The sequence below is a fragment of the Acartia tonsa genome, chromosome 4 (assembly GCF_053477335.1).
Source record: "Acartia tonsa isolate MP-2025a chromosome 4, ASM5347733v1, whole genome shotgun sequence".
Lineage (NCBI taxonomy): Eukaryota > Metazoa > Arthropoda > Copepoda > Calanoida > Acartiidae > Acartia > Acartia tonsa.
Window position 1 is genome coordinate 3,051,043 of NC_137263.1, and position 563,909 is coordinate 3,614,951.

At 33.2% G+C, this 563,909-nt stretch overlaps 25 protein-coding genes and 3 long non-coding RNA genes across 40 annotated transcripts in view; 15 read left to right on the plus strand and 13 right to left on the minus strand.

The window, feature by feature from the left end:
- Window positions 1-34,279: 34,279 nt before the first annotated feature.
- LOC145315690 (extracellular serine/threonine protein CG31145) lies at window positions 34,280-120,199 on the plus strand. Of its 2 annotated transcripts, XM_080155711.1 has the most exons (16): window positions 34,280-34,818; window positions 36,325-36,380; window positions 36,966-37,053; window positions 65,625-65,720; window positions 67,891-68,021; window positions 68,813-68,886; window positions 88,480-88,511; window positions 89,037-89,176; window positions 89,694-89,735; window positions 89,989-90,127; window positions 92,425-92,588; window positions 116,265-116,342; window positions 117,171-117,270; window positions 117,514-117,565; window positions 117,808-117,984; window positions 118,284-120,199. In XM_080155711.1, exons 1-16 carry the CDS (start codon window positions 34,738-34,740, stop codon window positions 118,346-118,348), a joined length of 1,515 nt encoding a protein of 504 aa, XP_080011837.1. In that variant the 5' UTR covers window positions 34,280-34,737; the 3' UTR covers window positions 118,349-120,199. The 2 variants fall into 2 exon arrangements, with proteins under 2 accessions (XP_080011837.1, XP_080011836.1); XM_080155710.1 differs by lacking the exon at window positions 88,480-88,511 and having other exon boundaries at window positions 68,813-68,918.
- LOC145318184 (uncharacterized) lies at window positions 80,209-84,465 on the minus strand. Its single transcript, XR_013879244.1, has 4 exons — window positions 83,927-84,465; window positions 82,105-82,252; window positions 81,277-81,364; window positions 80,209-80,341 (listed from the first exon to the last, which is right to left on the minus strand). It is a non-coding gene; the product is annotated as an uncharacterized LOC145318184 (long non-coding RNA).
- A 601-nt stretch (window positions 120,200-120,800) lies between the features above and the next one.
- On the plus strand, window positions 120,801-150,215 carry LOC145315691 (structural maintenance of chromosomes protein 5-like). Of its 2 annotated transcripts, none has more exons than XM_080155714.1 (33): window positions 120,801-120,854; window positions 121,383-121,458; window positions 122,084-122,232; window positions 122,408-122,443; window positions 123,002-123,154; window positions 123,537-123,596; window positions 123,884-123,937; window positions 124,709-124,855; window positions 125,298-125,396; window positions 125,600-125,695; window positions 126,484-126,636; window positions 127,107-127,183; window positions 127,858-127,957; window positions 128,765-128,829; window positions 129,602-129,687; window positions 129,921-129,985; window positions 130,551-130,682; window positions 131,018-131,107; window positions 131,808-131,931; window positions 132,674-132,734; window positions 135,771-135,903; window positions 136,783-136,864; window positions 137,522-137,601; window positions 141,406-141,536; window positions 142,040-142,164; window positions 142,706-142,806; window positions 144,181-144,309; window positions 145,054-145,191; window positions 145,710-145,774; window positions 146,082-146,173; window positions 146,409-146,453; window positions 148,801-148,922; window positions 149,840-150,215. In XM_080155714.1, the coding sequence occupies exons 1-33, from the start codon at window positions 120,825-120,827 to the stop codon at window positions 149,963-149,965; spliced, it is 3,222 nt and encodes a 1,073-aa protein (XP_080011840.1). In that variant the 5' UTR covers window positions 120,801-120,824; the 3' UTR covers window positions 149,966-150,215. The 2 variants fall into 2 exon arrangements, with proteins under 2 accessions (XP_080011840.1, XP_080011838.1); XM_080155712.1 differs by having other exon boundaries at window positions 120,801-120,851; window positions 121,380-121,458.
- Window positions 150,216-151,181: 966 nt separating this feature from the next.
- On the plus strand, window positions 151,182-154,460 carry LOC145315696 (tax1-binding protein 3 homolog). The gene is made up of 5 exons (XM_080155723.1): window positions 151,182-151,438; window positions 151,913-151,974; window positions 152,780-152,842; window positions 153,195-153,265; window positions 154,296-154,460. Exons 1-5 carry the CDS (start codon window positions 151,411-151,413, stop codon window positions 154,426-154,428), a joined length of 357 nt encoding a protein of 118 aa, XP_080011849.1. The 5' UTR covers window positions 151,182-151,410; the 3' UTR covers window positions 154,429-154,460.
- A 4,181-nt stretch (window positions 154,461-158,641) lies between these two features.
- Window positions 158,642-168,484, plus strand: Pect (phosphoethanolamine cytidylyltransferase). Of its 3 annotated transcripts, XM_080155720.1 has the most exons (10): window positions 158,642-159,371; window positions 159,853-159,914; window positions 160,690-160,802; window positions 161,139-161,253; window positions 162,939-163,132; window positions 163,639-163,785; window positions 164,175-164,286; window positions 165,064-165,190; window positions 165,678-165,726; window positions 166,975-168,484. In XM_080155720.1, exons 1-10 carry the CDS (start codon window positions 159,281-159,283, stop codon window positions 167,063-167,065), a joined length of 1,101 nt encoding a protein of 366 aa, XP_080011846.1. In that variant the 5' UTR covers window positions 158,642-159,280; the 3' UTR covers window positions 167,066-168,484. The 3 variants fall into 3 exon arrangements, with proteins under 3 accessions (XP_080011846.1, XP_080011847.1, XP_080011848.1); XM_080155721.1 differs by lacking the exons at window positions 158,642-159,371; window positions 159,853-159,914 and adding an exon at window positions 160,112-160,159; XM_080155722.1 differs by lacking the exons at window positions 158,642-159,371; window positions 159,853-159,914 and adding an exon at window positions 160,125-160,221.
- LOC145315692 (peroxisomal ATPase PEX6-like) lies at window positions 168,484-197,707 on the plus strand. Its single transcript, XM_080155715.1, has 20 exons — window positions 168,484-168,599; window positions 168,925-169,078; window positions 169,552-169,743; window positions 170,431-170,641; window positions 171,049-171,339; window positions 171,735-171,808; window positions 173,048-173,131; window positions 175,550-175,693; window positions 176,128-176,240; window positions 176,660-176,720; window positions 177,676-177,749; window positions 178,221-178,370; window positions 178,664-178,698; window positions 179,039-179,135; window positions 179,835-179,906; window positions 180,364-180,455; window positions 180,661-180,774; window positions 190,173-190,265; window positions 190,685-190,734; window positions 197,507-197,707. The coding sequence occupies exons 1-20, from the start codon at window positions 168,492-168,494 to the stop codon at window positions 197,698-197,700; spliced, it is 2,403 nt and encodes an 800-aa protein (XP_080011841.1). The 5' UTR covers window positions 168,484-168,491; the 3' UTR covers window positions 197,701-197,707.
- A 185-nt stretch (window positions 197,708-197,892) lies between these two features.
- Window positions 197,893-206,886, plus strand: LOC145315693 (uncharacterized). 4 transcript variants are annotated; one of them, XM_080155718.1, is made up of 11 exons: window positions 197,893-198,065; window positions 199,013-199,177; window positions 199,751-200,529; window positions 200,679-200,934; window positions 201,331-201,355; window positions 201,459-201,513; window positions 202,802-203,185; window positions 203,400-203,439; window positions 204,385-204,658; window positions 205,056-205,708; window positions 206,665-206,886. In XM_080155718.1, the coding sequence occupies exons 1-9, from the start codon at window positions 197,995-197,997 to the stop codon at window positions 204,521-204,523; spliced, it is 1,914 nt and encodes a 637-aa protein (XP_080011844.1). In that variant the 5' UTR covers window positions 197,893-197,994; the 3' UTR covers window positions 204,524-204,658; window positions 205,056-205,708; window positions 206,665-206,886. The 4 variants fall into 4 exon arrangements, with proteins under 4 accessions (XP_080011844.1, XP_080011845.1, XP_080011842.1 ...); XM_080155719.1 differs by lacking the exon at window positions 201,459-201,513 and adding an exon at window positions 201,962-202,016; XM_080155716.1 differs by lacking the exon at window positions 201,459-201,513 and having other exon boundaries at window positions 201,331-201,410.
- Window positions 206,887-208,528: 1,642 nt separating this feature from the next.
- On the minus strand, window positions 208,529-228,410 carry LOC145315697 (uncharacterized). 2 transcript variants are annotated; one of them, XR_013878118.1, is made up of 15 exons: window positions 228,253-228,410; window positions 224,436-224,499; window positions 222,711-222,772; window positions 222,114-222,234; window positions 220,683-220,877; window positions 219,895-219,964; window positions 218,692-218,775; window positions 218,401-218,447; window positions 216,295-216,459; window positions 215,786-215,854; window positions 213,737-213,844; window positions 213,317-213,422; window positions 212,704-212,807; window positions 209,178-209,316; window positions 208,529-209,025 (listed from the first exon to the last, which is right to left on the minus strand). XR_013878118.1 is itself a non-coding variant. In XM_080155724.1 (14 exons), the coding sequence occupies exons 1-14, from the start codon at window positions 228,363-228,365 to the stop codon at window positions 209,287-209,289; spliced, it is 1,338 nt and encodes a 445-aa protein (XP_080011850.1). In that variant the 5' UTR covers window positions 228,366-228,410; the 3' UTR covers window positions 208,529-209,286. The 2 variants fall into 2 exon arrangements, 1 of the variants encoding a protein (XP_080011850.1); XM_080155724.1 differs by having other exon boundaries at window positions 208,529-209,316.
- A 7,819-nt stretch (window positions 228,411-236,229) lies between these two features.
- Window positions 236,230-254,765, minus strand: LOC145315698 (uncharacterized). Its single transcript, XM_080155725.1, has 17 exons — window positions 254,393-254,765; window positions 253,920-253,983; window positions 253,683-253,750; window positions 248,856-248,985; window positions 247,802-247,934; window positions 246,878-246,910; window positions 246,405-246,463; window positions 245,787-245,868; window positions 244,866-244,983; window positions 244,630-244,741; window positions 244,398-244,474; window positions 243,698-243,749; window positions 243,451-243,519; window positions 243,169-243,215; window positions 239,557-239,641; window positions 238,845-238,941; window positions 236,230-236,404 (listed from the first exon to the last, which is right to left on the minus strand). The coding sequence occupies exons 1-17, from the start codon at window positions 254,722-254,724 to the stop codon at window positions 236,244-236,246; spliced, it is 1,719 nt and encodes a 572-aa protein (XP_080011851.1). The 5' UTR covers window positions 254,725-254,765; the 3' UTR covers window positions 236,230-236,243.
- Window positions 254,766-257,533: 2,768 nt separating this feature from the next.
- Window positions 257,534-318,816, minus strand: LOC145318151 (uncharacterized). Its single transcript, XM_080159498.1, has 20 exons — window positions 318,760-318,816; window positions 318,239-318,308; window positions 289,818-289,902; window positions 283,534-283,586; window positions 279,439-279,468; window positions 278,452-278,559; window positions 277,234-277,297; window positions 276,622-276,721; window positions 275,588-275,629; window positions 274,770-274,834; window positions 272,194-272,272; window positions 271,397-271,488; window positions 270,933-270,989; window positions 270,190-270,301; window positions 269,507-269,540; window positions 268,828-268,863; window positions 259,396-259,468; window positions 258,521-258,570; window positions 258,189-258,258; window positions 257,534-257,653 (listed from the first exon to the last, which is right to left on the minus strand). Exons 1-20 carry the CDS (start codon window positions 318,803-318,805, stop codon window positions 257,534-257,536), a joined length of 1,386 nt encoding a protein of 461 aa, XP_080015624.1. The 5' UTR covers window positions 318,806-318,816.
- On the minus strand, window positions 306,659-310,831 carry LOC145317946 (uncharacterized). The gene is made up of 6 exons (XM_080159235.1): window positions 310,804-310,831; window positions 310,157-310,272; window positions 309,718-309,892; window positions 308,824-309,250; window positions 308,064-308,219; window positions 306,659-307,643 (listed from the first exon to the last, which is right to left on the minus strand). The coding sequence occupies exons 1-6, from the start codon at window positions 310,829-310,831 to the stop codon at window positions 307,052-307,054; spliced, it is 1,494 nt and encodes a 497-aa protein (XP_080015361.1). The 3' UTR covers window positions 306,659-307,051.
- Window positions 318,817-323,566: 4,750 nt separating the features above from the next.
- On the plus strand, window positions 323,567-342,430 carry FMRFa (FMRFamide related propeptide). The gene is made up of 8 exons (XM_080155727.1): window positions 323,567-323,654; window positions 328,821-328,936; window positions 329,749-329,792; window positions 332,875-332,932; window positions 337,285-337,346; window positions 339,942-340,517; window positions 341,084-341,156; window positions 341,562-342,430. The coding sequence occupies exons 2-8, from the start codon at window positions 328,841-328,843 to the stop codon at window positions 341,955-341,957; spliced, it is 1,305 nt and encodes a 434-aa protein (XP_080011853.1). The 5' UTR covers window positions 323,567-323,654; window positions 328,821-328,840; the 3' UTR covers window positions 341,958-342,430.
- A 12,776-nt stretch (window positions 342,431-355,206) lies between these two features.
- LOC145318185 (galactoside alpha-(1,2)-fucosyltransferase 1-like) lies at window positions 355,207-369,821 on the plus strand. Its single transcript, XM_080159531.1, has 14 exons — window positions 355,207-355,301; window positions 355,615-355,697; window positions 355,813-355,899; window positions 357,331-357,382; window positions 357,902-357,948; window positions 361,682-361,779; window positions 362,591-362,639; window positions 362,978-363,060; window positions 363,820-363,874; window positions 364,477-364,601; window positions 366,127-366,158; window positions 367,001-367,069; window positions 367,458-367,491; window positions 369,731-369,821. The coding sequence occupies exons 2-14, from the start codon at window positions 355,662-355,664 to the stop codon at window positions 369,807-369,809; spliced, it is 846 nt and encodes a 281-aa protein (XP_080015657.1). The 5' UTR covers window positions 355,207-355,301; window positions 355,615-355,661; the 3' UTR covers window positions 369,810-369,821.
- Window positions 369,822-384,137: 14,316 nt separating this feature from the next.
- Window positions 384,138-415,979, minus strand: LOC145318186 (uncharacterized). Its single transcript, XM_080159532.1, has 7 exons — window positions 415,893-415,979; window positions 413,759-413,829; window positions 411,762-411,862; window positions 411,050-411,092; window positions 410,481-410,591; window positions 409,446-409,528; window positions 384,138-385,275 (listed from the first exon to the last, which is right to left on the minus strand). Exons 1-7 carry the CDS (start codon window positions 415,973-415,975, stop codon window positions 385,132-385,134), a joined length of 636 nt encoding a protein of 211 aa, XP_080015658.1. The 5' UTR covers window positions 415,976-415,979; the 3' UTR covers window positions 384,138-385,131.
- Window positions 415,980-443,497: 27,518 nt separating this feature from the next.
- Window positions 443,498-467,422, minus strand: LOC145315700 (putative methylmalonate-semialdehyde/malonate-semialdehyde dehydrogenase [acylating], mitochondrial). Of its 2 annotated transcripts, none has more exons than XM_080155728.1 (16): window positions 467,223-467,422; window positions 466,800-466,910; window positions 466,244-466,352; window positions 462,821-462,909; window positions 462,495-462,571; window positions 456,858-456,940; window positions 455,958-456,043; window positions 455,500-455,629; window positions 455,031-455,178; window positions 453,945-454,033; window positions 453,145-453,260; window positions 452,763-452,834; window positions 448,931-449,039; window positions 448,186-448,281; window positions 446,860-446,951; window positions 443,498-443,735 (listed from the first exon to the last, which is right to left on the minus strand). In XM_080155728.1, the coding sequence occupies exons 1-15, from the start codon at window positions 467,399-467,401 to the stop codon at window positions 446,871-446,873; spliced, it is 1,575 nt and encodes a 524-aa protein (XP_080011854.1). In that variant the 5' UTR covers window positions 467,402-467,422; the 3' UTR covers window positions 443,498-443,735; window positions 446,860-446,870. The 2 variants fall into 2 exon arrangements, with proteins under 2 accessions (XP_080011854.1, XP_080011855.1); XM_080155729.1 differs by having other exon boundaries at window positions 443,498-443,734; window positions 446,855-446,951.
- Window positions 467,423-473,981: 6,559 nt separating this feature from the next.
- LOC145318187 (uncharacterized) lies at window positions 473,982-475,941 on the minus strand. The gene is made up of 3 exons (XR_013879245.1): window positions 475,846-475,941; window positions 474,978-475,050; window positions 473,982-474,831 (listed from the first exon to the last, which is right to left on the minus strand). It is a non-coding gene; the product is annotated as an uncharacterized LOC145318187 (long non-coding RNA).
- A 7,419-nt stretch (window positions 475,942-483,360) lies between these two features.
- LOC145318188 (uncharacterized) lies at window positions 483,361-484,253 on the minus strand. The gene is made up of 2 exons (XR_013879246.1): window positions 484,172-484,253; window positions 483,361-483,573 (listed from the first exon to the last, which is right to left on the minus strand). It is a non-coding gene; the product is annotated as an uncharacterized LOC145318188 (long non-coding RNA).
- A 1,863-nt stretch (window positions 484,254-486,116) lies between these two features.
- Window positions 486,117-489,436, minus strand: LOC145315703 (uncharacterized). Its single transcript, XM_080155732.1, has 4 exons — window positions 488,669-489,436; window positions 487,163-487,284; window positions 486,678-486,743; window positions 486,117-486,358 (listed from the first exon to the last, which is right to left on the minus strand). Exons 1-4 carry the CDS (start codon window positions 488,975-488,977, stop codon window positions 486,277-486,279), a joined length of 579 nt encoding a protein of 192 aa, XP_080011858.1. The 5' UTR covers window positions 488,978-489,436; the 3' UTR covers window positions 486,117-486,276.
- Window positions 489,437-489,712: 276 nt separating this feature from the next.
- Rpt5 (26S proteasome regulatory subunit Rpt5) lies at window positions 489,713-498,319 on the minus strand. Its single transcript, XM_080155730.1, has 8 exons — window positions 498,190-498,319; window positions 497,835-497,966; window positions 497,076-497,258; window positions 496,531-496,653; window positions 495,834-496,214; window positions 495,110-495,252; window positions 493,741-493,838; window positions 489,713-490,160 (listed from the first exon to the last, which is right to left on the minus strand). Exons 1-8 carry the CDS (start codon window positions 498,298-498,300, stop codon window positions 490,051-490,053), a joined length of 1,281 nt encoding a protein of 426 aa, XP_080011856.1. The 5' UTR covers window positions 498,301-498,319; the 3' UTR covers window positions 489,713-490,050.
- Window positions 498,320-498,321: 2 nt separating this feature from the next.
- Prosalpha7 (proteasome alpha7 subunit) lies at window positions 498,322-500,684 on the minus strand. Its single transcript, XM_080155731.1, has 3 exons — window positions 499,991-500,684; window positions 499,365-499,593; window positions 498,322-499,164 (listed from the first exon to the last, which is right to left on the minus strand). The coding sequence occupies exons 1-3, from the start codon at window positions 500,103-500,105 to the stop codon at window positions 498,738-498,740; spliced, it is 771 nt and encodes a 256-aa protein (XP_080011857.1). The 5' UTR covers window positions 500,106-500,684; the 3' UTR covers window positions 498,322-498,737.
- Window positions 500,685-501,850: 1,166 nt separating this feature from the next.
- On the plus strand, window positions 501,851-516,567 carry LOC145318152 (uncharacterized). Its single transcript, XM_080159499.1, has 17 exons — window positions 501,851-502,672; window positions 503,208-503,277; window positions 504,732-504,788; window positions 505,465-505,523; window positions 505,886-505,948; window positions 506,408-506,520; window positions 507,884-507,923; window positions 508,592-508,694; window positions 509,058-509,093; window positions 510,080-510,162; window positions 510,777-510,848; window positions 511,161-511,702; window positions 512,141-512,312; window positions 513,063-513,106; window positions 513,669-513,837; window positions 514,237-514,503; window positions 516,318-516,567. Exons 1-17 carry the CDS (start codon window positions 502,591-502,593, stop codon window positions 516,404-516,406), a joined length of 2,061 nt encoding a protein of 686 aa, XP_080015625.1. The 5' UTR covers window positions 501,851-502,590; the 3' UTR covers window positions 516,407-516,567.
- Window positions 516,568-516,980: 413 nt separating this feature from the next.
- Window positions 516,981-522,128, plus strand: LOC145315704 (uncharacterized). Its single transcript, XM_080155733.1, has 3 exons — window positions 516,981-517,944; window positions 518,913-520,164; window positions 520,748-522,128. The coding sequence occupies exons 1-3, from the start codon at window positions 517,700-517,702 to the stop codon at window positions 521,423-521,425; spliced, it is 2,175 nt and encodes a 724-aa protein (XP_080011859.1). The 5' UTR covers window positions 516,981-517,699; the 3' UTR covers window positions 521,426-522,128.
- An 893-nt stretch (window positions 522,129-523,021) lies between these two features.
- LOC145315706 (histone H4) lies at window positions 523,022-523,474 on the minus strand. Its single transcript, XM_080155734.1, has one exon. The coding sequence runs from the start codon at window positions 523,450-523,452 to the stop codon at window positions 523,141-523,143; it is 312 nt and encodes a 103-aa protein (XP_080011860.1). The 5' UTR covers window positions 523,453-523,474; the 3' UTR covers window positions 523,022-523,140.
- A 2,196-nt stretch (window positions 523,475-525,670) lies between these two features.
- On the plus strand, window positions 525,671-526,615 carry LOC145315708 (uncharacterized). Its single transcript, XM_080155737.1, has one exon. The coding sequence runs from the start codon at window positions 525,876-525,878 to the stop codon at window positions 526,422-526,424; it is 549 nt and encodes a 182-aa protein (XP_080011863.1). The 5' UTR covers window positions 525,671-525,875; the 3' UTR covers window positions 526,425-526,615.
- Window positions 526,616-527,675: 1,060 nt separating this feature from the next.
- Window positions 527,676-530,258, plus strand: LOC145315707 (uncharacterized). 2 transcript variants are annotated; one of them, XM_080155735.1, is made up of 2 exons: window positions 527,676-527,758; window positions 528,243-530,258. In XM_080155735.1, the coding sequence occupies exon 2, from the start codon at window positions 528,332-528,334 to the stop codon at window positions 529,496-529,498; it is 1,167 nt and encodes a 388-aa protein (XP_080011861.1). In that variant the 5' UTR covers window positions 527,676-527,758; window positions 528,243-528,331; the 3' UTR covers window positions 529,499-530,258. The 2 variants fall into 2 exon arrangements, with proteins under 2 accessions (XP_080011861.1, XP_080011862.1); XM_080155736.1 differs by having other exon boundaries at window positions 527,680-527,758; window positions 528,284-530,258.
- A 4,021-nt stretch (window positions 530,259-534,279) lies between these two features.
- LOC145315710 (uncharacterized) lies at window positions 534,280-542,362 on the plus strand. 2 transcript variants are annotated; one of them, XM_080155740.1, is made up of 5 exons: window positions 534,280-534,371; window positions 536,114-536,633; window positions 538,212-538,323; window positions 538,892-538,982; window positions 539,397-539,509. In XM_080155740.1, exons 1-4 carry the CDS (start codon window positions 534,282-534,284, stop codon window positions 538,908-538,910), a joined length of 741 nt encoding a protein of 246 aa, XP_080011866.1. In that variant the 5' UTR covers window positions 534,280-534,281; the 3' UTR covers window positions 538,911-538,982; window positions 539,397-539,509. The 2 variants fall into 2 exon arrangements, with proteins under 2 accessions (XP_080011866.1, XP_080011867.1); XM_080155741.1 differs by lacking the exons at window positions 534,280-534,371; window positions 536,114-536,633 and adding exons at window positions 540,696-540,841; window positions 541,264-542,362.
- On the plus strand, window positions 542,359-550,820 carry LOC145315709 (uncharacterized). 2 transcript variants are annotated; one of them, XM_080155738.1, is made up of 12 exons: window positions 542,359-542,430; window positions 543,149-543,196; window positions 543,378-543,456; window positions 543,745-543,843; window positions 544,525-544,724; window positions 545,560-546,138; window positions 546,492-546,609; window positions 546,949-547,040; window positions 547,257-547,532; window positions 548,225-549,227; window positions 549,682-549,808; window positions 550,674-550,820. In XM_080155738.1, exons 2-12 carry the CDS (start codon window positions 543,174-543,176, stop codon window positions 550,721-550,723), a joined length of 2,646 nt encoding a protein of 881 aa, XP_080011864.1. In that variant the 5' UTR covers window positions 542,359-542,430; window positions 543,149-543,173; the 3' UTR covers window positions 550,724-550,820. The 2 variants fall into 2 exon arrangements, with proteins under 2 accessions (XP_080011864.1, XP_080011865.1); XM_080155739.1 differs by lacking the exon at window positions 542,359-542,430 and having other exon boundaries at window positions 543,165-543,260; window positions 543,381-543,456.
- A 277-nt stretch (window positions 550,821-551,097) lies between these two features.
- Window positions 551,098-563,909, plus strand: part of LOC145315714 (speckle-type POZ protein-like) — a 44,759-nt gene continuing 31,947 nt past the window's right edge. The window contains exons 1-2 of the mRNA XM_080155743.1: window positions 551,098-551,487; window positions 552,329-552,565. The gene's annotated coding sequence lies outside the window, so the exon portion shown is untranslated. The remainder of the gene's footprint in view (window positions 551,488-552,328; window positions 552,566-563,909) is intronic.

Genomic DNA, 563,909 nt, shown 5'->3' on the forward strand with positions numbered 1-563,909 from the left:
CAAACCTTACAACCACTAATTTGAATCTACTCAAGGGGTAATTTTGTGTATCATACTTGGGGATGTACATCAATTTATAGCCATTATCTTATCCCATTATATAAACCCGCAACTATGGCGTAACACTCAAAGCATCAATCCCCCCCCCCAAAAAAAAATAATTAATTCATAAGTAAGTAGTCATAGGTTCTTATAACATGTCTATATTATGTAACCCATGACCACTTTTATTTTCTGCCAACCCATTGAAGTAGAATTGTCTAATAATTATCTAAAAAATTACAAGTCGATTTCAAGTCAATCATGCAAATATAGCAGACATTTTCCATTGAAATTATATATCGACAAAAAAAAGAATAGTTTTGAAAGTGTTGCTTTGCTCCTTTTAATCTATTTGTATTAATGGACATATGTTATAATTGGATATATTGACAGGGAATTCAGCGTTAATATGGACCTTATTTATTGGTCAGCTTGTTCATCCAGTAGTATGGGAAGGGATGGGGTAAACGGGGTGGATAAACCATATCGTAATCTTAGCTGCGAGCATTGCTTTATCAGAATGCATGAAAATCTGATGCAACATCCAAGATTAATATATCAATTGCTAGTTTTAACCAATCTAGCTATAAAGTCTAAATATCATTGCGAACGAGGAATTTTAATTGCGTTTAAATCTTGGAAAAAATGCTTTCAATTATGGAATTCACTTAAGGATTAAAATTTTAATAATTTGGCTTTAAAAATTTAACTTTTATATGCCTAACATAAGGAGATAATAAAAAAATCAAATAAAAATGTATTTTGCCGAAAATCTATGCAGCAATCTAAAGGGATAAGAAGATGAAAGAAAAAAAAAGGATACACTTCTAATGATTATAAACAAAATACCCCTTCTGTAAAATTGGAAACTGCTAGTTTGGAACCAACTTAAAAAAGCACCCAAAGTTTTTAAGAATATGAACATTACATGCTTTTTAAAAGCGAAGCTTTTCTATAATTAGGGTTGGTCCGTACGTCCGTCTGAACGTCACAGACAGATAGCTCTTTTACTTTGTTTAAAAAGGTTAGAATTGCCCTATCGATTCATGCTGATTCATGTAGTAGTTAGGTACGATTTAGAAATCGTAGCAACTCAATAATTATTACCAGAATGTCCGTACGTCCATTTTAAACATGTTGATTTTTTAATTTTTTAACAACAAATTTTTGTGTGATAAAATTATTCGATTGATCTGATTTTTGGAATCCTAATTCCTAGGACAACAAAGTACAATATTATAGGCGAAGAATCTCTATAATCAAGTCCTAAAAACGTAAGTATGTCCTTAAACATTATCCTGTATTTTAGCATTTTTTTAACAAATTTACTTGCAATTTTGATTTGATATTTATACATTTTTGTTCTGATTTTTCAGTTCTGACACTCTGCAAGTATTAATGTACGTTTGTCCTACCGTTTCAGAGCTTCGCTTTTATGGATGTTGTCATCCTTGTTAATCTTCTGACCCTATGATGTATAGTTTGTACTAAAATAATGAATTATTAAACAAGAACATTTACAAAATATATAAAATATTATTTGTTGTATTTGAATTTAGAAAATGTGTAATTGGATGTTATGTCAGTAGAAAAATTGACGTCATTTAGGTGGCTATCATAGACATCATATATTGGTCAGTTTATTTATTCAGTAGGATTGGAGGGGTGGGTTAAAAGGGGGAGGGTCGTTAATTTAGCCAGCTACAAGTTTCACTTATTTTAGTACATAATAATATTGTATAATAAAGTAACAGGATCTGTATGTGTCTGTCTGAACTGAACCGAAGGATTCGCTAACCGCTGAACCGATATGGTCATAATTTTATAAGTAATAATAAATCCATTTTTTGTTGTTTATTTGTTTATGTAGGTGTTCCTCAATTCCAAATATTTATGATATTTTGAATTAAAATTAGGAAAGAATTGTTTTTTTACAGGAATACAGTGATATGCAATGAAAGATAGATTAAGGTGCTTTAAAGTGCCTATCGAGCACTGAAATTTATACCTTATGAGTAGAACTAACTAACCCTGCGTTGTTATAACCCTGCGGGACTACCCAAAACTTTACTTAACCTAACCTGACGTAATAAACAAATAAATGAAGAACTATAAGGATACAAAAAGATTCTATTATTATTTGGGGAAAAATTATTCCATTGGCCAATCACTTGATTCGTGTGGTTAATATAACCGAAATGTATGTTTTTTTAAAGGCAATGAAATCCTAAAAAGGCTTGATTATAAATAAATTAGTTTTAACTGTGTGTGTTAAAATATGGGGTTGTAGTTTTAGGTCTTTTATTTATTTTTATTAGTAGTACAGCTACTCTTTAATATGGTTTTATGTCCATACGTAGCTTATAACAATAATATTGACTTTCATGCTGGGAGGGAGAAGACAATGGACAATTTCACTAAATAAAAACTTGGGGGTGTAACATTGAATCCTTATTTGGGGCTGAAGAAAAAGAGTCCAAACTTTTCCACGAATAATTTTTGATAAAAAATAAAGGACAATTGTATAATGCATTCCTGGGATAAATTTTTTTTCGCTTAATAATTTGGGTTGTACGATAATTTATCGCCCTTTATTACGTTTCTTTAGATTAGGGTTTTGATAATAAAAAGAACAATGAAATATAATACAGTATAGAAATCTAAAAGACAATTCACTACAAATTTATAAACACCACTAAGTATATTAAATAAAATACCCGATTATAAACCAAAGTTGTTTGTGAAAAAGTTTTAGTATAAGAGGTTTATACAACCCAATCAAGTACTCAACGAATGAACGATCGATATTACTTTGGGTTTCATTAAATTGTCCCTTTCAGTTTGATTCTAAATTTCAAAATCCAACAATAAACAAGAAAGATTTTGTAAATTTTAAGTGACGGAGATTTAAACGAACGTACGGACATTCCTCCTTATTTATAGGTTAGCTTCGCTACTAAAAAGTGTTCAAATCAATGCAAATGATTCTTTGTCCGAGTATAAAAAAAACAAGTTCTCTTTAAAATTCATTTTTCTTTCTCGTACCTCTCTCTCTCTCTCTATCTCTTTCTCTCTCTCTCTCTCTCTCTCTCTCTCTCTCTCTCTCTTTCTCTCTCTCTCTCTCTCTCTCTCTCTCTCTCTCTCTCTTTCTCTCTCTCTCTCTCTCTCTCTCTCTCTCTCTATCTCTCTCTCTCTCTCTCTCTCTCTCTCTCTCTCTCTTTTATCATTTCGAAAGCCCCATAATCTTTGAAAGCTTTCCCCTATTTCTTCTTCTACCTTTTCACTACACAGTGAAATTTTAATTTTATAAATTTTATTTACAACTGATGGCTAAGCCAAAGATCTAAAGGGATGAGACAATAATGATACACAAAATTACCTCTTCTGTTAATAATTAGTGGTTGAAAGGTTTGGACACTCAACTTAATGAACCAACCAACCAAAATTCAAGAAAAACCAACGAATAAGAAAACACTGGCTTAACAACTTTGGAGACTTTTGTTATTTTTGATTGATTGGTTCATTAAGTTGAGTGTTGAAACGTTTCAACCACTAATTGTTTATTACCATTGGGGGAGTACATTTTGTCGCCATTGTCCTATCCCTAGCCTCACGTTTTAGAGATCTTTCTAAACAGGATTTCTCAAAAAAAAGGATTTTGTACAAAATTCCTAAAATATTTCATAGTGCGTACTTTTCTAAGATCAAAACCGATAAAAGCATATTTATTGGTAAAAGCTCGCGTTGAAAATCCATCGATTGCCGCCTTTGCGTCAGTAATATAACACAACTGCCCCTTTTAGTCTTACCCCTTTTGACGCAAAGATTGCGTACTTTTGCGTACAATAAGAAAGTTTTGTTTTACCACCTACATCTTATTATGAAAAGACTTTTGATGGGTGGCTTTGATTTTTATAAACTTCAATTTTAGTTGGGAACCAAAATGTAAATTTTCTGTATTTGATACTGTATAATACTGTACTGTTCTTTTATATAAAAATATGTTGTATACAATTGCTGTGACTCTTATACAAATGATTTGAGATTTTAATAAAACGATGTTATACTATACAGCGAGTTTTATAATAGTTTTCTTGTTTGTTGGCTTAACAACTTTGGGGACTTTTATTAAATTTTGATTGGATGGTTCATTAAGTTGAATGTACAAACATTTCAACCACTAATTGTAATCTACAAAAGGGGAAATGTATTCTCATTGGGATATACATCAATTTTTCGGCTATTGTCCTATCTCTTTAGATCCCAGCATAATAAAAGATAACTATCTTATTTTTTATTTGAAATATTTGTTTTTAACGAGAAATTAAAATACCCCAAAATCAGTATAGTGTATCACTTTTTCATTAAGAAACAAGGATGACAAAGTCCAAAACATCGTAACAGTCTTTCAATAAAAATAATAAGGGGTAATTTTTTTTATCATTAGAGATGTTTATTAATTCATTGTCCATTGTCTTAACCCTTAAGATCCCTGGGTGAATTATAGAGTAGCTAAGTTTGAGGGGTGATTATTACTCCATTGATTTATGATAACGTTTTCTTATTCGTTGGCTTAAGAACTTTGAGGACTTTTATTGAATTTTGATTGGTTGGTTCATGAAGACGAGTGTCCAAACGTTTCAACCACTAATTGTTAGCTAGAGAAGGAATAATTTTTTGTATCATCATTAGGAATGCACATCAAATTATCGGCGATTTTCCTATCTCTTTAGATCAGTGGAATCAGACTGACCAACTAATCTTGTGAATTACAGAGTTACTATGCTCTCTAAAAAAGAAAAACAGGGCAACAAGATTATGATTTATTATGACAGAGTCAATTCTTACCTTTTTAAAACAAACAAATCGATATACTATTACTTGGATGTTGCACCAGATTTTCATGCACTTTATTAAAGTGATGCCAACAGCTGGCTAAAATAACGATATCGTCATTTACCCCCTTTATCCCAACTACTTCACTCTTACTGGATGAACGAACTGACCAATAAATTAGGTCCATCTTAGCAATCTAAATTGAAGACAAATTTTTCTCTAACAATATATCCACGCATTCTATATCTAATGTCCAGACTAGAACAATTATTTTCATAAGTTGCGCAGCATTTAAAAGATAATAATAATTTTGTGAACCAATAAAAACAATTTATCATTAAGTTCCTTGAATTAACTAATTTGTTGTTAGTTTCAAGTATTGTTGTTTTTCCATGTTTAAATTTCTATTATCTTTAGGTTAAAATGTACTTTGCTTTTACTATATATACATTATTACTTATAAACACGTGAAAATAAATGTATAAGTAAAGATGCATAACCCAGACAACTACCTAGCCAAAATGGCGGGGACCTTTTTCGTCCAAAGACCAAATTGAAAGCCGGCATAGAGTTCCCACCCAATTTGCAGAGTTACATATTGCTCGCCCCATCCCCCATATATCATTTTAATTTAATAACGAACGTGACGTCAAGGTCCAAGGGGTATTTATTCCACTCAAATTTTGAAACCACTCATCCCCCCCCCCCTCAAAATAAAAAGCTTCCCTGTTTAAGGCTTCGTACACTTGTCACCCTATCACCTAAATACATATTAGGTTAAGTAATATCCAACAGTCAACCAACCTTTAGATTGCACGAACTTTGTCTGAAAGTTCTACCTATGCATGGTAACGAGTTGCGCCTGTTTACATGGCAAGGCATTCCCCCTACTCTGACTATTAGTATCATGTGCCGGCTTATCCGCAGTATGTACCATTTTAAGGTTTCTAGCATGACTCGGAATGGTATAGTCTCGAACCCGACACATCCCCTTTGAGGGTCTCTAGCATGACTCGGAATGGTATAGTCTCGAACCCGACACATCCCCAACGGTAAGCGGATTTTTAAAGCATTCAATTTGAGGCCTAGTCACGGCTGACTCGCGGCTGCCGAGTCCTGCTATATTGTATAATTATATGTTTTCAAAATTCAATTTAAAAGTATTAAATATGTTAAAAACCATCTTCTTTTGTGTAAATTTAATACCATATATAAGCAAATTTAAAATATTAATTTCATTTTAATGTATTAGTTTTTCGGAAAATCATTAAATACAAATTGAATTTTTTTTTAAATTGAAATAAAGTTTCATATTTAATTCAAATATTTAAATTTAAGTACAATACATATAAAGATTCATTTAGAAACAAGGATGGCAACATCCATAAAAGCGAAGCTTAAAAATCAGAAGAAAGAAAAAACGAACATAATTGTAGAATGTCAGAACTTTATAAGTTGAACATTAATTTGCAAGTCTAAACAAAGTTGTACATAAGTTTGTAATATATATGTTTTGACTTTTAATATGATTTTTAATTAGAGTTGCTGCGCTTTTAAAGATATGCTGTATTGTTATTATAATTTTTTACAAAGTATAAAAACCATTGGACAATTCTAACAACCTAATTATGCGGCCATAGGTATCTTTACACATCGTAATGTGAAAAGACACTTAAATATAGGAAAACTTTGCTTTTAAAAATTAATAATGGCTTGTCCTAAATTCTTATTCATTAAAATTTAAAACATCTTTTCTTTTTAATATCTCTGAAAGTTTTACTAAACTTGTGTTTCTAACTTTTATAGGAGCGAATCTTCTTTATATTTGGCGTAGGTTCCTTTCTGATCAACTGAAAATTGATTGCCGATTTCTTCTCTAATTTCCGAATTTGTACAGCAGATAACCCAACTATTGCAAAAGCTATTTTCAGCTACTCCGGTCAAATGGAAAAGTGATATAATGTATAAAAGATTTATACATTGAAAATTTTAATTTTCAATTTTTTTTTTTGAAGTTTGACGCTTTTTTAGCTAGTAGTAAATATTGAGATAGGATAAGGGTACTATGTACACAATCGGAAACTATAATTCAGCTGACCTCCTTTCTATTTGTAGACAGGGATCCCAAGGGATAAGACAATGAATAGTAAGTTCATGTACATCCCCAATTATGAGTAACCAAATTATTTCATGTGCAAATAAAAATTATATGTTGGTACCAACCAAACAAGATTTCATAAAATTCCCCAAAGTTTTCAGTACAACGAATGAAAGAACTTTGGGTACCAGTATAAATTACAGTTCTATGTCCCCTTTGCTCCTGAGTTTTGTAAAGTTATGAAGTTATGAGTTGGAGTATGATATCTTATTAATAATGGATTTCGTTAAAACTATACTTTACTGACAAGTCGCTTCGCAACTAACCTCACGATAAAAGTAAAGGTGGTTCTTCCGCTAATTACTTTTTGTTTAGGCTAGCTTCTTCGCCCCTAGGCTCTAGGGGCTTCGCTCTATGAGGTAATGGGAAGTCAACCCTTCTATTATATAGAATTTTCTTAGAGCTATAGATATTTTCATAATTTCATAAATTAGAATTTGTAAAAAAAAAAATTGGTACCCACCTTAAAAAACAAACAGATTTAGTACCTACCTTAAAAAACGTCTAAAGCCACCACAGGACCAGGAGTAGGTATATTCCTTAAGAGTAGAATCCAATCGGTTCAGTGGTTACCGAGATCTTAAGGGACAGACGGACATACATCAGTCTACTTTGTAGTATAGATTAAAGATATAAAAAATTAGGGAGTATTGTCGTAGAGGTGATATTTATTGCCAATGGCCAATATTAAGCTTCCCTGGACATTTTCATCAAACATTTATAAACCGTTCATGGACCTTCACAGTAAAAGGAGAACCATATATGGGCCAGCAATTAGCAAGATCTTAAGCTTCAAACATACAGACAAACATCCTGTTACTTTTTTATAAGGATAAATTTTGTCCAAAAGACCTTTAATTAGAAACAAATTATATGACTATGCAAAACAAACAACTTCCCATTGCATCGAGAGAAAAAAATGCGGTAGTGATTAATTTAAAATTTTGGCCATTTTGAAGCTTGAAATTTTTTGTACAAAAGTTTTGACACTGTTAGCTTGTACAACCCATAAGGAAAAAGGATAAGAAGATGAATACTTACCCCCTTTTCATGGTAAAATACTACTTCCCCATCCCTAAATTTAGAAGCAGACGGAAATCAAAAGCCGCCCAGGGCTTTTTGTAAGTCAATCATAAATAATAATGTAAATAAAAAGAAAAGCAATATTTAGCAAACAGCCGTGGGCGGTCAGAATCAGCTGAATGTTCATTATGAAAAAAATTTCCCCCTTTTTAGAAATAGAAGGATTCATCTTTCATGAACAAATTTTTTAAAATAAAAATAAAATTCTATGTAATTCTTAATTAAAACATTAAAACGAAAATATCTAATCTAATATTCTTGCCCTAAATATGGAAATAGTAAAAAGTAAAAAAATATTTTTAAAAATAATTTTTAATCCTCCCATTTGAAAAGTAGTGGAATAGTAATAAATTTTAGCGCGGCAACAGCGCTGAGTAGGCCTCTAGGCCCACTGCCTATTTTCGTCTTCTAGTTGCTTCGATTCCTCTCTTTTATTTTTTTCTCTATGGTACAACCTAATTAATATTTGATTAGAAACACAAAAACTTTGAGCCAATGAATAGTTGACAGAGGTTAATGGATACGTGATATATTGACTTGGGAAAAATATTCGTCAATTTAGATTGCTAACATGCACAATATTAATTGGTCAATTTTTTCATCCAAAAATTAGGGTAAAGGAGTGAATCGTTAGTTTAGCCAGCTACAAGTTTCATTTTCAAAGAGTACATGTTAATCTGGTGTAAGGACTAAGTAATAATAAATCCATTTTTTCTGGAAAAGTAAGGAAAAAAGTGAATTTTTTAGGGGGTTATATTTAAATATCTTAGGAAACTGATTTTTACACCGTGAATGTGAAGTAAATTTGAAACATGAGATGGAAAAATTCAAACTTTAAACATACATACAGGGTGAACATTATATTCATATACATCCCCAATGATGATAAACAAAATTATTCATGCTGTTGATTTTAATTATTGGTTTAATAGCTTGGACACTGGTAGTTTAGTACCAACCAATTTAAATTCAATAAAAGTACCCAAAGTTTGAGTTGCCTAGTAAGACAACATGGTTATAAATATTTTGCTATCAGTGTAATTTAAATTATATGTCCCCTCCCTCTTTGAGAGTGCCCACCTAAAACATATATAATATGACTTTTCTGAACACATTTGTTAAACACCCTGTATATAATTTTACACATCCACAACATTCTTGTGTATATATGTGAAATGGATATAAGATACACGTAGACATATTGACAGGAGAAAATTGTCGTCAATTTAACTTGCTACTATAGACCCCATTTATTGTGTTGTTTGTTCATCCAGTAAAAGGGGAGGGAATATGGTAAAGAGAGCGGACATGGGGTATCGTTATTCTAGCCAGCTGGGAGTATAACTTGACAGTGTACATGAAAATCTGGTGCAACATCCAAGTAATAATATATCCATTGTGTATACATGCATTGTGAGTTTAGGGCTTGTTTGTGTATATTTAGAAATACACAAAATACCCAGGGAAGGGAAATGTTATTCCAAAGAAAATTAAATCACAAATGAATGGGGACGATTAATAATAACGTAGAGTTAGACCTTTTACTAGGTCCAAATCTATTGCAGAAAATCAACCCTTTGATTGCAAGATCTTTTTCTATAAGTCCCAACTATGAATGTTGCGCCTACTTTGACCTAAGACATTCCCCTTAACTAATAATTTTTCGCTTCAAACAAAAAAGTAGTAATTACAATTGTCCCCTTCTTTCATACTATCCTACTAAAACCCTGTGCATGCCTCTATTTCAAATGCCATTTTAGAAATTTTAAGTGGCAAAAGGTTAGCTATTCTGCCAATTTTCTGCAAAAATAAATTTTTAAGATTTAAAATATTTTTTGTCTATAAATAATCAGGGACAGATGGGACATTGGGCTGTTATTACGCTTGTCCCCAAAGTTTTATAATAAGGATTTCTTATTCGTGGACTTAATAACTTTGGGGACCTTTAATGAACTTAGATTAGTTGGTTCATTAAGTCCAAACGCTTTAACCACTCACTGTAATCTGTAAAAGATGTAATTCAATTTATCATCATTGGGGATGTACAACAATTTATCGACCATTGTCCTATTCTTTATTTCCCTGAGAAACAATACAGAATGTTACAGCAAGCAAAAATTGCAGGCTTGCGAAAAAAAGGTTTGGGTACAACAAACGTGTGTTGTGTACAATATGCAGGAAAAGACAATGAACGATAAATTGATGTACATCCCCCATTGATGGTAAACAAAAATATGTGTAGTTTATATTATTTGTTAAAGAGTGGACAATGCTGGTTCAAACCAACCTATCAAGATTTGATTAAAGAACGCAATGTTATTAATTTTAAGCCAATGAAAGAGTTAACGTACCTATAAAACTTTGGATACCAGTAAAATTAAAAGTCCAATGCCCTATGCCTTCCTGACAACATGTTCTAATATCTGCAAAGAAGAACGACATGTCTGTCCGTCTGTCTGACTGTTAAGATCTCGGTAACCGCTTAACCGATTGGACTCTACTCTACTTTCAAGTAGTTTTTACATATTTTATTGGGGATTGGGTCACCAACTACCCCCCTCCTCCCAAAAAAGAAAAATCACCACGCCTCAATATTTTGACATAACATACCAAACCCCTTTATTTTTGAAAATTTAAATAATATAAAAGGGGAGGAGCAACCCACATGTTAAAAATTTTCAACATTATTTTTAAAAATCAATTTACATATGTCTTCATCCCATTTAGTCGTGTTTAAGGAAATTTAACAATTTTCTAGACTTTCACACTCCGATGAATATTCGTAAATACAAAAGGCAGGGATTTACAGGGATAAGACAATGGACAATAATTCTTAATTAAGATGAACAAAAGAAGCCTCAAACAACCAACCAAACAGGCGAATGAGAGATTACTTTGGGCACAATAATAATTAACTCTCCAATGTCCCCTCCCTCCCTGACTAAAAGTTAAAGATCATTTTGGCCTTAATTCGTCACTGTAATCTATCACGTTCTTGTTTGAAGTGTGTCTGTACTAAAATTAGGACTGATTATTAGGGACATTTTAGATTATTTTATTAATGAACTAGCGGCTACGCCCCTAGAGACCTCTAGTGGCACTTTAAGTGTCTTTTATTAATAATACAATACCTATCTATGTTGCGTTCAAGTCTCTACGATACCTAGCTATGTTGCGTTCAAGTAAACGTAAAAAAAATTTGATTTTTTGTGATTTCTCTTGAGAGGGTGGTGGTACCCTCCCCCAAAATAGTTACAAATCTTTCCGGGCCTATGAGAAGCTACCCTTTTAAGGAGAATCCGATTGGTTCAGCGGTTAGCGAGATCCTTCGGTACAAACGCACAGACAAACATCCTGTTACTTTAGTATAAGGATATTATGAAAGAGGAACAATTGTCGTTACTTATTGGTCAGTTCTTTCATCCAGGATGAGGGATTGGGTAAAGGGTTAGCATTAGAGGATCGTTATTCTAGCCAGCTACAAGTTTCCCTTTATTAGAATACATGATAATCTGTTGTAAGATCCAAGCAATAATAAATATTTTTTTATTTCAGGTATGATTCTCTGAAGGAGTAAATTTAAAATTTCCAACAATATTTTTACAACATTATGTAATAGTAGAATAACATATAGAGTAATATTGGTTTTAATCAGGAAACTATAATTGCTTTCATATTCCCAAAGGCGTTGGTAATAAAAAGGTTCTATCCTTTTAAAACTTTTATATATTCATACAACCACCCAAGGATTCTAAGACAATGGAAGATGAATTAATGTACATCCCCAATAACGATAAATCTTGTTTGTACCGAAGGATCTCGCTAACCGCTGAACCGATCGATTCCTCCTTAACAGGGTAGCTTCTCATAGGTTCCGGGAAGCTTTATACCTATTTTAAGGGAGGGTACCACCACCCTTTCAAGAAATATCACAAAAATCTAAATTTAAAAAAAAATATTATCTCTTTTGCGTAGGGACTTGAACGCAACATAGACAAATTATTTCTTAAATTAAATAATTGAAATAAAAAATTTAAAGTGTCACTAGAGGCCTCTAGGGGTGTAGCCGCTAGTCAATATAGATAAAGGGTCAGCTAATTACTACTAAATTTGATAGGGTAATTTTAGGGGTTGGACTGAGAGTTTTGAGCCCTTGGAAAATAACCTGAAAAGTTAAAGAAATTATTTCATTTATTTGATTTTGAATGTATATAACTAAGATTAAATTTAGTATTACATATCTTTTCAATATTAGATTAAAAACAAGAATGTTAATGATCACAATTTCGAAGCTATCAGCAGAAATGTTTTTTCAGTATGAAACCTATTATTATTATCCACACTGGATGGATTAGATTCGGTTCTCAACCATATTGTAATCATGTGTAGCATCGTATTTCATACAGTTTTCTACGAATATTAAAATGTTAATATCGGCGATAAGCTGCCTATAATACGATGCTAATAACTATTCCTCTAAAAAAAATTTTTTTCGGGGGAGGAGGATAATACCCCCCTCCCACATTTCCTTTTTTTTGAGGTACCTATGCACTAAATTCGTCAGAAACTTGAAAGATTTTTGTGGGGAGGAGGTAATAATTCATATGTCTTCAAAATTCGGGGGGTGCCTAATTTGTTTCCGGGGGAACTCCCAGGGAGTAAGGGAGGGGACAATGGATCGAATATTCAATTTTTAGGAGTCTCAGACTTTGGGGACTGGCTTAAAGGGAATGTGCAAGAATTTAGCAGTTTCTGACTGAGTTTGGGGACTTGCGCATGAAATGCCGCTACTCGTTATGTATGTTTTGAATATTGCAGACGGAGAGAAGGGATAAGGGAAGTGGGGGGGAAGGGAAATAAACACTCGTTGTGTTAGTTTGGAATGTGGCAGACGGGGAGAAGGGAGGTGGGGGTAAGGGGCAAAGGAAATAAACAGAATAAAAAGGGGCAGTCATATTTTTGCTAGCAGCTGGCCGGGTCCAATAATCTTGTAATATAAAAATCACACCAAAAAACCTCAATATATTTCATCAAAAACAAGTTGTGATTTAACTTTACATGACGCTATGGAAATCTATTATTCAATTAACAATCCCTTTATAATTTCCTACAAATTTATTGGATTAAACTGGATTTCATGCCCTTTCTTTGATAACTCTTATATTGAATTAATTGCCCATTGTCCCCTCCCTTACTCCCTGGGGAACTCCCCTTTAACCAACCTTATTATTATTTTATTTTGAACAAATTGCGAATATACATACAACCCCTAATTATGTAAACGCCATGTAAAGTATAATAATGGATTTAGGATATAAGTGGATATATTGACAGGGGAAAATTTATCATCAATTTAGCTTGCTAATATAGACCTAATATATTGTTCATTTCGTTCATCCAGTAGTAGAGGAATGGATGGGGGGCATTGTTATTTTTAGCCAGCTGCGAGCATCATTTTATCAGAGTACATGAATTTCTGGTGCAACATCCAAGTAATAATAAAACGATTATTATAAGTGTTATAGAAATTTGACACCATGAAAAACATGATAAAAAGGTTTAAAGTTTCATACTTATAAAATTTAATATTATTATATGAAAGAGTTTTAATTATATTTTTAAACATTATTATTTCCAATGAAGATAGCTTCATTAAAATTTTCAAATAATATCGTTTTAGTAACGAAACCACTGTATAATTAGCATTAGATTAGATATTATGTAAATTCATAAAAAGAACAAGGAGGACAATATCCATAAAAGCAAAGCTCTGAAACGGTAGGACAAATGGACATTAACACTTGTAAAGTGTCAGAACTGAATAATCAGAATATAAATGTATAAAAGTCGAAGCAAATTTGTTGAAAAACTGCTTGATACAAGATATTGTTTATTAACATACTTAAATTATTAGAACTTGATTATAGAGTTGCTTTGCTTACAATATTGTACTTTATTGTCCCAGGAATCAGTATACCAAAAATCAGATCAATCTGATAATTAGATCCCATAAAAGTTTGTTGTAAAAAAGTTAGAAAATCAACATGTTAAAAATGGAAGTACGGATATTCTGGTAATGAACATAGAGTTGCTACGCTTTCTAAATCGAACCCAACAACTTGATATGCATCCCCAATTATAATGCACAAAATTTATACTCTCGTAGATTATGATAAGTGGTTGAAACGTTTGGACACTTTAATAAAGGGACCAACCATTCAAAATTAACTAAAGTCCCCAAAGTTGTTAAGCCAACGAATAGGAAAATGTTATATTAAACTTTGCAGACTAGTGTAATAAACAGCCCGATGTCCCCTCCTTTGTTATTAATGGATTACTTAAGGAAATGATGCTCCTTGTTCTACGATAATGAATGATATTTTTAAAATTTGAGTTTTGATGATTGTACACACTTTTATGTTTATCTAAGTGTTGTAGCCAAGGGTTCGGCAGCCGCAGCCGCTGGTGAATTTATAGTAGCTTTTAGCCGGTGCAGCTACAAGAAATAGGCAGCCACACGACTGAATTTTTTCAGCTGCAGCGAATCAATTTAAAGCGCGGTTGCCGAGCCCTGGTTTTAGTTGATTCTCTGTGGCAACCATGGGTTAAGGAATGATTTGTTGGTTCAAAAGTTTAAACACCGATAAATGTTAGGTTCTATCCAATCAGAATTTAAAAAAGGAACCCAAAGGTTTTGAGCCAACAAACAAGATAACATATAATACTGTTATAAAACTTTGGGTACCAGTGTACACTGTACAATGTCCCCTATGGTTACCTATTTCTCTATCCCTGGTAGCAACAAGATGATTTTACACTTTTCAATTATCTGGTTACCTTTTCCTCTATCCCTTGTAGCAACAAGATGATTTTACACTTTTCAATTATCTGGTTACCTTTTCCTCTATCCCTGGTAGCAACAAGATGATTTTACACTTTTCAATTATCTGGTTACCTATTCCTCTATTCCTGTTAGCAACAAGATGATTTTACACTTTTCAATTATCTGGTTACCTATTCCTCTATTCCTGTTAGCAACAAGATGATTTTACACTTTTCAATTATCTGGTTACCTATTCCTCTATTCCTGTTAGCAACAAGATGATTTTACACTTTTCAATTATCTGGTTACCTATTCCTCTATTCCTGGTAGCAACAAGATGATTTTACACTTTTCAATTATCTGGTTACATATTCCTCAATCCCTGGTAGCAACAAGATGATTTTACACTTTTCAATTATCTGGTTACCTATTCCTCTATTCCTGTTAGCAACAAGATGATTTTACACTTTTCAATTATCTGGTTACCTATTCCTCTATTCCTGTTAGCAACAAGATGATTTTACACTTTTCAATTATCTGGTTACCTATTCCTCTATTCCTGTTAGCAACAAGATGATTTTACACTTTTCAATTATCTGGTTACCTATTCCTCTATTCCTGGTAGCAACAAGATGATTTTACACTTTTCAATTATCTGGTTACATATTCCTCAATCCCTGGTAGCAACAAGATGATTTTACACTTTTCAATTATCTGGTTACCTATTCCTCTATTCCTGTTAGCAACAAGATGATTTTACACTTTTCAATTATCTGGTTACCTATTCCTCTATTCCTGTTAGCAACAAGATGATTTTACACTTTTCAATTATCTGGTTACCTATTCCTCTATTCCTGGTAGCAACAAGATGATTTTACACTTTTCAATTATCTGGTTACATATTCCTCAATCCCTGGTAGCAACAAGATGATTTTACACTTTTCAATTATCTGGTTACATATTCCTCAATCCCTGGTAGCAACAAGATGATTTTACACTTTTCAATTATCTGGTTACATATTCCTCTATCCCTGGTAGCAACAAGATAATTTTACACTTTTCAATTATCTAGTTACATATTCCTCCATCCCTGGTAGCAACAAGATGGTTTTACACTTTTCAATTATCTGGTTACCTATTCCTCTATCTCTGGTAGCAACAAGATGATTTTACACTTTTCAATTATCTGGTTACCTATTCCTCTATTCCTGGTAGCAACAAGATGATTTTACACTTTTCAATTATCTGGTTACCTATTCCTCTATTCCTGGTAGCAACAAGATGATTTTACACTTTTCAATTATCTAGTTACTAGGGTTGGGCCGGATACTTTTTTGGCCGGATACCGGATACCGGATATCCGGCTGATTTCAAATGCCGGATATCCGGTAACCGGCCGGATATCCGGCCAACGCCGGACATCCGGCAAATATCCGGTTATCCGGCCAAATTACCGGATATCCGGCCGGATAACCGGCCAAATTACCAGATATTAAAGTAGTAAAAAAAAATGTCTTCAGAAATCTTATATAAATTTACATAAAGTTAAACTTATTCAGAAAAAATGTTCTTCTAGCTTCAATAATAAGAAAATTATAGCCATTTAAGATTTTAAAAAGCAGAGATTTTTGGTGTAAAGAATAAAAAATTATAGAGCCGGATATCCGGCCGGTTAGTTTCAATATCCAGTATCCGGCCGGATATTGAAAATGGACGGATATCCGGCCACACCGGATATCCGGCCCAACCCTACTAGTTACATATTCCTCTATCCCTGGTAGCAACAAGATAATTTTACACTTTTCAATTATCTGGTTACATATTCCTCTATCCCTGGAAGCAACAAGATGATTTTACACTTTTCAATTATCTGGTTACATATTCCTCTATCCCTGGAAGCAACAAGATAATTTTACACTTTTCAATTATCTGGTTACATATTCCTCTATCTCTGGTAGCAACAAGATGATTTTACACTTTTCAATTATCTGGTTACATATTCCTCTATCCCTGGTAGCAACAAGATAATTTTACACTTTTCAATTATCTGGTTACATATTCCTCTATCTCTGGTAGCAACAAGATGATTTTACACTTTTCAATTATCTGGTTACATATTCCTCTATCCCTGGAAGCAACAAGATAATTTTACACTTTTCAATTATCTGGTTACATATTCCTCTATCCCTGGTAGCAACAAGATGATTTTACACTTTTCTAACCAACATTAAATGACTTTAAAGTATTTATAGTCCACTGTAAAAAAAAATATTTCTTTTCTGGAAGTAGGCAACATGAGGTTAATTTTATTGATATTTATAAAATAATTGTCTTATGGTTTTGGCTAGTGGCGTGCACAGCGATTCACCAGGGGGGTATAAAGCTTCGAGTGGGTAAAAAAGGGAAGGCAGCGCTTTACATTTGATATTTAAGGGGGTGTTGACACCCCTCTGCACCCCTTCTATATGCTTATTGTAATGCCAATTTTGAATAAGTGGTTGTTTAAATAAGCCAACATTAAATCTTTTACATCTTTTACAGTGATAAATGAATAGATAATAGATAGATAGATATTAAGTCAACCAAAGAGATGATACTGGAATTGAAGATAGATAGATAGAAAATTAAATATAGGTACTATATCCTAAGCAGAGACTAGATGGCAATAAGTAGGATTGCAATCAGGGATCTTAAGGGATAAGACAATGGATGATAAATGGATGTACATACACCACCCATGAAAAATTAAAACCTGCTAGTTTGTACCCCCCAACCCTCAAATCAAGATTCAATAAAAGTTCTTAAACTTTTGAAGATTTTATGGCAGGGATAAGGGATAGGAAACCTGGCCATAAATTAGGTCTTGGCCTGGTTTTGAAAGGGATCATGCAACTTTTACCATTTGCCTAATTTAATGACCTTACTGGCGGACGGCTCATATTGGCTACCGCTCTAAACCAATAGTGTTCTGTGATTTGGGCTTGTTTTGTATCAACCAATCACCAATTGGCTCCGCCAATTGGTGATTGGTTGATACAAAACAAGCCCAAATCACAGATGGCGGAAATTTTAGAAGCAGACAATTATAGAAAAAATAATGATTTCGTCTGCTACGAAAAAATAAATATAAATGGTGTTAGTGTGGTATTCGGCAACCGTGAGCCATGCCTATGGCACCCCTGACCGGGGTTCGGGGAAGGGCCAAAGGCCCTCCCCCGAGTCCTGGGGAAGGGGTCTGCCGACCCCCTCCCTATGCCTAAAATTAATGATTGAATCTGACAAGCTTTATTATGGTTAAGCTGCATTGTTAATTCCCCCCACCCTTCCCAGGGATGGGGGATCATTATTGCCCAAACTGACTATTGTATATGTATTATAATGCTTTTATTTTATGATTATTTATTCCTATCTGTGTAGCTATTGTTTGTTGTATATAACTTTAGTAATCTTTAGACCTTCAATAAAGGAACAACTGAATAGATGCTGTTTGTTATTTAGTGATTGTTAGAGAAGCGTAGCTTCTCTATAGTAAGGTGTCCACGTCTGTTCACACTGCCGTAGTCTTTTCGAACTCTGGTGTCTGCCATTTATCCTAGGCGGATACCACATTAGATCACATTAGTTTAATTATTGAATCTGCTTAGAGTTAAACATTAAAAAAGGGCCATATAGAAAAAACAAAAATAACGGGATTATTTTTTTGGAAAGAAGGTAGCTACGAATTTTCATTTGGTAGTTTATAAATTAGATGTTGTATTTTGAATTTTAAAAATTTAGTAATGATACAACACCTTCACCCTAATTTTTGTACAATACAACACAGTACAGATATATCATTACATTATATCCAGTATAGTATCCAAAGAACTTGATAGAATGTTACCCAAGTGCATATTTATTTATTTATTTTGAATTTTAATTAGCAATGAAATTTTCAAATAAAATTTTTACTCATTAATAAAAATGCAAATAATACAAACTAAAATCTGTCTGAGGGAAACCCAACGATAGCTTTCTGACAGTTCAAATTACCAAAGTAAAAGATGAAAAATTTTGGGAGAGAAAAAACTTCATTTTAACAAAAGCCATTAATATATAGGTTTATAAAAAGTTATGTTTTTTACTTTAAACTAGCTACCTGAATTTGATTCTATACTTTATCTACACACACACACACAGCTTTTTCATTAGCATTTTATACGAACCACTGCGCTATCCCAAGACTGGTTTATTAGGCTAGAAATAGGCCTAGGCTTGAAATAGGCCTGAAATAATATTTTCCTACGTTTCCCATCCCTTATCCCTGATTTTATGGATGTTATCATCCTTGCTCCCTTATTTTTTTCTCTTGTATTAAATTATTTTTTTTATCTATGAATCTATTTCTCTACTTTATCAGTTCTTTTGATCTCGTTTTATCTCTTATTTTCACTTTTTATGAGGGAGTGATGGGTTCTTTTAGTTCGTTTAGGAAAAAAGTATATAAAATAGCTTAATAGTTATTTCTCGCATCGTATTATAAAAGGCTTTCCGTGGATATAGAATGTACAATTATAAGATTAAAACTAGTTTTTATAGCCCCGAGGTGCCAAAGGCACCGGCTAAAAAAACTGTACATTTTTATATCCGTAGAAAGCTGGATGTAATACGATGCTAGACATAGGCGTCCAAGGGGGGGGGTAATGGGCCATTTGGCACCCCCAAACGATTTTGGGGGTGCCGTAGGCACCCCCAAAATTTTTTGAACAATACCCCCCCCAAAAAAAAATTACCCCTACCTTGGGGGTGCCTTAGGCACCCCCAACGATTTTGGGGGGGGTATTTACCCCCCCCAAACCATTTTGGGTGGGGGTAATTACCCCCCCCAAAATAAATGTTCTTTAAAAAAAATTTTTTTGGGGGGGTATTTACCCCCTCCAAATTGAATGTTCTTAAAAAAAAATTTTACTGAAAATTTTTTTTTGGGGGGGGATCTATGATGTAATTGTAAAGCACTGAAGATTCCATAAAATAGATACCTAACTAAATTAAATATTTCATTAAATAATGAAAAAGAATTTCTATAGGCGATGTCAGGGTGTCTCAAAACTAGTTATACAACTTACCAGGACCTATAAGACGCTTCACTTTAAAGTATAATCATATTGGTTCATTGGTTAGTAAGTTAATTATTGTATTTTTATGTTCTAAAGAATGAGATACTACTATATATTTGAATAGTAGTGGCGCCCTTAGCATCTAAGAACTCGTGTTTTCTAAAGGGTAAAAAGGGAGGAGAAAAATAGCCTAAAACCACTCAAAGGATTGACCTATAATAGTGTGGAACCATCATGGGATCTATGTGAAGCTTTCCTAAAAAGGAGATCTCAGTATTAAAAGTAATGAAATCTGAAGCTATAGTCAAATAAACCTTACTTACTACTTTATGTTATAGGATAGTACTTATTAACTTAATAGATTAGGTAGGTGCTTTTTTTACATAATTAAATTACCCCCCCCAAAAATTTTACCCCCGGGGTAAATTAGTTGGGGGGGGGTAATTACCCCCCCCAACAGATTTGGGGGGAGTATTTACCCCCCCCAACAGACTTTAGGGGGGGTAATTACCCCCCCCAATCCAATTTTACCCCCGGGGTAAAAATTTTGGGGGGGGTAAAAAAAAATTTCGGCGCGCTTCGCGCGCCATTTTACCCCCCCCAAACACGAATTACCCCCCCCCCTAAAATTTTTTACCCCCCCCCAAAAAAAAAGCTTGGACGCCCCTGATGCTAGACATAGTTTTTCCGTATGGATGAGAACCGGTTCCTATCCACCGGATTCGAATGAATGTGAGAATACTTATTTATCGCATCGTATTACAGACAGTTTTCAGCGTATTAGTAAAATGAAAAATACATGATATTGCTATGCATGATTTTTCAGTATAATTAAGAATAGGTTCTATATCAACGGATATTAATCTGTTTCAAAGCTTGAAAGATTGCTTTACATATTATTTTTCTTAAAAGTTTTTTTGATTAGCTGCGCTATTGGAGATACTTTTTATCCTTTTCTAATCTCTAGACGACGGAAACATAAATAGCTCAAAAGATTTTATATTTTAATTAGGACTAATTAACATACTTAAAGCATTTCCGAAAAAATTAGATATTATTTTTAGTAGAAAAGTTACTTCATGATTAAATATCCGGCTGATTTATAATACCGGATATCCAGCCAAATAACCGGATATTAAAGTACCAAAAAATAAACTAGTGTTTTATTATATAAATTTTTATCCGACGAGAGCCAGCCATTTAAAATTTTAAAAAAGCAGGGATTTTTGTTGTTTAATAATATAAGATTACATTGCCGGATATCCGGCCCAACTCTAATTAATAGTTATAGTATAGGAAATTCCTTGGCCCAAAATAGGTGCAACACATTACAATGCACAGAGTTGGTTTCAAGTTTTCTGTTTCCCATATGAATCGAAGCAAAAAAAATCTCCCCCCCCCCCCCTCCCACCTATTAAAAAACGACTATGAGATACCCAATAGTCGAAAGGGGCGCTTCCGCCAGTGTCCTATATTAACATTTTTTAAGATTTCTTCTCCAAATGCGTTTCTTTTGTATTAATTAATTAGATTTCCATGTTTATTTTCTATAAACATGTCTTTAGCATAAAACTACTCTCATAAGTAGATTTACAGTGACAAAATAACAACATTTTTATATAATGAAGACTAGATTACATACTAGGGAAGGAGGGACATTGGGCTGCTAATTACACTAGTCCCCAAAGTTTTATTATAACGATTTCTTATTCGTTGTAAAGTGTTCAAACGTTTGAATCACTTATTGTAATCTTTACAGATGGGGTAATTTTGTTTGTCGTCATTGCGGATGTATATAAATTAATCGTCCCTTGACTAATCCCTGATTACATGCGTACACATTAGTAAAAATAGAAAACCGAAATTTAGATATAGCTTATTTTCAATAAAAACACTCAATAACTATATTTTTTTGAATTAATGGTTTTAGAAGTTTTTTTATACAGTACACTTTCTACTAATACTAATAATTTCTACTAATACTTTTTAAAATCATATCTTCTGAAATGATTTAGAATGGATTATTATTACTTGTATCTTACACCAATTTTTCATGTTCACCAAAGTGAAACTCACAGGAGGATAAAATAACGACATACCCCCTTTACCCCATCATCTCACCTCCTACAGGATTAACGAACTGACCAATAAATGAGTTCCATATTAGGACGAAGACCAAACTGCATAACTTTTGTGTCACTTTTGATTCCTGTGACGTCATATAATTAGAAAGATGAGAGGAGAAGTGGGAAAGAAAACCCCTAAAAAAGAGATGGAGAATATGACGTCAAAAGTGGTGCAAAAGTTATGCAGTTTGGTCTTCGTCAATATCGGCAACCTAAATTGAAGATAATTTTTCTATTCATAGAAGTAAAATATTAGAGGGAGAAAGGGTTAAATAACTGTACCTCCCCATCACAACCGTCTAGTGCAACCTTTCAATGGGTCATTGAAAATCAACCAATGGTGTCGCTTATATTAACACAGCCAAGTAACAGAAAATTGTTTAGAAGCAGACGAAAGAGGTTTTTGAAAAAGGAAGGGAGGTAGTTGTCTGTATCTACATCTATGTATACTATAGATCTGTTTTCTATTCTACATTCATTTCAATTAGCTATTTTACAGATATTGAGTAACATACCAACATACTAATACTTTCATAACATCATCATAATTAGGTCAATTATTGGTAATGATTATAAAATAATTTAGGAACCAACCATGCACATATGTATTTTGTCATTAATAGATTAAATAATTATCATACAATAATTATAATCATAAAAATTTTGCAAAATGCCTCACTTTTTTAAAAAGCGAAGCTTTTCTATAATTAGGGTCGGTCCGTCTGTCTGTCTGGAAGGGATAGCTTTTTTTCGTTAATTTAGGCATTTTAGAATTGTCCTATCGATTTCACTTTGCATGGTGATTCCTGTAGTAGTTAGGTACGATTTAGAAAGCGTAGCAACTCTATAATCGTTACCAGAATGTCCGTACGTCCATTTTAAACATGATGATTTTTAGCTATTTTAACAACAAATTTTTAAATATGATAATCCGATTGACCTGATTTTTGGAATACTGATTCCTAGAACAACAAAGTAAAATGTTAAAAGCGAAGCATCTCTATAATCAATTCCAAAAAAATGAAAGTATGTCCTTAATTATTATCCTGTATTTAAGCAGTTTTTCAACATTTTTTTCCGACTTTCATACATTTACATTCTAATTATAAAGTTCTGACACTCTAAAGGTGTTAATGTTCGTTTATCCTACCGTTTCAGAGCTTCGCTTTTATGCATTGGGAATTAAATCATTCAATCGAATTGTGAATTGTAAAAATAGTGGGCAATGTATTAAATTAATTGTTTAAAATATCTTAAATGCAATTATCTTATAATTTTAGAAAGCTTTGCCGGATATAAAGGAGCATAAAGCGCAATTCTGTGTAAAAAGAGTGAAAAATTATATTATTTTTCCAGATAAATCATTATTGGAATAATAATTATCAAAGGATATATTATTATTGGATGTTACACCAGATTTTCATGTTCTCTAATAAAGTGAAACCTACATCTGGCTAAGTAACGAATCCACCCTTCCACCTCCTTTACCTCATCCCATTCTCTCCTACTGGATGAACTAACTGACTAGTAAACAACTCCTTGTTAGCAAGCAAATTTGACGACAATTTTCCCTTGTCATAATATCCACGTATATTCTACATCCATTTAAGCATCATAACTTATAAATTTACATTGTACAGATTTGGATCAATTGGTATTGTTTTCCTATAGTTTCTACTTTGCGGCTGCGCCCCTAGTATGTAGCATAGTAGGTGGTCTGTTCTCAAAGAATAAAATAGCCTAAAACCATCCTAGGGCCCATATGAAGCTTCCCAGATAAGAAGAACTCAATCATTCGGTAGTTATTGAAATCTTAAGCTTCAGACAAAAACTTTCTATAATACGATTTGCTACTAGCAGCTAAGCTTTTAGCATCTTGGTCTTCTGTATTCTAAGAAAGAAGAGGGGTGGGGGCTGAAAAATAGCCGCAATTCATTATAAACTTAACTTTGATTACAGAATATTGGCTAATTCATTATGGGATCTAAGTAAAGCTTCCCTATAAAAACCTTACTTCTTCCTATAATAGGATATTCTAAATTAAAACTGGTGTCATTGTGTTACCATACAATTTTAATTCCTAAAACAAGAATGACAACATCCATAAAAGCCAAGCTGTTTAGTGGTAGGACAAACGAACATTAACACTTGTAGAGTGTCATAACTGAAAAAGCAAAATTCAAATTTATAATCGAAAAAAATAGTAAATTTGTTGCAAAACTGTATTTTTAGTATGGTATTAACATTAAACATAATGATTTCTTGATTTAATAACGGCAAACAAGTTTAATATTGACATAAAAAGAACATAATAGAATTACAAACAAAATTTCAATCAATGATCCTATAAATTACCCCATGTAATGTAGATTAAAGTTATTTTGTACATCCAAATCAAAATTTAAAATTACCCCCCAAAAGCAAAGACAAAAATGCATATAAATATTGGGGCAGAGGGGGGTATTATCATTTACAGCCTATTGTCCTATCCATGCCTGGATATTTCATTATGGTTATGATTGCATCATTTATAAAAAGACTCGTGCCCAAACAAGTATTATAATTTAGAGGATCAAAAATGGAGATTTTTAATTTAAAGAAACTATCTTGTCTCCATCAAACAAAAACAAATTTACTTTTCTTTTATTATTATAAATAAATAACAACAGCACAAAATTCATCTTTCAGTGAAGCATACAATTTATTTTATTTAAGAATAATCAATTATCTGGCTGAAAAGTTAAAGGAAAAAAAACCTTATCTTATAAAAACCTTATAACTTTAGCGGAACAAGTTCCAATTACGTCATATTTTTCTTTCCCGAAAAAGAGAAGGGGGAAAGAAAAAAAAGGGAAGGGGGGAAGAAAAAAGAGTTGGGAGAAAAGGGGGTTTTCCCCATCTCTTCCCCCCCTCCCTTTTTCGGGAAAGAAAAATATGACGTAATTGGAACTTGTTCCGCTAAAGTTATACAAAATTGGGACAGTTTCTCATTCCTCCATTTAAAATGACCTCTCCATTCTTTTTATAACAAATATAATATTTCTTATTTACAGGGTGGAGGGGTATATTCGACTGTAAATTACACTGGTTCCCAAAATTTTCATAACCAGCTATCTTATTTGTTGGCTCAAAAACTTTTGGTAATTGTATTAAATTTTGATTGGTTGGTTCCTTATAACTAGCAGTGACCTTATCTTTTAACCAATAATATAATCTACTGGAGGGGTAATTTTGTTTATCATCCTTTGTCTTATCCCTTAAGATCCCTGCAAATGTCACAGTATAACGTAATAGTCTGTGTAGGTTGGTGAATCTGATTCTTAATAATTCCAAAGTTTGTACAGCCTATAAAATGTACTTTCGTACTGTTATTTTGCATTTGAATAGTTCAAATATTGAAATGTTTATGGGCGACCATAATTTTTGCCTTTAGATCACGATCTGTAGTCATGCGCAGTTTAAGTTTAATTTTAGACAAGGGGCGAATTTAGGGTCTTAATTTGTACAGTATATACTTTGTACTAATGGACATTTATCTAGTTTTAAAAGGACTAATATCAAGAAAGCAAAGATATTTTATTCCAGTTACAAATTTAAGTTTTAGAAGCATTGTTTTAATGATTTTGTCTCCGTGTACTTTTTAAGCTTTATAGTGTGTACATTCTTCGACTACTGGGTCTGCATGATCCATTATCTTTCTATCATTTACATTATCATCTGTATTAACACAGCTACTCTATGTATAATGTAATTGTACATATAAAGTCTTTTTATTTTGGTATGTTAGTTTGTCGAATGTGTCTTACTAAGGTAAAGAAAATTGAATTCAAGTTTTTTGGGGATTAAAGGTTTGTCACAATATAACAGAATATTAAAAGGATGTTTAAAGATGTCATTGAAGAAAATAGGGCTTTTAACCATTAACCCCGAAAATATACATAGTAACGTTTTCGGTCCTACGACAAACACAGGAGTCCCAAACGTCGGAGTGGATACTTAACCTAACCTATTTTAAACTATCCTATAGGTTTTTACATGCCTAACCCCTGCGGGGGCTTATTTGTGTATTCATATCTTAACCTAACCTAACCTGTATAGAAATACTTAATTAAATTAATATTTTAACACTCCTGCGTTTGTCCACTCCGACGTTTGGAACTCCTTCGTTTGTCCTGGAACCACGTTTTCTAACTGCCTTATATAAGTTATTTTGATTCTTTATAATGTTTCGATTTTGGCTGTTGTCATCCTTGTTATAATTTTAAATATTTGTTGTTCTTTCAATGCAATTTTACCGTTTATTTATTCAAATTTACTCTTTCTCATTATATCTCTATTTTTGACTAAACTTTTTAAAGCATTTATATCATGGAGTTGAAATGGTATAATATGTGAAATACTGTCTTTGGTAGCCAGTAATTAACAGAGGAAGGGCCAGAGGCACAGATATTTGAGTTTGAGTTTACTCATAAGAATATGTGTAAAAACTAACTTATGATTGTGAAATATAGTCAAATTCTATTTGATTTGCAGTTATATAAATAGCTTTACTACCGAAAATTCATATATTCAATAATTTAATAGTTATTTCTCGCATCGTATTATAAACGGCTTTCCGCGAATATAGAATGTACAACTATTTTTTTAACCCCGAGGTGCCGAAGGCACCGGCTAAAAAAACTGGTTTTAATCTTATGATTGTACATTTCTATATTCGTAGAAAACTGTATATAATACGATGCTAGACATAGTTTTTTCGTATGGATGAGAACCGGTTCCTATCCACCGGATTCGAATGAATACGAGAAACATTTTTAAGCTTTTAAGACCTTTTTAAAACGGTAGATTTTAACTGTTTTTCTACATGTTGATTTTTATGTAGGGCGTTTGCTTGTACTTTGCTCATATATATTATATAAGGTTATTTAGGGATAAGGGAATGTATTCTAAAACTAAAACAAAATCAACCAGGGAGGGAGGGAACATTAAGCTGTTTTTACATTAGTCCCCAAACTTTTATATTAACATTATCTTATTTGTTAGCCCAACAACTTTGGGATTTTATTAAATTTTGATTGGTTGGTTTAAATTTCAACCACTAATTGTTATCTACTGAGAGGAAATTTTATGTCTCATCATTAGAGAAGTACATCAATTTATCGGTCATTGTCTTATTGTTTTAGATCCCTGAAACTTATCAGATATATCATATTTTGCTACTTTTTCAAGTAACGCCATCATGACTGTAGTAATAATGCGGGACGGTGTAGATTTGAACCCGACAACTTTTCGACAGTATTTATTTTTCCCCCTAATTTTTTTTAGATATTAATTGTCCCTGCCCTGAAAAGTTAAGAGGTAAAGTTCAACAATGTTCTGTTGTTTAATATGCATTGTAACTCTATAATTAAGACGATGACAGTCATACAGTAGACCGAGATTGTGTTTAAAAATCCTTAAATCTTGCTTCTAAAGGCAAATAAATATTTGATTTAAAGAATCTCTTTTCCAGTACGACTTCGAAACAGATTAATAACCGCTTGATTAGAACTAGGTTTCGGCCATACTAAAAAATAATTTGTAGCATCGTATTACAGACAATTTACGAATATGAAAATAAAAATCATTGATTAATAATACCCGTTTTATTAGCCCGGGCTTCCGTCCCTTCTGGGATAAGACAACTTGTTCTTTTAATTTTTCATTTTGATATCCGCGGAAAGCTATCAATAATATGATGCGATAAATAACATATTTTTGTTTGATTATCAACTATCCTTTTTGAGTTATTTGTACAACTCAGGGTGAAGTCCAAATGTACAAAATATGTACTGTACAAGATCAGACTATGATATGATTATAATTTTTTAGAATTTTTTTATCTTAGATTGGCTCTTGCTAATAAAACTTGTATTAATTTTATGATTTTTATTTTAATATTCGTGGAAAATTGTGTGTAATACAATGCTATACAAGATTTTTCAGTATGGCTGAGAACCGATTCTAATCAAGCCATACTGGAAGTAAATGTCTTAAAATGAGAAACTTCGCTCCTTTTGGCTATAACGATACTTTCCTATCCTAATATTAGTTTTGATAGTTAGTGATGGAATGATAAGTATTTTTATTCATTATTTGATTAGAAGGAAAATATATAAATGTAATAATTTATATGAATATAAGAAGATTTATTATAGAAGATCATTCTAAGAAGAATGTAGTATAAAGCCAAAAATGATTATTCCTCAAAGTTTTATAGTAACGTTTTCTTATTCGTTACACAACTTTGGAGACTTGAATTGAATTTTGATTGGTTGGTTCATTTAGTTGGGTGTACTTGTGTTTCAACTTTTAATTGTAATTTAAAGAGGGGTTAATTTTGATTATCATCATTAGGAATTTACATTTATCGGTCATTGTCTTATCCCTTTAGATCCCTGTATAAAATATATTTGAAGCCTTTAATTTTACAAAAACAAAGGGGAAAATATGTATTACACATTATTAGGCTGTAAATTATACTGGTCCCCAAAGTTTTTAAACACGCTCTCTCATTCTGGGGACTTTTTTCAATTATTGATACAAATTAACAGTGTCTAATCTTTTCCACCATTTATTTCAATCAACAAAAGCGGTAATTTTGTTTATCATAATCTTTTGTATAACATTATTTTCAGAATAGTGAATGTTTCTTTCAACGGAGGGATATTTACAATTATAGAAATGCTACACATCAAAAAATGATCTTATTTTAGTATTTTGCTGTCACAATGGATGTAAAATATACCTGGATATTATGACAGGGGAAAAATTGTTGTCAATTTAGCTTGCTAACATGGAACTGGGATAAAGGGGGTGGAAGGAGGGAATCGTTATTTTAGCCCACTGTAAGTTTCACTTTATTAGAGAACATGAAAATCTGGTGTAAGATCCAAGTAATAATATATCCATTACTGTCATACAGATGATAGTAATGTTGTATCCATAATAGTTATTTCTCGTATCGTATTATAAACGGCTTTCCGCGGATATAGAATGTACAATTATAAGATTAAAACTAGTTTTTTTAGCCCCGTGGTGCCGAAGGCACCGGCTAAAAAAACTGGTTTTAATCTTATGATTGTACATTTCTATATTCGTAGAAAACTGGATATAATACGATGCTAGACATAGTTTTTTCGTATGGATGAGAACCGGTTCCTATCCACCGGATTCGAATGAGAAAAATAAATTACTTAACATAATAATCAGCATGAAAAATAGGATAATCCTTTAATGACAGTAAAGATGCTCTTTAATCCATTTCAAAAATTTTAAATTGTGATAAAAGTGTATTTATTTATACTCAGATGTGAAGAGTTAAAAATAGGAATATTTATATCGATATTATTATGAAAAATGTCTTTTCCGGGAGGTAAAAGACATTGGGACTATAAATCATACTGTTCCCAAAGTTTTATATCTCATTGGTAAAAATTTAATTTTCAAATACATTTCTAAATGAAATTTTATTTATTGTAGCTTTTCAGTATTAAAACATTCTTGTTTATTTAATAAAAGATTGCCAAAAATTAAGATACGGAATAGCAGTCTCCAAAACAACCCTTATAAGCATCATGTCGAAGACTTTCAATTTATTGGTTTATGATTTCGGGGGAATGGAAAAAGAATGTACTCAATTATTGGTCAATTCGTTCATCCAGTAGAAGATGAGGGGTTGAAGTAAAGGGGGTGGATGGGGGTATATTGTTATTTTAGCCAGCTACTACAAGTTTCACTTTATTAGAGTACATGATAATCTGGTGTAACATCCAAGAAATTATAAATCCATTCTTGTAACTTTTAGATTTCTATATTGATAAAAAAATAGCAAAACTTGTTTGATTTTTAGAATATTTGTCCCATTTCTCAAAGAAACATCCACCTACAAAATTTTGTATAAATGATGTCACAAAAATAAATGTATAGAGCATAGATGAATAACCCAGACAAATACCTGGATCCAGTGTTGGGGGCATTATTCTCCTGCTAGCAAATTGCTTTCTGCTCTTTTGTAGAGAAGTGGCTGTGTTAATATTCCTGACGCTATTGGCTGATATTCAAAGACACAATTGAAAGTGGGCCCAGGGTCTACGGGGTGGGAACATACAGTTATTTAACCCCTTCCCCCTCTATTGTTTAACTCTAATGTAAAAATGATGTCACAAATTCGTGATCAAATTTTCTCAAGAAAAAATATTTAAATCAAAATGAATAGTTTTTCTTTTTAATATTTATTTGCAATAGTTTAAAATTTTCGTTTAAGAGCAGTTTCCCATATAATATTGATTGTACCATGACAACCCCTCCCCCATTCATCACACAAACGCATTTTTAAATTTTGCATATTTGCATACTAGGAATAAGACAATGGACAATATATGGACAATATATTTTCAAATGACCTATCCCTGCTTCCCTGACAAGGAACAGGGGTGCAAAGTAAGGAGTGGTACTTTTAAAATACAGTTTTGAAACATAAGTTTTTTTTCTCTTTTTTTCCCCTTTATATTGAGTTTGGAGCTAGAAACTTTTAAAAAATCAAAATTTTATTGACCACTGCTATTTATATGATTCGTAGCAGATGGAGAATGCTTTAGGCCAAAAACAGGCTCAGCTTAAAACCAGGACTTATAGAAAAGGTTGGGCAATCAAAAGAAGCTTTGCCTTTTAAAAAGCAATGCTTATTTTAGTTATCCTTGCTCTCTATGTGAACTTAATTAATCAATCTGCAAAACTAGCACTTCTTGAAAAAATCTTGAAATCAAAGAAATAGTTGTTTAGTTAATGCTATAGGACTAAAAACTAAAATCGCTATGTTTATTTCATAAGTTTACATAGAATTAGAATTGTAAAAAATATAATTTTACAAAAAAAAATTTTAAAAACTGATTTGAAGGGCCCAAGCCTCTTCTCATTCTTGAATAATTTTTTTGGGACGTGCTAACAATTCAGCAAAAATATAATCAAACAAGTCGGCCTTGTACATGTTGGATTCGAACCTCTGACATTGAGTTAACATATCTAAATAGCCTTCAACATGTAGACTACATGTAAAGTGTCACTGTAATGTGTAGCTATTTCCAAGAAATTGATATACACATCAACACCATTATTAGGGGACAATGGGCTGTTTATTACACTAGTTCCCAAAGTTTTTAATAACCTTTTCTTATTCGTTGACTTTACAACTTTGGGGACTTTTAATGAATATTGATTGGGTAAATAGTTGGCCGTATTCTCTGGACTCCACAGTCCAAAAGAGAGACGCGCCTGAACTGAACTGAACGTTTCAACCACTAATGTAACCTACAAAAGGGGTAATTTTGTGTATCTTCTTTGTTAATGTACATTAATTAATCGGCCATTGTCTTATCCCTTTCGATCACTGCCCATTAACCCTATTCCTGTTGCTTTATTGCATGAACACCGTCATGCATGGCTATTTATTTAGTTTTGCTCTCCAGGGGTCTTCTCAAGTTAATATAAGAGGATACGGGATGTCTGTCTGTCTGTCTGTCCTTTGAGATAAGCCGCTAATATCTTTTTATAAAACCTTATAGATTAAACTGTTCATTTATCTACGGTGTCAAAACTCTTTAAAGTTTTTCGTTTGATATGGTAATGAATATAGAATATACGTGGAAAAATTGTCGTCAATTTAGGTTGCTAACATGGACATCACTTATTGTTCAATTCGTTCAACCAGTAGGAGTGGAAGGGATGGGGTAAAGAGGTGGGAAAGGGGTAATTTAGCCAGCTACTAGCCTGACTTTATTACACTAAATAAAAATCTGGTATAACATCTAAGAAATAATATATCGATTCTTCTGAGCGAGTCAACATACACATTATTTGTAGATTTTTTGGGTATCTAGCTTCTCAGTAACTCATTCGCATCAATCTTAAGGGATAAGACAATCGACTATAATAACCCCTTAATTCCCAATGATAATAAACAAAATGATCTCTGTAGATTAAAATTATTAGTTTCAAAATTAGTTAGGAAATTTAATAAATGTGCCTACAGTTTTTGAGCCAACAAATAAGGTATCGTGGTTTTGAAACTTTCGATACCAATGTAGTTTCAGTCCAATGTCTCCCCTTTACTTTCTGCGCTTCATATTGATGTTTTCAACCTTGTAAATATATTTATGGTTAAATATGTTATTTTTGTCAGCTTCCGATATGTTTTTAAGTAAGGTGTGTTTTAAATAATGGATGTATTATAACTTGGATGTTGCACCAGATTTTTACGTGCTCTGATAAAGCGATGCTCGCAGAGCTAGCTATATCCCCCATCCACCTCATCCCCTCCCCTTCTACTGGATGAACAAACTAATCAATAAATAAAGACAATATTAGCAATCTAAATTAACGACAAATTTCTCAATGTCAATATATCCACGTATATTTTATATCCATTGTTTCAAATAGAATATGGCCTTTTAAACAAGGTAACAGGGATTGGTAATTCAAAGATAAAAAATAATCTTCCCTGCTATCATTTTAGTTTCACAAGGATATAATTTTCTTACTTCTGAAAATTAAGTAAGTTCAAATCTGGAGAATTATTTCCCTATGTTCTTAATTTTATGTTCAAAAACAAAAAGATATAATAAATTATTTATTTCTATTCAACTTTTAGTTAAGATTAAGTTAATTCCATTGTCAAATCTATCATTGTACTTTTCAACTTAAAAAGTACTATTTGAATAATTCAGGTTTGCTAAAAGTTATTACTTGTAATTTAATTCAAGTTTTCCAAGCAGCGAATCTTCTTCATAACTGTATCTTTGTCTGTCCATTTGTTTTGGGCAGTTTCCCTCAAAGCACATAGTCCAGCACAGATCACCTCCCCCCCCCTTATTTTGATATTAAAGATAGGGGTCGGGGTAGTTTACTTATAGATTCTAATTGGTAATGTGCGGGCACCCCCACAGGGTTAGGTCACTGCAAATATGGGACCAAGTTTGTGAATTTAATTTAACTTATTGTTTCAATTGTTTTTGCAATTTTGCAGTTTTGCATTAGACGTAATAATTCTTCTCCTCTTTTTACCCATGGTTTTAGGATTGCATAAGAACAAATCTAATATATATTTTTTTTAAATTATACAACAAAATGAAAATAATTGAATCATGAATTGAAATTTAATGATTCAAAAAACAAAGACATTCATGTAAAATAAAGGTGAAACTTTTTTATGTTCAAATCTTTTCAAAGCACATTGAGTCAATTCTTTTATAAATTTGAAAAAGCAAAACCACTCAACAGTTGCAAAATCCTGATATGGTGTGGGAGAGGGTTTAGACTTTAGGCCTCTAGGTGCATAGCCGCTGTTAAATTATATCAGAAGAGTAACAAAATAAAATATAACAACAAGCTAACTGTAAAATTTCCAAAAAAAATATCGTAAATATGAGTAGAGCCAAAAATATATTTTTGCCTTTTTTTGTTTATTTTTGGTAAAATACAAATTTGGCTCTCCTACTGTTTTCCTATTTGGCAGTGGATGTAGATGAATTATGGATCTACATTGCAACCAGGGATATAAAAGGATAAGACAATGACATGTACATTCCCAATGATGATACACAAATGACACCTTCTATAGATATCGATTAGTGGTTGAAATGTTTGGACAGACACTCAACTCTATGCACCAACCAAAAATTCACTGAAAGTCTCCAAAGTTGTTAAGCTAACAATTAAGAAAGTATGTTATTATAAAACTTTGGGGTACTAGTGTAATAAACAGTCCAATGTCCCCTTCCTCCCTGAACTGCAACACAATTTGGGATGACAGACACCCAGGTGTCAGAGAATGTACGTAAAATTTTTACGATATATTATTACTTAGATGTTACACCAGATTTTCGTGTTCTCTAATAAAGTGAAACTCACAGCTGGCTAAAATAATGATTCCTCCATTCCATCCCCTTTACCCTTCCCCCTCCCCTCTTACTGGATAAACGAATTGACCAATAAATGATGTCCATGTTAGCAGCTAGCTCTAAATCTAGATATCTTATTTTATTTTTTATTTTTATTATTAAAATGTTCTTTTTGTTTCAGATAAAAATGAGCTGAATTAAAAAAAAATATCTCTTGCCCTGCCTGCTTAAGAGCAAATTAAATAATTTATTAATTTATCAAACTTTTCAAGCATTTTAAATAAAAACAATTAAATATTTAAAAATACAAATTTAAGTGAAAAAACATTTATGTAACTCTTTAAAAAAATTACATTTTATTTCATTGTTAAAAAATATTTTAATTAAAAGTTAAAATATAAAAAAAGACACTTGTGATAAAAATAATAAAAAAAGATTATATTCAAATAAAAGATGTTGTTAGAGAAACAATGAAAAAATATTGCATTTAAATCTTTTTTTTTATTAAAAAAGTGAAATTTGAAAAAACAGCAAAAATTAATGTGAAAAATGCACCTAAAAGGTTTAATATACTTGGTATAACCTTTGAATAGACAAAGTTGACCGGGCCTCGAACCCTCAGCCAACGACCGTCAGGATGAAGTTCCTGGAGAGAGCTCTGATGTTGATCCTGGGCTTCACCCTCGCCATATTTGTTGTCTTGATGCTAGAATCTCAGGTAAACCTCATAATAGATTTATAGTATAGATGTATAAACAGATTAACAAAGGCTTCCCAATCGCAAGGACCTAAAATTCTGCAGACGAGAATAATTTCATTAAACTTTGCTTTCTAAATTCAGCTGTTTAACGCTTTCTTTTGCTTTTTGAAAAAGAAAGGGACAATTTTTGTGAAAAATATTACTTTAATGTTAAAGTAGTAAGGTTTTTTTAGTCGAAAACTTAAGATATAAATAACAACTGGACCGATTGAGTTCTCCATTTAAGGAACCTTCACATTGATCCCGGGATTGTTTTAGGCTTTTTTAGCTTTTAAAATTGAAGTCTTTGATTAGTTTTATATCAATTTTCTGTTATTTTGCCCTTTTCCTTCGAATACGAAGCCACTAGATGCTAGGGTTGCAGCCACTTGTTAATCAAACAAGGATAACCTGAATATATTATAGAGAACAAAGCCATTCCCTATGTTATAACCATTTGTGCTTGACATAGCGGCAGTAGGAATATTGAGCATTTAAACTGCCACTATTTTTTCCCGTCCATTTGGTTTTGCTTAATATTTTAATGATATATGTAATTAAAAGCGAAGCTTTTCTATAATTAGGGTCGGTCCGTACGTCCGTCCGAGATAGATAGCTTTTATTCGTTAATTTAGGCATGTTAGAATTGTCCTATCGATTCCAAACTTTGCATGATGATTCCTGTAGTAGTTAGGTACGATTTAGAAAGCGTAGCAACTCTATAATCATTACCAGAATGTCCGTATGTCCATTTTAAACATGTTGATTTTTCTACTTTTTTAACAACAAATTTTTAATGTGATCTAATTATCCGTTTGATCTGATTTTTGGTATATTGATTCCTGGGACAACAAAGAACAATAGTATAAGCAAAGCAACTCTATAATCAAGTCCTAAAAATGTAAGTATGTCCAAAACATTATCCTGTATCAAGCAGTTTTTCAACAAATTTACTTACAATTTTGATTCGACTCTTTCGATACTTTTATATTCTGATTATTCAGTTCAGACACTAGACAAATGTTAATGTCCGTTTGTCCTACCGTTTCAGTGCTTCGCTTTTATGGATGTTGTCATCCTTGTTTTTTTCTACTTATATGTATGGATGTTTTACCTAGTTTCACACTTGTTATTTGTGAAACAAAACAAAACAATAAACTTTTTATTTACTTAAATAGTAATCTGATTGATCTGATATATTTAAACACGGTTACAAATGAAAAAAAATAAATATAAATTCTATATTCATTATGTAAAGGCGCGTGTTTGGGGTGGTGGCTACACCCCCCAGCGTCACCGAATATGCGAGTTGGGGCTATAACTCACCCTACGGTCTTTTCTATATACATCCCCCTATCATAAGACAATCAAAATCAATTCTTGAGATGGTGATGTCTACAATCATCTTTAGAGTAAAATATTTTTCGGCATGCTTCGCACAGTACCCAAAATCCTGGGCACACGCATTAATTCTCTTGTTTTTAGGATGATTACAAGAGTGGAACCCAGGTTCTTGGACAAGCTTACAATGTAAAAGACAGGTATATTAAATCAACAAGTTATTGGTTTAAGTAACAAGCAGTCTAATGCAGTGATCTAAAGGGAATAGACAATGGCCAATGATGATACACAAAATTACCACTTCTGTAGATTACAATCTGCGCTCCAGGGTTGTTGCAGCTAAGAACGGCTGATTGTACAAAAATTGATATAAAATATTCTTGGATATTATGACAGGGGAAAAATTGTCGTTAATTTATGTTCTAACATGGAACTCATTTATTGGTCAGTTCGTTCATCCAGTAGGATGAGAGAGGACGGGGGTAGCATTACTTTAGCCCGCTGCGAGATTATCTTTTTAGAGAATCTGGTGTAACATCCAAATAATAGTAAATCCATTGATATTTTAGATATAGTCCCTTTCGTGGCAATGCCTCTTAAGGGGCGTATCTTCGTATTTTCACAGTAGCTATATTCCTTTTTCTAGCCTCTGCGAGGGGCTTTAACCCTGTGGGGAAATCACTTAACCTTACCAAACCTAAATAAACTATAAAATGCTACTGTTAAAAATACGACGAAACGCCCCTTAAGAGGCGTTGCCACGAAAGAAACCCGATTATTTTTAGAAGTTATCAGCGACGAACATTAAACAAATTGAACGCGAGTATCGAGCAAGCAGACGAACAATCTTCTAATAATATTCAAAGTTCACAGGTTAGATAATAAACAATTCCAGTAAGGCTTCAAGACCGATTAATATCCGCAGGACTAGAAGTGGTTCTCAGCAACACTGAAATATCATGTAGAGCATCGCATTACAGAAAATTTTCCATAAATATGAAATTAATACCATTTTTGTTAGGCCGGGCTTGTGGCTATCAAAAAAAAGGGTAAAGAAGTCATCTAAACTAATATAGCTTTAAAATGAATAAAAAGTACGAACAAACAATTAAAAGATTTTAAAGAAGTTGTATCAACTTTTTTGCTTTTTATTTAAGATAGCTAGCCGGTTCTTTCAGTAAGTAGTAGATGAAAAATTTTTCATAGAATTCAGATATGCAATCGGTTTTTTTGTAGACCTCTTATTTTTAAAGTAATTTGAGTTTTTAAAAAAAATAATTAAGTCGGTTTTAAGGTACTAAAACGCAACAAAATAAAAGAAGAAAATGGCCAGTATGAACAAAAATAGTAAGATCTTTAATTTGACACCTTACTTTTAAAATTCTGTTGAGTAATTATTGAAAAAATCTATTTTTTTAACCTCGGTTTAATAAAAAGTTTAGACCTAAATATTTTCTCAAACAGACATAAAAAACATGGGTTCATATATACCTTTAGAATCAGAAAAATATTACGAATCTATTCTAAGCAAAATTGAAAAAGTTTTATAAAACTATTATAAAAAAATAAGTTTATTTTAAGAATCATAATTTTCGGCTTTAAAGGGTTAGCTTGAACCAAACCTGAACCAAACCTAAACAAAAGACAATGCAATGTAGCAGATATTTTTTTAACACAAGAAACAATAATGTATTTTTAACTGCATTGTTTTGAAGTTTATAAACAGACTGATGCATATTTGTTCATAATTTTTCATTCTTTACATGTTCTTTAATATCACTATATTTATTGTAGTATCTATTGTATATATTGTATGAACGTTCTCCTTTTTTTCTGGCAATTCTATAGGTTAACTTTATAGATTAAGCTTCCCGATTCGTCAATTTTTGCGATTGGCTAGTTTAGTAGTTACAATTCTTAAAATAAACTTTTTATTTTTTCTATTTTTTATTACAATTTTTTAAAACTTTTTCAATTTCGCTTAGAATGGATTCATATTATTTTTCTCATTCTAATGGTATATATGAACCCATATTTTTTATGTCTGTATGAGAAAATATTTAGGTTTAATGTTTTGATTAAACCGAGGTTAAAAAAATAGATTTTTTCAACAATTACTCAACAGAATTTTAAAAGTAAGGTGTCAAATTAAAGATCTTACTATTTTTGTTCATACTGGCTATTTTCTTCTTTTATTTTGTTGCGTTTTAGTACCTTAAAACCGACTTAATTATTTTTTTTAAAAACTTAAATTACTTAAAAAATAAGAGGTCTACAAAGAAACCGATTGCATATCTGAATTCTATGAAAAATTTTACATCTACTACTTACTGAAAGAACCGGCTAGCTATCTTAAATAAAAAGCAAAAAAGTTGATACAACTTCTTTGTATAAAAAAAAACAAGAGGATTACATCCTTAAGTAGCGAATCACAAGAAAATCGTTTAGAGCAGATATCTGTTAAATTGTTATAACAAAGTAAACTTAAAAGAATAATGTTTACATGCCCAATAGTCAGACAGACAGACAAAAATGTGTAGATAAGATGCGCATATGTCATAGGAATCTTCACTAAAAAATTCAGCTGCCTATCTTGGATAGGAGCCGAGAAAATCACGTTTTCTCCATAGTGTTACGGACTCACTGACGGACTGGCGGGCGTACAGAGAAAGTTAATTATAGGGTTTCAGGACAAACGCAGGAGAGGACAAACGCAGGAGTGTTAAACATTAATTTAATTAAGTATTTCCATACAGATTAGGTTAGGTTAAGATATAATGGTACAAATAAGACCCCCCAGGGGTTAGGCATTTAAAAAAAACAATAAGATGGTCTAAAATAGGTAAGGGTAGGTTAAGTGTCCACTCCTGCGTTTGTCCACTCCGACGTTTGGGACTCCTGCGTTTGTCCTAGGACCAATTATTGAATAGCTTCGCTAATAAAAACGGTGAATGATATAATCTGAAAGTGACATTCAAAGCAAAAATATTTTCATATCAAATCTTCTTTCTTAAAAACAAACAATTATCTTTAAAAAACGAATGATTCATTTGTTGCTTTCTCTTAAAGTGCCTTACGAGCGAAGAATCCAACCCCCCCCCCCTCATTTTTCAATAAATGGCAAATAAGATTTGGGTTGGGGGGTTGAACTTTCTTTCTTCCTGTGTCTAACACTTGCGAAGCCTATACCTTGGGCGGTGCCCTAACCCTGTGGGGCTACCTTCTACTCAATATAACCGAACCTAACCTGACCTAAATAAATAAATGAACTCATAAAATCTACACCTCTCATGTTTTACAATAAGGGAGGTGGAGTTCTATGCTTGACTAGGCACTTTGAGGAAAACCCACATCCATTTTTAAAAGCGAAGCTTTTCTATAATTAGTGTAGGTCCGTACGTCCGTCCGAGATAGATAGCTTTTATTCGTTAATTTAGGCATGTTAGAATTGTTCTATCGATTTCAAACTTTGCATGATGATTCCTGTAGTAGTAAGGTACGATTTAGAAAGCGTAGCAACTCTATACTCATTACCAGAATGTCCGTACGTTCATTTTAAACATGTTGATTTTTATACTTTTTTAACAACAAATTTTTATGTGATCTAACTATCCGTTTGATCTGATTTTTGGTATATTGATTCCTTGGACAACAAAGAACAATATTATAAGCGAAGCAACACTATAATCTAGACCTAAAAATGTAAGTATGTCCATAAAACATTATCCTGTATCAAGCAGTTTTTCAGCAAATTTACTTACAATTTTGCTTCGACTCTTATACTTTTATATTCTGATTATTCAGTTCAGACACTATACAAGTGTTAATGTCCGTTTGTCCTACCGTTTCTGTGCTTCGCTTTTATAGATGTTGTCATCCTTGTTAGTAACTTAAATAAACTTTAAGAATTGATGACAATTGATTAACTTCAAAGATATTATGAAAGAAGACTTAAAATAAATTCTCCAGGTATGGGGTAAAGAGGGGTTGATTGGGGTTATCGTTATTTTAGCCAGCTGCTAGCATTACTTTGTTGGAGTACATGATAATCTGGAGTAAGATCCAGGTAATAATAAATCCAATTTTACTTAAGATTCTAAATAAAACTTTTCTCTAATATCCGTAGAGAATAGAAGTATAATGAAGAAAATTTTATGACGTATATTTTATACGATTTTCTTTTAAAACAGTCAATATAAAAAGTAAGAATGGATGTAAAATATACGTGGATATTTTGACAGCGAAATTTTCCCTGTCATTTATTGTTCAATTGTTTCACTTTACTACACTTCAGATGATTTTTGATAAAGAATATTACATCTTCTGTAGATTAATTTTTGTGGAAAATTTTGGATCATGTTAGTTTGTATTACACATTAAAGTTTTAAAAGTTTTAAGCAAACGAATATGAGAACGTGTTTACTAAAACTTAAGTTACCAGTATGATTTACAGTCTAACATCCCTTCTCTTCCTTTTAAATAAATTGCTATTTTCTAAAATAAGTTGTAATAAATAAACACTTTTTGTTTCATTTTGTATAATTTAAATTAGGTAAGCACTCAGGGATCTAAAGGGATAGGACAATGGACGATAAATTGATGTACATTCATAATGAAGATACACAAAATTACCCCTTTTGTAGATTGAATCAATGCAATGGTTCAAACGTTTGAGATGAACACTCAAAATGTAATAAAAGCCTCTAAAGTTGTTGAGCCAACGAATAACAAACGTTATTTTAAATCTTTAAGGACTAGCGTAATAAACAGCCCAATGCCCACTACCTCCATGGTGAGGCATTGGGCAACGGTCGGTAAAATAATCTTTCCTTCAAACTATGTTTTTATTAGCTAGCCAGTTTTTGTGGAAAAGAAAGGTCTTAAATCAACAATAACGTCCATTGTTCTTTTCTTCCCTGACAAGTACAGACACCGGAAGAGAAAAAATACATGAAAATGAAAAAAGTTTTGTTTACATCATATGGATCTAAAATTAAATAGGATACGAATCCGGTGGATAGGAACCGGTTCTCATCCATACGAAAAAACTATGTCTAGCATCGTATTATATCCAGCTTTCTAAGAATATAAAAATGCACAATCATACAATAATTGTACATTCTATATCCGCGGAAAGCCGTTTATAATACGATGCGAGAAATAACTATTATTATTATTTGGATCTTATAGCAAATTTTCATTTCCTTTAATAAAGTGTAACTTGCAGCGGGCTAGAATAATGATTCCTACCTTCCAACCCCTTTTATCTCATTCTCTCATCTCCTTATGGATGAACGAACTGACCAATAAACTAGGTCTATGTTAGCAAGCTATATTAAAGACAAATTTTCCCCATTATTCATTACTCCCTCAATTATAAAAGCACCAAAACCACTCAGAGGGAAAACATTAATTTATTCTCTAGTTACCTAACCCTATATCCCTAAAAAAAGGATATTCATAAAATCAGCTTCTACCAATAACGAAATTAATTCGGGAAAAAATCACAAAACCTATACATGTTTTTCAGCTGTCGTTGGGGGGCAACACATCGTAAAATTATTATTAAAATTATTTTATATTTATTTTGCTAATTGGTTATACCTATTCCTGATAATTTGCTTAATTCATTATGATAGGAGATCTTAAGGGATAAGACATAAATAATAATATAATAAACAAAACTAACCCTTCTGTAGATTAAATTGTAATAATCCTTATATAAAAGTAACAGGATCTGTGTCTGTCTCTCTGTCTATCTGTACCTAAGGATCTCGCTAACCGCTGAACCGATGTGGTTCTCCTGTACAGTGAAGCTTCTAAATATTAGGTTCTGCGAAGTTTTATAGCTATTTTGAGGAAGGTTACAACCAACACCCAAAAAAAAATTTCACCCCCCTATTTTTTTTATTTTAACTAAAATAAAAAAGGGGGAAAGGTCTCAATCAACCCCCCACCAAATCAAGTGTTCTTAACATAAAACTAATTATTTTAGAATATAATGGTTATAGAGAGGCTTTACTCCAAACAAGACTTATTCAAATCGATATATTATTAATTTCATGTACTCTAATAAAGTGTTACTCACAGCCTGCTGAAAAAACACCCCCCCCCCCCACCTACTACTGAATAAACAAACTGACCAATAAATGATGACCATTGTGGCAACCTAAATTTACGACAAATTTTCCCCTGGCAATAAATCCACTTATTCTATATCCATTCATATTCATCATTAATCATAGAAATATAAATACTTCCACGATTTAAAAATAATTATTTTGTTCTGCCAAGCGCACAACAAAAAATACAATCCGTTTAAAGTTTTGGCATACATGTCTGCAAACGTGCACGCACACAATCACACACTCTCATACACATACACACACAAACACCAGGGATCTTAATGGATAAGACTATAGACGATGAATATATATCCATATTCATAAATGATCAACAAATTTACCCCTTTTTGTAGATTAAAACTACTAAATACAAAATTTGGATACTACTAAAATCAATCAATGAAAATTCCACAAAAGTACTCAAAGTTTAAGAGCAAAAAAATAAAAAAACGTGGTTATAAAACTGTGGATACTCAAAAAAGTAATTATGTCTTTCAACCTATTTAAAAAAAATACACTATTCTAAGACATGAAGATATATTTTGATTTTAGCAATCATTTTCAATTCATTTTGTCTAAAAAAAATATAGGTATGATGCATTAGATAACAGCAAATATGATCAAAGATATTTAACATGAATTTATGCAAAAAAAAAAATTAAAATATCCCCCTCCCTCCCTGGCAAACACAAACATATAAACTCAAACATTCACATAATAAACAAGGACTATTAGTTCCGTAGATAGTTTACCAACTGTAGGATATAATATTTTGAAGTATAGTCCCTTAATTACATACAGACATATGGACAATTATAGAGTAGCTTCCCTACTAAAATTCATCTTTTATGATGACTATGTATAGAAATATAGTTCCTTATAATTACATACAGTCATACGGACAATTATAGAGTAGCTTCCCTACTAAAAATCATCTTTTATGATGACTATGTATAGAAATATAGTTCCTTATAATTACATACAGACATATGTACAATTATAGAGTAGCTTCCCTACTAAAAATCATCCTTTATGATGACTATGTATAGAAATGTTTGTCATAAATCATTTCCGCAATTTTTTTATGCGCAGCTACTATAAAATAAAGATTTGCCCGTGCAAAAGTAACTTAATCTTTCATTTTATAAAGTACATTGCTCCTTAAGAATTACAAAAACCTTTTGTCCCGTAAGAATATCTGTGTAGACTGGTACAGACAAATACACAAAATGCTATATACGCTTACAGTAGTTACTCCATTTACAATTTAAATTTACTTAAGGTATATATATATTTGATGAGACTTTGGACTGTAAATTTTTTTACTACTTTATCTTAAAACTCTGGATACTTTTATTGAACTACAGTTGGTTAGTTCTAAACAAGTAGTGTCCAAACATCCCAACCAATAATTTAAATCTACAGAAGGGGTAATCCTGTGTAATAGTTATTTTTAAGTTTACAATTTATGTATATTTTTTTCAGCTCGTAATTGCTAAGCTTCTTATGCAGAACTTGTCCTTGTTATTTTGTTCAAAAATGATGTTCAATGCCAAAAAACATTTTGTGAATATTTTTGATAATCTAATTCTTTTGATGGTTTGTTGATTTTGTGTCTGTTTAGCATTAATCAAGGTTTTTAAAAGCGAAGCTTTTCTATAATTAGGGTCGGTCCGTCCGTCCGAGACAGATAGATGTTTTACGTTAATTTAGGCATATTAGAATTGTCCTATCGATTTCAAACTTTGCATGGTGATTCCTGTAGTAGTTATGTACGATTTAGAAAGCGTTTCAACTCTATAATCATTACCAGAATGTCCGTACGTACATTTTAATATGTTGATTTTTCTACTTTTTTAACAACAAATTTGTATGTGATCTAATTTTCCGATTGATCTGATTTTTGGTATACTGATTCCTGGGACAACAAAGTATAATGTAATAAGCGAAGCAACTCTAAAATCCAGTCCTAAAACTGTAAGTATATCCATAAACATTATCCTGTATCAAGCAGTTTTTCAACAAATTTACTTACAATTTTGCTTCGACTCTTCTACTTTTATATTCTGATTATTCAGTTCTGACACTATACAAGTGTTAATGTCCGTTTGTCCTACCGTTTCAGCGCTTTGCTTTTATGGATGTTGTCATCCTTGTTTTTTCATATTTACAGGGATCTCAAGTGATGAAACAATGAGCGATAAATGTGATGGACAACCCCAAAAAATACAAAATACAATTTATCGTCTTAGAACATGATTATTGGTGAAAAAGTTTGTACACTATTAGTTTGTACCAACCAATCGAGATTTGATATAGGTTTAAGCCAATGAATCATGAAACTTGTTTATAAAACGTTGGGAACCACTATAATTTACAGTCCAATGTTCCCTCCCTCCCTGATTTTTTGAGATAGTAAATTTATTTCTCGTATTCATTCGAAACCGGTGGATTAGAACCGGTTCTCATCCATACGAAAAAAACTATGTCTAGCATCGTATTATATCCAGTTTTCTATGAATTTAGAAATGTACAATCATAAGATTAAAATTAGTTTTTTTAGCCCGTGCCTTCGGCATCTCGGGGCTAAAAAAAACTGGTTTTAATCTTATAATTGTACATTCTAAATCCGCGGAATGCTGTTTATAATACGATGCGAGAAATAACTATTTTATAATTAGTGTTTTGTCGTCCTGAATTGCGTCAAAATTATGCCAAATATAGAGATGTAAAACAAAGTTACCCTATTGAATATTTGATATACGTGGATATATTGACAACAGGGGAAAATTTGTCGTCAATATAGCTGCTAATATGGATCTCATTTTTTCATCCAGTGCAGTGGTAGGAGAAGGGATGGAGTAAAGGGGGTGGATGGATGGTATCATTTTTATAGCCAGCTGCAAGCATCACTTTATCAGAGTGTATGAAAATATAGTGCAACATCCAAGTAATAATATATATCGATCCGCCTTCTGTAAATTAAAATAATTAGTTGAAATTTTGAGACAAATCAAATACGATCTATTAGTAACGAAAGGTTTTAGCCAACGAATGAAAAAATGTGTTTTTTTAAACTGATAAACTTTCAAACTAACAAACTTAAAAACAGACAAACTAGCAGACAAACAGACAAACAAACAACAACAATAAAAAAAAATGCATGAGGCCCTGATTTTGTCGCCAGCAACAATTAAACCGAATAATTTTATGCTTTATGACTTTTTTACATAAACGCAAACAGGGATCTAAAGGGATAGGACAATGACCGATAAATTCATGTATAATATACAATGACATCCCAAATTATGATACACATAAATACCCCTTCTGTAGATTTCAATTAGTGGTTGAAACTTTTGGACATTCAACTTAAGGAACCAACCAATTAAAATTCAAAGTTCCCAAAGTTGTTGAGCCAACGAATAAGAAAACGTTATTATAAAACTTTGAGGACTAGTGTAATAAACAGGCCAATGTCCCCTCCCTCAATGCTACGCAAAGCATATGTATGTACATATATGTACATTGTAATACATGATTAGAAAAAATTTATATAAGAGAACTTTACTTATTTAGAATAGTTATTTTTCGCATCTTATTATAGACAGCTTTCTGCGTTAAATTAAAATGGGAAATTATTAAACTAGTATCAATCTGATTTTTATTTTAATATTTGTAGATAACTGGCTATAATAAGATCGGTTTTGTAGATTTTATTCATACTGAAGGCCTTAAACTAACCAAAATAACTTTCTATTAGCTGTGTCCCTAGGTTCTAGGGGATTTGCCTAAAACAATAATATGGAAGCTATAAGAAGCCTTATCGTAAAGGAGAAAGGATCATGGAAAAGTTGCCGGTTTCGTGGTTTTTTCACAGTAGCCTTTCTCCTATTTCTAGCCCCTGCGGAGGGCTCTAGCCCTGCGGGGCATATTTTCTAACCCTGCGGGGCAATCAATAACATTTACTTAACCTAACCTAACCTAAAATAACCCTTCAAAAGCTACTGTGAAAATGCGATGAAACCGGCAACTTCGTTTTCTTTCCATGATCCAGGAGAAATATATCAGTATAACGGTTAGCTATATTATGCGTATGTTGCGTTTATCATGACGCTTATTATATACGCATTTGCAAAGCTAAAACTTTACTAAAAATGAAACGTATGAAAGAAATTTGATGGATTGTAAAAAAATTAATAATAATTAATTGTTAATAATGTGTTAATTATAATACAAAATCAAAAAATATAATTATCAAAAAAATTAATTTCATAAGATATATTATTATTAATGAATTTATTAACTAATACCTATATAAAAGTAACTAGCGGCTACGCCCCTAGATGCCTCTAGTGGCACTTTAAATGTTTTTGTTTGTTAAAGTCTCTACGATAATTATTTACGTACGATACCTCTTTATGTTACGTTGAAGTCTCCCATATATATATATATTAAAAAAATTTAGATTTTTTTGTCATTTCTCTTGAGAGGGTGGTGGTACCCTCCCCCAAAATAGTTTTAAATTTTCCCGGGACCCATGAGAATCTACCCTGTTAAGGAGAACCCGATCGGTTCAGCGGTTAGCGAGATCCTTCGCTACAAACAGACAGACAAACAGACAGACAGACATCGTTCTACTTTGTATTATAGATTAGTGAATTTATTAACTAATCCCTCTATAAAAGTAATAGAAGGTCTCTCTATAGATTAAAACCTTGCAATTCACTGGACCTCTATGATCGTTCTCCGTTATAATGGAACTTTATAAAGAACTAGCGGCTTCGCCCCTAGCCTCTAGGGGCTTTGCCCCAAGAGGTTTGATCAACCTAATTTTTAGTATTTTATTAGATTGAAAAAGAAAAAGTAAAAAAAAAATTTTTTTGGGGGGGATTATTTTTCATTTTTTGGGGGGGTTGGGGGTGTCCCACCCCCTAAGAAAATAGCTTAAATCCATCACAGGACCAGTAGGTATATTCCCTGAAGAGTAGAGCCCAATCGGTTCAGTGGTTACTGAGATCTTAAGCTTCAGACGGACAGACAGACGGACAGACGGACAGACAGACAGACAGACGGACAGACATCGTTCTACTTTGTATTATAGATGTATATAAATATTTTTGGGGAAGGGTATTTTCACCATTCCAAGAGAAATGTCCCGTTTTACTAAAATTTAATGTAAAGGCTCGACTTGACCACCCCGCCCCCAACCCCATTTGGTGATCCTAACCGCTAGTAAGAGAAAACAAATAAATTTACGTAGTACATGAACCGTTAAAAAGGTTTAAATAGAATTAAAAGGAACAAGAATAATGAAGTGAAAAAGTGAAAAAACCATCATTTATCTATTTTAAAACAAAGAAAATAACCCAACCATTACACTAAACATTATATTTGTTTGTATTTTAAGAGTGAAAACACAAATCAATGATATGATTTACTTTCGCAATCACACCCACACCCACAAGCATAGTATGTAAAGTAGCATCGCTACTAAAACACTAAAAATGTAGAATGCACTCCAAAAGACAGACGGGTCAACATATTGATAGATAGATATGTTCTTACACATACGCAAGAATATACCTATCTGAAAATAGCACATAAACAAAATAGCAAAAAATGTAGCAGCTTATAGTGCCTATAAAACAATGACGGCATACAACACAAATGACCAATGATAGGCCAGTGTATATTTTACCATTGGTCAATTAAAATGTATACTGGCCTATCATTGTTTATTTGTATTGTATGACTTAATTTTTTTATAGGCACTATAAGCTGCTTCAGTTGAACTCGAGACGAAGACCAAACTGCATAACTTTTGTGTCACTTTTGATTCCTGTGACGTCATAAAATGAGGAAGATGAGAGGAGAAGTGGGAAAGAAAACCCCTAAAAAAGAGATAAAGAATATGACGTCAAAAGTGGTGCAAACGTTATGCAGTTTGGTCTTCGTCGAACTCGACAGTTAAGTTCTAAAACTTGCTGCAATGTTAGATTTTGACGTTGCATTTAGCGGGTTTGGTGAGACGCCATCGAAATAGATGTGCCCAATTATTTGCTTCTATACGCTAAAATATTTGCAATGCATGGGACAGTTCTTTACAGGGAAGGGACAGTCATAAAATCAGGGATCAGAAGGGATAAGACAATGGCCGATGAATTGATGTATATTCCTAGTGATTATACACAAAATTACCTATTCTGTAGATTAAAATTAGTGGTTTAAACGTTTGGATACTAAACTTAATGAACCAACTAATCAAAATTCACTAAAGTCTCCAAAGTTATTAATCTAACGAATAAGTAAATTGTCCCCCCCCTCTCTCTCTCTCTGCAAAATATAAATAAATAGCAAAGAACAAAAAACAGAATGCACAATTTTCGAACGCAGATAATTTAATTCGTCTATCTCAAGTAACTACCAAGAAAATCACTTGATTATGGCCATTGACACATTCGGGGGGGTTATGTTAATCAACCCTTCAGAGTAAACTCACAGCTGAGCCCACATCCCCATTATTTTTCTATGACATTTCAAAACAAATAAAAAGAAGTATTAATTTCTCTAAAACCCAGGTAGGTAGGTAGAATATATCGGACTGTAAATTTTACTGGTATCCAAAGTTTTATAAATAATCATCTCCCATATATTAGCTTGAAATCTTTGGGTACTTTTATTAGCCCTGATTTGTGTGTTTAAATTAGCAGTGTTCAACATTTGCAGCCAACAATTTGAATAAACAGAAATGGTAATTTTGTTTCTCATGATCCACATCATCCATTGTCTTATCCCTTAAGATCCCTGTTCAAACCTGCAATGCATTTGAATTTTATTGGGCTCTGTTTTAAAAATAAATTTTATTTTGTTGTCCTGGTCAAAGTTTTGGTCAAATGTTACCCATTATATTTAGAAATATCCAAAAATTACTTCCCCCTCCATGACACCCCAGATTTTGATTTTGGGAAGAGGGGATTCCCACCATTAGCTTTGAGCCAAAGAATCTAAGTACAGAGCCGTTGAGAAAATAGGTTAGACATGAAATTTGATCTCTGAAACATTTTCTGGAATAATAGACTTTTTAATATTCATTTAACTACATGCATTTTTTAAGAGCAAAGCTTTTCTATTAATTGGTAGATTAGTTTTATAAAGACTAGCTACTATTTTTATTAAGCCCACTTAACTAATAACATGTTGCCAAACCTCTATAGAAGATTCTTAGTCACTATTAATATCAGACAACCAACCTAGCGTTAGGTACTATTTTAACAATTTAATTGTGACGGATTTGAGCTCATCGCATTCGCATTCGTGACAATTTGTTAACTTTGAGACACATATAATTTACTTTTAGGATTTTACAGGCATTTTTATCATTTTGTGGTTCTAATTATGCTGTGATGCCTTTTGATGAAGTTATCCTTGTTTACTCTTGTACTGAATGTATTGCTAACATATCATAAAATCTTTTCTGATTATCTTTATGGCATTAAACTAAAGTAGACGGAGGTCTATTTGTCTTTTGGTGTTTGTTGCTTAAGATCTCATTAATTAGAAGTTCATTTAAGTCATTCTGTTTGTCTGTCTGTCTGTACATCAGTTTACCTGCCATTGTCTTATCTCTTTAGCTCCGTTTTCCCTATGGTTTAGAACATGCCTAAATATGTAATATTATAAGTATTTCATAGAATCAAGATTATGGAGCATGCAATGGTTTTACAATGGATCTATTATTACATGGATGTTACACCAAGTTATTATGTAATAAAGTGAAACTTGTAGCTTGCTAACATAACATCTACCCCGTTTACTCCATCCCCTCCCCTCTTACTGGATAAAAGAACTTAACAATAAATGAGTTCCATTTTAGAACGCTAAATTGACGATTATTTTTCCCCTGTCATAATATCCACGTTTATTCTACATCCATTGGTTTTGTGCTCGTCAGGCACACTGATAAATGTTCCAAAACCAAGGACAATTCAGTCCATTAACATGTACTCGCAAAGTACAATTTGAAATATTCCAAAAAGAGCTATTATGTCCGTAATTAACGCAGCAAAAAAATAAACAACATATTTTTATATTTTACAGCAAATTGTAATATTTCCTTGTTGTAAAAAAGTTTCATCGTTAAATTTATAATATTTTATGTTAAAAATTAATTGTAACTGATTTTAACATGTAAAATGTCCAATATGTCCAATATTTATATTAATTGACTGAAGGATTTTGACTTTCAGAAAAATATTTTTTACAGTCGGCGCCTTAACCTATTGATATCCTGTAGACTAAACTGGTTCTCAGCCATACTGAAAAATCATGTAAGCATAGAGTTACAGAAAATTTAACACGAATATTAGAATAAAAGTAAAAAGTTTGGTTGGCCCGGGCCGTATGTCCCTTGGAGCTAACAAAACGGGTTTTAATCTAATAATTTTTCATTTTAATATCAACGATAAGTAGGGTTGGGCCGAATACAGGATATTAAAACTATCCGGTTACATGATATCCGGCTGATTTTTGACGCCGGTTATCTGGTAATTTGCCGGATATTTGGTAATTTGCCGGATATCGAACGTTGGCCAGATATCCGGCCGGAACCGGATATCCGGGTTTAGAAATAAGCCGGATATCCGGTATCCGGTATCCGGCAAAAAAAGTATCCGGCCCAACCCTAAGTCGGAAAGCTGATCTATAATATACTGCGATGATAAAATATTAAAGAAAATTTAATGAATATCTAACCGTGGTCCCTTTCTCATCTATCTTTCATCAAGCTTAGAAATAAGGATTTAACTTGAAATGTGAAAGGATAGATATTGCTTATCAAAATAAAAAATAAAAAATTATTCAAATAGTTTTACTGTCAATCAAAAATTCATATATTAATCGGCCATTGTCATATCCCTTTAGATCTATGTCACAAAAAGGATGACAACTTCCATAAAAGCGAAGCACTGAAACGGTAGGACAAATGGACATTAACACTTGTATAGTGTCAGAACTAAATAATAAGAATATAAATGTATAAGAGTCGATGCAAAGTTGTAAGTAAATTTGTTGAAAAACTGCTCGATACAGGATAATGTTTATGGACATACTACCATTTTTAGAACTTGATTATAGAGTTGCTTCGCTTATAACATTATACTGTGTTTGTCTTAACCTCTTTTCGAGGAAGCTTTGTGTTTATCAAGTTCGAAATTAATTCCTTATCATTATCCTAAAACTAAGCGCAAATGTCGTCTTTTTTGGCTTTCCTTTCATAATGTGGCGCGGCATGGATTGTTTGTATATTTTGATGCGCACGTTCGTTACTTTTGAATGAGATATGAGTGTGTGAAGATTTCGGAGAACAAAATTGGGCCTATCATTGGTCTCATAGTGTGTGAACGACCCTAGTATACCAGGGATTTGAAACCATAAGAACTTCAGGTAGAATTTGTTAATTTTATTAGGAAGAATGGTGTATAGGACGATTATATGTAGTTTTAAAAAGGCTTTAGCCAGCTAAGCATGAAACTTAATTATGATTAATATATGTTTTAGTAATTTTTATGTGCTTTTATTTTTGCATTTAACAATGATTTATGAAACCAAATAATTTTCCTTTAAAGCCAAAGTTTCCAAAGATTCTTAATCGTAGAGAAAAATGATTTTTAAAAAGCAATTAAGATTACGTGGTTATAAATAACTGGAATTATGAACTAATTGATTTTGTAATTTCAGGACTTTGAAATAATTTCATCAATAAATCTATATTCAAACCTGCTGTTGAAACTTGATGGTTCCTGGTATTGGGGGTTTGTATGTTCGCCAACAGATCTCGAGAACTTCCCGCTAATTCGGAAGTCATACTCAACCAAAGTGTCATGGTTGAGACAATTTCAAAGTATCTGATGAATAGGCGTTAGCATTCATCAAGAGATCAATAGCATCCAGTGAATTATTGATGCAATAAACTGTGACAATTTTTCTGTGAAATAAGTACCTAGTGAATCATTATGCCACTAACCAAAAAGCAGAAAATTGAGCGAGCTATCGCTATTGGCAGTGAAAGGCTAGAAGTGTTTGACGAACAGTTAAAAGTGTTTTATGACAATCTAAAAGCCTGCCAAAGTTTTAGTTCATGTGAAAATGTGAATGTAAAATCAATTCGTGACATTTTTAGTGAGGTCAAGGACCAATCTGACCTAATAAAAAGTCTAAAACCTGCCGTGGAGACTAGTGAGCTGCGCGAGTTCAAGCGTGATTTGGATGAAGCTAGTGAGCAGAAAACTGTTGCAGATAAAGTTTATGCGTCGTTGGAGCAGTGTACAAAAATTCTGTACTGGCTTGACAATGATTCAGACGACGCGAGGTCAAGCACTGTCGCCAGGAACCTCGACGTCATTGAGAAGGTGAAGATGGACATGGGAGTGCTTAAAATTTCCGTGGAGTTGCGCCAAGAAGTACGTGATATGTACCGAAGGCTTAGAGAGATGGAACGTCGTTCATCTAACCTGGATGAGAGTGGGACACCTGCCATGCTCTCCAGAAGTATGTCTGCCGTGGATATTCGGAGTTCCAACCCGCAGTATGGGCGCTGGGACAACAGTTTGTTGCCGTCCTTCGACGGTACTGACACGGATTACCCAAACTTTAAACAGGTCTTTAAGGATCTATGCTCTGGTTACGGATTTGCTGACCAGAGGTTAAGTCTGATGTTGTGTATGGAGAAGGTGATAACCAACCCGGAACTACGCAAGCAAGTGTCAGCGATTAGAGATCATAATGAACAATGGTCGTTTCTTGATCAGATGTTTTTATCAAACACTCGCCGGTTCATGAGGATTTTAACTAAGCTGAACAAGATGAAACCTGTGGATAAACCTGTGGACGTGGTTAGCGCAATTGCTACCTTCAAGAGCATGATGCAGGAGGTAGAAACCATCGTTGGTTCTGCAGCTAAGGATTACAATCACCTAACTCTTATTCATATTTTTAAAGACAAGTGCCCTGAAAATTTGAGAGAGAAAATTATGATGGAGCTAGGTAGCATGAACCAACCAAACATCCAGAAGATTGTAGAACTGCTGGAGAGGACCAGGGGTGCCATGTTGGCCGGTGATATGTCCTATGACACTAACGCCGGCAAGAGAAATCGTGACAGAGCTGCCGCCGCGCAAGTATCTGGCCGCAGCGACAATAAGAATGGAAAGGCTGGAAAGGACAAGGCTTCCAAGTGGAACAGTGCATGTCCTGTGGAGAGCTGCAAGGAGAAACATCCGATTTTCCGTTGCCTCACGTTCAAGAAGATGGATGTGGTTGACCGAAAGAAAGTTGTCCAGCAGAAGAAGTTATGTGAACTCTGCCTATGTGACGGCCATACTGCTGACAAGTGTAATAAATCGGATAAGCTTGGTGTTTGTGGTACCAATAATTGCGACAGATACCATTCTAGGTTACTCCATGAGGCTAGTGCTGGTGTGAATACAGTCTACAAGTCAAGTTCTGCACCCAGCCCCTGTACCTTCTTACTTCAGTTAGTTCCTGTTGTAGCACCTGGCGGCGGCACCTGCCACGCCACGGTAATGTTTGACTCTGGGGCAAATTTGCCACTTGTGTCTGAGAAGTTATCCAACAAGTTGAAGCTGAAATCTACCGGCAGATATACAACTATTTCTGTAGCTGATGGCAGTGAGTCTTCCTGCCGCAATGTTGTGTTTTATCTGAAGGATAGGGACGGCAATTTGAGGGAGTTTGAGGCAGCTGTCATGCCTACCCTCGGCGGGGCCAACGAGATGCGCTCGGTCCACCCCGAAACTGCCGCCGAGATATTTAAAATGCCGCCAGAAAGGTTTACATATATTAGTGGAGGCTTAGATATCATCATTGGAAATACACATCCTGACGTGTTTCCATCAACCTACCAGAAAGTGGGCCAGTCTATGTTGTGGCGAACCATTTTTGGTAGTGGTTTTATCTGTACGAGTGCTGACGGTGGAGCTGGAGATCAAAAGTCGGCTTATAAGGCTGTCAGTGTCAGTGGAGGCACTTTGCCAGACTTTCTGACGTCTGAATCGTTTGGCGTACAGCCGCAGGCACTTTGTCCAGGATGTACTGCCTGTCAAGAGTGCAAGGCTATGGCCGACGGCACTACCTGGGACCAGCGTGAGAGGCAGAGGATAATTGAGGCAGGTTTAACACTAGACTTGCAGTCCAACAAGTGGACAGGTCAATATGCTTATATTGAAGATCCTCACACTTTACCCTACAATGAGAGTTTAGCCCGCAAAATTGCTGAAAAGGATCGTGCCAAGATGGTCAAGGAAGGTACCTATGGAATGTATGTGGAGGTATTCAACGACGCCATAAAAAGAGGCGTATTTCAAAAAGCCACGCCTGAAGAATTGCAGTATGAAGGGCCTAAGTCTTGTTCATCAATAGTGGTTGCTTTCAAGGAGGATTCAAGTTCCACACCCATGAGATTGTGTGCAAATAGTTCTCTGACGTTCAAAGGTACCAGTTTTAATAACATAATGCTGGGAGGCCCGCCGCCAATGCAGAAGATTTTTTATCATTTGATGCTTTTCCGCGGTTACAAGGTTGGTATAACCGCGGATATTTCCAAGTTTTATAACTCCATCCTGGCCACAGAGTTCGACAGCCAGATGAAGAGAGTTTTATTTTCCCCGACGCCAGACGGTCCACTTGAAATTTACCTGACTAAAGTTGTGAATTTTGGCGAGTTGGCTGCGGGAAACTTGGCAGTTACAGCCCTGAAGTTGACGTCCCGCCTGTTCGGCGGAAAGAGTGAAGCAGAGGTCAAGGAGATGTATGGAGAGGGGCAGATAAACGGTAGTGAAATTGTTGCTAAACCTGAATTATGGAAGGAGCCACAAATACCTACCTACCCTGATGAGGAATTCAAGTTACCTCAGATTCCAGTTGCAGTCAAGCTTGAGAAGCACAGCTTCATAGATGACGTTATTTCGGGAGCAGGATCGAAGCCAGAAGCCAAGGAGATGATGAAAGAGGCCGACAGAATTATCGGTAAAGGTAGTTTTTCCTTCAAACAAGTAATTTATTCTGGAGATGATTGCCAGCCAACCAAGGTTCTCGGGCTGATATGGAAGCCAGCCACCGATGTGTTGTCCATCGCCACAAGAGTCAACCAAGATGGTAAAGTCAAGGGAAAGAAGGTGAAAGAGGATGCTGATTTGTACAACCTCCAGGACGCCTTGGACGAGAATCTGACAAAGAAGATGGTCCACAGGTTCGCCGCCCAAACCTTCGACCCGATCGGGCTTTGCAGCCCTATTCTGTTGAGAATTAAACTTGTCCTGCGGAAAACATGTTTGCTGAATTTGGGCTGGCAAGATTTCATTCTACGGGATGAACTTGTTAAGTCGCTGGAGGACAGAGCTGAGGTCGCTAAATTGGAGTTTGACCGTTGTGTGGTCCCGGAGGAACCAACTGGCCTTCCATCCTTGATGATGTTTTCGGATGGGTCATCAGAGGCTTATGCATGTAATGCATATTTGAGGTGGCCAACTAGACAAGGATTTGAAACGTTTCTGCTTGCCACCAAGTCAAGAGTTGCGCCGGTCAAGTGTGAATCAATTCCACGCCTTGAATTGATGGGGTGCCAGATGTCCACAAGGTTGTCAAAGTCCATCAGAGATGCCCTGCCCTTTGATATTGTCAGAGTGATGTACTTTACTGATTCATCGTGTGTTTTATCACAAATAGTTTCCAACAGTGCTATGTTGAACACATTTAATTCTCATCGCATTGGAGAAATTCAATCTGCAACCAACAAGGATGACTGGAGGTGGGTCCCGGGGACACACAATGTTGCAGATTTGGGCACCAGAAGCACCTGCAAGGTATCAGATTTGGGACCAGGTTCCAGGTACAGATTGGGCCCAGAATGGTTGCGCCAGGATGAAAGTGCGTGGCCGGTGAAAACTGCCGAACAAGTCAAGCAGGATTTACCACCAGAGGAGTTGAATACCAAAATGGTTAAGTTATGTTCAATGAAAGTTGCCGGAGAAGCCGCTGAAGATGTCTTTAGGTTTAAGCACAGGAGATCATTTGGACAGGCCAAACGTATTATGGCAGCTGTCCTGCAAGTAGCGAACACCTGGTTGAAGAAGCTAAAGAGCAGACAAGAAGGTAAGACTACAGCCGCTGGTAGTCATGTAGCAGCTGCAGATTCTGTGTACAAGCCGTCTTTGTACAATTTTATGGCGGCGGCGGAACTTTTCATTGTGTCACGAAGCCAAGAGGATGAGTGGATAAATGACGCTAAAGGCAATTATGCGTCATTGAATCCATTAGTGCATGAAGTATCATTGACCTGGCCTGTCGTTGGTCCCAGAGGAAATTATGTGACCAGGGAGATGAGAATTCTTAAAATGGTTGGTCGTGGAGAGCCCGTCATTGACGCCATTACTGGTGGCCGTAAAATGATATTTGAAGACATGCCAGGTTTAATAATTTTGGAGCCTGGTAATTGGTTAGCTGCTGTTTTTATGAGAGAAGCGCATGTTGAGCTTCACTCTGGTGTCCGTGGAACTTTAGCTGAGAGCCGCCGTTGGTGCTGGATTGTGAAGGCAAGGAGGTTGTCCATCATGGAAGTGAAGAAGTGTTGGCCCTGCAGTGTTGAGAGGGCTAAGGAATGTCGTGCTACTATGAAGGATGTGTTACCTGACAAGTTGGTCTCGAGCAGGCCTTTTGAAGCTGTGCAAGTCGACCTGATGGGTCTGCTGGTTACGAGGAGAGCTGCCGCCAAAACGAGGAGTCAGACAGCAACGAAGAAGGTGTGGGTGTTCGTGGTGGTCTGCAGGTTCTCAGGGGCGTTATGGCTAGATGCCTTGGAAAAGTATGATACCAGCAGTATCCTGTTGTCCCTGCGCAAGTTGGAGGCTGTTCATTGTCTGCCGAAGGTCATAGCAAGCGACATGGGCACACAATTATCCGGTGCTCGCAAGGTTTTAGAGCAGAAGTTGGGCAGCCAGGTAGAGTTTTCTTGGTCTCAGATCCCGGCCCGAGCCCACCATTTCATTGGGCAAGCTGAGAAAATGGTGGGATTAACCAAGAGATTGCTGTCCAAGAAGTTGGTGAATAGTTCTGTTAATTTCAACGAGCTCCTGGTGCTGTTGGCGGAGGTTAGCAAGTTGATGAATAGCAGACCATTGACGATAGAAGCTGCGAACGACGTGGAGAATTGGCGGCTGATTACCCCTGGCCAGCTGCTGGGAAATGTTGACCGCCAGCCGTTGTGCAATGTGGCGATGAAACCGGAGGACCAAATTTCCTCCAGGTTGAAGTTGTTAGAAGATTTGTCTGCCCAGTTTTGGACTGCCTACCGCCAGGAGATCCTACCGAAGATATTACGGATGTCCAAGTGGAAGGATGAGATGGCGGAGCCACTAGCTGACGGAGATATAGTTCTGGTTACGAGTACCAATCCGCTGATGAGATGTTTGAGGATGGGCCGAGTGACGAGAATTGAGGATGGGAGAAAGACTGCAAGAGTCTTGTTCAGGCTGACAGATAAATCTCCCCTGGAAGAACATGCTGTATCAGTCAGGCAGTTGTTAAAAATTATGATTAATAATTGATTCTTATTTTATGGAAATTGAGATTTTTTTAGTAAAAAAAGCCACATTTTTCATATGCCTATTTTATGCCTAAAATAAGAATCAAATGAAATGCGATTAAATTTTATTCTATTTCATATGCTCAAATTTAATTTTATTGAGTTTAAATTCTTTTCAAAAGTACAATTCATTATAAAACTTACCTGAAAAGTTTACCAAAAAGGAATAAATGTGTCGAGGTTGCGTGATTCGATATTTATTCTAAGAAAAAAATCAAGTATTTTTTAGCAGATTTTTTTAAAAATTATATATGAATTTCAATCAAGTAAAACATTTTTTATTCAGATCAAGGAATGATTGAAAATTCATATTTAAAGTCTCATATTTTTTTACAAAGAAAAATTGGTATTTTTTCATAATTCCGATGAAAATTCTAACGAAGATATTATTATTTTGCTATTCTTTAAGTATTAAAAAGTTTATTGTTGATTAAGATAGTACAGTTCTTATTCATTAAGTTTGAAAAACTTTCTGCCCAAGGATTTTGAAATATTTTTTCTTACTACTCTTTTGATGCTTAACAAATTTAGTTTTAAGTACCTATAAATCTTAATTTTCTTGTCTAAGATTTATTTCGTTTTATTTTACCATTATTGTTTACATTTCGCCCTGATTTCGTAGGTACTTATTGATTTATTAATAATGATTTATTACCTATTGATTATGAAATGATTATTATTTAGTATAAGTTGTTATATTTACAACATCATGATTAATAGGATTATCTATTTTAGGATTTGTGTATGTGATCTTGTGATTGTCATGTGCATGGAATGTTGTATGGTACAAACCAATCCCCATCCTTCTATCCTAAAATGTGAGGTATTATGAGTCCTAGTGAGGAGTATAATATTGTGTATGCATTTCACGGGGTTTCATTTAGTTAGGAGCAAAATTGTCACGTTTTCGGGATGTGGCCATTCTCATGTGATTATGGTGAGTTGAGTTTAGTGAGAAATGTTGCTAGTGCTCAGCGCAAAAAAAACCTTGAATCTCGTTAAGGAAGTTAATTTGACTTTCAAACGGGGGGTGTGTCTTAACCTCTTTTCGAGGAAGCTTTGTGTTTATCAAGTTCGAAATTAATTCCTTATCATTATCCTAAAACTAAGCGCAAATGTCGTCTTTTTTGGCTTTCCTTTCATAATGTGGCGCGGCATGGATTGTTTGTATATTTTGATGCGCACGTTCGTTACTTTTGAATGAGATATGAGTGTGTGAAGATTTCGGAGAACAAAATTGGGCCTATCATTGGTCTCATAGTGTGTGAACGACCCTAGTATACCAGGGATTTGAAACCATAAGAACTTCAGGTAGAATTTGTTAATTTTATTAGGAAGAATGGTGTATAGGACGATTATATGTAGTTTTAAAAAGGCTTTAGCCAGCTAAGCATGAAACTTAATTATGATTAATATATGTTTTAGTAATTTTTATGTGCTTTTATTTTTGCATTTAACAATGATTTATGAAACCAAATAATTTTCCTTTAAAGCCAAAGTTTCCAAAGATTCTTAATCGTAGAGAAAAATGATTTTTAAAAAGCAATTAAGATTACGTGGTTATAAATAACTGGAATTATGAACTAATTGATTTTGTAATTTCAGGACTTTGAAATAATTTCATCAATAAATCTATATTCAAACCTGCTGTTGAAACTTGATGGTTCCTGGTATTGGGGGTTTGTATGTTCGCCAACAGATCTCGAGAACTTCCCGCTAATTCGGAAGTCATACTCAACCAAAGTGTCATGGTTGAGACAGTGTTGTCCCAGGAATCAATATACCAAAAATCGGATGATTAGATCAGATAAAAGTTTGTTGTTAAAAAAGTAAAAAAATCAACATGTTTAAAATGGACGTACGGACATTCTGATAATGATTATAGAGTTTTTACGCTTTCTAAATCGTACCTAACTTCTAAAGGAATCACAATGCAAAGTTTGAAATCGATAGGACAATTCTAACATGCCTAAATTAACAAAGAGAGCTATCTCTCTGTGACGGACAGACGTACGAACGGACGTACGGACCGATGCTAAATATAGAAAAGCTTCGCTTTTTAAAAGAATTGGTTAAAATGCATTATAAAGCATATTACTATTACACCATTTAACTTTCAAAAATAAATGAGATTTCATGTATTAAGGTGTGCATATATTTTCGCATTTGAATTAAAATATTACAACAGTACAAAATACACCTTTTCCTTTTGCTAGTAGTCCCTAGCATCTAAAAGATAGCCAAAAACCATTAGGATTCCAAAATCTAAAAATGATATAGCCTAAAATCATCCACACACATATTTGAAGCTTCCTTAAATTGATTTATTTATTAGTGAAATCTTAACGCACTGAAAAAAACTTACTACTTTATTATTTTGTTTTGTTTGCGAACATGAAACAATATACGATTTGATACAATGCATCCGTGAATATACACCATGTAGTTATGTTAAATGTATTTTAATGTCTTTTTGTTTGATTCAACTGTAATATCTTGCACTATAAAATCAAATACACGATACAGCTTTTATTGCAAATCTTTTCTTTTGAAAGCATTTTTCATTGAATGAAAAGTTTAGCCGTTATCTACTTTATATGTTTGAAACGTCGTTCAATAGGTTATTATTTAAATTATTTTCACAAAGTTAAATAAATTTGGAAATTAAGTTATGGGTATTTTTAGCAGTTTAGGTTTTTTATCCGACATATATAAGCCTCTTACCTAAACCGAAAGTTTTATAACCACGATATTTTATTTATTGGTGCCAAACTTTTCAAGCAATAATTCTAATTTACAGAAGGGATAATTTTGCTTATCATTATGGGGATGGTATATCAATTTATCATTCATTGTCTTATCCCTTAAGATCTCTGACCACACCAGAGCTGGATCTTTAAATTATTTTAGTGGTGAGCCAGATTGGGATGAGCCAACTTTCCGCCAATGAGAACACAGCATTTTATAAAATGCCGCGCTGTGATTGGCTGAAATTCGGCTCACCCCGATCTGGCTCACCACTAAAATGATTTAAAGATCCATCCCAGCCTTCTATAAAAACCACTATGAAAATAATAATCCTTATATAGATCTTTCTTTTCAGAAACAAAGGTACAATAATGCATAAATATTAAATAAATTACTGCTATTTCAATCATCTAGTTCAGTGGCGTGCTGTAATGGGTGTCAACAACCCCCTTAAAATTGTAATTGACAAGGTTGTCTTCTCTTTTTTTTCATCCCCCCCCCCCCCCAACTGGTGAAACACAGTGCACGCCACTAGTATTATTGCACAAAAGGATTTCATTCTCTTCTCTAATCAAACGAAACTCGCAGCAGGCTAAGATAACGATACCCCTCATCCTTCCCCTTTACCCCATCCCCTCCTTTCCTACTGGATAAACGAACAGCGCAATAAATGAGCAACCTATATTGACGACAATTTTCCCCCCGTCAATACATCCACGTATATCCTATATCCATTTTTTTGCTACCTTACTTTTGTCTGTGGTTCTCCTTGTTTTATTATCTTTTAAGATTATGATTAACAAAAAGGATAATTTTGTTTCATGCAATGTACAATAATTTCATGTTTGCATGTTTCTCCATCTGTCTATTAAGATCGCAGAAACTGTCGAACTGTAAATTACCATAGTACCCAAAGTTTTATAACACCCTTATCTTATTCATTGGCTCAATATGTTGGGAACTTTTATTGAATTTTGATTGTTTGTTTGCAACCTAGTAATATCCAAACTTTTCAATCAATAATTTGTATGAATAAAAGGGGTAATTTTGTTTATTATAATTGGGGTTGTACATAAATTATACGTTCATTGTCTTATCCATTAAGATCCCTATATTTTTTTGACATTAATGATTAAACGGTAATCTAGAGGCTACCGACGAAGCCATTATAACATAAATAATTTGATGAAGAATAATTAAGTTTAATTTGTAATCATGATATTATGTAATTAATCTTAGAATTAACACATTACTCAGAGCGTAGCAACTAACAAAATTACTCTTTATCTGTTATTTTGATAAAATATATTGATGCATGTTATATTAAGAATAGTTATTTCTCGCATCGTATTATAAACAGCTTTCAGCGGATATATGTACATACAATGTACAATTATAAGATTAAAACCAGTTTTTTAGCCCCGAGATGCAACTAACAAAATTACTCTTTATCTGTTATTTTGATAAAATATATTGATGCATGTTATATTAAGAATAGTTATTTCTCGCATCGTATTATAAACAGCTTTCAGCGGATATATGTACATACAATGTACAATTATAAGATTAAAACCAGTTTTTTTAGCCCCGAGATGCCGAAGGCACGGGCTAAAAAACTGGTTTTAATCTTATGATTGTACATTTTTATATTCGTAGAAAGCTGGATATAATACGATGCTAGACATAGTTTTTTCGTATGGATGAGAACCGGTTCCTACCCACCGGATTCGAATGAATACGAGAAAAGAATAGATAAGAAAATGATTATTTAAAACTAGCGGCTTCGCCCCTAGCCTCTAGGGGCTTTGCCCCAAGAGGTATAATTACATCTTCTATTACTTACCCAGCAGAACGGATCGCAAATTTTCGCACCTACCCAGCAGGAAAACATTTTCTCGATTAAATAACTAATTCGCAAAATTCGTAAAAAAAATAGTCTAATGTGTTCTCAAGAAAATTACTACTGGTGCTGATCATAGTCTAATTTGTTCTCAAGAAATTTTCTTTTTTCTTGGGGGGGGGGGGTAAATTTTCATTTTTGGGGGGGTTGGGGGTGTCCCACCCCCCAAGAAAATAGCTTAAAACCACCACAGGACCGATAGGTAGATACCCTGAAGAGTAGAATCCGATCGGTTCAGTGGTTACCGAGATCTTAAGGGACGGACAGACAGAAAGACAGACAGACGGACAGACAGACATCAAGCTACTTTGTATTATAGATATGATTAAAATCAGAGGGAGGGAGAGGACATTGCGCTGTTTATTACACCAGTTCCCAAAGTTTTATGATGACGTTTTCTTATTTGTTGGCTTAACAACTTTGGAGACTTTCATTTTATTTTGTATTGGTTGGTTGATAAAGTTGAGTATCAAAACTTTTCAACCACTAATTGTAATTTACAGAAGGAGTAATTTTGTGTATCATCATTGGTGATGTACATTAATTTATTGGCTATTGCAATATCCCTTGACATCTTGAGAAAATGGAATAGAGTAAAGCATTTCATTTTAAAACCGGTTCTTAGCCATAAGGAAAAATCATGTATAGCATCATGTTACAGACAATTTTCCACAAAATTTAAAAACAAATCATAAAATTAAGGCTGTCTATAATACGATGCAATTCGATAAATAACTGTTATCTAATATTGTTCATTTTTAATTATCATTCGTTCAAAACCACTTATTAATGCAATTGTCCTTTTTAAAAGCGAAGCTTTTCTATAATAAGGGTCGGTCCGTCCGTCCGTACGTCCGTCCGTCCCAGAAAGATAGCTTTTATTCGTTAATTTAGGGATGTTAGAATTGTCCTATCGATTTCAAACTTTGCATGATGATTCCTGTAGTATTTAGGTACGATTTAGAAAGCGTAGCAACTCTATAATCATTACCAGAATGTCCGTACGTCCATTTTAAACATGTTGATTTTTTTACTTTTTTAACAACAAATTTTTATGTGTTCTAATTATTCGTTTGATCTGATTTTTTGTATATTGATTCCTGGGACAACAAAGAACAATATTATAAGCGAAGCAACTCAATGATCAAGTCCTAAAAATGTAAGTATGTCCTTAAACATTTCCCTGTATCAAGCAGTTTTTCAACAAATTTACTTACAATTTTGCTTTGATTCTTATACTTTTATATTCTGGCTATTCAGTTCAGACACTATACAAGTGTTAATGTCCGTTTGTCCTACCGTTTCAGTGCTTCGCTTTTGTGGATGTTGTCATCCTTGTTTGTCTCAAATCATAGATTCTCATAATTAGGTTACTATGGTTATTATTATACTTGTTGTAAACAGATATTTTATAGAACTAAATCTATCTTATCAAAGATTTATATTTTGATGAATTTTAGTTTTTAGTTATATAATGAGATTCGATGTGTAATCTCTTTATTTTCCAAATTAAAGTATTTTAATTTCCAGTATGTCTTCGAAACCGATTAATATCCGCTGGATTAGAACTGGTTCTCAGCCATAATGGAAAACCATGAATAACATTGTAATTTATACAATTTCCCATGAATAATAAAAGAGTTTTGTTAGAGATTCGCTTTATATGGATGTTGTCATCCTTGTTTAAATGATACAAAAATGTAAAAAAAATGCGTAATTATGATATGGTTTTGATTGAATATTAAAATGATAATATTGATGAATATTTAAAAAGACCCTGACATTCAGCCAGCCATGAAAGGGCAGAAAAAAATCTATCAAAATTTTTGAAGGTGATACAAAATATAGAAAAATGATTGTTTCCTCAATAGTAAATTTTACCAGGGATCTAAAGGGATAAGACAATGACCGATAAATTTGTGTACATCCCCAAAGATGATGCACAAAATTACCCCTTCAGCAGATTACAATTAGTGGTTGAAATGTTAGGACATTCAGCTTACCTCCCTAAAATTTTACCCAAAGTACTAGTGACTAATTGCCCCAAGAGGGGATAGGTGTTTGTCAGCACCCAAGCTTGGTGTTTGCTTCAAAAAGATGATTTTTGTATGAAGGGGGGAGGGGGGGGGGTGTCTGATTTTTAAGAGTTAACGTATCCTCCCCCCCTCCAAAAAAATGCTAAAGTAGTTATTAATTGCATTATATTACATGACAGCTTTCCTAGGATATTAAAATGAAAAATTATAAAATTAAAACTATTTTCGTCTGTAATACAATGCTATACATGATTTTTCAGTGAGGACCGGTTTTAATCCTGCGGAAGTTAATCAGTTTCGTAGCCATATTGAAAAAGGCTTTACTGTCTATTTTAGATTTTATTAAACTATTGTGTTTAAAAGAACTAAATTTTAACAATATATTTACTAAAAACATATCAAACTAAACGAAATTTGTTAATTTGTAGGACCCTCAAACAACAAACCAACTTTTTTGCTTATGTTGTTTGTGTTTTGATCTGATGAAAAAAAAAGTTACTAAACTGGAAAATATGCATTAATATTCGTCAGCTTGGACAGAAAACACTAAGGATACAATGATAGGACAATTGAATTTTGTTTATTATCATTGGTGATGTATATCAATTTATCGTACAATGTCTTATCCCCTTAGATCTATCTACCTATCTAGGTATCTCTAATTATCTATCTATCTACCTAGATAATGTATATCTAATTATCTATCTATCTAGGTATCTGCAACAGGATTAGGCCAGCAGAAGGATGAATACCTGGACCTTTCATCTTTAGTTATCTATCTATCTAGGTATCTCTAATTATCTATCTATCTAACTAGGTATCTCTAATTATCTATCTATCTAACTAGGTATCTCTAATTATCTATCTATCTAGGTATCTGCAACAGGATTAGGACAGCAGAAGGATGAATACCTGGATCTTTCAACTTTAGTTATCTATCTACATAGGTATATCTAATTATCTATCTATCTATCTAGGTATCTGCAACAGGATTAGGCCAGCAGAAGGATGAATACCTGGACCTTTCAACAGCCATCCTCAAGGCCTCCCAGAGAATTGGCCTTTTTGCTCAGGTAAAAGAATAAATGTATATTTAATGGTACAGTGCTAGCGGCAGCGTCCCTAGCATCTAAGAGCTCTGTATTCCAAAGGGTAGGTGCAGAAACATAACCTAAATTCATCACATGACTTTTGTCTAAAATTTTGAATATTCCAAAACCATCCCGGGATTCTATGTGAAGCTTCTGTAATATAGAGAACTTTACTATTTTATAAAATAGGATTTTCAAGAAAGAAACATATAATGGTGTTATCTAATTTACAGTCCTTTGTACCCCTTCACCTAAAGGCTTTCAATTTGGCTCGATTGAAGCTGACAAAATTTGTATCTATCTATCTATCGTACCTGTATCTAGTTGACCGCTTGGAGTCACTCACAGGAGCTGAGCCTGGCGGAGCTGACAGAATTTGTATCTATCTGCCTGTCTGTCTATCTATCTATGTACCTGTATTTAGTTGACCGCTTGGAGTCCCTCACAGGAGATGAGCCTGGCTGAGCTGACTATCTATATATTTATGTATCTATCTATCTATCTATCTATCTATCTATCTATCTATCTATCTATCTATCTATCTATCTATCTATCTATCTATCTATCTATCTATCTATCTATCTATCTATCTATCTATCTATCTATCTATCTATCTATCTATCTATCTATCTATCTATCTATCTATCTATCTATCTATCTATCTATCTATCTACAGTATGACCCTCGAAAAAGTATTTTTAAGCATCTGCAGCCCTTATTTCTCAATGAATTATTTAAAAATGCATATGTCCTTGTTCTCCATAGTATTCCACGTAAGTAGATATAAAAATATTTTTTTTACCTCCATTAACACCGGAGATTTTTAGAGCTAAAGTTTTGAAAAAGTGACTGAGAAAAAGAATTTTTTTTGTTTCTCTTATTTTTTGGATTGTTATATTATGTTTTTCTGGCAACTGAATAATGAGACACAAAGAAAAACAAGTTAACTAAATATTTCTTTTTTATTCCACCAAAATATATAAATTTTTAATGGCAAAAAATACTACTGAATGAATTGATTATTTGCAAATTTTAGGTTATTTATTAACCCTTATTTATAGAAAAGGATTAATTATGACAGTTGCTCCGCCTACTTTTCTGACATCTCAATTATTTAATAGGGGATAAATTAAGCTTTTTAGACTAAAAAATCATTATGTTTTATTTTTATTTTCTTTATAACTTTTTTGTTATTAAAGTTAGGATTGTGAAACAAAAACAATTTTCCTGCTATATTCATAGAGATTTATTTGGTTTTTTAATCTAAAACAATTTTGCCTAATAAGTAAGTTTTTCAAAATATCTTTAAACTAAAAAGACTCAAAAAATATGTGTAAAAAAATGCTTTTAACTCAAAAACTAAATTTTTTATTTCATTTTTGTATAAAGTTTCTGCTAGTAACAAAAATAAAAGGATTTCTAGCTTAATTTTGCTAATAAAGTCGTTTCATGTTAAAAGTTACTTTTTCCTCAGTCACTTTTTTAAAACTTTAGCACTAAAAATCTCCAGTGTTAATGGAGGTAAAAAAATATTTTTATATCTACTTACGTGGAATACTATGGAGAACAAGGACATATGCATTTTTTAATAATTCATTGAGAAATAAGGGCTGCAGATGCTTAAAAATACTTTTTCGAGGGTCATACTGTATCTATCTATCTATCTATCTATCTATCTATCTATCTATCTATCTATCTATCTATCTATCTATCTATCTATCTATCTATCTATCTATCTATCTATCTATCTATCTATCTATCTATCTATCTATCTATCTATCTATCTATCTATCTATCTATCTATCTATCTATCTATCTATCTATCTATCTATCTATCTATCTATCTATCTATCTATCTATCTATCTATCTATCTATCTATCTATCTATCTATCTATCTATCTATCTATCTATCTATCTATCTATCTATCTATCTATCTATCTATCTATCTATCTATCTATCTATCTATCTATCTAACTATCTATCTATCTATCTATCTATCTATCTATCTATCTATCTATCTATCTATCTATCTATCTATCTATCTATCTATCTATCTATCTATCTATCTATCTATCTATATATCTATCTATCTATCTATCTATCTATCTATCTATCTATCTATCTATCTATCTATCTATCTATCTATCTAGTTGACCGCTTGGAGTCCCTCACAGGAGATGAGCCTGGCGGAGCTGACAGAATTTGACCTGGACCACAAGGACCTGGATGCCTGGGAACAATTTGAATTTGGAATATCCACCACTCAACTTTATCCGCAGGGGTAAGTTATAAAAAACCAGCGGCTGCGCCCCTAGCATTTAGAGACGCTGTCTTCAAAGGGGTAAAAATAGGACAGAAAAATATCCTTAAATCAACCCATAGTTTAAATCTAAAAATTCAATAGCCTAAAACCATCACTCTACCTATGAAAGGGATAACTTGATGAACTTTGTAGATATCGAAAACTTCAGCTTTAGACAAAAAAAACATTACTTCTTTGTATAATAGGATACGGCTGTGTCCATAATATTTAGCAATGAGGACAGTATAAAAAGTATGGCAACAAGTTATAATGTTTAGAAAAGAATATTAAAGTGTTATGCACTTTGAATAGAAGAGGGGGGGGGGGGGGGATGATTTATCTCTCAACTTTCTATTTATTTAGTTTTAAAATAAAAATTTTAAGGTTTAATTTTTTTCTAGGAGCAATTTATTTTGGGATTGTGGATGAAACCTTCCCCAACATAGTTATAAACCTTTCCAGGGCATATGAGAAGCTTTACTGTAAAGAAAAACCATATTGGTTTATTTGTTCTGTGGTGAGCAAGATCCTTTACTACAGACAGCTAGATAGACAGATAGACATCCTGTTACTTTAATATTAGGATATAATTATAATATTTTTGTAGGGGGAAAAAGTCACTCAAAAATCAACCATGTGACGTCATAAAAATGAGGGAGATGAGAGGAGAGAGGTGAGAAAAAAAAACCCTAAAAAGAGATTGATAATACCTCATTTTTATGACGTCACGTGGCTGTTTATTGATGCATACATATTTTTTCTTCTTTCAGATCTGTGGGCGTGGAAGAGGTTTTGAGAAAAATGCAAGAATTAGAAATTGTTTCTATTGAACAAAAAGAGGGAGGCACTCAGCTTAAACTTATTATTACTTTTGAGGTATGGATACTTTAGGTAGAATCACATCATAATTAGGTATATATAATTGTATATACATAGATAGGTTAACCATTGAACAAAAAGAGGAAGGCACTCAGCTTAAACTTATCATTACATTTGAGGTATGGATTCTTTAGGTAGAATCACACGATAGTTAGGTATATCTATGTACATAGATAGGTCAACTTATGAATAAAAAAGGGGGGGGGGACTTTTACATTTGAGGTATGGATACTTTAGGTAGAATCACATGATAGTTAGGTATATCTATATACATAGATAGGTTAACCTTTGAATAAAAAGAGGGAGGCAGTCAGCTTAAACTTATTATTACTTTTGAGGTATGGATATATTAGGTAGAATCACATAATAGTTAGGTATACCTATATGCATAGATAGATCAACCTATAAACAAAAAAAGGAAGGCACTCAGCTTAAACTTATTATTACATTTGAGGTATGGATACTTTAGGTAGAATCACATGATAGTTAGGTATATCTATATACATAGATAGGTTAACCTTTGAATAAAAAGAGGGAGGCAGTCAGCTTAAACTTATTATTACTTTTGAGGTATGGATATATTAGGTAGAATCACATAATAGTTAGGTATACCTATATGCATAGATAGATCAACCTATAAACAAAAAAAGGAAGGCACTCAGCTTAAAGTGATCGCGAATTTAATTTTTCAAAATGCATTTTTGTTTACCTTTTCGTATTTTTAAAGTAATTTTCAAAGTATAATGCCTTAAAAGTTCAACTAAGTTAGAAAAAAATCAGTTTATAATGCAAAGAGTATTTCCACATGAAAATAATGTTAAAATTCGAGCATCAATTAAACTAAGAGAAAATAAACCATTTCTTCGCTTGCAGATAAAAACAAAAAAAATGATACTTAGAAAATATTTTTGTAATATATCTTTATTAATATTTGTCTTCAAACTTTCTTTAAAATGTAATGAAAAAGTTTGGTTTATTTTAAAAAATCATTAACCAAATACCGCTGTGTTTATGCAGATATAGTGACAAAAGAAAAATTGTTTAAATCTCTAGAATCAATAACATTTAAGAATTCATTTGTTTAAAAACCAAAGATCTATTATATTTGCTTTACACTTACAGCAAAAAGTTGAGTCATTTTAATAAAATATTTTCATAAAAACGACCATTCTTTTGTTCTCCCGATCATCGGAAACAAACCAAATTTTCCCAACAAAATTTACTATATTTAATCCCTAGATATCCAAAATATATTTTTTAATTTAAATTTTTGTAAAGCCTAAAATTTATATCTTTATAATTCTAATAAATGTTTTTCACTTGTTTTTGACAAAACTTTAATTTTAAAAGAAAATTGAGATATTAAATGAAAATCCAGGGCCCAAGGACTTTATTTACATTATAAACCATATGGGCATTTGTTATTGTTATTTGTTTGTACACGCGTCTGCAAAAGGTTGAAAATTTATCTAAAAACATTTCAAGGCTTAAGTTTAAAAATAAAATTCCTTAAAACTGTCCCTGGGCCTGTGTTAAACTTCCCTTCAAAGAAGAACTTAAAATAGGTTTAATAAAAATTTATAAGCTTCCGACAAAAAAAAACTTATTTCTTATTTAGTATTTAGTAGGATTATTATAATATAAAATGATGGTTGTATGCAATGTATTCTTTTACCACGGCTTCTAAGTAAACTTTTTATGATACTCTGTATAAATAACGGGAGAATGTATTCTATAACCCTAAGTACACTTTTATAAGAAAATGCTGAAACCAATTACGTCAAATCGAGATATTTTTGGGGGAGAGTGAGTGTAACGGGATGACACATAAAACTTTAAATAAATATTCAATATTTAACAAAACTACAATTTGATTTTAGAAACAAAATGAAAATGTACGACGTTTTAGCCAAGAATGAAAATCCCTTTCGAGGTACATTTTTTATTGATTAATCATATCAAATTAACTAACTATTTACGTTGCGCATCTGACATAGCAGCAGTGGGAACCATTTTTAATGTCTTTAGTTATGACGCAGTGTCGGACCGAGATTCGAACCTATTACCTTCTCAACGACGAGCAGTTGTGCTACGTGTTGAGCCACGGTTGCGGGTTATTTACGTCAAACATGTTTAAAATGAATTGACAAAACCTCTTATTTAGTGGCGTGCACAGGCTTTTTTTTAGGTTCTGAGCTTATTTTTAGAGATATTGAGATGATTTTTTTTCAGAAAACTTTTTTAACATAACCAAACTAAGTAATCATCACAAATTTCATTTTGGGACTTTCCTTCTAGTGGCTAGTGGAGCAAAAGACCCCCAAACACTAAAACTTTGAGTTTTGAGCTTATATTTAAATATATCAACCTGTTTTTTAAAGTAAACTTTTCCAACATAACCGTACTAAGTAATCATTACAAATTTCATTTTGGGACTTTCCTTCTAGGGGCTAATGGAGCAAATACCCCCAAACACTAAAAATTTAGGTTCTGAGCTTATTTTTAGAGATATTGAGATGATTTTTCTTCAGAAACCTTTTTAAAAATAACCAAACTAAGTAATCATTACAGATTTCATCTCAATATCTCTAAAAATAAGCTCAGAACTTAAATTTTTAGTGTTTGGGGAGTCTTTTGCCCCACTAGCCCCTAGAGGGAAAGTCCCAAAATTCAATTTTCAGACCATTGTCAAGGAGCGAAGGTGTATCCGTCCACCTTAGTTTTTTTTAGGGAGTGTATCCATCCAACTTTATTTAAAATCGGCCCAAAATTGACATTTATGTTGTTTTCAAACTATATAAATAATATTATTTTTTTGTTTAGATGATGTCGTTGACTGTGATTTCATAAAACAAACTGAAGCTTATTATTCAAAATCTAGAAGAAATAAAAACACAGTGAGAAGTTGGAAGTGTCACTTTTTGAAAAACAAACTTTTACATCTTACATTTCTTAGTTTCAAGTAGCAATTGCATGCCTATGCTTTCGGTAAATTTTGAATTTTATTAAATCATTAAATTCATTTATGAACGAGAGCAATTAATTTTAAGCACATTTCTTTTTCAGTTAAATATACTAAGTTTCTTTTCAATATAGGTAAAGGGGGGGGGGGATGTGGTGACTCATACCACGACCGCCACCGTTTTTTTAAAAGATACCTAAAAAAATGATCCCTAACAAAAAAAATTTGGCGAGCTTCGGGCGCAATTTCCCTACTAAATATTTCATAATTAGCTAGGTACCTTTATATAATTATTAAATTACCCCCCCCCCCAAAAAAAAATTTTAACCCGGGGGTAAGTTTTTTTTTTGGGGGGGGGGTTGAAAATATTTACCCCTGCCATCAGATTTCAGCAGGGGATAATTACCCCCCTCCCCAAGAAAATTTTATCACCGTGGTAAAATTTTGGGGGGGTAAACAAATTTTGCGGAACGCTCCTCGCACAATTAACCCCCCCCCCCCCCAAACCAAATTACCCCCCTTACAAAATATTTACCACCCCAAAATAAAAAAGCTTGGACGCCCCTGCAAATATCTCTAAAACTAAGGGAGTAGCACCCAAAATAAAATTACTGGTATGTCGTGGCATGAGTAACCACATTCCCCCCCCCCCTTTAACAAAACAAGGATGACAACATATATAAAAGCGAAGCTCAAAAATGAACATTAACATTAATATGTCAGTTTCAATTCTTAAAGAGCAAGTTATTAATTGTATGTATAGGACATACTTACATTTTTATGACTTGACTGTAAAGAACCTCCTCTTAAAACGATGTACCTTGTTGTCATGGGAATTGTTAATCCAAAAATCAGAAAATAATTATTTAAATTATTAAGCTTTTTTGTTTGTAGCAAATAATCTTGGTCCTTTTTACAATGAAGCTTTTTATAGGACTCGGGATGGTTTTGGGTTATTTTATTATCGTAAAAAGTCTGGATATGGTTTATGGCATTAGACTATATTTTGGCCCACAAATATATATTGTTGCCAAAAAAAAATGTTCCCAAAATTACATATTTTTATTGGAAATATTATGTTTCTGGTAAGGATAATCTAAATCATACCTTACAGTTAAAGGAATCATCATGGCAATTCTCAATCAATAAGACAATTATTACATGCCTAAATGAACTATAAGATGCTAAGAGCTATCCATTACAAAGAGCTTCGTTATTGAAATTTTTTTTAAAAAAGTTTACACTAAAGATGATTTAATTCTTTAATTGATACTAACTTTTGTGATTTATTTGTTATAGATGTATTATGTACTTATATTGGTTGATTTTTTGCAGAGATTTATGTATACATATTGAACTAAGCAAAACTAAATTAATGATCATTTTTTACTTTGTCAAGCCTATATGTTATTAACTAGCGGCTACGCCCCCTAGAGGCCTCTAGTGGCACTTAAGATGTTTTTGTTTGTTAAAGTCTCTATGTTACCTCTTTATTCTTAAGTCTCCCATAAATTAAAAAAAATTTCGATTTTTTTGTCATTTCTCTTGGGAGGGTGGTTGTACCCTCTCCCAAAATAGTTATAAACCTTCCCAGAACCCATGAGAATCTACCATGTTAAGGAGAACCCGATCGGTTCAGCGGTTAGCGAGATCTTTTGGTACAGACACACAGAAAACAAACAGACAAACATCCTGTTACTTTAGTATAAGGATTACTCAGAGAGAGAGAAGAGACTATTGACTGATTATTACACTAGTCCCCGTCATTTTTAAATTATGTTTTCTTATTTGTTAGTTTACCAACTTTGGGGACATTAGTGAATTTTAATTGACTGGTTCATATAGTTGCGTGTTCAAATGATTTAATCACTAATTTTAACCTACAGAAGGGATAATTTTGTGTATCATCATTGGGAATTTTCATCAATTTATCGGACATTGTCTCTTATATCTTTCTTTCATATGTATTTCAGTTAAGTCGATTCCCTTTTTCTAGTAAATCCTTATAATAAAGTAACAGAATGTTTGTCTGTGTGTTTGTATGTTTGTACTCAAGAATCTCGCTAACCACTGAACTGATGGGGTTCTCCTTAGCTAGGTAGGTTTTTAACTATTTTGGGGGAGTGTACCACCACCCTCCCAAGAGAAATAAATCAAAATTTTTATTTTAAGTATAGAGACTCCTACGTATCATTGCGAGGTATCGTATAAAGATACTCTTGCGCTACATATCGTAGAAACGCAACAAAAAACCAAACATTTAAAGGGCCACTAGAGGCTTCTAGGGGCGTAGCCGCTAGTATTTCAATAATTCATTATGACCACGTTTGCTAGGGTAACGCGGGGTAAATGCGGTAGGGGGGTCTAATTCCGGTCACTCGACCAACTTTTTAAAAACCGTTTTTTAACGGTGTTCTAAACGTTTGCGAGAGATCTTCAGAAAAGCAAAGTTGTAGTTTATTGCCTATACTTTCATTTCTTACTTCAGCAAATTTTTGTCAGATCACTCCTTCTATGATTTTTTTGCCCTCAAAAAGTTGCAAAAAATTTGCAAAAAAAAAATTTCAAAATAGGCCATGTTCAATCTAAAATTGTGAAAAAATGGTAAGTCCTATTGACCCGCGGGTTTTTGTAAAATGAAAGATATGGCATTGGTTTATCGTTTGCAATTGGAGGCGTTGTTCTAACTTGATTTTTTCATAATTTTTTTTTCGTCTCAAAAATATGGTCTATTCCGGTCACTTTTTTTACTTTTTTTTTATTACTGTATTTATAAATTTATAATACCCTAACTTTTTTTCAGGTGATCTGGAAGCATGAACAACCTCAATGCATGACAAAGGCTTTAACCTTCCCTTGCCTGTTGTTAGATGTACATTATTAGTCATTTTACTGCTTGTATTATGTCATGTTTTGTTGCCTAAGCTTTTCAAATTGTAAAGACATTTAAAAGGGAGAGGTCATTTTCTAGTAAATCCCGTAAAGGTGTGTGTTATAAGGCCTAAAAATAGTAGTAGAACGATAAGGTGCTCTAGATATATGTATTCCCTATTGAATAGAACAATAGGGAAATTTTTTTTTTTTTTTTGATAACCGTACCTGGATTATCTAAAAAAAATACGAAATTTCTATCAAACGCTTTGTTTGGCTCAAACTGACAAAAATTAAAAAAAAATATAATTATAATAATAATGTTTTCTATAGGTACAAGGTAAAGGTTAAGAACAATCTATACCATTAAACAAAGGAAGAAGTCATTCTTTACAGGTTGATTTATTATAATCATATTTTTTTTTATTTGTGTCAGTTTGAGCCAAACAAAGCGTTTGATAGAAATTTCAGATATTCCAGGTACGGTTATCAAAAAAAAAAAAAAAAAATTTCTTCCCTATTGTTCTATTCAATAGGAAATACAAATATATAGAGCACCTTATCGTTCTACTACTATTTTTAGGCCTTATAACACACACCTTTACGGGATTTACTAGAAAATGACCTCTCCCTTTTTCAGACACATTTTTATAGTAATGGGAAGAGTATATCACCCAAAGGAACGCCTTAAATATTTGCCTGAAGATGTATCAGCTGCATTGGCTCATGTAAGAAGGGGTATGTCTAATAGAAAGACCGCTAGAAGATTTTAAATTCCATATGAAACTCTTGCATCTTTTTCGTATAAGAGGGTGTTCGCGATTTTTGCGCGGTTTGGATTTTTTATGTCAAATCGGCTAGGATTAAGCTAGAAAGGTGTTTAAGGTGTCTATAGAAAGCTCTTTGCATGTCCTAACAAAAACTCCCCAGGATATGGGTTCTATCTCCAAGATTTAGAGTACATATTCAAAATTTTGCATTTTCAAAATTCCTGTTGCATAAAATGTGTTGAAATATTAGAGTTAGACCCCATATCATTTCGAGTTAATTGTCAGGCATGTAATTTTGCATCTTTAGACACCTTAACCACCCTTGTAGGTCAATCCTAGCCAATTTGAGACAAGAAAAATTGTATCAAAAACTGCTGTCAAAACTGGCAGGATTTTTAAAATTAAAAATTTTTTTGGAAAAAATCACTTTTTTCAAGAAATTCCAAGACCTGCGAATCAGAAATTGCCTCTAATTTATGTATAAAGCTTAAAAAAACCTAATCATATAATAAAAAGTATGATTTTTTTTTAAAAGTTTGCATGAAAAAAATTGATGTTTTTTTTTGCGATTTTACCAACTTTTTTAAAATGGGAAAAATGTTGTCAAAAAATTGTCTGATCTGCATGCGACTAGTACTGTTAGAAAGCTAATGACCTCAGCTTTCTACTCATAGTTTAAAATTTAAAAAAAAAATATTTTAAGGGGGTGTTCCACCCCCCCAAAGTCAACTGACCGAAATAGCCCCACCGGTGGGGCTATTCCGGTATAGGCCAACCGCCGCCCTTTAAACCGATTTTTGACCGACTTCTAGTTGCGAGATCTTAATGGGACCAAGACAGGCTTCTTCGTTATTGCCATATCGTTCATTTGCACTCTTAAAAACCGGAAAAAGTTTTTGGGAAGTATGTTTTTTTTTAAGTTGAAGAAAAAAATTGACCGGAATTACCCCGCGTTACCCTATTTTTTTTTTATTTATGTTGTAATTCGTGTCATTCTATCTATTTAAAACATTAATGCAATGTTAAATGGCTTTCATCATATTTTTTTTGTTCTATTTTTATCGTAGTTTTTTAAATCTAATTTTTATCTCCAGAAACAATATCAGTACTTATATATAAAAAAGTTTTAAAACACTTTACAGTAAAAACTAATAACAGAACATCAATTGCTAAGACTAAACAAACTATTTCTTAAAGGGGGAATTCCGTAAAAGTGTGTTTTAAGACATTAAAATATGAGTAGAACTCTAAAATTTGGCATTGTAGTTGCTATAATGCGGTTTAAAGTTGATTTAAAAAAAAAAACGGCGGTGGAATCACTACTCCTGCCGAAAACTGCAAAAAAAAATTCCGCATTCTCGAAAAATTAGACAATTTTGAATTATTTGTGACAAACTTTTATTTGATAGAGTTGGGACATGTTTCTAAAATTAAAATCAAAGAAATCAAGTGTCTGGTAAAATCCTTAAAGGTTATGTGTTAAAAGTTAAAAACAGTAGTAGAACGATAAAAATGTATGTTAACTTTAAAAAAAAAATTTGTCTATAGTTCTCTTCAATAAGAAATACACATATTTTGTGAATATTATCGTTCTACTACTATTTTTAAGCCTTAAAACTAGGATTAAGACGGATATCCGGTGAGGCCGGATATCCGGCCGGATACCGGATATTAAAACTATCCGGCCGGATATCCGGCAATATAATATCTTATATTTTATAACAAAAATTTCTGCTTTTTTAATTATAAATGGCTGTAATTTTCTTATTATTGAAGCTATAAGAACAATCTTTTCTGAATATGTTTATCTTTATGTAAATTTTATATTAGAAATCTCAAAACATAAATTTTGGCGGGGGCAGCAGTTCTTGGCAGCTGCCAGCCTCAAACTGGCGGTCGGCAGGTAAACAGCAATGGATTTTATGAAATTGTAATGGCATGAAGACATTTAAAAAACCTAAATATAAAATTTGAAGTGTGTAAGTCAAAAATTGCTGTCACAGGAACCGTTTAAAGATTTCTGGAGACCTGGAGGTTCTGGACTTGCAGGACTATACCTAGAACCTGAAATCGACTTGAACACCTATATTTCATATGAGGATGTACGACTATAGAATATTTAAGTATTTGATAACATGAAATGCTTTGTTAAAGTAAAAAAGAAGTTTTTACTTTTTACCTGAATGACCTTGCCAGGTTTGCTGGCATCCTGTGCCCGCCAGGAAGGAGGTAATCAAAAAATTCCAACTCTCAGTTATGTGTCATACCCATATTTCGAAAGTCATTTAGTTATAGCCCTCTACCTTTTATACAGAGAAAATTCACAGAGGGGGGGGGGGGGAGGGTATGCATTCAATGCCACCTCCCCGCCCATCCTCCAACAGGGGTTAATATTACAGATTGAGGGTAGTAATAGTTTATTAGATTAATTGCTTAGAAGAAAGATCATTGAATAGTTACATAATTTTTAAGTTTTAACCTGAATCCTTATAATAAAGTAACAGGATGGCAGTTTTGCCGCCATTGTTTCTTTTCTTAAAACGCCAGAAATCTAATTTTAATAACTTTAACTGAAAAATCCTTGAAAATTGGACCATAAACACCAAAGATATGGGTAAAAATGTGAAAAATATAAAAATAGTCAAAAACCTGCAAAAAGGCAGTCTGACTGTCATTGTTGTTTTCTTCAAACCACAGGAAATTTAATTTTGATATCTTTAACTGAAAAAATTTCAGAAATCGGACCATAAACACTAAAGATATGGGGAAGATTTGGAAAATATAAAAAATAGCCAAAAACCTGCTAAAAAGCAGTCCGACCGCCATTGATGTTTTTTAGTTAAATGTGCTCCTTAATGATGGGAATGTTGTTTAAAAATTTCAGCTCTCTATCTTTTATAGGAGCCGAGAAAATCACGTTTCCTCCAATTCATTAATTACGGACAGATGGACGGACATTGTGAATTATAGAGTAGCTTCGCTACTAAAAATGGTTATTAAATTCAACTCCCCCCCTCAAGTGCCCCTAGAGGCCTCTAAGGGCGTAGCCGCCAGTTTTATATAATAAGACGCCAGTAATTTGGCCGGATATCCGGTAGTTTGCCGGATATCCGGCGTTGGCCGTATACCGGATATCCGGAATTTGAAATCGGCCGGATATCCGGTATCCGGCCAAAAAACTATCCGGCCCAACCCTACTTAAAACACACACCTTTACAGATTCTACCAGAAACCTACCCCTCTCTTATTCTTTGGGTAATTTAGCAAGAAAAAGCAAACACAAATTTTGTAGGGAATACTGTTTTTTTTTTGCCGCCAGCAAAGGTTTTGCCGCCATTTCTTCACAGTTTTATATAGTACCATATTAGAGCAACTGTCATAACAAATTTTAGAGTTCTACTCCTATTTTAAAGTCTTAAAACACACACCTTTACGGAATTTCGTGAAAAATAAAGACTTTTTGGTAAAGATTATATAGTTGCTACGCTTTTTAGATTGTACCTAACGGTTATAGGAATCATCATGCAAACTTTGAAATCAATAGGACAATTCTAACATGAGTAGATAAACGAAGAACAGAGCTTACTGTCATGGACAGGAGGACAAACCCTAATTATAGAAAAGCCTCGCCTATCTGAAATAAATTATACATAAATTCTTAGCAAAATTTCGTGAATCCTATTACATATAGTAGTCAGGTTTTGTTGTCTATTACAAGGGATCTCACTAACCGCTGAACAGATTCGGTTCTCCTTTACAATTTAGCTTCTCGTAGGTCCTGGGATGGCTTATAACTTTTTTGGAGGAGTGTATTACTACCCACCAAAGATAAATCGCTCCTAGAAAAAATGACAACCAACCAAATATTTTTTTTTAATTTTCATGAAAATTAATGGAGGGGGTAGACTAATCCTAACTCTCCACAAGGGCCCCTAGAGGCCTCTAGGCATAGCTGCTAGTACAAGGTAAAATGATAGGACAAACTTTGATTTTAAGGATTTGATTACAGATTCCTTGCTTATGTCCTGTCTTAAGAATCTTAATTCAAAAAAAATTTATGAATAGAATAGGTAGGTAATTATATCACAAAAAAGTTGTCGTGAAAAAAGTTTTATAACAGCATGTACGGACTTTCTGGTAACAATTAGAGAGTTTTTATGCTTCCTAAAACGTACCTAACTGATATAGGAATCAGCATGCAAAGTTTTAAATCAACAAGACAGTTATGACATATCTAAATTTATTAAAAGAGCTAACCATTACAGACAAACAGATGGAGTGACTCTAAATATAGAAAAGCTTCGCTTTGTTTCTTTTTAAAACAGTACCAACTATCTCCACATGTCATAGGAATCTTCACTGCAAATTTTTGATTAAACTTCAACAGCAGGCGAGAAAATCACATTTCCACAATGAAGTAATGGACAGACAAATTATAAATTAGCTACTTCTAAAATCGAATAATAATAAGCAAACAACATAAGGAAATATTTAATAATCAAAAAAAAGGGATAGTTCCACGAAATTTATTTTTTTAAATCATTGAACTTGTACTTACAAGAGGTAAAACTGTTAAGACTTTTAACTAATCCCTTAAACAAAAATGGACATTTCTTATTATAGAGTAACTTTGCTACTTAAAAATTATACATCACAAAAAGTAAATATCATAAAAACAAGTCAATCTGTTAAGTGCATTTTATATTTTAATTTCAACTAGGTATTCAACAATCCAAAAATACAATGAATATTATAAAAAAAATTTATTTCATTTCTTATTTCTTCTTCTCAACAAAAGATTGTTAACTTCTCAACACCTGAAAAAAAATTAATAAAGAAGATTTCTATACATGTCTGTTTGAAAAGATCTCGCTAACCGAAAAGGATTCTTTTAAATCGAAGCTTATAAAAGTCCAGGAAAGGTTGTTAAAAATTCTAATGAAATAAAAACCCAAACAAGACACATATACATCAAAATACCATTCACAGATATAATTCTACATTTGTTAACTACCTAGAATTACTGGAAATTGTTCGATTTAGGCAAAAAAGACCTACCAAGGATTACTCATGCAAAAGTTTAGATCGAAATTCGAATTTTAAGTGCCATTTGCTCACTGATTAGGAGATGGTTGCATTAACCCCCCCCCCCCCCCCCTTTACTCATATTTATAAGAAACCAATTAATATTCGGTGGATTAGAACCGGCTCTCATCCATATGTCTAGCAATTTAAGGTCCGATTTAATAGCTGCAGAAATCGGTATGGGGATTCTTTAATTACTCATAAGTAAATTTCTTCCTAGCCCTTGCAGGGCCTAAACCCTGCGGGGCTAATGTAACCTTTGTTTAACATTCACGAAATTTAATATACTTTATGTTATGAAGGGTATTTCAAGTTTTTAAAGTTAAAAAACATTATTATATACGTATGATATTCATTTATCATTAGCCTCCGCCCAACCAAATAAAAATGTGACAACATCCATAAAAGCGAAGCTCTGAAACGGTAGAATAAACAAACATTTACACTTGTAGAGTGTAAGAAATGAAATAAAATTTTCTTAAATACTGCTTAAATACAGGATTATGTTTAAGGAAACATAAAAATTATGTTATATAATAGCCTAAATAACATGCCTAAATTAACGAAAAAGGCTATCTGTAACGGACGGGGCCCTGATTATAGAAAAGCTTAGCTTTTAAGAGGGGGAGAAGTTCCTGTACTTGATTGAGTTTGGTTGGTATCTTACCTGTTGTTGTGATGCCATAATGTTTTGTAGTTGTTGTTGCTGAGCCATCATATTTTGTTGTTGAATCTGCATTTGTGTCCTCTTACTCCTTGGATATTAAAATTATTAATCCTTATTATAAAGTAACAGGATGTTTGTGTGTTTGTATGTTTGTACCGTAGGATCTCGCTAACCGCTTAACCGATCGGGTTATCCTTAACAGAGTATCTTCTCAGAGGTCCCAGGAAGATTCATAATTAATTTGGGGGAGGATACCAACACCCTCCCAAGAGAAATCACAATAAATCAATTTTCTTTTCTTGAATAGAGACTCCTACGTAACATTGCGAAGTATCGTATTTTTTTTTTAAACACCAAACATTTAAAGTGCCACTAGAGGCCTCTAGGGGCGTAGCCGCAAGTCCTTTTATAAAGTATTAAGAGTTTTTATGTCTGTAACTAAAGGTGTCAATAACTACTTAACAGATGGAGTTCTCCCTTTCAAGGAGGCTTCACATAGGCCTCGGGATGGTTTTATATTTTTTTCTGCCCTTCCCTACTCCTTCAAATGTAAAGCCCCTAGAGGCTAGGGGCACAGCCACTAGTCTTTGTGTGTGTTTGTATCACAGAATCTTGTTTACTGCTAAAACGATTATAGTTCTCCTTTATAGTAATGCTTGGCAAAGGTCATAGGAAGGTTTTAACCATTTTGAAGGTTTAAGTAAAAGGAAAAAATGACCCTCATGAAAAAAAAATCTTGTCAAGATCTTGCTTACTACTGAACCGATAGAGTTAAAGTTGACAGATATATAACAGCATTTTGAATTCAGAAATTTTATTAATACTAACCTTTAACAGTTTTTGAATAAACAGACTTCTGTCTTGCAGGTTCATGTTTAGCAGCATCTGCTTTTGATGTTGAGTCAGCTGAATGGTATGCCTCTGTAGCTGGACAGTCTGGCCCCATTGACCAGTTAAGTTAGGTATTATCAATCCCCTATAAAAAAAAATAGTATTCATCTTAACAATCCTTAATTTAAGAAAAATAATTACCACTATTGGTATTTTTTGTACAAATCCTCTAGAATACAGGTTAAGGCAATGACCGATCAATTGATGTACCTTCCAATGATTATCCACAAAATTATCTCTTCTGTACATTACAATTAGTGGTTAAAACGTTTGGACATTTAACTTGAACCAGCCATTCAACAAAATTACCTAAGGTGATTGAGCTAATGAATAGGAAACCAATGTTATAAAACTTTGGGAACTAATGTAATTGTTTCGGAACGCATGCCTTGCCGTTCTCGAAATCTTAATCTCAAGCCCTCCGAATGACCAACATGTGAATGTTTACGAATGTGTATTTATTACCATGAAAACAGTGCATCTAAAACAAAAATATAAAAATTAATTACATAATATTAATGGTTTATTATTTTTGTAGATCGAGGTTGCGTGATTTCAATTTAATTAAAAATATAAAATTTCTAAAAAACTTTAAATTGGCACGAAACATATTAAATAGCATCAGAAATTGATAATTTTAGATTCAAATGATCAATAAAATTAAGGAAAATATTCGTATGTCAAAAGTTAGCAGTTAAATGGTCTATTTGTTGAAAAATTAATGTTTTAAATTTCTTCGTAAAAATATACCATACTACACTTATTATTAAGAATTAAAGATAAATTCTTACCACATTATGATGTCAAACTAAGCAGGAAGGCTTATTTGAGATCTTCCACGGATTAGAGCGCATGTATATTCAACCAATACATTATTTTTATTCACGTAGCTCTTCACATGGGAATCATCAAGGAAAAAATGTGCGCCTCTTTGTTTGTTTACAAGCGAAGCGCGGAGATAGTTAGGAATGCCGCGTAACACACACATTCTCTGGTGTAAGGAAAAGGGAATTAATGGGTTCGAACTTGCCAGGGAATACAAGAAAATCATTCCAACACAGTAATAAAAAGCCCAATGTCCACTCCCTCCCTGTCTAGAATAAGATTCAGTGACCGACCATAATTATAGAAAAGTTATGCTTTTAAAAATCTTGATTTAATATTTAGATAGCTAGGTATGCTTTACCTCTATATAATCATTACGTAAGTAAGCCTACATATAAACATAATCATAACTCAAATTACCAGGTGGTATTGGGCTGTAAATTATACGTGTAAAAAATTATGAGAACGCTCTCATTCATTGCAAGAAAAATTTTGGTATTTAAAATGATTTTTATTGACTGGTAAAAAATGCAGTGTCCAAACTTTTCCACGTAATTGAGATGCACATTAGATCATTTTCCATACTTTAATTAAATCAACTTCTATAAGTTGATAAAAGACAAAAGCAATCAACAAATGCATCCCTTGAAATCCTTATAAAAAAGTAACAGGATGTCTGTGTTAGTACTGAAGGATTTCGCTAACCGCTGAACCGATCAGGTCTCCTTTACAGGGTAGCTTCTCATAGGTCCTAAGAAGGTTTAGGGGAGGATATCATTTTTATCAATTAATTTCTTTCAACTAAAATTATACATTTCCCCTAAAAAATTTCCCCCAAAATCTAAATAAGTTGGGTTATTAAATTAACTCCCCCCTCCTCAGTGGCCTCTAGGGGGTGTAGCCGTCGTTATTATATATATTCCAATAAAATTACCTTTAAACAAGATTTTATTACTCTTTGTTTGACATATTTGCATTTTATTTATCTGAAATATACAAAGTTGGATAAAACATATGAAAACGGATTATATCGACTATCAATAAAAAAGTAAGGCTTAACCAATCTGAAACCTCTAGGGGGCATTTAAGGTGAGTGTGAAAATTTTTAAAAATATATTTTATTTGTAAGGGATGTTTTTTTTGGTACCTATAAGAAGCTTCACTGGAAAGGAGAACCTTGGTGGTTCAGAGGTTTACTAGATCCATAGCTAAAGATAACAAAGCTTACTACTTCTTATAATAGTATAGGATATTGTATAATACATTGTTTTTTTAGAAAGCTAAAACTTAGTTATAATTAGATGGGTCGACCTTTAATGTAGAAAAACCTTGCTTTTAATTTATTAATAATAATAATAAAATGATTTGTGTTTAAATTAAATTGTTTCTAAAAAACGTTTAAATGCATAACTATTTCAACCACCTCTCGACAAACAGACTAGCTACAGCTGTGTGTTTGTTTTGTTTCGTTTTGTTACACACACACAAATTTGCTTTCCTTCTCCCTTTCTCAATGGTGCCGAGATTTCTCAATTTTATGTATTCTATCAAAATATTAACTAATTGCATTTATTTAATTTGTTAGTGGTTATATTATTTAAACTGTTTTTAACCTATTTTTTTATCATATATCAAAAATATACTATGACACCAGTAGAATCAGACTGCAGAGCCCAAATTTGAATTAAGTCCCCAATAAACTTTTTTGGGGGAATTTAAAAATCAATTTTATATGTTGCTGTGATCATTTTGATGGAAGCAAAAACATTTTTTAGTTTGGGGTTAAATTGTTTCTTACAGAACAATTTGATGTGATTCAGATTATATCAATACAATAATAAAAACTCTACTCTGTTCGAAGCAAATAATTTTTTTCTAAAACAATAATTTATATAGAAGAAATTTAACATTAAAATAAAACATATTATTCTGAAGTCTGAACCAATTAGAAGCCTTGTTTCATTACAGTTTTTTACAATTCAAAAAAGAGTGTTTTCACAAAGTGACTTATTTCCAATGTAGTTAAATAATTTTTATTTGATTAAAATGAAAAGAATGAAAACTATACAGATAAAAGATACATGCTTTTTAAAAATATTTAAAAAAAAAAGTTTGAATAATCTTATATTTTATCATATTTGTATATGTGACAAAAAAAAATTTGTTGTATTGCGTAAACGTTTGTTGTCATCTTTCACTATTTAACCCTTTACAGCCAATTTTTTTGTGTTTTAAATAAGTGATGGAAAACAAGCACGATAAAGTTAATTCATTGATATATTGTAAAGAATTAAGTTTTTAATGAATTAATTTAGATGAAATCAAAAGGCCTAATTTTACTCTATACCAGAATACTATATATATGAAGCAAAACACTCTAAAAGCTACGAATTTTACCCAAATAAAAAAAGACCTTTTGCTCTGATCAAAAAAGACCACAGCAACAGTAAAATTAATTTTTAAATCCCCTCAAAAAAGTTTATTGGGGACTTAATTCAAATTTAGGCTCTGCAGTTTAATTCTACTGGTGTCATAGTATATTTTTGATATATGTTTTAAAAATAGGTTAAAAACAGTTTAATCATATAATACAAAGCAAATAACTGACTTCAAATTATTTTTAACATCATATATCTATGGATATGTAGATATTTTTAAAAATTTTAAAATAAATGAAAAATTGAAAATCCAGGGTCCATAATCAAAAATGTTTTTTGGCATTTTTTTCCATATATGGATATATTTTTCCGATCATCGGGAGAATTTTTAATCACCCCTAGAAAGCTATATACAACCTATTTTGGTTAGTTTAATATGTATGTAACAAAACCTTACATATTTTACTATGTATCCACGAGTAAACTTCAAGAAAAATAAGTGTTATTTGCTAATTAGATAGGTTTTAAGATATGTATAATAAAACACACAAAAAAAATCAATGTTTTAATGTGTGAAAATTAATTTTTTAAAATTTTGAAAATTTTTTAAATGTGAAGTATATAGGACTTAATTCTTTTAAAAATACTCTTAAAAAACATTAATCTGTAACATATATCATCTATTTTCCAGCTTCGTGATCACTTTAAACTTATTATTACATTTGAGGTATGGATATATTAGGTAGAATCACATAATAGTTAGGTTTATCCATATACTTAGATAGGTCAACCTATGAATTAAAAGGGGGGGGGGGACTATTACATTTGAGGTATGGATACTTTAGGTAGAATCACATGATAGTTAGGTTTATCTATATACATACATAGACAGGTTAACCTATGAACAAAAAGAAAAGGGAAACTCAGCTTAAATTTATCATTACTTTTGAGGTATGGATATATTAGGTAGAATCACATAATAGTTAGGTATACCTATATACATAGATAGGCCAACCTATGAATAAAAAGAGGGAGGCACTCAGCTTAAACTTATCATTACATTTGAGGTATGGTTACTTTAAGTAGACTCACATGATAGTTAGGTATATCTATATACATAGATAGGGTGACCTATGAACAAAAAGTGGGAGGCACTCAGCTTAAACTTATCATTACATTTGAGGTATGGATACATTAGGTAGACTCACATGATAGTTAGGTATATCTATATACATAGATAGGTTAACCATTGAATAAAAAGAGGGAGGCACTCAGCTTAAACTTATCATAACATTTGAGGTAGGGTTACTTTAGGTAGAATCACATTAAGATTAGATATACCTACTTATTCATTTAAGTTGACAATTGAACAAAAAAGAGAAAGGTATCAGCTTAAATTATCATTACATTTGAGGTAGGAATACATTAGGTAGAATCACATGATAGTTAGGTATATCTATATACATAAATAGGTTAACCTATGAATAAAAAGAGAGAGGCACTCAGCTTAAACTTATTATTACTTTTGAGGTATAGATACTTTGGGTTGAATCACATGATAGTTAGCTATATCTATATACATAGATAGGGTAACCTATGAACAAAAAGAAGGAGGCACTCAGCTTAAACTTATCATTACATTTGAGGTATGGATTCTTTAGGTAGAATCACATGATATTTAGGTATATCTATATACATAGAAAGGTCAACTTATGAATAAAAAGGGGGGGGGGGGACTTTTACATTTGAGGTATGGATACTTTAGGTAGAATCACATGATATTTAGGTATATTTATATACATAGATAGGTTAACCTATGAATAAAAAGAGGGAGGCACTCAGCTTAAACTTATCGTTACATTTGAGGTATGGATTCTTTAGGTAGAATCACATGATATTTAGGTATATTTATATACATAGATAGGTTAACCTATGAATAAAAAGAGGGAGGCACTCAGCTTAAACTTATCATTACATTTGAGGTATGGTTACTTTAAGTAGACTCACATGATAGTTAGGTATATCTATATACATAGATAGGTCAACCATTGAACAAAAAGAGGGAGGCACTCAGCCTAAACTTATTATTACATTTGAGGTATGGATACTTTAGGTTGAATCACATGATAGTTAGGTTTATCTATATACATAGATAGGTTAACCATTAAACAAAAAGAGGGAGGCACTCAGCCTAAACTTATTATTACATTTGAGGTATGGATACTTTAGGTAGAATCACATGATAGTTAGGTTTATCTATATACATAGATAGGTTAACCATTAAACAAAAAGAGGGAGGCACTCAGCTTAAACTTATCGTTACATTTGAGGTATGGATTCTTTAGGTAGAATCACATGATATTTAGGTATATTTATATACATAGATAGGTTAACCTATGAATAAAAAGAGGGAGGCACTCAGCTTAAACTTATTATTACATTTGAGGTATGGATTCTTTAGGTAGAATCACATGATAGTTAGGTATATCTATATACATAAATAGGTCAACCATTGAACAAAAAGAGGGAGGCACTCAGCCTAAACTTATTATTACATTTGAGGTATGGATACTTTAGGTTGAATCACATGATAGTTAGGTTTATCTATATACTTAGATAGGTTAACCTATGAGCTAAAGGAGGGAGGCACTCAGCTTAAACTTATCATTACATTTGAGGTATGGATATATTAGGTAGAATCACATGATAATTAGGTATATCTATATACTTAGATAGGTTAACCTATGAGCTAAAAGAGGGAGGCACTCAGCTTAAACTTATCATTACATTTGAGGTATGGATACATTAGGTAGAATCATATGATAATTAGGTATATCTATATACTTAGATAGGTTAACCTATGAACAAAAAGAGGGGGGCACTCAGCTTAAACTTATCATTACATTTGAGGTAGGGTTACTTTAGGTAGAATCACATTAAGATTAGATATACCTACTTATTCAAATAAGTTGACAATTGAACAAAAAAGAGAAAGGTATCAGCTTAAATTATCATTACATTTGAGGTAGGAATACATTAGGTAGAATCACATGATAGTTAGGTATATCTATACAATTAGATAGGTCAACCTATGAACAAAAAGAGGGAGGCACTCAGCTTAAACTTATCATTACATTTGAGGTAGGAATACATTAGGTAGAATCACATGATAGTTAGGTATATCTATATACATAGATAGGTTAACCTATGAATAAAAAGGGGGGGGGGGACTTTTACATTTGAAGTATGGAAACTTTAGGTAGAATCACATGATAGTTAGGTATACCTATATACATAGATAGGTTAACCATTGAACAAAAAAGAGAAAGTTATCAGCTTAAATTATCATTACATTTGAGGTATGGATACTTTAGGTAGAATCACATCAAAAATACCTTTGCACGCCGAATTTTTGTAATAATAAAGTAAATGAATAGAGAGATCACGAGCTATATGTTACCTTACCCACGGCGGTGGAGACCCTGTGGCGACTTTCAATTTGGTCTTTGAATAAAAGCCAACTCACAAACAAAAAATCAGATTTGCTGGCAGATGCAAAAGGTCTCCACCAATTGGGCCAGGTAGTTGTCTGGTTATACATCTATACCTATACATTTATTGTCTATATAAAAAATAATTATTAATTTATCTAATTTTTGCTTTAAGGACGGCGGCCAGGCCCTGTTCAAGCCGATGCGGTTCAACCGCAGCCAAGAGACGCTGCCCGACCACTTCTACTTCACAGACTTTGAGCGGCACAACGCGGAGATCGCCGCCTTCCACCTAGATAAGTTGCTGGGATTTAGGTAAACTTTGAACGTATTTGATATTTGAGAGCTTTTCTTCTAAGTGCTTTGAAAGAACATAAAAAAACACCCTTTCCTATTTTTGAAATGATTTGAAAATAACCGGGGATAAGGGAAGTTTTTGCAGTGCCCAAGCTCTGCGGGGCTAACCTGTAAACAATTTAACATAACATTACATAATCTAAAATAAAACATAAAAACACGAAAACCTAATTTACCCTTTATTTTTAATTTAATTCAAAATAAGAGTGGAGGGGGCATATATAGTGACTAAAAGCGTATTTAAGATTCAAGAGTATGTAACTATACGAGGTGTCTCAAAGACTTAAAAATCAGCCACGTGGCGACACAAAAATGAGGGAAATGAGAGAAAAGAAAACCCTTAAAAAAGAGATGGATAATCCCTCATTTTTATGATGTCACATGGCTGATTGTTTGAGACACTTTGTAAAGTTACCAAGAGTATGAATGTTAACATATCCATTCCTTATTTATTATCCATTTTTAAATTTTATAGACGAGCAGTACCTGTAACCGGACGGGTTGTTAATATTACCAGGTAATAAACTTTATCTTTATTTTCACATGTACAGTGTGTTTGTTTGAGATTAAAAGATTTTTATATGTTAAATAAGCTGCAAAACTTTTAAATAGCCTAAAAACCTATATTTAGGGAAATGTAGGAACTTTAACGTTATTTTTTAAACATAGCAACTCAAATTATTAGTTGATGTGGAATTTTAGTTTTTTTTAGTTGGATTTGTTGTTTTTGGGTTTGGTTTAAAAATATAACACGTTCATGTGTATTTAAGGGACCTGTATTCCTTAGCAGAGGGTGACCTGTTGAAAACCTTTTTTATATCTCCAGCTGGCAACCTGTGCTTTCATGGCAAGTGCTCCTACTACTGTGATACTAGCCACGCTATTTGTGGACACCCTGATATGTTAGAGGTCAGATTTATTCATAATTCTTAGTGCAACCATTGCTAAAAGCTAACTTTATACTATTATGGGACACACTGATTAATATTGTTTGCTACGCTGTTTGATTATTAAAAGCGAAGCTTTTCTATAATTAGGGTCGGTCCGTCCGTACGTCCGTCCGTCCGTCAGTACGTCCGTACGTCCGTACGTCCGTAACGGATAGCTTTTTTCGTTAATTTAGACATGTTAGAATTGTCCTATCGATTTCAAATTTTGCATGGTGATTCCTTTAGTAGTTAGGTACGATTTAGAAAGCGTAGCAACTCTATAATCATTACCAAAATGTCTGTACGTCCATTTTAAACATGTTGATTTTTTAACTTTTTTAAATAGCTTTTTTCGTTAATTTAGGCATGTTATAATTGTCCTATCGATTTCAAATTTTGCATGGTGATTCCTGTAATAGTTAGGTACGATTTAGAACGCGTAGCAACTCTATAATCATTACCAAAATGTCCGTACGTCCATTTAAAACATGTTGATTTTTTTACTTTTTTAAATAGCTTTTTTCGTTAATTTAGGCATGTTATAATTGTCCTATCGATTTCAAATTTTGTATGGTGATTCCTATAATAGTTAGGTACGAGTTAGAAAGCGTAGCAACTCTATAATCATTACCAGAATGTCCGTACGTCCATTTTAAACATGTTGATTTTTTTACATTTTTAACAACAAATTTGTATGTGACCTAATTATCTGATTGGTCTGATTTTTGGTATACTGATTCCTAGGACAACAAAGTACAATATTAAAAGCAAAGCAACTCTATAATCAAGTCCTAAAAATGTAAGTATGTCTATAATCATTATCCTGTATCAAGCAGTTTTTCAACAAATTTACTTACAATTTTGCTTTGACTCTTATACATTCGCATTCTGATTATTCAGTTCTGACATTATGCAAGTCTTAATGTCCGTTTGTCCTTCCATTTCAGAGCTTCGCTTTTATGGATGTTGTCATCCTTGTTCAATAGCGTTTGGCATAGGGGGTGTAAATTAGGGTGGGCCGATTTTGGAATTTCATATTACTACACATTGGCAAGGGTTACTGGGCCAATATAAAACCCTGTGAAACTTGAAAGGGGTTTTGTAATCTAAAACAAACGGGCGCGAAGGGGGTATAAAATGTGCCCGCCCCCTTATAAAACCAAAAATTGAAATTCCTTCAAACACAGGCAGGTTGCTTATAAAATTGAAATTGAAATGCTGATTACGAATCTGAAAACTATTTTTATAAATATTGCTCCTAGTTTGAATAAGACCTCATTAAGTACCTAAAACAGCTGATTTAGTCAAAACCGTTTATTTCGGTAGGTTATTTGAAAATCATTTCAGACTGAATCAATATTTTTCAAAACGGTTTTTAGATTCGTAATCAGTATTTCAATGCGGTCATTTTGATATGCAACATGCTTGTGTTTTGAAGGAATTTCAATTTTTGGTTTTATAGGGGGCGAGTCCATTTTATACCCCCCGCGCGCCCGTTGTTTTTAGATTACAAAACCCCTTTCAAGTTTCACAGGGTTTTAAATTGGCCCAGTAACCCTTGCCAATGTGTAGTAATGTGAAATTCCAAAAAAGCCTGCAAATCGATCCACCCTAGCGTAAATTTGAAATTGGGATCGTCCACTTTTTCCCATTTTTCACCCCCTAATAGTTTCAACCCTTCTTTTGTCCCATCTTATGACAGTTCAAACTAATACTTTAATTTGGGACGCTCTAATGGTATGAAGAGCAAAAGTAGACATTATCACTTTCATATATTTTGGATATTCTTGAACTTCCTAATGGTTATACTAAAATACACACAATTTTCTTATTTGGGACAATTATTATTTTTGGAACTTACACCAGATTATTATCTATAATACAAAGTAGAATGATGTCTGTCCTTCCGTCCGTTCGTCTGTCCTTCCGTCAGTCTATCTGACCCTTAAGATCTCGGTAACCACTGAACCGATCCGATTCTACCACCCCCCCCCCCCAAAAAAAATCCCTCTAAATTTTGTTTTCGAAGTTTTTTTTAATTACCCTACACTAGAGGCTAGGGACGAAGCCGCTAGTGTACTCTGATAAAGTGAAACATTTAGCTGGCTAAGATAACGATACCCCCATTCTCCCCCTTTACCTCATCCCCTCCCCTCCTACGAACTGACCAATAAGTGATGTCCATGTCAGCAAGCTGAATTGGCGACAATTTTCACCCTGTCATAATATTCACGTATTATAATCTATTATTCATTGTTAAGTTTTATTTTGATTCAGGGAAGTTTTGCCGCATTTCTGCCGTCCAAGAGCATAGCTCCGCGCAAGGCTTGGCGCAATCCATGGCGGCGCAGCTACCACAAGCGTAAAAAGGCCCAGTGGGAGATGGATGACGACTATTGTGAAATGGTCAAAGATGTCTATCCGTACAATTATGGAAGAAGGTAAATTATAGTCTCAACACTTATGTAAATAACTTTTTCGTATTCATTCGAATCCGGTGGATAGGAACCGGTTCTCATCCATACGAAAAAACTATGTCTAGCATCGTATTATATCCAGCTTTCTACGAATATAAAAATATACAATCATAAGATTAAAACCAGTTTTTTTAGCCCGTGCCTTCGGCACCACGGGGCTAAAAAACTGGTTTTAATCTTATGATTGTACATTCTATATCCGCGGAAAGCCGTTTATAATACGATGAAAGAAATAACTATTTCAGTATGGCTTCGAAACAGATTAATATCCACTGGATTAGAACCGGTTTTCAGCCATACTAAAAAAATAGTTTTGTTAGGCCTGGCCTTCTGCCCCTTAGGGCCAACAAAACTAATTAATTTGTTTTTATTTTTCACTTTAATTAATATCCGCGGAAAGCTATCTATATGATATGATGCGATAAATAACTATTTTGCCGTCTGTAAGCTTTTTAGACATTTGTCTAACTTTTTGGATTACATTTATAGGAGGGGAAATGGTAATGGTATATTGGACTGTAAATTTTCATGGACCCCAAAGTTTTATAATTTTCTTGCTAAACAATATAAGTATTTTATTAAAACTTGATTGATTTCTTATTCGCTGGCTTTAAAACTTTGGGTACTTTTATTGTACTTTGATTGTTTAGTAGGGTTCAAGCTTATTAATCAGATAATTTAATCTACAGAATGGGTAAATTTGTTTATTATCATTTGGGATGTGTATCAATTCATCATCCATTGACTTATTCCTTATGATCTCTACTTATTATGAAACAGGATGTCAATATTATAAATGATATCATAATTAGAAAGAATTAAATATCCAAATTTTTAAAAGATTAAGCATACTCAAGATTTCTACATTAACTTATTTTAATGTTTTGTAAGCTACACGTATGTATTTTTTGCATTTTAAAGCTTAACCAGTGGTTTCCCTCAAAATGCCTAGTCGACCAAAGTAACCCCAACCACTTCATTCTTAAATAAATTAAAATAAGGATAGAGTGATTTTTCGTGATTTACTTTAGGTTAGGTTATATTAGTTACAGGGTATACCCGCTGGGTTATGACTCCCGTAGGGTTTTGGCATAAAGAAAAAATTTCCCTTCTTTATTTCCAATTTTGGAAATTAAGGGGGGGAGTTGTATGCTCGCTAGGCTTTTGAAGAGAAAGCACTGCTAACCGTATATGTAATTATTAAATCCTTATGTCTAGATTTATTTGATGACTTATAAAATTTAATTAGCTAAAATAAAATATAATTATTAAGCAAATAGCATAAGATATAAACTATACACTTAAATGCTAAATTCGTTTGCAGATTTTGAAGAATCTTTTTTGTTACGACTTCAATCATCCCCACCCCCTCCCTCCCCTCCTTCCTTGTCTAATTTTTCCCCCAATCTTCATGACAAAAACATTTTTGCTTTAACTTTTTGCTGGTTTGTCTCGATATTTTGTTGATACTTTTAATTGACATAATAGTTATTTTCAATATTGTATTATGGACAGCTTTCCGCGGATATTTCAATGAAAAATTATAAGATTAAAACTATTTTTGTAAGCCCCGACGAGCCGAAGGCCCACCCTAACAAAACTTGTATCAATTTTAAATTTTAACATTCCTGGAAAATTGTCTGTGATACGATGCTATACATGATTTTTCAGTATTGCTGAGAACCTGTCCTAATCCAGCGGATATTAACGGTTTCGAAGCCATACTGGAAAATATTTTTACCCCTTGACCTGCAGGTCTCTCAACAGCCTAAATATATCTAAGCTAAAAGATTAACTATAAAACAAGAAAATAACGTTACGGACGCACGGACAGACAGACAAAGGGATTTATTGAGTATTGCTGTTACTAAAATTTCTATTTTAAGAGGGGAGGGGGGTAATAAACTCTCCAATTAAAAAGATTATACCACATATCATTAAAATGTATGATATCATATCTATATAAAGATCTATATTTTATATTTATAGAAATGAGTAAATTAATAATTATTGAATACATTTCTAAATAACTCCAGAAAACTTTTCTCCACGCGATCAATTATAGCCTATGAAAAAAAGATAATAAAAAGGATGTTAATATTCATTTTTACACGGAGCGCTAGAAAAATTATCGTAAGAATTAAAATTAAAAATTATCATTAACATTAATGGATATTTTCATTGAAGCAGCTTATAGTGACGCCATACAATACAAATGACCAATACTAGGCCAGTTTACATTTACCATTGGTCAATAAAGATATATACTGGCCTGTCATTGGTCATTTGTATTGTATAGGGTAATCATTTATAGGTGCTATAAGCTGCTTCGTTTTCATATTTTTGCAATCTTGACATTGTAAACATTGAAGAACATTACAAAAAGATTTGATGGATTTTTTGTTCAAAAGATTTTTTTAAGCAATAAAATCTCAAAACCATGCAAAGATAAGATATTTTTAAAATTTCAAACCCCATTTGCTACAAAGGTAATATAATTATCCTTATAAAAAAAAGGATGTCTGTTTGTTTGTCTGTTTGTACCGATGGATCTCGCTAACCGCTGAACCGATCGGGTACTCTTTAACAAGGTAGCTTCTCTTAGGTCCCGGTAAGGACTATAGCTATTTTGAGGGAGGGTACCACCACCCTCCCAAGAAAAATAGCCCCTAGAAAAAAATTACCCTCCCCCTCAAAATAAACTAAAAAAATGAGGTTATAGCAAAGGGGGTCGGAGGGATAAAACAATCCAAAGCATCTAAAGTTGATTTATGTAAAAATTGCATAAAATACTTTTTTATATAGACTAATCATTTAATCTAAGCAGTATAGAACATTATTTGCGTGCTACAAATGAATCACTTATTTCCAGAAAAGTTTACAGCTCTAAATTCATTGATTACATGATTATTTTATCATTTATAATCGTAGCACAGAAGTTCCAAAATTATCTTAATTTCAAAAACTAGAGAATGGGTGGGAAGATAATCACAATTATTTTTAAAAATCCTCCAACTTTTAAAAAATCTTCAAAAACTGTTTAGGTTCATTTAGATTTTGATTATTCCTTTCTAGGGTTACGAACCCCAAGATGCCTCTATTGATACTTGAAGTGGAGGTGGTGGGTCAAATTCGCCCCCCCCCCCTATTTTTTTCGTAAATTTGAAGAAAAAAAATTCTCCCAAAATATTTATAAAACTTCCCTATGAGAAGCTACATTGTAAAGGATGACCATATCAGTTCAGCGGTTAGTGAGATCCTTCGCTACATAGAGACAGACAGACAGATGAATCTCTCAACATGACAACCAATTAAAACAGAATGGATATTTATTTCTTGACTGTAACTTCTTATGAAAATAGTTGAAAACCTTCTTATTACAAATACCATTCCATACCAATTGTATAATTACAATTTACCAGTTAAGCAATTGACACAACACAGGAATAGACAGATAGCCTAATAAGACCCCCTTACCCCATCCAAGCTCGGAACCCACTTGCTTTATAATTACCCCTCCCCCTCAATACAATTATCTCTGCACGCCTCTGAACTCTCCAAAAATACCACAATACACCATTGATTGTGAAGTTTATATGAATAAGGTGTTTTCTCCTTTCATATAAATATAGACATATTAGTGGAGATCACACAAAAAAGGTTAAAAATAGGATTTAGCAATCAAAAACACATAAACTATTTATTTTTACTCTTATATATAGATATAAAGATTCTTATCTTTTTGGGATCGATAGGTCTTTAAAATCATACAAGAATAGTTATTTCTTTCATCGTATTATAAACGGCTTTCCGCAGATATAGAATGTACAATTATAAGATTAAAACCAGTTTTTTTTTATCCCCGAGGTGCCGAAGGCATCGGCCAAAAAAACTGGTTTTAATCTTTTGATTGTACATCTTTATATTCGTAGAAAGCTGAATATAATACGATGCTAGACATAGTTTTTTCGTATGGATGAGAACCGTTTCAGATCCACCGGATTCGAATAAATACGAGAAAATCCATTTCTTAATATGTGATTTGAAAGAGGTTTGCTATATATTTTCTCTCTCTTTTTTTTGGTAATATTGTAGAAAGTCAACACAGACGTATTACCCTAGTAGTTTTTACCCCTTTTCGGTCAGATTAGAAATCCACAGTCACTAGATTTCAGATTTAAATCTGTCTCAATATGACTCTTTGTTACCAAAGTTCAGATATGACAAAATTTGACCAAAGTTCAGATTTCAATCTGAAATTTAGTGACATTATGTCAGGTTATTTTCTCATTTATGGCAATACAAACAAATCTGACACAATATCACCAAAAGTCATATATGACATTTAGTGACATAGAGTCAGAGTTGGGGAAATTACCATATCTGACACATTGTTACCAAAAGTCATATATGACATTTAGTGAAATAGAGTCAGAGTTGAGAAAATTACCTAATCTGACACAATATCACTAAAAGTCATATATGACATTTAGTGAAATAGAGTCAGAGTTGGGGAAATTACCTAATCTGACACAATATTACTAAAAGTCATATATGACATTTAGTGACATAGAGTCAGAGTTGAGGAAATTACTAGGGTTGGGCCGGATACTTTTTTGGCCGGATACCGGATACCGGATATCCGGCTGATTTCAAATGCCGGATATCCGGTAACCGGCCGGATATCCGGCGTTGGCCGGATATCCGGCAAATATCCGGTTATCCGGCCAAATTACCGGATATCCGGCCGGATAACCGGCCAAATTACCAGATATTAAAGTAGTAAAAAAAAATTTCTTCAGAAATCTTATATAAATTTACATAAAGTTAAACTTATTCAGAAAAAATATTCTTCTAGCTTCAATAATAAGAAAATTATAGCCATTTAAGATTTTAAAAAGCAGAGATTTTTGGTGTAAAGTATAAAAAATTATAGAGCCGGATATCCGGCCGGATAGTTTCAATATCCGGTATCCGGCCGGATATTGAAAATGGCCGGATATCCGGCCGGATATCCGGCCACACCGGATATCCGGCCCAACCCTAGAAATTACCATATCTGACACATTGTTATCAGAATTCATATATGACATTTAGTGACATAGAGTCAGAGTTGGGGCAATTACCATATCTGACACATTGTTACCAAAAGTCATATATGACATTTAGTGAAATAGAGTCAGAGTTGAGAAAATTACCTAATCTGACACAATATCACTAAAAGTCATATATGACATTTAGTGAAATAGAGTCAGAGTTGAGAAAATTCCCTAATCTGACACAATATCACTAAAAGTCATATATGACATTTAGTGACATAGAGTCAGAGTTGGGGAAATTACCTAATCTGACACATTGTTGCCAGAATTCATATATGACATTTAGTGACATAGAGTCAGAGTTGGGGAAATTACCTAATCTGACACAATATCACTAAAAGTCATATATGACATTTAGTGACATAGAGTCAGAGTTGAGAAAATTACCCAATCTGACACATTGTTACCAGAATTCATATATGCCATTTAGTGACATAGAGTCAGAGTTGGGGAAATTACCTAATCTGACACATTGTTGCCAAAAGTCAGATATGATATTTAGTGACAGAGAGTCAGAGTTGAGAAAATCGCCTAATCTGACACATTGTTACCAGAATTCATATATGACATTTAGTGACATAGAGTCAGAGTTTGGGCAATTTCCATATCTGACACATTGTTACCAAAAGTTTTATATGACATTTAGTGAGATAGAGTCAGAGTTGGGGAAATTACCTAATCTGACACATTGTTATCAGAATTCATATATGACATTTAGTGACATAGAGTCAGAGTTGGGGCAATCACCATATCTGACACATTGTTCCAAAAGTCATATATGACATTTAGTGAAATAGAGTCAGAGTTGAGAAAATTACCTAATCTGAAACATTGTTGCCAAAAGTCAGATATGACATTTAGTGACATAGAGTCAGAGTTGAGAAAATTACCTTATCTGACACATTGTTACCATAATTCATATATGACATTTAGTGACATAGAGTCAGAGTTGAGAAAATTACCTAATCTGACACATTGTTGAAAAAAGTCAGATATGACATTTAGTGACAGAAAGTCAGAGTTGAGGAAATCGCCTAATCTGACACATTGTTACCATAATTCATATATGACATTTAGTGACATAGAGTCAGAGTTGGGGCAATTACCATATCTGACACATTGTTACCAAAAGTCATATATGACATTTAGTGAGATAGAGTCAGAGTTGGGAAATTACCTAATCTGACACATTGTTATCAGAATTCATATATGACATTTAGTGACATAGAGTCAGAGTTGGGGCAATTACCATATCTGACACATTGTTACCAAAAGTCATATATGACATTTAGTGAGATAGAGTCAGAGTTGGGGAAATTACCTATTCTGACACATTGTTACCAGAATTCATACTAAAGATGTAAAATTAGTACCTACTGCTGCTCTTTCAGGCGTTAGAGATTGGAGTAAGAGTAGGGGGGAAGCCTTAGCCCTAAATCAGGTATGCATGGGTGGTCCTTGGCATGGTGCACTAGTGATTGAAAAACGCTGTAAGGTCATAGGTTGATTGAAAAGTCCTTCTGGACTAGCATTGTGTAGTAATTCAATAGTGTATTAGTGGCGTTTGTTAGTTCAACGACTAGGAGTCATGTTAGATCCTAGGTTGCATTGAAAAGTCCCTAGGATTTGATGTGGCTTCAGTCATTGCTGATACAGTGTCATGTTCATGCTTTGGTTGCATTAATTGTCGCAATAACACCGTGACCAAAAAATCACGAAACCTTAACTCACCAACCTTAAGTTTGACGTGTAAATGACCCACAGGTTCTAATTAAAGTGTCAAGGAAACTGTTGGGAAGGATGCAACTCGAATCCACGTCATACAAAAAATGTTAATAATGGTACCTACCTGCATTGTTTGGCACAGGATATAAAAAAAAATGCAGAGTAGGGGGTATGCCTTGGCCCAAAACAGGCACAACTCATTGCCATGCACAGTTAGGATCTCCAGACAAAGATTGTGCAATCAAAGGGTTGGTTTTCTGTAATGTACTGTACTATGGGTATGAGGTGAAGGACCAAGAGTCTGGCCTTGAGTTGACAAGTTGACTGTTCAGTCCAGGTGCAACTCACCCACACGACATTAACCCTTACAGATCATATTGACCCCCCCCCCCTCTAGTTTTTTCAATGTTATTTTTTTTGTAGGTAAGATAGAGAGTTGTGACTTCGTGACTTTTTAAGTTTAGTAATTATATGTCGGCAAGAGTTGATCTTATAAGGATATCTGGTCTGTGGTGGTCTTGGCGTCCTGTCAAAATTGGTTAGGTGGCACCAAATTTAGAAAAAAAATCTAAATAAATCTTAATAACTACATTATGACTTTTGTGTATAAGGTAGAAACCTAAAATTTTTTTGGTGAATACTTAGATATTAATGATCTTCTGAGAAAAGTGGTATTATGACCGTTTGACCGCTCCCTGACCAAATTTATAAACGATTTTTGTCAGGCTTTTACTACAGACATATATCATGAATATCATGGCTTCTATTACAGCTAGAGACCTATAATTTTTTTTGGTACATCCTTGAGCAACAATAAACAGATAAAAATATTAATTGGCGCTGCCAACCGCCGTTTTACCACCATAACCGCCAAAAATGGCGGTTTCCATTATTTGCCGTTTTTCGGAAAAAGCAATTTTTTGTTATGAAAAATAAAAGTTTGTCCTAAAATTTGGTCATCCTAGCTGCAAAATTGGCCACTCTACAGCTGTTATAATATTTAGCGGCTGACCGCTAAAAAGCGGCAAAGGAGCGGTCTGACTGCTATGACTAGGAATAGTAATTTCCTCTAAAAATACACATGAACCACCAGAAAAAAATTTTACGTCTTTATCTGTAACAGGAGCCGAGATAGGTGGGGGGGGGGGGGGGAGGGGTCAAAAAATTGCTTGTGGTGGTGGGAGGGGGGGGGGGGGTCTGAAATCTTTTGGGTGGGGTAAATAATGATTTGAACATATTTTTTCTTAATAATTTGAAAAAATTACTTCTTTGAATAGACATTGCTTACACACACCCAGTGCATTGTTTCATTAAAAGGCTCAACATGAAATAAATTAATTAATTTGATAAACTTTAGCCCTTAAGTTTTTTCTATCTCATTTATGTGTGTGAAAGATGGAGTGACTTTTTAAATATGGGTATGACACATAACTGAGAGTTTGAATTTTTTGAATATCTCCATCCTGGCAGGCACAGGATGCCAGCAAACCGGGCAGGGTCATCCAGGTAAAGAGCAAAAATATTTTTTGACTTAATCAAAGCATTTTATCTAATCAAAATACTAAATTATCCTCTAGTAGTAAATAATAGGTGTTCAAGTCAATTTCAGGGTTCCAGGTATGATCCTGTAGGTCCTGATCCCTTAGGTCTCCAGAAATCTTTTAAAGCCTTCCATGACCCCCAACTTTAGCGGGTAGTAGCTGCAGCCGCTTTGTTTTTTGTTTTTGTTTTGAGACTTCTAATATAAAATTTACATAAAGATACTTTTTTTTAATGTATTTCTAGCTTCAAAAATAAAAAAATTACAGCCATTCAAAATTTTTAAGTAAAAAATCTAAAAGCAAACGTTATTAAATAAAAGGTTGAAGGAAGCAAAATTTGACTTTGATTCACTTATAGTCAGAAACTTACAGGGGACATGGAAGCTAGTAAAAGTGGCTGACTCAGATCATGACGTCAAAAAAAAAATTAACCAATGAGTGGCCAATATAAATTTTACCATTGGTCAATTACAGTGTATACTGGCCTCTCATTGGTTAATTTTTTTTATGTCTTAATCTGAGTCAGCCACTTTTACTAGCTTTGGGACATGCACAAAAAATTTTAGCTTCTATCTCTAATAAGAGCTGAGATAATTGAGGGGGGGGGGGGCAAATTGATAAGGGTGCGGCTAGGGGCCCGACTGTTAAGAGATAACTGGCAAAAAGAGTTATTTTTGCATTCATAGACAGCTTGCTGTAGATAGTCATACGATAATTTGTAAGAATTATTACAGTTTTGTTATCTATGAGGCTCCAAAGGCACGGGCGAACAGTGCTGGTATCTATTGGATTAAGAATAATCAATTTACTATTTGCAGAAAATTTTCTATAAATACGATGTTATACATGATTTTCAGTATGGCTGTGAACAGTTTTTAATCCAGCGGATTTTAATCGGTTTTGAAGCTATACTGGAAAAGTAATTACACTTTTTAAAGCTATTTGACTTTCTCTGATGCTATGAAAGATAGACTGCTGAAATTAATAGTTATCTATGACATATGCGCATCTAGTCTATACATTGTTTTATCAGTCTTTTTCGTTTAAAAATATTAAAACTTTTTTTATAAAGAAAGAAAAATATGACGTAATTGGAACTTGTTCCGCAAAAGTTATACAAAATTGGGACAGTTTCGGTGACGTCATTAATTTGTGTATTATTCAAGTGCAAAGTTATTCTATGTTGACGTCCGTCCGTTCAAGTTTGTAAATATAACAGATGAAAGTTTTGAGTGTATTTTACGAGCCTTAGTATGACCAGCGGGTATATTCCCAAAAAGCTGAGTCCAATCTTTCAATTTTCGAGATCTAATTCTTTAAAGATATACATCTGAACCTAAATTGGTAGATACGTCAATCTAATAACCGTACAGGGATTTAAAAGAAAAGACAAGTGCCGATAAATTGAAGTGGATACCCAATGGGGATGCACAAAATTATCCCTTCTATAGATTGCAATTAGTGGTTGAAACGTTTGAACACGGAACTTAACCCTTAACGGTCGGGGGAGGGGGGACGTTGAACGCCCTCCCCCCCCCCCCCTCCAGTATTTTCTATCTCATTTTCTGTGTGTGTGAAAGATAAAGAGCCCAAACTGCCCGACTTTTTAACTATGGGTATGACACATAACTGAGAGTTAGATTTTTTTTAATACCTCCATCCTGGCGGGCACAGGATGCCAGCAAACCTGATAGGGACATCCAGGTAAAGAGCAAAAATAATTTTTTGACTTGAATAACAAAGCATTTTATCTTACCAAAATACTAAAATGTCCTCTAGAAGCCCATCCTTATATGGAATATAGGTGTTCAAGTTAATTTTAGGTTTCAGGTATGATCCTCCAGGTCTCCAGAAATCTTTAAAAGGCTTCTGTGGCCGCGATTTTTGACTTAGAAACTTCAAATTTTTAGCTTAAGCTTTTTTACATGTCTACAAAACGTATTAAAATTTAATAAAGATCCACCGCCGTTTTCCCGGCTACCGCCGGCTGCGGCCGCTGAAATTTATATTTTGATATTTCTAATATGATATTAACATAAAGATAAACATTTTCTGCAAAAAAATGTTGTTCTAGCTTCAAAAATTAAAAAATTACAGCCGTTTGAAATTTTTAAGTAAAAAAGGACCTAAAAACAAAGGTTGTTAAATAAAAGGGCGAAGAAAGCGAAAATTGACTTTGACTTAATTAAGGTCGGAAATTCATTATCAAACAGGGGACTTACACAAAATTTTTTAGCCCTCTAGCTCTAATAGGAACTGAGATAATAGGGGGGGCGTTGAACCGATTAAGGTGCGGTAAGGGGGTATTTTAGGGGGTATTTACCCCCCAAAAAAATTTTACCCCGGGGGTAAATTATGGGGGGGGGGAAACAAAATTCACCCCTGCCAACAGATTTCACGGGGGGTAATTACCCCCCCCCCAGGCAAATTTTACCCCCGGGGTAAAAATTTTTTTGGGGGTAAAGAAAGTTTGTGGCGTGCTTCGCACGCCATTTTACCCCCCCCTAAAAATTTTTATCTCCCCCAAATAAAAAAGCTTGGACGACCCTGGAGGTGTACATTATTTCTTCGGCCATTACATTGTCTTATCCCTCTTCTATAATAAACTTTGTCTGTCCAAAGATCATAAAATACCAAACTTACTTGGTCAGTCGGTCTGTTGATCATGCTTGTTATGCATTTATATATATGATCTTTACTTGTGGCTACGCCTCCAAAAGGCCTCTAGGGGCACTTGAGTTTAGGGAGGAAGGAACTCGACCCTCCCCATTCCAAGTTTGGTATTAAAAAAGGTAAAATAAAACTTTGTTCTACAGACAGACACACAGATAGACATCCTGTTACTTTTATATAGGGATATATCAAGGTCTTATCTAATGGCGATTTCTCTTAGTAGGGTGGTTGTACCTTCCAGCAACATAGTTATTAAACTTTTCCCTCAAAGAAGCCTCAGCACACAATTTAGCTCAACTTGTGTGGCGCACCATTTGCTAAAAATTAAAAAAAAATTTCCTTATATCTGACGCTAACGCCGTAATTGTGCGTCTAACGTGGATTCTACTTATGACAACTTTTGTTGGGCTCTTGATGTTCTAGAAAAAAGTATTTATATGTCAAGTCCTTAAAATAACTCCCAATACCACTTTTAAGGGTTGATAAGTTTCGAACAAATGTTTACGTCGCCGAAAATTGCCGCCACTGCCGTAACGAAGCATCGTAAGCAAATGACACAGAATTTAACTTTAATCAGGCTTGGTCAGTTCTACAATATTGTATTTTATGATGACACCCGTAAAACTACTCCATCTATGAGTTTTTTGAGCACAAAAAGTGTAAATGTACATTCAGCTTGAATTCTAAACAAGATGCCTAGTTTTGTGTGTGTGTGTGTCTGTGTGTGTGTGTGTGTGTGTGATTGCGCTGGTCAACACAATAGCGTGTCGTGTCAGTATGATAAAGGTATTCAAGAGAGTAACAGTGTCTGTGAATTAAATGTGAATTATATGTGCAATATATTTTTTATAGTGAAAGTTATTAGTTTATGAAAGAAACTTGTGTGAATTCTAATTCTTTTTTTAATGGTACATTTTAAACAACAAAGATATTCAGTAATAATTTTAAGAATATCTAAGTTGTTATAAACCGTAACATTAAATTAAAACTACGCATAAAATTTAACCAAGCCAAACTTTATTGCAAAGGAAAGTATGAAAGATTATCAAGGTTGGACTATTTTTTTAGGTTTTTAAATTATATATTAAATTAACATGTATTTTCATAGGCGAATATACGCCATACGGGACAGACGTAAAGACCCTTTTTATAAGATTATTAATATTAGAATTTAGATTGGATTAGTTTTTTTTTATTGTATCGTATTATAGACCGCTCTCTGTGGATATTAAAACGAAAAAATATGAGAATAGAAACAAAACTGGTATTAATACGATGTTATACACAGTTGATTATGGTTGAAAAACGGTTCAAATCCAGCGGATTCTAATCGGTTTCCCTACTGGAATATTAATTTATAGCATCGTATTATTGTCAGCTTTCCGCAGATATCATAATGAAAAATAATAAGATTAAAGATGGTTCAAATTTTATGAATTTTTCAATTCTCGTGGAAAATGGTCTGTAATATGATTCTATCCTTATTTTTTTCAGTATGGTTGAGAACCGGTTCTAATCCAGCGGATATTAATCCGTTTCGAAGCCATACTGGAAAATCAATTATACATTTTAAAAGCAAAGCTTCTCTATACTTTGTTTCGGTACGTCCGTTCGTACGCCCATATCGATTTAAAAGTTTGCGTTATAACGAGGTATCAGAATGTTCATACATCTATATTGATTTTTAACTTTTTTGACAAAAAAAATATTGATCTTATTCATTTTATTATAGAATACTAATTCTTATTAAAACGAGGTACAATGTTATAAGCATCTTTATAAACATGTCCTAACAATGTAAGATGTCCTGGAGCAGTATCATGCTTATTCAGTTATGCCACTCTTATACAGTTGTTAATGTTCATTTCAGAGCTTCGATTTTATGGATGTTGTCATCCTTGTTTCTCTGATATTTATCAGGGATCTAAATGGATAAGACAATGGCCGATAAATTAATATACATCCACATTGATGGTAAACATAATTACCTCTTCTGTAGATTACAATTAGGGTTGGAAACGTTTGAACACTAAAGATAATAATGATAAATTATTGAATTTTGATTAGTAAAGTTTTCAAACTTGTTTGTAAATAGGGAATTTTCATCAATTTATCGTCCATTGTCTTAGTCTTTAAGATTCCTTGTAAAAACGAAAATTTAGTTTGAAGTAAAAACAAGAAATATAAATCCATAACTGCAATGCTCTAAAATAAAATATTGGCGCTTTCACTCGAAGTACCTTGATGAGCACTGAAACCTTCAATTTTGAGTCAGGTTAGGATTGGTTGTATAAGGAGAAGGGGGGTGGCACTTTTCTTAAAACGTTTTTAATTTGAGGCACATCTTTGAGCAATTAAAATGAAGTTTTTAACACATTATCTTAAAAATATTTTTACTCTTACAATTGTACATTTTAAAATCCACGGAAAGCTGTTTAGTGTATATAATATGATGCTATAAACAACTATTTTAGTGTGGCTACGAATCTAAGTTTTCCCTCTTGATTTAATAGGTTTTGAGTCAAATTATTATATGGTAGAAAAACAGAAATTTACTTGAGCGATAACTGTTTACAATATGCACAATTACAATTTTAAAACTGGACCACTTTTGTAGATTAAAATAATTGGTGTAAAAGTTTGGACACTGCCTTTTTGTAGACACACCATACCCAGGGATGTAGGGATCATTGAGCAGTAAAATACATTTTTACCCAAGGAGGGAGGGTACCTGGACTGTATTTACACAGGTATCCATAATTTTATTACTATCCTTGATCTATGGTTAGCTTAAAAACTTTGGGTACTTTTATTTAATTTTGATTGGTTGGTTGCGAACAAGTAGTGCTCAATCAATAATTTTAATCTTCAACAGGGGTAATTTTATTTTCAGTATTGCTTTGAAACCGATTAATATCCACGGGATTAGAACCGGTTCAAAGCCATACTGGAAAAATGTGTAACGTATCATAATCTAGACAAATTTTATATTAGTATGAAAATGAAAAAAAAACATAATATCAATGCCAGATTTGTTAGCCCTTGACTTAGGCCCCTCAGGGTTAACAAAACCGGAATAAATCTTTTCATTTTTAAATTTACTATCCGCGGAATGCTGTCTATAATACGATGCAATATCATCATTGCAATTAAACATTCATTGTCTTATCCCAATAAAAATTGTAAAAATTAGCGCCTTTTCTTTTTATAATTACCATGCATAACACAATAGCCGATATATTTGTATACTTCCTCAATGATAATAGACAAAATTACCCTCAAAATTCAGTAAATTACAATTAATGGTTGAGACGTTTAAAAAATACAAATTTAAATCTCCAAAGTTGATAATCCAACGAATAAGAAAACGTTGTTATAAAACTTTGGGAGCCAGTTTAATAAACAGGCCAATTTTACTTTGTCTGGGATAACTACACTGGCTCATTCGTCCGCTTAAAAGCTTTAAATTTACATGTTTTAAAATAGTAAATTGATTAGATTGGTTCAGAAATTGTTTTGGTGAAATGGTTGATATGGGTTTGGCTTTATTTCTTAAAACGTTTTTATGATGCATTTGTTTGAGCAAACAAGGAGGGAGGTGCCATTGACCGTAAATTACACTTGTACCCAAAGTTTTATAACAAGTTTAACTTGGTGAATTGGTATAGGGTAGGACTTTACGTTATATGATTCCATTATCAATATTAATTTCAATATAGTTGGAAAGCTGTTGATAATACGATGTGATAAATAACTATTTCAGTATGGCATCGAATACTTTTAATTTCTGCAGGTTCTAAGCCATACTGATAAAATTATGTTTAGTGTCGTTTTAAAGACAACTTTCAATAAATATTTAATAATAAAGTAAAAAAACATTTTACTTGTTTTGAAAGCCTGGGCCTTCGGCCCCTTAAGGCCAACTAAACTGGAATTAATCTCAATTTTTTTTTTATATTTTACTATTCCTAAAAAGTTGTTATTAACACGATCTGTTTTATTTTATCTGGATTAGCGGCTTCGCCCCTAGTCTCTAGAAAAAAAAAGGGGGGGGGGATTTTTTGTTTTTGGGGGGTTTGGGGGTGTCCTACACCCCAAGAAAATAGCCTAAAACCACCACAGGACCAGTAGGTATATTCCCTGAAGAGTAGAATTCGATCGTTTCAGTGGTTACCAAGATCTTAAGGGACGGACAGACAGACGGACGGACAGACAGACAGAGGGACAGACATCGTTCTACTTTGTATTATAGATTATAAGGATTCTGAACCCCTGTATAAAAAATATCATTCATTTATCTATCTCTCTGCGGAAAAGTGATAAATAATCCATCACCAGGGTGGGAAGGGACACTGTGCTCTTTAATTCACTGTTACCCAAAGTTTTTTACTGCTTTTTCTTATTGTTAGCTCAGAAACATTTTAACCAACAATTTTGATACTTGGAAGGGGTAATCAATAATCATGTTTATTGTCATTTGGGATGTATTTTAATTTGTCGTTCATTATCTTATCCCTTAACACGTAGCGCATACGCTGAGCGTAAAGGTGATAGGTTTGTATCTCAGTCCGTCACCGCGTCATAACTAAAGACATTAAAAATGGTTCCTACTGCTGCTATGTCAGATGCGTGACATAAATAGATAGAGTGGGGGGAATGCCTTGGCCTAAAACAGGTGCAACTTATTATTATGCACAGTTAGGACTTCTCAGACAAAGGTCGTGCAATCCACTTAACCTAAAATAACCTATCAAAATCTAATAAACCGAGGATGACAATATCCATAAAAGCAAAGCACTAAAATGGTTAGACAAACGGACATTAACTCTTGTATAGTGCCAGAACTGAATAATTAGAATATAAATGTATAAGAGTAGAAGCAAAATTTTAAGTAACTTTGTTGAAAAAGTGCTTGATACAGGATAATATTTATGTACTTACATTTTTAGGACTTGATTATAGAGTTACTTTAATTATAATATTGTACTTTGTTGTTCCAAGGAATCAATATATAAAAATAAATCGGATAATTAGATCACATAAAAATTTGTTGTTAAAAAAGTAAAAATCAACATGTTTAAAATGGACGTATGGACATTTTGGTAATGATTATAGAGTTGCTGCGCTTTCTAAATCGTACCAAACTACTAAAGGAATCATCATGCAAAGTTTGAAATCGATAGGACAATTCTAACATGCCTAAACTAACCAATAAAATCTATCCGTTCCGGATGTAATTATAGAAAGCTTCGCTTTTAAAATTACGATGAAACACCCCTTGCCACTATATCCAAATTTTATTATCGCAGGAATCTAAAGGGATAAGACAATGGCAGATTAATTGATGTATAATTACATCCTCAATGATGGTAAACAAAATTACCCCTTTTATGGATTACAATTAGGAGTGGACGTTTGGACACAATCCTTATACTAAAGTAACGGGATGTTTGTCTGTTTGTGTGTCTGTACCGAAGGATCTCACTAACCCCTGAACCGATCGGGTTCTCCTTAACAGGGTAGCTTCTCATAGGTCCCGGGAAGGTTTATAACTATTTTCTTGGGGGGTGGGACACCCTCAACCTCCCCAAAAATGAAAAATACCACCCCTTTAAAAAAATTTAATTTTTTTACTAAAATTAAAAATTATGGGAGGGAGGTCCCCCCCTCCAAAAAAAAAATTCCACACCCCAAAATATTATTTCCCTTTTTCTTTTAAAATCTAAAATAAGAAATTGGTGTATTAAATTTGACTCCCCCCTCCTCAAGTGCCCCTAGAGGCGTCTAGGGGCGTAGCTGCTAGTAGTGAATAAACTAACCAATCTAAATTCAATAAAAGTCCTAAAAAAATATTAAAACGTTATTATGAAACTTTGGGGACTAATGTAATTGGTCAGCTTAATAACTTATATTGAAATTTGATTGCTTGGTTCAAAAATAGCTGTGTCAAAACTTTTTGTCCAATGATTTATGCATTTCTTATCATAAATGGGGAATTATCATCGATTTATCGTCCATAGTCTTATTCCTTAAGATTTCAAGTAAGAACAAAAAATTTGTTTGCATTAAAAACAAGAAGAATATTATTTGCCAAGTGTACCACTTTTCTGCACTACCTCTCCGATTTTGTTAATACTCTATATTTTGGTCCGTTGGGTGATTCAAGGATGCTGGGTGGTCAAAAAAAAGTTTCAGAGTCCCTGGATGTCTAGATATCTAGCTATCTATGAAGGTAGGTAACAAAAATTTAAAAAACACCCATTTTTTCACTTTAAAACTTAAAACACCTTAAAAATAAATTTTTTCATCAATCTTACATCCAACCTATACATTTTATACACCAAAATGGTCGTTTATTCATGTAAAAAGCGCACATAATGCTATTTTGGGCAAAACTCTAATTTTACAGGGTGTCCAACAAAAGTGTATTTTGGATTTCTAGCGTTAAATCAGCGAAGGAGCAAACGTTATTAAAAAACTTAGGGGACCAGTTTAATAAATAGCTCATTGTTCCCTCTCTCTCTGGACAATGTGGTGATTAAACTTTGGGTACTTACTTATTCCCTACTTTGACATTGGGCTGTTTATAACACTGGTACCCAAAGTTTTATGATAATGTTTTCTCATTCGTTGGTTTAACAACTTTTAATAAATTATGATTGGTAGATTTATTAAAATGAGTGTTCAAATGTTTCAACCACTAATTTTTATCTTCAGAAGGTGTAATTTTGTGTGCCATAGATATATACATCCATTTATCTGCTATTGTCTTATCCCTTTGGATCCCTGAGTATCATTAGATATTGCTATTTTGTTCAGGGATCTAAAGGAATAAGGCAAGGGCCAATAAAAAAGTTGTTGTATATCCCCAATGATAATCACAAAATTAACCCATCTGTAGATTGAAATAAGTGGTTGAAACGTTTGAACACTCAACTTTATGAACCAATTAATAAAAATACAATAAATATACCCAGAGCTGGCGAGCCAAAGAACAAGGAAAGGTTATTATAAAACTTTGGGAAATAATGTATTAAAATGCCCATGGTTTTTCCCTCCCTGTATTTTGATTCTAACTAGCGGCTACACCCCTAAAAGCCTCTAATGGGGTGGGGGGGTGAATCAACAATTTTAGTTTTACAAAGAAAAGGTAAAAAACATCTTCTCCGGACCTATGAGAAGCTACATTGTTAATTAGAACCATATTGGTTCAGCAGTTAGAGAGATCCAATTGTATTAAGAGACAAACTGACACTCTCATATAGACATCCTGTTACTTTTATATAAGGAGAAACAAATATATGAATTGTTAATTTCAATAGATAGATAGTGAAGTTTAAGTTTTAAAAGGAAAACAAAAAATTTATATAGTTGGAGAAAATATTTTGTGTTGTATCTTTTGAGATATCCTTTCCGGTTAGTTTTTTTTTCTAGATAATCGTTTTTGTGGTTAAATTTTTGTGTTATATAACAATCAAGATATTTGCATAAACCACAGAGGGAGTGGACATTGGACTGGAAATTATACTGGTTCTATAATCTCTAATTTGTTGGCTTAAAATCTTTGAATATTATTTTGAAATATTAATTGGATGTTACATGCCAAACATACAGACTGAAAGTTTTAAAAATTTTCATTAAAAATTAGGTAAAATTAAAGTTAGAAGAACACTTTAGATTTTAAGTACCGAGGCATTTAAAAAAAGGTTTTAGTAGGATTATAATCAATGTTACTTTGTGTTTCGTGCAAAAAAAATTGGTGGCCTCTAGGAGTAAAAAAAATTACAGTAAAGATTGCATATTTGTATAATTTAAAAAGAAATTTTGTAAATCTAACATTCAAAATAAGAGGCAAAAAAACTTTATGGGGGGGGGGGGGTATTAAAAAAATATAGAAACTACTTCAAAATATATCACAATATGAATCTTGATCTTAGCAACATTAACAAAAACAAAAATATTGTTGCATATTCTGTGTTTTTTAGTTTTCTTTTTTTCTGATATAATATTATTATTTAGTTTAATAAAATGTTTAATTTGTTTCATTGAATGTTTAAATCAAATATTCATAGATATCTAATTAATAGTATTAAATTTTTCTTTATTTTTGCATCAAAGGTGTAGTTGCAAGAAATGCATTTAAACTTGAATTTAGTAAACTTCATATTTTTTATGATTAATAGTTTATCTAGAGGACATACATTTGAAATAATTTCAATTTTCTACCAGGTAGTTTTAAAAATGACTAGTACAGTGGTGCCTATTGATTGTTTTTCATTTTAATACAAAATTATATATGTTAGATGGTATTTTTGTAACTTATGCTGGCCATCAAACTTTTTAAATGCACTTTATGTAACTATCCCTTTAGATATTATTTGTTGATTATTAGTTTACCTATTGTCAATAATTAATTTAACACAAAATTTTAGAATCACTTCAATGTCAGGTTGTTAATTTTTTTTAGTCTGGTGTTGAAGTGGTTTTGAAAATCTTAAAACTACATCATAACTTATTTTTAAATTGTTGATGAACATTTTTTGATGCATTTACCACACAAACAAAGAAATGAGAAACCAAGAAAGAGACAACTTTCAATAGAATAACTTAATTAAAAGATTGTTACATAAGTACAAAATCTTTTATGATAGTTACTTCTGTTGACCCATTTTCACAACTAGAACAACCAGAATCTTTTGAAGAATACCATCACTTAATTTTATAGTTTTATATTTTTTGTATAAAAATTATTCAATTTCGTAAAATTTATTGCTATTATAATCAAAATATCAGAATTATTATTTGTTTAAATAAAGAGTATGACTTTTTGTCATTAAGAGTCAGATTAGAGTATGACTACTTTTCACTTGAATTCAGATTAGAGTATGACTGTTTGTCATCAAATATCAGATTAGAGTATGACTGTTTGTCACTAAAAGTCAGACTTGAGTATGACTGTTTGTTAATAAAAGTCAGTTTAGAGTATGACTGTTTGTCTACAAATGTCAGATTAGAGTATGACTGTTTGTCATCAAATGTCAGATTAGAGTATGACTGTTTTTCATCAAAAGTCAGGTTAGAGTATGACTGTTTGTCATTAAATGTCAGATTAGAGTATGACTGTTTGTCATCAAATGTCAGATTAGAGTATGACTGTTTGTCAGCAAATGTCAGATTAGAGTATGACTGTTTGTCATCAAATGTCAGATTAGAGTATGACTGTTTGTCTTTAAATGTCAGATTAGAGTATGACTGTTTGTCATCAAATGTCAGATTACAGTATGACTATTTGTCATCAAATGTCAGATTAGACTATGACTGTTTGTCACTAAAAGTCAGTTAGCAGTATGACCATTTATCATCAAATGTCAGATCAGAGTATGACTGTTTGTCATCAAATGTCAGATTAGAGTATGACTGTTTGTCATCAAATGTCAGATTAGAGTATGACTGTAAGTCATCAAATGTCAGATTAGAGTATGACTGTTTGTCATCAAATGTCAGATTATAGTATGATTGTTTGTCATCAAATGTCAGATTGGAGTATGACTTTTTGTCACTAAAAGTCAGTTAGCAGTATGACCATTTGTCATCAAATGTCAGATCAGAGTATGACTGTTTGTCATCAAAAGTCAGATTAGAGTATGACTGTTTGTCATCATATGTCAGATTATAGTATGACTGTTTGTCACTAAAAGTCAGTTAGGAATATGACCAATTGTCATCAAATGCTAGATTAGAATATGATTGTTTGTCATCAAAAGTCAGATTAGAGTATGACTGTTTGTCATCAAATGTCAGATCACAGTATGACTGTTTGTCATCAAATGTCAGAATAGAGTATGACTGTTTGTCATCAAATGTCAGATTACAGTATGACTGTTTGTCATCAAATGTCAGATTAGAGTATGACTGTTTGTCATCAATTGTCAGAGTAGAGTATGACTGTTTGTCATCAAATGTCAGGTTAGAGTATGACTGTTTGTCATCAAATGTCAGATAAGGGATTAACTGGGCAAATTTTGAGGGTCAATTTAATCACAGATTACGATCTTAATCACCTGAACTTTGCTCACATTGAGTCAGATTCGTCAGATTATAATCTGAAATCCCCCCTGACAGATTAAGAATTTGGCGGCAAATCCTGAGTAATCTGAGTTTTAGTACCTTTTTGCGCAAAAACACAGGTTTCGTCAGATTACAATCTGACGAAATGTAATCAAATGTCAGAGTTGATTGATGAGGGGCGGGCAGATTAAAACCTGAGGAAAACCTGTCAAAACTCAGATTAGACAAGGTTTTGTCACTACTTGTCAGATTTAAAAACTACTAGGGTAACTGCTGTGCTCAGTTAAAATAGGACACACATAAAAAAACAGGGGATTAGGGTAAAAAAATCAGCGATTTCATTGAAATTATGTAATATTAGTGTGAAACTATATTGAAAAATTATGTATATAATCGTATTACTGACAATTTTTTACGAATATTGAAATAAAAATCCTAAAATAAGGTTCAGTTTTGTTAGCATGGGCCTGGGCCCCTCAGGGTTTACAATGAAAAATTCGTTTGCCCTTCCTTCTGATTTTAGATCTTCGCTTTAATGGATGTTGTCATAGTTGTTAACCTAGAAATACGAAAAGACTCGATTAAATCTAATAAAAAATGTCCTCTGTCCGTGGAAATAAATAGTCAATCAGACGAGTAATCACACATAAAGAAACAAGGACACATATTTACAAGACATTTATGTCACCTGGCCTAGTTAATTATCTTGTTAGGGCGGGATTCTCCGTCGATTTTAAGTGATCATCTAGAACAACCAGAGTATTATCCGGGTGTAATGGGATACTCTAAAACCCAAGGTTATTAGGTTAAGTAACATCCTACAACCAACCAACCCTTTGATTGAATGACCTTTGTCTGGAAATCCTAATAGTGCATGATAATTAGTTGCGCCTGTTAATGGGCCAAGGCATTTTCCCTACTATTACCATTAATGTCATGTGCTAGACATAGCAACAGTAGGTACTACTTTTAATGCCTCTAGTATGACATTTATGTAATCACTGTTGATGTGTACATCTTAATAACAATAAACAGAATTACCACTATTCTATTTAAAAAAAACTGTAGTAGAAAAGTTTGACAAAAAAAAGAAAAAGAGGTGATTTAAACTGTAAATTTACACTAGTATACATAGCTTTATAAACACATTATTATTTGGCTCAAAAACTTTGGTGTTCTTTGATAGAATTTGGATTGTTTGGTTCAAAAAACTAGTAGCGTCAAAACTTTTCAACTTCTAATTCTGATTTACAGATGGGTTATTTTTTATCATTGGGAATGTACATCAATTTGCCATCCATTGTCTTATCCCTTAGAATCCTTGCGAATGAAAGGTTTGTACAACCCAATCTAGATTTTTACTTTTTAAAAAAAATAATATTTTGAGAAAATAGATAACTTTCTGTTAAGATTCATGCAAATCTATACATAAAATAAATGTGTTTTGACCTTAAATGTATTCTGCATTTTTAAGAAGCTTTTCGAATATTTCATTACGGAGCATCTCTACAGTTGATTTGGTTTGTATGTCCAACCATGTTACCAATTGTCCTATCGATTTGAAACTTGACTTTGTAATTTCTTTATATATAAAGGTGTGATTTGAAAGCGTTGCAACTCTATAATTGTTGTCAAAAAGACAGTAAGTCAATTTAAAACATGCTGATTTTTAACTCATGGATAACCGTTTTTTTATATGATTTTAACTATCATATTAATCTGAATTTTTGGAACAATGATTCCTCGGACAACAAGGAACAATATTTCAAGCAAGTAATCTCTATAATCAAATTCTAAAAATGAAAGTATGTCCTTCAACAGAATCCTGTATTTAAGCAATTTTCCATTATCTTTTTATACCTTTAAATTAATATTCTGCTTATTATTTTTTGACACTCTACAAGTGTTAGTGTACGTTAGTTCTACCGTCTAATATAAATCTTCGCTTTCATAGATGTTGTCATCCTTGTTTATTTAAAATTTGCAAAAACTAAAAGAATGTTAATTGAGCTTGACTGTGCAAATCTTTATTGTACAAATCTTATAGTTTTTAGTATTGCAAAATGTATTCATTTTCATTCTATTATATAAAGTAGTAAAGGTTTTTGTCTGAAGCTTAAGATCTCAATAACTACTGAACAGTTTAGGTTCCCTTATTTTAGGTTAGCCTCAAATAGGTCCAATAATGGTTTCAGGCTTTTCAATTCTTATATTTAAGATGGGCTGGTTTTAAGCTTTTTTCTTGTCCCTTTTGAATACAATTTCGAATGATTAATATCCGTATGATAAGAACGGGTTCTCAGCTATACTGAAAAATCATGAATAACATCTTATTTGAGACAATTTTCCACGAATATGAAAATGAAAACCATAAAATTAATATTATGATTTTCATTTCAATATTCGTGGAAAACTGTCTGTAATATCATGCTACATGTACATGATTTTTCATTTTAATATCCGTGGATAGCTGTCTATAATACGATGCGATAAATATTTATTATTTATTATTCAATATTAATGTTTTATTTTAGGTTGCTTGATATTATTGATATGGCTATATTAGATTTCCTAATGGGAAATATGGATAGACATCATTATGAAACTTTCAGGTAACACAGAGATAGGTCAATACAAGATATATTTTTCATTCTCAGGGATAAAGGGATTGGCCAATACAAGAATATTATGCATAATATAGTATTTCCTAATGGGAAATATGGACAGACATCATTATGAAACATTCAGGTAACACAGGGATAGTTCAATACAAGATATATTTTTCATCCCCAGGGACACAGGGACATTTCAAATTAATAATATTAAACATAATATAAAAGATTTGCTAATGGGAAATATTTTTAAAAAATGGAACATCTTGGTGCACAGATGGGTCAATGAAAGAATAAGTTTGATAATATCTAAATTAGGCTATTACAGGGATAGACAGATAAGTCAACGAAAGATAATTCTGGACAGTGGTGGAGACCTTTTTCGTCTACTAACAAATTGTTTTCTGCTCTTTTGTAGAGACTTTGGGCGTGTTAATATTTCCGACACTATTGGCTGATATTCAAAGACCAAATTGAAAGTCGAAACTGGGTCCCCACACTGTGAACATACATATATTTAACCCCTGTCCCCTCTATTCTTTTACTTTATTAAAAGGAGATAAGTCAAATAATATTTTTAAAGTAGCATTTTTTTCCAGTAGTAGATTAGTATTCTTCCAACATTGCCTTGGTATTTTTGGTGATTTTTAAGAATACTAGTTGTTACCAAATAACCTCTTGAGAATTCAGAAGAGGCCAGAAAAATAGCCTAAAACCAACCCAAAGCATTTATGATACTTCCCATAAAAGTACAACCCATACGGATTAGCAATTTCTGAGATCTTTAGTTTCAGACATATCCAATTTTATAAATCTTTATTTGTTCAGGGCATTTGGAAACCACACCTATCCAATTCATTTGGATCATGGGAGAGGTTTTGGTCGGGCCAACCATGATGAAATTACCATTCTAGCCCCTCTATATCAAGTAAGATTATTTGGTCAGGCTAACCATGATATAATTACTATCCTAGCTCCTCTCATTCCAACTAGAAACAAATGCTTTGCTAAAATCAAGAAAGGTCATAATTCAATAAATCTTATATCTTATTCAAATTGAATTAAAATTTTTTTATGAAAGCAAACTTTAGATTTTATAAATAAAATTAAAAATATTTTAAAATTTTATTTTTATATTACCAAAATGTAACCGTTCATATTTTTATTTTAGTGCTGTTTAGTGAGAAAATCAACGCTTACAATGCTTTTATCATATAATTCAGGTAAGTTTCAGTTTTATTTAGGGATCTTAAGGGATAAGACAATGGACGATATATTGATGTACATCCACTTGGATTTGCAACAGAGTTTAATGTACTCTAATTAAAGTGATAATCACAGGTGGCGAAAATAATAATGATACTCTCTATCCATTCCGTTTATTCCATCCCCTCACCTCTTACTAGATTATTAAAAATGTGTTCTAGTTTATTTCTTACAAATGAAATTCTACTAAACATTTCAGGACCTGTACCTTTATCAGCGGCCATGCGACGGTCCCTGCTGGCTGACCCGCTGTCACCTGTGCTGCTGGAGCCCCACCTGGCAGCCCTGGACCGGAGGGTGGCCCTGGTACTGCAGGTTGTTAGGGAGTGTGTCAACTCCAGGGGTTCAGCACATCCGGAACAAGTCATCATTCTTAAGGAAATCATATTAAAAATATCTTATCATTTTTGTGCATTTGTATTTTCTTTTAAATTTTCCCCTCATTTTTTTGCTGCAATTTGTTTAAAATACTCCCCCTGTTAAAAAGAGTATCCACAATTTCCTTATAAGTAGTTGAGAATCCGCACATATTTCCCTTGAATAGTCTAATAAAATCAAACACATATATATTCTCAATAGCAGTAGAATATCTACAAATGCGCATAATAGAAGTTAAATAAATACGTGGATATTCAACTCTATTAAGCATAACTTTAATTAATATGATAAAATATCAGGATGAGCTATATGACAATAAGAAACCAGACCAACTATTAGATGATGGACACTTCTTTGACTAAAACAAAACATGAGTCTCTTACAAACTTCAAAATATTGCACACAGTTAAAGAGATCATGAAGCAAAATTATATTTTTGTAAAAAATTCACACTACAGTAAAATACAGTTTTTTCACCCTATAACACTACTTATAACAGTTACACTAAGTTGTAATACCTACTGAAATAAAATAAAACAATATAAAATGAAAAAAAAATTAAGTGATAAAATTGTGATTTTTGTCTCAGAGTACTTTTATCAAGATTTTGTACAAAAAATGATCATTAATACTTTAAAACTGGTGGCATTTTTTCAACATATATTAATGATTTAAGTGGGCATTCTAACTGAAAATTATATCATATCGTAAATACGAATTAAGGTTTTTTTTCATAACCTTTAAAGTACATCATTAATCCATTCTAGAGAATTTTTACTTTTTTCGGACTAATCAAAATTTTTAAGTAGGCTACTAACTTTTTACAGTTTTTATGAGAAAGCTCAAAGTGTCATGTGTGACGTCATAAAAATACGTCTATTGCAACTTTAGGATGTGGGGTTAGCCATTGTGGCACATTTCAGACTATAAAGTGATGAAAAAATTCCTTTTTCATATTTGTTATTCAAATTGTTCAAAAATGTGATTTTTCAATCATATTGATTGTAAATAGATATTGATAATTGTTATGAAGCAATTAGTAATGCAAAACTTAAAGAAGAAATATTCTGCAGGGTCTTATAATAGCTTTCAAAAAATTTAAATTAATTTCTAGAATTTTCTATTTTTGTAAAAATATGGCACCCTAAAAAAACTCTTTCGCCACTGATATTAAGCAGGAAATCGAGGCCTTATACATTTTCTTAAGATGCCCTATTCCTTTGATTAAAATACAAAAAATTTGTATAAGACCCTGTATTATATATCGTACAATTGTGAGCTTAAATGTTAAAATGGTGGTTATTGAAAATTGTTAATGAAATAGGCGTTTCCCTTAAAGTGTCTAAAGAGCATAGAAACACAAACCCCTTATTTTGTTATACTCAACTTCTGCAGTAGGCTCCAACTCTGCAGGTCGGATATCTACAGTTTCATAACCCTACGGAGATTCCCCGTATCCTAAATAGCCTATACTAACCTAACCTAATGTAAAACACGAAAAATATCCCTCTCCACCCTCTTATTAATTTCAAATTAAAGGGGAAGAGCTTCTGTGCTCGACTAGGAACTTTGAGTAAAACCGCCATAAAATATATTAAGGGACAAATGGACATTGGCGGTCAAATTAATCTACAACATATAATTCAGCTATAGAAAGCAAAACTTATTGGAAGATTAATTTATCGGATATTGTCCTATCCCTTCATATCTCCTGACTATACTAAAATATCTAAAAAAATAATGGATATATTTGTACTTGGATGTTACACCTTATTTTCATGTTCTCTAATAAAGCGAAACTCGAAGCAGGCCAAAATATTGACCCCCCTTCTAATCCCTAAACCCCACCCCATCCACCTTTCTACTAGATGAACGAACTAACAAATAAATTAGTTCTATGTTAGCAACCTTAATTAACGACAATTTCCCCCTGTCATAATATCCATGTATATTCTATATCCATTACTAAAAAATCTGAAAATGATGATAATCATAAAACAAGTTTGTTGTGATTTTAGTGTAAAAAAAATAATTTTACGTCTGTGATACTGTTAAAAATATAAAAACTTTATAATTATGATTATTAAAAAAATGAAACTTTATCATTATACTTGTGATAAATCTGATTATTCGTCCTTAATTATGTATTTTTTAAACCCTTCAAAATTGTATATGTACCAATTTAAAAGAAATATAATTTAGTTAAAAATTTATATGCACCTTGTTAATGGATTGATTATTACTTGCGGTCTTACACCAGATTTTCATGTACTCAAATCAAGTGAAACTAGTAGCTGACTAAAATAACAATCCTTCACCCACTCAACCACCCCTTTACCCCATCACCAAGCCTCCTACTGTATGAACGAACTGACCAATGTCCATGTTAGCAACCTAAATTGACGACAATATTTCCCTTGTCATAATATCCAAGTATATTCTACATGCATTATTTCTTCATTACTTTTGATTTTAAAACAAAGATAGGACAATGGAAATTAATTCAATTGCTCCTTACATGATAATTTGAAATCCATCTAAAAAATAATTTTGGAATGAAAGTGTTGTAGATTACAAATAATATAATGATTAACTGTTATTTTATATTAATCTTCTTATCAAAAATCCTTATCATATCTGGATACAAAGACGACATTTTAAGATCATAAATGCCGCGGATAATTATGAAAAAGAAGTCTGTCTGCTTTCAATTTCTGCTGGTACAGTGTAAACAAACAAAATTTTTTTAGGATTAATGATGAAATTTAAACTTATTATTATATTTTTTGCTGTAATCTCATAAAAATTTTAACTTTCAGATGTATAAATAACATAAAAATGAAGGAAAAGCCTCCAAATAGACCAAGGAAAGTATTATGATATTTTTATTAATTAGGTATACGACGAAACAAAATATATCGATTATTTTACGTTTCCAAAATATAAAAATTATCGATTTAATATTTCCACAGATTTATCTTCTAAGTATAAAGGAATTTTATCTGTATGGAGCTTAAGATCTCAATAACTACTGAATTGATAGGGTTCTCTTTAATAAGTAAGCTTTACATATGTCCTGGTACTCGATCTATGGTCTGTTGAAGTTTTTTTTTTCAGCTTTAAGTCTCCTTTCGAAGCTTTCAGTAATTTTTCTAGCCCCTTTGCTAGATAGTGAAGTACTCTATAACTTTAACAGAAAGTAATTGACAATTAGTAATATAGATCCAGCTAAGGGAATGCTCTAATAATCCTTTTCCTTGCGATCAATATATACGTATTGTTTTAATTTTCTTTTTGAGTTTTTTTGTCCTTGATTGTTTATTGCTCTCTTTTTTATTAGGAGTTGAATATTTTAAGTTTCTAACGCTTGCCTACTTATAGACATATTTGTTTAGATTTTGTCAAGAAGGTTCAGTGGTTCGAATCCTATTGCAAAACTTTATGACCTACAAAAATGAAACTATATATCCAGGTAAAAGACCCACGTAATTATTCGCAAGTTTTATTGAAAATTTAATTACTAGCTCAGCTGCTACGTCCCAACTTAAATTTTGGGCTAGGTGTTTTATGGTCAAGGGCCTAAAACCATCTCAGTGCTTCCATGAAATGTACAACGTATCCAACCCACTAATGTAATAGATACTTTGTTTCATATTTTGATTTCTATTTTATATTACTAGCGGCTTCGCCCCTAGCCTCTAGGGGCTTTGCCCCAAGAGGTTTGATCAAACCAATTTTCGTATTTTAGTTAAAAAAAAAAAAAAAATTGGGGGGGGGGGGGGAAATTTTTTTTTTTTTTTGGGGCGGTTTAGTCGACCCCACTATTTTAATTTTAGTTTTAAAAAGAAAATTTTTTTTTCGGGGGTTGGGGGTGTCCCACCCACCAAGAAAATAGTTATAAACCTTCCCGGGACCTATGAGAAGCTACCCTGTAAAGGAGAACCAGATCGGTTCAGCGGTTAGCGAGATCCTTCGCTACAAACAAACAAACAAACAGACAAACAAATACACAAACAGACAGACATCGTTCTACTTTGTATTATAGAATATAGATAGATAAAATCTATTTTTGTTGTCAATGAATTATTATATTTAAGGTCCAAACTTCAATGTAACTGTTGGACCAAACGGGTCAGGGAAGAGCTCCATAGTGACAGCTTTGTGTATAGCCCTGGGAGGGGATCTCAAGACATTAAACAGACAACTAGACTACAATTCTCTCATAAATAATGATTGTGGAAACCAGGTGATTTATTTTATGATAGTTAGGTAGTGTTTATGAACATCCATTTTTCCTTTTCGTGATGATTAAAAATCTTTAAAGAAAATAAAGCTACTTTAGTGAAATTAAGGTAATTAGGTACATAATCAAAGATAATGATAGAAATTAGAAAAAACTTTAAATTTTTAAATATTTTCAGGCTGCTGTGATAGAAATTGAACTTTATTCAAGTAAGGTAAGGATTTCAAGTGTTTGTCCAGATTGATTTTTTCTAGTTTTTACTCGTGTTTTTTTTTTTACCAAATTTTACCAAATGATTAAAATAGTAAGGGGTTTTACCGCGACCGTGACTCAACAGGTAGTGCATCCGCTCGTCGTCGGGAAGTTGATAAGTTCGAATCTCGGTCCTACATCGCGTCATAACTAAAGACGTTAAAAATGGTTCCCACTGCTACAATGTCAGATGCGTGACGTAAATAGTTAGAGTGGGGTGAATGCCTTGGCCCAAAACAGGCGCAACTCGTTACCATGCACAGTTAGGACTTCTCAGACAAAGGTCGTGCATCACAGAGAGATGATTGTCTGATGGATGTTACTTTACTTAATATCCTTGAGTGTTAGAGTATCGAATCCCATTACACGTGGATTATGCTCTGGATTCTCTAGATGATCACTTCAAATCGAAGGAGAATCCCGCCCTTACGAGGTAATTGTAAAAGGGCTTTTAAAAACCTAGATATTTATCAATTCACACTTGGTTTACGTATTATTAAATTCTCTATCTTCTTTCTAGGGACCCAATAAAGTGAAATGTATCCTAAAGCCTGGAGACCCGCCAGAGTTGACCTGGCATATCAATGATGCAGTAGTATCCAAAGAGAAACTGCTAAAATTCACCGACAGACTTCAGATACAACCCAGCAACCTCTGCCAGTTTCTACCTCAGGTTAACTCTGTTATATAAGTCTGTGAATTAAACTGGCACCCAAAGTTTTATAACCAAGTAATCTTTTTTGCCTCAAACACATTGATATTTTTGTAGAATTTCAATTGATTGTTTCAAAAATAGTATTTGTGTCAAAACTTTTTAACCATAGGTAAGTTTAAGCTATAAAGGAAAATATTGTTCATCATCATTGGCGATGTATATCAGTTTCTTCTTCATCCGTTAATTTAGATATCTGGATGAGTCTTAACAGGAGCCAGGGAACAATGATTCTAAAGTTCTAATGGTTCTACTGAAGTTGGCTTAAATCATGAGACGCACACACACACAAACACACTCACACTCACTTAAAGCAATAGTATTGTTAAATTAAATAATTTAGGATGTTGTTAGACAATTTCCACAAATGAAACCCTCGGAGATATTTGAAAATACACTCAAGGTAAAAGATGATGATATATATTATATTTTAATTAATAATACGATGTTTACAAGTTTGGGTAGGTAATACTTTTTTTCGTATTTATTCGAAACCGATTAATATCCGCTGAATTAGAACCGGTTCTCATCCATATGAGAAAAAAAAAACTATGTCTAGCATCGTATTATGTCCAGTTTTCTATAAATATGAAACTGGTTTTAATCTTAAAATTGTACATTTTATATACGCGGTAAGCTGTTTATAATTCGAATTTAGTAGATTAAAAACACAACGACTTAATTTTGTAGGCTGTTGGAAATCATGATATGTTAGACAAACTTAGAAAAGGAAAAAGAATCCAGGTTTGTATTATATACGTAACTTAAGTAGCTCTGCTACTACTTAATAAACGGTTCTCTACGTACGTACGTTTGTTGACAAAGTGACTTGAATCAAGATTATATATATTTTATCAGCTACAAGGATTAATATAATTCTGACCGTTGTCGTTTAGATTCTCCTAACAAGGAGTCATGCTTATTGCTTAAGTATTTTATACCTTGAATGGTTTTAGCATGGAGAGGGGATATATTGGAATGTAAATAATACTTTCACCAAATGTTTCAAAAATACCTTCTCTCACTCTTTTGCTATAACTAGAAGTGTTCATACTTTTGAACCAATAGTTTTAATTTTTTATCATCTTCGGTGATGTAGATAAATTTATCGTCTATTGTCTTATCCCTAAAGATCCCTGGCTATGCTCATCTTTTTTTTCATTAATAATCTTTATACAAAATGAAAGCAACAGAAAGTTTTTGTGTTGATTTCCCCTGATTAATGAAAATACACATTATTGCAGCTCCTAAGTGGCAGACTATAAACTATGACTAATAAGAACAGGGAAAGGATATGTGTGGATATATTGACAGGCGAAAATTTGTAGTCAATTTAGCCTGCTAATATGGGCCTCATTTATTGGTCAGTTCTCACATCCAGTTGGAGAGGAGGGGAAGGGGTAAAGTGAGTGGATGGAAAGGAATCGTTATTTGTGCTAGTTGCATAAAAATCTCTCGCAACATCCAAATAAAAAATATCGATTCCAATAGATAATAAAATAAATTGAATTACAGGAATCAATGATTGGTATAGAGGAAGAGTTGAAGAATAAAAGCAATACTGTGAAGTCACTGGAACAGAAACAAAAACGTAATGAGGACCTGGCCAAGAAACTGGAGGAACAGAGGAAGTTGGAGGAAAATATGTCTACAGCCGAAAAGGTATTGTTCAATAAAAAAAACTAAAATTTTAAATTTTACCAAAGTAGGTATTTTTTTCGTAAACTCCTAAATGATTAATTCAGTAAGGGACGGGACATTAGGCTGTTTAATACACTAGTCTTCAAAGTTTTACAATAACAACTTTTGGGACTTTTCAAGAATTTTGATTGAATGGTTCATTAAGTTGAGTGTCCAAACGTTCTAACCACTAATTTTAATCTACAGCAGGTGTAATTTTGTGTATTTTCATTGGGATTCTACATCTATTTATTAGACATTGTCTTATCCCTTTAGATCCCTGAAATTAATAAATAAATCCACTGAAAGTAACAACCGTACCTTCAATATTCAAATCGTTGATATTCTGTCATTGTTAATTGATACTGTGTCAGATTTGTTAATCATTGCTTTTATGACAGTTTTTTTATATGTATTTTTGCAGGCTTTAGCATGGGAGAAGTTTAAAGTTCTGAGAATTGAGACTAAAAAAGTTCGCCAGGACATGACTAATCTTGCAGATAGGAAACAAAAACTAGATAAGGTTGGTACCATTTTAATGTTCTTTTTCCAGTATGGCTTAGAAACCGATTAATAGTCGCTTGATAAGAACCTGTTCTCAGCAGTACTGAAAAATCAATCATAGCATCGTATTATAGACAATTTTCCATGATTACGAAAATAAAAAATAAATAATATTAGTACCAGTTTTAATCTGATAATTTTTATTTGGTATCTATTATACAGGAACTTGGAAAGCATAGAGAGTTTATTGTCAACTATAATAACAAAGTTGGCATAATCAAAAGAAAAATTGACGAAGCCGAGGACAGTTTTAAAAAGGTAATATTTCTTTAGTATAACTATAAGGCAGCTTTTCTATAACAAAGGTCTGTGCATGTTCATAAAGCCAGGTTAATTCAAACTTAATCAAAATTTGGATGGAGGCTATGAAATGATCTTTATTAGGGTTGGAGTAGCAGTAACATTTTTCAAGGTCCTGTCCATCTCGTAAGGAAAAGGGGTATAGTCCATATCGTGGCAACGCCATTTAAGGGGCGTTTCGTCGTATTTTCACATTAGCTCTTCTCCTATTTCTAGCCCCTGCGGGGCATTCACCGGACCTAACCTAACCTAACCTCTAAAAATTAATGTGAAAATACAATGAAACGCCCCTTAATAGGCGTTGCCACGTAAGGGACTATACCCGGAAAAGGATAAAAAAAACATATCCTGTTGATGTTGACTACAGTGTTATCATGTATGGGGGAGCTCCCATAAGATAGTGGGTCAAGTGTCATAATGTTCTTTAACGTAGAGCTTGAACTGGCCCTAGTGGCTAAACAAAAGTATCTAGTCCTACTCTATTGACTTCTTAGAAACACTGAGAAACATTTCATCTTTTAATACCATTCCTTCACAATAGATTTAGAATATACGTGGATATATTGACAGGGAAAAAATTTGACGTCAATTTATCTTGCTAATATGAGCCTCATTTATTTGTCAGTTGTTCATCCAGTAGGAGGGCAGGGGATGGGGTGAAGGTGGATGGGTGGTATCAGTATTTTAGCCAGCTTGGAATATCACTTTTATCAGAGTAAACCCCCATTGTCTATTTCCTTTTGCAGACTGAGAAAGAGATCACTGCTATGAGCACGCACATGGACCATCTGGAGGACCAGATTGACCAGCTGGCACAGAATGAGAAGGACCTGGTCACCGCGGAGCGAGATAGGAAACGACAACGGAAGAACCTCGAGTTTGATATTGAAATTATGAAGGTTAGTTCAATGTATATTAATTGTTATTTTTCGCGGATATTAAGATACAAATCTTGAAATTAAAACTTGATTTTTTAGTCTCGAGGGACCGAAATCCTGGGTTATCAAAACTGGTATTAATTTTATGATTTTTATTTTAATATTCGTGGAAAATTGTTTGTAATACGATGCTGACTGTTTCTAAACCAGTGCAGTGGATATTAATCGCCTGTAGGTTTTAAAACTAAATCTACAAATGTTATGATTTTGGGAATTGATATAGAATATATGTGGATATTAGGGTAGGGGGGAAAGTTGTCGTCAATCTAAGTTGCTAACATGAAATTCAGTCTGTTCATCCAGTAGAAGGGGAGGGGATGGGTTAAAGGTTAATCGCGGTATCATAATTTTAGCCTGCTGCGGCTTTCACTTTATTAGAGAACATGAAAATGTGGTCTAACATCCAAGTAATAATAAATCCATTATTTTAGTCAAACCTGCAGAACAGCGCATGGACGTTGGAGGATGAAAAGAAACTTTATGATATCAGAGAAGGAATGAGAGTAAAGTAAGTTGTAGAGTAGCTACTACTCAAAAACTAGTTTAGAGCTATACGGAGAAAATATATGTATATCGTACAGTATTGTAGAATTGTCCACAAAAATAACATAAACTCTAGTATTAATCACTTTGTGTTGTCTAGCGCCTTCAGCAAAAGAGGTCAACAAACAAGGAATATTTTTTTTCTATCCGCGGTCAACTATCTGTGTATAGCCCCCAATTACGATTAACAATATTATCCCCTCTTAAGGTTAAAATTGTTAGTGGAAAACTTTTAACACTGCACTGTTACTTTCTTGAACCCAATAAAGACTCAAAATTAAGCTTACAAGTGATGGAAAGAGTTTTAAACTAATAGGGCTAGTATAATCATCAGTTTTATGTCTCCTTCCTCCCTTGGCGAACGTACTCATAGAATAAAAAGGTTAAAAATAAAATAAAATCCGTAAAGGAAGCCTGCAGGAAATACACTACTCTAAATGCTGAGACACTACTTTAAGTAGATCAAATACCACAAATTTGAATCCTCTCACTTATAACTATTTTAAGATGCCTATTATTTTTTTTGTTATTGAAGCTGGTGAATTCAAATTTGGGTTATTTGATCTTCTTATGGTAGTCTTTCATAATTTAGAGCAAAGTAATTTCCTGCAGGCTTCCTTTAAATAAATGTATATTTAGGGAAGACAGGCTGATAAGCGTAGGCTATAGAATAGAAGAGGAGGACAGAAATTTAAACAGTTTAACTAGAGAACATAATCATCTCAAGGCAAAACTAAAGGTATTTATTTTCTATAGTTCGGCGTTTTCCCTCAAAGTGCCTAGTCACACAAAAGACCCCCCCCCCCTTCCCCCCACATAATTTTAAATAAAGGGAGGGGACAGATGTGACACTTCTTAAAACCAAAACTAATAGTCAAAAGAACTTAACTTAAACAAAGAGTTACAGCATTGGAATTTAGCACAGCAGTCGTTTTAAAGAGGAACAATGTGGAACTATGAAGAAACGGCGGTGGAACCGATCCTATCGACGAAAACCGCCGTTTCCCGCCTAAATTGTTTTATTTTCACTAGATGCTTGTATTTTTCATGAAAAGAAATTTGTTTGTCTCAAATGATTCAAAATTTAAGTGCGGTAACTCTTTTTTAGTTGAGTACCTTTGACTTTTAGCTTTGGTTAAAAAAAGTGTCACACCTGCCTCCCCCCCTTTTAAATTAAGGGCAAAGGGAGAGTAGTTTTTTGTTTGTTTGGTTATTTTGTTAGGTTGTATATATTGGGTACTGGGTATTCACGCAAGATTAGGACTAGGGTTGGGCCGGATATTGAAATGGCCTGATCTCCGGCTAATTACCAGATATCCGATTCCGGCATTAGAAACCAGCTGGAGATGCAGTATCCGGATAGTTTCAATATCCGATATCCGGCTAGATATTGAAAATTACCGGATATTCGGCCCAACCCTGATTTAGGCAAAGTGGGAAAAATTAACCCTCATTCGTTAGGCAATACTTTTATTAAATCCCAATTGGTTGGTTCAGGCTAGAAGTGTTTAAACTTTTCAACCAATAATACCTCGTTTATTTTTAGTCCTTAATGGATGTGATGAACCACAAGATGAAAACTTTGGAGAAACTAAATAGAGATGCTTATCAGTAAGTATTATAACATTTATCCATATAAAAGTAACAGGATGTCTGTCTATCTATGCGCACCGAAGGATGTGTGTGTGTGTGTAGCCATAGTTTCTAAGTTTGGACCTATGTAGTCATGGATTAGGACGAGACACTTTTGTATGCTAGCATCAGGGCCAGCTCAAGGTCCACGCTCAAGTACAAGTACTTTACCCGCTGTATCAAGGGACCTACTCTTTATTACCTCACCCTCGAAGAGTATGGCAGGTGTCCCAAATTAAGTCACCGTAATGAATGACGCGCTCCACAGAGGAGTTTGGGTAAGGGTTGTACTGATATATGTACTTGACTATTGAGTATCCAAACTACCCAATTTTCACCCTTCTTACACAACCAAGGGGAAGTTGCGTGAATGAATTGCGACTGAGAAATTCGAGTTGCCACATGGGGACTTCACCATCTCATCTTCACTCTCACCATCGTAACTACGACGCCTCTTCACACAGAAGGATATTTCTAACCGCTGAACCGACATGATTCTACTTTACAAGTTAGCTTCTCAAAGGTTCTGGAAATGTTAATAACTATTTTTTTTTGTGGAGGATACCACCACCCTCCCAAGAGAAATTGCCCCTTGAAAAAAATACCACTAACCCCTCCATTTTTTATACCTTACGTACCTTTACAAAACTAAACTATAAAATCAGAAGGGGAGAGGATCGACTCCCACTAGTATACTATCAAGTGTCCCAAGAGGCCTCTAGGTGCGTCTTAATGAACTAATCCTTTTCAGGGGAGTGTTATGGTTGCGAGAGCATAGAAACTTATTCCATGGTACAGTACATGAACCCATTATGATGACAATGGAGGTCAAGAACCAGGAAAATGGATATATAACGTACGTGGATGTTATGACAGGGGAAAAATTGACTTCAATTTAGGTTGCTAACATGGACTTTATTATGATTTAGGGATCAGTTCATTCATCCAGCTGGGGATGGGGTGAAGGAGGTGGATTGGGGGATCGTTATTTTAGCCAGCTACAAGTTTCACTTTATTAGAGTATATGATAATCTGGTGTAAGATCCAAGTAATGATAAATCCATTGAACTAGAAATTGTTAAGACACCTGGAGTCCTCCATACCCAATAGTGACCTGGAGAGCTTTGTGTGCGAGGTTGGTTCATATTTTAGAAAAATAGTGCGGCTGCTTTATAATAATACTAGCGGCTCTGCGTCCAGGCGTCCAGGGGCACTTTTATTTTAATAAGAATTTTTTTGGGTGGGGTTTTTTTCCTTCAGAGGCGATTTCTTTTTAAAAGCTAAATAGTTTAAACTTTTCCAGGACCTTTGAGAAGTAGCTACCATGTATAGGAGAACCATATAGGTTCAGCTGTCAGCGAGATCCTTCTGTATACACAGACAGACATAGAGACACAAATCCTTTTGCTTTATTGTAAGGTTGATGCTCTATTTATCAGGGATCTCAAAGGTTAAGACAATGAATGATAAGTTGATGTACATCCACAATGATGTTGTACAAAACTAACCCTTTCAGTGGGATAAAATTATTACCTAGTTGAAACTTTTGATCATTGCTAGGTAAAGAACCAACAATGAGAAGCTTCACTGTAAAGGAAAATCGTGTTTGTTCAGCGGTTAGTGAGATTCTTCAATACACACAAATACAGACAGACACCCTGTTACTTTTATTTATGGATAACTTTTTTTTATATATTAAGGATGTCAATGATGCAAATGTTCTGATGAAAGAGCTAAGAGAAACTAAGGGGTTGAGGAGGATCAATGTGATTCATTGCGCACCCATACCCAAACATGAATTTTTACCTCCATTAAGTAAACGCGATTTACAGGTAGAATTTTTTTCTTTAATCTTTTACTTTTTTGACTGTGCATTCTTCTTACTCTATGCCGCGGAGTTGGGCCGAGATTCGAACATTATCACCTTCCCGACAACGAGTAAATGCGCTTGAAGCTAAGTAATAGTTGCTTGTGTTAATATGTATTGTTTGCCTTAATGAAAAAATCCACTAGCTAGTGTTCACTTTTCCCAACAACTATAGGTAGGTATAAATTTTTCAATGCTTTCTCGTCATGTCTATGGCCTTGGGGACTTCCGAAATGATTGTACCCATTATGTCTGTCTGTCATACTCGCTTGTTTTAATATGTTTTATTTTAAAATTAAGAAATATGGATTCAAAGCGTACCTGAGCGATGCCTTTACAGCACCAGAAGCTGTACATGCCTACCTGTGCAAAGAAAAGAAGCTACACACGGTTTGGTTATTTGTAGCGACGCTCCTCGATAATTCTTTTGTATGTATGTTTGTCCGTATGACAGCTAGTCCGCAACGCCATGGTAAAAATTATGAATTTTCTGGCTATCTATAATACAAAGTAGCTTGACGTCTGTCCGTCTGTCTGTCCGTCCGTCCGTCCCTTAAGATCTCGGTAACCACTAAACCGATCGGATTCTACTCTTCAGGGAATATACCTACTGGTCCTGTTGTGGTTTTAGGCTATTTTCTTGGCATCACCAGTAGTACTTTATTTTATTTATTTTTTAATTACCTCTTGGGGCAAAGCCCCTAGAGGCTAAGAGCGAAGCCGCTAGTTTAAGATAAAGTATCCAATTAAGGATCCGATGAACTGTGCGCTTCTAGTTTATACATTAAATTGTCCGTCTGTCTGTCTGTTCATACTGCATGAACATCTGCTCTATAACTCACAGTGTTTGTTTGTCATTTCATAATTTTTTGTGCTTTGCTGCTTATGGATCTTGTCATCCGTATTACTTCTACAACCTTGCATTAAAACCTCATTATAACATAATATAGTTACCTTAAGCCTTAAAACTTTCATTGGAGGGGGGGGGGGGGTAATAGTTAAAGTAAGCAGAAAATGGCGACTGGCAGCCAAAACTTTTATCCCAAACATCTTTAAAATCAGCCAACGAATAAGAAAACGTTATATTTAGGTGCCTGTTTTTGAGAAAGAGAATGATGTGACTGATGAACTAAAGGACATGTTCAAGACTTATTTTGTTGGCCTTTATCAGTTTAAAAACAAGAAGTCAAGATATTCTCAAGAGATTTGCCAGGGTAAGTTTAAAAAAAGTTTTGAATCATGAAAAGAAAATGAATTAGCGAGTTTCGTCGTATTTTCACAGTAGCTTTTAATAGGCTATTAGGTTAGTTTAGGTTAATGTTAATGATTTCCTCGCAAGGTAAGGAAAAATTCCCTGCATGGTTAGAACAGGAGAAAGCTAATGTAAAAATACGGCAAAATCAACTAGGTAGGTACTCAGTTTTCTTTTTATGGTCCAAAGTTTTTCTACAAATTTATAATTTGTTGTTATTGTATTGACTCCAGTGCTAGTATACAATACATGCCTCACAAAATTAAATATTTTACTAACCAATGGACCTTTAGGGTTTTTAGTAGCGATACTACTCTATAATTTACTTTGTTTGTCATTCAGTCCGTAATGTGATTTACTCAGCTTTATTTTGTCTTGTTTGGTATTAACTTTTCATCTACCCTAGCAAAAGATATCTTACAAATGATGTTACGTATAATAAAACAAGGTTAATTAAATGAATTTATTATTACTAGGATCTGACAATAGATTATCATATTCTGTAACAAACTAAAACTTGTAGCTGGCTAAGATAAAGATCACCCCCCATCCATCGTCCCGTAAACCAATCCCTTCCTCTCCTACTGTATGAACTTAGTTACCAATAAATAATGTCTATGTTAGCAACCTAAATTGACGACATTTACCCCTGTCTTAATATCCACATATATTCTATATCCATTGTTAATTTATGTTTTCTACAGGTACCATGGATGTTAGCACCTTTCAAGTGAAGCGTCTGGATGTATCCCCTGACCAATCCAGGTAAAGAACAGTGGTACCCAACCCATAGTTTTTAAAAACACGTAATCTTTTTCGTTGCAAACAAACTTTTGTTACCTGTGTACCGTGATTTGTGATTGGTTGGTTACAAACTATAAGCATTCAGTAAATTTCATGGAATTGTTTTTTTGGTTTATCATCATTGAGGATGTAAATCTATTTGTTGTCCAACGTCTTATCCCTTAAGATACCTGATAATAGCTCGGTTAGCGTTATATATCTTTAAAACTTTGTGAAAAATACCATTTAGAAAATATAATTATGTTGAACTGAACACTTTAGTAGGATCACATAAACTCGAAATGACTAAAACACGCGTATGTCCCATAAAAAAGCATTGAAAAACTAATCTTTTTAAACTTCCCCCCACACCCCCTCCCTAAATTGTCAGTTTATTTCCATACAAGGGGGAGGGGTAGATATACCACACTTTTCTGGGATTTTGCCGAGTCAAGTATCAACTGTGGGGAATACCAAAGGATGACTCCATGCAAAATTTGAGCCGGATCCGGCCAAAACCGGCCGAGATTTTTTTTTTTTTTTATAAAAAACCGTTTTTTTCCGGTTTTTAGGGGGTATCTGTAAATCGATTCAGCTGGAGCAAAACCGGTTGGAGGTACAAAAAATTTTACCAATGCAATTGCCTACAAAAATGTACTTCATCATCAACTTGATTGGACAACTCTTTCCCCTCCTAAATGTCCATTAAAACCTCGGAAACGGCAAAAATCGCCAAAAATCACGGGACCTTTTGCCCAACCTAAGTCTGGTTATCTGTGAGGTCTAAGAAAAAAAAATCCCGGATTGGACGAAGCACGACGTCGCTGCGCGCTGTCAAAAATCACTTGTCGGCTTATTTTGCCCCCTCTAACTCTCACCTTGTGCCATTTTTCTGTGTAAAGATTATGATTATAATCTTTTGCGTAAGTCTGATTTTTTCCCTAGACCTCACAAATAACCAGACTTAGGTAAGGCAAAAGGTCCCGTGAGATTATCTCAAACCGTTTGGGCGTGGCGGGCCGAAAACCGCAAAAAATGGCCTAAAAATTGACCTGCCTGTCATTTCATCAAAGAAATCCATCAAAAAACCACAATTTGAAATTTTAATTAATTAATAACTTTTTTTATCATAGGAGATAATGACACGATACTTTCACTTGTTGAAAATTCAGCATTGTGGGCCGCCTAGACTTTATATTTGGTGACCCTGGGGTGACGGGTTCAGTGCCCCCCACACCCACAAAGTGGGCATACTTTTGAAAATCACGTTTTTTCAGTTTTTCCCCTTAAAGGAGGGGAAGGAGTCGTTTTGGAGACTTAAAGCATCTGTTAGATTATGAACAACTTTTTAACGCGGACATTTCTTTACTTATGTTTGATTCGCCTCCGGTTGACCGTTTAGCCGTTATTCGCCGCCGAAGGCGTGATTTTTGGCGATTTTTGCCGTTTCCGAGTAGGTAGGGGGGGTAGATATACCACACTTTTCTGGGATCTTGCTGAGTCAAGTATCAACTGTTGGGAATATCAAAGGATGACTCCATGCAAAATTTGAGCCGGATCCGGCCAAAACCGGCCGTGAATTTTATGAAAAACCGTTTTTTTCCGGTTTTTAGGGGGTATCTGTAAATCGATTCAGCTGGAGCAAAACCGGTTAGAGGTACAAAAAATTTTACTTCACATGAAATTTAGCCAATGCAATTGCCTACAAAATTGTACTTCATCATCAACTTGATTGGACAACTCTTTCCCCTCCTAAATGTCCATTAAAACCTCGGAAACGGCAAAAATCGCCAAAAATCACGCCTTCGGCGGCGAATAACGGCTAAACGGTCAACCGGAGGCGAATCAAACATAAGTAAAGAAATGTCCGCGTTAAAAAGTTGTTCATAATCTAACAGATGCTTTAAGTCTCCAAAACGACTCCTTCCCCTCCTTTAAGGGGAAAAACTGAAAAAACGTGATTTTCAAAAGTATGCCCACTTTGTGGGTGTGGGGGGCACTGAACCCGTCACCCCAGGGTCACCAAATATAAAGTCTAGGCGGCCCACAATGCTGAATTTTCAACAAGTGAAAGTATCGTGTCATTATCTCCTATGATAAAAAAAGTTATTAATTAATTAAAATTTCAAATTGTGGTTTTTTGATGGATTTCTTTGATGAAATGACAGGCAGGTCAATTTTTAGGCCATTTTTTGCGGTTTTCGGCCCGCCACGCCCAAACGGTTTGAGATAATCTCACGGGACCTTTTGCCTTACCTAAGTCTGGTTATTTGTGAGGTCTAGGGAAAAAATCAGACTTACGCAAAAGATTATAATCATAATCTTTACACAGAAAAATGGCACAAGGTGAGAGTTAGAGGGGGCAAAATAAGCCGACAAGTGATTTTTGACAGCGCGCAGCGACGTCGTGCTTCGTCCAATCCGGGATTTTTTTTTCTTAGACCTCACAGATAACCAGACTTAGGTTGGGCAAAAGGTCCCGTGATTTTTGGCGATTTTTGCCGTTTCCGAGGTTTTAATGGACATTTAGGAGGGGAAAGAGTTGTCCAATCAAGTTGATGATGAAGTACATTTTTGTAGGCAATTGGATTGGCTAAATTTCATGTGAAGTAAAATTTTTTGTACCTCCAACTGGTTTTGCTCCAGCTGAATCGATTTACAGATACCCCCTAAAAACCGGAAAAAACGGTTTTTTTTTATAAAAATCTCGGCCGGTTTTGGCCGGATCCGGCTCAAATTTTGCATGGAGTCATCCTTTGGTATTCCCCACAGTTGATACTTGACTCGGCAAAATCCCAGAAAAGTGTGGTATATCTAGGGAGGGGTTCTGTGCTCGTTTAGGCACTTTGAGGTAAATTTGTAAGTTTGTAAAAAAAGATATATATAAAGTAGAATATTGTCTGACCGTCCTTCTGCCTGAAACTTTAGATCTAAGTAAACGCTGAACCGATTAGGCTCTATTCGTCAGAAAATATAGATACGGTTCCTGCGATGGTTTTAAGCTACTTTTTGTTTTAGTATCAATGAGTTGCGTGAAGAAATATTGGATAAGGAGAGAATGATAGCTCAGCACCAAGAACTGAAAGATGGCGCCTACCAAGAGAAACGCAAACTCGGGGATGAAATCAAGAAAATTGGAGACGCATACAAGGCAGGGGACCTACAAAAATAATAGTTATGTATCGCATCGTTTTATAGACAGATTTCCCGTAGATATTAAAATGAAAATTATAAGATAAAAACCAGTTTTGTTAGACTCTAGAGGTCAAAGGCCCAGGCTAACAAAACTGGTATTAATTTTATGGTTTTTATTTTTATATTCCTGGAAATTTGTCTGTAATACAATATACATTATTTTCAGTATGGCTTAGAATCGTTTCCAAATTCTAATCCAGCGGATATCATCGGTTTCGAAGCCACACTCGAAAGTATTTTATAAGATAGATTTCAGATTGTCAGTCATACCCATTAAAAAGTAGGATCATGGAAAGAAAACGAAGTTTCACAGTAGGCTTTCTCCTATTTCTAGCCCCAGTGGGGTGCTCTAGCCTTGCGGGGCAATCATTAACATTTACTTAACCTAACCTAACCTAAAATAACCCTTCAAAACCTCTTGTGAAAATGCGATGAAACCTGCAACTTCGTTTTCTTTCCATGATCCAAAAAGTAATTATAGCAGATGAAGATTATTGTTTCCAGTATGGCTCCGAAACAGATTAATATCCTCTGGATTAGAACCGGTTCTCAGCTATACTGAAAAATCATGCACAGCAACGTATTACAGACAAATTTCCACGAAAATTAAAGTTAAAATCATAAAATTCTTCCCCTTATTTTTAAAATGAATTTTAAAGGCGCGTAGTTTCTCATTTGTTTGGTTAGGGCACTTGCAGGTATAGGCCTCCCACAGGGATTAGGCATTTCACCCCTCCCCCCTAATTAAATTTAATTCCTAAATAAGTGCTCGAAAGGCACTTAGAGGGAAAGCACCGATAAGCCTGAAAAACTTATTTTTGTTGGTCACTTAAAGGAGGCAGAAAAGAAAAAGAAAGATTTAAAGAATAAAGAAAATGAATTGAAAATGAAACAAAATCTTCTCAATAATTTTTCAGGCAAGATTTTTTTTACCAATATTCAGGGAGGGAGGGGACATTGGGCTGTTTATTACGCTAGTCCCCAAAGTTTTATAATAACGTTTTCTTATTCGTTGACTTCAACTTTAGGAATTTTTTAATAAATTTTGATTGGTTGGTTGTGTTTAAGCTAAGTGTTCAAACGTTTGAATCACTAATTGTAATCTACAGTATGAATGGGATGTAGATCAATTTATCGGCAATTGTCTTATCCCTTTAAATTCCTGCAAATATCTATTTCGATATTCAGTAAGTACATGAGTTTGAAGAAGGTTTGTACTTTTAATGATATTATTTAAGCTTTAAGCTTACCTTTTTATGGATGTTGGTCAAATGATTTTTATACAAAAATAATTGATATGTTTTTAAATACTTGAATCTTACGTTTACCAGATTATCATGTACTCTAATAAAGTAAAAATTGTTGCTGTTTGAAATATCGACCCTCCACTCCCGATCCACCCCCTTTATCCCCCCCCCATTCTGGATAAACAAACTGATCATTAAATAAGGTCCGTGTTAGCAGCCTAAATTGACGACAATTTTTCCCCTGTCATAATATCCACTTACATTCTATAATCTATATCCAATCCATTACAAATATATTAGATTTGTTAATGTGTTATTTTTGTTTAGAACCTAAAAAAGATGTAGAGACGGAGGTGAAAATTAACAAAGCTAAAAAAGTTCGTCTAGTCAAAGAATTATGTCAAAAGGTAAAAAAAGGTAAAGAATGAAAACATCCATAAAAGCGAAGCTCTTAAACGGTGGGACAAACGAACATTACCACCTCAGAACTGAATAAGCAGAATATAAGTTTCTAAAGTTTAAACAAAATTGTATGGACATACTTACATTTTTAGGACTTCGCTCATAACATTACACCTTGTTATAATAGTAATCAGAATTCCAAAAATCAAGTTAATAAGATATTTATATCACAAGATACATATGATGCATTTGATATTAATCATTAAAATTGAATTGGTTAAGAATTCCTATAATTCCATCTCTTTCAAGAAATTCTTAGTTTATTGTTAATTTGACTTTCACAAAACATTTGATGGTCGGGTAATACATATGTGTTATTTCTGCGAATCTGCATGGCACTGGTCGCCGGAAGGGAAAGGCAGTTTTTTGAAAGGGGCTATCTGAGATTATTACAGATTCTGATATATACATATATAGACTGATGAAAAATGCAAAAAACGAAATCAAAAGCGTTCCTTCTTGGGAGAAAATCCGGGAAAAAGATTTTAGCTATTTTTAACCTAAAATTCACATTGTCAAGCCTGCAGATAAAAATACAGACATTATAAACATGTCATTGCTCAGCACCTAGAAGTGGTATAAAAATGCTACGTATACCATTGGAAAGCTCATAACCTCTAGTTTTCATATTGGTATATAACGTTTTTATACTATTATTAGTTTTAGAGCTATTCTCTGAAGTATACTCAAGTTTTAAAAATGCTGTTTTTTCTTGAATTTTAAGTTTGATACCTTTTTAGAATTGTATTGCTTAGCACCTAGGAGTTATATAATTATTTCATATAGGTATATTTGTATATTTTGTGTGGATTTAATTTTAGCTTAATTAAAATAGTCTTTGAAATGTGTATAGTTTGTAGTAAGAACCATAGAGGGAGGGGGGGGGGGGGGATTTATACACTTATAGGCAATGAAATTCAGTATAAAATTTTGCTCTGGATGCTTTTGGGCTTGTTGTTATAGATATTAACATGATCCTTTTTGTAATATCTCTTATATGATTAAATCTACCAGTATAAATATTGAATTTTGGCACTATCCTTCTAGGGGCTAGTGGGGTAAAACAGCTCCAAAACACAGAAATCTAAGGTCTGAGCTTAGTTTTAGAGATATCAAGCTAATTTTTTGTAAACTTTGTTTTGCATAATTAAGCTAAGTAGTCACTAAAGATTTCATTTTGCCACTTTCCTTCTTGGTACTAGTGGGTTTTAACACCCCCTAAAACACAAATATCATAAGTTATGAGCCTATTTTTAAAGATATCAGATGATTTTTTAATTTAGATATAATTGAGATACATAGCCACTAAAGATTTTGCCCTGGTTGTTTGGACTTGTTGTTATAGTTATCAAATGATTCTTTAAAAAAAATTTATTATATGATTGGATCTACCTGTAAAACTTTAAAATTTTATTTTTGGCACTTTCCTTCTAGGGGCTTGTGGGGTAAAAAGCCCCTAAAACACTAAAATTATAAGTTATGAGATTATTTTTAAAGATATCAAGCTAATTTTTCTAATTAAACATTTTTCACATAATTGTACTAAGTAGCTATTACAGATTTCATTTTGGCACTTTCCTTCTAGAGTCTAGTGGGGTAAAACATCCCCCAAATACAAATATTAATAGTTCTGAGCTTATTTTCAAAGATATCATGTTGAAATTTATTGAATAATTATTTAGTTCAGTTAAAAGCCCAGAACTTAAAGTTTTATTAGTTTTGGGGGCAGTTTTACCCTACTAGCTCTAGAAGGCAAGTGGCAAACTTGGGGTTTACTGGTAGATTTAATCATATAAAAGATTTTACAAAAATAATCAGGTTGAAAACTATAACAACAAGCCAAAACATCCAGAGAAATATTTTATACTAAATTTCATTGCCAATAAGTGTATAAACTCTCCCCCCCCCCCCCCTTGGATCTTATAAATTTAAAATTGAAGGTGTTTTACCCCACTAGCCCCAAGAAAATAGGCTCATAACTTACAATTTTAGTGTTTGGGGGGCTGTTATACCCCGCTAGCCCCAAGAAGGAAAATGCCAAAAAAAAATCTTGAGTGGCTACTTAGCTTAAAGGAACCCTGCAAGAAATATACCGCTTTAACTGCTGAAAGACTGCTAAGAGTAGACCCAATACCAAAAATTTGAATCCTCCAGCTTCAATAACAAAAAAGTTATAGACATTTCAAAGTGATATTTTTAGTACAATTAAAATTTTAAAAGTTTTTCATTGCAAATAATAAAAATTTTATTATTAAAATACGTCACCTAGAAAGAAAATTATAAGCTTATTTTTGGCAGAAACTTAGGATGCTAGTAACTGATAACATTTTTACAATAAAAACATCCTTCTTTATAGTCAAAATCATTCAAAAAAATTCAGTTTAATTTGCATTGTACTGAGAGTACTGTAGTGTGAGAATGCCAGCCTTTAGGTTTTCTAGCCAATCAGAAGACTGAGTCCGTGCTAAGTCCGCTGATCAACCAATCACAGCTGAGCATCTGTATCTCTTACATTAGTTTCATTTTTACCCGCTATGATTATACGCTTACAAATGTAATTTAAACCAAATTTTTAGAAGAGATTTTGACTATGAAAAGGGGTGTTTTTATTGTAAAAATGTTATCAGTTACTAGCATCCTAAGTTTCTGCCAAAAATAGGCTTTTAATTTTGCTTCTAGATGTAATTTAATATTGAAATTTCTATTATAAGCAATGAAAATGAAATGCAAAATTTTCATTGTACTAAAAAACATTTTGAAATGTCTGTAACTTTTTTTGTTATTGAAGCTGGAGGCTTCAAATTTTGGGTATTGGGTCTACTCTTGGCAGTCTTTCAGCAGTTAAAACGGTGTATTTCTTGCAGGGTTCCTTTAATTATGCGAAAAAAAGTTTACATTAAAAAATTAGCTTGATATCTCTAAAAATAAGCTCAGACCTTAGATTTCAGTGTTTTGGAGCTGTTTACCCCACTAGCCCCTAGAAGGATAGTGCCAAAATTCAATTTTCAATATTTTTACTGGTAGATTTAATCATATAAGAGATATTACAAAGAGAATCAGGTTAATAACTATAACAACAAGCTCAAAGACATCCAGAGCAAAATTTTGTACTGCCTATCTATAATACAATAAGTGCATAAACTACCCCCCCAGGCCCCCCTCCCTCCTTGGTTCTTACTACAATGTCAAACTATACACATTTTAATGACCATTTTAATTAAGCTAAAATTGAATGCACCCAAAATATACAAATATACCTATATGAAATAATTATATAACTCCTAGGTGCTAAGCAATACAATTCTAAAAAGGTATCAAACTTAAAATTCAAGAAAAAACTGCATTTTTAAAACTTGAGTATTTTTCAGAGGATAGCTCAAAAACTAGTAATAGTACAAAACCTTATATACCAATATGAAAACTAGAGGTTATGAGCTTTCCAATGGTATGCGTAGCATTTTTATACCACTTCTAGGTGCTGAGCAATGACATGTTAAAAATGTCTGTATATTTCCTTGCAGGCTTGCCAATGTGAATTTTAGGTTAAAAATAGCTAAAATCTTTTTCCCGGATTTTCTCCCATCAGTCTATATATGTATATATCAGAATCTGTAATAATCTCAGATAGCCCCTTTCAAAAAACTGCTTTTCCTTTCCGGCGACCAGTGATGGAGGTAGGGGACATTGGGCTGTTTATTACATTAGTCCCCAAAATTTTATAATAACGTTTTCTTATTCGTTTTTTCTAGATTGCAAAGAATCATGCTTTTGTGAGCTCGTGCGCGGAGCTGGATCTAATCAGAAGCGCATACCAGCTTCAACTTCAGAATGTCGAGGGAGAAAATATGAACTCCAGACATTTGGCCTCGGAGATAGAAAGGTTTCTAGATTTCATGTTATCTTTTTAAAAATTAATAGGATGTCCGTCTTTTCTGTCTGTTTGTGTGTTTATCTGAATGGAAGGAACTCGCTAATTGCTTAACCGATATGGTTATCCTTTACAGTGAAGTTTTCAATAGGTGCATCATAGGTTTATAACTATATTTGGTCGAGGGTATCTTTACCCTATCAGAAGAAATCGCCCCATTGAGAAAAAAAATCCTCCCAAAAATATTATTTTTAGAACAAACCAATATAATTTTCATTATATATGAACTTTAGTGTCTGCTGTATTAAAGAGTTTTTATCAATTATTTTCTGTGATCTTGGTTTGATAGGAGCATAACAAATGTAGCGGCATTCTGTGCTAGTAACTAAAGTTTTACAAATTTAGGCAAAATAAGAAAAGTTGCGTTAGTTCTAGTCCTAGACATTGACAACCAAAAGAATGAATTTTAGATCCATTGTCCTATCCCTGTATACCTGAAAAATATTGCTATTCAGAAGTTACAACCTGGTATCTGAGAAGCTGGCCAGTGTGACGGGCAGGTATGAGAGGGAGAGCCAGGAGATTATCCAGCTGCACGACCTGGCACAGCTGGCCACCAGTGGCGTACTCAGTGAATCTAAGGAAATTGGTTATATGTTTCATTTGTAAACAAGACACTTTTTCCATTAGCTACGCACGTGTCAGTGAACTTTGTCTGAAATGTCTAACTTTGCTGTTTTTTGGAATGGATTTACATTCACTTCGATCTGTCACTAGATTTTTATACTCTTAGTTTATTGTTAGTTTGACCTTCGCAAGAATTTGATTTAAGTGTAATAATGGATAATGATATTATTACTTGGATCTTACAGCAGATTATCATGAACACTAATAAAATGAAATTTGTAGCTGGCTAAAATAACGATCCCTTATCATCCCCTTTTACCCCATCCCCTCCCCTAACACTGAAAGGACTAACTGACCAATAAATAATGTCCATGTTAGCAACCTAAATTGACAAGTTTTTTGTTACCATGTGCATTTTTATTTTTGCACTGTTTTTTTCAAGTTTCCAAAATTCCTAAGTTACGAAGTCTCCAAAAAAAAGATCCCCTTAGGTATTCTTTAAAAAAAACAGCAATATATGAATGATGAATTGTATATGACCTAAATCTTGAACCAGAAATATCTGCCGCCGGAATATTGGCAGAAAAAATTTGGCGAACTAGCAGACAAACTGAGATCGAAAAAGGAAGAACGAGTAAGCGTCAACGTTTGGAAGGTATTGTACTTAAATATCTTAGTAGCAAAACTACTCTATAGTTCACAATATCTGTTTGTCTCTAACTTTCTGGGAAATTGGATAAACCTTGTTGCTAAGATGTATGGGTGATTTTTTTTTGAGAATATCCCCTTGGCCATTAGAATCTATTCCGCAATTCAGCCGGTTCTTATGTCTTGAGTTGTGTTTTAAATACTGCACTCATTTGAGCAGTGTTGCGGATCTGGATCCGGAACCGGATCCGCAAGGATCCGCATTTTTTTGAGTCCAAGGATCCGGATCCTAGGTAATAAATTTATGGAAAAATCTACCTAAATTTATATTAAATAGTCACATTCTCGTGATGAGAGCCAATCTTTAAGGTTTAGGTTCAGACTTGAAAATTAAAAGTATTTTTGACTTCGAGATTAGAGAATAAATATTTTTTGAAAAAATTTGGTGATTTTATTTTTATTGTCAAGGATCCGGATCCGCACTTACCAAATTTGGAGGATCCGGATCCTCAATCAATGCGGATCCGCAACACTGCATTTGGGACAGAGTTTCTAAAACAGCTTTTGGCTATTTTATGTATTTTGTATTCTGTTATTCAATGTTATGCGCTTTATCCGTACCTATTTGAAACTATTTTATAAATCAAATTGTTTATTATGTTTTGCTTTATATGGATTCTGTTATCTTTGTGATTTATTTAAAAAGCGAGGCTTTTCTATAATGGGTCAATCCGTAATGGTTTGCTTTTATCGTTATTTTAGGCATAATATGATAGTCCTATCGTTTTCAAGTAAATATGTAAGTATGCTCATTTTTAAATAACGTTTAATATAAAATTTCGTTGATACTTAATTATTTATGTTAATGTTCGTTTGTCTAACAACTTAGCATGTTTAACTTCGCTTTTATGGATTTTGTCATCCTTGTTAATTTTGATATAAATTGAACATTTACCTTTAATTACCTCGTACGGGCGGGATTGCATTCAAGGACCTTATCGACTTGATGTACTGTCCAGGTCCTGGTCCAGCAATCCAGGAGAACTAAGGATGACTGTTACGCACCCTTATCTGTCCAAACACCCAAGGATATTAGGTTAAGTAACATCCAACAGACAACCAACTCTCTGTGATGCACGACCTTTGTCTGAGAAGTCCAAACTGTGCATGGAAACAAGTTGCGCCTGTTTTGGGCCAAGGCATTCCCCCTACTCTAACTATTTATGTCGCGCATCTGACATAGTAGCAGTAGGAACCATTTTTAACGTCTTTAGTTATGACGCGGTGTTGGACCGAGATTCGAACCTATCACCTTCCCGACGATGAGCGGATGCGCTACGTGTTGAGCCACGGTCGCGGGTTATAAATTGAACATTATTAGGCCTACATAGACGACTGTGCTGACCAAATCAAGAAATACGGAATCAAACCAGACCTTGGCAAAAAAATTGATGATGAAAATAAAAGATTAGAAAAGGCCAGACAAGAACTGAAATCTTTAACAGCTAAGGTAATAAATCCTGGCAAGGTTTTTTTGTCCGTTAAAATTACGCTAACCACCAAGCCGATTGAGCTCTACATATATTAGAGTTAAGGCTATTTTCTCCCCTCCATTCCTAGGTGCTCGGGGCAAAGGCTTTGTAAATATTAAAGGGCAATAGGATTAATATAGAGATCCCGTAATACCCGGCAAGCTTTGCAGCTTAGGTTCCATCTCTGGTAAGTGCTTTGTACGAATTAAACTACATAATATTTAACCTTAAACGTACAAAGTACTGGCAGTATCGGAGATAGACCCTATGTTATGTAGTAAAGCATGTTATAAAGTTTCTATAGACACATAAAAATAAATTCTTGCCCATGTGAGGTCAAATCTTAGTAAGGTAATTTCTGCCGTTTTTAGGAAAAACTTTTTTTTACATGATCTAGCTTCCTATCACCGGTTTTTAAGATAACGATAAACAATTTATCTTACTTTATGTACATACTTTTATTCCTCTTTCTTACAAATGTTCATTTCAAAAAACAAAAAGACTGGCTTGCAATCCTTTACACCATAGACTCTTTTTTTTTCACTCTTGCTTAGTCTAACATTGTAGCGCGCTTGTAGTATTTTTGCAATAATTCTTTGTTTACTTCCTCTTTAAAGGGGGAAGAAAAGGATATTGTGTTTTACTTATCATACGCTTTAGTATTTACCAACTGGAAACTGCTTTTTTTTACAAGTTAACTTATCTGTGCTTATTACTTTTAGAAAGCTGGCAAGCTTATTGAGCTGTCCGGACTACGAAATGGCTGGATCAAGGATATAAATAGCCTGGTCAGAAAGGTGGATGATAAGTTTTCTCAAATGATGTCAATGCTGGACTATTCTGGTATGGTAGAACTACAGGTATGAACATACATGCAGTACTTTTTAGCTCCGCAGTTGCGCTATGTGGCCCCTCTCCTCCTTTTTAGTGGTTGACCCCTTCCTGTGTAGAGAGTAATCCCACCTTTTAATTGCGGCCTTTCATAAGGAGGACAAAAGTTGGGTTTCACTTGGGTTGTAAAAACCCAATTAATGTGTGTATGGGTATTAAAAGCCTGGTAAGGGAATTATTAATATAAAAAATAATGGCCATGCTTAACATTTCTGTTGTTTTATTCAAAATGCCTAGTCAATCATAGACCCTCCCCCAACTTATTTTAAAATAAATTGAAAATATGAGGGATGGGGGAGAGGGTGAGGTTAGTTTTATTGTTTCTTTGTGTTTCACTTTTGGTCAGGTTAAGTTTGGAAGATGGTATACTTTAATTTATCATAAAAAAGGATACATAGGACACAAGAATTATTGGGGTAATCCTGAAGTATTAATAATATTTGTCCAAATTTACCTGTGCTGTATTACGAAGTTATATTTTTTTCAGGAAGGACTGGACAACGATCCCTTGGACATGAAGAATTATGGAATCAAAATCATGGTTAAGTTTAGGTTAGTATTAGTTTGAAAAAAAACTATATTTTGGATGTTGCACTATATTTTCATGTACTATGATTAAGTGATGCTTGCAGCTGGCTAAAATAACTTATACCCCCTTTACCCCATCCACTCCCCTTCTACTTGATGAAAGGATTGACCAATAAATGAGGTCCATATTAATAAGCAAGCTTATTTAACGATAGATTTTCCCCTGTCAATAATCCACTTAAATTCTATACTCATAAACTTAAAACTTTATATTTTTCTATCAAAATAATGTCCTTACTCATTAATTCAAAATTTAACCCAGTTTTTCTAGATCTGGCGACGATTTTGTGGAGTTGACAAAGGGCACTCAGTCGGGGGGTGAGAAATCTGTTACAACAGCTGTTTATATGATGGCTTTACAAGGTAGTAAATAATGTTGTTTATTATCATTGGGGTTGTATATTAAATTATCGACTTTTTTAGTATAATTAAATCTTGTATATTTTCAAACAAACTTATGTACAGAAAGGACCATAGTAGGTTGACAAGGATTAGATGTAAATGATCGAAATATATTCCTACTATTGAGCTATGTATTTTTTTGTGGATAGTCTCAACATTAGTGCCGTGTAATGTTCTATCTGTATATTTTATTTAGGTTTAACGCAAGTACCATTTCGTTGTGTGGATGAGATAAATCAAGGTAAGACTATTTATTATTGTTATAGAAGGCTTGAATTATAAAGTAAGGAGACTATGCACGAACTACGGCTAGTGTTTTTAAGCAACTTCCAGCACACGGTTGGACCCTCAGATGTCAAAACTTTATTTTAGTGTTTGGCCAAAATGACTTTGCAATTGTATCTGTAAGTACGTCTAATAACACCCTTTGCTATTTTTAAAATCCTAGAAAATTTTTTTTGCAAGAAAATTGCATAAATTCGCAACCTTTTTTAGAACCACTACATAACTCGAGTTTTAAAACTTTTTATATAAAATCCTTTTTACAAAAAATATCAATAATTACTTAAAATTAAACCTGAAAGAAAAAAAATCTCATTACACGTGTTAATTTGCATGTTTTAGGTCTTTTTTTGAGGAAAGTATAACTTACACATTTTTGACAATAATTATATTTTTTTAACATTTCAAAGTAAAATATAATAAAACTTAAACGATTTTTCTTGAATTATCAGTTGAAAATTTCATCAAACATGCAATTTAAGTGATGAAAATTTAATAAAATCATTTTTTGAATGTTTAGAATTACCAATTTTCTACATTTAAAACAAAATGTTAACAAAATTTAAAAACATTTTAACATATAACTTCAAAAATCAATAACATTTTATAAAAAGATGTTTCAAAAAATAAATCATTAAAAGGTATTAAAATGCATTTCAAATTACTTAAAATTAAAACGAGAACATCTTTTTACATTGTATTCTGTGTAATAGAGTTTAAATGACATGATTAGTGAATGAAATATTTCCTAAACTCATTAAGCCTTTTTGTGACTATATTAAAAATAATTTATTTTGTTTTATATTGTTTTTTTATTCAAATATTTGACAAAATTTTCCCTACGTCAATAAAATAAAGTCAGTTTTTTACTGTTTCCAGGTTTTTCTTTATAATTATAACAATTAAATATAATATAAATCTTCATTATCTTTTATTTGAATTATCATACACATTAAAATGTAAAGTATAAGCTAGAATAGCACTTTTTTTAACGAATATTTTAATGACATTATATCAAAATAATTCCTCTTAAATATCACACAACATATGATTGGGAAGTATAGCCATTTCTTGGAGGTATAATATTTACAAAAATACCATTAATTCTGTTTTTATCAGAAGTTAAAAAAATTGAACAATTCTAAAACAATGTTTGGCTGTCTAGATATTGAGTACACTAAGACTACGGCTCTGTTCTATTGAAATAACGTTGCAAAAAGAGGGGTTCTGAAAGTAATCTACCTAATTATTTTTAAAGAACCAACAAGTACTGTCAGTATCTTTTTTTCTTGTAATCTAGCAGACAATCAAATCATAACACAATTTTCATGATAAAATATTCAGGTTTCTACTTCACATTTTAAAAAATATACTGATCAATAAAATGTTCAAAATTTTACTTTGTACTAATTGAAAAAATATGTTGTAATTCTTATTTTAAAGTTACATTTTTATCCCTGACAAAATCATAGACGACTTTTAAAGGCATCTTATCTAAACTTTTTGAAGAAAAACTTAAAAACGTTAATTAAGTATTAAAACTATTTTCTTCGATTTTTCTGAAGTTTTTATCGCATTCTATGGGTTTTTTATTATCATTTACTTATATCGAAAGTGCCAAACATTGTACCCTAACTTATTCATTTAATAAAAAACCAAGCGTGAGCAGTGAATTTGAATATTTTTTGGTTAATAAAGGTATCTGTAAAACAATTGTTTTACTTTGTTTTTTTGAGGAAAAGACTTTAAAATGTTATACGATTTTTGAAGAAATGTCATTAAATGTTTTGTTAAAATCAAAGTACAAAATAAAATAAAAACACTGCAAAACATCATCAAATACTATAAAATTAAATAATACATTAATCAATCTGTTTACATTATTATAATCTATAATACAATGTAGAACGATGTCTGTCTGAAGCTTAAGATCTCAGTAACCACTGAACTGATTGGGCCATACTTTTCAGGGAATATACCTACTGTTCCTGTGATGGTTTTAGGCCATTCTTAAAAAAATACATCTAAAATACAAAAATTGCGTCAAAATTAACCTCCCCTCCCCTCAAGTGCCCCTAGAGGCCTCTAGGGGGCGTAGTCTCTAGTTTACCACAAAGAAATAAGTATACCAAAAAGCTTAGCAGAAAATGAACCATAATCAATCCAGTCTGAGTGGTTACAGGAATCCTTGATAGAAGTTAGAAATATTTTTAAAAATAAGAAGAGTGATTTTTGCTCGACAGGCATTAACTGGAAAAGCACCCATAAAATCTTCAATCTTCTCTAAAATAACCTTGTGTGTGTAGGTATGGATGAGACAAATGAGAGACGTGTATGGGACATGCTACTAGATGTGTGTAAAAAGCACAGCGCTCAATATTTCTACATGGCTCCCAAGTTTCCCTATGGTCTTCCTTTCAATGATCAGGTTAATATTTTCAATAATTTTAGTCTGTTTTATAAAGCTTAGCTTTCCTAACTCAGTATGAAAGGTTAGGTACTGTTATATAGATATACTTTATTGTTGCCGTTAGTTTTAATGGATTTTTAAAAAAAATTATTGTTGTCACATCTTATAATTTAAAACAAAATTGCTTTTAAAACAGTTGTTTTGTGACTTAATATATAATATACATAAACGGCTTGATCGATCATTCTAAATTTCTAGGGGAACTTTGTTTTGATCAATGGAATGGAAAAGGTTCATTTTAGAATTTCAATTACATTAATATATATTTTGTGTCGTATTGTTATTATTAAGCCATAAAACAGTCCTGAATCATACAAACGCTTTCCTGGAAATCCATAAAAGTAAAATAATGTCCTGTCTGTTTGGACAGAAGTATCTCGCTGAACCAATATGGTTCTCCTTTACAATGTTGCTTTTCATAGGTCCATGGTAGATTTTTAACTATTTTGGGGGAGGATTCCGCCACCCTCCACAGAGAAATCCCACCCAGATAAATGACCCCACCCCCACTTTTTGTTTTTAAAACTAAATTTGAACATGGAGGGAGGTCGACTCTCCCTTCTCCTTCAAGTGCCCCTAGTGGCCTTTAGGGGTGTAGCCTCTAGTTATAGATAAATAATGAATTTTCTCGTATTCATTCGAATCCGGTGGATAGGAACCGGTTCTCATCCATACGAAAAAACTATGTCTAGCATTGTATTACATCCAGCTTTCTACGAATATAGAAATGTACAATCATAAGATTAAAACCAGTTTTTTAGCCAGTGCCTTCGGCACCTCGGGGCTAAAAAAACTGGTTTTAATCTCATAATTGTACTTTCTATATCCGCGGAAAGCCGTTTATAATACGATGCGAGAAATAACTATTATTGCAGGTTACTATATTAACGTGTAACAGTGGCCGGACTAAAAAGAACAAAGATCAGAGGTTCAGAACCAGGGACTTTGTCAAAATTAGTAGAAAGTTGGCAGCGGCAAGTCAGTCATCAAAAAACAAGTAATTTGTTTGGCCAGCAGGAATTTATTTATGATGACACTTAAGTCTCACAAAGAATTTGGCGCGAAAATTGAGATAAATATGGCGGGAAATATTTAACAAAAGTATAATTCAGAATATGTAATATTAACTAAGTATAAAAAGATTAACTTTTAATAATTTATTTTGTCTAAATAGTGCTTCCATTTAAAAATGGTTAAAACAAAAGTACCTGTTTAAAATTAATAATTAATAATTTATCAAACAATGCATTTTTGTAGATTTTTAGTTTTTAATATTGAGAATTTATTTTTGTTGAACCCAATTCAAACTACCTAAACTAAATAAAAATATATATTTTCTTAAGAAAAATAGGTAGATTTAAAGATATAGTGAATAATCAGAATATAAATGTATAAGAGTCAAAGCAAAATTGTAAGTAAATTTGTGGAAAAACAGCTTGATTCAGGATAATGTTTATGGACATACTTACATTTTTAGGACTTGATTATAGAGTTGCTTCACTTATTACATTATACTTTGTTGTCCCAGGAATCAATATACCAAAAATCAGATCAATCGGATGATTAGATCACATAAAAATTTGTTGTTGAAAAAGTAAAAAAATCAACATGTTTTAAACGGACGTACGGACATTTTGGTGATGGATGATTATAGAGTTGCTACGATTTCTATATCGTACCTAACTATTAAAGGAATCACCATGCAAAATTTGAAAACGATAGGACAATTCTAACATGCCTAAATTAACGAAAAAAGCTATGCGTTACGGACGTACGGACGGACCGATCCTAATTATAGAAAAGCTTCGCTTTTAAAAATGAATAATTTAAAGTTATACTTTAAAAAAAAATTTTGCCCAGGGAAAATGATTTTTAGATTTAAATTTGATTATTTTTGTATTTAAAAAAATTTGTAAAGAGAACAGGTATATGTTATTAGAACAAAGGATATTTAAGATGAACTAATTTTTGTATAAATGTCTAAGAATCCTTCAATGCAATATTTATACTTTTACTTGAATAAAATCAAGTTACGTACTTTGTTTTGAAAACATAATTTGTTCAGCATTTAATTTGTTATGTTTATAAATATATAAATATTAAACTTTGTAAATTCAGCTTGGAAACAATATAAATATCATAAAGGTTGTGAAAATTGTTATTTTGATTTAAAAATGTGATTATATTCAGATTTGATATTATTATTACAAACTTTTCAGATATTTAAATATTTTGTAAGGTTTCTTACAAGCAACAATGCACTAAATCTCAGTGTAGTTAAAATGTTGTGAGGTATTGGAACTCTGATTGGTTAAATCCATATTGTGATCTTTAACTGGTTTTAGAACGACTGTGATTGGTCAACAAATCTTCAATCTTATCTGTGATTGGTTCATTTTATTTGCAATCTTGTTTTCTATTGGTTGCTGTTACTGGAGTAGCGAAGATGAATCTAGCATTTACACACGAGCCTGGTAAGATAATTAGAACGGCATATTCATCATAACGTTATGGACAGACAGACAGAAAACACAGTTAATTATAGATATCCCAAACAGTTTCTATGTGTTTTAAGAGAGTTATACATACATATATTTAGAATGAAAGTCTACCTAGCTTAGGAAAATTGCAAGGAGAGAGGGGACATTGGGATGTTTATTGCAGTATTCCCCAAAGCCTAATGATAACTTTTTCTGATTCGTTGGCTTAACAATCTTAGGGACTTTTATTGAATTTTGTTTTGTTGGTTCATTAAGTTAAGTATCCAAACGTTTCAACTCCTAATTGTAATCTACAGAAGTGGTAATTTTGTGAACCATCATTGGGAATTTACATTGATTTATCGGCAATTGTCTTATCCTTTTAGATCCCTATATTTTAATGATGGGGGAATAGTTTGACAAACAAAAATTTGAATAACCTGTTAAAATCTTTCTAATTTTATTTAGGAACAGCAATTGAATGTCTGTCTATTCCCATAATCCTACACAAAGAACCTGGAGATGATCAGGTAATTGAATGTCTGTCTATTCCCATAATCCTACACAAAGAACCTGGAGATGATCAGGTAATTGAATGTCTGTCTATTCCCATAATCCTGCACAAAGAACCTGGAGATGATCAGGTAATTGAATGTCTGTCTATTCCCATAATCCTGCACAAAGAACCTGGAGATGATCAGGTAATTGAATGTCTGTCTATTCCCATAATCCTGCACAAAGAACCTGGAGATGATCAGGTAATTGAATGTCTGTCTATTCCCATAATCCTGCACAAAGAACCTGGAGATGATCAGGTAATTGAATGTTTGTCTATTCCCATAATCCTGCACAAAGAACCTGGAGATGATCAGGTAATTGAATGTCTGTCTATTCCCATAATCCTGCACAAAGAACCTGGAGATGATCAGGTAATTGAATGTCTTTCTATTCCCATAATCCTGCACAAAGAACCTGGAGACGATCAGGTAAATGAATGAAACAGAGAAGAATGACAGACAGACCAACCAAAACTCTTAAATTTCGTAAGAGCTTCGACATTTAAAGTTCAAATAAAGTTACTTCTCTTTAAAGTGCCTATCGAAAACGGAAATCCGCCTTCCTCTACTTGTTTAAGATTAGATATGGGTCATGGGTCATGGGGGGGGGGGGAGGCTTAAAATATTCTGTGATCTATAAACCTGCGGGGCTACCCAATACCCAATGAAATCTTACCCTACCTAACCCATATTGAACAATCAAACGAGAAACTTGAAACTAATAGGGGGAAGAGTAAGACACTTTTTAGCTCAAATAAATTAATTTTTGAATTTTAAGGAACTGAAGTGTGGATTCAAGATTGGAGGAGGAATTGATCAAGATTACAGAAAAAGTCCTCAAGTAAGAAATATAAAACTACACTAAAATTCTTGTCGGTTTTTTCAAATTTTTATTGTTGTCAATTTTTTTATTATTGCTTTGTTGGATTTAAAAAAAAATTACACAAATTAACTTTAAAGATAAACCAAATATGTAATATTGTTATGAAAATTTCCAGTATTACTTCGAAACCGATTAATATTCGCTGGATTAGAACCAGTTCTCAGCACCCCGGGTCTAACAAAATTGGCTTTAATCCTATAATTTATTCTTTTAATATTAAATATAAGTCGAGACAAACCCGGATTTTTTCGAATATTCCAGTTTTCACTTGGCTTCAGATTTACTTAAAATATAAAATTCATATTTGCAGGGGTATTCCGACAATGGTATTTATGTGACAGACATCGCTCCTGATAGCCCAGCTGTTAGAGCTGGCCTTAGGTCAGTGTTTTTTTATTTTTGAATTTTTCATAAAAAAGGCATAAAGTTTCCAATTTAAAAAATAGTAGCAAAGCTATTCTATAATTCACTTTTAAATTATAAAGCTTTTTTATCGGTTTCGTGATTTTCTTCTTCCTTTTTTAATATATTCTTTTCTCAACTGAACATCTGCTTTGTAACTCACTTTACCCTTTGTCCATTCCATAATTTTTTGCTTCACTACTGATGGGTGTTGTCTTCTTCGTTTTTATTGTTTTCTTGTCATTTTCATGGCTTCTGGGACCAGTCTACACTTATGTCATTGTTCCCGAAAGGGGCTAGTAATCATATTTTTCATTTTTTAAAAGGCAACAGTTTTCATGAAAGCTAATCTTGTTTTATATATATATTAGGCTATAAAAGTTTTCCGGAATTTTAATAAATATAATAGATTTGAAATCTGCATAAAATTTTAAGGAATTTTTATAAAATTCGTTTTTTGTATAATTCTTTATCTATAAGCGCAAATGCAAATTAAGTTAAATAATTTTGACATCTGTGATTGGTGGATTGAAAACTATCTGCGCTCTGATTGGAGAAGCTTAAGTGACGTACATCATTCAACCAATTAGAGCGCAGGTAGTTTCCAATCCACCTATCCTATTGGTCAAAATTTATTAACTAAAATTGGATTTGCGCTTTTAAATAATGAATTATATAAAAAACGAATTTTATAAAAAATCCTTAAAATTTTATGCAGTTTTCAAATCTATTATATTTATTAAAATTCCGGAAAACTTTTATAGCCTAATATATATCAATGAATATATTATTACTTGGATGTTATACCAGATTTTCATGTTCTCTTTAAAGTGAAACACGCAGCGATAACCTCCCATCCACCCCCCTCTTCCCCATCCCCATTAAGTTCCCTCTTACTGGATAGCAAAAAAATGAGTTCCATGTTATCAATCTAAATTGAGGACAATTTTTCCGCTGTCCTAATATCCACGTATATTCCATATTCAGTCTAATTTCCTACATATCGTAGGATCCATGACAAGATACTGCAGTTGAACGGGTACGACTTCACGATGGTGACGCACAAGAAGGCCGTGGCCTACATCAAGAGGCATCCGGTGCTCAACATGCTGGTTGCAAGGAAAGGAGTCACACAGACATAACGTTTGTAAAGACAGGGATAAGACAATGGACATTAAATAAATATACATACCCACAGATGAAGATAGAAAATTACCAATTACCTTTCTAAGGATTTAAATTATTGGTTAGAAAGTTTGTATCTTTTTAAACCATCCAAACAAGATTTAATATATATAACCGCAATGTTTTAAAGCAACTAATTAGAAAACTTATTTATACAACTTTGGGTATTATTATAATTTACAGTCCATGTCACCTCCCTCATTTGTAAAAGGGGTTTGTTCATGTAAGAGATTTCGAGTCTTATGACTGGAATTGCTTACTGAAATAGTCCTCAATTAACAAACTAAATCCTGGTAACTAACACAAAATTTAATAAGTCAGGGAAAAGGGAATGGTATTCTGACGAACAATTCTAAAGGAAAATTTTTCCACAGCCCCCTACCCCTTTCTTCCCCTTTCTTCCCCCTTCTTACCCACCCCTCTTCAGTTCCATAAAATAACAAAATATACCCCCCACTATACTTTAAAAGGTTTTGTGATTATTTTGTAGAATTGATTGTTAGAATAGCTACCCCTGAATAAAGTCAATCCCAGATCAGTACTAGTCAGAAAATAAGTTTTAAACATTTTACAATAACAAACTATTGAATATAGTCAATTTGATAGTGGCAAAATTATCATATTATTTTTAAAAAAACTATGAAAGAATCCTAGGGTATAAAACGGATTTCATACATTTTTGCATTTATTCATTAATGATTCTTGATATCATAAAAAAGAATTTTTATGGCCACCCTACAGATTTAAATTTTCTTATCTCCATAACTATTATTCGTTATTAAAATATTTTGCATTTATTTAACCTTCAAATTATTTATTGTAAAAATTATCAATATATTTAGGGATAGGAGTAAGTACTCTGAAAAAAATAATTTGTAGTACATTAAAAATACTTTTTGAGTATATAATATGCCATAAAAAAATGGGCTCTTGAAGAATTGGTAAAGTGGGTGGGAGTCGACCCTTCACTTTTAATCCAAATGCGATTTCTCTTCAGAGGATATAAATAATATAATAGTTATAAATATTTCCTGGATCTATGAGAATCTTCCCTTTAAAGGAAGACCATATCGGTTCAGTGGTTAGCAAGATCATTTGCTACATACAGACATTTTGTTATTTCTTTGTTTTGTTCTTCATATTTTTTCCTAAAATTACTTTCCGTCTCTGAAAAATATGCTAAGTAAATTTCTAAGGAAAATACCCAAGTGTTATCTATTAAATAATTAGAATTAAGATCATTTATATAATTAGAATGTTTTCACAGTTGAATATAAGTAGAATTTTGCAAAATTAATAAACTTTTAATCAAAGATTAGACCCATTATGTAGTGAACTTAAAGTAATAGCTCATCTATTATTAAAAAAAACACTTTTGACCAACTTCCATCCTGTAACAATGGATGTAGAATACACGTGGATATTATGACAAGGGATAAGTTGTCGTTAAGTTAGCTTGCTAACATGGATCTCATTTATTAGGTCAGTTCGCTCACTCATTAGAGTATGGGGATAAAATTGTTATTTTAGCCCGCTGCGTGTTTTACTTTATTAGACGAAAAAAAACATGAAAATCTGGTGTAAGATCCAATTAATAATAATATCTCTTTCAAAATCTAACAGAAAAAATCATCTAGGTATAAGATTTAAAATTCTACTTTTATTCTACTGTTCTTTTTATATCTAAGTCATTATCGTACAATTAAATTAAACGTAGTCTAAAGCTAATTGTCATAAAAGTCAAGAAGTATGTCTAATAAATTATGTTTTAATCTGATTTAATAGAAGATATTTTTGACTTACAAAAATCATATTTTACATATTTTTAAAATGAGGAGCAATTTAGGTAAACTGTATAACCACCCCTCCTTAACCAAACTTTAGATTAAAAAAATTTTCCAAACATTCGGACAATTGGGCGTTCAAATAGGACCTAGTGGTAGTTAGAATCAGTTGAGAACAAAATCCTAGCCGTTCCTTCTTGCCAGATATCGCTATTTTAAGATTTTAAGTAAAATTACACTAAAAATCCAAATACAAACTTAAATCTTCTTTCAATTTTTTAGTATAATTTTAGTGAGACAGCCCCAAAACAGAGTTTCTTTGCTCCTGTGGCCAAACTAACTGCCTGGAGATCCTAACAGAGAGTGCCTTCATGTGTTAACACAATTAGGGATTCGAACCCATTTCCAAAACTAACAAATGTGGAATAGCTGTGTATTACAGCATGATGTCAGTATTTTTAACACTGATAGATGGATGGCCAGCAAAGGCAAGGCCTATCCTAACCAGAAAACCTGATCATTCACCCACAGGCCCCAGTGGAACACCTTTGAGGTCTGCACCACATGTTTCAGGTTTAGACCCAATGGTGCCCTCAGACTCCCATTAACTCTGCCATTTGGGCCAAGTTTAGAGTGATGTTACACACCTGGCCCCTGAAATGTGCCGTGAGATGCTCCCCTGCCAAGATTAGCACAGCCGCCACAGAAGGATAGCTACAGGTGGTGGGCCGCATACATTTCTCAAGATGCAAGTTAGCCCTATTCTGATCTTGATCCTCCAGGAGATCATGGTAGTGTGCATTTTTATCCATACCCTGAGCCTGGGAGGGTTCTTTCTGATGGAGTTGGGGACACAGTTACAGTTTGACAGACCTGAGCTGGTGGTATGGATCAGTTGGGAGAGTAGCCATGGTCGCCCCCACTTACACTAACCAAGCCTGGGCCCTGGGTCTTTCCCACAACCAGCGGCTGAAGGCAAGAAGCGCTCTAGCCGTACAATTAACTGTCTGGCCAGGGCTGCTTTCAAGGGGCCACTGCAAGCCATAGCCCTTGTTCCCATCGAATTCCCTGAGGTCAAGGTGCACCTGTGCTGACCGATGAAACCGTGAGACTGGACAGGGGCTATTCTTAGTTGTACACCCCCATGGTGTTCAATGTGCCCCCAGGAGGTGCGACTGCATCAAACTGCCCCCCAGGACAGAGATGGTGGTCAAGACCAGGCCAAACTTCCAGTGCAGGGGCCTGACTATGGGGACCCCAGGTACAAGTTCAACAAGGAGCTGACCCTGCTTATCACTAACAGCTAGAGGGTATCCAGAGGGGCATGCATTGCCCGAGCCCAATATACAAATTACCACTGTCGTGCTGTAATATACAGCTATTCCACCTTTGATAGTTTCAAACAGTAACTGTGTCCCCAACTCCCTCAGAAAGAACCCTCCCAGGTTCAGGGCATAGTTCAAGATGCACACCACCATAATCTCCTGAAGGATCAAGATCAGGGTAGTGCTAATTTGCATCTTGAGTGAAGGTATGCGGCCAACCACCTGCAGCTATCCTTCTGTGGCAGCTGTGCTGATCTGTGATTGGCAGGGGAGCATCTGATGAACAGGGCATGGGCCAGGTGTGTGACATCACTCTGGGCTTGGCCAGGGTTAATGGGAGTCTAAGGGCCCCATTAGGCCTTAACCTGCCCAATCCTAGGGTGCAGGTGAACAACACCCCAGTAAACATATGGTGCAGACCTCAAAGGTGCTCCACTGGGGCATGTGGGTGAATGATCAGGTTTCTGGTTAGGATAGGCCTTGCTGTCTATCTGTCAGTGGTAAAAATACTGACCTCATGCTGTAAAACACAGCTATTCCAGGTTGGTTAGTTTTGGGAATGGGTTCGAATCCCTATTTGTGTTAACACATAAAGGCACTCTCTGTTAGGAACTCCAGGCAGTTAGTTTGGCCACAGGAGCAAAGATATTCTGTTTTGGGGCTGTCTCACTAAAATTATACTAAAAAATTGAAAGAAGATTTAAATTTGTATTTGGATATTTAGTGTAATTCTACTTAAAATCTTAAAATGGCGATATCTGGCAAGAAGGAACGGCTAGGATTTTGTTCTCAACTGATTCTAACTACCACTATGTCCTATTTGAACGCCCAATTGTCCGAATGTTTGGAAAATTTTTTTAATCTAAAGTTCGGTTGAGGAGGGGTGTGTATACCTACTTAATGTTTTTTTAGCTTTTACCCTTTTTTCTTCCTTTAATAGTGCCAAAATAATGTTTGATGTTCAAATACAACACAAATCATGAGGTTAGGCGCTATATAAAATTTTAAGGTCTGTTTTTGCAACTATATTTTTTTTATCTTCATCCTTTAATAAGATAAGAAGCATAGGTGAGAGAATTAAAGACAAAGTACAATTTAATATAATCAACACCTGCAAATAAAGCGTATTTGTTCAGTTGTATGCACAATTTTATATTAGATTTATAATTGTTAAACTATTTATCAGTTAAAATGTGATTTTAACCCGTCCGTTGTTATTGTAACTACATATATTTTAAAAACAGTATTTATATTTTTGTAAAATTTCTATTCTTACAATTTTTGTTCTACATATTATAATACTTAGCGTTTATGTAAAAATTGCATTTACAATTATATTTATATCATATTTATCTACTATTAAAAAGTGGAGGTGCGAAATGCCATTTAAATAACAAAACAGTACTGAGAAACTGCGCTTAAAAAGTAAGGAAATTGCTGTGAATTTGCAATGTTATTTTTGTATAATTGTGAAACTGTGAAAAAAACTGCGAAAAATCGTAAAATTCCGCCGCTGTTTTTTACTAAAGTTGCATATTGTACTATAAAAAGCAACATCAAATCAAAATCTCATTGCTGAAACTCTTATTTAAGCTGAGTTCTTTTGTGTTGGTTTCCAAAAGTGGCACTAACGCCTTCCCCACTTTATCATTATTTATTTTTTATACATTTTCAGACCTAAAAAAATCTAGGAAACCAGTATGAGCGAAGATGGAGAGACAGCTCGGGTGTGGTGTGATGGCTGCTATGATATGGTTCACTTCGGCCATGCCAACTCACTCAGACAAGCAAAGGAAATTATTCAATGTTTTTTTATAAGAAAAGGCAGAGTTCAAGGGGATTAGACAATGGACGATAAATAGATGTTAATTCACATTCTCCAATGATGATTGCCCCATCTGTTAGTTACAATTAGGGTTTGAAACGTTTGGACACTCGACTTAATAAATAAAAAGCAAAAGGCCCAAAAGAATAAGAAAACGTTAATATAAAACTTTAGGTACCCTGAAAAAAGTGCTTTTACTTTAGACTATTTGAACTTTCGACCCTTTTTCCTCATCTTTCACATTGCGTGGCCCCATCCCTACGGGGTTCTTGTAACCGTTACTTAACCTAACCTAAACTAATCATACCTATAAAATAATGTTTTCCTCTCCCGAAAAAATTTATATGCGAAGTTCTGCTAAATAAATACGTTTGATTTTTTTTACCAAAATGATTATTTTTTTAAAGTTATATTTCTTCAAATAAAATATTGACAAATGTGATGAATAGGCAATGGGTAAATATTTAGTTGTTGGAGTACACACAGATGAAGAGATAACAATGCATAAGGTTTGTTTTTGTTATATTTAGTTGTTGGAGTACATACAGATGAAGAGATAACAATGCATAAGGTTTGTTTTTGTTATATTTAGTTGTTGAGTACACACAGATGAAGAGATAACAATGCATAAGGTTTGTTTTTGTTATATTTAGTTGTTGAGTACACACAGATGAAGAGATAACAATGCATAAGGTTTGTTTTTGTTATATTTAGTTGTTGAGTACACACAGATGAAGAGATAACAATGCATAAGGTTTGTTCTTGTTTTATTTAGTTGTCGGAGTACACACAGATGAAGAGATTACAATGCACAAGGTTTGTTCTTGTTTTAAAATTCATAATGTTATATGTATATTTCAATATAATTTTTAAAAGCCAAAAATATATTATATTATTTGAGCCTGTAAAAATATATCTTTTAGTTATAGAGATAAAGATGGAATTAATAAACGGACAAAGTGAGTTTTAGAGCAGACGTTCAGTTCTCAAAACAAAAAAAGATAGAAAATATGCAAAACATTTAAGATTAAGAAAATCAATTATCCTTTTAAAAAAAGTTTTGTGAATGTATTTTGAAGCATGTCCGACAAAACGACGTATAAATAAATGCGCATATGTTATGGAAATCTTCACTAAAAGTTTTTGATGTCTGTTTTCAAGAGCAGTGGAGAAAATAACATTTTCCTTGTAGCATTACAGACTGACTGACTGACGGAAGGCTAAGTGAATTATATAGTAGCTTTGCTACTATCAACAACACGATGACATAGATGTATATTGTAGGGACCACCAGTATTCAATGAACAGGAGAGGTACAGAATGGTCAGGGCCATCAAGTGGGTCGATGAAGTTGTGGAGGGAGCACCATATGTCACTACCTTAGAAACTTTAGACAAGTAAGTTCATTTTCAGGGATCTAAAGGGATAAGACAATTACCAATAATGTGATGCATGGATGTTCATCCCCTATTATGATACACAAAATTACCCTTTATGTAGATTAATACTAGTGGTTGAAACGTTTTGACACCCAACTTAATGTTCCAATCAAAACTCAAAGTTGTCGAGCTAACGAATAAGAAAATGTTATAAAACTTTGGTGACTTAAATCTTAATATAAAAAAAACCTAAAACAATCACAGGACCATTGTTTAGCTTTTCTACAACAGAGAACTCAATCGGTTCAGTATTTTATATATCTTAAGCTTCTGACAAAAAAAATCTACTTTCAGATATGATTGTGATTTCTGTGTGCACGGTGATGACATCACAATGACAGCTGATGGTACAGATACTTATCATATTGTTAAAAACGCGGGAAGATACAAAGAGTGCAAACGGACACAGGTAAGATGCAAAGAGTATTTAAGATTTTAGACATAAAGGCAAAGATTACATGATAGTTTTATACAAATAGTTCAATTAAAGTACCTAATACATATTGGACTAGGCTTATGTACCAATTTTCAAGAATTTAGCTCAATATTTACCATTTTGCTCACTGTTTAAGTTTAGATGTCATAAAACTTTGGGGACTAGTGTAATAAACAGCCCAAGTTTTAACCTACTTTTGTTGGTTTCATCACTGGGGAAGTAAATCAATTTATCGTCCATTGTCTTTACCTTAAGATACCTTATCATAAACAAAATAAAAATTTACGAGTAACAAATAATTTATTAAAAACCAATAATAAAAATTACAACATGATGCATTATATAGGTATTTAATATTTATTTACAGTAAAAAATATAATTATAATAAATTTATAGCATATCCATTTATTCTTGAATGAAAAAATAAACATAATATTCATTTATGCTGACAAATTGAACAAACGAGTTAAACTCATTAAACGGGCCAAATTCATCATCGTAATGATCATGGCCATCAACACTGCAAATGATCATCTGTACAGTAACTCCATTAGCTACGATGGTAGGAGAGGTGCAACAGACGGTTGGCATGTTGGTCATGTCGATGGCAGTGTCAATAAAAAAATAATAACTTATTTTTCCGTTTGGAATTTGCACGTTGACAACAATCTTATTAATCTCAGAGCCAAATTCATCTGAATGATCATGGCCATCAACACTGCAAATGATACACTGTTCCGTAACTCCATTAGCTACGAAGAAAGGATAGGTAAAGCAGACGCCTGGCATGTTTGTCATGTTGTTGGCAGCGGCAGTAATCATTCTCTGGCGTAAAATCTTGATACAGAAAAGAAAAATTGGCAGTAGAAAATAAATCGGTTCAATAATTGTGACGCTTTCTTGTAAACTAAACTTGTATGTTTTAATCCCTTGCTTTTATACCCAGCTAAGGGTTGATAAGCATCTCGCGCCCGGTCATAGGATGTTAACATATCCCCCCCCCCCTTCTCCTTTCGTAAGAGAGACACACTACTTGTATAAGACGACCGGTATGTCTTGCTCAAATCTCCGCCTACTTCAAAGTAAAGATAATATTTTTTAAAATTAAACGTATTTAGATGTTTGATCAATAAATAAATTAATAAAACTATTAGATATATTAACCATTTTCTAGAAACTTTGTATTCGTTAATCTTATTTGCCCTATCGAACTGGAAGCTATATAATGACTAACTTTCAAGGGTTTATGTTTTGGACTAAGTAGCATTTATTAAAAGCCGTCGTGGTTGAATATTTTACCTTTTATATTATAAAATGTGACTTAACTGATATCTACGTCGATATTTTGACTGCATTTATTTTTTTCTAATTAAATACTTTTTAATTTTCAAATGCTTAACATTTTAAGGGGGTACCTTTACAAGTTATAAGTTTAACTCAACCTGATAGTCGGAATAAGAACCCCCCTCCTCTAGTTTTTAAATAAATTGAAAATGTAATTTGTTTTTACTTAAGGTCAGGTTTGTCTACCATACTACACAAAAAAAATAATTTTCTATTTATTTCAAAACTATAGAGGGTTCCGTGCTATAAAGCACCTTGCAAATGTAAAATAGACAATGATTTTCAATTAATTAAAATCATTTTTTTCGTCCTAGGGTGTTTCCACAACCAACCTCGTGGGGCGAATGTTGATGTTGTCTAAGGAGCACTTGCAGCGCGGAGACAGGGAGTACGCTGTGGACAGGCGCTGCTCCCAGGACATGAGTTCAGATCCCAGCACCAAGTCTCCATGGACTGGTGTATCACAATTTCTACCTACAACCTCTAAAATTTTACAATTTTCAAATAGGTAGGTATACCTTATATTTATTTCAATGAAATATATTTCAAATTACCATACTTATCTTATAGGAACTAAATTTAAACTGTTGAATTATATTAATCTTGGAGCTTTTTGTAAAGTCAAATGAAAGACTTGAAGTTAAAACCTTAATTTTGATTAGGTAAAAAATTACTATTTGAAAATTTTAGACACTGCTAGTTTGTACAACCTTGCCGTGATATAATAAAAGTTCCCAAAGTTTTAAAGTCAATTAATGAGATGATACCAGAGCTGGATCTTTAAATCATTTTAGTGGTGAGCTAGATAGGGGTGAGCCAACTTTCCACCAATGAGAGCACAGCATTTTATGAAATGCCGTGCTGTGGTTGGCTGAAATTAGGCTCACCCCGATCTGGCTCACCACTAAAATGATTTAAAGATCCAGCTCAGTATAATTTAAAATCAAATATCTTCTGTTTCCCTCAAGCCATGCTGGACATTAAAAAAGATTTTAACCTGACTTAACCATTCAGAACTGAGCCCAAAAAGACTGACAAGGTTGTTTACGTTGCCGGAGCTTTTGACCTGTTTCACATTGGCCACCTGGACTTCCTCGAGAAGGCGAAGGAACTTGGCACCTACCTCATTGTTGGTCTACACACGGATCCTGTTGTTAATAGGTCAGTGTCCAGTTGGTGTAACTTGCGTAAATTTGTATGTGAGGTGTCGAGTTCGAGTCTGGACTACACCGCGACATTCTAGAGACGATAAATATGGCACTTACAGCTTCGATGTCCAGCATGTGACACAAATAGTAAAAATAGTAGGTGTATTGTCTTGGTCGTTATAGAGGCGCAATTCGTTACTAGTTTACCAAGTACACTTAGGTCTTCCAGACAATGGTTATGCGATCAAATCTTTGCTTGTCTTTTGGGTATTACTTAACCTAGTACCCTTGTCTCTCTAGGCCAGTACATAAGAACTGAGGCATTCTTTGCTTAATATTTATACCTATGACACTTTTTTATGTAAGATTCGTTTTACTTATATTCTAAAGTTTATTGTTTAGGTACAAAGGGTTTAATTACCCCATAATGAATATTCACGAGAGAACTTTGTCTGTGTTGGCCTACAGATGTGTTGATGAAGTTGTTATTGGAGCACCCTACGCTGTTACTAAGGTAGGATAATTATTGGAGCACCCTACGCTGTTACTAAGGTAGGATAATTATTGGAGCACCCTACGCTGTTACTAAGGTAGGATAATTAGTGTAGCACCCTACGCTGTTACAAAGGTAGGATAATTATTGGAGCACTCTACGCTGTTACAAAGGTAGGATAATTATTGGAGCTCCTTACGCTGTTACTAAGGTAGGATAATTATTGGAGCACCCTACGCTGTTACTAAGGTAGGATAATTATTGGAGCACCCTACGCTGTTACTAAGGTAGGAAAATTATTGAAGCACCCTACGCTGTTACTAAGGTAGGATAATTATTTGAGCACCCTACGCTGTTACTAAGGTAGGATAATTATTGGAGCACCCTACGCTGTTACTAAGGTAGGATAATTATTGGAGCACCCTACGCTATTTCTAAGGTAGGATAATTATTGTAGCACCCTACGCTGTTACTAAGGTAGGATAGTTATTGGAGCACCCTACGCTGTTACTAAATTAGAATAATTATTTTAGCACCCTACGCTGTTACTAAGTTAGGATAATTATTGGAGCAACCTACGCTGTTACTAAGTTAGGAGAATTTAATTATTGAAGCACTCTACGCTACTAAGAAACTGATAGATTTTGCAGTACAGGTATGAACTCTGATAAGGAATGCTCACAGCTGGCTAGAATAACGATGCCACCTATCCACCTTTATTTACCCCATCCCCTCCACTCCTACTGGGTGAACGAATTGACCAATAGATGAGTTCCATATTAAGAATACCCATTTTAGGAAATGATGGATCATTTTAATGTTGCTGTTGTATGCCACGGGCAGACCCCTGTTTCTGAAGACCTGGGAGGAACTGATCCCTATGCTGAACCTAAACAACAGGGGAAATTTGTCACGGTAGATTCAGGTAAGAAAATCGATTTTTTTGTATCTTAGGTACACAAGATTATCATATCTCCTTTATCCCATGCCCTCCTCTCTTACTGGATCAATAATTGATTCCATGTTAGCAACCTAAATTGACGACAATTTTTAACCTGTCACATAATATCCACGTATATTCTATCTATATATGTAAAAATATCCTTTTGGTCCTTTTTGGATATATCTACTTCTGTGATTTTCCAGTTTGTGTTGTTTGGACTTAACAATGACATTTGACCATATAATTTTTGTCTGCAATATCTCATCTGTCCGAAAAGATTTATACTATTTTATCTTTAAAACAAAAATAAATTAATTAGGATGATTGCTTCAATGGATTTGTTATTACTTGGAGCTTATATCATGTTATCAGATAATCGTGTACTTTCCCAAAATTGACGACAATTTTAACTCTGACATAATATCCACGTATATTCTACATCTATTGAAATAAACAATCTTTTTTTCAGGAAATACTCTAACAACTGAAATCTTAGTAGAAAGAATTTTAGCTAGAAGGTAAAATAAGTTTTATTATCCTTTGACATTTAATACAAGTAATAGGATGTCTGTGTAGCAAAGAATCTCTCTAACTGTTGAAACGATTTGGTTCTCCTTTACAATGAAGCTTCTCATAGGCCCAGCTAAGTTTAATAGCTATTTTGGGTAGGGTTGGCAATCCGGATCCGGAATCCGCCCAATTTTTGGCCAATTTTGGAATCCGAATCCGGAATCCGTTTTTAAATAGCGGATTCCGGATTCTTATTTGGTAGGCTAAAATTAGCGTCTTGAGTGTTTTCTTTCAACTCCTCCTCTTTGAAGGCAAAGATTTTCATCATTATATATATTATATAATATCTTTTAAAATTTGGTTCGATTCTCGGAAGTGAATTATAGAGAACACCAAGAACATTGATTTTTAGGACATATATAGCACTTAATTTCTTTTAAAAATTTAAAAATCCTTTTAAAATATTGCTAGAATCCGAATCCGGAATCCGCCAAAAATAAGAATCCGGAATCTGCAAGGAATCCGCCACTTTTTTTGACGGATTCTTTAAGAATCCGGAATCCGAATCCGGCCCAAAAATTCGACGGATTGCCATCACTAATTTTTGGGGTGGAAACACCTCCTTTCCAAGATAAATTCGCCCTAGAAATGTTATCCCCATCAATATATCAAAAATACTTTTTTCCTGTTTAAAATTTTTATCTTGAAATGTTATTTAAAAAAAGTTTTGGGAAAGTGTTGTAGATTAATTAAAATGGTAGTGTCCCTTCTGAATCAAATCTGAATAATTTAAATGATATAGTTTTGTAAAATGATTAAGCCTTTCAAAGTTTATAGACTTATTTAAAATACAACGTTAGGATTATTAGATACCTAGGATGACAAAATCAATAAAAACCAATCAGACATTGATTATTCCCCAATGATTATTGAACATCTGCCTAATACCCATCTGATTTTTGTGTTTTTCTGTTTATCATATGGATGATGTCATAATGGATTTATTCTTACTTGGATATCTTACACTACACCAGATTATCATGTACTCTAATAAAGTGAAACTTATAGCTGGCTTAAATAATGACCCCTTCCTTCTTTTTTTTACCCCTCTACCTTATCCCCTCCCCTCCAACTGGATAAACGAACTGAACAATAAATTATGTCCACTAAGCAAATTTAAATTGACAAGAATTTTTCCCCTGTCATAATATCCATGTATGTATATTCTATATCCATAATTTTTATCCTTATTTTAGGTTTGATTATGAGGAAAGAAATAGAAAGAAGGAAGCTAAGGAGGCCGCGGCTTATGAAGCTTTTGTTAAATCTAAACAAGAACAATCTTAACAATGTTTACCCAACTTATGCCCAGGGATACAGGAGTATATCAATAGCTTAAAAAATACCCCTAACCCCTTCAAAAAAATTAAAGTTGTGTCAGGGATCTTAAGAGTAAGGACATCCAAGCTTTATATTCCAATATAAACTCCCCTACTTCCCTGATTTTCTACAGAAAAATTATCCTACACTATTTCATCCTGACGTGAATTATATCAAATAATTATATTAGGCCTAAATTTTGTTAAACTTTACTCATGTTCTAGACTTAAATTACTATTTAATTGTTAAAAAAAAATTTATGTAGTTTCTAAACATCGACAAAAGTTTTGTTGAGATTGCTTCTATTAATGTCTTTAACTAACTATAAAATCTAGATATTTCTCTTTAATTTTCTTTCTAATGATTAGGCCTTTGAATCTAATGCTTTGTTAAATGTTAATATACAACCCTTAATCTACCCTCTCTTTAGTAATATAATCTTGATAAATGTGATCATTTTTATCTATTTTTTACTATTAATATGACTATTGAAAGTTGATTATTGTATACTATTTAGTATAACATTATAATTATAATTGTGATTATATTTTTATTACAATTTGAATATTTTTAAACTTTTAAACAAATTTGTGATTAAAGTTAATATTCACATATTATGTATTGTTAGGGGATGGTGATTACTGTGGTGATCTGGCAATCAAGGTATTAAGGTTACATTAAATAACTTAGAAAGTAATAACTTTACATATCTATTCAGATTAAAAGATATTGACATATAAAGATTTAAGGCTTTTTTTAAACCAAATGCTATGATGAGTCAAACAAAATAAACATCTAAAGATTTTCGTTGGGCATTTGACTTTTTGATAGTGTCTAATTCAGGGAAGCTTTTTATGTAAAGTCTTAGCTTTCTGGAATGTTTTAAAGCGCCCTAAATACTCTGATTACATAATCTCTATATTAATCATTGAACCAGCCTCTTTTATATTGATTTTATAATTTATTTTATAGCGATTCTAGTCATTTGAAGGTTTTTATAGTTTTAATTGGTGATGATTTTCATGCAAAATTAAATTTTATTCTATTTTAACTGACCAATGTTGTATCTTTATTATTGAGTGGACCTAATATACCTTAATATTTTTCTATCATCTATCCGACTTCTTCCCAATTATCAGGGCTCGGCAGCCGCGCGTCAGCCGCGTGTAAGCCTTAGTAAAATCATTTTAAACTTTAAAATTTAGCTGGATGTCTAAACCTGTTTCAAAACAGACAATCCATCCTTATATTTTATTTTGCACACAAGCGGGTTTAAACTTGAGGCTTATGCTTGGCTGCCGAGCCCTGTCTATTATTATTACGATATTAAGTAGCAGCGCAACTGCTCTACCATTATTATTTTTTATATCTTGATTATTTGCAGAATGTAAGAATGTTTGATAATGTTACAATGAGTGTGTATCTGTATGCGTGTAGAATAGTCAAGCAGAAACTGTTGAACAAGATGACCGGAGCAAGCTTCCCTGTAATATTTGTTAAGGTAAGTAATTTTAATATTTAATTTAATTTTCCTGCGTTTTGTACTACGTATTAGTTTTGATTGGATCTTAAAAGATAAGTCATTGTACAAAATATATTAGAGTACACCACCAATTATGATAAAATAACTATACCTTCTCTACATTAAAATTATTGGTAGAAAAGTGTGGATACTAAAATTTGCCATAGTATTATGCCATTTAATAAGAGAAACTTTTGAGTAGAAGCATTATATACAGCCATATGACCCTTCCCTATCTGTTAAAACAGATGTTAAATTATATAGGTAGGTATTAATTTATCAAGTTTAAATTCGCTTTTTTTAGGCCTACCGAGACTGGATAATGGATGAGAAAGGCCTAAACTTACAAACAATGCCATCCTGGAAACTCTCAAATAATAAACATGATAAAAATACTCATACTAAAATATTTTTTAATCCCACACTTTTCCAACATCTTTCCTCTGGTAAAAATAAAAGTAAGTTTCTTATTTATCTATAAAAAAATAGACCAAAAGAATTAATTTTCCAATATGCTTTCGAAACCGATTAATATCCTCTGGATTAGAACCAATTCTCAGTCCTACTGAAAAATCATGCCTATCATCGTATTACAGACAATTTTCCATCAATGTAAAAACCTAAAATTAATACAATTTTGTCAGCCTCTGAGCCTTTGGCTCCTAGGGTCTAACAAAACTGGTTTCAATCTTATAATTTTTCATTTTACTATCCGTGGAAAGCTGTCCAGTCCATTATACGATGCGATAAAACACCATAACAAATTTAAGAACATGTTTATTAAATCGTCTGTTATATTTTTCTTAATATATATACCTACCTATTTTACATCCAACCTAATAATCTCACATAGTCAGTTTGTTTGTCATTAGGTATCGTTGTTGCTTTATTATATTGTTTTTTTTAGCTTCGCTACTTGATTTTTGTTTAGATGAACCGCCAACAGATGGAAGCACCTGCAACCTAATCCTGCGGTGCACTGAGTCTAGAGGGTGCCTTCAGGTGACCGCTGTGTCGCTGGCAGCTGTACCTGGCAACCAGATCTGGTGCTCCTACCTGGTGGCTAGCAATATTCAACAATTCTTTACTAATCAATGTGATAAGAAGAATCCAATATCTCTAAAGGAATGTTGATATTAAAACAAGAAATTGTACCTACCAATCTTATTTGATAAGTGGCAATTTTCTAGCTTATTTTTTCGAGACCCCCTGAGTGTTAATAATGGCAGCTTTCTAAATAACGATTCCCTCCCTTCCACTCCCTTTGCCCCCTTCCCTCCCCTCTGACTGGATGAGCGAACTGTCCAATAAATTATGTCCATGTTAGCAACCTAAATTGACCGACAACTTTTTGCCTGTCATTATATCCATTGTGTTTATAAACTCCTTTCATACTTTTATTAACGTATTCTAAGCTAATCTAGTTTAAAACTTCAAAATTGGTAGAAACTAGGATCAAGGGGTTTATTTTAGATGAAATTATAATGGAGAAAATTTTAGGTTCGGTATTAAGTCAACTTTAGGGCGGTTAAGTTAGATTATTGGGGATATTTATATGAACAATATAAAAAGTAGATCCTATAATTAGGGTTTATCAATTACCGAAATCTTTAGCTTTATACGGACAGTCAGACATTATTTGACATACTTTGTACAACAGATATATTTGTTAGTTTGACTTTAGTATAGCACTTGATTTTTATATAAAAATGTATTTACCTTTGAGACCAAAAATAACTCTATATTGGATTTCAAAGACTTTTTTATGCTGAAATAGAGTTTATTAAAAATCAACATACATAAATATAATAGGATACATTCCCTAAATACTTTCTGACACCACTCAAGACCTCAAAATCTAGCAGCAGCAGTCCACCAGATCCTGTTCTAGCTGCATCCTGCCAGGTTCTGGTATTTAAGACTCCAGAAGTGAAAGAACTGGATGGAGAAATTCTTGCAGGATTAATTGCAGCTTTTATCTGTGAGAAAGGAGCTTATTTTACCAATAACCAGATTTCTAGGTAATCTATTTTCTAGTATGGCTTCGATTCTGATTAATTTCTGCTTTATTAGAGTCAGTTCTGATCATACTGAAAAATCGTGAATCTTAACGTATTATTGACAAGTTTCCACGAAAAGTAGATTAAGTAAATCATATAACCAATTCCTGTTTTATTGGCCCTTGTTCACTATCCACGGAAAACTATAAAATTGTGCGCTAAATATTATAATTTTATTATATCTTATTCTTAAAAAAAAACAGGTTTTTGATATTTTTCTTAATTAAAATGGAACAAGTTGATATAGAATAAAGAATAAGAGACTTTTTAAAAAATAATAATTGTAGGGAGGTAACTGGTTTAAATTTTAAAATGTTTAAACTTGTGTTGTTTTTTGTCCAAAAGTAATCCAAATGTAATCTTTTTAGAATAGACACTCGGTACCTGAAATGTAAGGAAATACTCCACCTGGACCAGAATCTGTACATCTACATCCAAACACAGTTTACAGAAACCGGTTCCGGCATCACAAAATCAGCTGACTTTTCCCGCCAGTATTATCTAGATCCATCCAGAACTAGAGTGACGCAGCAGTTTTGTATCAATGCGCGTTTGCCGCGTAATCTTGCGTCATCTCCACCATTTGCATTAGATGTATTCTCAACAATGTTGAAGTTGGCAGAGAATAATTTTGCAGAGGATATTCGACATAGAAGGAGGTATGTTGTGATTTTAATAGATTTTTGATGACATTTTTGCAGAACTTATTTATGGAATGGATAATTGTATTGTAGTGTCTTTTCCTATATATTATATTTTTCTTAGTTTCCTTAAAGTGCCAAATCGTACACAGAACCCCCTTCCCATTATTTAGAAATAAATTGAAAATAAGGAATTGTGGGGGGGGGAGGGGGGAGTTAGTTATTCATGTGTTGCTATTAGGCTATGTTAAGTACACTACAGAGTAGCTCCGCAGGGGTAGTGCATGAAAAAGGAACCTTTTTGCCCAATTATTTTTCAAATATTAGGAGGAGTAGAGGTTCTTAAGTAACTTTGAGTGAAAGTACATATTTAGTTAATATCCTTTTCTGAATAAATACGTTTTTATTTTTAGGTTACGATTATTGTTAGTTGGTGAGGTTAGCACAGGAAGGGACAGGATACTCCAATATTTGGCAAATAACCTTGGTAAGTAATTGTTGTTGGTGGGTGAGGTTAGCACAGGAAGAGACAAGATACTCCAATATTTGGCTAATAACCTTGGTAAGTAATTATTGTTGGTGGGTGAGGTTAGCACAGGAAGGGACAGGATACTCCAATATTTGGCTAATAACCTTGGTAAGTAATTATTGTTGGTGGGTGAGGTTAGCACAGGAAGGGACAGGATACTCCAATATTTGGCAAATAACCTTGGTAAGTAATTATTGTTGGTGGGTGAGGTTAGCACAGGAAGGGACAGGATACTCCAATATTTGGCAAATAACCTTGGTAAGTAATTGTTGTTGGTGGGTGAGGTTAGCACAGGAAGGGACAGGATACTCCAATATTTGGCAAATAACCTTGGTAAGTAATTGTTGTTGGTGGGTGAGGTTAGCACAGGAAGAGACAAGATACTCCAATATTTGGCTAATAACCTTGGTAAGTAATTATTGTTGGTGAGTGAGGTTAGCACAGGAAGGGACAGGATACTCCAATATTTGGCTAATAACCTTGGTAAGTAATTATTGTTGGTGGGTGAGGTGAGCACAGGAAGAGACAGGATACTCTAATATTTGGCAAATAACCTTGGTAAGTAATCATTGTTGGTGGGTGAGGTTAGCACAGGAAGGGACAGGATACTCCAATATTTGGCTAATAACCTTGGTAAGTAATTGTTGTTGGTGGGTGAGGTTAGCACAGGAAGGGACAGGATACTCCAATATTTGGCAAATAACCTTGTTAAGTAATTATTGTTGGTGGGTGAGGTGAGTACAGGAAGGGACAGGATACTCCAATATTTGGCTAATAACCTTGGTAAGTAATAGTTATTTATCACATAGACAGCTTTCCACGGATATTAAAATAAAAAAAAATATTGGATTAAAACTAGTTTTAATTGTATGATTTTTATATTAATGTTCGTGGAAATTCAGTATGACTCAAAATCAGTTCTTATCCAGCGGAAAGTAAGATTCTATTCGGCATTATAGAGATGTTGGGTTGTAATTGGGATGTAAGCACGAGTCATACTAAGGACGTTAATCAATATCTGTTTAGAAGCAGGACGTTGGTTTCAGATTGTGATGGTTAAATTTTCTATATACCCCAGGGAGGGAGGGGAAAATTGACTTTAAATTATATTGCTTCCCAAAGTTTTTAACCACGTTATCTTATTCGTTCACTTAAAAACTTTGGTTATCTTTATTCAATTTTGGTATTCTTTTTCAGGATTGGATTATATGGAGACTTCTTGTCATGAGCTTATAGCTGATACATCTGCTGTTACAGAAAATAATATTGTTCGTTGTATTGGTGAGTTATAGATAGTAGTGTAGCTACTCTATAGTTATATTATTATTTATTATTATGAGCTTATAGCTGATACATCTGCTGTTACAGAAAATAATATTGTTCGTTGTATTGGTTAGTGATGGGAATCCGGATCCGGAATCCGAATCCGGAATCCGCCAAATTTTCTGCCTATTTTGGAATCCGAATCCGGATCCGGAATCCGTTTTTTATAGCGGATTCCGGATTCTAAATTGGTAGGCTAAAATTACCGTCTTGAGTTTTTTCTTACAACTCCCTCTTAAATTTTTTTGTACATAACAAATTTTAATAATTACTAATGTGATGTAAATGTTTAACACTTTAACACTTTAAACAAATCAAGGCTTCAACCAAGTAACATAGTGTTAAATTAATGAAAAAAGCTATCCCTCTGTGACGGACGGCCTTTTAAAATACTGCTAGAATCCGGAATCCGAATCCGGAATCCGCCAAAAATAAGAATCCGGAATCCGCAAGAATCCGTCACTTTTTTTGACGGATTCCTTCAGAATCCGGAATCCGAATCCGGCCCAAAAATTCGACGGATTCCCATCCCTAGTATTGGTGAGTTATAAAGGGTGAGCAAAAAAAATGCGATTTTTAAAATTCAAATTGCGCGGCTTGTGTTTATAGTAGAAAAATGTTACGCATACCATTAGAACCGATAAGAAGTCTTTTTTTTTTGTAAATTTAAGAACGATTCCTCTGCTACGTATAGTTAGGGAGCTACATGTTAAAATGTTCCAACTGACTTAAAACTTGACTTGCGAGTATATTTTGGGAATTTTACCACCAAGCTCCTAGATTATTTGTAGCACAGGAACCGTTCTTATATTTCCAAAAAATACAGTTCATAGCGGTTCTTTCGGTGTGCGTAACATTTTTATACCATTAACACAAGCCGTGCAATTTGAATTTTAAAAATCTACGCATTTTTTTTGCTCACCCTTTAGATAGTAGTGGAGCTACTCTATTGTTATATTATTATTTATGATATGTTTTTCAAAAAAATATGATTGTTCAGGGATAAGGCCTAAGTGACACTTGACTGTAAATTACACTGTTAGCAAAATTTTAATAACTACGTTATCTTTTCGCTGATTTAATAACTTTGGGTACTTATTTGAAATTTGATGGGTTTTTTTCAAACTACAAATTGTCCAAGCTTTTCTCTCAATAATTTTAATCTATATGGGATAATCTGATTTTTCATCATTAGAAGGATGTACATTTTAAATCAATTTATCGTCCATTGTCTTATCCCTTAAGATCCCTGGAATTTTTTATTATAAATAATTACATAGGGAATATTATGACGCATATATTATTGTTTTAATAATAAGTGCTAGGTTAAGGGTGCTATAAATTATTAATGTTTTTTTTAAAGAAAGGGTTTTCAATACTAGGGTTATAGACGTCCGTTTGAACGTAAAGTTTGGCATGTAAGAATTGTCCTGTCGATTTTAAACTTTAGATGATTTAGTAAAAGTAGCAACTCTATGATCGTTACCAGAAAGTCCGCGCTTCAATTTAAAACATGCTTTTTAAAAACATTTTTGGCAACAATTTTTGTATGATATAATTATCTTATTCATTTAGTTGTTGGAACAACTTTTCCTAATAGCAAATCACTTATCTATATAAACAATTCTTAAATATATAAGTATGTCCTTAACAGAATCCTGTATTTAAGGAATTTTGCAACAAGCAGAGTTTATCTATTTTAGATTAACAAGCTTTGGCACTACAAGTGTTCATGTTTGTTTATTTTTTTGTTTGATTTCAAAGCTTCGCCCTTATTGATGTTATCATTCTATTTTGTTCCCATAAGATTCTTGAGACTTTTATTACCTAATAATGTTTTATTTGTCATTGAATTATTTTAGGAGTTTAAACATAAATAGATAGATAGTTGATAATAAGACTTGAAATGTTTCGATTAAACATAATGAATGGTCCGATATTTTTACAACTTTTTATTAGAGAAAACGGACATTCTAATGATTAGTCCCAATTTTAAAACGATTTTTAATTCCATATGTTCACTGATAACAAGAGTTTACAATCTGGTTTACTTCTTCTCCCCCGGGCCCTATAAGACCTATAACTATAAAATTATTTTGTCATTGCCGTCCTATCTTTCCAAAAGATTTTTTTATCTTTTTCATCAGCCATACTGAAGTATCATGTATAGCATTTTATAACGGACAATTTTTCACGAATATTAAAATAAAAAAAATCATGAATTTAGTACCAGTTTAGTACCATTTTTTGTGGCCCCTCGGGGCTTACAAAACTCGTTTTAATCTTATAATTTTTCATTTTAATATCCGCGGAATCTGTCTATAATACGATGCGATAAATAACTATTATTTTACCTTGACTATATGTACTATGTAGGTAACCTGTCCAGCTGTATGCCTACTCTCTGGAACCTGCAGGATGTTGATGCTCTGGTCCAGGACAAGGAAGGACACCTTGATCAGCGTGTCCTACACGCACTACAAGTTGGTCTCAATGATCTTAATCCTAAAATAATATTAGGTATGATGACATACTTATATTATATATCTAAGTAAAAAATATATAAGTGTTTTTATTATATTAATATAAGCACTTATGTATAAGCAAGAACCGGAAAAATAACTAACAAGGCATTACTATATTGATTTTATATTTAAAAATAAATGTTAGACTTACGAACTTTGTAATTACTAATCGACTAGTCAAAAGACTGTAGTTCAGTTATTGCCGTAAAAGTAAATGTATAAGACCAGACTGCCTGGCCCAAGTGGTGGGGACCTTTTTCTTCTGCTAGTAATTTGCCTCTGCTCTTTTGTAGCGACTTGGCTGTGTTTTATATTTCCGTTTCTATAACTCCCTCTATTCTTATGATTTTATTAGTAGAGTTGTCTTAAAAAATATATTTCAGTTATCGACGTACATACTCTTTGTTTAATAACTTTTTTTCAATTAAGTTGGCACCAGCAGTTCTAAGGAGCGTATACCTGGGCGCTTGTACACCATGTTCCTGGAGGTTCTACAGATGCCTGCAACAGTTAAGACACAAGAAAGGACGCCTTGCATTAAAAGGAAAGCTTTAGATTATTAAATATTTGTGGCTACGCCCCTAGAGGCATCTAGGGACACTTGAAAGCAAAAAGTGTGGTGTAGATGACCACCACCCATTTTCAATTTTATTTTTCTGTACGGCTTCAAAACCGATTAATATCCGCTGGATTAGAACCAGTTCTCAGCAATACTGAAAAATAATGTTTATCATCGTATTACAGATAACTTTCTACGAATGTAAAAAATATACCTAAAAAGAATATATAAAAAATATAAAACTAAAACATGTTTTGTTAGCCCGGAACTTCGGCCCTTCGGGGGTAACTAAACTGGTTTTAATCTTTAATTTTTTAAATTCTAATATCCGTGGAAAGCTGTCAACAAAACGATGCGATAAATAACTATTAAATATTAAAATGTAAAAGCTTGTATTGAAACAGAATTGTAAGTGAAGAATATTTTGAGCTAGAACAAGAAAGTCTGATTCCATGGCTCTCAGGTTTGAGGATTTTTTATTTGCGCATTTTAATGAAAAATAAGATTATGATTATAAATATAGGTAGTTTTAAAAATATTATAAGAAATAATGTTGGTTGTCTGGATTGATGTTTAAGAAATCTAATATATCTTGTCCGTACTTTCCAAGAATTTTTTTTATAGTTCAGATAATACCTAATAGAAACAAGGATGACAACATCCATAAAAGCGAAGCACTGAAACGGTAGGACAAACGGACATTAACACTTGTATAGTATCTGAACTGAAAAATCGGAACATAAATGTATAAATGTCGAATCAAAATTGTAGGTAAATTTGTCGAAAAACTGCTTAAAAACAGGATAATGTTTATGGACATACTTACATTTTTGGACTTGGTTATAGAGTTGCTTCGCTTATGATATTGTTCTTTGTTGTCCCAGGAATCAATATACCAAAAATCAGATCAAACGGATAATTAAAACACTTGAAAATTTGTTGTAAAAAAAGTAGAAAAATCAACATGTTTAAAATGGACGTACGGACATTCTGGTAATAATTATAGAGTTGCTACGCTTTCTAAATCGTACCCAACTACTACAGGAATCATCATGCAAAGTTTGAAATCGATAGGACAATTCTAACATGCCTAAATTAACGAATAAAAGCTATCTATCTCGGACGGACGGACGTACGGACGGACGGACGGACGGACCGACCCTAATTATAGAAAAGCTTCGCTTTTAAAAATACTCTTGAAAAATGCAGAAAAAGTTATTTAATGCATCGTATTATAGACAGCTTTCCTCTGATATTAAAATGAAAAATTATATAATCAAAATCAGCTTTATTACAAGTTTTTCAGTATGACAGAGGACTGGTTCTTATCCACCGGATATTAATCGGTTTCCAAGTTTTCCTTCTATTTAAGCTACTCTATTATAAGATTATTATAATTTATAAATATTAATTTTCAGAGAAAACGGCTGGTTACAGTTACGAAGATTTAAGATCCGTTTTAAATTCAGCTGCAGTTATAGCTGCTATGCAGGTAGGCTTTTCTTTATGTTTCTTCTTTTCTTTTCAGATTTTCTCGTGCAGATTTCTTGATAAAAATTTTTTAGAAGCAATTTCATTAGCTAGATAAGTACTTCAAATATTAAATGTTTTTAAAGTACCTAGAAAATTTAACTTTTTCTGTCAAGACAGTTTTTTTTATGTATGGGGATTAGTATTGTACTTCCAAATTCTAAATATTTTTTCTGTACCTTTTACCTATTCATGAAAAAAAGAAAAAGAAAAACTCTTTAAAAAATGAATAGTTTTTTTTAACTAGTTGCTTCGTCTCTTGCACATAGAAATGGCGGGGATGAGGTCAGGAAATTAACCCAAAAAAATCCTAAAATATTTTTAAAGCTTCTTTGAAAATTACAACCTATTCAGACCAGTAATTTTAGAGATTTTAAGCTTCAGACTAAAAAAACTTACTTGTTTACATAAGTATACCTATATTTTAATACAGGAAAGCTCTAAGATCAGAGGCGAAGACCTGGAGAAAAGCCTGACCAAGTGGAGGGCCGCCAGATCCAAGCTCCTTGGTCTGGCCGAGGTACCCAACGTCAAGTGGGAGGACATTGGAGGCCTGGAGGACGTCAAGGCGGAAATTTTGGAGGTATTATAGAAGAGAGGGTACTGTATATTGCACTGGGGATTGAGTTTTTTTTAGACAAGATACCTCCTTCGTTGACTTAAAAGCTTTCGGTGCTTTTATTAATTCTTAAACTAGAAGTGATTAAACTTTTCAACCAATAATTTTTATATATAGGGAGGTAATTTTATTTTAATGTATTGAGTTATACACATCAATTTATAGTTCTTTGTCTTATTTATTCTTTACATAATTACATTAGATATCTAGTATCTATTTGAATTGATTTGAATCCTGCAATTGTTTTTCTTTTTCAGGCTGTATCCAACATAGGCGTTTCTGGTAGTAAAAGGTAGGAAGCAACTTTTATTGTTTTGCCTATTTATTTATTTAATTTTATTATAGAATTAGACAGTCTTCCTCGGATAGTAAAATGAAAAAAAACATGTAAGATTTCTTTTGTTCGCCCGGACGTGTCAAAGGCGCTGGCCAACATAACTGCAATAAATTTTTATCGTATTATTCGTCGTAGAAATTTGTCTATAATACTAATACGATACGATACATGACTTTTCAGAACTTGTTCTAATCAAGCGGATACTAATCGGTTTCGAAGTCATTAATTATTAATAAATAAATTATTACAGTCTTTGATTAATTGTTAATTATCCTAATTTAAACTGTTGTTTAAGATGTGGACTGTTATTGTACGGACCACCAGGAGTTGGCAAGACCTTGCTGGCTAAGGCAGCTGCTACACAGTGTGCTATGAGCTTTATTAGTGTCAAGGTAAAGAATAGTTGGAAAGATCTTGCTGGCTAAGGCTGCTGCCTCACTGTGTGCCATAAGCTTTATTAGTGTCAAGGTAAAAAATAGTTGGAAAGACCTTGCTGGCTAAGGCAGCTGCCACACAGTGTGCTATGAGCTTTATTAGTGTCAAGGTAAAGAATAGTTGGAAAGACCTTGCTGGCTAAGGCTGCTGCTACACAGTGTGCTATGAGCTTTATTAGTGTCACACAGGGAGGGAGGGGACATTGGGCTGTTTATTACACTAGTCCCCAAAGTTTTTAATGCCGTTATCTGGCGTTCTCCTCTTACAATTGCAAAAGTTAATAAAGTTCTGTCGGGGGGGGGGTACTCTAATTTTCAGAATTGAAAAAAAATTCTAAGTGGACATTACCCGTTTTCTTATTCGTTGGCCTAAAAACTTTGGGGAATTAGAATTATTAAATTTTGATTGGTTGGTTTATTAAGTGAAGTGTCCAAACGTTTTAACCACTAATAGTAATCTATAGAAAGAGTAATTTTGTTCAACATCATTTGGGATGTACATTGTACATTAATTTATCAAAATATTTTTTTTTAAACTTAGAAATTATACTTTATTATAGAGCTCGTTAGCCTAAGCTGTAGCTGTATTCCATTTAGATCCAGTTTAAAACACTATAAAAAAAATGGTGTAGCCGTTCCATACATCTTAATCTTTAGGGTCCAGAATTGTTAAACATGTATGTTGGACAGTCAGAAGAGAATGTCAGAACTATTTTTAAACGTGCAAAGGTAACATTTTAGTTTGTGTTCTATACCAGGAAGGGAGGGGACATTGGACTGTAATTTACACTGGTACCCAAAGTTTTATAACAATTTTTGCATGTTCGTCGGCTCGAAAACTTTGGGTAATTTTATTTTATTTTGTTTGGTTGGTTCTAAACCTTTCCACCCATAATGTTAATCTTCAGAAATAATGAGTTTGTTTATCATCTTTGGGGATGTATATCAATTTATCTTCCATTGTCTTATCCCTTTAAATCCCTGAATACATACACAGCATATTCTACCAATACTATATTTTTCCTAACTCTTGCAGAAAGTTAAAAAACTGTTACATGTATTTCATTTTAAAGTTTATAAGTACTGTTTTTCGTAAATAAAATCGATTTGTAAATCTCACAAAGTTTCTAATAAATTTTTAAAGCTACGCTGTATAGTAATGAAATTATTCTTGTAATTTTTCAAGGAGGCTGAACCGTGTATAGTATTCTTTGATGAGCTGGATTCTGTGGCTCCTGCTAGAGGACAGGCGGGTGACAGCGGTGGAGTTATGGACAGGTAGATAGATAAATTGATACATAGACGTATTTGGAAGGATAGATAGATAGATAGACAGACAGATAGGTAGTTAGAAAGATTTATTATTGTATGTCGTTAATGTTTTTAAACTACTTTGGCCCATCCATCTCTAGAGAAATTGACATATCTCTTTAATCATTGTTTCTTTTTTTCTATTTTTTTTTTTTTTTTTTTTTTTTTGTAGGGTTGTATCTGCACTGCTGGCTGAACTAGATTCTCTGGATCAGATCCAAGTTATTGTGATAGGAGCAACCAACAGACCAGACCTGCTAGACCCTGCTCTAACTAGACCTGGCAGGTAAAGTTATTGTGATAGGAGCAATCAACAGACCAGACCTACTAGACCCTGCTCTAACTAGACCTGGCAAGTAAAGTTATTGTGATAGGAGCAACCAACAGACCAGACCTGCTAGACCCTGCTCTTACTAGACCTGGCAGGTAACCTGATAACCTCGGGTGAGGTGGTGATCTTCCTGGGCTGCACAGCCAACTTGATGATCACCAAGGCCAGACTCTAGGTCCGTCACCTCATACCTCATCTTCTCCACCTTCCCCGCTCTCTCTCTCTCTCTCTCTCTCCCCCTCTCTCAATAGAGCTTACAGTATATACAGTATTTACCTAAAAATAAGTGTGTATATATATTTACATTATGGTTGCTAATACTTAATCAAAGTAGCTAAATCTTTTGGTTTTCTTGAAGAATTTTACTAAATCCCTCAGATTGAGTTCCCAAAAGTGTTTAGCTAATATAATGTTATTACCGAAGATGTTTACTCTTATTTGATTGTTCAATTCAATTTTCAATTCAATTTTATTTTACCATAAGATCCAACAAACCCCTGATCTTGGACAATTCTCCGCCATCAGGGCATAAATAATATATATTAATATACAAGATATATAGTACATATATCAATTACATTTAAATAAAACATGATGGTTTATTATTTATTACCCATCGATTCATCATATATTTAATAATGGTTAAAATAACATGAAATATAAATGATCAATTTGCGGATGTTGCCCTGTCGAAATAATCAGGTGCAGAATCGTAGCCCTGAGGCTGGTGCACGCCCTTGATGGAATTAGGGCGCTATCGCTGGCCGATTATCCCGACTTTGAATTGATTTGATCGTGCGCTGTTATAAATAAATCAATAAAAATCCGCTATTGTGTTCAAGAGTGATCCCTATACCCCCAGCTTTCTCAGGTCAACCGCCGTCATTGGGTATCCCCCCACCGCCATGGAACGTCATCAGATGCATACTAAAACAGGTTAATACAATTTAAAGGTCCTAGGACCAATAAAAAAAGTTATCAGAAGAAAGAACGATCGCTTGGATGAATGAGTCCCATTATTATGATATTATACATTACGGAAAATTGTTCTAGAATAAATATCTTAAGAAAATTCTCTACACTAAGACATTCATTCCGAGAACCATATTAGAACTTAATGAAGTTAAGGAGCGTTAAAAAACCCATTAAGAGCTTACCCGAGGAGCTCAACAATTAAAAAATAAAATAACTTAAGTAAACAACTTAAGTAAAACATCTTAGAACAAGCAAGCAAAACTAAAAACTTAATGTAAGGAATGTTTGCGATGAGAATAAGTTTCTTCGGGGAGCAGAGATTAAGTTTTTCGAGGAGAAAGAGTTTAAGTTTTTTCGAGGATAAATGTTTGCGAGGAAGTATTAAAAAAACTCAGTCTAAATTTCTTAAAACAAGTTAGCAAAACTAAAACTTGGCGTATGAAGTGTTTGCGACAAGAATAAGTTTCTTCGAGGAGCAGAGATTAATTTCCCCGAGGAGAAAATAATTTTTAGTTTAAGTTTAAGTTTTCCGAGGATAAAGTTTGCGTGGAGAATTTTCGAGGAAGAAGAATTTTACGAGGAAAGATAAAAAAACTCACTCTAGGATTTTCTCAATCAAAATAATAATAAATACTTAATTGTCAATAAATGATTCCTGCCAAGAGGCTAATAGGATTAATCTAGCTAAGTACCTATGCATAAACTATCTTAAAGATAAAAGCAAACAAAGCTGTTAATTAAGTTAAGTTAAGTTAGGTTAATTAGGTACTTAATAAAAAATAAAAAATAAAAAATTTGACAATTAAGGCAACGAATTGAGTAACCGTGGCCGCAGCCCCGCCCCGTCATGCCCTTGATAAGGTGTCTTCTCTGGATGAATTTAAGTATGACTAATATTAATACACAAAAAATAATTTTATCCTTCCACGGAGGACATACATAGGTTGTCTTCTCTGGATGAATTTTAGTGTGTGATTGGTGTATTAACACAAGCTCACTCTATCCCTCCAGGGATGATTTGTATATAGAGCAGAACGGGACAGAATCTACATACCAACATTTCTCATTTCGCCCTCAACATACCAAGTATCATTCTCGAAATCCTGTAAAAAAACAAAGATTAATAAAGAAGTCATAGTTAGTATAAGACTAGTCACAACAGTATAAGCTCAGAATTAAGTCAAGAAATCAAATCTAATCGAATCAGATCCCTACGCGTCAACACTAAGAAGTTAAAAATATTAAGATTATAGTATAACAGAGCTAGCATGTCACAACCAAAAATTACTCAATATTATTCAACAAGTAGTTGAATGTTCTTTTTTTAAACAATTTAAAATCTTGAATTGATTTAAGTTCCTCAGGTAGGGAATTAAAAATTAAAGGAAATTGAATTAAGGGTAATTTAAAGATATAATTTTTAGTTGTAACATCCACATTAAGATCCTCCCTATTACGGGTATTGTACTGGTGCAACTGATGTCTATATTGCCATGTTCCATCAAAAATGTCAGGTTGCTGACCATGTAAGTATTTGTGCATAAAAAGCATGATGTGAAAATCCCTGAGCTCCTTAAAAGGTAAAATTCTTAGTTGTTTGAACAAAGGACTACTGTTGGCAGTGCTGGAGCTATTGGTAATAATCCTAACACACTTCTTTTGAAGCTTTTTTATGATATTGCATTGACCATCAGTTACACCAGTATTTGGGACAATCTCCTAAGATGTGTTCAATAGATTCAATGGGGTCATTGCAATGTTCACATGCTTTTGTGTCAGCAAACCCCATTTCTTTAAGGTGTTTGTTAACACATGCATGTCCTGTTAGAATTTGAGTTATGTACATGACATCTCTTCTTGTCCAATTTTGGATAAAATTCCAGGCTTTATTACGTATGCTGGGTAGCATCATTTTTGTCTGCCTGCAGTCTGATTTTTTCTTCCTGGTTCGCCATTTTTTCTGATGTTCTCTGAGTCCCCATTCCTTAATGGTAGAATTAATGTACGTTAGCGACACAGGTAAGTATGGTTCTGGCCTGGTCCTATGGCTGTCGCCTCCATAGGAACCTAGCTTGGCAAGTCTGTCCGCCACCTCGTTGCCAAGGTGGCCGACATGACTTGGTATCCAGTTTACATTAACAATATTATCTTTGCTAAGAATATTAAGAGCTTTCTTTGCATTAAGAACACTCTTGTTGACCACTGTGAAATTACTTACTGCCATAATGGCGGCCTGACTGTCAACAAAAAAGTTGATAGTGTTGTCCGAAATATTGAGTTGAATAAGTTTTGCCGCGGCTTGTTCCAGTGCTGATAATTCAGCTTGGAAAACAGTGGCGAGCTTACCTAGATGATCAAAGTTTTGTGCCTTGATATCTGTTGTGCCTTTACAAATGTAACCATAACCGCTGCTTGCTCCTGTTTTGGAACCATCGGTGAATACATTTATTGTATTTGGGGTTCTGGGTTTCATATGAACTTTAATACTTTCCATTTCTGTCCTGGATTTAATGATGGTGTTAAAATCACAGGTCTCCCTCTCTTTAAGAAGAAGTTTGTCCGTTGGCATTGAAATATCTTGTATTTCTTTGCTTAATTCAGTTACAATAACTGAATGATTATACTTACTATGGGTTTCTCCAGGTTTATGTTTCCAGTTTCCATTCCTTACTAACCTGATGTAGCTTTTTAGGGCCACTTCCTTGAGATGAATCTCAATGGGTCTGATGTCTAGGATGGTCTCCATTGATTCTGACCCTGTGGTGCACATTGCACTAAGGGTGAGGCGGCAACCTTGTCTTTGAACTTTTTCAAGTTTACAAAACTTACTTTTTTCTATGGCAACCTTTAGCCATACAACACTTGCATAGGATAATATAGGCCTAATAAGGCTGATATAAATCCATCTACATACCTTAGGATTAAGTCCCCAATTTCTGCCAATGGTTGACCTGCACATGGCCAGAGTCTTGGTGGCCTTGTTTGTGATGTTCTCAATGTGTTTACACCAGGTCAGTTTACTGTCTAGGGTGACACCTAAATACTTAAAATGTTGTACCACCTCTATTTGTTCACCCTGTAAAAACAATATGGGGTTTCTGTACTTTCTTTTCAGTGTGAAAACCATTACCTTGGTTTTTTGGCCACTGAAACTGAGGCCGCTGTCTGTGGCCCATTTTTCTAAAATTTTTATGTCTTGCCTGAGTCTGCACTCTATGGTGCTCATGTCAATACCTGATATGATATCCACAATATCATCTGCAAAACAGTTTATAAGACTGGGATGTACCTGTGGGAACCTGTCCAGAAGGTCATCTGGCTCCAGGTTCCAGAAAATGATACTTAAAATACCTCCTTGGGGAGTGCCTCTAGTTGGTACCTTCATTACTGTTTCTCCATTTAAGGTTGCAAAACATTCTCTGTGTACTAACATGTATTCAGACCAGCGTACTATACCTGGATCAATACCTTTCCTTTCCATGTTTTTGAGAATACTCTCAATACTTGCCTTTGAAAAAGCAGCGTCTATGTCTAGAAATAGAGCTACTGCAAATTCTTTTTTCTCCAAGGCCTTTTCAACCTTATGAACTAGAGAGTGCAAAGCATCCTCTGTACCTTTACCTTCCTGGTATGAGAAAAGATTCTGGTGAAGCTTGTTGTACTTGAAGGTTGTCTTGTTAAGGTGCCAGAAAATTATACGTTCTAGACCCTTTAACAAGAAGGATGTAAGACTGATGGGTCTGACCGACTTGGGATCACTGAAATCTACTTTACCTGGTTTACTAATAAAGGCAATTTTTACCTTTAGCCATGCCTTTGGGATAATTCCCGTCTGGAGGCTTTTTCTGTAGATACTAACTACCTTTTGTACTATAGTGTCTATACCTTGCTGTAGCATGGCTGGGTAAATCCCGTCTGGCCCACAACTTTTATATGGTTTGAAGGATTTAAAAGCTGCTTTTACTGATTGGGTATTTATTACCTTGTTGACATCTAGATTACTTGGTTCATATTTTCTTGGAATATGATCTATATTTACCTCACTGTCTGGAAAATGAGTGTCCAGTAACAGTTTTAGAGTTTCCTCAGGTGTCTCTGTATATGATCCATCTGGTTTTTTATATGTACCCAACATTTGTTTTTTACCTTGTTTTAATGTTTTCTGTAGTCTGGCTGCAGAGGTCAGATCTTCTAATTCTGTGCAAAATTTTTGCCAACCCTCCTCCTTTGCCTTCCTAATTTTGTACTTATAATCCCTTTTGAAGGAATTATGTTCCTCCTGGTTTTCTGGTGTTTTATACCTGTTACACTTTATCCTAGTAGAATGGACCTTTTTTTGGAGTATAGTAAGGTCTTTGTTCCACCAGGGTGGCTTTTTATTTTTTTTGAATTTAAGTAACTTACTACTACTTAAATAAGACTTAATTATGGCTTCTTCAAGCTCTGTGGCCATTGTATCAATGTCCTCGCTACCTGAGTCCTGAAAATTTTCCTTTAATTCATTTTTAAAAGTTGACCAATTGGTTTTTTTAATATTTCTGTAGGTATCATCTGAGTTATCTGCATGTTCAAGAATAAAGTCAAACTTTATTCTGTTGTGATCAGAGAGAGTGACGTCATTACTGACATGCCAGTTTTCAATGTTATCCACAATATTATTACTACATAAGGTTATATCTATAACCTGTTCCCTCCTAATATCATTAAAAGTTGGTTTATTACCTTTATTTACAATATGTAGTTGAGTCCCCAGGATCCAGTCCAAGAGGGCTGTCCCCCGGGGGTTATTGTCTGAGGAGCCCCAGACCTGGTTCCAGCTGTTAGCATCAGATCCTATAATGATACCCCAACCCTTAACCCTACAATGATCCACCAACTTAATTAGTGAGTCACTGGGGGGCGGGGATGGACTATCATATGGTAAATAGACAGAGCAATAAATGTTAATATTATTGTTTTGTTTGATCCCTATTGTTACCATATCCTCATTTGAGAATTGGTTAATAAGCCAGGCATCAATATTTTACAACGATACAAGCACGGAGTTTGCTGTTATTAGTACCAACAAAGAGTTTTAAATCCTTTGAAAAGCCTTGGACCTTAAAGTTTCTTGCATTAAAATAAGGTTCCTGTATGAGAGAAATGGAACCAGAGTATTTAATTTGCGATTTACCTTTATTATGATTTCTATGTAAAAATTGATCATGTGTAGTCATAGCTGTCACACAGTGATGGAGATTTAACTGTGAGATTTTTATGGCTTCACCTGACCTATCCCTACGCAGATTATTGAAAAATAAATTTTTACCTATTCACCATTTTCCATGGCAGATTCCATTTGGATTTCTGCATGATCCTGGTTGGTGTCCACATCCTTTACAATCATGTCCTCTATATCATCCTGCAGCTTGGTGTCAGCCAGGAGATCTTCGAGGCTAGTGGCGCCCTCCCTTTCCTTTACACCCATCAGCCTCATGGCCTTTTCGATGCCACCGCCCACAGCTTTAATCTGTGAGAAGAGTGCTACCGAGATGAGGTTGTCCTCCTTTATCAAGTCCTTGATCATGGCTTCATCAAGTTCCAGAGTAATTGAAAAATGACCTTTGCCATTTATCTCCTTCCTCTTGTTGAGGAGTCCGTTACAGACTCTAATGTGGGTTGGTCTTTTAGAGCCATCCTGGAAATCCTCTACAATGTAGTCAAGATGAGGATTTAGTGCTCTGATGAGCGTGACAAATTCCTCCCTTGTTCTCCAGAGCTCCTGCTTGATACCTTTGATTAGGAAGTATCTATAGGGCCTTTCACCTGGACCAAAGACCTTGTATCCATAGTCTGTTCTTCCTTCAGGTATACCTGCCTTTGGGATGCACTCCAAGATCCAATTAAGGTAGTTTTTGTTCTTTACAACATACCAGACTCCACCCATAGAACGTCCACGTTCTACCATATCTTTTACAATATGAAAAGTGGGTTTTTCCTTGGTTGCAATGTACGTGTTGGTCATGTACAACTCCAGGTGATTAAAATCAGTCTGATCAAGATCAGCGTTGCTCCTGGTTGATCTGATTTCAATCCCCATTCCCTTCTTAAGTGCGCTGGCGAAAGATGAGGTGTTATCAAGCTTTGCTTTTTTAGGCTTCTCCCTCCCCTGCCTATCCTCATCCCCTCCGTTTTTCCTAGCCAGATTCTTTCTTTTATCCTGAAAATTAGCAGGATTAGATTTTTGCATATTATTGACTATATCAGAGGCTGGCTCTGCTGGAGAATTTTGTCTGCTGCATTCCCCTTTTCCCTTTTCCCCCTTGCTTCCCTTTTTTGTAGCAGGTTGCCATTCTCCAACATAGTCAGACTCCTTTGTATCATTTTCATTATGGAGTCTGGTTTTGGTGGATTCAATGTCATCACCCACAAAGCCTTTGTTCAATCCTGCTCTGGTTTGCTGAGCAGCATCAAGCTCTTTCTGGGTGAAGCCATTGAAGTCACCGCCACTTTCATCAATACTATTCATGTAGTTGTCAAGAAAAATGGTGTGACTGTCTACTGAAGCCTCTGTGCCAGAACCAGATTCTGGATCAGATTCCTCAGCAACAGTCTTGTCTTGCAATTTAGCTTTAGACTTCTTCAATGATTCTAGGGTTTTGCCTTTAAAACCTTTTGTTTTCTTACTAGCCAGGGGTAAGGGAGGAAACTCTTCCCCCTGGATAGATAGGTTGCTCGAGGTGGGGGATTTTTCAATACACCCCTCCTCTATTTTCTCGGCATTGGCTTGCGCCTCCGCTTGGGGTGTGCTGCTGGACAGGGGGAATACTCCCTTTACCTTGCTCCCCCTTTCAGGGGTAGCTCCAGTTCCGGTTGTATTATCCCTGGCCAGAGGCACAAAGGTTGTTTTTGTACCTTGAAGCCTTGGAGAAGATCTTAAGCTCTCTTGCAAAACCTTAAAATTTTTTGCTTTAGAAGGACTCTCATTTTGATTTTTATACTCTGCTAACAATGCACTTTTGCTGGAATTAAAAGTTCCTACCTTTCTTGGTGTATTTTCCCTTTTTTTCCCTGTAGTTGACTTCGTCGCTTGCTGGGTGGGGGCTGCCAAAGTCGTCACAGGCCCCCCTGCCCCGTCAGTAGCTGTCAGAACGGCTTTATCATTGCCGTCCTTCAGATTGGCTACGCTGCCGGCACCACGGCCAATCTGGGTCCCTGTGTTTCGATCACAGGTAGGTTGAACATTGTTTGTGCTTGACATATCTGAAATGGGTTGGGTTTAATGCCTGTTAAACCTAAAGATATGATTTCGGCACTAAGAAAATCATATGTTGTCTGCGGGAGAAAATTTAATTTCTTTTTATTGGGTGGTCTGGTTAAGTGTGGAGGTAATATATCTTTAGTTTTTATTTTATTTTATTTCACCGAAAGTATAAAAGAAAAGAAAAATAAGGGAAAAGTTTTTAGCAGCAGTTCTCCATGCGGGAAAAATGAAAGTGTAAAAAGTAAACAAGAGTCAGCTGTGTATATTTTACTTTCAGTGAAAAGACGACATTTGGTTCAGGGGGGGGGTAGATAAAACCTAGGATTTTCAGTACTAAAAATTTTGCCGTATCTTATAGCTAAAGAATACAAAGGAATCAAATATTTGAAAATGAGTCAATTGTATTCTTATTCTTGCATTGTAGATCCGTTGTCCGGGAAAGACCACTAGGAGGTAAAATAGCACCTAGTGAATAAAAAAGATATGTGAAAAGGATCAGATATATTTTCTACACACCTATTTCCCCAACCTGTCAGGTAAAGTTATTGTGATAGGAGCAACCAACAGACCAGACCAGCTAGACCCTGCTATTACTAGACCTGGCAGGTAAAGTTATTGTGATAGGAGCAACCAACAGACCAGACCTGCTAGACCCTGCTCTAACTAGACCTGGCAGGTAAAGTTATTGTGATAGGAGCAACCAACAGACCAGACCTGTTAGACCCTGCTCTTACTAAGCCCGGTAGGTAAAGAGATTTAAATTATGCCTCCAACTTTTCCATCAATAAGGTAAAATTAGAGAGGTCATTGGAATCGAAATTATTAAGAGTAAAATCAGTTTTGTTAGACCCGAGTGCTCGAAGGCTCAAGCTAACAAAACTGGTATTAGTTTATAATATTTATTTTGATATTCGTGGAAAATTGTCTGTAATACGTTGCTATACATGATTTTTCAGTATGACTGAGAACCGGTTCTAATCCAGTGGATATTTATCAGTATCGAAGCCATACTGAAGAATCATTTCTTGGCGTTTTATAATATATATGTATGTATGTACACGAAAGGACAGTAATCTTTTTTTTATTTAAAAAGGCAAAAGTTTTCATGAAAAACTAATTTTGTTTTGTTGTTTAGATTTGACAAGTCTATTTACATTGGAACAGCCACGGATCCTGAGCAACAATTATCAATTCTAAAATCTCAAACTAGAAAATTGAACCTTGCTCCAGGAATAGTAAACTTACTTTTTTCAAATTATCATGTTCTCTAATATACCTAGTGAAAAAGACTTGTAGCTGGCTAAAATAACGATCACCCTATCCTCTTCACTCCTGGTTGATGAACGAACTGGCCAATAAGTAACCGTCCGTGTTAGCAACCTAAACTGACGACAATTTTTCCCCTGTCATAATATGCACGAATGTTCTATATTCATTCTTTTTTCCCAAGATTGGAAGGATATTATACTGGCCCATTTTATTACCTTTTAAAGTTAGGAAAGGCTCTGTTGTTTGTCATATGTACAGCCATCACGAAAAGCTCTCGTTAATTATGATTTATGTCAGAATTTTTAAAAAAATTTTGTTGTGTATCCCACTCTATAGGTTTTTGTTTTGAGAAAAATAAAGTAAGTTTAATATTCTTCAAGATTGTGACCTGAAGAATATTGTGTCCAGATTTCCAGAGAATATTTCAGGTGACATATTATTATGCTGTGGCAGTTTCCCTCAAAGTGCACAGTAGAGCACAGAACCCTTCGCCTTCTCTTATTTTAAATTAAATTGAAAATATTTGGTGGTTTTTTTTTGTCTGTTTGTTTGTTTATTAAGAGGTCAGCTTAGGGTTACAGAGTAGACCCGCAGGGTTAGGGCACCGCAGGTATAGTTCCCACCTTAGGAAGTTAGGGGTTAAGCAGTGCTCAATAGCACTCTAAGGGGTAACACTATGATGTTACAATAATACATAGATATATTAAACTTATTGACATTAATTTGAATTGTGGTACTCATTTGTTGGAAATAACTTGATTATTAAGACAAAATGAAAAATTATTTTTGAAAAAAAAATTCAATAATTTTTCTGCTCATAGTCCTATACTTAGATTTTTTCTAAAGCGTGAAGAAGCTGAAAAATAATTAGATTAATGGAGATTGAAATCTTGAAAAAATTCATTCATATTAAAATAAAATTGTTTTATTTTTTTAACATTTTTCCCAGAAATCACAGAAAAATCTGATATTATGATGTGATGTGTGTAAAAGTCAGGGATCTAAAGGGATAAGGCATTTACGATGAATTGGCCTACATCACCAATGAAGATAAACTAAATTGCTTCTTGTTTAATTTTAAAATACTTGGTGGACAAGCTTGATCACTGTTATCTTGCATCAAATATTCAATGTGTAATAAAAGTCTGAAGAGTTTATAAAACTTTGGGTACTAGTATAATTTATAATCAAATGTCCCTATCCTCCCTGGTAAAACTGAGACATGCACATGTGTTGCTTGTCACAAAATAATAATAAAAATCTTCAAAATGAAATCAGTTCTTTCTTTGAGAGAATAAAATGAAGATTACTATTGTCATCTCAATAATAATATTCATAATATTTCTTCTGGATTTTGGATGTCCTGCCTATGTACAAGATCCAAAATCTGTTTGCTGTGCCAGTATGAAAGAAATGTGCACCACGGCGTGTAGAAAGATCACCTGTCAAGCTATTTGCAAGGTTGACGCCAGCTGTGGAGGTCTTGGTACCGTTACCTGTGGACCTTATAATTGTAAGGACATAGCTGCTGGAAGTTGTACACTACCTTGAAAAATGGAAATATTGGGTTTTGAATATTTATTGCTGTGTTAAATGTTTTGTATTGTTTGTTTATTCAATAAATATTTATTTAAAGCTTGGTTTGATATAAGTGTTCTTAGCTATGCAATTCAAAGTAAAGAAACTTAATAGAAGAAATATCTACAATTTTCCCGAGCTTAGTTTTAATGATTAAATGAGAGTGTTGTGATAATTATCCAACTAAAGAAAAAATTTAACCATATACATATATTTATTTTGTAGGAATTGGACGATTTTTTCTTTCCACTTCCTCTTAATTTTTTTTATGCCCACTCAAAATTATTTTTCCACAAATTGAATTAGGTTATTAAATTCCAGCCCTAAGGCAATTCATTGTAAAGAAAGCTTAGCAGAAAAACAATATTCTAATGTTTAAATTAAAGTTAATAGATAATGATATAATGTGAAGTATGAAAATTTCTAAATAGAGAAGCTGCTTCACATTTAGCAAATATCTGTTCTACTGTGAATCTATTAAGATAATCTATTGAGAAACCCGAGTTTTCCATTTCTTTAAGCTTTCCCCCATAAGGGCCTTCCTATCTTCTTAGAAAAATATTGCTTCAAAATATTGAAAAAAATATTTTTTTTAAAATCTTTCTTGTTTGAGAAAAATTTTTTTTTTTTAAAGTAGCTGTAATACTTAAAAAAAGTTGTTCATCATAAAGTAAGAGGAAAGACCTATAGGCTTTTACTTAGCAGTCTTTGAGTAGTGTATCTTCTCTTTCAACTTCAACTGAACTTTGTATTCTCATATTTTCATTCACTAACCCACACACAATTATAAATTTGAATCCAGAGCTGGATCTTTAAATCATTAAGTGGTGAGCCAGATCGAGGTGAGCCACCCCGATCTGGCTCACGACTAAAATGATTTAAAGATCCAGCTCAGATAAGGTTAACATTAATACCTAGTCTCAATAAGATTTTTGTAAGCTTATGTTGCTTCATTACTTATGGATGTCATTTTCCTTGTTTTGTTTTACAACTTAGATTTCATTACCATACATGACATTAATTGATTTATGAAATAAAATCTTTGAGATTTTTACTATTTGAAAGTCATTATCATTAAATTACATTCCACTTTTAAGTGAATGTAATATCAGTGAATAATTACAATAGATATCATGAGGACCTTTACTTATATAAGCATAATGTTTCTTGTGTTTCTTGAATGTCTGAATGCTGAAGACTATAAGAATATGAGCAATGATCCAGTATGTGCACCTGCCAAAGCTGTTTGTGCCAACAATTGCAAGACTTACAAGTGTAATCAGGGATGTACATTGAGACATTCCTGCCAGAAAATAGAGTGTGGACCATATTATTGCAAAGATTTATTGCCTGCAAAGTGTCACCAAGATGGAATTGAAAAATTAACAAATTGATACTAATGAAATTTCTAATAATAGATAAATTAATAAATATTTAATCTTTAACATACATCTAATAAATTTTAAATTTCATTTTTTCAGTTAGTTTTGTTAATTAACTTGTTATGGCAGGGTTTCTCTTACTTATAAGACATCATTTTTGAGTACCCAATTATATCATCCACTTTATTGTACTGAGGACTTATCAAAGAATCTAATTTGTTAGAGAGATATCCCTAATGAGGTTAAGTCCTGGCTTGTTTAAGTTTTATTTTATTGGACATATGTAAAGTGACCTTATTTTACAGGGCCCTGTTTTTGTACTTTCCTGCTTTTCAAAAAAATGTGCACAACTGCAAACTGCAGTAAAATTATTTGATTGTTGCAATTGATCGACATTTATATTAAAATTATGTTGACATTTGAGTGAATTACTGTATAAAATCTTTTTTTTATATTTTCACTTGCTGCACGTCAAAATTTATGATTTAGTCTTTAATTAGTAACTTTGAAAGATCAAGATGGACCGGTTCAGCTTGGTATATAACTTTGCAATCTGTATGTTGTTAGCTGCTGATTTCCTAGGAGTGACTGCTGGAACAGACAGCCAGCAGCTCCAAGTCCAGGGAGAGGATAGATTTTTCTGTTGCCACTTTATAAAATTTAAGTGTGCTAAAGATTGCATAGGAAATTATTGTGATCTGCCATGTAAAGGAGTTTGTGGAATTTTTAAACTGTATACATGTGGACCTGATAAGTGTGAAGATGTTGCTCCACATCATTGCATAAAAAGATCAACAACTAAGACTTCTACGACCACAACTTCAACAATAACAACAAGTACTACAACAACCTAAAAAGAAATAATTCGTTTGGATATGGAAATAAATAATTTGATGTTCTGTTTGTATAAATCACTTTTTCTAATTATTTTACTAAGTATTATATAAATGTACTTTTTTGACAAGAAATTTTTGTATGTTGAAATTATCTTTCTCATCTGATTTTTGGAATACTGATTCCTATTACAACAAGGTACAATGTTATCAGCAAAGCATCTCTATAAATAAGTCTTAATAATGTAAGTATGTCCTTAAACAGTATAATTATTTAAGCATTAATATTCTGCTCATTCAGTTCTGACACTCATCAAGTGTTGATGTATGTTTATCCCTCCATTCCAGAGTTTTGCTTTTTGGATATTGTCATCCTTGTTTCAACCCAATTACTAATAAGTTTTCTCTTTCTGCCCACACAAATTCATTTTTCCAGCAAGATAATCATAAGGCAAATTTATTAATTGGTGAATCTCAGACCTATAGCAATAAATTAAATAGAAAGGTTAACAGAAAAATATATTCTAATGTTTATATTTTATTAAAATGTTGACAGATAATGATAAAATTGGACTAAAATTTTCCTTAGAAAACTTCAGAGCATAATCCTTTTTATTCTAATTGTAGCAAATGTGCTTTTTTAATAAAAGCATATCTGTATCATTTTGTCAATCCAACAAGTTATTTCTAGAGGGTGCCAAGATTGATGATTCAAGAGATAGCCAAGTTTATTACAGGGTGCACCACATAAATCCGGACTTTTTCTTATTTTTAAACAAATAAACATAAAATCGTCAATTTTAAAGATTTTTTTGGATTTTAAAAACTGGGAAGCAACCTAGGTATATGACTATTAGATTATTTAATAGAATCGCCGCCAGCCTCAATCACCGCCTCTACCCGCCCCCTGAACTGCCCGCCGACCCTGGTCACCATGTCCCTGTTCAAGCAGGTGAAGTTCTCCATGATAGGAGCAATGAGAGAGGTCTTTTTGGTATGGGCGAGTCTATTGTTTCATGCTTTAATGGCGCTCCAGGCCAGGTAGTAAGGGAGGGGACAATGGATTGAATATTCAATTTTTAGTAATCTCAGACTTTGGGTACTAGCTTAAAGGGAATGTGCAAGAATTTAGCAGTTTGTGGTTGATTTTGGGTACTAGTGCATAAAATGCCGCTACTCGTTGTGTTAGTTTGAAGTTCTGAATATAGCAGACAGAGAGTTAAGGATATACGGCCCCTCTCCCATACTCTATTTCATTCCCTTCTCCCCCCATCTCCCTTTTTTATAGCACACGATAGGGAAAGAGAGAAGGTAGGTGGGGGCAAGGGAAATAAACTGGATAAAATGGGGCAGGCAGGCGTATGTGTTGGCTGGGTCCAATAATCTTCTAATATAAAAATTGCACCATAAAACCTCAATATATTTCATTAAAAACAAGTTGTGATTTCGCTTTACATGACTTTTTTTTTAGCTTATAATTTTCTAAATTTAATGAACAATCCCTTTACAATTTCCTCCAAATTTTCTGGATTAGTCTGGATTTATCTCCTTTCTTTGAAAACTCTTAAATTGAATTAATTGCTCATTGTCCCCTCCCTTACACCCTGGCTCCAGGCCCAAAAGTCCATTGGATTAAGATCAGGGCTGCTGGGAGGCCACATCTCCTTAACCCTTAACGGTTGGGGGGGGGGGGCGTTGAACGACTGATTAAGGTGCGGCAAGGGGCCCGACTGTTAAGGGTTAAGGACGTGAGTAACCGCAGGATCCAAATTAACCCATCTTTAATGCTACCCTTTGACACGGCGGTTCTCATTTGGGCCACAGTTAAGCTAAAACAACGCTTTATACCTTTTTAAAAATGGCATGAAGATTAAGATATGGTTATTAGTGCAATACATAGTCTAAAACGAGTTTTAAGGTTCCATATGGGCCCCTGAAGTCAAGAATCAAGAAATTTTCAAGATTTTTGACGTTTTTGACATCTTAAAATCTACCACGATCCACTTTGTCGATCTACCATGATCCACTTTGTCGGAGTACTTCAGCCAAATCAGCTGGGATAGAGAGCTCTAGTCTTTTCTAGTGTTTTCACTAGGTATCTGATAGTATCTTCAGCAAGTTTCATCAGTCCATCTAACCTACAGATGGGCTGAGGTCCCATTTAGTAGGCCCAAGTCATAAATCCACGGTAAACTATCTGCGCAATTCGAATCTGCCTTGTTGAACATATGCGCGACCAGCTCGGCGTACACGTCCCCCATCGTCCAAAGATTTTCATGGGCAAAAAGGTCATTACCTAAGCTTTTTATAGTGGGGTCAAACGTCCTGATTGGTCAAGTAGTTTTGGCGCTATGGTTGTTTTAAAAAAGTCCGGATTTATGTGGCGCACCCTGTATTTGACTTACTTGTATACACTTAGAAGTAAAAATTGTTAATCATATTCTTTTCCTTTTTTATGCTTACTCTCACTTGAAATTAGAATGGTATAGAGCAATTATCCTAAAAGTGTACATGAGAAATTAACCACTTAAATACCTATTCTAAAAGTTGAATAATATTTAGGTTTTAAAAGGTATAATTTGTTAAAAATAAAGTAATTTAATATAATTATATGTACATCAACTTTATGTGCTTGGTTAACCAACATCATTTACACCCAACAGCTGGTTGATATCACACCCTCAAGGACATCACGCACAACTTCAAACTGCAGTAAAACTTATTTTATAGTTATAATTGACTGATTTACAATATGATATTTTTTCAATTTTCACTTGTTCATACGTACATGTTGAATTTAATGATTGTTGAGAAAGATATTATCATAAGTTGTTAGTCAGTAACTTTGAAGTATTGCTAAGATAAAGATGAACTGTTCCAGCCTAGCATATAGTTATGCAATCTGTATCTTGTTAGCAGCTGGTTTCTTAGGAGTGAATGCTGAAGCTAACAGCCAGCAGCCTCTAATACAGGGAGAAGATAGATTCTTCTGCTGCTCTGCTGTAAGAACTCAGTGTGTGAACACATGCGCAGGAGTAGATTGTAATCAGTCATGTTATGGATCTTGTGGAATTTTAGGCCTGTTTAAATGTGGACCTATAAAGTGTGGAGATGTTGCACCAAATACATGCAAAAAGTCAACAACAACTAAAACTTCTACAACCACAACTTCAACAACAACAACTAGTACTACAACTAAAAAGAAATAGAATTTTGGATATGGAAATACTTATTTATGTTTTGTTATAAAAATTATAAAATTTTTATCAAATAAATCACTTTTTAAGATCTATAAATATATTACTTTCATATAAAATGATATGTAATGGAAATATAACATTTTGATAGGTCACCCAGGTTTTAATAGATAATTTAAATTAGATCATTTAAAATTGATGTTTGTTTAGGTGCCCAAGTCTCTGGAATAGTATCAAACGCGGCATTGCGAGCTGTTGAGCGCTGTATTCTACACATACAAAGACGACATAAAGTAGATGAACAGAAAAATAGAAATAACGATAAACAGAAAGTTAAAAATGAGGTTGAAATGGTCACAATGGATGATTTTATGCATGCTGTTAAGGAATTTAAAGATTTTTAGATTTATTTATAACTCTTTCATGTTTCCATTACTGTTTGATAATATCATTTGATTTATATATTGCAATGTTAGTAGTATTTATCTGCCTCCACTGAAATACAAAGAATTCTATGGCAAGATTATTAATGCTAAAAATTTTTTTATGTAATATATTAAATTTACAAGTTTATATGTATATCTATTTTCAGACAAAAATGTAGGTTAGTTCTTTATAAGTAAAAAATGCTAAATTAAAAAATGTTGAGTTATTAGTTGAATATTCAGAACTGGACTAAAAAGGAATTGGATCTGACAATGTTGGTGAGGTCAGATTCCAGTGGTTCCTCCGGCAGTCCTGCTGACCACAACCAGCTGTCTCTGGACAGGTAATGTCAAGTGGCCACTAGGCCGACTCAAGATGCAAAAATTTTTGGCGCGCTATTTTAACCCATTCTATTCATAAATATAGGACTATTGATACCTTTAAAAGTGTTCTCAGACTATTTTTTCAGCAATATGTCAAATTCGAATTTCATAAAAAAGGGGAAGGTTCCCCCCTCCTGGGGGTGAAATTTTTTTTTCTTTCAAACCATGGCTTTATACACCTTCCTGAATTCGTCTTGAAGAGTACATTAAAAATCAAAAAACGTTTTTTAAAAATATTGATCCCAGAAAAAGTTGTCCTCAAATAACCGTCAAAATCACCTAATTTTGCTAAAATGGCCAAAATTGTTAGTTTTTTGAGAATAGCTCTTGCTATGATCAAAATATTTTAAAATCGTTTTTGATCCTTAATGTACTCTTCAAGACGAATTCAGGAAGGTGTATAAAGCCATGGTTTGAAAGAAAAAAAAAATTTCACCCCCAGGGGGGAACCTTCCCCTTTTTTATGAAAATCGAATTTGACATATTGCTGAAAAAAAGCTACCAGAACACTTTTTTTGGTATCATTGGTCTTTATATCATAAAAGGAATGGGTTGAAATAGCGCGCCCATTGAATTTCAAAAAAGTGGTAATTCTGAGTCGGTGTAGTGGCCACTCAGATTTAACTTATTGTACAATTTTCAATGCGTTGATAAAGAACTTAAAAACTTAATAATACTGTGCAACTGGCCTTAATATTTGGGTTGTTTAAGAGAAAAATACCTATTTTTATGTTTTTGTCTCAAGTTGAAGATCTCGGAAATAGCTGACACGATTGGATTAATGTATTAGGGAAGTTTCGTATATGTAATAGCATAGATTAAGAATCATACCCCCTTTAAACTCAAATACTGAGAGGCTAAGTGCGAAGCCGATAATATAAAGATGAAATTCAATGTTATTTTTTAGTGACCGCCAATTGGAAGAGTTGATGAACACGACGAAGGACAAGCTTGAGTTGCTGGAGAAGGAGCTGAACAGGACACCCACAGAATCTATTGCCAACCTGTTTATGGACCTGTTTGATTCTGGACTAGGGTCGGAGGACACGGCAAATACTGATTGGTTTGCCAGGTAAAAAGATAAAAAAGTTTTGGATCTAGTGCAGTTCATGGTAAAATATTCTTAGGTACGATTATCTCCAAAAATATATGATCTTTAAAGGTTGCTAGCTGCCAAACGGCTGAGCGTACATGTCATGCCCGCACACCGTTTTTAGAGGCATAAGAAGTTCGATAAAAAAAACGAGTTAAATAGGTATTTTTCGTGCATTTATGTGCACTGCGAGATAAATGTGCATCATTGATTAATTACTATTCCAGATTAATTGTAGGCCTTCTTTTGATAGTTAAAATTTTGAGCGAGCATAGGTGTATGTTCCACTGTTTGGCCGTTAGCAGCCTATAAAGTTCATCAAGTTTTGGAGATAATCGTTACTAGAAACATTCAACCGTGAACGGCACTAGATCCTAAGTTTAATGCCTATGCATATCAAATTGTAGATCGCAAAATTGAAATGTATAATAATGACATTGGCCAATGTCCAATTCCCCTATAAATATGGATATTCAAAGGCATGATTTACTAAGTGTTAGGATTGTCTTTATTTTTTTTTGTATTTCATAGTACACCTCAACTTATTTTCAGGTGTGCTGAGCTACTCGATGAATTTAAAAGTGTCCATCGTAAAGTTGAAGAGGTTGAGGAGAGAAACCAGGCACTTTCCCACCTCAACATTGATCTTCTCCGTAGAAATTTCCAGCTTGAAACCATGCTGCAAAACCTTGGCGTTGATCTGTCCAAGGAAGGTGGTGGCTTTCCTACCTGGAAGACGTCAAAGTTAACTTCACCTGACATGTCTGTAGAGAAGGCGAATGGATTTTCTAATAGTCAAAAAATGGAGCTAAGTTCTTCCTGTCAATCAAGTCATAGTAAATCTAGTCAATTAAATTCACAGCTTTCAAAGAAAGGTCAACAGCTGTCACAGCTCGGGTCATCTTCAACACATACAGAAGCTGTTCCTCAAACATCTTCAAAACCAACAGAAGGTACTTCATTAGAAAGTTTACAGCTGAATTCAGCTGCTACAGATTTAAAGAAGCAATTGTCCCAATCAACATCAACAACCTCTGAAGGTTCTTACCAGCTGTGTGACCACTGCCATCAGATCATCTACCCGCTGGACATGTACTCCAACCTGCAGCTGGAGAACAACCAGCTCAAGTACCAGCTCATCCACCTGGAGTCCACCCGGCTGAGTCTGGAGTTCAGGGTCATGATACTAAAGCAGGAGGTGGTGAAGCTGAAGGAGGCCAACAAGGACAGGTGCAAGGTGGAGAGTCAGGTCATCAGCTTGCTAGAGGATACTTCTTATTTCCAAACAGCGGATAAGGAAGAGAACAGACAAGAAAATTTTGATACTTTAGGCAAGTATATATTAATTACAATAGAGAGTATGTATCAGGAAAAATATATTGATTACAGGCTAAACTAATATCGTTTTAAAACCCATTTGGTTACTTATGAAGTATTTTTATTATTTTTTTCAAAATTAAAGATACATTTTTAAAATCAGATGACGTCAGTCTGTGTCGCGACTATTCTGATGCTGTCTCTGCCGGCGACAGCTGTTTAATTCAATCCAGTTCTCAAGAAAAATCTGTTTCCGCCAAAAATAACAACAACAACACAGAAATGAACAAGTTGAGCGCACAGGTTGCCAAATTGAAAGCAAAGATTTCCAAGTTGAAAAATTCTAAAGCCTTGTTGAAATTAAGAACAAGAGAACTTTTGTCGGAGTATAGGAAGAAAAGAGATATTCTAAAGCAAAGGTAATATTTTTGAGTAGCGCAGCTGTATATAACTAGGATATGTCTGTACGTACGACATTAATTTAATACCTTTTCTAATAAGAGATTAAATTGGTGGATTTTTTGGTGGATCTTGAAAAAAAAATTTTCACACGTGCAAAATCTAACAGTGGACCGTCTTACAGTTGTTAGATAAATCTTTAATCTTTTTTTCAGTATGGCTTCGAAATCGGTTAATATCTGCAGGATTAGAACCGGTTCTCAGCCATACTGAAAAATCATATATAGCATCGTATGACAGATAGATTTCCACGGATATTAAGATAAAAATCACAAGAGTAAAACTGATTTTGATCTTTAAAGTTTTTCATTTTAATTTCCGCGGAAAGCTGTCTACAATACGATAAAATCTTTCAGAGATGAGCAGTTGACCCACGTCAAGGTTTGGTTGACAAAGTTGCATGCTCTACATGTGAGACAACAAGCTACACATGCAGGTCAGTGTACCATACTATTATATAAGTAGTAAGTTGACCCAAATGAAGGTTTGGTTGACAAAGCTGCATGCTCTACATGTGAGACAACAAGCTACACATGCAGGTCAGTGTACCATCTTATCATATAAAGTTGACCCACGTGAAGGTTTGGTTGACAAAGCTACATGCTCTACATGTAAGACAACAAGCTACACATGCAGGTCAGTGTACCATACTATTATATAAGTAGTAAGTTGACCCAAATGAAGGTTTGGTTGACAAAGCTGCATGCTCTACATGTGAGACAACAAGCTACACATGCAGGTCAGTGTACCATACTATTATATAAGTAGTAAGTTGACCCAAATGAAGGTTTGGTTGACAAAGCTGCATGCTCTACATGTGAGACAACAAGCTACACATGCAGGTCAGTGTACCATCTTATCATATAAAGTTGACCCACGTGAAGGTTTGGTTGACAAAGCTACATGCTCTACATGTAAGACAACAAGCTACACATGCAGGTCAGTGTACCATACTATTATATAAGTAGTAAGTTGACCCAAATGAAGGTTTGGTTGACAAAGCTGCATGCTCTACATGTGAGACAACAAGCTACACATGCAGGTCAGTGTACCATACTATTATATAAGTAGTAAGTTGACCCAAATGAAGGTTTGGTTGACAAAGCTGCATGCTCTACATGTGAGACAACAAGCTACACATGCAGGTCAGTGTACCATACTATTATATAAGTAGTAAGTTGACCCAAATGAAGGTTTGGTTGACAAAGCTGCATGCTCTACATGTGAGACAACAAGCTACACATGCAGGTCAGTGTACCATACTATTATATAAGTAGTAAGTTGACCCAAGTGAAGGTTTTGTTGACAAAGCTACATTCTCAACATGTTAGACAACAAGCTACACATGCAGGTCAGTGTACCATTCTATTATATAAGTAGTAAGTTGACCCACATGAAGGTTTGGTTAACAAAGCTGCATGCTCTACATATCAGACAACAAGCTACACATGCAGGTCAGTGTACTATCCTATTATATAAAGTAGTAAGTTGACCCACGTGAAGGTTTGGTTGACAAAGTTGCATGCTTTACATGTGAGGCAACAAGCTACACATGCAGGTCAGTCAAACTTTGATAACCTAAAATCCAAATTTTTTAACCATGATAAATATAACTCATGAAGTTTGGACTTACATAAGGCTGGTTTTTACATTATTCCTCAAAGTTTTATATTAATGTTTCCTTATTTCCCTATTCTTTGTGTTTCAACCCACTTTTCCACTTTAATTTTTTGAAATGCGAATCATAAAATCTTAACCACAACTTTTTTATTACCTACATTTTTTTTCTTTTTAAAAAAATTTCAAAAATCAATATTTTTTGTGTAGACATTTTGGAGAATGTGAAAGAAGAACTGAGGATAATTGCTACTCTGGCTCTTCAAGCCAAGTCCACTGAAGCCAACCAAAACAAAATTCATACAGATTTAGTCAACAATATTCCAGATTATTCAAATTTAAACAAACATGCCACATCTAATCATGTACCTGATATTTCTACAAATATTTCTGATCTCAAAACTAGAGAATCTCTTAATACATCTCAAAAAACGCGGGAAGACATAAGATCAGCTGTTGAAATGAATTCCAGCCAATCAAGGGCTAGCACAAGATCAGCTGATCACGATGAGAGCCAATCAGAATCAAGTGTTGGTGCAGGAAGTTCTGTAATTGGCCAAGATATTTCTTCGTACAAGATTGAAAACCTGTTTGGTAAGAAATCTTTTTTTATTTGAATGTTTTTATACTAATGCTAGTAATAGCATTAAAAAAGATATTTTTAAATGGTTAGGTATACTGATATTTCAATTAAAAAATTAGTTCTATTTGAGCTTAGGAATTATCAAATGCTCTCTTTAAGTCTAAAATACATTAATTCATATGCTTTGTAATGATAATGCAAAATCAAGTTGTCTTTTTTTTGTAGGATTGATCAAATCTATGTTGGTAGTTCAAAGCAACAACAGGTGGGTTACTTTATCTATGTTCGGATGTAAAACAAAGTTGTAATGTAATATGTAGGTTTTTTTGTCTCACTAACCACTGAACCATTTGATTTCTCCAATTCAGATGTGCTTCTTATATGTCGGGGATGGTTAAAGACAAGTCCAGGGGGGGGGGTACAGGGGTGATTACCCCCCCAAACGAATTTGGGGGTGCCGTAGGCACCCTAAAAATATTTTTTATTTTACACCTCCCCCCCCCCCCTATTTAAAATTTACCCTTACCTTGGAGGGTGCCGTAGGCACCCCCAATCATTAAGGAGGGGGTAATTACCCCCCCCCAACAATTTTTTTGGGGGAAATAACCCCCCCAAAAAATATAAAAAATCCATAAAAAAAGAATTTTTGCGCGCTTTGCGCTCATTTTTGCTCTGAAATATTTAATAGTATTTCATTATAAGGTAGGTACATTTTTACATTATTAAATTAACCCCCCAAAAAATTTTACCCCGGGGGGAAATTTTTTTGGGGGGATGAAAAAAATTACCCCTGCTAACAGATTTCAGGGGGGGTAATACTACACTAGTGTCTGGACTTGTTTTTTTAGCTATTTTACTGGAGGGCAGCTCAAACAACTTAGAAATATGATATAAATCCCTTTCATTATATTCCATTAATGGATGTAGAATATACGTAGATATTATGACAGGGGAAAATATCGCTAAATTAGGTTGCTATTTCCCTTGTCATTTATTGGTCAGTTTTTTTCATCTAGTAAGAGGGGAGGAGATGGGGTTGAAGGGGGAAATCTTTATCGTATCCAACTGCATGTTTTACTTCATTATAGAACATGCAATTCTGGTGTAAGATCCAAGTAATAATATATCCATCAAACCTAATCTTGACGTTCTCTGAAATATCTTGTTTTGTCTTGATCTATATTATTATTTATTATTATTTACTTTTTAGGATAAATTTGGGTGTCCCAGATCACAAAGACCTCATGGATACTTCTTTACAATTAACCCTGGCGGTCAATCATCCCGACACATTCCCGTTGGAAAGTTTAGTCTGCTCGCCAAAACCGGTTTCTGTTGGCAGACAATAACAATTGAAGGGAAAAGTATTCTGAAATCAAAATATGCCTGACTTAAATATTAATTTTAATTTGAACGAGTTTGATTGAAATCAATTGACCAATACAACCATCTCTCTAAAAACTTAGGATCTACTGCAGTTCACGGTAAAATATTGCTGGTAACGAATATTACCAAAAATCTATGAATTTTAAAGGCTGCTAGCTGCCAAACGGCTGAACGTACAGATCATGCCCGCACACTGTTTAAGCGGACTAAGAAGGCCTATAAATAATCTGGAATTGCCAAATCAATAATGCATAATTATCTCGCAGTGCAGAGAAATGCGCGAAAAAGGCCTATTTTACGCGTTTTTTCTTAAGTGAAGCTTTCCCTGTGCATCATTGGATCTTGACTATTCCAGATTATCTGTAGGCCTTCTTATACCGCTTAAAATGGTGCGGGTATGATCTGTACGTTCAGCCGTTTGGCAGCTAACAGCCTTTAAAATTCATAGATTTTTGGCAATATTCGTTACCAGCAATATTTTACCGTGAACTGCAGTAGATCCAAAACTCAAATAACCAAATAACATAAATTAACTTTCTGTATCAGCCATAATAACATTATGAAATATTTAGACTAAAACAAAATTGTATTATGTGAAACTGTATCATATATTTGATCTCGGTAATTTTTTATTTTTACTTAAAAAATTCATGTACCTATTAATGATATAAACTAACTATACTAGTCGTTGTAACTTTTATTTTAAACCATGGCGGGAGGGTACAATGATAATGATTTTTTCTTCTGTTCTATTAACAGAAGATTAACATTTTACAGTATGAAACCGATTAATATCCAGTGGATTAGAATCGGTTCTCAGATTTTCATGTATAGCATCGAATTAAAGACAATTTTCCACGAATATTAGAATATAAAAAGTAAAGTTAACACCAGCTTTGTTAGCCCTGGCCTTTGGCCCTTCGGGTCTAACTGAACTGGTTTAAATCTTAAAATTTTTTACTTTAATATCCACGGAAGGCTTTCTATAATACGATCTAATACTAATACCATGTCCTTTCTCTTTAACTTAAAATTGCGTATATATGATGAATATGATAACTAATAGTCTGTAACATTCCATCCATTTTTGTAAACTGTTTAAAAAGGGGGGGGGGGGCAAATATAATTGTAGAAGTGTCGTAATCTAGGTTGTAAGGAGGCCATATGATTTATTCATTAAAGCGAATCAGGAAGGGAGAGGACGTTGGGCTGTTTTTTAAACTAGTCTTTAAAGTTTTATATTTTTTTTGTAACTCGAGAACTTTGGAGACTTATTTTTATCGGTTGGTTTATAAAGTAGAATGTCGGAAAGTTTCAACCCAGGGAGTAAGGGAGGGGACAATGGATCGAATATTCAATTTTTAGGAGTCTCAGACTTTGGGGACTGGCTTAAAGGGAATGTGCAAGAATTTAGCAGTTTCTGACTGAGTTTGGGGACTTGCGCATAGAATGCCGCTACTCGTTATGTATGTTTTGAATATTGCAGACGGGGAGAAGGGATAAGGGAAGTGGGAGGAAGGGAAATAAACACTCGTTGTGTTAGTTTGGAATGTAGCAGACGGGGAGAAGGGAGGTGGGGGCAAGGGGCAAGGGAAATAAACAGAATAAAAAGGGGCAGTCATATTCTTGCTAGCAGCTGGCCGGGTCCAATAATCTTTTAATACAAAAATCACACCAAAAAAACTCAATATATTTCATCAAAAACAAGTTGTGATTTCACTTTACATGACGCTATGAAAATCTATCATTCAATTAACAATCCCTTTATAATTTCCTACAAATTTATTGGATTAAACTGGATTTCATGCCCTTTCTTTGATAACTCTTATATTGAATTAATTGCCCATTGTCCCCTCCCTTACTCCCTGGTTTCAACCACTAATTGTAATCACAGAAGGGGTAATTTTGTGTAACATTATTGAGGATATACATCAATTTTTTGGCCTCTGCCTTATCCTTTTAGATCCCTGAAAGCAAATGGTGTTTTTTAGCAGTCAAGAATAATATGATAGTTATTTATTTCAAACTATACCTCTTAATATCTATCTCCAGGGCGGCTACATTAATTTATATTTTTACGTGTCCTTAACACCTTGATTACGAGATCTCTTCAACAAATCCTCCCCCTTTGTGCAATACAAATATATAACATTCCATCCTAAATTGTACCTTTATAAAATTGTGTCATGACTCATAGTGTGTTTACATGCCTTTTAAAAACTGTGTCCGTTCGTTGTTACCTTTAAAAAATTGTGTAATGTGATAATTTGTATCTTGTTATGATATTATAAAATATTTTTAAAATAAAAATTTTTGGTGCTTTGAATTTTTTTGTTTTCTTAGTACTATCGGCTTCATCTCTAGAGGTGGATTCGGGGTTTAATTCGACTGTAACATTTTTGTACAAAAGAATTTAGTGTCAAAGAGGGGGAGGAGGGATGTAGTATTTTCCAGGTGTTCCCACTTCTAAAAAAGTTATGCAGCTTTCCGGGACACTGAAAATCTTTATTGAACAGTAGAACCATATCGGTACAATGGTTAGCGAGATCCGAAAACGATTGGTACAAATTATTTTACAGGCTGACTAAGCTTTACCAGAATTCTTACGTATTTTTCTAATGTTAGCGTACAATCATATTATGATCCAATATCTAATCCAGTGACTAAGCTTAACAAGTAGCACATTCGTAGGTGATGAGCCCAATCCCGAGATCGGTTTTTAATAAATGCCGCGTTATTTCGACAATTTTTTAGACATTGATTGATTGAACGAAGACGATGGGAGAGTATACAACTTAAGAATTCAAAATTTTAAAATTATTATTTTAGCCATTTATATAATGTCTAATACAACTTAAATCCAATTTCGCTGCATATTTATTAATGCATCTTTTTAGATCTGTATTAGACATTATGCAAAAGGCCAAAATAATAATTTTAAAATTTTGAATCCTTAACTTGTATACTCTGTTTTAAACCTTATCTCATCCTGAAGATCAATGCCCCGTATGACTTTAACAGAGTATACAAATTAAGAAATCAAAATTTTATAGTTATAATTTTAGCCATTTGTATAATATCTAATACAGCTCTAAAAAGATGCATTAATAATGCATTAAAAAATTGATTTAAGTTGTATTAGACATTATACAAATGGCTAAAATAATAATTTTAAAATTTTGAATTCTTAAGTTGTATACTCTCCCATCGTCTTCGTTCAATCAATCAATGTCTAAAAAATTGTCGAAAAAACGCGGCATTTATTAAAAACCGATCTCCGCTTTATAACTGAGATGGGCTTTTGAAAGATGAATGCAGCGTTTTTTTTACATTTTTAGACATTGATTGATTGAACAAAGACGATAGGATTTCAACAGAGTATACAACTTAAGAATTAAAAATTTCAAAATTATTTATTTAGCCATTTGTAAAATGTCTAATACACCATTAAAACGATGCATTAATTAATATGCAGCAAAAATGGATTGAAGATAATTTGTTTTTCTTCTATGAAGGCCGTACCAACAAAAGCAAAATAATTAAATAAATAGTTGTATACTCTGTTCAGATTTCGCGAATGCCGCGCTTGTTATTCATAGCGTAAAAAATGTCGAAAAAACGCGGCATTATCTTTTAAGAACCCATCTCTGAAGATTCTAAAAAATGCTTCCTAATGCATCTATGTTTAGTGTGAAACTTGCTTAGTTAGAATAGGAAAAATGTCTTGGCCAAAATCAGAAGCAACTCATAATCATGCACAGTCAGCACTTCCAGACAAAGGGGTGCAATCAAAGGTTTGATTGCATGGCAGTGTGCGAAAAACTAATTTTAGGCTATGGCCTATAATAATTAGAGTTTTAAGTGCTTCCTGTCAAAGATAAATTGGAAACAAACGAGTTTGTACACTTTGGCGTTTGGGACTCCCGCGTTTGAACTGAAACCTTATAATAGATTAATAATGAACAAAATTTAATTTAATGCATTTATTATCGTTGTATAAAAATTTTAGGTAATCATTTCATATAAAATAATTTTACGTGTCAATAAAGATTAAAGGTCAAGTAACATATATATTACAATATAATACAGTATTAAAAAATCTATTATAAATATTTTTATACATATTACAATAATAACAGATCTTTTTAGACGTTAAATAAAAATTTCAGTTTTTTCATGTACAAAAGGGGAAAAGTTCTGTTAGGGTAATTTTGTTTACCATCAATGGAGAAGTTTATTAATTTATCTCCATTGTCTTATCCCTTAAGATCCCTGCGACCTTCCTCAAGAAAAGTTATCTGTAAATTAAAAAGAAGTTGGAACAAAAGTCCTAAAGATTTTATAAATTCTGTTTAATTTGCAAAATTAGTTTACATTAAAAATAAGGTCTCTACATTATTTCATGTTTATAATTGAATGCCCCTTTTAATGAGGTTAAGTTGAAATAAGACTGATATTTTATAAGCTATTTAACGCATCGGATTATAGACAGCTTTCCGCGAATATTAAAATGAAACGTGATAGTTTCAGCCCAAGGGTCCAAAGGCCCAGGCTAACAAAACTGGTATTAATTTTATTATATTTTATTTGATGTTCGTGGGAAAGTGTTTGTAATACAATGCTATACATGATTTTTCACGACTTAGTACCGGTTATAATCCAGCGGATATTAATCGGTTTCAAAGCCATTGTTTATAATATATTTTTCTTTTTGTCCATTGTTCTTCTAAGATTGTCTTGTTAGCTTCATAATAATCTGAAAAATAAATATAAATATTAAATAAAGGATCTAATTAAAGCTACTGTCAAATATTACTTATTAGCGGCTTCGCCCCTAGCCTCTAGGGGCTTTGCCCAAAGAGGTTTGATCAAACTAATTTTTCGTGTTTTAGATTTTTTCATTTTTTTTTTTTGGGGGGGGGGTTAAGGGTATTCCACCCCCCAAGAAAATAGTTATAAACCTTCCCGGGACCTATGAGAAGCTACCCTGTAAAGGAGAACCCGATCAGTTCAGCGGTTAGCGAGATCCTTTGCTACAAACAAACAGACAGACAAACAAACATCGTTCTACTTTGTATTATAGATACCTAAATCCTAAAGGGGGGGGGGGGGGCTCTTACCTTAAAACAAACAAACGAAAAACTACCCCATCTCCATATTTTCAAGTTTTAATAATAAGGAGTGTGGTTTCCGTGTTTCACAAGTCATTTTGAGGGGAAAATGATCAAATTAGTAAGATAATTTAGAAGTGGAATAGAAATAGAAAAAGGTTTATATATGGACCGACGACCAAGCTAATATAACTTGATTCACTTCTACAAGAGACAAAATCATTACTAAAATCGAAATATATCTTTTTGTCTTAAAATAGTGTATTTTTTAAAAAATAGGTTGAAAAACATACTAACTTTAAAATAAGAATTATAAAACCAAGAGCGAAAATATGCAAATACTATTAAAACATAAGTGCAGATAAACCATCCTACTCTCATTTATTTTATCACGAAATATCAATTTCACATTTAATAGATAGGTTAGATTAAGTTGGGTTCTTTAAAGCTAGGATTAGTTTAGGCTAATATGGTGGGTGGAATTCCAAAGGAACTTTTTTTTTAATTAGACCTTTTGGTTGCCTTGTAAAAGTTTAACATACATCCTATAAAATGAGGTAGTGAGATGTTTTTGTCTGTAGCTTTAGATTTAGATAACTGCTAAAACAATTAAAATCTCCATTTTAGGTGAGCTTCACATAAATCTTAAAATGGTTTTAGGCTATTTTATTTTTTCGATTAAAGTCTTGTGTTATTTATTTTTTTGGCTTTTTCAGACAATTCCTACCTATTCTAATACATATGTAGATAAAAAGCCACTATAAAAAATAACCTCCCCCCTACCAAAAATTTATATACTAATTTTTTCAAATCTAAAATGGTGGGGTCAATTTCAACCCAAACACCAAATCAAGTGCCCCTAGAGGCCTCTAAAGCCGAAGCCGCTAGTATTACAATATATAGATAGGTTAAATTAAAAGCATCATTAAAGTAGAATCAAAATTTAATGAAAACTGTAAGATTAATGATTTTCACTCAATTTACTTTCCATCTTTGTAAAGCAAGATTACCTGGGATCTATAGGGATAAGACAATGGTCGATGAATTGGTGTATAAACCCAATAATGTTACAGAAAATTAACCCTTCTTTAGATTACAATTATTGGTTAAAACATTTGGAAAATTTAATAAATCTAATTTTAATAAAAAGTCCCCAAAGTTGTTGATCAGCCATGAATAGCAAAACATTATTAGAAAACTTTGGGGACAAGTGTTAAAAAATTCCCCTCCCTGTCTGAAGATTACAAACAAGGGGCACCCCTAACCCCCCCCCAAAAAAAAAAATTTAACCAAAATTAAAATACTGGGGTCGACCCCCCCAAAAAAATTTTAAAAATTTTCTTCAAAATCTAAAACATGAAAAATTAGTTTGATCAAACCCCCTAGAGGCTAGGGGCGAAGCCGCTGGTACATACTAAAGTATGTCTGAGAACCGGCTCTAAACCAGCGGTTATTAATCGGTTTCAAAGCCATACTGGAAAAACACTATACCCTCATTTTAGAGTTGCAGTTCTATTTCTAATAAATTCTAAGCACTTCAAGTAGTTCAAAATAAATTTTGAATAAAAGATGGATATAGGTGGATTTATTGACGGGGGAAAATTTTGGGAATAGTCCCTTTCGTAACATAGCCACATAAGGGGCGATTCGTCGTATTTTTAAAATTGCTTTTTATAGGTTATTTTAGGTTAGGTTATATTGGGTCAGGTGATTGCCCCACAGGGTTAGGTAATTGGCCCCGCAGGGGCTAGAAATAGGAGAAAAGCTACTGTGAAAAATACGAAGTATCGCCCCATAAGGTGCGATGTTACGAAAGGGACTATACCCAAAATTTGTTGTCAATTAAGCTTGCTAATATAGACCTCATTTATTGGTTAGTTCGTTCATCAAGTAGGAGGAGAGAGTGGGATTGGGGGGGGGGGGGGGTTATCGTTATATTATCCAGCTGTGGGTTTTACTTTATTTCATGAAAGTAGTACATGAACTGAACATCTGTTGCAACATTCAAGTAATAATATGTATATCGATTATTTAAAATTATATTTTGAACAATATCGAATGCCTTTGTAAGGTCGAACTAACAATATAGATTAACAAAATGAGATTTTACAAGAAAATAGTCTAAATCCTTCGTATAACCCTGAAAAGTAGATCCAAATCGTTACAGCAGAAGTTAGCAAGATCTTAAGCTTCATTCGGACAGACAGACAAGTTATAGCTTACCTGTACAAACATAATAAATGCTAGTAGACAACAGGTGACTATATTAGCACCAGTTATAGCTGACTATAATACTATAACTATATAATAAAGCTGACTATATTACTATAACTATATAATATAGCTTACCTGTACTAACATAATAACTGCTATTAGACAACAGGTGACTATATTAGCATCAGTTATGGCTGACTATAATACTATAACTATATATAATAAAGCTGAATATATTACTATAACTGTATAATATAGCTTACCTGTACAAACATAATAAATGCTATTAGACAACAGGTGACTATATTAGCATCAGTTATGGCTGACTATAATACTATAACTATATATAATAAAGCTGAATATATTACTATAACTGTATAATATAGCTTACCTGTACAAACATAATAACTGCTATTAGACAACAGGTGACTATATTAGCATCAGTTATGGCTGACTATAATACTATAACTATATATAATAAAGCTGAATATATTACTATAACTCAAATTCAAATTCAAATATTTATTGGGACAAAACAACATATACATTTAATATTCAACATTCATAAATGGTATAACTGTATAATATAGCTTACCTGTACAAACATAATAACTGCTATTAGACAACAGGTGACTATATTAGCACCAGTTATAGCTGACTATAATACTATAACTATATATTATAGCTTACCTGTACAAACATAATAAATGCTATTAGACAACAGGTGACTATATTAGCATCAGTTATGGCTGACTATAATACTATAACTATATATAATAAAGCTGAATATATTACTATAACTGTATAATATAGCTTACCTGTACAAACATAATAAATGCTAGTAGACAACAGGCGACTATAACACCAATTATAGCTGGATGAAGCTGTATGGACGAGGTCAAAGCTTCTGAAACGGGACCGTCTAAAAATTAATAAATCTTTAGGGTAAAATTTCTAATTAGGGGTAAAAATACTCCCTTCCCATGGTAAATATTTATAGTGATTTACTCGGCTGCTTTTAGAGATAGGTGGCTGAACTGTGTGTTAAAAGTTAGCTGACCAAATAAGTTCTACTGTATAACATGCTTGGTCCTTCGGTCTGTCTGTCTGAATTTGTTATTACTTGGATCTTACACCAGATTTTCATGTTTTCTAAAAAAAAACTTTGTAGAGGGCTAAAATCTCCCCTTCTACTTGATAAATGAAATGATCAATGGACGACAGGGCAAGTAGCAATTTTTTCTCTATTATAGTATCCACGTATATTCTACAAAAAATTATTTTGAAATTCCTAATCTTAAATAGATCAATGCCATGGAGCCAAAAAATGTGTAGATTTCAATTCTGACAATCGGAAAATCAAACAAAATCTAATTTTTGAGTAAATTAAGTTAGATTTTTACATTAATGAACTGTGAATGTAAATCTCACCGATAACATAGATACCCCTTTGTTGTCTGCCATGGTACTTGAGTTGGTCATTCTTATAGAACTCATCTTGCGTCTGTCCTGTGGCCCAGATCAAGTGGAGGCGTCCCTGAAAAAAATATAAATAATCAGCTGAGATAACCGCCATCTTGATTTTGATCTATTTAGAGTTACGCCAATGCGGCTGAATTGGGAATAAGCCGCGCGGATGGGAGCGGCAGCTTTTTCCTACAATTTACTGGAATGCATGATCAGCTGTTCTAGCCACCATCTTTGAATAAAACAGAGTATACCTGGATTGTATGATCAGCTGTTCCAGTCGCTGTTCACGCTGCCATCTTTGAATAAAACAAATAGAGTATACCTGGAATGCATGATCAGCTGTTTCAGTCGCCATCTTTGAATAAAACAAACAGAGTTTACCTGGAATGCATGATCAGCTGTTCCAGCCGCCAACTTCTTGGTGAACCTCATAACAGTGTTGCCATCCTGTTTCCACACATCTCCACTCAACAAGTCATCCTCCCCACCCTAAAGATAAAGGTTTATGTAGAGAATTAATATAGGTTAGCATCATAAGATAAAGTTAATTTAAACAACTACAAAGAATTCGGTTTTCACCAATAAAATGATGAATTATATAGGTTATAGTTGCTTTGTTTCTAGTCACTAGGAGATGTTAGGGAGGGGGATAATTAATTAAAATAGCCTAAAACCATCCCAAAACTTTTATAAAGCTAACCTGAAGAGTACAACAAATTATCATGTATTAAGTTTCAGACAAAAAAAAACTTAATTCTACTTTATGCTTGAGGATATTTGCATAAATTGAGCAGCTTTAATTGTTTGAATTTTGTAATTTTAATCCTAATTTCAACATAACCGTCTCGTTGATGTATACCAGGGATAAGGGATATTTGGGCCAAAATCTATGGGGAAAAAAGCCAAGAAGTTACTGTTTCCTAATTCTTACATATTCCTTTAAATCTATAAATGGATATACTTTTACTTGGCTCTTACACCAATTCTAATAAAGTGAAAGTTGTATCGGGCATGAATAGCGGTCCCACCAACCTCCCTTTTACCTTATCCCCTCCACTCCTACTGGATGAACGAACTGACGGGGAAATAGCAACCTAAATTTACGACAATTTTCCCCCGTCACAACATCCAAATATATTCTACATCAATTTATCTATGTAGTAAGGCTTAAGAAACACTAATTTCGAGGCTATGCTAAGTTATATAGTATATTGCCCATTGGAATGAATTTACCAAATATTGGCCTTCAATTGGATATTTTGGAAACATACAAACCTTATACTACAAAAAACAATTATTAAAGTTCTTTTGCGCTGGGCCTCTAGGGGTATAAATAGAGGGGAAACCCTGAACTTAGGGAAAAAAAGAAAGACTAGGGCATGGAAGGTATAGGCCACACGGGGTTAGGGCCACCCCCGCAGGAATTAGGCATAGGAAAAAAACTGCCTTACAATCCTTATTTTAAATTCATTGAAAATGATAATTTTATTTAAAATTTATATATCCCCTTTTCCTGTGGGTCTAATTTTAAATTAATGTTTAAATCTGTTCTTTTCACTGAAGTTAATTAAGTCTGCGCATTTTTAAATAGTTTATTTCGTGAATTTAATTATGTTCCTTTATCAAAATAGTGTATACTACAAGCTTAAACAGTTTATGCATAATTAATTTTTAAAGATTTAATTAAATTTTTTTTATGCAAAAGTGTGTTTTATATTTCCAGTTTGGCTACGAAACCGATTAATAATCTCTGGATTAAAACCAGTTCTCAGCTATAATGAAAAATCATGTATATCATCGCATTACAGACAATTTTCACGTATCTTAAAGATGATATTGAAAATCATAAAATCAATACCAATTTGTAAGCCCAGGCCTTCGGCCCCTCGGGTCTAACAAAACTGGTTTTAATCTTAAATTTTTTTTAATATCCGCAGAAAGCTACGATGCGATAAAAAACTTTTCTTATATTTAATTTTTTCTCTAATTTTTTATGTTTTTTATCTCTTTATCAACAGAAAATTAACCATACCATTAATTAAGTTTTTAAAAATTATAACTTATATATTATAAATAATATTGTATATAAATATAATGACAGACAAACAAACATCCTATTAATGATATTAAATGAAAAATTACCCAAAAAGAATCCACTCTAGGAGTAGATTTATCTCTTGTATATAAATAGGGGCCTCTAGGGGCTCTTAAGGTTAAAAAGGGTTTAAGAAATAAATAAAATTAGTTTCTTGGGAAAAATAGTTAAAACCTTCCTTAGACCTTGGATCATAAGCTACAAAGAGGACCCATTTCGGTTCAGCGGTTAGCGAGATCCTTCGTTACAGACAAAAAAAAACCTTGCTACTTTATATAATAGGATAGTGACAGACAAACAAACCTCCTAATACTCAAAATAAATGAAAATATTACCCAAAAAGAATCCACTCTAGGAGTAGACCTATCTCTTGTATAGAAATCTCTAATCCAACCTCTACCGTTCTATTACAGATCATCATAATTTATTAATTTTTTATAATAAAAATAACATTTTGATTTAGATAATGAGATTTTATAGCCTTATTTCTTGATTGTTGGGGTGGGGGTTTCTGTGCTCTACTAGGAAACCGAGGGAAACCGCCCACAATTCAAGTATTTAAAAAATATTTAGACTAATTTAAACACTAGGAACTCTGTATCAATGGATATAGAAGACGTGTATAATTATGACAGAGGGAATTATGTCGTCAGTTTACAGTTTAGGTTGCTTCAATAGCCCTTATTTATTAATCATTAAGAAGAGAGGGGGTGGATGGGGGGTATCCTTATATTAGCCAGCTGGAATAAACATTTTATCAGTATATTCAAGAATATCTCACAATATCCACGTATTCTATGTATATGAATTTTAAATAAAAAAATAAAATTATGATAAATCCTGCCTTAGCAAACCCAATAACCATATCTGTACAGTCCATGGCGTGGAAGTCATTCCCTCTGGGTGCCGGCGCATCCTCCGGGAACTTTTGGCAGGTCTTGGTGGAGTCCGCCGGCCGCCAGCCGAGGCCAACCCAACTCTGACTGGCGAATTCGGCCACAACCTCTACCTAAATCAGAGATAAGGTTCATTAATAAAAAAAAAATTATCTACAGCATGAACCATAAAATGAGGTGTTTAGAAACTTTTGACTTAAAAATCTCCATTGATATATTCTTTTTAAAAATTTTATTTCTTTTTCTTGTGTAAAATTGTATAGAGAACAAGAACAATGCTACTTTTGGTGATACATTAAGAAATAAGGACTGTAAATCCTTTTAAAAATTCTTTTTATAGGTCATGCTGTATGTAACTCATTTCGTCTGTAAGACCATAAATAACGCTATTTGGATAATGCAGGGATTTATAGGACAATTTAAGATAAATTAATCAAGCCTCAGTTACAGTAAACAATATCTATTTGGTAGAGATAATACAAAGGTATTTTATTAGGCAAGATTTTATGATGGTCTTTATTATTATAAAGAACTATAAAAATAACCATATGATGCCAGATAATTTTAGAATAGAAATCCACTATAAACAAGAATGACAACATTCATAAAAGCGAAATCTGAAACGGTAGGACAAACGAACGTTAAAACTTGTAGGATATCAAAAATAAATAATCAGGATATAAATGTAAAAGTATAAACAAAATTGTAAGTAAATTTGTTGCAAAACTGCTTAAATACATGATATTGTTTAAGGAAATACTTACATTTTTAGGACTTGATTATAGAGATGCTTCCTATATATAAATATTGTATCTTGTCGTAATGGGTATCAGTATACCAAAACTCAGATGAATCAGATAATTTTAACGTACAAAAATTTGTTGTCAAAAAAGTAAAAAATCAGCATGTTTAAAATGGACATACGTACTTTCTGGTAACGATTAAAGAGTTGCTGCGGACGAACGGACCGACCCTAATTGTAGAAAGGCTTCACTTTTAAATACTTTACATAAGATAAATATAAGGCTAAATCATATAATAATTTCATTGTCTAGCCTCAGATTTAAGATTAACATTATAAATCTTTTAAAATCTCTCTTTGTAATTATTTATTTAACTAAATGGTTTTTAAATTATTATAAGAGGTTTTTTAAAGTTCTAATTTGAATAAAAGTCAAATGTTTTTTGTCTGTCTGAGTTACTTTTCTAGATTAATTTTCTTAATAAAAATGATTAACGCCTGAAGGTAAGGGCATATTAATAAAATTGTAATGTAGGTACAATAAATATGGTAGATCTCGGATTCTTAATCTGTAAATTGGACCAAACTGTTGAGAAACAATCCGGTCATGTTATTGGTGAAATGTGTATATATTTTCGTATACAAATGGGCAGTTATTTTCATCTATATATAGAAGTCAGGTATAGATATTTGATTTTTTTAGGATAAAAGCTTTCATGATATTATATCGTCCAAAATTTCGTCGCTCGTTTTATTGGAACGAATCATATGTGACTAGACATAAAAAATATGTTCGTCTGTTAGAAATTCCTTTTTCAGTTGAAAGGATTATTTTGTCTGACAGTCCATCTAGTCTTATACATCTGTTAATTAACTAGTGAGTACGCCCTTTGCCTCTAGGGGCATCTAATGTATAGGGAGGAGGAGAGGGAGGTTATTAGTGTGTACCTGTTAAAACCTCTTCAGAAATTATTAATTGGAAGGGGGGGGGGAGTTTACCCTCTTACTTTTCACGCCATCGAATAGCGGATTTATCTATTTTCATCTTTTGAGACATTAAATTAATTATTTATTCAACTAACAGATTAGCGGGGAAAATTTTAACATATGCAAATTAAACAAATGAAATACCTAAAATCTAAATACCCATTAATTTAGCTAATCTTAAAATTGTCTAAAGAAAAATAGAAATTAGTGGCTAACAACCAACCAGTCCCCAAAATTGTTAAGCCAACGAATAAGAAAACGTTATTATAAGACTTTGGGGACTAGTGTAAAAACAGCCCAACAACCCCAGCACAAGATTACAAACCTTATCAGTGTCCACAATTTTCCACATTATTTTTCTACTCGAACTTCCTGCGATTTGCAGGGTATATTTAGTTAATGGATTTATTCTTACTTGGATGTTATACTAGATTTTTATGTACTCTAATAATGTGAAACTTGTAGCGGGCTAAAATAACTATTCCCCACTCTACTCCTTTTACCCCATCTCCTCCCCTCCTACTAGATGTTAGCAATCTAAATTGAAGACAATTTTTACCCTATCAATATGTCCACTCATTATATCCTACATCCATTATTTATAAATATAGCCTGCCTGTATCAACAGCTGTATACGTTGTAGCGTCATATCCGCCCCTCCCCTCATCTGTCCAGCTAACTATCTTCTTACACCCAGCTCCTGTATAAAGATATAATAATAAACAGCTGTATATATACGTAGCTGTGTCATATCCGCCCCTCCCCTCATCTGTCCAGCTAACCATCTTCTTACAGCCAGCTCCTGTATAAAGATATAATAATAAAACAGCTGTATGTATACGTAGCTGTGTCATATCCGCCCCTTCCCTCATCTGTCCAGCTAACCATCTTCTTACAGCCAGCTCCTGTATAAAGATATAATAATAAAACAGCTGTGAATACGTAGCTGTGTCATATCCGCCCCTCCCCTCATCTGTCCAGCTAACTGTCTTCTTACAGCCAGCTCCTGTATAAAGATATAATAATAAAACAGCTGTGAATACGTAGCTGTGTCATATCCGCCCCTTCCCTCATCTGTCCAGCTAACTATCTTCTTACAGCCAGCTCCTGTATAAAGATATAATAATGAAACAGCTGTATGTATACGTAGCTGTGTCATATCCGCCCCTCCCCTCATCTGTCCAGCTAACTATCTTCTTACAGCCAGCTCCTGTATAAATATATAATAATGAAACAGCTGTATGTATATACGTAGCTGTGTCATATCCGCCTCTCCCCTCATCTGTCCAGCTAACCATCTTCTAAAAGCCAGCTCCTGTATAAGGATATAATAATGAAACAGCTGTATGTATACGTAGCTGTGTCATATCCGCCCCTCCCCTCATCTGTCCAGCTAACTGACTTCTTACAGCCAGCTCCTGTATAAAGATATAATAATGAAACAGCTGTATATACGTAGCTGTGTCATATCCACCCCTCCCTTCATCTGTCCAGCTAACTATCTTCTTACACCCAGCTCCTGTAAAAAGATATAATAGATAGATTACGATGTCGCGTCTTTAAAAAATAAATAATAATTTATCGCATTGTATTATAGGCAGGAAAGATTATAAGATTAAAAACAGTTTTGTTAGACCCGAGGGGCCGAAGGCCCAGGCTAACGAAACTGGTACTAATTTTACGACGTATCTGACTGACGGACATTTTGAATTAAATAGCAGCTTCGCTTCTATAATATGTAGACTTCTATTTGAGACGTACGGGTATAACTATACAAAGTCTTTGCTTTAAATAAATGCAAAGATAAAAATTTAATTACCATAAAATCCTTTCTGACAAAAGCAAGCTTTTTCCTCAAACAAAGCATTGTTCAGAATCTCACATTTTCCCTGAATATATATTAATTTAAAATTAGTCGTGGTGGGGCCTAATACTAAAAACAATCTGGTATTGTCTGTTTCGTGATATCGCCTCTTAAAGGGCGTTTCGTCGTATTTTCACAGTAGCTTTTAATAGGTTATTTTAGGTTAGGTAAATTTTAGTGATTGCCCCGCAGTGTTAGAGTCCCCCGCATGTGAAAATACGACGAAACGCCCTTTAAGAGGCGATATCACTTAGTTTTAGACATTCTGCAGCTATAGCAACTAATAAGGCGACTGATTGAAGCTGGTTGATGAAAAAAAGACTGTAGCTGCCAATTTTACACTATCATGTAATACACTTTTTAGTTTTTTTTTTAAATTTCGCAGCCCGCAGTTCTAAACTTTAGCGGCTTCCTAGCCCTGTATTTAATCTTGACACTTTTGTTTTCCTTAATCTTATAAAATGGTTTGGAAAGTTTAAGTATTTTATGTTTAGCTCTTAAAACTAGAGAACATTTTTTATAATCAACTATATAATTTAAATAATATAATAAATGACGTCATGCAATACAAATGACCAATGATAGGCCCGTTATATATTTTAGCATTGGTCAATTATAATGTATATCATTGGGCATTGGTATTGTATGATTCTTATTGTATTGTAATTTGGTATTGTAATTTCTTATTAGGTACTGTAAGCTGCTTCATATTTTTTTTGATTTTATTATCCGTGGAAAATTACCTGTCCACAGTCGGCATCCGTATCACATTCCGTCTGATACTGGCAGAGGTCGCCAGCAAACCCCTTGTCACAGGTACATCTAGCTGACTGCTGGCGGCCATGACCGCTACAGGCTGGAGCCGTCACCTGGTCGGCGGCCACCAGGGATATTTCGCTGCAGGACCGGAATTGGTAGGTTTGGCCCCATTCTGTTGCCTATAATAAAAATTTATTCTCATAATAAAGAACTGTCTTTTATGGTTGATACTGGTTTTTAGTAGCAATTACATGTTTGCCAGCAAAACACCTTTATCCTTTACTCTTCAATTCTTAGGTTAACATATTTACAAAAAATCCCCACAGTTTTATCACTATGTCTGTCTTAAAAAGTGTATTTGCTTTGGGAAGATTTATAGCTTAAAGTTTGCTTAATATAATGATATTCATTATATAGAAAGCCGTAACTCAAATTAATATACCCATAAAACAGGGTGTCACAAATTTAAGTACATCTCATTAAATAAGTAATTTACATTGTTAACAGGGTGCCTCAATTTAAGTTACCTGTCTTAGTAATAGTAATGTACATTGTTGACAGGATGTCTCAAATTAAATTACCTGTCTTAATAGTAGTAAAGTACATTTTTGACAGGGTGTCTCAAATTAAATTACCTGTCTTGATAGAAGTAATTTACATTGTTGACAGGGTGTCTCAAATTAAATTACCTGTCTTAATAGTAGTAATGTACAATGTTGACAGGGTGTCTCAAATTAAATTACCTGTCTTGATAGAAGTAATTTACATTGTTGACAGGGTGTCTCAAATTAAATTACCTGTCTTAATAGAAGTAATTTACATTGTTGACAGGGTGTCTCAAATTAAATTATCTGTCTTTAAAGAAGTAATTTACATTGTTAACAGGGTGTCTCAAATCAAACTACCTGTCTTAATACAAGTAATGTACATTGTTGACAGGATATCTCAAATTAAATTACCTGTCTTTAATAGTAGTAATGTACATTGTTGACAGGGTGTCTCAAATTATATTTCCTGTCTTAATAGTAGTAATGTACATTGTTGTCAGGGTGTCTCAAATTAAAGTACCTCTCTTTAAAGAAGTAATTTACATTGTTGCCAGGGTGTCTCAGGCAAAGTTATGAATTGTGTTTTTTTTTAATTACCTGTCTTAGTAGTAGTAATGTACATTGTTGACAGGGTGTCTCAAATTAAATTACCTGTCTTAGTAGTAGTAATGTACATTATTGACAGGGTGTCTCAATTTAAATTACCCGTCTTAATAGTAATAATTTACATTGTTAACAGGGTGTTTCAAATTAAATTACATGTCTTAATAGAAGCAATGTACATTATTGACGGGGTGTTTCAAATCAAATTACCTGTCTTAACAATAGTAATGTACATTGTTGACGGGGTGTTTCAAATCAAATTACCTGTCTTAATAATAGTAATGTACATTGTTGACAGGGTGTCTCAGGCAAAGTAATAACTTGTGATTGTTGAAATTTATTTTGAGTTTCCCAATCTTGTAATAGATCCTCAGTTTTTCCATCTCTAAATATTAATAAAGATGTTTTTTTGGTAATTGGATATTTCTAAAATTAATACTTTTAGTAAACACTTTAAACTTTGTCGAATCGTGTTGTTTTTGTAGACAGCTTTCAGCAGATATTAAAATGAAAACTAGAGCCCAGGAACCTGCCAGGGCTATCAAAACTGGTATTAATTTTAAGATTTTCATTTTAATATACGTGAAAATTGTCTGTAATACGATACTATAGTTGATAGTTCAGTAAGATTGAAAACTGGTTCTAATCAAGGTGATATTAATCGGGTTTGAAGCCATACTTGAAAAATATTAAATTGCGTAATGAAGATATTTACATTAGCTTAGGTCCTTTAAAAATAGTGAAAGATCAAGTCTTATAAATTTCCTAGGATAACCTAAGAGATTAATCTTAACTCTGAGGCTAGACTACTTTGTAGAATATATATGGCAGGCAGGTAGTGTCTACAAATCAAAATCTCACCTCATTATTTGAAGTTTAATACCACCCCCGTGGGGGTAACCCAAGTGCCAGGTTACATTCAACTAAAAAGTATAAAACAAGGATGAAAACATATAATAGTTTCATAGCTGTGTAACATTTAATACCACCCCCGTGGGGGTAACCCAAGTGCCAGGTTACATTCAACTAAAAAAATATGAAACATGAATGAAAACATATAATAGTTTCATAGCTGTGTAACATTTAATACCACCCCCGTAGGGGTAACCCAAGTGCCAGGTTACATTCAACTAAAAAAATATGAAACATGAATGAAAACATATAATAGTTTCATGGCTGTGTAACGTTTAATACCACCCCCGTAGGGGTAACCCAAGTGCCAAGTTACATTCAACTAAAAAATATAAAACAAGGATGAAAACATCTAATATTGTCGTAAATATGTAAAGTTTAATAAACCCCACCCTAGCCCCCCCTAACCCGGGGGTAACCCAAGTGCCAAGTTACATTCAACTAAAAATTATAAAACAAGGATGAAAACATCTAATAGTATCGTAGCTATGTAAAGTTTAATACCGCCCCCGTGGGGGTATCCCAAGTGCCTGGTTACATTTAACTAAAAAGTATAAAACAAGGATAGAAACATCTAATAGTATCGTAGCTATGTAAAGTTTGATATACCCCCCCCCCAGTGGGGGTAACCCAAGTGCCAAGTTACATTTAACTAAAAAGTATAAAACAAGGATGAAAACATATAATAGTTTCGTAGCTATGTAAAGTTTAATACCCCCCCCCCCCCCCAAGCCCCTCACACCCACCCCCCAGGGGGGGGGGAGGTAACCCAAGTGCCAAGTTACATTCAACTAAAAAGTATAAAACAAGGATAAAAACATCTAATATTATCGTAGCTATTTAAAGTTTTAAAAACCCACATACACACCCCTGGGGGTAACCCAAGTGCCAAGTTATATTCAACTAAAAAGTATAAAACAAGGATGAAACATCTTATAGTATCGTTGCTATGTAATATTTAATACCCCCCCCCCCCAAGCCCCCCACACCCACCCCCGTGGGGGTAACCCAAGTGCCAGGTTATATTCAACTAAAAAGTAAAAACAAGGATGAAAACATATAATAGTATCGTAGCTATGTAAAGTTTAATAAACACCACCCTAGCCCCCCCACACCCATCCCCATGGGGGTAACCCAAGTGCCAGGTTACATTCAACTAAAAAGTAAAAACAAGGATGAAAACATACAATAGTATCGTAGCTATGTAAGGTTTAATACCACTCCCGTGGGGGTAACCCAGATGCCAGGTTAGATTAAACTAGAAGTATAAAACAAGGATGAAAACATCTAATATTATCGTAGCTATATATTGTTTAATACCACCCCCCTCCCCCTCCCCAACACCCAACCCTGTGGGGGTAACCCAAGTGCCAAGTTACATTCAACTAAAAAGTATAAACAAGGATGAAAATATCTAATAGTATTATGCTATGTAAAGTTTAATACCACACCCCTCCCCCTCCCATAGATTAATTTTTGTCACTGGTTAGCTTAAAATTCTAGGGAGAAACAATTAGTTGTTAAAATGTTTGGACACTCAACTTACTGAACCAACCAATAAAAATTTAATAACGTTCCCAAAGTTGTTAAGCATACGAAAAAAAATATAAAACTTTGGGGACTAGTATTATTAACAGACTAATGTCTCCTCCCTCCACGGGATGCGCCACTAACCTGATCTCCGGCTACAAGCTGGGTACGTTCTGTCCCAGGATTCATTCCACAACTACCAACAGTTCTAAAAAAAACAGAATAATGCTAGATCCAGGAACCTTGTTATAATCCCAGGAAACAATCGATACCAGCAATATTTCACTATGAACTGTACTTGACCCTGATTATATTAATAAGTAGCGCAGCTATAACTAGTTGCGATATGCTAATGTCTAACTAGTTGCGATAACTCTCAGCTACAGAATTAAATCCACAACTACTAACAGTTCTTAAACAAGAATAATGATAGATCCAGGAACTTAGTAATAATCCCAGGATCCAGGAAGCAATTGTTACCAGCAATATTTCACTATGAATTGTACTTGATTCTGATTATTTACATAAGTAGCGGAGCTATAACAAGTTTAAATATGTTTTTATTGTATTATTTTATGACCCTGGCTACTATTTATGTTGTCATCCTTGTTTTTGCCAGGGATAAGGGATGGGAAACCTGACCAAAAATTAGGTCTCAGCCTCCTTTTAAAAGTGATGGGGCAACTTTTCTTTTTTGCCTATAAAATCAACTCATTTCCCCCAGTTCCTCATTGGCTGTAGGCCAATATCCAATAGCCTGAAACTTGCTTTTAGAATTAACCAATTAATTAATAACAAACGCGTCCCCCAGTTCATTATTGGCTAAATTAATTCAACCAAACATAAATTTCTGCTATTAGAAAGACAACAATGGAAACTTTCTGCTATTAGAATGACAACAATATATATGACGTTCAATCACATCAACTTATTATTAAATTTACACATTAATAAATGTCCATATAGCAAAACATAAATTGAGAGATCGTTTTTTGAAGACTGAGTAGGATTCAACATTTTATACTTTAGAACAATGTGAAAAACTCATGTCTTTAGACAATTTAAAAGTTACATTTCATGTGGAATTGATAACCCATCTAAATGATCACAAATACAAAACTAGTTCAATATGTAAATAAAAGTGTACTGTGTTTTGTTAAAAAAAAATTTCATTAATCTTGGTAAAAATTATTGCACACTTAATTGAACTTTTCTGTTAATATTTAACGTAAAATAAATTTTTTTTTTAAATTCTTAATTTATATGTTTGCTATGGAACAATTAGTTGATAGAATGTTACCCATGTACTTATTCAATTCTACTTAATTTATTTATTAAACTGTTTTTAAACTATTTTTGAATGGGGGGTCAAAAATATACTAGGACACCTATAGAATCAGACTGCAGAGCCCAAATTTGAATTAAGTCCCCAATAAACTTTTTTTGGGGGATTTAAAAATTAATTTTTACTGTTGCTCTGGTCATTTTTACCAGATCAAAGGGTCTTTTTTTACTTCGTGTAATATTGTAACTTAGTGAACAATTTTATACAATTCACTTTATACTGATACAATAAAAAAAACATTACTCTGTTCAATGGAAATATTTTTTTTTCTAAAAACAATTAATTTCATTGAAAAATTTGACATAATACAATAAAAAACATAATGCTGAATTTAAACCAATTAGAAATTAGAATTTCCGAAAGAGTGTTTTCACAAAGTGACTTATTTCAAACGTAGTTAAATAATTTTATTTAATAAAAATGAAAAGAATGAAAACCCTACTCATAAAAGATACATACTTTTTAAAAATATTTTTAAAAATATGTTTGAATAATCTTATTTTATATCATATTTGTATATGTGACAAATATAAATTTGTTGTATTGCATAAACATTTGTTGTCATCTTAATTTATTTAACCCTTTACAGCCAATTTTTATGTGTTTTAATGTATAATAAACATGAAACATTTTTATGTTAATTCATTGATATATTGTAAAAAATTAATTTTTAATTAGTATTGATAGATAAAATCAAAAGACCTAACTTTACTGTATACTAGCATACAATATTTACGAAGCAAGACACTCTAAAAGCTGAGTATTTTACCTACAAAGGGAAGAAACATCACGATTCAGTAAAAATTATTTAATCCATAGTAAAAAATAAACTTTAAAATCCTAATAAAAATTGATGTGGGCAATTGTTCTCATTTTTGGCTTTGCAGTATGATTCTACAGATGTCAAAGTATATTTTTAATATACCTTTTAAAAATAGTTTAAAAACAGTTTAAAGCTGGGGAGCTAAAGCGGTGTTTATTTCTATATACAAATTTTGGGGTGAAGTAGATCCCCCCTTAAAATGTTTGAAAATAAATCAGATTTAACCATCTCAAAAAAAACTTTTTTTTAAACGGGGGGGGGGGGGGGTTGGCGAAGTAATAACGGGATTCTACTTAAAGCCACTAACATATTGGTTCTTTGAAAAGTTTTTATTATATTTTATGATAGGTGAAATCAACTACCTGAATTCTATTCTATACTTTTTTTCTTTGCATTCATATAATAGCTATTTCATCATTGTTCATAGTTTTCAAATCTAACTACTGCGTCATCCCGAAACTAGTTTTTTAGGCCTAGTTGGAAAATAGGCCTGGAATAATATTTTCTTACGTTTCCCATCCCTTATCCCTGGTTTTTGCAAAGAAATACTTTTTTTTTAATAAAATGTAATAGAAATTAGTTAGCCAACTTTAACAATTTACACGTCTTAAATAAAGGTTAACTTTTTTTTGGCAATTTCCCTTCAATTGCATTGCCAAGCTCTAACCCTCCCCCCCAAAATTTCTTTTTAAAAAATAAATTGAAAATAATAGGAGCAGTAGTTTTTCGCCTGTTTGTTACTTATATTAGGTTATATTGGGTACTTGGCAGCCCTGCAGTGTTATGGCAACGCAGGTACAGGTCAACCCTAAGGGTTGACATAGACAAAATAGTCATCTTCTTATTTTAAAAATAAGGGGGTGCTGCATAGGCACTTTGAGGGAAAGCACAACTTTTACTTTATTATCTATGCATGTTTAAACAGGTGCATTGTTTAGGCTATTAAGTTGTACAAATTTCTAGGGGCGATTTCTCTTGGGGGGTTGGTGGTACCATCCCCCAAAATAGTTATACCTTCCTAGGTCCTGTAAAGGAGAACCATATCGGTTCAGCGGTAAGCGAGATCCTTCAGTACAGACACAGACAGAGATCCTGTTACTTTTATATAAAGATCAATTTAAGGTTAGAATGGTCTTCTTTGTATTTGTAAGAAATGAGGGTGGGTGTAAGGTTCTACTAATGGTATAATGGAAATAATATAAGAAAATAATATACGTAGGTAAAGTTTAACTTTTTATACAGATCTAACAAGGATGACAGTTTTCAAATCAACTAAACAACCAAAAGAGTAAAAATAATTTTACTGGAGGACTGATTATACATATATATGAAAGTAACAGAATGTTTAATTGTCTTTGTGTTTGGGTTTCTGTGTTTAGCGAAGGATCTCGCTAACCGCTAAACCGATATGGTTCTCCTTTAAAGTGAAGCTTCTCATAGGAAGGTTTATGTATTTGGGTAGATTATCTCAACCATCTAAGAGATAGTACCCATAGAGAAAAAAAAATCCCAACTTGGTGGTCATTTTTTTTTGGGGGGGGGGGGGTGAAGAGGGAAGCTGTTTATTACACTAGTCCCCAAAGTTTAATAATGCTTTTTATTCGCTGGCTTAACAAATTTAGTTACTTTTATTGAATTTTGATTGGTTGGTTCATTAAGTTGAGTGTCCAAACGTTCCAACCACTAATAGTAATCTAAAGGATGGGGGGTAATTTTGTTTATTATAATTGTGGTTATATATCAATTTGTCGGCCATTGTTTTATCCCATTAGATCCCTGGTATCAAATATTACCTGAAACTATCCAAGAAGTCTAGATCATATTTCCTAGCTGGCGGATATTTAAGTGCCACGTGAGACCAGGCACTTGCCCACAGACACGAAAATATTACAAGTAAAGGATACATTATTCTACAATATTGTTATATAAATATTCAAAGCGTAGATAATCTGAAAATAAATATTTATTTAATTTGATGTATGTAATTAACATTAAGGAAACATGGGGGGGGGGGGGAATATCATACTAGTACCCAAAGTTTTAAGATCATATTACCTCATTAATTAACCTATGCACCTTGGGGACTTTACTGAAATCCTGATTGGTTGGTACAAATAAGAGTGTCAAAACTATTCCACGAATAATTTCTTATCTACAGAAAGAGAAATTTTGTTTCTCGTAATTGGGGGTGAAAATTATCGTCGAACAAGAAACCGTGAGTATACATCATGGCTTGCATAGGTTCACAAAAATTGTCTTCAGAAAAAAAAACTCTAGCCCTAATAAGGTAAAGAGTAAAACTATAAGATATTTAAACAAGTGCGAGAAATGTATAGTAATTCATAAAAATGACACATTTAATAGTTATTTCTCGCATCGTATTATAAACGGCTTTCCGCGGATATAGAATTTACAACTATGAGATTAAAACTATTTTTTTAGCCCCGAGGTGCCGAAGGCACCGGCTAAAAAACTTGTTTTAATCTTATGATTGTACATTTTTATATTCGTAGAAAGCTGGATATAATACGATGCTAGACATAGTTTTTTTTTCCGCCGGATTCGAATGAATACGAGAAAAATATAGAAAAGCCTAAATTTCAAAAATATCAAATATTTTTATTTCCAGCGTGGCTTCGAAACCAACCGATTAATATCCGCTGGATTAGACCTGGTTCTTAGCCATACTGAAAAATCACAAAAAAACATCGTATTACACACAATTTTCCACGAATATCAAAATATAAATCATAAAATCAATACCGGTTTTTGTTAGCCCGAGCCTTTGGCCCATCAGGGCTAACAAAACTAGTTTTAATATTTAATTTTTCATTTTAATTTCCACGGAAAACTGTCTAAAACTGTCTATATCCTTTTTATCAGCTAATCACTGTGATACATCACAATATACTAATCATCATATTTTGGTATCATAAGATGGGACAAAGGAGCAGGAATAAAGATATAGGTCAAAAATAGTCTTTGAAAGATTATAAGTAAAAATATATTTTAATTACAGGCTAGCATATTATCAGCTTTTTAGCTATAGTTTTTGTTGATTTGTATAGAGCTTAATTAACCACCCCCATTACCAAGTACCCTTCCCTCCTACTGGATGAACGAACTGACTAATAAATTAGGTCTATATTAGCATGCTAGATTGAAGACAAATTTCCCCTGTCAATATATCCACGTATATCTTGTATTCATTATGTAGACTATATTACATTAAATATAATTGACATATCATTTTGTAAGTTGTCCCAATATATGTATATCATGTAAAAAAGGCTATATATAATACAAAGTAACTTTATGTTTGTCTGTCTGTCTGTCCGTCCCTTAAGACCTCGGTAACCACTGAACCGATTGGATTCTATTCTTTTCAGGGAATATACATTTTGGTCCTGTGGCTATTTTATTGGGGGGTGGGACAACCACAACCCCCCAAAAACAAAAAAAATCCCCCCCCATTTTTTTAGGCAATTAATTTAAACATAATTTAAAATTAATGGTTGCAGCCCCAGAAGTTCTTAATATTTTTTTTAATTACCTCTTGGGGAAAAAGCCGCTATTATTTGATATAATATTGACATGCATATAATTTCTTGTTCACTGTCTTATGCCTACATCCCTGATCAACATTTACATTTGTAAAAACAATTTCACAAGTAATCCAGTTTTAGTGGTAAAATATTTTTATTATTACAGTTACACCAGATTTTCATATTTTCTAATAAAGTTAAACTAAAATAACGATACCCTCCCCCTCCATTATACTGGATTAACAAACTGACCAATAAATGAGTTCCATCTTAACAACCTAACTAATCCAAAATTTTTCCCTGTCATAATATCCACGTATATTCTATATCCCAAGGTGGTATAAATGGTTTTTAAGAAAAACTCCCCCTTTTAAGTTCTAGAATCATCGCAACTACTCTAAAATTTGTAAGTATACATTCATCTGAATCAACTAGCTTAAATAATGGCGGTTAGCGAGATCCTTTTTTTTACAAACAGACAGCCAGACTCACAGACATACTGTTACTTACATTTAAGGATTGTTTAACGAAAACATATCAAATGATTCTCATGGTGTTTGCTAACCCTGATAAACCAAGAAACTTTGTGTTGATATACAATTAAAATCGTTTATAACGATTAAATTGCGTTAATTTAGCAAATTTTTACTATATCTATATTCACAATTTGATTATCCATTAGCAATACTTTACTACTAAATATTATATCTACAATATATTATCTAATAGTGTCATTATTATGGTTACAGTCAATGTTAACATTTTAACTATGGTATACCAAACTACCTCACTATTCATATATTAAAACCAATATATATTAATATACTAACTTAAATTTTTTCCAAATCACTTAACAAAAGCTTTAAACTTCAAATATAAATAATTTATATGATCACTTATATGGCCGAAAAACAGCTGATAGACTTAATCACTATATATATGCTCTCTAACTGTGTCCATGGCACCGCAGTTGTTGTTGTTGAGTCTACGGTTGTTGTCTTGTGTTGTGTGATAGAGATGTTGTTGTTTCGTAGATTTTTTCACTTTTTATTTTCAAAAAGACAGCTTATTTTATCTTTATGAGAAATTTTAGGTATATTTATAGATCTAAAGGGATAATACAATGGCCGATTAATTGATGTACCATCCCCAATTATGATACACAAAATTACCAATTTCTGTAGATTAAAATAAGTGGTAGAAACGTTTAAACACTGAACTTCAATTTAATATAAGTCCCCAAAGTTGTTATGCCAGCTAATAAGAAACGTCAATAAAATTTCGAGGACTTGTGTAATAAACAGCCCAATTTCCCCTCTATCCCTTTACACTTATTTTTTTTAGTTTTTAGTAGCGAAGCTACTCTGAAAGTCTGACAAGCTTATTTGTTTTACAAATTATTTTCATATAGAAACTATAATGTAAACTTTTGTGCTGTTATCATATCAATAGAAGACTGTAGAATAATGTTATTGTCGATAACACAACTATAAAATGGCCAGATACTGTCCTTTTAAATTTATATTTTTCCTAAATACTTTTTTCATTTGTTTTATACATAAATATACATTTTTTATTTTATTTGAAGGACAATTAAAGCATTAATAATACTTTAGGTAATCCTTCGCCAATAAGTCATTTCAAAAAGCTATTAATAGCGTTTTTTTGACTAATTTAAATTCATTTAAAAGCTGACTTTCATAATCTAAGTAAAAAAATTGACGTACTATGTAACGTTGTGTGCAGTTTTAGTTCATCTACCATTCTGTTGCGTCATGTGCTCTTGTTACGTTGCGTGCGCGCACAGGCCCGCGCGCGCGTTATTGTGTGTGTGTGTGTGTGTCCATTGAATAAAGTGAGGCGCGGCTAGGAATAAGGACATATATGAAATAATTTTATTCACGTGATGTTTCTTGGTAATTCTAGTATATATATTTTCCAACTAAAATAGCCTAAAACCATCCCGAAACATAAATGAAACTTGCTCTTCTAAAATGGAGAACTTAACCGCTTTATTAGTTACTAGCGGCTTCGCCCCTAGCCTCTAGGGGCTTTGCCCCAAGAGGTTTGATCAAACCAATTTTTCGTAATTTAGATTTTTAAAAATAAATATAAAAAAAATTTCTTCGGAGGGGGGGAACTTTTTTTATGGGGGGGGGGGGGGTAGTCGACCCCACTATTTTAATTTTAGTTTTAAAAAGAAAATTTTTTTTTTTCGGGGGGGTATTTTTAATTTTTTGGGGGGGTTGGGGGTGTCCCACCCCCCAAGAAAATAGTTATAAACCTTCCCGGGACCTATGAGAAGCTACCCTGTAAAGGAGAACCCGATCGGTTCAGCGGTTAGCGAGATCCTTCGCTACAAACAAACAGACACACAGACAAACAGACAAACAAACAGACAGACATCGTTCTACTTTGTATTATAGATTGAAATCTTTAGCTACAGATAAAAAACACTAATACGATGAGAGAGGAAGTTTTTATTGTAGGCTTAAAAACGTTGGGCCCTTTTATAAAATTCTAATTAGTTCCTTCAAACTAGCAATGTCAAACAAATAATTTAAATCTACCGTAAAGGGATTTTTTTGTCATAATTTGGGATGTATCGTCCATTGTCTTATCCCTTGGTTTAATCCTAAATAAGGATGCATAGGATAAACTTTATAAAAGGTAGCTAGTTCATAGTTGGTTTGTGTTATAACTTGCTTTCTTTCACGTAAGAATGTAGAACTTTCACTGAACTAAAGTTTACCATAAATTTTATTTTTACCTTTATTTTTAAACAAGGATAATGATAAACATTGTCTTCAGAGCAACTGTAAAGGGTAAAATAGAGCCAATTAAAAGAGTATACTATTTTTATTTTGTGCTGCAATGAAATAATCTATAATTTTAGTGAAATGCAAAGAAATTTCTAAGGGGGTTTGAACTCTTTTAATTTCTCGATATAGAGGGGCGTTGACACCCCCTTTAAGTTAACACACTATTGTCGATGTATCTTTTATTCAGACTTTTTTAATTATCTGATAATATTATATCAGCCATTGACACTTTTATTTAATGACATATAGTAAAAGAGAGAGGAGACATTGGACTGTAAATTAACGTGATACCCACATTTTCATTAACACGTTCTGTAATTAGTTGGTTTTAGATGTATATAAATCTAATATCCAAGCAAATGAAGGTACGGACAAGGTCAATTATATACTAGCCTCTGCACAATAGAATGTATGCCAACATTAAATATTTAACAATTTTCGAGGCCGCCGCTGCTGTCGTATTTTCAGTGAAGCAAAGTTAATCTACAAGTCTTGTGTTTGTTACAAGGACGCCGACAGTTAGTGGGTTGGCCTTGCTTGGCATGGCATTAAGATAACGAATACACCCACGTGAGAATAAATATAAATTGAAAGCTGTCGAAGGGTTCAAATAAAAGAATAGTAAAAATATAAAGAAACCAGAGGTGGATTCTTTAAAAAAAAAATTAGGGTCGCTGCTCGCTGCTGAGACAAAATTGTTTTTGTAAAAAATCCTCCAAAATCACATAGAAAATCCTACAGAAATTATATTAATGACCCTTTCATGATTTTATTTAATTTTTGAAGATTTTTTATGCGATTTTTGGAGGATTTAACACAAATTCTTCAGCGACACTAATTTTTTTTAAAGGACTCCAACAAAAATCCACACTTACTCGCAGTCATAATTTTGTTTAAAGGCGCGGCTCGTGTCACGTGATAGAAACAATAAACAAAAACTTTTGTAATATATATTATCGTTACTCTTGCTAGCTGTTTTGGTTTTCCTCCTCCTTGTTTTTCCATATTCTTCATTGATATAGGATATATGTGGATAGTTTGACAAAGGAAAATTTTTCGTGAATTTAGCTTGTTAATAAGACCTCGTTTATTGGACAGTTCGTGTATTATGTAAGGGGGGGGGGGTGAAGTAAAGGGGGATGTGTGGGGGTATCGTTCTTTTAGCCCGCTACGAGTTTCACTTTATTAGAGCACATAAATATAATAAATCCATTTTTATTAACAGAGTTACCAGCAATTACCTCTCGGAGGCGGATGTCACTTCAGGTTCTAGCCCTCTCCACGCACCTTCGAACTTGTCATAAAGCGTCATAAAGCGTACATTCGCCCGATTGGTATTGTGTTACCCAACAGACAACAACCAACCCTTTGATTGTATGACCTTTGTCTGGAAGTGTGTGCATGTTATTGGTCATAGGTTGCGCCTGTTTATGGTCCGAGAACGTACTTTTAACATCTCTAGTATGACAGGGTTGGAAAGAATAATAGCAGAAAAATTGCCTTTTTCAACAGATAGAAGATAACTTGATAAAAGTTTACATTATTCATCTACTTTCATCCCAAAATTTATTTCAGTATTGGTTTCAAACCGATTAATATCCGCTGTATTAGAGTCGGTTCTAAGCCATACTAAAAATTCATGTATAGTATCGGTATAAAGATTATTTTCTACGATTAATAAAATGAAAATCATAATATTAATACAAGTTTATAGCCTGGTCCTTCGATTTCTCAGGGCTAACAAAACTGGAATTGATCTTGTAATTTTTAGTTTACTCTCCGCGGAAAGCTGTTATAATATGATAAATAACTATAATTTCACAAGTACATGTTATCCACAATATAAATCACAGTTGACTAACCAATGACTAGGTAAAAAATGACCATTTTGATGTTTACAAAAGTTGTTGGGGAAAAAATAAAAATCATTTCATTTTCATCATTTAGATTATAATTCCCCCCCCCCCCCTTGAAAATACACAGATTTTAAATTAAAAATATACACCACAGTTTTATAAACATAATCTTTTTAAAAGCGAAGCTTTTCTATAATTAGGGTCGGTCCGCCTGTACGTCCGTAACGGATAGCTTTTTCCGTTAATTTAGGCATGTTAGAATTGTCCTATCGATTTCAAATTTTGCATGGTGATTCCTTTAGTAGTTAGGTACGATTTAGAAAGTGTAGCAACTCTATAATCATTACCAAAATGTCCGTACGTTCATTTTAAACATGTTGATTTTTTTACTTTTTTAACAACAAATTTTTATGTGATCTAATCATCGGATTGGTCTGATTTTTGGTATATTGATTCCTGGAACAACAAAGTAAAATATAATAAGCGAAGCAACTCTATAATGAAGTCCTAAAAACGTAAGTATATCCATAAAAATTATCCTGTATCAAGCAGTTTTTCAACAAATTTACTTACAATTTTGCTTTGACATTTATAAATTTATATTATGATAATTAAGTTTTAACTCAAGAGTTAATGTCCGTTTGTCCTACCATTTCAGTGCTTCGCTTTTATGGATGTTGTCATCCTTGTTTTTTTTTAAAGGTGAGGGAGGGGTGTTGATGACTCTGTCTTAATAAAATGGGAAATTGATACAACAACCAAAAAGACTATTTGTCATCGCAAGAAAGAAAACATTTGAAAACAAGGACATATGTTGTTTAAAGTTTCGCAGTAGGTTTTGAAGGAAATGAATGAATCATGCCCAAACACTGTAATTATATGAAAACCAAGCTATATTTGGGTATAGTCCCTTTCGTAACATCGCACCTTATGGGGCGATTCTTCGTATTGTTTACTGTAGCTTTTCTCCTATTTCTAGCCCCTTCGGGGGGCTCTAACCCTGCTGGGCCAATTACCTAACCTTGTGGGGCAATCACCTAACCCAATATAACCTAACCTAACCTAAAATAACCTATAAAAAGCCATTTAAAAATACGACTAATCGCCCCTAATGGGGCGATTTTACGAAAGGGACTATTCCCCTATATTTATGTAAAAGTAATAGGATGTCTGTCTGTGTTTAGCTTAAGAATTTAGAATTATAGAGTAGCATCGCTACTAAAAATGCGTAATTTTTTATAATTTTGGTAGGTAGAGGTTAAAAAGTATGTACTATCATTATACTAGCTAAAAGTGACTACACAATTTTTGAGCGTTAACTTAAGAATGGATGTAGAATATACGTGGATATTATGGGAGGGAAAAATTGTCGCCAATTTAGGCTTGCTAACATGGAACTCAATTATTGGTCAGTTCGTTTATCCAGTAGGAAAGAAGGGGATTGGGTAAAGTTGGTGGAAGGGGGGGAATTTTTATTTAGCTCGCTGTGTGTTTCACTATATTAGAGTACATGAAAGTCTGGTGTAAGATCCAAGTAATAATAAATCCATAATAAATGCTTTTATTTCAGAACAAAAATGATAAAAATAAAATAATAACAAGAGACCATATTTTGTTGGGCACTTGAAGTTGCAGTTGTGTTACCAACAACAGCAGTTGTTGATGTTGTCGTGGTTGGTGGTGGTGTTGATCTGGGGTTCCAAGTTACTGGCGGTGGTGGATCTAAATATATTTCCAGTATGGCTTCCAAACCGAAAAATATCCGCTGGATTAGAACCGGTTCTCAGCCATATTAAAAAAATCATTTGATTTTTCATTTCAATATCCGCGGAAAGCTGTCAATAATACGATGCGATAAAAAACAATCATTATTTTTTACAGCTTTTACATCTGCTTATATAAAGAAGACTACAAATATTGTTTTCTAATATTTAGCTGCAAAGTTGACTTTCCAGCGGCTGTGACCACAGCATCTACACTGCTAACAGGATAAATGTCGGCTGAAAACTTAGTAACAATACTAAATTGGACTTTGTGTTGTCAAAAATTGTGTTAGGTTAGGTACAAGGCCCACAGGGTAAGGACATATGATCCTGCAGTTATTTTTTTGTAACATTTTTTTTCATTTTTGTTACTTCTGGACATAATTATCCTTATTTAAACAAGATGACAACATCCATAAGTAGTGAAGCACAAAAATTATGTACAAAGAATTTAAAGATTAGTTGTCAAAAACATGTATATTGGGGAAAAATCACGAAACCTTTTCAACATTTGTTTTTAATTTTTTAATACTTATATATCATTACTATGACTTACAGACTGACGGTAAATTACATACTGGATGCTCAAAACAACGGGAAATTTAATTTTGAAATCAGACCATAAACACCAAAGATATGAGGAAAAATGTGAAAAATATAAAAATAGCCAAAACCTGCAAAAAGGCAGTTGCCCGCTATTTTTGTTTTCTTGAAAAGACAGGAAATTTAATTTTGATATCTATAACTGAAAAAATTTTGGAAATCGGATCATAAACACTAAAGGTATGGATAAAAATGTGAAAAATACAAAAATAGCCTAAATCCTGCTTAAAGGCAGTCTGGCCGTCATAGTTGTTTTCTTTAAATGACAGGAAATTTTATTTTGATATATAAAACTAAAAAAAATTTCGAAATTGCATCATAAACACCAAAGTTATGAAGAAAAATGTGAAAAATACTAAAATAGCCTAAAACCTGCTAAAAAGCGGTTCGACCGCCATTGATGTTTAATAGTTAATTGGGCTCCTTAATAATGGGAATGTTGTCAAAAAATATCAGCCTTTTATCTTTTATAGGAGCCGAGAAAATCACGTTTCCCCCAAACTAAGACAGACGGACAGACGGACATTTCAAATTATAGAGTAGCTTCGCTACTAAAAATATATTACATATTTTGAATGTACAATATAAAAATAATAAATAAAATATTAATAATTTAAGTGCTCTTGAATAATCCATAAGTGTGATTTAGTTTTAACTCCTTATAGGTGAATGTTTCTTTTTATTTTTAAAAGCGAAGCTTTTCTAATTAGGGTCGGTCCGTCCGTAACGGTTAGATCTTTTCGCTAATTTAACTATGTTAGAATTATCTTATCGATTTCAAATTTTGTATGATGATTCCTGTAACAGTTAGGTACGAGTTAGAAAGCGCAGCAACTCTATAATCGATACCAGAAAGTCCGTACGTCCATTATTAAGATTTTTTTTCTATCTATGTTGTTTTTAGTTCTTGTTATAAAATATACTTGAAATATCATTAAAGAAATGTACATAAAACATTTTAATTAACTTTTGAAGGAGATTTTCTACTCAACAAATGAAATTTCCAAATAAATAAAAAAAACTAACAAAAAAGGAATTGAAATAGAAAATAAGGATAACAACATACATTAGTGACGAAGTAAAAAAAAATCATGGTCGGACAAACGGACAAAGTGATGTAAAGATGAGATGTTATTGTTCAATGGTCATAAGTCAAATTCAAAACTAAATATACAAAATATCATAAAACCACTGATATATATGTTTTAATATGTATACATTTTTGTCAGACTAACAGACGAAGGAAATTATATAAAGGATGCTTAGTCTTATAAGGAACCTTCACTAAAAAACGTCTTTATTTTTAAATAGAAGCCAAAAAAGTCATACAGATTTAAGGATTTACAGACTGACATATCGAATTGTTGAGTAGCGCCGCTATTACACAAATGGATACAGAACATACGTGGCTATTTTTCTTCAATTTAGGTTGCTAACATAGACACTATGTATTGGTCAGTTCGTTTATCTTGAGGGAAGGGGGGGGGGGATAGCGAGGGTCTTTATTTTAGCTAGCTACAAGTTTCACTTTATTATAGTACATGATAATCTAATTTAACATCCAAGTAATAATACATTAAGGACACACCGACGTGTATTTCTAATTATAGAGTAGCGCCGGAACACATTAATAGTGTCTGACTGATTATGACGTAACAAAAAAATTAGCCAATGAGAGGCCACTATAAATTTTACCATTGGTCAATAACGGCCTCTCATTGGCTAATTTTTTTTTGTTACGTCATAATCAGTCAGACACTATTACTGTGTTCGTAGCGCCGCTACTAAAAAATTACCTATGTAAACGACGCCTCTACATGTTCCAAAGTTTGAATGGTAAAAGGGAAAGTCTGTATTAGTACAACCTCGAGCCCACAGGATCATGTTGTCAACCTGAAGCGAAGTTTTCTATAATTAGGGTCTGCACGTCCGTCTTTAGTGTTAGTACAACCTCGAGCCCACAGGATCATGTTGTCAACCTGAAGCGAAGTTTTCTATAATTAGGGTCTGTACGTCCGTCTTTAGTGTTAGTACAACCTCGGGCCTAGAGGATCATATTGTCAACCTGAAATATGTCATTTGTTGCGTAATTGCATAGTGGTTTTACACATATCCACACACACACAACAAGAGGGAGAAACAACGTTACTTATTGTGCTATAATTAGGGTTTGTACGTATGTAAAAAAAATCAAAAGGAAAATGTTGACAAGGGCTTTTAGAATCAATCCTATAATTTATCATTTTACTATCAACAGAAAACTGTCTATGATACAATTTAATAATAGTTATTTACCGCATCATATTATAGACATCTTTCCACGGATATAAAAATTAAAAATATAAATATTAAAACAAAACTTATATTAATTTCATGATTTTAATTTAAAATTTATGAAAAAATTAACTGTATTACGATGCTATAATTAATTTTTTAGTATGACAGAGAACCGGTTCTAATCCAGCGGATATGAATCGGTTTTGAAGCCATACTGGAAATATATATTACCTTAAATGGATGATCAAATTTATCATTACTGTTATACTTCTTTACAAATCTTAAATATAGAAACAGTTTCTTCTTATCTCCAGAACTAAAATTAAAAAAAAACATATATAAAAGTAACAGGATGTCGGTCTGTGTGTTCTAAAAGTTCTCGCTCAACCGATAAAGTTCTCCTTTATATAGGTCCCGGGAAGGTTATGGAAGAGGCCACTAATACTCTCCCAAGAAACATCACCTCTATAAAAATAAGATTCCCGGAGATGGGGTTTTAAAAATGCCGCGTTTTTTCGACATTTTTTAGACATTGATTGATTGAACGAAGACGATGGATTTCAACACATAGTATACAACTTAAGAATTCAAATTTTAAAATTATTATTTTAGCCATTTGTATAATGTCTAATACAACTTAAATCCATTTTCGCTGCATATTTATTAATGCATCTTTTTAGATCTGTATTAGACATTATACAAATGGCTAAAATAATAATTTAAAAATTTTGAATTCTTAAGTTGTATACTCTGTTAAAAACGTTATTTGATCTTGAAGATCAATGCCCCGTACGATTTTAACAGAATATACAACATAAGAATTCAAAATTTTAAATTATTATTTTAGCCATTTGTATAATGTCTAACACAGCTCTAAAAAGATGCATAAATTGATATGCAGCAAAAATGGATTGAAGATAATTTGTTTTTCTTCTATGAAGGTCGTACCATCAACAGCGAAATAATTAAATAAATAGTTGTATACTCTGTCTAGTCAATCAATCAATCAAAAAACGCGGCATTCATCTTTCAAAAACCCATCTCAACTCTTAAATTTGAAAGGGGAAGGGTGGTTAAATTCTCTACCCCATCTCAAGTACTCTTACAGTCTTCTTGGGGTGTACCCAAATTTAATCTACAATGATAGAATCATAAGATTCCTAAAAATATGAAGAACAACAAATTTTGAACAAGGGAATCCAAATTGAAGATAAGAAAGATAAATTTAAATTATAAAATCTGTAAAGGATATGTCAGTTTCAATAACTTTGAAAATAAAGTATAAAACCTAAACACAATATAAACAAAAAACAAAATGTTTTGTAGATTAAAAAAAATTCTGTTATTTAAAGTTTTGTTTTGATGGTACAGATAGGTTTTTTTTAAGAGTACTGGAACACCTAGCCGCAAAGATTTAAACTAAATTTTTATTTGTTAGGTGGAAAAATTTAGCCCTTTGGCGACGAGATTTATTAATTATGATTTAATTAAATATTCTATTTTAAGATTCTAAATCTAAGATACGTTAGGAATAGAATTATAGGCAATGCGTTGTAATCTTTAGAAAGGGTTATCTTTCATATTATTTTAGCCGTTGAATAAAAGAAATTTAAGAATTTCTTATTATAAACAAGGACATTTTTTTTAATAAGTAGCGCAACAAGTTTACAATAATCAGGCGGAAAGGAAGGCAAAGAGATTTTGTAAGAAATAGAGTGAGAGAAAAGAATAAAAATATATAAAGTGAAAAAAAATTATCGTTCATTAGGGAATCTGCAAAAAAAATCAACATTGAAATGTGCAATCCTATAAAGTATTTTTTGTCTGAAGCTTAAGATTTCATGAACATCTGATTCATAGGCGTCCAAGGGGGGGGGTAATGGGCCATTTGGCACCCCCAAACGATTTTGGGGGTGCCGTAGGCACCCCCAAAATTTTGTGAACAATACCCCCCCCAAAAAAAAATTACCCCCTCCTTGGGGGTGCCGTAGGCACCCCCAACGATTTTGGGGGGGGTATTTACCCCCCCAAACCATTTTGGGGGGGGTATTTACCCCCCCAAACCATTTTGGGGGGGGTAATTACCCCCCCCAAAATAAATGTTCTTTAAAAAAAAATTTTTGGGGGGGGTATTTACCCCCCCCAAATTGAATGTTCTTAAAAAAAAATTTTACTGTCCAACCAGTTAAAACAGTTCTTAACCATGATAACAAAAAATTTAATAGTTTGATCATGTTTTATTTGCTTGGGCCTTTATAAGGGCTAAAACCATCCCGGGGATCTATGATGTAATTGTAAAGCACTGAAGATTCCATAAAATAGATACCTAACTAAATTAAATATTTCATTAAATAATGAAAAAGAATTTCTATAGGCGATTTCTTTTGGGAGGATGTCAGGGTGTCTCAAAACTAGTTATAAAACTTACCAGGACCTATAAGACGCTTCACTTTTAAGTAAAATCATATTGGTTCATTGGTTAGTGAGTTAATTATTGTATTTTTATGTTCTAAAGAATGAGATACTACTATATATTTGAATAGTAGTGGCGCCCTTAGCATCTAAGAACTCGTGTTTTCTAAAGGGTAAAAAGGGAAGAGAAAAATAGCCTATAACCACTCAAAGGATTGACCTATAATAGTGTGGAACCATCATGGGATCTATGTGAAGATTTCCTAAAAAGGAGAACTCAGTATTAAAAGTAATGAAATCTGAAGCTATAGTCAAATAAACCTTACTTACTACTTTATGTTATAAGATAGTACTTATTAACTTAATAGATTAGGTAGGTGCTTTTTTTACATAATTAAATTACCCCCCCAAAAAATTTTACCCCCGGGGTAAATTAGTTTGGGGGGGGTAATTACCCCCCCAACAGATTTGGGGGGGGTATTTACCCCCCCCAACAGACTTTAGGGGGGGTAATTACCCCCCCCAATCAAATTTTACCCCCGGGGTAAAAATTTTGGGGGGGGTAAAAAAAATTTCGGCGCGCTTCGCGCGCCATTTTACCCCCCCCCCTAAAATTTTTTACCCCCCCCAAAAAAAAAAGCTTGGACGCCCCTGATCTGATTGAGTTCTATTTTATGGTATGGTTTTAGGCTTTCATACCTCTTCGAAAATAGAACCCCCTGATGCCAGGGCTGCAGCCACTAGTTAATTGATATTGTGGTTTCCCTAGCCTATAGTCATTTAAACCCTCTTCCTCTCATTTTGAAATAAATCTAAAGCAAGAGGGGTGAAGGGATTAGTGTTTTGTTTGTTTGTTATTTACTTTAGGATAGGTTAGGTTATATTGGGTACTAAATTCCTGGGATACAGAGATTGTATAATGGGTCTAAAATTCATTCTTTTTGTTGTGTTTTAGTATTTATTATTTTGGCTAATTTTTAACACTTTTGGTACTAGGGCAATTTGCTGATGATTACTGACAATTTTAAGAATTAGCTACTAAATGTTGAGCCCTCACTTTTTTCTGATTATCCAAATTTAGGAAAAATATGCTTTAGCTAAACTGTAGTAACTTTTCTAGATTAATCTTGTTTTGAACACTTTAGAACTAGATCAATCTATTTATATTATTACTTGGATGTTGCACTAGACTTTAATGTTATGCTCACAACTGGCTAAATAATGATATCTCCCCTCCACCCCCTTTACTCCATCCCCTTTCGTCCTACTGGATGAGCAAACTGACAAATGAATGAGGTCCATATTAGCAAGCAAAATTGACTACAAATTTTCCCCTGTAAATATATACATGAATATCTTTTAACTATTAAAGGAACTCTAAATTTCGTTAATTGCCAATTATGACTATATCCCTGCATAAATTTAACTTACACTGGTTCATTCCACATATTTGCTCCAGTCAAATCATCTGTGCCACCCTGAGGTAATTTCAAAGATTGGAAACAAAAATAGTTCTGTTCATGATCAATTCTATTTTATAAAGTATTAGGATAAAGGTTTTAAGTTATTAGGCCAGCACACCTACAGTGAAGCCCCAAGATGATCCTTTGAAAAATATAAAAAACACTTTCTTTAAAAAGAAAACCAAACATATTTAAATTATATATATTATATATTTATATAATAGGATAAAAAATTTAAACTCTAACTTACCCATGCTGTATCCGACAAAGGTGAACCTTTATAGTAACTGTAATAATCTTTTACATAGCTTGTTACAATCTATAAAAATTACAATTGAATATCTGTGTCACATGGTCGAGCCCATCCATGAAAGGGAGAATAATTGTAAATATTTAGGATTGGCGGTTTCTGTGAAATAAACATTGTCACAAATATAGGTATTAAATATATCTTTAATAATCTTTTGCAAATAAAAAATTTTAGAGAAAAAACTTACTGATATTTTCTTAACTTTATTTCCAATTTGGAATTCTTTTATCTCCTCACTCCTTGAAACATGTAAAATTTTGATTAAAACACAAAAGTTAGTAAAGTTTGTACGACAGCAAGCAGTTTAGATGAATGGAGTTGGAGGGTTCCAAGTTTCACTTGCTGTCTATCAAACCTATCAAATCTAACAAACTGAAACTTAAACATCAAACTAAATGAAACATTTTTATCTTATTTGTGATGTTAGCTTAGTATGTTAGTTTATTAATGTTTATTTTGTGTAACTGCCAACCCTTTACCTACTATCATCTGATTTTAAGAAAAAATATTCAGTTTTTTTTTAATATTATATGTATGATTTCTTCTGTTAGTTGAATAAATCATTTAAACACACATTCCCATAGCTACATTGTTTGCAATTGAATTGTAATACTTTCCCAAACATGATAAACAAAATAAACTCTTCTGTGGACTATAATTATAGGTTTAAAACTTTGAACACTGTTAGTTTGGAGCAACCAACAAAATTTAAGGTTTGAAGCCAAATAATCAGAAAGGGTATCAATAAATCTTTGGAAACTAATATAATATACTATCTAATTTACCCTTTCTTCTTGAACGGCAGACTGACTAAAGGGACTGACGGACAGAAGGAAGAAGGGAGATACAAATTGAATTATAGAGTAGCTTTGCTACTGAAACCTGACCATTTTCCAACGACCATATCCGCGCAAGCCATTGGATGGTTATCTTTCCATTTTCCTTCCAACTTGTCTCCAACAATCTTAAAAGAATGTTATTTTAGCCAGCTGCAAGCATTACTTTATCAGAGTACATGAAAATCTGGTGCAATTTCCAAGTAAAAATATATCGATTGGTATTTATCATATACAAAGGTTTGCTGCTATTGTAATTGTAATCAAGGATGCCAACGTTTACCTTTAAACAATCCTGGTTCAAATTCCATGGTTTCCAACCCACAGCCATCCAAGTTGTTTTTTCATTCTCTCTAACTTTCAGCTTTAAAATTATTTCTACTTCATCTGAACTTCTAAACAAGCAAAAAATATTCAAAATCAAGGCGAAGCATTTAAGTCTGTGTGTGGTTTTAGGCTATTTTTCTGCCATTCAAAAGTAAAGAGTACCTAAAAAATAGGGGCGCAGCCGCTTGTTACCTAATATTCCAATAGATCTTGTCATCAAAATTAAGCTTTATGATTTTAAAATCATTTTCATTGAATTGATTAGCTTTGTCTTTTGGCCAAACATCAGATGAACGTCCACAATTAGAACCTAAAATTAAACATTAAAATGTATTTGTAGTGTTGCCCATCCTTATATAAGAGTAGCTGGATCTGTGTCCATCTGTCTGTAACGAAGGTACAGTTTAGCTTCTCTTAGTTCCTGGGAAGGTTTATAACTATTTTGGGGGAGGGTATCAACACCCTCCCTACCATAAAAATTACCCCCCTTCTCCCAATACTTTTTTGAAAACATTTTTGAAAGAAAAAAACATAAGAAAATTAATAAAAAGATTGATAACAACAGGGATTTAAAGGGGTAAGGCAATTGCCGATGAATTGATAGCATCCCCAATGATAATACACAAAATTACCCCATCTGTTCTGTTGATTACAATTAGTGGTTGAAACGTTTGGACACTCAACAAAATGAACCAACCAATCAAAAATCATAAAAAGTCCCCAAGGTTATTAAGCCAACGAATAAGAAAACGTTATTATAAGATATAAGTGACTACTGTAATAAACCCAATGTTCCTTTCTTCGTGGATCATACTAGACAGACAGACAATGACATAACTGTGCTTAAACCTTAAATGCTTAGAGTTAATATAAAACTTCACGTAAAGATTTCATCAGTCTTACTTTTCACTTTTGTAACAGTTTTGGAAAAGAACATATGAAAAGATGAAAATAAAAGCTCGGTAGCCGCCTGTAAGTCTCAGTGAAATTAACATTTTAAAAATTTCTTGAAGTCTAACCTTAGCGATCGCTCTTTCAAAAATGTTTTTCAAAACATCCAAATGGTTTTCAATCTGAGGCTTAGTCGCGGCTGCCAAATCCTGATAAAACTACCTGTTCTGCTCGGCTTACAAGAGCATCCATAGGATCCAATATTTTTACTTATTTCTTTCAACTCAATACAATCCCCGCCACTCTAGAAAAGTAAATAAAACAAGGATGATATATTACAAAAGCATGATTTCAATTTTCAAAGCAACTTGCATATTGTGGATTATTAAATTTCAGGCTGTTAGTTTTATTAATTAGAATATAATAAGAATTTAAATGTAAAAAAACCACTTCAGGGAAGCGTGTTTCACTTCCTTGTATCGTTTTTAATTAATACAGGAGATACTCAACTACCACCAAAAAAACTCAAAAGGTGAGTTTTAAAATTCTTTGAAGCATCTTTAGTTACGTCTTAATAGTTATTTATCGCATCGTATTATAGAGACAGTTTTCCGCGGATATCAAAACTGGTTTTAATTTTATGATTTTTTGTTTTAATATTCGTGGAAAATTTTCTGTAATACAATGCTATACATGATTTTTTAGTGAGAAACAGTTTAATAAAGCGGATGTTAATCGTTTTCGAAGCCATACTCGAAATTGTTTTATATTTAGAAACGGTTTGATTACTAGCAAGAAAAAACAGAGTTTGGACTTTGCAGGCCAAAAAAGTTACTGTACCTTGGAGCATGACTGTTCGTCGTTTATATCACAAGCTTTTTTGATTTCACAGAAATCACCTTAAAAAATAATAATTAGTTATTTCTGGAAAAAAAACTTTTAAGAAGCCTAAAAACTTTCATGAACCACTGAAGTTCCTCCAGTTTACGAGAACTTAGATGATATTCAAACAAGAAAACATCATTTTACTCTAGTTCATAATAATAGTTTTTATCGCATCGTATTATAGATAGGTTTCTGCGAATATAATTATTAAAAATTATAAGATTACCACAAGTTTTGTTAGATCAAAGATATCGAAATCCCGGGCTACCAAACTGGTTTTAGTTTTTAATTTATATTTCAATATTCGTGGAAAAATGTCTGTATTACGATGCTATACATAATTTATCAGTGTGACTGAAAACCGAGTTCTATTCCAGTGGATATAGACCGGATTCGAATCCGAACTAGGATAATATGTTCCTGAATACCTTGCCAAGGATCTGAACACTTACAAACTCCACCTAAATTAATTAAATGAAAAAAACATTAAACTGGAATATAGTAATAATATAGAAAATCTTAATCCATATTCCGTAAATGTAATGTTTAGACGGCAATTATTTAGTTATTTATCGCATCGTATTATAGACAGCTTTCCGACGACGCTTTACATGATTTTCAGTATTGCTAATAACTGTTTCTAATCCAGCGGATATTAATCGATCTAAAGCCATACCGGAAAATTATTTCAGAAATGAACCATGATTTTAAGTTTGTTTAATTTGTTTAGCTCCCTAATATAATGTGGCGTAGCTCTAAAAAAAGGCGAGAGTCGAATGAATTTATTTCTTTTAGAAGGGTTGACTTCGCCCTCTAACTAAAAACAGGCCACAGGATAATAAATAATGTTGTGGTTTTTGATAAAATATTTGACAAAAATATTTTATACATACACACATCCGCCTTCTTAAGTACATTATTTTCCCAGCCATTCATTTATTCAGACTTAATAAATATTATGAAAAAAAATCTTAATCTCAGAACATAAAGAATGAAGACTTAATTAAAACCAAAAAAGTTAATAACGGAAAGTAAAGATTTAGATTTTTAGGTGCGTAACATCTCTATAGAAAACAATATATTATTACTTGGATGTTGCACCAGTTCCACCCCCTTTATCCCATCTCAGTCCCTTCTACTGGATGAATAAACTGACTAATAAATGAGGACAATTTTAGAAACCTAAATTGACGACAAATTTTTGCCTGTAAATATATGTATTTACGTATTCTATATTCATTTCTATTCTATTAGAGTATATAGGTTGAACAACACTTCTTTTTTCCAATTTTAGAATTTTTTGGTTATACTCAAAAATTGCGTACAGTTAAAAAGCGCCACACCAAAATTACCTTCCATAGTTGCATTATTGTAACATGAAGTTGTTGTTGTTGTTGTTGTATTGCTATTACCAGGATCTGTTGTTGTTGTATTACCGGGATCTATTGATACAACTGCACACGATTGCAATAGGTAATCATCCATCTAGCAAAAGACAAGGATAAATACATCCATAAATTATATCATATAAAAATCGAAGTATCAATTCGATGATGCGCCAGATTTTCATGTACTCTAATAAAGTGATGCTCGCTATACTATATTAGTACATATTGAGTCGCCAAGTGAATGAAAAAACTACCAATAAATGATGTGCATATTAGGAAGCTAAATTGACGACAAATTTTCCCCTGTCATAACTAAAATTAGAGTCATAAAACAATATTTCTGGTAAATTTTTTAGTTTAGGGCAATATATTTTTTATAGTTTTAATTCTGACTCAAGTGGTAGTGACCATTTTCGTCTGCTAGCAATTTGCTTTCTGTTCTTTTGTAGGGACTCGTCTTGCACTATTAGCTGATTTCAAAAACTCAATACAAAATCGGTCCCCGCCCTGTAGACATAGTTACATATGAACCTAGTAAAAGTGTCTGACTCTGATTATGACGTAAAAAAATTAGCCAATGAGAGGCCAGTATACACTGTAATTGACCAATGGTAAAATTCATAGTGGCCTCTCATTGGCTAATATTTTTACTTCATAATCAGAGTCAGACACTTTTACTAGGTTCTTACATATAGCACATGCACTATCTATTGCTTTACTTTAATTTACGGAAGACTGAACTATGAACATACCCTAATCATAGATTATCATTGCTATAAAATATTTACTTGAGAAATGATTATAGAATATACGTGGATATTATGACAAGGGAAAAATAATCGTCAATTTAGGTTGCTAACATGGAACTTATGTATTGATCAGTTCCTTCATACAGTAGAATGGGAGAGGATGAGGTAAAGGGGATTGGATCGTTAGCTGGAGTTTTATTTTATTAGAGAACATGAAAATCTGGTGTAACATCCAAGTAATAATATATCCGTTGTTATAAAATATTTACTGGTGATAAAACTTTGAGAACACAGGCGTCACATTTGATTGGTGGGATTGTGACTTGAACTTTATTATTCTTCATCACCATTGTATCTCCTTTTCCTTGTCCACTCAGCCAGTATATGTAGCCATCTGAACTAGAATAATCGATATATTATTACTTGGATGTTGTACCAGATTTTTATATACTCTGATAAAGTGAAACTAACATCTGGCTTAAATAACGATACATCCATCCCATCCGATTGGATGAACCAATAATAAATGAGGTCCATATTAGCAAGTTAAATTTACAACAAATTTTCCCCTGTCAATATATCCACGTATATCCTATATCCATTGATAAAATAGACATAGAGTTGCAACGCTTTGCAAATGATAACAAAATATCCTTTTATAAAAGTGAAATGGTGTCTGTCTGTGTGTTAGCCTGTCTGTATGATTGTCAGTCTGTGTATAGCAAGGAATCTCGCTAACCACTGAACCGATATTGTTCTTTATAACAGCGAGGAAGGTATATAGCTCTTTCTTTTTAAAACTAAAATTAAAAGTGTAGGGTCTACTAACTTTTTTTAAAAACCTTGTACAATGCAATGGAATGAATGGCGAAATAATCAGTAGGGAGGTAGAGGACCTTGGACTGTAAATTATATTAGTACCCAAAGTTTTATAAACATGCTCCCTAATACGTTGACTAATAAACTTTGGGCACTTTCATGAAATCTTAATAGATTTTGCAAACTTTTGCACCAATTATTTTAATCTAAAAAAGACCATAACTCGGATGTGAAATTAGTTAATTGTCTTTATTGTCCAGTAAGATCTCTGAGGCATAGACGTCCAAGCTTTTTATTTTGGGGGGGGTAAAAATTTTTTAAGGGGGGGGTAATTCGCTTTTGGGTGGGTAAAATGGCGCCGCAAATTTTTTTCACCCCCCCCAAAATTTTTACCCCAGGGGTAAAATTTGCTTGGGGGGGGGGGTGATTAGCCCCCTGAAATCTGTTGGCAGGGATAAATTTTGTTTACCCCCCCCCCAAAATTTACCCCCGGGATAAAATTTTTGGGGGGGGTAATTTAAATTTTATTAAATATTTAGTATTAAAAATGCGCGCGAAGTGCGCAAAAATTTTTTTTGTTAGAGATTTTTTATTTTTATATTTTATATTTACCCCCCCAAAATTGTTTGGGGGGGGGGGTAAATACCCCCTCCTTAATGGTTGGGGGTGCCTACGGCTTCCCTAGGGTAGGGGTAAATTTTAAATGGGGGGGGGGGGTAATCGCCACTTTGCCCACCCCCCCTTGGACGTCTATGCTCTGAGGTTTACTTATGTAGGTTTAACAATAATAGAGCAAATGTTTAGCGGCCATAAAAAAAATTAAAAGAAAGAGAAGTTACGATAAAACAAAAGAAGGCCGAAAATCTCGATACCGTTATGTAAAATATGTTTTGTAGAATGACCGACTTAACAAAAAAGTGCTTGATCTTAAGAAATGGGTACCTTTAAAAAATTATACTCCAAATCGTTACGGACGGACGGACGGACAGACAAAGTTAAAGTCAGGAAGGACGGGGACAATGGGCTGTTAATTACACTAGTCCCCAAGGTTTTAAATAACGTTTTCTTTTTGGTTGTATTAACAACTTTGTGGACTTTTATTGAATTTTGATTGGTTTATAAAGTTGAGTATCAAAACGTTTCAACCAAATTTTTGTAATCTACAGAAAGGGTAATCTTGAGAATCACAATTGGGGATGTGAATCAATTCATCGGCCATTGTCTTATCCCTTTAGATCCCTGGTTAAAGTACTACTAAAAATAAGATTCTCCATGTTATATATAGAAACTTATACAATGTAGAATATACGTGGATATAATGACAGGAGAAATATTGTCGACAATTTATTTTGGACCTGTCTGGTCAGTTTGTTCATCCAGTAGGAAGAAGGGGATTGATGGGGGTTAACGGTATTTTAGCCATCTGCGAGGATCACTTTATGAAAGTACATGATAATCTGATGCAAAATCCAAGTAATAATAAATCCATTCATGTAAAATATACAGAAACTGAAAGGGTTGTTGACAAAGTGTAAAAGATTTATAGGGTAACAAATATTGCAGTATCCAGTGATTTATTGACTTTTTTTATTCAAAAAAGGAAGGGATATTTAATCCAAAGAAAAAGTATTTTACCCCTATGTTTTTTTTTATAATGCAAAACTCTTCTATGCTTAAGGTGTTTTCGTACATATCTCTATAAAGGATAGCTCTGATTGTTAATATAGGAATTTTAAAATAATGTATATAATAAACGTGGATATTATGACAGGGGATCGAAATGGTCCTCATTTATTGGTCAGTACTTTATTCCAGCAGGAGGTGAGATAGAAAAGGGTGGATTTGAGGTATCATTATATTAGAAAGCTGGAAGTACAAATTATTAGAGCAGCAGAAAATCTGATGCAATATCCAATTAATTATAATTCTATTGTTGAGAAAAATCTTAAAAGTTAAAGTAAAAATAGTTTTTATTGTAGATAAAACATCCGTGCCTTGCTTGAAGCTAAATATATAAATATACAAGTTTTGTAAGGTTTGTACAGGGATCTTAAGGGATAAGACAAAGGGTAATAAATTGATGGACATCTCCAATTGTTAAAAAAAACTCCTTCTGTATAATAGAATTATTTGTTAAAAAGTTTGAGCACCAATCAGGATTCAATAACATAACATTACTCAAAGTTTATGGGCAAACAAATAAGAGAGCCTGTTTATAAAAACTTTGGGTGTTGATACCCGTATATTTTTAATCACGTGTTAAGCTACATGAGATACCAGCTGAAAATTAATCTATGATTTTTTTATTGTTTATTATATGTACTTGAAATACAAGATTTAAATGTAAAACTCCTCTTATTTGATGCCAGAATAAATAACTAGTAATTAAACTATTGATTGAAATTCTAAGGGTAAACAGGTTCCAATTTTCACAAAACACACCTCCCTCCCTGGGTTTGTATACGAGTATACCTATCTAAACCAAAAGTAAACAAACAAGGATATATTTTTTTTTATAAGTAGCGCAGCAATAATAAGGCTATTCAATCTTTTCATTTATTGCATAGACTATCATTAGATCAGTTTTCAAGATTTTGTATAATCTAATTAATGTCAATGAATCAGTTAACAAGGATGACAACATCCATAAAAGCGAAGCACTGAAACGGTAGGACAAACAGACATTAACACATGTATAGTGTCAGAACTGAATAATCAGAATAAGAATCGAAGCAAAATTGTAAGTAAATTTGTTGAAAAACTGCTTGATACTGAATAATGTTTATGGACATACTTACATTTTTAGGACATGATTATAGAGTTGCTTCGCTTATAAAATTGTACTTTGTAGTCCCAGGAATTTGTATACAAAAAATCACATCAATCGGCTTATTTGATCTCATAAAAATTTGTTGTTAAAAAAGTAAAAAAATCATCACATTAAAATGGACGTACAGACATTCTGGTAATGATTATAGAGTTGCTACGATTTCCAAATCGTACCTAACTAATACAAAAATCACCATGCAAAGTTTGAAATCGATAGGACAATTCTAACATGCCTTAATTAGCGAAAAAAGCTAACCGTTACGGACGGACGGACTGATCCTAATTATAGAAAAGCTTCGCTTTTAAAAATGCAGAGAGCGAGCGAACAATGGACTGAAAATTATATTGGTAACGAAAGTTTTAAAAACACATTTTCTCATCCATTCGCCTTAAAACTTTAGGAGACTCTTTTAAATCTTATTTAAAACTAGAAGAATCTTTTAAAATTTAAATGAACTTAGGGGAAAATTCTGTTTATCATAGTCGGAAATATACATCAATTTATCAATCTTTGTCTTTTCCCCTGATCCATGGAAAAATGTTTTCAATATATTAAACTCACAATAAACTATATTACATTAAAATTTGTCAGTAAACAAGAAATGGCATTTACTTCTCTTGAATTTCTTTTATCATCGTACTTACGGACGTACGGAAATACCCTAGCTATCAAGTAGCTACGTACGCTACTAGAACAACATGAATGATAATTTATATTTGTCATAGGATTTATATTATTATTTATTTTAGATAAAAATAGTTATGTTTAGTAATATCATAATTTGGGACATTTAAAAGCGAGGCTTTTCTATTTTTAGTGCTGGGTCGTCCGTCCATCCGTAGCGGTTAAAATTGTCCCATCGATTTCAAACTTTGCATGCTAACTGTAATTCGCTTTGTCTGACCGTCCCGAGGTAGATTCTTTTTTAAAAAATTAGGATCGCTGCTCACTGGTCAGGCAAAATTGAATCCTTCAAAATCACATTAAAAATCTACAATAGCTAAACAAAATCTTATGTTAATAATCCTTTTAATATTTTATTTAATTTTTTGTAGATTTTTTATGCGATTTTTGAGGATTATTCACACACAAATTTGCCTCACCAGCGATTTTTGTATTTCTATTTCTTTTTTAAAAATCCACCTCCGTAGTCAGTCCATAACGCAATGGGCGAAATATGATTTTCTCGGCTGCTATTGAAGAGATACAGCTGAAATTTTTAAAAAGATTTCTATGAACTGTTAACTGAACATCTGCAATATAACTCACTTTGTCCATTCCATGATTTTTTTGTGCTTTCCTTAATCTTATGGATGTTGATATTCTTCTTTTGAAGCCAAAGATCAGAGGTTTACACAGCAAAGGTTCGCCAATAAACAATGGCATACGGACAAACATTGCCTTACATATAAGGTAGCTATGCTACAAAACTAAATATACAACCTACCCAGTTATAGATATTTGAAGCTCGGGGTATTTTATTGGTGTATATGTGGTCTCTATGTAAATGTTATTCTAAAATATAAAAAAAAATAAGAATAATAATTAAGAATTAAGTGCCCCTAATGGCCTCTAGGAGTACCTTGGGTAAGGGAGAGATCCTGTTACTTTTAAAAAGGATGTACAGATTTCTATTTTTTAGATTTAAAAAGTCTAAGTATATAAGAAATGTATAGAAACTCACCAACCCTGGTTTGAGATTTGTTATGACCTCTGCCCTGCTCGATTTATTACAATAATTTGGAAATCTAAAATGTAAATTTGAATTTAATATTTACAAATATGAAATGCCTAACCATCAATACTCCCACCCCCCCCCCCCCCCATCTTGTAATATAACAAATTTTTGCACATTTGAAACATTATTAACTTTTAACCATTTTAAAACTATTCAGTGTTTCATAACAAGCTTATACGCTAAACAGATGCTGCGTAAAATGGTTCAAAAAAAATGACGTCATACTATAAAGTTGTCCAATGAGATGTCAGTATACATTGTAATTGACCAATGGTAAAATATATACTCGCCTCTTATTGGTTATTTTATCATATGACGTCATTTTTTTGTACCATTTTGCGCAGCATCCGCTAAACATTATGAGGTTTTTTTTAGATTAACTAAATAACTTATAGAGTGTTATTTTACTATAAACTTACATTGAAGCAGGTATATTATCAAGTGGATAATTCATGGGTGTAGGCCAGGCTAATCTCATTTGTCCAGTGACGTTTCCAACAAGTAACAAACTACTCAGTAATACTTTTTGTACTGTGCATTTTCCAAAGAGGAACAAACTACTAAGCAACATGCTCTGCGTTGTGCATTTTCTAAACAGTGACAAAATACTCATCAACACTTTCTGTATTGTACATTTTCCAACCAATGTCAAACTAATCAGCAACACTCGTTGTAATGTGCATTTTCCAACCAGGAACAAACAACACAAGCACACTTCCAAAAATGACAGAAAATTTGTATTTGCTTTCATTGTCAAATATTTTCACTTCTTTGCTATTTGTTCAAATAATTTTATCTGAAAATGCAAAATTCAAGAAAAATCTTTTAAATATTTTTCTTTTTTTTTTCAAAATTATCATTGGAAATAAATTGTTTGTTAATTACAATAAGTATGAAATTAAAATAATTGATAAAATCACTGAGAATCCATTTTTGCTGGCGGCTGCAGGTGCACCTTAAAATTTATAATAATATATTTTTGTAAAAATGCAATGAAGATGTGATGCAAAACTTCTATCTATAATACAAAGTAGAACGATGTCTGTCTGTCTGTCTGTCTGTCCGTCTGTCCGTCTGTCTGTCCGTCTGAAGCTTAAGATCTCAGTAACCACTGAACCGATTGGGCTCTACTCTTCAGGGAATATACCTACTGGTCCTGTGATGGTTTTAAGCTATTTTCTTGGGGGGTGGGAAACCCCTAACCCCCCCAAAAAATGAAAAATACCCCCTCCCCCCCAAAAATTTTTTTTTACTTTTTCTTTTTATATCTAAAATACAAAAAATTAGGTTGATCAAACCTCTTGGGACAAAGCCCCTAGAGGCTAGGGGCGAAGCCGCTAGTATGTTAAAACTGTATTAAAAACTAGCAGCTGCGCTCCTAGCATCTAGGAACTCTTTCTTCAAAGGGGGCTAAAACCATCCCGGGAACTAGGTAAAGCTTCCTTAAAAGAGATATCTCAATTAGGTTAGTAGTTATCAAAGTCTTAAGCTTCAGACAAAAAAAACCTTACTACTTTATGTAATAGGATATTTGTCTTAGTTCTTAAGAAAGAAGAAAAATTACTCAAATTAGGTCAACTAATAACTTAATATTTCTTTCATATTCATTTAAATATGCAAGAGAAAATAGGAGAAAATTTTTCGTTTAATGGTCAGCTAGGACAAACCCCAAACTGTCCAGTTTTGAGCAAGACGATTCCAGTGACGTCATCTAAAAAGGGAAGGGGGAAGAAAATCTCTTCCCTTTTCTCCCATCTCTTTTGAAGAGTCTTGCTCAAAACTGGACAGTTTGGGGTTTGTCTCAGCTCGTTCATCGAGATTGGGTAAGGTGGTTGGAAGGGGTAAATGTTCTTTGACGAGTTTCACTTTATTAGAGAACAAGAAAATCTGGTGTATGATCCAATTAATAATATATCCATTGCAAATAAAGTGAACCTGGGATAAATTTTAGATTTAAATCTTTTTGTGTTAAAAAGATTTACTTTTAATTGACATGTTATAGTGGTTTTAGTCTATTGTAATTTGAGGAAAAGTTTTTAATAGAAAAAACTTAGTACATTAGGATTTGTTTAAAAATATGGAATGTAAGGGCGCGAAGCGCTAATTTTTCAATCATCCAACAAAAACTTTTACGATAGGGAAAATTATTTTCATCATGACTTATCTGGGGCTAACAAAACTGAATTTAATCTTATGATTTTTCAATTTAATATCTGCGTAAAGCTGTTTATAATATAATGTGAAAAATTACTATTACTTTAATTTAGTGAAGAAAAAACAGTTATTTCAGATTAAATACCAGTCATAATGGAGGGGGGAGGGGGAACTTATGTATATTTTAACCTTCAAAATTAAAATACTTACTTAAAGTAGTCTGTCCTCTACAGTTATCATTCTAGATTTTTTCATAATAATGAGAGATAAATTTTAATCCTAATCCTTAATTCATTTGGTTAAGTAATTCCTGAAAAGTACAACAAGGATGATATATTCATTATTAGCAATCTACAAAGCAGAACGATGTCTGTCTGTCTGTCCGCCTGTTTGTCTGTCTGTCAGAACCTTAGGATCTCAGTAACCACTGAATCGATTGGGATCTACTCTTCAGGGAATATACCTACTGGTCCTGTGATAGTTTTAAGCTATTCTATTGGGGGATTGGACATCAACAACCCCCCCTCAAAATTTTTTTTTTTACTTTACGTTGCTCATTTAGACCTCATTTTTTGGTCATTTTGTTCATCCAGAAGGAGGTAAGGAATGGGGCATGGGGGTTGGATGGATGATATCGTTATTTTATCCCGCTGCGAGCATCACTTTATCAGAGTACATGAAAATCTGGTGCAATATCCCGGTAATGATAAATTCACTGATTAGATGTAAGATAAATAAGCAATTCAAGATCTAACCCCCAAGAGACAAACAATTACCATAATGATTTTAAAAGTAGCTTTACAACCAATATTTCTAAAACATCTTCATGATTTTAAATAAAACAAGGATGATAACATCCATAAAAACGAATATGTAAAATCAGAAGGATAACTCTTGTATGGTGAAAGAACTTAATAGGCAGAACACAAATTTGATTATAGAGATGCCTTGCTTATAACATTGTACTTTGTTATCCTAGGAATCATAATTCCAAAAATGAGATAAATAGGATGATTATATCATATTAAAAAGTCGTTGCCAAAAAGGGTAAAAAATTTGCATTTTTAAAATAGACGTATGAACTTTTTGGTGACGATTTTAGGAAGATGAAGAAGAAAGTCCTTCAAAAAGGAGAGGAGGAGTGTGAAAGAAACGCCTAGAAAAGAGATGGATAGTAACTCGTTATGACATAAAATGATGATTTTTTGAGGGACTTTCTTCGTCTTCCGATTATAGAGTTGCTATTTTTCCTAATTCTTACATCTATGTTATAGGAATCATCATGTAAAGTTTGAAATCGCTAGGACAAATCTAACATGTCTAAATTAACAAAAAAGAGCTAACCGTTCCGAACGGACGGACGCATGGACGGACCTTCCCTAATTTTAGAAAAGCTTTCAAAAAAATTAAATTATCTCTGTTATTTCCTTAGAATGGTAATATAGAAATTGTTTGTTTTTAAGATTATTATCCTCCCAATCAGAAGCTTGCATACAGCTGTGGGCCCAGATGAAATTTAATTTCCCCTAAATAAAGGTATAAAGGTTGGTTCCTTGAAATGGAATTCATTGAAATATTTCATCTAACAAACTAAGTTAGACAAAATTGGAAATAAAATTAAAAATTGAACAAACTTACATCAGACTTTTTTTTTGTATTTTTAGTTTGTGTGCAATAAAAGTGGACTGTTATCCAGGGATCTTAAGGGATGCCTATAAATTGATGATTAGCCACAATAATATGCGTTATTACTTTTTCCACAAAATGAAAATTATTAATGGAAAAATTTGGACATGTCTCATTTGTATGGACCAATGGAGATTTATATAAATTACCCAAAGTTTTTAAGTCTAATGAATGTGATACATTTTATATAATTTTGAGTACAAGTATAATTTACAGTCCAATGTCTACACTCCACCTATTTGACAAAAATGTTGCTTCAAGAAAATGGCAAATAAAGTTGGAATAACAGTCTGGAATGATATAAAAAGAGAATTACAGATATACAAACTAACAAAGATGAATTTAAAATTATTTTTTCTAAATTGTGTTTTATACCTGAAAAGAAACATCAGCAATTGAAGGTCCAACTTTCTTTCTTATTCTCATATAGGTATAGTTTGCTCCACTAAAAAAAGTTTTTAAATAAATAAGATTAGTTTAAATGAATAGTGATGCCTTTTTTTAAAACTAAACAAAGATTACAAAAATATGAAGACATTAACTAAATTTCCCATGAAATACACTCAATTTGTATCACTGATTTGAGTGCAAAAATTGGACTGCTGTTATACAAAGTTTGAAATAAATAGGACTATTCTAACATATCTAAATTATTAAAAGACTGTTAGACTTGTATAGACTACGGTCGACTTAAAAAAAGAATTTACTTTTCTGTTTTAGTCCACATAACTGCAGATTCTAAATTGTCCTCCCCACCCTGTAAATAAATAATAGGTAATAAAAAAATAGATTTATATTATGTAAGGTTGATGGTCTTCAAAATTCAACAAAGGCATGTTATGGGAGCATAGCTAGTTTATAACTGTTCTTTTGAACTAAGCAACCTTAATTTTATTATTAATATCCTGAAAACCAAAACTCTTACTTATACATTTTAGATCAAGAAAGGGAGATGATTATGGTTGTTTATTGTAAACTCTTTACTTTTTAACTTACCAAAATTTATTATTAGTATTCAAACCTTGAAGCTCAACAACCTTAATTCCTTACACACAAAATGCTTTCTAAAGAAATGGGGATTATCAAGCTTGAATATAGCAATCTCTTTCCAATTAACTTACCAAACTTAATTCTTTAGTATTTAAACCATGAAACTTGGCAACCTTGATTCCTTTCTTACCTATTTTTCATCAAGAATGAATGTTATCAGCTTGTACCAACTTTTATAACTTAGTATTTTTACCTATGAATTCAGCAACCTTTAAAAACACTTCCTCATTAACAGGATATGATTGTGCTTAAATCAACCTTTATTCCTTAGTAATCATAATCTTTAAATTCAGCAATCTTAATTTGTTACATACAAAATAATTAACAGAATACGATTGTGCCTAAATCAACCTCTATTTCTTAGTATTCAAACCTTGAAACTCAACAACCTTAATTCCTTACATACATAATACTCCTTCAAGAATCAGGGATGATTGTGCTTGTTTATAGTTAATTCTTTCCTTTTAACTTACCAACCTATATCTTTTAGTATTCAAACCTTGGGACTCAGCAACTTTAATTTCTTCCTTACCAATTCTTCATCAAGCACAGGAGATGATTGTGCTTGTACATAATAATCTCTAACACGGTGGTAGGGTCCATCCCTATAACAAGAATGATTATTTTCATAAGTAGCGCTGCAATAAGATCCTTATAAAATTTTATTTGATAAAATATCAGCAATTTAAATTTAGTGTACACATTTCTGTATTGTTTGGACAGGTATTGTAAACAAATAATATAGTGACAAAGTAAAGAGCATCTTGACCCAAGTTTATAGATAATATATATAAAAAAATAATATATTTTTTTAAATTTATAGTGAAATTTATAGTGAAAACACTCTCTAAATCTTTTTGATAATTTATCGGTCTGGCAACATTTTACCGGCGCAAAGTACTCCCGACAAATAAGCTCTCCCATTGGCTAACATTTTTTCGCGTCCCACTATTGGTCAGCTGACACACACTCACTCAGCACCCTCGGATCCGCCATCTTCACTTCATCATGGCCTGTAGTACGTGTGACAACCCAGAATATTGGTCAAAATTTAAAACAAATTTGGACGCAGCTTTGGATGTTAAGTTTAAAGAATATGATGCGAATATAGCCAAGGTAAGGGATGAGCTTATTCATAGTACTTTTGCCAGTCATAAAACCGAAATAAACGATATTAAATTGAGAGTCTCAGATTTAAATGTTAAAATACAATCTATCGAAGGCATTGAAAATTTTGTCGATGCTAAATCTGTTGCAAGTGAACAAAAAGCGATTAGGACCACGATTACACAACAAAAAGACTATTTAAACTCTGTCGAATCGTCGAGAGAAAATTTCGTAAAATTTCAACTTCTACAAAACTCGATAAGAGAGCAAAGATGTCGCGATTGGAGTTGTAGAATAGTGAACTTTCAGCAGCCATGGAGCCGTGAAAATATCACTGAGTTTATAATATTCAGAAACATTATAAGGCCCACCCTTGAAGCCGCCGTTAAACGAGGGGAATTAGAATATATCCCCTCACATTTTTGTGATATCGTTGAGCGTGCTCATATGCTCCCATATACAAAGGGCCAGATCCCCGTTTTTATCTTTCGTTTTATGTCTAGATCCTACCTCGACGCGTGGATGAACAATAAGAAGGCTGTGCTTGACCGTTACAACGCCGAGATCAAGAGGTTCAACCCCAGGAATAACGCGTCACCGGTCCCGTTCTTTCCCAACAGATTAGTCCAGGCGAAACAAGATATGTCAGACCTCAATAGGAAAACCATGACCTTTGTATATGCCACCAACCAGATTTCGAGGGCCAAAGTCGCTGGCCAATATGTTCAATTCCAACTCAAGAACGGCAGCCGCTGGATACGCTGCCTTAACCCGTTCGGCAAAGACCTGAAGGAAATGGCTCAACCCATACCTGGAAGCGAAGATTTTTTTCTGTCTGAGGCACCGCCAATCCTTCGTTTCAACAAGCTAACGCCTGAGGAAAGGAAAACATTCTTCTCGAACCAGGCTGATTTAACAGAAGATGACTTCCCAAGGCAGTTTAGTACAATTACTGCCCACCCAGCCAGTACGATTCAACATAATTTAACGTCTGCCCCTGCCCCAGTTCTTGAGGACCTGGCTGTGTTTCCTCCCATAGATTCTGCTGCAAGTAGTGCCGCAACTGCAACCGCCGCAACCGCCGCACCTAGTGCCGCACATGCCGCCGTTGCACCAGCTGCACAGTCAGTACCTGCCGCCGCCGCATCCGCCGCCGCCGCCGCACCTGCCGCCGCGCTCACCGCCGCACCTGCCGCCGTGACCGCCGCCATATCTACATCTACTGCCGCACTTGCCGCCGCGTCTGCCGCCGTACCTGCAGCATCTATTGCCGCACCTACCGCCGCACACGCCGCCGCACTTGCCGCCACGTCGGCCGCCGCATCTGCCGCATCTACCGCATCTGCATTTGCCGTTGACTCAGCACCTTCTGATCCTGTTGCCACGAGGGCATTTACCGTTGACTCAGCACCTTCTGATCCTGTTGCCACGAGGGCCAAAGCTAGAGAAAGCAAGAAAGCAACAAAGGCGGTAATCTCAACATGAAGTTAAGTATCTTGTACAGCGAAAAAAGGTACCTAACTAAAAACATTCAGCATAGTTATTATTTTCGGAACGATTTGAATATTTTGAGTTAATCCTGATCCATATGACGTGGACTTTATAGTAATAATAATAATATTATATATACATTACTTAATACATTACTTAAATATATACATTACTTAAATTTGCTAAAGCGTCTATGTCGCATATTAATCTTAAAACTATGATCTCATTCATACCTCTGTTTTCTTTTCTTTTTTTCTGCTGATTAGCATATAAAATATATGGAACTTGTATGAAAATGAGTAGGGGGAACTAAACTAGCTTTTAAATGTGTTGCCACCCCCAACACACACATAAACTAAACGCAATCAGAATAAACATAGTAAATATAGTAATTTTTTTCGTTTCAACGTTAATATTTTGTATATTAACTATCTTTATTTGTCCATTAATATTTACTGTGTTTCAGATGTCCATACTTGACGTTAAAACGATTCCTCCTGCGGTGCTCCTGGACCAGCTCTACTATGACAAACCTCCCTAATGAACAAATTAACCAGGATAACGGTAACTTAAACGATAACATTGGTCTAAATCTTATGAATCCGATTTACGGCGACTACTTTAACGATTTCGAAAATGAATTTGGAATAAATTGTGTTTTTTCAAGTGAACAAGGTATCGTACAAAAACTGAAAACATTCAATGAAAACCTTCTCAATATTTTTAGTATTAATTGTCAGTCATTACATTCTAAATATAATGATATTGTCTCCACTGTAGACTTCTTCAGACAACATGATATCCAATTAAATGTTCTGTGCTTTCAAGAATTATGGCTAAATAAGGATGTAAATATGGATTGCTATGGAATTAATAATTATGATTGGCACGTTAAACTCCGATCAAATAACAGGGGGGGAGGGGTGGGTATTCTAGTAAGCAAATATTATAAAGTAGATAAACTATTTGATAAGTTCTCATTTAAAGAAAATATCCTTGAATCTATTTGCTTAAAAATTTCCTACAATGGTCTAAAGTTTTGTTTATTAAATTGCTACCGCCCACCCAATCAAAGCAGTGCTGAAATCGAGGAATTTTTTGAACTTTTTTTAGACTTGATTGATAGAATAGCAGCATTAAATATACCATACTTTATTGTGGGAGATTTCAATTTTGACCTTTTTAAAATAAGTAATATAAACAGCAATTCCATGAGAATTATTGAGTCTTTTTCTTTTAACGGTATAATAAATACTGTTACCAGAGCCACTAGAGTTACTAGAACCACTGCAACCCTTCTTGATTTGTTCGGGGTAGGTAACTTTATTCAAAACCTAATGTCATCTTTTGTTTTAACCTCAAAAATTTCCGATCACTTGCCAATTATTAATTCATTCCGAATAGACAAAGTAAATAAACCCAAACTTCCAGATTTTTTTGAAAAAAGAGAATTGAATGATGAAAACTTTGATGCCTTAAACTATGCACTCTACCACACTAACTGGAATCACGTTTTAAGTCAGGACAACACAAACATAGCTTACGATAACTTTATTTCAACCTTTTTGAGACTTTATAATGAAAAGTGTCCAGTTAGAAAAAAACGAAAAAACAAACGTACCCAGCCCCAGCAGCCCTTCATGTCAGATTACTTATTGCGTTGTAGATTGCATAGAGATATTTTGTACAGCAACTTTTTAAAAGATAAAACAATTGAAAATGAAAGTATTTACAATGTCTATAGGAATAATTACAATAGGCAAGTGAGAAGAGCAAAGATTGACTATTATAGAAAACAAATAAGAGATGCAAATGGGGATGGGAAAAAACTTTGGAAAACTCTTAAGGAAGTCATTGGGTTTAATAAGTCTTCCCCTGAGTGCACATACCTTCAAGTAGGCCCTAACAAAATTGAAAATGACCAAGAAATAGCTAACGAATTTAATCGTTATTTTAGTCAAATTGGGTCTTCCCTAAGGCCTGAAATTCCTTCCACCCCCAAAAATTTCTTTGAATACTTACCACCCCCATGTCAAAACTCCCTCTTCTTTGAACCATTGTACCCCTTCAAAGTTATTAATATTATTCGTAGCATCAAACCTAAGCGTTCCACAGACATCAATGATGTCTCGATGTATGTTCTGTCTCGCTGTGCTGATACCATTGCCACTCCCCTAACACATGTTTATAATTTATCACTTCAAAATGGCATTTTTCCTGAAAAAATGAAAACTTCCAAAATAGTTGTCCTTCACAAATCAGGTTCACTCAGCGAGGCAGATAATCATCGAGGCATTAGTCTCATTGATAACTTTTCCAAACCCATTGAAAAATATGTCTGTGATACGCTGGTTAAGTTTTTAGAGGATAGGTCTTTTTTTAGCAATCGCCAGTTTGGCTTCATGAAAGGGATCTCAACCTTTCACAATGTACTGAACTTAAGCACAATGATCACCCAAGCACTCAGTCGAAACGCTTCCTGCATGGCCATATTTTTGGACATAAGGAAGTGTTTCGACATGATAAATAGGGACATCCTCTTTAGCAAACTGGAGAATTCAGGGATAAGGGGGGTTGCACTCGAGTGGTTCCGTAGTTACTATGCAAATAGGAAGCAGCGTGTATTTTTTAAGGGCCTTTTCTCCTCTACTATTGAATTCATTATCATTGGCGTACTTCAGGGGTCAGTCCTGGGACCTATTCTTTTTTTGATTTTTATCAATGACCTAGTTTCATGCAGTGAAGAGATCCTAATCAATCTCTTTGCTGATGACGCGGTGGGCTTCATTGAAAAGCAGAATATTATTCAATTAATCAACCTTGCAAGGGAGCTTGTCCCCAGACTGACCCAATGGTACAATGCCAATAAGCTTCTCATACACCCCCGCAAGACCAAATGTATGGTCTTTTCCTCCCCCCGAGAGATACTCACCCCCGCTGAGCTCGCTGCTAAGACCAACTTCGAAGTTTATGTAGACATGAACAATCACAATGAAAATGATGAGTCAAAAATCACTAAGTTGGATCTTGTGAGCGGTACCAACGAGGGTAGTATCAAACACTTGGGAATTCAATTAGACGAGAAAATGAAGTTTTCTTATCATCTTGAAAAAGTCTATAGCAAAGTGTCAAAAATAATTTATAGTATGAAAGTAATGCGTCATTTGTTGGACAAGAAACATCTAAAGCTACTCTACACGTCTTACATTAAGTCGAATATCGAATATTGTTGTCTCCTGTTCACTGCCTGCCCTATGTATCTGTTAGCACCAATTATTAAGCTACAAAAGCAAGCCATTAGAATGATTGAAAACTTGCCAAGCAGAGCTCACACAGCTGAATTTTTTAAATCTAATGGCATACTTCCATTCAACCTATTAATTGAATTCAATGTTTGTAAATTCATGCACGCCTATAAATCAGGCATTTTTCCCAAAATCTTTGAAAACACTTGGAACTTTGTTCAAGACAGACATACGTATGGCACAAGGAACAGGAACAACTTTGCTTACGAACCGGGCACCAATAGAAACTTTCTCCTGCACGCCCCTCTTAACTCTTTCCCAACTATTTTTAACAACCTTCCACTTGAAATTAAACTAATTGATAATAAAAATATTTTCAAGCAAAAATGTTTTACTTATTACCTAAATAAGATTGAGTTTTAAAATGCAAATATTTTTTTTTCTTTCTTTTACTCAACAAATGCTTTACTAATGTTAAAACTCTGTTCTTTTGAAATTTTGAATTTGAATTTTTGTTTTAACTAAGTTTCTATCCGTACTTCTTAGTATTTTTTAGCCCTCGACTTTCTGTAAGCATTAAACTACTTTGTTAAAATTCAATAAAACAGCATTTCCTTAACCTCAAATCACACCGAATAGGTTCCGTAGGAACCGACACACATACCCAAGTATAGAGTAGCTTGGCATAGTTTGTTTTTTATCCATTTTACTGTTTTACATTTTACATTTGACTTTATATTATTTTATCCAGTAGCTAACGAATCGCGCAACCTCTATCTATATAATAAAAAATAACAAAGTTTTGGTTGAATTTTGGCCGAAAATATATTTTATTTATTAAATTTAGTTATCGAAATTTATTATGATGACTATCGCAGACTGGTTAAGCTCATGAATAGTGGGCATAGCCATCTACTCGTCGTAGTCGCTGGAGTCGTCGACGCCGTCTGGTTCCTGATGGAGTAGCTCCTCCAGAAGGTCCTGCTGGACGGTGACCAGGCGGTCCATTGTGGCGATGGCGTCCATGTTGGCCTGGAAGGAACGGGCGTACGTGGGCATTACTGATATTAACCTCACGACTAACCCATAGTTGGAATACATCATGCGGAGGACTTCCTCATCGATGGCATCGTTGCGGAATCTCCGCCACATCAGCATGTCGCCCTCGTGCACAACGCCCATCAACCTGCGCTTGACCATAAACCAGAGGTCCAGACAGCGCCTGTCTACCCCCGGAAATGGGAGTAGATCAGGCACTGCCGCGAGGTTCAGCAGCTGCTGGACGCCGTGCACGGGTACAGGATCATCGACTTCATCGCTAGAATTGAGCATAGCGATGAGCTCCTGCACCTGATCATGGAGGGGAACATTTTCCTCACCTCCAGCCTCCTCCGGAATTTCCGGCGCCCCGTCTGGTATAGCACCTTGGCCTTGTCCTACTTCTTCTTCTTGATCTGACATCTTGGAAACAATTGAACCTTGACCTTACCTACCCCATATTTATACCCCCTTTGTGTTTTAATACCATGCATTATGCAATCTTTAATTCAAATTATTAATTAGTAATAACACTTTCCCTACTTCCGTTTCCCGCGCAATTTTCCCCTATGCTTCACAACCAATTGTTTCCCCCCCGCCCTTTTTTCTTTATTCTGCTGTGCTATACCAGGAAACCACTCTTCCCCCCACCCCATATTTCCACCCCATATTTCCCCTCCCCACCCCCCCTCCCCCTATGCACATACCAAACGATAAGCGCCGCTCCGTCTGTCTGGCTGGTAGCCACGACCGCGCACAAACCATTCACCACGCCCCATTTTCTTCTCTTCGCATTCCCCCCCCTCCTCCCCTATACCTTTTCAATTCCTTGATTTCTCTCCCTTAATAAACTAGTCTCTCACTTCATCAACCTATATTTTTTATCCTTATTTTTTTGATGCTAACACAAAATTATTCCATAGCAACATATTAACATATTAACAGACATCCTATTGCTTTATACATCTTTCAAATAATAAAATAAAAGTTCATAGCAAGATATCTAGGATTTATTAATTAAAACAAATCGATGAATTTATGGTACATTTTAAAATTATATTTTTTAAATTTTCAAATTCTTTTTCAAATCCTCAAATTTTAACAGTATTATTTCTCACAAAACAGTTTTTTTAATAGCCATATCAGACACATCTTGTAACGATTTTGCAGCTTTTTTTCTGTTGATTATTGTTGATTTTTTGTGGATGTTTTGCGGACGTTTTCGCGAATATTTTTGCGGATATCTTGTATATGAAGTCGCATAGAACCTGACCATAACCGGTCCTGACCGGTAATGGCCACTTTCTGGAGCTAAAGCTGGAGACAGGCCCCCTCTTGTGCAGTTATCCGCTGAGCAATTTCACCTAATTTAGTTTCATGATACTCCAAGTCTTTGTTTGGGTTGTACAGAGTGAGTGCCAACTCGGTTTCTAGATAACCTTGATGGTATAGTAGACGGGCTACCTCACGACGCACTTCCTCACTGACATTGCCACCATTAACTATATTGAGAAGTCGTTGATATGTTATTGTCAATCTATTGCATAGCGGCTGCCACATTTGTTGGTATTCTTCCTCTCCGAACATTTTCGTGCCTAAACAACAGTAAGATTAAAACTCCACTAAAAGCTAAGCTATGACCAAATTGTGCGCGCAATAGCACGCCACCTTCTTTTTATCTTACCATGACCCACCTTTACCCTTCTCTTTCAAAAAAGTGAGATTAATGGATTAATGTAAACTTTTTTCGAGCACAAACCACTCTCCCCTCACCTCCCCCCCCTCTCCCACCCCCCCCCCCATATTGATGCCCCATTCACAGCTATGCTGTGACCAGTTCTCAAAACATAAAAATCAGATTCCGGAGGAATCGAACCTTACACATCTAGGGATACATTCCCATTATCTCAAAATACCAAAATCAGATTCCGTAGGAATCGCACATGACCTATCTTTATTTTGTACATTTGTACATCAGAGGATTATTATATCCCTTCTCAAGAAATAAAAATCAGATTCCGTAGGAATCGAAACCAATTATTACACCTTGTTCACTTAGGTACATTATATGTTATATATTAGAGTATCTTATTTTATTTTTGGATTTCTGGATTGGACCAGCGTTATCGCGATATTTATCGTTATCCTGTAATTATTGGTGTGGAGATGTCCTTAGACCCGGACATAACTCCACTCTATAATGAAAATAATTTGTTACAAAGGAAACTGTCTAGGTAGAGCTGAAAAGGGATCACAACGGGAATAGCGACTTCTTTTGAAGGTTTTGGTTCCTTAATTGTTCCGAATTTACGCTTGGAGAAGTTGCAACTGATAGTAGGAGGATGTCTGAAATACACAGCAAGATATTGTATTCTATCATTGTTAAGATTATTTATTATTTATTTGCGCATATAACATTGTATCGGCTTGGCAAGCGTCAAAGTACACCAGTGGCTCCACAACCCTAAATGGGTTATGCCAACTATCTGGTACAATGTTGCATGGGATTTTTCTAGTCAAAATGTTATTTTCATCCTATTCGAACTGGCCTGGTAACTAGGTGGAGACGAAGTTCGGTCAATTCCATGCTAGGTACTTAATAATAGTTATTATGTATATTGTTATCAAACCTGCATCAAACATAACAAAACAGAAGAATCAAACCAATCAAAGCATAGTAACTTAATGTATGATATATATCTAATAAAATATGTTGTACCTTTGAGGAAAATAAATCTTATCTTATCTTATCTTATCTAAAATTATTAAACAGCATATTATATACACAGGTAGGGGGGGACATTGAGCTGTTTATTACACTGGTCCCCAAAGTTTTATAATAACGTTTTCTTATTCTTTGGCTTGGCAACAATGAGGACTTTTATTGAATTTCGAATGTTTGGTTCATTAATTTGTGTATTAAAACGTTTTAACCACTAATTTTAATCTACAGAAGGGGTAATTTTGTGTATCATCATTGGAGATGTACATCAATTTTTCGTCCATTGTCTTATCCCTTTAGATTTCTGATTTATATAATATAGCAAAGCTTAGTGAAAAAGTAATAGATTTTAAAAACCTACATTTTACCAGTTACTTTGTCTTTCTCTCCTTTGTACCTAGGAAAATTTAAGAAATGATATATTTTTATTTCAATTTAAACTTCTAGAGTCAAAAATTTTTCATAATGTTGATTAAAATAAAACCCATGAGACAAGTAATGATTTTTTCCTTCTTTTATGCTTGGATATTTCCCCTACTCCTTTGAATAGGCTATTGCTGTGTCTTATTAATGTTCTCATCCTTGCAAAGCTTTTCTATAATTAGATCTGTACGTCCGTCCGTAGCTCTATTTGTTATTTTAGATTAGTATTTTAACTGATGATTCCTGTATCGCTTTGTTACGATTTGAAAAGCGTTTGAGTTTTTCAAAAACGCTTTAAAAATATTTTTTTTGTATTATAAAATTACCCTACTTATCTGATTTTTGGAACAATGATTCCTAGGACAACAAGGTACACTATCTGTAGCGAAGCATCTCTATAATTAAGTCTCAAAAATGTAAGTATGTGCTGAAACAGTATCCTGTAATTAAGCAATTTTGCAACAAGTTTATATACTATTTTTTCTTTGCCATAAAATCAATATTTTGCTTATTATTTTTGACACACTGAAGGTGTTCATGTTAGTTTGTTACACTATTTGATTCCATGATTATATGGATGTTGTCATCCTTGTTTTAGAATAATTATTGTTACCCACCAGTTGCCGACGACAATATCTGAACAAGCCATGCCTATAATAATTTGATCAATCACGTCTGCTAAATTGGATATATGATACGTGGATATTATGAAAAGTATAAAAAGGTCCTCAATTTAGCTTGCTTAAATGGACCTCATTTATTGGTCAGTTCGTTTATCCAGAAGAAGGTGATGGGATTGAGTAAAGGGGGGGCATCGTTATTTTAGTCAGCTGCGAGTATTACTTTATCAGAGAACATAAATGCTGGTGTAAGATCCAAGTAATAATATATCCATTATTAGACGTGACTGTGTGTACCTATAAGACTAGGATAAGTGGGTGCAAAGTCTGGGTCAGGATTATTCCTATACTGTGTTCTTATTGGTCTAATTTCACAGGATTATTCATACACTGTTCTTTTGGTCTAATTTTACAGGATTATTCCTACACTGTGTTCTTATTGGTTCAATTTTACAGGGGATTATTCCTACACTGTGTTCTTATTGGTCCAATTTTACAGGATTATTACTACACTGTGTTCTTATTGGTCTAATTTTACTGGAATATTCTTACACTGTGTTCTTATTGGTTCAATTTTACAGGATTATTCTTACACTGTGTTCTTATTGGTCCAATTTTACAGGATTATACAAACACTGTGTTCTTATTGGTCTAATTCTATTAGACGTGATTGTGTGTACCTATAAGACTAGGATATGATGGTGCATAGTCTGGGTCAGGAAACTTGTAACACTCTACACCAACATCTTGGCTACGCCAACCAAAGGCAACCCATGCTTCTGGATAGTCTACCTAGTTATAATCTATTAGCGGCTGCGTTCCTAGCATCTAGGATATCAGTATTCAGTAAGTGTTAGGAAGAGCAAGAATATAGTCTAAAACCACCCGAAGACTTCATAATAAGCCTACTCAGGCACCTCTGTGAAGCTTCCATAGAATCAGTTCAGTTGTTATCTAAATCTTAAGCTTCAGACTAAAAAACTTACTACTTTATATAATAGGATTTGTCTGTCCATCTGTTCAAATCATTTTTCTTGGCAATGAGTAATTACTCTGCAGGTTTAAGTTAGGCGTTTTATTTTACCCTACAACTAATAAAGTGCTACCCCCCCTACGGGGGGGGGTAGCTTTTCCCTATGTCTAACTTCTGCGGGGCTCCTCAATACATAATATAAGCTAACCTAACCTGACCAAAAGTAAACAGTAAGAAACGAAAAAAAGAAGGTGTTTTGCGCTCAATAAGGCCTTTTGAAGAAAAACTCTAATTATCTTGTCTTCATCATAATCAAAACTCCAAGATTATAGAATATTAAAGATATAAAATTATAAAAATATTATTTAATTAAATATTGATGTAATCCTATAAATATTGTCATAGTGTAGTAAAAAAAAGTAATAATGATGAAGGCCTGTATTTAATCACCTTAAATTTGACCATAACTTCAGCTACTCCATTTTCAACAATCCAATACAGAGTATGCTAAATACAAATATTCAATATTTAAGATAACAACTTCTATAAAAAATTTGGTGCAAAAAATTAGATGGGAAAACAAACCAACATTAACAAGTATAGAATAACATCACATTTAGTATTCAAAATTATTTAGAAAATTCTGTATATATCCATTCAAAAATTATTTTAAATAAAGAATTCTCATAGACATACTTACATTACAAGACTTATTTATATATAAACTTCACTTATTATATAGTACCTAATCATCTTAGGAATTGTCACTGCAAACAAAGAAAAATTTTGTAACAATAGTCATCGATAGATTAATTCTAACATGTCTAAATTAATGAAAAGAACTATACGTTATTAGCTTATGGACGGAGAACCGACCCTAAATATAGAAAAGGTTCCCTTTTGTATGAAAAAACCTGTCCATTCAGTTTGTCCACATAATATTTATTAAAATCTGGCGAAGTTTCTTTCTCAAATTCAAACTTATTTCTATTTTCACAGTTTTTGCCTGAAATCAAATGTTAAAAAAATAAAAAAATTTGACAACAAAAGAGTAAAGTTCTCCTTAAAAGTCAGGGATCTAAAGGGATAAGACAATGGCCAATAAATTGTACATCCCAATACAATTAGGGGTTAAAACTTTTGGACACTCAACTAAATGAAACAAACAATTAACATTTAATGAAAGTCCCCAAAGTTGTTAAGTCAACTAATAGGATAACGTTATTATAAAACATTGGGTACTAGTGTAAAACAAAAAAGAATAATGTCCCATTGATCCATGTTAAAAGCAATTTAGAATTTTATAAGAAAAATTAAGAATGAATAATTTACGTGTGTATGTTCAGTAAGAACTCGTTAACAGATTAACCAATTTATCTATAGATTTTTTTAAATTTTGGTTCAAGGCAGGTTTTAGGCTTGTTAGCAAATTGTCGGACTAACTCCTTCTAAGATATGATCTGTAGCAAAGCACAAAAGAACAGATGTTCACTGTCATTAGAAAAAAAAATGCTTACCCAGAAAAGTAAAAATATAAGTGTCTTTTAGCTTGAACGACGGACAAAGTAAAATATATTATTGATAATTGATAAATTAAATCCACACGAAAACTTAAGTCTTCTATTTTTAACAGCAAACAATAAATTCTTGTTCCGTTATTTTGTTTAATACAGACGGACGGACATACGGATGTATACAAAAAAAAACCTACCAAAGTTGGTTTCCTTGCAGTAGCATTCGTTGTTCTTGTGAATTCCATAGGTCTCTGTTCTTACACATATACCTTGGTTCTATAATAAAAAGACTTAAGAACATTAAGACTTGTAGAGTGTCAGAACTAAAATAGCAGATAGTAAATGTCTAAACAATATTGTAAGCAAACTTGAAGTAAACTGCAAAATACAGGGTACTGTTTTCAGGATATACATACTTACATTTTAAGGACTAGATTTAAGAGATACTACGCTTATAATATTGTACTTTGTTGTCATAGGAATCAGTATTCCAAAAATTAGATGAATAGGGAAATATCACATAAAAAAGTATTAAAAAGTTAAAAATCAACATGCTTTAAATGGACGTACGGACATTCGGGTAACGATTATATAATCACCTTACAAAGTTTGAAATCGATAGTACAATTCTAAAATGCCTAAATTAACTATAAGAGCTATCCGTTACGGACGTACGGACGAACCGATCCTAATAATAGAAAAGCTTCACTTTTAACCAGGATGAAAACTTCATAACGCAAACAAACAATAACAAAATATGTAAAGAAAAGGAATCTGTTAAAATAAATTTTGGTAATACTTTTCAAGCTTTAGACAAGAATCAAAATCAATAGAATATATGTTCTAATAATTGCCTGTTAAAAAATATTTTAGTTCATACCACTTACATTAAATAAAAATTGTCTGTCAGTATTATTAAATTAGGTTCAGTAGGCGGGTAATTTAGAAATGGACGATTAGAATGGACATAGAATATACGATACTATTATACAGGGAAAAAATTGTCATAAAATTAGGTTGCTTACATGGACATCACTAAATGGTCAGTTTGTTTATCCAGGAGGAGACGAGGGGATGGGGTAAAGGGTGTGCATGGGGGAACGTTGTTTTAGCCAACTACAAGTTTCACTTTATTATCTAGTACATGATAATCTGGTGTAAGATCCAAGAAATAATAAATTCATTCCATTAGAGTACATCATCAATTTGATGAACATGAAAAATTGAAATGAAATATATATAAGTATTCCAAAAATAGATGATATATATAGAATATAGATAGATAGTTACTTGATATATAGAGTGATGCATGGATATAGAATTCACTTGGATATTATGACAAGGAAGAACTTGTCGTCAATTTAGCTTGCTAACATGGGAACTCCTTTATTGGTCAGTTCGTTCATTCAGGAGGAGAAGAGGATACGGGGTAAGGTTGATGAAAAGGAAGAATCATTTTTTGGCCCACTACAAGTTTTACTTTATTAGAGAATATGAAACTCTGGTGTAGCATCCAAGTAATAATATATCCATTTTAAATGCAATATATTCCTAATATGCATTAGCTATAAATTGCAGAATATTTTATATAAACAGATAAAAAATTGTCTCTAATGTCGTATCCTTTTTTCCTGAATTTTGATGAAGTTTATAAATTGACTGCAATCTGAGATGTAATTTTTATAATATTTCAAGTTTTGTGAATTAAATGAAGCTTTACAAATGGAAGATGAGGTTTAAAGAAAACTTTTTATTATATATAATTCATATTATATTTATTTATCTAGTGGCCTCTAGAGTATCTCAAGTAGGAGGGGGTTAATACTACCCTCCCTCCCACAAAAAAAGGAAGGACCAATATAAAACTTTTCTAAATGATTTTAGGCCTTTAATTGATTACATGGAACTAAGACGGGCCGGGGTGGTTAATGCAACCATCTCGTAATCAATGCGCATATGGCACTTTCCGAATCCGAGTTTAAGGATGAAATTTGGAATGAGTAATCCTTGGTAGTTCTATTTTCCCTAAATCGAATAAAAAGTTAGAAAAGTAAAGGCTTACGGCTTACGTTTTTGGGCTTTTTCAGGGCAAAATAATCGATAATAATGATACCAATAAACTTTTTAAAATTTTCTAGTACCGGCTGCTTTACAGCTAGAACCGACGTAAACGGCTGGTAGAAGCTATAAAATTCCGAGAGTATTAATTTTATAAAAGAACAAATATCATTCAAAAAGTTGATTCTGACGTAATTACCTAAAAATGGCAAAAAACGGGCTTAACGGCTGAGCCGCCAGCCGTTACTTTTCCAACTTTTTATTCGATTTAGAGAAAATAGACCTTCCAAGGATTACTCATTCAAAATTTCATCCTGAAAATCGGATTCTAAGTGCCATTTGAGCATTGATTACAAGATGGTTGTATTTAAAAGAAAACCTTATTGTAGAATTTATTTGGATATTATGACATGGGAAAATTGTTGTCAATTTAGGTTGCAATTTCCCCTGCCCTTTATTAGTCTTTATGTTTAACCAGAAGGTGGGGAGGGGATGGGTGTTAAGGGGGGGGATGAGCCTACTACAAGTTTCACTTTATTAGAGTACATGATTATCTGGTGTAAGATCAAAGTAATAATACATTCATTGCTGAGAAGAAAATAGGAAAAGAGTAAAGTTAGGGGCAGTATAAAAGGGGACAATATTGGATTGGGGAAAAATAGACCAACAAAAATGACACATAGAGTAGCTTTGCTACTGCTAAATTTATCATAACCTTCATGAAATTACAATCTGTAGTTTTCTTTAAGCTGCAACCTCTGGGCACCTCACATGTTAAGCCTATAAAATTTATTTATCGCATTGTACTATAGACAGCTTTCCACTAATACTAAAATAAAAAGATATAAGATTAAAACCAATTTCATTAGCTCTAATACCTAACAAAACTGATACTGATTTCATGATCTTTATTTTAATATTATATACATGCATACTATACATAATTTTTTAGTATAGCCAAACTCCGGTTCTAATCCAGCGGATATTAATCGGTTTTGAAGCCATACTGGAAAAGGAATTGCGATGCTGTGAGAATTGGTGCAAAAAATATGACGTAACAAAAAAAATTAGCCAATGAGAGGCCGTTATTGACCAATGGCGGCCACTACCATTGCCGCCATTGGTCAATAACGGCCTCTCATTGGCTAATTTTTTTTGTTACGTCATATTTTTTGCACCAATTCTCACAGCATCGGAATTGCTCATTGGTTAAAATCCTACCATATTGCATCAACTCCTCATTATTATCATTATTACTTAAACCAATTTACTCTCAATTGGTGGTGTGTTACGCCCCAAAATAAACTGTGTGTGTGGGGAGGGGAGAAGAAGTTTAACCTACCAACCGAAAACCTCTGAAACCCTACAACAAAACTATTATACGTGATTCGAAGTCCTTAGTTTTTACTTATCATTGGGGAAAAAACCAGCTTTGGCGTCCTTGCTCTAGATATATTTAGAGGTATTTCGTAATGAACGTATAAACGCACATAAGCTTATATAGAATAGCTTTGCTTCAAAAGATAGACATACCTAATTGACCATCTTTACATAAACATGTATTAGTAGCCGCATCTAAACATAAAATAAAATATATATTGGAAGTAAGACATATATAGAACGAAGCCCAATCTGTACCACTTTTGATTCTTGTGACGTTATAAAAATGAGGGATTCTCCATCTCTTTTTTAGGGGTTTTCTTTCCCACTTTTCCTCTTATCTCCCTCATTTATATGACGTCACAGGAATCAAAAGTGGTACAGATTGGGCTTCGTCTGTTTGCATATATAGGAAACACAGCTTTTTTAGTAGCGAAGCTACTCTTTAATAATTTTTTTCTGACCGTCAGTAAGCTATGTAGAAAAGTGATTTTCTCAGCTGCTGTTTAAAATAGACAGCTAAAATTTTTGGTGATGATGTGTTATCGCAAATAATCTCTTTTTTTCATAATAACATTTTCTCTATAACTCAATTTGTTCGTTTGTCCATCCTTGAATTTTGTGCTTTGCTACTTTATGATGTTGCCATCCTTGTTTCTTATATAAAAAAAGAAACAGGATGTGTGTCTGTCTATTTGTGTTTGTACCGAGAAAAAAAACTTAGACCTTCTTTACAATCAGGCTTTTAATATGTCCATGGAATATTTATAAAGTTTTTGGGAGGAATTTTCTACCCTCAATACAGATATAGCCTCTAAAAATGCAGTGATCTAAAGGGATAAGACAATGGCCAATAAATTGATGTACATTCCCAATGATAATACACAACATTACCCCTTCTGTACATTACAATTTGCAATTGAAACGTTTGGTCGCTAGATTTAATCAACCAACCAATCAAAATTAAATAAAAGTCCCCAAAGTTGTTAAGCTAACGAATAATTAAACGTAATTATAAAACTTTGGGACTAACAAACAACCCAATGTCCCCGCCCTCCCTACTAAAAAGGACTCTCTTTATAGTTTTCCCTTTTTCTTTCAAAAACTAAAATTTGAGGAAGTAGGTCGCACCCTCCTTCCCCACTTTAAAGAGCCCCTAGAGGCTGAAAATAAATACTTGACCTAACCTAATGTTCCTTCATTGCAGGATGTTATTCTTGGAGGATTTGGTTTAATATTGACAGCGGCACAGGATCTAGTGTACATTCGGTCATTCACATCCAACATCTACAAGTTTATCAAGGATCTTAATGGATAAGACAATGGACGATTAATTAATTGCTACACTTAAAAAAAAGGTCTATCATAGAAATTGTCTACTACATATGCATTTTGAAAATGGCCTGTTTTATTTCAAGCCAACAATAGATTAATAATTAAATTTTTTGTTATCATGAATATGTAACATTTTTGTAGTTATTTACAGAATTAACACTTTTTTTAAATTAAATAATTGGTGGAAATGTTGGGCACTGCTAGTTTGAACAACCCAATCAAAATTACTAAAAGTTGTGAGCCAACGAACCAGACAACATATTTATTTATAAATATTTGGAAAGTAAAGTGTTATGTACCACCCTGCATGTACATGAAATTTTTTTTTGTTCCAATAGATGTTTTAGAATTAAAATTATGTCCATTAAGAAAGTTACAATTAGGTTTTTAACGTCCAATAACTTTTGAAAGGACGTATGGATCTAAACAAAATATAGAGTAGCTGCGCTACTAAAAGAGTGCACCTTCATTTCCACAAGTAGAAAACAGACAGGGTCACAATTGGGGAGAGCTTTTCGAGATTCATCCCTTAAAAATTGAAAATTAAAAAAAAACAAGCCCAATTAATCAGATAGAAAAACGAACATTGATAAATATAAAGAAGCAATGCATTATCTTCGAAATCTTCGTAAAAGTCTAAATAAAATTTTTAATTTACAACTTGAATGGTTAATATGGACATACTTACGTTTCAAGACTTGAATGTAGAGATGTTTCGATAAGAGCTATCTTTTGCGAATGGACGGACGGACGAACCGACCCTAAATGCATGTAGTCAAGCATTATTCAGTATTCAACTGATTTTTTACTATATCCAAATCCATTGTAAATTATGATTATTTATGAAGTTTAGAATCGACTATTAGCGGGACAAAGTGTCTCAAAAATCAGACATGTGACGTCATAAAAATGAAGGAGATGAGAGGAGAAGTGAAAAAGAATACCCCTATAAAAGAGATGGATAATCCCTCATTTTTATGACGTCACATGGCTGATTTTTTCGACACTTTGTCCCGCTACTACTGTATTTGCAAGTCAAATATGTATAGTTTGCAAAAAAAAATCCTAATATTATTGCTGCACTCTCTATACTATAAAAATGAATATAGAATATTATGACAGGGAAAAATTGTCGGCAATTTAGGTTGCTTACATGGAACTCATTTATTTGTCAGTCCTTTCATCCAGTAGAAGGGTGTATGAGTTAAAGAGGTTGGATTTTAAGCCAGCTAAAAGTTTCAATTTATTAGAGTACATTATAATCTGGTGTAACATCCAAGTAATAATATATCGATGACTATGAAAGACAGAAATTAAACCTACCTCATTTTGCGCGGCATTTTTAATGGCGTTAAATTAAAAATTCATATAATACTCTTAACGCGCTAAACTATTGATCGCAATAAATGAGATAAGTCTACAAATATATACAGGATATACGTGGGGAAAAATTTTATCGTAAATTAAGCTTGCTAATGTGGACCTCACTTATCGGTCAGTTCGTTCATCCAGTAGGAGGGGTGGATGGGTGGTATGGTTATTTTAGCAAGCTGCGGGTATCACTTTATCAGAGTACATAAATATGTGCTGCAACATCCAAGTAATAATAAATCGATTATTAAATTCATATTAAGTGAGCTTAATTTTGCAGCGCAAAAAATGAGAAAACGCTAAATATTTACTTTGCAAAAATTCCAACTTCATCGTTGTAGGTAATAGCATTCCAATAGTCTCCTCGGAATTCCTCTGTCAGGGGGTATTTCTTCCTCTCCCCCTCAGAGTCTTTCTTTCTTTAAAACAAGGATTACAACATCCATAAGAAGCGAAGCATAATAGTTACTTATCGCATCGTACTATTGACAGCTTTCAGCGGAAATTAAAATGAAAAATTATAACAAAAACTGGTATAAATTTTTATGATTTTTATTTTAATATTTGTAGAAAATTGTCAGTATTTTTTCAGTATGACTGAGAACCTGTTTTCAATTGAAAAAATATTATTATGTACAATTAATCATACAGACGAACAAATTTGATTAACCCTTAACGGTCGACCGCCGACTGCAGCGACAGGCAGCTGCCAAGTACAGCTGCGGCCGCTGAAATTTATGTTTTGATATTTCTAATATAAAATTTACATAAAGATAAACATTTTCTAGAAAAAAATTTTCTTCTAGCTTCAAAAATAAGAATATTACAGCCGTTTGAAATCTTTAAGTAAAAAGGACCTAAAAACAAAGGTTATTAAATAAAAGGGTGAAGGAAGCGAAAATTGACTTTGTCTTATAAAAAGGTCGGAAATTCATTATCAAACAGGGGACTTGCACAAAAAAATTAGCCCTCTAGCTCTAATAGGAACTGAGATAATAGAGGTGAGGCGTTAACCCCCCCCCCCCCCCCCTGACCGAATAAGTTGCGGCAAGGGGCCCGACTGTTAAGGGTTAAGAGTTTATTCAAAGACATTTATGAAACCCACGTTTCCCGATAAACATATCTTACTGACGGATATTACGGAGTAGCTTCGCTTCTAAAAAAGACTAATTATCCATTATAGAAGAAAAATTAAAACAAATATTTTAGATATCTTATTAATTTGTGTTCAAGATTTGTTCAAAATAAGAGTGCAGAGAATTAGCTATCTGTAATTCATAATTAAAATTCTATCTTACCCTTCTACAAGATAGATTCTTAGATAATTCCTAAATATTAAAAACCATTAATTTGTTGATTGTCTGACATTACCAGGAGTTTTGGAGTTGCTACGCTTCCTAAATCGACCCAACTGTAATAAGAAAAATAATCAAAAGTTTGAAATCGATATAACAATTCTAACATGTATAGATTAACGAAAACCTTTCCCCCATTTAAAAACTGGCATTTCTTTAATGGGTTGTACAAACCAGCCATTGCCAGTAATCCCGATTGTCAGAAGGGGATAATTATGTTTTTTGGAGATAGAAGTATGTCTATCGTCTATTGTCTAATCCCTGAAGATCGCATTTTTAAATAATTTGTTGTCTATGCTTTGCCACTTTCATGGATGCTGTCATCCTTGTTTGCATAAAATTTGACTACAATTATGCTCTTGCGTGCACCTCAAACAATATTACGCGCACACTGAATAGTTTGACCGCCATAGCAAGCACGCTATTGGTTGGTCGCGCCTACATTTGACCGCCCATGCTAGTGCGATTACATCATTTAATAACAATTTTAGGTATAAAAATGGAAATTAATTTATTAAACAACATTCTATTATAACTTCTCTTTTTTCTGACAAATTTATATCGGGACTTTTTCCATTAAGGTTATTTGGTAATGATGTATGTATATCCATCTATATCACAGTCGAATGACCTTCATGGATATCAATTCTACCTAAGAAGAAAGCCTTTAACAATCTATATATTTGAAGATATTTATAATTGGTCTAACTCGAAGGACTTAACTATAGATAAGATAGTGTCTCTATAGTCATATGGTTATATAATATACATGACAAGAGTAGACACTGCTTTATTATCAACCATCTACACTATATATTCTATATAAGTATAGATAAGGTAGTGTCTCTATAGTCATGGTTATATAATATACATGTCTACACTGCTTTATTATCAACCCTCTACACTATATGTATATTCTATATAAATATAGATAAGGTAGTATCTCGGCCATGTTTATATAATATACATGACTAGAGTAGACACTGCTTTATTATCAACCATCTACACTACAGATGCTTGATGTTAAATTTGATATATCAATTTGATTGAAATAACTTGTAAATTTTTGAGAAAAAAGTTTTAAAATCCCATTAATAATATGGTAAATGGTTAAATGAAAGTGCATGTTTAATTTTTTGTCATTATTTCCCTTTTTTTTCTCTGAAAAACGCTTTTTAGATCCTTACAAATTGCAATATTTCTTGTTTCTCTTGGTTGAACAAACTTTAGGTGACTAACTCTTTATAGTATTTTAGATTATAACATAAAAATTAAAATACTTTTTATCCCAAGAAGTTATCTTTAAAAACAAAAAAGTTACAGCAGTTTGTTTTATTTACTTAAAAGTGCAACCTACAAATTAATAGCTTAATTGTTGATGTATGCACTTGAGATTTATGGTTTGACCGTAAAAATTAAACATTTGATCCGTATTTGAAGGGGGGAGGGGTGGATTATAAATGTCCGTTAAGTAGTTCCAGTTCAATTAGATGCCAAAAGTGGGCGGAGATTTTAAAGTTTGACCGGAATTGTGTAACATTAGGCCCTTAATATAAGGTGTTGGAAGGGGGGGGGGGATATAATATTATATTCAGTTTTGATTACATCTTAAAACTATCAACAATGATACGTGAACAGTTTACTCCAGAACAAAGGACTTTTCTTTTACTTGAATAATCTAAATTAAGTGAAAGGAAAAAAAATTTTTGGCCAGATCTTCTACAAGGATATATGGAAAGATTTCCTACATCGCAACCACCATCAAAAAATACAGTGAGAAATATTATGAAGAAACAATTATCTAATTGGACTATGCATAATTGTAACAGTAAGAAATCTCCAGGGCGCACTTTTAGTGGCTGTAAGCGCACAGCAGTGACAGAGAGAAACAAGCGAAGAGCTCGCCGTTTGATGGATGCGGATTCTAAAAAAGAATTAAAAACCTTGGACGTGACTATTCTCCAATAAATTCATGCTGTCAAAACAGACCTGGAATTAGTCCAGCAAGCTGGCACAGAATTGCTAAGGAAATAGAATATCATCCTTATAAAGCTGTTAGAACCCAGCGGTTATTTGACACAGATTTTCCTAGACGTGTTAGTTTCAGTGAATGGATTGAGAGAAAATCTGTTCAAGAGATGAGAAACATGTTGTTCTCAGACGAAGCCTATTTTGATTTAAATGGGCATGTTAATTCGCAGAATGTCCGCATGTACTCTGCAAAACGACGAGGGCGGCCAGAAAACCTTGCACATGAGCGGTTTGTTTCCCAAAAATTGCATGTTTTTTGTGGCATTCGAATGTCTGGACTGTTTGGTCTAAGATTTTACCGAAATGAAACAATGAATGCTCCACGATACCATTCACTATTGCAATATCATGTGTTACCTGAGATTAGAGAATCCAATGGTGGCAATCTGGCCAACCTTACCTGGACACAGGATGGAGCTCCATGCCATACAGAGAGGAGGAATATAGCTTACCTGAGCCGCCAGTTTGGGGGTCGGCTTGTAAGCAAAGGAGCTGATCGTGAATGGCCACCCCGGTCACCTGACCTTAATCCTTGTGACTTCTTTCTGTGGGGCTATTTAAAATCCAGAGTTTATTATCCCAAACCTACTAACCTGGATGAGTTGCAGGCAGCTATAGAACGAGAGGTTAGGCAGCTTGATCCTGCAATGTGTTCTAGAGCAGTGTTGGATATTCAAACACGAGCTGATAAGTGCATTGATATGGGTGAAAAATGCTTTGAAAAATAGTCATGTCTTGATAATAACAAAGCATTTGATATGATATTTGTGATATTTTGTCTATGATAAAAAAATGCGTTTTATGTTTTAGTAAACCTGTAAATAAGTTAAATAAAAATTGAAATGAAAATAAAATATGTTTGTTTATCATTTTAGACAGATAGGAATAGTATTTTTTTTATAAAACAATATAAAAAGCCTTAAAAACTGACCGAAAAAATTATCATTCATGCTTTTTAGAATTAATCAACTCTAAAATGCGCCGTTGTTTTTAGAGTAATCAATAAACACCTTTTATAAAATTAATCCATATTTTTATAGAGAATAAGAATATATAATTATTTTTTTCATACTCCTACTGGTTGTTTCCCAAAACCGGAAAACGCAGTTTTTTTTTAAACGCCCTGTATATATTCTATATAAATATAGAAACGGTAGTGTCTCTATAATCATGGTTATATAATATACACGACTAGAGTAGACACTGCTTTATTATCAACCATCTACTCTATATATTCTATATAACTATAGATAATGTAGTGTCTCCATAGTCATGGCTATATAATATACATGACTAGAGTAGACACTGCTTTATTATCAACCATCTACACTATATATTCTATATAACTATAGATAAGTTATTGTCTCTATAGTCATGGTTATATAATATACATGACTAGAGTAGATACTGCTTTATTATCAACCATCTACACTATATATACTTTATAAATATTGATAAGGTAGTGTCTCTATAGTCATGGTTATATAATATACATGACTAGAGTAGACACTGCTTTATTATCCAACATATACACTATATATTCTGTATAACTATAGATAAGGTAGTGTCTCTATAGTCATGGTTATATAATATACATATATGTAAATACTGCTTTATTATCAACCATCTACACTATATATTCTATATAATTATAGATAAGGTAGTGTCTTTATAGTCATGGCTATATAATATACATGACTAGAGTAGACACTGCTTTATTATCAACCATCTACACTATATATTCTATATAACTATAGTCATGGCTATATAATATACATGACTAGAATAGACACTGCTTTATTATCAACCATCTACACTATATAAATACCAATCAGACCTAAAATTAAATGAATAGCCAAAAACATGCTAAAAAGTTAACAGTTTATTATGCTCCATAATGATGTGAATGTTATCCTTATGTTATATAGCAATTGAGAAAATCTCAATTTCCCTAAAGCGTTACGGACAGACATAGTTAATTATAGCTTAGCTGCTAAATATACAAACTTGCTGTTAGTTGGAGCTTCATGACTTTTTCTTATTTCATAATATATGAAATCCTAAAATTAAAATAATAATTCAATTGAAAAATAAACAATGATGATAGTAACACATCAGAAAATCAAATTGTCACAATTATCATTTTAATTGATTTTTGGAATTTTGATTCCTAGGACAACAAAGCACAATGTTATAATCAAGTTCTAAAACACAGCTATCCTCAACAGTTTAGCGGATTTATAAACAACACGCTCCAAGCGGTCAATGGATTCTAAAAATAGACAAACTTGCTGAATCATACCTGGTTTTACCTAAATTATACCTGCTCCTTCTTCGGGACTATAGGCTTTTAAAGATTTTCACTTAAATTACCCTATTATTTGACTTAAAAATAGCGTTCGACAAGACATCCTGTCGCTGTTTATAAGTTTTAATACAAAAAAGATGTTATTATTTTCTTTTAAGGCCATCCAAATGTCTTTTATTAGATTTAAATTTAACCGATATAATTGCTATTGGTTCCCTCTGCCGATTCTATCCATATTTCATGAAATTAAAACCATATGAAAGAGTTGACGAGAAAATAAGAAAAGTGTTGAGAGTATAAGTAAAAACTAAGTTAATGATAGAGGTATAGTATTAAGACTAAAGTAATTTTATCTAATATAAGGTTTAACAAGGTTAACCTCAAGAAAAACGTAAATATAATGGTGGGACAAAGTAAATTATAAAGTAAATGATCAGTTAAGTTGTCATAATAAATAGGAAATAGAGGAATAGAAATAAAAGAAAAGAATGATAGGAGAATATATAAGAAAACCGAGAAACCCTTAAATATAAATATAAAAAATGTAGCATGACCAACAGACTGACAGACAAAGTAAGTTCGTTGTATGCTGTTACTTTTTGTTAAGGGATATCTTCACAAAAATTGACTTATCTATCTGAAATAGTATTGGTTAAAATTAAATTTTACCATATTGTTATGGACTGACAGACAAGATGAATTATAAAGTAGTTCTGCTACTAACCCGCAACTATGGCTCGTCATGTAGCGCATCCGCTCTTCGTTGGGGATGTGATAGGTTCGCGGTACAATTAAAGAAGTTAAAAATTGTTCCTACTGTTACTATATTAGGTGCGCGGCATAAATAGTTAGAGTAGGGAGACAGGAATCTAAAGGGATTAGACAATGACTTATAAAGTGATGTAAATCCCCAATGATGATACACAAATTTCCCCTTATTTAGCTAACACTTAGTGGTTGAAAAGCTTGGAAACTCAACTTAAATACCAATCAATCAAAACTTAATAAAAGTCTCCAAAGTTGTAAGCAAACAAATAAGAAAACACTATTATAAAACTTTTGCTACAGCCCAATGTCCCCTTTCCCTTCTCAGACAAAGTGTTGGTTGTCTGTTGAATGTTATTTAAATGAATATCTAACAGTGGGCGGTAGAGCTCCCATGACAAGCGCGCGGATTTTGAAATTAAAAGATAAACCCACCCCAATTAGGTAATATTTTCGCTATTAAAAACTTAAAACACATAGATGTATTTATGTTAAGTATACTCTGCTAACTTAATTTGAAGTCAAATAAGCTGATCATATTTTTACCATCCACTTTCTTATATTATGCCTGGAGTAAAACTCCAATTATAATATATAGGTTAGTACTCTAGCCTATAACTTTTCCTCAGGTTAAAAATACAGTTAATCTTTTAGATGATTGTAAATTTCTTTGCTATTAATTATAGCATACTATTGAAAATCGGTATGCAAAAGATAAATTTCTTGTCAAGTTTCACAATTATCATTTTTATCTCTTGATATGATAAAAAGTAATGCACAATTTAATTTTCTATTCTTATCATTGGTGTTGGGCGTTATATACCAAAAATATTTGATGCAGTTATCAGTAAGTATACAAACAGCAGGTCAACAGTCTTTAGATTTATGAAATAATATTAAATATGTATTAGATTGTAGTTCACAGCACAAAAAAACGCGCGAACAGAGGTTAGTGGGTTAAACTAAGCACTACTTTTATTCCTCAAAAAATAAAAATCACCCTGTGATAAACATGCTGCTACTTTTGTTTTCCATAAATTGTTACATGTCTTTTATTACTATAAATAAACATATGGTTGCCCTTTAACATCCAGGAGATTTGTATTCAAAATGGAAGGAAAAGGCAGAAAAATAGCCTAAAACCATTCTGAGACCGATTTAAATTTTCCATTATTTCGAGAATTCAATCAAATCATTAGTTATTGAAATCTTAAGCTAGCTACAAACAAAAAAAAACCTTAAAACTTTAAAAAATAGAATTAGTATAAAATACATTTTACATTTGTGCCAATAAAAAAATTTGATCCTAAATTCATGTTAGTATATTATACTGTAATCTTAGGCAATATAATTATTTTTTAGGAACCGCTATTCTTGACTAGCTGGAGAATTAAACGTACACTAGATCATTTTCTGATGATATTTTTTTCTTACTGCCCTGTAATTTACTAATTACATTTCATATTTTGTTTTGATATCTATTTCAGCTTAAAACTGTAGTCATAATGTCACCAATCCTACTTTATAAAGTAGTAAGTTTTTCGGGTCATGTAAAGGAAACGAAGTTGCGGGTTTCGTCGTATTTAAACAGTAGCTTTTGAAAGGTTATATTAGGTTAGGTTAGGCGATTGCCCCGCAAGGTTAGGCAATTGGCCCCGCCGGGTTAGAGCACCAGCAGGAGCTAGAAATAGGATAAAAGCTAATTTGAAAATATAACGAAAACCGCAACTTTGTTTCCTTCACATTAGCCAGTTTGTTTTATAAAGCTTAAGATCTGAAAAGTTGTTAGGTTGTACTTTTCAAGAAAGCACAATAATTTTTTTTTTAGTTATTTTAGGCTATTTTCCTCCTCCCCCGCCTTCCCTAGAGGATCAGGTTGACCAATTAGTAATCTTATAATGTTAAGTAGTAAGTTTTGTGAATGTATGAATTAACATTCTAATATTTGAATGGTAATTTTGTATAAAAACAAACACTGTAAATAATGGTTTTAGCAAACGCTGTTAACAATTTTATCAATATATTAAATGCAAATGACTCCTTTTTTGTAATAAAACGTATAAACAGCTCGACAGGATGTCTTGGCGAACGCTATTTTTAAGTCAAATAATAGGGTAATTTAAGTGAAAATCTTTAAAAGCCTATAGTCCCGAAGAAGGAGCAGGTATAATTTAGGTAAAACCAGGTATGATTCAGCAAGTATGTCTATTTTTAGGATCCATTGACCGCTTGGAGCGTGTTGGTTATAAATCCGCTAAACTGTTGAGGATAGGTGTGAAAACTGTATGTGTCTTTAAATAATATCATGTATTTTAGCAGTTTTTTTTAACCATCTAACTTTTATTTATTATTAGTTTTATACATTTACATTCTATTTATTCAGTTCTGTCAATCATTAGCGTTCATGTTCCTTTGTCCTACCGTTTCAGAGCTTCATTTTTATGGATGTTTTCATCCTTCTTTTTAGACACTCTAAAACGTTTTCTTATGTAAAGTTAATTTTTTTCAGATTAGGTAAAATTAAAATAAAAGAGTTATACATATTATGCTTTTGTATATTTAGTCTATAAATAAATATGATACATGAATTAATTATATACCTAGAAATTGCAAATATTAATATTGATATTAGTTATTGTGTTTGTAATGTCAAAAATAATCTAATTTTAGATAAAGACAAGAAAGTCGTAAGGACGTCAAAATCCCCTACTCCCTCTAAAACAAGGATGACAACATGATGACAAACCACTCTAAAAAGATATTATTACATTTTACCTCCCCTTACATCCTTAACATTCACAACCCCAAAACATGTGAAACCCATTTAATACAATATTTGCGCTTTACAACATCGCTTGAAGCCCTCAATTTTTGCAAATCAGATGAATTGTTATAATGTGGACATTCCCTCTCCCGTAGAAAGATAATTTTAAAATTCCAATCAAATGAATTATATGGTTTACGGAAGGTAGTTTGTATCATTATATCAAAGATTCCAACATAATTTCCCCAAAATTGTATAAACTTTTTGTAAAAATGAAATATGAAATAACACTATTTTTGATATTTTATACAAGTCATAACATCAAAATATCAATATTATTTTACCAAGTAAACTAAATTATTAATATACGACATAGTATTTACTTATTTTTATCAGAATAGCACTATTTCTCCCTGCTTGTGATCGTCTAAGTATAGGGGGAAAAGGATTTTTAACCACCTCAAACTTTGAAACTTTTCATTTAAACCCCGTCAAATTTAAAAAAAAAATACTTTACATTCTACTTTCAAAACACCTTATTTCAACTCCCCCCCCCCCCCTTCATAAAATTAAAATCTAGGAAGTTATTGTGCTTTTGGCATTGTACTAAATGACACTCTCTTATAAAAATGATAAAAATATTACATTAATGACCTAAGTATGACGTTATAAATAATTATGTTTCCTATACAATAAAAATAATGTGATGTCTCTGTAGTTTTTTAAAGCGAAGCTTTCTATAATTAGGATAGATCCGCCCGTGCGTAAGTCCGTCCTTAACAGTTAGCTTTGTATGATGATTCTTATACCAGTAAGATGCCATTTAGGTAATCGTAGCAGCTCTATAATCGTTACCAGAAAGTCTCTGCGTCCGTTTGATATAAGGTAATATCTTACTTTTTTTAAACAGCAACTTGTATGATTTTTGGAATAATTATTTCTATGACAAAACAAATATAAACACATCCTAAAAGTTAAAGTATGACTTTTCATAGGAACCTGCATTTAAACAATTTATGTACAATTTTGTATAGAATTACAAATTAAGTTCTGACACTCAACATGAGTTATTGTTTTTTTGTTCTTTTGCCCTTCCTTCAGATTTTGTGCATGTTGTCATCCTTGTTTTAAGTAAGAAAAAAAAATATTCTAAAGGAGGATAACTACGACTTCCAAAGACATATTTTCCCTTTAAAAAATGCTTTCATGAGTTGAAGTGCGTTTGGAAGCACAGTCGGTTGTATATCATATTATGTACTTACAAAATTAGATGGATATATAGTAGTTACAGGATGGATAAAAGTATTATCAGAATTTAATGATCAATGGCTTATTTTCTTCGTTTTTTATAACCATTTATGGAACATCAAAGAAATATTTCAGTTTTTATTTTAAAAGTACAGTAAAATAAAAAATTCAAAACTTAGGTGTCAACATCTAAAAATGGTTTTAGCGCATTTTTCTAAAGCTCAAATCTTCTACCATTTGCAAGAAAAAAATTAGATTTTTAGTAGTCCACTTTGGGGGGCCAGTACTCCTTCCCTGGTTGAGACATGGCCTTCAAACTTTGATATGTTCTAGTACTTGTCCCCAAAAATATCTGTACTAATTTAAAGCGTTTTGTAGCCATTCCTGCAAAGGGTAGAAGATTTGAGCATGAGAAAAATGCGCTAAAACCATTTTTAGATGTTGACACCTAGGTTTTGCATTTTTGATTTTACTGTACTATTTTAATAAAAACTGAAAAATTTTTTGGATGTTCTATAAATGGTTATAAAAAACGAAGAAAATAAGCCTTTAATCATTAAATTCTGATAACTATAAGTGGGGTAAAATTGCTTTCAAAAAAGTTCTCATAAAAAAAACACACTGTATAAGCAGTATTCTTATAATAATTATAAATACTTACAAAATTAGATGGATATATAGTAGTTACAGGATGGATAGAAGTATTATAGGAATATATAAACAGTATTCTAATTATAATTATAAATACTTACAAAATTAGATGGATATATAGTAGTTACAGGATGGATAGAAGTATTATAGGAATATATAAACAGTATTCTAATAATAATTATAAATACTTACAAAATTAGATGGATATATAGTAGTTACAGGATGGATAGAAGTATTATAGGAATATATAAACAGTATTCTAATAATAATTATAAATACTTACAAAATTAGATGGATATATAGTAGTTACAGGATGGATGAAGTATTATAGGAATATATAAACAGTATTCTAATAATAATTATAAATACTTACAAAATTAGATGGATATATAGTAGTTACAGGATGGATAGAAGTATTATAGGAATATATAAACAGTATTCTAATGATAATTATAAATACTTACAAAATTAGATGGATATATAGTAGTTACAGGATGGATAGAAGTATTATAGGAATTTATAAACAGTATTTTAATAATAATTATAAATACTTACAAAATTAGATGGATATATAGTAGTTACAGGATGGATAGAAGTATTATAGGAGTCCATATCAACCCCACATTCTCCGTTGGTATATCTAAAACAAAATTATGATAATACTAGCGGCTTAAATGGCAATTAATTAAAAGGGGAGTTGATCCTCTATTTTAATTTTCCTGGACCTATGAGAAGCTACACTGGAAGAAGAACCATATCAGTTCAGTGGTTACTGAGATCTTTGGATAGACAGACAAACATCCTGTTACTTTTAAGCAATGATTATGTTAAACTGTCACTGCCGATGACTCTAGTGGGCCGATTTTGAAAGCGGCTAATAGCGATCTTTAAATCAAAATGGCAAGGGTTGAGCCAGGAAACACTTTAGAATTACCCACCGGCTCAGTGGCAATGAGCCGATAGTGTTTCTTAGGTGAGCCAGCATTGCTTAGCCGTAAAATCTTTTAAAGAGCCACGTATTATTGGCAGCAACGGCAGTGGCAGCACCAAATGTTTTAAAGGTCCATCTCTAAACGAACAATATTTATGTCTATAATAATCCGTAACTAGCTTTTTTTTATATAATCTCTAGCCTCTAGGGGCTTTGCCCCAAGAGATATAATTACATCTTCTATTACCTACCCAGCGGAAAAAAATGCGAATGAATCGCAAATTTTCGCGAATAAAAAGCGAATTCGCAAAATTCGTAAGGTCTTTTTAAAAAATTGGGGGGAATTTTTTTGTTTTTTGGGGGTGGGGGTGTCTTACCCTCCCAGAAAATAACCTAAAACCACCATAGGACCAGTAGGTGTATTCCCTGAAGAGTAGAATCCGATCGGTTCAGTGGTTACGGATGGACGGACAGACAGACGGACAGACATCAAGCTACTTTGTATTATAGATGAACATTGAACAGTATTAAAAAAAGACAAAAAAAATATATTTTAAGTATTGGACGGTTTCCCTCAACCAGCCTAGTCGAGCACAAAAACCTCCCTCATTTCTCTCATTTATTTTAATAATTGAAGAAAAAATTGGTTAGTTTTAGACGTCAGGCTAGGCATTTAGTAAAAAACTACTTCTCCCTTATTTATTTTATTATTAAAGCCGGCGGGATCAGTGTTCGATAGTGACATTGAGTGAAAGTGTGTTAGCGGCTGGAGTTTTTCAGCCGCTTCCCGAGTCCGGGTATTACGGCGGTGTGAACAGACGTGGACAAGTGTAGTTATAGAGAAGCTGTGCTTCTCTATGTATCACCAAATAACAAACAGAATATAAATTGGGATGTTACTTTATTCAGAGCTTACAAGATACTAATTCATAATACAACAAAATGGTCAATGCATAGATTGGAATAATTAATACGAAAATCAGAGGTTAAAGATATATACATACAATAAACATAATAGGCAATATTTATCCCCCATCCGTGAAAGGGGTGGGTAAAAGCAAGATAATCAGATTAAACACAATAGGGTTGTCAAACTATAAATAATTTAATACAGGGGGGGTTTTAAATGGGGGGGAGATCTCTCGAACCGCCCGCAAGTTGGGAGCAAAGTTACTATACAATTAGGGCTTAGGAGTGGCGAATACCACAAAAGCACCAAATATTATTTTGAAAATTTTATTTAATCAAAATTTATTTTTGTGTAAACATTATTTTCTCCATTTGTAAGTATTAAAAATACATAGCTACATTTACAAATATCAGGGATCTAAAGGGATAAGACAATGGGCAATAAATTGATGTATATCCTCAATAATGATATACAAATTACCCCTTCTATAGATTATAATAAGTGGTTCAACGTTTGGACATTCAACCTATTAAAATTTTTAAAAAGTTCTCAAAGTAGTTGAGCCAATGAATGAGAAAACCTTATTATAAAACTTTGGGGACTAGTTAAAAAAGCCCCATGTCCCCTCCCTCCCTGACAAATATACTTTACAAGTATGAAAAATACATCACACAAATAATATGGTGTCAGATGCATAACAAGGATGACAACAATCATAAAATTGAAGCTCCACTAATCAATGATGATACACAAAATTAACCCTTTTGTAGATTACAATTAGTGGTTTAAACGTTTGAACACTCAACTTAATAAACCAACCAATCAAATTCCAATAAAAGTCAAAAGTTACGAGACAACGAATAGGGAAACGCTATTAAAAAAAAACAGACCAATAACCCCTCCCTCCTTGCATTTTAATAATGAAATGCAATCAGACATTCAATATGTAAGTTGATTCGACCCAAGCCTCTAGGGAAGGGCGTGCGAGGTCACATAAAAAGCCTAAAACCTCCACTAAATATTTTTATAGCTTCTATAAAAATTTAGCCAATTCGAATCAACATTTTCAAAGCCATTAAGCTTTAGACAAAATAACGATACTATTTTATATTACACTAGTGACTAGTGCCCTTAGCAACTGCATTCAAAGGGTAAAAAGATGGCAGAAAACCCATTCCAGGACCTATGTGAAGCGTTCCTAAACAGGAAAACTCATTCAGGGCTTTTATGGCTCATCAGTATGGCTCAATTAATCAGGAATATAATAGGTAGATAGCTTGATATATCATATTGATAGTGATACTTCTCTTAAATTAATATAATTAGTTAGATTATTCATCCCTTTTTCGTATGTCTCATTACTATCGGAAATAATCGTTCTTGTTAAATATAAAACTTAACTTACGGTCAGTTGAATTTGAGTTGCCGATTGTGTACACAGTTTCCTCGGTGTTTCCTCATCCTATCTCAATATTTACTACTAGCTAAAAAAGCTTCAAACTTTCAACAACAAAAAATCAAAATTTGAAAAGTTAAATTTTGAATGTATAATGCATAAATCGTTTATACATTCAAAGTTAGATTTTTTTTCGAAGTTTGACATTTCTTTTTAGCTATTAGTAAATATTGAGGTAGGATGAGGAAACACTGAGGACCCAGGTTCTGATTAATACCATAAAAACACCTAGTTTTTACCACTTTTATGGTAAAATTTTACCAGCCTATACGATTTAAAAGGTGGTAAAATTTTACCGTAACCATGGTAAAAACACTTTTTGTGGTATTTTCTCACGCTTTTTACCAGCGATTTTTACCACAATTATCGGTAAAATTTTACCAGATTTCCGGTAAAATATTACCATTTTAGGACGCAAATTTATACCAGATTTTGACCAATTTTTACCACTTTTTTGGTAAAATCTTACCGCAAATTTCTGTAAGATTTTACCGAAAAAGTGGTAAAACTGTTCAACACCTGGTAATATTTTTGCCCTAAATTGGTAAAATTTTACCAGAAATAGGGTAAATATGGTAAAAATTTACCAAAAATTGTGGTAAAAACGGGTGGTAAAAATCACGAGAAAGTGGTAAAAAACGACTGACCTTAATTATAGAAAAACATCGCTTGTACACAAATCGCAAAAATAAAAAAAAAATTGTTTTCATTTTTATCTTTATTGATTGAAACAACACTTAAACATATTTTTTTACATAATGATTTACATAGGTACGATAGCGCGCTACTATATAGGTATATATTCACAGAAATTTTCTAAATTAGTCTAATTCTAGACGTGGTTTAAATGACCAAATATTACATAGTTTTATTAAGATACTATAACTGCATGTTTAATCGGTTTAAGCTGAGAAATTAACACAAATTATACATAGGTTTTAAGCTGAGATCTGGATTCTAATTGTACTTTATACTAGAACATTTTTATACACAAGAAATAAATATATTACGATGTTACTTTCCATTAATTTAAATTTTCAAAAATTTGCTATAGGAATAGCGGTTTCAAATAATATTATATGAATATTCTCATCATCAGAACAAAACTGTCAAAACTGTCATATAGATTAATGTACGTACAAATTAAAGGTGGTTAAACATATTTTTGACTCTTGATATCTTGATATATATCACTTTTTTATCACAAATAGTTTTTACGCGTATGCATATATGATCTGACTGGAAGGAAGGATACTATTATACATCAGCTTACTTTTGTCCTTCTTTCCTTTCCTTTTGCCTCTTGTGAAAGAACACGCGGCAGTCAGCACACAACCAAGTGCATTCTATGAGTCTTGTGTTCGTTGGCAGCTCGCTTCGGGGACTGCGTCCATGGGCGCAGGTCTTGATTTTCCCCGGTGTTGATGTTCTTTTGCGCCTGCTCAGTTTTGATGCTGGCGGGATTGTAGGAGGGGGTGGTTCAAACATCTCCTGCTCATCATCTGACACTCGATACACTGAAATTAAAATATTTTTTAAAATTATTTTTTTGTACAAAAAAATAGTTCAATTTTACAATAGTTTTTTTTCTAGCCTAACCTAACCTAACCTAACCTAGTGTATTAATAGAAAGAGTAATATTTCTAGTTTTAGCCTAACCTAGCCTACCTAACCTAGCCTAACCTAGCCTAGCCTAGCCTAGCCTAACCTAACCTAACCTAACCTAACCTAACCTAACCTAACCTAGTGTAATAATACAATGTATTACGGCATTTTCTTAGTGCCTAGTACAGAAATGTTTCACTATATGCTTTGGGCACAGTCGCTAGTATAAATATTGTACTATACCTGGGGACACTGGTCCTGGATTCTTTATGTTCTCATAAACAATATCAAAATCCGGTTTGTTTTCCATATCCCTGAAATTAAACAATCTATACTACAAAGTAAAACGATTTTTGTTTGTATGTAGCGAAGGATCTTGCTAACCGCTGAACCGATCGGGTTCTTCTCATAGGTACCGGCAAGGGAAGGGAGTGGCAAAAGAAACTTTAAGGATATACTTCATATTAGAGGGTTTAGCGTACAGAAAAATCATTTACAACACAGTCGCCAGGATAAAGTAGTAAAAACAATTTTAAAAAAATCTTACTTTGCTGGTGTTTCCATAACAGTGATTTCCTTAACCTCGTTCTCATCCGGTTTTCCTGGAGAGCCAGCTGTTTTGTTCCTGAATTAAACAATATATATATAATAATCTATTTAAATTAAGTAGTCAACTTTTTGGTTCCACATTTACCCCTTCCACCTTACCCAGCTAGAGGCGTACTTGCTAGTACTTGCTTTTAATAAATAAAGGAACACGTTGAATTTGTCTTTACAGAAAAATCATTTACAACACTGTCGCCCGGATAAAGTATGAAAAAAGAATATTAAAAGAAATATCTTACTTTGCTTCTCCTTCCATAACAGAGTCTTGTCCGACCTTCTGGTCATCCTTTTTTGCCGGACATCTCTCGGATTTTTCCCTGAATTAAGCAATCATATTATTTTAATTAAATAGTAAACTTTTTTTGGTCCACATTTACCCCTCCCACCTTACCCCTAGAGGCATACTTGCTAGTTTTGTAATATATAAAGGTGAATTTGTCTGTACCGAAAAATCATTTACAACACTGTCGCCCGGATAAAGTATGAAAAAAGAATATTGAATGAAATATCTTACTTTGCTTCTCCTTCCATAACAGAGTCTTGTCCAACCTTGTTGTCATCCTTTTGTGCCGGACATCTCTCGGATTCCTCCCTGAATTAAGCAATCATATTATTTTAATTAAATAGTAAACTTTTTTTGGTCCACATTTACCCCTCCCACCTTACCCCTAGAGGCATACTTGCTAGTTTTGTAATATATAAAGGTGAATTTGTCTGTACCGAAAAATCATTTACAACACTGTCGCCCGGATAAAGTATGAAAAAAGAATATTAAATGAAATATCTTACTTTGCTTCTCCTTCCATAACAGAGTCTTGTCCGACCTTGTTGTCATCCTTTTGTGCCGGACATCTCTCGGATTCCTCCCTGAATTAAGCAATCATATTATTTTAATTAAATAGTAAACTTCTTTTGGTCCACATTTACCCCTCCCACCTTACCCCTAGAGGCATACTTGCTAGTTTTGTAATATATAAAGGTGAATTTGTCTGTACCGAAAAATCATTTACAACACTGTCGCCTGGATAAAGTATGAAAAAAGAATATTAAATGAAATATCTCACTTTGCTTCTCCTTCCATAACAGAGTCTTGTCCGACCTTGTTGTCATCCTTTTGTGCCGGACATCTCTCGGATTCCTCCCTGAATTAAGCAATCATATTATTTTAATTAAATAGTAAACTTCTTTTGGTCCACATTTACCCCTCCCACCTTACCCCTAGAGGCATACTTGCTAGTTTTGTAATATATAAAGGTGAATTTGTCTGTACCGAAAAATCATTTACAACACTGTCGCCCGGATAAAGTATGAAAAAAGAATATTAAAAGAAATATCTTACTTTGCTTCTCCTTCCATAACAGAGTCTTGTCCGACCTTCTGGTCATCCTTTTGTGCCGGACATCTCTCGGATTGCTCCCTGAATTAAGCAATCATATTATTTTAATTAAATAGTAAACTTTTTTTGGTCCACATTTACCCCTCCCACCTTACAACTAGAGGCATACTTGCTAGTTTTGTAATATATAAAGGTGAATTTGTCTGTACCGAAAAATCATTTACAACACAGTCGCCCGGATTAAATAGAAAAAAAGAAGTGAAAAAAATTTCTTACTTTGTTTGTGTTTCCAAACAAGCGATCTCCTCTTCCAAAGAAGCAATTTTTTGCTTTGCTGCCCCAAGGTCTTCTTTTAATTTCTGCATTACGGTCAAGCTTGGGAACTTATCCCATCCATCGTCGTCCCTGAAAAATAAAAAAAAATAATACTAAAGTAACAGGATGTCCGTGTTTATGTACCGAAGGATCTCGCTAACCACTGAACCGATCGGGTTCTTCTCATAGGTACCGGCAAGGGAAGGGAGTGGCAAAAGAAACTTTAAGAGATATACTTCATATTAGAGGGTTTAGCGTAGCTGCTAATTTGAAATATCAGGGGTGTATATCCTATATGGGATCCCCTGTTCAGGTGGTGGGGGGAAAATAACTAAAATATGTGTGGTAGGAGGTATTAAACCAAAAAATTTTAGTTCTTTAAATATTTCTCCATTTCCGTCCCTACTTGGTGAGATAAAAATAGGTGGGAAAAAAATACAAAATTTTGTAGCACGGGAACAAAATAAATCTTGTGCGTAATGTACACCCCTGAATGAAACTATATTTATTCGCCATAACAATAATGTTTATCCTACTCTTTTCAATCCGGCTACTACCACCTTCCGAACAGAAATAGAATGGTAACAAAAATAAATAAACTTACGTAGTGCAATCCAAATTTAGGTTCAAATCTTCTGTATCAGACGATTTAGGAGGGCTATCAGGCAGGTCAGGCAGCTCAGGCTCAGACACACTCATTTCGTTCTTCTCTTTTTCGCTATCACTGAAATATATAAATATATATTATATATCCCAGGTAATCGGACCTTTGCCCAAAGAAGTAATTACAAAAAAATATGTAATATGTATTTATGTAATTATGTTGTGATGGATTGTCGAATCCGATTCGATGAATGGTTACCAAAATATAGCTAGGGACGGACGGACGGACAGACAGACAGACAGACATCATTCTACTTCGTTTTATACATATTAAAATATTACTCACCCACTTGTGGTTTCCGGCTTCTGTTCTTCGTGCTGTTCGTCTCTCTCTAAGTCGGCTGCTGCGGCTGACATGTTGGTCATTCTATATTAAATTTAAAAAGAAACAAATTATCACTGGTAATTAAATTTTCATGAATAAATGTCCAAAAAACTGACGTAGGGAATTTTAATATAATAGGGTCCAGCAAGATCACATATTGGTATAACTTATATTGTAAACAAGTATATAGACAAATTTCATTTACAAAAAGTTAATACAAATTTGAAACGTTCTCTTTTTTAATTACAGCACATAAACCTTACGGATTTTACCATGGAAATCTACCACCCTATTAATTAAGACATTCCCTACGATAACTGTTATATATAATATTTATACAAAATGAAACAAATATATAAAATTAACAAAAGCTAATTGTGAATAGTTTTTTTTCCTTAGTTTAGGGGGTAAACTACAACTGCTATATACTGAATTACAAAAAATGCGACAGATTATACAACAAAAAATTTTCAGTTTAAGCTCTTAACTTTAAGCTCATTAAACTTAATTGGTGGAAAGGGGTAGTTTCACAAAATGCATTTGAACTTAATTTTGTGAATTGCATATTTTTCTTTGTTAAGATGGTAAAAGTACGTGGTAGAAAATTTAACTTTCTTCAAATTTATGCCATATAAATAGAGTTTAAACACATTTAAACAGGTTAAAATATACGGTTCACTAAATTAACTTCAAATGCATTTTGGGAAACTACTCCTTTCTAGATATTATAAAAAAAAGTTTAAGATGAAACTTATGAAATATAAAAAAAATTACATATAAATATATATATACGTAAAGTCCTGGAATTATTGGGATTGACTGGGACCTATCAGGTCTTCGTCTTGTTCTTCGTCTTGTTCTTCGTCTTGTACTTCGTTTTCAGATGTTTCTTCCGACGTATAATACTTGTTTCCATTCTGCGGTGCGCAGGGATGTATATTCTACATGGTTCGGATGTGTAATATTTTTTCCAATTCTGCGCAGGGATGTATATTTTATTAAATATAAATAGATGGAGGAAAGAAAAAAAGGTAATAATTAAGAAAACTGAAAACATTTGTAAATTTTAAAAATTTTTAGGCGTGGACAAACAATATTTCTTGTGCAGAATATACACCCCTTTCCCGAATCAATGTAGCTGCCAAACAAACTGTAATTGCTTATGTTCTGAGCACATTGTTGAGAACTTGCTCTCTGTGGTGGTCTGGAGCTTGATCTTTCCTTCTTCTCTAACTCAGCATCTTCAGGCCTATATCCCTGTTCCCACAATCTTTGCTGCTTCATGTTGGCCTTTACTCGTTTGTTGGCATCTCTTCTTGTCCGAGCCTCACCACGCTGGCCGAAATCGGGCAAATGTGTATTTGTTCTGTTCAACATTTGCTGCATCCTAATTTGGTTAGGTTGCTCACTGAGTTGACTATAACTACAACCTGGCTCTGGACTGAGTTGACTATAACTACAACCTGGTTCTGGGTTTACGTCTTCATCAGGATTTGATGTGCCTGCGCAACTTTCAGCATACTCCCGGCTTGAATTTTGTGCTCTGCTCGTGCTTGCTCTGCTCGTGTTTCTGTACAACACCGCATCAATTTGATTCCCAGATGGAAATGTTGTTTGTTTTCTGGGACGTTTAGGAACTTCTTTGGTAGGCTTTGGCTTTTGGGCCACTTTTGCTTTTGGCCTGCGTCCAACTTCTTCTTCTTCACTACTACTACTGCCAGTTCCAGTGTCTGGGTCTGATTGATGACCTTGATCTGTATCATCACTTTCTGGATCTGGTGCTTCTTCTTTGATGTCAGAAATTAATTCACCTTCTTCTCCATCTTTCCGCCACGATGCTTTTTCTCCTACAAAGAAATAAAAAATGTTAAAGCAAATGTACATAATTGTAGCTTCAATATTATTTCCATACATATATGAACATTAGTTACTATTAATCAGATTCAAATGAAAACAAGCAATATTTTTTACCCTATATTTATATGCCAATCAAAGATAAAAGGGGGAATTTTGCATTGGCAGTTGCTTTATAGGGGTACAATATGGAACTGTGAAGAAACGGCGTCGCCACCGCCGAGAACCGCCAATAAAAGCCCCAAAAAAATTCGGCTGATTTTAGTTTTGGTTTCAAAAAGTGTCACTTTCGCCCACCCCCCCCCCCCCCCATTTATTCCATTAAGACCTGTAACTTACCTACAATGTTGATGAGTTCTAAAATTTCCCTTTGGTTGTGTATAGAAACATTTGAGCCTACTGCAACAACCTCATGATGCCCTAGGTGGTTTTCAATTATAATGGCAAGTTTGGGTAATATTATTCCACATGGATGTATCCGAATTTCCTTACTTGCGTTGCCGTCATTCTTGCCCTCAATCTCCTCAACCTCCAAAATTTCGTCACTCTCGTTTCTGTCATCTTCGTTATCCACCTCGAATGATGGTTCATTTGAGTCCAGCTGTAAACTTCTCTTGGTTTTTGCTTCGGCTTCCAATGCGGTTTGCCTTCGCTCCCGGTTCTTCTGTGGAATGATCGGCACATCATCTAAATAATTATTATAGTCATTATTTCAAATAGTATAAATGTTACCCACCCCCCCCCCCCCCCCTCCAAGAAAATAGCTTAAAATCACCGCAGGACCAATACACAGAAGAGTAGAATCCGATCCCCAGGACACAATTAATACCATAAAAAACCTAGTTTTTACCACTTTTATGGTAAACTTTTACCAGCCTATACGATTTAAAAGGTGGTAAAATTTTACCGTAACCTCGATCGATTCAGTGGTTACTGAGATCTTAAGCTTCTGACGGCCGGACAGACATTAAGCTACTTAGTATTATAGATAGCGGCTGCGCCCATACAAATTTTAGCCTAAAACCCTGTCAGGGCCTGTACGAAGTTTCCCTTAAAACAAAATTAATGCACAGGGTTTTTATCTAAGACTACTTCTCAACTAAAATATTAATAAACTTAAATTTAGGTGATACAGTTCCTACGTTTTTCAAACTATAAATAACAATACCTTCGGCATCCTCATCCTTCTCATCATTGCTGCTTTCCTCCACGACACTTGTTGCCTTTCCAGTCACCTGTCTCTCGTTACTGTTGCCTGTAAATAATTAATTTATACATTAATTTTATACGTTTCCAAACAAAAAGCAAACTGAAAACATTTTTTCCATCCCCCCCCCCCCCCCCTACTTGGTGAAAAAAAACTTTTAAAAGGAAATGTGTTGTAGGAGGGATAGAATAAATAAATCATAGAGTTCTTTAAATATTTTTCCATTTTCCCCCTACTTGGTGAAAAAAAACTAGGGGGGGGGAAGAAAAATTTTAAAAAAATTAGTAGCAGAGGAAAAAAAATCTTGTGCAGTATATACACAATACGAGGAAAGATAAAACTTATAAATAATAATTAATGTTCAACAAATATGTACCTGTGATTGAATTATTTCGTCCAGAAAATTCTTTCTGTCTTTGCAGTGGTGGCAAGTTTGGTGGTGGTTCATCATCTTCCATTGGCACGGTGTCATCAAGATTTTCCAGATTTTGGGCCTCATCGTCTGTTTCATAAATAATTATCTTCTTCGACTTTTTCGAGCACTTTCCTTTTCCATGCTTCTTCCTTTTGGAGCTTGTGAGGTTTTCAAATAAATTTACATAGGATTTATTATTGGACTGGCTGTTGACCATTGGATCATCATATAATCTACGTGGCTTTACTGGTTGCTTTACTGGTTCTGGAGTTACTGCTGGATTCTCCGCGGGTGGTATGCCAAACTCATTCCCAATCTGATCATCATTTGAATTCATTTCAACGTCGTCGTCATTGCCTCTTTCATCAATTACAAGCTCACCATTGTTGCTTTCTTCATCAGCAATGTTTTCCATACCATTTTCTTCAACAGCATTGCCTTCAGCATCATTGTCTTCAACAGCATTGCCTCCACCATGATTGCCTTCACCATCATTGTCTTCACCATCAGTGGATTCATCAGCAGTGGAATCATCAGCAGTGGAATCATCAGCAGTGGATTCATCAGCAGTGGATTCATCAGCAGTGGTGTTCATTCTTCCGATCTTTCTATTTCTGGAAATTACTGCTGCTTTCTCACTGGCATTGTGAATCTTTGTCTGTTCTTCACTCATTTCTGGTTTCAAATTTTGTGTGGCGTACGTATAATACATTACAGCTCTTGCTATAACCTTCGAATTACTATGGACTGTCTTGAAAAATTGCTTGGGGTTCTTTGCTTTCTCAATGTCAGCATAATTTTTGATCTGATATGAAGTACTCGACCTGTCATTGTTTCTTTTCAAGTAAATCTGGTTCTTTCCTTGAACTTCGTGGGGTAAGCAACCCATTGAGTAGCCACCTAACATGTAGTAAAATTTCTTGTCTTCGGCTGTAACACCTGGTGTTGAAGTTGTGATTGTCTTCGGTTTAATACGCCGCTTAATTCTTTGTATCTCTGCAGGGGCCAGATACAATCCACACATCTCTAAGGCTGATCGTTTCTGTGGCTTTTCCTTCTTGCCTTTCTTGCCTTTCTTCTTGCTTGTCTCCTTGCTTAGCTTGAGTTCAACATCATCTTCGAAATTGTAGGTGGGGGATGACAATACGCGTTCTTGTTTTCGCGTTACCAGCGCTCTAAATAACCTCCAGATGACAGGATCATCATTATCAATCATATAATCTTGGGCTCTCTTCATATTTTCACAACAACCATTCGCGTCCTTGGTAAAAGTGTGTTCGAAATTGCGCTTGAACCTAGATAAAAAAAGGGTTTATATCAAAACAGTCTCAATATATAACATATATCAAGAAAAGATGAACTAAAAGTCTTGCCACATAAAAAAATACATGGTACAAAATTGAAATTCTTTGAAACATATGCCATAGAAATGTAGTTTAACAATTTAACAAGAATACAATATGGAGTTAACATTTCGTGAAACTACTTTTTTAACTAAAGAACATTGAAATGCATTTTGTGAAACTACCACTTTCACATTTAATAGACGCGGAATAGATGCGATAAATAATTGAATTACCTACAAGCTTGTACGTGGTTCCTCACTCGAAAGATGTCGCTTGAAGACACATAGGTTCCTGTTCTCCACAAATTTGGTGGGATAGCTTCATGTAGGTACGTGGTGTTAAGCACTAACTTACAATGATCCAAGAAACGTTCCACTGAAATAATAATGAAATTTTGAATTAACTATGCATAGGTACATGTTTATTATTGTACCAGGGGTGTATATTCTGCACAAGATTTATTTTCACAAATAAAATATATATATAAAAAGATTATTGTACATGGTCACCTGCTAGCAAGAATAGGAATGCCCCTTTTATTCGGTTTATTTCCCTTGCCCCCACCTCCCTTCTCCCTGTTTTACACGTTTTCTCATCATGTCAAATTTACAAAATAATATTTACTTACCAGTTTCGTCATCAATAAGTTCCGGAGCAGTCCAAAAGGCAGCGGTGATGCGGGCGTCAAAGGTGAACTGCTCGAACACGACATATAGGAAGGTGATTGTGTCTCTGCATACTTTCAGTAAGGTTTGCCAGTCTTTATGCACTTTCAGTGGGTCATCGAAATTTTGGATGAAAAAGACAATTTCTTCTCTTCGCATATAACCATCTTTTTTCAAGGGGTCATGGTTCTGTATTCTGTCTTTGTAAAATTCTGGTGAGAAAATACGGTCCACGACAACATCCTGATTCTCACTAGGCCCTTTATTCGCCTCCTCCTCAAGTTGCTCATCCACATTGGTCAGTCTTCTTAGATCAGTCACCAAGGTTTCCACTATTTTTCCGGTTTTCTTCATTTCTGTTGTCAGCGTTACAGTATTTTCAGCCATATCTCTTGATACACTGTCTTGCAGGTCTTTGATGTCATTCTTTAGTAATTCATGGTTTGTCGACGATTTGTTTGCCAAGTTTCTGATGGACGCATTAATGGGCTCTATTTGATTTCTTATGTGTGAGGCGAAGTAAGTACGTAGCTGCTGAAATTGGTTCTGAATTTGGTTCATAACGGCCCCGGTCAACAAATCCTTAAAATTAAACATATTAAACCACATATTTTCAAGTCTTGGTATTTTAAAAACTACGTGGTAGAAAAGAGGACTATCCACAAACAAGAGCAAGTGATCCTAAGCATCTTCCAGCATTTTTGGACTTTGACAAACAAAAAAACTTGGTAAAATTTGACCAACTTTTTGGTAAAAATTGACAAGGTAAATTTTTAGGCTAAGTCCAGATTTTTGGACTTTGACAAAAAAATCAACTTGGTAAAATTTGACCAACTTCTTTGTAAAAATTTACAAGGTAAATTTTTATTGGTCAATGTTTACCAAAAATTTAGTCAAATCTTACAAGTTATTTTTTCCAGGCTAAGTCGATATATATCCTAAATAATTGTAATTTGTATCCTCTGGATGACAAAATGAAATAAAAATAATACCTCGCTTTCTACCATCTCTACGGTTCTACCAGAAGGGGCAGATGATCCCTGGGGTCGTGATGACTGGGGTCGTGATGATGTTGCAGGAGGAACTACAGCTCTCTCGGTCCGTTGACTCGCGGAGGGGGGCCGTGGCCGTGGAGATGGGGTAATCCTTATTGGAGATGTTGTGGTTCTAGTTGTGTTCTAAAAATAATATAGATAATTATTGTAAAGCATTACTTACCGAGGATTATAGTTTTAAACAACACCGGCATTATCCTGTTAGGAATTTTTTTCTTCTATTTTTTAAAACTTTACCCTCCCCCCCCCCCTCTCCCGACAAAATGACTGTGTTAGGTTAGGCTAGGTTAAGTTATATGGTTAGAGGGACCCAATTTGTTCAACGGTTAACGAGATTTGTTGGTACAAACCCACAAACAGACATCATGTTAGTAAGTTTAGTATAACAACAAAACACCAACAAACCAAAAACCGATAACAATAAAACTTAAAATCCTACCTTTGCTGTTGTACCTTTGCCACCTCCAGTAGATTTGGTACTTCCAGGTTTGGCACTTCCAGGTTTGGCACTTCCAGGTTTGGCACTTCCAGGTTTGGAATTCCAGCTTTGGCACTTCCACCTCTGGCACTTCCATTAGGTTTGCCACCTCCAGTAGGCTTGTTGTTCTAAAACAAGAAATAATTGTTGTATTTACAATGCATAATAAGATATTAGATAGCAGTGGCTACGCCCCTAGAATTTTAATTACTAATATCAAATGTTAAACACACTGTGGAAAATTAATAAATAATTATACTTGCTCAATAATCTTTTGTGGTCTGTTAAGCATGAACCGATAAGGTTTTCCTTTCGATCCGGTAACATGCGAATTTATAAGTTTTAAGGGCGAAGGGTAGCAGCAATTTGTACAATAGTAAATTAGGCCTTAAATATAATTTTTACCTTTCCAGAACTAGCACTCTTTCCAGTCCTCGTCATTTTGGGATCTAGCTTGGTCAATTGCCAGTCGAAATTACGCTGTTCTATCCAGGTCGTTGGCATGGGCAATTTGCATAGTTTTAAATCTGAAATGTGTAGACAGAAATTAAAATTTTATGTAAAATTAAATTAAATTGCAAACATGTACTCTTTCAAATTACAGACTAGACTTATAACACTTTAACTTCATACCCATCGATGGCCAAAAAGGTAGGGTTTTGCTAAATTAAGTTGAAATGCCTTTTTTAAAATTAGCTATAAAAAATAATTTTAATGAAAAAAATATTTTAAAGTACATTTCACATAAATTCCAAATAAAGAGGGAAGGGCCTTCAGTTGAATTTTACAACATTTTACATACATATTATAACAAAAGGGGGGGGGGGGAAGTGACACTTTTTGAAACCAAAACTAAAAGTCAAAGGAACTGAACTAAAGAAACAGTTACAGATCTGACATTTTGCATGGCAGTTGTTTTATAGGGGTACAATATGGAACTTTTAGTTTTGGTTTTAAAAAGTGTCATTTCCCCCCCCCCCCCTTTCTCTGCTTTCAATGTACAAAATTAAATTCCGATAGGAATTACGATGGAGACATCTTGATGCAACAGGTGTACGGAGATACATGCTACTCTGTACTTCAGTAGGTTGGAGGCTAGTTGTGTTGGAGGATGGCTATAGTCTTCGGGATCGTCAGTCTTGCCTACTCCTAATACCAGGGGTGTATATTTTCAGTGTTTAAAACCATAAAACTTAATTCATATTTCCTAGACCCCCCCTTTACCACACTCTCCTCCTGTCATGATAAGAGAATTACAAATAAATTGTGGTAGGTTAAAAAGGAATTAGATGAAATATATAGTTCATGAAATATTTCTATACAACAATTAATCATGTGCAAAATATACACCCCTACCTATTATTCTGGAATCTTCAGGAAAGGTGTATGCCGGAAAAAATGTCCTCACTTTGTGGACCAACCATACTGTTTTATCACGACGGCAGTCTGGGACAAAGTAGAGGTCTTGGCAGTCTGTATAGAATTGATTACTCTCGAACTTTCGTTTGTTGGCAGTCCTAATTCCCCTGACAGCCAGCTTCGGATTTATGTACGGTTTCACTGTGTGATACATCAACAATCTAAATATGTCATTTATGTCATTAATGGCTGTTAAACTTAAAGGTATGTTGCTGGTGAAATCGTTATAGCTTAAGTGTTTGAAGCAATACACGGAAAGAAAGTTATGTTACATTTTTAAAAATTACATTAAAATTTGTAAAGAGTGGGGGGGGGGGGAGAAGTGACACTTCTTGAAATCAAAACTAAAAGTCAAAGGAACTCAACTAAAAAAAAATAGTATTACCTGTTTGAAACCTCTTTAAGGCCAAAATTATAGCCGCGGATGTAAGTTGATATCACATGATTGGCACTTTCGAAACTATAACAACTGAACGCCATGGATGGTCCAAATCGGCGGACATGTTCCGGCATATGGTAAAGCATGTGAGTATTGTAACTCAAGCACGATTCGCCGTACATCTCCGCCAATTTTGAGTTCAGGACCATTATCATGGTCTTGAGCTCAGCCACACGTTCAGTTGTTATATGCTCTTCGAGACTGCGCAATATGTGAAATAAAAACTTGCATATCAGACGTTGTTCATCTTTAAGATTTGCCAACTGGAAAAAAATAACATTGTAATAATTTAAGGTAAAACTAGCTGTTTCGCCCCTAGCCTCTAGGGGCTTCGCCCTATATACTGAAATAAGCTTTAAATTCTAAAAAGATTATAATATGGTAAAAACCTACCTCTGCATAAAATATCATATGGTAGAAGCCCAGTACTTTGAATTCAGAACTTTTCAAATTGAGGGCTAGCTTCTTCTCTGTCAGGCGCATGATGGACGTACGGGGAACGCGATCAAAATCGCCAACAAGTTTCAATTGATCGTTGATTTCATCTATAATTGGAGTTACTGCAGTTCATGGTAAAATATGGGTGATAAGGAGAAAATTTTCAAAATTTAAGTTCTTTAAACTTTTCAAACTAACACTCTTTTAAGCGGCATAACAAGGCGTACAAATAATGTGTAATAGACATAAATCCAAAACTGCAGAATTTTATCGCAGTGCCGAGAAATGCGTGAAGAAAACACCTATTTTACGCGTCATTTCTTTAGTCAAATGCAGTACATCCCTGTAATTCTCTCCATTTGAACTAAGTCTTCTTCTTCCAATTCTGGATAACTATTACGTCCTTTCTTCAGGTACGTCATCACTTTCTTTACATAGCCCAGGTGCAACGCGTGCATCGGATCACTGGGGCAATCTTGTATTAAATCCAAGCTCGGGTCAAGGTCAGAAAAACTGGTTTTCATGTTCTGATTATTTTCCTCATACTTGCGGAATTTCTCGTCAGACCTCGGCGTACCCATATTTTGACTGTCACTGGGGTAAAATACATTCATTGATTCGAACAATACCAAGTTCTTTTGACGGAGATAAGTCTGTGAAAAAGCCATCCCTGGAAGGTCACAGTGTGGGCATCCATTTTTTGATCCATGGCCAAGAAGGCCGAATACATCGGCTCTGGCAACGGCATCGTGGATGATGGTTCTACATTGAAAGGTATGTCCAGGTAATCCTTCTTGAATTAGTTTGTTGATGAATCGGGTAACATTATCCAGAAAGTTGTAACTGTAGGGACGCTTCCTCGTCTTCTCAAATATGCTGACTGGCAATATAACACTGAAATCTTTGTTGAAGAATAACCTGAAATAATAAAGAAGAATTAATAATAATAGCATTTAATACCTTAGACTTAAAATTGTAGTCACTGATTTATAAAACGTAAAGGCTGGTAAAATTTTACCGTAAAAGTGGTAAAAACTAGGTTTACTTATGGTATTAATTAAGTCCTGGTATACAGTAAGACAGATTTTTATATATGAATGCACTAGAAAAAAGTATCAATTGTAAACTTAGTTTTCTTTCTTATTTGTTTATTGAATGGTTTCCTAAACTTTGGCTTTAAAAATCTGGGCTGTCAATTGATGTAAAACAAATATTTTGATATCCTTTGAAATATAGGCTGCCAATCCTAAAAAATACCTTTTCGAGGGTCATGCTGTATATGAAAAGAACTTTATCCCAACCCAACCCTTTCAAATCCACAATATATTAATTACTTACCTAATCCAGACAGTATAATAGGAGATATGAGATCCCTGAGCTGCTTTCACTCCGTCGCCCGAGATGTCAAAAGTTATATGATCATCAACGGCCTGTTGTCCATTCAACCGTTTATAGTCTGTGATGGCGTCTTGGAGGATCTCATAGGTAGGGAATCTGGAAAAAGAAATATATTTTTAACTAAAACTTGCATAATTCAAAGAAATTTTGCACCATCGGGCTCCAAATAATATTACGATGAAAAGTAATGGAACAAGGATGACAACATCCATAAAAACCAAAGCACTGAAACGGTACGACAAACGGACATTAACAATTGTGAAGTATCTGAACTGAATTTAAAAATATTAAAGTCGAACCAAAATTGTATGTAAGTAAATTTGTTAAAAAAAAATGCTTGAAGAAGGATAAGGTTTATGCACATACTTAAATTTTAAGGAATTAATTATAGAGTGGCTTCGCTTATAATATTGTTCTGAAGTTGTCGCAGGAAGCAATATACCAAAGAATGATCAAACTGATAATTAGAACACTTGAAAGTTTGTTGTTAAAAAAGGAGAAAAATCGACATGTTTAAAATGGACGTACGGAAATTCTGGTAATGATTATAGAAATGCTACGCTTTCTAAATCGTATATAAACATACCTGCACTCAATCAGTGAACCAGGAGCATTTGTAGGATTATATTTGTTTTCTTTGATTTCAACTTTGTATTTGGGTTTGAATAATGTATTATATGACGGAAATTTGAAAATACACAAGCGTTTCAGAATCGCCAGGATGATTCTAACTTTGTGGTGAGAGATGGGGTTGTCTTGAACACAAACGCTTCTGAAATCATTAACAATTTCTTTCTCAAGTTCTGTAAGATGTTTGAAGGGATCCCCGTCATGATCGCCATCAGGTTCGTCATCAGGGTCATCGTCATCATCTGGGTCAAAATCATCTTCAGGTATATCAAACAATTCGACGTGTTCCCAGTCCTCGGCATCTTGAATGCTGTCATTGTCTGCATCATTATTATCGTTGGTATTATTGTTGTTAATATTGTCTACAACAATATTAATGTAGTCCGTTTCTTCAGGATTGTTATTTAATCGCTCCAAAACTTGGTTTGCGTAGCATTGATAACATAAACTTTCGGTTTCCTTTGTGAAGTTGGTATTGCAGCCTGTACAAACTTTACCTAAAAAAATACGATGTTAAACATGATGTTTTATAGTTATAAACCTTCCCGGGACCTATGTGAAGGTACCCTGTAAAGGAGAACCCAATCGGTTCAGCGGTTAGCAAGATCCTTTTGAACAGACACACAGACATCCTGTTACTTTAGTATAAGGATAATGCCGTAAAGAAAAACTAGTCAAATTAGAAAGTTAAAAAATTAAAAATTCCAGAAAAAGTAGATAAATGTAGAGAGTGGGTGAAGGTGGGTTAGGTTAAGGGATCCCATGTAGAATATACACCCCTGGAACAAGGATATCTTGAGACAAACTTAACTAACGTTTGATCAAACCAATTGTTTGAAATTTAGATTGAAAGGAAAATAAAAAACAAAAATTGGGAGACAATGTTTGTGGGAATTTGGACAAACAAACAACAAACAGACAGACCGACATCGTTCTACTTTATATTACAGATATTGTAGGTTACCTTTTGACGATGCAGTTTCGTTCTCATATTCCACATCCATCAAATCCTCCTGCTGTTCTTCTTCTAGTAATGGCTGACTGTCTTCACTTTGTTGATGTTTCTTGCGCCAGTATTTACTTCTGGCTCTCGTTGCATTACAGAAGAGTTTTCTTATGGTCCTCAGTTTATGCTGCAACTGGAAAAAGATTACATAATTAGTGAATTACTTATTTAAAATAATATAGGGGAGTTGTTATGGATCGTTATTTGGGCAAGCTACACGTGTCAATTGATTATAGTACATATGACTATACTGGTGTAAGAGCAAGCATGTTTATAGTGCGCTGACTGCAAGTGAAAAATAGAAATTAAAGTCGAGCATAGATTATACTTTAAGTACAGTAATGAAAAGTAAGGTCTCATCTTAAATATGTAGAAATAATTAGTTGTAAAAAGTCACCTGTACATTTTTCCTCTTATCTCCACTTCTTATACGCTTCAGTAGAGCTTTAGAGAGTGTACCAATCAAATTGTCTCCCATTTCAATAACGTCTAACAGGGGTGTATAGGTAACTCCTGAAATAAGAAGTATATGTTATAATCAGGGATGTATATTCTGCATGGGATCCCCTGCTCAGGGGGGGGGGGGAAATAAAAAATAAGTGGTTGGAGGGAAAAAAAATGTAAAAATTAAGAAAACTGAAAACATTTTTTCCATTTTGCCCCCCTCCTTGGTTAAAAAAACTAAAAAAATGTGTGGTAGGAGGGATAAAATAAATGAAATATAGAGTTCTTTAAATATTTTTCTATTTCCCCCCCTACTTTTTCAGAAAAATCTAGGGGGGAAAAAAAATAAAAAATTTTGTAGCAGGGGAAAAAAAATAAATCTTATGCAGAATATACACCCCTGGTTATAATAATAAGGTTATTAATTGTTTACATATAACGAAAGAAGGAGAAAGTAAAAAAAGGGGGGGGGGGGGAGTGACACTTTTTGAAACCAAAATTAAATGTCAAAGGAACTCACAAAATAAAGAGTTAGAGTTACAAACATAAGAAAATACCCTTATTTATTCTTTGATTGTCTATAAAATTGATTAAACTTACCTATCAAAATTGTGATCCAATTATACATACGTCATCCAGCGTTGGTCTGACATTTTTTTACTTTGAAAAAAGTAACTATATACAATATACATAAAATTTTGTTTGTTCCAGTCCTGACCTGGATAATACCTATATAAATTTCCTGCCTTCCCTGAAAAGCCGACGAACGCATATATAATCGAGCCCCACTGGTCGTGACTTTTGCAGAATTCTGCAGTTGCATGGAGTTTTATTATAACGACAGTGTTGAACCCAGAAAATTTGTTAATTTGCTATAAAATAAATAATGTAAAACAACGAAAACAACATAACAAAAATATTATAAAAAAAAAACAAAAAATAAAACATATCAATTAAGATCTCCTAGAGAGCTATAGCCAGAAGCTTAAAAAACTGTACACGTGCATACGTAATCGTCGGCTTTAGGGGTAAATAATGTTTATTAATGTTTATATGCAGGAAATTATATATCTGCACGACCAGTGGGGCTCGAGCTCTGTCACCATGGGTACTTAATTATAAAATATATGGGCGCTGCAATCAAAGAGAGGTTAAAGGGCGAATATAGGTTTGATATAATATGAGCTTATTTCAAAGGTGCCATTATATAGATTATAAATAACTTAAGGATATTGACATATCTAATTGTATAAGTCTGTTTATAGCTTAAAACCTTTCTAACTCAAGATAATATTATGTAATAAGTGTGGTTCCCTAAGAACTCAATTACCCTAGCATCACACAAGGCTTCGTAGCAAGGTTGAATTAAAAAGCTTTCGTTAAAGGATAGTCGTAATAACGTGGAAACCAATTAATCAGGGGTAAATATACCCATCTTCTACCTTAATACAAATTATATAAAGTAAAATATTTAAAAGTTAAAAAAAACATCAAATAATGTAAAAAGTAAAAAAAAATAATTGATAAAATTTTCTTGGAGGAAGAATGATTTCAAATCCCTGTTTTTTTAAGGTTTGTGTGTGTGTGTGTTAAAATTGCGTACATCAGGGTTTTTATATTTTCCAGAATTAACCAATGATCTTTGTACAGAAAATAAACTTTAAGACGTATTATTTACCCTAGTCAAAACTTTTACGCAAATTATTTCTACGCTTTTTAAAAATTGAATTAAAGAGTATATAATCTAAAATAATAAACATTTAAATTATCATTTAAGATGCGTGCCATTGTAATAGTCAATCAAACTTAAGCAAAATAGTCAAAAAAAAGTCTTGTAAAGGGCTAAAATAAACCGTTTGTCGTCAATCTCATTTATCATATGTTCAATTGAAACAGAAAATTGCAAAATTTACTTAAGGATTTTTTTGAATTTTTAAATTTGGCATAGATATTCTAAAAGTATGAAATGGCACCTTTCATATAAGCTCATATCATATCGAACCTATATTCGCCCTTTAACGTAAATGTTCTGAAAGAACAAATTGATGTTATCCTCTTAGGAAATACCCCCCCCCCCCCCCCTAGAAAAACGGCCCCTGGCCTCTACCTAGCCGTATAACTTAACCTAGCCTAACCTAACCCAGCAATTTAGTTTGGGGGGGGGGGGATGGGGAGTTAAATAATACAAACAAAATTTTCTAAGAGGATAACGCCACAAATTACAATTACAATTCGCTTTCAGCATGGATATCCGGAGGCTGGATGAAATCGCCGGCGGCGAGCTCGGCTTCTCCTAGCTTCTCCTTTCTCTTCCCTGAAAGGAAAGAACATTGAATTAAAAATGAGAAAACTAAAGCGTTTTTTAATGAAGAAACTCAAAGAATTCTGAAACATTTTTTGGTTAAAAACAATTTTTTCCCCTGCTACAAAAGACAACTAGCCATGAACAAGAGCAGGTGATTTGAAGCAACTTCCATCATTGATCCACTTATTTCTTTTTTCCCCCTCCCCCCCCCCCCCCCCCCCGGAGCAGAATATACACCCCTGCAATAATTTCGTAGTTTTTACCTTTCCTTATTCTTTCCTGCTCGTCAGAATCTGAAGAACTCATGGTCTTGAATATTAGCAGGGCCGGGCAGGTTAATCTAAATTAAGAAAAGATATGTGTTACTATGGGTTTTATTTAGAAAAAAGGGCTGACGTTGGTGAGGAAAGGTGCACAGTCGGCTTCATGGTCAATGACATATCTCTCGGTATCATCCAGGCGGGGTCTCTCGTTCTCGTAGAGATTCTCGGGCATAGGTTCATTCTTCTTTAAGTGTGTCTCTACCCAACCGTGATGGTATAACAGTTTTACTATTTCAACAGCGTCATCAATGCCACATGATTCTTCTTGAACTCGAATATTTAGCTTGGAGAAGAGTCTCAACATCCTAACCATGAGGGCGTCCCATCTGTCATGCAGCTCGTGGTATTGGTATGGATTCATCCTAATTTGAAGAATGATTATTTTGTTTGTCTTGTTTATTTTTGGGAGGGGTGTGATTAATGTTTTTTAACTTTCCGGTATTTTATTTGTCCTTAAACAATTATTTATTTAAAACAAATTTTGTAGCAGGAGAAAAAAAATAAATCTTATACAGCTAATATACACCCATACCTGTTATTATGATGTACGCGTCCAGGTGATTGACTTGAATAGCCTGTTATTCAGAACTATCTGAAAAGGTAGAATATTTAAGAAATAAAAAATTACAAAATAAAAATAGCTCGTATTCATTCGAATCCGGTGGATAGGAACAGGTGTTCTCATTCATACGCAAAAAAACTAGGTAACTAGCATATCGTATTATATCCATGGTTTTCTACGAATATAAAAATCTAAAAGCATAAGATTAAAAACAGTTATTTTTAGCCAGTGCCTCCAGCACCTCTGGGCAAAAAAAGTAGTTTCATTCTTATAATTGTACTCCTATATTTGCGAAAATCCGTTTATACTACGATGCAAGAAATATATTTATTAATTTTACATTAAAAAAAGTCCTGTATATTACGTAAGCTAAAAAGAGTCCCAAAAATGGGAGAAAAAACGAATACGAAGAATATTTTACAAAGAATTCTCAATATTTAATGATAAAATTTGAATTATAAAACAGAATGTTACATATTAACTTAAAAATTCACTGTAATTTCACTAAAAATGATTACTAAAATACAAAAATGCATATAGTCATATAGTGCAGTTGAATATTGCGCCGATGGAAAGTTACGGTTGCCAACATACAGATTGAATAGGTGGCAAAACACTTTGCAAGACAGGTTATATTTTTAATCGTAAAAATGCAACGAATAATAACATTTCATGAATTATATAAGTTATGCAGTTTTAATTAATTAACCGGTAAAATATTAAAATGATATTATATACATAAGGTGTTTTTTAAAGTTTGGCAACTTTGTCGAGCACGCTGATTTGATATTGTGAAAACAGGGTTACGAAAGTTTAAATTAATGTAAATTTTTTTTAATGTGAATGTAATATATTTTTGCAATGACTTAAATGAAATATCATCGATAAAATATAAAAAAATATATTGCAATGGATATAAAAGAAATATTTTTCAATATAAAGTTGTATACCTGTACAGAGCATGTGCATGAATGCCGCTATACCGATTGAAAACTATTGAAAACAATGAGTGTTATTTCAAGTCTCTTAGAGAAAATACGTGTTATATCCAAGTATGATTGACAGGAGATGGTCCATCTCACAAGATTTATATGAATGTCATTTAAGAATTCTAGAGAGCTGATATTCAGAAGTTTAAAAAAGTACGTGTCTACCAGTCTTGGCTGTTAGTATATGGACCCTGCAATCAAAGAGTGGTTTGCGTAAAAGTAAGTGTTTAAATAATTTTAATATAAAAACATTAATAATATAGGACCTTGAGCGTACGGTTTTAGGCTGCCTTCGATTAACGGTTTAAGTTTTACTAGCGGCTATGCCCCTTAGAAGCCTCTAGGGGCACTTAAAGTAGGAAGAGAAAAGTCGAGGCCTCATCCTATTTTTAATTTGAGTTTCAGCTATAGATTAAAATAAATAAAAAGCTTCGTTGTAAAAGAGAACAATATTAATATATTTATATAATAGGATAATTGTTTTAAGCCTTTTTGATTTGATCTAAGAAACACTTTTTATCCTATTCTTAATATTAAATAATTCTTTAAGGGGTTTAATATATATAAATGTAAAAGAAATATTAATAAATTATATTTAAATTGAATATTGTTTTTCAGGTTCAGCAACACTGATTCATCAGAAATAACTATTTGGGCGCTGCAATTAAAGATTGGCTCACATAGAAGTAAGTGTTTAAATAATGTAATAAAAAAATCAATATAATATAGGACCTTACGCATGGTTTTAAGCTGCTTCGATAAACTGTTTGTTTTATAATTTTTTAAACCTTTTTGATATATGATATAAGAACGACTTTTTATCCTATTCTTAATATTTAAAGTATTCTACTATTAATATATATAAATAATAATAGAAATATTAACAAATTATATTTCAATTAATATTGTTTTTCAGACTTAGAGGAATCAGATTCGTGAGAAAATATATGGGCGCTGCAATTAGTGAATGGTTTACATAGAAGTAAGTGTTAAAATAATTTTAATAAGAACATGGATATTTTAGGCCATGTTATTAAGACTATCCTTTAACGAAAGCTTTTTAATTCAACCTTGCTACGAAGCCTTGTGTGATGGTAGAGTGTTTGAGTTCTTAGGGAACCACACTAATTACATAATATTATCTTGAGTTAGACAGGTTTTATAAGCTGTAAACAGACTAATACAATTAGATATGTCATTATCTTTAAATTATTTATTATAATCTATATAATAGCACCTTTAAAATAAGCTCATATTATATCCAACCTATATTCGCCCTTTAAGGTTTATGATTGTTTTAAGCGTAACGAATTTTTATACCCTTAATAGAAAGATATTATAAGATGTGTTTTATGTAAAATAATATTGAAAATATATATAAATTATATTTCAATTAATATTCTTTTTCAGGTTTAGCTTCGCACACAGCTGGGTGTATTCTCTGATTATAAGCTGACCGCAATTCGATCGTGGAATATTTCTTGCACCAACATGAAGCTGTTGCCATCAGAAATTCATCCGTTAAAAGTAAGTGTTTAATTATTTGTAATAAAAGATAGTTGGAATAATCCTACACGCAACTACGGCAACACCTCGCCCCCAAAAGGTATTTTCCATGTATACAAGCGTAACAAATATGAAGTTAATATACACAGACACACATCGAACTACCTTCATGAAACTGTATACTAAATTATATTAACAATTAAGCTATTATTAAATTTATTAGATAGATATTAAACTGGTTAGACAAAAGTTAATACATAAAAATAACGTACTAGATAGGTAGCTATTTAAAATTAGATTTTACTACTTTATATTATTGAAACAGTACATTCAGGATATTATTAAAATCTAAACAGCATTACATTCATCCTCGTGCATGTTTACTTCGTGAAGAACAGCTGCCAGTTCGGCAGCCTGGGCAGCGGCGGGCAGCAGAGGGGAAGGACGGCAGCGATTAAGATGTGTAGTAATCCATCCATGCTGATATAACCTCTTACAAACCTCCCTCTGGATCTCGACATTGTCAGTTCTGGCTCTAATCTCTAGACTCTCTCTTAAAACTAACATACGACTATTTAATTCATACCATAACTCCAAATTCCCGTTATAAGACATTCTTAGTTTCTCTCAGTCTGGTTATGTATTGATAACTGAATTAAACTTTCTCTAATAAGCAGGCACGTACACAAGCTGTATCTACTTTCTCCATGAAATTTTCCCAAAACAGTTAACTTTCCTTTTTGTAAGGCCTTTTTGATTTGTTAATCCTTTGCTTAATTTAAAAATGAATATTCTTTTTCAGGATTTTGGAGTTGAACCAGTTTTGAAGTGTGGAGCTTTGCAGTTCCATGGAGAACAACTTGAGTTCCATCTCAACATGTAACAGTCACAGATTATACAAAAAATTTCATTATTTATTATGACGACAATGTTGAACCGAGAAAATTTGTTAGTCAGTTAATTAAGTTCTACTCGAGAGCTCCAAACATTCCACAAGCTAAAATTCTAAAAAATATTGACTTTATTAACAAATAAAGCGTATTGATTACAATCCGCCCAATCAGTGTTTATTATGACAACAATGTAGAACCGAGAAAATTTGTGTCAGTTAATTAAGTTCTACTCGAGAGCTCCAAACATTCCACAAGCTAAAATTCTAAAAAATATTGACTTTATTACACATTTGACAGGTGTATGGTATGTTATTTACAGAAACGATACTAGTAAGTTTTGTAGTTTCAGTATTGACCTGGATAATATCTATATTTAATGACCTGTTATGTTATAATATGAAATAAATTCTAATTAAAATCATTATCATCATATTTTATTAATTTCATATTCCATATAACGAAAGCAAATAGTGCTGAGTAAAAGGATGTTTGTTTGGAAAGTATTAGGTCTGAATATTTCCTCATTATATTTTATTTGCGATTTTTATCATTAAGTAGAAGGATGTTTGTTTGGAAAGTATTAGGTCTGAAAAATCTGGACTTAGCCTAAAAGTTTACCTTGTCAATTTTTACCAAAAAGTTGGTCAAATTTTACCAAGTTTTTTTTTTTGTTAAAGTCCAAAAATATGGACTTAGCCTAAAAATTTACCTTGTCAATTTTTACCAAAAAGTTGGTCAAATTTTACCAAGTTTTTTTTTTTGTTAAAGTCCAAAAATCTGGACTTAGCCTAAAAATTTACCTTGTCAATTTTTACCAAAAAGTTGGTCAAATTTTACCAAGTTTTTTTTTTGTCAAAGTCCAAAAATCTGGACTTAGCCTAAAAATTTACCTTGTCAATTTTTACCAAAAAGTTGGTCAAATTTTACCAAGTTCATTTTTTTTGTCAGAGTCCAAAAATCTGGACTTAGCCTAAAAAAATACCTTGTCAAATTTTACCAACTTTTTGGTAAAAATTGACCAAATTGCGTTTTTTTGTCTAAGTCCGAAAATTCGGACTTAACCTGAAAAATAGAGTTGTAAAATTGACCACATTTTTGGTAAAACTTCCAAAAGTGGTAAAATTTAAAAAAAAAAAAAAAATTTTAAATTTAGGCTTCATTGTATAGAAGTCATTATTTTAAAGTACTACAACTGATTATGAAGAGCTGTTTTTAATTTAAAACACAAAAAACGGGGTTTTTTGTTTCGTCAAATTTTACAAAAAAAATGGTAAAATTTTACTAATTTTTTGGCTAAAATTTTTGCTGGTAAAATTTACCACGAAACTGGTAAATTTTACCAGCTTGACCAGCTTTACCACTTTTCCGGTAAAAAGGGTGAAATTTTGTGGTATTTCGTAGAACCTGGGGAAACTGTGTACACAATCAGCAACTCTGATTCAACTGACCCAACTTACTCATTGATAGGCATGAAATCCCAAGGGGGGTACATCTGCTTAGGCCAGACCAACCGAATGTGACACTTCACTAAATAAAACAAGGATGACAACATTCATAAAAGCGAAGCTCTAAAACCAGAAGGAAGGACAAACGAACAGTAACTCTTGCAGAGTGTCAAAAATCAATAAAAGGAACATTAATTTGTAAGTCTACAAAGATGTGCATAAATTTGTTGCAAAATTGGGCAAATACAGGGCTAAAAGGGCATACTATCATTTTTAGGATTTGAATATAGAGATGGCTTGCTTATAATATTGTACCTTTTGTCCTAGGAATCATTATTATAATAATCTAGTGAATAGGATAATTAATTATACAAATCAAAATTTCTAAAAATGTAAAATGGACGTACTGTCTTTCTGGTAATGATTATAGAGTACCTAATTGTTATAGGAATCATCGACAGGACATGTCTTCAGTCTTACCGTTACAGACTGACTTACCATTATTATAGAAAAGCTTGGTTTTCAAATAGTACCTTGTTTCATGACAATAAAACACACAAATAAGTTTAATAAGTTCATATTTTCTGGAAATATCTTAGAACATTATTAAATATTGACAATAAATCTTACTCATTTTTGAAATCATTAAATATCATATTTTAAAATAGTTTTAGTATTAAATCAAATATTATTTGTTGTCTCGTCATTATTAGTAGGTTTTAGATATTAAATTATGTAGTATTTGTCCAAGACGTTTTTTGTCACGTATCTTAATACACTCTAGCAAATTGCACACATATAACTCATCATACACAAATATCTTTTAGAAAATTTGGATCTTAATTTTATTTACTAATAAAAAAAAATAGTTCTATGTACAAAACAAGGATGGCCTCCATTATTTATTTGTAGCTAAGCTTTGGTAATAACGAAAATTGAGAATCTTCAAAGGTTATTCCAAGCTTCTATCTACAATATAAGTGGAGAAAATATTTCTTTCCTAATGGAATAGAGGATTTTCAGGGGGAAGGGGGAGTCGACTACACCTCCCCCCCCCCCTATCTATTATAATTCTAGTTTTGAAAAGAATTAAAAATAGTTATAAACCTTCCTACTAATTGAGAAGCTACATTGTAAAGGAGAACCATATCGTTCCAGCAGTTAGCTAGATCCTACGGTAGAGACAGACACACAGACAACAGATAGACATCCTGTTACTTTTATATAAGGATATGCTCAATGGTATGAAGAATCTTAACACAAAATTCAGCAGTCTATCTTTAATAGCAACCAAAAAAATCACATTTCCCCATAAACATAACTGACATACGGACGGACGTTTCAGATTATAGAGTAGCTACGATTTTTACGAAAAAAGTACTAGAAAATTAAAACAATTGTATAATTTGATAGGTTAACTCTTCCTAACTATGTTAAACAATTGCAATTATATACACACACACACACACATACACACACACAGTCACACCCACACACACACTCACACACACACACATACACACACATACACATACACACACACATACACACACACACACACACACACACACACACTCACACACACACACACACACACACACACACACACACACACACACACACACACACACACACACACACACACACACACACATATTTTCAGGGATCTAAAGGGATAAGACAATGGCCGATAAATTGATGTACATCCCCAATATGATGATACACAAAATTACCTCTCCAGTAAATCAAAATTAGTGATGGAAACGTTTGAACACTCAACTTAATGATCCAACCAATCAAAATTCACTAAAGTCCCCAATGTTGTTAAGCCAATAAATAAGAAAATATTATTATAAAAATTTTGGGCCTAGAGTAATAAGCAGCCTAATGTTCCCTCTCTCTCTGCATATTTTACCTAACTAAATACATACTTTTAATTTTACAAGAACATGTACAAATACTCCCATAATTAGTGCAGCTATAACAAAAGTTTTTAGCAATTTAATCTAAGGATAAATTGAAACAAACTATTGAAAAATTAGGCATCTTGTTTAAATAATATTTCGAAATTAAATCTCTCATTATTTTCCAAGAAACTTCTTAATTTTTCTGGACTATAAATTACACAGATGTCCAAAGTTTTATTATCTCATTTGTTGGCTTAACAACTTTGAGTACTCTAATTCAATTTTGATTGGTTGGTTTTTAACCAGAGGTGGATTCTTTAAAAAAATTGGCCGCACTAATCGCTTAGTGGGGCAAAATTGTTGTCGTGAAAAATCCACCAAAATCACATTAAAAATCTACAAAAATTAAACCAAATCATAGAAGGATTATTGACATATGATTTTATTTAAATTTTGTAGATTTTTTATGTGATTTCTTCCCAACTAATAGTTTTGACCTACAGAAAGTGTGATTTTGTTTATGTTCATTGGGGATGTACATCTATTCGTCTTCCATTATCTTATCCCTTTGGATCCTTGCAGATAAGGGAAGATAAAACTTGTAAAAATAATTATGTCTAAAAATACACTTAACACTCACTTTTACAATTGTTCAGAATTCTTCTAGTTTTCACGTAGAACTAGAATGGCAACTTTCATAAATGCAAAGCTTCATAGACAAACGCATTTAATGATCAAAATTATTAAATATCTATCTTAAAATTATTCAAATGCAGGATGCTTAATGTAGATAAATGTACATTTTAAGACTTAGTTATAGAAGATAATCGATTATTAATTATGCCAAATCGTCCTAGAAATTCATATTTTAAGATTTTGCTTTGAAAGCTTTATCCTTTTACAATCTCAGGTAAAAATAGAAAACTGAAACCCTCAGAAAACTGAGAGGTTACAAAGATGACCAATACTTAGCTACAAGGTTTTATGATGACAGACACCAAGTAGTTTGAGATTGTACACAGGTTTATATAGTTATTTTAAACTCTTTTTTGTCCATTAGCAAAAAAATCTTTTTTGAAAATACTTCAGAAAACCATACAAAAAATACTCTGTACAAAATCGGACCCTGAATTAAGCCTCCATAATTTTTAAATCTAAGTGCATTGGATGATAAAATTGATTCTTTTTTAATCATTTCAGTTAGAATAACTTTAAAATGTAATTGATACGAATATGTTTACTTTGAATGACAGAAAATATAACAACAAACAATTTATAAAGCTGGATTTTTCCTTAAAATTTTGGAATATTAAACGCTTTGATTAAGTCAAAACTGTGATTTTTATGAATAATAGTTATTAATCATATCGCATTATATACAGCTTTTTACGGATATTAGAATTTTATGATTGTTTTATTCGTGGAAAATTATTTATAATAAGATACATAATTTTTCAGTATTGCTCGGAAATGGTTCTAATCCAGATAATATTATTATGTTTTGAAGCCATAATGGAAAAAACGAATAATTATTGCCAATAATAGTTCATTGTAAAGAATTATATTACAATATATTTCTAACATTCATTAGACATTTAGTAACCCTTAAATACCAGGGAATACGGGGATAGGGCATAAGAGGATAAATTATTATCCTTGCATACAACCAGGAATCTTAAGGGATAAGACAATAGACGATTGATTGATGCAAAGTCCCAATCATGATAAACAAATTTAAACCTTATTTAGATTTAAATTATTAGTGGAAGTTTTTTCGACCACAGCCCAATCAAGATTTAATAACATTACCCAAAGTTTATTACCAAACATATGAAAGAACGTGTGTAAAACTTTGGGGACCTATATCATTTACAATCCAATGTCCCCTCCCTCCCTGATTAAAACACATTTTTAAACTTTCTTTAGAGACAATTCTTGTCATAACTAGATCTTTTTTTCTCAATCATTATTTAATCAGAACAAGAATGAAAAAAAAAAATTCTTATCACCTCGTATTATAGACAGACAGTTTTCCGCTGATATTAAAATAAAAATTGTAAGTTTAAAACCAGTTTTGTTAACCACGATGGGTAAAAGTAATCTTTCTTCAAAAGAATTTTTGTTTACTATAACTTTTTAAAAACTAAAGTGGTGTATACGATAGTATTATTATATTGACATTAGGACTACAATCTTTTGTTGATGTATAACAACATATAATTATCGATATTAAATCAACATGACTTACACCTTTCTCACGGTTCGTGTTCTATAAAAGGTTTGCTTTAATTATTGAGAACCGTACTTTATAGGAGTGAAAGATGATATAAACAGATTATTATCATTAAAAACGTTTATTTGTAGTAAATTACGGTTCTGGGATCTTAAAGGATAGGAAACTGAACAATCAATTGATGTACACCTAAAAATATGATAAACAAAATTACTCCGTTTTTATATTATCCAGCGGATTTGCCCCCTAGCCTCTAGGGGCTTTGCCCCAAGGGGTAATTAAAAAAATGTAGTACATGTGGTGCAGCACCAAATAGTTCGTATCATCTGCATCATCAAAAAAATGGAGGGGGGTTTGGGGGGGGGGTGTCCCACCCCCTAAGAAAATAACATAAAACCACCACAGGACCAGTAGGTATATTCCCTGAAGGGTAGAATCCGATCGGTTCAGTGGTTACCGAGATCTTAAGGGACAGACGGACAGACAGGCGGACGGACGGACAGACATCATTCTACTTTGTATTATAGATATTATTTAAAAACAACAAATGTAGTACGGTCAGGTTAGGTTAGGTTAAATTGGGTACTGGCTAGTCCCACAGAGTTATAGCACCGTAGGTGTTGGTCCCGCAGGAAAAAAAAAATAAAGGAGAAAAAATACTCAACCTTTTTTCCATTTTTTTAAATATAAGGACGGGATGGTTTGCCGATAAAATATTTTTTTGAAGGTGTGGTGGGGGTGGGGAGGGTATCCCTCCAATTGTATAGTGGAAAATCCCCAAAGTTTTTCTGACTCATTGAATCACAAGGCTACTTTTTCTTCAGAATCATATCTTCACTACCACACAATGAATGCACACGCACACACACACACAATTACACATACACACACACACACACATACATACACAAAAAAAATGCGTTGAAAAACTCTTATTAACGTCATCAACGTCATATATATTTACGGACAAATCCGCTACTTGGAGCGTAGTATCTCTCCCCCCAACCCTCCTAAAATGTTTCTTTTTCGGTCTCTATTTCCCCTCAACCCCAACACCAAATTTACCGGAGTATTAAACCGCAACGGAAGAGCCATTTTCTTGTTCCTCGTACCTCCGTAAAAGCTTTTTATCCTTTCGTTGTTTGAACTACGGTCAATGAATAAAAGAGAGAAAAAAAAGTATTAGAGAGTAGGAAAGGGTGTAGATAAGAAAAGGGTTGGGGTAAAATCTTATAAAAATGGAGTGAGGGGTGTATTGACAACGGAGTTATAACTCTTCCCTTTATAGGTAATGTTGAAACCACAATTTGTTTTTTTTTCTTTCTAATATTTAAAATAAATTCAAAATAAGTTAAGTTTACAAAGTTTTGTGAATCTACAACTCGTTTTCACTCAAAGAGAATATTGAGCACAGATTCCTCCTTCCATTTTTAGATTGATTAATAATAAGGGGTGTTATCACTTTTTCTTTCTTTATTATTAACTCCTGTAGGGAAGGCCCTAACCCCTTGGAGCCTATACCTGATGTGCCGTAAAATAACCTAACCTTACATAATATAAAACACAAAAAAACTAACCCCCCTATATTTAATTTATTTCAAAATAATTAAGGGGATTTGTGCAGACTTTTTTAGGGAAATAGCGGACATAGCATCCACATATTAATTTAGATTACTCAAAACATATTTCAAACAGTATAAATACGTTGTGAATTATAGAATAAAAAATCGAATTTGCTTCAAAGTTTTAAGCCAATTAAGAAGGACTTTTATTAGTGCAGTTTACTGTAAAATGTTCCTGGTAACGATTATAAAATTTAAAGGCTGCTAGCTGTCGAACGGCGGCTAAACGCACATGACATGCGCGCACACCATTTTGAGCGGCATAAGAAGGCCTATAAAAAAAATCGGGAATAGCCAAAATACAATGATTCACAGGAAATGCTTCACTGAAGAAAAAGCGCATAAACAAGTCTTTTTCAAAGGTCTAAGATTTTTGGAGATAATCGTTTTACCGTGAACTGCACTAGATCCGATAAATTATGATATAAGTGTAACTACAAATGCTGATATATTATAAAAAATTAGACTTATTGAGGTCTTTTCATTTCACAAAGGTCCTAAGATGTCTAATTATAAACTTGAAATTGGGGGATGTTTTAGGCTATATTTTTCTCCTTCTACCATCCGAATACAGACCTCTTAGAATCTAGTATCTTATACAGCAGCCGAGAAAATCAAGTTTCCCCTTTTAAAAAATGTACAGGCTGAAGGATAGACATACAATCATTAAAAATCATAGAGCAGTCTAACTTTCTAACAAAAATGGATATAATTTATACTTAGTATATTGATGGGGGAAAATTTGTCGTCAATTTAGCTTGCTAATAAAAACCTATTTTATTGGTCAGTTCGTTCATCCAGTTGAAGGCAAAGGGATAGTGTTAAATGTTATTTCAGACAATTCTATATAATTATATCTATCTAAGTATCTATTTAGATTATTTATAATCAGAATTAATATCTTCTAAATATAACCATTAACTTTTAAATCCTTAGATACAAATAAATTATAATCTGTATTCCAGTATAGCTTCGAAACTGATTAATATCCGCAGGATTAGAACCGGTTCCGAGCCATACTGAAAAATCATGTATTGCATTGCATTTTATACAATTTCCAAGAATATTAAACCAAAAATCATAAAATTAATATCAGATTTTATCTTATAATTTTTATTTTCATATAAGCTCAAGATATTTATTATCTTCTAAATATTACTTAAATATTCCTTAGCTTTCAATAAACTGTATTCTACAAATAAATCCTATAATTAAGGTAGATTAAAGAATATTTAGGATTTAGATTTAGATACTAGGATTTTTCAAATAGTTATAAATAATACAAATATATTAAAAGATATTAATAACTTATATTTTTCCTTATTAATTTAAAAACAGTTCTGTATCGCATCGAATTTTAGTTAGACAGCTTTCCGCGGATATTTAAAAAAAAGAAGGCTGGGTGTAGCAAAACTGGTATTAATTTTATGATTTTTATTTTAAAAATTGGGGAAAATTTGTCTGTAATACGATCCTATACATGATTTTTCAGTATGGCTGAGAAGCGGTTCTTATCCAGCGGATATTATTCGGTTTGGAAGCCATATTAAATATTACTTATTCTTTCTATTATAATAAAGTACTAAATACTTTTTGGGATAAGAATAAATCTACTAAAGCAAAAAATAGTAATCATAGAGTTGCTATGCTTCTAGACTTGTATAAGACTATTACAGGAATCATAATACAAATTTTATATCTATAAGAATATTATAAAATTAACAAGCATATGTTTCCTATACAGACGGACTGATTCTACGTGTAGAACGATTCGCTAATATTAAAAAACCACTGGTTCAAAATGCATTTTTTTAAATCAATAAAATTAATTAAATACAGGCCTAAATTAAATGAGTTCTATAGTAAATTTTAATGTAATCTTAAAAATTTTGGGGGTGCCTACGAAACCCAAAATATGGTTTGAGGGGGGGGGGGGCGTTGACCAGCACTCTACCCTCCGCCTCTGAATCATTATGGTAAAATTATACCATTTATTATATTAGATATGCAATCATATTAACCAATAATATGCAGAAGAATAGAAAAACAATATATTGTTAAAAACGAAGCTTTTCTATAATTAGGGTCGGTCCGTCCGTCCGTCAGAAACGGATAACTTTTTTAGTTAATTTAGGCATGTTAGAATTTTCCTATCGATTTCAAACTTAGCATGGTGATTCCTTTAGTAGTTAGGTACGATTTTGAAAGCGTAGCAACTCTATAATCATTACAAGAATGTCCGTACGTCCATTTTAAACATGTTGATTTTTTACTTTTTTAACAACAAATTTTTTTGTGATCTAATCAACCGATTGATCTGATTTTTGGTATGTTTATTCCTGGGACAACAAAGTATAATGTTTCAAGCAAAGCAACTCTATAATCAAGTCTTAAAAATGTAAGTATGTCCATAAACATTATCCTGTATCAAGCAGTTTTTCAACAATTTTACACTCACAATTTTGCTTCAACTCTTATTCAATTAATTACATTCTGATTATTCAGTTCTGACACTATATAAGTGTTAATGTCCGTTTGTCCTACAGTTTCAGTGCTTCGCTTTTATGGATGTTGTCATCCTTGTTTTATAGCAGCTACCTTATATATCTATTCGTCATTGTTTCAGTGCTTTACCTCAAAGTATCTGTTGAGCAATGACCCACCTCCCCCTCCTTCTTATTTTTGAAATATTTTTAAAAAAAGAGCTTAGGTTGGTTTTTGCCTAACCCCTGAAAGGCACCCAGTATTTTAAACCTTTCCTTGACCTATAAGAATCTTCTTTGTAAAGGGGAACCATATCAGTCCAGCGGTTAGCATGATCCGAAGCTACATACAGACAGATACACAGACATCCTTTTACTTTTATGGAATAATGGATTTTCTCGTATTCATTCGAATCCGGTGGATAGGAACCGGTTCTCATACATACGAAAAAACTATGTCTAGCATCGTATTATATCCAGCTTTCTACGAATATAAAAATGTACAATCATAAGATTAAAACCAGTTTTTTAGCCCGTGCCTTCGGCACCTCGGGGCTAAAAAAACTGGCTTTAATCTTGTAATTGTACATTCTATATCCGCGGAAAGCGGTTTATAATACGATGATAGAAATAACTATTTATTCAAAATATTTCAAATATACAGTCTTTTTCAACATTCTGGAAAACTTTCTTTATTTCACATTTATTAGTTTTCGATAGTAATGAATAGGAACCTATAATTAATATTTCATTGTTATTGTTAATAAGTATTTATAAGTCTCTTCAAATATGTACATAATATTTATTTTTTTTATTAAGAAGATTTTTTTGTATTGGATAATAAGTATGTGTTTTCTATAATTGTTTTATATTGTAAAAAATACATTAATAGTTATTTCTCGCATCGTATTATAAACGGCTTTCCGCGGATATAGAATGTACAATTACAAGATTAAAACTAGTTTTTTTAGCCCCGAGGTGCCGAAGGCACGGGCTAAAAAAACTGGTTTTAATCTTATGATTGTACATTTTCATATTCGTAGAAAACTGGATATAATACGATGCTAGACATGGTTTTTTCGTTTGGATGAGAACCGGTTCCTATCCACCGGATTCGAATGAATACGAGAAAAATAATGATAACATTTTCCAGTATGGCTTCGAATCCCATTAATATCTGCAGGATTAGAACCAGTTCACAGCCCAGCCATAATGAGAAATAATGCATCCTATAACAGACAATTTTTCCAGAAATATTAAAAAGCATAAAATTAGAACCAGTTTTGTTTGGCAAATCTGGTTTTACTTTTCTAATTTTCTTTTTAATATCCGCGAAAATCTGTCTAAAATACGATTAATTAGTGAGTATTAGAGTGAGTAATGTAAACTTTGTTAAATAAGAATATCTTGCTAGTATTATCCTTTGTTGAATTAAAACAGTTTATAATCTTTAGATATTTGTTTTCAAAAATTTTATCTGTGGCAAAATTGCTTTCTTTAGATGTATTAGCATTTAATTACACTGATGTTATGCCTACAGGTCCTGAGAATCATCATTCCAGAATTAAAATAATAGAATAATTATAGTATTTACAAAAACATGATGCATTGATGATTCAGTTTAAAGGCCTTCTAAATTGTTAAATCATCATAAAAAGTTTGAAATATGTCAGGTTATCTTAACATGTAAAGGGTGAGCCAAAAAAATGCGTACCTTTTTAAAATTCAAATTGCACGGCTTGTGTTAATGGTAGAAAAATGTTATGCATATCGTTAGAACCGCTATGAAGTCTATTTTTTGGAAATATAAGAACGATTCCTATGCTACGTATAGTTAGGGAGCTACGTGTTAAAATGTCCCAACTGATGTAAAACTTGACTTGCGAGTAAATTTTAAAATATAACTAAAAATTAGAGAAGATATTTTGCAAAAAGAGATGTCTACATTTTTAAATTTCAAATTGCGCAGCTTGTGTTAATAGTAGAAAAATGTTACGCATACCGGTAGAACCGCTATGAACTGTATTTTTTGGAAATATAAGAACGGTTCCTGTGCTACGCATAGTTTAGGAGCCAGATTGTAAAATGTCCCAAAATTTACTTGCAAGTCAAGTTTTAAGTCAGTTGGGACATTTTAACACGTAGCTCCTAAAGTATGCGTAGCACTGGAATCGTTTTTATATTTCCAAAAAATAGACTTCATAGCGGTTCTAACGATATGCATAACATTTTTCTACTATTAACACAAGCCGTGCAATTTGAATTTTAAAAAGGTACGCATTTTTTTTGCTCACCCTTTATATATTAATGATCAGACATTAGCTTAAATTCAAAAATGTGTTTTTTTAGGAAGATTCGTGTAAAAACTGATGAAATCATTATGGCGTCCAATTGTTCTACATGCTACCGCAGTTTTTTTTCTTGCCTTGGCTCCTAGCCATGTATTATCAGCACCTAGCATCCAGGTATAGTTTATTTATCCTAGCTCCTAGCGATGTATTATCAGCACCTAGCCTCCAGGTATAGTTTATTTATCCTGGCTCCTAGCCATGTATTATCAGCACCTAGCCTCCAGATATAGTTTATTTATCCTAGCTCCTAGCCATGTATTATCAGCACCTAGCCTCCAGGTATAGTTTATTTATCCTAGCTCCTAGCCATGTATTATCAGCACCTAGCCTCCGGGTATAGTTTATTTATCCTAGCTCCTAGCCATTTATTATCAGCACCTAGCCTCCAGGTATAGTTTATTTATCCTAGCTCCTAGCCATGTATTATCAGCACCTAGCCTCCGGGTATAGTTTATTTATCCTAGCTCCTAGCCATGTATTATCAGCACCTAGCCTCCAGGTATAGTTTATTTATCCTAGCTCCTAGCCATGTATTATCAGCACCTAGCCTCCAGGTATAGTTTATTTATCCTAGCTCCTAGCCATGTATTATCAGCACCTAGCCTCCAGGTATAGTTTATTTATCCTAGCTCCAGGCCATGTATTATCAGCACCTAGCCTCCAGGTATAGTTTATTTATCCTGACTCCTGGTCATGTATTATAAGTATCTAGCCTCCCGGTATAGTTTATTTATCCTAGCTCCTAGTCATGTATTTAAAAAATGAATCTTTTTAGAAACCAAATTAATTGAAAACAGATTAAAATTATATATAAAATACAAAAAACTGAAAATCCTACTTTCTTTGTTGTTTTTGATTATTTTTCTGGATATACATTCAGCAGTCAAAATTATATTTTTTATACAAATATTTATTTATGATTATAGGATGAAGAGTTTAATCCTGCGCTAGCATCTTTTTTACCAGACAGGTAATCTTTATTTCCAGTAGCGAGGCTGTTCTATAACTAACTTTGTCTTTCCGTCAGTCATTTTGTTCGTCGTTTTTCAAAAGGCTGGCTGATGTGGTTTTTTTCACTAGTGTAAAAATTTACATTTTAGTTTAAAAGCAAACATGATAAAGGTATAAGACAATGGCCGATAAATTGATGTACATTCTCAATGGTGATACATCTGTAGATTACAACTAGAAGTTGAAACGTTTGGGCACTCTAGTTTAAGAACCAACCAATCAAAATGCAATAGTTATTTAGCCAACGAATAAAAAAATGTGATTATAAAACCTCCATTCATACCTTCTTGTTTATTAATGTTCTTCCATTTACCAATTACATTTGTTTTAATGAACAGTGAACTTAATGAGAGGTGAAATAAATAAAAAAAAAAAAAAATAATGTGACACTTTTTATCATCTTTAAAAATTAAACTTTTGTTAACAATGGATATGTTATCACTTAGATGTTACAATAGATTTTCCCGTTCTCTAATAAAGTGAAACTCGCATCTGGCTGAAATAACGATACCTCCATCCACCCCCTTTACCACATTCAATCCCTTTCTACTTAATAAAAAAATGACCAATAAATGATGTACATGTTAGCAACCTAAATAGACGACAATTTTTCCACTGTCATAATATCCAACATATTATATCCATCGTTCTATTTATGTTACTTTTGGATATTGCATTCTTTTTTAATAATGTTCTTCCTTTTACCAATTTCATACCTATTTAAAAGTTTTATTGAAAAGTGAACTTATTGAGAGGGGAAATAAATAAAAAAAATTTAATATATTTTGTGCATATTTATTTAAGGCTCTAGGGAGAGAGGGTACATTGCACTTCAAATTATACTGGTACCCAAAGTTATATCATATCGTTATCGCATAAAAGTTTGGGGACTATTATTAAATCTTGCTTTGGTTGTAAAAATCAAAAACTTAACCTACAAAAGGTTTAATTTGGGTTATCATAATTGTATAATGTTGATCACTTTATCGTCCATGGTCTTATCCTTAAGATTTCTGCTTTAAAATAAATTTTACATATTAAAAAATAAGGGAATAGTCCCTTTCGTGGCAACGACCCTTAAGGGGCGTTTCGTCGTATTTTTAAAATGGCTTTTTAAAGGTTATTTTAGGTTAGGTTAGGTTATATTGGGTTAGGTGATTGCCCCACAGGGTTAGAGCACCCCGCAGGGGCTAGAAATAGGAGAAAACCTACTGTGAAAAATACGAAGAATCGCCCCTCAGGGTGCGTTGCCACGAAAGGGACTATACCCAAAAATAATAATAAGTCATGTGTGTTTCTTGGCTCTATTGTGTTTATAAATCCTATTGAATGAAAAGCTTTAGAGATCATGGATAGAATATTATTAAAACAAGGATGACAACATACATATAGGCAAAGCATAGCTTAACATATAAGAAACTCTGAAAAACGTTTTCTAGGTTGTACCTAATTGTTTAAGGAATCACTATCTAGAGTCTAGGAGTGAAGCATCATATAGTTAATTTACAAAAATCATCAATAAACAAGAAAGATTTATCCAGTGGGGCTTCGAAACCGATTAATATTCGCTGGATTAGAGCCGGTTCGCAGCTATACTGAAAAATCAAGTATAGCAACGTATTACAGACAATTTTCAACGACTATTAAAGTAAAGTCATAAAAATTAAACCAATTTTTTTCACTAAGCCCTTCGGCAACAGGGGCTAACAAAACTGGTCTTAATAGTTATTTCTCGCATCGTATTATAAACGGCTTTCCTCGGATATAGAATGTACAATTATAAAGTAAAAACTAGTTTTTTTTAGCCCCGAGGTGCCGAAGGCACCGGCTAAAAAACTGGTTTTAATCTTTTGATTGTACATTTTTATATTCGTAGAAAGCTGGATAAATACGATGCTAGACATAGTTTTTTCGTATGGATGAGAACCGGTTCCTATCCACCGGATTCGAATGAATAGGAGAAATAATCTTATAATTTTTCATTTTGATATCCGCGGAAAGCTGTCTATATAATACAACGCGATAAATAACTATAATTGGCGACATAACGGAAGGATTTTCGGATTATCCTAATTATAGCGACGATATAATAAAAGATTTAATAAAAAGAAACTTAAATATTTTATAAGATTCTTAATATTCAAAATTTTCCGTGTATAATTTCCTGTTCTAACTAAAGGAAAATTATTGAAATATTATCTAAACTATTTCAGATAAAATCATAATATTAGATTATTTTTATAAATTCCTGAATCAAAACTTATGTTATCCAGGTATATTAAGAGATAAGACAATGGACAATATATTTTTTTACATTCACAATGATGATAAATAAAATTACCCCTTCTGAAGATTTAAATTATGATTTGAAAAGTTTTGATTCTAATTGTTTGGAACCAGCCAATTAAATTTCTTTTATGGGTAAGACGTGGCTATAAATATTTGGGTAACAGTTTAAATTAATGTCTCTTCCCTCCCTCATAATATCAAATTGTTAAAAAAAGATTTATATGAAATTACTTTAATGGATAAAATTATTGAACTTATCTGTTTCTTATTTTTACTTATAAATAAGATAGTTTTTTTCTTTGTCCGTCTTACTTTTTGGGGGAGCTTCAAACAGGGCCCGGTATGGTCTTAAGCTATTTATTTTGAATTAAAGTTTCTGGATGGTAATATATTCTCCTCACTAACTAGAGTAATGTGTGTTATAGGCTTTTCTCGTATTCATTCAAATCCGGTGGATAGGAACCGGTTCTTATCCATACGAAAAAACTATGTCTAGCATCGTATTATATCCTGCTTTCTACAAATATAAAAATGTACAATCACATGATTAAAAACAGTTTTTTTTAGCCGGTGCCTTCGGCACCTCGGGGCTAAAAAAACTAGTTTTAATCTTATAATTGTACATTTTATATCCGTGGAAAGCCGTTTATAATACGATGCGAGAAATAACTATTATGGTTTTTTCTTCCTTTTAAAATTGTAATATTTTAAATTTAAATCGTACAGCCATTAAAATTGTTTATTAAATTTAGATCGTACAGTCCTGAATTTAAAGCTGAATATGACCCAGAAATCAATGAAAACATCCAGGTAAAAAAATATTTTAGTAGCAAAGCTACTCTATAAGTGTTCGAGATTGTGTTTAAAAGAAACTAGTATATTGACTGGTGAAAAATTTGCATTTTGGTCTTGTTAAAATAATCTCTTGTATATCTTCTTTCTCATTTTCTGATAATTTATAAAACTCAGGGATAAGGGATGGGAAACGTAAGAAAATATTATTCCAGGCCTATTTTCCAACTAGGCCTAAAAAACTAGTTTCGGGATGACGCAGTAGTTAGATTTGAAAACTATGAACAATGATGAAATAGCTATTATATGAATGCAAAGAAAAAAAGTATAGAATAGAATTCAGGTAGTTGATTTCACCTATCATAAAATATAATAAAAACTTTTCAAAGAACCAATATGTTAGTGGCTTTAAGTAGAATCCCGTTATTACTTCGCCAACCCCCCCCCCCCCCCCGTTTAAAAAAAAGTTTTTTTTGAGATGGTTAAATCTGATTTATTTTCAAACATTTTAAGGGGGGATCTACTTCACCCCAAAATTTGTATATAGAAATAAACACCGCTTTAGCTCCCCAGCTTTAAACTGTTTTTAAACTATTTTTAAAAGGTATATTAAAAATATACTTTGACATCTGTAGAATCATACTGCAAAGCCAAAAATGAGAACAATTGCCCACATCAATTTTTATTAGGATTTTAAAGTTTATTTTTTACTATGGATTAAATAATTTTTACTGAATCGTGATGTTTCTTCCCTTTGTAGGTAAAATACTCAGCTTTTAGAGTGTCTTGCTTCGTAAATATTGTATGCTAGTATACAGTAAAGTTAGGTCTTTTGATTTTATCTATCAATACTAATTAAAAATTAATTTTTTACAATATATCAATGAATTAACATAAAAATGTTTCATGTTTATTATACATTAAAACACATAAAAATTGGCTGTAAAGGGTTAAATAAATTAAGATGACAACAAATGTTTATGCAATACAACAAATTTATATTTGTCACATATACAAATATGATATAAAATAAGATTATTCAAACATATTTTTAAAAATATTTTTAAAAAGTATGTATCTTTTATGAGTAGGGTTTTCATTCTTTTCATTTTTATTAAATAAAATTATTTAACTACGTTTGAAATAAGTCACTTTGTGAAAACACTCTTTCGGAAATTCTAATTTCTAATTGGTTTAAATTCAGCATTATGTTTTTTATTGTATTATGTCAAATTTTTCAATGAAATTAATTGTTTTTAGAAAAAAAAATATTTCCATTGAACAGAGTAATGTTTTTTTTATTGTATCAGTATAAAGTGAATTGTATAAAATTGTTCACTAAGTTACAATATTACACGAAGTAAAAAAAGACCCTTTGATCTGGTAAAAATGACCAGAGCAACAGTAAAAATTAATTTTTAAATCCCCCAAAAAAAGTTTATTGGGGACTTAATTCAAATTTGGGCTCTGCAGTCTGATTCTATAGGTGTCCTAGTATATTTTTGACCCCCCATTCAAAAATAGTTTAAAAACAGTTTAATAAATAAATTAAGTAGAATTGAATAAGTACATGGGTAACATTCTATCAACTAATTGTTCCATAGCAAACATATAAATTAAGAATTTAAAAAAAAAATTTATTTTACGTTAAATATTAACAGAAAAGTTCAATTAAGTGTGCAATAATTTTTACCAAGATTAATGAAATTTTTTTTTAACAAAACACAGTACACTTTTATTTACATATTGAACTAGTTTTGTATTTGTGATCATTTAGATGGGTTATCAATTCCACATGAAATGTAACTTTTAAATTGTCTAAAGACATGAGTTTTTCACATTGTTCTAAAGTATAAAATGTTGAATCCTACTCAGTCTTCAAAAAACGATCTCTCAATTTATGTTTTGCTATATGGACATTTATTAATGTGTAAATTTAATAATAAGTTGATGTGATTGAACGTCATATATATTGTTGTCATTCTAATAGCAGAAAGTTTCCATTGTTGTCTTTCTAATAGCAGAAATTTATGTTTGGTTGAATTAATTTAGCCAATAATGAACTGGGGGACGCGTTTGTTATTAATTAATTGGTTAATTCTAAAAGCAAGTTTCAGGCTATTGGATATTGGCCTACAGCCAATGAGGAACTGGGGGAAATGAGTTGATTTTATAGGCAAAAAAGAAAAGTTGCCCCATCACTTTTAAAAGGAGGCTGAGACCTAATTTTTGGTCAGGTTTCCCATCCCTTATCCCTGATAAAACTGAAGGTTTGAAACCAATAGAACAATTATAACCTACATAAATAACGATCAAAGATATCCTTACATATATACCTTACTTGTAGAAAAGCCTTGCTCTAAGTAAAGGAATTTATTTATTACATTTACATTATATACGTTACGTAATAGGAAATGGAAAATAGATTTTCTATTGGTGAATACTTTTTCAACTTATTTAGATACAGTTTGAATTTAACAAAACGTTTGACAACAAGTTTTTATGATTTTAACAAAAAACTCTTATTAATATAACCAGGGTGATTTTCCTTAGGAAAACACCTAAGAAGCTACATTGTAAAGGAGAACCTTATCGGTTCAGCGGTTAGCGAGATTCTTCATAACAGACAGACTCACCGACATCTTATTACTTTTTTGTAAGGATTATAAACCTATATGGTCATAAGACACAATAATCCGTCCAAATTAAAAAGGAATTTCGGATCAACTGCAGTTCATGGTAAATTATTGCTGGTAACGAATGTAAGGAATTATACAAGGTTCCTGGATCCAGCAGGACGAATATTCCCCTATGTTCTAGGTTCTTGTTAGCTGGCAACCTGCAAATTGGTTAGACATTTGTGGCTACAGAAATATTTCTTGATATGCTAGATCCAGGAACCTTGTAATAGTGCCAGCAAAAAGGAAGCATTTGTTACCAGCAATTTTTTTACAATTACCAGCAGTTGATCCGGAATTTCTAAAAGGCGAAGCTTTTTCTTTATATTTAGTTATATTCTATATGATTAAATCACATACACCAAGCGACGAAATTTTGGAATATATAATTCCCCAAAAATACTAAAGCTTACTTATTATATCGATAAAATGAAAACTACACTTTTAAATCCATAATTTGGTCGGATTGTTCTTATTTTGTTTTCTTTTTTGGGTTCTACACTCTTTATTCTTTTTGAACAAATACTTTTCCTGTAGTATAAAAATGTAGATACTTTAACTTCAAGGAAAGGTGGGTAGAAAAAGTTAAATTTCTATGAATATTAAACAATTGTTTTTTTTTCATAAACTTCTTTCTAGTTTTACTTCATAGTTATACTGTACCTTTTTCTAACGGCTACGCACCTAGAGGCCTCTAGTGGCACTTGGAGGGTTAAGTTCGACCCATCCCATTTTATTTTAGCGTTAAAAAAGAAAAATCTAAAAAAATTCGGGGGTGGAAGGTATTTTTTTTATTTTTTTTGTGCCATTATCTTAGGAAGGTGATGGTACCATCCCCCTTAAAAATCTAAAGAAAAATTGGAGGGGGAAATATTTGTTTTTCCATGGGCCAATCTCTAAGGAGGGTGATGGTACCTTCCCCATAATAGTGATTTTCCAGTGTATATGAATGTTTAAAGAAGGGATATGCAGGGATCTAAAGGGATAAGACAATGGCAGATAAATTGATGTTCATCCCAAATGATCATACACATCTATGTAGATTAAGAATTCTCGTTGAAACGTTTAGATAATGAACTTAACTGAATTTTGATTGATTGGTTCATTAAGTTTATTGTCTAATGTTTCAACCACTATCTGTAATTTACAAAAGGAGTAATTTTCTGTATCATTATTGGGGATGTACATCAATTTTTCTGTCATTGTTGCACCCCTGCCTCCCTGGCATGCTTGTGAATATAGTGATATGAAAAACTCATTTCCGTTGACTCTCCACACATAAATCCTTGAAAAAAAAAACACACATTATTCTCAATAATCTTTTTGGATACTATAGGCTTCGCCCCTATTATAAAAATTCTCTAATCAAATTTAATGTCTGGCAAAAATGAAACCAGGAAAGAAAGTGGGTTGGTTGTCTGTTACTTAACCTATTATCCTTGGGTGAAAAAAGCGTTCAGATTCAAATAAACGATAGACCAAGTTAATTTGCAAGAAGTAACCCTTATATTAAAGTAACTTGTACCATCACCTCCCAAGAGAAATAGCCAAGAAGATAATAAATTAAATACAATAACTAGCAACACCAAGCGGCTTTTTAGATATTTTAGTAAACAGCTGATCTTAACATAGATTAAATAGAAAACATTTTACGTACCGCTAAATTTAGGAAATAATTTTATGAATATCTAGGAACCAGAAAATGAAGACGATATTTCTGACCCCTTCCTCTCTCCAGAATTTGTTAGAGCCAGGTTTCAAAATGCGCCATTGAGAATTTACAATTTTTTGTAGTAGCGAAGCTACTCTACAGTCTTGTGGTTAGTTGAATGTCAAAATGTAAAAAAAAACACAATTATATAAGCTCAAATGTTTAAGAAAAAGAGCAAATCCAAGTGCATTTAAAAAAAAAAAAAAATAGAAGTTTAAAAAAGCACTTATCTATATTATCTAAGCCGATGCATAACCTATCAGACACACACAAACACAATATAATGATGATGCATGATATAAAATTATTCAATTTATATTGTCATTTATATTTTTCAAAATAGATTTTTTAGGTTTTTAAATTGTTTGTAGGTGTGTGCATGAAATGGCAATAAGTTATCTTTTTTTACCTTGAAAAAGTTTTCATTTTTGCTTATTTTGTCTTTCTGCAAATATAAAACACAAGTGACTTCACACACCTTTGTCTCATATTTCGCATCCAGGGGTGGGTTCTTAAAAAATAAGTATCCCTGAATTGGCTATGGCAGTCAGATCACCAAATTTATCTATCTATAAATTTAAAGAAAAGTGTCTAAAAAAGAAGGTTTATTAACATTTGTATCCATTTTTTTAGAGATTTTTAATATGATTTTGTAAGATTTTTTACAAATATAATTTTGGTGATTTGGTTAACATACTCAATTGAACGATACTTGTGTTTTTTTAAGCATCCAACTGTACATTCTAAAATTAAACTTTTCTGCAGCCTGAATATTTTTAGAAAATTGTCTAATAAATGTCAAAATACTGACTTAGATTTTAATAAAAATTTGAACTTCTCGCATGAAACCCCTCCTTGTAATATTCTATTTTTGTAGTGAGGTTACCCTTTAGTTGTTAGTATTGCTCAGTATTTTCCAATATGGCTTCTAAACCGATTAATATCCGTTGGATTAGAACCGGTTTAAAGACATACTGAAAAATCATGTATGGAATGGAATGATAGTGTATTTGCATGTTTCTTTTTCATTTCTTTACTTTTCTGTTTTATGCATAATTGTTGTTTTTTTATATATATATTTTAGACGCAGGTATGATTGTTTGATAAATGCGGGTCTCAGTCATAACTGTGATTACAGAGATGCCATAGGTACGTACGTACAATATTATTTGTAGAATAGCTTTTTGCATGGTTCTTGAGGGATAAGACAATGGCTGATAAATTGAAGTACATCCCCAAATATAATCCTCCATTGTCTTATCCCTTAAGATCCCTGCTATTTCAAGGCATGTTGTTCCAGGGATCTAAAGGGATAAGACATGGCCGGCAAATTTATGTACATTCCTAAATATGATACATAAAATTACAATTAGTGGTTCAAAGTTTGGACACTCAACTTAATGAACCAACCTTTCAAAATTCAATCAAAGTCCCCAAAGTTTTTAAGCTATTGATTACGAAAAAAAGTTATTATAAAACTTTGGAGACTAGTGCAATAAACAGCCTTATGTCCCCTCCATCCCTGGCTTCTTAAAACTAGTAAACTCATGTCTTTCACTTCAAGGTGTTTTAGGAATTGGTAATAGTAACTTCTGTTTTAAGAAACATTGTTTTTTTGTATATATTTTCTTCCTTCAACTTTTAGTTTTTAATTTTTTTTTCCTTTTTTATTTCAAAAATCAGTACACAAGACAGGGACGTCCAAGTCTCTTTTGAGGGGGGTAAAATGAGGGGTTTTAATGGTTTGAATAGATAATCTAATGTATCTTTTTTTTTCATTTTTAAGGGGGAAAATTGAGTGAAAACACTCCTTTACCCAACCCTTAGAAGTCTATGTCATAAGATGTTTGTTTTGAATCAATAAGCATTCTTTATCATACAGGAGCAGCAAATGAGGCCAAATTTTGGGGGGCAGGTTCCCCGGGGAAAAGAAGTATCAAATCTGGACACCAAAAAGTAACATCAACTTCATCTGGACACCCTGTTTTAAAGGATCATAGAAGTTGGACACCTTTAAAGTATGCATCTGGCAGCCCTGTCGAAACTGCAAGAAATGGCGGCCATGCTTTACATAAATCTGCCAAAAGGACTCCACGAAATTGGTCACCCAGCCATCCTTGGATACTTAGACAAGTTTATAAAAATAGAATGCTGTTTTAATAATTTTTAGAATATTATTAATAATTTGCATGAAATAATTAGAGCATGTTTTCAATTTTTTTTCATTTTTAGTTAGATTCTCACAAGCAATATTTTAGTAGACTTTAACAAATTTCATTTTTAACCCTGTGTATATTAAAATGTAGAGGGACAAACATCCATGTGACGTCATAAAAATGAGGGATATGAGAGGAGAAGTGGGAACGAAAACCCCTAAAAAAGAGATGGATAATCACTCATTTTTATGACGTCACATGGCTGATTTTCGAGACACTTTGTCCCGCTACATTAAAGTTAAAAGCATGTTTTCTTCTTATATGTCAAATAATTGCATGATTATTTTAATTTTAAAACAAATCATACATTCAAAACACGAAATTGAATTAAAATCAAATATGTTTTTTGTTGCTGGTATAATAGATAATTTTGTAAAATTGAAATTTGACGGCGCCATTTTGAACTTTTCTTTGCATAATAGATCCACCAGGTCTGATGGGAAAATGCAATTTATGCGGTTGGGACGCGCACTGGCCGCTCCCGCCGCCACGCACAGCCGCGACCTACGAGCCCAACAGGCTTTCATGCGGATTGGAAGGTCAGCGCCAGGTTCTAAGCCCAGTATGTACACCAGAATAGGGCGGGCTCCGGCCCCTGCCAGGGTCTACACCCGCATTGGGAGATCGGCAGCCGCTGAAGAAGAGGGGGAAGAAGATGACATCTATGCAAGAGACACACGGTCGTCCGCGGATATGTACACCCGCCTCGGCCGTGCTCCGCAGCTCTACACGCGGATAGGACGGGCGGCGCCGAATAAACAGCAAATGTACATGCGGATAGGACGGGCCGGCGGAGCTGCAAACCAATTCATGCGGATAGGACGAGCGGCCAATAAGCAGTTTATGCGGATAGGGCGGGCAGGCGCATCAAGACAGTTTACGCGGATCGGACGGGCGGCGAACCAGCAATTTATGCGGATAGGACGGGCCCCGCAGCTGTATACAAGAATTGGGAGGTCATACTTTAGAACTGGGAGAGCCTCCCATCTTTATACAAGGTTGGTATCATCTATATATTATTACTTAGATGTTGCACCAGATTATCATGTACTCTAATAAAGTGAAACTTGTAGCTGGCTAAAATAGCGATACTCTTCCACCCCCATTCACATTCTTTATCCCATACACTCTCCTCCTACTGGATTAACAAACTGACCAATAAATGAGTTCCATTTTAGCAAGCTAAAATGTCGACAAATTTTACTATGTTATAATATCCACGTATATTCTATATTATCTATTAGTCTTGTGAAACTTCAAGTAGCTCAGCTACTATTCAAATTTCCGGTTTATGACGTTGTATTTCTATAGACTTACAAGCCTACTATATAGATTTATATAGGTTTTTTACAACATCATAAATCCGCTTCCCTAGAGGCTATGGTCGATAATTAAAAGCTATATTTATAAGTGAAAGTAAAAAAGTATTGACCACCACTAAAATGTCCACTATAGCTTCGAAACCGATTAATATCCAATGGATTAGAGCCAGTTCTCATCTTTTATTATCCACGGAATGCTGTCTATAATACGATGCGACAAATAACAATTCTTCTTATTTTAGGATGGGAAGATCTAATGGAGCCCCAAAAAGAGCAGATCATATATTTACCAGAATTGGAAGGTCCGGACCAAAGGTAACATTTTTAATGTCTCTAGTATGACAAAATTTGGATCAAACTCAAACTTGACACACAACCGACTGCAAGTGGCCAATAGCTACCATAGCCAAAATTAAAATTGAGGAAAAAATAAATTTTGGAAGTTTATATCCTCACATTTCTAAAGTGTATTGGATAATTATGTCCAATAATGCGTTGTCTTATCAACTATCAAACCTTTTACAGACATGATCACAGTTACTTTACTGAATTAATAAATTATAGAAGAAAAAAATTCAAAATTACAAAAAATTTCTTTAGAACCTTTTACAGACATGATCACAATTACTTTACTGAATTAATAAATTATAGAAGAAAAAAATTCAAAATTACAAAAAATTTCTTTAGTAAACTTAGTATTAAAATTATGTTTTTTTGCAGACTGATTTGAAGCGTCAAGGTTTGTTCACAAGAATGGGCCGCAGCAGCAGTCCGGCAGCTGCTGTAGCCAGCTACCAACAGCCTGACTCTTTACCTGACATGTACAACAACCTTCGTCACGCAGAAGACATGTCAGATATCAACTACGCCGATCCTGACTTTGATTTATATTCCTCCAACATGGCCGATGCTGAATCAGCTGATCCTGAACATTTTCCCGCCTATGCTGGCAATATTGACGACGACTTTTACAACAGTCATTATAGCACGATGAAGAACAACGAAGATGATCTAGATAATGATATTGTTGGCTTTGCAAATGAAGCTAACGACAATGACAAAAATAAAAATGGATTAAATGACAAGAATGACAAGATCCCTGAATCAAAATCTTAGTCATCTTCTGATTTTACTTGCAAATCTGTGTTATCTTACTAACTAACTCTAGCTCTATATAAAATCTCTTAATTTTAAGAGTCTCAATTACATCTGACTTCAATTTTTTTCTAGATTTTTATTTAACATACATTTTAGGGGCATATAGGGGAAATATTGTACGTCATGAGAGGCTATTTTCTTTTTTATAACCAAAAACAGCAGAATGAAGAAAACTTTCCTCCACTTCATTTTCCTGTTAAAATACGTTTTTTGGCGGCAAAATTTTGGCGCCAATTTTATTTTTGTCTTTCTTATATATTGATCTTTTAAGTATACTAGACAGTTGCTTGTGAGAACTTAACTATGCTCTGTTATTCTATTTATATTATGTAATAATATTGTGAATTCTAAAATTATATATGAATTATATGATTATTATATTGTAAATGTTTATTATATTGAAAGGGTATGAATACATTTTGCTGGTTCTATTTTATTTTCTCAATTTTTTATCCAGAAATTTTAGCCGTTAGAAAAACGGCATAAACATATGTTTTAGTAGCTCACCTACTCTATATCTTATTCTGTATGTCTGCTATTGTAGTAAATTGAATTTAATCAGCTGCTATAACAAAGAGACAGCTGGTATTTTTGTGATTATCCCTCTGACAATGGGCATAACATACCAAGAGATAAATGTGAAACTTGAATAGCCTAAAACCAACCCAGGATTTCCTACAATAGAGTTCTTTTGACGTAAAAAGCGGCCGCTTGGTGGGGTTAGTTATGTTTGTTTGTTTTCTTTTGCAATTTCTCTTGGGAGGGTGATGGTACCCTCCCCAAAATAATAATAGACCTTTCAAGGACCCATGAGAATCTATTCTGTTCGGTTCAGAGGTTAGGGAGATCCTACGGTACAGACAGTCAGACATCCTGTTACTTTATTATAAGGATTGATCATTATATTTATATGTTGAACTTTCTAAAGTACAAAAACAGAACAATAGAAATAGAAATAGTAGATTTAGATCCCTACTCCGTACATTGGACCTATAAGAACAATGAGAATGAACATTTTTTCATCTACATAAACAAATCAGCTAAAGATAGTTTAGTTTCTTAGAAAAAAGCTAGATTTTGGGAACAGTTATGTCTTACAGATAGCTTTCTGTGGATATTAAAATAAAAAAATATAAGATTAAAACCTGTTTTGTTAGCCCCAAGAAACAAAAATTAATTTTAAGATTATCATTTTGATATTCGAGGAATATTGTCTGTAATACGATGTTACACATAATTTTCAGTATTCTGAGAACCTGTTCTAATCCAGCGGATATCAATCGGGTTCGAAGCCTTACTGGACATTATATTTTTAAAAAATGGCACTGGTTGTATTATTGGAATGAATCATATGAGACTAAAGAGAAATAAATATGTTCGTCTGCTGAAAATTCCTTTTTTAAGTTTGACAGATTATTGTTTCTGAACATCTAGAGTTGTGAATCTATTCCAACATGAATATCTTTAACTTTAGATGGATACAAATATAATTGTACAGGGATAAGGGATAAGACAATGACCAATGAATTAATGTGCATTCCCAATGATAATACACAAAACTACTCCTCCTGTAGCGTAAGATTAGTGGTTGAAACGTTTGAACACATTTCGCTTATTGGATATATCCTATTCCTGCATTAGTTTGGAAATTAGAATCTACCTGCAGAGAATTTAATCATATAAAGAAATTTATACTTTTATCATTCTTTATTTTAATCTTATACTTTTTAAAATTGAAGCTTTTATATAATTAGGGTCGTTCCGTTCGTACGTACGTTCATCCGTCCGTCCGAGACGGATAGCTTTTTTCGTTAATTTAGGCATGTTAGAATTATCGATTTCAAACTTTGCACAGTGATTCCTGTAGTATTTAGGTACGATTTAGAAAGCGTAGCAACTCTATAATCATTACCAGAATGTCCGTACGTCCATTTTTAACATGTTGATTTTTTACCTTTTTGACATCAAATTTTTATGTGATCTAATTATCAGATTGTTCTGATTTTTGGTATACTGATTCCTAGGACAACAGAGTGCAAAGCAACTCTATAATCAAGTGCTAAAAATGTAGGTATATCCATAAACATTTTCCTGTATCAAGCAGTTTTTCGACAAATTTACTCACAATTTTACTTTAACTCCTATTCATAATTATTCTGATTATTCAGTTCTGACACTATACAAGTGTTAATGTCCGTTTGTATAACCGATTCAGAGCTTCGCTTTCATGGATGTTGTCATCCTTGTTAGGTTTGCATACCACGTTATTTGAAAGTAGCTGGCTGTCAGATTATCCATTAATAATAATTCGTTAATTGACCACTGGACTCAAGTGTATACAATTAGCTTAGTATTGCACCTCCTTGGCAGGTTTAAAGCTATTTTTTTTCTTATCCTATCCTATCATATAAAGTAGTAAAGTTTTTTTCCTGTAATTTATGATTACGATAACTACTGAGATTTAAGTCTTAGGGTGGTTTTAGGCTACATTTCTGCTTTCCTTACCCTTCAAATACAAGGCAGCTAAATTTCTCGTCCAATGTCTTATCCCTTAAGATCCCTGATATGAATGTAGGTAGATGTGCTGAAAATGGATTGCCTATTTCTTCCCTTAGTTGTACAGCAGATAACCCAATTATTGCAAACGCTATTTTTAGCTTGTACGGTCAAAGGGTAAAGCGATATAATGTATAAAAGATTTATACATTATACATTCAAATTTTAGTTTTTTTAAATTTGATTTATTTTAAAGTTTGAAGCTTTTTTGCTAGTAGTAAATTTTGAGATAGGACGCGGAAGCTAGGTACATTTTCGGAAACTAAAATTCAGTACATCTGTAGGTATGTAAAGGAAGGGGTGAAGAAAAGTGTTTTTGTTTTGTTTTAAGTTTCTATGTAATTAGTAATTTGTCAGGGAGGTAGGAATAGTTATTTATTGCTTCGTATTATAGACAGCTTTCCACGGAGAGTAAAACGAAAAACTGTAAGATCTAAACCAGTTTTGTTAACTCCTAGGAACCAGAGACCCGGGCTAACAAAACTGGCATTAATTTTATGATTTTAATGTTCGTGGAAAATTGTCCATAACACGATGCAATTCAATATGATTTTTCAGTATGACTGATAACCGGTTCTAATCCGCAGGATTTCAATCGGTTTCGAAGACATTTTGGAATAAGCTATAGATATGATTTTGTTTGGAAATGGTTTAGAGGTCGGAATACACCATCAGGACTTACTTTATTGTTTCATAGTGACTACGCTCCTAACATCTAGGAACAGAAAGGATAGAAATCAGCTAAAAACAATCCCAAGACTTAAATCTGAAAATAAAATGGCCTAAAAGCATCAAAGGATCTAACTGAAGTTTACTTTAAATAGAGAACCCAATTGGTTGAGTAAATCTTGAGATATCAAGATCCATCTATCCTACTCTAAATTTCACAAGTGGCTGCTCCCCAGTCTTCTAGGGGCTCTGAGGGGGTAGAGAAATAGAATCAACCAACTCATAAATTCGCATATAACTAACAGTAGCTAAGAGAGGCTTCCCTAAAGGGAGATTTCTCTTTGAAGGGGTAAGGTACCCTCCCACAAATAGTACCCATGACAAGCTTTACTGAAATGAAGAACTATATCTGTACACACACACACACAGACATCATGTTACTTTTATATATGAAAATAACAGAATTTCCAGTTTACTTTCCCCCTGACAACCAACACATATGTTTGCTTAAGAATATACAATAAGGTTAGGTTAGTACCTAGTTATAACACAATACAATTATTAGTTATATTCATTATTATATATAAGTGTGTTTGCTTATTACCTACTAGCGGCTACGCCCTTAGAGGCCTCTAGGTCCACTTGAGGCGTGGGCGAAAAGTTGACCCCAACCCCTTTTCATTTTTTTAGTGATGATTTCTCTTAAAAGGGTGGTGACAACCTCCCTACCCCTGCAATATTATTATAAACCTTCCCAGGACCAATAAGAGGATATACTGTAAAGGAGAATCATATCGGTAGTTTATTATCGCTGAGCTACTTATGTACATAATTTATCCTTGTTATATATGCAAATACATATTATGTAATATTAATATAATATGACGTAAATAAGGGTACCTGGCATTTATACATCTGCCAGAAATACAACCAGATTTTTTTTGTAAAAATGTAAAATCCTCTCTCCAAAATATAGTCATACTCAAAATAACTGCCATAAATACATCAATAGCTGGCATTTATACAACCAAATTTGCCAAATTTACATCTAAACTTTTAATATATCAAAATTCTTTGTAGTTATTCTTTTACAATTTCAAAATATTGTACAAATTGTTGTTATAATGTGGGAATTATTTGGTGATGAAGGAAATTCTAGAAATAGCGTACAAATATTAAAAAGTTTAGATGTAAATTTGGCAAGAAATAGATGTATATTTGACAATTTTGGATGTATAAATGTAAGTGTTAAATGTATATTCGTCATCATACCTACACAATCTAGCAAATTACGGTCGAATATACATCCATACAAACAATTTTGACAAGAAAACAACTTCTGTATTTCTGCAAGTTGCAATAATGGCAACGTCCCGTAAGAAATGGTTAACCAGGATCATAGAGTTATGTAGTTAGAAGAGTGAAAATATTTCTCCTATCTTAAAGTTATTATTTGTGATGTTAGTTTATGTCATAAGCGTGCAGGGTGTACAATAAGATATATAAGTTGAAAAGACTTTAAATGTTAGAGGGAGATTTGAAATCTGCATCAAATTTTAAGGATTTTTTTATATAATTCGTCTAAAAGCGGAAATACAATTTAAGTTAATTAATTTTGACATCTGTGATTGGTGGATTGAAAATTATCTTCGCTCTGATAGGAGAAGCTTAAGTGTCGCACATCATTCAACCAATTAGAGCGCAGGTAGTTTCCAATCCACCTATCCTATTGGTCCGCTTTTAGATAAGTAATTATACAAAAAAAACGAATTTAAAAAAAAAAAATACTTAAAATTTGATGCAGATTTCAAATCTCCCTCTGACATTAAAAATTCCTTTCAATTTATATATCCTAGTGTACAACCCTCTAGAAATTCCCTAATGTTAGGCCCTCCAAAGACAAAACACTGTGAATTTTTTTTGCATGAATTTGTTAAGCTGCTAGAATTATTAGTTTTTTGTCAGGAAATCTGTATATTTTTTTTTCTTGGTAGGTTTTTATCTATTTTGGGGGAGGTAGGGAAGGGAATACTTTTTAAAAATAAAGCATGATTATAGGGACTAGCCTCCAGCCCTTTTATTTAATGATTCTAGAGGCTATTATTTTATATATAATGCCAAAATGTATCTTAATTTTTCAGAAATTAAAAAGAAAATGGTCTCAAATTACAAATAGACTAATAAAAATACAATGAAAAAAGGAAATAATGCAGTAATTGTTATTTATCACATCACGGATATTAATATAATGATTTTTATTTTAATATTCGTAGAAAATTGTCTGTAATACATTGTTATAAAGGATTTTCAGCATAGCTGCTCCTCAGAACCGGTTTCAATCTAGCGGATATTAATCGGTTTCAAAGCAATACTGGAAAATTTATTCTTGAACAACTTATTTGTTTTGGCCATTTAAAGTAACAGACACTTTGTGCTTTCCATAAATAAGTATGACAACATTCATAAAAGCAAAACTTATGAAGCTTCCCTTAAATTGTGTTGCCTAATTGGCATATGAATAACCAATTCATAAAAACAAATCAAAAAGGCACATGTTCCGAATTTGATGTTGAGTATGAACCCTATCATAAGGACTATCGAATACCCAGGACATTTGAAATTATGTATCTGCTATCATACTTATAATACATAGGATTAGTGTTAATCAATGATAAAACAAAAATAACCAATTATTTACTAATGTAATCTTTATGTACACTATCTAGGATTAATATATGAGTAGCATCTCTAAAAGTATTATAATCACTTGCTTATTCTATATTAGTATCTCTACAATTCTTTTGTCCTCTCTCTCTCTCTTATATTCTATTATTTACTAATGTAATTTTTATGTACACTATCTAGGATTAATAGAAGAGTAGAATCTCTAAAAGTATTATTATCACTTGCTTATTCTATAAAAGTATCTCTACAATTCTTCTATCCACTCACTCTCATATTCTATTATTAAATAATATAATCTTTATGTACACTATCTAGGATTAATAGAAGAGTAGCATCTCTATAAGTTACCTATTTACTTGCTTATTCTATAATAGTATATTTAAAACACTTTTGAGGAAGTTACGAGGTAAATATCAGGGATCTAAAGAGATAAGCCAATGGCCATTAAATTAATGATTAGAGTAAAACACTAGAGAGAGAAAACGTTAAATAACTGTATCTCCCGATCGCAATCGTCTTCTGCAACCTTCCTATTGGGTCGTTTTCTACATTTTTCTACTATTAACACAAGCCGCGCAATTTGAAATTCAAAAATGTAGGCATTTCTTTTTGCAAAATATCTTCTCTAATTTTTAGTTATATTTTAAAATTTACTCGCAAGTCAAGTTTTACATCATTTAGGACATTTTAACACGTAGCTCCGTAACTATACGTAGCAGAGGAATCGTTCTTATATTTCCAAAAAAATAGACTTCTTAGCGGTTCTAACGGTATGCGTAACATTTTTCTACTATTAACACAAGCCGCGCAATTTTAATTTTAAAAATGTCCGCATTTTTTTGGCACACCCTTTATCTACGCTTTTCTGGAAAGAGATGTTCTTGTTCACCTGTATTAATGATTCATAAATAAATATTATATCATAATCTTGTCTAGGAATAGATCCATTTTTTAATAATAAGTTTTTTTAAATAATAAAAAACATTTGATTTGTTTTAAAACTTTGGTTTACAAGAAATAAGAAAAAATGTTCTCCTATTCGTCGCATTAAAAATGTTTCGGTTCTCTCATTGAGTGTTACTTGGTTGGTTAAAACTTTATACAAATTAAAAATATTAAAAAAATAAGAAGATAAATTCTTTAATAAAATATTTGTAAAACAAGAGAATAACGTAAACAGTTTAAAATATGTACTGAGCTGGATCTTTAAATAATTTTAGTGGTGCCCCAAAAAATGAAAAATCCCCCCCCACAGAGAGGGGTCACCCCCCCCCCAAAAAAAAAAAATTTCGGCCCCCCCCCCAAATTTTTTTTTTACTTTTTTTTTTAAATTTAAAATAAGAAATTGGGTTATTAAATTTGACTCTCTCCTCCTCAAGTGCCCCTAGAGGCCTCTAGGGGCGTAGCCGCTAGTTAATAATATAATCGTTAACAGAAAATCTGTAAGTCCATTTAAAACATGCAATACTATAAGCAAGGCATCACTATAATTTAATTTTAAAAATGAAAGTAAGTCCTGTTACAAATTAATAATCTACTTATTAAGTTCGACTCTGCAAGAGTTATTGATCGCTGGTCCTTCCTTCTGATTTTAGATCTTCTACCTTATAGATGTTGTCACCCTTGTTATCAAATATATTTTTCTGACGATTATGAAATTGTATGTCTACAAATGCTTTCAGAAATTTTATGAATTAAGTTTAATCTAAAAATTAATTTTTTTTAATGCAAAAGACGTTAATTCTACATTTCTTTTTTACATCTTTTTCATCTCATGTTTTAATTTACTTACATAAAAGAACAATTATAAATATATACATACTATCGGCTAGGGGCAATTAAGTTTGGGGAGGGTGGAAATTGACCCCCATCCCCTATTTTCAATTTTAGTTTTGAAAAGAAAAGGTTTAAACGATTTATGGTTGTTTTTTTCTGTCGGTGATTCCACTTGGGAGGGTGGTGGTACCCTCCCCTAAAATAGTTATAAACCTTCCCAGGACCTATGAGAATCTACCCTGTAAAGGAGAACCCGATCGGTTCAGCGGTTAGCGAGATCCTTTGCTACAAACAAACAGGCAGACAAACAAACAGACATCGTTCTACTTTGTATTATAGATAACCCCCCTTCCCCATTTTTACTCGTAACGCATTGTTAAAGAAAAAATAGGGCAGAGGGGAAAAATCTTGTACCCCTCCCAAATATTTATTTATCAAGAAGCAAGATCTTAACCAACAAAGAAGAAAAAAATATATAAAAAAAGAAAATATTGTTAAAGCAAAAATTGGGGAGGGGTTTACTTTAGCAAAAATACTGCAAATAAGCAAGGATCTAAAGGGATAAGACAGTGGCCGATAAATTGATTTGAATCCCCAATAATAGTATAGTACTTGTAGATTACACTTAATAAATCAACCAATCAAAATTCATTAAAAGTCCCCAAAGTTGTAAAGTCGACGAATAAGAAAACGTTATTTCAAAACTTTGGGGACTATTATAAAACAGCCCACTGTACTCATCCTTCCTGGCAAATTAGTACCTATTTGTTACTGTCTATAAACATGTAATCTTATATGCTCAGCTGAAAGCATTTTCTAATCTAATTATTTCTTTATGTCCTATACAAGGACAGAAAATAGTTAGCTACACAAACAAATTAATGTTTACTAATGAACATATTGTATAAAACAGTTAGCTACAAGAACATAATAGTGTTTACTAGAGGAGCTAAAGTATAATTATTTCTTTATGTCGTATACAAGGACATAAGAGTAAGATACACAAACATACTATTGATTACTAATGAACATAAAGTGTAAACCAGTTAGCTACAAGAACATATTAGTGTTTACTAGAGGAGCTAAAGTATGATTTTTCTTAATGTCGCTTATAAGGACAGAAGAGTTAGCTACACAAACATATTATCGTTTACTAATAAACATAATGTATAAAACAGTTAGCTACATGAACATATCATTATAATATAAAAATTATTTCTTTAGGTTGTATACAAGGACAAAACAGTTAGATACACAAACCTACTATTGTTTACTAATGAACATAATGTATAAACCAGTAAGCTACAAGAACATAATAGTGTTTACTAGAGGAGCTATTGTATTTTTATTTCTTTTTGTCATATACAAGGACATAATAGTTAGATACACAAACATACAATTGTTTACTATAGAACATTAGATAGAGTAGTTAGATACATAAACTTATTAGTGTTTACTTAAGTAGCTAATTTATCTTTAAGAACATATACAAGGACAAAACAGTTAGATAAACAAACATATTATTAATTACTAATGAACATTATGTATTAAACAGTTAGCTACAAGAACATATTAGGGTTTAATAGAGGAGCTAATGTATGATTATTTCTTTATTTCTTATACAAGGACAGAACAGTTAGCTACACAAACAAATTAATGTTTACTAATGAACATTATGTATTAAACAGTTAGCTACAAGAACATATTAGTGTTTACTTAAGTAGCAATTTATAATTATTTCTTTATGTTGTATACAAGGACAGAAGAGTTAGATACACAAACATACAATTGTTTACTACAGAACATTAGACAGAGTAGCTAGATACATAAACTTATTAGTGTTTACTATAGAAATTAATGTATAGTTTTTTCTTTATGTCGTTTACAAGGACAGAACAGTTAGATACACAAACCTACTATTGATTACTAAAAAACATAATGTATAAAACAGTTAGCTACAAGAACATATTATAGTTTACCAGAGAAGCTAAATTTTAATTATTTCTTTATGTCGTATACAAGGACAGAACAGTTGGATACACAAACATAGAACATTAGATAGAGTAGCTAGATACATAAACTTTAAGGAATTAATGTATAATTATTTCTTTATGTTGTATACAAGGACATAAGAGTAAGATACACAAACATATTATTAATTACTAATGAACATTATGTATAAGACAGTTATCTACAAGAACAAATTAGTGTTTACTAGAGGAGCTAAAGTATAATTATTTCTTTATGTCATATACAAGGACAGAAGAGTTAGATACACAAACATATCATTGTTTACTAATTAGCTACAAGAACATATCAGTTAGCTACAAGAACATATCATTATAATATAAAAAATATTTCTTTAGGTTGTATATAAGAACAGAAGAGTTAGATACACAAACATATTATTGTTTACTAGTAATGAATGTAAACAGTTAGTTACAAGAACATATTAGTGTTTACCAGAGGAGCTAATTTATAATTATTTCTTTATGTTGTATACAAGGACAGAATAGTTAGATACACAAACAAATTAATGTTTACTAATGAATATATTGTACAAAACAGTAAGCTACAAGAACATATTATAGTTTACTAGAGGAGCTAAAGTGTGATTATTTCTTTATGTCCTTTACAAGGACAGAAAATAGTTAGCTACACAAACAAATTAATGTTTACTAATGACCATAAACAATTAGCCACAAGAACATATTAGAATTTACTACAGGAATTAATGTATAGTTTTTTCTTTATGTCGTATACAAGGACAGAAGAGTTAGCTACACAAACCTACTATTGTTTATTACAAATGGACATAATGTATAAGACAGTAAGCTACAAGAACTTATTAGTGTTTACTTAAGTAGCAACATATTATTGTTTAATATAGAATATTAGATAAATTAGTTAGATCCATAAGCTTATTAGTATTTACCAGAGGGGCTATTGTATAATTATTACTTTGTGTCATATACAAGGAAAGAAGAGTTAGATACACAAACAAATTACTAATTACTGAGAAAATTGATACATATTAATTTCCTTTTGTATAAATTTCTATATAGTGTAGTTAGATCCATAAACATATTATGATATATTTATACAACTCAAAATTTATTTAACTTTAATACTTAGTGTTTAATTAAGTAGTTATTTGTCCTTTTACTTTTTACCATGCTTTTTCAATCTACTAGGTCTTCCTACTATTTATTAGTATTTAAAAAATGTTTGTGGATCTAACCTAACTGTGTATATACCTTTACTTTACAAAACAAGTAGCATAATGACCAGAATATGTGTAACACTAACTAAAACAAGAACGACAATGTTGCAAAAGTAAGGAAGACCACATAATTCCCCCCTCCCTTTTTTTCATCTTTTACCTGAAATAGGCATTTTTAATAATCCACATTTTCCAAAGAGCCTCAGCCAATTATTATAAAAAGACAAAAAATTGCTTATTAGAAAGGGAAACCCTAGTAATTAATCGCTATTATATGCAGCTTTCAGCGGACATTTAAATTAATATTATAAGATCAAAACTAGCTTTGTAAGCCCCGAGGAGCCGAACAAAAACTAACAAAGGCTAACAAAACTAGTGTAAATTTTATGATTTTCATTTTAATATTAATGGAAAATTTTTGTAATACGATGCTATAATAGAGTATTTTTCAGCAGATATTAATCGGTTTCGAATCAATAATAGACAATTTTTTAAAACCTTTCTTTGCAAATGAGTTAAAGAGTAGCTAGGAAACACAACAGGAAAGGGGTAATTTACTTAACAACAAAACATGTAAACGTACTTTGCACAACAACAAAATATTCTTTTATTTTAACTTTTAATAAGATTATTTCCGACCGAACAACGTCATGACTAGGGCTTGGCCGGATACTTTTTTGGCCGGATACCGGATATCCGGATGGTTTCTAATGCCGGATATCCGGTTCCGGCCGGATATCTGGCAAACGTTCGATATCCGGCAATTTACCGGATAACCGGATATCCGGCGTCAAAAATCAGCCGGATATCATGTAACCGGATAGTTTTAATATCCGGCTGGATATTGAAAATGACCGGATATCCGGCCGGATAACGGGCCAGACCAGATATCCGGCCCAACCCTAGTCATGACCATACTGCTTTTATGTAATAATATATATTTTCTATAATTTTGGTCTGTCCTTCTGTACGCCTGTCCATACTTAACGGGTGGCTTCTATCGATAATTAGGTATGTAATAATTGTCCTATCAATTTTAAACTTGGCATGAAACTTCCTGTTACAGTTCAAATTTACAAAGCAAAAAACTCTATAATTTTACCTGAAATTTTAACATGTTAATTTTAAGCTTTTGAAAAAAGCAATATTTCATGTGATATAAACTGTTCTTTGTAATATTAATTCCTAGGATTATTTGGCATAATGTTATGCTAAGAATCGATGTAATCTTAAAATGTAAGTATGTCAACATCAAACAGGCTTGTTTTAAAGTAATTTATGATAGATTTATGCAGAGTTTTGGTTTAGATTTCTAAATATTTGATATGTTAAGCTTCGCTTTTATGGATGAATTGTGTCCTTGCAATAAAATGTACTGCATTTTTAAAAAATATTCAGTAAAATACTTGAAAGAATATTTTTTCTGGTTAACTGTTTGGTGGGCTAGCTTGATTATTTATACTTCAGTTTTCAGGGAGGGTTTATGTTGGTTATATGGTTAAAAATTGTATTGGTGGTTTCCCTCGAATTGACTAGTCGAGCCATAGAACCACCAACTTATGTTTTGATAAGTTGAAAGTAAATGGGATAGTTTTTAGTGTATTATTTTTTTAACTATGGGTAGGTTAGGTTAAGTTATATTGGGGTAGAATAGGCAACGCTCCTTAAGGGGCGATTCCTCGTTTTTTTCCCAGTAGCTTTTCTCCTATTTCTAGCATGCGGTGGGCTCTAACCCTGCGGGGCAATCACCTAACCCAATATAACCTAACCTAACCTAGAATAACCTATCAAAAGCCATTTTAAAAATACGACAAATCACCCCTTAAGGGGCGTTGCCACGAAAGGGACAATTCCCCACCGTAGGTATGTCCACGCAATGGATAGTTATAAAGAAAAATAAAGGAAAGGGTATCTGTGCTCGCTAGACATTTAGAGGGAAACCACCAAACCGCTCGTCATTCCGCCAGTCAGCCGCAATGAGACTTGTTTGTAATAAAGCAATACTTCTGTGCAATAATCCATGTAGACGGCTGACGCGCGGCTTCCGAGCCCTAATCTTTTAATAAACAAAAAAAAATAATAACATTATAAAACCAAATCGATGTTGGATGTTGCACCAGATTTTCATGCTTTCTGTTAAAATGATGCTCGAAGCTGACTAAAATAATGATACCCCATCTCCGTGCCCCTCCTGGAACAATAAATAAGGTCAATATTGACAAGCTTATCTGAATACAAATTTTCCCCTGTCATTAAATCCACGTATATCCTATATCAATTTAAGACAAAAGAAAAAAACATTTTAAAATTCAATTTTAAAAATCCAATAATAAACCTCAGAGAGAGCACAAATGAAGTTCATACTCAGAGAAGAAAAACAAAGCCACTTTTAGGTAACTTTTATTATTAAACTTAGCTTCTGATAGAGATAGAGGGTTAGGTATTGGTGTTTGATTTTATTTTTTATTTTTCCATGACAGCCATGGTCATTTTCTACTTTCTTTTGGACACTTTACTTGACAACCTTTGTTTTCGTGTTTTTTATTTAAAAACTCAATTTTTTAAGCAAGAAGATTATTTTATAGGAAATTTTAATTTTCATTTCTATACATATAACAATACATATTTAGCTTTATTTAGACATAAAATTCTTAAGACTAATAACCAATTGAAAATTTAGATTGTAAACAACGTATTACTTTGCAGGAGCCACGTGTCCAGGCAGGCTTGGCAACAGGATCAGCTGTTATGCCATGATTCTGGCACTGGCTAAATCTTATCATTTTCAGGTACAGATTAAATATCATATTTTGTTTATCATCAATTTATCATCCATTGTCTTATCTATTAATATCCCTGATAAAATATTACAATAAACTTCATTTTTTAAAGACATTTTTATAGGCACTGCTGCCAGAAAAAGACATGATGAAATTTTCCCGCCTTTTTCAAAATGCTGACGGCCATGTTGGAATTTTAGATGTAAGACAGGTATTAGTTTTTTCAAATACCGATCGCCATATTGGATTTATTAAAACTGAAATTGAAACTGAATATTTAGAGTATAGTCAGCCATTGTCACTTTCCTTAGATGCCATATAGTGTCACAAATGTGTTTTTAAATTTGAATGTCTAGAATCATCAGGGATAAGGGATAGGAAACCTGGCCATTAATTAGGTCCTGGCCTAGATTCTAAAGGGATATTGCAACTATTACAAATTCCTATCAAACTGGCGGACGCTCCCAAGTAGCTATCGCTCTAAACCAATAAGAATCGGCCTGTTTTTAACAACCAATCACCAATTGGCGGAAATTTTAGAAGCAGACAATTCTAGAAAAAATAATGATTTCGTCTGCTACTAAAAAATAAATATAAATGGTGTTAGATCACATTAGCTTAATTATTAAATCTGCTTAGAGTTAAACATTAAAAAAGGGCCATATAGAAAAAACAAAAATAACGGGATTATTTTTTGGAAAGAAGGTAGCTACAAATTTTCATTTGGTAGTTTATAAATTAGATGTTGTATTTTGAATTTTAAAAATTTAATACGGAATTGATACAACACCTTAACCCTAATATATGTACAATACAACACAGTACAAATCTATCACTACATAATAGTATTCAAAGAACTTGATAGAATGTTACCCAAGTGCATATTAATTTATTTATTTTGAATTTTAATTAGCAATGAAATTTTCAAATAAAATTTTTACTCATTAATAAAAATGCAAATAATACAAACTAAAATCTGTCTGATGGAAACCCTACGATAGTTTTCTGACAGTTCAAATTACCAAAGTAAAAGATAAAAAAATTTTGGGAGAGAAAAAACTTCATTTTAACAAAAGCCATTAATATATAGGTTTATAAAAAGTTATGTTTTTTACTTTAAACTAGCTACCTGAATTTGATTCTATACTTTATCTACACACACACACACAGCTTTTTCATTAGCGTTTTATACAAACCACTGCGCCATCCCAAAACTGGTTTATTAGGCTAGAAATAGGCCTAGGCTTGAAATAGGCCTGAAATAATATTTTCCTACGTTTCCCATCCCTTATCCCTGAGAATCATGTTAGACCACATTTTAAATTCATTTCGACAAAATACTTACAGAGTTTTGACAGGGGGACTTTTGGATTACAGTAATAAAACGAAAACGTTGCTATCGCTCCTAACACCCCCCCCCCCCCCTCCCCATAAGTACCTGCAGTGCCCTATCCCTAGAGGGCTATACTGTATCCAATATAACCTAACCTAACCTTAACTAAAGTAAAACACGAATACACAAAAAAAACTAACCCCCTCTTATTTTGAAAATATTTTTTTTTGGGGGGGGGGGGGGGGAGTTTGTGCTTGACTATTAAATTTGAGGGAAACCGCCCATAAAACTTATCCAGTCGTCTTCCAGGTAAATTCCAGAGGCTGGAAGAACTATACAGCGGATGAATTAATGTTAGAACAGGAATGGATATAGAATATGTGGATATTTTGACAGGAGAAAAATTGTATTCAATCAAGCTTGCTAACATGGAACTCGTTTATTGGTCAGTCATTCATCCAGTATAAGGGAAGGGAATGGGGTAAAGGAAGTGGAAGGGGGGAACCATCATTTAGCCAGCTACAAGTTTCACTTTATTAGAGTTCATGGTAATCTGTTGTAAGATCCATGTAATAATAAATCCATTGTAACAGGAGTCCTGTGACAAGGGTCCTTTGTATTATCATCTTAAAAGCCAGGTATGAAATCTAAGTAAAAGAATGGATTTATCATTACTTGGATGTTACACCAGATTAGCATGTTTTCTAATAAAGTTAAACAAGCAACGGGCTAAAGTAAAGATTTCCCTCCTTTACCCCACCCCATCCCTTCCTGCTTGATAAACAAACTGACCAATAAATGAGCTCCATATTAACAATCTAAAATGGCGACAAATTTTCTCCTGTTATAATATCCACGTAAATTCTATATCCATTGGAATAGGAGTCCTGCGACAAGGGTCCCCTGTATTATCATCTTAAAAGACAGGTAAGGAACTCAGGTAGGGAGTGAAGATTGTCCCCAAAGTTTTATAATAACTATCTTATTTGTTGGCTTAACAACCTTGGGGACCTCTATTGAATTTTGATTAATTTATTCATTTAGTTGTGTGTTTAAACGTTTACAAAAGGGGTAATTTTGTGTAAAATCATTGAGGAGGCTAATCAATTTATCTGCCAATTTATCCCTGTAAGGAAAAAGTAACAAGATGACTGGCTATTGGCTTGTAAGTCTGTACTAAAATATTTCACTAATCGCTGGACCGATTTGGATGTTCAAATGTAATTTTAAAATTATTTAACAAGTCATATGATATTTCACTACATAACACTCAAAGAATTTGTGGTTATATCTTATTTGACAAACAAATATTGTATAAAATATATTTTTTATGATTAAAAGTACCCAAAGAATTTAATCAATGTTGTATATAGAATATCAATTTATTGCAGTATCCTTTTTTTCTCAATTGTCTTTTAATACCACCCACCCCCTCTCCCTCCTGTAACTTATTTGTGTGGGGAGAAAGTCACTCAAAAATCAGCCACGTGACGTCATAAAAATCAGGGATTATCTATCCCTTTTTTAGGGGTTTTCTTTCCCACTTCTCCTCTCATCCCCATCATTTTTATGACGTCACGTGGCTGATTTTTAAGTAACTTTCTCCCTCTACACTTATTTAATTTAAAAGATTGACAGAATTGATAAGTAACAGTACTAAAAAATCATGAATAGTCAAATGGTAAAATTGATGTAATAGACAAGGATCTAAAGGGATAAAACAATTTCCTATAAATTGATGTACAATGTACATCCCCAATGATAATATACAAAATTACCCCTTCTGTAAATTACAACTAGTGGTTGAAACGTTTAGACTTTTAACTTAATAATCCAACCCAAAAAAACTCAATAAAGTCCCCAAACCAGCGAATAAGAAAACGTTATTATAAAACTTTGGGGAAATGAAATGATTAAAATTCCAATTCAATAAAAGTTCCCAAAGTTGTTCAGTCAACGAATAAGAAAACGTGATTATAAAACTTTGGGGACCAGTGTAATAAACAGTCCAATGTCCAATCACTCTCTTGGTAATATCTCAGCTGTCTATTTCAAACAGCGGTCGTGAAAGTCAAATTAGTTCAGATTGGAGGATGGAGAAAGGGGGAGGTGAGGTATGGGGTCTTTATATTTTTTAAGGAATGTTACAAATTTTTTATTGAGAAGGATATTAAGAATATCGATTTTTCTTTATATTATATCTAGTGTGTAGATAATTTATATTGAAGTATCGCAGACGGGTGGCTTAAAATCATCTTTTTAGTAGCAAAGCTACTCTATAATTCACTTTATCTGTCCGACAGTCCGTACGCAACGCTATGGGGGAAACGTAATTTTCTCTGCTCCTATTTAAGATAGACAGCTAAAATTTTTAGTGAATTGTTTTGTCCATCTGTGTGCTAGATCGATTCCTAGATTTTTACGTTTGCGTAATTTTATCTATTCCTATTCAGGATTGACGGCTGCAATTATTAGGGATTGAATATGCTCATATTCTACATTTTTCCATCATCAAGATTTGTCTATTAATTGCGGTGCTAGATCGATTCCTTGATTTTTAAGTTTTCATGATTTTAAAGGTTGTGTGATTTTAAAGATTTCGTGATTTCCCTACTTATCAAGTTTAATGTTCATTAAGGGATATAAGTTTTCCGGAATTTTAATGTAGGGAGTAGATTTGAAATCTGCATCAAATTTTAAGGATTTTTTATAAAATTCATTTTTTGTATAATTCTTTATCTAAAAGCGGAAATACAAATTAAGTTAATTAATTTTGGCATCCGTGATTGGTGGATTTAAAAAATCTGCGCTCTGATTGGATGTCGTACATCATTCAACCAATTAGAGCGCAGGTAGTTGAAAATCCAACTATCCTATTGGTCAAAATTAATTAACTTAAAATGTATTTCCGCTTTTAGATAAAGAATTATACAAAAAACGAATTTTATAAAAAATCCTTAAAATTTGATGCAGATTTCAAATCTACTCCCTACATTAAAATTCCGGAAAACTTATATCTCTTAATGTTCATTGTATGACACTGCTCAATATTAAATTTTTAACCGAAATCCCTTCTTTGTTTTTGAGCTTCGCTACTTACGGATGTTGTCATCCTTGTTTTTATATAACAAGGACAAATTTGTCCATGTACAATGCAGCCTCACCAATCTATAAAAGAACAGTAAAAATTGTACGTCTTATGATGTTTTGAGTAAATATATCCGAACAATAGGTATATTATTGGATTTTGTACCATATTTTCATAAAGTGATGCTAGCAGCTGGCTAGAATAACAGTACTCTCCATACACCCCCTTTACCCCTTCTCCTCCCCTCCTACTGGATAAACGAACTGACCAATAAATGAGCTCTATATTAACAATTTTAAATGGCGACAAATTTTCTCCTGTCATAATATCCACGTGTATTTTACATCTATTTAAATTCCGCAACCAGCAATCCAGGTTTAACATTGTTATATTTCTAATGACATTTGAAAGAATAAATTTTTAATAAAAATGAATAGAATATTACACATTTTTTGTCTAATAAAACTAAAATACAACCATTACGTAATTATTAAAAGCGAAGCATTTCTCTATTTAGGAATGTCCGTACGTCCGTATTGGATAGCTCTTATCGTTTTTTCATTTGGTATATCTATAATACAAATTAGTTGATGTCTGTCCGTCTGTTCGTCCGTCAGTCTAAAGCTTAAGATCTCGGTAACCACAGAACCCATTGAATCTAATCTTCAGGGAATATATCTACTGATCCTGTGGTGGTTTTAAGCTATTTTATTGAGGGGTGGGACACCCACAAACCTACCCCCCCCCCCCCCCCCAAAAAAAAAAGAAATCTCCCCTCAATGTTTTTTAGGCAGTTGATTTAAAATGTGGTGTTTTTTTAAAATTACCTCTTGGGGCAAATGGACGAAAACACATAAGGACAATTGATATACTATTACTCGGATGTTGCACCAGATTTTCATGTAATAAAGTAAAACTCGCAGATGGCTAAAATATGATACTCACCTTAACACCATACCCTCACCTCCTACTGAATTAACTAACTGACCAATAAATAAAGTCAATGATAGCAACCAATGTATTCATTATTTAACAAAATTTGACATATTAATATTAGAGTAGCTGTGCTTCTAAAAAATGAAAAATGAAACTAAAGATAATTATAGAGAATATTTTCATCATTAAGGAATAATTAAAGAAAAAATAAAAAGAAAGAAACTCAATAAATTAGTCATTTATAATTATATAATGTTCCTTTTTTGATGTCATTAAACACACACAAAAATATTAATAAAATAAATATAAAACTTCTAGATGATTCGTTAGAAAGTGCACACATTTTAGAAAATACATGCACATTAAAACAGAGGAAAACTTTTCTTTAATTTATATTGCTAACATGGACATTACTTATTGGTTAGTTCGTTCATACAGTAGGGTGGAAGGGGCTGGATGGTGGGATCGTTATTTTAGCCAGCTGTGAGTATCGCTTTTTTAGAGTACATGAAAATATGGTGCAACATCCAGGTTCTTAAATAGCCACTCCAATCTATTCGAGGGGCGAAGCTACTCGTTTATGTGAAAAACAAGAACGACAAAATTAGCTTTTGTTAATTTGTATTTTTTCTTTAGCTTGTAATAGATGGATCGTGTTTACCAGTGGATAGAAGCCATCCAAATGTTTTTATTCCAAAACTTAACATCAAAATATATGCTATTGAACGACATAGGTAAAGATTATAAATGGTTTGTTTGTTTTTTAAATTATTTTTAAAAGCGAAGCTTTTCTATAATTAGCGTCGGTCCGTCCGAACGTCCGTCCGTTATGGATAGCTTTTTTCGTTCATTGCCCTATCGATTTCTAACTTTGCCTGGTGCTTCCTGTAGTAGTTAGGTACGATTTCGAAAGCGTGGAAACTCTATAATCAATACCAGAATGTCCGTACGTCCATTTTAAATAGGTTGATTTTTAACTTTTTAACAACAAATTTTTCTTTGATTTAACTATCCAACTGGTCTGATTTATGGAATACTGATTCCTAGGACAACAAAGTAATACGTAATATTATAATCAAGTCCTAAAAATGTAAGTATTCCATAAACATTATCCTGTATTTAATCAGTTTTCTACAAATTTATTTACTAGTTTGTCTCGACTCTTGAACATTTATATTCTGATTGTTCAGTTCTGACACACTACAAGTGTTAATGTTCGTTTGTCCTACTGTTTCAGAGCTTCGCCTTTATGGATGTTGTCATCCTTGTTTCCATATATAAAATTAACAAGATGTCTGTCATTGTATCTTGTGTTGCGAAGGATCTCGCCAACCGCTTATCCGATAAGGTTCTCCTTTTGCAATAAAGCTTATTATATGTCCAAGGAAGGTTTATAAATATTTTGAGGGAGATTACCTCAACCCTCCCAGAAGAAAACGCCCCGAAAAAAAATTTATTGAGAAAATCTCTTTTTTTTCACTTGATCCGTTCATGTCTGTCTGTTTCGTGATTTTTTACTTTGCTATTTATGGATGATTTTTTTAGAAAATTTATCAGAAAAACATTAAAGTTTTCAGATTATTTACAAGAACAGGTAAAAATTTTCTAATTATTTAGATTTTAACAAGGATTTTACATCAATGAGTAGCAATTTAAAAGCAAATAAAATCTGAGAAGAATAAAATAAATAAATCAAAATAATTAATATCCGCTGGATTAAAACCGGTTCTCAGCCATAATAAAAAATGATGCATATTATTACAGACAATTTTCCACGAATATAAAAATAAAAATCATAAAATTTAATCCCAGATTTGTTAGCCGGAGCCTTCGGCCCCTCGGGTCTTACAAAACTTATTTTTATTTTATTTTTATTTTCGCGTATAGCAGTCTATAATACGATGCGATAAATAACTCATATATTTTAAACAGGCAGAAAGAGTTTTGAATAATTTAAGAAAATCAGCCGACACAGTTTTTGTTGGTGTACATGTGAGAAGGGGAGACTATATCAAGTACGTACGTTCAATCCTTATACTAAAGTAACAGGATGTCTGTGTGTTTGTTTGTTTGTGTGTTTGTACCAAGGGATCTCGCTAACCGCTGAACCGATCAGGTTCTCCTTAACAGGGTAGCTTCTCTTAGGTCACGGGAAGGTTTATAACTATTTGAGGAGGGTGCTTCCTTCCTCCTAAGTGAAATCACAAAAAAATCGAGAGAAAAAAATTAAATATTCGTAAACTTCAACGCAACATTGCTAGGTATCGTAAAGACTTGAAAGGAGACTTGGAAGCAACATTGATAGGTATTGTAGAGACTTGAACAAAAAAATAAACATTTAAAGTGCCACTAGAGGCCTCTAGGGGCGTAGCCGCTAGTAACATAAAGAGTGTGCAAAAAATCCATTTTCCAACCTTCCTCACACTTTTCAACGTAGCAAAAATATGGTTTTTATATTTCTAAAAACTAGAGCTCAGCGCGGTTCTAACGATACGAGAGTAGCATTCCACCATTAACATAAGCCGCGCAATTCGTTTTTTTTAATGGTGCATTTTTTGCACACCTTTTAGTTCCTCTATTACTGTAATTGTTACATTGCTTATTGTTACTGTAATGTAAAAATAGTAAATAATCATTTAGGCTAAATCATTTTTTGGTCCATTTGAATGTTTACTGAAAGTACTATCAAGTTTTAGTGATTAAGAACTATTTTAAGTTTACTTAAATGCAAATGTTTTATATATCCTAATGGTTAAATCTGCATTGTATATTAGATTTCGCAATGAGAAATATGGCGATGATCTGCTGAACGCCACTTTCTACTTACAGGTTTTATTTACTTGTAGAGATTCTACTCTACTTTTCGGGGTTTGGTTGTCTGGATTTAATGTTAGAGAAATTAATAGCATAACCTAGTCTAAGCCACCCTCAACTGAGCAGCTACAACCAGCCGAAACACTTTGATAAATCAATGCGGCGTAGCCATAGATTTTTTCTTACAGCCAAGCCAAGCAACAGTCTACTGAAGTCACAAAAAGATTGAATTTGGTCTAAGCAATGCAATGAAACATGGCGCCAAAGAAGACGAAGAAAGTCCCTAAAAAATCAGCAATTTACGTCATAAAAACAAGAGTTTATTCATCTCTTTTTTAGGGGTTTTCTTTCCCACTCCTCCTCTCCTCATCCGTAATTTTTATGACGTTATTGGGGGACTGTCTTCGGCGCCAAACTCTGATAATAACCAGGGCTCGGCAGATGCTTTGATTTTTTTAAAAAGAAAGACTGCCATATTTGGGTCAGGTTTAGACTTTAGCTTATTTTTTTAAATATTTTAAAAGGTCGATTTACCTGCGGCTTACAGGCGGCTGACGAGCGGCTGCTGAGCTATGATACTAACTATACAAAATTTCTAAAGACCAATATCATTTCAGGCGATGGATTGGTACCGGGAGAACTATCCAGGTTCAATATTTTTGGTGGCCAGTGATGACATGTCCTGGTGCTCTGACAACCTGATGCAGGATCCTCCAGGAATATACCTGAAGGATGTTCACCTGGAAAGACTTAACTGTTTAAATAAATCATCATGTACTCTAATAAAGTGAAACCTGTATCTTTCTGAAATAACTACACCATCTCCCCCCTCCTCAAAAAAATCCATTTCCTTTGCCGCATCCATTTCCTTCCTACTGGATGAACGAACTTACCAATAAATGATATCTATATTAGCAACCTAAATCAATGGCAATTTTTCCCCACGATATCCACATATACAGCATGACCCTCGAAAAAGTATTTTTAAGCATCTGCAGCCCTTATTTCTCAATGAATTATTAAAAAATGCATATGTCCTTGTTCTCTATAGTATTCCACGTAAGTAGATATAAAAATATTTTTTTTACCTCCATTAACACCGGAGATTTTTAGTGCTAAAGTTTTGAAAAAGTGACTGAGGAAAAAGTAACTTTTAACATGATACGACTTTTTTAGCAAAATTAAGCTAGAAATCCTTTTATTTTTGTTACTAGCAGAAACTTTATACAAAAATGAAATAAAAAATTTTGTTTTTGAGTAAAAAGCATTTTTTTACACATATTTTTTGAGTCTTTTTAGTTTAATGATATTTTGAAAAACTTACTTATCAGGCAAAATTGTTTAAGTTTAAAAAACCAAATAAATCTCTATGAATATAGCAGGAAAATTGTTTTTGTTTCACAATCCTAACTTTAATAACAAATAAGTTATAAAGAAAATAAAAATAAAACATAATGATTTTTTAGTCTAAAAAGCTTAATTTACCCCTTATTAAATAATTGAGATGTCAGAAAAGTAGGCGGAGCAACTGTCATAATTAATCCTTTTCTATAAATAAGGGTTAATAAATAACCTAAAATTTGCAAATAATCAATTCATTCAGTAGTATTTTTTGCCATTAAAAATTTATATTTTTTGGTGGAATAAAAAAGAAATAATTAGTTAACTTGTTTTTCTTTGTGTCTCATTATTCCATTGCCAGAAAAACATAATATAACCATCCAAAAAATAAGAGAAACAAAAAAAAATCTTTTTCTCAGTCACTTTTTCAAAACTTTAGCTCTAAAAATCTCCGGTGTTAATGGAGGTAAAAAAAATATTTTTATATCTACTTACGTGGAATACTATAGAGAACAAGGACATATGCATTTTTTAATAATTCATTGAGAAATAAGGGCTGCAGATGCTTAAAAATACTTTTTCGAGGGTCATGCTGTATTCTAAATACAATGTTGTAATTGTCATTTTTCTGTCATATGACGAACCGTTAATTATTCGCTGGATTAGAACCAGTTCTTAATTATGCTTTGGTTGGCCTGTGCTTTCGGCCCCTCGGGGCTAACAAATCTGGTTATAATTTATATTTTTAATTTTAATATTAATAGAAAGCTTTCTATAATAAATAACTATTATTTGATATTTAATTCAACAATTCCACGTAGATATTTTTAGTATTTAACCACTGCACAGTATAAAAAGCTTTTCAACTTTATACTTTCGTTATTCATATAATTTCAATTATAAACAGTCAAGTTTCATATTTCCAAGGTTGGAGGGAAATCATCTGAATTAGATTTAGGTAATCTGTTTGTAGCTTAGCTACTCTATAATTCGAAATCTACGTCAGTCTGTCTAACAGCTACATTAATGCAGCTACGTGATTTTCTACGCTGCTTTTTAAAGAAAGACTGCTGATTGTTTTTTGTGAAGATTTTAGAGATTTTTGACATTAATGCGCATCCAACATGTAATTCACTTAATCCTTCAGACGAAGCCCAAAATACATGACTTTTGCACCACGTCGTTTTCCTGTGACGTCATAAAAAGAGGGAGGTTAAAGGAGAAGTGGAAAAGAAAATCCATAAAAAGAGATGGAAAATATGACGTCACAGGAAGACGACGTGGTGCAAAAGTTATGTATTTTGGGCTTCGTCAATCCTTCAGTCTGTTATTAGTGGTCTGATTTGATTTATGTAGGGAAAAATATTTAATTTTGTCTTTTCGTTTTTCAAAGTAAAGATTTTTTGACATATAACAGACAATAATCTATGCATGCACATTATAATTGTCCTGTTGATTTTAAACTTGTCATAATTATTCTTGTAACAAGTACAAGAAAGGGGCATATTCCCTTTTGTGGCGACGCCCCTTAAGGGGCGTTTCTTCGTATTTTCACGGTAGCTTTTCTTCTATTTCTAGCAACTGCGATAGGCTCTGACCCTGCGGGGCAATCACCTAACCCATTATAACCTAACCTAACCTAAAATAACCTATCAAAAGCCATTTGAAAATACGACGAATCGCGCCTTAGGGGGCGTTGTCACGAAAGGGACTATATTCTAAGAAAGCGTATCAAATTTATAACGGATAACAGAGCGTTCATATGTCCATTTTGTTTGTTTAGAATTTATTCATTTTAAGCAATTTTATCCAACTGTAACCACAGTATAGTGGACTATGGTACCTTCTCATTTTGGGCCGCATATCTTGGTAAGACATGTTTTACTTTTGCAAAAAGACTAACATCTATGTACCCTAGGGGATGGAGTCCCAGAAAATGCCATTTCTTGCGGTCGTACGCGTTAACAGTTAAAAGTTTCCGCTTCCTCCTCTTAAAAATATTTTTTTCAATTTTGAAGATTTTTATACAACCGCCTGTCGAGCGCTGCGGCTAGGCAGGCAAGGGTGCCGAGCGCCGCGGCCAGAGTTCATAGTTCTGCCGGGGGGAGGGGGGGAGGTTATAAAAATTTTCAAAATTGAAAAAAAAATATTTTTTAGAGGTTATTACCAGGATACAGAGAGAAAGACAGACATCCTGTTAATTTTATATTAGAATAACAAAATATTTGACATCCAATTTTTTTTTCTTTTCTTTTAGCTGGTGGTGAAGCTATTGTCTCAGGAGATCATAAGTAAGTATTATAGATAGATAGATATAGATTAGATAATAATAATGTCAATCCTTATAATAAAGTAAAAGGATGTCTATCTGTTTGCCTGTGTGTATGATTTGTAATAAAGGACCTCGCTAACCGCTGATCCTATAAGGTTCTCCTTTACAAGGTAGCTTCACATAGGTCCCGGAAATGTTAATAACTTTTGTTACCACCACGATCCAAAGAGAAATCGAATTTTCGTAAAGACTTGAACACAACACATGGACAAATTATTTCTCAAATTAGATATTTGAATTAAAATAAAACATTAAAATTGCCACTAGAGGCCTCTAGGGGGCGTAGACGCTAAGATCTTTATATTGTATTTACATAATAGATCATAAAATAGCCTAAACCTACTCCAAATACCTTTATAATACTTCCCTGAAGAATGATAATTATTCAGATATATTATGATAGGATCTAACCCATTGCAAAGGAAGGAGGAGGAGAATATGAAAATAAGCATTCTAATTAACCTAAGTGCTGGATTTGCACCAGGCAGCGGGATAGTTTATACCAGATGTTTAAATTGGCAAGATTTGCCTCCATAAATGTCAACATACATAACTTGTGACAGTGTTACATGTAAAAAAATATTTATAGTAGTTATTTAATTATTTTAATATATTTTATCTGAAAAATTATTTACTTTTGTTAAAGAAATCCTTTTTCCTTAGGATATTTCTTTTTTTTAATTGCTAATATTTAAGTATAAAATTTTTTAAAAATTTGCTATAAAATAAATTACGTTTCAAAAAATGAATAAAACAATTACAAACATTATACTACCTAGCGGTAAATTTTGAAACTAAAATTTCTCAAATTTGAAAAGTTCGTTACTTATAAGTTTAACCCTCTTTGGACGAGATTATTTGGATCTACTGCAGTTCACGGTAAAATATTGCTGGTAACGAATATTGCTAAAAATTTTTGAATTTTAAAGGCTGCTAGCTGCCAAACGGCTGAACGTACAGATCATACCCGCACAACATTTTAAGCGGCATAAGAAGGCCTACAAAAAATCTGGAATAGCCAAGATCCAATTATGCACAGGGAAAACTTCACTGAAGAAAAAACGCGTAAATTAGGTCTTTTTGCGCATTTCTCTGCACTGCGAGATAATTATGCATTATTGATTTATGGCTATTTCAGATTATTTGTAGGCCTTCATAAAACAGTGTGCGGGCATGATCTGTACGTTCAGCCGTTTGGCAGCTAGCTGCCTTTAAAATTCATAAATTTTTTGCAATATTCGTTACCAACAATATTTTTCCGTGAACTGCAGTAGATCCGATTATTTAATAAAAAATTAATAAATATTACATTTAAACGTGTGAATTAAAATTCAATTTCATTACATATTTTGTAATTGAAATGCATTATAAGAGATTTATAAAATATAAAATCTTATATGTGTCTTTCCTTAAGTTTTCGACCTATTTTTAAATAAGATATGATCATGCCAATTATACAAAGAAGAACGATGTTTGTCTGTCCATCTGAAAAATAAGATCTCGGTAAAAAAGATTTGTTTGGGGGGAGGGGAATTCTTTTCAAGGGTCAATTTCTCTTGAAAGGATGGTTGTACCCTCCCCCAAAATAGTTATAAACCTTCCCGGGACCTATGAGATGCTACCCTGTTAAGGAGAACCCGATCAGTTCAGCGGTTAGGGAGATCCTTCGCTACAAATTATAAACTGACAGACAGAAAGACATCGTTCTAAGTATTATAGGTATGGTTGACTTGCTAGTCCTAGTACGACTTTATACATTTATTACTATGGCACATCTATAATACAAAGTAGAACGATGTCTGTCTGTTTGTCTGTGTGTCTGTTTGTTTGTTTGTAGCGAAGGATCTCGCTAACCGCTGAACCGATCGGGTTCTCCTTTACAGGGTAGATTCTCATAGGTCCCGGGAAGGTTCGTAACTATTTTTTTAGGGGGTGGGACACTCCAACCCCCCCAAAAAATCTAAATTACGAAAAATTGGTTTTATCAAACCTCTTAAGGCAAAGCCCCTAGAGGCTAGGGGGTAAGCTGCTAGTATAAATAGATAGAGAGATAGATAGATGCGCGTGTAGAGACAAACAAACAAAGAAAACCTATGAATATTTATTTTAGAAAAGGATGTAGAAAATAAGTAGTTATTATGTTATTCTATGTAGTGTAAGATCCAAGTAAATAATAATACATATATCCATTATTTTAGAGGGCCTACACGTACAGCAGCTGGTTGGCTGGGATGGTACAAAGGAGTCCCAAGCAGATCAGGCATACCACTCATCTAAATACAAAGTAACTGGATGCCTGACTGTCTGTAGCATAGGGCTACCCCATATGGATCTCCTTTCTACTTGACATTGATGCTTTAAAAGGAAGGGGAAGGTACATTCACCCTACCAGGAAAAATCCTTCACTAAAGTTTCCCAAGAGGTCTTTAGGAGAATACCGTTTCTCAGAAGCGGATGGACATTTCAAGTTATAGAGTAGCTTCGCTACTAATAAAAGCATTTAATTTTTTTAGAGGCCTCTAGTGGCACTTAAGGTTTTTTTTTAGAGGGGGGGGGCGGGGTAATTTGACCCATCCCGCTTTTATTTTAGTTTTAAATAGAAACAGTTGGTACCCTCCTCCAAAATAGCTTCCCAGAATCTATGAGAAGCTACACTGTAAAGGAGAACCGTATCGGTTGAGCGGTCAGCGAGATCTTTCGGTTCAGGCAGACACATAAATATCCTGATACCTTTATGTAAGGATTTTAATGAGTGTTAGATTAGGAGTAGAAGAAAATATGTCACCATCGAATGATACTGAAGAGCTTTCTTTAATATAATTATTTTGTTGGTTATTTTTTTTGTAAATATAAAATTTATTCAGATAAATATTGAATTTTATAACTATTTCTTCAGAGCAGGGTTTAAGCTATTTGGAGTTTAAGTTTTTGGGTTGTAATCAAAGGGTAGTGGGTATAAAATGAAAAAATAAAATTTCAACTCTTTTAAAGATAAAAACCTGTCACTGTATTTTTGAAAGTCGTCAGATCGATAAACTTTAAACAGACCATTATATAATTTGAAGCCAGTTTTTTAAAATAATTAATATAAATTTTACCTCATAGGGGAGGCGGGATTCTACTTCGAATTTCAGTTATAGAAAATCCAGAGCATATTAGAATATTAGGCTAAGTAAATTCCAAAACTTTGATTGCATAACCTTTGTCTGGAAGTCTCAACTGTGAATGGTAATGAGTTGCGCCTGTTTATGGGCCAAGGTATTCCCCCTCACTATCAGTGTCTCTGGCTAGACATAACAACGCCTCTAGTATGATCTAGTGTGGTTAAAACTCGAACCCGACATCTCCAAAACGCAAGCAGGCACGCTATTATTTACGCTAATAGAAACAAGGATGACATCATCCATAAAAGCAAAACTCTGAAACAGTGGGACGATCGAACATTAACACTTGTGGTGTGTCAGAACTGAATAATCAGAAGTCGAGAAAAAAATTATATATAAATTTGATGAAAAACTGCTTTAATACAGAATAATGTTTAAGGACATAGTAACACTTTTTTAGGATTTGATTATAGAGATGATTCGCTTATATTTTTACTTTGTTGTCCTAGGAATCAGTATTCCAAAAATCAGATCAATCGGATGGTTATATCATATGAAAAGTTGTTATAAAAAAAGTTTAAAATCAACATGTTTCAAATAGACTTACGGACATTCTGGTAATGATTATAGATTTGCTACTCTTTCTAAATCGTACCTAACTACTACAGAAATCATCATGCAAAGTTTGAAATCGAAAGGACAACTCTAACATGCCTAAATTTACGACAAAGTCTGTCTGTTACGGACGGACGGACCGACCCTAATTATAGAAAAGCTTCGATTTTAAAAAGATTTAGATTGCACCTATTATATTACCATTTACCAACCTACCAATCAAGTTTGTATAAGTTTGAGAGAGGGTAATTTCTTATCTTAACATCTGATATGGAGTTTACTTAAAACAGAAAAATAAAAGTAAAATGTAAAATAGCGAAAAAGATTCAGAAGATTCAAGCCTTTTACAAAAATACTTTTTTTAAATTGTAAGATTATATTTTTTGATATAAAGGAAACAAGAAAGACAGATAACTTTGCAAATACTGTAGAGTCTAGAAAGCTTAGAATGGTTTTTAAAATGGTCTAGCCCCCCCCCCCCCCTCTAATAAAATTATTAAATTAGATCAAAGAACATTTACCGACATGCAGCAGGCTATAAAAGAAAATATTAAAAAGTCAAGTATTATTTTAAGTAAATTTTACTTAAGCCGAAAAATCACATTGATTGAAAATTGATTGAAAATTGATTTAAGCATATAGGGTTTGTTTAGAGTTTTATCTTCAGCATAAAATTCTGCGTCCATAGACACCTTACCCAACTTTCTAGCTCTCATACAAGTCATTTGAGCATAAAAAGTATGTATCGAGATCTAAAAATTCCCTTAAAATATAGAATATGTTGAATTTTGACATTTTAAATATTTTCTTTTATAGCCTGCTGAATGTAGGAAAATGTTCTTTGATTTAATTGACCGACTCAAACACCATTATACATGTATATAAAGATCACACACAAAAAAAATAGGGTTACAATTTCATTAGAGGGGGGGGCTAGACCATTTTAAAGACCGGTCATTTTTGTGACGTATACTGTACTTTTATAGTCTAGACTTTCAAACTATATGCTCAAATATTAATAAGTAAGAATATACGTAAATACTGCATGTCGGCTGTATATATTTTAAAGAAGTTTACTTAAACTTGCTATTTGTAAACAGTATAAAATTTTTGTAATATTGTAGGTCAACTAGTTTCGTAGGGCAGAACACCTTACATAGCTTGTTGTTTGACCCACATTTAACTCGTCTACGTACGGACCACCACGTATCATATAGTTGGATGGTTCCTTTAAAATCTCTGTAACTGCACATTCACGCTCCTGTCAAGCCTTAAATTCAACTGTAAATCCTCGAAAAGTTAATTCTCTGGAAGCAATCTTAAATGTGGTAATCGATATATTATAACTTGGATGTTGCACCATATTTTCATGTACTCTGATAAAGTAATACTCGCAACTGACTAAAATGACAATTCCAACCCCTCCTTTCCAACTGAACAAACTAATGGATGTTAACAATGTATGAGGTTCATATTAGCAAGCTAAATAGACGATAATTTTTTTTCCTGCCAATATATCCATTTATATCCTATGTCTATTAACATGGTCAAGCCAGGCCCTCAATAGTTTGGGAGGGTGTTTATACAATTTGGTCTAAATAATGAAAAGATACATGTTTTAGTAGTAGGATGTAGGTCTGTCCGTGTATTTATAAAAAATAGTAAAAACAATGTGTCTTTTATTTACAAGAAAGTGATGTTTCGGAAATAGAAATAAGAATAATAAGTAATCATATGCTTAAAATAAGTAGATATGTGACGTGAGCATGTGGTGATAGGTTCGATTCTCAGCCCAGCACCGCTAATGCTGCTTTGTCAAGTGCAAATATAAATAGTTTAAAGTATTGGCGGAATGCCTTGGCCTAAATCAGGAACACCTCATTGTTATACACAAAAAGAATATGTGTGGATATTATGACAGGAAAAAATTGTTCGTCAATTTAGGTTGCTAACATGGACATCATTTATTGGCCAGTTTGTTCATCCAGTAGGAGGAAAGGGCAGGAGTAAAGATGGAAAGGGGGTCGTTATTTTAGCAAATTACAAGTTTTACTCTAGTAGAGTAGATGATAATCTGGTGTAAGATCCAAGTAATAATGAATCCAATTGTATACATTAACTTTAAGACAAAGGACGTGCAATCAAAGGGTTGGTTGTTTGGAGGGCTTTGGGTCGCGACATCATGCGCTACATTTGAAACATTTAGTTAAGATATACTCCAAGAATAAGGGCTATTTTTTCGCTGGTTTACATGAACACACGTAAAACTGAACGAGTGCCTGGATTATAAGACAAATTTTGTATTGAAATCAGTGTCTCGCCTGTGAGGCAGGGTAAAGGTGGTCAATACAGTGTACACATTGTATTACCATCCCAGAAACACGTTCTGAAACTGAAAGTGAACAACATCAGTGGGGGAGGGAGGGGACATTGGGCTGTTTATTAAACTAGTCCCCAAAGTTTTATAATAGTTGGCTCAACATCTTTGAGGATTATACTTAATTTTTGATTGGTTGGATTCATTAAGTTGAGTGTCCAAATGTTTCAATCACTAATTGTAATCTACAGCAGGGATAATTTTATTTATCATAAATTAGGATGTACATAAATTTCACCACCATGTCTTATCCCTTTAGATCCCTGGCACAACATGCCTTGGAATAGCAGGGATTTTAAGGGATAAGACAATTAACTATAAATTGATATACATCCCTAATGATTATAATAAACAAAATCACCACTCTTGTAGATAAATATTATTGGTTGAAAAGTTTGAAAAATATTAGCCAGCAATCAATCAAAATTTAATAACAGAGCCCGAAGGTTTGAGCCAACCAATAAGATGTCGTAGTGTTGAAATTTTGGGTACCAGTGTAATTACCAGTCCAATGTCCCCTCCCTCCCTGCTTGGAGGACATGGATATGTGATAAATGGAAAACAATGTGTTGCAATTTTTTTTTAATTAGTGATATTGACATTGGAATAAAGTATTAATGACATTAGTAGAAACTTTTATTTTATGCTATATATTTAGTCGACTGTAATGATTTTATGGGAAAAACTGCCATATTGATTCCTAGAATGATTAGTAATAATTTTATGAGCGAAGCATCTCTATAATTGAAAATGTTCCTTATTTAATAATTGTTGTTTTAATTATTAAGCTTCGCTTTATGGATAATTATATCCATGTTTGTTTTCTATTTTGGCCAGTTTTTTAGGGTTTTTTAGGGCAGAAAAAGGTTGTTTTGTGATTAACAGATAACAAGAAAATTTAGAAAACAAACTTGTTATGGCTGTAAAAAAAAACAATGGATATAGAATATACATGGATATATTGACAGGGGAAATTTTGTCATCAATTTAGATTGCTAATATGGACCTAATTTATTGGTTAATTCGTTCATCCAGTAAGAGGGGGAAGGGAGGGGGTAAAGGGGATTGATGGGGTGTCATTATTTTAGCCAGCTGCGAGTATTACCCAAAGTCTTATAACCACGTTACATAAAAAATCTTGGGTACTTTGTTGTGTTTTGATTGGTTGGTTCCAAAACATTTGTGTCTTAACGTTTCAACCAATAATATTAATAAACTGTAGGGGTAATTTTGTTTATCATCGAATGTAATCATTTTTGGTTACTGGGTATCTGTACCCCATTACACACCCCTTACTTGGAATTGTTTTTACGTCATTGCATGTTTTGGCCATTTTTATGCATTACAAATACTTTTTTAGTATACTTTATAAAAAAATCACCAACTGTTCAAAAAATGTTATACAAATAGTTATACTATTACTTGGATATTGCACCAAATTTTTATGTACTATAATAATGTGATGCTCGCAGCTGGCTAAAACAAATTGTACCCCCATTCACACCTATATATACCCCATATCCTCAATAATCAATTAATTTCCTGTAAAAATATCCACGCATCTCCTTTAACTAAATGTTTTTCATACTTTTTGAGTAAGATTTATAAAAACAATTCACCAAACTGTTCAAAAAAATGTTATAAAACAATTAGTTTTCCTTGATTCAAAAACTGAATAAAAATTCTATTTAAAATTTCAATAAAATTAGGTTTAACAAAGATAGATATGTTCATAGTGTTTGTAATCATGATATTATTACTTGGATGTTGTAACAGATTTTCATTTACTCTGATATAGTGATACTCGCAGCCAGGGGCGTCCAAGCTTTTTTTGGGGGGGGGGTAAAAAATTTTTAAGGGGGGGGTAATTCGTTTTTTGGGGGGGGGGGTAAAATGGCGTGCGGAGCGCGCCGCAAATTATTTTTTTTACCCCCCCCAAAATTTTTACCCCGGGGGTAAAATTTTTGGTGGGGGTAATTTAAATTTCATTAAATATATAGTAATAAAAATGCGCGCGAAGCGCGCAAAATTTTTTTTATCAGAGATTTTTTATTTTGGGGGGGGTATTTACCCCCCAAAATTGTTTGGGGGGGGGTAAATACCCCCTCCTAAATGGTTGGGGGTGCCTACGGCACCCCCAAGGTAGGGGTAAATTTTAAATGGGGGGGGGTAATCGCCCCATTACCCCCCCCCCCTTGGACGTCTATGCTCGCAGCTGGCATAAATAGCTATACCTATCCCCTCCAGTTCATTTTAATTTTTTCAAGCTTTTCTTATCAGTCTTTTTTACCATCAAATGGACGTTCGGACATAGCCAAGCTATAAAGTATCTGCGTCATAATCAAGAAGTTTAAATATTCAAGGATAAAATATTTTTGTCATAAGTTTAATTTCTCAATCAAAACTTAAAATTAGATTTAAGTAAAACAATTAAGTTCAGAAATTCATTAAAAAAAACTTTGTTTTGTAATATCAAAGTTTTTGGAATATAAATTTCTAGTATGTCTTCCAAACTGATTGATATCCGCTGGATTAGAACCAGTTCTGGGCCGCACAGAAAAATCTCGGATGGTATCGTATTATAGACAGTTTTCTACGACTAATCAAATAAAAATTATAATATTAAAAATAGTTTTTAGCCCAGGACCTTTGGCCCATCGGGGCCAACAAATTTAGAATTAAGCTTTGGATTTGTCGGCGTTTGTTCATACAGGACTAGAACAATGGAGAAAAATAAACGACCTAAATACAAATACAATTCTAAGATTTTGGAAGGAAGAGTTGTTAATTAACTTTTACCCTCTCTGGTGTTATCATAAGGGAGGGAGGGGACAGTGAACTGTAAATTACACTAGTACCCAAAGTTTTCTAATGATGGCTTTTTATTTGTTGGCTTAGAAACTTTTATTAAATTTTGATTGGTTGGTGCATTTATTTTATTGAACAAACGTTTCAACCAATAGCTTTAATCTGCTGAAGAAGTTTGTCATCATTTGGGATGTATTTTTTTTCAAGCATGATCAATAAAATATTTGACAGTCTAGCCTAAAGGAAGGAGGCAAATTTCATTTCCAAAATTTATCCAGAATAAAAAATTGGAAATATTATGCCGATGTTACTTAAAATCTCTGTTACATCTTTGGTCGAGTAATATCAATTTTTAATCATTTTCTATAGTATAAAGTAGTGAGGTTTTTTTTGTCTATACTAAAATCTCAGAAATTACTGGTCTTGATATCTTTGGAAGGTTTTAGGCTATTTTCATGACCTCCCCTAAATACTAGTGGCGAAACTTTATAATAAACAGATCTGAACGAAAAAAATCGATAATGGTATTTATTTTAGGGAAGCTTTATACAGGTCCTACATTAGCCATGGAACCAATTAATAGCGGACTAAATTGTATATTTTTCGTATATTATGTACAATAATATTTTGTAATTTTGGGCGTTTTACAAGAATTTTCGTTGTTCTAATTTGAAATCAGGATTCCTAAATAAATTCCTAAACTTATTTAAAATTTCTAATCACACTTTGATTCATAGAATAACTGTATTGCTTATAGTATTGTAATTGTTAAGTAATTAATGACTATAGGATTTATGTATAGACTAGTTGACCTTACAAACTAGGTATTTCTTTAAAACTGCAAATGATAAGGTCTATGCAGTAGCACATTGAAATCCAGGGATCATAAAGGATGAGACAATGGCAGGCTATTTACATCCCCAATGAAGATGAGCAAAATTACCCTTTCGGTAGATAATAAAGACTTGGGTATTAGAGGAAAACTTTTGATTAATTACTTTTGCTAATTTGTGAAAAATTAAAGACTTTATTGAACATAACCAGAGCTCGATCTTTAAAAAATCTTTAAAAATGCCGCGCTGTAATTGGCTGAAATTCCGCGCACCCCGATCTAAATCACCATTAAAATGATTTAAAGATCGAGCTCAGGGCCCTGGGAGGGAGGGGACTTTGGGCTGTTTATTATACTAGCCCCCAAACATTTTCTTATTCGTTGGTATAACAACATTTGGGACAGTTAATAAATTTTGATGGGTAGGGTCATTAAGTTGAATTTCTGCACGTTTCAACCACTAATTGTAATCTAAACAGAGGTAATTTTGTGTATCACCATTGGGGATGTACATCAATTTATCATTCTCTCATCTCTTTTAATTCCTGTGTAATATGGGATAAGACAATGGAAGATAGACAATTTACATACCCAATTATGATTAATAAAACTACTCCTTCTGTAGATTGCTAAGATTTTAAAGGGAAACTTAAATTGATAATTGTTACGTATATTTTCGCTATTTCATGAAAAAAAGTAGATTTTTGTAGACTATATATTGAACAGAACTATATGCTAGATCATAAAACGATAAAAGTTTTAGAAATAGCAAAGATATTTTGGAGCTTTCCCTCAAAGTGCTTAGTGTTCACAGAAACCCCCTCCCCCCCCTCCCTTTTATTTTAATTAGTTTCATTTAGATAATAGGTAGGTAGTTTTTTTTTCTATGCCTAACCACTGCGGAGGGATCTAATCCTGGGGAATGTAACCCCGCAGGGCTACCATGTACATAATTTAACCTAACTTGATCTAAAGAAATAAACCAACACACCTAAAACTATCCACTTATTTTTAATGTAGAATGGAGGGGAGGCTCGACAAGGCACTTAAAATAGCAACACAAGTGATTGGGGTATACAACAATTGACAATAGACTAATGTACCCCCCAATTTTGATAAAAAAAAATAAAATTACCCCTAATGTATATTTAAATAATTTGTGGAAAAGTTAGGATACTGTTACTTTGTACAACCCAATCCTGAGGTGAATTTGCCCCACTAAGCGATTAGTGGGGCAAATTTTTTTTAAGAATCCACCTCTGATTAATCTTGAACACCCATTTTTTGTCTAACGTATGACATAAATATGATCTAAAAATATTTTTTTTGAAAGCTTTTTCTATAATTAGGGTTTATCCGTTCTTCCATCCGCCCGTAACGGTTAGCTCTTTTTGTTAATTTAGACATGCTATAATTGTCCTTTCTATTTAAAACTTTGCATTATGATTTCTATCACCTTAGGTCCAATTTAGAAAGCGTAGCAATTCCGTTTGAATTTTAAAAATGCAGAGTTTCTCCTTTCTGACAACAATTTTTCATGTGATATATATATCCTTTTTTCTGATTTTTGGAATACTGATTTCTAGTACAACATATTATAAGCGAAGCTTCTGTATATAAAGTCCTGAAAATGTAAGCATGTCCTTAAACAGTATCTTGTATTTAAGCAGTTTTGCAACAAATTTACTTGGTTTAATCAAACTTATTTGTATTCTGCTTATTCAGTAATCAGACCTGACACTCTACACGTGTTAATGTTCGTTTGTCCTACCATTTCAGAGCTTTACTTTTATGGATGTTGTCATCCTTGTTTGAAATAAAATCTTATTCAGAATTAAATGAAATGAAATGCACAATACCAATTTAAATGTGCAGATATGACAATCTGGTTGACCTAGACATTTTTTGCACTTGCATATGTACTTAAAAAGTTTCTATTAGCCCAGTTCAATATTTGAAATTTTCTTATATTTAGTAGCTAGGCTACTCTATAAAAATCGCATTTTCTTGGCTGCTATTTAAGATGAATTGCATATCTTTGGGTTTTTTTTGTCTGTTGGTAATGCAAAATCGAAATTTAACTATGAGGAGAAATTCTTTTCCAGTATGGCTTCAAAACCGATTAATATCCGCTGGATTAGAACCAGTTCTCAGCCATACTGAAAAATTATGTATAACATTGTATTTTAAGCAATTTTCCACAAATATTTAACAAAAAATCATTAAATTAAACCACGTTTTTTTTAGCAAGGTCCTACAGCCACATGGGGCTAACAACTGGTTTTAATCTTATAATTTTTCATTTTGATATCCGCGGACGGCTGTCTATATTACGATGCGATAAATAACTATTAATTAAAAAGACCATTTTTCGTTCATACTTAAGATTAAGATCAAAAAAACAATTTTAACATTTAGCTTTGCTCTACAAAAAATGGCTGCGACTTTTAAAGAATAATTTACCTTTTGCTGTGCTTCTTATAATCCATTGATAAATGAGAATGGCAATAAGATTAAAAATATGTTTAAATTTTTTGACCAACAGATTTTTGAACTTCAATTGTTAGTCTTAAAAAAGATGAATGAGAAAGTTAGCAGTTATTTTTACGGTGTTACTATATTATTTAATGAGAATGTACAACCCTGAAAATAATAGCCAAGAACCAAATTTGTTTCAGTCTGTAGCTATTCATAATAGAATTTTTGTCAGTTTTCGAGATCTTAAATAACACACAAAACACACACATTCAAATGCTTTAGAATTTTTACATATGGATCTAAATGGATAAGACAATGGCCAATAAATTGGTGTACATCCCTAATTATAATACACTAAATCACCCCTTCTGTAGCGTAAATTAGTGGTTGGAACGTTTAAACACTCAACTTAATAAACCAACCAATAAAAATTCACTATAGTCCCCAAAGTTGTAAAGCCAACGAATAAGAAAGCGTTGATAAAAAAAAACTTTGGGGACTACTACTAGTGTAATAAACTGCCCATTGTCCTCTCTCTCTCTCTCTCTGATATTTACGGGATATTTGTGGTGCCAAAATCTAATAAAACTGTAAAAAAATATACATCAAGTTGATACCAGTTTCTTATCCCTATATCTGCAGTAGATTCAGGGATCTTAGGGGATAAGACTATGGACGTTAAATAAATGTACAGTACATCCCCAAAGATGACAGACATTATTTTAAAAACTCATGGGGCTAATTTTGCTGCGATACTTAATCGTCCGTTTTTACTGAAATCTTTGTGATTGCAGCAAGAGACCTCTATGGGCGTAGAATTTAAAAAAGTCACAAGCTCTCTGTTGCTGCACTTCTGATGAATATAATTGTTCGTTTTTACCGATATCTTTGTAATTTCAAATATGTATTATTACTTTCCAGGGATAAGACAATGATCGATAAATTGATGTATATTTCCATTGTTGATACACAAAATTACCCCTTCTGTATTTAATTATTAGTGGTTGAAACGTATGAACACTCAACTTAAGGTTTAATCAAACCAATTTTTCGTATTTTAGATTTTTAAAAAAAAATTTGGGGGGGGGAATATTTTTTTTTGGGGGGAAGGGGGGGTAGTCGACCCCACTATTTTAATTTTAGTTTTGATTTTTTGGGGGGGTTGGGGGTGTCCCACCCCCCAAGAAAATAGTTATAAACCTTCCCGTGATCTATGAGAAGCTACCCTGTAAAGGAAAACCCGATCGGTTCAGCGGTTAGCGAGATCCTTCGCTACAAACAGACAGACTATTATTGTATTATAGATTTACTAGCGGCTTCGCTCTAGCCTCTAGGGGCTTTGCCCCTAAGAGGTTTGATTAAACCAATTTTTCTTATTTTAGATTTCAAAGAAATTTTTTTTTTAAATTTCTTTGGGGGGGGGAATTTTTTTTTTTGGGGGGGGGGTGGTTAGTCCCACCCTCCAAGAAAATAGTTATAAACCTTCCCGGGACCTATGAGAAGCTACCCTGTAAAGGAGAACCCGATCGGTTTAGCGGTTAGCGAGATCCTTCGCTACAAACAAACAGACACACAGACACACAGACAAACAAACATACAGACAGACAGACATCGTTCTACTTTGTATTATAGATTAGATTACAAACTTTAAGGTCAGTACGCGCCCGTTTGTACGTCTATTTAGTTTTGAAGATATTCTAAAACTATGACATGTCCGATGTCCATACGGCATTCTATGTGTTAAGGATCTTGGAAAGAAAACGAAGTTGTGGGTTTGGTCGTATTTTCACAGTAGCTTTTCTCCTATTTCTGACACCTTGGGGGCTATAACTCTTTGGGGGCAATCATTAACTTTTACCTAACCTAACCCTAACAAAAGCTACTGTGAAAATACGACGAAACCCGCTACATTCTGGATTTTAATTTTAATGTCCTGTTCCCATTGAAGATCCCATAAATGGGTTGTCATTTAAAGAAAAGATTTGACATATAAATTATCACAAGAAATAAAAAAGCTTTGTCACTAATGGTCATAATTATTGGGGCTCGGCCATAGACGTCCAAGGGGGGGGGGGGGGTAATTACCCCCCCCCCCCCAAGCAAATTTTACCCCCGGGGTAAAAATTTTGGGGGGGTAAAAAAAATTTTCGCCGCTATTCGCGCGCCATTTTACAACCCCAAAATACGAATTACCACCCCCTTAAAATTTTTTACCCCCCCCCCCAAAAAAAAAAGCTTGGACGTCTATGGGCTCGGCAGCCGCGCCTCATTCGCCTATAAGCCTCAGGGAAATCAACCTTTTGCAATTTTTAAAAACCAGGGGAATGTCTAAATCTGACCCAAATATGGCAATCCCTCTTCAAAAAAAAATTATCCGAAAGGGTCTAAATTTAAGGCTTAGTGGCGGCTTACGCACGGCTGCCGATCCCTGATAATTATCCTTGTATTGTGTAAAGAGTGTTATTAAGTTATCTCAAGTAGTTTGTTTTAGTGCTATATAATATAAATACTATTTACCATCGATCAGGGATTTATAGGGAAAGACAAATTGATGTACATCCCCAATTATGATACACAAAATAAACCCTTTTGTAGATTACAATTATTGGTTTGTACACTTAAATTCATGAACCAACCAATCAAAATTCAATAAAAAAGTCTCAAAGGTTGTTAAGCCAACGAATAAGAAAACGTTATTATAAGACTTTGGGAACTAGTGTCATATGCAGCCCAATGTCACCTCCCTCTCTGATTTACCATCCTATTCTATAAATTAAAAATATGGATAGAACATTTTTGAAAATGAAAATGCTTATTTTTTTTGTAAAAGTAAAACATCCATGAGTAACATAGGACTGAAAAATTATGGATAGACAAACGGATATGTCTTCTGTAGCATAACCGACGGACAAAGTTGTATACTAGATTCTCTTTGAAAGAGGGGATCCAAACAAAGAAAATCAGAAGTCTATCTTAAGAAACAGCCAAGAAAATAACATTTTCTCTAAAGTATAACGGACAAAAATACAAAGTGTTTTATAGAGTAGCCGCGCTACTTAAAGAGCTCATACACTATACCTTTTAATGGAATCTGTAGAATTTCATTTATTGCTCCATTTATATTATATCTATTATTCGCATATAATTTTGAAACTATTGGTCCACCAGTTTATAATTTCCATTATTCACTTAGACTTTAGATAAACATTACAATAAGCCAATAATAGAAATAGAGTTATTGTAGACTATTTGGCATTTTATTAAAGTAGTCATGGATGACATATTATTAATAATGGATACGTTGATATTATAACAGGGAGGAAATTTAAATCATTGTAATTTTAGGTTGCTAACATTTATTGGTCCGTTCGTTCATCCAGTAGGAGGGGAGGGGATAAAAGGGATGGATGGGGGGTGTCGTTATTATAGCAGCAAGCTGCGAGCATATTATACTATATGGAATTAAATTTAAGTGATCAAAGCTGATGACATATTATTAACATAGAGGCCAATTTGGGCATCTATGTCATCGTGTTGATAAAATTAAACATTATTATCATTAAAAGACAAAAGAAAATAGTTTTATCGTCGCAAAAAATATCTGCATGTATCTATAATACAAAGTAGAACGCTGTCTGTCTGTCTGGTTCTCCTTAACAGGATAGCTTCTCATAGGTCCCGGGAAGGTTTATAACCATTTTTGGGGAGGGTACCACAATCCTCCCAAGAGAAATCGCCTAGTTATATTATAAAGTAGTAAGTTTTTTTTGTTGTCTGAAGCTTAAAGTTTTAAATACTAATGAACTGATTTAGTTTTCCCTTTATAGAAATCTACACTTAGGTCCGATGAAGGTTTTAGGCTATTTATTATCCTTCCTATCAAGTTGAATAGAGATCCTTTATATGCTAGGGGCGCAGTCGCTAGTTTAATTATATTTGACAATGCTTCTATTTGGACGTAGTAGTTCTTTTAAACAAAAATCCTTCTATAATAACTCTAGTATTCAATAAACAACATTACCACGTGGAGATCCTTTTTTGCTTTTTAAAGGCGAAGCACTTCTACAATTAGAGTATAGAGCATTTTTCGTTTATTTAGACATGTTAAATTTGTCCCATCGATTTCAAACTTTGCATGATAATTCCTGTAACAGTTAGGTACGATTAAGTAGGCGTAACAACTTTACAATCGTTACCAGAAAGTCCGTACGTCCATTCAGCAAGCTTTTTTTTGGAATGATTTGAAAATTTGGTAGAAAATTGATTTTAAATTTCGTAGAAAAAAAGGGTTATTTTTTATATGATTTATTTAAACAAATAACATAACAAAAAAAAATAACAATTTTGAAAATAACAAATAACATTAACAAAATAGATAATCTACTTAAATCAATATTCAAAACAAAATTTGTTTTCTAGATTTTATTAAGGACTACAGTACAGTCTTAAAAAACAGACTAGTAAGCTTAAAAACTATATTTCTGTGTGGCTTCGAAACCGATTAATATCCGGTGGATTAGAACCGGTTCTAAGCCATACAGAAAAATCATGTATAGCATCGTATTACACACAATTTTCCACGAATATTAAAATAAAAATCACAATATTAATACCTGTTTTGTTAGCCCGGGCCTTGGGACCATCGAGGTTTAAATCTTATAACTTTTCATTTTAATATCCACGGAAAGGTGCCTATAATACTAAATATTTAATATCATATTAATCACAGAATATTTAGAGATTCAATAGAGTTTATAAAAGTTTAATTAATTTAAAAATAATTTTAGACTTTATAAACTATAACTCATTTAAAAGAAATATCCAAAAAATAACTAAATAGAGAACTGTTATAACACAAGTTTAATAGGATACAAACTATTACCAGTAAAAATTTTTAAATCAATAACATTAGATTTTTTAAAAAAGAATGTAGTGCAGTTCACGGTTCCTGTAACGATTTTTTCCAAATAAACTGAAAGGCCGTTCAGCAGTTTGGCCGTTATCAGCTTTTAAAGTTCATTGACTTTTAGAGATAATCGTTACCAGAAACATATCACCGTTAACTGCACTAGATCTTAATATTTGATAAAAAAGAGGATAACTTTGATACATTATGGAACAAATAGTTGTTTGATTTTAGTTTTTTTCACAGAGAGCCCCCAAAAAAGAAACTGAGTTTTTCTTGATTTTTTAAACTACCAAATATAAACAAAAGAAATAATCGGAAGACCTTGTTATTTTTAAAAATAAATTATTATGTTTTTTTTGTATTTTCTCTTCAAATGCAACTTTTTAAAAGTATGGGGAAAAAACATTTAAAAAGAGACCGCAATTTAATTTGGGACACCCTGTACTTATACATTTCTTTCCAATTCAATTCTTGACTCACTGTCTAAGAGCCACTACCGCCTCTCCCGCCTGTATGAGGTCATCAATTAGATACTCGACCTGTGCAGCCTCTACATAGTCGCCAGAGTGCTGCAGCAGGCAGTGAAGAGACTGCTTCGCGTCCAGCCCAAAATTTGTCAGCTAAAAACATAATAGAGGTTTTTTTTCATAATTATTATAATTTATCACATCCTATTATAGACAGCTTTTTGCGTATATTAAAATAAAAATGGTATTAATTTTATGATTTTTATTTTATATTCGTGGAAAATTGTCTGTTAAACGATTAAATACATGATTTTTCAGTATATCCAGCGAATAATCGGTTTCGAAGCCATACTGGAAAAATAATTAAAGGCTTCAGCTCAGTTTTCCGTGAATATTAAAATAAAAATCAATACCATTTTGTTAGCCTCGGCCCCTTTGGGTGAACAAAACTTGTTTTAATCTTAATCTTTTATTTTGATATCCGCGGAAAACTCAAAGAAGCTGTCTATAATACTATGCGATAAATAACTATTTGAGCATCTTACTAACAAAATAAACTAATTTGCAAACATTTATCTCAAGCTTTTTCAGATATCAGTAATAAAAAAACAATATAATATAATAAAGAAAATGGAAAAATACTACATTATACTATTATTGACAGATTTTTTTGCTCAAGATAATTATTTAAAATCGATATGTTATTACTTGGATGTTGCACCAGATTTTTATGTACTCCAATAAAGTAATACTCACAGCTGGCTAAAATAAGGATATCCCCCATCTACACCCTTTACCCCCATCCTTTTGTCTCTTACTGGATGAACAAACTGGCCAAATTAATGAGGTTCACCCAATTGACGACAAACTTTCCCCTGTTGTAATATCCACGTATATTATATCCAAATCCATTATTGTTAATTTACTTTTGTTTGTGCGTGAGTGGATTGAATAAACAAACCAAAAAATAACATTATGGAGTACCTTAATCATAATTTTTAAAATATGGTGATTTCAAACCAATAATAGGTTAAAGCAATGGATGTAGAATATACATGGATATTATGACAAGGGAAAAGTTGTCGTCAATCTAGATTGCTATTTTCCTTGTCATTTATTGATCGGGTCGTTCATCCGGGAGGGGATGAAGTAAAGTGGGGGATAGGGAGATTGTTATTTAAGCCCGCTACACGGTTCACTTTAATAGAGAACATTAAAATTGGTGTAAGATCCAGGTAATAATAAATCCATTGTTGAAACCTCCTTCTAATATAATGACACTAGAAGGAAAACTATTTAAATTTCAATAATTTTGAAGGCTAAATAAATTAAATTAAAATATCGCATAATTTTCTAGCTACTTTTAAAACTTAACAACATATTTTTGTATTTAATTTTGTTTATGAAAAAAAAAAGAATTTAAGAGAGTAATTTTTTTTATGAAACACCCTAATAGTAAATCCTAAGTATGCAAGCCTACCTATGGCAAGTATTTTATTTTACAATTGCCATTAACAATATATTCACATAATTATAGTTTTTCAATAACAAATATAATTCTTTATTATAATATGTTTATTGTTTAACATATCATTTATAAGAAAAAATAAAGAAAAAGTTTTTTACCGTTATTGCCCCACTATAACCCATGATGATAAATTTACATAGTATCAATTTTCACCCTAGTAATCTCTGTCTCAGCAATTTACCTTTTTTTGTGCTTATATAAGCATTTTTGTCAGATTTAAGTAGGACGTGCTCACATCGGGAAAGTCCGCACTTTACAACAAAAGTGGCTTACTTAAATCGGACATGTCGGACTAACGAGCCATTTTCGTAGGTTAATTGCTTACTTGAAGAACTATTATTGCCCTATAAACCCCTAAAAAACCCCAAAAATAAGGGTGGCTGATAAGAATCAGCAAAATCGGACGCTTTTGAGGTAAATGTCTTACAGATTAAGATTTTAATCCGGATTATTTTTCCTCAAAATTTAATCCCTTCTCAGCCATTTAGGCTATATTTGTAGTTGATTGCTTACTTAAACAAGCCATTTTTGTGATTAATGTCCTACTTATATCTTCCATTTTTGCTACAAAATCCTTACTTAAACAAGCAATTTTTGTGATTAATGTCCTACTTATATCTTCCATTTTTGCTACAAAATCCTTACTTAAACAAGCCATTTTTGGGGTTGATTGCTTACTTAAATCCTCCATTTTTGCTGCAAAACCCTTACTTAAGTAAGCCATTTTTGGGGTTGATTAATTACTTAAATCATCCATTTTTGTTGCAAAATTCTTACTTAAATAAGCCATTTTTGGGGTTGATTACTTATTTAAGTAAGGATTTTGCAACCAAAATGGATGATTTAAGTAAGTAATCAACCCCAAAAATGGCTTATTTAAGTAAGGTTTTTGCAACCAAAATGGATGATTTAAGTAAGGATTTTGTAGCAAAATTGGATGATTTAAGTAAGTAATCAACCCCAAAAATGGCTTATTTAAGTAAGGATTTTGTAGCAAAAATGGATGATTTAAGTAAGCAATCAACCCCAAAAATGGCTTATTTAAGTAAGGATTTTGCAACCAAAATGGATGATTTAAGTAAGTAATCAACCCCAAAAATGGCTTATTTAAGTAAGGTTTTTGCAACCAAAATGGATGATTTAAGTAAGCAATCAACCCCAAAAAAGGCTTATTTAAGTAAGGATTTTGCAACCAAAATGGATGATTTAAGTAAGTAATCAACCCCAAAAATGGCTTATTTAAGTAAGGTTTTTGCAACCAAAATGGATGATTTAAGTAAGCAATCAACCCCAAAAAAGGCTTATTTAAGTAAGGATTTTGCAACCAAAATGGATGATTTAAGTAAGTAATCAACCCCAAAAATGGCTTATTTAAGTAAGGATTTTGTAGCAAAAATGGATGATTTAAGTAAGCAATCAACCCCAAAAAAGGCTTATTTAAGTAAGGATTTTGCAACCAAAATGGATGATTTAAGTAAGTAATCAACCCCAAAAATGGCTTATTTAAGTAAGGATTTTGTAGCAAAAATGGATGATTTAAGTAAGCAATCAACCCCAAAAAAGGCTTATTTAAGTAAGGATTTTGCAACCAAAATGGATGATTTAAGTAAGTAATCAACCCCAAAAATGGCTTATTTAAGTAAGGATTTTGTAGCAAAAATGGATGATTTAAGTAAGCAATCAACCCCAAAAATGGCTTATTTAAGTAAGGATTTTGCAACCAAAATGGATGATTTAAGTAAGCCATTTTTGGGGTTGATTGCTTACTTAAATCATCCATTTTTGCTACAAAATCCTTACTTAAATAAGCCATTTTTGGGGTTGATTACTTACTTAAATCATCCATTTTGGTTGCAAAATCCTTACTTAAATAAGCCTTTTTTGGGGTTGATTGCTTACTTCAATCATCCATTTTGGTTGCAAAAACCTTACTTAAATAAGCCATTTTTGGGGTTGATTGCTTACTTAAATCATCCATTTTTGTTGCAAAAACCTTACTGAAATAAGCCATTTTTGGGGTTGATTGCTTACTTAAATCATCCATTTTTGTTGCAAAAACCTTACTGAAATAAGCCATTTTTTGGGTTGATTGCTTACTTAAATCATCCATTTTTGTTGCAAAAACCTTACTGAAATAAGCCATTTTTGGGGTTGATTGCTTACTTAAATCTTCCATTTTTGCTGCAAAATCCTTACTTAAACAAGCCATTTTTGTGATTAATGTCCTACTTATATCTTCCCTTTTTGCTACAAAATCCTTACTTAAACAAGCCATTTTTGTGATTAATGTCCTACTTATATCATCCATTTTTGCTACAAAATTCTTACTTAAACAAGCAATTTTTGTGATTAATTTCTTAATTAAGCTAGAAACTAATGACAAAAAGGGCTTGTAGATATAAGTGTTCTATGACAAAACTGGAGGACATATGTAAGAAATTAATCACAGAACTAGCTAGTAAGGATTGTATAGTAAAGATAGAGGATATTATTAAGAAATGAATCACAAAACTTGCTTGATTAGGTAAAGGTTTTCAATAATAATAATGAAGGAAATAATTAATAAATTAACCAAAAAGATAGATTGTTTAGTTAAGGGTTTTATTATATAAACAAAGGACATAATTAAAAAATTAACCAAAACATTTGCTTACTTAATTAGAAGCTTGTAGCAAAAGGGGAAAAACTTAGCCAATAAATAATGATAAAAATTGCTTGTCTCAATAAAGCTTTTTTAGTAAAATTCTAGGATTTTTGCTTTAAAATTAATTAAAACTTGAATTTAAAAAAAATCTTGACTCAATTATGGCTTACTGAATTATAAGACCCCTTATTGCTGTTAAAAAATCAATAAAAAAGCTTTTAAAAGTAAAATTATATTAAATTATATAGTAAAATATTAACAAAATTTAGACTGATGAAAATTAGGTTGAAATTTATACAATTAAATTATATTTCTACTTAAAACTCACTAGTTTTCAGCATAAATCAATCTGATGTTTCTAATTTAATGTTGTGTTATAAAAGGTCCAGCAAAACCACTCCAACAACAGACTGAGACAATCTGCCCTTAAAGTGATCCTAATGTCCTCTAATGATATTTTTGATTGATTTGCTCAGCTCTGTTCTCCACTGAAAAACTCATAAGAAAAAATCATATATATATAATGAATATGATATGATATACATAAAATACTTCTTAACAAATTTTAGTTAATATTTTTTACATAAATATCAATGAATGATTATGAATTTTTAGAAACAATGAATTCTAGTTAAATATAGAAAATATGACCACAAAATATCCCAATAACTTTTTGCTATTGATAAACTAAATAAATATTTTAAATAGTATTTTTCATTTAGGGTTAGACTTTCATTTTAAAAATTTCAAAAATATAATACAAGTGCAGTGATGTCCAAAGGGGGGGGGGGGTACTGGGGTGATTACCCTCCCAATTGAATTTGGGGTTGCCTGTAGGCACCAAAACATTTTTAGAAATGTTTTTTTATTTTATTCAGGTTATAAAAAATCTTGTTTTGTTTTGAAAAAGTTTTGAAAAAGTGACTAAGGAAAAAGTAACTTAACATGAAAGATTCTTTAAGCAAAATTGAGGTAAAAATAATTTTTTTGTTACTGGCAAAACTTTTTACAAAATTGTAATTAAAAATCTAAGTTATAAGCACTTCTTTACACATATTGAGTGATTAAAGGTTGATGATATTTTAAAAATATTACTTTGGGGTAATAAAAAAAATTACACCCCCAATAACTACCCCATTTTTAAAAGTGTATAGCTTTTCCTTACATTGTTTTTTTTTAAAGCTAATATACTTTTAGGCAAAATTTTTATCTTTAAATTGCATTAACTACATCTTACAGACTTGCCAACTTTTCTCTCAAGCAATTTTCTAGAATTTCAGTTTTTTAAAACTTTAATTTTAACCTGATTTTCTGTTACACAATAACTAATGCATAATACCCTTGATAAATTGGTAATTTTACAGAATCAAAACTTTGAAATGAGAGAAAAGTAACAAAAGTCTTATACTACCTATATACTACAGGGTCATTCAAGAGAAATGATTTTAAAAAAAACTAAATTAGGCATGGAAAATAAAAAATTATATAAAATGCTTTATAGATTTGGAAAACCCATTCTGGGACATTCATGTTTTAAATATTTAAAAATGATTTTTTTGACAAATTATGCCTACAAAAACGGTTTTTCTAACAATTGTGTAAAATGCTTTGTATATTTTGAAAACCTATTCTGGGACATAAATGTTTCAAATATTTAAAAATCATTTTTGTGACAAATTATGCCTTCAAAAACGGTTTTTCTAAATGCCTTATTTTTGATGATTTTCTGATTTAAATATAATGGAAAAAATGCTCACATTTTAAAAATTCAAATTGCGCAGCTTGCTTTAATAGTAGAAAAACGTTATGCATACTGTTAGAATTGTAATAAACTTTAGTTTTTGGATATATAAGAGCCATTCATGTGCTATGTATAGTACAGGAGCTACGTGTTAAAATGTTCCAACTTACTTAAAACTTTTCAACCTTTCTCACACTTTTCAATGTAGCTCCTAAACTACAAATACCACAAAAATAGTACTTATATTTTCAAAAACTAGAGTTTATGACAATTCTAACGGTGTGTATAACGTTTTTCTACTATTAATACAAGCTGTGCAATTTGAATTTTAAAAAGGTAAGCATTTTTCCCCAATCTTTAAATCCATACATCTTCAAAAATAAGGCCTTTGCAAAAACTGGTTTATAAGGCATAATTTGTTGTAAACATCATTGTTAAATATTTGAAACATAAATGTCCGAGGATAGGTTTTCCAAATATACAAATCATTTTACACAATTGTTTTATTTTCCATGCCTAATTAAGTTTTTAAAAAATCATTTCTCTTGAATGACCCTGTGGAATAACATTTTTTAAAAACTTTTAAAGGATGCCTGCAAGAAATATAACGCTATAACTGCTGAAAGACTGCCACAAGTAGACCCAATATCCCTAAATTTGAAGCCTTCAGCTTCAATAACAAAAAAATTTTTAGGCATTTCAAACTGACATTTTATGTACAATACTCATTGCTCATGTTAGAAATTAAGAAATTAAAGTATGTAACCTAGATTCAAAATTATATTCATATATTCATAAAACAAATTTAGGTTGCCAGTAACTAATTATATATTTTTCCAATAAAAATACCCCTTTTTATGAAATGAAAATTTTGAAAGATTTCTATTGCTCATAATAGAAATTAAAATATTAAATTATGTGGCATAGACAAAATATTATAACCTTATCTTTTTTCAGTTATTCATAAAATTTTAATAACATGTAGATGCTAAAGTGTTCTCAGAAGAACAGGAAATATCATTTTGATACTATTATTTACAAAAAAAAACTTTGAAAAATGGACTGAAAACACCAAAAATTGGGAAATATGTAAAAAATCAAAAAAGCTACTTGTACTTTCATCTTTAAACACTAAAATTGCTTGGAAATTCCTTGAAAATTTATTTTTAATACTGTAATCTAAAAAGAATTTTTAAATCGGACCTTAACACCAAAGATATTTAGAAAATGTAAAAAATAAACAAAAATCTACTATAAAGCAGTCTGATCACCACAGATGTTTTCTTAGAATGACAGGAAATTTTATTTTGTAAATAGAACCAAGAACATTGAAGATATGGGGGAAAATGTGAAAAATATAAAAATAGCTGGGGAAAAAATCGGACTGAATGGATGTTTTATAGTTGATTATGCTTCTTAACAAGAAGTTTCAGCAGTCTATCTTTTATAAGAGCCAAGAAAAAAAAATATTCAAGGAAATTCAACTCTAAAATTATGTGTTAAATCATATTTCAGGCACAGGAAATAAGAGAAAACAGAGGTGGAGGGGATCCTTTGTTAAAATTAGAATAGTATATTGTTGCTTTCCTACTTATGCTTGATAAAATTAGTATGGTATAATGTTTCTGTGCTACTTATGCATATACCTGTCCTTGTTAAAATCAGAATAAAATAATGTTGCTGTACTACTAATGGATATAACTGTCCTCGTTAGAATTAGATTATTATAATGTTGCTAATTCCCCTTGTTAAAATCAGTAATTTACCAAAAAAATACTTAATCACAAGGGGAGAGATTACTATGGATATTAAGTTATAATACTGCCGCGCTATTTATGAATATACTTAACATTTTTAAAAATCAATATTGTATAATTATGCATACTTGTCCTTGTTAATACCAGCATGATCTCTGGGGCTCGGTGACGCTATTTAATTGCAGTGTAACATGCTTAATCGCCAAGTGTATTTAGTAATGTAACACCTATGTAATAGACAACCAACTCTTTGTTTGCACGACCTTTGTCTAGAAGTCCTAACTGTGCATGGTAATGAGTTGCGCGTTTTAGTCCAAGGCATTTCCCCTACTCTAATTATTAATGTCGAACATCTGAAAAGCATCAGTGCAGTAGGAACCATTTTTAACGTCCTTAGTTTTGACGCAGTGTTGAACCGAGACTTGATCCCATCAATTCCTCGACAATGAGTGGATGCCCTACGTGTTAAGCCATGGTTGCGCGTTAATATCAGTATAGTATAAAGTTTTTTAATAGAATGTTTGTCTTTCTTTAATGAGAACTAATGGCGTGTCATCACTTCCTCCATAATTTATAAAAAAAAACAAGGATGACAACATACATAAAAGCGAAGCACTGTAACGGTAGGGACAAACGGACATTAACACTTGTATAGTTTCAGAACTGAATAATCCTAATATAAATGTATAAGAGTCAAAGCAAAATTGTAAGTTAATTTGTTAAAAAACTGCTTGATACAGGATAATGTTTATGGACATACTTACATTTTTAGGACTTGATTATAGAGTTGCTTCGTTTATTACATTATACTTTGTTGTCCCAGGAATCAATACACCAAAAATCAGATCAATCCGATGATTAGATCACATAAAAATTTGATGTTAAAAAAGTAAAAAAATCAACATGCTTAAAATGAACGTACGGACATTTTGGTAATGATTATAGAGTTGCTACGCTCTCTAAATCGTACCTAACTGCTAAAGGAATCACCATGCAAAATTTGAAATCGATAGGACGATTCTAACATGCCTAAATTAACGAAAAAAGCTATCCGTTACGGACGGACGGACGGACGGATGGACGGACGTACGGACGGACCGACCCTAATTATAGAAAAGCTTCGCTTTTAAAAATCAAACCATTAACATCATTACTGCACAAATAAATTTACTAATTAACCTCTCTCTAATATAGATGTTATTGTGTTATTTGGCGAGTATAAGATTGCAAATATGAGAATATGCGGAAGTGAAGACCCAAAAGATTTTTTTTGATAAAGGATATGAAAATGGATGATTTTTGTACAACCTAATCAATTTTTTTTAAGTATCCAAAGTTTACTTCAACAAATGAGAGATAGTGTTTAAATAACGTGGTAAAATCTTCAGTCCAATGCTCCCTCCCTTTACAAAGCTCCTTTAAATTAATTTTTTTACAAACAAACTTGAACATTGATTGGTTGGTTACAAACAGAAGTGTCCAAACTTTTAAACCAATAATTTTATCTGCAGAAGGGTTAATTTGATGACATTAAAATATAATATGGAGTGAGAGGACACTAACAGATAAACTATGCATATAAAGTGATAAATAAATATAATTGCATCGTATCATAGGCAGCTTTCAGCGGACATGAAAATATAAAAATGAAAAATCTAAGATTAAACCCAGTTTTTTTAGACCCTAGATGCCGAAGGTCCGGCCTATCAAAACTGGTAATAATTTTATGATTCTTATTCAAATATTCGTGAATAATTATATGTAATAAGATGCTATACATAATTTTTTAGTATTATTGAGAACATGTTTTACTTCAGCGGATATTATTCGGTTACGAAGCCATACTGGAAACAACTTGTATTTTAAAAAGGGCTCGGAAGCCGTACAGTAGCCTCGAATACGATTCAAGTTTAAACCTGCTATTGTGACAAAAAATCGAACAGAAGGATGGTGTTTTTAGGAACAGGTTAAGACTTCCAGCTATATATTAAAGTTGTAATATGACGATTTCACTGAGGTTTACACGCGGCTGCCGAGCCCTGATCTTAAGCTGTGAGGGACAGGCATTTAAAGGGATACGATAATAGAGAAAAATTGTATTACATCCCTTATGACAATAAACAAGATTACTCCTTAAAAATAAAACAAATAAGATAAAGTTGTTATAAAACTTCGGGTATCAATGTAATTAACAGCCTAATGTCCCCTTTCTACCTGGCAAAAGATTATTTATCAAATAATAAAAATTTCAAAATTATTACAAGATTTATCCCAGACTTGCTGGACCTGAGGGGACCGAAGGCCCTGGCTAACAAAACTGGTAAAAAGGGAGTTATTGTTTGCTCGAATTTTCCGTAGAGGTGTGACTTTAAAAAATTTCTTTTTGCCTTTTTAATTGCTAAATTAGACCAATTAAATACAAACGACGAAGCCCAATCTGTCCCACTTTTGAGCAAGACGATTCCCTTTTCTCCCATCTCTTTTCAAGAGATTTTTCTCCCCCCCCCCTTCCCTTTTTCTTTTATATGACGTCATATAAGAATCGTCTTGCTCAAAAGTGGGACAGATTGGGCTTCGTCAATACAAACTTATTAAGACATCATTTTTATTATTTATTTGACCTGCACTTAAGTTTTTGGATTTTAATACTAAGAAATATTATAATATCATCAGTTGAAAAGTTTGTTAACTAATCTACCAATGATTTAGCCGATAACTAAGATAAAGTTGGTTAAATATAATTTCCTGTCCAATAACACCTTCTTCTTTGTAACTGCTCTATTATATGCATCATATAAAAATGTTTTAAGTAATAATGCCTCCCCCCCCTCCCTACTTATATAACCTAACCTAACCCGACCCAAAATTTTCAGGTTCCATTGCTCAAAAAGGTACTTCAAGTGAAAGAACCAATATTTTTGTTTTAAAGCATTGCTTTTATAGATGATTTTTTTCTTTACTTCAAACTTAATTTTCGTTTATAACAAGAATTGTAAGGAATAAGACAATGGACAATAACAAAAAAGTACCCAAACTGACCAATGAGCGTGCGTTTTTCAGGGAGGGATGGTAAATTGGGCTGTTTGTGTAACAAGTCCCGTAAGTTTATAAACTATAGTTTCGAAACGTTTCTGATTCTAATTGTAATCTATTAATTTTTGTTCACTGGGGATGTAAATTAATTTATCGGCCATTGTCATATCCCTTTAGGTTCCTGCGATTATAAAACTTCGATATAAGTACCGAAAGCTTCTGGGCCAACAAATAAGATAACATAATCCTATTATATAAAGCAGTAAGCGTTTTTTGTCTGCTCGAAGGATCTCGCTAACCGCTGGACCGATATTGTTCTCCTTTACAGTGAAGCTTCTTATAGGTCCTGGGAAGGTTTTAAACTATTTTTGGAGAGGGTGTGGTTCACCCCCCCCCCCACTTCCCCCCCCCCAAAAAAAAATATGTTTAAAATATTTTGAAACTCAAATTTAAAATGGGATGAAGTCGACTTTACCCCCTCCTACCAGTGCCCTTAGAGGCTTCTAGGGGCGTAGCCGCTAGTTATTAAATATTGTGTGTAACTCACAATCGTGGCTCAACACGTAGCGCATCCGCTCATTGTCTGGGAGGTGATAGGTTTGAATCTCGACCCGACATCGTGTCATGACTTAAGACGTTAAAAGTGGTCCTTACTGCTGATATGTCAAGTGTTAATGAACATTTACAATTGTAGAGTGTCAGAACTAAATTAGCATGATACTGTATAAGGACATAATTAAATTTATGGGACTTCATTAAAGATATGCTTTGCTTATAACATTGTCCCTTGTTGTCATAGGAATCAGTATTCGAAAAATAAGATGATTAAGATCTTTTAACAATTATAGAGTTGCTACGCTTCCTAAATCGTACCTACTTGTTATAATGTAGTGTGTTTTAAATTGATAGGACAATTCTTACATGTCTAAATTAACGAAAAAAGCTAACCAGTACTGACGGACAGACTGACCCTGACTATAAAAAGGTTTTCTTTTAAAAAGTTACAATCCATTTTCCAGTATGGCTTTGAAACCGATTAACTGCTGGATTAAGACCGGTTCTCAGCCGAGAGATAAGACAATGGGCTTATTACAATAGTCCCCAAAGTTTTATAATAACTTTTCCTATTCTTTGGCTAAACAACTTTGGGGACTTTTGATTTGAATTTTGATTGGTTGATTCACTAAGGAGAGTGTAACGTTTAAACCACTAATTTTAATATACAATAGGGTAATTTTGTGTTTCATCATTAAGGATCAATTTATCGGCTATACTGAATCATGTTTAGCATCAAATTACAGACATTTTTTCATGAATATTAAAATAAAATCATAAAATTAATACCTTCCAGTTTTGTTTTAATTCCTATATTTTTTACTAGCGGCTACGCCCCTAGAGGCCTCTAGTGGCACTTTAGATGTTTATATTTGTTAAAGTCTCTACATTACTTCTTTATTTTACGATAATTTTCTTTATATTACGTTGAAGTCTCCCATATATTTTTTAAAACTTCGATTTTTTGTCATTTCTCTTGGGAAGGTGGTTGTACCCTCCCCCAAAATAGTTATAAACCTTCCCAGAAACCATGAGAATCTACCCTGATAAGGAGAACTTGATCGGTTCAGCGGTTAGCAAGATACATACACACAGACAGACACACAGACAAACAAACATTCTGTTACTTTAGTGTAAGGATTTTACTTTACACTGAAAGTTGTCTATAATACGATGCAATAATAATGTCAAATCCCGGCCTGGTGATGTAATTTCAATAATCTTATTTGTTTATGATAAGGGTCTGTGCGTCCGTCTGTTCATACACTATGTCGATTTAGAATTGTCCTATCAATTTCAAACTGTAGGTGGTGATTCCTGTGTATTATTTAAGAAGCGTAGCAACTCTATGAACAGGAAGTTTGTACGTCCAATTGAAATATGTTGATTTTTAATTTTTTTTTACATTTTTTTTATGTGATTTTAAACCAGTTTTGTTAGCCCGAGATTCCAAAGGCACGGGTAAAAAAAACTGGTTTTAATCTTATGTACATTTTTGTATTCATAGAAAACAGGATATAATGTTTTTTCAGTATGCCCTAGTACCGAAAATATTTTTTCCAGTATGGCTTCAAAACCAATTAAAATCCGCTGAATTAGAACCGGTTCTAATCCATACTAAAAAATTCTATATAGCAACTTATTACAGACAATTTTCCACGAGTATTAAAATAAAAACCATAAAATTAAAATCAGTTTTCTTTGCCAGGTCCTTCGACCATTCAGAGCTAACAAAACTGGTTTTAAACTTTTAAATTTTTAAATTTAATATCCGCAGAAAGCTAACTTTAATACGATGCTATAAATAATTCTAATTTTAAAATTCATATACTGTTTTTAAAAGCGAAGCTTTTCTATAATTAGGGTCGGTCCGTCCGTCCGTAACGGATAGCTTTTTTCATTAATTTAGGCATGTTAGAATTGTCCTATCGATTTCAAACTTTGTATGGTGATTCCTGTAGAAGTTAGGTACGAGTTAGAAAGCGTAGCAACTCTATAATCATTACCAGAATGTCCGTACGTCCATTTTAAACATGTTGATTTTTTTTTACATTTTTAACAACAAATTTGTATGTGTCCTAATTATCCGATTGGTCTGAATTTTTGTATACTGATTCCTGGGACAACAAAGTGCAATATTATAAGCGAAGCAACTCTATAATTAAGTTCTAAAAATGTAAGTATGTCCATAAATATTATCCTGTATCAAGCAGTTTTTCAACAAATTTACTTACAATTTCGCTTTGACTCTTATACATTTACATTCTGATTATTCAGTTCTGACATTATACAAGTGTTAATGTCCGTTTGTCCTACCGTTTCAGAGCTTCGCTTTTATGGATGTTGTCATCCTTGTTAATAAGTAACTATGTAACTAAGTAAGTGAGGATACCACCACCCTCCTGAGAGAAATCGCCCCAAACTCCCCCCCCCCCCCAAAAAAAAAAAAAAAAATACAACCACAAAATGACTAATAGTTTCGAAATTGCTAGAGTTTTGAGTAAACGAGTGAGATAAAGATGTAATAAAACTTTTGGTACCAGTGTAATTTACAGACCAATGACACATCCCTTCTTTATTTACTCATAAACATACATCAAAACGTGATATTAACAAACATTGTTCTTTTTCTTCTATTATCTAAGTGTAATCCAAATATTTCTAGAGAAAACCTAGCACCTTTCTTATATTTGTTAAGTTAAAACAAGTAAATGTAAATAACAAAATACTTAGCTCAAAAAATGTGAAAAGGTTTGTGTCATGTAACGGACACACTACTATATCTTATGTATTTCATTTATACTGAAATAAAGTAAATGCTCAAATGACGTAAAAAAAATTATATAATAATCTTTTAGATTTTTCATACAACATTTGCTGTAAATTAAAGAGTTGTTCCTTATATACAAAAATGTTTCCTTTCAGCATTACAATAGTTTGCAAAGCAAATATCAAATGTTATGTAGTATATAATTGCCAGAATAAAACTAAATATTTGATTTTGACGGATTTTTTAGCATTTACCATATTTCAGTAATATGTATATGATCATTTTAAAATAAAGAAAACAGAGTCTAACCTTGTAATATGAATGCCAAGCATAGTTTCCTTTCAATAAATATTGGCTTGGTTTAATTTGATGCGTAGTTTAATTTTAACTTTACAATTTTCTACAATTCAAATATTCTTTAAAGTATCATTTAATAGTTGAAATTGTTGAAAAAGGTACAGTTAATATGAAATAGAATTCACTTGAGAATGTTTTTTATTTATCAAAACACCATCACTATAAATAAAAAGTACATTGCACAATGCACATACACATAACAATAACATGTTTCTCCCTCGCTAGCCTTGAATGTACTGACGCGTAGTCTGGTCAGCCTAGTCAACCCTCGCGCTCACACCACACACAAACACGCACACACTCACGCACACACACACACACACTAACACAGTCACACTTAAACACCGATTCCTGGAGTCGGTCGTCACTTTAAAAAATCCGAAAATAGAAATGACGCAAAATTATGCAAATTTTATAAGTCAATTTCCAGTATGGCCTCAGAACCAATTAAGATTCCCTGGATTGGAACCAGTTCTCAACAATACTGAAAAATCATGTATAGCATTATATTTTAGAAAATTTTTGCGAATTTTATAATCAAAATCATAAAATTAATACCTACCAGTTTTGTTAGCCCAGGGCTTAAAGAAGCTGTCTATAATACTATTCGAAATAACTATTATCCATATCCATTTATATAAAGTAGAAAGGTTTTTTTAAGATTTCAAAACCTTATTGTTGATATATAAAGTAGGGTTGGGCCGGATACCAGATATCCGGCTGATTTCAAATGCCGGATATCCGGCCAACGCCATATATCCGGCAAATATCCGGTTATCCGGCCAAATTACCGGATATCCGGCCAGATAACCGGCCAAATTACTACATATTAAAGTATCAAAAAAGGATATAGTCCCTTTCGTGGCAACGCACCTTAAGGGGCGATTCGTTGTATTTTTAAAATTCCTTTTAATAGGTTATTTTAGGTTAGGTTAGGTTATATTTGGTTAGGTGATTGCCCCGCAGGGTTAGGCAATTGGCCCTGCAAGGTTAGAGTCCCCCGCGAGGGGCTAAAAAAAGGAGGAAAGCTACTGTGAAAATACGAATAATCGCTCCTTAAGGGGCGTTGCCACGAAAGGGAATATACCCGCAAAAAAATTTCTTCATAAACTGGTGTTTTATATTATACTAGCGGCTGCGTCCCTAGTATCTAGGGATATTAGAAGGGACATGAAAGTGAAGAAAAATAACTTAAAACTTTACAACGACTTTTTTTTATAAAAATTAAACAGCCTAAAACCACCCTGGGACCTATAAGAAGCTTCACACTAAAGGAGAACCATATCGGTTCAGCAGTTAGCGAGATCCTTTGCTACAGACAAAAAAAGCTTACTGCTTTATATAATACTAGCGGCTTCGCCCCTAGCCTCTAGGGGCTTACCCCAAGAGGTTTGATCAACCTAATTTTTCATATTTTAGATTTAAAAAGAGAAAGTAAAAAAAAATGTTTGGGTATAGTCCTTTCCACGACATCCCTCCATAAGGAGCGATTCTTCGTATTTTCACAGTAGCTTTTCTCCTATTTCTAGCCCCTGCGGGGGACTCTAACCCTGCGGCGCCAATTACCTAACCCTGTGGGGCAATCACATAACACAAAATAACCTAACCTAACCTAAAATAACCTATAAAAAGCCATTTTAAAATTACGAAGAATCACTCCTTGGGGGGGGGGGGGGTTCATTTTTTGGGGGGGTTGGGGGTGTCCAACCCCCCCAAAAATAGCTTAAAACCATCACAGGACCAGTAGGTATATTCCCTGAAGAGTAGAGCCCAATCGGTTCAGTGGTTACTGAGATCTTAAGCTTCAGACGGACAGACAGACGGACAGACGGACAGACAGACATCGTTCTACTTTGTATTATAGATGATAAAATCAAGGTTAAATCTTAAAAATCAAGTAACTATAAAATGATCCTTCTTCTTAGCAAATAAATCTAATTAACTATTAATACCCTCAATCTGTAATATCAACCCCTAACGGTTGGAGGATGGGCAGGGAGGTGGCGTTGAATGCCTGCCCCCCTCCCCTCTGTTTTTTTCTATCCCATTTTCTGTGTATAAAAGGTATAGGGCTATAACTGAGATATTTTCGAAATTTGGATATGACACATAACTGAGAGTTGAAATTTTTTTAATACCTCCTTCCTGGCGGGCAAATCTGGTAAAGTCATTCAGGTAAAAAGTAAAAATATTTTTTTACTTTAACAAAGCATTTCATGTTATCTAATACTAAAATATCCCATAGTCGTACATCCTCATATATAATATAGGTATTCAAGTCGATTTCAGGTTCCTCCAGGTCTCCAGAAATCTTTAAACGGTTCCTGTGACCGCAATTTATTACTTGAAGATTTCAAATTTTTTATATATCTTCATGGCATATTACAATTTCATAAAAAATCTGTTTACCTGCCAACCGTCGGTTTGCGGCTGGCAGCTGTCAAGTACTGCTGCCACCGCCAAAACTTATGTTTTGAGATTTCTAATATAAACAAAAAACATAAAGATAAACATATTCAGAAAAATTGTTCTTTTAGCTTCAATAATAAGAAAATCACAGCCATTTAAGATTAAAAAAAAGAGATTTTTGTTAAAAAATATAAAAGATTTTATAGCCGGATATCCGGCCGGATAGTTTCAATATCCGGTATCCGGCCGGATATTGAAAATGGCCGGATATCCGGCCACACCGGATAACCGGCATAACCCTAATATAAAGTAGTAAGTTTTTTATGTCTGTAGAAAATAACCTCAATAACAGCTGAACCTATAAAATTATCTTTTACGATGAACCTTCCATTAGGTCCTGAGATGGTTTTAGGCTATTTTATTTTTATTCCTTATAACAAAGTAACAGGATCTTTGTATATATGTATGTCTGTCTGTACCAAAGGATTGATCCAACTGCTGAACCAATATGTTTCTCCTATACATGGAAGCTTCCTATAGGTCCTAAGATGGTTTTAGGCTATTTTATTTTTATTCCTTATAATAAAATAACAGTACCTTTGTCTGTATGTCTGTCTGTTTTGTACCTAAGGATCTTGCTAACTGCTGAACCAATATGGTTCTTCCATACACAGAAGCTTCCTACAGGTCCTTAGATGGTTTTTGGCTATTTTATTTTTATTCCATATAATAAAGTAACAGTACCTTTGTCTGTATGTCTGTCTCTCTTTACCTTAGGATCTTGATAACTGCTGAACCAATATGGTTCTCCCATACACTTATAGGTTTAGAGTTTTTTTATGTGGCTTATAAAGACCTTTCTATAGACGCCTTAATAAGATTTCTCACCCAATCCTAGCCAATTTGGCATTCAAAAGACAGACCCATCAAACATAGAGATATGACTGCTCTGTCTTAAAAAAAAGAACAGACCGTCTTATGTACTTAAAATCTCATAGATAAACCCCATGTTTAGAATTTTTGATGGGGCACGTCAATATCTCTCTATAGACACCTTAATCAGGTTTCTAACACAATCTTAGCCATTTTGATATTAAAAAGAAAGATCTATCACACATCAAGAACTGTAGAGACCTGTCATGTCTAAAAGTTTGATGAGTCTATCTTTTTTATGCTAAATTGGCTAGGATTGAGTTAGAAACCTGGTTAAGATGTCTGTAGAAAGGGTTTTACATGCTCCATAAAAAATTCTAAACATTATGGGGTCTTTCTACATGATTTAAAGTACTTAAGGCAATTTGATTTTTAATCTCCATGTAAGGAGAACCATATTGGTTCAGCAGTTATCAAGATCCTAAGGTAAAGAGAGACAGACATACAGACAAAGGTACTGTTACTTTATTATAAGGAATAAAAATAAAATAGCCTAAAACCATCTTAGGACCTATAGGAAGCTTCCATGTATAAGCCAAATAAGCAACAAATGTGAGTGATTGCTTGTAAGTAATTTATAAAAAAATTGGATGATTTGGTACATAAGCCAATTAAGCATTTATTGTGATTGATTGCTTGTAACTAATTTATCAAAAAATTGGATGATTTGGTATATAAGCCAAATAAGCAATAAATGTGATTGATTGCTTATAAGTATTCTATCAAAAAATTGCATGATTTGGTATATAAGCCAAATAAGCAATAAATGAGATTGATTGCTTATAAGTTATCTATCAAAAAATTGCATGATTTGATATATAAGCCAAATAAGCATTTATTGTGATTGATTGCTTATAAGTAATTTATCACAAATTGCATGATTTGGTATATAAGCCAAATAAGCATTTATTGTGATTGATTGCTTATAAGTAATTTATGAAAAAATAGCATAATTTGGTATATAAGCCAAATAAGTAATAATTTTCATTGATTGCTTATAAGTAGTTTATGAAAAAATAGCATGATATGGTTTGTAAGCCAAATAAGCAATAACTTTCATTAATTACTTATAAGTTATTTATAAAAAAAATTGCTTTATTTGGTATATAAGCCAAATAAGCAACATTTTTCATTGATTACTTATAAGTTCTAATAAAAAAATTGCATGATTTGGTATATAAGCCAAATAAGCAATAATTTTCATTGATTACTTATAAGTAACTTATAAAAAAATTGCATGATTTGTTATGTAAAATGCAATAATTCTAATTGATTTCTTAAAAGTACTTATAATTGTGGAAGGAATTTCATAATTTAATTTTGATATTCTTAACTACAACAATTTTGAAAATTGGAAAGTTAGAAATAAAATTGTTTTTAGAAAACATGAAATTTAACTAATTTAATTACTTATAAGCAATCAATCATAATAAATGCTCATTTGGCTTCTATACTAAATCATGGAATTATTAGACAAAATACTTATAAGCAATCAATGAAAATTATTGCTTATTTGGCTTAAATACCAAATCATGCCATTTTTTCATTAATTACTTATAAGTAATCAATGAAATGTATTGCTTATTTGGCTTATATCAGCTAAATTTTTCTTTTTTTCATAAACTGCTTCCAGGAAGGAAGGAATTAACACCTATATTTTATATAAGCATGTACTACTAGAGGATAATTTAATAAAATGCTTTGTTTAATTAAAAAATTATTTCTGCTCTTTACCTGGATAACCCTGCATTTTTGCTTGCATCCTGTGCCCGCCTGGATGAAGATATTAAAAAAATTCCAACTCTCAATTATGTGTCATACCTGTGTTTAAAAACTCAGCTATGGGAGGACCATTTCTTACACACAAAGAAAATGAGAGAAAAAAAACGGAAAGGGGTGTCCTGAATGCCCCTCCCCCCTAACCATTAAGGGTTAACAAGCATAATTAACTACAGTGTGTTTTTTTTTATGAGAACTTTTTTGAAAGCAATTTTACCCCACTTATAGTTATCAGAATTTAATGATTAACTGCTTATTTTCTTCGTTTTTTATAACCATTTATAGAACATCCAAAAAAATATTTCAGTTTTTATTTAAAAAGTACAGTAAAATAAAAAATTCAAAACTTAGGTGTCAACATCTGAAATAGGTTTTAGCGCATTTTTCTTAAGCTAAAATCTTCTACACTTTGCAAGAAAAAAAATGGATTTTCAGTAGTTCACTTTGGGGGGCCAGTACTCCCTCCCTGGTTGAGATATGGCCTTTGATATGTTCTAGTACATGTCCCCAAAAGTATCTGTATCAATTTTTAACTATGTATCTCTACTTTGAAGCGTTTTGGAGCCATTCTTGCAAAGGGAAGAAGATTTGAGCATGAGAAAAATACGCTAAAAACCTATTTTAGATGTCGACACCTAGGTTTTGAATTTTTGATTTTACTGTACTTTTTTAATAAAAACTGAAATATTTTTTTGATGTTCTTTAAATGGTTATAAAAATCAAAGAAAATAAGCCGTTAATCATTAAATTCTGATAACTATTAGTGGGGTAAAATTGCTTTCAAAAAAGTTCTCATAAAAAAAAACACACTGTATAAATCATCCAAGCTTTTTAACTATTTTATATTTTTCCTCATATCTTTGGTGTTTATGGTCAAATTTTCAAAATTGTTGTAGTTAAGAATATCAAAATTAAATTATGAAATTCCTTCCACAATTTGAGTACTTTTAAGAAATCAATTAAAATCATTGCATTTTATATAACAAATCATGGAATTTTTTTATAAGTTACTTATAAGTAATCAATGAAAATTATTGCTTATTTGGCTTATATACCAAATCATGCAATTTTTTTATTAATAACTTATAAGTAATCAATGAAAAATGTTGCTTATTTGGCTTATATACCAAATCATGCTATTTTTTCATAAATTACTTATAAGCAATCAATGAAAATGATTGCTTATTTGGCTTATATACCAAATCATGCTATTTTTTCATAAATTACTTATAAGCAATCAATGAAAATAATTGCTTATTTGGCTTATATACCAAATCATGCTATTTTTTCATAAATTACTTACAAGCAGTCAATCACAATAAATGCTTATTTTGCATATATACATAATCATCCAATATTTTGATAAATTACTTATAAGTAATTAATCACAATAAATGCTTTTTTGGCTTGTATACCAAATCATGCAATTTATTGATAGATGACTTGTAAGCAATCAATCACAATAAATCTTTATTTGGCTTGTATACCAAATCATGCAATTTTTTGATAGATTACTTATAAGCAATCAATCACATTTAGTGCTTATTTGGCTTATATACCTAATCATGCAATTTTTTGAAAAATTACTTACAAGCAATCAATTACAAAAAATGCTTATTTGGCTTATATACCAAATCATGCTATTTTTTCATAAATCACTTACAAGCAATCAATCACAATAAATGCTTATTTGGCTTATATACTAAATCATACAATTTTTTGATATATTACTTATAAGCAATCAATGAAAATGCAAATTACTTATAAGTAATCAATCACAATAAATGCTTATTTGGCTTATATACCAAATCATGCAATTTTTTGATAGATTACTTATAAGCAATCAATCACAATAAATGCTTATTTGGCTTATATACCAAATCATGCAATTTTTTGATAGATTACTTATAAGCAATCAATCACAATAAATGCTTATTTGGCTTATATACCAAATCATACAATTTTTTGATAGATTACTTATAAGCAATCAATCACAATAAATGCTTATTTGGCTTATGTACCAAATCATCCAATTTGTTGATAAATTACTTACAAGCAATCAATCACAATAAATGCTTATTTGGCTTATATACCAAATCATGCAATTTTTGGATAAATTACTTATAAGCAATCAATCACAATTGTTGCTTATTTGGCTTATATCAGCCAAATCTTCTCTTTTTTTCATAAACTGCTTACAGGAAGGAAGGGATTAATTATTACTCCTCCTTCTTTTTCTTCACTTCAACTTATATAAGCCACTTTTACTGTAAATGACTGAGTATTTATTTACTCCATCCTCTTTTATCTCACAAGTAAGACCAAATTGTTGTAGAATGCTGATATAAGTAAGCAATTAGTATTCTTTATGGCTTATCAGTAATTTACCACAAAAATGGCACAATGGCACATTTAAGTAAGCCAAAAAAAATGTTAATTGCTTACTTACACGTTTTGAGATTACTAGGGTCAAGGTTCAATCATATGTATAATGTATATTCAGTGAGGTACGGAGAGGACAATGGTCGATAAATTAATTTCTCCCCCTATAATATATTTGGTTTAAAATTCTATTTAAAAAATATTGAGAAAAAGATTAAATTTGATGTTTTTACTCAAACCAATATCTTAACCAACCCCTTATTATAAAATGTTGAGGAGATATATAAGTTTTTAAGGTATAGTCCTTTTGGTGGCAACGCACCTTAAGGGGCGATTCTTCGTATTTTTCACAGTAGCTTTTCTCCTATTTTTAGCCCCTGTGTGGGGCTCTAACCCTTCGGGACCAATAGTCTAACCATAGAATAAGGAGGAATAGAAGTGAAAACCCTACACATTTCTGGGAAATTTGAAGGAATCTTTGACTTGCGCAGTAAAGACAATATTGCTAAAGTATAAATCACAATGACTAGTTGGACAAAATTTAATTTGTATCAAAATCTAATATTTACTGTTAAAAAGTTAATTGATCTTCATGATTAAAATTTATGTATTGTAGTGTGACACGCCTTTATTTAGAACAATTTAGAATAAGTCTATAAATTCAGAAAATAAATCTTTACCCTTAACTAAAAGTATCTGATTGAGACTGACACCTCTGATACACACCTCTTATTGAAGTGAAACAGCAATAGCTGCTTGGTCGGATGAGACAAAAATGAAAAGTCACTTAACTTCATGTTGTTTTAATTTTGGTAAGTACGATTGACCACATTTGTAACTTTCAAGGGTCAGCTAAATGGGTACAGCCCCTTCTTCCCCCCTCCCCCCCTACCATAAGTTAATGTATGGATGTAGTTGCTATCATGTATAAATCAGCTGTTTAAAAACATACATAAGAGCGCAACCTAGTTTTATAATATAAATACCGAGACCAATTTTTTTTGTAAATTTTCTTACATAATTAAATTTTTTAAGGCTTAAAATGCACATCAAATTCATTTTTAATCTATTGTGAATAGGGAAGAGAAAGGTGGAAGCTTGGCTACAAGGCTTTTAGTAAATTATTGCAATAGGAATTTATTTTGAATATTTTTTCTGAATAATTACTGAAATCATGTTATTTACTAACAGCCTTATAGCCGTTTTAGTCTTTCAAATGTTCCAATTTTATTTTAGGCTAGCCAGGCAGAATCTTCTACCTGGATTCTATTCTATACTTTATCTTCTTTGAGTCTAACCCTGTGGGGCAATCAGCTTACCCAATATAACCTAACCTAACCTAAAATAACATATAAAAAGCTATTTTAAAAATACGACAGATCGCCCCTTAAGGGGCGTTGCCACAAAAAGGACTATTCCCTGTTTTTGTGAGCCCTGCATGGTTCTTTACTTAACCTAAACTGCAATAAGCTATAAAAGTACTTTTTTTTCATAATAGTTCGATTGATTGTACAATTTAAACAAGCATTTTCAACCAATATTTAGGAGTAATTTGGTTTATCATCATTGTGGATTTACAATGTACATCAATTTATCGATCATTGTCTTATCCTTTAAGATCCCTGACACTCTAATAAAGTTAAACTTCTATCAGGCTAAAATAACGACTCCCCTCCCTTTACCCCATCCCCTTACTTCCAACTGTATGAACGAACTGACTAATAAATTATATTTATGTTAGCAACCTAAGTGGACGACAATCTTTTCCCCTGTCATAATATCCACGTATATTGTATATCCATTACCTCCGTGGATCCAACGCGTTATGGGACACCATATCCATATTGATATTAGTTCCCCTGTCATAATATCCACATATATTCTATATCTATTACCTCTGTGGATCCAACGCGTTGTGGGACACCATATCCATATTGATATTAGTCCCCTTGTCATAATATTCACGTATATTGTAAATCCATTACCTCTGTGGATCCAACGTGTTGTGGGACACCATATCCATATTGATATTAGTTCCCCTGTCATAATATCCACGTATATTGTATATCCATTACCTCTGTGGATCCAACGCGTTGTGGGACACCATATCCATATTTATATTAGTTCCCCTGTCATAATATCCATGTATATTGTATATCCATTACCTCTGTGGATCCAATGCGTTATGGGACACCATATCCATATTGATATTAGTTCCCCTGTCATAATATCCATGTATATTATATATCCATTACCTCTGTGGATCCAATGCCTTATGGGACACCATATCCATACTGATATTAGTTCCCCTGTCATAATATCCACGTGTATTCTATATCCATTACCTCTGTGGATCCAACGCGTTGTGGGACACCATATCCATATTGATATTAGTTTCCCTGTCATAATATCCACGTATATTCTATATCTATTACCTCTGTGGATCCAACTCGTTGTGGTACACCATATCCATATTGATATTCATTCACAAGAGCAACAAAACTCTCACTGGAACAATCTGAAAATAAACAAAAACAAGATTAATTTTCATTAGAACAGATTCCCTTAAAAAAATTTATGTTTTTAAAAGCGAAGCTTTTCTATAAGTAGGGTCGGTCCGTCTGTCCGTCCGTAACGGTTAGCTTTTTTCGTTAATTTAGGCATGTTAGAATTGTCCTATCGATTTCAAACTTTGCATAGTGATTCCTGTAGTAGTTAGGTACGATTTAGAAACCGTAGCAACTCTATAATCATTACCAAAATGTCCGTACGTCCATTTTAAACATGTTGATTTTTTTACTTTTTTTATCAAAAAATTTTTAAATGATCTAATTTTCCGATCGATCTGATTTTTTGTATACTGATTCCTGGGAAAACAAAGTACAATATTATAAGCGAAGCAACTCTATAATTAAGTCCTAAAAATGTAAGTATGTCCATAAACATTATTCTGTATCAAGCAGTTTTTAACAAATTTACTTACAATTTGCTTCGACTCTTATACATTTATATTCTGATTAATCAGTTCTGACACTATACAACTGTTAATGTCCGTTTGTCCTACCGTTTCTGTACTTCGCTTTTATGGATGTTGTCATCCTTATTATTTCTAAAATTACAATTTAAAAAAGCAAAAATCTTAGGGGAAAAGACAATTGAAGATATATTAATGTATTGTACAACCCCAATGATGATAAACAAAATTACCCTTACTGTTAATAAAACTTATTGGTTGAAAAGGTTGAACACGACTAGTTTTTAACTAATTAAATTCATTCCAATAAAAGCACCCAAAGTTTTTTACCTAACGAAAAGGATAATATCTTTTAAAACTTTGGGTTCTTAGTGTACCCAATTTACAAGCCCTGACAAAATCGTACGTTGAATTTACCTGTCACAATTTGAACTTATGTGTTTGTTTTCTATCCTAATCCGTGTTATTAAAATCGTCCTAGTACTTTGAAACTTACCAAAGTTGACATCATTAAGATATGTAGGTAGGAGGAAAGGTCCTCCGAAACCGAATCCATAACCGAGATTATAGCCATATTGGTAGATTGCTGATGGAGTTGTAAAGATATCTGATCAACATTATGATTTTTAACATTAATATTTTTTCTTCAAAAAAAGGTTTTTCAATTATATCACTGGTACGTGGTATAAAAAAAAGTTATGCCCCTCCCTTCCCACTCCAAAAAAAAGATACAAATTCAACCTAATTTAAAGTTTTACGGCATCATAGTTACTTGCAATATAAATCTTTAGTAGGGGAAAAAAAAAAACTTGTTCAATTAATCAATTTATTATGTTAATTCGTTGACAGATGTTCATGATCTTTAATAAAGTGAAACTCGCAGCTAACTAAAATAACGGTCCTCCCATCCATATCCTTTACCCCATCCCCTACCCTTCTACTGGGTAAACGAACTGACCAATAAATGAGGTCCATTATAGCATGCTAAATTGACGAAGAATTTACCCCTGTCATAATATCCACATATATTCTACATTTTAAGAACTTGTATAAGTTAAAAATTTCCTTGAGGGTTTCTGTTGTTTTCTACGTATTCTCCTAGAGAGTCCTAAAAATATATACGTATTACAGTGTCCCATCCTTGTAAAAAATTGTTGAAATTTTGGCCCCCAGCGAAAATATAGCTCATTTATGAAAAAAATGACCCATGCAAAAAAAATTTTTCTGTAATGCAACAATTGCGACGGTACAAGCAAACTTTGAGGCCCCCCCTTATGGAGGTTAAAAATTCATTGCATCAGAAATATCTAGTTCCTAGCCTGAGAAAATCTCAAAAAAAACTCTACAAATTGGACAATTCTCAATAAACTCTAAAAAATGGTGATTTTTTGGTCATTTCTAAGGCTAGGAACGAGATATTTTGAAACGGACAAAGTTTTCTGATTCTAAATGTTAACTTTTAAATATTACATATTTATATTAAACTTTCAGGGGGTTCTTAACCTCCAGGGCTTCCCTGTACCCAATATAACCTAACTTAACCTATGAATAGGACAATACTAACTAAAGAAAAGAGCTATCCAGTACAGACGGACGTATGGACAGAAAAACCCTAATCATAGAAAAGCTTCGCTTTTTAAAAAGTAGTGATCAGCATTGACAATAATGTAGCTGTAAATAACAGACAAATAAGCTTTCAAGACAGCAATAGTAACATCTCTAGCATGACTGTAACCTAGCACACAACCCTGACAACTATCGGATGCCTTGTACTTACCCCAAAGCCTCCTCCAACGAGTGCCCATCCATAAGATTGTTTTCTAAAATTGGAGCTGTCTAGATCTGCTTTTATGGATTCTATTGCAGGATCTACTTTATCTAAAACAAAGGATAATTATTTCGCAAGAAGCGCAGCAATATGATTGTTTCTTAAGGTTTGAACTAACTAGATCTGCTTTTATAGATGCTATAGCAGGATCTACTTTATCTAAAACAAAGGATAATTAGTTCACAAGTAACGTAGCAATAAGATTGATTTCTAAGGTTTGAACTATCTAGATCTGCTTTTATGGATGCTAATGCAGGATCTACTTTATCTAAAACAAACAAGTATGATTAGTTCACAAGTAGTGCAGCAATAAGATTATTTCCTAAGGTTTGAACTATCTAGATCTGCTTTTATAGATGCTATTGCAGGATCTACTTTATCTAAAACAAAGGATAATTATTTCACAAGTAACGCAGCAATAAGATTGTTTTCTAAGGTTTGAACTGTCCAGATCTGCTTTTATGGATTCTATTGCAGGATCTACTTTATCTAAAACAAAGGATAATTAGTTCACAAGTAACGCAGCAATAAGATTGTTTTCTAAGGTTTGAACTGTCTAGATCTGCTTTTATGGATGCTAGAGTAGGATCTACTTTATCTAAAACAAAGGATAATTATTTCACTAGTTGCGCAGCAATAAGATTATTTCCTAAGGTTTGAACTGTCTAGATCTGCTTTTATGGATTCTATTGCAGGATCTACTTTATCTAAAACAAAGGATAATTAGTTCATAAGTAGTACAGCAATACAATTGTTTCCTAAGGTTTGAACTGTCTAGATCTGCTTTCATGGATTCTATTGCAGGATCTACTTTATCTAAAACAAACAAATATAATTAGTTCACAAGTAGCTCAGCAATACAATTGTTTCCTAAGGTTTGAACTATCTAGATCTGCTTTTATAGATGCTATTACAGGATCTACTTTATCTAAAACAAAGGATAATTAGTTCACTAGATGCGCAGCAATAAGATTATTTCCTAAGATTTGAACTGTCTAGATCTGCTTTTATGGATTCTATTGTAGGATCTACTTTATCTATAAAAAAAACAAGAATAATTAGGTCACAAGTAGCGCAGCAATAAGACTGTGTCCTATGGTTTGAACTGTCTAGATCTGCTTTTATTGATTGAATAAAAATAACGATACCCACCATCCACCCCCTTTACACCATCCATCCCCCTTACCCCATCCACCCCCTTTTTTACCCCATCCTCTTCCCTCCTAAAAATGAGGTCCAGATGATGAGTTCATGAGCGACGCAACTATTACAAACTAACATCAGAAAATTTTCAGAAAAATTTCAGGGTTTCTACAATCCGGCACACTAGCGGTTTTTCCCCTCAAAATACCTTGATGAGCAAGGAACCCTCCCGCCTTGTTTGAAATAAATGGAAAATAAGGGAGGAATCTTAGGTTAGGTTGACACAACCCAATCTTTCCCGATTTTGTATAATTTTTGAGGAACAAGATTCCAGTGACGTCATATTTTTCTTTCCCGAAAAAGGGAAGGGGGGAAGAAAAAAAGAGATGAGAGAAAAGGGGGTTTTCCCCATCTCTTTTGAAGAGATTTTCTTCCCCCCTTCCCTTTTTCGGGAAAGAAAAATATGACGTCACTGGAATCTTGTTCCTCAAAAATTATACAAAATCGGGAAAGATTGGGTTGTCTCGTTAGGTTAGCCCCGCTGCGCTAATATTCTTTTTATTACTTGGAACTACACCATATTTTCATGTTCTCTAATAAAGCAGATCTTGTATTTGGCTAGAATTACGATCCTCCCAATCGACCCACTTTACCTATCCATTCCCCTCATACTGAATGAACGAACTGACCAATAAATTATGTCAATATTAGCAGCCTAAATTGAGATAAATTTTTACCCTGTCTTAATATCCACGTATATTCTACATCTATTTGTGCGCTACAAAAAAAAACCAAGCGGTTACCTGTAATGGAAGCCAAAAGAAATAGAAATTGTTGCTGCATCTTATGCTCGGCTCCGCTCTTACCAGTCAAACTAAAACAAGAACGATTATGCCAGGGAGGGAGAGGACATTGGGCTGTTTATTACACCAGTCCTCAAAGTTTTATAATAATATTTTCTTATTTGTTTTAACAACTTTGGGGACTGCATTGAGTTTTCATTGGTTGTTTCATTAAATTGAATGGACAGAAAAGGTTCATAACATCTTCTAAAAACATTCTGTAGGCGCAGACCCTAGAAGGTAGCGGCGCAACCAATTTAAATTTTTTAAAACCATTTAATAATTGAGGAAATTTTTTTCAGATTTTTCTAAATTTTTAGATGTGAAATAAAGAAGAAATGGAGAATTTTTTACAAATCAAGAAATCTAAGGACAAAGTCTTGCTTTAAAATATTGGTTTTTGTTTGGCTTTTTTTCATTAAGCATATATAGTATATTTTTTAGAACTTTTTCCAGTATGGCTATGAAACCGATTAATATCCACTTGATTAGAACCAGTTCTCAGCCAAACTGAGAATCACGAATAGCATATTATCACAGACAAATTTCCAGCAAAACTGGTTTTACTCTTATAATTTTTCACTGTAATATCCGCGGAAAGCTATCCATAATACGATGCGACAAATAACTATTCCTAATCTAAAAATGATTCAAAGTAAGACTTTGAAAAATATAATAATACCAGAAATTCAGATAATCAGAAGAAGTACAAAAGATTGAATCCACCATCTTTATCCATCCCCCTCCCCTCCCACTGGATGAACGAACTGACCAATTAATGAAGTCCAAAATAAGCAAGCTAAATTTACCTATATCCTTCTGTGAAATTTAAGTTAATAAAAATTAGATATACCTACAAAAAAGGGATATGTTACCTATGCAAAGATAGGTATACAATACATTTACCTACATTTTATATGATTCCAGCTATTGTGATAAAAAAGTTACTGATATCAAATTAACAAATAACAAATCATTCAAGTGAAAAATTGATTGTTTTTAAGTGAAAAATCATGGTTAAAATACTGAGCAAAAAATTAAAAATTTTGTAAATTTTGTTTTAAATATTTGTTACTACTATTGTTAGAAAATAATTTTGTTGTAATTTATTTTCCAGAAAGGCTTCAAAGCCGATTAATATCCACTGGATTAGAATCGTTTATCAGCAATACTGAAAGATTATGTATAGCATCGTATCACAGACAGTTTTCCACGAATATTAAAATAAAAATCATAAAATTAATACAAGTTTTGTTAAACCCTAGATGCCAAAGGCCAGGTCTTATTTATCTTATAATCTTTATTGTCCGCGGAAAGCTGTCTATGATACGATGCAATAAATAACTATGATAATTTTGAACTGTTAAAGTATCGTTAAACTTATCTTTAAATTTATAGGATAGAATTTCTTGAAAACTTATCATTGTTTCAAATATTAAACATTGAAACATAAGGATCAAGTCAAGCTGAGTGTGCCAATGGAAACAAGTAAAACAGAGCGTGCCAATATTCCCCGTAGTCAAGTAGAGTATGCCAATATTCCCCCAAGTAAAACATAGTATGCCAATATTCCCACAAGTCAAGTAGCGTGTGCCAAAACAGGCTATTGGCATACTCAGCTTGACTTGATCCAAACATAAACTTGTGACATTTAGAGTAGATTATTTAAAAGGCTCAATTTTAATTTTTGAATTGTTTCCCAAATTGACAGTTAACTTCTGGGATCTAAAGGGATGAGACATTCGCCGATAAATTAATGTACTGTACGTCCCCAATGATGATACACAAAATTACCCCTTTTGTAGATTACAATTAGTGGTTATTTATGAAACCATTTCGAGTATGACTTTAAAACCAATTAATATCCGTTGGATTAAGCCGGTTCTCAGCAATACTTAAAAGCCATGTATAACATCGTATTACAGACAATTTTATAAGAATATTGAAATAAATATCATAATATTAATACCAGTTTTGTTAGGCCAAGACTCCGAACCCTTAGGACCAACAAAACTGGCTTTAACCTTATCATTTCTCATTTTAATAACCACGGAAAGCTGTCTATAATACGTTGCGATAAATAACTAATTCTTACCTGACGTGACTAGTATCAGATTTGACAGAGGTTAATCCAAAAATGAGAACACACAAAAATTTCAACATTGTTCCTTCTCTCATTTTTTGTTCTGAAATAATGGATATATTATTAATTGGACGTTGCACCATATTTTCAAGTACTCTAATAAAGTGATAATCCCAGCTGGCTAAAATAACGATATCCCATCCCTTCCTTCTTGATGAACGAACTGACTAAAAATTGGCAAGGGAATTAGCTAAAGTAACAAATAATTTTCTCTTTTCAAAATATTCACTTAGACATACTCAATGAACCAACCAATCAAATTCCAAAAAAGTTCCCAAAGTTGTTAAGAATCCCTGAGTATCAGCTAATTTCAGTAATGCAACTTAAATTGTTTCAAAACTATTTTATCAATAAATGTCCAAACCTTCTTAAAAGTATTTATAATAACACTTAAACTAGTGTATATATCTCAGGGAATTAAAGGGATAAGACAATGGTTTATAAAGATCCCAATGATGCTACACAAAATGCCCTTTTCTGTAGATTACTTTTATTGCTTAAAACGTTTGAACACTCATCTTTATGAATTAACCCATGAAAATTCATTAAAAGTCACAAAATTGTTTTAAAAAATCGTAATTAAAAACTTTGGGGACAAATAATGATTGATCAATTGGATTTCAAAGTTTTCCAGGAGGGGTGAATTTATTTTTTCTGACACCATGGAAACTGTCCCAATTTTGTATAACTTTTGCGGAACATGTTCCAGTTACGTCATATTTTTCTTTCCCGAAAAAGGGAAGGGGGGAAGAAAATCTCTTCAAAAGAGATGGGGAAAACCCCCTTTTCTCCCATCTCTTTTTTCTTCCCCCCTTCCCTTTTTTTCTTTCCCCCTTCCCTTTTTCGGGAAAGAAAAATATGACGTAACTGGAACATGTTCCGCAAAAGTTATACAAAATTGGGACAGTTTCCATGGTGTCATTTTTTCTTACTTTGGAATTTCAATTTTGTTGGATTTTGGAGGAATGTAGACTTGTACCCAAGGTTTTAATTAGTTGGTTTCTATTTACTTCAGGTACTTTTATCTAATCTTGATTGATTCAGTGTCCAAACATTTCTACCAATAATTTTCTTCTATGGTGGGAATTATCATGTATATCTAAATTGTAAGGTTACATTAATCTATCACTCATTGTCTTATCCCTTAGATCCCTGGCAAAAATAAACTCTCTTTTGCAAGTACATATTTTAATCTGACATGTGGACAAAGGTTGGTGCAAAAATCAAGATTTAATGGATAAAATCAGTGCAGCTAAACAGCTCGGCCTTACTCTTTAAACATCCACACAAAATTCGTTCTAGTATGGCTTCAAAACTGATTAATATCCGCTGGATTAGAACCGGTTCCACTCCATATAAAAAATTATGTATAGCATTGAATTACAGAGAATTTCCCACGAATATTAAATTACAAATAAAATAAATAACTATTAGTTGTTTCTAGAAATTGATATATGTTGGGAAATGTGGGGAATCTTTTTTCTCGTATTCATTCGAATCCGGTGGATAGGAACCGGTTCTCATCCATACGAAAAAAACTATGTCTAGCATCGTATTATATCCAGCTTTCTACGAATATAGAAATGTACAATCATAAGATTAAAACTAGTTTTTTTAGCCGGTGACTTCGTCACCTCGGGGCTAAAAAAACTAGTTTTAATCTCATAATTGTACATTCTATATCCGCGGAAAGCCGTTTATAATACGATGCGAGAAATAACTATTAACCACTTGGTTTACAATTCCTCCCCCCCTTTAAAAAAATAAAAGATGTTGTTTTTATTTTCTAAATCTAAATTTGTATCTATGAAAGTACATCTAGCCCAGTGGTTTACTTAATTCTAGGGATCTTAAAGGATAAGACAATGGACAAAAAATTATGTACAACCCCAATAATGATAATCAAAATAATCCCTATTGTAAATTAGATTTAAATTGTTAAAAAGTTTGAGCACTGAAGATTTAATGAAAAGACCCAAAGTTTTTAATCCAACTGATGACATAATCCTTTTTAAATAAAACTTTGGGTACCAGTATGATTTATAGGCCAATGTCATTTCCCTCTTTAATATGCAATTTTGTTTTTCTTTTGCTGCGCTACTGAGGGATGTTTAATGAATTGACCACTTAATTCCTTTTAAAGATTAGCTTAATGTTGGTATTATGACTGTAAAAAAAACACGTTTAGAATAGATATTTATCGCATCGTTTTATAGACAGCTTTCCGTGGATATTAAAATGAAAAAAATGTTTTTTTAGGCCAGCGGGGCCAAGGTCTAGAGCTGACAAAACTAATATTTATTTTATGATTTTTATTTTGATATTCGTGGATAATTGTCTGTAATGCGATACTATACATGATTTTTTCATTATAGCTGAAAACCAGTTCTAATCCAGAGGACATTAATCGGTTTCGAAGCCATACTATGATATAAATACTCTTGTTATTTATATAGTTCAGACAGTACTTGTCATTTCAGATCCCCAAAAAGGTTATTTTAGGTCTTCATTATTAGTATAGCTTCATATTAAACTATCATAAGCCTTTTTAAGCTCAAAAAAAAACAATTTTAAACCATGCTAATTTAAATCTGGCGAGATGCATAAATAATCTGCAGACAATCAGGGAGGGAGAGAACATAGAAGTGAAAATTATTTTGGTACCCAAAGTTTTATAAATGTTATATCTTATTTGATGGCTTATAAACTTTGGGTTCTATTATTTTGATTATTTTGATAAATCAGTGTCTAAACAATTCAACCGATGATTTTTAATTAACAGAAGAGATAATTTTGTCCATGATAATTGGGAGTGTACATCAATTTATCATACACACTTACATACAAGACATATCTTTCTTATTTTTAATAGGTTTACTGAATATACCATAAGTTATCTAATTTTATTATTACAATGCAGTTTAGGGCCTATAATTGATATCCTTTTATATAAAGTAGTAAGGTTTTTTTCTTTAGATTAAGATTTTGATAACCACTGAACCGAATGAGTTCTACATTTCAGGGAAGCTTTACTTGTGTCCCCCTGTTGTTTTAAGCTATTATATTTTAAGATTTAATTCTTAGGATGGTTTAATTTAGGCTATTCTACTCCTTCCAATACAATATAGAGACTTTAAATGCTAGGGTCGCAGCAGCTATTTTATACAGTAAGTTTGTCAATGCTGAGCTATTTATGACATAACTCTCCTTGTATATTTGTTATATTATGGGATGGGCCTAAGGATATATTTATCCTTGTAATTTTAACTAATTAGTTAAATTTAAGATTCAAATAATAGTAAATTTACGGAAATATACAATATCTCCACTTTTTTTCTGATTTAAAAGTTTTAAGGTTTTTTTCTCTAAAACCATTAATATTTTTTATAAAAAGCAGAAAAATAATCTATGATTGTAGATTTGTCTCTTTAAAAAAAGTATGATTACATTTGGATTATACGATATTTTACAATTTAATTTAAGATGATTAATTTAGAAGAGAATCATAAAAAATTTTGATAAACTTTTTTTCAATGGATCTGTTACCAGAAACAAGTATGACACCTTCAAAAAATGGATAAGTGTTCAAAGCGATTTTGAGAGCAGAGCTGGATCTTTAAATGTGTAGCCGTTGCCGTTGCCACTGCCAGAGGTACAGCCACTAACCTAATAGCGATCTTTAAATCAAATTGGCTACGAGTGGCCACGGCTATAAGCGATCATTAAATCACAACCACTTTTTGAATATTTAAAAATCCATGTTTTATTGGCAGCACTGGCAGTGGCGATAGTTACAGCTTCGGCTACGACTACGGCCACGACTTTGGCCACGGCTACGGCTACGGCAACGGCTACACATTTAAAGATCCAGCTCTGATGTTAAAAAAATCAGACAAACAAAGTGAATTATGAAGTAGCTTTGCAAATTGCAATTAAAAAAGCAATTTAATAGATTGCACAAACACATTTCTAGCCCCACTGTGCAGAAATTGTTCCGCACAATTAGTACAATTGTGTACAAAAAAGTAAAATTTTCGTGTTATCAACGTCAATGTAAGATAGCATCAATTTAACTCAAAAACTTGAAATTTTACACAGATATACATACACACATACACACACACACACTCACACACATATACATATTGCAGTTCACGTGACCACTGACCATAATATACTAGTGTGAAACTGTACAGATTAAAGACAGTATGATTTCATAGCATCAAAATGAAGCTTCTCTTAAAAGCAATCTTTGAATTGATATATTATTACCAGATTTTTATCTATAATACAAAGTAGAATGATGTCTGTCCGTCCGTCTGTCTGTCCCTTAAGATCTCGGCAACCACTGAACCAATTGGATTCTACTCTTCAGGGAATATACCTACTGGTCCTGTGGTGGTTTTAGGCTATTTTCTTGGGGGGGGGGGACACTCCCAACCCCCCAAAAAACAAAAAAAAATCCCGCCCCATTTTTTTTTCTTTCGCCAAAAAATTTTTATCACCTCTTGGGTCAAAGCCCTTAGAGGCTAGGGGCGAAGCCGTTAGTGTATAAATAAAGTAATACTCACGGATGGCTAAACTAAATATACCCCCCGTCCACTCCCTTGATCCAATCCCCTGCCATCCTATTGAATGAACGAACGAACAGATCAATAAATCATGTCCATATTAGCCAGCTAATTGACGACAAATTTTCCCCTATCAATATATCCAACTATATCCGATATCCATTAACGTGAATCAATGACTTTAAGAAGTTAGATTTTCTTATATATATGAGAGTTAAGAAGCCTACATAAGATTTTTTTTGATTATAATAACTGAAACTGAGGTGTGCAAAAATATTTATCTCTTTGTCCCTGTTCTATATAAGTATAGTTGAATTTAATTTTTTCCTTAAAATTTTGCTCAAAAAAATCTCTTTTCATGGTACATAAGCAGATAACAAGTTAAACAAGGATGAAAACATAATTATAAGCTAAGCATAATGTAAACATCAAAACCAGGGGAGGAAGGGGACATTTGACTGCGAATTATATAGACTCCAAAAGTCTGCTATTTGTTAGCTAAAAATAAATTATACTTATATTAAATTTTGATTGGGTTGTTCAAACTAACAGTGTCCAAACTTTTCCATCAATAAATTTGATCTACACAAGGTGGGTTGAAGAATCAATTTGTCATCCTGCATTGTCTTATCTTTTAATATCCCTGGAAAATTGAAAAATTTAAATAAGTATGAAGTAGAAAATAATAATATGAAATTTAAAAATTCATCCGATGCAAAAATAGGTTGGTTCATACTTTTAGAAGCGAAGCTAAGCTTTATAATTTGTGTATGACCAACTGTACGACCAAACGACTCTAATAAAGTGAAAATTGTAGGTGGCTAAAATAATGATCCCTCCATCCCCCCCCCTTTAACCCATCTTCTTTCCCCTGACTTGATGCACGAACTGATTAAAAAATCACAGGGGAAAATAGCCACCTAAATTTACGACAATTTTTCCCCTGTCATAATATCCACGTATATTTTACAGCGAGGCCTGGTTTTAGGCCATTTATTCTGTCCCTTTTCCATGATACTCTTATGCATGCTCCTGTCAACTGCTTGTCATAATTTTCATACCTTACAAAATTAAAACAGGGACATAAGTTTTACAAAATATAATGTAGGGTAGCCACCACCCTTCACCCCTACCACCCTCAACCCCCAATCCCCCCCCCCAAAAAAATACACAATTGTAGTAGAGTTGGGGTTAATCTATACATACTTAACCCCAAAATTTCTGTCATTCGTTGGATTGAAGACTTTGCAGTTTCATTTTTAAATAATGATTGGGTTGAACAAACTAAATTTATCCATACTTTTTACCAATAATTTTAATCTACATAAAGACAAAGCCCATATTATCCTGTTGTGACGTCATAAATTTCGGGAAAGGAAAGGGAAAGGAGAACCCCATTTCTCCCATCTCCTTTGAAGAGATTTTCTTCCCCCTTTACTTCTCCTATTCCGAAATTTATGACGTCACAACAGGACATTATTGGCTTTGTCCTACATAAATGGTAAATGGTATTTTTTCTTTTTTCTACAAAAAAATCAAATCAAAATTTACCTGGGCTCGGCAGCCACAGCCTTATCTACCATCTTAATCATCAGCCCCAACCCCTTTCATTTTTTAAACAATTAGCAGCCGAAGGCAATTAAATCTCCTATTAAAGCCATCCTTGTTTTTTTTCAATGCTTTGCAAAATTATACAGAAAAGCTTTCTGCCTATGATAAAAAAGATATTATCAAAAATATTATTTTTATGCTATCCTAATTTAGAACAAAAATGACGAAAATACGGTATAGCAAGTACAAGACCACAGACGGGCATATTAAGCTTAAAGAAAAGCACTGCCACAGTTTAAAATATCTGCATACATAATTCTTAACCCCCCAAGTTGAATAAAATTAGGGGAAAAAATAAAAATTGAAACATTTTTTCCGTCAGAATTTGAATTAAACAGGTTGCAAAATATAAATGCACTGAATATTTGAAAACTTCCATAAAAGCGAAACTTACATAAAAAAGCATCTTAAAGAGTAGCTTTTAAAATACATATGAGAAAAATCTTATACATTCAATAGATTATAATAGTTACTTATCACATCATATTATAGACACCTTTCCGAAGAAATAAAAATATTAAGATTTTGTTGAAAACTGGTATTAATTTCACTACTTTTACTTTGTTGTTCGTGGAATATTGTCTGTAAAACAATGATTTTTCATTATGGCTGATAACCGGTTCTAATCCAGCGGATAATAATCAGTTTCGAAGCAAAACTGGAAAATGTGTACTGTACTAAATGAGAACCTTAATTTGCTTCTAACCCGTAGATCAAAGATAACGCGGGGAGAAAATCCATTTTCCTTGTTAAAAGTGCATAAAATATTTTGCATTTAAAATTACCGTGAATGACGGACGAACGTCTTTTTTTTAAAAAAAAAGGTTACAGATACCAAGTAGTCTGAGGATATACACAAGATATAAAAGTACAATAAAGCTGCACCTTAAAGTTGAATTAATATTCAGCTTTGATTTGGGCATTTTAGCAAATAATCTTTTGTAAAAATTAAGACCGCCTTAAGTACAAAATATGTATTGTACAATATCTGATCCTGAATGGACAACGTCTCTACGTTTTCATGATTTAAAAAATGAAAACTCAATTTTAAACGGTGCTGTCATGTTTCTGGGGTAGTTACAATTATACTATGGTTTGTACGTTTGTTCGTCCGTCTGCTGTTTATGATTATATATTTTTATTATTTGTGATGGAAGGAAGGATATTGGACTGTAAACTACACTGGTCCCAAAGTTTTATAACATTTTTTCGTATTCATTCGAATCCGGTGGATAGGAACCGGTTCTCATCCTTACGAAAAAACTAGCACCGTCTAGCACTGTATTATAACCAGCTTTCTACGAATATAAAAATGTACAATCACAATATTGAAACCAGTTTTTTAGCCCGTGCCTTCAGCAGCTCGGGGCTAAAAAAGACTGGTTTTAATCTTATAATTGTACATTTTATATCCGCGGAAAGTCGTTTATAATACGATGCGAGAAATAACTATTCTCTAATTAATTTACTTTAAAACTTTATGAACTCTTTACAATTCTTGATTCGTTTGTCCATACTAGCAGTGTCCAAACTTTTTTCAGAGGTAACTTTATTTATCATAATTTGGGGTGCACTGAAGTTTATTGTCTATGGTCCTAGGTAATTAATGGTTGTAGTATATTATCAAGTTTTAACAATCTACTATTGTTTCTACAATCTAACTGTGGTTTCAATTGTTCCTTTTTAAATTTTGTCCTACTTTTTACTTTTACCTCAATTTTCCTGTTTTTCACCTTTTTTTTAAATGGCGACGCCTTTTTAAAATTAATATTTCAATAATTTCAAAAGAGGAAAAAGTGCCATTGAAAAACTATCAAGTTTTTTTTAAAGATCAAGGGGTGCGATGAGGGGAATAGAATAACACACCATAAACCATTCCTCTTTTATCCATATTTAAGTGTAGTTACATTTTTTTATGCACGCGGCTATGATGTAGTATGTATGTCCTCTAAAAATTTCTCCATTGTGAATGAGACCTTTACACCAAAAATGTACGCAAGCATGAAAAGTACATAATCAAATTATCGCCAAAATACTAATTCTAAAAGTGGAATTGGTATTTTTTAAATTTTAGTAAATAAACCTAAATAGAAATGTTTGTAAAATTCGAGCTAGACCTCAATTTCAAATAATATTTACTGTACAAAATTGAGCCCTGAATTAGCCTGTCATCCCTTAATGGAAGTTGTCCAGGGATCAAAAGGGATAGGACAATGGCCGATAAATTCATGTACATCTCCAATAATAATCTACAGAATTACTTTTTGTAGATTACAATTAATTGGTGAAACGTTTGGACACCCAACCAATCTATATTAAGCCAACGAACAAGAAAACGTTATTATAAAACTTTTGGGGCTAGTGTAATAAACAAGCCAATGTCCCCTCCCTGCCTGGAAGTTGTCAGTCCTAGTTTCTGTTTTGAAGCTATCTTTTTTTTATCAGTTTATAATTGGAAGAAAAAAGTGCCACTTTCTCTTTCTTTTTATCAATCAATCTATTTCATTTTGGAAGCGAAGCTAATCTAAAATACTTTCTCTGTCCGTCCGTTTGTCTGTACATAAGTCTTAATGGATACATTTTAGTCAGCTGCTATAGGAGATAGACGGTGATTTTTTAATGGGAGACTCTCCAAACCAATAAGCAAATTCTCTGCAACCTGTTCTGTCGGTATGTATTTAATAATAGATTTATTATCACTTGGATTTTACATCAGATTTTCATGTACTCTAGGTGAAGCACGTAACGATATCCTATGACCTATGAGAAGCTACACTGTAAAGGAGAACCGTTCAGCGGTACACAGACAGACTGACAGAGACCCTTTTACTTTATTATAAGGATAATTTATAGTACTTAATTTTATCAAATGGTTAGATCAGTTTTTGCACCTATGCTAAAATCTTATCTAATTTTTTAACAGCAAAGAAATTGCACATATCTGAGTTTGATAAAATAGCAATGCATATATGTTATAGGTGGATATTATGACAGGGGAAAATTTGTCGTTAATTTAGCTTGCTAATATAGATCTCATTCATTGGTCAGTTTGTGGGAGGGATGAGATAAAGGTGGTGGATGGGGGGGGGGGGGGGGTCAGAGTCAATGAAAATCTGGTGCAACATCTAAGTAATAATATATCCAGTGTCTCCGGTTGAAACGGAGCCGGTATTAAATTGGTGCGCTTTCACTTCCACCAAGTGTATCGCTTATCAAATCCGCACCTCCAATGCCCAATTACATAAGAAGGAAGGGGATATTAAGCTGTTTATAACACTAGTCCCCAAAGTCTCCTTTAACGTTGGCTTAAAAACTTTTGGAGAATTTTCTTGAATGTGTGTCAAAACGTTTCAACGACTAATTGTAATGTACAAGGGGGGTAAATTTGTGTATTATCATTGGGGATGTACATCAATTTATAGGCCATTGTCTTATCCCTTTAGATCCATTAAATTGCACTATCATGAAACACTCTTTGAGGATATAATAAATTGAGGAAATACAGAAACACCTTTAAAAAATAGTTTGTCCTTGAGTGTCATTGTTTGCATTGAATAAATGTGCCCAAGCCATTTTTTAAAGATGCGCTGTATCTCTATAAGGGACGGTACTCTTCCCTCACTGACTTACTGACTTTTTACAAAGTCAATAAGTTTCAGTTTTTGAAAGCGAAGCTTTTTTATAATAAGGGTCTGTCTGTCCGTACATGATGGATAGCTTTTTTCGTTAATTTAGGCATGTTAGAATTGTCCTATCGATTTCAAACTTTGTATGATGATTTATGTAGTAGTTAGGTACGATTTAGAAAGCGGAGTAACTCTATAATCGTTACCAGAATGTCCGTACGTCCATTTTAAACATATTGATTTTTAAATTTTTGAACAACACATTTTTATGTGATAAAATCAAAAAAAAATTCTGATTTTTTTATGATGATTCCTGGGACAACAAAGTACAATGTTATAGGCGAAGCATCTCTATAATCAAGTGACTAACTCACTCACAATTTACAACCCAATTAATATTCACAAAAACTTCCCAACGATTGCACTTCGGGTACTAGCTTAATTTACATTCTAATGTCTTCTTTCTGTAATTAACGTGTCTGACATAACACCAATATGAAGAACTATAAATCGGTTAGGCCATGTTCTTTATAAAAATGAATGGATCTAAAGGGATAAGACAATTGCCAATAATTGATGTACATCCCCAGTGATGATAAATAAAATTACTCCTTCTGTAGATTACAATTAGTAGTTTGTATACTCAACTTAATGCACCAACCAATCAAATTTCAAATAAAGTCTCCAAAGTTGTTGAGCCAACGAATATGAAAGCGTTGTTATAAAACTTTGGGTACTAGTGTAATAAACAGCCAAATTTCTCCTCTCTCCTCCTAAATGTTTTGTTAGCTGCTCTAATGTTTGGACATAATCTTCCTTGCTTAGCTTTGTCCCCACACTCAAAAAATGACCTTAGATAAATCAACTTTTTAATGATCTTTTTTCAAGTTGTCCTAGAAATTTTGCTTTGATTGGTGACCAAAAGGTGTATTTTTTCAAAATAAAAAACATAATTTTTATTGAAACAATGGAAACTTAAAAGTATGATTTTTATTTGTTATGAATGTTTTTTGATGCTTCACGCCTGTAGAAAAAAAGAGAAGCAGGGGGGGGGGTACTAATTTTCTTGGGCTAATATTCTTTCTGGGGGAAAATAACCCATTCCACCACCCCCCCCCTTTCTTGATATACTCTTTAGCATGACCTAATTAAAGCTCCTCTAAAAAATGCAATGATAGGACCATCTAAGAGATCTTTCAGAACACACAGACATACATCCTATATCTCTATATTAAATTTAATTGAACCCAGTAAAAGTGTCTGACTATGACGTCAGAAAAAATTAATAATTAACCAATGAGAGACCGCTATATATTTTACCATTGGTCAATTACAGTGAATACTGGCTTCTCATTGGTTAATTGTTATTTTTTTCTGACGTCATAGTTCGACACTTTTACAAGGTTCAATTTAATTAGTAGCGAAGCTACTCTATAATTCACTATGTCCGTCCGTCCGTCTGTAATTAATGAATTGGGGGAAACGTGATTTTCTCGGCTCCTGTAAAAGATAGAGAGCTGAAATTTTTTGACAACATTCCCATCATTAAGGAGCACAATTAACTATAAAACATCAATGGCGGTCGGACTGCTTTTTAGCAGGTTTTAGGCTATTTTTTATATTTTCTAAATTTTCCCCATATCTTTGGTGTTTATGGTCCGATTTTCAAAATTTTTTAAGTTAAAGATATCAAAATTAAATTTCCCATCATTTGAAGAAAACAAAAATGACGGTCAGACTGCCTTTTTGCAGGTTTTTGGCTATTTTTATATTTTTAACAATTTTCCCCATATCTTTGGTGTTTATGGTCCGATTTTCGAAATTTTTTCAGTTAAAGATATCAAAATTAAATTTCCTGTTGTTTGAAGAAAACAACAATGACAGTCAAACTGCCTTTTTGCAGGTTTTTGGCTATTTTTATATTTTTCACATTTTTACCCATATCTTTGGTGTTTATGGTCCAATTTAAAAAAAATTTTCAGTTAAAGATATTAAAATTAAATTTCTGGCGTTTTAAGAAAAGAAACAATGGCAGCCAAAGTACCTTTTAGCAAGTTTTTGGCTATTTTTATATGTTTGACATATTTCCCCATATCTTTTTTGGTCCAATTGGTATTTTTGGTCCAATTTTAAAACTTTTTTGCATTAACAGTTTCAAAATATTTTTTCCCATTGTTATGTGCATCTAGTATGTAATTTATCATACATAATAATACAAGGTTTCGTGTTTATATTCTCCAATAAATCTATTCTTGATTTTAATAAATACACGTTAAATCTACTTCTACGTATTCCCATCCACAATTTTTGTGCTTCGCTACTTATGGATGTTGTCAACCTTGTTTAAACCTAAATTATGATTTATTTAATTTTAATAAAACTAAAATGTGTGTGTTCTTTAGACTTGCTTGAGGCAAAATAATTTATCTTTTTAACATCTTGAAAATTATATCAAATTATTAACTTTTTACAACGTTGTTACAAGCGGGGCTTTTGTTAGAATTACAACGTGTCCGTCAGTCTGCGTGTCCGTAACAGATAGCTCAAGTTATTAATTCAGGAATTAAAATTAGGTAAAAATGTCCTATCAATTTCAAACCATCAATGAAGTGCATTTTTAAGGGTGAAGCAACTCCATGGATATTACAAAAAAGTTTAAACATCAATTATAATTTTCTTTTTTTAAATGATATGATATAACGATAATCCAATCGGGAGAGAACCTGGGATCTGAAGGGATAAGACAATTGCCGGTATACATATGTATTGATGTACACCCCCCAATGATGATACACAAAATTGCCCATTCTATTGATCACAATTCACGGTTGAAACGTTTGGTAACTTTACTTATTGAATCCACTAATTAAATTCAATAAAAGTTATCAAAGAAAAACGAATAAGAAACCATTATTATAAAAGATTATGTACAACCCAATTCATCCCCCCCCCCCATTCCTCCTATGGGAAACCCCATAATTTCTTTTCCAACCAAATAGTTGAGAAACATTGTTAGAATTTTAACGTAATGTTTTAAAGAACAAGGATGACAACATCCATAAAAGCGAAGCAATGAAACGGTAGGACAAACGGACATTAACATTTGTATAGTGTCAGAACTGAATAATCAAAATATAAATGTATAAGAGTCGAACCAAAATTGTAAGTAAATTTGTTGAAAAACTACGTAAATACAGGATAATGTTGATGAACATACTTACATTTTTAGGACTTGATTATAGAGTTGCTTCGCTTATAACATTATACTTTGTTGTCCCAGGAATTAATATACCAAAAATCAGATCAAACGGATAAGTAGATCACATGAAAATTTGTTGTTAAAAAAGTAAAAAAATCGACATGTTTAAAATGGACGTACGGACATTCTGGTAATGATTATAGAGTTGCTACGCTTTCTAAATCGAACCTACAGGAATAACCATGCAAAGTTTGAAATCGATAGGACAATTCTAACATGCCTAAATTAACGAATAAAAGCTATCTACCTCAGAAGGACGGACGAACCGACCCTAATTATAGAAAAGCTTCGCTTTTAAAAAGTACTTGCTTGGTTACAAAGCCTAATCAAAATTCCTAATGATATTTGCCCGCTTGAGATAGTCATGGATAATTTGTAAGTTATGTACTTAAACTTGTAGCAGGCTAAAATAACGATTTATCCCTTTATCCCATTCCCTCTCCTCCTTCTGATGAACTAACTGACCAATAAATGAGTTCAATGTTAGGAAGGGAGGTTAAGGTGATATAAAATTTATGGGTTCTAAAAGCACTCTCCTTATTTAAATTAAAAATAAAATCCCCCCGCCCCCCCCCCCCCTTGACAATACTTTTTTCTAAACCTTGTCTGTTTATACCTGTCTTGTTCTTTATAAACTTGAGTACTTTCTCGGACTACTGGGTATTGATCACCGTGTGTACAATTGTTATAACTTAACATAGACGATCATCAGCACGCCCATGATGAATGTATTATTACTTGGATGTTATAGCAGATTTTCATGTTCTTTAATAAAGTAAAACTCACAATGGGCTAGAATAATAATACCCCCCTTTAACCTCCAATTCTCCATTCCCTTCCCTCCTACTGGATGAACGAACTTTCCAATAAATAATATCCATGTTATTGTTAGCAACCTAAATTGACAATTTTTCCCCTGTCATAATATCCACGTATATCAATTCGATCATAAGCATGACATTGGCCATTTCAAATAGTACGTCCTTAATGGTTAATGATTTATTTTCATTTTCAACCAGGGAGGAAGGGGACATTGGACTGTAAATTACACTGGTACCCAAAGTTTTGTAACCACGTTATCTTATCCGTTAGTTTGAAAACTTTGAATTTTAATTGTTTGGTTTCAAACTAGCAGAGTCCACATTTTTTCAACCAATAATTTAAATTTAAATAAGGAGTGCTTTTATTTATCATCATTGGGTATGTAGCAGGTATAGGTATGTATTATTATATATTAATTTATCGTTTATTGTCTTATCCCTTTAGATCCCTGATTTTGTAAAGTCTATGGGGTGGAAATCAAGAAATACCAAATAAAACATTTTTTTACAGTATGCCTTCAAAACCGATCAATATCCGCTGGATTAGAATTCGTTCTCAGCCATACTGAAAAATCATGTATAGCATCGTATTACAGACAATTTTCCACGAATATTAAGTTAAAAATAATAAAATTAATACCAGTTTTGCTAACAATACTGGTTTAATCTTAATTTTTTTAAATTTAAGTATCCACGGAAAGCTGTCTATAATACTGTGCGATAAATAACTACTCCAGAATTTTGCTCTTTTTTGCAGGAAGATTGATAATTATTTCATTGTCACATTCTTGTGTCTTAGAATCTATATTTCAAAGTAAAAGGATCTCTGTCCATCTGTTCGTTCGTCCCTTAAAATCTCGCTAACCACAGAGCCGATTAGGTTGTGCTTTTCAAGGAATATATGTACTGTTTCTGATATGGTTTGAGGCTATTTTCCTAGCGGTTGTGCCACCTTCCTTCCATAGAGAAGCCATTATTATTGGTATGGCAATGAATAAAAATGGTCTAAGCTGACATTACATATTATCGATATGTCGTTATTCTTATTATTTTAGGATTTATATCACATGACTTTGATAGGGTTAGATTCATATACAAATTAGTTACATCTTGCGGGATAAGACAATGGAGGTAAATTTATATGCACTACACCCCCATTATAATAAACTATCTTGCCCCTTATTAGATTAAGAACATAAGTAGAAAGCTTTTCTCATAAATAGTTTTTACAACCTAATCAAGATTTCATAATACTATTCAAAGTTTTTTAACTAACGAATGAGAAAATATGTTTACAAAATCTTCAGGAACCAGTACAAATTACCAGGGATCTAAAGGGATAAGATGATGTACATCGCCAATGATAACACACAAAATTACCCTTCTATCGGTTACAATTAACAGTTGCAACGTTTGAACACTCCACTTAAGAAACCAACCAATCCAAGTCCCTAAAGTTGTTAAGCCAACAAATAAGAAAATGTTATGTTAAAAGTTTAAGGACTATACAGCCCAATTAATAACCCTACCTCCCTGAAAAATTTGAGTCTAATGTCCCCTCCCTCCCTCCCTGGGTGTTTGTAGACTTGCTGATAATTAAATAAGATGTACTGAATTTTAGTTTCCAAAAGTGTACCTAGTATCCGCGTCCTATCTCAATATTCACTACTAGCTAAAAAAGCTTCAAACTTCCAAAATAAAATCAAAATTTGAAAATTTTAATTTTGAATGTATAATGTATACATTACATCGCTTTTCCCTTTGATCGGAGTAGCTGAAAATAGCGTTTGCAATAATTGGGTTATCTGCTGTACAACTTTGAAAATTATAGAAGAAATAGGCAATCCATTTTCAGCACATCTAAAATAATCAAATTTATCAGTGGGGGACCCTTTTCACGATGAACTGAAAATAGTTGCCGAATGTGTACGCAGTTTCCTGAGTGTTTCCTCATCCTAGCTCAATATTTACTACTAGCTAAAAAAAGCTTCAAACTTCCAAAATAAAATCAAAATTTGAAAAATTTTAATTTTGAATGTATAATGCATAAATCGTTTATACATTATATCGCTTTTCCCTTTGACCAGAGTAGCTGAAAAAAGCGTTTGCAATAATTGGGTTATCTGATGTACAACTTTGGAAATTAGTGAAGAAATAGGCAATCCATTTTCAGCACATCTTAAATAATCAAATTTATCTGTTGGGGACCCTTTTCACTTAACTTCAGGGAAACAGGGTTAAGACAAAGAAACAGGATATAATACTGGATACAAGGATACCAGTATGGCTTCCAAACTAATTAATATCCGCTGGATTAGAACCGGTTCCCAGCCATACTGAAAAACCATGTATACCCTCGTATTACGGACATTTTTCGGTACTTGCTTACATGTGGTAGACTGGAGCACCGAAACCCCCCCCCCCCCGCTTAGTTTTGACAAAAATCAAAAATAAGGGGGGGGTAGTTTTTTAATGTCTGGAAAACGGCAAGGAGGCAAAGAATTAACCCCCCCCTTAATTTTGAAGAAAATCAAAAATAAGGGGGGGGGGTAGTTTTTTCACTGTACAACACGCCAGAAAGTTGAGTGAGGTAAATCAAGTAAATCCAGTATACCAGAGGGGAAACCTTATTACGAGATATTCATGTTTTGGGCCGTAATTTCCTTATTTATTGACTTTGGCCAGTAAAAGGTTTTAATTTTGCGCAAAATTAAAACCTTTTACTGGCCAAAGTCAATAAATAAGGAAATTATGCCCCAAAACATGAATATCCCTGTAATAAGGTTTCCCCTCTGGTATACTGGATTTTCTTGATTTACCTCACTCAACTTTCTGGCGTGAAAAAACTACCCCCCCCTTATTTTTGATTTTCTTCAAAATTAAGGGGGGGGTTAATTCTTTGCCTTGCGGTGCTTTTTTCCTCCTTGCCGTTTTCCAGACATTAAAAAACTACCCCCCCCCCCTTATTTTTGATTTTTGTCAAAACTAAGCGGGGGGGGGGTTTTCGGTGCTCCGGTCTTCACATGTAAGCAAGCACCCATTTTTCCACGAATATTACAATAAAATTCACAAAATTGTTATTTTTTATTTTAAGTTTTTATTTCGGGGCTAATAAAACTGGTTTTAATCTTTTTTTACTTTAATATCAGCAGAAGTTGTTTATATTACGATACGATAAATACAAACGGACAATAATAAAGTATAGAGTATCAGCGATTTTGAAATTAAAGAAACAAAATTTTAATTTTAGGTAGGGAATTCAAATCCCCCTCCCCCTCCAAAAAAAGGTATTCTAGATGCTATGAAAGTTGATAGATATCTAAAAGTTATTTTTTACTTATGAAAGTTTTTTGCTTATAGGCTTCCCCTTTATTCTTGCTTCAATAAGACCTCATTTTATTATTGATAGATGGACCAAGAGCGTTTAATTGGCATATTAAATTATTCAAATAAATTCAGGGAACTTAATGGATAAGACAATGAACTATGAAATAATAATCATCCCTTATATTATAATAATAAATTTCCATTGCAAATTAGAAATTAGTTGAAAAGTTTGGACATTGCTAGGTTTTACCAACCAATCAAGATTCATTAAAAGTTCTTTTTTTTAAATCCAACAAATTAGATAACGTGCTTACATTACTTTAGGGTATATTAGTTATTTAATATCAAAACTACTTTATAATTAAAACTGACCGTCAGTCAATCTATCTGTCAACTAAGTCCAGAGAGAAACATGGTTTTCTCAGCTGCTATTTTAGATAAAAAGCCAATAAAAGTAAACCTTTAACCGTATTTGATCCTCATAAAATGTTTTTTTCTTTCCCCCTTTTTTTGAAACTTTTTTCATTTGTTCGTAACTAATCTTATTATTGGCTCCCACTGTTTTTACTTACTTTCATTCAAACGGGAGGGATGGTTTACCCAAATAAAAACTATATCATTATTCATTTCTTAGCGCCAAAAAATAAACAGTATCTTTTTACATTACATAAAAATGTTTTACTTATGATTGTTATCCAGCGGAATTTTTTTCTCGTATTCATTCGAATCCGGTGGATAGGAACCGGTTCTTATCCATACGAAAAAACTATGTCTAGCATCGTAATATATCCAGCTTTCTACGAATATAAAAATGTACAATCATAAGATTAAAACCAGTTTTTTTTAGCCATTGCCTTCGGCACCCCGAGGCTAAAAAAACTAGTTTTAATCTCATAATTGTACATTCTATATCCGCGGAAAGCCGTTTATAATACGATGCGAGAAACAACTATTCTATGGGTAAAATATATCCCTTTCTTTAATACAATTGAAAATATGATTTTAATAGGCAGCCATTAAAGATTCAAGATTTTCAAGATACTGACCATTTGCCAATTTTTTTTACTTAATGGATATTGTCATCTTTGTTATTTATTTTTTCTTGTTGATATTTTAAGAAAAATGTCACGTACATAATTCACGTCCCAATTTTTCTGTTTCTTATTTCAGAAGCGAAGGTTTTCTAAAATTAGGGTATGTCCTATCTTATTTCCGACTGTCTGTTCCACCGTCTTAATTTACGGATAGATCTAATCGTCAAATTAGTCATCTATAATACAAAGTAGAACGATGTCTGTCTGTCCGTCTGTCTGTCCGTCTGAAGCTTAAGATCTCAGTAACCACTGAACCGATTGGGCTCTACTCTTCAGGTAATATACCTACTGGTCCTGTGATGGTTTTAAGCTATTTTCTCGGGGGGTGGGACACCCCCAACCCCCCAAAAAATGAAAAACACCCCCCCCCCAAAAAAAAAAAAATTTTTTTTTTACTTTTTCTTTTTAAATTTAAAATACAAAAATTAGGTTGATAAAACCTCTTGGGGCAAAGCCCCTAGAGGCTAGGGGCGAAGCCGCTAGTCTATAATACAAAGTAGAACGATGTCTGTCTGTCCGTCTGAAGCTCAAGATCTCTGTAACCACTTAACCGATTAGATTCTACTTTATAGGGTATATACCTATTGGTCATGTGGTGGTTTTAAGCTATTTTCTTGAGGGGTGGGATACCCCCAACCCCCCAAAAAATGAAAATCTCCCCCCCCACCAAAAAAATTGGCAGCACCAGAAATTCAAAAAAAAGAAAGGGGTAGGTTTCTGGTAAAATCCGTAAAGGTTATGTGTTATAAGTAAAAAACAGTAGTAGAACGATAAAAATTTACCTATGTTAACTTTTTAAAAGCGAAGCTTTTCTATAATTAGGGTCGGTCCGTCCGTCCGTCCGTACGTCCGTCCGTCCGTCCGTACGTCCGTCCGTCCGAGATAGATAGCTTTTATTCGTTAATTTAGGCATGTTAGAATTGTCCTATCGATTTCAAACTTTGCATGATAATTCCTGTAGTAGTTGGGTACGATTTAGAAAGCGTAGCAACTCTATAATCATTACCAAAATGTCCGTACGTCCATTTTAAACATGTTGATTTTTCTACTTTTTTAACAACAAATTTTAAAGTGTTTTAATTATCCGTTTGATCTGATTTTTGGTATATTGATTCCTGGGACAACAAAGAACAATATTATAAGCGAAGCAACTCTATAATCAAGTCCAAAAATGTAAGTATGTCCATAAACATTATCCTGTTTTTAAGCAGTTTTTCAACAAATTTACCTACAATTTTGATTCGAGATTTATACATTTATGTTCCGATTTTTCAGTTCAGATACTATACAAGTGTTAATGTACGTTTGTCCTACTGTTTTAGTGCTTCGCTTTTATGGATGTTGTCATCCTTGTTTAAAAAAATTTGTCTACAGTTCTTTTCCATAAGAAATACACATATTTAGTGAATATTATCGTTCTACTACTATTTTTAAGCCTTAAAACACACACCTTTACGGATTCTACCAGAAACCTACCCCTCTCTTTTTAATTACCTCTTTGGGCAAAGCCCCTTAAGGCTAGTTGCGAAGCCGCTAGTGTTATAAATAGTCCTAGCGATTTCAGACCATGAATGATTACTCTTTTGACCGTTAGGTATAATTTTAAAAAATAACAACTCATTACCATAAAGTTCAAACGTCCATTTGAAACAAAAAAAAACTATTTCTATCATCAAAGCATCACTTTTCGGCTAATCTTCGACAGATTTATCTAAAAGAATGGTTTAGTCTCCCAAAGGGGGTGTGGTAAAGGGGTGTTTATCCCCCACAAAGAAATTTTATCTATAACTTCTCTATATTTATGTTCTTTTCGTATGTCCGTCCAGCCGTCCGACCAACAGTAATTTGACTTTAACCCTTCATTTTGTTCGTGCATTTTGTAAAATGTTTTTAAAAAATTTGCCATGGAAAGAAAAAAACCACGATGTATTACTATCAGAAACCCTTATCTACTATATGTATACCTCCAAATGATAATAGTGTTATACTTGTTGTCATGTAGATGTAATAATAGCATAACGTTTTATAGACTATACAGATTTGGAAATAGTATAAAAGTAATACGGAGTGTTTAATATGTTCATATACCATACTCTATAGGCATGTTTGAAGCTATTTGCAAGGCTTTTTATCATTGTACCTAGCTCTAGGCCCTCCAACAATTTTTTTATTCATAATTATTGCTTTGTCATTTTCTTATGTTTTTTTTTTAAATAATAAATATATATTCACTTTAGCAATTGATTTAATTTTATAGGTATGTTTTCGTTTAATGAACTTTAACCATAAACTAATGTCAAATATTTTGACCCATGCCTCCCACACTTTAAAATCAATTTCCCCTTTTTCTCCAAAAAAAATCCCCATTTCTTTCCAGCCCCAAAAAATACCTCTTTTTCTTCCGTCACCTATTAAATTTTCAACCCCAGATTTTTGGCCCACCTTCCCCCGTATTCAAAAATGCCCTTATTTACCCCCCATAAACCCATTCTTCCGAAAAACCAATTTTATAATTATCTCTTCCGTTCATAAAATATTTCAGCCCCAACCTTCAACTACAAAAATTTCCCTTCCCCTTTTAAAAATCCTCTCCACGACTAAAAAGCCCCCATATTTACACCTCCGTCGCGCCACCTTATTTTCTCCCTTTTCCACATTCTCTTTTTTGTTCGCGCTCCTATTTTTCCTACTCCGTGGTCAAGCTAAGCGCGCCAAAAGTCAACTTTCGGCGATTTTCTTTTGGGAACCGTGGTTGCGCTGCGCGCGCAAACTAATGGGTGGGAGAGGGCGCGTTTGCGTGCGGATTTAAGACTCACGGAGATAACCATCACACATACTTAAAGAGTGGGGAATATAAATTGACTATTGTTAACTTTAGTGGATGTTCAAGGGCCCTCAAAATAGGATTATCAACAACCCTACAAGTCCATTTTTTCTCGTACAAATAAAATTTCTAATTCTGTAAAGCATTGACATCATTACCATTGATCTCTTCTCTGTAGAGTATAGGCCACGTACAATGGTTCTCTAATCTTCTTGGGATTTGGCACAACATGGGGCATCAATAAGAGATGAGATTTTCTCCTCTTGCTGTTCATAGTTCTCTTTTCCAGGTTGCTTCTTGTCAACACTTTTACCCTATCCCCTCCCCTCCTACTGGATGAAAAAACTGACCAATAAATGATGTCAATGTTAGCAACCTAAATTGACAAATAATTATCCCCTGTCATAATATCCATGTATATTTTATATTAATTTTAGAACATTTAATTTTGCCAGAAAAAGAATTTGATTCTAGACCACCAATTGAACACTCACTCAAATACAAAGTAATCTGCTTATATGCCACACTGTAGGTGGAAAGATATGTACTCCAAATGTATTTCAAGACTATGCGCTTGAAAGTACGCTTTGTTGTAATAATGGATATAGGATATACGTGGATATATTGACAGGGGAAAATTTGTCGTCAATTTAGGTTGCTAACATGGACATAATTTATTGGTCAGTTCGTTCATTCGGTAGGAGGTTAGGGAATGGAGAAAAAGGAAAGGATGTTGGGTATCATTGTTTTATCCAGCTGCGAGCATCACTTTATCAGAGTACATGAAAATCTGGTGCGACATCCAAGTAATAATATATCCAATGTTATAATCATGCAGCTTAAACATGATTTTTAAGGTATGCAAATCGTACAATTTATAAGGGGGAAAAGGTTCGGTAAATAGTTGATTATTTGAAAAATTACTTCAGTTTTTGAAAGAAGGAATACTTTTGTTTTCATTTCCCGTATCTTTTAAATTTAAATTCTATGCATGGTTTTTATAACCCTACTACTTTATTGTACACTGGCGGCTAAATCCCTAAAGGCCTCTAGGGGCCCCTGAGGGGGGTTGGGGGTTGTAAAGAATAACCATATCGGTTCAGCGGTTACAGAGATCCTTCGATATTACACACAGACAGAATCTCACACACACAGACGGAGATCTTGTTACTTATACAATGATAGTAGTGGCTTTGGCCCTAGCTTTTAAGGGCTTGGTCCCAAGAATAAGTAGTGGAGGATAAGTTATGCTTTGTATAAACGGTCGCATTATTTTCGTGGGGGGGGGGGGGGGGTGATCGAATTCACCAGGAAAAGAGTCTATTGCCTTGATATGACCTTGATAAGAGCAAGGTTACCAAGATCTTAAGCTTTAAAAAGACATACAGACATCAGACATCATTATACATTGTAAAACAAACTAACCATTTAACAAGGATAAAAACCACTCATCGACTTTTCCCTGTATCTTTTGTTTTCTAAATTTACCTTCTAATTTCACATATGTGGATTAAATTTAAAATCGATTTTAATCAAACAAGTTAATAACGCCTACAGCTAGAAAAACTAATGGAATAACATAGATTATATATATGTAGAAAGGGGGGAGGGGGGTTCCCTCAAATTATCTAGTCGCGCACAGGCTATCCCAATCCCAAATTTATCGAAATAAATTTAAAATTAAGGGAAGGGGGATAAAATTTACCTTAGGATGTGTTAGGTTAGGTTATATTGAGTAAAGGATTGTTCCACCCACAGGGTTAAGGCCGCGGCAGTTATTAACCATAGAGAAAAATAAAAACTTTTATTTTCAATTTATTTGATCAATAGAAATGTCAGAGAAAAATATTCGTTCTCAGTAATAATATTTTCAGTATGGTATCGAAACCGGTCAATATCCGCTGGATAAGAACCGTTTCTCAGTCAACCTTAAAAATTATGTATAGCATCGCATTACAGACAATTTTCAACAAATATCAATATACAAATCATAAGATTAATACCAATTTTGTTAGCCCGGGCCTACAGTCTCTCAGGTCTAACAAAACTGGTTTTAATCTGATATTTGTTTCATTTTGTTATCCGCGGAATGCTGTCTATAATACGATGCAATAAATAACTATTATAGATATTGTCATCCTTGTTTAATATTTAATCAAATAGAACCTTGAAATATTTTTGTAGAACAAGTCAAACTACTTTCCAAAACTTATAATTAGGCCAAATCTAACTATATTTGTTTTTACTCAGGGATCTACAGGGATAAGACAATGACCGTTAAATTGATGTAAATCCCAATGATGATACTCAAAATTATCCCTTGTGTAGATTCACTCCAGTGCCCCTAGAGGCCTTTAGGGGGCGAATCCGCGAATCGGGGGGGGGGGGGGGGGGAGGGAGGAGACAAGGGACTCTTTATAATAACGTTTTCTTATTCGTTCGCTAAACAACTTTAGGTACTGTTATTGAATTTTTATTGGTTGGTTCATTAAGTTGTCCGTCCAAACGTTTTTAACACTTATTGTAACAAAAGGGGTAACTTTGTGTATCACCATTGTGATGTACATCGGTCATTGTCTTATCCCTTTAAATCTTTGATTTATTTAATACCGTGTCGGTTTGTTGGATATAAATGCATAATTTTTGAAATATTTTAATAAATGAACGTCCTAACTTTGTAAAATGAATACATATTATCTATAGAAAGATTGGAAATTTCCAAAAGAAATATAGCTACGATAATTCATATAAGATGTACGTGGATATATTGACAGGAGAAAATTGCAGTCAATTCAGGTTGCTAACATGGACATAGTTTATTGTTCAGTTCGTTCATCCAGTAGGAGGGAAGGGGATGAGGTAAAGGGGGTGGACCTCAACTATGCCTCCTAGAAGCCTCTAGAGGCACCTAAGGTGGGAGGGGGAAAGTCGACCATAACCCCTTTTTAATTGTAGTTTTTTTTTATTCGGGGTGATTTCTCTAGGGAGGGTGGTGGTACCCTCCCCCAAAATAGTTATAAACCTTCCCAGGACCTATGAGAAGCTACCATTTAAAGGAGAACAATATCAGTTCACTGGTTATTGAGATCCTTTGATACATAAGGACAGACATCCTGTTACTTTATTTCAAGGATATGATAATCTGGTGTAAGATCCAAGAAATAATAAATCAATTGATACAGTAGGGTTCATAGAATAGAAAGTAAAAGATTTTTTAAACAAGATTTGAAAAGGAACTTTTTACCAGTCTTCCATTTATAAGGCGGCTCGGCAGCAATTTAGTAAATTTTTAAAATTCATTTTAATATTTAACACCTGTAAAGTGTTAAAAATTGGTTGACTTTTCAGATTTCCCGCAACTGCAGATTAACCAAATTAAAACTGCGCGAATTGTTGTCTTAATGTCGGCTGTGAAATGAACAAAAATGGGCTAGGCGACTTTCCGACTGCCGAGCCCATCATTAGATTTTTTGTCGTAGTTTTATTTGTATAATTTAAAATACAGGTTTATTCAAACTATGTTTATTGTTCATGGATGAATCAGAAATAAACTCATTATGATTTTACAAATATGAAAATAGGCAAATTGTATACAGAAATAGAAATATAAGAATAGAAGCATATTCTGAACCCCTTTCCGTCAAATCTAAGAAGGAACATTTCTAGCAGACAAAAGTATTGTTTACTTTCGACTCAAGCTGATGTGGATTCTTAAAAAATAATAGACTCGCTACTCGATAGTGAGGCAAAATTATTTTTATGAAAAATCATCCAAAAGCACATTAAAAATCTACAAAAATTAAACAAAATCATATGTTAATAACCCTTTTAAGATTTTATTTAAGTTTTGTAATTTTTTTATTCGATTTTGGAGGATTTTTATCAAAAATAATTTTGCCTCACCAGCGAGTAGCCAGCCTAACTTTTTTTAAAGAATCCACCTCTGTCTAAAGCTTTCAAATTGAAGCTGAAATTTTTGGGCAATTTCTACTAAGAAAATATACTGTTTACAGCTGACTTTTATCTATGTACGAAATGAAAAAAAACATGCGTTCGTAACAAAATGTGTACACAATGTCAACCAATGAGATTAAATGTATGTACCGATGCGATTCTCCTATTGGCTCAATCAGACATTACCTCTCTTTCTTAGTACCTTTATTTATACAGATTATAAAAACAGAGATTGTCATTCCAGTTTCTTACCAGGAATCTAAAGGGATAAGACAATGGCCATAAATTGATAATAAATAAAATTTTTGTTGAAAAGTTTGACCACTACTAGTTTGGAACTAACCAATCATAATTCAATAAAAGTGCCCAAAGTTTTAAACCAACGAATGAACATCTCGACTGTATATAAAAGGGGTCATAGCTGACCTAATATCGACTTATAAATGCGGTTATGAACACATAATTTTTACAGGATTTAAATTTAATTTTCGTTGTTGATCAAGTGAAAAATTGGCTACCAGGCTTTATTTTTTTTAAATCTGAAACAATTTGATCCTTATAGAAAAGTAACAGGATGTCTATTTGTAGTGAAGGATCTCGCTAACTGCTGGTTCTCGTTTACAATGTACCTTCCCAATCGCCCCTAAAAAAATGTCCCCTACCAAGAAAATTAACTTTAAGGGGTCGATTTCCCCTCCAGTGTCCCTATATGCCACTAGGGCCGGTTTCTAGAAGAGTACAAAAAGTTAAGTAGATTAGATTACAACCACATTTTTAGTTAGTACACAATGACAAGCAGTTTTAAACTCAGGCGAACATACTCATTTTAAGCATATCTATGTATGTAGAGTAAATTTATTACAGGGGCATCGTAGCTCAGTGGTAACGTTGTGAGTTACGGTGCAGTGGTGAGAGTTCGAGTTCAGTCCCCATGTGTCAACTCGAATTTCTCAGTCGCAATTTATTCACGCAACTTCCCCTTGGTTGTGTAAGAAGGGTGATAATTGGGTAGTTTAGATACTCAATTGTCAATTACATAATATCAGTACAACCCTTACCCAAGCTCCTCTGTGGAGAGCGTCATTCATTACGGTGACTTAATTTGGGACACCTGTCATACTCGACGAGGTTGAGGTAATAAAGAGTAGATCCCTTGAGACAGCGCGTCAAGTACTTGTACTTGAGCGTTGAAGTTGAGTTGGCCCTGGTGCTAGCATACAAAAGTGTCTCGTCCTATTCTATGCCTACTTAGGTCCAAACACTAAGAAACTATGGCTACACACACACAGTAAATTTATTATTACTTGAATCATAATCCAGATTATCATGTACTCTAATAAAGTGAAACTTTTAGTTGGCTAAAATAACGATCCTACTCTTACTGGATAGACGACTGACCAATAAATGATGTCAATGTTAGCATTCTGAATTGACAATTTTTCTGAACCCAATCGATCCAGCGCGGTGGTTAGCAAGATTCTAAGCTTGAACAGAAAGACATCGTCCTACTTTTTACTATAGAATAGTGGAATAAACCAAAGCAGAAATTTGCTTACTTTTTGAAAGCGAATTTTTTCTAAAATTAGAGTCTATCCGTCCGTAACGTTTAGTCTTTGTATTTCATTTGGACATGTTCTATCGATTTCAAACTTGGATACGATTTAGGTAATCATTACCAGATGTCCCTGTTCTGTATCCTGTAGTAATGCAAATTTGCAACAAATTTATGTACAACTTTGTTTGGACTAACAAATTAATATTTTGTTTTTAAGTATGGCAGTATACTTTACTAAAGTTAATGATCGTTTGTTCTTCCTTCTGATTTTAGAGCTTTGCTTTAATGGATGTTGCCATCCTAGTAATTCTAAAATTAAATTAAACCAACAACGAAATCAATTCGAAGAAAAATCACGAAACCTATACGTATTTTCAGCTGTCGTTGGGGGGCAAGACATTGTAAAATTGACGACCACTTCATCTGCCCCCCAAATATTATTTTAGATTTATTTCGCTTGTTAGTTAGGTATACCTTATTCCTGGAATTAGATAAATACCAACTGCACACCAAGCATATAATGGCTCTTTTTTCAAAGGGGCAAGAATGAGGAATAAAATAGCCTAAAACCCTACCATGACTTTACTAAAAATAGTCTAAACCCATCCAGGGAACCATGGAAAGCTTCCTTAAAAGTTCAATAGTCATCAAAATTTTAAGCTTCAAAAAAAATCTACAACATTGTATAATGGGACTAGCAGCTTTGGGGGGGGGGGGGGGTAGGGAGTATCCTCCCCTAAAATAATTATCTTTCCCAAACATTTTAAAGGAGAACCATTTCGGTTTAGCGGTTGGCTAGATTCTTTGTACACACACATTGATCCTGTTACTTTTAAATAAGGATAATAAGAAATATGCTTTTTATTTAATCTTTACGTGTAATGACCGTTCATGGTCTTGCTAAAAAAAATAATATTGTAAAAATAAAATTTTATTTTCATAGCACCATTCATAAGTAATAATAATTACATATCTAAAAATAAAACATCAACAATTTTAAGTCATAAAAAGATGAATAAATCAAGAACATTAAAAATCATATTTTCACATTATTTTGATTAAATGCTTAAAATAAAAATAATTAAAATGATGTCTTTTTTTTCTCTCGGATTTTTTCTTCTTAATTTCTTTTCTTTTCTTGACTTTCAGATCCTACAAAAAAATCTTTATAGAAAGTATCTGTCTATTTCTTATACGGCTCCGAAACCGATTGTTATCCGCTGGATCAGAACCGTTTCTCAGCTATACGTAAAAATCATGTTTAACATTAAATTGCAGACAATTTTCCAGGAATATTAAAATATAAATCATAAAATTTTAAAAAAGTTTTTTAGCATGGGCCTTTAGTCCCTCGGGGTCAAGAAAACTGGTTCAAATTTTATAATTTTTCATTTTAATATCCACGGAAAGCAGTCTATATTACGATGCGATAAATAACTATTCTTTCCACAACATATATTTATCTGTGTATAAAGAATAAAATGTGACAATGTGGGTAATAACGCCCCCCCCCCCCCTCCAAAAAAAACTGACATCCTGTTGCTTTATTATAAGGATTAAATTATGTGGCGACTATTAATTTACTAATTGGGTATTTGAATTTCAGCCAATATCGTCAACATACCCTAAAGCGTCTTTTAACTGATAAATTGACGCGAGCAGCGTGCAAAGTTTTTTCGCATTTTTACCTTGAAACCACCCAGAGATGGGTTTTTAAAAGATGCCACGTTTTTTCTCGACATTTTTTACGCTATGAATAACAAGCGCGGCATTCGCGAAATCTAAACAGAGTATACAACTATTTATTTAATTATTTCGCTTTTGTTGGTACAGCCTTTTTAAAAGAAAAACAAATTATCTTAAATCCATTTTTGCTGCATATTAATCAATATATCTTTTTAGAGCTATATTAGACATTATACAAATGGCTAAAATAATAATTATAAAATTTTGAATTTTTAAGTTGTATACTCTGTTTAGATTTCGCGAATGCCGCGCTTGTTATTCATAGCGTAAAAAATGTCGAGAAAAAACCCATCTCAGCTCACTGGTGTCCTGGATAGGAAACAGGTTTTTGTTGAGTTACGTATGACAAGACCTATATTTCTATGACCGGGCCTGTATGACGGTTCAGCACATAACTTTCATTAAATCACAGCTGATCATTTTAGTGGATTTTTTTGAAAATTACTTTTTTACCCAGATTTTCATAGTTTTTCCCAAAAAAATCACAATTTTCTCATAGCTGCAGCTTAGTTAATCTAAATTTATTCAAAGAAAAGTATAATAGATGACAGCTGACTATGTTATTATCCATAACAAGATCTTTCAGAATCAATTAACTAATCTAAGATTTGTAGTCTAGAAGTTGGGTAAAAGTTATTTGAAGTTGTTATTTGATTAATGCCTAAACAGTTAAACAAAACTTAAGTTTGTTATGGTAGTCAACCCCAAAAAATACTCACTTGTTAAGTCCCTCATGCATGCCTCATGAATTGTTATAGCATAGTTCCTGGCTGTAATAAGATGTCCCTCTGAGGTTCCACCAATGAAGTTTAAACTAACATGCTTCAGAATTGGCAATGATTCTGTATAAAGTTTTCATTGTAATATTGACACGCTATCTTGCTAAATATTGGTTCCTTGCTGACTTGATGTCTAAATAGTTCCTGTGTTAATGTTTGTTCCTGCTCATCATCATTGGAAACAGTTAGTTCAGTATTGTGGCTGCTTTTAAAGGTTTTGATGGGTTCTGGTTGCAGTTGAAATGATGGTGGTTGTGTGAAATTCTTGCCAGTGTCAGACACAAACTGCATCAGATTCTTGTTTACTCTGGCCTTTAAGGTATTCAGGTAAACATTGTGACCTGGAAGAATTGGGACAGGGTGGTTTTAGCTGTTCTGGGTAATGAGTTTGGATCTACTGCAGTTCATGGTAAAATATTGCTGGTAACAAATGCTTCCTGGTTCATGATGTGACAGTAGATGGCTGTTCTCAGAGCAGCTTTTCCAGCAAACAGTAGGCTGTCCCAGCTGGCATTACTAAATATGGAACTTTAGTAGAATATCAGGGACTGGCAAATTGCTTTTTATGTATTTACTATGACTTACTTTTCTTTCCCTCTGGTGGAGAGAGATTAAAACATTTTGTTTTTGGGGTTTAGTTTGTTTCTAGGCTCCTTAACAAGATGGTTGCTATAGAAAAGATTGTAACATGTAACACCAAAGAACTTAGGATGTCTGACTTATGGTACTGTTTCAACAATGACTACAGTGCCTGCTTCATTCGAAAAGGTGGTAAAGACTACTGTAGATGATTTGGCTGGAGAAATGAATGGGTTCTGACTTTTTAACCAATCATTAAGAACTGCTAAGTAAACTTTTATGTCCTTGACATAAGGATAAATAAGAGGACTTATGCTGTTGGAGTTGTCAGCAGCGGAAATTAGATGTAATTAGAGTGAGGTGTTGGCATTTATGAAATTTACAGTTCGTATAGTATATAGTATATATTATGCAGTAGAACCTCATTGTTTATAGTGTCAAAAGCCTTTGAAAGATAAATGGCAACTGGCACTGCTCTGATAACTGGTTTCTTATTGTTTAGGCTGTTGTTGATTAAGGTATTAATACTCTGTAAGGCAGTGGTGGTAAACCTACCTGTGTGAAAGCCATAATGTTGGTCTGCAAGTTTAACAGCATCATTCAGGTAGGGACAAATCATGCAGGCAGGATAAAGAAGTGAGACAGGGCAGTAGCTGGAACCCTAATTATCAAGTTTTCCTGGTTTCAGTAATGAAATAATTTTACCAGTCCCCCATATGCTTGGTGTCTAGAAGTGATTTACTTGTCAATACTACAATGAAAACATTGTACAAAATCATTGCTGATTCGGATTTGTTTAAACGTTTTTGGTGGAACCTCAGAGGAACCTTGTATCACATCCAGGATCTATGTTTTACCTACAAATCTTAGAATAGTCAATTGAGATTATTGATCTTGTTATAGCTGTCATCTATTATACTGTTTTGCATGAATTTTGAATAACTAAGCTGGATATGTGAGAATACTGTGATTTTTTAGGGGGAAAAACTATGAAAATATGGGTAAAAAAGTAATTTTCAAAAAAATCCACAAAAATGATCAGCTGTGATTTGATGAAAGTTATGTGCTGAACCGTCATACAGGCCCGGTCATAGAAATATAGGTCTTGTTATACGTAACTCAAAATAAACCTGTTTCCTATCCAGGACACCGGTGAGCTATTTCATACCTGTGTGTGTATCCATCTATCGGTTGACAGGCATGGCTGTAGCGCTGGCTGTATCAGTAGAATCTGCCTCTCTCCACAGTGACGTCACAGTCTTAGTCTAAAATTTTAATAATGTAAAAGGTATTATAATTATTTTCCTTGAAAACAATATAAGTATCTAGACATTTTATCTACCAAAAAAATATGGAATTTTTTTGCAATTTAGTTTTCAAAAGAAAGCTTCTAGAGGCATTTTCTCTTGGGAGATATCCTCTAAACAAAATATTATAAACCTCCCCATATTATAAAAAGATTCGCTGTAAAGAAGAATCATATCGGTTAAGCGATTGGCACGATAATTCGCTAGATAGACACCAAAACATCCTGTTACTTTTTATGGCGGATTTTTATAATTGTAGTTTTGCTTTATAATCAAACTATATCTCGACAGGCATTAAAATAAAAATTCCCTATTAGAGTTATGACCTTAGATGGTACATCAGACAAAATAATAAGTCCAACTTAAAAAAAGAATTTCTAGCAGAAAAACCTTTTTTTATAGGTATTTAATATGATTTAATCTAATAATACAAGTAAAGTTTTACCCCAAGAAATGAAACCATTTATAATACACTTATTAAATAGATGAAATGAAAAAAAACCCGGCATTTTAGTGCTTTCAAACCAATGATCAAATCATAATGCTCCTATAATGATTCACTATTGGTCCAATTAAATAACTGGAATCTATAGTTCTATATCTATTAATACTCTATTATGTAGGAGTAAGCTTTTATTTAGAGGATTTTTTAATGCTTAAATAAAAATAATAGTTATTCTAAAATTAAATATAAAAAAACGACTATGTGTTAATAGAAACAATAGTTTTTGAATGAAATAATAACATGGTCTAAAGTAAAAGGTATACAGGATAGAAAGAATAAAAGAACATAAAAAATTCGTACGTCCTACAAATGAGAATAAATGGATTTAAGAGTAGTTTTGTTACTAATAATATTTATATACATAAGACATTAAGTTTTATTATCTATTTTTAAAATCAACTAAAATTAATAAAAATATGTCTCTAGTGGAACAAAAAGAATAAGATGATTAAATGCAGGTATGGAAGGAACATTGGGCTGTTTATTACACCAGTACCCAAAGTTTTATAAAAACTTTTCTTATTTATTAAATTAAAAACTTTTAAACATTCAATATCCAAAGATGGAGGGGACATTGGCATGTAAATTACACTGAAAACCACATTATTTCATCATTGGCTTAAAATGCTTAGGTAATTCATTTAACTAGAAGTGTCCAAACCTTTCTACCAATAATATTAACCTTACCTGGGTATAGAAATGCATGCCCTGCTTGCCGTAGAAATGGCTGTCACCCAGGAAGCTTCCTCTTGATCCAGTGAATGACATCACGGGCAGAGGGACCTGTAAATATCAATAAAAATTAATCATTTTTAGCAGCGATGCTACCATAAATTTTGAAATATTTTGTGAGATAAATAGAAGACAATTCAGTTTGTGAGCGTGCAGATTTGGGTCAACAATTTTGGGGACTTTTCTTGAATTTTTATTGGTTGGTTCATTAAGTTAAGTGTCCAAACGTTTCAATCGCTAATTGTTATCTACAGAATGGTGCTCTCATTCGATTGTTTGAAAACCTTGGGTACTTTTATCAAATCTTGCTTGTGTTGTAAAAACCTTCAGTGTCACAAATAATTTTAATCTTAGGAAATGCTATTTAAATTTTCATAATTTTGGATGCACAATAACATCAAAATATTGCCAATTGTCTTATCCCATAAGATCCCAAAATTTTACAACTGAGCAAAAGCTGTGGATAACCTAAGAGGACGACCAACCCTTTGATTGCACGACCTCTGTCAGAAAGTCCTAACTGTGCATGGTAATGAGTTGCGCCTATTTAAGGCCAATGCATTCCCTTACTCTACAATTTTTATAGCGCATCTTACATAGCAGCAGTTAAAACAAACTTTAACGTCTTTATTATGACGCAGTATTGGGTCGAGATACGAACTCATTACCTGCCCGACGACGAGCGGATGTGGTTACTTACAGGGATGGGAACGTTAACACCGACTTGTCCGACATCAATCTCTGAGACAAACTTTCTGGCGGTGGCTCCGTTCCTGGTGAAGATGGCGGTACCGTTGCCGTAGGGGTTACTGAAATAAAAATATTTAGTGGATTGAGCGGATGGAGTAAAAGGGGTGGAAGTGAAGAATCGTTATTAGCCCGCTACATGTTTCAGAGAAAAATAAAAAATCTGATTTGATATCCAAGTAATAATAAAAAATGCTTTGCTACTTAATTAATCTACCAACTGGATAAGATAAAAAATTACTTTTTATTTAGGAGGAAGATAAAATTATTTACGTTTGCTCCTCAAATATCTAGGTTCAATTGTGAACAAGAAAGAAGTAGGTTGCGCTAAAAATCCGTAAAGGTTGTGATTTTTAAGTCTTAAAAATAGAACGATAATATTCACTAAATATGTGTATTTACTGTTTTTAATTCAAACTCACAACCTTTACGGATTTTTAGCGCAACCTACTCCTCCCTTTATAAAATAAGGAGTAATATGATAAATCCATGCAATGCACATTGGGGCAAATCAACCAAAAAGGGGATTTAATTATTTAGTACCCTTAAAATTCATCTCACAAAAATTTCATTTTATACTTTTTTGTAGGTAATTTAACAACAAACAAATTTGCTTTTATGTTTTTTTTCTGTCATTTGAAAGAAACATGGAGATAAAGGTCATTTTATGAAGGTAAATAGAAAATTACCAGATTAACCCCTCCCGAAAATAGCCCCCCCTTACCCTATCCATCTTTCTATCCATCAATATATCCATCTATCTATCCATCTATCTATCCATCTATCTATCCATCTATCTATCCATCTATCTATCCATCTATCTATCCATCTATCTATCCATCTATCTATCCATCTATCTATCCATCTATCTATCCATCTATCTATCCATCTATCTATCCATCTACCTATCCATCTATCTATCCATCTATCTATCCATCTATCTTTCCATCTATCTATCCATCTATCTATCCATTTACTTATCCATCTATCTATCCATCTATCTATCCATCTATCTATTCATCTATCTATCCATCTATCTATCCATCTATCTATCCATCTATCTTTCCATCTATCTATCCATCTATCTATCCATCTATCTATCCATCTATCTATCTATCTGTCTATCCATCTATATATCGATCCATCTATCTATCCATCAACTATTCATCTCTTTATCCATCAACTATCAATTTATCCATCCATCAATCTATCCCTCTATCTATCCATCTGTCTATCCATTTACTTATCCATCTATCTATCCATATATCTATTCATCTACCTATCCATCTATCTATCCATCTATCTATCCATCCATCTATCTATCCATCTATCTATCCATCAACTATCTTGAATTTCGTGTTTAAATCGTCTAATTAGGGGTTTTGGTTATCAGAGCAATATGAGAATTTTTTAGTAGCGCAGCTACCCTTTCACTAGCTTTTTGGGCACTTAAAAGTGTAACTATGTTAATTGTAGTCCGATTTTAGTGTTCAAAGTGTCAAATTTGGGGTCATGTAATTCATTTCAGTAGGAGGGGAGGGGATGGTGTAAAGGGGGTGGATGGGGATCCTTATTTTAGCAAGCTACAAGTTTCACTTTATTTTTATGTTTAATAAATCCATTATAAATGTGGGCATGATTAACATAAATTTTTATTAACTAATATCTATATTTATAATGATTTTATGATTCTTGTTTACTGTTCATATGAATACTAGCGGCTTCGCTCCTAGCCTCTAGGGGATTTGCCCCAAGAGGTAATTAAACAAGGATGACAACATCCATGAAAGAAGCGAAGCTCTGAAATGGAAGGACAAACAAACATTAACACTTGTGAAGTGTCCTAACTGAATATTAATGCATGTCTATACAAAAATGTAATTAAAACTGATTAAATACATGTTACTGTTTAAGGGCATACTGACGTTTTTAGGACTTGATTATAGAGTTGCTTCGCTTATAACATTACACCTTATTGAAATAGGAATCAGAATTAAAAAAATCAGATGAATAGGATATTTGTAAAATTCAAAACCATTATTTGTTGTCAAAAAAGTAAAAATCAGCTTGTTATAAATGGATGTACGGACTTTCTGGTAACGATTATAGAGTTGCTGTGCTTTCTAAGTCGTAAGGATGGACCGACCCTAATTATAGAAATATGAAAAAATTGAGGAGGATTTTTATTTTTGAAAAAGAGCTTTAAACAACCACAGGACCAGTAGATATATTACCTGAAGAGTAGAATTCAATCTGTTTAGTGGTTAGCGAGATCTTAAGAGATGGGCGGACAGACAAACAGACATCAAGATACTTTGTATTACATATTAACACCTAGGGATCTAAGGAACAAAACAATAACCGATTAATATGTACATCCCCAATATTGATACATATTTAATAAATTATATTACAAAATTATTTGTCTGTAGATGACAATTAGTGGTTGAAAAGTTTTGACACTTATCTTAATGAACCAACCAATAAAAAATCAATTAAATTTCCTGAAGTTCTTATGCTAACGAATATAAAAACGTTATTATAAAACTTTGAAGGTTGGGGACTAGTGTAATTAACAGTCCCCTCCCTTTCTAAATAAAACTGCTGACATTAAACATGAATACCATGTAACTACATAATTTAAAAACAAGCATTACCAATAGACAGACAGATAGACTACTTGCTAATTCCAATTTAGAATGATTATAAGAACCTCACCACGTTATTTGCATATTTACTTTACCTTTCCGCAGTGAGGTAGGGGACATTGGGCTTTTTATAACACTAGTCCCAAAAGTTTTACAGTTGTGTGTTCAAACGTTTTAACTACTAACTTTAATCTACACAAGGGGTAATTTTGTGTATTATCATTGGGGATGTACAACAATTTATTGACCTTTGTCTTATCCCTTTAGATCCCTGATATATGTAATAATCTATAGAAACGATTATTTAGTTACATTAAAACATCAAACATAAAGAAGTTTAGATTTAGGTTTAGCCCCCCCCCCCCCTCTCCTTCCCATCATTTAGTGGAATAGAACTTGAAAATACTTATTATTAACTTTAATTCTAAGTTAGAATAAACATTTCCCAATATGTCTATGTTTTTGTGTCTTTTATTTATTTAAATTATATCTTAAGTTTTGACTTTAAAAGTGCATTTAAACGCTTTTTCTTACAAACTTTTTGTGCACTTACGTTCAGAAAACGGACTAAAAACCCCTACGGGGGCGCAGGGGGGTAAGTGAAACCAGTACTGGCGATTAAAATATGTCTTTGGGTAATCAAATATCGTTTTTTTAGCCGGCGACACCCGGCGAAAACATGTTTCCTCTTACTGTGATCTTAAAAGTTGATTAAAAAACAAACAAAAAAAAACTAAAATCTTGACTTCAACTAGAATTATTTAGGACTAATTTCTTCAATTTGTGTTTTTTTCTTTTACAGTGTCAAAATATATGTAATGCATGACTCATCAAAAGTTATTTTGTCTAATTACGTTAATTCTAAGAGATTTTATAATACTTTTAAAATTGTTGGTGAAACACAAAAAGTATGCCTTTTTCTGTAAGAAAATTTTTGCATTTCTTGACTTCCATGCATTAGAATGCTTACTTGAAAAGCGTATTTTTACGATTCCTTTGAAATCTGATGTACATTGGGTATGATAATACTCATAGAATGTTTAAAACTTGATTTGGGGGTGGTGAATTGATGCCCCTTCTTGCCCCTATGTGCAATGGGATGAAACAAATGTCCAGTTACAGAATTGTTAATCAGACCTGTTAATAAGGGCGATAGCCTCCTCCAGGGTGTCAACGTAGATAACACACAGGGCGGGACCAAAGATCTCCTCCTACACACCACATTTCAAATAACATCCAAGTTACCGTTTAATTGAGGCCCCTTTTTTAATTTGATGGAATAAAAAAAGTATACATCTTTTCGCCACCCCCCCCCCCATACCCCCTAAAACCTTGCTTTTAAAGAACAGTACCAAAGCTTTAAGATAAATATTACCTTTAGAATGCAATATTTAAAAAAAATATTCTTCTATTACCTTTACTTTCAATTCAATTAAAAAGAACGGGGAAGGAAGGAAATCTGTGCTCTACTAGGCATTTTAGGGAAACTGCCATCTTATATTTTTAAAATGTTGTGTGTTCCTTGTAAGCTCTCATGCTGGTGTTCATGTTGTGGATGACGGTGGGACCAACAAAGTTACCGTTGGGATACTCTGGCACTGTCAGCCCACGTCCGTCAAGCAACAGCTCAGCACCCTGGGAAATAAAAAAAAATCCATTGTTTACCATGGATGGAGGTGATTGGTATCCAAATTTACATAAACAAGCTCGCTCATTCGTTTGCTCACATTGGCTCAAATCTTAAAGTACTTTTTCAAAAACTTGATTAACTGGTCAAATTGTATTGTCTAAACTTTTCAACCAATAGTTATGACACAAAAGGGGTAATTAAGATCCCGATTTTTTTTATAGATAATTAGTATTTTAAGTACCTAACTTTATTGATTTTTTTACCCATTAAGAAAACATTCTTACATAAAATTATCTTATTTGAACTTTAAATATTTACAATGTTATAATGGGGAACAAAGCTTTATGTATAAATCTCGTAAACCAAGTATCTTGATAGTCCATTTAGTCAAGGATGATTGAGTTCACGTATTGTTCCGTTTAACTTATAAAATGAGCGAAAAATCACAAGTCGTTGATTGAAGAACCTAAAAATTGGTTAAAGTTGGCTTTTTTGTTATTTTCTAGTTTCTCATGAATTACAAACGAATTAGCGAAAATACAACGTTAACCTCATAAACTGTAATGTGCATGAACTTTGAGCTTGTGCTGGCAAAAGTGGCTATATAAAAGTTCTGAACCTACTCCAAAACAACTTAGGTCCAAACTTTTAGAAGCTATGGCTAATCAATCAATCAATCTATAACTAACCTCATCAACAGCTGACTGGATAAGATCATGAATTCTTTGCTTGGACTGGGGGGAGATGACAGGTCCTAAGTCTGCCTTAGCCTCATGACCTTAACAGATAATCTATTTGAGTTCTCTGCTTGGACTGGGGTGAGATGACAGGTACAAAGTCTGCCTTAGCCTCATGGCCTAAACAGATAATTTATTTGAATTCTCTGCTTGAACTGGGGAGAGATGACAGGTCCCAAGTCTGCCTTAGCTTCATGACCTTAACAGATAATTTATTTGAATTCTCTGCTTGAACTGGGGAGAGATGACAGGTCCCAGGTCTGCCTTAGCCTCATGACCTTAACAGATAATCTATTTGAATTCTCTACTTGGACTGGGGAGAGATGACAGGTCCCAAGTCTGCCTTAGCTTCAAGACCTTAACAGATAATCTATTTGAATTCTCTGCTTGGACTGGGGAGAGATGACAGGTCCCAAGTCTGCCTTAGCCTCAAGACCTTAACAGATAATCTATTTGAATTCTCTGTTTGGACTGGGTAGAGATGACAGGTCCCAAGTCTGCCTTAGCTTCATGACCTTAACAGATAATCTATTTGAGTTCTCTGCTTGGACTGGGGTGAGATGACAGGTCCAAAGTCTGCCTTAGCTTCATGCCCTTAACAGATAATCTATTTGAATTCTCTGCTTGGACTGGGAGAGATGACAGGTCCCAAGTCTGCTTTAGCCTCATATGACCTTAACAGATATTTTATTTGAATTATTTTGAAGGCCTTAGACAGAATATGATTATAAGTATATTTTTTAGAAGAAATCTTTAGCTTTTTTGTACAATCCACGTATATACTATATCCAATGCAGTTCATTTGAAGGATTCTTTGCTTGAATACGTAGAACACAAATTAGAATTGACTTCTTGTTAAAACATATCATAATGTGTGAAAAAATGATTTTATTAGATTTCATGCTTACATTAAACAAAATAAAAATAAAATGTGCTCGAATTCTATTCTGTTAAATTAAATAAATTTTTTAAAAAAGATGTACATGACGCCATCTTGCGTTAAACAAACAAATCGTATTCCCCACACCAGCGCGTTACCTGCAGAAACGACCAGCTTGGAGGCTCTTTCCGCGACCTCAGGAATCCACTCCTTGGCCTCGCCGACAACCACAGCTGTTGTGAGAGCCATGCACCGCTGACCGGCGGCGCCGAAAGCAGCTCCAACCAGCTGGTTGATTGTGTACTCCTGAAATAAAATTTTCTCTTTAAAAACATTTTTAAGTGATTGGATGGCTGTCCAGGTAGGAAGGGGACATAGGCTATTTGTCCCCAAAGTTTTCATATTCGTTGGCTTAACAACTATGAGGACTTTCATTGAATTTTTATTGGTTGGATCATTATGTCGAATGTCCAAATGTTACAACTACTAATTGTGAGCAAAAACAGAAAACCTCAAGAAATAGCTGAACTGAACGAATTATTCTATGCAGGAAAGACTTCTATAGGCTCAAAGGAATCATTGGTTCTTTAAAAACCTTACTTTACTACCTAGTTAGTTTCTACAAACCTTATTAGCATCAGGCATGATGACGCCGTGGTTCTTGGCGCCCATGTTGCTCTGGACTCTCTTGCCGTTCATGCTGCCCCTCTGGTAGATATGTCTGCCGGCTGCGTCTCCACCAACAAAGGAAATAGCTCTGAATTGAATAGTTGTTAATTAGACTTTTAAGACAACCCTTTTTTCCCTCTTTTTTTGACATTTTCGTAATATCCCAACTTTCGTGGTATTGAGCTGATCCTGTTTAGGGGTCAAGGCATGTCCCCATTAAATCTATAGCAACAATAAGGACAACCTTACTAACATTAGTTATGATACGACCGATCTGACATTTGAGAACTAAACTTTTTTTAGAGTGATTTTTTTGGATAGTCTATAAAGATCTTGGTCGCACTACAACCGATTGATTTTAGGCTATTTTATTTTAAAAGTCAATCTATGGGTTGAGTTACATTTGTGTAACTAACCTGATATCAGGATGATCACAGATAAAGTTGACACAATCATGCTGGCCATGGATAACATTCACTACTCCATCTGGACACCCTGCCTCCTAGAATATTTATACATATTATAAACTGGACACCCTGCCTCCTACAATATCTATAAATATTATAAACTGGACACCCTGTCTCCTAGAATATTTATACATCTTATTATCTTGACACCCTGCCTCCTAGAATATTTATACAATTACATACTATTATCTGGACACCCTGCCTTTTATAATATTTCTATATATTATTATCTGGACGCCCTACTTATTAAAATATAAATTTGCTAAGTGCTTTCCCTCAAAGGGACTAGTGAGCACAGAAACCATCTCTCCCGTCTATCTTCATATAAATTGAAAAGATGGATATGAAGCGTTTCTTTGATCTTGTATAACCTCAGCATTGGACCCTAACCATAAACCTACGTTGCCATAACCCTAACCTAATCTGGCCTAAAGTAAGGAATAACAAAAATGGTTAAAATGGTTTTCTGAGCCCGACTAAGCACTTTTAGGAAAACTGCTATTTACAGACGTTAAAAATATATTCTATTTTGGCCCTATTACCAATCAGAATTTTAAACTTTGCCACAAAAACACATAAATTTATTGAATTTGTAGAAATTAAAGCTGCCTAAAGGCTGTCCGGCTGTCATATGTATGTTTTATATAGACAACTATCTTAAGTCTTAGTCGTACAAAATGATGACAAAGTAAGTTAAAGAGTTGTTATGCTGCTATAAATATAAAATTGTATTAAAAATATATATCTATCTTTCTTTAAAAATTTCGACCAGGTCTAGGTCTACGTGGAAAATTCCGCTTTGTATACCTATGTACATCTATTATGCTGATTGTCTGTCTATCTTTCTACCTTAAAAAGCTCGACCAAGGCCAGGCAAGCTGTAGGATCTCTCTCACTTGGTTTTATCACATAAGTATTTCCACAAATAACACCTAAAACATTTAGAAGCTTGATAATAAGGTATTGCTAAAGATGTGTGGTCGTGTGCTACTTAAAATAGCTTAAACAGCTGAACTGCAGTGTATTTAGAGGTGCAATTTTGTCAGTCTGTTTTATCAGTCTGTCTGTCAGTTTTTTTGGCTGGCTGAAATAACGATACCCCCTATCCATTTCTCTTTACCCCGTCTCCTCCGCCCCTACTGAATGAACGAACTGACGAATAAATTAGGTCCTTATTAGCAAGCTAAATTAAAGACAAATTTTTCACTGTCAATTTATCCACTTATATCCTATATCCATTTTGTCGACAGACTAGTAGAGTTGGTATGTTACGCAAAAGCTTGGTTAAACAACCAATATTCTTCTAAAAATAACATTCAACCCTTTTCCTCTTAAAAGAATATCCACATATTGCGTAAAGAAAAAAGAAAATATGCGTTTACATTGGGTATAGTAAGAGAGTACCTCCCCCCCCCCCAAAAAAACAACACATTATTGCTTCTTGAAACCTATATAACAATCACACTGGATTTATTATTACTTAGATCTTACACTAAATAATCATGTACTCTAATAAAGTGAAACTTGAAGCTGGTTTAATAAAATAATGACTCTTCCCATTCACCCTATTTACCCTGTCCCCTCTCTTCCTACTGAACGAACGAACTGCCCAATAAATGTTGTCCATATTAGCAACCTAAATTGACGACGATTATCCCCTGTCATAATATCCACTTATATTCTATATCTTTATCCATTCACCCACTACCAATTTTCTATAATGGTTTAATCACTCTATCATCCCCACCCCTCCCCCTACAAAAATGGTGTGTACGCCCCTGGAAAGTAGAGTAAATGGAGAAACAATGAATGGCTCTTCTTATCACTCAAACATATCATTGGCTGTAACATTCCTTTTAAGGCATAGTAGACCATTAACGCCCCCCCTCCCCCTTCTTCGTTTCTTAGAATTTGATTTATAACCAACTACCTTCCCTCTACCCCTCCCTCCTAATATATCCAAGTTTTTACTGAAATGCATAAATATGTAATACATTGCAATATCCTTCTTATGACTCAATGAACCTATTCCCCCCCCCCCACCACCCTTATTTGTTTGATATCCCTTTTTAAACTGAGTGGCCTAAATCCCCCCCCCCCCCAAAAAAAAGTTTTCATTCAAATATATCATTTGGTGTAATATCCCTCTTAATGTATAGTAGACAATAACACCCCCCCCCCCTCTCTTATTTCTTAGAATATATTTACCCCATACCCCCCGAGAGCAAGATCTTTATGGACAAACAAACAAGAACCACAAAAATCTGTTTCATAAGATAATAATAATTTGTACAATGTATAATGTTAAAAATAGATTTTTTTAGATTATCAAGTTTTATTATGTCTCACATCCCAAAGGCATCATCAACTTGTTTCATACATTCAAAGTATGATATTCATAAGATGCGTAAAACTATTCTTCAGACATGTTTAGAACATTAATAGTTATTTCTCGCATCGTATTATAAACGGCTTTCCGCGGATATAAAATGTACAATTATAAGATTAAAACTAGTTTTTTTTTAGCCCCGAGGTTCCGAAGGCACCGGCTAAAAAAAACTGGTTTTAATCTTATGATTGTACATTTTTATATTCGTAGAAAGCTGGATATAATTCGATGCTAGACATAGTTTTTTCGTATGGATGAGAACCGGTTCCTATCCACCGGATTCGAATGAATACGAGAAATAATCTTAAAACGATGAAAACTATGCAAGGCCCAAAACAGGCGCAACTCAATACCATGCACAGTTAAGACTTCTCAGACAAAGGTCGTGCAATCAAAGGGTTGGTTGTCTGATGCGCGAATGGACGCTTTACACCGTTATCATAAGCGGAGTATGTTTCAAGGTGCATGGAAAGGTCTAGAAACCGAAGCGATACCAAGCCCTTTAGAGTCTCTTATTAAAGGAAGCCTGCAGGAAGTACAGTAATGCCTTTAACTTATTTTGTTATTGAAGCTAGAGGCTTTAAATTTGGGGTATTGGGTCTACTTAGTACTTATGGCACTCTTTCAGCAGTTAGAGCGGTGTCTTCAATGCAGGCTTACTGAGCAAGGCTATGAAACATACTTTTTAAGTACTTATAAAACATGTTGAAAAAAAGATGAATCCTCATTCCTGAAGGTCAAAATACCAATTCTGATATTTTTAGATTAATTCAGGGACTAGGGAAGTATAAATATAAATCAACTGTATTAGTAAGTTGACTCATTGATCTAAAAGGATAAATTGATGTACATTCCCAATGATGATACACAAAGTTATTAATTCTGTAGATTACAATAAGTGGTTGAAACGATTGGACACTCACTTATTGAACCAACCAATCAAAATTGAATTAAAGTCCCTAAAGTTGCCAACGAATGAGAAAAGATTATTATAAAACTTTGGAGACTTAAGTGTAATAAATAGCCCAATGTCCTCTCCCTCCCTGAATACTAACCCTGGTAGACCCCAGATAAGAGAAACTTTATTCAGGGGGTTATACTTAACCGACAATGAAAGTTACTTTACAAAACAATATTACACCTTCTTTCGATTAATATTATTGGTTCAAAAGTTCGGACATTGCTAGCTTGGAACCAACCAATCGAAATTCAATAAAAGAACCCCAAAGTTTTTGAGGCAATGAATATGGTAACATTTTTATAATCTTTGGGTACCTATGTAGTTAACAGTCCAATGTCCCCTCCCTTTTCTGAGTTTCTGTTGAAGTTAAACCTTTAAGGATTTTCGTTCTCATGAACTTAATGAATTTTTATTTTGGTATGAATATATTGTTTATGATCCTTACTCCCTGGAATACTTTGAATTAAACTTTATGATTGGGTTGGGAATGATTTTGTGTTTATTTAAATTACATTGCATACAAATATTTCATTCACTTGAAATACAACTATAAAAGAGGACTTTACATGTAAGAGCTCTAGTCAATTTTAACACTTAAGAATTTTTATTAATGGATTTATTTTTTCTTGGATCTTACACAAGATTATCATATACTCTAATAAAGTGAAACTTGTAGCTGGCTTAATTAACAATACCCCCCATCTTCTCCCCTCCTACTGGATAAACGAAAAGACTAATAAATGATGTCCATGTTAGCAACCTAAATAGACAACAATTTTCCATTTCATAATATCCACATAATATTCTATATTCATTTTCATAATGTTACTCAGGAGGGGAGGGAAAATCGGTCTGTCCCCAAAGTTTATAATCTAAGTCGTTGGCTTAAAACTTTAGCTGTGTACTTGTATATACTTATCAACTAATAATTCTTATTTGCACAAGCTATATTCCAAAATACTAGTTTTAAATTACCAAAAAAAAATCAAATCAATTTAATAATCAAACGCTTTTTTAGTCAATCATACACTTATAGTGGAGGGGAAGTTCTGACACATTTGCGTAAACCTAGTATATAGGCTTTATCTTTGGACTGAGAGGATAGGTTATATAAGATAAAATCATTCTCATATGATGAATTTTCCCAAGTTTTAAGATTTTTTTGGATAGGCCTCCAGGATCCAGAGCTCCAGGCATCTTTACAGGTAAAAATGAAAAAAAAAATATTTTTTGAAGAGTTAGAGGTCAGCTTATGAAACAAAATATGCATGTTTTTTCTTCAAATATGTGAATAACATTCAAAAAGATGCATATTTTGTTTTATAAGTTAATCTCTAACTCAGTCCAAAGATAAAGCCTATATACCAGGTTTACGCAAATCAATGTGTCAGAACTCCCCCCCCCCCCTTACATCAGAATTATTGTTACCTAGTCGTTTGATGGTTAAAATTATCTGAATAAAAAATGTCAAAAGAAGCACTCATTCATAAACAGGCCCCTTTTATCAGTGCTCTTATTGCTCATTGAACTAATTCTCTGCTAAAGAAGGACACAAAGTTATATTAAACAAGGATGACAACATCCATAAAAGCGAAGCACTGAAACGGTAGGACAAACGGACATTACCACTTATATAGTGTCAGAACTGAATAATCAGAATATAAATGTATAACAGTCGAAGCAAAATTGTGAGTAAAATTGTTGAAAAACTGCTTAATACAGGATAATGTATATGGACATACATACATTTTTAGGACTTAATTATAAAGTTGCTTCGCTTATAACATTATACTTTGTTGTCCCAAAAATCAGATCAATCGGATGATTAGATCACATAAAATTTGTTTGTTAAAAAAGTAAAAAAATCAACATGTTTTAAATGGACGTACGGACATTCTTGTAATGATTATAGAGTTGCTATGCTTTCAAAATCGTACCTAACTACTGAAGGAATCACCATGCAAAGTTTGAAATCGATAGGACAATTCTAAAATGCCTAAATTTACGGGAAAAAGTTATCCGTTTGTGACGGACGGACGGACCGGCCCTAATTATAGAAAAGCTTCGCTTTTAAAAATGTTTTTATAAGCATATTTCATATGATTTGACATTCAGGTATCTTAGTATGGGTTGAAGGAGTTGGATTAGTTTGAAACCAACCAATCAAAATTCAATAAAAGTACCTAAAGTTTTCTAGCCAACGATAAGATAATTTTAGTTATTGAATTTTGGGTACCAGAGATGGGTTCTTAAAAGATGCCGCGTTTTTTCGACAATTTTTTAGACATTGCTTGATTGAACGAAGACGATACACAGAGTATACAACATAAGAATCCAAAATTTTAAAATTATTATTTTAGCTATTTGTATAATGTCTAATACAACTTAAATCCATTTTCGCTGCATATTTATTAATGCATCTTTTTAGATCTGTATTAGACATTATACAAATGGCCAAAATAATAATTTTAAAATTTTGAATTCTAAAGTTGTATACTCTGTTAAAAACCTTATTCCATCTCGAAGATCAATGCCCCGTACGATTTTAACAGAGTATTCAACTTGAGAATTCAAAATTTTAAATTATTATTTTAGCCATTTGTATAATGCCTAACACAGCTCTAAAAAGATGCATTAATAAATATGCATCGAAAATGGATTTAAGTTGTATTATTTTGAATTCTTATGTTGTATACTCTGTGTTGAAATCCTATCGTCTTCGTTCAATCAATCAATGTCTAAAAAATTGTCGAAAAAACGCGGCATCTTTTAAGAACCCATCTCAGTATTATTTTTAGTCCAATGTTCCCTACTTCCCTGTTCAACATTGTAATTTCTATTTTGTGTCTTCTGAACAAAAACACACCACCCAGATGTTGCATTTGTAATTTGAGGAAAGCTTCATTTCATCCTTCATGAACCTACGCTTAAAGGGATGATGTTCATACCCAATGAGGATACACAAAATTATCCCTTCTGTATATTACAATTAGTCCTTGAAACGTTTGGAAACTCAACTTAGTGAACCAACCAATCACATTCAAGAAAAGTAACCAAAGTTAATAATAAAATGTTGTTTTAAAACTTTGGGGACTAGTGTAATAATCTCCTTCCCTCCCTTATTTCTGGTACTAACCTGTGGGGAACATCCATAGTGGGATCATGGCAGGAAAGTTGAATGGAGCAATTCCAGCGCAAACTCCCAGGGGGGTTCTTCAATCATAAATATAACTTTGTGGACAATCAAGCTAATGGATACATTATTACTTGGATGTTACACAAGATTTTCATGTACTCTACTAAAGTGAAACTTGTAGCTAAATAACGATCCCCTCCTACTGGATAAACGTACTGGCCAATAAATGTGGTCCATATTAGTAAGCCAATTTAACGACAAATTTCCCCCGGTTAATATATCCATTTATATACTGTATCAATTATCCAATAATTTTATATTTATGCCTGAAGCTGGTAAGGTCCATGTCCTTGGAGATTCCAGAGAGATGTTCACCAAGCAGAAGGTTCAAGTTACTGCACAGATGCTCTACAACCTAGATAGATAATAGATAGATTAATAATTCCAGAGAGATGTTCACCAAGCAAAAGGTTCAAGTTGCTGCACAGATGCTCTACAACCTAGATAATAGATAGATTAATAATTCCAGAGAGATGTTCACCAAGCAGAAGGTTCAAGTTACTACACAGATGCTCTACAACCTAGATAATAGATAGATTAATAATTCCAGAGAGATGTTCACCAAGCAGAAGGTTCAAGTTGCTGCACAGATGCTCTACAACCTAGATAATAGATAGATTAATAATTCCAGAGAGATGTTCACCAAGCAGAAGGTTCAAGTTACTACACAGATGCTCTACAACCTAGATAATAGATAGATTAATAATTCCAGAGAGATGTTCACCAAGTAGAAGGTTCAAGTTACTGCACAGATGCTCTACAACCTGGATAATAGATAGATTAATAATTCCAGAGAGATGTTCACCAAGTAGAAGGTTCAAGTTACTACACAGGTGCTCTACAACCTGGATAATACATAGATTAATAATTCCAGAGAGATGTTCACCAAGCAGAAGGTTCAAGTTACTACACAGATGCTCTACAACCTAGATAATAGATAAATTAATAATTCCAGAGAGATGTTCACCAAGCAGAAGGTTCAAGTTACTACACAGATGCTCTACAACCTAGATAATAGATAGATTAATAATTCCAGAGAGATGTTCACCAAGCAGAAGGTTCAAGTTACTACACAGATGCTCTACAACCTAGATAATAGATAGATTAATAATTCCAGAGAGATGTTCACCAAGCAGAAGGTTCAAGTTACTACACAGATGCTCTACAACCTAGATAATAGATAGATTAATAATTCCAGAGAGATGTTCACCAAGCAGAAGGTTCAAGTTACTGCACAGGTGCTCTACAACCTAGATAATATATATAGATTAATAATTCCAGTGAGATGTTCACCAAGCAGAAGGTTCAAGTTACTGCACAGATGCTCTACAACCTAGATAATATATATAGATTAATAATTCCAGAGAGATGTTCACCAAGCAGAAGGTTCAAGTTACTACACAGATGCTCTACAACCTAGATAATAGATAGGTTAATAATTCCAGAGAGATGTTCACCAAGCAGAAGGTTCAAGTTACTACACAGATGCTCTACAACCTGGATAATAGATAGAATAATAATTCCAGAGAGATGTTCACCAAGCAGAAGGTTCAAGTTACTGCACAGGTGCTCTACAACCTAGATAATATATATAGATTAATAATTCCAGAGAGATGTTCACCAAGCAGAAGGTTCAAGTTACTACACAGATGCTCTACAACCTGGATAATAGATAGAATAATAATTCCAGAGAGATGTTCACCAAGCAGAAGGTTCAAGTTACTACACAGATGCTCTACAACCTAGATATTATATATAGATTAATAATTCCAGAGAGATGTTCACCAAGCAGAAGGTTCAAGTTGCTGCACAGGTGCTCTACAACCTAGATAATAGCGAGTAATAATTCCAGAGAGATGTTCACCAAGCAGAAGGTTCAAGTTGCTACACAGATGCTCTACAACCTAGATAATAGTTAGGCTAATGACACTTCAAGTGGCATCAATTTACTAAAAAAATAACTATAGCAAATGCGAAGATTGTATTTACCAAAATTATCCTGTATACAACTTATTTTTTTTGTCTGTCCAAAGGTTATGTAAGAAAAGACATAGGTTTTTTTTATTAATGTTTTTTTGTGCTTTGCTTTTCATGGTTGTAGTCATCCGTCATTCATGTTTTAACTCAATTGAACGAAATATGATCTATCCCAAATATTAGGACATTGAAAGTATAAAATGAATGAAATATTCTTTGGAAAGGCTAACTATGTAACTATGTTAGTAAATATAAATAAATGTATACAAATATTAAACAGGGCACTATATAATTTCTGGACAATTTGAGGAAAGAACCCCTACTTTTCCAGCGAGGGAGGGGATATTGGGCTGTTTTTACACTTGTCCCAAGTTTAAATAACTAGCGGCTACGCCCCTAGAGGCCTCTAGGGGCACTTGAGGAGGAGAGAGTCGAATTTAATAATTCAATTTCTTATTTTAGATTTTAAAAGAAAAAGTAAAAAAATTTACGTTTGATGTTTGTTTTTCGTTGAACTCTTTTTCTAAAATTGAGAAATTTAAAAAAAATTTAATTTCTCTAGGGAGGGTGGTGGTACCCTCCCCCAAAATAGTTATAAACCTTCCCGGGACCTATGAGAAGCTACCCTGTTATGGAGAACCCGATCGGTTCAGCGGTTAGCGAGATCCTTCGGTACAGACAAACACACAAACACACAAACATCCTGTTACTTTATTATAAGGATGTATTCTTATTCGTTGGCTGAACAACTTTTGGGACTGGTAATGAATTTTGATTGGTTGGTTTATTCAGTTGAGTTTCCAAACGTTTTAACTACTTATTGTAATCTACAGAAGGTGTTATTTTATGTATTATCATTGGGGATATTGTACATCAATTTATCAGTCAAGGATTTCGAAGAAAATAACAACCCTATTTGTGATTGTTCCAATAACATGAAATATAAGAAACAGAGACGCTAGGAGGGTGTATATACCCAACACCCACCCCTTCCTTCCCTGAGGAACTTAAAGGTTTGTACTAAATGGTTTTAGCGCCCTGTACGTACATACATATTTACTTTATCACTCACTCTTTTCTGGAAAAAATTGCTAAAAATAGAATTCAGTGAAGACTAGGAAAATGTTACATAAATGCAAGGAGGGAGGGAGGGCACATTGGAATGTAAATAAATTGGTATCCAAAGTTTTATAATCACGTTTTCTTATTCGTTGGCTTAAAAGCACTTTTGATAAATTATTATAGGTTGGTAACAAACTTTTCAACCAATAATTACCTAAAGGGGTAATTTTGTTAATTCTATCTGGGAATGCATATCAAATTATCGTCTAATGTCTTATCCCTTTAGATCCTTGCAAAAATGGTACAGCGCTGCATTTTTGGTGCAAGACTATTATAAAGTTAATGTATGTTAGTCTGTTCTTCAGTGGTAGTAAAAATTATGTATATGCAACCAAAAAAGTAACTAATTACTAATTTTAAACGCGGAGCGTATCTATAATTACAGCCAGTACGTCCACACGCACGGAACGAATCGCTATAATCGCTAATTTAGGCATGTCAGAATTATCATATCGATTTCAAACTTTTCATGAAAATTCCTGTTGGGTACGATATTTAAAGAAGGGCAACTCTATAATCTTAACTAAATAGAAAGTTCGTACGTCCATTAAAACAAATTAATATTTAACTACCTGACCCTACTAACGTACCTGGAGACCTCTCATGACGTCACCCTCGGCATCTGGCAACGTTTTGCCCTGCTCTGTTGTAATCAGTCTGGCAACATCCTTCAGGTTCTCCTTGATCAGTTGCTGGTATCTACACAATAAACATATATTATTACTTGGATATTGCACCCGATTTCCATGTACTCTGATAAAGTGAAACTCACAGCTTGGTAAAGTAACAATACTATCCCTTTACTCCATCCCCTCCGCTACTTATGGATGAACGAGCTAAACAAAAAATGAGGTCTATATTAGCAAGCTAAATTTACGCCAAATTTTCCCCTGTCAATATATCCACGCATATTCTACATTCTTGCATTACAATGATGCATAGAAATGAGATACAAGAAATGTTAATACAAGCGTACCCTCGGGGATAACAAAACTGGTTTTAATCTTATAATTTTTCATTTTATTATTAGTAAAAAATTGTCTATCATATCATGCTATACAAGATTTTTCAGTATGGCTAAAAACTCTAAAAATAAACGTAATTACTCTAACTAACCCCTGACTCATGTAAATAGTCCTAACTTACTTGAGCATAATCTGTTGTCTGGTGAGAGGAGTAGTTTTGCTCCAGGTCTTGTAGGCTTCCTTGGCGGACGCCACGGCGGCATTCATCTCGTCGTTGGTTGATTGGGGGACCCTAATAGTTGAGATCAATTTGAGATATTTTCTACCTATTCAAAGTAGGTAAAGATAAAAAATTATGAAAATCAACCTAAATAAGACTTATTTTGAGGGTTTTTATTCAGTGAAGCTTTCTTTATTCATCATAAGATCTTTGCTATTACAGATTTTTATATGCCTTCTTATGACGCCTAAAACGGTGTGCAGGCATGACATGTACGTTCAGCTGTTTGGCAGCTAGCTGCCTTTGAAGTTCATATTTTTTTTGGAGATAATCGTTACCAGAAACATTTTACTGTGAGCTATCCTTATAGTCAAGTGCACTGACCTTGTGACGACCTCATTTGTGGCGGGGTTATGCACATCAATCCATCTGTCTGTCTTGGACTCCTGCCATTCGCCGCCGATCACGTTCTGAGTGGTCGGCGGGACTCTGCCGCCGGCGTAGCTGAAGCAGCGTCTGCCGAGGTGGGGGGCCAGCGTCGCGGTCAATTTGCTACTCAGCATTCTGATGTCTGAAAAATCACCGACAAAAAGGTTAGGCACCAATTAGGAATATTTCATTAATTTTAAAGAAGCCAACCTGGCGTATTCCCTCAAAGTTCCATGTTGAGCACAAGAAATCCCCCATTCTTATTATTAAAATAAATAATACACAAGAGGGGTGGGAGGGGGGGGGGGGTTGATTTTTGTTTGTTTGTTTATTAATTTAAGTTAAGTTAGGTTAGTTTTTGTATGGAGTAGCTTCGCAGGGTTTGGGTCACTAGAAGGGATAATTTATTATTAATAGGTTTTAAAAATGGGGGAGTGGGGGCTCGACATGAACTTTGATAGAAAGCAACGAAAAGCTACTTTAAAATTTTTACTTAGCTTTGTTTAATGTTAGAAGACTTGATAAAATTATTGAGCTTTACTCAGCTGCTATCAAAGCTAGCTACGGCTGAAATTTCTAGTGTAGATTTCACTGAACAATACACATCTACTCCAGTCTTCAATTTTGTACTATTATCTTTTATGGCTGGTTTGAATACAATTAACTATAATATTTCTGTGTTTCGCTAACTGTAGAAGGTTTAATCCTTGTTTATTGAAGCAAAAAATTAAATAATAAATGACAATGAGAATTATTACAGTATGGCAAAGTATTACAGACAATTTTCCACGAATATTAATATAAAACTCATAAAATTAATACCCCGAGGATGACAAAATTGAAATTAATGATATATAGTTTATAATTTTATTATCCGCGGAAAGCTGTCTATAATACGATGCGATAAATAACTATTTTTTACATCAAAACATGAGCTTATACATTAAGTACAAGTTAAACTAATAAAATATCAAAACAATTTGAACAATTTAATAATTATAAGTTAACAAAGTATGAAATGAACTTCACATATTTTGAGCTTTGCGTAGCAACTAAATATTTCTAGATACTGATAAATTTTTATTCAAGTTTCTTTTAAACCTGTTCCTTCCTACTTTACACACAAATACACAATTACACACACACACACACACACATAAACACACACACACACACACACACACACACACACACACACACACGCACACACACACACACGCACATAAACACACCAATACACACAGACAAACAAAACTAAGCAATTGAACCCTAAATATCAGTTGCACACTAGAATGGATTACAATAAAATATTTCAAAGATGATTCACAAAAATACCCCATCAGTAGATTACAATTAGTGGATGAAACATCTGGACAATCAACTTAATGAAACAAACTAATCAAAATTCAATAAAAAGCCCCAAATTGTTAAGCTAATGAAAAAGAAAACGTATTATAAAACTTTGGGGACTGTTCAAGAAACAGCCCAATGTACTTTGCCTCCCAGCAATACATCCCCATATATTTTAAGTACAATATAAGTTTTTGTATTCGATTGGCCAGAAAAGAGCCTAAAACCATCCCAAGGCTTAAATAAAATCAGAAAAAAACGTACTAAGGCCTATGTGAAGTTTTTATAAAATGAAGAACTTTAACTGTTCAGTAAACATCAAAATCTTTAACTTTCTTCTTTATTTTATAGGATAGCGTGGTACAAATATTTTTTTATAGTTTCGTAACCAATAAAGAACAAATTATATATAAATAAACGTTTTTACTTTGCAAAACTACAATTCTTAAAATTAAAAAATACATTTACTGTATCAATACACGGTCACTCATTCGTGTAACTTACTGTAAATATCAGGGAGGGAGGAGACATTGTACGATACTATAATTAGTGATGGCAATCCGTCGAATTTTTGAGCTGGATTCGGATTCCGGATTCTTAAAGAATCCGTCAAAAAAATGGCAGATTCCTTGCGGATTCCGGATTCTTATTTTTGGCGGATTCCGGATTCGGATTCCGGATTCTAGCAATATTTTAAAAGGATTTTTTTTATTTTTTTTAAAAAATTAAGTGCTATATATGTCCTAAAAATCAATGTTCTTGGTGTTCTCTATAATTCACTTCCGAGAATCGAACTAGATTTTAAAAGATATTATATATAATGATGAAAATCTTTGCCTTCAAAGAGGAGGAGTTGAAAGAAAAAACTCAAGACGCTAATTTTAGCCTACCAAATAAGAATCCGGAATCCGCTATTAAAAACGGATTCCGGATCCGGATACTAAAATTGGCCAAAAATTGGGCGGATTCCGGATCCGGATTGCCAACCCTAACTTTAATACTAATAATACTACTAGTTATCAAAGTTTAAAACACGCTCCTTATTGGTTGCTTTAAAAGTTAAGGAAGTTAGTTAAATCTCGATTAGGTGGTAAAAACTTTGCAGTTTCCAAACTTTTTCACAATGATTTTAATCTACAAATAGTTTCAAAATCATGGTGTACATCATCTTATCGTTCATTGTCTTATCCCTTAAGATCCCTGAAAATAAATATAGACTACTACAAAACAAATAAAACTTGAATTTGAAATGATAACAACTATAAAATCAACTTCGTTCAGACTTCTTTTAAAAATCATATGTTAGGGTAAACTAAATTTTAAAATCATGGCCCAAGCCGCTGGTAAAGCTGCCTTGAAAAGCCAAACCGCTTCAGTATTTTCGACAACTATGCAGCTGTCAAACATGGCCAACTGCTGCCGACGCCAAGAAACCGCACTTTCACAACAATCCGCACTAAAATTCGATGGCTGCCGAGCCTTGAAAATGTTTGAAAATACTTTGTACTCTTAAGTTTTAATCTTGTGGCATAGTTGCTTGAAACTGCGCGTTTTTAACTCAGATATTACAGGAATTAACAAGGAAGTGATCGTTCAAAGATGCGAAAGTACAGATTTAGAAAAATCTTTAAGGGGGATAGTAATTATAGACAGCCTGTGGATTTTAAAATAAAAAAAATATAAGATTAAAACCAGAGGATTGGGAAAATTAAGCGCGGGGGGGGGTAACTTTTGCCACTTTCGCGTAAACAGTGTGTTGTGGGCTTGGTATTGATTTGAGACCATAGGTTATTTGGGATAAAAGTTTACTTTTGGGTAGTAAGTAACGTATATTTAATCATTTTTTGAATAGGTCTCCAGGTTCAGGTGCTGCAGGCTGGAAGGTCGTTTCTGGACAGGTAAAAAAATTAAAAATTTTTGTTTGAAGAGTTAGAGAGCAACTTATAAAACAAAATATGCTTCATTTTGAATGTTATTAACATATCTGCAGAAAAAAATTAAAATCGGCCTCCAGGTTCAGGTGCTGCAGGCCTCCAGGTCCACTCTGGACAGGTAAAAACCTAAGGTCTCAAATCAATACCTAGCCCACAACACACTGTTTACGCGCGCGAAAGTGGCAAAAGTTACCCCCCCCCCCCCCCCTTATTTTAATCCATTATCTGTTTCCTGAAGAAATAAAAAGTTGATGCGTCACTAGCGCGCCTACAATAGCTTCACAGTGGTGGGTGTAACTCTTCATATTTTTTTTTACAAAAAAAACTATTTTTTTTAAGGGGAGCCATATCTAATATGGGAAGCTAGCGAAGCAAACCCCAAACAACAATTTTAAAACCGATCCTGGGCTGCTTCTAATCCTTTCTGAAAAATGGGAAATAATGATACGTTTACGAGATTTTAGTGGACATACACAAAACAACTTACTACTAAGCTAAAATGGAACATACAGCTATTGGTCAGTTCGTTCATCCAGTGGGAAGATAGCGTTATTTTAGCCCGCTGCGAGTTTCACTTTATTAGATAACATACAAAAAGTGTGGTGTACATCCATGTAATAATATATCTATTGACATGTATACTATAGCAAAAAACATCGCGAGCTACCGATTTGATGCTTTCTAGATAGGTTTTGTTAACCAAACTTCAATTTAAATTATATAAATTGATTGTTGCATAAATGACTGTTTTATTGTAGAGATGCTTCGCGCACATTAAATTCTTTTTTGTTGGCACTAGTTCAAAATTTATATATGAACTTACGATTACGCACTTACACTCACAAAAACACACAAACTGAAACTTTTAAAAGTTGAACACAAAAATAAACAGCTGATTTTTTCAGGGAAGAGGGGGATAATAGAATGATAATTTAATCTCCGTTAATTTTTTTTCATTGTATAAAAATTACTAAGAAAGTTTTACATAATAATAATAATAATTGTGAAGAATATTTTATACTCATTTTCTTATCCCTTACTCACTGGTTTGTAATACTTTTGGGGGCCTGGCCGTTTAAAATAGTTATTTTGTGGGTAAAAAAGACATTTCAAGTATGGCTTCGAAACCGATTAATTTCCGCTCGTTTAGAATCGGTTCTCAACCGTACTGAAAAATCATGTCTAGCATTGTATTACAGACAATTTTCCATGAATATCAAAATTAAATATCATAAAAATAATACCAGTGTTGTTAGCCCGGGCCTCAGGGCTAACAATACCAGTTTTAATCTCATAATCTTTTATTTTAATATCAGCGGATAACTGTCTATAATACGATACGATGAATAACTATTACAGATTATTAATTTAATTTTTCCAAAAATTTTTCTGCTCTATAGTAAGATACAGTCAAAACAGTTTTTTATGAACTATTAACGCTGCATTAATATATTTTTCTTGAGCAAGAACGTTTTTGTTGCAGTTATGGAGCTGCCTAATAAAAAAGACGATAATAGCTATTTGTCCTATCGTATCATAGACAGCTTTTTATCAAAATTAACGTAATGATTTTAACCAGCAGTTATATGCTCATACGTCCTACAGAAAACCAACCCCTTAATTGCACGATCTTTGTCTTAGAATTCCTAATAAAGCATAGTAATGAAGTACATCTGTTATGGACAATGCATTCCCCCTACTCCAACTATTAATGTCAAGCACCTGACATTAGAGTAAAACACTGCAGGGGAAAGGGGTACCTCCCCATTCCAATTACCTTGTGCCGACTCTCAATTGGGTCTTTGAAAACCAACCAACAGTGTCAGTAATATTAACACAGCAAAGTAGCAGAAAACAGTATGCTGGAAAAGGGAGGGACGTAGTTATCTGTATTTACAACTATACTATACACCTGACAAAGTAGACGTAGGAACCATTTTTAACGTCTTTAGTATTGTCGCGGTGTTGAGTCGAGACTCAATCCCATCACCTCCCCGACGACAAGCGGATGCGCTACGAGTTAAGCCACGGTCACGAGTTTATAGCGTAGGATTGCCACAAACATAGATTTAATAAAGCTGTCCAAACTTATCCCCATCAACAAAGGCCTGAGGATTAAAGGATATATTCATCATCAATCTTTAACTCAGGAACCTTAAGGGATAAGACAATGGACCATACATTGATATACTTCCCCAATAATAATAATACAAATCATTATTTATAGATTACATTTATTGGTTGAAATATTAGGACACTGCCTATGTTATCAAGTACAAAAAAGTTACAAAAATGTATAATACAAAATTAAATACTGTGGATAAATAGGATTAATGATAGGGCACCTGATGAAAAATTACAATCAATCATTTTTTCTGCCAGTAGAGGGAGTTGCCAGGGATCTAAAGGGATAAGACAATGGCCGATAAATTGATGTATATCCCAAATGATGATACAAAAATTATCCCTCCTGTAGATTACAATTAGTTTTTGAAACGTTTGGATATTCTACTTAATGACCCAGCCAATCAAAATTCAGTAAAGGTCCCCAAAGTTGTTTACCAACAAAAAAAACTTTAGCAACCAGAGTAAATAATAGTCCAATGACCCCTCCAGGCTACCTGAAGAGATGCTCTTTAATTTATTATCTTTTGATATAAGATCTTATTTTTAAGATTAATGTTAATGAAGAAAATAATTTTTACTTTAGAGGCGCCCCCTATCTAAAAAAAAATCCTTTTTAGAATGATAGAACAAAATATATTACAACAAGGATGACAACATCCATAAAAGCGAAGCACTGAAACGGTAGGACAAACGGACATTAACACTTGTATAGTATCTGAACTGAAAAATCGAAACATAAATGTATAAATGTCGAATCAAAATTGTAAGTAAATTTGTTGAAAAACTGCTTAAAAACAGGATAATGTTTATGAACATACTTACATTTTGGACTTGATTATAGAGTTGCTTCGCTTATAATATTGTTCTTTGTTGTCCCAGGAATCAATATACCAAAAATCAGATCAAACGGATAAATAGAACACTTGAAAATTTGGTGTTAAAAAAGTAAAAAATCAACATGTTTAAAATGGACGTACGGACATTATGGTAGTGATTATAGAGTTGCTACGCTTTCTAAATCGTACCCAACTACTACAGGAATCATCATGCAAAGTTTGAAATCGATAGGACAATTCTAACATGCCTAAATCAACGAATAAAAGCTATCTATCTCGGACGGACGGACGTACGGACCGACCCTAATTATAGAAAAGCTTCGCTTTTAATAATGTCAGATTTTGAGTATATATATTATATATTAGATTTTCTTACATACTAAAGTTATCTTTTGACTCTCATGATATGACAAAAGGCATTTTACACAGAGATCTTAAGGGATAAGACAATATATTAATATACATCCCCGATGATGATAAACAAAATCACCCCTTTTGTAGATAAAAACTTATGGTAAAAACTAAAAGTTCGGATACTTCTAATCAGTAACTAAACAATCAAAGTCAGTAGGTAATAGTACCCAAAATGCTTGAGCAACAAACCAATAAGATGTCGTGGTCCTGAAACTTTGGGTACCGGTTTAACTTACTGTCCAATGTCCTCTCCCTCCCTGCAATTTACAACTTAACATAAGGAGAGATTATACTATATACAAAAAATAAATAAAAAAACGAACAAGATTTATGAAAATTTGAAACAGTTGTCTGTCCGTTTTTGTTAAGACATATTACCCTATTTTAGAACAAAAAAAATTGCAGATACACAGAAAAAGGCCTTGATAAACAAAATTTGGTGGACACACTTAAATATGTGTGCAATATGAATAGTTTTTAGCAGACACGCTGTGATATGTGTTCAATATGCATAGTTATTGATGGATACATTGTAAAATTTGTGCAATATGCATATTTTTTTTGGTGGAAACACTGTACTAAGTGTGCAATATGAATATTTTTTGGTGGACACAAAGTAATATGTGTCCAATATGCATAGTTTTTTTTACAGAGACAATTGCACTGGAGAATTGGCCATTTAGACCAAACAAATAACAAAAAAAATCAAATATTTTGGAATTGGCGGTCAAGCTAACATTCCAGATTTTAATTTATTTAGCAATTGCAGCCACTATATCAACCAGCAGCTGTTTATCCTCGCAGCTGTCACAGAACTCCTTGAACTGTGGGGTTTTGACGAGAGCCTTCACATTGGCCAGGACTGCGGCTGTTCCAGCTGTTTTCAGGGCTTCGTGTTTGTACCTGGACAATAAATTGTTTAAAGCACCCAAAGTTTTGGAGCCAACTAATAAGATAAGGGAGTTACAAAACTTTGGGTACCAGTGTAATTTAACGCTTTATGGTTCTTCCCTCCCTGGGACCTAATTAATGTATTAATAATAGCATACCTGTCTCCAATTGCCAGGAACTCAAGGGCATTACCAACTCTGATCTGTGTGACCATGTGATTACCGCATATTTCTAAAATATGTTTACATAAAATTAGTTATTTATCGCATCGTATTATAGACAGCTTACCGCGATAAATTAAAACCAGTATTATTAGCACCGAGTAGCCTAAGGACCAAGGCCTAAGGTCTAACAAAACTTAAACTAATTTTATGATTTTTATTTTAATATTCGTATAATTTTGTCTGTAATACACGATGCTAAACATGATTTTTCAGTACGGCTGAGATTCGGTTCTAATCCAGCGGATATTACTCGGGTTTGAAGCCATACTGGAATCTTTAATCTAACACAGTAGTGTGTTGACATAACGGCTGGTTAAAGGTATAAACCAACAAACTTTTTTAAAAATCAAAGTCAACCCTGGAAAAATTGTAGCTTTAAGCAATTTGACCCAATCTTTGTAGATTTATTTGGCTGTATAATTGAGATATACTTAAATAATAGACCTAACAAGTGTTTATTAAGTATTTTATTACAAGCGGCTACGCCCATAGAGATCTCTACTATATAGGGTCACATGATGGGAGTATTAAGATCATAAGCTACAGACAGACAGTTACTTATCCTATTATATAAGTAGTAAGGCTTTTTAGTCTGTAGCTTTAGATTTTGATAAATTCTGAACCCATTGAATTCTCCTTTCTATGGAAGCTTTACATAATTAAGTCCCTGGATAATGGTTTTAGACTGTTTATTTTTAGATACGTCTTGGGATAATCTTAGACTATTTTATACTTTTCTATCACTTCGAATGCAGAGCTTCAAGATGCTAGGGATTGTCTAGGATAACCATGTTAAACTTACCCTTGAGATGTTTGATTTGAAATTGATGTGCAGCTTTAAACAGCTCTGCTAAGTTCTGAAGATCTTCTATTTGTCCGCCATAAATAAACTTCAGCAACTCCTGAATTTTATTTTTAAAGCAAAGCTTTTCGTATTTTTATTTTGTCCGGCTCTCCATCTTTTAAACGGATAGCTTCATTAGCTTATTGGAAATATTAATAGTTGTTTATCGCATCGTATTGAAGACAGCTTTCCGCGGAATTAAAATTTAATAATTTTCAGATTTTTATTTTAATATTCGTGGAAAATTGTCTGTAATGCGATGCTATATATGAATTTTCAGTATGGCTGAGAACCGGTTCTTTTTCAAGATATTAATTGGTTTCGAAGACATACTGGAAAATTATTTGTCGGTCTTCAAAAAACAAGCTTCATTTTGAGCATTTATACATTTTGATGTAATCTTATTTTAGCATAAATAAAATTCAATGAAGGCGTGTTTGTGTCGTCCTATCTGTTTCAATTTTCAAACATAGTATTCAGAATCTGTGACAATAGTTGAAAAACTCAAAAGCAAATCATAAATTCGAAATAGCGCGACTGAAATGACAAGCGAAGATAAGCATGGCTTTCAATCTTTTCCTTTGCAGTTTGTACATTAATCTTATCCAAATTGAGTTTTCTTGGATGATTTCCGTCAGCTAGTACGTAGAATAGAAAGAATTAGGTATACAATATTATTATAATTAGGTTTTTTTGATCTGTTGCTAAAAATTTCCATAACTACTAAACCGATTAGGTTCTCCATTTTATAGAAGTTTTACATTGGTTAGTTTTAGGCTATTTAACTTTTAGGTGTAAGTGTTTAGAAGGTTCTATGCTATTTTTCTGCTTTCCCCACCCATCGAATACAGAGCTGCTAGATGCTAGGAGCACAGAAGCTAGTTAATACATAAGACAATACCCTTATAGTTTCCAAATGTTTTGAGCAAACGAATAAGATTACGAGGTTAAAAAACTTTCGGCACCAATGTAATTTACAGTTCAATGTCCCCTCCCTCCCTGGAAGAACCATAATTATTTTGTATTGTATCCCTGATTCCAGCATTGTCTTGAACACAGGCGACCTGATGATACCACGGGTAAATTATTATAGATTACTCTAGTTAAGTTAACCTTGTAGCGGGCTAAAATAATGATCACCCCCATCCCATTCTTTCCTACTGGATTACGAACTGACCAATAATTTAAATGACAGGGGGGAAAAGCAACCTAAATTATACATAATATCACAAAAATTCTTTGTAAGGGTCAATTTTTCTAATGAAAGGTTTATTGGATTCGAGATTTATTGGATTCGAGATCATGCCGTAAGCCAGCACGGACTTGAGACAAACTGTCGTGGATGAATCTATTAAAAAAATTTGTTTATTAAAATATTCATGGAAAATTGTCTTTAAGTGTAATATGATGCAATACATGATTTTACACTATGGCTGAGATTTCTAATCAAGCAGGTGTTAATAGGTTTCAAAGCCATACAGGAAAGGTCATTATCTCATTTACTCCTCCGTGCCTGGCAGACAAAATATTCTTGTGACACTTGACCACTTCTCCGCCTTGACAATGGATATATGATATACGTGGATGTATTGACAGGGGAAATTTGTCGTCAATTTAGCTAATATGAACTTCATATAGTGGCACGAGAGTGGATGGGGACAAAGGGGTGAATTGGGGGTTTCGTTATTTTTGCCAGCTGCAGGAATTTCTTTATCAGAGTACATGAAAATATTGTGCAACATCCAAGTAATAATATATCGATTGCCTTGACAGACTAGCTCGACATCAGCATGTTGTCCGCCAGTCAGAAGATTCTCCAGGTCCACTTTCAGGTTCTCTGTACATGCAGCTTGGTCCTCTTCTATGCATGAAAAAAGGATGACAGTATCCATAAAAGTGTAAACCAACAATAGTTTTATAATAACGTTTTTTACTTTGTTAGCTTAACAACTTTAGGGACTTAAGTGGTTTTTGATTGGTTACTTCATTAAGTTGAGTGTTCAAATATTTTAAACTCTAATTTTAATCTACAAAAGGGGTAATTTTGTTATCATCATTGAAGATGTACATCAATTTGGCCGCCATTGTCTTATCCCTTTAGGTCCATGTGAGTTACGACTGTTTTGGGCCAAGGCAGTCGTATTCTTACCAGTAAGGTTTTGCATCTGACACAGCAGTAATAGGTACAAAATTTAAAGTCTTTAGTTATGACGCAGTTTGGACCGAGATTCGAACCCACAATCTACCCAACGACGAGTGGATGCATTACGTGTCACGAGTCAAGTCTATGTAACTTTACAAAGTGTCTAAAAAAACAGCCATGTGACGTCATAAAAATGGGGGATTATCCATCTCTTTTTAAGGGGTTTTCTTTTCTACTTTTCCTCTCAACTCCCTAACTTTTATGACGTCTCATGGCTGATTTTTGAAACACTTTGTTAAGTGAATCACTTAATTTACCTGACAGGGGACCATTTGATGTGAGAACCTTTAAACACGCTTTGTGCACCATAATTTCAATTTGGCAGATAATCTTTGCTTGGCCTAGAGGAATCTGGAAGGAGGATGAATTCTGGAACTTGTGTTCCTCCAGGTTACACAGCACTGAGCCAACAGTTAGGTTTGCTAGTAAATACTTGCCCCTAGAGGCACTTAAGGAGGTAGAGAGAAGTCAACAACCCTCCATTTTTATAACAAAAAAAAAATATAAAAGTAATAAGATGTATGTGTGTGTGTGTTATTCTGTCAAAAGATCTCACTAACAGTAACCGCTGAACCTATATAAACATAAACATAAACATAAACATGAACATGAACATAAACATAAACATAAACATAAACATAAACATAAACATAAACATAAACATAAACATAAACATAAACATAAACATAAACATAAACATATATATGGTTCTCTCTTAACAGTGCAGGTATTCCTATAGATCCAGGGAAGGTACATCACTATTTCTGGGTAGGGTACCACCACCCTCCCAAGAGAAATCACCCCTAGAAAAAAATTACCCCCCCCCCCTCAAAAAAATAAATTATTATTATTCAAAAACAAGGATGACAACATCCCTAAGTAGCGAAGCACAAAAATTATGTATAAGAATTTAAAGATTAGTTGTCAAAAGCATGTATATTGGGGAAATATCACGAAACCTTTTCAACATTTGTTTTTAATTTTTTAATACTTATATCTCAGTACTATGACTAACAGACTGACGGTCAAAGTAAATTACATACTGGATGCTCAAAACAATGGGAAATTTGATTTTGACATTTTTAACTAAAAAAATTTTGAAATAGGACCATAAACACCAAAGATATGAGGAAAAATACAAAAATAGCCAAAAACCTGCAAAAAGGCAGTCTGGCCGCCATTTATGTTTTCTTGAAAAGACAGGAAATTTAATTTTGATATATATAACTGAAAAAATTTTGGAAATCAGACCATAAACACCAAAGGTATGGATAAAAATGTGAAAAATACAAAAATAGCCTAAAACCTGCTTAAAGGCAGTCTGACTGTCATAGTTGTTTTCTTGAAATGACAGGAAATTTTATTTTGATATCTAAACCTCGAAAAATTTTGGAATTTGGACCATAAACACCAAAGATATGGAGAAAAATGTAAAAAATACAAAAATAGCCCAAAACCTGCTAAAAAGCGGTCTGACCGCCATTGATGTTTCATAGTTAATTGGGCTCCTTAATAATGGGAATGTTGTCTAAAAATCTCAGCCTTTTATCTTTTATAGGAGCCGAGAAAATCACGTTTCCCCCTAACTAAGACAGACGGACATACGGACATTTCAAGTTATAGAGTAGCTTCGCTACTAATAAAATATGAGGTTTACTTTTTTTAAAATATAAACTACAAAATTGAATTTTGAGATTCAACTCCTAGCTCCTCAAGTGCCCCTAGAGGCCTCTATAAAAGTAACACAATATGTATATGTGTGTAAGTTGGTAACTGCTGAACCTATATGGTTCTCTCTTAACAGTGAAGCTTCCTATTAATCCAGGGAAGGTTTATAAATATTTTGGGGAAGGTTCATCCACCCTCAAAATCACCCCTATGAAAAAACTTTTACGTTTTTTTTTCAAAACTAAAATTAAAAGTGGAGGGTCTACTTCCCCAGCTTCCTCCTTTCCTAGAGGCCTCTAATGGCGTAAACTAAAGACTAATGAAAGTATTTTGATTCGTAATAACATCTAAATATCAACAAAGTATAATTTGTGTATTTTAGACCTAATCAAAGTGGTATAATACCAAAAAAATTTAAAGCCATGACACTTAAACATAAAAATGTTGCAAAATAAACCATAAAAGGATGACAACACCCATAAAACCGAAGCAATAAAATCAGAAGGAAAGACAAACGATCAACAAACAAGCCTGAAAAGAATAAATAAGTAGGTATGAAACTATCAGTTTTTAATTAGCAAATATTTCCTTGAAGGTGTGAGCTGTTAAAAAACTTGGTGCTAATTTTCGCCCAGATTGTCAATTTAAAGTTACCTCTGGTCGATAAAATTAAGGACTAAAATTCTTTAGTAGTTATCTATTGCATTGTATTTAGCACATAATAAAATTAAAAAGATTAAACAAAACTTGTATTAGTATTTTTTTATTTTATTATAATACTTTATTAGGGTTAGTCGACTTAAGCCGCAAGCTTACTATATTTGATAGAATTGCTTCTGATTGGATGGTATAAGTATTAAAGTAAAAGATTAAAAATTAAATAGGGTACGAGGTGGGAAGCCTAAGCCGACTTTCAATCAGGTCTTTTAATATCAGCCAATATTGTCAGGAATATAAACACAGCCAAGTCGCTACAGAAGAGCATAAAGTAGCTTGCTAGCAGACGAAAAAAGATCCCCACCAATTGGGCCAGGTATTTCTCTGGGTTAAACATCTATACGTATACATTTATTGATTGGTTGGTATTATTCTTCTTTAAAAAACGTTTGTCCAATTTCCTGGTGACATTTTTAATCTTCAGCCTGTTCTGTTTAGGATCCATAGAAAGTCTGCAGATAGCTTCGCCATTTTCACACAGGGGAACTTTGAATTTCGGTGATTGAATAACTTCAGTTGCCTGAGTTGGGGTTTGAAAGTTATTCCATATAACATTTCCGCCAGTGGATGATATGGTTATCTTACCAAAGGTTATCATTTTTGGATTATCTCTAAGAGTAAAGACAGAAAAAATAGGAATTGTAACGAGGTTGTTTTTCTAGAAACACAGGGCGGGAGGAAAATTGGATTGTAGATTACACTGGACACAAAGTTTAATAACCACGTTATCTTATTTTTTGACTTAAAGACTTAATATTTATTTTTATTTTCCCTGTCCAAATAGGGTTCTAACATAAGTTTTCATTGTAAATGTATTATAATTACAAAAGATTTAATAAAATATTTCTTAGTAACATAATCATTAAATTTTCACTTTAATAAACCAAAACAAAATCTATAGAACATGAATAAGATAAACTTAAAGGGGGGGGGGTTAATGCAACCATCTCGTAATCAATGTATAAATGGCACTTAGAATTCGAATTTCGATCTGAAATTATGCATGAGTAATCCTTGGTAGGTCTATTTTCCCTAAATCGAACAAAAAGTTGGAAAAGTAACGGCTAATAGCTGCTGGCTCAGCCGTTTAGCCGTTTTGGGGCTTTTTTTAGGGCAAAATTATCGAAAATAACACCAATAAACTTTTTAAAAATTTCTAGTACCAGCTGTTTAACAGCTAGAATTGACTAAAAAAGGCTGGTAGAAGCTATCAAATGCCAAGAGTATCATTTTTAGACCGAATAATGTAAAAATATTATTCAAAAAGTTTATTCCTCTGTAATTAATGATGGATTTGCCCTGAAAATAGCCAAAAACCGGCTTGACGGCTGAGCCGCCAGCCGTTACTTTTTCCAACTTTTTTTTCGATTTAGGGAAAATAGACCTACCAAGGATTACTCATGCAAAATTTCAGATCAAAATTCGAATTCTAAGTGCCATTTATACATTGATTACGTGATGGTTGCATTACCCCCCCCCCCCCCCCTTATATATATAGTCAAAACTCAAAGACATAATAAAAATAATAAACACACATTCATTAGAAAGAATCACAATAACTTTTAGGTATCTTTAAGATAGATCTACCTAACATTTAATGGATATATTGACAGAGGAAGATTGGTCATTAATTTAGGATGCCAATATAATAATCTGTTATTTGTCATTATCAGTTTGTTCCTCTAGTAAAAGGGGAGGAGATGGGTAAAAGGGGGTATCGCTTTATTAGAGTATATAAAAATCTGGTGCAACATCCAAGTTCTTAGTTATCGATTAATATTTAGGACTTCAAACTCAAAAGAGCAAAAAACATATCATTTAAAAAAATACATATAAAAATTATTACTTAACAGAATTTAAATTATGAAAAAAGAGCAATCACAAAAGTTTGAAAAGATTCCTTTCTGAGTATAAGTTTAAACCAGGGCCGGGATGGAAAACCGAATCCGTTTTGGATAAATCCGCCAATTTTTAGATGAAAAATCTGTGAAAATTTATATATTGATCCGAAATCCTAATCCATTTGGGATGAATCTGCTAATATGTGACAAACCACTCAGAACCCAAATCCGATTTGGGCAATGTCTCGGATTGCTATACCGTTATAAACATTATCATAACCAGGGCTAGGCAGACACGCATAAGCCTCAGTGAAAGTGTTATATTATAACTTTAAAATTCAAAATCTGTTCTTAAAAACATAATCCATCTTTTGGTTTAGCACACAAGCGGGTTTAAATTTGAGGCTTATATTGCGCGGCTGCCGAGTCCTGATCAAAACAATTGTCAACACAACATTTTCAAATTAGAATATAAACAAAAATATAATTAAAAATCTAGGTGTTTTCCCTCAAAAACACCTCCTTTTTTCTTCAAATTTTCAAGAAAAAAAAATAAATTTTAAGCCTGTTTTCTACAGAATACTATCACTGCACAGCTCACCTAACCTTAACCTAGCCTTAAAACGTTTGTTGGTGTACCAATACCAAGAATAAAAAAAGTACGGATCTACTGCAGTTCACGGTAAAATATTGCTGATAAGCAGTATTTCCAAAAATCTATGAATTTTAAAGGCTGCTAGCTGCCAAACGGCTAAATGTACAGATCATAGCCGCACACCATTAAGAAGGCCTGTAAATAATCTGGAATAGCCAAGATCCAATTATGCACAGGGAAAGCTTCACATAAGAAAAAAGCGCGTAAAATAGGTCTTTTTCGCGCATTTCTCTTCACTGCGAGATAATTATGCATTATTGATTTATGGCTATTCTAGATTATTAGTAGGCCTTCTTATGCCGCTTCAGCCGTTTGGCAGCTAGCAGCCTTTAAAATTCATAGATTTTTGGAAATATTGCTTACCAGCAATATTTTACCGTGAACTGCAGTAGATCCAAAAGAACATATTTTACCCCCAAAAAAGTTTGCTTGTGGTCTATATGAGATACAAAGGAAACTGGCCAAATCTATTGATGTATAAAAGCTTTCATGAATTGTATCATGAGGTTTGGCTCTGTGATGCACATGTTGGTGAATTGTTCAGTATCAACCACGGCATGAAAATGTCGGTGCAGGCAACGAAAACCCTCTTCTTTGAGCTCCTGTAGGTACATGCAGAATGTAGTAAGGTTTAGGTAATATCCACGAGTTCAAGAGTTGAACCACCCCCCATGATACAAAACAAACATCCCCTCTACGTTTTATTTACACTAAACCCATAAGGGACAACCCTGTACTCCACATAACCTAACCCAACCCAGGGTAAAACACTACAAAAATTTTAGGATGTAAATATATATTTATAAAAAGGTAGTCCAAATGATATCATGCCATAAAAGTGGGGAGGGGGGGGGGGGTTCAAGGCATGGGCCAAATTCCACTTGTACAAACTGACAAAGGTGAGATTACAAACTTGTAGGTATAAAACAAAACAAAAGTATTTTGCAGTGATGGATTCGTCATTCCACAGAGGCCTTTAAATTAAATTTAAAAAATTGACCCATCTTTTAATTATTGACCAGGGCTCGGCAGTCGCGCGTCAACAGTAAGTAAGCCCCAGGGAAATCAAACTTTTACAATTTTAAAAATCAGTAGGAATTCTAAAACTGACCCAAATATTGCAATCCATCATTAAAAAATTTTTATAGCTTCCTAACGGGATTAACTGTTTTAAACTTTTAAATCTTGCTACATCCTTACCTTAATGTTATAGGCATCTGCTAATTCCAGGTATTCGACCACGTTGTTCTCATTAAGGCTGCTCATCATGTGTATAACACACATTTCTGAAAAACATCATTACTTTTCACATCATAGAAACATCATAAATATTTTTTCTTTTAAAAGTTCGTATAGACCACTTAAGATAAGAAAAATTGCAAAAAAACGACAGATACTTTATAAGAAAACGCCGTTGGTTTTGGAGGTATTTCATGGACATGATAGTTAATAGAATAGTTATTTCTCGTATTCATTTCAAACAGATTAATATCCGGTGGATTAGAACTGGTTCTCATCAATACGAAAAAACTATGTCTAGCATCGTATTATATCCAGTTTTCTATTAATATAAATCATAAATCTTTGGCATCTTCGGGGCTAAAAAACTTATTTCAATCTTATAATTGATATTTTATAACCGCGGAAAGCTGTTTATAATACGATGCGAGAAATAACTATTGTCGCATCGTATTAAAGACAGTTTTCCACGGATATTGAAACGAAAAATTCATTTGATATTCGTGAACATTTTTTTTGTAAATCGATGCTGTACATGATTTTTCAGTATGGCCGAGAACCGGTTCTAATCCAGCGGATATAAATCGGTTTCGAAGCTATACTAAAATATACTTTTCTTTGTTTGATTAGTCAGAATAAAACTTTTTTACCTTTCAGGTTTATGATTTGAAATTGTTGAGCAGCTTTTAACAATTCAACAGCATGGTCCTTCATATTCTTAGTTTTACCACAGTAGAGAAAATTTAGTATCTCCTGAATTTATTGCATAAAATAGCTTTAAACCATCCCAAGACTTAGTTCTTAAGTATCTGCCCTCCTTAATATATTGCCTTTTTTTTAAAATGGTGGTTGCGACCCTATCATCTAAGGTATCAGTATTATAATGGTTAGGGAAGAGCATAAATAATAAAAAAAAAAGCATAAAAGCATCCGAAGACTTTACAATAAAAAGACTAAAACCACCCCGGGATTCCATAAAAAGGAGGACTCAATAGGTTCAGAAGTTAAAATCATAAGTTTCTAAAAAATCTAATGAGAATTTTCCACGAATAATAAAAAAAATCACAAAATCGGAAATCGGTATATAAGACGATGCGATAAAAAAAAACTTTTACTTGAACAATGTTTGAATCAATTTTTCGCAGGTAGATTTCCCTAGTTGTGGATTCCAGGAATCCGTTCTCCAGGCTGGCCGCCAGAAAAGGACATCTGGCAGACAGGATTATTCTGGAACAATTCAGTAAAAAAATATTCATTTAAACTGCAGGGATAGGACAATGAATTATTTACATAAATCTAACCCCAATTACGATAAACAAAATTACGCCGTTTGTAGATTAATATCTTTGGAGCAGCATTGTGGAGCCGGGGGAAAAGTCAAAAATAGACTTGGAAAAAAATATTTTTCTTGATTTTAGGCTAGAGTCGGAGCCAAATCCGGACCGTTTTTCACAGGCGGCTCCGCGGAGCCGGGGCCGCAACAAAATCAAACGGCTCCGCAACGCTGCTTTGGAGGAAACAGTACTTTTTTCCTGATCCAGTCTTTGCCCAACAATTTTAAACTAACCAACTGCGGAACATTTTTAAAGGTTTAAGGGAAAGATTAATTTATAGTACACTGACCGTTATGTTGGATTTATGCACTTTATATAAGGGAATGTTTTGCAACAATTCTTTATTACACAAGGATGGTGAATTCCCCCCCCCCCCTGGGACTTTAAAAAATATTAATGTTCAAAATATTTAATATTATATAGGAGTTTTATTCATGTTTTTCAGGTACGTCTTCGTAACCGATTAATATCCGCTGAATTAGAACCAGGATTAATTAGAACCGGTTCTCATCCATACGAAAAAACTATGTCTAGCATTGTATTATATCCAGCTTTCTACGAATATAAAAATGTACAATCATTAGAGTAAAACCAGTTATTTAGCCCGTGCCTTCGGCATCTCGGGGCTAAAATACTTGTTTAAACTTATAATTGTACATTCTATATCCGCGGAAAGCTGTTTATAATACGATGCGATAAATAACTATTATTGATAATTTTATTGGAATCATATTAATGAAATTCGAATATTTTTACATTCCGGTGGCAATTAAACTCTACTCCATCATCGCACTTGATCTTAACATCCGAAAATCTAACAAGGATGACATACATTAGAAACGCATAACCAAAATATAAAACAAATGAAGTATTATGAACGGCTAAACAAAGAAGATCGCGTGTATGTATTTTCAAATATAATTAAAGAGTTGTATTATACGAACTACACACAAAGGAGAGTTTGTTTGATAATAAAATACACTAGAAAAAATCACATTTATTTACAATACAGGGGGCTCTAACCTTTAACCACACCTAACCTACCTTCAGCATTAAAAAAAAGTTTTATTATTTATTTTTTAAATATTGCGATATGCGAGAAACTGAAGTTTTGATAATGAAATAACTTATACCTTGGATTTGTAAGGGCATTCTCCATATTGGCAGCCAGACTCGTCATTGCTAATTCTTGTGCAGATCTTACAAGAGACAGTTTTTTTGAAAAATAATTGTAGAATTAAAAATATGTATTTTTAGATCCAAGAATCAAATCTTTTTGGATGTAAAGCTTCCGAAATAAAGAAACATTTTAAAGGCCGAAAAGATATCGCTCCTATTTTTGTAATACTAGGGAACTAAAGGCCTCTAGGGTGAAGTCAGCCCTACGCTATCCATTTCCAAAAATAGAGGGTGGGAGGTTTTCAGGGGGGAGGGGGGCATTTCTCTTGGGAGGTTTAACTTTATGGTACCCTTCATTAAAATAGTAAAAACAGACAGACATCTTATTACTTTTTTTACATGGACACTGGTTTCATCTGAATATCATTTTAACAAATGTATGTATAGTTTCCTTCATAAGTAGATTCTGGATTGGTATTTCATTTGCTTTTTTCAATACCTGGTTGTAAATTCACAAGCGGGTTTCAATGTCTCCACTACGATTGTCAGGTGGCCGTTCTGTAGTATTTCTGGATCTTTTCTTAGATCCTTCAGATCCACGAATCGTTGCCACCCAAACACCTTAACAGTGTACCTAACGTTGTTTCGCCATTTGTCAGCAATCCTTATAATAAAGTACCAGGATGTCTGTCTGTACCGAACGAACTCGCTAACCGCTGAACCGATCGGGTTCTCCTTAACAGGGTAGCTTCCCATAGGTCCCGGGAAGGTTTAAAACAGCTTTGGGGGAGGATACCACCACCTTCCCAAGAGAAATCACAAAAAATCGATTTTTTTACTTTGAGACTTGAACGCAACATAGGGAAAAAAACATTAAAAGTGCCACTAGATACATTATTGAATAAGATGTATAAGTTTACAAATCTGAACCACCAGTTTCAATCAGGGATCTAAAGGGATAAGACAATGGCCGATAAAATCGTGTACATTCCCCAAAATGATTCCGCAAAATTACCCCTTCTGTATATTACAATGAAGTGATTGAAACCAGGGAGTAAGGGAGGGGACAATGGATCGAATATTCAATTTTTAGGAGTCTTAGACTTTGGGGACTGGCTTAAAGGGAACATGCAAGAATTTAGCAGTTTCTAACCAATCTTGGGGACCAATTATATTATTTTTTGTCTTTAGCTTAATATTTCTGTAATTAATGTTCCGATTAATTTCAAAATTTTAGGGAAAATTCACGAAGTCCTGAGTTGTTCAAGGTTTGTTTATCATTAAAATCTCAAGATGGTGTTATTTTATTTTTCTGTCCTGGATGCTAGGAGCGCAGCTACCAGTTATCCTAAGATATGTTACTTAAACCTTAAGATCTTTAAAATTAAGATGTACTTATGTTCTCAACTATTTTATTTATGTAGTATGAAATTTTGACGCAAGGTATCTCATTTTTATTTTGTTAAATGAAATAACTTGAGTTAAAAGTTCTGTAGGAAGGTAATTGTTTTAGTAAGTTTTGTAATATAATTATTTAAAGGCTTTTTCATGTCTAAGCTTTTTAATAAAAAAATATAAAAATTTGGGTAAAAGAAGTTGTAAAAGTAAAATGGTCTGTTTCCTTAATTTTCCGAAGTTTAAATAATAACAATTATAGAAATGAATTGTAAACAAGGGTTTTGATCTCCAAAATCAAAGGTATGTAGTAAAGCATCAGTTTAAGGATAGTGCATTTCGAATTAAAAACAATTCAAAAAGTCAAAAATTTCCACTAAAGGTTGCTATATTGCAAATACTTGTTTTATCTGGAAATATCTGGGTTTTCAACCTTAAAGGGTCACAACTATAAAATTGAATTAACTGCCCATTGTCTCCTCCCTTACTCCCTGGATTGAAACGTTTGGACAATCCACTGAAGGAACCAACCAATCGAAAGTCCCATTCTTAACCACCCCTCTGTTTCAATGCAGATATTAATTTTTTACGTTAGCGTAGGAACACCGACCTTGTCGACCTCTAGTGGGTTCAGCGTGCACATTTTTTCGACGATCATTGGAGTTTCCACGCTGAACTTTAACGTTATGATCAACGGCTCCAGTCCCATGTTCCTGATATAGAGAGACATGAATCCATTGTCCTTTTCTCCCTTGGGATAACACATCAGCGCACACAGACTTGTGCGTTGGTGCACGTCTGTCATTGAGAATCTTGGGGAATATATGTATTCTTTGTACCGTTCCGGTCTGGATAGAAAATGGTTGATTTTCCATTTGAAGGTGGAGGGGACCTGGGTCATAGTGCCGGTTGTAGTCATTTCGTTTTTAAAGAATCTAAATTTAAAGTTTCATAATTAGATAAATGGATATAGAATATATACGTAAATATAATTACATGGGAAAAATTGTCGCCAATTAAGGTTGCTAACATTATTCATTGGTCAGTTTGTTCATCTAGAGAAGGGAAGGGGGTGAATAAGGGGGAACGTAATTTTAGCCAGCTACAAGTTTCACTTTATTAGGGTACATCTAGTAATCTAGTGTAAAATCAAAGTAATAATGAATTCATTTAATCCGGTACACCTAGATTATAAAAAGGACAGTTCACGACTAAGATGTATATAAGATTAACACACTTAATCACTCAATCTCGCTTTTGTTAAATGGAGAATAACTTTTTTAGATTTTGATATGAACTATAAATTCTGTTCTTGATTGATCGAATGTGTTTACATAGTCAAAACGACACGAAAATTAATGAACAGCCTGTGGATTGATTCAAATATGGCTCGAAGCATCGTCAATAAAATGTCAAGTATCTTTTTGTTCTTTTCGCATTGTATTCTACACACCTTTCCGCGGATATTAAAATGAAAAACATATTGGATTAAAATCAGTTTAAAGCAATACAGGAAAACAATTTTCATTTTTTCAATCTCGTTTCCGTAGGACACTATAAACTTCCGCTAAAAAACAACAACTAATAAACAAGATATACAATATTTTAGTCAAATAAGACTACAAAAATTTGAAATTAAGAAGAAGAAAAAATAATTTTCATCTTTTATTATTATTAGTGAATATAATAATTAAATAACACATACAAAATAAATTTTACTAGTTCCTCAAAGTTTCCTATAGGTCTATTTAAAAACAACTTTTCAGTAATTTAGCTTTTAGCTTTAAACATTTTTGTATTATTTTGAAGAAAAAAATATGTTTTATTTTAATGTAAAATCCGCGAAAATTCAAAACATTTTATAATTACGAAGATTTTTTCACTTTTAAATCACAAACTTGTCATATTTTTAATAATTTAAATATTGTTCTTTATCCACATGTGGTTGCGAGAAAGCAGGATGAATCAAGTTTTCCACCATTGAATATTGTTCTACGCGTAGTAGTTCAGGTTGGCCTTCTTCTTTGCCTGCACCTCGATGATGGCGTCCAGGAAGTCCTCGTGGGTCACCAGGTTCGATTCTCGTCTCAATGCAATCATACCTAGAACAATGGATTTAGAACATACGTAAATTGGAGATAAAAGGGGAAAAATTTTCGTCATTTGGGCTGTTTATTAAACTAGTCCCCAAAGTTTTTAATAAACGTTTACTTATTCGTTGGTTGGTTTATTAAATTGTGTGTCCAAACGTTTTAACCACTTATTTTAATCTATAGAAGGGGCAATTTTGTGCATTATCATTTGGGATGTACATAAACTTATCGGCCATTTTCCTATCCCTTTAGATCCCTGATATAAGACCTGACAAGTTAAAGTGAGTGTAAATGACGGATAGCATATTATATAGCATGGGCCAGTTCTAAATCTAGGAATAAATTTGGTATCACAGCACAATTTCATGTCTTTTGTTAAGGTGAAAGATCTTTATGTAAAAGTAACAGGTTGTCTGTCTCTCTGTAGCTTAAATCTTTCTAACCACTGAACTGTTATGGTCCCTTTTTACAGCAAAGCTTATTGAGGTCCAAGGAATGTTTATTACAATTTGTGGAGAAGGACCAACAGTGAACACCCTACAAAGCAAAATTGTCCATGTAAAATACCTTTTATAAAATATTTTTTTTATAGGTTCCAATGTGGTTTCAAGCTACTTTTAAGTTTTGGAATGGTTTTAAGCTATTTTGACGTACTTCCCTTAAAATACAGAGCGGCTATATGCTAGGGGGGCTTACACTACTACTATGAATATGATAACTTTGGAAATGTGTAAAAACCAGTTCGGTTCACTAGAACCCCATCAATCATTTTCCTTTCACCCTTCGTATCAAGGATGTAAAGGGATAAGACAATGAACGATAAATTGAGGTACATCCCCACCCTAATGATGATACACAAAATTACTTTAGTAGATTACAATTAGTGGTTGAAACTTTGGACAATCAACTAAATAAAACAACAAATCAAAAATCAATTAAAGTCCCCAAGGTGGTTATGCCAACGAATAAGAAAACGTTATCATAAGACATTGGGACCTAGTGTAATAACCAGCCCAATGTCCCCTCCCTCCCTGCTACCTACACTTTTCTTTCTTAAGGAAAAGATTTTAACATTTTTATAGAAATATATACAGGGTGAGTCAGAAAAAACTGAGTTTTCCGATTTTCTGATACAACCAGTAGGAATATGGGAAAAACAATTATAGGTTCTTATTCTCTATAAAAATATACATTAATCTTAGAAAAGGTGTTTTTGAATATCTCTGAAAACAACGGCGCTTTTTAGAGCCTAAAGATATCAAAAAGTGTGTGTGATGACTTTTTCGGCAATTATTTTGTACTTTTTAGGTAGATTTATTTATAATAAAAAATGTCTACCATTCTAAAAAGATAAACAAACATATTTTTTTGTTTATAAAAAGGGGGGGGGGGGGGGCGAAAGTGACACTTTTTGTAACCAAAACTAAAAGTCAACAAAGGAACTCAACTAAAAAAAGAGTTACAAGTCTGAGATTTTGCATGGCAGTTGCTTTATAGGGGTACAATATGGAACTGTGAAAAAACGGCGGCGCAACCGCCGAAAACCGCCGTTTCCCGCCGAATTTATTTTTGCCTTTTCTCGGCGGTTTTCGGCGGTTGCGCCGCCGTTTTTTCACAGTTCCATATAATACCCCTATAAAGCAACTGCCATGCAAAATGGCAGACCTGTAAACTCTTTTTTTAGTTGAGTTCCTTTGACTTTTAGTTTTGGTTTCAAAAAGTGTCACTTTCGCCCCCCCCCCCCTTTTTATTCAACAGATTGTAAATATTTAACATCTTAAAAATACAATTTATTTAAATTAAATTATCACATTATAAATCAAACGTTTTGTTGTATTCTGTTGTTAAGATTTAAAACCTTATGACCGGGAAACCAGCTCATGACCGGAATATTTCATCTTGTTACCTAAATTCCTCCCCCCTCTTCTGAATTTCCTCTATATTTGGAGCAAGACTGGATTTAATCTCCAAAATCTCCGCCCCCGTTTGACAAATTATACTTGTGTGTTATAATCCATCATAATAACTTCATTTAAATAGGGTAGGGTTTCTAAAAAGCATTTTTATTTTAAAAATTCAAACCTTGATAACTTTTTTATCTTAACCCTTACAGCTCGGGCCCCTATTCCCACCTTAATAGATCGGGGGGGGGGCTCAAAGAGCCCCCCCCTCTATCTCGGCTCCTGGTACAGATAAAGACGTAAAATTTTTTTCTGGTGGTTCATGTGTATTTTTAGAGAAAATTACTTTTTCTAGTCATAGCAGTCAGACCGCTCCTTAGCCGCTTTTTAGCGGCCAGCCGCTAAATTTTAAAACAGCTGTAGAGCGGCCAATTTTGCAGCTAGGATGACTAAATTTTAGGAGGAACTTTTATTTTTCATAACAAAAAAATAACTTTTTCTGATCATCGCCGAAAATCGGCAAATAACGGAAACCGCCATTTTCGGCGGTTACGGCGGTAAAACGGCGGTTGGCGGCGCAAATTAATATTTTTATCTGTTTATTATTGCTCAAGGATTTACCAAAAAAAATTATAGGTCTCTAGCTGTAATAGAAGCCACGATATTCATGATATATGTCTGTAGTAAAAGCCGGACAAAAATCGGTCATAAAGTCGGTCAGGGAGCGGTCAAACGGTCATAACACCACTTTTCTCAGAAGGTCAATGATATCTAAGTATTCACCAAAAAAATTTAGGTTTCTACCTTACACACAAAAGTCATAATGTAGAAATTAAGATTTATTTAGAATTTTTTCAAATTTTTTTTGCTACCCAACCGACTTTGACCGGACACCACGACCGACACAGACCAGATATCCTTATAAAATCAACTCTTGCCGACGTATAATTACTAAACTTAAAAAGTCATTAAGTTACAGCTCTCCATCTTACCTACAAAAAAAATGAGATTGAAAAAACTAGAGGGGGGGGCTCAAAGAGCCCCCCCCCCCGATCTGTAAGGGTTAAGAGATTTTTTTGTCAAATAAAAAGGTTTTTTTTTCTTTTTACTATAAGCTACGTTATTATAGAAGATTCTTTTAAACCACATGCATCACAATCAAGAAATGTGAAAAAATGACAAATTGCAGTATTCTAAAAATGCTTTTGTGAGGAGCCAAAAAGCATTTCACCTTTAAAACTCATTAAAGTACTTTTCTTAGACCTTTTTCTAAATAAATATTGAAATTTTAAGATTTTTTTATACAAAATAGATGAGTTATTTTAATTTTTCTTGATCAACATTTTTCACACAAGGCATTTTTTGACACCATAATTATTTTTTCTGTATTCCTTCTGGTTGTTTCTGAAAATCGAAAAACTCAGTTTTTTCTGACTCACCCTGTATAACAATGTTCTATACGGCAAACAGAGGATTAATTTTAGACTTATCATTTATACTTCTTCAGATTAAAATTGTTTTTTAAAAGTTCAAATACTCTTAGTTTTAACTAAAAACTGGTATTAGTGTTACGATTTTTATTTTAAAATACGTGGAAGATTGTCTGTAATACGATGATATCCATGATTTTTGAGTATGGCTGAGAACCGGTTCTAATCCAGCGGATAATAATCGGTTTAAATCCTCACCTGCTTCAACACAGACAGCCTTGCACTGTGCCCCGTTGAAATCATCAGTAGATCTCGCCAACTCGTCGTAATTCACATCGGGGTCAACATTCATTTTTCTAAACAAAAACAATTTTGGGGTATAGTCCCTTTCGTGGCACGCATCTTAAGGGGCGTTTTGTCATATTTTCACAGTAGCTTTTGATAGGTTATTTTAGGTTAGGTGATTGCCTCGCAGGGTATGACTAAGGCAATTGACCCCACAGGGGCTAGAAATTGGGAAAGGCTATTGTAAAAATACGACGAAACGCCCCTATAGAGGCGTTGCCACCAAAGTGACTATTCACCAATTTTGTCATGATACATTGACGTTACTAGTAAAACATACATAAAGAAATAAATAAGATATTTCAACAAAGGATTTTTGACGAGTTTATCTACTAAAATGCAGGGAGGAAGGGGCATTAAGAGTTATATTATTATGTTACCCACAGATTTAAATCTAAATAAGGGGTATTTCATCATTATTGGGGATGCACAAAAATATTTCGTAAATTGTCTTTGACTAAAATCATTAACAGTACATAATACAAGAGTAGAAAAACCTTTGAAATAAATGACTTTAAAATATAACATATAGGTGAAAATTTTAAATCAACGGAATGTTTCTGGAATAGTTATTTCTCGTATCGTATTATAAACGGCTTTCCGCGGATATAGAATGTACAATTATAAGATTAAAACTAGTTTTTTTAGCCCCGAGGTGCCGAAGGCTAAAAAAACTGGTTTTAATCTTATGATTGTACATTTCTATATTAGTAGAAAACTGGATATAATACGATGCTAGACATAGTTTTTTCGTATGGATGAGAACCGGTTCCTATCCACCGGATTCGAATGAATACGAGAAAATACTTTATTTACATGAAACGAACAGAAAAAACTTCATTTATATGTAGGAGTATTCACATTAACAATTTCCTTTAATCTAATATTTATTTAGACACGAAGATAAAATAAAGTATTGCTTTCATTCCAAACAAAAAGAACAAAGTTTGTGTTTTAATAGTCTAGAACCACTGGGTGTATATTCTGAACAAAATAAAAAATTTTCAGGACTGCAAAATAATAATTCATTTTCTTCACCAATAGCTTTTTCCCCCAGGAGGAGGTAAAAAAATTCAGTGCTCTTTATTATATATTGCTTTATCGGATCCAGAGCATTTTATTCCCGACCATTTTCCACGAATATTTAAACAAAAATCGTAATATTATTAATACCAGTTTTGTTATACCGGAACTAACAAAACTAGTTTTAATTCTATCATTTTTCATTTTAATATCCACGAAACGCTGTCTATAATACCTACGATGCGATAAATATTTGTACCTGGCGTGGATCTGCATAATTCTTGCTCTGGCCTCCTCTGTAGGAGCTGGGAACTCAATCTTCCTGTCCAACCTGCCAGACCTCAACAGGGCAGGATCCAGGATATCAATACGGTTAGTGGCGGCGATTACTTTAATGTCATCCTGAAAGAATTAACAAATAATCTTTGAAATTTTTTTTCAGAGTTCTACCATACACAACAATCCGAAAAAGTATGTTCTGATCTTCATAGAACAAGGCGTGGTGCCTTAACACAAAGTGCTGGTTAAGCATTTACAACCCCTCCCCTCTTGGTTTAAAAATTCTTTGAAAATTAGGATTTTTCCTGTGCCCATCCCATGCGAAGGTTCCTAACCCTGCCGGGCCTAGTAAATTAAACATCCCTTTTTTCAATAAAGTTAAAAACAAGAGGAGAGAGGAAAATAAATAAGTTGTGATGAAAGTCTTTTTCTTTTAACTTTAAGTAAATAAATATACCCTGGAAGGAAGGGCATAATGGTCTGTTTATTACACTAGTTCACAAAGTTTTAAAAACGTTTTCTTTTTGTTGGCGAATCAACTTTGGGGTCTTTTAATGAACTTTGATTGGTTGATTAATTAAGTTGAGTGTTCAAATGTTTCAACCAATAATTGCAATCTACAGAAGAGGGATTTTTGTATCATCAATGGTGATGTACATCAATCTATTGGCCATCCTCCTCTCCGTTTAGAACCTGAATTATACCTGAGATGAGAATCCATCCAGCTGATTAAGAAGCTCCAACATAGTTCTCTGTACCTCTCTGTCACCAGCCTTCTCGCTGTCAAACCTCTTAGTACCAATAGCATCCAACTCGTCAATAAAAATAATAGCAGGAGCCTTCTCCTTCGCAAGAGCAAATGCATCTCTAACCAACTTTGCGCCGTCACCGATAAACATTTGTACCAGCTGTGGGCCGGCCAGCTTGAGGAAGCATGACTGTGTTTGGGCGGCGCAGGCACGCGCCATCAAAGTTTTGCCGGTACCGGGCGGCCCGTACATTAGCACACCCTTGGGAGGCTTGATGCCGAGGTTGTTGAAACGGTCCTTGTGGGTCATGGGCAGGACTACGGCTTCCACCAGTTCCTAAATACAAGGAGTTACTGATATTGTGTTTAAACTTTCTTAATATTCTTTACCTACAAAATGCAGAATAACACACTTAAATTAAATTAAACTAGTACCTAAAGTTTTATAAACATATTATCTTATTGAATAGATAATAAGTTTAGGTACCCACTTTTATTGAATTTTCATTGTTTAGCTAAGGACTAATAATATTTAAACTTTTCATTAAATTATTCAGAGTCTAGAGAACAGGTTATTTTTATCATCATTGGGAATGTATTTCAATTTATCGTCCATTGGTATGTCCATAATAAGTACAGTGTTGTTTAGTTACCTGAATTTGTTTGTCAAGGCCACCAATATCTGAGTACTGTTCAGTTGGCCTGGTATCCACCTCCATGGCCTTCACCCTGCTGTCATACTCGCTGGGCAGGGTGTCCAGGATCAGGTAGGAGTCCTACGGTAGAACAACATTGATACCAAAAGATGTAGAGTATATGTGGATTGTCGTCAATTTAGGTTGCTAACAGGGAAATCACTTATGGTCAATTCATTCGTTCGCTAGGAGGGGAGTGGATGGGTTAAAACTTACAAGTGTTGGTTGGGGGTCGTTATTTTAGCCAGCAACAGATTTAATTTCATTAGAAATGAACACATGATAATCTAGTGTAAAATCCAAGTTATAATAAATCCATTGATAACTTACATTTGAGTAGAAAACCAAAAAATTACAGTTATCAAAAAATATTCTACGACATTTTTTTTATATCTACTTCATTAAAATACATTTTTCACATTTCACCAATACAATTGTAAAAACCTAACAAAATATTTAGTATAGCTGTGCTTCTCATGAATCAAATATAAGGACAAACTTACCTTGTTAACACCGACTAGATCACCGGGCTTCAACTTTTCCGGTTCTACGAGGCCGGCTACAGGCAGGAAATATGTCTGACGTGTGGTGGTCTTGATGACGACACTTTTACCCTTGCGCTGAGAGTCAAGGTCAACGTTGGCGCCCTCAATTTCCTCCTCCTCTTCGGGATTTATATCCAGTACCTGCAATTAAACTTTGTATTAATGACAACAATAATTAAAAGGAGAGTTCCATGAAGTGCATCTTGCAAGTAAATGCATCTATAGAACCTAACTATTTCTTGAGTAAGTCTTTCAGTATGGCTTTTGAACCGATTAATATCCGGTGGATAAGAACCGGCTCTTAACCATACCGAAAAATCAAGTATAGCATCGAATTACAGAAATTTTCCACAACCAGGATCCAACAAAACTTATAACTATTTATTTTAATATCCGCGGAAAGCTGTCTATAATACGATGCGATAAATAATGTAGGATTTGATATACATTGCATAATATGGTTTAGTTATGAAAATAATTTTAAGAATCAAGGACATGCACCACGATATCAGAATACGTTTTGTTTTAGGGATTGGTTGAATATTAAGATATTTTACAGTAAATCGATTGAACTTATTTATTCAAGCTTTTTTTTTAAAGGGCGTTCGACCGGGAGTGTTGATACCTTTTTAATCAAATAAAATGATAGTTAGCTATTAAGATATAAAAATAATACAGTTTCGAAAGACTATGTAGGTATTTAAAATGTCAATATACCTCAATAATATTTGAAACTAGGTATGGCAGGGTCTTGTTCTGTTTAATTTTCTTTTCATTCTCTTTAATTGTTTCTTGTTGAGCCGCGAGTTCGTGCTGAATTCTTCCCAGCTCACTTCGCATGATTCGAACCTTGACAAATTCGTAATATATTAAGCAGATAAAATTGAGATTTTAATGAAATCTTATTGGATTGTACAAACTAGCAGCATCAAGACTTTCCTACAAATATATTGTAATCTAACAAATATAATTCCAAAAATTAGGTGAGTAAGTTAATTATCTCTTTGATTTCTTGAAAAAAGTTAGTAGTAGATCCTATTTTATATTAACAAACTTTATGATAAAATAATACCTCATTATCTAGCAGTCTTGTTCTTGCTTGGATATCAGCTGTGGACAAATTAAGGATATCATCTCCTAAACTCTCCTCCCCCTGTTCTAACTCCATCTCAAGACTTGACATTTTATATATCTTCTTTTTATATTCTGAAACATTTCTAATTATTTTCTTGTTAAAAATCTTGATGAAATTTTAACCTGAATTTTGTTGTTTTAAAACCAATTGACGTAGTAATTTTTTTTTTACACATATAATAATCACAGAAATTATGATTTTTCTCATAAAATGGCCCTACAGTTTAATATTAGTTTCAGTTATCTGAAATTAAAAATAAAAAGTACCCAGTAGCTAAGGAGAACATAATAGTTCTAAACATTAATCTTTATAACAAAGATTAGCAAAAACCCATGATTTTAATTTGGTAGATTTTTAAAGATACATTAAGAATAAATAAATATTAATGATCACAATTCAAAAGTAAGAAAAAGTTTTGACAAAAAGAGGAAGTTGAAAAATATTTCCCTCCTCCTTTGTTGAAAAAAGTGTACAGAAATAAAAGTTTAAGACATGTCTTCATCATCTGAGTCTGAATCTTCCTCCATGGCGGCCTTGGCAAACCTCTCTGCCTCGGCATGAACCGCCTCAGGCACCCTCTGGTGGACACCGTTACTGAACTCTCCGACCCAGGAAAGCTCCAGCTCAAACATCTTGTCCTTGACCTCATCGTGCACCATGTATATGATACGGGATGCCTCCTTGATCAGCTCAGCGCAGGTCATATCCTGCATCTTCAGCTTTTCCAATTCTGTTTTGGCGGCGGATTTTGCCTTGCCGGCGGCGTAGCCCCAGTAGCCGTATCCGACGCCGTTTGGTCCGCTGCAAAACATGGCGGCTCCGTCCTCCTTGGTCCAGCTGCCAAGCATAACGGCTGAGCCGAAAGGACGGATGGAGGAGTATAATGTATAGGCGTGCATGTAAGTTGAAACTCTGAAATATAAAAAAAAAATTAAGTATAAAAATGTATTACATATCCGTGACAGAAGTGTGGTTTATTAAAAAAATATTATCTATTAATTACACTTTTCAGAGTAGCTCAAATTCCAAATAAGTTATGTCATAAAGCAAAATTAATTTCTATCAACTGTAGTTTTATTTGTTTTTAAGATTTAAAAAAAAACTGTTATAACCTTTGCAGTAAGAATGACAGAGGAATAGGAGATCCATAATCACTGCGGTAAGTGGCAGCTTCATCGCTGGCAATATCAGCAATACAACGACTGTCGGCAATGACGCCGGCCGTGGCCATACCGACATGTGTATCAATATTGAAAATTCGGCGGTTGGCTCCCTTCTCGTAAAGTTTGCTGGTAACGATCTTTTCTACAGCGAACACAACACCATCTTTGCCTCGGATACCTAAAAATATAAATTTTTATATAAATTCTTGCATTACATTAAGAATCCTAATAAAGTTGCAGGGCTGACTGTACCGAAAGATCTCGCTAACCACTGACCTCCCCCCTCCCAAAAAAAAGGCCCCTAAGGGTTTGGTCGCGAATGTGCATTTATATATCTATTTAATTCAACTGTAATTATAAAAGTCGTTATAAATAATGGATTTACACATACTTGTATCAGTTCAGCGGTTAGCGAGATTCTTTGTTACAGAAACAAAAGCACTCAGACATAGTTACTAGTTACAATATTTATATTACTATAGTTTATTTATTATCATAAGGATAGATAGAATACTTAGGTATTTTTTATAAACATAGATAAAAGTATATATAAATTAATGGAATACAAAACTTACCAATAGCAGTACCGCTGTTTTCAACTGCCTTATCTGCGTATTCAATCTGAAAAACTCTTCCGTCTGGGGAGAACTGTGAAGCATACAGATCATATCCTGTTCCAATGCTGGTCATTTTGCCTGAAAATTAATCCCGTTATATAAAGTCGTAAGGATCTTTAGTATGAAGCTTAAGAACGATCACAATAACTACAGAAACAATTTGGTTTTCCATTTGAGGCAAGCATAAATAAGGTTGCAAGATGATTTTAAGCTTTTAGATTTAAGCCTTGGTTTTAGGCTATTTTTTCAATCCTCGAATACAGAGACAAATATAATATAGGGATGCATCTACTAGTTTTCCTTGTAATAAGTTAAGTTTACGTACTTGTAAGCCCATTGAGGTGTATAAGGATTAAATAGTTTAGGAAAGCTTCGTATGGGACCATGGGATAGTTTAAAAACATATTTTAAAAAGCTAAGTAAATACAAGATAAAGATATATATAAATTCTTGAAAAGGCCGTCATCATTTAAATGTCTAGAAATACAAAATAAAACATAATAAAAGCCTTTAAAACTTCAAAATAATAGCGAAATTCAGAAAATAAAACTATTAACATATAAAAATGACTTAACACAGCTTAAAAACTTAAAATAAATGACAAACAAATATCGCCGGCTGATTCTTTCCCCTTTTCATGACTGTTCATTTTCATGTTGTTGTAACATATTTTCTCTTCACAAAATATCCCCTTAATTCTAGAAATATACAATTCATATACAATTGCTCTTAGAAATAGAAGATTAAGATCTCAAAAATGGCTCAACGACATTTCACATTATAGAATACTACTTATGCTCTGGTTTTAAGGTTTATAGGAGTGAGAAATCTCTTCCAGAAAAGTATATTAATAAATAAAAGAATTTATTTAACAATAAATGTAAGGGGCGATGGGAAAAAGGTATAAACTAATGTTAGTAAACCTAGAATATCTTTTTTAATAACCTCCACATATAATTTATTAGTGCACGTAAGATAAAGATACAATAAAAACTTTGGGGAAATGTTAGTAATGTAGTATTTGTCCAAATAATAAGTTTGGTTTGGCCAATTTCTTTTATACAAAGACGACATTTTCTCGAGTTTACATTTCTTGTGCACACATTTTAAAAATTATAAATAAACAAACTTTAATCATTTAAAAACAAATAAAATTTTAATAGCTTAGAACTATATATCAAAATGAATTAAATATCGTTGTTTTATTATTTATTATTGAAATGAATTACGTATATATGCTGCTTAATTTAATGATATTTTAGCTTCGAAATTTTCCATTTTGCAACGAGATAAAAAGGATCGCAATGCCAATAACATTTTCCAAATTTCGCGCTAGTCTAACCACGAGTGACAGTGTCAAGTAGCAAGGTGTGCCGGTAATATGTACAAGAGACAAAATTAAAAGCTTTTAAATATACTTTTTATAGAAGCGAAGGTGTACGATATATATAAATATGGTCCGTCCGCAACCGGCCGATAGCTTTTTTTATTGATTATATACATGTTAGAATTGTCCTATTGATTTCAAATTTTACATGATGATTTTTTAAAACAACAACTTTTTTATGATAAAATCTTCTAATCGAGTCCAAACAGGAAAATTCTTATTATTAAGAAAAGACGATTAATGAATTTTTGACTTAATTCATAGCTTTAGCATTTGATATACGCAAGTCGAAAAGTTACTTAATTGTACTTAAAAATGTACATAATTTTGACAGGGGGGTGAATGAGTCAAACCTAAACATAAGAAAAAGTACGCCATCAATACCTAAGATATTTTTTTTTGTTAAAACTTAAATTTTTATATTTCAGATCTAGAAATGATCGTTTGGAGCCCTATGTTTCTTAAAATGATTTTCTTCTTGGTTTATACTCTGGTGCACGTCTGGTCTATGGAAATATCTAAAAATCTACCTTCTACGTGAACCAATCGAAAAAACTAAAAGAAGATTAATATCTGAGAAACCTGTTCAAAATTCATCTAGCCTAAAAAAGTTCATCAACGAAAAAGAAAGAGTTTACCTGATATATTTAATGTGTTTTGTTTCTTTTTAAGTACTTTATGTGATTTTATTTGTGTTTGTATTCTCTTTGTTTTCTAGATATTAATTATAATAGTAAAACTAATGCATCGCACGTACACTTTTAAGTATTATAATGTTTTGTTAATGTTTTCGCAAAATTTTTACAAAAAACTACAAAAAAAATAAAGTCATACAAAGCTGAAGACTAATACGAAGCTTGAAATCTTGAAATCATAATCAAATGGTTCGACCGTTTTATGAATCCGAATGGTGACGCATCAACCCTTATTGTACGGCATACTACAATTTGAAACTTGTGAATAAAACTGGCAGATAATTCCCAAGCTAATCAAGATCCTGGATCGACGATTTCGAGAAGAAAACTAAAATGTTTACAGATATTGGATTTATACATTAATTTAACAAAGATTAAACATTTTTTTGAGGTTTCGGAAACGATTCCACCCCTAAAAATATGAACATTGATTTTTAAGGTTCTTTGTGGATAATAATTATAGCTTAAAAGATAAAATGGGTGGAAGAGGCCCTCCTTACTGGATGAAATGTCTCATGTGTCTGGCTAAAATCGATGAGAAATCACAATTCTTTATAGGTATAAAAAAAATATTTTAGCATGGCTACGAATCTGATCCATATCTGTTGGATTAAACCGGTTATTAAACATACTTAAAATCATGTATGATAATGTACTATCGACAGTTTTATACGTTAAAGAAAATTAAATAATTTACATTTTTTTGCGGTAAATTGTATTTTCTTTGAATCGACAAGTGAACAGTAAGATTAAATAACTCTCGTATTACCAAAGTCATTCAAGACTTTTAGCTATTGAGTGCATCTTTCTCTGTTTAAAACGTTCGTTAACCCTTCCATTTTTACAAATGTCGTTTATGTGTGTATTTTTATTAGGTATTCTATGATTCGAAATGTCCGTTAGAAACGGTTTAAAGGGAAACGTGATTTTTACGGCTCTTATAAAAAATAGTCGACTGAAACTTCTTGTTAGCATTTCCATGAATACAGAGCATAGTTAAGTATCTTACATCCATCCATAGCTGTCCGACTGCTGTTAGCAGCTTTATAGCATCTTATTTTTATAAAATAATTTCCACATTTTATTCCCCCAGGTAATTGTCGTTGCATATTATGTTCTTCATGTGCCTCCAAGAGTAAAGAGAAATGTGTGGCGTGTGTCAGGTAAATTAATAAAACCCATGACTGTGGCTCAACACGTAGCGCATCCGCTCGTCGTCTGGGAATCTCGGTTTAACAATAACATCGTGCCATAGCATAAGATGTGAAAATGGTTCTTTTGCTGCTATGTCAGGTGCGCGACATAAATAGATTAGCGGGAATGTCTTGGCCCCAAACATGCTCAAATCATTGCAATGGACAGTTATAATCTCCAAGACAAAGGTGCAATTAAAGGGTTGGTTGTCTGAACGCACAGTATTAAGCTAGGTTTGGTCAGAGATGCACTTAAAGTTCTCGTTGTGTATCTCGTCTTCAAGGCTATCCTAGGGCAAATGAAAAAATTACAAATTAGATCTAAACAAATATGATAAAGCCTTACATTGCATTTAAAAGACTAACGACCTTAATATGTTTCAATATTAAAAAAGTAAACTATGCACGAACGAGATTAGGTGGTTTTAAGCACCTTCAAGCAGTGATGTCAAGCTTTTTTATTGAATACACTAGGTCTCTATATATATAGGAAAGTGAACGGCAAAAAAATTAAGTTTCTGGTGAGAAATAAAATTATAAAGTAAATGATGTTGGCTCTTGATATTATCAAATGCATAAAAACAAAAGCAAACTTTTATGACATTTATGAAAAGGGCTGGTAATTTGTAATTTTTTTTTATCTAATGTAATAATGTTTATCTGCCTTTTATAGCAATTAATAATATTTTTTCAGTGAATTTTTATACACATTAAACTCAACAAAGTATTTGATAGAATTTTGACAAAAATCGTTTCTCTTGTTTATCATGAAACCATGGATGCATTTAATTTATTAGTTCATTGGGCAAAACCCTAGTTAATTCAAATAAAAAATGGTTCACATACATCGCTAATGGAAAGTGCCAAACGCCACTTGCTCTCGTTCGTGTATTGTCCCTTTATTATACGTCATACCGTCCGCGAATAAAAAACAAGTGCGTCAAACCAATCTCTGTATTTTAAACTTTTAATAAGTAATTCTCAAATAATGACCGATGTTCCTACGGCGGTGGTTGGCGTTAGCTGTCATGTTTACTTTCATAAAAATTTTGGCGTATGAATTTCTTCTGTTTTAATTCTCAATTTCCAAGAAAACCAACCGCTCCATAAATTGTCGCCATTTTCACAAATAAAAAAATCTTGAAAAAGTTATATTATTTCCAGTATGACTTTGAAACAGATTAATATCCGGTGGATAAGAACCGGTTCTTCGCCATTCTGAATAAATCATGTATAGCATTTTATTACAGGCAATTTTCAAGGATATCAAAATAAAAATTATAAAATTAAAAAGTTAGCCTAGGCCTTTGGCCCCTTGCGTCTAACAAAACTGGTTTTGATCTTATTTTTTAATTTTAATAACCGCGGAAAGCTGCCTATAATACGATGATACAAATATAACAAGTCTAATTAAATCTTATTAGGGCTGGATCAAAATATCAACCTATCGGACCTAAACTACCCTCGCATATCAGGAAAGTGCAAAACTTAAAACATTTGCGAAGAAACTTCAATACAGTAGACAACAAAAATTTGAAATTACATGGCTATAAAAATGCATATAATTGTGTAAAGTTTTCAATATCTAAAGATTATTATATCGATAGTAGTACAGCCAATCCTATGATATAAAGAAGAGAAGTAAGGCTCTTTTCTGTCCGATTCTCAAGATCCCATAAGTACTGAACTGATTGGTTTTAGGCTATTTTATATTAAAGCTTGAGATGGTTTTAGTCTACTTTTCTGACGTTTTTTTTTCGCTTAGAATGCATGCCCTGCCCCAAATGCTAGATCCGTATCCGCTAGTACTATTATATTTCGTCAAATACATACATACATAATAGAAGTTTTTGCACGGTTTCTATCGCCAATAAAATACAACTGAACATAATTATCCTTGTTTTGCCAGGTTTAAGACATTGACCGATAAGTTAATGATAATACACAAAAATTATCCCTTCTGTAGATTACTATTAGTGATTGTAACGTTTAGACACTCAACATAATGAACCAACCAATCAAAATTTAATGAAAGACCTCAAAGTTTTTTAAGCCAATGAATATTAAAACTTTGGGGACTAGTGTAAAAAAATAGCCCAATGCCCCCCCCCCCCCCCTCCTGTTGTTTTGCACAAGTTTTGCAATTTTACCGTTTAGAGAAATGTTTACGCCATGCGAAGAATCTTTGATCAAAGTGAAAGCAAAACAAGAATTTCAGGAAAATTAAGATTTACGAATTAAATATTCCGGTGGAGATAACCTTTTCCAGTATGGCCTCGAAACCGATTCATATCCGCTGGATTAGAAGCGGCTCTAAGCCACACTTAAAAATCATGTATAGCATCGTATTACAGACAACTTTACACGAATATTAAATTATAAATCACAAATTAACACCAATTTTGTTAACCCAGGACTAACAAAACTGGTTTTAATCTTGTAATTTTTATTTTAAAATGCGCGGAAAACAAGTTTAATATAAGATGCCACAAATAACTATTAATTTGTCAACTGCTTTGTTAAGTTCAAATTGACACAATTAAGACAAAATAAAAAAAAACTAATTTGAATTACGATTAGGAGGATCTGTATAACAAACTTATAAAAAGAACAAGAGGATCCATTGAAAAGAGTATCAAAGGTATCTTTATTTAATTATAAAAATTTTAATCATTATAATAGGATGTCTGTCTGTAGATCTTGTAAACTGCAGTCGTCTTTTTTTTTACAGTAAAGCCTTTTATATTTTCAGTGTAAGATTTTTACTGTATTGTAAGATGAAATCTCCACCCTCCCAGCAGTTATCGCCCCTTGAAAAATCTCCCCCCCCCCCCCCGAAAAAAACAATGAACGCTAGGTACAATGATCAAAATTACCGACAATTTTTGTGTTAATATTAAGACAATCGCGGGAAGTCCTTAAATAATATTGACCTTATTTATTGGTTAGTTCGTCCATCCAGTGGGATTGAGTAAAAGGGATGGGGGTTGGTTGGGGGACATATTATCATATATTTTAGCCAGCTTCTATCTTCACTTTATCAGAGTACCTGCAAATCTGGTGCAAAATACAAAAAGTAATATTTCGATTCCTTGTATAGAGAAGAAGGAGATAGATAAAGAGATGGAAAGTTTGGATGCGGAAATAAAAGCAATGGAACTAAAAGTTGCCGAAAGAAAGGAGGAAATTGCCAAGTGCGACTCTGCTATAAAGGTATTTATATTCTTGGAAGTAAAGGTACTCTACAATTTACTTTGTCCGTAACGTTATTTTGGAGCGATTTTCTCAGCTCCTGTTTAAGATGGACAGCTGAAATTTTTGGTTAAGATTTCCTGTATCAATGAGCATACAATCCATAACTATCTTGGTCTGCCAGTCTGTTAATCATGAATCAAACGACATAAAAACTTATTTTTTTCCGTTTCGGTCTCGTGATTTCTATAATTTCTATTATTCTTTTTCTTTCTTTTTTTTATCAAATGAATATATTTGCCATTAATTATCTTTGTTTGTCTATCCATGAAGTTTTTGTACTTTGCTACTTATGGATGTTTCATTGCTTTTTAACTTCGATCAGGGGTGTATATTCTGCACAAGATTTATTTTTTTCCCCTGCTACAATTTTTTTTTATTTTTTTCCCCCCTAGTTTTTTCTCACCAAGAAGGGGGAGAAATGGAAAAATATTTAAAGAACTCTATATTTTATTTATTTTATCCCTCCTACCACACATTTTTTTTGGTTTTTTCACCAAGGAGGGGGGGGGGAATGGAAAAAATGTGTTCAGTTTTCTTAACTTTTACATTCCCCCCCCCCCCCCTGAGCAGGGGATCCCATGTAGAATATACACCCCTAACTTCGATACATTTAAATGGCTATAAAAAGTTTTTTTAATGCTCATGAGTTTTCGTAAACTCTGATTAAAGCAGGGTTTCGGATCCGGATCCGCATATTTTCGAGTCCAAGGATCCGGATCCGCAAAAAAATGCGGATCCGGATCCTTGGACTCAAAAAAATGCAGAAAAAAGGGAAAAATCTACCTAAATTTATATACAATCTCAGACATTCTCTTGATGAGAGCCAATCTTTAAGGTTTAGGGTCAGACTTGAAAATTAAGTATTTTTGACTTCGAATTAAAGAATAAATATTTTTGAAAGGTTTGGTGATTTTATTTTTATTGTCAAGGATCCGGAACCGGATCCGCACTGACCAAATTTTGAGGATCCGGATCCGCAAAAAATCAATGCGGATCCGAAACCCTGGATTAAAGAAATATGAAGAATATTACTTACATACTAATTACTACTTTACAGCATACTAGCGGCTGCGCTCCTAACATCTAGGGACTCTAAATTCAAAGGAACAGAAAGGGGCTAAAACAATAACTTAAATCTGAAAATTAAATATCCTGAAAACATCGCGGAAACTATGAAAATCTTATCTTAAAATATTGAACCCAATCAGCTTAGTACTTATTGAAATCTTAAGCTACAGACATAAAAATCTTACTACTAAGATAATTTAAATTGTAGGTATATATAAACCAATCTAAAATGTCCTTTTATTTTCTATTTTAGAAAGTTCAAGATAGAAAAAGACAACAAAAGCAGCAGAAACAGGAATTTTTTATGTAGTTACAAAGCAAATTCAATGAAATACTATTTGTGCAGATTCACAGATTTACAGAAAAATATAAACGATATTTTTTGTGTTTTTGGATAAGAACAATACTAGTTTTTTAGCCAGTACTTTCAATGTGTATTTGATTTATGTCCATGCAGGAAGTAATAAGACATAGACAGATTAATTGATGTACACCCCCAATGCCAATACACAAAAATAACCCTTCTAACAATTAGTGGTTAAGACGGTTTTGCACTCAATTTAAGGAACCAACTAATCAAATTCAAAAGAAGTCCCCAAAGTTGTTAAGGCAACGAATAAGAAAAAGTTATAAACTGTTGTTTCGTAAGTGGATAAATAAATAAGGAGGGAGGGGACATTGGACTGTAAAATACACTAATACCTAAAGTTTTATAACAACGTGTTTTAGTTGGTAAACATTAGGTAGTTTTATTGGATTATTATTGGTTAGTTCGAAACTAATAGTGTCTGAATAAACTTTTCAACCAATGATTTTGATCTACAGAAGGGTGATTGGAGATGTACATCATCTTATCGTCCATTGTCTTATCCCTTAAGATCCCTGTAGATTAATGTTACTGTATACAGTTGATTCTATTTCTGTCTTTAAAATTCTTGCTATAAAAATAACATCTTATTAAAGAATCCGCGTAAACAGCCTAAACCGGACAGCGTAGTTGCTAGTAAATTAAACCCTGGCGGTCAAACAACTAATGAACAGAAACCTTTAAACAACAATCATCAAGGAAAGGATTATTTAATATTTTTTTTTTTGGGGGGGGGGGTGAGATACGTCACCAATTGAACCAGTAATAAAAATATTTCGCACCTTGTAAATAGCGAAACCCTCCGTCAATAGTTTATTTTCTCAATGGATGTAGGATATACGTGGTTATATTGATAGAGAAAAGTTTCTCGTCAATAAAGTTTGCTTTTATGGATCTCATTTATTGGTCAGTTTGTTCATTCAGTAGGGTATTAGGCAAAGGGGGGGGGGGGAACTGGTGGAACGTTATTTTAGTCAGCTTTGGTATAACTTTATCAGAGTATATAAAAGTGGTGCAACATCCAAGTAATAATATATCGAATAATCCTTCATCTGATAACAGGAAGAAATAAGCCACCAGTAAAGAACTTTCAGCCAGGAAATTATCAAATTCAAATAAAACGAAATTTAAAACAGTTGTCAATTCGGTGTAAGGTTTGAAGCTGCTGTTATATCAGTAAAAATATCCGTTAATGAGGTGCAAACAAAGCCTTGCCTATTAAGAAGTACCGAACAAAGTCTACGTGGTACAAAGAGTGTATGATTTTAAAAAGCTTTTCTACAATTAGGGTCGGTCCGTCCCTACGTAACGGATAGCTCTTTTCGTTAATTTAGGCATGTTAGAATTGTCCTATCGATTTCAAACTTTGCATGATGATTCCTATACGAGTTAGAAAACAAAGCAACTCTATACTCGATACCAGAAAGTCCGTACGTCCATTTTAAAAATGTTGATTTTAACTTATTTTAACATTAAATTTTTATGTGATAAAATTATCCGATTGGTCTGATTTTTGGAATACTGATTCCTAGGATAACAAAGTACATAAATTGTTATAAGTGAATCATCTTTATAATAAAGTCTTAAAAAAGTATGTATGTCCTTAAACAATATCCTGTATTTAAGAAGTTTTTCATCAGATTTACTTACAATTTTGTTTTGTTCGACTTTTATACTTTTATATTCTGATTATTCAGATCTGACACTATACAAGTGTTAATGTTCGTTTGTCCTAAAGTTTCAGAGCTTCGCTTTTATGGATGTTGTCAACCTTGTTATTTTACTATTTGTAGAACATTGTTCATAATACGAAACTATATAAATGAATTTTCATTATGGCGGATAATAATCTGATTCGAAGCCGTACAAAAAAAGTTTTTTGATAAGTGATAAGATTTGTAGGTGCCGAAGCCCTGGATTAACAAAACTGGTACCAATATTATGATTTTTACTTTATTATTCGTAGAAAGTTAGCCAAAATACGATGCGATACACGATTTTTCATAATGGCTGAAAACAGGTTCTAATGCAGCGGATATTAATCAATTTCGAAGTCGTACTAGAATTTGAATTTATTTGATTAGCGAAAGGATTGAATGAAACTATGGCCTCAGAGTTTAGTTTGTGCTCAATGTTGAACAAGACAGTTGATGTTAGAAATGTTGGTAAATATCTTCATTTGGATGTATCCGTACGTATTACAATCAGGGTTGGTAAAAATCTGGGTTTTTTGGGGATTTTTTTAAGTTAAAAAACTCAACAAAAAAAAACTTAGGTTTTTTACTTGGTTGTTTTATGCCAACCCTGATTATAATCGACATTACCTAATCATTTTAGCAGCGAAGCCACTGTCTAACACACTTTGCCTCCCGTCTGTCTGTCATAATGAAAAAAGGATTTATCCGACTGCTATTAGAGATATACTTAAAATGCAGACTCAGTAGACCAATGAGTAAAAGTAATGAGTATCTTCGATTAGCTTTTCCATTCGTATACGGTTTAATGATTAAGGCGCTTCAAAAAATTCCATCGGTTGAAATTTACTTTTCATGATTGCATTAAAAGGTAAATAGCGTTTTTTTTGTGAAGTTTTGCTGATTTAAAGTCATTTACCTACTCTGTTAATCGTTCCGCATGTCTCTCTGTAATAAATACAAGGGTAATAATATGCCATTCAATAAAATACGAGGTGCTTAATTCTCGTAATGCAACATTTATCGACTCAATCTGTTTATTCCTGTGCTTTTATACATTTGGATAATGTAATCCTTGCTTTTAGGAATGTTTAATATCAAATCTGATGAAGACTTGTTACCTACAGAAGAAGTGGAAGCCAATGTGGATCTGAAGCAGGGATTAGATTATTCAAATCAAACAATGACCTGAACATGATATGATGTTTCTTATTCGTTGGCTTAAAAACTTTGGGGGCTTTTATTGCATTTTGATTGGTTGGTTCATTAAGTTGACTGCCCAAACGTTTCTACCACTACAGAAGGAATAATTTTGCGTATCATAATTGTAGATGTATTGTACATTGTACAATACATCAATTTATTGGCCATTGTCTTATTCCTTTAGATCACTGTGTGTTCAGCCACAGTCGCAGGTTTATAGCTTTAGCTGGTCTGTTTAATAAAAAGTGTATAATCTAAATCTTAAAAGGCAAAAGGGTCAGCTGGCAATGGCGAACAACAAGAACAAACATTTCAACAACCAGAAAATCCTACATCGGCTGATACAAATGTGATTTCTGGCGTTAATAAATCAAGTAAACATTCTTCTGAACACACGCAAAAGGAATCAGCAGCTAACGCAAGCAGGGACAAATTATCACATGTTGATCGCAGACTGAACCAACGGCCAGCTGGTAACCAATTAGTTGATCGAACTCATGACAGAACAGCTGATAGAACACATAACAGATCAGCTGATAGAACTCATAACAGATCAGCTGATAGAACTCATAACAGATCAGCTGATAGAACTCATAACAGATCAGCTGATAGAACTCATAACAGATCAGCTGATCGAACTCACAACAGATCAGCTGATAGAAATCTGCAAAAATTAGTTGAGAAAAATCTTCAAAGGTCGCTTGAAAGAAATGCACAACGCTCAGTGGAAAGAAAAACAGCTGATGTGAAGGAAAAAGGTTGTGACTCGGAAAAAAATTTCTTTCGGTATTCCAAACCAGCGGCCCAGGTGACGTTTTAGATTTTGAATCGAAATTTTCTATATGTAAACGATAAAGGTACGTTTGTCTCTTTGCATAACATAAGAAACCTTTTTTCGCACATATTAATGAAGAAAAACGTTCTTATACAAATAAGAAGCTATGGCCCTTTTTCAGCCAGTTAAGCGTAGCTATTTTGGTCTCTTTCTAATAGAGTTGTATATATTTTAATAAACAACTATATTAAGTAGAAAAGGTATTTTTTTGTCTGAAGCTTAAAACTACTAAACTGATTGGGTTCGCTATTTTTTTTTAGGTAAGCTTTATTTAGGCCCTGTGATTGTTTTAGGCTATTTTATTTTCAGTCCTAGGTTTTAGGCTATTTTCTTGACCACTCTACCACTTGGAATGCATAACTATAGATGCTAAAGGCTTATCCGCTAGTTATTGATAAAATATTGCTAAAGGACCTAATGAAACTGAAGCCAACTAGTGTACAAGACCAAGGACAAGCACAACAGATGAAAGCGCAGCCTCAGCAAGACAATGTAAACCTGTCTGATTCTCAGATGAAAGTGAACTGGCAGAAACAGCAGCAAGATTTGTTTAACCAGAAGAAGCACCCAAGTCAGTCCCAAGGTATTATGCAGGACTGTTTATTTTACTAGACCCCAAAGTTTTATAATAACGTTTTCTTATTCGTTGGTTTAACAACTTTGTGGACTTTTTATTGGTTGATTCATTAGGTTGAGTGTCCAAACGTTTCAACCACTTTTTGTTACTTACGAAGGGACAATTTTGTGTATCTGCATTGGGAATATGCATCAATTTATCGGAAATTGTCTTATCCCTTTAGATCCCTTGTATAATGCCTTTATGAAGTAGAATGCCATTGTCTATTATTTATCTTTAAACTTGTTCTACAAGTTTTTTTTTACTAAAAGCCTCGAACGATTTCCAAGCCTTTACTACACCTCCAAATATTTACCCGTCAGCTACATTGTAGGAATATGACAATTTCGGCGGCTATTTGAAATGGCTTCCACAAGAATTGTGGGTCAGCTTGTAATGTAACATTAAAAACACCCGGCTGTGCGCGAAGCTTACCAATCTATGATTTGCCAAAGGATTCTTACTTACAATATCCGTGTGCATCTGAATCTTAACTTCAGATAATCAGGGCTACAATCATGCATACAGGATGGATGATTCAACTTCAAATGAAATTCTGTATGAAAAACTTGTTTTTACAGGCTGTTATTTAAGATACATGCATCATTTTTTAAAGATTCCTGTGATTGGGAAATTATATTTATCGCATCGTAAAGTAGACTGCTTTCCAGAAAATAAAGTTAAATATTAAAAGATTAATTTTGTTTTTGTATTTAGAAAGTTATAACCCGCCAGTTAAACAGAATAGTCTTCAGGATCAGGTAAATTTAAATGATAAAAATCTGTTAAGTTCACGGTGAAATGTTCCTGATACAAACATATCATATCTAAAAATCTATAAACTTTAAAGGCTGCTAATGGCCAACCAGTGGAACGTATAGATTATGATCACATACAATTTTAACCGTTTGCAGGATGTTTGCCTGTTTGTACCGAAAGATCTTGTTAACCACTGAACCCATCGGGTTCTCCTTAACAGGGTAGCTTCTCATAGGTCCCGGGAAGGTTTATAACTATTATGGGGTAGGGTACCACAACCCTCCTCAGAGAAATCGACAAAATTTTAAAAAATTAAACGCCGCCCTGCGGACATTTCTGCAATTAGCTATAAACATAATTAACACCATCTAGGGGCGAGAAAAAATATTTTTGGTAAATAGATTATTTTAAGATAGATTAAAAAAAACAATTTTACGTGTCCCTAGAGGCCTCTAGAGTTGTACCCGCTAGTAATAATATATAGTAACAAAATAACTTCTACAGTACGTTTGTACGTACGTGTGCATTCAAATTCTTTTTAGCTTTGAAATCAAACACTCCTAGGGTTTTCGGACGCATGTTCAGCCCAGCCACCATGGACAAGTCTATTCATCTCAGCAGGCAGCACACGCATATCTTGCAAGACAAGGCCAATCATATTCAGCACAAGTACAAGGACAACAACATCCACAAGTTCTGTATAATCACCAGAAGAATCAGTATCATCCTCCAGGTTATTTTCTTCATTAATACTTGAAGGATTTTAGTTTAGATCCAGACGCCGTGATTCCGCAAGGGGGGGGGGGGGTTTAATGCAACCATCTCGTAATCAATGATTAAATGGCACTTAGAATTCGAATTTCGATCTGAAATTTTTTATGAGCAATCCTTGGTAGGTCTATTTTCCCTAAATCGAACAAAAAGTTGGAAAAGTAACGGCTGGCGGCTCAGCCGTTTAGCCGTTTGTCAGAATCCTGGTCCCTTGCCCCTGGTTCAGATAAGACTAATCGCTGTGCCGATCAGATTCTTATTTTTAGTTTTAAGGGATTTTAAAATCTTTTTTTTGTGGGAGTGTGGGAATATCATCTAAGACAATCAACTCCTAATCTATTTTTCTAATTTTATGTTGTAGGATTTCCTGTAGGATCACAAGTACAATACAGACCACAGCTTGGTCATCAATGTTATCAAGGTCATCCATATCCATCACAACAACAACATCAATATTCTCTTCATAATGTTCCACCACAGCCTCCAGTTCAACAGTATCCACCACCAACACTGACCAGACAACAGCTACAACAGTTCTATGATCCACAGCACAAGTCTGGTCAACAACAACAACAATCTCAACAGTATAATTATCATCAACCACACGAGGATACTGTTCCTAAGAAAGGTTAATTTTTGTAAGTTGTTATTTTATTAAAGAGCCTAGGTATTATTTTTCTCTTATTTCAAATATAATCCTGTTCTAAAAGACTTCTTAAATTCTTGATTTTATTTATAACATATATATACTTTGCAGTAAGGGGGGGGGGGGGATTTGACTGTAAATTACCACAGAGGTTACAATCGGTTTTATAAAAACATTTTTCATTCGTTGTCTTAACAAATATGGGTACTTTAGTGAATTGTGATTGGTTGGTTCATTAAGTTGAGTTTTCAAACTTTTCAACAACTAATTTTAATTTACAGTAGGGGGTAATTTCGTATAATAATATCGTCATTGGGGATACACATAAATTTATCGGCCATTGTCTTATCTTTTATTTAGATCTCTGTTAAATTACACTGTTTTCCAATGTTTTATAACTACGTTATCTTATTCGTTGGCTTAAAAACGTTGGGTACTCATTGAACATTATGATTTGTATTAGTTTCTCGTTCAGTGTCTTGGTAAATTAAGTGAACTTTAATCTAAAGGGTGTTAAAAAAAAACCGATCGCTTCACTCTTTTCAATATAAACCCTACAGGTTTGGTCCAAAACTAACAAAAAATGACCCAATTCATGTCCAAGCAATGCCAATGAGAAAACACTATTGAATTATGATTTTTACTCACCTCTCCTGAGCACTACAGCTCGATTCCTAGCCCTTGTGGAGAATTTTTCCTTACATCTAGAGTGCATAATTTATTACAAAGTTTTACAGTTTTGTAATAGAATTAAAAAGAATAAACTGTCTAAAGTACTTGAAATCCTGTATGTAGACCCCATAATGTTAAGAGTTTTTGATGGGGCCTATAAAGACCTTTCTATAGACGCCTTAACCAGATTTCTAACTCAATCGTTGCCAAATTGGCATCAACAAGACAGACCCATTAAACATTGAGACATGAAGGCTCTGTCTTTAAAAAAAAAAGAACAAACCTTCTTAAGTACTTAAAATCTTGTAGATAGACCCCATAATGTTTAGCATTGATGGGATGGATGGGGCATGTCAAGATCTTTCTATAGACACCTTAACCAGGTTTCTAGCACAATCTTAGACATTTTGGCATCACAAAGAAAGATCTGTCAAACACCAAGAACTAGAGAGACCCGTCATGTCTCAATGTTTGAAGGGTCAGTCTTTTTTATGCCAAATTGGCTAGGATTGAGTTAGAAACCTGGTTAAGGTGTCTATAGAAAGGTCTTTACATACTCCATCAAAAACTTGAGCATTATGGGGTCTATCTACATTATTTTTAGTATTTAAGACGATTTGTTGATTTTTTATCTCCATGTAAGGAAAAATTCTCCACAAGGGCTAGGACTCGAGCTGTAGAGCTCAGGAGAGGTAAGTAGACATAAAAATCAATAATGTTTTCTAATTGTCATTGCTTGGACACGATTTGGGTCATTTTTTGTTAGTTTTTGACCAAAACTGTAGGGTTTATATTTAAAAAAGTGAAGCGATCGGTTTTTTTTAACACCCTTTATCTGTAAATCTTAGCATTATAAGCACAAGTAAAACTTTTATCTTCCTTTTTAGGGAAAGGGATCTAATGGATAATACAATGGACGATAATTTGATGAACATCCCCAATGATGCTACACAAAATTACCCCTTTCTTTACATTACAATTAGTGGTTGAAACTTAATTAACTTTTAACTTATTTTTAAGCCCCAACCAATAAGAAAACACTATTATAAAACATTGGGGACAAGTGTAATAAACAGCCAAATGTTGCGTACCTTCCTGTCCCCCTCTTACTGTTTGGTTTTCAGGTGACAACACGCTGCCTCCCAAAGTGCTGTTTGGTCCCCTCAACAAAAAGTTCAAATTCAAAGCTAAAGATACAACCCAAGACAAATAGTAGAAGCAATGACTGACACCTTAATATTTGGATGTTTATCAAATTCTTGTGATATTAATTTTTAATACCTACTGTTAATTTGTTTTTAAAAATTGTGAAGATTTCTAAAAGTAAGAAACAATCCATTGGACCTTTGCTTTAAAAAAATGATTATGTATTTATTAGGGTTGGGCCGGATATCCGGTGTGGCCGGATATCCGGCCATTTTCAATATCCGGCCGGATACCGGATATTGAAACTATCCGGCTGGATATCCGGCTCTTTAATTTTTTTTACTTTACACCAAAAATCTCTGCTTTTTAAAATTTTAAATGGCTATAATTTTCTTGTTATTGAAGCTAGAAGAACATTTTTTCTGAACAAGTTTAACTTTATGTAAATTTATATAAGATTTCTGAAGAAATTTTTTTTTGCTACTTTAGTATCTGGTAATTTGGCCGGTTATCCGGCCGGATAACTGGATATTTGCCGGATATCCGGCGTTAGCCGGATATCCGGCGTTTGAAATCAGCCGGATATCCGGTATCCGGCCAAAAAAGTATCCGGCCCAACCCTAGTATTTATTATGTATAATATATCTAGATAAGCCGACCCCATTTTCGGCAATTTTATAAGGAATATTTTGCAGAGATAAACCATTGTTTTTTTTGTTATATGCGAGATCTATTCAAGAAATAGCGCGATGAATTTTGTTTTACGATATAATTTTAAGAAAGCTTTTTCTATCATAAGAAACTCAACTATTTATAACTAACTTATGAGGTTTTTTAAGGGAAAAAATTTTAGCAAGGAAATCTATATCCGAAGAAATGCGACAATTTATACCTAGCTGAATCATAATGCGCACGAAATGAATAAAATATGCTCTAACGTCAAATCTGTAAAAAGTTTGAACCAATGACAGGTCTCTGGTGTACCGTCATCTCCTGTTGGCCGATTTAGACAATAAATCTCTAAATTATCTCTAGTAACAAAGATAAAAAGTTATATAAATGTATAGAATTAAAGGAGGAATATGTCACTAAGAGAATAACTTTTAGCTTTTACTGGTTAGTCTAAATCCATCATTGTGTCTTTATTTAGCAATTCAAGAAAATTTAACATTTCCTGTATTTTCGTGATTTGGTTGATATACAAATTTTGTGTAAACTATAATAATAGTTATATATTGCTTCGTATTTTAAACAGCTTTTCGTGGATAATTATATGAAAAATTATGATATTGAAACCACTTAAGTTAGCCATGAAGGCTCAGGATTAAAAAGATTGTATTAATGTTATGATTTCAAAAAAATGTTTGTGATAAATTGTCTGCAATATGATGTTATACATGATTTTTCAGTATGGCTTACAACCGTTTCTAATCATATGGAAATCAATCGGGTTCAAAGCCATACTGTAAAGAAAAGATTAAAATTTCAGATGTTTTGGCAGCTGACAATGTCGTATTTAGAGACACTTCCTGAACTTGTGTACAAGAATATTGTCAAATATCTTGACACTAAGGACAGACTCAATCTAAGATTGTCCTCGAGAAGGTTAATGATTAATTTTAAATTATTTAGGGGCTTTAAGTTTGGGGTGAAAAGCCCCCCCCCCCCCCTTACACAGACACTAAAAGAGGGGGGGTCGGATGTGCCACTTTTTGAAAACAAAAATAAAACGCGCATGATCTAAGACCAAAAAGAGTTACAGCTCAAAAATTCGGCACAACAGTTGCTTTTGCTGAGAACAATATGGAACTGTAAAGAAACAGCGGCGGAACCGCCGCTTCCTCCGAAAGCCACCGTTTCCCGCCTAATTCTTTTTTGTCTTTTTTCGCCAAATTGTACAGTTCTCAATCATCTTAGATAAATTTTTTCTCATAAATATTTCCCTTACATTTTCACGTGACACTTAATATTCAAATATTTCAATCATGTCAATGTTAAAAAAATTGCAATTGTAAAATCTTAAAGGTGTAAAGTAAAAATATAAGGGAAATTTTTATGAAAAGAAAAGTTTATCTCAGATGATTGAAAATTGTCTTTTATGGCGAGAAAAGGAAAAAAAAATTCGGCGGTTTTCGGCGGGAGTTGCGGTTCGTTCGCCGTTTCTTCACAGTTCCATATTGTTCTCCACAAAAGCAACTGCTGTGCCGAATTTAAAGCTGTAACTCTTTTATGGGCTGAGATCATGCACGTTTTACTTTTGGTTTCAAAAAGTGGCTCATCCGCTCTCCCCCCCCCCCCCCTCTTTGTACCTGTATTATAGTACATGTTCTGATAGTTATGAACCTTCCTAGGACCTATGAGAACCATATTGGTTCAGCGGTTAGTGAGATCCTATTCCTGTTAGGCTGTTACTTTGAAATGTCTAAAATTAAATATAGTCATGTCCTTATTAAACATCCAGTGTTTAGGTAATTTTGAAATAATGTTTAATATTAAATAAAATGCTTTGTCCCACATAATTTGTTGTGCTTCGTAATGATGAAAGTGGTCATCCTCGTTTTCTTTTGGTTTAGAATGTTGGAGATGAGTAACTGGTGGGATTACAAGTTCCAATTCTGGACAATCCAGTTCTCCAGAGGAGATCCACTACCAGATTTTGTGCTCAACTCAAACAAGAAGCTTTTAGTCTACTTTAATGATGTTCCAACAAAACTAGAAACTTCAATTATCCCCTTTCTAGCTGAACATGGCCCGAGGATAGCAAAGCTTGATTTCAGTATTGGTTCTCTGTGCACATATGAATCAATAACAAATTGGCTAAAATTGTTCAGAAATTTGGCTGAAGTACGACCCAAATGGGAAGTGCTCAAGGATTTGAGTGTAGACGGTTTGCACCTGTACTTCTACCAATATTTTGATAAGGTTTTTGGATGCTGTGAGAACCTTCTCAAGAGTCTAAGTTTTGTCAATGTCAATTTGCACTCGAAAACACTGAGCTTAACTAGATTAAAGTGTTTAACCCTCTCCGAGTGTAAGGTAGATACAAAGGTTCTTGTCCATTTAGCTCCGACCCTAGAGAACCTGACCCTGCACAACATGACCCACCAAAAGTTTAACCTAAGCGGCTTAGAAGAACATCCCAACGCTTTTACAACATTGAAAAGTCTCACAACAGTCAATTGCAACATTGATGTTGAGAAGCTGATCATAAAGATTTCTGGTACTCTGCAATATCTAAAGCTGGAAGGATTTAGATGTATAAGAGAAAGTCCTGAACTCATGGCCTGCCAATTTCCAGCACTTAAGTCTGTACAGCTGATAAATGGATCTGGAACTAACATCATCAAGTTCCTGGGAAAATGTGGAGCTACTCTGGAGAACCTGGAACTAGCTGGCATCAGAAGTCAGGTTAGTTTGTACCACCTCTACCAAAAGATGCCGCGCTTAAAATCATTGAAGCTTAGTTTGGTGAAGAAAACCAGAGTTATTGACTTTTTTCTAGCATCTTGTCTAAAACTAGACCGTCTTCAAATAGAATTTAAAGAAGATTACCTGATTTGGGGAACATTTTCTAGAGAAACCAAGACAAACTTGGCTCGATCACTAGCTCTTCTCAAGCCATGGATAGAGTCCTTGCCTGGCAAACGACTTCGCAGGCTGGAGATCAAACTGAATGTCTGGATTGAGGATGTTGATCATCACAACAGCTTTGACCTGAACCTCCCAGCCATTAGGACACTGGATGTTATGAAGGTGAGAATCCTGGGAGAGATGCCAGCCCAGGTCAAGGATCAGTTCTCGGCTCTCTTTTCTGGAGATGTTAAGGTAATACTTAGTTATTTATCACATCATATTTTCCGCATATATTAAAATTATAGGATTGAAACGTGTTTTATTGGCCCCAAGGAGCCGAAGGTCCTGGCTATGAAAGTGATATTTATTTTATGATTTTTTATATTAATATTCACCAAAAATTCTGCAGCAGGGGAAAAAATTAATCTTGTGCAGAATATACACCACTGATCATTGATGATATACATAAATCAGATTATTGTCCATTGTCGTATATTTAGATCCCTGGAAAAAGGCCTCTTTAAATTGTATATAGCTCAAAAGTATCATTTGATCACATAGACTTTTTAATAGGATTTATTACCTTCACTAAAACAGTTTTTCTTATTACAGAAATAATAGGTACTAGGTATACCCAATCGATATATCATTACATGGCACCAGATTTTTTTTTACTCTAATAATATTTTGCTAACAGCTGGTTAAATAATGATACCCCCATCCATATAATTCCCTCCCCTTATACTGTATGAATAAAATGACCAAAATATGAGGTCCATATTTGCAAGCTAAATTGACGACAAATCCACGTATATCCTAATATCCATTGTTGCAGATTGAGAGAGGTGATAACTATGACTACAAGTTCAGCAGAATTTACTTCCTACACGCTGACAGTGATGAAACCATGGTAGAAGAATCCTTGGCTGACAACAGTTCTGCGGGTGACAATGGAGATGACTCAAATGCAGACCATATTGACCAAGATGCTCGCATTGCTGAATATAACGACACTGGAGATGACTCAATCGCAAACCATATTGACAAAGATGCTCGCATTGCTGAATATAATGACAATGGGGATGACTCAATTACCGACAATATTGACCACGGAGCTTGCAATTCTGAACATTTCGGCAAAGACGAGTCTACCATTAAAACTAATGTAGATGATGCTGCTAATGCTATGCATGTTGATAATGATGATAGTGATTGCTCTGCTAACTGGGAAGATCTGAATTCCAGTGGTGTAAAGAAAACTTACTATGCTCCTTCTGAACATACCTGGAACACAGAAGAAGAATGGACAACAGACAATGATGATGACCTTACTTGGACAACAGACAATGATGATGACCTTACTTGGATAACAGACAATGATGATGACCTTACTTGGACAACAGACAATGATGATGACCTTACTTGGACAACAGACAATGATGATGACCTTACTATGGAAGAAGACTCTTGTGACAACAATGAAATCCAAAACTTTTGGCGCCCTTGGGAGTAGTTCATGCCATATTAGCAGGGGTGTATGTTTTACATTTCAAAATTAGGAAATTTTTAGTTTTTTTTATTAAACTAGTAGTTTTAAGTCTTAGAAACTTCTAGATTCTCTTAAAGTGATTAGTCGACTCGCCCTCCCATCTATTATCAAATGAAGTTTTTAAAAGCAAAAAGGGGGAGGAGTTTTTTTTCCTCTACCTATACGAAGCTTCACAATAAAGGAGAACCATATCGGTTAAGTAGATAGCTAGATCCTTTGCTACAGAACATAAAAGCTTTCAACTTTATATTTATAAAAGGGCAAGTTTTGGAAGGAAATACGACTAGGTGGGAAAATATACACCCCTGCATAATATTTTTTTGTACTTTACAGGGCTAGGCAGCCGCTAACAAGTTGCAATTCAAAAGACGTTCAATAGTGTCTGTGGCTTAGATATGGGGCTCGCTAGCTGCTGCTTATTCCGGAATTTGTGTATTTTTTCATAATTTCAGTTTTTATTTTTAAAAAATATGAAATATCAAGGGAGCGTGGGGGAGGGGTGATAATTGGGATGTATATAATTCTAACCCATAAGTTCATTTACTCGTTTTTATCATTAGTTAATTTCAAACTTGTGGGTTAACTTGGATTTTTGGTTGATTGGTAGAAAGTAACGTTGTCAAACTTATGTTCAATAATTTTAATCTGCAATGGGTCAAGTAAAGAGGTAATCTATAATACACGAAGTAGAATTATGTCTATCCGTCTGTCTGTCCGTCCCTTAAGATCTTAGTAACTACCAATCGATCGGATTCTACTCTTCGGGGAATATATCTACTGGTCCTGTGGTGGTTTTAGGCTATTTTCTTGAGGCGTTGGACACCCCCAACCCCCCAAAAATAAATTCCTCTCCCCCCATTTTTTTTTTATGCAGTTTAATTAAAATGGGGTGGTGGCAGCACCAGAGGTACTTAATTTTTTTTAATTAACTTTTGGGGCAAAGCCCCTAGAAGCTTGGGGCGAAGCCGCTAGTTAAAAATCATTATATAAGTATCATTTATACATAAGTACATTTATTATGAAGATGCGTAATAAGACTAGTAATTGTGCAGTATAACTAGCAAAGTTTGATATCGAAATGGTTAACAAACTTCGAAATGGCAGATATTCTATATAAAACCATAAAAACAAGAATGGCAACATGCATAAAAGTAAAGCAATAAAATTAGACGGTTAGACAAACAAAAGGATACTTCTAAGACATAATTACATCTACAAGGCTTTCTTTTAATATTGGACCTTGTTGTCTGAGGAATCATTATTCTAAAAAATTTTGAATAGTACAACATTTAAAGCTTATCAATCTTTTAATGAAAAAAATTCTTCTTTATATATATTCCAACGCTTACTACTGCTTAGTTTTCATTTAAACTTGTGTTTTGTCAGTATAGTATCTTGTTTCTGTATTTATTTTATTTTTTTCAAATATTTAATATAGGTATTTTTTGCTCAAATTGGAGCAACAGTTAATGTTTGTCCATAAATAAGTTAAAGTTGAATCGTGATCATTTTTGATGGATACATTTTAAGAAAATTGTAGTGATTATTTTTTTCAGATAAAACTACAAATGAAAATGAATTTTTAGATCAAAATTAAATGTATGGGAATTATTCTCAAGATGGTTTGTTTTGTTGGTCCTGTAAAGGACCTTTGTTGACAAATTATGCCTCCTTCTGATTTAACCTCCGAATCCATAGAGAGTACGTCCTTGTCTCTTGAGAGCATAGACAACATCCATAGCAGTGACAGTCTTCCTCTTGGCGTGTTCAGTGTAGGTGACAGCATCTCTGATAACATTCTCAAGGAAAACCTTAAGAACACCACGGGTCTCCTCGTAGATCAAACCAGAGATACGCTTGACACCGCCACGGCGAGCTAAACGGCGGATGGCGGGCTTTGTGATACCCTGGATGTTATCTCTCAGAACCTTGCGATGTCTTTTGGCTCCTCCTTTACCAAGTCCCTTGCCTCCTTTACCTCTACCGGTCATCTTGAAGCTGTAGTAAGAAAGTTAGTTGAGTTTCAACTTTCAAACTGATTAAATTATGCAAAGTTTTGTTATTTATACTAAGTTTAAATACTGAACTCTACCTCCTATTGGTTATAATATGAATCCTGTCGCACGAAGTGAAGCCAAGCTGTGCGTGACAATGCGCACTGTTCGATTTCGCGCGCTCACAACACAGAATAACAAGGAGGAGTAGCATAAGGGAGGGTGGGGCAATTTTCTATCAAGAGCGATTATTTGTTATAAGATGGGGGTGTAAGGGGTGGAGCATTTTTCCAATTCCCGTGAAGGGAGGGGGGAATTCTGCTTGGGGGGGGGGGGGGTATATAGGATTAAATCTTTCACCTGCCTCATCACAAACATTTTTGGGGAATTAAATCTAAAAATTTGAACAATATTATTTAGATATTTCAAACTTGAATTAAAATGCCATACCAAAATTTAATGTCTTTTAAAAAAACAAATAAGTAGGTATAATGGAGCACAAATGAATTAGGAATCCATTTTCTATTAGATAATAGATAGGTATTCTAAAACTTTTGGAGAATTTAAACATAGAAAAAGCTTGTATACCTAATCACGATTTTAAGATCAGTGTTTTGCGAAGAATGTCTTTTTCTTATGAAGTTAAAGGGAAAAATCATGTAGTTTTTTAAGAAAACAGAAAATGGTCAAAATGTAGGGCCTTAAGTTAAATCCTTTCACAAAAGTTGACATGCATTGCATATTTTATCCAATAAAGAAAAACCTAAATAGTTATTCATGGAATTGCATTATAGACAGTTTCCCCCGGACATTAAATTTATTAAAGATTAGAAAATACCATTTTAATATTCGAGGAAAATTGTCTGTAATACGATGCTATTCATGAATTTTCAGTATGGCTAGGAACCGGGTCTAACCCAGTGGATATTAATCGGTTTCGAAGGCAATCTGGAAATTATTTTAAAATTTACTTGTTGGAAAGTGATAATTTCACGAAATGCATTTGAACTTTATTTTAGCGATCCCAATACTTTTTCTGATTAACCAATATAACATATATTTGAAAAGATTTTAATTTAATACTTAAACTTGAAAATCATACTCTTCTAATATAAATTCTATTATAAAAAGTAGCAAGCTTTTTTTCTGTAGCGAAATATCTCGCTAACCGCTGAACCGACTAGGTTCTTCTTTACACCGTCCAGAGTCCAGGGAAATTTTTAAAAACTATTTTGGGGAATTTACTTCACTGTTACATAAAGTACACCGATCATTATCCCCCTTAAAGGCAACTAGAGGCTTCTAGGAGCGTAGCCGCTAGTTTATTTATAAAATAAGCATGAAATAAAAAGATCTTAGCAATTTCTTATTATTTACTAAAAGAATTCTTAATCTTGTAATTTATACAAACAATCAATTTCATAAATATTAACTTTTAAGATCTTATTGCCAACCCATATACATTATACATGTTTTGAACAAATATAAATATGATAAATTTCATATCCCAAGCTATTGAACAATTTCTATTAGTATTAAACATTTTTTTACTTCGAATTTCAAGTCTGTTTAAGTTTTAAAATATAGACTTTTTAGTTTTTACAGTAAGATTTAAAAAGGCATTATAAGAATTAATAAATATATATAGGTATATTTTTTTTTTAACTAACTATGCTTACAATTTAAATTAGGCTTCGTTTATTTTGTTATTTTATTCATGTTTCTAAAAAAGGTTCTGCTATTATAATACAGCTAGCTTTTGAAAAATATGCATTATACATTATGCATTGAAACAAATATTTAATTACAAGAATTTAGTTATTTCGTTGATTATTACAATGAAAATTAAATTTTTATAAATTTGTAGCCAAACCTTAAAAAGATAAGGTAGATAGAAAGCTTTGTTTACAGGCGAAATTCGCGGCATTTTTGTTTTGTTTTTCCTTACCAATTTTAAACTTAATTTTTACCATGAAAAATGATTTAAATCATCATTTTTTTCATAAAAAATGTTAAATATACATTTATGCTAACTATTACAATAGTGATTTTTAAAATTTTGCCCATTTTCTAGGAAATATTTAAGTTTTTTCGGCAAATAGTATGAAAATTTTTCATAAATTTTGATTTTGCAGCCATTTTTAACAAATTTCTTAGTATCTATTAGAACTAAGAATTTAATCAAAGTAATCCATTTTTATTGAAGATTTGTCTTGATAAAAATAATTTTAGAAATAGTTTACATTTTTATAAATAAATTGTAAAAAAGGCAGGTGATAGAAACACAAAAATTTCCAAGAGAAAATTTTAAAATTCCCTCGATGCTCTCTATTTGGTTCTCTCTGCTGTATAATAATAGGGCGCGTTGTTCTAGTTGTTAGAATTTGTTCTAACACAAAATTATCACTACACAACCCACAATGACTGCTGACGCTGCCCCCGCCGCTCCCGCCAAGAAGGTCGTCAAGGCCAAGAAGCCCAAGGCACCCGCTGCCCACCCCACCTATGCTGTTATGATCGCAGCCGCCCTCAAGGCACTGAAGGACAGAACTGGCAGCTCTCGCCAGGCTATCCTCAAGTACGTCTGTGCCAACTACAAGGTTGATGCTGCTAAGGCCGCTGTTCATCTGCGTATGGCTCTGAAGCGTGGAGTCGCCGCTGGATCCCTGAAGATGGCCAAGGCCTCTGGCAAGGGAGCTGGCTGCTACAAGCTCGGAGAGAAGGCTAAGGTTGAGAAGAAGAAGGCTGTCAAGAAACCCAAGGCTAAGAAGCCCGCCGCCAAGAAGGCTAAGAAACCTGCTGCCAAGAAGGCCGCTAAGAAGCCAGCTGCCAAGAAGGCCGCCAAAAAGCCTGCCGCTAAGAAACCCGCTGCCAAGAAGCCTGCCGCTAAGAAACCCGCTGCCAAAAAGCCCGCAGCTAAGAAGCCAGCTGCCAAGAAGCCCGCTGCTAAGAAGCCAGCCAAGAAGTAAATCTTGCTTGCTTTCCTAACCTACTTGCGTACCTGGACCAGCCCTTTATAGGGCTCAAAGATTGTCTTTGATGAGATTAAATATCACTGCCAGTATGTTTTAAAGCTAATCCTTCCATCAACTTATTTTGTTCTTAGGATCGGTCTTTTATTAACTCTTTTCCAGCTCAAAATAGTTATCGTTTACAGGGATTCTTTTGACTTAAGATTAAAGGGCATTTGGCTTATTCTTAAAGTTTTCTTTTGAAGTTAGACAAGAGAGGGGTTTGTACACTTATCGAGAATGAAATTCATTTTAAAATTTTGCCCTGGTCGTTTGGACTTGATATAATTGCTATCAACCTAACTGGTAAAATTTTAAAAATTGAAGTTTTGCACTTGCCTTTAATCAAGGGGCTAGTGGGGTTAAACACACTCCAAAACACTAAACTATAAGCAGGGGTGTATTTTCTGCAAATTTGACCCGGCTGAGGGGAGGGGATGTAAATATTAAGAGGACTGAAAACTGAAAACATTTTTTCTATTTTTCTCCTCTTTTTGGTGAAAAAAAACCAAAAAGTATGTGGAATAATATTAATAAAATAAAGAGTTCTGAAAATATTTTTCCGTTTTATCCCCTTCCTTGCTGGACAAAACTAGGGGAGAAAATAAATGCAGTAGTGGAGAAAAATGAATCATGTGCAGAATATACACCCCTGACTGTAAGTTCTGAGCTTAATTTTATAGATATCGAGGTGATTTTTTAAATGTAAACTTTTTTCACACAACTAGCCCCTAGATGTCAAAATGAAATATGTTGAACTTGGTTTAGTTATGTGAAAAAAAGTTTTCATTAGAAAAATCAGCTCGATATCTCTTAAGAATAGCTTGTACTTGGGGGGTGTTTAGCTAGCCCTTAGAAGGAAATGCCAAAATACAATTTTTAAAGTTTATTCTTTAGTACCAATCAATAGAGTAGGTATATCTAATAATTCTATTATCCAATTATTTAAGAGATTTTACAAAAAGAATCAGTTTGATAACTATAACAACAACTGCCAGGGAACAATTTGATACTGAATTTCATTTTCTATAAGTGTACAACCCCCCCCCCCCCCCCTCTTCTTATTATTAATACTAATTGTAATCTACAGATGGGGTAATTTTGTGTATTAACATTAGGGATGTACTTGAATTAGTCGTCTTATCCCTTTAGATCCAAATGTCAAATGCATTTGAGTATTAAATTTTGGTTGATAACTTGATATTTTTATTTTTTTTCAGATAGTCACAAATTCACAATGTATAGAAAATATTAACTTTTAGAAAAAACTACGAAGATCTAAACTACTCTAGGTAGTATTACAATGGGATAGTTCTACAAAGACCTTGTTTGACATTTCGCTTCTTGAGGGGTTTGAACCCCCACCCCCTAAATAAAAATCAGCCACTCCTGCCCAGAAAAATATAGGCTATTGATTAGGTAGATAAGAATTAATAGACTTGTTTGTGCAGTGTCCTAGGGCAGAAAAGCAAAAGTCTTGACCCTGCCATTTTTTTGCTTATATTTTGGTGACCTATTCGAATCATGGAAAGAAAACGAAGTAGTAGGTTTCTTCGTATTTTCACATTATCTTTGATAGGTTATTTTAGATTAGGTTAGGTTAGTTAGATGTAAATGATTCCGTTGCAGGGGCTAGAAATAGGAGAAAAGCTACTGTGAAAATATGACGAAACCCCTACTTCGTTTTCTTTCCATGATCTGAAATATTGATTATGCAAACACTTATCAAGTTTTTCTATACTAAAATAAAGATTATTAGTAAATAATGTTTTTCAGTTATCTGGAGCTGTGCAATTAGAGGAGAGTGAACATATCAGTTATCTGGAACTGTGTATTTAGAGGAGAGTGAACATCTCTTATTAACAATGGCAACAGCGTCAGAACCAGCTATTAATGAATGGTTAAAGTTATACAACTGTAGTTCCTGTGAAGAATTGTACTTTAAACTAGAACAAATTCAAGCGGAGCACAAACCAGTTGAAGGTGAACATGTTCGATTCTCATTTCAAGATTTGAAACATTTGAGCTTTATCTCTAGTACTTGTGATAGACGAGCTGTAATTGTGAAGGATTTATTCATGTATTGGGGTGCCAATAAAGCAGCTCAACTAATCAAAGAATTAAGGGAGAATCCTCCAAAGGAAAGTTTTGAAAATCCAGTCATTCATCAATGTGCATTACCTAAAGAATATATTGCAATGATCAGTATGATACAAAATGTAGATCTTCCTGGCAGTAAATATAATCCTGTTGGAATGGGTTACTATAGTCAACTATTTTTTCACATGTTTTTTGGTAACTATTCAGATTTCAATAAGCATATCAAGAAACTGTCAGAGCAGGATCTGAAGCAAACATTGAACAAAAGAGAGGGATATCCACAGTTCAGCCCTCTGTTTGCTCCTATCATTGGTAGAAGAATGCTTTATATAGAGGCAATTGAATGGCTGACTGAGCAAAATATCAGAGATATCAGAACAATGTATCATGGATGCAATGAAAACAAGCATGTCAAGATAATAGAAAAACTTCTGAAACTTGGTGCGGATCCAAATGCCCATGACATACTTGGAAATACTCCACTTTGTTATGCAGCTAAGTTTGGGTATAAGGCTGACAAGGTTGTATCACTACTTCTCAGATATGGGGCTGATCCAAATTACAGCGGCCAATGCGCCAGTATTCTTTATCACATGTGTTCCGCCTTTGCTTCAGAGCCAGAACATTGGAGTTTAATTGATATGCTCTTGAGTTACAATGCCAAGCCTAAGGACTATGAGGAAGCAATGCAGATTAGATGGGGAATGGAGACACAGTACTCATTAGAGTATGCTGTTAAGATGAGAGAGTCATACCCTAAAAAGAAGAATGAATGTGAGCGTACAGAATGTGAAATATCTGCTGTGAAGATGTGCAAAGCTTGTAGGTCTGTTGTGTACTGTACTCCAGCTTGCCAGAAACTTGACTGGAAGTTTCACAAACCAACCTGTATGAAGAAGAGACAAGAAAAAAAATTAAAAAACAGCGCTTAAGCAATCTTCTTCATTGAAACAAATATATTATTTTTTTTCTCATGATTTTGGATTTACCTAGTAAATTCAGTTTCTAATAATACAGTTTTTTTCTAGTGTTCGGTTCTTTTCTTCTACCAATTTAAAAACAAATTTTGAATGCCGTCTCGTCATTTCTATGGCCTTGGGGTACCCAAAACATGCTTTGTGTATTTCTTGGCTGCAATGAGAGATGGATAGCTGAAAGGGGGGGGGGGGGGGGCGAAAGTGACACTTTTTGAAACCAAAACTAAAAGTCAACAAAGGAACTCAACTAAAAAAAGAGTTACAGGTCTGAGATTTTGCATGGCAGTTGCTTTATCGGGGTAAAATATGGAACTGTGAAGAAACGGCGGCGCAACCGCTGAAAACCGCCGTTTCCCGCCGAAATGTTGTTTGCCTTTTCTCGGCGGTTGCGACGCCGTTTCTTCACAGTTCCATATTGTACCCCGATAAAGCAACTGCCATGCAAAATGTCAGACCTGTAACTCTTTTTTTTAGTTGAGTTCCTTTGACTTTTAGTTTTGGTTTCAAAAAGTGTCACTGTCGCCCCCCCCCCCCCCCCTTTTTAGTGAAGATTACTATATATAAGTTTATCTACTCTATTAACTCTACTCTACTCTATTTAACAATAGACAGAAAAGAAAAAGTTTTTATTTGCATTTTTTGTGATGTTTCAAATATTCCTATAGAAGACTAAAATCATACTGATACAATTATTATTTTTTATTACTGTATTTTTTTCAGATATTGACGATGCTTAAAAGTTCATAAAAATTACCCCTAGAGAAACCCCAAAATTAATTGCCCGAACTGGAATTTTTTAAAGATTATTTTTAGTTACCAAACAGGTATTGTTCCAATTGATGGGATTATTGATGCAGTACAGTTAAAGATGAAAGGTACAAAGTACAAAGCTAATTTATTTTTGGCTCCATGAAAGGCATTACCTGAAATAAGTGACTAATTAAATATTCCTTCTGGCTTAATATTATTTTAGCAAAACCTAAATTCAGCAAAGAATTGCTTATCTAAAAATAATAAAGATTGGACAGTTTTGTTTATTACCTTACATCGTAAGGGCGGAATTCACCTTCGATTTTTAAGTGATCAACTAGAGAATCATTCGCTTGTAATGGGATGCGATACTCAAACACACAATGATATTAGGTTGAGTAACATCCATCAGACAACCAACCCTTAGATTGCACGACTTTTGCACGTCCTGTCTGTGCATGGTAAGTTGCGCCTGATTATGGGTTAAGACATTACCCCTACTCTATCAAGTTGGGGGGGGGGGGGGGGTGACAAATTTGCATAAACCTGGTGTATAGGGTTTATCTTCGGACTGAGAAGATAGAATATTAAAGATAAAATCATTCTTGTATGATGAATTTCCCCCAGATTTAAGATTTTATGGATAGGCCTCCAGGTTCCGGAGCTCCAGGCCTCGAGGTGGCCTCTGTACAAGTAAAAATAAAAAAATAATTTTTTTTGAATAGTTAGAGGTCAACTCATAAAACAAAATATGCATCTTTTTTGTATGTTATTCACATATTTGAAGAAAAAACATGCATATTTTCTTTCATAAGCTGACCTCTAACTCTTTAAAAAAAAACAATTTATTTAAAAATTTTTACCTGTCCAGAGACCACCTGGAGGCCTATCCAAAAAAATATTAAATCTGGGGGAAATTCATCATATAAGAATGATTTTATCTTTAATAACCTATCCTCTCAGGTTTACGCTAATGTGTCAAAACTTCCCCCCCTCCCTTCATGTCGCGCACCTGACATAGCAGCAGTATGAAATGTTTAGTTATGATGCGGTGTTGGTCGGAGATTCGAACCTTTCGCCTCCCCGACGAGGGGCGGATGCGCTACTTGTTGAGCCACGTTCGCGTTTTTTTGTTGATTACTCTAAAACTTCAATGTAAAAGGGATACTTGCATGAAGTACATTTAACGAGTGAACTTTTAATTTTTTTGCCCCTGGAGGTAATTGGAAGTACTCTTCTATAGAATCGTTCTTAAAGCTGCATGAGATATTAAAATCCCAGGAAAAAAAAATTATTATTTTTATGACCTACGAAAGTTTTCACAACAATTATTAATTGTAAATTTTGTGTGGTGATATTTTTGATTTTTTGGGTGGGTGAGAATGTCCCAACCTCCAAGAAAATAGCTTGAAACTACTACAGAGGTATAATCCCGGAAGAGTAGAGCACAATTTGCGGTTGCCGAGATCTTAAGCTTCAGATAGACTTTGTATTATAGACTAGTTGCTTCGCCCCTAGAGGAGGGCGGGAGATTTTAGGAAAATATCTTAATACGACCCTAAGACATCCATAAAGCTTCCCCAAAAAGTAAAAGTCCTTCGTTAAAGTTTAAGATTATTGTGATCCACGGACGAACTTGCATCTAAATTATAGAGTAGCTGCGCTCCGATATGACGACAGGTTCAAGCTTGCACCTCCGTCAGAATATAAACAATTTGGGTGTGTGTGTGCGTGTGTGTAAGGCGCGCGTTTCAAACCATATGAAGGACATTTCAGGGATCTTTTTTTACAATTAAAAAAATATTTTCTATTTAGATTCTGAAAATGATTTTTTGTCATTTTTTACAGAAATAAGGGATTTTTTTTAAGTTTTTATTTTTTAGGTAAGGTTAATATTTACCCTGTAAAAACACCACCCAACCCCCCCCGAGATGCAGTAAGGGGCACAATTTACCCCCAGGGTCTTTGGGGTGTCACATTGCATAGCAACATTTAGTTCACAAGTTAAAACTTCACTCGTTTGGCTTCCGTCGGTCGGAGGAGAATTAATTTGACAAGTGAATCTAAATTATTATGAGTAATTTTTAAAAAGTTGTTTATGATGGTGATATCAATTACGCAAAGTTAAATAAATCAGTAAAAAAGACCAGAAATAAAATTTTAGTGATTGTTTATAAGTTATATTGACGTATTGATTTTTTTTGGAAGGATATATAAATTTTATTGATAGCTACCGCCGGATTGTTGGGCGGCCAAACTGAATTTTTTTTTATTTTAGAAATCAGAACCCTTTAAACTAGGGTAAAGCGGGGCGAACTCGGTCTTTTTTTCGGTTTTTTGAACCTGCAAATCGTAAAAATTATTTTTTTTAAATGGGACCAAGACCAGTAGAAAGATCTCGGAAAAGTCGATCAGGTCCTAAAGGGACGTAAACCTAGGACATTGGGAAGTTTGTCAAAATTGATCTCTAAAACGGCACCGTCTTCGCCCCGCCTTGAGGCGAAGTCGGTAGGGCATTTTCAAGCTTCAAAAAATCGATGACGTATTGATTTTATTACAGCATGCCCAAAAGGTAAAAGTTGCTAAATGTAATAAAGAGTATGCACAAAAAATTTTATTAAGATAGGTCAATTTTTTCTACCAAAAAAAATAATTTTTCCGAAGTACGCGAAATTTTACTTTTTTTTCGAAAATTTTTTTGATAAAAAACATAAAAATACTACTAGAAAAAATAACTTTTTATGACTTTAAAGGCCTGATCCTTAAAATTCAGGCAATTTTGAATAGATTTGGCCAAAAAAAAATTAGTTCTATTAGCAAAATTTCCTAAAAAAATCAAGTTGAAAAAAAGAGAAAAGTTTGGCAAAATCTGTGGTCGATTTTCCAGCTTCAAAAAACCTATGACATAGTGATTTAATTACAGCATGCCCCAAAGGTTAAAGTTGCTAAATGTAATAAAGAGCATTCACAAAAAAAATTATGAAGATTGGACAATTTTTTCTACAAAAAAAAATAAATTTTTAAAAATAAGTACGAGAAATTTGACTTTTTTTCTCGAAAATTTCACTTTTTTATATAAAATTGAAAAAGTTAGTATAAAAAGTGAAAAAACCGAATTCGCCCCGCTTCACTTTTAGTCGATTTAAGAAAAAACTATACAAGCTTTTTTAAAGTTTTAAACGGAAATGGATAGCCTATTAGATTCTTAATAAGTCCCCTGAAGACGTCTAAGCTCTAGCTCATACCAGTTTTTGTCCAACTTACCGTTTTTCCGACCGAAGCAAAAAAATCGAAAAAAAAAATTTTTGTCGTCCGACTTTAAGACCAAATAAGTACCCTAAAAATTCATCTCACAAAAATTTCATTTTATATTTTTTTGTAGGCAATTTAATAAGGAACAAATTTGATTTTATGTTTTTTTCTGTCAGTTGATTAGAACATGGAGAAAAATGTCATTTAATGAAGGTGGTCAAAAAAATACCGACTTCACCTCAAAACCGAGATCGCCCCGCTTTACCCTAGGGTTTGGCCGGATACTTTTTTGGCCGGATTCCGGATATCCAGCTGATTTCTAATGCCGGATATCCGGTTCTGGTCGGATATCTGGCCAACGTTCGATATCCGGCAAATTACCGGATACCTGGCGTAAAAAATCAGCCGGATATCATGTAACCGGATAGTTTTAGTATCCGGCTGGATATTGAAAATGACCGGATATCCGGCCCAACCCTACTTTAAACCAACTTAGCAAGGTCGTTATATGACATGGAATCAATATAAATTTTGATATTAGCCGCCGCCGGTTTTGCGGCTGCGATTAGCTGATTGGCGGCCAAACTGAAAATATTTAAATACATAGTTATTTTTTATATGTTATGAATCATATTTCCCCCATAGCGTTAGGGACGGACGTACATACAAAGTAAATTATAAAGTAGCTTCGCTAAAGTAAACTCCTCTAATATAATGTTATTTTTTTCAGACGAAAATGTCTGCAGCAAAATCTAATCTGAACACCGGTGCTCGCCGCGGCGATAAGATGGTCCACAAAGATATAAGAAGCTATTTTCAATCAAAGGTAATGAGTTTATGAGCGTAGCTTTTGTACATTTTGAGTCGGTCCGTCAGTTTAATGATTGGTGCATTTTGCATCAGTTGTGGACCTCATTTATTGGTCAGTTCGTTCGTCCAATAGGAGGGGAGAAGAGAGGGTATATATGGTTATCTATATTTCTGCGAGCATCAATTTATCAGAGTACATAAAAATCTGGTATAACATCCAAGTAATGATCTATCAATTGTCTTTACTTATAGTTATGATTATAAGTCCTGTAAATTAAGGGGGGGGGGGGTTTAATGCAACCATCTCGTAATCAATGTATAAATGGCACTTAGAATTCGACTTTCAATCTGAAATTTTGCATGAGGAACCCTTGGTAGGTCTATTTTCCCTAAATCAAATAAAAAGTTAGAGAAAGCCGGTTTTTGGCTATTTTCATGGCATATCCATCAAAAATTACGGAGGAATCAACTTTTTCAATGATAGTTTTAAATTATTCGGTCTAAAAATGATACTCTTGGTATTATATAGCTCCTACCAGCCTTTTTTAGTCGATTCTAGCTGTTAAACAGCTGGTACTAGAAAGGGGTGAGGCGGATGTGCCACTTTTTGAAACCAAAACTAAAAGTCAACAAAGGAACTCAACTAAAAAAAGAGTTACAGGTCTGAGATTTTGCATGGCAGTTGCTTTATAGAGGTTCAATATGGAACTGTGAAGAAATGGCGGCGCAACCGCCGAAAACCGCCGAATTTTTTTTTTTGCAATTTCTCGGTTCTCGGTTCTCAACGGATGCGCCGCCGTTTCTTCACTGTTCCATATTGTAACCCTATACAGCAACTGCCATGCAAACTCTCAGACCTGTAACTCTTTTTTTAGTTCAGTTCCTTTGACTTTTAGTTTTGGTTTCAAAAAGTGGCACATCCGCCTCCCCCCTTTTTAAAAAGTTTATTGTTTTTTTTTTATCGATAATTTTGCCCTAAAAAAAAGCCCCAAAACAGCTAAACGTCTGAGCCGGCAGCCGATAGCCGTTACTTTTCCAACTTTTTAATCGATTTAGGGAAAATAGACCTACCAAGGGTTCCTCATGCAAAATTTCAGATCGAAATTCGAATTCTAAGTGCCATTTATACATTGATTACGAGATGGTTGCATTAAACCCCCCCCCCTTTTTTTTCTTGCACGAATTTTTCTCATATTTTCACTTATATCTGATTATTTATCCTTTGATCTTTTTTTATATTTTGGTTGGTTTAATTACTGTTAGTGTACTAACTTTCTAACCAATAATACAGAAGGGGTATATTTATCGTCTATTGTCTTATTCCATAAGATCCCTGATTATATAAAACAGACAGACATCCTGTTACTTTATTATAAGGATAAAATAATCACGTGTTATTATTAATTAGCTCTTTACCCTAATTATAGGGAAGCTGCATTATTAAAATGAACTTAATTGAGGTAAAGTTTACACTAAAAAAAAAATATTGATAATGTTAAACAAGGGTAAAAAAATTCGCAGCCGATTTTTTTATCAATGTTTGTTAGAATTAGAAACATTTTTGCAGACCCCAAAAAATTTTAGTGTTTCCCCGAAAGATTATGTTTTTAATATATTTATTCAATGTTCCCCCCCCCCCCCCAAAAAAAAAAAAAAATTGTTGCTAATAAAAATATGATGTTAATGCTTATCTTCTAGTGCTCTATGTAAAAATGCTTTTCTTTATTTGGTCTTAATCTTTTTTTTATTAACTTTAAGGACTCAAATAAACAGACCAGTGATGAGGTCAAAGAGGTACTTGTTGAGAAAGACAACAATGCTGATGCTGTCATAACTCCCATGACAACAAGGAGAAGTGCTAGACAGCGCAACAAGGCCAAAGAAAATGAAAATCCTGGCGTAAGCCAAGCAAACATTTCTGGTGGAAATGGTGACATTAAAAATGCTCCAGCAAAAGCAACTGATGCTGTTGTCCAGTCAGCAGTAGCTGGAACAAGCAACTCAAAGAGAAAGCTGGGCAATCAGAATACTAAATCAGCAAGTGGCAGTAAAATGGCTAAAGTTGTCACAGATGAGCCTATCAACGTAGATGAATATGCAGCTGCCAGTACAAGCACTAAAGCTGTTGCGGCCCAAGCTAAAGGAAAGCCGCAGAAGAAAATGGCGACTAAAAAAGCCGCGGCCCCGAAGTCTATGACGAGTGCTGTTCGTAACAAGAAGAAGCTCGCCTTCATGGGTGGACGTAAACCAAAGGACTGTGTTCCATTCTGTATTCAAGGTAATGCAAAGTTTAATCAGCCAAAGTAAAAAAGCTTAACCTGAAGGCTGGGTTATTCTCTCGGCAGTTGTCTGAACTAAAACTCAATATGTTGTGGGTTTTACTTTTCATTAACCGTAAGACAAACTAACTTACATAGACAAATATTGAGTATGGGCGCATTTACTATTCAATGTTTTTATAGAAGTCTGAAAAAAAGTAAAATCGTCTTGTCATCAAATCAATTAAATACAGGATGATAAATATTAGATACTAGCGGCTACGCCCCAAGAGGCCTCTAGCGCAAATAAAATATTTACTTTTCAATCTATGTGAAGATCAGCTGTTTACCAAAAAATGTCAAAAAGACCGCTAGTTTTTTTTTGTGATTTCTCTTGGGAGGGTGGTGGTACCTCCCCTCTATTACTTAACAGGACCTTAAAGAAGATACTCTGTAAAAGAGGACGATTTCAGTTCAGCGGTTACAGAGATCCTTTGGTACAAATAAACAGACGCAGATCCTGTAACTTTTACATTAGGATTTTTTTGGTTTAGTCCCCTTAAACAATGCCTCTTAAAGGGCGTTTCATCGTATTTTCAAAGTAGCTCTTAATACATATGTTATTTTAGGTTAGGTTAGAACCCCCCGCATGGGCTAGAAGTAGGAGAAAAGCTACTGTGAAAATTAGTGATGGCAATCCGTCGAATTTTTGGGCCGAATTCGGATTCCGGATTCTTAAAGAATCCGTCAAAAAAAGTAGCGGATTCTTGCGGATTCCGGATTCTTATTTTTGGCGGATTCCGGATTCGGATTCCGGATTCTAGCAATATTTTAAAAGGATTTTTATAATTTTTTTAAAAATTAAGTGCTACATATGTCCTAAAAATCAATGTTCTTGGTGTCCTCTATTATTCACTTCCGAGAATCGAACCAGATTTTAAAAGATATCTATAATACAAAGTAGAACGATGTCTGTCTGTCTGTCTGTTTGTTTGTCTGTTTGTTTGTAGCGAAGGATCTCGCTAACCGCTCAACTGATCGGGTTCTCCTTAACAGGGTAGATTCTCATATGTCCCGGGAAGGTTTATAACTATTTTGGGGAAGGGTACCACCACCCTCCCTAGAGAAATTAAATTTTTTTTAAATTTCTCAATTTTAGAAAGAGAGTTCAACGAAAAACAAACGTCAAACGTAAAATTTTTTTTTACTTTTTCTTTTAAAATCTAAAATAAGAAAATTGAATTATTAAATTCAACTATCTCCTCCTCAAATGCCCCTAGAGGCCTCTAGGGGCGTAGCCGCTAGTTATATATAATGATGAAAATCTTTGCCTTCAAAGAGGAGGAGTTGAAAGAAAAAACTCAAGCTAATTTTAGCCTACCAAATAAGAATTCGGAATCCGCTATTAAAAAACGGATTCCGGATTCGGATTCCAAAATTGGGCGGATTTCGGATACAGATTGCCATCCCTAGTGAAAATACGACGAAACGCCCCTAAAGAGGCGTTGCAACGAAAGTGACTATACCCGGATTTTTTCCCATATATTGTTATCTATTAATGCTGCGCTACTGAAGCTTATAATCTTTTTTTTTTGAAGGTCCGAACAATGACTGCTACAATAGAAGTGGTAAACGGTACCACGGCTACATCAGCTGCAAGCGCAAGTCACGGAAAAGCTGGCAACCTTTGGAGTCAAAGATTGTGATAAGGCACAGAGAAAATAATAATGTTGAAACGTTGTCTGTAGCTTTAAATTTCGATAACTACTAAGTGAGGTTCCCTGATGGTTTTAGGCTATTTTATTTTTATGAATATTTTTGGGATGGTTTTAGGTAATTTTGATTCCCCTCCTACCACTTATTAAATTTCAGCAAAAATATATTAAATAGCAGTCGAGTAAATCACTTAACGTTTAACTTAACTCAACGTTTTTGAAAAAACTGCAGTTATCGAAATGCGGCGGTTTTTAAAAGGGGAAGGGTTGTGGTCATTGTCATGGGGGGAGGGGACATTGGACTTTTTATTTCACTGGTCACCAAAGATTTAAAATAACGTTTCTTATTAGTTTGCATAACAACTTTGGGGAATTTTATTGAACTTTGATTGGTTGGATTATTAAGTTGAGTTTTCAAACTTTTTAACCACTGATTGTAATCCACAGAAGGTGTAATTTTGTGTATCAACATTGGGAATTAAATCAATTTATCGACCATTTTCTTATCCCTTTAGGTCCCTGGATCATTGGTCAATCCTATATTATTTTCCTTATGTGACAAGGTGTCTAAGTGTCTGCTGAGCGCCCTGATGCACGGCACATTGATCCTGCCCGAGGGTGCCACACTGGATACAGTTCTGTTTGACTGGCCAGGTATGGATAGTTATTTATCGCATCGTTTTATAGATACTGACAGCTTTCCCCAGAAATTAATATAGAAATTGTCTGTAATATGATGCTATAAATGATTTTTCAGTATTGCTGAGAACCTGTTCTAATGAAGTAGATATTAATCGGTTTCGAAGCCCTACTGGACAAAATTATTAGACAATTATTTATTGGGTCATTTATTGCCTTCCTAACAAACATCCTTCCGTCTAGCTTGTAGTAAAAACGTGATCATAAGTCATGTTCATTCGCGCCCACTTGAAAAAGTTATTGTGCTTTGATTTATCTATTTGTTGGAAAATTTTTACTATTTTACAGTTTACTGTTATTATCTCTTCTACATATCACCGGGTAGTTGTTTTTTTTGTAGAAAATTACCTGTTCTTTCTTAAATTGCAGGAAAGAACCACTGTGCCAACGGTCACAGGTTCCTGGTGACACTCAGGATGTTACTGTACCAGCCTGATACACCTGGCATGGGTGCTCTGGACACAGCTACTGTATTCTGTCAGGTATGTTACTAAGTGCATTTCAAAATAAGAGATAAGTATACCATATAATAGAATACACATATAATTTTGTATAACAATGAATGACAAACAAGAGGGGGTTTTAAGATTTTTTGGATATGCCTCCAGGTTCAGGAGCTGCAGGCCTTCAGTTGGTCTCTGGACAAGTTAAAAATAAAAATAATTTTTTTTGAAGAGCTAGAGGTCAACTTACTAAACAAAATATGCATCTTTTTTCTTCAAATATGTAAATAACATTTAAAAACATGCATATTTTGTTTTATAAAATGACCTTTGACTCTTCAAATTTTTTTTTTAATTTTGGTTTTGATTTTTACCCGTCCAAGGACCACCTAGAGTCCTACAGCTCCTGAATCTGAAAGCCTCCAGCTCCTAAACCTGGAGGCCTATCTAAGAAATCTGAAACTTGGGAAAGTTTATCATGTAAGAATGATTTTATCCCTAATAACCTATCCTCTCAGTCCCAAGATAAAGCCTATACTCACTGTTTACATAAATGTGTCAAAACTTCCCCCCACCCCTCTTATACATCACTAAATTAGTCGTCATGCTGTTTTTTTTTTGTGGAAATTAGCCAGCTATTTAAATTGCATCAATGTATATTAGGAGATATAAGTTTTCCGGAATTTTAATGTAGGGAGGAGATTTGAAATCTGCATCAAATTTTAAGGATTTTTTATAAAATTCGTTTTTTCTATAATTCTTTATCTAAAAGCGGAAATACAAATTAAGTTAATTAATTTTGGCATCCGTGATTGGTGGATTTAAAAAATCAGCGCTCTGATTGGATGTCGTACATCATTCAACCAATTAGAGCGCAGGTAGTTTAAAATCCACCTATCCTATTGGTCAAAATTAATTAACTTAATATGTATTTCCGCTTTTAGATAAAGAATTATACAAAAAACGAATTTTATAAAAAAAAATCCTTAAAATTTGATGCAGATTTCAAATCTCCTCCCTACATTAAAATTCCGGAAAACTTATATATCTTAATGTATATATCACAGGAATCCAATTTGTCTTGATATTTTTAAAACTCAATAATAGAAAATTGAAAATCTTTCAAATATATGCCCTATTTTTATAGTTTAAACCATTGAACAGGAAAAAAATATGCACTTTACTAAATTCAAGTTTAAATTGTTGTCATCCTTGTACTTGTTAGAAACACGACGATGAGACGGACAAGTGCGAGGTTGGGCGGGCATTTGTGACGAAGCTGTGCACTGGTAACCCTGTCCTCGACAATGGAGAGAAACATAATCACTGCAGAGGATGTCCGGCATTTGGCAAGTGTCTCAATCATCACAGGTAGACAAAATAAGGGAGGGAGGGGACATTGGACTGTTTATTACAGTAATCCCCAAAGATTCACAATAATGTTTTCTTATTCGTTGTTTTAACAATATTGAGGACTTTTAATGAATTTTGATTTGTTTGATTATTAAGTTGAGTGTCTAAACGTCTAAATTGTAATCTACAGAATGGGTATTTTTGTGTATTATCATTGGGGATATACATCAATTTATCGGCCATTGTCTTATACTTTTGGCAGGTGTCTCAATAATTACAGGTAGACAAAATAGTCCCATGACTCAACAAGAGAGACGGCTGAAATTATTTGTGAAGATTTCCTTTGCCAATTCCACCCCCCCTCCCCTCGGCCATTACAGACCGCCCGACACGGCCATTCAAAGAAAGATAATTTTCTGATTAAAATGTTTAAATTTCAGCACAAGATGCAGAATGAACAAGAACACAGGTGCGCACAGCCGGGTCGGAAACTTTGGAGGTGGATTTCGAAACTTTGGTGGTGGATTTGGTCGCTTTGGGGGTGGATTTGGTCGTCGCAGAGTTTATATCCCGGGCAATGATTGCTGCATTGCCTAAGCATATTTCCAACTTTTCTGCCAATTAAAAACTAAAGTTTTTTTCAGCGTTTGACAGTATAACATTTTGAATCTACATTTAGAAGCATCTCAGTAATAAGTGTATTAACTGACAGTGAAGGCTAAAAGTTTTTCTTGTGATTCAAAATCCCTCTCTGGATTATTCTAGCTTTAAAGACAGGAACTTTAGTTTCTTTCATTTTTGAAAATCAATTTCGAACTTTAATTTAATTCTAAGATTTTATTAAAATCTCAATTAAGTGTTTAAGTAAAAGTAGAACATTACAGCCTCACCCGTTTATCATATGAATGTGGTTTTAGTACTTTATCTACCACACCTAAACATTCTCACCCTTAAGAATATTTTTTGGAATCTGAAATCATAAACTATTATTATTTGATATTTTTTTTGTAGAAAAAAAATCTTTGGGGTAGAGTCTCTTAGTGACAACGCCACCTCTTAGGGGCGTTTCTTCGTATTTTTACAGTAGCTTTTCTCCTATTTCTAGCGGGGGGCTCTAACCCTGTGGGGCAATCACCTAATTTAACCTAACCTAACCTAAAATAACCTATAAAAAGCCCCTAAAGAGGCGTTACCACGAAAGGGACTATACCCATACTTTGTTTTTTTTTTTGTACATATTTGTATTTTTTAATTATTAAAGCTTGTTTTTTTTTGTATAATTACAGTTACAGATAAAATAACCAATTTTTACGCCATGATTATGTGTATTAAAGTTGTTAAGTAAAATATTATACCTGTAATTTTTGTAATAATTTAAAACATTTTTCAACGATTTTTAACTTTTTTTTTCACGAGATTTTCATGTAAATATTGTTTTAATACCTATGTTTTTTAAAAATCATGTATTTTTGTTTTGTTGTACAAATTATGAAAATTCTAACCTAGTCAAAGGATATCAGTGTATTATTTTTTTCAGAATTGCCTAAAAAAAGATAATCTTGACCAGAGCTTGGCCAAAAAAAAGTGCTACAATTCTAAATTTAAAGGTTAACAGATTTTATCAACACGTTCTTTTATTTGTTGGCCTAAAATTTCTTTTTAATTTTGATTAAATCTTATTGGTATTTATCATAATTTTTAAGAATATTCAACTTTTGATCGTCTTTGCAGGAATCTAAAGGGATAAGACAATTGCTGATGAATTGATGTACATCCCCAATCATGATACATAAAAGAAACCTTCTGTAGATTACAATTAGTGGATGAAACGTTTGGACACTCAACTTCATGAACCAAAATTCAATTTTAAGTCCCAAAAATTATTTAGCCACTGAATATGAAAACGTTATTGTAAAACTTTGGGGACTAGAACTATGTCCCCTCCCTCAGATCCCTTTTATATAAGAATATGCAAAAAGAATCACTCAAAAAAGGTGTACAGGGGTGGTCAATGGACAAACAAAAATTAACACTTGTAGATTGTCAGAACTTAACTTAAAATACACAGAATATAAATCATAATGTAAGTCTAAATAAAATTGTATGTAAATTTGTTGCAAAACTGCTACAATTTCTTTCTTAATTGTGCATAACTGCTATAGGAATCACCAAGTTTAAAATCGATAGGACAGTTCTAATATGTCTAATTTAACGTTAAGAATAAGAACTTTCCGTTACTGACGGAAGAACAGACGTACCTACTGACCATAATTATTGAAAAGCTTCGATTTCAGAAAATTAAAATTAAACATCATTCTGTTTTAGGATCGCTCGAAGATTTCTTAGAATCATGGACGATTCTTATCTTGAGAGTAGGAATGTTTTTTTTCTAAATATGAATGAGAGATTATAAAGAAGCGTTCCTCTGATTTGTATGGTAAATAAAAAAATAAAATAGTATTTCTAGTTGTGTTAGCCCCGTGGGGCCGAAGGACTAGGCTAATAATACTGGGATTATTTTATGCCTTTTTGAGAAAAAATACACATTCTTATTTAGAAGCCGTCAATCTAAAAAATCTAAATTGGACGAGAAATTAGACGCTGAACTTCAGAATCTTAAATTTAAAATTAAGGTGATTTTTTTATGATAACCAAAAATCTGCTTTATAATTTTCTTCTCCCGTTTGTCAATCCACAATTATGTTTGTACTATGCTACATATAGATGTTGTTTTATATAAAAACTATCTGCTCCTTTATGCTAAGGGGGGGCGAAGGAGGTCAGGAAAATAGCTTAAAACCACCCAAAGACATTGATAAAGTTTCCCTGAAAAGTAGAATTAATTCGGACTACCCTTCTCTGAGATATTTAGCTTCAGAAAAAACTTTACTACTTTACATAATATGATTGATATATTTCAGTGGGCAAAGAGAATTGAGCCGCTAGACAAGCACAAGGACTTTGCTGATGATGATGACGACAAAAGTGATGAAGAAATTCAGTTTCTCTGTGAAAAGAAGGTAGGAAGTAGACATATTTAGGGATTTTCAGGTGCTTATATTCTGCATGGGATACCCTGCTAAAGAGGGGGTGGGGGAGAATAAAAGATATGTAGGAGGGGTAAAAATGAAAAAATTAACAGTACTGAATACATTTTTTTCCATTTTCCCCCCTTCTTGGGAAAACGAGAAAAATACGTGTGAGGGAGAAAAAGAATCAAAAAAGAGTACTGAGAACATTTTTCCATTTTTTCTCCCTCTTTGGGGGAAAAAACTAGGGTGGGGGGGGGGGGGGTGAAATGAAATATTTTGCAGCATGGGGAAAAAAATAAATCTTTTAAAGAAATGCCTACCTAAGTAATTAAGTCTGTGGTTAAAGTTAAAGGCATAATAGTTTTTCTTTAGATGCCTTTCTGCCCAAACAAATTAATTTTGATATTTTTAGTAGCAAATATACTCTATAATTCACTTTGTCTCTCCGTCCGTCCTTCATTATGCACCATAATAAGGTATAAAAAATCTATGGTAGTCTGACTGCTTTTAAGCTGCTTTTTTTACAACTTTCAAAGACATTAACCTTTTGTTGTCATGTTATGATAAGAGATTATATGCTCTATAAATCACCATTTGTCTGTTAGTCTATTTCATAATATATTTTGTGCTTTGCTACTTATGGATGTTGTCATCCTTGTTTTATTTAAGGTAAAAAAGAGGAAGAAAAAGAAGAAAAAAGAAAGATCAATATCTACTTCTCCATCCCCTTTGAGGAATACCATGTCTCCTCCTAAACACAGCAGATATACTAGAAGTAGAAGCAGATCTCGAATTGCAAGGTCTCGCTCCACAATCAGAGATAGTTACAAGAATCGTAGGTCTAGAACACCAAGTTATTCATATTCAAGGCATAAATGCATTACTTTAATAATTCTCTTATGTGTAGCTCTCCTATCCTATTTAAAAAGTTAGTTGGTAATATACAGGGAGAAAGGGGTCATTGGACTATATAAATTACACTGTTACCCCAAGCTTTCAAACGAATAAATCTAATTAAAATTTAGAGCTAATATAGAGGAGTATTCATTTTATTTATCATTATCATTGGAGGTTAACATCAATTTATCGTCAATTGTCTTGTCTTTTGAGATGCCTATTAATATATAACTTTAGGAAGAGTTAGCACTTAATATATTTAGCAAGGCAATATTTCTTTTTATATGGTTTTCCCAGAGTCTATAATCAGTTAGAGTTGCCTGTCTTGCTTCTTATCGGAACTCTGACTGCTGAAAAGCTGCCTCAAGTAGACCCAATATCCCAAATTTGAAGCCTCTATCTCTAATATCAAAAAGTTATAAACATCTTAGAAAGATATTTTTGGGTGTTAAAAATCTTTTAAAATGTTCCAGCCCCATATCATAAATTTCAATATTAGATTTCACCCGCTAGAAGCAAAATTATTAGCATAATTTTGGCACAAAGTTATTATGCCAAAAACTAATTATATTTTTAAAATTAAAACACCACTTTTCTTAGCAAAAATCAATCAGAAAAAAATTGGTTTAAGTTATGAGACTAAGAATTAAATCCTAACGGCCAAATATGGAAACTAATATTTTAACTGTTAAGCTGGTGGCTTCAAATTTATGGTATTAGGTCTACTTGTGGCAGTAATTCAGCAGTTAGAGCAGTGTATTTTGTGCAGGCTTCCTTAAAGTCAAAGTGATACATTTTGTGATCAAGGATCCGATCCAACACACCGAGGGATGACAGTAGGCCCCAAACACCAAGAGTTGACACAAGACAGAATAAAGCTGGTTATTATCACAGAAAATCAATCCCTGCCAATAATGATGATATTGATGCAGACAAGAAGCCACTGTCTCCGCCAAGATATTATCCAAGGAAAAGGTCAACATCACCACCAAGAAGATCTTTGTATGATTACAGGTGTACCAAACTTTCTGATCATTTCATTAAAAGTAAATCATGTTTGCAAACTGTAGCCCCGCCAATGGATTATTCCAAAGACAGGTCAAATGATGCACATGAGGATGAAAGATCTGTCTATTTCGATACAAAGCACCCATCTCCAAATGAGTATCCAAAGAAGGGACATTTCTCCCCTCATCTGGTGCATGATGATGATAACAGCCATAGCTCAAAATCAAGAGATCAAAGTAGAAACAGATCAATGTCAAGAGAAGTGTATTTTGACAGAGTTAGGTCAAGAAGTCCTCAGAGAGATTTAAGACTCAAGTTAACATCAGATTCAGCAGGACGTCAATATACAAAGGATAGATCTATTACTCCTGCAAAGAGGTAGTTCCATGAAAGGCTCTTAAATATAAAACTACTGATCCTATTTGTATTTTCTTTATTAAAACAAAAAGAATATTTGAAAGAAAATAGGTTTATATCATGCATGGCATGCTACTTTATAATTCCAATTATACGTATATTAGATTGAACCATTTGCACGATTTTTTTGGTGAATATTTAAATGATAAATTGTAAGTAAGATTAAAACAAGTTTGTTAGTCCCGGGGGCTGAAGGACCGAGCTAACAGAAAAGGTATTACTTTATGATTTTTATTTTTATATTTTTGTAAATTTGTCTGTTATACAATACTTTACTGGAAAGGCCCTTTATGGAACTATGGAACTTTTCTCAGAAATATTTCATCTTCACAATATTTGGACGACGACAATGAGAAATTGAAGAATGAAATTAAGAAGTTGCATGACTTGCTGGATAACAAAGATATTGAACTAAAAAAAGTTAAATCTAAGGTAAACAAAGAGATTATTAAATATCCTTTTTAAATGAATGGGCAGGGTGGGGGGGGGGGGCATCAAAACAAGTCCATATAAGCTCAGTTTGTACAGTTTTAATATAAAGATTTGATTTTAGTTGATAAAAACTAGTCAAGGTTTTTGTTTCTTACAAGCAAAGATCTCGCTAATATGTTGTTATCTTATTTAATAAAGTATTTTCCTTAAACCCAGTTTAAACTGCTATTTCGCACTAATTTACCTATCCCTTGCTCAAACAAACCTAACAATTGCAAAACTTGAATGTTGCTTCCCTTAAAAACAATGTAAACAATCTCTTTATTCTGATAATGACAGGCTGATAATCAAAAAGAGAATCTAACCAACTTGCTGAGAATCCAGAGAGAAAACAAAGAAGAAAACACGCAATTGAAGTTTAAATTTGAAAAAGGAATTGATATATTATTACTTAGATATAAAACCAGATTTTCGTTTTTTCTAATTATACTTGCAGCAGGCTAAAGTAACGATACCCCCCATCCATCCCCTTTATCCCATCCCCTCCTCTCCTACTGTATGAACAAATGTCCCTCTTAGCAACCTAAATTGACGACATCTTTCCCCCTGTCATGATATCCACGTGTGTATACTATATCTATTGAAACAGGAAAGAGGAACATCTCAACTATGGCCAAGAAACTTAATGAAAATAAGAAGCAGATTCAACTCCTTGAGGCGGCTAACAATCAGATTTCTGAAAACAATTTGAATTTGTTAGGGAAAATTGATAAAATTGTTGCTAAAAATGGCAAACTGCAAGAAGATAATGATAAATTAAAATTGTTGGTTGACAAACTGAAATGGAAGAATAATGTTGATACAAATAATGCTAAGAAAATTCTAACTGGAGATACAACTTGTGTAAACACGGATTTAAACAGGTATTTTATTATTTTTTCTTCGCTTCGCTACGTCTAACTGTTGTCATCCTTGTTTTTATTCTTGCTGACCAATAGATTTATTATAACTTGGACCTTATACCAGATTCTCATTTCCTATTATATAAAGTAGTAAGCATTTTTTGTCTGTCCTGAAGGATCTCACTAACCGCTGAAGCGATAAGGTTCTTTTTTACAGTGAAGCTTCTTATAAGTCCTGAGAAGGTTTTAAGCTATTTTTGGGAGGGAGTTAACCCCCCTGCCCCCAAAAAAATTTTACTGTTTCACTCTTTTGAACACAATAAAGTAAAACTCATATTTGTTTATAATAACGACACCGTCACCAATGCACCCCCTCTACTTCATCCCCTCCACTCCACTCCCTCTCCTCAGTTAAACAAACTGACCAATAAATGATTTTCATGTTAATAAACAAAGTAGAGACAATTTTTCCACTGTCATAATATACATGTACAATTACATATAGTCTACATTCATTTACTGCCCTGGTTTTAGTATTCATGTCTTCGCTACTTAGAAATATCTTCTGTTTTTTTAAATTTATACCTGCCCTGGGTTCTAGATTCTTTTATTTTTCATTGTCAGTCCTGTTATGATAATGGATTTATTATTACCACATTATAATGTCAATACATCCACATATATCCATTATCAATTGACTTAAATTATTTTAGGAAGAACGATATTGCTGCCAAACTGTTGAAGCTAGTTGAGTTGGAAACCGAATGCCAAGCCAAGGATAACACCATTGCCGCACTAACCACTGAAATTCAAGAAAAATCAAATCAAATTTGCAGCCTACAAGAAAACAATAAACACATCTTGCTTGATCTTGGATCTCTTCATACCAACTACTTGGAGAGTGAGCAAAATCTGAAAAACTTGAACAACAAATTTCAGGAACAAAAGATTCTTATTAAGTGCCAACGGACTGAGATTGAAAAGTTGAAGGCTGAAATGAATGCTTGTGGTAAAGTTGACATGTTCTCACCACCAGAAAATGATAACAATGAAGAAAGTGAGGAATCTTCTCCTAGTGCCTTAAAGAAAAGAATCACTGACCTTGAAGTTGAGTTAAAAATGAAGAACACTTTACTTGTTGAGTCTACAACAATAAGAGAGAATATGGAGGAGGAATTCTCACAGAGCTTGACTGCTATTGAACAAGAAAATGACAACGAAATCCTAAAAATCAAAGCCCTATATCATGATAAAATTCATAAATTAGAGGAAGAACTTCAAAAAATCAAGCGTGGAATTGTTTTTGATTCTAATCAGGATTTCAATCACAAAAGTAAAGAAGGGGAACCAGCATTGGACTCAATTGTCAGTGAAAAGGATGAAGAATATGTTAATAATGTCGACATTCTAATGAAAAATGTCAGCAAATGGTCTTTTCACGAACTTGATAAAATAGAAGAACAAAGCACTGTTGCGGATGGCAGGACAGATAATAGTGGTGACAAAGCTGAAGAGAAAATCAGTGACAGTGTAATTGCTGCAACAGATGATGATAGTAAGAAGGATAGAAAGAATAGTGGTGACAGTGGTATTCACACGGATGATGACCGTGGGCAGCATGATGATAATAATAGAGATATTAAGATCCCAGCAGATGATTCTGACACTAATATTCAAACTGTAAGAGACCAAACATTTCCTGTTGATTTCATACAGGTGGACAAATTAAAATAAAAGTTAAAAATATAACAAATACTATTTTTGAATTGTTCTTTTTAAAGCGAAGCTACATATAATTAGGATCACAACGTAAGTCCGTTCATAATGAATAGCTTTGTTAGTTATATTAAGCATGTTAGAATTGTCCTATCAATTTCAAACTTAACATGATGATTCCTAAAACAGTAACCCTATTCTCCTATCATCGTTATTTCTGGAAAGGTTTTAAAAGAAAAATTTTTATTTTTCTACTACTTAAAAAAATGGTTCCTTATTATTTGAATGGGGTTTATGGATTTAAAAACTCTAGTCTCCTAATCTAATGGTAAGTGGCCTCTAGGGGCATAGCCGCTAGTGCTTAATACAGTATTAATGTTTTTTTGGCTGAAAATTGTGATATTTACTTATCAGATTGAGTTCTTGATTCATGGGTTCCTTTTTTTTATTTTAGGCTGATTATAAAAGTGTCTCCACTAGTTCATTAGAAATTAATAAAGATTTGGCTAACTTACCACTGGACCTAAAGAAGGAGGATATTGATGTGCTGGGGGCCAGACAAGAAAAAAGAAGAATTCTACAGGAATATACATGTTTTCACTAATGACGTAAAATTTGATAATTTCGTTTAAAAGTAGCGCAGCAATGTCTAAATAACTAAACTTGTGCTGTACTACATAGGTAACTTTGTAAATCTCTCATAAATTAAAAAACTGAAATATTTAGATGAAATATACCTAAGAAAAAAAGAAAGTTATAATTTGCTTTCATTCTAATTGCCTATGGAGCAGTGAACCCACCCTATTTTAAAATATATTTAATCCCTGTGTGGCCTTTACCCACAGTGTCCTCAACTTGCAGGGCTACCAAGTATCCAATGTAAACTAACCTAACCTAAAGTAATAAAAATCAAACAAAAAACTATATCCCCTTACCAAACAATATTTTCAGGGGGCGGGGGTTTCTTTGCCTAACAAGTCATTTTGAGGGAAAGCTTAGTATTTTTATTTTCATTTAAAGCCAGAAAGAGACAAAATACTCTAATTGAATCTTCTAAAAATATTTCCTTCCTGGCATTGGTAGCTTTATTATTTAGGGCACATGGGCACAGTACACCTAATCAGGGAGGTAGGGGACATTGGGCTGTTTGTTACACTAGTCCCCAATATGAGAACGCTTTCCTATTCATTGGCTTAACAACTTTGAAGACTATTATTAAATTTAATTGGTTGGTTCATTAACTTGAGTGTCCAAACGTTTCAACAACTAAGTAGTCTACAGGAGGGGTAATTTTTTGTATCATCATTGGGGATGTACAACAATTTAACGCTTATTGTCTTATTCCTTTGAACCCTGATTCTTGCAACTATACTTCCAACATTTTTTTTCACCAAAAAAGGAATTTTAATGTCCTAAAAAAATGTTTGAAAAATGTAAATATTTTGTAGATGATGATGAATCAAGCGTTGGAGAATAAAAAAAAAGCAAACAATTGAAAATGGAATCATAGTCAAACACTATTATAAAGTCTAAACGCATAAGACTTAGTTCCATCATTAAAGTGAAAGATGTGTGAAATAGGGTTATCTTTTCGCGTTTAGTTTTCCGCGTTGTATGTTAGCGTTTAGTCAAATGCGCTTATTTAGTCAAACTGTTCTTCTTTTGACCAAATGTATGCATTGATATGAAATGTTCATAATTAAGAATAGTATGACTAAGTAAGGGCATTTGACTAAATGCTAACACACAACATTACGGAAAATACGCAAAAAAATGACCCTCTTTCTCACCATAAAAGAAATAGATTATAAATTTTTTAAAAATTAATTGATCAGTATAAATATTTATTTCAATGTTTGTTCTTTTATGTATAAGATGATTGCTTACTGTGGTTCCTTTTTTTGCCATGGGCCAGGTTTGGGAGGGGGGCAAAATTCACTCACCCCAAAAACTAATTCTCTAACTCATTTAATATGGAATTTAACTTATCTTGATACATATTAAAACATTATTAGATTCCTTCCTGCTCTAAAGTGCTAGACTCTATGGCATCTCTTTCTTAAATTTTATACTTTCCTTTCCGTATGATTAAAATTTGTTGATTTTTTAGGTTATATAATATAATATTTCAAACCAGTTTTATTTTTTTGTACACATTTTTGTCATTATGTTTAAAATCTCGCACATTAATTAAAGCCAGAAAAGTAAAATATTTAAAGCTATGTAAAAGTATGTATGCAAATTTTCAACAAATGCATGGGTGTGTATTAATGTATTCTGCACAATATTATTTTTTTTCCACTGCGGCAATATTTTAGGGATTTTTTTGCCTCTCCAGTGAAAATTTAAATTTCCCAACATTTAAAAAAAAATTGTGTCTGTAAATGAGAGGATATGTAGCTTTTTGCTGATTTTTCAAATATTTCCCCATATTTTTTGTTTTTGATCTGATTTTGAAAATTTTTCTGATTAATAGTATCAGCTGATGTTTTCAGTACACTTAAGGGGGGGGGTTTTTAATGCAACCATCTCGTAATCAGTGAGCAAATGGCACTTAGAATTCGAATTTCCATCTATAATTTTGCATGAGTAATCCTTGGTAGATATATTTTCCCTAAATCGAACAAAAAGTTGGAAAAGTAACGGCTAACGGCTGGCGGCTCATCTGTTTTGCCATTTGTTTGATATCTATATTGCAAATTAGTCACGAAACCTCTCTCAACATAATACTCTTTTCTACTCCAAAACGCTATCAAACGGTTCTAGACGGTAGCTGTTGGTACTAGAAGTTTTAAAATTGGTTATTGCTATCATTTAACATGAATTAAACCAAAAATATGTTTTAAAAAGTTGATTCCTACGTAATTGATGATGGATTTACCCTGAAAATAGGCAAAAAACGGCTGAACGGCTGAGCCGCTAGCCGTTACTTTTCCAACTTTTTGTTCGATTTAGGGAAAATAGACCTACCAAGGATTACTCATGCAAAAGTTCAGATCGAAATTCGAATTCTAAGTGTCATTTGCTCACTGATTACGAGATGGTTGCATTAAACCCCCCCCCCCCTTTTTTATTTCACCCTTCCCCCCCATCCCATGCAGAATATACACCCTTGAACAAATGTTATCCAAATACAGTTTTTAATATTTAAAAGTAAGAATATTTTTTTATTTTCAGATTTTAAAATGTGTTAAAGTGATGATAAATAGTCTGGATTGTTTTGCTCGATGATTTTCTTTTTCAATAACAACCCAATCTACAGACAAGACTTGACAACATCCATTAAAGCGCGGCCCAATAAATGAGACTGTCAGACCAATACAAATGAACTTTTAAAAGTATGAAAAATTTTCTTGTTAATCTGTGGTATAATTACGTGAATGAAGGAAGCTTAATACTAAAGAAATACTTACATACAAAATCCGCGAGTCGGCTCCTATTTTTTTCTGGCTCCCAATATCGAATCTCATATGTATTATAGTAAAGATTATAAGCAAATTTACATATATAATCCCAGAATTTTGGGAGCTAAATAATTTCTTCAAAGGCGATTTTTTTCAAAGATTTTTGGTGTTTAGGAGCCATTTTACAAATCTGATATGTAACGGTAATAAAGATGTTAAAGATAAGAAAGTATTGTTTATAAATAATCATAAACTTAGTAAAGTTTAAGTTTTATTGAATGCAAAAATTCACCCAATCTCTTACTTATATTAATATGAAATTTAAATTCAACTGGAGCAAAACCAGTTAGCAAAACCTAACTTCTTTGTTTATGAACGGATTTCAAAAATTCTTTCACTAAACCCAGGGTTGGGAGGTATCGAGTGGGGTTGATGGGGGAAGAGGGGGGCGACCTCACCCCCCTAAATTTTTTCATTTTTTGTTTCTTAACCAATTAAAAAAATTCTTTCACACATGACATCACCAACCCCCGGAGAAAGAGGGAGGGGGGTGGGAGGTATTTCCCCCTCTCCCCACATTTTTTTTAACTTTCTTGTTTCTTAACTTATTTCAAAAATTCTTTCACACACGTAATCACCAAACCTCAAGGGAGGAGGGGGGGAGAGTAAGTCCCTGCATTCCTTAATCCAAACCTCCTAACACTGCGGGCAAACCTAACCTTAACTTAACACACCCTAACCTCCCTTTTCTGGACCCTGCGGGGATCTCCAATCCTACAGGTCTTTATTTCCAACCCTGTAGGAAACTGCTTAACCATTACTTAACCTTACATAACTAAACTAAAATGACAACATTCAGTAAAGTAAATTTAAAAAAAAAACAGACGAATATTGAAATAGAGAAGAGCTGCAAATTAGCCCTCTTTACTTTAAATAAAGAAAACTTAAAATTTGTCGTTTTTTTTGCTTATTGCTTCAGGGAGGAGACAATGGAATGTAAATTCTTCCCCCCCAAAAAAATCGTCTAATTTGTCTTTACGTAGTTGGTACTTTCTTATGATAAGATGGGATATTTTTTCGGCATTGACTAATCCCTCCCTGTTGTAATCTGAAAAAGTATATTTCATTTTATTAGAAAAAGTAGCCTTTTGATACTGCCTCGTTGTTGAAAATTTTAATTAATACCTAAACATTTCCCGAATAAAAAAAGTAAATAAAAGATGCTGCAGTTTTTAATCGCATGGGATGTCAAAGTAACCAATTTCATTGAAAGGCAATACATTTTTTAAACAGTTCCCATGGAGGAAGGATTTTCTTCATTCTTCATCATACAGGGAGGGAACATTAGGCTGCTCATTACTCTAGTCCCCAAAGTTTTATAATAACGTTTTTTTATTTGTAGGTGTAATAACTTTGGGGATTTTTTAGAATTTTATATAGCTTATCCCTTTAAGTCTCTGAGTTTATGGCTAATATACCCATTATACAAGTTTCCGTTTGCTAAAATCAATAGATTTATTGCTTTAGATGGTTATTCAGAAACACATATTAAAAAAATTTTTTGGCAGAAGAAGATATTTTTTATAATTGACATATGTGTTACATTGAGTAATAAATACCTTCAAAATTAATGATTTGGTCGAAAACTTCCTATACTATTTTCCTTATTGGTATAATTTTGAAATTGTAGATCTAAACCTATTATGTCTATTGCCAAATTTTCCAAAACTTCAAAATAAGTGTTCTTTTAAAACAGCAAAAAAATAGTTTTTCTATGATTAGGGTTAGTACGTCCGTCCGTCAGTAGTTAATTTAGGCTGGTTAGAATTGCCATATTAAATTCAAACTTTCAGGGACAAACCTTTAGCAAATATTGCTGTTAATTGTATCCTAAGCTTCACAATCAATAATTTTGTAAGCCTTATTATTTATTCATATAAACAAGAAAACGGGAAAGTTTGTTACCAATGAAATATATGGACGCTAGACTATTGCAGAACAGCGAGGAGGTACAACAAACATTACCAGAAAAATGAAATGTGATAGTTTTTTGTTGTTTTCAATGTACACTTGGTGCATCTGTTTAGATTCCTCTCATAAATTAGCATTTATTTATTCTTTTTGTCCCTGTCAGTCATGCTAATAAAGACATGGATTTGCCCAAAGTTTTATAATAACATTTTCTTATTCGTTAGCTTAAAAACTTTAGGTACTCTTAATGAATTTTGAATGGTTGATTTATTAAATTGAGTGTCCATACGTTTCAAGCACCTACATAAGGGGTTATTTTGTGTATCAACATTGGGGATGTACATCAATTAGTCAGCCATAATCTTATCCCTTTAGATCCCTGTGAATTTTTTTTTATTTCAAAGTTAGAGACAATGTTTAATTTTAACGGAAATTTACAAAATAAGACACATTTTTTTGCAGCTACTCTTCATCTTACTTTGGCTGAATCTTCTCACTAACTACTATGGCTGTCCTTCCGTATGTCAGGTTTAGGTGATAACGCAATTTTCTCGGCCACTAATTAAGATAAAGGACTCTTTTTTTCTGTGTCAATTCTGTAAATATTTGTCTCAGAGTCTGTTAGTCAGGTGACCAAAGGTATAAATGTATAATTATAGAAATGTGAATTTCCCATTTGTTTTTTCAGATGGATAGATAGATAGATATATTGTATATTGAATGTCATATATATTGATAGGTATATGATTAGCGCACCCCCCTGGCAAACCCTGTTCACGCCACTGAATAATGAATTCTACAGAGAGAGAGGGACAATGCGCTTTTTTTACACAAGTACCCAAAGTTTTATGATAACGTTTTCTTATTTATTGGCTTCACAACTTTGGGGACTTTTGATAAATTTTGATTGGAAAGTGTCCATACGTTTTAAACACTAATTGTAATCTAAGGGGTTATTTTGTGTATTAACATGGGGATATACATCAGCCATAGTCTTATTCCTTTAGATCCCTAGCATATTTCCATTAAAAGGCTTCAATCAAATTCATAATAAACTTCTGTTATGGAGATTTACAAGGATAAAAAGTTAAAAACATCCTTAAAATCAGATCTTTAAAAAAATCAAATTTTTAATTATAGTTCTAAGCAAGGTAACTATGTTTTGGTTGTTAAATTTTTGGTCAAATTACAGAGTTGCTTACCTTATAGAAGAATCGCTATTATAATTCAAAATGGACGTACTTACCGTTGTAGATAAAGATTATAACAATAGAGTTGTTTTTCTTCCAAAATGATAGCTTTTTTGTTATCAGAATCAAAAACAATTTTGTTTAAGATTTATAACCAATAGGACAATTCTTTTATTTTACATGAACTTACTGATAGAGTTTTCTGTTTTTCTGTACATAAACGTATGGACGTACTGGAATACTAAAGTTATAGAGTAGCTATTCTACAAATAAAAAGGAGCTACACCACAATACGTCACCTATTATGTTTTATATACAGGCAATAAAGTTGGGTGGGTGAATATATCCAACTCGATTATCAATTATTAAATTAAAAGTATTGCTCAGTATAACCCACTTATCTTTAATACCTTTTTTTATCAGAAACAAGAATTATCAGTTTTCAATAATTAAGCTTCAAAACTTCTTTATCAAAATAAATGATTTGTGAAATAATGAGAAAACAAGTTGTCTTCTCAGTTTTCTGTGGTTTAGAGTTTGTCAACTTCCTGTGCATTTGTAGTCAGAGAAAGAGCTGAGGGGACATTTTGGTGTTTTTATGCTAGTCCCCAAAGTTTTGTAAGTACGTTTTTTATTCGTTGGCTCAACAACTTTGGGGACTTTTATTGAATTTTGTTCTGTTGGTTTATTAGGTTGAGTGATAAAATGTTTCAACCACTAATTTAATTAACAGAAGGGATAATTTTGTGTATCATCATTGGCGATGTACATCAATTTATGGGCCATAGTCTTATCCCTGATTTATAAATGGATATAGAATATACGTGGATGAAATCAAAGGAGAAAAATTGTCGTCAATTTAGGTTGCAATTTTCCCCTACATTTTTTGGTTGAGCCGTTTATCCAGTTGGAGGAAAGAGGATGGGGGAGATTGTTATTTTAGCCCGCTTCAGAGTTTACTTGATTATTATAGAACATGAAATTCTGGTGTAAGATCCAAGTAATAATACATCCATTGATTTATAGTACTTTAATTCATAATCCATGCCCTGCTTTTAACAGTAGATGCCAAGTTGGCAATAGAAGTTTAGAGGGAAGAAAAAAATCATTTTTAAGAGAGGAAAAAAATTCAACCTTTCCAACTGTAATATTTAGAATATTTAGATAGCATTTTATCTGTTTTCTTGCATTTATCAAATAAATAGCCCAAAACCACAACAAGACACTTAAAATTCCAACAATTGTCAAGATCTTAAGCTTCGCACAAAAAAAACTTTGTACTAAAGGGATAAGACAATGGATGATAAATTTATTTTGATCTTCAGTGATGTTAACTAAATTGCACTCTTTCTGTTAATTAAAATAATAGTTTAAAAGATTTTAAAAGTTAGGACACCATTCTAGCTCAATTCGTTCGCTAGTTATCGAAGAAATAAGTAATTTTCAAACCTAAACAGGTGCCGCTGAAAAATTCAAGTTTTGGCCACTATCTGGGCTAGGATTGAGCTACATAAGATATAAACACAGCAAAATGTTCGTCTCAATGAGTAGAATAAGCACACAAATTTTGGTGAACCTAGGACAATTTTAAGGGGGCTGGACCAAACAATGTAACTTCCATCGATACAAGTTTTGGCTCACTCTCACTAATTTCTGCCTCTCACGTATTGAAAAATCTAAGTTTTCTCCACCATTTGGGCTAGGATCGAGCTACCATCGATGTTAAGGTGTCTAAATGAGCGTCTCACCGAGTAGAATTCACCCTCCAAAGATGAAGATCCTAGGACAATTTTTAGATAGGCGGACCACAAGATGTAAGTCCATCGATACAAGTTTTGGCTCACTAAAATTGAAGTTACAAGTCGTGGTCCAGCCCCCTTAGAGTTGGAATCTTGACCCCAAATTTTGTACATGTGTGTAGCATATTGAGACGGACATTTTGCCACCTTGAAGTCCAAAATCGGTTGAGAAACAAAAAAGTTTTCCTAGGAAAAACTGATTTTTTGGATTTTAATGAGCCAAAACTTGCATCAAAAAATCAAACATCGTTTGGTCTACCCCCCTAAAAGTTGTCCAAAATTAACCAAATTTTTTGTGTGGGTCCGTGATGTCGAGACGGTCATTTAGACACCTTAACATCGATTCTAGCTCAATCCGTTCGCTAGTTATCGAAGAAACATGGATTTTGTCAATTTGGTATTTAATGTTTTTAAACATATTTAATAAGTGTAATTTTGAAATCTAGTGTATTTTCTTGGGGAACTATGATGTGCGTCTATCTTGGTGACCCTTTATGGACTTGATGGAGGTTTTAGCGTTAAATGGCAACACAAAAGTGTCTACTAAGCTAGTCTACGATGTAAAACTGTCCTTTAGAGGGTAGATAGAGCCCTCTTAGCTTAGTATAGAAGGCTTATAAATAGACTACGGTTGGAGATATCTTAACAACAGTTAGTTAAAGATCTTTAGTTCTAGCTTCCAGAGGGCTACTTTGGGGATACCCTGGCTTAGCTGGGTAGTAGATAACCTGGGTATTGGTGTCCTGGCCTAAGGAAGAGTGTCTTGAGGCTGGATTACGGTAGTCTAATTGCGCTTAAGTAGGGAAAGGGAGCCTATAACTGGGCGAGGGTTAGGGGTAGAGTAGTGTAACCTTCTCCCGCTTGACAAGGGTTACTGTATATGCACAATAAATGGTTTCAATATCTCAATAGACAAACAATAAATTAAGCCATTTTCTACTTTCAATGCAGGGATTCGAACCTTAAACATTCATCTAGAACTGTGACATGTTAGTATGTTATAACTGAAGGTCAGACATTTCTAAAAATGTAAAGACCAAATTTTTGTGACACATATTGCCATTTGTAGAAGGTAAAAATGAATAAAAATTAATTTAATAAATAATCAAACTTTGAAAGGGCCTGAAACCTGCAACCTTTGTGATATGAACTTAATTTCTTGTGCAAAAATTGTAAATAGATAAGTCTATTAGCTAGTTTTGAAATTTTGTTAAAATGTTAAAAGACCTCGAAGCTAGAGTGCTGGTTATGGAAAAACCAGAAAAGATAAGTTAGATTAGATTAGAGTTGACTGATTTCCAAAAAATCACTTGGAAGTGGTACATAGTTATAAGAAATGTATATACACAATAAATGGTTTCAATAACTCAATAGACAAACAAGAATTACATTGTTGTAACCTAAAAAAACACTCAAAAATATCAAAACTTTAAAATGGCCTCACACCTGCCACCTATGAGATATGGCATTGATATGTTGTGCAATAATGGCAAATAAATAAGTCTATTATCAAGTTTTGAAATTTTGTTAAGATCCTAAAAAAACTCGGAACTAGAATGCTATTTAGGTTAAATCAGCAATGTTAGGTTAGGTTAGGTTGTAGTTGACTGATTTTCAAAAATCAACTGGAGGTTGTTGATAGTTATGAGAAATGTATATGCACAATAAATGGTTTCAATAAAAGACAAACAAGAAATTGAATTTTTTATGAGCTTATTTCCAAAATACAGCCATTTTCCACTTTCAATGCAGGGTTTCGAACCTTTAACCTTTAGCTAGAGCTTTGACCTTTCAGTATGTTATAACTACAGGTCAGACAATTCTAAAAGTATAAAAACCAAAAATTTTGATCAATTAGGAGCTGAGCTACGATTTTTTAAACATCAAAATTGTCATTTTGGATTGTTTTTTTGAGGCTCGAGGCCGCCAGAGGCCACCAATCACTTGCTTAAGAAGGAGCAAAAATGACCAGCTCGTCAAGCTGATATCATTAGACACTTAAACTTAATCTGATTTGATTCAATCCATTAAGGTTAAAAACTGAAGTTACCTCTAAATTTTCAAAATTGGATTATGTTTTCTTCCCGGTCATCAAAAGTAGCCTAAAACCTGCTCTAATAAAATTTTTGAAGATTTATTATTTTGGCCCATTTATGAGGGGGTAGTCGAAGCGGACTTTAGCCCTCCTGAGCCTCTGAAATGAAAATGTCTGCAAAATTGTAAAAGTGTACCCAGATTATTGGTTTGCTGAACCTAAAATAAGTTCATTTTTTGGCCACTTAATCTCTGGCCTCCGAGGCCGAATTTGGTCAATCTGAAAACACTTTTACTGTAAAAAAATTTCATTTGAGTATTTTTCCAACTGTCGTTGAGCCTCTATGGGCAGGTTTGATGCCAGAGATTAGGCCTTATTTTTTTGCTAAAAACACGAAAAGACCGAAATGCTTCTAAATGCTGTTCTTAAAATACACTGATTTATAATTCTTTCATTAAAAAATGTATAGAATAAGGAAAATCTGTAGGTAAATACGTTTTTTATGAAGTTTTTAAAAGTTTACATTGCTTTAAAAAAAATGTAATTCGTCATTTATAACTTTAAATAACTTTAGAGAAAACAAGGATGACAACAATTACTAGAAGCAAAGATGTATCGATCAGACTGTCATTCAAACAAACTTTAACAAATGTAAACGATTCCTTTAATCAAACAATTAAATATCAGCTGAATTAGAATTCTGAAAAATCATCTATAATACAAAGTAGCTTGATGTCTGTCTGTCCGTCTGTCCGTCCGTCTGAAGCTTAAGATCTCAGTAACCACTGAACCGATTGGATTCTACTCTTCAGGGTATATACCTATTGGTCCTGTGGTGGTTTTAAGCTATTTTCTTGGGGGGTGGGACATCCCCAACCCCCCCTAAAAATGAAAATTTCCCCCCCCAAAAAAAAAAATTTCATATTTTTTTCTAATTTTAATGTTTTTTATGTTTTTATATATTTTTATATGTTTTTATTAATTTTTATTATTTTTATATTTTTTTATACTTTTTTATACTTTTTTATATTTTCTTTATATCTTCAATTATTTTTCTTCTTTTTAAATTTCTTTTCTTCTTTTAAACTTTGTTTTATTACATTCAAAAAGATTGTGAAAACATCCTTCTCCTGTGGGGGCAAAGCCCCAAAAAGACTAATGGCAAAGAGATTAAAAAAAACAATAAAAAAAAGAAAAATTTCAAAGGTTTTAAATATTATAAATCAATATAAAAAGTTATAAAGAGTTATAAAATGTTATAAAGAGTTATAAAATGATATAAAGAGTAATAAAATGTTATAAAATACAAAAAATATCTAAAAATATGTAAACAAAATTTTTTAAATTCTCCCCTGAACCTTCAAAAATAAAGCCCCTAGAGGCTAGGGGCGAAGCCGCTAGTTTATCATAAAGTATTATGGACAATGTGCAACAAATAAAAAATAAAATGTCATTCCAAAATATACATATTTTAGACGATCTTATAGTGATGCTTTACAGTTACAGACAGACAGACAGACGAACAGGTCTACCAAATCTAAAGTTAGAAAAGCTGCTCTTTTAAAAGTTTATATTTTATCTTAAAATATATATTCATAAATTGCAGAATTACATTAAAAAAGAATCCCAAATGTATTGAATCTCAAATGAACCATCATTTTTGCATTACATGAATATTTGCAAATTTTTTATATAAAGAAATAACAAATCCAATAAATTTTTGTAAATAAGTCGGATTCAAGTGATTTATGTTATTGAAAAAATATGTAATTTTATTTTCATAAGTAGCGTGGCTTCAAAAAACTAACATCGAGAGAAAAAAGACCACATAAAAGATATAATCATCTTATTTCTAATAAATCCTTTATATATATAAGTGCCCAAAATTTTGTGCGAACATCCGAGAGAATGTGTTTTCAAAACTGTGAGCAACAGTATAATTTTCAGACCAAGAAAGCTTAATTTATTTTTAAAAATACGAAAAATAATTGAGTATATGCAATGCCATAGGTCCTGTGATGGTTCTAGGCTATTTCAATTTTAGATTTAAGCCTTGGTTTTAAGCTATTTTTGAAGCCCTTTTAGATACAGAGCCATCCTAAAAATGAAAGTATGTCCCATATTTAATTTATTTTGCAACAAATTTATGTTGTCTGATGTTGTCATCCTTGTTTTGGTAAATTTATGTGCTGTGTTCATTTTTAAAAAATTATTATCCAAAATAATCCTTCTATTAAAGTAACAGTGTGTGTGTGTGTGTGTGTCTGTCTGTGTGTGTCGAAGGATTTCGCTAACCACCGAACCGAGATGGTGTTCTTTTACAATGTAGCTTTTTATAGGTCCTTGTAAGGTTCATAACTATTTTGGGGGAGGGTACCACCACCCTCTGTTACAATACCTATAACTTTTTGATTTTCATTCTATGTTAACTCGTACATGAAAACTTTTTTCATGTTTAAGGAGTTAAGAAACATAGAACAATCTTAGAAGTTAAATAATAAAGTTCAATTAATTCAATTCATTTTTAAGTAGCGAAGCTTCTCTTTAATTTACTTTTTCTATTCGTCAGTCCGCCAGTCTGTAACGCTATGGGGGACATGCAATTTTCTCAGCTGCCATTGAAGATAGACAGCGAAGATTCTATATCAGTGAGAATAAGTGTAAATTTATCTTTATCTGTTAAAGAAAACAAGGATGATAACATCCATAAAAATAAATCTCTAAAAACGAAGGACCATAGAACATTAACACATGTAGAGCGTCAAAACTTTGGGTACTTATATTTAAATTTATTTGTATACTGACTTCTTAGATTTTAAGATGTCCCAACCTTTTAACCAATAATTTTAATCTAAAGAATGAATAAATTTGATAATCATCATTGAAGACGCATAAACATTTATCTTCTTTTGTGTTATTCCTTAGAAACCCTGCAGAAAATAGATGTTTTAAAGGTGAAATGCTAGAATTAAATAATTTATTGTCTGATATTTTCGTAAACTCTAATAATCACAGTTAAGTACAATTTAGAAAGCGTAGCAACTCTATAATCGTTACCAGAAATTCCGTATATCCAATTAAACATGCTGATTTTCTTGACACTTTGACAAAATAATTTTGTATTACATAGTTATCTTATTCATCTGATTTTTTAAATAATGATTCTTAGGACAACAAGGTAAAGTATTATAAGCAAGGCAACTCTATAATCAAATCCTAAAATTGAAAGTATATATTAGAGAGAGGGAACAATGGGCTGTTTATATCACAAGTCCCCAAAGTTTTATAAAAAGCATTTTCTTATTTGTTGGCTTAACAACTTTGGGGACTTTTCCTGAATTTTAATTGGTTGGTTTAGTAAGTTGAGTGTTCAAACGTGTCAACCACTAATATCAATCTACAGAATGGTTAATTTTTTGTGTCATCATTTGGGATGTACATGAATTTAACAGCCATTGTCTTATCCCTTTAGATCCCTGCCCAATTATTTCCAAAAAAACAAAACGGTCACGTATTAATCTCTATTAGACTATAGACTATTGTCTGCCCATTTATTTTTATTTGACGGTCATGAGTTAATCTGTACTTGATTTTACAAAATTGGGGTTAAACTACCCTCCCCCCCATCCCCACCTCTACAACCAAACAAGGAGAGGTTAAAAGCCTGCCCAGGATTTATATAATAAATAATTATTTTAATAGAGATGCTTTTCCTAATACATTGAAATCAGATGAATGTCATACAAAAAGATGTTGTAAAAAAAACATTAAAAATCACCCTATTTTAAATGGATAAATGGACATTTGGATTTTCATAGAGTTGCTATGCTTTCTAATTCGTACCTAACTGTTATTGGAATCATCATGCAAAATTTGAAAACAATAGAACAATTCTAACCCATCCAAATTACCATGCAGACAGAATTAGAAAAAGTTTTGTTTAAAAAAAGGTTTTCAAGAAATTTGAACAGTATAATGTAATAATGGAACATATATAGTCTGGATGACATAGATCTAAAGGGATGTGACAATGGCAGATATATTGATGTAAAACTCAAAAGATGATACACAAAATTACCCCTTCTGTAGATTACAATTAGTGGTTGAAACGTTAAAACACTTATTGGACTAACCAATCATTATTCTTCAAAAGTCCCCAAAGTTGTTAGACAAAAAGAACTTTGTGTACAAGTGTAATGAACAGCCCAATGTCATCTTCCTCCCTGGTATAATGTAATAAGTGAAAATGTATGTAGCCTTGATGTGCATAGGTCTTACAAGTT

Excerpts from the sequence above, each read along its gene's own strand:
- LOC145315691 (XM_080155714.1), top strand. The coding sequence starts at position 120,825 with ATGAAGGAAAAGCCTCCAAATAGACCAAGG. Across the intron at positions 130,683-131,017 it reads TAAGTAAACGCGATTTACAG|AAATATGGATTCAAAGCGTA; the intron begins GTAGAATTTTTT and ends TTTAAAATTAAG. Across the intron at positions 141,537-142,039 it reads TTGGCCTCGGAGATAGAAAG|AAGTTACAACCTGGTATCTG; the intron begins GTTTCTAGATTT and ends ATTGCTATTCAG.
- LOC145318185 (XM_080159531.1), top strand. The coding sequence starts at position 355,662 with ATGATTCTGGCACTGGCTAAATCTTATCATTTTCAG. Across the intron at positions 357,949-361,681 it reads ATTATCATCTTAAAAGACAG|CTTGTAATAGATGGATCGTG; the intron begins GTAAGGAACTCA and ends TTTTTTCTTTAG. Across the intron at positions 363,875-364,476 it reads ACGCCACTTTCTACTTACAG|GCGATGGATTGGTACCGGGA; the intron begins GTTTTATTTACT and ends ATATCATTTCAG.
- LOC145315707 (XM_080155735.1), top strand. The coding sequence starts at position 528,332 with ATGGCAACAGCGTCAGAACCAGCTATTAATGAATGGTTAAAGTTATAC.
- LOC145315696 (XM_080155723.1), top strand. The coding sequence starts at position 151,411 with ATGAATCTAGCATTTACACACGAGCCTG. Across the intron at positions 152,843-153,194 it reads ATTACAGAAAAAGTCCTCAA|GGGTATTCCGACAATGGTAT; the intron begins GTAAGAAATATA and ends TCATATTTGCAG. Across the intron at positions 153,266-154,295 it reads GCTGTTAGAGCTGGCCTTAG|GATCCATGACAAGATACTGC; the intron begins GTCAGTGTTTTT and ends TACATATCGTAG.
- LOC145318152 (XM_080159499.1), top strand. The coding sequence starts at position 502,591 with ATGGGTGGAAGAGGCCCTCCTTACTGGATGAAATGTCTCATGTGTCTG. Across the intron at positions 502,673-503,207 it reads GAAATCACAATTCTTTATAG|GTAATTGTCGTTGCATATTA; the intron begins GTATAAAAAAAA and ends TTATTCCCCCAG. Across the intron at positions 509,094-510,079 it reads CCAGTAAAGAACTTTCAGCC|AGCGAAAGGATTGAATGAAA; the intron begins AGGAAATTATCA and ends ATTTATTTGATT.
- FMRFa (XM_080155727.1), top strand. The coding sequence starts at position 328,841 with ATGAAATCATTATGGCGTCCAATTGTTCTACATGCTACCGCAGTTTTT. Across the intron at positions 328,937-329,748 it reads TATCAGCACCTAGCATCCAG|GATGAAGAGTTTAATCCTGC; the intron begins GTATAGTTTATT and ends TTATGATTATAG. Across the intron at positions 329,793-332,874 it reads GCATCTTTTTTACCAGACAG|ATCGTACAGTCCTGAATTTA; the intron begins GTAATCTTTATT and ends TATTAAATTTAG.
- LOC145315706 (XM_080155734.1), bottom strand. The coding sequence starts at position 523,452 with ATGACCGGTAGAGGTAAAGGAGGCAAGGGACTTGGTAAAGGAGGAGCC.
- LOC145318151 (XM_080159498.1), bottom strand. The coding sequence starts at position 318,805 with ATGAACTTATTAAACTTATTTGTGTGTTTTATTGTCATGAAACAAG. Across the intron at positions 278,560-279,438 it reads AGAATCTATCTTGTAGAAGG|AAAGAAAGACTCTGAGGGGG; the intron begins GTAAGATAGAAT and ends CTTGTTTTAAAG. Across the intron at positions 274,835-275,587 it reads ATGTAAAGATGGTCAATTAG|GCTTAACATGTGAGGTGCCC; the intron begins GTATGTCTATCT and ends TAAATTTTATAG.
- Rpt5 (XM_080155730.1), bottom strand. The coding sequence starts at position 498,300 with ATGTCAAGTCTTGAGATGGAGTTAGAACAGGGGGAGGAGAGTTTAGGA. Across the intron at positions 497,967-498,189 it reads CAAGACTGCTAGATAATGAG|GTTCGAATCATGCGAAGTGA; the intron begins GTATTATTTTAT and ends GAATTTGTCAAG. Across the intron at positions 497,259-497,834 it reads TAGTTTCAAATATTATTGAG|GTACTGGATATAAATCCCGA; the intron begins GTATATTGACAT and ends GTTTAATTGCAG.
- LOC145315692 (XM_080155715.1), top strand. The coding sequence starts at position 168,492 with ATGTTTGATAATGTTACAATGAGTGTGTATCTGTATGCGTGTAGAATA. Across the intron at positions 176,241-176,659 it reads AAAGGACGCCTTGCATTAAA|AGAATTGTAAGTGAAGAATA; the intron begins AGGAAAGCTTTA and ends TTGTATTGAAAC. Across the intron at positions 177,750-178,220 it reads CAGTTATAGCTGCTATGCAG|GAAAGCTCTAAGATCAGAGG; the intron begins GTAGGCTTTTCT and ends ATTTTAATACAG.
- LOC145315690 (XM_080155710.1), top strand. The coding sequence starts at position 34,738 with ATGAAGTTCCTGGAGAGAGCTCTGATGTTGATCCTGGGCTTCACCCTC. Across the intron at positions 65,721-67,890 it reads GAATTGGCCTTTTTGCTCAG|TTGACCGCTTGGAGTCCCTC; the intron begins GTAAAAGAATAA and ends CTATCTATCTAG. Across the intron at positions 92,589-116,264 it reads CCGTACAATTATGGAAGAAG|GTTGCTTGATATTATTGATA; the intron begins GTAAATTATAGT and ends GTTTTATTTTAG.
- LOC145315704 (XM_080155733.1), top strand. The coding sequence starts at position 517,700 with ATGTTTGTGATAAATTGTCTGCAATATGATGTTATACATGATTTTTCA. Across the intron at positions 517,945-518,912 it reads CTAAGATTGTCCTCGAGAAG|AATGTTGGAGATGAGTAACT; the intron begins GTTAATGATTAA and ends CTTTTGGTTTAG. Across the intron at positions 520,165-520,747 it reads TCTTTTCTGGAGATGTTAAG|ATTGAGAGAGGTGATAACTA; the intron begins GTAATACTTAGT and ends CCATTGTTGCAG.
- LOC145315708 (XM_080155737.1), top strand. The coding sequence starts at position 525,876 with ATGACTGCTGACGCTGCCCCCGCCGCTCCCGCCAAGAAGGTCGTCAAG.
- LOC145315693 (XM_080155716.1), top strand. The coding sequence starts at position 197,995 with ATGTTGGTGAGGTCAGATTCCAGTGGTTCCTCCGGCAGTCCTGCTGAC. Across the intron at positions 198,066-199,012 it reads AACCAGCTGTCTCTGGACAG|TGACCGCCAATTGGAAGAGT; the intron begins GTAATGTCAAGT and ends GTTATTTTTTAG. Across the intron at positions 200,935-201,330 it reads AGAGATATTCTAAAGCAAAG|AGATGAGCAGTTGACCCACG; the intron begins GTAATATTTTTG and ends AAAATCTTTCAG.
- Prosalpha7 (XM_080155731.1), bottom strand. The coding sequence starts at position 500,105 with ATGACCAGCATTGGAACAGGATATGATCTGTATGCTTCACAGTTCTCC. Across the intron at positions 499,594-499,990 it reads AAACAGCGGTACTGCTATTG|GTATCCGAGGCAAAGATGGT; the intron begins GTAAGTTTTGTA and ends TTATATTTTTAG. Across the intron at positions 499,165-499,364 it reads CTGTCATTCTTACTGCAAAG|AGTTTCAACTTACATGCACG; the intron begins GTTATAACAGTT and ends TTTATATTTCAG.
- LOC145315703 (XM_080155732.1), bottom strand. The coding sequence starts at position 488,977 with ATGACTACAACCGGCACTATGACCCAGGTCCCCTCCACCTTCAAATGG. Across the intron at positions 487,285-488,668 it reads ACCCACTAGAGGTCGACAAG|GTGTTTGGGTGGCAACGATT; the intron begins GTCGGTGTTCCT and ends TACACTGTTAAG. Across the intron at positions 486,359-486,677 it reads AATGCCCTTACAAATCCAAG|ATTTTCGGATGTTAAGATCA; the intron begins GTATAAGTTATT and ends CATCCTTGTTAG.
- LOC145315697 (XM_080155724.1), bottom strand. The coding sequence starts at position 228,365 with ATGTATCCTTTACTTGTAATATTTTCGTGTCTGTGGGCAAGTGCCTGG. Across the intron at positions 220,878-222,113 it reads CATTACTATTATTAAGACAG|GCAACAGAATGGGGCCAAAC; the intron begins GTAATTTGATTT and ends TTTTTATTATAG. Across the intron at positions 212,808-213,316 it reads AAGGGGTATCTATGTTATCG|ACGGTCCCGTTTCAGAAGCT; the intron begins GTGAGATTTACA and ends ATTAATTTTTAG.
- Pect (XM_080155720.1), top strand. The coding sequence starts at position 159,281 with ATGAGCGAAGATGGAGAGACAGCTCGGGTGTGGTGTGATGGCTGCTAT. Across the intron at positions 160,803-161,138 it reads ACCTTAGAAACTTTAGACAA|ATATGATTGTGATTTCTGTG; the intron begins GTAAGTTCATTT and ends ATCTACTTTCAG. Across the intron at positions 164,287-165,063 it reads CACCCTACGCTGTTACTAAG|GAAATGATGGATCATTTTAA; the intron begins GTAGGATAATTA and ends TACCCATTTTAG.
- LOC145318186 (XM_080159532.1), bottom strand. The coding sequence starts at position 415,975 with ATGAGAGAAGGAACAATGTTGAAATTTTTGTGTGTTCTCATTTTTGGA. Across the intron at positions 411,093-411,761 it reads TCGTTGGAGGAGGCTTTGGG|GACTCTCTAGGAGAATACGT; the intron begins GTAAGTACAAGG and ends ATATATTTTTAG. Across the intron at positions 410,592-411,049 it reads AAACAACAGAAACCCTCAAG|ATATCTTTACAACTCCATCA; the intron begins GAAATTTTTAAC and ends AATGTTGATCAG.
- LOC145315710 (XM_080155740.1), top strand. The coding sequence starts at position 534,282 with ATGTCTGCAGCAAAATCTAATCTGAACACCGGTGCTCGCCGCGGCGAT. Across the intron at positions 534,372-536,113 it reads GAAGCTATTTTCAATCAAAG|GACTCAAATAAACAGACCAG; the intron begins GTAATGAGTTTA and ends ATTAACTTTAAG. Across the intron at positions 536,634-538,211 it reads TGTTCCATTCTGTATTCAAG|GTCCGAACAATGACTGCTAC; the intron begins GTAATGCAAAGT and ends TTTTTTTTGAAG.
- LOC145315709 (XM_080155738.1), top strand. The coding sequence starts at position 543,174 with ATGGACGATTCTTATCTTGAGAG. Across the intron at positions 546,610-546,948 it reads TAAAAAAAGTTAAATCTAAG|GCTGATAATCAAAAAGAGAA; the intron begins GTAAACAAAGAG and ends TGATAATGACAG. Across the intron at positions 547,041-547,256 it reads TTGAAGTTTAAATTTGAAAA|AGGAAAGAGGAACATCTCAA; the intron begins AGGAATTGATAT and ends ATCTATTGAAAC.
- LOC145317946 (XM_080159235.1), bottom strand. The coding sequence starts at position 310,831 with ATGTATAATTGGATCACAATTTTGATAG. Across the intron at positions 309,251-309,717 it reads CGAAACTGCATCGTCAAAAG|GTAAAGTTTGTACAGGCTGC; the intron begins GTAACCTACAAT and ends GTATTTTTTTAG. Across the intron at positions 307,644-308,063 it reads TATTATACTGTCTGGATTAG|GTTATTCTTCAACAAAGATT; the intron begins GTAAGTAATTAA and ends TTATTATTTCAG.
- LOC145315698 (XM_080155725.1), bottom strand. The coding sequence starts at position 254,724 with ATGAAAGCAAATACAAATTTTCTGTCATTTTTGGAAGTGTGCTTGTGT. Across the intron at positions 245,869-246,404 it reads ACGAACAGTCATGCTCCAAG|AGTGGCGGGGATTGTATTGA; the intron begins GTACAGTAACTT and ends TTACTTTTCTAG. Across the intron at positions 238,942-239,556 it reads AATTTGATCATCCATTTAAG|GTTGACAACATGATCCTGTG; the intron begins GTAATATATATT and ends ACTTCGCTTCAG.
- LOC145315700 (XM_080155728.1), bottom strand. The coding sequence starts at position 467,401 with ATGCTGAGTAGCAAATTGACCGCGACGCTGGCCCCCCACCTCGGCAGA. Across the intron at positions 462,572-462,820 it reads ATGGACCTTACCAGCTTCAG|AACCCCCCTGGGAGTTTGCG; the intron begins GCATAAATATAA and ends TTATGATTGAAG. Across the intron at positions 446,952-448,185 it reads GCATGCATTTCTATACCCAG|ACTAAGACTGTGACGTCACT; the intron begins GTAAGGTTAATA and ends TTAAAATTTTAG.